The sequence below is a fragment of the Monodelphis domestica genome, chromosome 7 (assembly GCF_027887165.1).
Source record: "Monodelphis domestica isolate mMonDom1 chromosome 7, mMonDom1.pri, whole genome shotgun sequence".
Classification (NCBI taxonomy): Eukaryota; Metazoa; Chordata; class Mammalia; order Didelphimorphia; family Didelphidae; genus Monodelphis; species Monodelphis domestica.
Genome location: NC_077233.1, coordinates 45,777,183 through 46,279,881, shown reverse-complemented (window position 1 = coordinate 46,279,881; position 502,699 = coordinate 45,777,183). Strand labels below are relative to the sequence as shown.

Genomic DNA, 502,699 nt, shown 5'->3' with positions numbered 1-502,699 from the left:
TGGATTTTTATGATAAATGCATTTAAATATATGGAATTACATTGTATATGGCATAGATTTTATGAAGCATATGTTTTATATACTACATATGCTTGTTTTATATATGCAATATATCTCTGATGAATATTTATTGATTTTCTTTGTGCTTCATGAGGCATCTTCTTAGAAGTTCTCACGTGCACATTTTCTCTATGATAAAGCCTTATTTTTTTAAAATCCCTTTCATATGCCCTTGGTGTCCCCATTTCCCTCTTAGGAAGTTCATAGCATCATAGAATGTTAGCTAGAATCTAATTCAACTCCCTCATTTTAGAAATCATAGGTTCATAACTTTAAAGCTGGAAGGGACTTCATAGGCCATGTAATCTAACCCCCTCATTCTATAGCAACAGAAGCATTTTTCATTTCCTTCCTTCCTTCCTTCCTTCCTTCCTTCCTTCCTTCCTTCCTTCCTTCCTTCCTTCCTTCCTTCCTTCCTTCCTTCCTTCCTTCCTTCCTTCCTTCCTTCCTTCCTTCCTTCCTTCCTTCCTTCCTTCCTTCCTTTCTTTCTTCCTTCCTTCCTTCCTTCCTTTCTTTCTCTTTCTTTCTTTCTTTCTTTCTTTCTTTCTTTCTTTCTTTCTTTCTTTCTTTCTTTCTTTCTTTCTTTCTTTCTTTCTTTCTTTCTTTCTTTCTTTCTTTCTTTCTTTCTTTCTTTCTTTCTTTCTTTCTTTGTCTTTCTTCCTCTCTCCTTCCTTCCTTCCTTCCTTCCTTCCTTCCTTCCTTCCTTCCTTCCTTTCTTTCTTTCTTTCTTTCTTTCTTTCTTTCTTTCTTTCTTTCTTTCTTTCTTTCTTTCTTTCTTTCTTTCTTTCTTTCTTTCTTTCTTTCTTTCTTTCTTTCTTTCTTTCTTTCTTTCTTTCTTTCTTTCTTTCTTTCTTTCTTTCTTTCTTTCTTTCTTTCTTTCTGTCTTTCTTTCTCCCTTATCTTCAGTCTTAGAATTGATACTAAGTATTGGTTCCAAGGCAAAAGGTTAGGCAACTGGGGTTAAGTGACTTGTTCAGGGTCCCCCAGCTAGGAAGTATCTGAAGCCAGATTGGAACCCAATATCTTCAGTCTCCAGATCTGGCTCTTTATCCACTAAGCCATCTAGCTGCCCCAACAGCATTTTTCAAATCATGGTCTACAAGATCCCTGAGAGTCTTTTAAGTCAAAAATTGTTTCATCCACATACTAAAATATTATTTATATGATTCACATAAGCAAAGGTTATTTGTATTCTTAAATAATTTTTAAGCATGTAAAGAGGTACTAAGGCCAAAAAGTTTGAGTTCAGCTGGTCTACAGGATAGAAAACTGAGGCCCACAAATGTCAAGTGCCTTGTCCCAGGTCACATGAGTATCATATGGCATATTGGATGACTGAATGAGGAAACTCACAGAATTAGACTCTTGGCGGCCATCTGGTTCAATGGAGAATCACCAACAGGTGGTTATTCAGCCCTTGCTTGAAATCCTTTAGTGAGGGTCTATCTACCACCTCCTAAAGCAGATTCCTTGGGATAGGACTCATTTAAACACTCCACTTAGCATCTACTTGCCTTGCCTGGATTCAGCTTCTCAGAACAAGATGCCCCTCCTAGGATATACTCATCACCTTTAAACTCACCACCATGCTGCTAACTCAAGCCTTTACCCATCCTCACTCCCTCAGCCTTCTCTCCCCTCTGACTGGAGATATTCCTCCCAATACCTTCCTTTATAGAGGTCAGAAACTGGACTCTCCAAGCACTCTGCTTTGCACCTGCTACTCTTTCTGGCTCTGGCACTCTATTCCTCCTCAGTTATCCCTAGCTTTTCCACCTCCTTTTGTGCAGTATCTGTCATAGGTTCCTTTCGGTTCATTAATTGCCTCCCTAGAAATGAGCACAATGTCTGCACATAGTAGGTCTTTAAAAATGTTAATTGGGGAGGGCAGCTGGGCAGCAGCTGGGTAGCTCAGTGGATTGAGAGCCAGGCCTAGAGATGGCATGTCTTGGGTTCAAATCTGACCTCAGACACTTCCCAGCTGTGTGACCCCCATTGCCTAGCCCTTAGCACTCTTCTGCCTTGAAACCAATACACAGCATTGATTCCAAGACAGAAGGTAAGGGTTTATTTTTTTTTTATGTTGATTGGATTAGACTGGATTTTTAGGAAGCATTTTCTCACAGAGTGGCTATTTTCCTCTGAAGTTTCCACACATTCTAGTTGTGTCCTGTGGGGCTATGCCACATTCTACTGCCATTTCTTAAGCAACTCCAGTGGGTGAAACACTGCCGTAAGCCCTGGGGACACAAAGATGCTTTGCATCGGAGGCATCATCTGAGTGGGTGGAAGTAAGTTACTGTTTGAAGAGGCAAAAGTGAGTAAAATTCATTAATGGGCAGCAGCCCGGGTATGCATATATGTTTGTGCACACATATGTGTAGACAAAAATATACATGTAGATATTCATCTGTATGTATAAAGGAATGATGTTGGGCTTGGGCAACAGTAGACTAGTTTGGGTGGAACATGGAGTGTGAAGGAGAATAATGTGAATTAAATCTGAAATAACAGATTGGGAGCAGAGTGTGGAGCATGTTAAATGGCAGGCGGGAGAATTTGTAGTTGATCCTACAAGCAGTAGTGAGCCACTGAATATTTTTGAGCAAGGGAATGATGTGGTCAGACTTGCGCCTTAGAAAACTCAGAGGAGGGAAAGACTAGAAGCAGGGAGATTGATTAGGGGGAGATTTAAAGAGTAGAGGGAAGACAGGATGAGGATCTGAACAAGTGACTAAGTGACTGGATATATATGATAATAATAATAAATATGATAATAATGATGAATAAAAGAGCCAACAGTTACATATAAACTTTAAAGTTTTGCAAAACACTTTATGAATATTATTTCATTTTATACTTACAATAAGCCTGGGAGGTAGATGTTATTATTATCACCATTTCACAGATTCGGAAATTGAAGCAGACAGCAATTAAATGACTTACCTAGGAGCACACAGCTAGTAAATGTCTGAAGCTGGATTTGAACTCAAGTCTTCCTGACTTGAGGTGCTTTATTTGAGGCACAGTCTAGTTGCCTCTAAAGGACAAGGATGAAAGATTTGTTATCTGATTAGATATGAGAAGATTTAGAGAGAGAACAGTAAGGGATGATTCCAAGGTTGTGGTGATAACTATCATGGGGGAATGGCTCCAACTCTTCTCTCCTCCAAGTTAAACTTTCCCACTTCTTTTCCTTTAAGTAATCTTCCCATCATCACCTTCTAGTCTTTCACCAAGCACATCTCCTCCTTCTGGAGGATGATCTCCAGGTCATTCTACTTCCTAAAATGTGGCACCAGAATGTAGTCCGTCTAAATCAGTCTGACGTGGGATCATCACTTCCCTGATTTGGGACAAGAGTCCTCTCAATGCAGCCCAAGATTGCATTTGCTTTAAATATATACCTGTCACATAATGATCTCACTGATCTCAAGATCAATGAAACCCCCACATTTTCTTTGTTCATTTCCCCCCAAAAAGAACTAATATCGAGGCACATTTCCCCCACCTAAGACTCCCTTGAGCTGGCCCTGAGTTTCAGCTTCCAGACTGGTGGCCGAGAGGGACCCAGAGCTCAGGTCTTTAACTCCTAGTTGGTTCCTTGAGAAACATCTTCAGAAGGTTATGGAGCAAAATGTAATGTGTTTGAAATAGGCGAAGAGTCTACATTTCCTTAGTGCTGGATTCTGTGATGATTTAGTACAGCATTCCATAAATGATGAAATCTTATTCAAGAAACAGAATGAACTGCACCTTTGGGAACAAAATCATCCACCACCAGGGAGTCAAATATGCCCCGGCCAGAAATAATTGTGCATTGTACAGAACTGATTTTATTGTGTTTATATATGATATGATATGATATTTATTATATATTATATGTATTATATTATATATTAATTATATATAAATATTATATATATATATATATTTATAGTCAACTACATAAGGGGGGCCAAATTGAGAAGACCAGGTTTGAGGATTGTCACTAAAAGACCCGAGTCGGAAAATAAATTAAGGCAGGCTGCTTTTTGTTGGTTGTGGGGTTTTGGTATTCAATTAGAAACAGCAGTAGGCTGGTTACATAATGTGATTAATTGCAATATTATAGTGAAAAAAATATAGGGCATACAGGTCTTAGACATTCACATGCAGAGTCATGTGTAGGAGTGCAGGAGGGAGCTAAATAGCAGGATTTATCAGTTTGATTATGCATTTTGTGTGTGGCAGCGATTTATTCTCTCGGCAGTTTAATAAGAAGTGTGAGTATATAGCTTAGAATGATCAAATAAATATCTTTGAAATCAGTGAATTGCCCAGGTTAGTTCTAAAGCACACTGAGGCTACACTTGACAGAGGCCTGTTGCTTAGCTCAGTGTCTTCTGCTTGACTTGTTTTAATCAAAGATCCATTCTAAAAGCTTGAATTGAATATTTGTACAATTTTGAAAAGTGCTAAAGCCAGCTGCCATACCCCAAACCAAAACATCAGAACAACAAAAAAAGGAAACTTGTATTTGTTTTTACTTCTTTATCTTGCAGAGTTGTAAATGGAGCCAAGGAAGAATCTCTCTCTTACTGGGAAAGACAGTATAGTAATTATTTTTCCCAGAATATGATGCATTCACAAAAAGTATATATTTAATAAGTAGAAGTGCACTACAATCCATTCAAAGACTCAGAAGAAATCACAGAGAGGAGGTGTCACTGTCACTAGACCATAGAGCTTGTAGGAGCTGGAAGGAGTCTTAGAGATCACCCAGCCCAATTGCTTCCATTTTCTGGAGGAGGGAATTGACTTTTCCAAAGTCTAAAAGTTAGTAAATGGCAAATGGTGCTCAGGCTATTTAATTCCAAGTCCAGGGGTTTTTCCCTTATCACATTGTTACCTTTTCGATATTATATGTAATTTTGAAATAAAAGCAAGATCAAGATCTCCTTTGATTTTTAAAAATTCATTCTTCCTTTATTATGCTGTTCCTGAAACTATATGAAAAATGAAGTTCAATATCCCCTGTCATGAGAACATATATGTCCTTTGGGGGCACATGTTTAATTGTTCATACAATGTTTTGTTATTAAAAAAAACAGTATAAATTTTGAATACAGAAAGTAAGAGGCCTATGTGCTCTATAATGTAGAACTCTTTATTATTCATAATCTTAAACTAAGAATGAGTAAACAGCCCCCAAGAAATTTTCCAGGCTCCTCCTAGTAAAGGAAGCTTTTTGGAGTATGAATATTTAACTATTCCTTTTGTGATAAATTATTGCCAATGTCTAAAAAAAAAGCCAGGAGAAAGATAAAGCAAAGTATGGGCTAGATGAGGACCAGATGATGTAAAGGTCATTGTTTATGCCAGCTACAGTTAAGTGCTACAGTCCTAAAATTGTGGTCTGTTTAACTATTTTTTTTTCAGAAAAAAGCAACTGTGAAAGATTCCCCATTAGATTATTTGAATATCCAATATACAACAGACCATATGTTGATGCCATGTGCAATCAATTTAAAACCAACAGCCTATACAAAAGATATGCCCATCAATTGGGGAAAGGCTAAACAAATTGTCATACATGAATGCAATGGAATATTTCTGAGCCATAAGAAATGATGAAAATGATGAATCTAGAGAAACATAGAAAGACTTGTATGAACTGATACAAAATGAATTATCCAGAACCTGGAAAACAATATGCAATGACCACAACACTGGAAATGGAAAGGAAAAACAATGATTGTAATTGGATGCTATGAAATTAGCATGACCAAATTTAACCCCAAAGAAGAGCTATATGAAGGTATTGTCTCCCTTTCTTTGCAGAAGTAAGAGTCTATATAGGTGTAAAACTTTGCCTATAATACTAAATCTTTTTTAATGTGCTGTTTAATTTTTTAAAATATTTTTCTTTTCTTTTTTAAAATTCATTATGAGAGCCTTATGGGAAGAAAATAAGAGGGACATATTGAGAAATATAAGGGAAGTAAAAACAAGATATTAATAAAAAATTTTAAGGAAGGGAAACATTTGCTATATATATATTTAAATATTCATTATTCATTTATGGAAACTAAGACTAATAGGGTTTAATTATCTAAGCTATAGAATGTCAGTGTTTCAAATGCTAAAAGTTATTAGTGGAAAAGCAAAAGAAACATTAGCCAGAATGATAAGGCAGAGATACAAAACCTGAGGACAACTTATTCTTTTGTGTATTCTTTAGCTCCTAGAATCAGGGTCACTAAATATTTTTCTAACAGAACTGGCCAAACTCTACTTCTTCTATTTCTCCATATATATATTCTTTTTCCAAAAACTACATTTAAGGGAAAACATTTAGAATATTATAAATGAGGAAGATAAACAGACTAGACATTTGCTTTATGGAAAATATTTGCTAGAACTAGAATTTGATTGAATTTAACAATTACATATTGCCTTTATTTAAAGTACTTTCCTCCATGGCAGTCAAATATGTTCTGTGCCTCTTGAATTGACAAGGCATTGACTCTTACTAAGATGATCCTTTCCCAAGGTTCAACATGGGAAAAGCTTTACTTACAACAAGCCAAGTCAACAAGCATTCATTAAGTGCCTACTATGTAGAAGGTCCCATGATAAAAACTGGGGATAAAAAGAAAAGCAAAATATACCACTGTATTTTTTATTAAACATTATTTCCAGAGTATAATAATGAAAGAGAGTCCTGTTTGTAGGAAGTGGTCATTGACTCTACAATATAAATGCTGAAGTGAAGGACAATTAGGTAAAAATAAATTGAGACAGGAAGAAGAGTTTTAAAGTTAAACTTTTATTTATAGGAATAGATTCATCTGGCTCTTTCCCCAGCTTTGTACAGATGAGCTCAGTTCCTCTTTGCAAGTTTTCATATTTCTTTGTCTCAGAATGAGCTCTCCAAGAGTCAACTCATTTAACTTTCCAAATTCTATGGCAATGATTACATGATAATCTTCATGAAAAATACTGATTAAATGTAGCAAACCAAAACCTTTCTAATCACAGTATCAGTTTTGGTTATATTTTATTTATGATCTTATTTATTTTGACTTCAGCAAAGCAAAATGGAATTATACAAATAAGTTACAAAATTATTAATATCCTATCCAGCAATCCCACAACTAAGTATGTAACCCAATGAAGTTATAGCCAGAAAAAGAGACCTATTTGTGTATAAACATTCAAGGTTATACTATTTGTAATAGCAAAAAAGTTAGAAACAAATTATGTGCCCAGTGAATGAGGAATGACTGAATAAATTGTACTCTACAAATGTAATGAAAGATTATTGTGCCACAAGGAACAATGAATATAAAAACCTCAAAGAAATATGGACGGACTTATTTGAAGTGATACAGAGTGAAGAAAGCAGATATAAAAGGATACTATATACCCAATGATTACAACTATATAAAATAAAGGCAATATTATTTCCCATAAAACTCCAGCTAAATACAATGGATGTTGACACTGCCTTGTTAAAGTACACTGTCTTCTGTTTTTTAATCAATGATACTGTCAAGACAAGTCAACATTCATGTGTTATTTGGCTTACCAATACTTTGTAATAATCCTTTAATGTATACTCTGTGGCTTATTGGAATATTTATGCTTATCTGTTATATTAAAGCAACATTAATTTCCATGCTTTGATGCGTATGATTTCATCAATGTGTATATTCCCTCCAGTGGCGCAGATTGCATCACATCCTTCCATGCCTCTTCATAATGTGCCATTTTTGTCCATTCCCTCTAGCGATTTCTATACAAAGAGTTTACTAGACTTGCTTACGGCCTTCCTCTATATATCCTGACATTGTATGAATGCCAGTGGAGCACGTGGCTAGCCCCTTGATTGTTCTTACTTCTAATGTGATTGATCTTTTCTGTTTATCTTTCCCACTGGGATGTAAGTCTCTTAAGGGTGAGAACCATCTTTTTTACCTCTATGCTCCCTGAACCCTTGAATAGTGCTTGGCAGAAAGTAGATATTTTATAAACCCTTGTTGTGTTGAATTAAGTTGAATAACCTTTATTTTACTTCTACTGTACACATTATTTGTAATATGTGCCATCTACTAATGTCTGCAAGGTTCTTCTCCATTGCCCTGTACCATTGGATATTGGTGACTTTGGAAGAGACAGAGACAGAGAGAAACAAGACAGAGATAGCAGGCACAGCAGCAATTGGAAGATATTTCCAGGAAAGATAGATAGATATAGACAGGTAAATAGATATACAGATAGATATAGATTGAAGTTAACAGATTATAGAGATAGAAGAGATAGATAGATAGATAGATAGATAGATAGATAGATAGATAGATAGAAAGATAGAACAAACACAGATAGAGATAGATAAATAGAAAAAAGATAGGAAGGAAGGAAGGAAGGAAGAAAGAAAGAAAGAAAGAAAGAAAGAAAGAAAGAAAGAAAGAAAGAAAGAAAGAAAGAAAGAAAGAAAGAAAGAAAGAAAGAAAGAAAGAAAGAAAGAAAGAAAGAAAGAAAGAAAGAAAGAAAGAAAGAAAGAAAGAAAAAAGAAAGAGAGAGAGAGTAAGAGAGGGAGGGAGGGAGGGAGGGAGGAAGGAAGGAAGCAAGAAAGAAAAGAAAGGAAGGAAGAAGATGGATAGAGCATTTATTAGGTACTTTCTATGTGCCAGGCACTGTGCTAAGCACTAGGAATATAATTATAAGCCCAAAAAAGGCAATCCTACCCTGAAAGAGAATGTGGTAATATGGAAAATTAATATTTATATAGAATATTAATATTTATACAGAATAAATTCCTACACTGGCCATGTAAAAATATCCTGAACTCTAAAATTTTAGAAAACAATTGACAAAATTTGTCAATAGAAACAAAAATTATTTCTATGTGTAATTGAAAAAAACAACAAACTTAACTAATGTATGAATATGTCTATTTTTCTGCAGACCTTTCAGCATTTTTTATTTTCCTTTTTTACAGAGAAGTAATATTTGTTTTTAAAAAATGCTTAGCACAGTGCCTGGCACATCATAGATGCTACATACATGTTTATTCCTTTCTCTTCCTCCTTTTTTTTTAACTGCTAATCTAAGATGTGTAAGGTAAAATCTCAGAGTTGCTTTAATTTGCATTTCTCTAGTTTTTGTCTATTTGGAACATTTTTTCCCAGTGGCTAATGAGAGTTTGCCTTTTCAGGTCCTTTGACTATTTATCAACTAGGAAATGGCTCCTATTCTTATAAATTTGAATCTTTTTTATATATCTTGGGAATGAAATCTTAGAGAAACTTCCTAACAATGACTTTCTTTTCCAATTAATGATGTCCCTTCAAATCTTGGCTGCATTCAACCTATATCCTCTTTATTCCTATTTTCCCACCCTCCACCATAAAAGAAAAACAAAACATTTGTGACAAATACCCATAGTCAAGATAAAAAATTTCCACATCTACCATGGTCAAATATCTCTCTCTCTCTCTCTCTCTCTCTCTCTCTCTCTCTCTCTCTCTCTCTCTCTCTCTCTCTCTCTCTCTCTCTCTCTCTCTCTCTCTCCCTATATATATATATATATATATATATATATATATATATATATATATACACACACACACTAACTACAACCTCTCAGTAAGGCGCTGGGTAATATATTCAGCATGAGTCTTTTGTAATTCTGGTTGATCATTGTGTTGATTAGAGTTTCCCCACCAGCTCTTTATAAAGAAGAAAAGGGTGATGAGAGAGAAGAGTATCCTCAACATCAGTGTTGTAGGTTTGATATAATCTGCTTCTGCTTCCTTGCCCTGCTTCTCTTTCCCTCACTGTTACCCTAGGAATATGTTTTTATAAATTATTTTCTTTTTTTTAATTTCTTTGATATCTTCCCTTCATGATTAGAGTTTCTTTTGTTTAAAACAAATTACTCCCTTAACCTAACTTTCCTCTTTTTAATTCTTTCCCTTCTGCTTCCTTGCTGAGTAAAATGTATTTCTGCACCCAACTATGGCTATGTATTCTTATCTCCTTTGACCAGTTCAGATGAAAGCAAGGTTCAAAATTTCTCTGTCACTCATTTCTCCTTATTTGTATAATCTATTTGCTCACTTAAATTATGTGAAATAATTTCCCCCTCTTTCTCTCCCTTTCTGTGCTCCCTATGTATTCCTTTCATCCCTCTCTTTTCTTTCTTCTTTTACAATCTTTAAAACATTAAAAAATACTCCCATTCCTTCTGCCTAATTAGACTCCTTCTATAGACCTAGATGAAAATAGGATTATGAAGAATACATATATCATCTCTCCATAGTGGAATGCAAATAATTCATCTTTGTTTGGGTTCTTATGATTGCTTGAGTATATTTATCTTTTTATGTTTTATTGCCTCCTGTGTTTGTCATTTCTACTCAAATCTGTTCTTTTTATCGGGAATCCTTAGAAGTCTTTTATTTCATTAAAATCCATTTTCTCCATACAAAGTTATACTCAGTTTTGACCAGTAAATTGTTTTTGCTTGTAAGCAAATTAAAAATATTGTTAAAATAGATTTCTTACCATTTAAAACATTAGATTACAAACTCTCTACTTTATAGTGGTGGTTGCTAATCTTTTGTGATTCTGACTCTGCTTCCTTGGTACTTGCAGTCTTTTTTTTTTTAAAGTCTTACCATCCATTTTAGACTCAATACTGTGTATTGGTTCCAAGGCAGAAGAGTGGTAAGGGCTAGGCAATTGGGGTCAAGTGACTTGTCCAGATTGCACAGCTAGGAAGTGTCTGAGGTCAGATTTGGACCTAGGACCTCCCATCTCTAGGCCTGGCTCTCAATCCACTGAGCCACCCAGCTTCCCCCTCTTTCTTACATTTTGTAGTGTGTTTTTTTTTCCCCCTTTGGTCTCAGAGCTCTGTATTTTGTCTATTACATTCTTTAATTCGTGAGTTTCTTTCAGAAAGTGATAGGTGGATTCTTCCTATTTTCTCTTTGCCCTCGCTTTCTAAGAGATCTGGGTAGTTTTCTTTCATGATATTTTTTTCAAATATAAGGTTCAGGCATCTTTATTTATTTATTTTTGCCATAGCTTTCAGTTAGTCCAATGATTCTTAAATTATCTCATCTCAATCTATATTTGTCATGAGTTGTTTGTGATGAAATACTTTATATTATTTTAGTCTTTCATCTTTTAAAAATATTTCTTGTTTTCTCATGGAGTCATTAACTTCAATTTGATCCATTCTAACTCAAACACAGGTATCCCTTCCACATCTTGGAAGGTAGTTGGGGCACCGGAGGTCTAGAAAATCCAAGTAAAATTTTTTGACCCTTCCTTCATACCAGAGAAGATGTCTGAATGTTTTCTTTTTTCTTTTATGGGGTGTTTACAGTGCCTTATTGTAAAATTTAGGGTATTTGGTCATAGGTTATTTGTAGGCCAACGTTAAGTAAAAATGAGTTTCTAAACTTTTTCTATGTCACCTTCTGGCCCTCATGTGTTATCTGTAATTTCCACAAAGCTCCCAAAAATACCCATTTAATTTCTCATTCCAACCTTCAACATATCAGAACTACAATTGGGAAAGTTTCGATGTGGAAAGGATATCAGTAGTTTGTTGTTTGGGTAAAGTTTTGTAACTCATGTTTTCAATTCTTTATTCCATACCTCTCTTTTTCCTTTTCTCATTTTTTCCCAAGCCCTCTCACTATTACAAAGTAGTGGTCCTGGGAAAGAACTCACCACTCAGAGGAGGAACCGCAGGGGAAGACACCGCATCAGAGTCAAAGGCTGTTAGCAGGGATGAAGAAGAAGCTGGAGAGTTAAGAGCACAGCCAGGTGTAAAGGGAAGAGGGTCACTCATGCCTTTCCCTGATCCATATCTCAGACAGTGACTGATTTGTGACTAGTTGGAGAAACTTCTAGAACAGTAGTGAATTTCTTCATGGATGCTCCCTTCAGTTTTATTGCTACCTGTAGCAGTTGGAATGGTTCATTACTAAGGGTTTCTCAGCAATTTAAAATTTTGCTTCCTGGTGTTAACTTGGAAAAAAAAACATGGAACTAAAGCAGTCAGAAAACCCTTTTCTTTAATTGGGAAAGAGATAGTGTTCACTATTTTGGCCGCCACAAAAAGTCAAGCCCTTAAAACCCACACAAAGTCAAGAGCTCTGGGACTCTTGGAACAGTATCTCTGGGAGAATGCTCTGTGTGATGACTCTCGAAAGAGTAACAGAACTTGGGGTTCTTTTAGACCCTCTGGGGAAGCATGCATAGATAAGCTGCAAGCAGGCTGCAAAGAGGCTGCAGCCAGCAGCTGGGGTATCAGGGAGGCCAGCTGCATTCAACAAATACAGAAAGAAAGGGTCAAACCAAGAGCTGAGCTTCCTGAGAGAGAATTTTAATACAACGGGAGAAGCTATTAAGACAAATAAGGTTACTCAACGTTTGACTGTGTCTACCAGTCCCACCCAAACTGGGGTCCCCAAACACTTCAAGGTCCACTGCTCAGTCCAAAACTTCCTCCAGGGAGAGTTCTCAAGGGGCAGGGGCAAAGTTGACATTTGCAGAAAACTCAGTTGACACAGATTATTTATATCTTTTAGAACAATGGTTAATTAGATAAAGATAATATTTCTTAGTCTTACATAGATGTTCTTGCTTACGAGTAGTCTGAGAGGGACACAGGGACCTGTAGCTAATAAATTCCATAAAATCCAACTGGCTAGGAAACAACCATCCAGTTTGGCAACCAACTGACCGTTAGGGGACGGTCTTTGAATTTTATGAACTTTACTTACAGTCAATTTTTCTGGTCTTTGAACTTTGAAGGGAAAAGAAGTCATGTTGGGTTTTGTTGTTATTGTTGTTGTTTTTTGTTTAGCCTGTACAGCCTATTTTAGAATCAATACTATGGATTAATTCTAAGGCAAGAGAGTGGTAAGGGCTAAGCAATGGGGATTATGTGACTTGCTCAGTCACATAGCTAGGAAGTGTCTGAGGTCAGATTTGAATCCAGCACCTCCCATCTCCAGGCCTGGTTCTCCATCCACTGAACCATGTTGCTGTCTCCATAAAAGAAGCCATGTTGATATAGGGATCTTTACCCCACACTAAAACCCTCATGATCTAACCTCATTATCTATAAGCAGACCAAGTGCTATGTAGGTGGAGCTTTCGAGGTTTTTTCCATCCCCCATGCAAGAGAAGAGTATGCTCTGAACCAGTCCCACCAAGTCTGATCAATATATAAATAGGATCAATTCCTCTCATTCTTTGCAAAGAGAGGGAAGTGAAAAGTAACCCTTGTCCAAACTGCCCTTCACTGTCATTTTTGCTGAGAATCACTAATATTTTGTCTGCTCAAAGTCCTTAAATGTATCTAGGATCTCATCGATAGGGATGCCTCCTCTACATAGATATTATCCATGCCTTCCCTCCCTGCGCATTTGTCCATGCCCTTCCATAAGCCCACTCCAGGAGAGCACGCCAAACCCCCTACTTTATCCTTATGTTAAGAAGATGTCAGTGTAGCAGTCTGGTTATCCTTTGGGCTCAAAATAAGACTATCCCATCTAGGTTTTTTTTTTTTTTTTAAGAAAATGTTTGCTACTTTAATGGAATAATGCCAGCATAGAATTCAGGTTGAAAAGGGATTCCCAAAGGATGATGAGACTTTCTGGATGTTCCTATTTGTGGATGATATTGTGCTGATTACATAAGCACCAGAAATGTGGACTCTTTGAAGAGATCTGTAACTAGGGATGTGCTGGTAAGCAGCTCTATGGGAAAAAAAAAAAACATGTTACACACTTTAATATTTAATCTGCATTATTAACATTTTCTTTATCACTTCCTTAAGTCTGTAAATCAACAAAACAATAAATCAAGCCCTGATTTGTAGCTTGCTCATTTCTAAGGTGTAAATGCTCATAAGAAAACTTTAAATTCAGCTCTAGTGAGGTAGTTATGCACTGGCTTGAGTCCTTTGTTATCACTCAAAAGAATTTGATCTAATCATCTATCTAGGAAAAACCAAGTGGATAAAAAGTATTTCTAGAAAAAGTAAGTGACTGAAAAACTAAAAAAATTATAATAATGATAATATAATAAAAGAAATAAAAATATAATATAATATAAAAATAATAAAAATATAATAATTTATAAAAATAAGAATAAAGGACAATAGAGAGGCTCATGGTGGGTGTAAACAGACTGCAACATATAACAAATAAGGAACTTAAAAGAAGAGATGGATGGAGTTAGGGCAATGTAATGTTTTCTGTAGTTTTTTAGATGTTAACTTTAGGAGTTTTTTAAAATTAAGTTTAATTAATTTAGAATATTTTTCCATGGTTATATGATTCATGTACTTTCTCTCCCCCCCATATCCAACATGCAGTTCCACTGGGTTTTGCATGTGTCATTGATCAATACCTATTTCCATATTATTAATATTTGCAGTAGGGTGATCATCTAGAGTCTACATCTTTTGGGGTTTTTTTGATAAACAAAAATCTATTTTTTCTCTTTCACACTTCCTTCCATCTCTCCACCCTCTACCTCACCATAAGGAAGAAAAACAAATACTCATCACGTGTATACTGGTAATTTGGTTTTCCTTTTTCTTTCTTTTTTTTTTAAATCACATAAGCTAATTGATTTTTTTTTTAAGAGCCAGATCCTGGTTTTGCTTACTATTTCATTGTATTTATTTTAAGAGGAGATTGCTCTGTTTTATTAATCTCTTCTTTGGTTTGCATAGTTTCTATTTTGGTATTGGAATTTTTCGATTTGTTGGTTTGTTACTTTTTTGGGCTTTGTTTGCTAGTTTTTAAAAGATGCATACTCATTTCATTGATTTATTCTCTCTCTCTGTCTTTGCCTCTCTCTTTCTTTCTTTTAAACCCTTACTTTCTATCTAAGAATCAATAGTAAGTACCGATTCTAAGGCAGAACCGTAAAGGTTAGACAATTGGGGTTAAGTGACTTTCCCAGGGTCACACAGCTAGAAAATGTCTGAGATCACATTTGAATTCAGGACCTCTAATCTTTAGGCCTGGCTCTCTATCCACCGAGCCATCTAGCTCCTCCTCTTCTCTCTCTCTCTCTCTTTTTTGATGAAAGTGTTTAGAGGTATAAATATTCCCCTCTAGACTATTTTGGTTGAGTCTCAAAAAGCTTGGTATGCTGTCATTATCTTAAATGAAATCATCTACTATTGCTTTGATTCCTTTCTTTGACCTACTGATTCTTTAGGATTAAGTTTGTTTTTTAGTCATTTTTAGGTATGTCCAACTCTTTATGACCCCGTTTGGCAGTTTCTTGGCAAAGATAATGGAGAAGTTTTTAATTTCCTTCTCTAGTTCATTTTATAGATGAGGAAACTTAGGCAAATAGAGTTAAAGGACTTTTCCAGGGTAACAGAGCTAGTAAGTATCTGAAGTCAGAAGTGAACTCAGGTCTTTCTTATTCCGTACCTAGTACTCTATACACTGTACCACCTACCTGCCCAGTTTTTTAGTTTTCAATTAATTTTCAACTTTTTAAAAAAGATGCTTTATTGGAAACAATTTTTGTTGCATTTTGGTCAATAAAGGATGCATGCACTTAATATTTATATTTCTTTGCCTTTGTGATATTTTTATGAACTACTACATAAAAAATTTTAAGAAGGTAGCACAAAGAAATATGTATATTCCTTTCTATTTACACTGAAGAACCGTTAGATGTCTATTATAGCTAACTTTTCTAAAATTCTATCCAGGTTCTTCTTTCCTACTTTTTGTTGTTGTTAGATCTGTCCTTGACTGAAGGGGTACAGTGAGGTCTATAAGAATAATTTCTTAGTTTTTAATCTTTGTGCCTTCCCTCTTAGACTACCCCTAATACTGGATATAGTTTATTTGTATAAAGTTGCTTGTGTAGTATCTCTTCCACTAATGTAGCTCCCTGATAGTAGGCACTGTTCCTTTGCTTTTCTTTGTATTCTCAGAGTTTAAGTTACTGTTTTAATCTATTTTCTAAGTTTGTACCTTCTGATATGAGCCATTTTATATTCTCTTTTATTTTGTCAGTCTTTTAAAAATGGTTTTAATTCAATCCACATTTTTATGAATTCTATTATTTAGGTAAAATTTTGTACATTTTATTCTAAACTCTTAATTTTACTTCAAGACTTTTTAAAAAAGCTAGCATTTATTTTCCTCTTCTTTCTTCTAAAGCTTCATTTATTTATAAAATTATTTTAAACTTTTTTTTTTAAATACCATTAATTTCTTCTAAGAATTCTAGTTGAACTTGTGCCCAAGCTGTGTTTTGTTTTGAGGATCTGCTTGTGGATGCTTTGGAATCTTCCTCTTCTTCAGAGTTTGTGTCTTGTTCATCCCTATCTCCATAATAAATCTTTATTGTGGGAGTCTTTTTCTGTTGACTCATTTTTATAGCCTTACTTCCCAAATGAGTACTTTATATTAGAACCAGGCTCTGCATATTTCTGAAGTTACAGCCTGGGTCTTGTTTGGGCCTGGTTTGTATTCTCTAGGGTTTTGCTGCTACTTCTTTCAGATACTGAGTGTCATGCTCTTTAATGGACTCAGTGGGTAGCTTCAATTTAGGATCCGCAAACTTTTAGCATCTCTAAAGCAGTCTCATCTAGGGTGATTTCTCATCAATGTTCGCTTATTCTGAGCTTTTTAAGCTCCTGCCCTAGATTTGGATCTGGGTGATTTAATTGCTACTTGCCCCTAGTTGGAGTTCTAGTAGACTGCTACTGGCACCAGTTCTTGTCAGATGCCTGGGAGGCTCTGTAGGTTTCCAGTGACAGAAGTGCAGACTCCCCCCTTAATCTGAGTTTCTTGCCCTCATTACTTAGTGCAGCCTGCAGACTGGGGTTGGGGATGAACATACAATCCTGCTCTAAGACAGAGGTATCCAGATGCTGCTAGGTTCTGTTCCTGCTCTTTGTCCAGTATATAGCCCGAGGTATATCGCTGCTCCAGAACCTAGGTGCAGGTCTATTCCTCCACCTACACTGGATCTACAGCCCAGAACAAAAGGGCTGCCAGGTAGCCTCTGCTCCTGTTCCCAGAACAGCTTCATGCCTATCCTTGCTGGATCCAGGGACTGCTTGTTCTTTTTTTTTAAACCTTTACCTTCCGTCTTGGAGTCAATACTGTGTATTGGCTCCAAGGCAGAAGAGTTGTAAGGGCTAGGCAAAGGGGGTTAAGTGACTTGCCCAGGGTCACACAGCTGGGAAGTGTCTGAAGCTAGATTTGAACCTAGGACCTCCTGTCTCTAGGCCTGGCTCTCAATCCACTGAGCTCCCCAGCTGCCCCCTCCAGGGTTGCTTCTTCCCCTACTATAGAACTGTAAGGATTCACTTCAGTCCCAGTGACATAAGGCTATGTACATCTGCCTTCCTGGAAGGACCATGTCCCCAGAATGCTGTCTCCACATGCTGCCCGAGGCTGGAAAAATACCCCACTGGATTTTCTAATTTTCTTTGTGTTTTCTAGTCACAACTTAGTTCAGCATGCTTTCTGGATCTTTGTTACAATAGTTGTTGAACAGAGCAAGTCTATATTTCTTCTTCCTACTTTGCCATCTCTGCTGGTCTTGCATTAATTGTTGGAAAAGCCACTTGATCTTCTGAAAGGGAGATTGGAACTTATGTGAGTTGTTTTTTTAATTGCTCTAATGACTTCTTACCTTTCGGGGCAGTGTTGGGGGCAGCCTGGGCAGAAATGATGTCAAAATAGAGGAAGGGAGAAGATAGAATTGGATAAGAAACAACGTGTTCTCAAGGATAGGTGAGCTTCTTATTCAGAGAAAAGATGTCTATGTAAGGCAAAGGCTGGAAGGGGAACAATTGAAAGGGATCTCTTGCCACAGAAGTGTGTGAAGTTGACGCAGGATCTAGTGGGATGGTCATTCAGGGTATTTTAAGGAAAAAGAAAGCCCAGCAACAGTGGGATGGGATCATGATCCCTTGCCTTGATCAGCATTCTTTCATGGAGGGCTGCAGTCAGTAGTAATACGGGTATTCATTCACCTTAATGGATAAGGAGGCAATGGGCATATCCTTGAAGTGGCCCTGAGCACTTTTGATCAGATTCAATCTGTAACCAGAATTTCCGAAGATCCCTGCCTTCACTACACTTATGTCTTTCTCATCTTGTGATTATGATTTCTCATCTTAGTTCTTGCCTTTGTAGCCAACAATCAAGAGAATTACATAATTCAAAACATAGTAACATATGTTCTGGACTGTCAGCTTCCAATGACAGTCTTTTCGATTAAAAAAAGTCCTTATTCCACACATTTAAAGTTCAACCTTATGCTTTCTACTAACATTTCTACCTCTATTTAAACAGACCATCTAAAGTCCAAAGGCACAAATGTGAATTCTAGGAATATGCTGACCTTTTACTCCAGCCCCAGAATGGAAATTTGCCTAAATCAATACACAGGTCATTGCTGACAAATAAATCTTGTATAAAACCACTTTTTGCAACTACTGGACTTTCCCCCTAACCCCTTCTATGTCTGGGCTTTCTAAGAATACCAATGGCTTTAGGGTCGTTAAAAAATGGACTGTCTCAGGATAGTAGCCAAGCCCCACCTGTGTCAAGCTTTTGTTTCTCAGTCACCCAATCCTGTTGATTTTTATCTGGTGGGGTCCAGGAATCCACGGCAGCTCATCCTGAGTAACTGGCCCTTGGTTAACAAATGCCTACAAAGACCTACTATGTGAATGGTAGTGTGACATATCACTCTTCCTTCTCGGAAACTTTCTCTCATTCTCTTTTTCCCTTTGCCTCTCTCAGAAAAAGGAAAACGTCATTTCTTTTGCCTCCATCTTTGCTTCAGTTGCAGTGGTTGGTCATTCCAAAAGGCATCAGAAACTCAAAGTCTGTCTCAAATTAAGGCTGGGTCTAAAACGGGTGGGAGGACTGCACAATGCAATGAGGTCAATTCTCCAGGACCTTTCTCTGGGGTGGAGTCCTCCAACAGGGAACCTGAAGCACTTGTTTTGCCACTCAAGTCTCTGGAGAAGTGAATAGCCCACCTGAATTATCCAATGACAGAGCTCAACCTGAGGTCCATCCTAATAAGGTACACACACACACACACACACACACACACACACACACACACACACACACACCATTTGAATATTTTTCTACTGTTTGGCCAGAAGTCAATCCTACTAATGAATCCCAGTTCCTGTGGTATTTCTAGATGAGAACTAGTTTCATTTGACTATTCCTGACACTCTGGAGCCATTAAAGGCTGTTCCTAGGGCTCACTTTCCTCGTATTCTCTGGCTTTGTCACAAATAGATACATATCCAAGGTACAATGTACTATGGGATAATGGCACTTCCTTTATTTGTCCAGTATAATAGTCTGCATCTTTGTCCAGAGGATTGCTATGACACAGAGCTCCTTTTAAAAAGCTGTTCTAAAAGCAAGACCTACTTTTCTGAGACACAGATCTACCTCATGATTACTTCCCCATAGTTTAATATGTTCTGATAGATTGATTAAAGGTCAGAACTGCTGCCTCAGAGCATTTTCAGCCTTTTCTTGGAACTTAGTAGATTATTTTAAAAGAAGTCCCCAAGATCAGAGCTCTTGAGCTAAAAGGAACCTAAAGCATAATCTAGTCCAATGTCCTCATTTGGGAGATTAGAAAAGTGGGACTCCAAAAGAATCTTTGCCCAAAATCTCACAGGCAGCAAGTGGAAAAGTTGGATTGTGAGCCCAGGTCAACTGACTCCAACCCCAGGCACCCCCTTCTATGACTATATACTTAGAGGCATTCCCCTGTTTTAAGAGAATTTGATCTAGGATGTAAACATCAAAAATAGATTTCTTAACTAGACCAATGAAAAAGTGATCCTTTGTATTATGATATGATTCTTTCATTTCACTTAAAGGCTCCTTTAAAGTGGCTCCTCATGTGCATTTAGGTATTTGGTTTGTAGACATAAAACATTAGAAACCATTTGCTAAGCCATAGACCAAAAATCTTACGCTAACAGGGGAAAAGAGGTGACATATACAAATTTAACAAAACTTCAAAGGAATGTGTGTAAAATGAGGTATTCATGTAGCTTCTAGGAAGGCAATGTAGGATAGCAAGAAAGAATAAAGCAGTGGATTTAGAATAAGAAGACCCAGGCTCTGATTCTGCCTATTTTACTACACAGTTGTATGACCTTGGACAAGTCACTTAACCTCAGTTTCCTTATCTGAAAATGAAGGGATTGGACTAAAAACCTTAGAGGTGCCTTTCAGATCTAAAATTACCATTCTCTAGATTGGTAATAATGATCTAAAAAGTTAAGATTACAGAATTAGAGCTGTCAGTTCTAGATCATGATGAAAGATGATGCCAATATACATAATTCTAAGGGAAATGTCTCTAAATTTTTAAAGGAAAAAAGGGCATCAAATGGAAAATTATTGAACAGTAACTGCCAACCAACAAAGCACTTTGTATATATCTTACAGATTTTTAGGTCTATTTTCTTCTCTTTTTCTGGACCAGATCTGTAATTGCAACAACCTCTAAGCATTTGGCTCAGTGGCTCAGAATCCATTTTAGGGTCTTAGGGCCTTACCTGGGAGTTCTGAGGGGTTAAGTGATTTGCCAGGCACACAACTAGGTTCTGAAAGGAACTGACTCCATATTATAACAGGCTCTTTGGTTTAGAAATGAAGTAATAACTTCAACCCCAAACCTTGTAAATGAGAACAAAAAGTTACAAAAAGCCAAACCACCTCAGAGGTAAGGAAATTATTCCCTGCTTGTTACATGTCTTGGGGCACTTTTTCAAACTAGAAAAAGTTTGCCTTCCTGTTCTCACCAAATGGCAATTTGGCTAATTGCAATCTCTCTACATAATATGATTCCCACTAGAATTAAGATTACACACAGCATATTTGACTTCTTGTCCTCCAACATGCTATCTTAATTGAAGTGAGATCTGTATCTACATGGTTATGAAGCTAAATGTAAGTTTTCTTGGAGTAAAACTGTAAGAGATTATTAGCACTTATTTAAAACTTATCCTAGAAAATATATAGTTTACTTCCTTTAAAAGATGCTACTGCCAGAGTCAGGTTAAATACAGAACTCTTCTAGTACAATATGAATACTGGACTATATTTGTTTAAACTGTAACCAGTAAGATTTTTTTTTAATTATAAAGTGTTACACAACTCCAATAATGGTAGGTTATTCCTGGTCTTTTTTCCATTTCTAATCCAGTTCCCTCGGGGATAAATTATAACCTGAAAGGCCAAGTAGTTGATCATAAGGGAATTACATTTCTGCTAAGAAAAAGCTTTACAATTAGAAATCAGGTTCATAATTTATTTTTCAATCAAATACCTATCACATAACATTACATACACATGTGGCGTTTGAGAAGTGGGATTTCAAGGGAAAATAATTTAAGACCTAATACCAAAAACCAGGTCAACATCCTTATCATTGAGAGGAACTCAATGCAGTATCTAAGCATCAGGCTTTCAATAAAAGCATTTAGTTCTGATTCTGAGCTCAAATATGGAATCTGAGTAAGTCATTTACCTGCTGAGTGTCTCAGTTTCCTCACCTGTAAAAAGAGTATAATAATGATCCCCACTTTACAGGGGTGAGATGAGGAAAGCATCATACATATGAGCTAGTATTATTATTGCAGAATAGGAAGTAAGCACCTTAATAACCTATGCTTCTATTTACATTAAAGCTAATGATTTAATTGAACAAAATTGATTGACATTGCTAGGAAGTAGAAATGTTGGCTGTTAAGAACAGGAAATAAAGGGGGCAGCTGGGTAGCTCAGTGGATTGAGAGGTCCTAGATTCAAATCTGGCCTCAGACACTTCCCAGCTGTGTGACCCTGGGCAAGTCACTTAACCCCCATTGCCTAGCCCTTACCACTCTTCTGCCTTGGAACCAATACACAGTATTGATTCTAAGACAGAAGGTAAGGGTTTAAAAGAAAAGAAAATAGAGATTCTAAAAGTAAAGAATGATCTGATGAACCCAAATACAGTTTAATTTTCTGATTAAAAGCACAAAATAACCCATGATCTTATACGCCCTTCTTTGGCTTTCATAGTAATGACCATAAAATTACAACTTTTAGACTTTAAACATGAATTCATTTACTACCTCCTTGATTTTGTGAATTAATTTGATTATAATTATCAAATAAAAATGTACAGCTATTCCAGAGATAGTTTGACAATTAATTCATACAGGAAAATCCATCTGGACTATGACATAGAGTTAGGCTGTTCATTGAGTTAGTCCATCAGTACCTATACCTTGGACAGGAACATCAATTAAGTTAATGAGCTATACCCACAATGAAATAGTAGGTTACACTGTATTTGGAAATCAATACAACACTATTCAAAAATCCCAAACTACCCCTGTAAAAAAAAACAAACAAAAAACAACATCTTTTTAATCTCCACACTTTCCCAGGAATTCTGGGACACCACAACCATCATGGACAACCACAAATTTCAAAGAATCACAATTACAGGTGGTTCAAAGAACAACAGAAAGACCCATGGTAAACAGGCTGCTGCTTGGGACAAATGATCACTTATTTACAAGAAAGGACATAATGGAGAACATGTGGCAAAATGCATGAGCTGAAAAAAGAATAGAGTGGTGAGAGAAAGAGAGAGAGAGAGAGAGAGAGAGAGAGAGAGAGAGAGAGAGAGAGAGAGAGAGAGAGAGAGAGAGAGAGAGAAAAGACTCAGTGCCCCCAAAATGTTAAAGGATGAAGCAAAGTCCTCCAGTGATTCTGATGGAGGCTTTTTAGAGGTCACTGACAAGAATCGCATAGAATGTTGAATTATGGGTATTTATTGTGACTTTTCTTTTTTTAATTGTAAGTAAACAGGTATGTGATGGGGAGAAGAAATGAGAAGGAGAAAGAGGAAGGAAAAATGAGAAAGATCCGAGTATGTTGGATGGACCTTCCTAGAGTGAACTTATAGAAGGGCATGGACAAGAGTTGCATAGCTATGATAGACTGACCTGGATGGGTTGCTGCCTTTGTTATTAGAGGGCACACACCAATATCTATGACCATTCAAACATGAATGCTAACCAAAGAGTCCAGAGATTTCTGCTGTCACTTTGGGTCTAAGCCAACTATCCTGTCTTGTGCCTAATCCATTCTTGGGTTAAGAGAAGAGCAAAAGTCTATGTTTATAGTCACCATTTGTGATGATTTATAGACTTCACAATAAAGAATCAAGCTTATTATAATAATGTCATCTAGAGCAAGATTGGTCACTTTATTTTTCAAAAATAAATTTTACTATAAACCCTGTTTCCTCTTCACTCCCAGAGTCATCATACATAACAAAGAATATAAAAAAGAAGAAGAGAAAACCAATCAGAAAAACCAATCAATACATCAAAAACAAGGGGCAACTAGAGCCAGGCCTAGAGAGGTCCAAATTTGACCTCAGACACTTCCTAGCTGTGTAACCCTGGACAAGTCACTTAAGCCCCATTGCCTAGCCCTTACTGCTCTTCTACCTTAGAACTAATATGCAATATTGATTCCAAGATGGCAAGTAAGGGTTCAAAAAATACATCAAAACCAATCTGGAAATATACCTATAAATGGGTCCACACTCTTGGACTGCCTATCTTCTCTTTACTTTATGGCTATTTCCATATACACTGTTGTAGTTCTGGCCACCTTCTTTCATCCTTCAGGCACCATTCTTTTTTAAAAATTTTTAGTCAGTTGACTCCACAATTTTTAAAAAAACCCTTACCTTTCTTAAAATGGATTATTAGTTCCAAGGCAGAAGAGAGGGAAGGGTAGATAATTAGTGTTAAGTGACTTGTTCAGGATCACACAACTAGGGAGTATCTCCAGTCACATTTAAACCCAGGACCCCTTATTTCCAGCCCTACCTCTATCTACTGAGCTACCCAGCTGCTTCTCAACCCCACCATTTTAAGCTTTTCCTTCTAATTAGTCTCTTTCCAATGCCTCATTTTCAGTTTTGCCTTGCCTTTCCCTTTCAGTCCTTCGTTCTCTGTTGCTTCTGCCAAAGTCCTATTTTAGACAAATTGGGGCCAAATCCTTGCAAGGCTATTATCTGCAATGTCAAACAAGTCAAGGCATGACTTAATCAGGCTGCTAGCACAGTGTATCTCACCTAACCATATTTCAAAAACCCTCCACTGAGTGCTGGGCTTGGAGAAGGCATTGACAAGGGATAAATAAAATAACTCAAACCTAAAAGGGTGAATGCCCCCTTCATAAGTGGGCACTGCCCCACTTTCTTTCTCTTTTAGTGCCTAGGACCTTGGGACCCTGGCATTATGTTATAAGGAAGAAAGCATCAGAATTTTAATTAGAGTATCTAGGTTCAGAGGCTGACTCTTGGACAGACCATTCCTTTGGGCTTCTGTTTCCCCATCTGCAAAGTTGTTGGGGGATAACTTAGATGATCTCTAAGAGTGCTTCTAGCTCTATACCCCTAGTTCTAGGACTTCAGGTTCTTTAGCCTACTATTTGAAGTGTAGTGGTGTTCCTGTGAATGAGGGTAAAGAGCTACAGTAGTGGGTTTTTTTTCTCAGAACATTTCATTGCCCATCTCCCATCCTAGAGCCTTTATCCAGGTTATCCTCCCTGCCTGCAATGTCCTTCGTCCTTACACTTTCTCTTAGAGTTTCTATTTTTCTTCTAAGCTCAGCTCCTAAGCCATGTTCTATTTGAAGCATTTCCTGCTAGCATCTCCCCAGTCTTTGCATTTACTTTTCATTTTATTAGACTTAAATGGGTACACACTGGTTCCACTGATAGAATATAAATGCTTAAGAGGACTAGAATGGTTTCATTTATGTCCTCATAACCTTAGCACAGTATCTGGAACATAGTAGATGCTGAAATGTTTCATTAAAATGTAAAAGGAAGTAACAATCGAAATTTGCAAAGTTATTAAGAATAAACTTGGCTCCAAAGAAAGGATATGATTTAAGACAAACCCTTTCCCACTTCTTTTGAGAGGTGTAGGGGTCTCTGAGTGCAGAACAGTGGTTCCCATTTAGTGGTTCTAACCCCATGGTCCAAGAGGTTTTTGCTAAAAATTATAAATAATTGCTATGCAGTATATTAAATTACCCTGGAGGTTTGTAACACTTTTTTTTTAATTGAAAGGGGTTTCATTGGACAAAAAGAGTTGGGAACTACTAGGGTTGAACATTGCATGTGCCAGAGTTTTTTGATCGGTTTTGCTAAAAAAAAAATTTCTATTCTTTTTCAAAAAATTCTCAGCTACAAGGGATGGCTTTCTGGAAAGAGAGAGGAGAAGGGAGAAAAATCTAGATGATATAGAAATAAAAGATAACAAATAAAAAGTAATTTAAAAGAGATATTCATTGACTGGTTGGTTTGTTGCTCTCTTTACTGGAATCTTTGAAGTAAAAACTAGTGGGGTAAGGGCAGTTAGGTAGTTCAGTGGATAGAGTGCTAGGTCTGGAATTGGGAGGACTTGGGTTCAAATATAGCTTCAACCATCTCCTAGTTGTGGGATTCTGGGCAAGCCACTCAACTCCAATTACCTAGCCCTTTCCAGTCTTCTGTCTTGGAACTAATAGTATTAATTCTAAGACAGAAAATAGGGGTTTAAGCAAAAATAAATAAAAGTTAGCAAGGATTCTCCGTCCTGAAAGATCCAGTTATTATTGAACAAATATCTGCAAGTGGGGCAAATCTGGAATATATGAATATTCTCTCTCTCCTCACAATACATAATTGTTACAATAACACATTATGATACTTTTTTACCACTTTAAAACTGCTTTCCTCCCAACACTGTAGTTGAGGCAGAGACAGTAAGTTTTATCCTTTTTACATGTGAGAAAACAGAGGCTCAAGGGATTGCTGGTCAATTAGTACATTTATAGAACATGGAATCCTGGTGCCTATACTGTAGACACAAAGTTTCATCCATTGCTTTCTGGGGCAAAAGCAGATCAAGGAGAACTCTGAAAGTACTTGATAGGATATCAGGAGGTTCCCTATCCTTTACTGCAGTCAAAACATAGTCTTTGCTATTTTTCTTTTATGGTCTCATCTGAAGGCTCCCCATGATTGCACTTGCCCTCCTCTAGCCTAGTAAATAACATTTATCAGGCACCTACTATGTACTATATTCCAAGCACAGGGCTAAGCCTTGGATAAATAAAAAGAGGCAAAAGGCAACTTAATGGGCCCCTGACAAGCAAACAAATATGGAAAGAAAAACTCTAAACAGGATAAATGGGAAATAACAGGGGGAAGGCACTAGAATTGGGAGGCAGTGGGACGCTTCTTGTAGAAGATGAGCTTTAAAGATGGGATTTAAAGAAAGATAAAGAATCCAGGAGGTAGAGATGAGGAAGAGTACTCCTAGTATGGGAGATGGTATGGGAGATGGCGAGAGGAAATGCCTGGAATCAAGAGAGGGAAGGTTTTGTTCTGGGATAATAAGGCAGCCAGCATCACTGGATAGGATAGAAGAGAATTTATAAGAAGCCTGGAAAGGTAGTTGAGTACCAAACAGCATTTTGTATTTGATCCTAGAGGTGATAGGGAGCCACTGAAGTTTACTGAGTATCAGAGATGACATGGTCTGTCTACTTTTAGAAAATCACTTTGGTGCCTGAACGGAGGATGAATTGGAGTGGGGGACTTCAAAGATTCGTTTTAAAGATATTTATTAAGTGCCTACTCTGTTACATTTTGTGCTAAGCACTTGGAAATATAAATAAAAAAGTGAAAATCCCTTTCACCCGGCTTCCCACAAGGACCTCACATTCTACATAAGTTGTAAGTGGGAGGAGATTTACCCAAAGATGTACAAAATATATAATGTACCAAAGACATTCCTAAATTTGGGGAGGAGGGTGCAGGGAACAGGAGGGACCGCTTCAAGGGATGGCCCTTGAACAAATCACCTTTGTCAGCGTCCTTCCCAAAATGTGCTGCCCAATTTGAAAGTGGGGGTCCTTGGCTTCCAAGATCTTTTCGGGGTTCACAGTCTTTTTGAGAGGCTACGCTCATTCTACACTCGCCCCAAGCTAGTGTGTCAAAGATTTGGAACAGGAACCTTGCATCCTCTAGTTCAGGGGTTCTTCCCCTTTGGGGGACCGCCTCCCCTGAACAAGGTCTTTAAAAGCCCAAGACGAAATTGACAGGACCACAAAGGAAACTAATTTGACAGTTACCACAATTTTACCAGAAAGGTTAATGGAGTTCGTTATACCTCTTTGGGTAGCCCCCGCTAGGGCAGTGCCTGGAACACAATAGGCACTGGATAAATACTTGTGGGCTGCCTCGATCTGCCCGGATTAAAGGAAAGGTAGAGTATGTGCTCCACTGGAAGCTCCAGTCTCACTGATGTGGGTACATTTCTGTGGCACATGGTAGGCGCTTAATAATGGCCTGCATTAGGATTAGGTCCCAAGCTCTCGGCCTCCCATTCCAGGGCTCTTGCCCTCGAGCCACGCTTTGAGATAAAGCTAGACCCTGGGGGACCAACCAGTTCAGACTCAGGAGCTGCCAGCCTCCAACCGAAGCTTCGCGGAGCGCCCCTCCTTCCCCAGCGCGCAGGCGCACGCGGCCCCAGCAGTGCTCCAACTCCAACGTGCAGAGCCACGTGCAGCCCAAGGAGGGAGGCGGGGAAGACGATCCAGAGCCCAGGGGAGCCTCGGGGTGGAGAAGCCAGGAGAAGAGTTTGGTGCGCACAGCCCTGCCGGGAAAAGGAGGCGGGGCGAACCCGCGGCAAAGGGCGTCCGCGGAGAGGGGCGGAGAATACTAGGAGGTAGAGGAGGCGGAGCCTCAGGAAGACCCCCCCACCTCGCCTTTGGTTGCACCTCCTCCATGAGGAGGCCAACGTGACCCGCCGAGGCTGCGGCAGCTGTGAGCTAGCGGCGTAGTTCGCCGCTAGATCTTGGGGGCGGGGCCATGCGGGGAGCAGGGCACGTGTGTGGCTCTTCCCCTCCTCCTTCCTGCTCTGGGAGAAGCTGGTCTGGCGGGGTCTTGCCCCGAGGCCTGAAGGGTCTCAGGAGACATTGAGCCTGACCCCTACGTTTTACAGAGTGGGGAACCCAAGGCTTGCAGGACCCAAGAGACTCGCCTAAGGCCCTGGACTTAGAGCAGGGAGGATCCTCGTAGTCCATCGAGGCTCACCCAGCCCGGGTCACCCCGAGGTAGTCTAGCCAGTGTCCCTATCAGAGCTGGGGCACTTAGTAGCCACGCAGACGGGCCGGTACGAACCGAGGGCATTGACCTCCCCGGGAGGAAGTCTTGTTTGTTGTTTGTTTTAAATCTTTATCGTCTGTCTTAGTATTTATTGTATTATTAGTATTATTATTATCCAAAGCAAAAAAGTGGAAAGGGCTAGGCAGTAAGGGTTTCCGGATTTGCCTTGGGTCCCACAGCTAGGAAGCCTGAGTACAAATTTGAACCCAGGACATCCAGGCTCTAGGCCTGGCTCTCCATCCACGGAGAGCTAGCCCCTTCTAGCACCACTACTCCTTTAACTCTTCTCTCTTCCAGTGTTTTTTTTTTTTTGCGGAGTTCAGAGAGCATTTTTCATAGGAATCTAATTTGACCTCAATCTCACCTTTTTCTACCAGTAACCACTTTAAGATCCTGTTGCTACAGGAGTTCAGGGAAAATCCATTTGTAATATTAGTTAGAAGTGGCTGACCACACCCTGACTCCCACAGTGTTGTGTAAATCAAATTACTGTTCTGTCTGGAAAAAGAAAAAAAAAACTTGCCACTAAAACTGGGATAGACAGAAGGGGAGGGGCTGCCGGCTGAGTTCTTTTTAGGAGTGCAAGTGATAGTTCTGTTTATGATCTGTTTATTAAACATTTGTATTGCTAGGATGTGATTAGCTGTTGTAATGATATCATTTTTTCAGTATCTATGGTGCCTTGATACATAATTTGTACACATAAATAATTAAGTTATGACCCATAGGTTAAAGTGGCGGATGATTTGTAAACTTGGGAATATTTTCCTATTGGATGGTGGGATTAAAATCATTGTGTATTATATTTTAATTAGCTGTTATTTTAAAATGTTAAAAATTTGTAAAGCTGAAGAATAACCATGTTTTGTATAGACACTTTAATTTTAAGAATAGATGTGTATATACATATATCTAATGTCTTGCATAAATATATATATGCATGTGTAATAGATTTAGTAAAACATTAAAATGTCAGTTTCTTGAATAAGAAATCAACAAAGTAGAGGGTCAGAATGTTCTTTTCTCAATACAGAAAAAATTTTAATATTAAAAAAATTCAGTTCCAATTTTTTTCCCCTCTTCTTTCCTTGAGAAGACAAGGAATTTGATATAGATTCTATGTATACTGTCTTACAAAATAAAACCATTAGTTCTTAAAAATCTTGAGTTATTTCTAATATTTCAAATGATAGAACCAGTTTTTATCTTTTGGACAGTAGCCAAAACTGCTGTTTCTTTAAAATATGCTGTCACAAGAGAAGGAATCAAGAATTAAAAGATAATAGACATTTTAGAATCTTTCTGTATATAATTGATATTGTTTAATTTAAAATTCCAAAATAGAAATTGGGAAAAATAAAATAAAATTTATATTCTTTTTGCTTCTGTGAAGTAAAAGCCACTTAATAATAGTGAAGTAATTGTGGGGAGATAGAAATAAAGAATGGCCCTATCAATAATTTCATTGATATAGGGAACTACCAGAGAAGGAAATTCTCTACCAGTGCATATCAGTACTTTTCTCTGCAATTTATAGTTTTAGTTGCTTAGAGCACTGGTTAAGTGACTTGTCCAGGTCACTTGCTCATTCAGTGCAAATTACAGGCCAGACTTGAACCCAAGGCTCTGAGATCAGCTCAAGCTACTATGTCATAATAGAAAATCCTGGCACTGTGCATTCTTCAGATGAAGTGATTATCTGTTCTTTCCCTTGCATAATGATTTCATATTAAATATCCTTTGTACATTAAATATGAATAGGTGATTGGCTTTTGCAGTGTATTGCATTTTATAAAAATAGAATTTACATGTCTAAATTTAGGCAAGTCACTTAACTTTTTGAGAACTCAGTTTCCACAGTTACAAAATTAAGGAGAATGGGGGGGGGGCGTCTCTAAGGTCTCTTCTAGGTATAAAATTCTATGGCTTGATAATCAATTAAATTTCATCACTGTTTTGTTAAATATTTCCATTTCACTGACCTTCACAACATTAGATTCTGGAAGGAAGTATCTAACAGAGAGCTACACAACTTTGTCCTGGGCCTCATAAACATCTTTATCAGTAACTTGGGTGAAGGTATAGTTGGAATACTAATCAGATTTGCAGATGATGTGAAGCTGGAAGGAGGGCTAGCATGTTGCGTGGCAAAATTGGTTTCCCAAAAGACCTCAACAGCCTAGAACAATGGGTCAAATATAATGTGAAATTCAGTCGGAATATATGTAAACTAGTACATGGGTTCTAAAAAATTGCATGTACAAGAGGATGGAAGAAATAGGGCTGGAAGTTTTTTGCAAATAAGACCTGGGGCTTTCAGTGGGTTGCAAACACAGCATGAATTTGCAGTGTATTGCCACAGCTCAAAAAACCCTTAGGTTGCCTTGGGGCCTTTACTAGCCATTTTTGTGCCTAAGGCAGACCACTGGATACCTTGAGGCCACTAGTGGGATGGGGTCTGAACTAGGACCAGTAGAACCTCCCCTGGGATATTGCCAAGAGGGTGAGGAAGCAAGCTATTTTCCTATTTTAATTATTTTTTTCTAACAAAGTGCCAAGTTGTTTTCAGTTGTTCATAATTACCAAAGGATGACTAGTATTGTTGATGCCTCCTAAATGATAGTGTCTTGGGGAAATCTCTGAATGTTCCCCTCCAGATATGACTCTGCCATTAATAGTAGCTATTTAGGGGCCATAGCAAGAGAATTGACTGTCCACTTCCATTCAGACTTGGTCAGATCTTATGAGGAATATTGTGTCTAGTTCTGGGCTCCACATTTTAGAAAGTGCATTGAAGAGCTGGAGCACACTGAGAGAATGGCAGTCCGATTAGTGAGGGGACGTCACGCCATACCATATTAAAGAACGTGAGGATGGAGAAGAGTTTTCAAAATAAGGTAGTCCTGTGGAAGAAGTATCCGACTTCCTCTCACCTGGAGGCCTGAAGTAGGATCCATTAATTTTACCATTACAGATACAAGTTTAGTGGAGGTCTGACATTAGCAGCCTAAAGAAAACCTCATAACAATTAGGATCCTAGGGTCTGAGATTTAGAATGGGATTTGAGGTGATTGATTCCAACTCCTTCATTTTATAGAAGAAGAACCTGAGACCTAGAATGATTAAGTGGATGGCCTCTCAGAGTCCAACAGCTAAGTCATACGAAATTGGAATGGAATACCTCGGAGAACATTGAATTCCCCTGTTATTGGAGGTGTTTAAGCAAAGGCTGGAAATGGCCATTTGTCAGAGATACATAGATGAGAAAGCAGTTGACCAGATGACCTCTGAAGTTTCTTTCCATTCTATGATTCAGTGATACCACTCCCCACCCCCATACAACAACACATGTTGAAATATAAATATTGGAGACAAAATGTGGGAAAAGTTATCATTATATCAAACACCATGGGCTTTTAAACTTAATTTTAACTCGCTGTATCAATCAAGTATGTACGCGCCAGGCACCGAGCTAGGCTACCATGAATGAAACAGCTCCTACTTGTAAAGACTCATTTCTAATGTAGCAACCCTAATTCCTCAGAAATTATTCCTTTATTTTTCACTCCCTTGAGGCTAAAATGCTCATTTTATTGGTACTTGTATTTTTTACATGTTGTTTTCTAAGGCCATTTTTAGTAAAATCACGTGTGTGATACTTAACTGCAGAAATAAATTCTGAAGAGACCAGTGACTTCTTTTTCTTTATGATTCTCTTGGCTTGCAGGAACAGTACAGAACAGAGTGGTCACTTGCTAAATATTTGAACTGACATCACCGTCTTGTGATTAATGGACTGAGAGTCAGGAGACCTATGTCCTAGACCTCACTACCACTGACTCAGTTCATGTTATTCTAACTTTGTTAACAAAATGGGACATAAATGTTTGCATCTAGCTAGATATCCAGGGATGTTATGAGGAGAGGTGAAACATAAGAAAATCTTTTCTTTTGAAGAAAGGTGTTATTGTATTGTAATGTTGGACTAAATTCATGGAAGTACTAACGTGTCTAAATTAGTCTCAAAAGGTTGCCTAATATATAAAGGTGTCAGTAATGATAGAATCAGACTTTCTGAGCAGGTTTGGTCTAGAGATCATCTTTGCTAATGCCCTCATTTGTCAGAGAAGGAAAGGGGCCCCAAGGAGTTTGTGACTTGCTTAGGGCAATACAGCTAGTTAGTGGAAAAGCTAGAACTAGAATCCTGGTGTCCTGACCTGGGTACTATGGAACTGAGCAAATTTCATGCTTAATACTAGTGGAGAGTTGCATAGACACTGTAAGAATCTGCTTTTTTATTTGAAGTACACACCTAAACTCTTCAAATCCTCATAGTCCAGTTTAGTCACTTTTTTCATGGTAACAGAAACATAGCTAGACAGTATAAACTCTCTTTGGATACCCTTTTACAGTCAGTACGAGACTATTATTATTAATCAGTGATTTATTGTGTTAATTTCCCTAGTCTGTAAAAATTTTACAGGTTTTAAAAGTATTGGTTATCTAATAAGAATTCACATTGACAGTATATATTTTTACAAAATTTACTATAATGAACAACTTGGAAAAAAAAGTTTTGTTGGAAACAATTCCAGCCTACCTGTATGGTTTCCTTCTTTGCTATAAGTAGAGGCAGCATCATTTAGAGAAAAAAAAGAGTTCTGGAGTTGCACTCAGGTGAGACTTTTACAAGTTGTGTGACCATTGGCAAACAACTGAATTTCTCTGAGCTTCAGTTTCCTTATCTGTAAAATGGGGCTGATATTTGAAGAACCTAGTGTACAGGGCATTGCAAGAATCAAGTGAGATAGTGTGTGCCCAAATCTTTGGAAACAAAAGCATTGTGTTAGTTTCAGCTATTATTTTTAGTACAGAATTAAGGGTTGGGTTATATGTTGTATTATGTTTTAAAAAGTCATGAAGAAATCTCCCCAACATGAATGATAAAGAAGAGCCTTGGAGGAAGAGTCAGAAACCCTGCTTTCTAAGTCTCTTTGAACAAACCATTTCTGAGTTTAGTTTCTCCATTAATAAAATGGGAATAATACCTGTCTTGGCTATCACACAGTAGTATTAGAAGGATCAGATGAAACTGTATGCAAAAGTACCCTTTTTAGTACAATAGATATTAAGTCAGTTTTAAAATAATTAAAAAAACCCATGTAGGTATATTAGAATAATTATTTTCTTAAAAATGGAATTAAGCGAATTTGAGAAGTCTAGTAGTAGCAACTGCGTTAAAAATCCAGAAAGATTATGCTTTTATATAGATGTGGAATTAATACTAAGGTGAAGCAGCAGAAAAGCTGTTGAATTTGGAGTCAGAGGGCCTCAGGTTAAATGCTAGTTTTAGGTTAAGTCATTTGTAGGATCCTGGGCAAGTAACTTTTCCTCTAGGGCTCAGTTTCATCACTAAAATGAAGGGGGTAAAAACTGGATGACTTCTGAGGTTCCTTTTAGCTCTAAATCTGTGATCCAGTGATGAAATGTATTTCTATTATCTGGTTTAGGAGAATGTGGGATGCAAACCAGGTCTACACATTTTTAACTTTTTAACTTTATTTTTAACACATTTTTAACTACACATTTTAACTTTCAGAAAGTTCGGAAAGAATTAGGAAATTATTTTTTATATTTTAGGCTGAAAGAATGCTCTGGAGGAAGAAAGATGCTTTGCTATCATCTCTCTCCACTCTGAACTTTCCATATTGCCCAGTTTAAGTTGATGGGATAATTACTCAATTTTTTATATGTAACACCAGACTCAAGGCAAGGCACTCATACTTTGGGCACATTTTAAAAATTACACCCATGCACAGTATCTCCTTGTTACACAAATACTGTAGAATGTTGGACTTTGCATACAGTACCTATCTGTATGTCTTGGGCCTGGCAAGCAGGGTTTCTAAGCATTAAAAATGAGAAACCATTTTTCTTGACACACCATTCTATCTTGTACTCTAGGCAGTTGCTTCCCCTTGCCTATCCCAAATCCTAATAGTAGTTAATTTATTGACTAATTTACTAGCTAGAATAGAATATATTGCCTATGTTTTGAAGGACTATATATATGGAATTTATGTTTACTTGTGTTGGGTCAGCAATATGTATAAAATAAAAATCTGAATAGAAAATTTAAAGTGGTTTAAACACAAACATTTTGCAGTGTTTCTGTGTTGTAAGTGTCTCACCTAAATAACAAAGAATTGAAAGGGGGAAAAAAGGCCATTAGAAGATCTAAAGATTGGGATTGGGAACTAGCAAATGGAGCAATCCTGTAAGACAAAGAATTATTTGAGCAGAGTTGTCCAAGCATGATCTAAGCAAGGGCTTAACTTTTAAAAGGAAAAAAAAAAGTAATGTCATTAAATTATGCTATTGCATATCTGATTTGAATGTGAAAAGAGGGAGGTCACATTCTCTCATGCTCCAAAACGGGCTGAACAGGTCAGGGCATCAACATGATTATAGAACAATAAGAAAAAATTTCTGAAGAACTAATTCCCCTCCCACCCCCTTAATAATTTAAGCCAAATCATTTTTCACCACCAAATAGAAACAACTGAAGAATAATGTGCTGCCTTCTGACAAATGCATCTTAGATATGATTCAAGTTAAAGAGATTCTTTCAGGCCTCACAGAGAATCAGCACCGTTTCAAAAAATAGATAAGTCAAATCCTTTTTTTGAAAAGTGTGACTGTAAGTTAAGCTTTACATTTAGTTGACTTTGACATGCTTATCTCTTTCTATCACAGTACTTAGTGTACATTTTACCTTTTCTGGGATGGTCTGTGAATTGTCTCAGCGCCTAAAGGCAGCCAAGCTAGATGAGCACATAGCAGTAATTGTAAATCAATCAAGTATTTGTTGAGCCCACACTATTTGCTTAGCAAATGTTGTCCTTGGAAAGGGGGAGAAGGACAGGGGAAAGTAATAGAGAAATGTAAGGACTCTAACTTTACATAGCTTTTGCTTCTTTCATGGAGGCATTATTATTTTTCAGGAAATAATTGGAGAATAATTACGTTAAAGCATAAAGACTATAAATGAAATTGCAGTTAACATTAGCAGATAGGTAAGTATGGACTGGGAGAAAGAGAGGCCACATTTATCTTCTTTGCCATCATTCTTGACTGGTCAGGGAGCAGCCAGAAACAGGGATAGCCACCTGACCTTCCCCTGGTGTTTGTAGCTCATTGGAGGAAAGTTTGGAGAAAGGCTTTAAGTTAAAACTATTCTAAGACTTTGGGAAACCATGTGTTACTTCCATCTGGAAAGAATGTGGATTTGTCAGAGCTCTCTTACCTCTGGGAACCCTTGGCAGTCTTTTGAAAGTTGAGAAAATCTTTGTTCACTCATTTATCCATGAAACATTTATTATTTATAAAAATGTATTATTTATTCTTTATAAAAAGGCAGTTAGGTGGTGCAGTAGGTAGCATACTGGGCCTGGAATCAGGAAGATCTGAGTTCAAATTTGGCTTTAGATATTTGCTAGTTGTATGATTCTGGGCAAGTCATTTAATCCCCATTTGGCTCAGTTCCTCATCTATAAAATGGGGACACACCGAGAAGGAAATGGGAAACCACTCCAATATCTTTGCCCAGAAAGCCCTATGGACAAAGTCATGTAGAATTGGATACAAGTGAATGACATGTATGAAATGCTTTGGTTTGGTACTGAAATACAAGGCAAAACAAGACCTAGTTCATAGTTTCCCCGAGTTATAATCTAGCAGAAAATACCAAGGAAAGGCTTAAATGATGATGGTGAATTATCTGAAGTCGAATGCAGGGGTCTTCATGAATAAGTAGTTACTGTGTCAACTGCATTTTATACTTTAGATTTTATCAACAACATGGGCTTCTACTTCACTGTGAGTAGTGAGAGAAAGTGCATGAGCTATGACTGCCCATGCTTCTGCTCTGTGGCTCACACTATTTACTGGGGATGAAAAGATCATGTATGTAAGAGAGTAGAAAGGGACCAGTCCTCTTACTCAATGGATGAGGGAACCGAGGCTGAGAGAAGGGTCGAAATGTGCCCAACATCACCTTTGGATGTCTCCTGACTCCGGATTGAGCCCTCTTTCTATCTCCCCAGGCTGAACGGAAGGCAAGGCCTTTTAAAACACCAGGCTTTCTCTAAGCGCTGTGGCCACAGGGACAGGAGCAGCCTTCAGAAGCAAGGGCCTTTTCTAGGTGGAGCTTCAATATTGGAGCCTGATGCGATTTACTGCTGTTTTACTATCTTTATCGAATTCTTCACAGCAAATGTTTCAAAGCTTTCCCTTTCTTGCCTCCCCTGCCCCAGCCACATCCCTGTGACCCACACTGAGAGAAGACGAAGTAGGATCATTGCAAGACTCTAAGGCTTGCTGAGGCAGGTTCCATCAACTCCCCACCTGCATTCCTCGTAACACCTTAGCATCATCACCCACTTTTTCTTTTTTTTTTCCTTTTGATCAGAGGTCCCTCTAATGCCTAACCAGTAGTCATTTACAAAGCAAAGGGTATTGAGAATACATAGACAAAGGGGAAAATCTCTGCACTCAAGGTGTTTACAGCATAGCCAACGAAGAGAACATAGACATGTCATGCTTGGCATGCAGTAAGTATTTAATAAATGCTTTACTGACATGTATGTGAGTGTAAAATAGAGCTAAGGTGAAGGTTTGTAGGTGAGAGAGGCAGCTAGTAACTAGGGAGATTAGAAAAGGCTTCATGAAGAAGATGGTGCCTGAACTGAACCTCAAAGGAAATGAGGAATTCTGAGGAGCAAAAGCAAGGAGGGAGTCTGTTCCAAGCAGGAGGGATAGCATTGGGAGGGACTAGGACTCAGATGAGTTCAGTGGAGCACTCTCTATGAAGAACAGGAAGAAGAAGGTCAGTTTGGCTAAACTGTAGTGTACCAAGAAGAGAGTAATATGGAAAGAGAAGTTGACACCAGGTTATGAAAGGCTTTCAATTCCCCAAAGAGGATTTTACATTTGATTTTAGAAGAGCTTATTGAGTTGGTAAGAGATAGGTTAGATTTGCATTTTGGGGCAGTCACTTTAGCTGCAGTGTGAAGAGATTGGAGGCTAGACTTAAGGCAGGGGGACCAATTTGGAAGCTATCACAATAGTCAAGGATGAGGAGGTGCTGAGGTCCTAAACTAGGGTGGTTTTATGATTGAAGAGAAAGGAAATGGGTTGAGAGGTGTGGATGTAGAAATGACCTGGTATATCAACTGACCAAATATGTGGAGTGAGAGGAGCCAAAGATGATTCAGAAGTTGCATAAGATCATCTATGATTGATGATGTTTAGTCCTTCTGGGCTTTGTAGTTTTGATCCTATTAACTGTCTTCTCTTCCTGGATATTCTCCAACCCCCTTGGATTCAGAGACACCTCATTTAGCTATCGTGTTTAATTGCCTCCCTGCTAGACACTATCTCCTCTCATAACTTCTGTAATACTTCTTTCTCTTGACTCACCTCCTACTTGACTATTCCTTCTCAGTTGTTTTTATTAAAACATTATCTTCTGGGGGCAGCTGGGTAACTCAGTGGATTGAGAACCAGGCCTCGAGACAGAAGGTCCTGGGTTCAAATCTGGCCTCAGACACTTCGCAGCTGTGTGACCCTGGGCAAGTCACTTAACCCCCATTGCCTAGCCCTTACCACTCTTCTGCCTTGGAGCCAATACATAGTATTGATTCCAAGATGGAAGGTAAGGGTTTAAAATAACAACAACATCTTCCTAATTACTAAGTGTAATTGTTCCCTGAGACTCTGGCTTGGGGCATCTCTTCATTCTCTATACTCTTTCCTTTGAAGATCTCATGATCTCCAGAAAGTTCAGTTATTATCTCTATGCACCTGACTTCCAAATCTACACACCCAGACCTATTTCCTCACTTGAATATTAGCCTTGCATTATAACAAATGCTTGCTGGACATCTCTCTCTCTTGGAGGTCCCTTAACCATCTCAAACTCAACGTGTCCAAAACAGAATTTCTATCCTCCCCCCACCCCAACTCACTTGTTCTGCAAATTTCCCTTTTTCTTGTTGAGGGTACCACCATTCTTCCAGTCACCCAGGCTTCCCACCTTGGAGTTATTCTTGATGTCTGCTTTCACACTCAGTCTCCCTTGCTTGCAGTTGCCAAGTCCTACCTGTCCTGTGTCTACATCGTCCATGTCAGTCCTGTTATGAGCAAGAGATAAGTTTAGTAGGAAAATGAAGGTTTGCAGAGGGCATAACAGTCCCCATCTTTTCTATAACATCGACTCCAATCCTAGTTCAGGTGCTTCATCATTTCTCACTCTCCATTAGTCTTATTCCAATAGCTTTCTAATTGGTTAAGGAAGCCTACTAGCTGTATCCACGTAAGACATTCTAACTCCTACCTCCATGCTTGGGATTGTCAATGTGGAAATCTAGAGATCCCCAGTTTATTTAGTTGGGAGGTAGAAAGCCCAGGTTTTGACCTTGTCACAGGAGAGGTTTCCCCCTGAGGGAAGGTCCCACTTCACCAGACAATAGACTTCCACTTCAGCTTTGGTGCAGTAGGTAGCACGGCCGTCTCGCAAGCTGAAGGTCCCGAGTTCGATTCTTGGAAGGAAGGTGTGATATACTGGGAAAAGGCTTCTGGAGAGAAGAGTCCCTGGACCTGAAATGGATGTCTATTGTCTGGTGAAGTGGGACCTTCCCTCAGGGGGAAACCTCTCCTGTGATAAGGTCAAAACCTGGGCTTTCTACCTCCCAACTAAATAAACTGGGGATCTCTAGATTTCCACATTGACAGGATATACTCCCTTCTCACTCTGGACTCTTAAAATCACTAGCTTTCTTTAAAACATAGCTCAAGTCCTATCTCCTGCACAAGGCCCTAACAATTAGAGCTGACTGCCTGAATTACTTTGTTTACTATATTTTGTATTTACTTATCTCTATACCTATTGTAACATCCTGGTAGCATATAAGCCCCTAAAGGGCAAGGGACTCTTGCTTTTGCCTATCTACAATGCTATATGTGATGCCTTGCATGTGGTAGGCACTTAATACATAATTGTATTGAGAATTGAAATTGAAAGAATTGAATTTCTTTAATTTTCCCCTGCCCCCTCATTACCTCTCCAACCCATTTTAAATTAGGTGCTTTCCATATCTGTCCTTGGTTTTCTTCTCTTTTCTCCCTGCAATCTCTGCCTTGGCAACCTTGTTTATTTCTGAGACTTTAACTATTGCTTCAATGTAAATGACTCCTAAATTTATATCTTTAGTTCTGACTTCTCTTAGAGTTTCTATAAGACCTCTCTACCAACTGTATCACAAGCATTTCAAACTTAATGGATTAAGAACACCCAGGTTCTTAACTTTGGGCTCTTGAACTATTTTCTAAAAATGTTTTGATAACTGTATCTCTATATAATTGCTTTCTTTTGTAACCCTATGTACTTTATGCATTTAAAAACATTATTCTAGGAGCAGCTAGAGTGGCTCAGTAGCTAAAGAGCCAGGCCTGGAGAGTGAAGGTTCTGATTCAAATCTAGATTCAGACATATGATTCTGGGCTAGTCACTTAACCCCAACTTCTGATACATAATATTGATTCTAAGACAAAAGGGTAAAAGTCTTTTTAAAAAGGTAAGGTAAGAGTTGTTTTTTTAAAGCATTATTCTGAGATGTCTCTAGGCTTACCAAATTGTTAAAGGAAACCATGACAGCTGCCCCCCCCCCCCAAATGCCAAGCACCTCTGTTCTAAACTGAACTACTTACCTTTCTCTCTCCTGAATTTGTTGCTTCTCCTGACTTTGCTAATTTTTTTTTCCTGTGGTACCACCACTTTCCTGGCTCTCCATGATTTTTAGTAAAGTTGGCATTATTCATGATTCTTTCCTCTCTTCTCTTCCCCTCATATCCAAACAGTTTATCCAGTACTCTTGATCTTACCTCCAAAATATTTAATTTTGTTTTCTATCTATTCCCACTGCTATTAAACGAGTTCAGGTCATTATTTTCAACCATTTGAACTACTGTAATAGTCTTCTTATTCCTCCCCCCCCCCATTGTTTGCCTCTTTTCCATTTTTCTTAATTTTCCCAGAATAATTTTCCTCATGCGTAGTCAGAGAATAAAAAAGCAAAGAATTCTCGTTGATGTCATTCTCTGCTCAAAATCTTCAATGGCTCCCTATTATCTATAAAATAAAGTTTAAATTCCTCTGTTGAAAATTCAAGCACTTTTACAATATGCAAACTTTTTACCTTTCCAGCCTAAATTCATACTCCTCAATGTCCTACTATATGCTATAGCTATACTAGGGGCAGCTAGGTGACACAGTAGATAGAAGTGCTGGGTCTAGAGCCAAGAAGACTAATCTTCCTGAGATCAAATCTCAGATATTTTCTAGCTATGTGACCCTGGGCAATTCACTTAACTCTGTTTGCCTCAGTTCCTCATCCATAGGATGAGTTGGAGAAGGAAATGGCAAACCACTTTAGTATCTCTGCCAAGAAAACTCCAAATGGAATCATGAAGAGCCAGTTGGACATGACTGAACAACAACAATAAATGGCTAATCTAGAATGTTTTGCCTCCCAAAAGAGCTCTTGGCTCTCATCCTCCATGCCTTTGGTCATACTCTTCCCAATTCTTCCTCAATTTTAATTTTAATCCTTTGAAATGTAACCCAAATGCCATTTCTTCTAATGAAGCCTTCCTTGATTCTTTGGGTCCATAATAGCTATTGCCAACAGACTTCATGAAAGCCCTTATTTTGGAAATTAATAATATTGACCATCACAGATGGGTTGGAGTCCTATCCCCCTGCTCTACTGTATTGTATGTGAAGGCAGGAGTCACAGTTTTTTATAAGCTTCCTTGCCCCTCATCTCTGCACTCCACACCTAGCATAGTGTTCTCTGTGCAGTAGATGTTTAATAAATGGCTGTTTTGTTTTGTTCTCACCTAAAAGGTAAAATAGGAGGAGGATGTATTTGAAAGACATGAGCTGTATTGCAGGTTTTTTCTCTAAATTCAGTCTAACTTGATAATGGTTTTATTTGGATGGTTTTATTTGAAACAGTGTTTCACATATACTGCCTGACATGCTTAGTGTCTATTGACATATATGTTTGTGTATACATATGTGTAGAGGTGTCTTCTAGAGACAAGGTGAGTTTTTAGGTTGGGGAGGCACTAGTAGCTAGAGGGATGAGAAAAACATGCACATTTTGGACATGTTGACTTTGAGATGTTTGGGAGATAACATTTTATGTTCATATAAATGGAGTTTATGGGCATCAGCTAAACTGGGGATTTGTTTGCCCTTGATTGTAATGGTAAACACCTTCTCCTATCACCTTATTTTTTTAACTATAAAAGTTCAGTAGAATATAAGCCTTTTTTTTTTTTAGGTGAGTCTTTTTGGTATCTTTTTAGCATATCATATTCCAGGTTTTCCTTTCCTTTCAATATTTGCTACATAATCTTGTGTGATCTTGACTGTAGTTCTTTGGTATGTGGGGGTCTGTTTCTTTCTTCCTACTTGTAGTATTAACTTTTTTTGCCCGAGAAACTTTAGAGTTTGGCAGTCATATTTTAAGGTTTTTTAAATGTGGAGCTTTTTTTTTTTTTCAAGTGGTTATCTATGTATTTTATGTTCACTTTGTAACATAGTTGTAATAATTCTGAGTAGTTTTCTTTAATGATTCCTTTAAATGTTGTCACTCTCCTCATACATTTTTTTCTAGTTGAGTTGTTTCTGGTAGTAGATACCCCTTGTGTTCTAATTTTTTGAACATTTGACTTTGTTCTAACATTGGTTACATTATTTGTTCTAATATTGGTTACACATAATTTTTAAGCTCTATATGTGCTATTTATTTATTTAATTAAAGAATATAAGCTTTTTGAGAGCAGGGATTGTACTAATTGTCTTTGTAGCTTCAGAACCTTGCACATAGATGCTTTACAAATGCTTGTTATTTCTGTGTTTCTATAAATGTTTTGCTATAGTATAATTGAGGAAATAATAATTCTCTAGGCATTTGTTTTATGTGAAGGACAGTGGATTAAACAAATGTCTTTGGTTCCCCCCCCCCCCTTTCCTCATTCTTGCAAAGAAAGGCGCTGAGACTTGAAACTTTAAGTCATTCCTGTCACCTGCCCTTACTTCCTCCAAATTAGAAAGAATGGAGGAGCCTGCCAGGAGGCACTTCCTCATTTCCCTCCTTTCTGAATCTAGGAGAGGGAAGGCAGGTCCTATGTAAACATTTAACCCAGAAGATATGGCACATCCAGAGTGCTGGTGGTGGGTGATTCTGGGTTCTCCACATATTCAACAGCAGTCTGGCACTCAGGCCAGAGCCCATTCACTGGAATCAAGCTGGACTTCCTATCTATTGCTCATACATACAAACATTACATTTTGGCCCCCCACCTTGTGTTTATTCCTGAGGAAACTAAGTCTCAAAGATATGAAGTGATTTGTTTAAGGTCACTCTGCTAGTAGACAGAAAAACTTAAAGTATTTCAGTTGATGAAAAAACATTGTAAGAAAGAGAGTGCTTTGAGCTTTGGCTCCAATTTAAGCATGTGGCACAGTCACAGCAAGCTTCTTGTCATCAGCATAATTCCAAACATAACTTGTCACCTAGATAGTCTCATATTATTCACATCCAGTGCTCCATTCTGCGTTTTCTTCCCCTCCTTTCAGAGAACTGCCACAAAAAATGCCTTGTAAATCTTCACCGTTCATACCAATGTGGTCTGGTTTTCGTGTCCATCTTATCAACTTGGATGCTAACATATAACAGTTTACATGGATTAAATTAAGATTGTTTAAAAATTGGCCAGGTGAGAGCCGTGGTGGCTTTTTTAAGTGCCAAATTCTGCCCATAGGAGCATGTTACATTTTTTGGTTTAAAATATGGGAGCTGTTTATAAGCTCTGTACCCTTATTTCTGCATACTGTATGCACAACTTATGTTTGGGGACTCTTTTTTTCAAAATCATCATAGGGGTTTTCTTAACCTTTACATTATTGAGTGGTTTTTATCTTGTTTTCTTTCCAGCCAAGGGAGATGATGCAGTTTCACTTCTGGGTGTTAGAATCCTCTTGATCATGCTAGTTTGTCATGACCCTAAAAAAACAACTTGCAATTTCAGTGCTCAGTCTCTCGTAATGATTTTTAAATGTACTACATCAGCGAGTAAAGCCTTTGTCTTGAGAGGGAAGTCTCATGTACATACTGCTGAAGAATACAGTCAATTACTTTCCTTGGCCATATTTGGAAATGTGCTGGGAAGAACCGCCTCCTATTTATTATTACTTCTGTTTTTCTGACTTCATCTCTAGCACACAGTCGCAGTCTAGAGACTTTTGAGAATGTTTTTTAGGCACCTGTGGCACGATGCATGGCGCGTTGATCATGTGGCAAGAATGCCATGGGTGGAAAGATATTTGTTACACTTGTCATATTTATAGATGTCATTCTAGATCTCCCCTGTCAGATAACTGGTGAGTCCTAATAGTCATTTTGAGAGACAACCACCCACAAAAACCACATTCATGGCACTTTACTCAAACCTTTACTTTAACCACTACTTTGTGATGCAAAACTAGTGGAATTTTGGGTACTTTTTGTAAAATTGAAATCTTCATAGGGGTTTTCCAGCATTCTTGTTGGTTGCTGACAAATTACCATTATAAAGATCAAGAGTAAAGCTCAGTTTACTAATAAAAACATCTGACTGCTCAAGATAAAGTCTGAGTCTCGCCATGTACATATTTTCACTATAGAAAACCACATTATGCGAAGTTGAAAAAGAACTAATTCCTTTCTGAAAAGTGTATTAGGTGACAAATGCTTATTGGGTTGTCATAGATGACACAGATTCCAGCTTTGTGCTGAGTTCCAGTCCTACATCATAATTGTCTGCTGAATGACTCCATCTGGAAGACCCATCAGAAACTCAAACTCGATATGTCCCAAAAGGAACTCCTTATCCTTCCCCCTAAACCCTTCTCTCTAAAACTTCCCAGTTTCCATGGAAGGTGCCACTATTCTTCTATCAACCTGAATTTAGAACCTCTAAATCCCTTTCCATCATCTCTGTCCTTCACCACCAATCCCAGAGAGGTGCTCAGTGCTCCTTTCTCCCTTGGGTGATTCCAATAGCTTTTAGCTTATCTTCCTTCTCTCAGTCTTATCCATCCTCCATCCACAACTCACAAAACTATTATCATAAAGCACAGGTCTGACTGCATTACTCAAGAATCTCCTATAGCTTTCTATTTCCTTTAGGATAAAATACAAACTCCTTTCTGTCTGGCTCCACCTTTCCTGACATGCCCTATCACTGTGCTTCATGTACTCTTTTATTCAAATTGTGCTTGTTGTTTCTTAAAATCAGCATTCCATCTTCCTCAGACTCCTTCTATTATTTCTAGGCTTAGTTCAGAGACCACCTTCCATGGGAACACTTTCGTGTTCCTTACTTTAGGGACTAGTATAGTGGGGCAGTTGTAGGATTTTAATAAAAATCAAAAGAGAAGGAAAAGAAAAAGGATTCTTTCAGTCAAGTGAGCAGAGCAAAGAGAGCCAGAGACTCACACCTGCAGCACTTTACCAAAAACACAAGCTCAGAAAAAAGCCCTGCAGCACGGGTCTCGGCCAATTTATCTCCCAAGCATCCTTATGTAAAATGAGGATGTAACTTAAAAGGATGCTGGGAATGTAGCTCAGGTGTGGCAAATTTTCCATCTGCACACAGCACAGTGGATAGAGCACTGGGCTTGGACCTGATTCAAATCTGGCCTCATACACTTACCATCTGTGTGACCCTGGGCAAGTCACTTAATCCTGACTCTGTTTCCTCACCTGTCAGATAAGCTGAAGAAGGAAATGGCAAACTACTCCAGTATTTTTACTAAGAAAACCCCAAATGGGCTCATGAAGAGTCAGACACAACTGAAAAATGACTCAACAACAACCTAGCACAGCCCCTTGTACATAAACAGCCCCTTAATAAATGCTTGGATTTAATTCACATTTTGTACAAGACAGAACTAAAGAAATTCAATGCCTTATAATTTGCAGATCCGGTTGAATGCTTGAAAAGAAAACATGGCATAAATTTATTTTGTTAAGATAACATCCTAATTAAAATATTAAATATCTTTGAGCTGTTCTAGTTCTATAAGAAGACAGATGGGTGGGATTGTTAAATTGAATCACATGCTTTTGGCAAGTTATCATTTAGGCCCAACGATAGCAGGGAAGCTGCATAACAAGTAAAATAATAAAATACAGCATTCTGGGATTCAGGATACCAAATCCTTAACCTGGTGCTGAAAGCAACTAGCTAACTACACCTTAGTTCCTCCAGCTAATAAATAAAGGGACTAGATTATATGATAGCTAAAAAGAGCTGTTCCAGCTTCTAATTGACCTTTGGATGACTTGAATTGTGTTATTGTGCAGTGTACTATATTGGATATAATGTCCTCATGTTGACTCCTGATCTAAACCATTCATAATAGAGGACTGCGGAAATCTAGAATTCTGATTTAAAGTGTACATTTCCTTATTTTATTTTATTTTTTTTATAGATTATGGAAATTTCCCCTCTGCTTCAGGAACATAGCGTTGTTCAGTTTGCTACAGTAAGGACTAACTTGCTGGTTAATTTCCACAAATAAAGAATGCTTCTTTTCTGGCTTAGCAAATGTGTTAAGAAATGTTCACTTGAGCAGAGTAAAATGTCCAAGCCTTCTACGTATCGTGGGAGTCAAAATCATCAGCCGCCCGTTTTCAGAAAGTACAACTAAAATAAGCAACATGTTGAAAGGAATCATGAGAACAATGAATGAGGAACATGAACCTGGAAGCACACCAAATAAGTTGAATCAAATTGTGAAAGAATGGGAATAAAGGAAGTTAGCTGGGGGTGGGGTGGGGGGAAGCACAGTTCTAGGAAAAAAACGAAGTGTCACTAAAACAGGATGGAATATCAATTAGTGCAACAGGATTTGAACAAGTGAATGGAAACTTTATTGGCAGGAAGAAAAAAAGAGGCTAAATCAGTAACTCAAGAGGCAATTTTAGGAAAAGCTAGAAAAGGGGCAGCATTTAATGTGGATGTTGGGAAAATATAAATGGATTTACAGAGGTGAACAAGAATTATCAGGAAATCTATTTGAGTAATAGGGGATTTATGCTATTGAAAGACTAATGGTTAAATAACCAATAGTAATTATTATTATAGAATACTAAAATAGTAGATTCTATTTATATCCTACTCTATATTATAAATAGCATACTATAAAATTCTTTTTTATAGTCTAGTATAAGTAGTAATGTATATGCTCTGTTCTTTAAGTAGCTAATGGTTAAGTTGTACTCATCTAAAATGAAGCAAAAAGCTGAAAAATTGAAAAATGCTGGCCTGGATCACAGATGTATGGCTAAGAAAATGTTCTCTTCCAGTTCTGAAGGGTAAGTTCAGTTCTAGAATATAGTCCTTGGTCAAAACCCACTTTGTGGCAGTACTTTTGGATCTGGTGTGCTAGCTGTGACGGCAGCCTGGCCCCTGCCCTGTGAGGTCTCAGCGCTAAAAAGCAATCAGGTCAACATGAGGCATCAGGACCAGCTCTACCCCAAAGGAGCTTCCAGTGGGTGTTTCAGACTTTTGTTTGCCAGGTGAATTGGGCTTCTGTGTTCACTGCCAAACTGAACCACTGCACGTAGGGTGGAGGGACATTCCTATTCCCTTTCAGTTTTGCTGAGGCTGACAAATGGAGCCAAGATTTGTATCTTAAGTGACAGGATTCAAATGAAACATGACAAACCCATGGGTGCTATCATCTGAACATGTCAATGCAGAACTTTCCAGCAAACACGATGGGACTCAGGAAACAAACCACACACGCCTCAGGTTGATCTTGTATTGGACAACTTGAGAGAGAAAGGAGAAGAAAACTGGCCAGAGGCTGCAAAGATTGTCGCTGCCTGCCTCGTAGGTTTTAGCAGCAGAGTACCGCTTACTTCTTTGTTTCTAGCTACACACCTTCAAATATCTGACTTAATATGGAAATAATACTTAAGAATGAATTTATGGTGAATTAATACTAATTTATCACTCTACCCTCCAAAAAGTATTAAACATGACAAAAACAAGTACAATGAAAACTGCTGATCTAATTGGAAATGTTTTATGTGACCTATTCCCCAACTTTAGATGATAATTCTTATTTCTCAGAGCACACAGGAAAGCAGGATCAGAAGGGCACTTGGCAAAAGGCCCCTTTCTCGGAGGGAAAGTGACTAGGTTCTCTGACCATAACTTCAGTCAAAGATCTGCCTGCTAGAAAGGTTCTTGCCACAACTCTGTCATCTAGAGTTTACTATTGTTGCCAGGGACACTCCTGGATTACAGATAGCAACTCGGATTGATTGCCCAATGAATCCAAGGCAGGAGAAACAGACAAACACACCTAACTTTGTGTTGTGACACCTACCACGTTGTCATGACAGCCTGTTCGACAATCACTGAAGAATGAATATTGTATTAAATACGTCCCAGCGTCGGTTCTCAGAGTTAGAATGTTCTCAGCAGAATTGGGGGGAAGGAACAGAGTATTCCTCCACACTCCACCCTGGCCCCACACAATCAAGCAATCAATATTTAAGTTTATTTGTACCCAAACTCTTTGTTTGTCTGATTTCTGACCGTTAGCCTAAATAGAAAATTTATGTGAAGTGCCCAAGTGTGGAAAAAAGAAACACGTAATTCTCCCAATCAAAAAGTGTCAGTCTCATCGCCAAGTAGTAGTATTCTGCATCATTTATTTAAATATCTATTTTTATTTATGCATTTACAAACTTTAGTAGTACTCATATTGTAACTCTGCTTTCAGTACATTTTAAAACTATTTGCAGAGGAATCATCTTTTTGTTTTTTTTAAAATGAGGTCCATGTACAAAAACTAGGCGACAGATATAAAAAATGTTTCCTTTCATACCTTTTCAGCCATCAGGAAAAATAAATCAAGTGACAAAACCAAAACCAAAACACTGTGGCTCGTTCACAAGTATTACATGTCAGTGCTCAACTACAAGTCCTAATGGGATATAGTTTATATTTCAATTGGTATAATGCACGTCTGTTTAAAACTTCTAATTGATAGAGCATGTCGCACGTGATGAAATAAGAATAATCAATCCTGCATTTGGGTTGGTGAATCTAGAAACCATCATTTATTCATTCCTTTATAGTATATCACAACCCCCCCTCCCCCAGGAGAAGACACCGATTGGCCAGCAGTGTACATTCACCCTCAACTTGGCATAAAAGGTCCCTTTAAGAAATTCATTAACTACTCCACAAGCTTTTGCCTGAGCAAAACGTTTGGCCCTTCACTTTTAAAGAAATCATCGGTTTGATCAATAATAATTCAGAAGCGCAAAATAATGTATAAAACAAAAATGATTTTTCTAAAGATTTTTTTTCTAAGGATGCCAATTCAAGAGCTCATAGCTTTCCAGCAACGTCACTGAAAGACAGGAGCACTGATGCCACCAGCAACAAGAAAATGGCATCATCATGGGTTCCTTACATAGTACAAAATGCCCAGGGGCTTGAAACTTGCTACGAATACAATTTGGCAGCAGCCTTATTTGCCTGATATTTAACCATTTATTACATAGTATTAACACACCAGCTTCAAAGATGTGCACTCCTTTTGGACACTCAGGAGTTACAAACATGTTGTGATTGCATAATTCATATTGCACAATTGTATAAAAACATAAATACTGGCTATTCTAGTTTTTTTAAATACAAAATACAGGTCACATACTTTTAAATCTATAATCCTGTTCAAGTGCAATTCAGGTGCTTTCTTTAGTCCTTCCAAAAAAAGGCATTTTTGATATTTTTTGGCACAAATGAAACTTCATTGTGCCAACACTTCTAATTACAATACATATACCCAAACCTTTATAGTAGCAATCATATACATACAGTATAAAACTGGGTATTTACAAATGTACTAAACACACAGATGTAGCCTTAGTGGTTGACTCTGAACTTCTGGTTAGCATTATTCACGCTAATAATAATAATAATAATAATAATATTAATAATAATAATAATAATGATGACGATGATTAAATACTACCCCTTTATTTCATTGACTTATGCTGGTTGCTGTGGGTTGACGTTCATGTGAGGAGGATGTCCTAGAAGGCCAATTCTCTGTTTCTGCTTCCTTTGTTCTGTCATCTGGAAAGTTAAAAAGTTTTCTCATTAGACCCAGACACTTCCTGTGCGTCAAATCTTATAATGAACCATAGATGTACCTCTGTGGTTATGGTTTACACTGAAAGCCACTTTCTACAAATAATGTACTTCCACTATACTGAACACACAGAACATCAAAGAGAGCATGTCCCCGGGGCAGAATGGGGAATTCTTGACCCTCCTCCTGTAGTACTGTGACATTCAAGCAAGATGCCTCATTCCTATTTCACAAGGGAAAAATAAACTTTAGAGTGGAGGGAAGAGCAAAGTGACTTGCATGGATCGGCAGTAAATGTTTGCTGAATGAAAGTGGCCCCTGCATTATTTTACCAAAATTAAGTAATTTCCAATATGACTAAAAACTCATTGGAAAATGGCTTCTTTAGGCAGCATGTCTCTCAGGAAAATATTTATAGAAATCTTTTCCACTACAGTACTAATTAAATGACATTTCTGTTGGGGGTACCATTATTGTTTGGTTGTTTAAGTTGTGTCTGACTCTTCTTGACTCCATTTGGAGTCTTTTTGGCAAAGACATCGGGAGTGATTTGCCACTTCCTTCTTGAGTTCATTTTACAGATGAGGAAACTGAGGCAAACAGGGATAAGTGACTTGCTCAGGGTCACATAGCTAGAAAAAGTATCTCAGATTTGAACTCCATACCTGGTGCTCTATTTACTGTACCACCTATATAATTAGAGGATCAAAGAATTATAGCATTATAAATTTAATAATGCAGGAATCTTAGAGGACATAGACTCCAGCCTCCTCATTTCACAAACATGGAAATTAAGGACTCCGAGAGAGGTTAAATGACTTGCCCAGGGTCATAGAGCTACTAAATGTCTCAGGCAGGATTTGAACTCGGGGACAGCACTTTATCTATAAAGTCAGCTAGTTGGCATTTCGCCTCACTAGTACTCAAAGGAAACAGACCCCTAGAAATACACAAGTACACATATTTCCAAAACATCTGAGCTTTTCCTGGTGTTGGTATTCCCTCCATCAGCAAATTTCATAGCCCACCTATGTCTTAGTTGACAGTCTTCATGACCTGTCATGGATAGATTAGTCATCATAACCAACGGTGCAGTGATAGATTTTATTGTTATGTAATGTGTGTGTGTGTGTGTGTGTGTGTGTGTGTGTGTGTGTGTGGCAGGATAAGATGGGAAAAAAATCACACTTTGCTCAGATGAATCATAAGGTCACTGATATTGAAGAGAATATTGTTAATGTAGAGAAGAAGCAGTTTGGAACATTGGGAATAACCACGGATTTGATGTCAACTAACCCCAGCTTGAATTCTACCTTCATGAGTATGACGGCTGTCATTCTCCTATGCAAGAAGCTTCTGTGTCTCCCTGCTGCCTCTGGGAGAAATACAAGCTCCCCACTTTGGCATTTAAAGCCCTTTTCAATCTGGTTCTGATCTATGTTTCTAGACTGATTCCTCACCCCACCCTCTCACATACTCTACACATCCCAGGCAAAGTGGGATCTCTCCCCTCACATCTCCTGCTTCCATAAATGTGCCTAAGTTGTACCCCTCAGTCTGAAACATCTTCCTTCCTTCCTTTCTTCCATCCTTCCTTTTTTCCTTCTTCCCTCCCTCCCTCCTTTTCTTCCTTCCCTTCCTTATTTCCACCCTTCCTTCCCTCCCTTCTTCCTTTCCTCCCTCTCTCCCTCCTTCCTCCCTCCCTCCCTTCCTTCTTCCTCAGAGAATTCCCAAAGCAGCTGCCTTATCCACCAGCAGTGCCACCCCCTAACATTGTCTGGTTTTGGGCACTGGCTTCTGTGTACACTGGCTGTTTTTCTTCAGTAGAATGCCATCCCCTTTAGTGGCTTGAGCCAGTTCCTTTGTGTCTGTATTCCCAGCATCTAGCCCAGTGTCCAGTATGGAGTATGTATGCAATAAAGGGGACCTGAAGTGACCTGTGCTTAGTTCTGAGCTGTTTGACTTCTTCTATCCTTGGTCTGGATGAAGGCAGAAGTGGGGTGTTCATCAAATCTGCAGAAAACCCAAGTTGGGAGAGTAAGAGGGAGGGCTCACACACTGGGATAAAGGCAGGATCCGCCAACAATCTGACATGGGGCTGAACTGAGGGAGATTGTGTTTAATTGGGGTAAATGCAAATTTACATTTGGGCTCAAGAAATCAACTTCAGAGGCCCAGAGGCAGGGGAATTTCATGGAACTGCAAGTTCCACAATAGTTATCAGTGGGAGAGGCAGTGGCCAAGACTATGAACATGATCTTGGGTTGCATCAAGACCAGCAGAACTTCCAGGAAGAAGTCTTCTGTTCCAAACTCACCTGGAGTGCTGTGTTCTAGTTTGAACATCAGGTTCTTGGAAAGATACTGCTAGGCTCTAAATTGTCCTGAGAAGGGACAAGGTAAGGACTTTTGGTCAGTGTCCTGGGAATCCTGTTTCTATGGAAAGCTTGAGTGTTATGTGATAACTGTCTTCAAATACTCAAAAGTCTGTTATGTGGAAGAAAGATTAAGCTTGTTTGGGCCTCAAGAGGTAGACCTAGGGTGAGTAGGGAGAAGTTGCAAAGTGGTAAATTTCGCCTTGACATAAAGAAAAACTTTTTTAAAATTCAGGCTTTGCCAAAACGGAATGAAGTGAGTTCCTCTTCCTTGCTCCTTGGCTGGTGTATCCTAGAGCAAACTGCCATTGAGGATTCCTTCCAACTCTGAAATTTTGTGAGTCCATAAAGACTTAAATTGTTAAAAATGTCAACTTATTACTAAACATCACTTGAACAACTTACAGGACTCCATGCAAAAAAATCAGCTGGGTACAAAGTCTTAGTCAAGGAAGTGGACTTCTACTAAGCCACAGAATGCTGAAGCAAAACAAAATAGCCTTAATCTAATAGCTAACCAGGCTTCAGGATCTTTGAATTACTCATGCTCGAGGCCCTCTAATAAGTACTGGGTTAAAAAGTTAAAAAGAACAAAACCATCTCTGCAAACCATCCCTGATCTAGCAACTGCCAGAGATGCCAGACGCCACTTTCCTAAAAGCCTAGGTCTAGCAGCCAATTGTCTAGAAATCTGGTTTGACTGAAAAATTTCTCTAAGTTAGAAATTTGGTTCTATTCTAGGTTGAGCAGAGGGTAGAATGAGGGATCTGGAGTCAGGAAGACTCATTTTCCTAAGTTCAAATGTGGCCTCAGAGATTTACTAGCTGTCAAGTCACTTAACCCTGTTTGCCTCAGTTTCTTCTCTGCAAAATGAGTTGTAGAAGGACGCTGCCAACAAATCCAGTGTGTCTTTGCCAAGAGAACCTCAAATGGGGTCACAAAGTCAGACATGACTGAAAAATGAACAACAAAATATTCAGGTGCTACATACTGGAAGAGATAGAGTTTTACGAGACCTTCAGGGAGCTTATAATCTGCTAGAGAGAATAAGGCAAATACATAAATGCAATGGGAGTAGAGTGTCAAAGAGGCTAAGGGAAATATAGGGTGTCATGATTAGAAAGAAGCTGATACCATAACAAACAGAACTTGGAATAGGCAGCTTCATGAAGTTTAGACTTTATACTTGGGCTAACAAATCCTTGGTCAACAAAATCATATTCTCCTAGAATATATACATATATATATATATATATATATATATATATTCATGTTTGCTTTTTTGGTCAGTGGTCTACTTAAGTTGCATCAAATTTTCACTGGTGTAGAGAAAAGCTAAAAATCACAATTACAAATCTTGGCCTAAGGTATCCTCATTTAATGTTTCCCAAAATATCAAGTGTCCTAGGAAACTAGAAAATTGTATATTTAAATGGGATTATAAAGTATATAAAACATCCTTATGATTACATAACACAGTTAAGGATCTCTTTTAGCTTTTGCTGGAGCGGGATCCCATTTCTATACTATTCCATAAGCAGTGCGAAGTGATGGGGTACACAGGAAGAAAATATTCCCAGGAAGTATTTTAGAAAGTCTCCAGTTTTAACAAAAGACAAACCTGGTACAGCCTTGTTAACCCACTTACCGCCTCAATTGGAGCTGGGAACCCCAAGCTGAGAACTAGAGCTCTAAAGGGAAGCATTATGCTACAAGGAGTACATAAGCCCCAGGAAGTTCATGTTCTTCAAATACTCAGTTTAGGAAGGAAAACCTGATACAGTATGCTTGCTTACAGAATAAATACTCAACACATCTGAACCCGCTACTCTAGATTTTACAGTTCTTTTCTTATTTGATCTCCTTCCATTTCAAATACTGAGCTCACATCAATGGTCTTTGCTTCAGTGGCTGGTGACCTTCCATGGAACGCAGAATCCTGCTGTTCTCATCTGTTTCTTGCGATTCAGTGGCATCTAATTCAGTGCTTTGTGGTAAACTCATTTTGATGAGTCTCAAGAGAGAATTTTAATGAAGATTTTCAGGGTTTTCATTTCTATACATTATAGGTTATCTCAAATAATCCAAGAGTATTCATTTTTTTTCAGTGAGTTATTGAATAATGCTCAAGTTCTTTAATTTCTCTGCACTTTGCTTTCAAGGATAATTCCCGAAATTTGAGGGCCTTTTACACTGACGTGTATGCTTGATCAACACACTTCAAGCTGGCTTTTTTCCCAACTGCTATTTCTGTCAATGGAACCACCATTTTTCAAGTTATCTAAGAAACCTTTGGAATCATCTTTGACTCATCTAATTGGCTCCAAGTCCTGCCAATTGTTCCTTCTCCATATCTTGAATCCATTTAATTCTTTCTATTCAACTGCTCTTCTATTCTAAACCGTTATCTCATGCAAAATTTCCCAAAGTAACTTCCCTAACACTAGTTTCTCTCCTTACAAAAGTGATTATGATTAATCCAGCAATACCACTTCTGGGTTTGTATCCCAAAGAGATAAAAAAAATGGGAAAAGATCTGTTTGTATAAAAATATTTATAGCTACACTTTCTGTGGTGGCAAAGAACTGGAAACTAAAGGGATGTCCCTTAATTGGGGAATGGCTGAACAAATTGTGGTAGATGATGGTGATAGAATACTATTGTGCTATAAGGAATGATGAACAGGATGATTTCAGAGAAAACTGGAAAGACCTACATGAACTGAGACTGAGTGAAATAAGCAGAACCAAGAGAACATCATACACAGTAACTGCAATACTGTGGAACCATCAAAGTTGATAGACTTTGCCACTAACAGCAATACAGTGATCCAGGAAAATTCTGAGGGTCTTAAAAGAATGCTATCGACCTCCAGAGACAGAACTGTGGGAGTAGAAATGCAGATGAAAACATATGATTTATCACCTGTTTATTTGAGTATATGATTTGGGGTTTTTTGCTTTGTAAGATTATTTACTTACAAAAATGAATAATATGGACATATGGTTTGCGTGATTATAAAAAAATCAAAAGGGATCGATTTTCTTAAAAACACCCCTTTTATCACAGTCCTATCTCTCCTACTCTTCCTTCAAATTCCTAGAAACAGTAGTCAATGCTCATTGCCTCCAATACCATACCACCCACTCACTTTTCAGCCCTTGTAATCTGGCTTCCGACTCCTCCACTTGACTGAAACTACTTTCTCAGATTGCAAATGGTTAAAAAAACCTGCTAAAAATGGTGCCCATTACTGTCTTCATTCTCCTTGACCTCTGTGAAGCTTTTGACACAAGTGGATCACTCTCCTGCTTATTTTTCTCCTCTCTTGACTTCCATGATACTTTTTCTTCTGCCTCCTTATCTTCACAAAGTGTGAGTGTCTCCCAGGGTTCTGCCTTTGTATCTTAAGTGCTTGGTACAGCGCCTGGTACATAGTAGGCTCTCTGTTTCCCATACTCTTTCTTCCATGATTATCTCATTCATCCTTGGGTTGAGTTATGACTTCTTTGCCAAAGACTGCCAAATTCATTAAAGTATCCACATACCCAGCCCTAATCTTTCTCCCGAACTCCTGTCCCACTTCTTTAACTGCTTGCTCAGTATCACCACTTGGATGTGCCCCTGAGATCCCCAAACCAGTGTCCATGATAGAACTGGTTTTCCTGCCTCCAAACATCTCCTCTTCTGTTGAAGCTACCTCTGTCCTCTCAATCACTCAGCTTGTTATCCCAGGATTATCTTCAAGTCTTCCTATTCACACCCTTGCTTCTTCCCTCTATCCAAGTCAGTTACCAAATTCTGTTGTTCTGTTTTTATAACATCTCTCACATTTATCTCCTTTTTCCTCAAATAGCCACCATTTTAGCTCAGGTTTTCATCACTTTCCCCCTGGGCTATTGTAGTTACTGGCTAAGTGAGGTCACTGAGTCAGTTTAGCCTCTCTCCTCTCCATTTCATCTGCCACATAAAAGCTAAAAAAAAAATATTTTTTGGGAAAGGTCTATTTATGTTCCTCTCCTGCTCAGGAACACCAGCTACCTTTGGTAGCACTCTCTGACCTCTGGAATAAAATATAGACGTCTAATTTGGCATTCAGAGCCATCCACAAATCTGACCACAACCCTTTTTTTTTGACCCTTATTATCACATCACTTTCCATTCACATTAGGGCCAAGTTGAAGTACAAGCTGTTACCCAGCACTCCATCTCCCTTTTGGCAAAAACTATCCATCTGAATTTCCTGATAGTCCTTTAAAATGCAACTCAAGTGCCACTTCTTCAGTGAAGTCTTCCTTGATTTACTTCAATTCATAAAAGTTCTTTTCCTATTCAATTACCTTGTCTATATCCATCTGTATTCATTTTCCTAGTACAGTTTTATGTTAATGTGTTTTTGTAGATTTTCATTACTACCCCTTCAACTGAATCATTTAGCTCTTCTGTTATAAAATGTTCAATAGCTTTTCATCACCGAGGGTTAAGTTCTAAGCCCCTTCATTGTGGTTTATCTCTTCATTCCTATAACTATTCATTTTTTCTTCTTACTATTCTCCAAAGGGAACTCTCTGGTTTTTATCGGTATTCTTTTTTTTTTTTAAATAAACCCTTATCTTCCATCTTAGAATCAATACTGTTAATTGGTTCTAAGGCAGGAGAGTGTTAAGGGCTAGGCAATAGGGGTCAAGTGACTTAACCAGGATCACACAGCTGGGAAGTGTCTGAGACCAGATTTGAACCCTGGACCTCCTGTCTCTGGGCCTGGCTCTCAATCCACTGAACCACCCAGTTGCCCCCTTTTTATTGATATTCTATATAAATACTTCATTTACTTTCTTCATGTCTCTTCTCATGTTGCTTTATCTGAAATAACCCACCTTATCTTTCCTTCTTATCTAAGTGCTACTCATTCTTCAGTGTCCCCTGAAGCCTTCCTTGACTATTACTACCATCTCACATTGATCTCACTTCTCTGAACACAATTATTTAAAAATTTATTAAATTGGATTAATAATATAAAGCAGAGAAATCATTGTGGAACATAAAATCAAGGGCTAACCAAAGTGGCTTAATTAGTAATACTGCTCTTAGCTGCTTTGGGCTGCTGAAGATAGAGAAGATACTATGTATGAATTCATACTTTGTGTCTAAGTATGAATTAGGCATCAAAAATGACTTAAAATGTTTCTGATGTATATGGAGAGCTGTAACTAGGATAGGGCAATCATAGCACTGCCCCAGGATATCAAAAATAGAGCTATCATCAGGAAAAAAAAAACATAACTGCATTTAGCACTTAATTAACAAAAACAACTATTCTGAGTGAATCTCTTAGTGATCTGGGCACTCTATGTCCCCCCGAATAAGATCTGGTCTCTGAAGGACTCAGGTCTCTTTTGGAAGTTTCATCATTCTACAACTCAATTTATTCTTGTCCTGATGCAGTTTGTGATTCTAGTTGTGGTGTGGCATATAAGTCTTGTCTTCTCATTAAGTTTGTATCCTACTAGACATTTTTATTTCTTTTATGACCCCTAGAAATGAGCACATAGTAGGTACTCAAAAATGTGTCAAATTAATGAATGTTTTCTCATGGAGCTTCCTTTAAAAAAACAACAATAATAAACATATGGTTAATCTTTCAAAGTTCTGAATGACTGTGGTTTGTAGACATCCTGTAGGTTGTAATTCAAAACTGGTATTTAAGAGGCTGACATAAATGAGGAGAATTAAGCAATTGCCCAGAGAGGGCTTCATGCTCAGCTCTCCTGGTAAACGGTCATCAAACAATTATTTCAACTAGAAGGAAACTTGAAAGAAAAAAAAAGAAGCAATAAAAAGACATCAGTGTGATTTGGATAGCAGATGGTTCTATCCTAGAAGAGCAAAGGGGCAAAATTTATATTTGATAGTATACTTTACAGAGGAGTCTTCAGCAGCTAGAAGTAGATGAAATCTATATTCTCAAACTCCTTTCCCCATTTGTTTGGTGAATTTCCTGCCTCACACGTAATCCAATAATCATTAGTGTGTGTGACAGCACCATTACCAAAACCAGCTTACTCTCATCCTCCAAGTTTATTTCTTCCCCTGGATCTGGACATCTGAACTATTAATGACCTTTTTAAATAAAAAATAAGACTAAAAGGTAAGGACATTCTAATCTTTTTTAATGTCAACATTAGATTTTCAGCTCTGCAAAAATAGGGATGTTTTGCTTATGAGAATAAGAAAATTCCACTCCCAGGCTACAAATGGTTTTTTATTTCAATATGGCAGCCTAGAAAATGCCTTCCACCAATGGAGAGCACACCTAGTACCCCTCTTATGCAAGAATAGATAAGACTGGGAAACTGGGTAGGTCACATAGAGCTTCAATGACTTGTCCAGGTTCATATAGTTAATAAGGGCCTTGAACCCAAGTTATGTTGATTCCAATCTCTATATTCTATCCATTATTTCATATGATTTCTGTCTAAATGATTTTTATGTCCTGAAACTTTTTTTCTTCCTTCTGAGCTGAGGATGAACATTTCGAAGTGATATTATTCTTTCTATCTTGTTTAACCCCCCAAAGAGCTCTACTTTCATCATTCAGTGTATTTTGACATTATTGATCTAGACAAGAAGTAACAACGGGACAACAAAGTACATTGTGGCTTTTAAAATCAGAGGCAGCAAAGTGTCTGAAAATATCTTCATAAAAATCCATATGATTGGAGACAAAGAGTAAATTCCAGTTTTTGAATATCAAACTCTAAATAATTTATAGTAGGGGGTGGGTAGGGGTGCCCAGGAAGGAAGGGCCAGCATCCCTGCAGAGATGCCACAATCTGCCTATAATGGGACTCCATCCTCTTGGAAAGGAGGCTTTCCTAATGTAGCAAACTCTTGCTTATTTGGAAGACAAAAAAAAATCTTAAAGCTCAACTAATCAGAATTATTTTTATGGTCCTGTACACAATAATTCAGATAATGACCTTGAAGCATTGCAAGGTTCTGAAGTGCCTTCTGAATAAAAGATTACAGTTCAATATATTTGAATCTGTTGACAAACAGGTATAGCTCTTTGTTATGCCAATTATTCAGTTGACAAGAATATCTGTTTCCTAACCACTCTAGGTCTTTGCTAGTTGACTCTGTTGTTTCTATAGTTCTTCTCAACCAACATTAACTTCTGTAAGAAAGAATTTCTTGAATGCTTTAATGAAGTGCAGGTTTTCAAGCACTACCAGGATACCCAATACAATTTTTTTTAAAGAGATGTTAAACAGTTTTAAAGCCTTTTTAACAGATTGGAAAATATGACTGCTCATAGTTCATTATTCGTAATGCTATGGTTATACAATCAAAGTTTAGTCCATGTTACTCCTCAGGTAACAGCACTTTAAATAATGAACAGAATCAAATTGTTTGTATATCAAAAGTCAGTTAAGAGATGGAGTTTAAAGGCTATTTTTATAACATCTATCTTAGATGACTACATAAAATGCACAAATAAAATAAATGAGGGTTATGATTCTAGGTTAAAGATGGGAGCAAGCCTAGAATAAAGACGCTGGTATCAAATATACATATTCTTACAATTCTTCACCTCTTTGGACTAGGAAGATATATTTAGGATTCTGGATTTGTAGGGAAAGGAGGCTTTGGTAAAACACCACTCTTAATTGAACTTTTTTAGATCTTAGAATCTTAGAAAAAAGAGCAGGTTTCAACTAACAACCTGACATTTGTTTTGAAACTGGATCTTTTAAAGAGTAGCAAAATATTGTGTAAAGGCTAAGACCAAAATCACATAAATGTAAAATGATCTGTTGCCCCATCATCATAATTTTTGGACCATGTCATATCTAAAAGATGTTGGATCCTAGTTGGATATATACCCCTGAAATGATAGCCTTTTAAAGCTTGGGGTTTTATTGACTATTAAAAAAAAAACAACCCTTACTTTCTTTTTTTGGTAACAATTCTGAGACTTAAGGGTAAGGGCTAGGCAAATGGGGGTTAAGTGATTTGCCCAGGGCCTCACAGCTAGAAAGTGTATGAAGCCATATTTGAACCCAGGTCCTCTTGACACCCCACCTGATTCTCTATCTACTGTGCCACCTAGTTGGCCCAGTTTCAACGACTATAAGAAATGTTTTCTGCTCACTATTTTCCAGGAATTTTAAACAAAATCAAAGCTTTTTTTTTCTTAGAAGGGTAAAATTGCAAGAATTCTTAACAATTCATATTTCAAAAAGTGTGCATTTTAAATCTCCAGAGATAAATGTAATTTAAAAAATGTGTAATTCAAAGAATCCTTAAAATTGATTCCTTAAATTTGACATTGTAATTACCCAAGACTCATAAAACAATTGTCAGTCACATAACCAAAAGCATCTTTCTGTTAATACCAAATTGGAAGAAAATCTAATTCCATATGACCAAGAGATATGCTGTATTCACCACATAATTGCACTATCTTTCCACTTAAGGAGAGTTAGCAAAACAGGAATATGTGTCCAAGGGAACTTGTAGGAATACTTCCATGAACAAAACAGGCTTCTCACTGACCTTTGGAGATTATGTTTCTAACAACAAATAGTTTGATTTTTTCCCCCCTCATTCACAGCAGCAGTATCTTTTGGATCCTGGTTACCATAAAGCCAATATTTTACCAAAAAAGGCTAAAATTTAGCCAGAACAAAAGAGCAAATTAGCTACTTAATGAGTACACAATTTTGTCTATGATCCGAAGTTTTGTCTTGCTCAGAACAGGGATGGATTTGCTGAATTGAAGTCAAAGCTTTAGTTTTACAAAAAAAAAAAAAAACCCAGCAAAAAACCATTAACTTGGATCTAAATTGATCAATTTATGAATTAGTAAATTTACCAATAAGGAAATTAAAGGGAATGCATCTACCAGCATCCCCTCTCAACTGAACGTAAACATTTTTTAATCTTCCATTTCACAAAACGCTCATGGAGAATGAGACAAAAGGGAAAGAGCAAGGGTGCTGAAGACAACCCACACATACCACTCTCAAGCTAACTTCTGCCGAAGAGAATGTAATTGGTACAGACTGTCCAATGGTAACACGGAGATTCTACAGAAAAGGTTTTGCTCAATAGTATGCTGTGATCCACTAACAACAACAATGTGAGCTAAGCACCTAAGTACAATGTGGTCCAGACAGAGATTTCAATGAATTCCCTGTTGAATGGAAAATGTGCTTGGATTAGCAGAAGCATGCTCCAGAGAGCCTCCAGTTGTGATACTGAGAAATGACAATGAATGGGCCCAGTGGTTTTAGGTCAGACTGACCACTGATTGCTAGAATAGTAGAGATGGTGCCATTCTGGAACTCCAGGCATCAACAAAAGCCCAGGAGGTGAAAATGGCATCAGGCTTCCACAAGGGAAGAAGGATTCTCACATCGGGTAGACCTGGATGAAAGCAAGGTTGCCTACCGGATTTTTAACAACTTATTTAAAACTTCTAACTGGACTGAGCTTTCTCTGGCAACAGCCACTCCAAAGGCAGAAGAAGGTAGCCAGATCACCAGTAGAGAGTGTTATTTGAAGTCTGCTTCTCTCTTCAAAGGGCAAGAGAGGAGAAGCTGCAACAGACCCCCCTTCAGGAAGTTTGTAGACCATTTGGCAAATGTTTCTCAATGGGAGCAAAATTGGATAGAATGATAAGTGAAGTAATCTAATTGCACCTTCATTAGTTTTCCTTATTTAGGTTCTTACTCCTTTTAGGTAGCTATCTAGCTCTGCTTAGGACAGACTTCATAAATAAGGATTTCTCCTTTTCTCATTAGTCTATTTTCATATGAGCACATTAGGCTCATTGCTGTCTGGGGCCTCGGATTGGCTTGATTTCATTGGGAAATGAAGAAATTCAGAGTAGAGTTAATAATACTGTGGGAACTGCCTCCAAAAAGGATCTGGGTGAGAGGGGAGCCACCAGGTGGCTCAGTGGATTAAGTCACCCCTAGAGATGGGAGGTCCTGGGTTCAAATTTGACCTCAGATGCCTCCTAGCTGTTGGTCCCTGGGCAAGCCACGTAACCCTCATTACCTAGTTCTTACTGCTCTTCTTGTGTTAGTACCGATACATGATATTGATCCCAAGATGGAAGGTAAGGATTTTATTTGAAAAAAAATTTTAAAAGACCTCAGGGACATTTTACCTGTACATGTATACATATCTATATCTCCACATATAAGTGATAACTCATGTTTTCATGGGACCTGCACACAGAATCACTTCTGATATAAAAGGGATAATCTTGCTAGGAAGTAGGTTAAAGTGATACGAGTTGTACATCCGAGACGCGCTATTATTCCAGTGTCTCAGGATGTTGGGGTGAGGTGTAACACAGCCAGAGAGTTTTTCATTTTTACATTTCCATTCCTTACTTTTGTGTTTTGCACTAACTTTGACCCTGGGTAGTCTCTGAGACTGCTGCAATCCACAGTAGGGGAGAATGACAAGGGATATGGTTGGTCAGTCACATCTCTTGTTTCTAGTCAGGTGAAATTGCTACAAAAATTTAAATATCTGTGTTTATTTATCTTAGAATATTGAAACTTTCTCATGTGATTTAGGGGGGAGGGAGCAGGGTTGGGTAATTGGAAAGATAAAATAATATTTTCTCTTTACCTGATCCTTTAATTCTGAGAGCTGACCAGAGAGATTGGAAACGAGCTTCATGGTGGACTCCAGCTTTTCCTGTAGGTTCCTCAGCTCATTTTGCTCTCCTTCAGAATCACTACTGACCAGTGACATGGCTCGCATCCTAGGAAACCAGTCCAAATTTCTTTCCTGGAATTCACATTAGAAGGGAAGAAAAAGAAGAAATATTTTTAGAAGTTGACACAAGAAAGAGTAATAAGGAAACAGAGCAAAATAGAACATCTTCAATTATTCAGTTTATCCCTATGAATAGTAGTACGCTAGATTTTGAGTTGGAGGACTTAGGTTCAAATATCTCCAGCAACGCTTCCTTTAGTCTCCCTTAGCCTAGGTTTCCTCATCAGTTAAATGACAGGTTTAGAGTAGGTGGTCTCCAAGGATCCTTCCATCTCCAAATCTATGACCCTACGTTAATACTGTATCTATGTTTGTTTAGAACAGCCACAATGACCAGTATATAGATGATTAAAAAAAAAACTTGGAAGTAAAGAGATTTTAAAGTTCCAAGAACTGATCATACTTAAGATGAGTGAGTTTATGTTATGGAGAGAAGGGAGGTTGTTCATGTCACTCCACCCCACACTGTAGACCATGAATTCTGTGGCCGATTCCTGATTACTAATGAATAAAAAGAGACAGGTCTTCATATCTGAGTCCCCCAATTCCCCCTTTTCTGTTGCTCTTCTGCCAACCAGCAGGCAAAGCTTCAATAAGCAAGCCTCATACAAAGGGTCAGGAATAAACATTCAGACAGGACTTAATCAGTTGTAGAAATGAGGTATAAAACCAAGGCATTCTACATTCATTTAATCTTCCATCTTTTCCTGATCATCTTGACCTCTAAGGGATGAATTCTAGCAGTCTTTAAATACCAAAGAGCTTTTCTGAATCACAAAGTGCTCTTCTAACAAAACTGGGAGCTCCTTACCCTTGGTATTGCTGTTTTTTTTCCCCAGAAGACCTACATAAAAGTACCTGGATGCAACCTGTCTTCGGACGGTACCAACTGAAGCAATTTTCCTTCAGATGTTCAATTAAAGCAGTCTGCTACTACAGAAACTACAAACAATTTGAAAGCTACTCAGGTGATAATTTATATTACTGAGATACTCATTACCACCGGCCTGTGAGTATGTCTCTGGGAGTTCAGAGGACAGGACTCAATCTCATCCAAAGCAATTTGCCATACACAGTCAAACCTGCTCCTTAGTTTTACTCGTACTTAGATGGTCATGGGGACTTGGGCCTACCCTGGAACATCTGTAGTAAAAGTTATAATTAAAAAAAAACCAACTTAGGTAGAAACTTCAGCTGTCTTGATTTACCTATGTCAAACCCTTGAGACAAACACTTTTCTTCTAAGAAACTAAATTGTTCTCCCGACATCAATTCTCTATCAGCCACTTAGTATTCAAGAGAACACTATTTCACTATTTTGGTATAATCTGTTGGTTTTCAAAAGGTGGATGAAAAATAAATGTTAAGAAATAGTCCTTCTTCATTTGCCACTTGGGTTTCCTGCAACAAAAAGCCCCCAAATGAGGATTATGGATGAATTGTGGAAGCATCTACCCAAGAGAGATACACAAGTTCCAAAGCTGATCTTAAGTAGATAAACCTTACCTCAGGAGAACTTGTTCAAATCCCAATCTGCTAGTCCCAAACTCTGCCATTAGGCTTCTTTCCTAAAGTCTTAATATTTAACTCTCCATCATTTCCCCTCCTTTAAACCCTTGGCAATCTCTCTTTTCTGGCCACAGCTCTTATGATGGGCAGTTTCTCCAATCAGTAGAATTCAGTGGTCTGAGGCGTAAACACTCAAAACAGAATTGAAGGGAGCATGTTACAAAGGAAAGAACGTGGTGCAAAGGAGGGAGCCCTGACTTTGGAGTTAGAGAACCTTGGTTCAAATCCTCCCTCTAGGTGACTTCAGTAGTCATTGAATCCCCTTGGGCCTCCATCTCCTCCTCAACAGTAAAACAAGGAAGTTGGGCTAAATGGAGTCTGAGCTCCAGAACCATGATTCTGTGATGCCTCAGGGTGAAATCACCTTTACTCAGATTCTTATCTGCCTTTTAAGGAAATATCCAAGATTTTGGTCTCCTTGTCTTATTCTGAAAAAAGGGGAATCATTCTTCTCTTCCAAAGGGTTTTCAGAGAACTGTTCAGGACTTGTAGAGTGTTTCCACTTGTAAGTAAGCAATCTTTAGGGTGGCTGATGTTTCCATGATGCTTTATGGTTATAACGGATGATAATCGCTCCCCACAATTCTGTAGCATTCTGTGGATTATGAAGTGCTTGCCTCAGCACTATCCTCTATAGTTAGCAGGACAAATATTATTATCCCCATCTTAGAGATGAAGAAACAAAGGCTCAAAGAGGTTAAATAACATGTCTGAGGTCACAAGAAGTCAATGATATAATCAGTATTCAAACCCAAGTCTTCTGAGTGCAGATTCAGGGTTCTTTTCACTTTACCACAGCTCCTTCTAAATCGACATTCCTACTGATGCTAATATAAAAACCATTTAATATTTTCATATTGAGAAGAAATGCATTTTAAAAGTTGAATCAAATAACAAAGAAATCCAAAAAAGCTTAGACATAAAGAAAGGGAATAGAGGTGATAAAAATATTCCAGGATCACTTATGGGAAATCAACTCAAATACACAGATTACAAAATATTTACAAAGAAATGAAGTCTGAAGACTTAAATATAAACCATAATCCCAACACTATACAATCATCAATGAAAACACAGTGACTGCCTTCTGTGGACTGGATACATTCAGGAAAGGAGTCTATTCAAAGGGGGGGGGGGGAAGGCAATTCAACAAATGTTTCTTGGGTGCATCAGTGCCTGGTTCTGTAATAAATTTCTGGGGTCTGAGACTTGGAATTCTACATCTCTCTCTCCAAACCCACCTTGTTTCCAGACTTCCCAGTTTCTTTTGCAGGTAGCATCATTCTTTCACTCTCCCAAGCCCCTAATCATGTCATTATCCTCAATTCCCCAGGCCCCTTCACCCTACTAGGGGGTGGGATGGGACGGGGTAGGGGCTAGACAATCTGTTCAAACCTGAGCTGACTGTTCAATTTTCAGTGTCAGCATTTACACCTCAGAAAGAAATCAGCTTACTACACATCAAAGCTCCGTTTATTGTTTTGTTGATCGTCTAGACTTGAGGAGGTGATGAGAAAATGTTAATAATGCAGATTCAACTTAAAAGTGCACCATGCACATTTCCCCCCAGAGAACTGTTTTTTTTTAACCCTTATTTTCCATCTTAGAAACAATACTATGTATTGGTTCCAAGGCAGAAGAGTGGTAAGGGCTAGGCAATGGGGCTTAAGTGACTTGCCCAGGGTCACACAGCTGGAGAACTGATTTTTAAACTTTTACCAGCACACGATACTGCCCCACACATCCAATTAACTGCCACCTTTGTCCTTTTTACTTCCATGATATCTCTCTTGTTTGCTTCCTTCTCTCTACTCACTTTGTGAACCTCTTAGTTCAAGCCCTCATCATCTCTCACCTAAGTTATTGCCATGGCATCCTAATGCGTTTCTTTGTCTTGAGTCTCTTCCTACTCTAATCCAGCCTAGATGCTGCTATCAGAGTAATTTTCCTCAATCTGACCACATCACTCCCTGCTCCATCACAACTTCACTCATTTCCTCTTGCTTCTAGGATCAAATATCAACTTTCACTTAGTAGAATGTCTCCAACAACCTGGCCCCAAGAGAACTTTTCAGCTTGACTGGCGATTCGCTCCCTCCCTGCAGCTCCCCCATCCCCACCCTGACTTTGTACTCTGTGGTATAACCAAACTGACCTCTCTTTTCCTTGCTTGTGATGTTCTGTCCTTGCTACTGGTCCTTGCCCACGTTCTGGCCTTCCCCATGCCTGGTGTTAAAGGGGTTTTCTTTATCTCTCCCTCTGTCTCTTTAAGAGCAGAAGGATTTTCTAAGTAAGAGCCACAGAATTTATAGGCTTCTGTGAGAGACAGAGCAGAAGATTCCATTACCTAGGTGACGAGGAACATATATAAGGAGGACAGGTGAGAGTTGAGGGACTTCTGTCTCTGGATTTCTAGAGAGCAGGAGGTCAGTCTTGGGCTCTTTCACTCAAGAGGGACTGGCAGTTTTAATACTGACAGCTGGGATAGAGAAACAGATTTAAGGAGCTTATAGGTGATTAACGTTTATTGATTAGCTTAGGTAGGCAGTGAGTGAATATATTTCCAGGTAGGAGTACTGTAAATAAGTTAGGCCTGTTCTGTCAGGCAGAAGAACCTATCCTCAAAGACAGAGTAGGGTTTTTTAGAAATTTTAGAGAGGATTAGGATTTTAGGTATACTCATAAGGTATTAGAATATTAATCTCACTTTCCTCCTTTCTATTTTCTATCTGAACTTCTAAATTAAACTTAATGTTTTTTTTTAATCAAACTGTTCTCCTTACTTTTGTTAAACTCCCACCAAAATTAACCCTTAACACTGGACTACCTCCCCATATTATCTCTGCTTCAGAGAATCCCTCCAGGGATTTCCCCAGTCTCCTTTAACTGCTCATGTCTTCTTACCCTTTCTTGTACTGAATTACTTTGTATTGACTATATTATTTAGTATTGATTTATATTATTATTAGTATTTATTATTTATCTTTAAATTTATTTTATTTATACTCACAGATATACTTACTGTCTTCCCTATTAAAAGATTCTTAAGAGTAATAGGAACTGTTTTTCTCTTTGGTTTTTGTATTTCAGCCTCTCTTTAACCTAACTCCCCTGAAAAATACTCCTAATGGTGGGATGGGAAGAAGGAGACCTAACTAAGGGCTTCCATCCAAAGAGAAGTCTTCACTAAACAGTACTATGAAAAAATTTGATGGAGTTACTACGAGAGAGAGAGAGAGAGAGAGAGAGAGAGAGAGAGAGAGAGAGAGAGAGAGAGAGAGAGAGAGAGAGAGACAGAGAGGGAGAAGAGGGGGGAGAGGGGAAGGAGTGGGAGAGGGGGGAGAGGGAGAGAAGGGACAGAGACAGAGACAGAGACCTCAAGAAAGGCTTCCTGGAAGCATGGAGGAATTGGATTGAGTTTAAGCCTGGAGGAGAAGAGCTCCAAAGAGAAGAGAGTAAATTCTAGAGATTGGGGAGGGAGAAGGGGGTTTGTGTAAATGCCAAGTAGTGAGAGCGTCCAGGATTAAGATGTGGGAAGAGCTTATAAGTCCAATTTAGCTGAAGTGGATAGTAGGATAAAATAAGGCTAGGGTCAGATTGTGTCAAGGCTAAAATGTCAGCCTAAGAAATTCTATTTGTTCTTTTCTATAGGTCGTAGAAACCATCAGGGTTTTTTGAGTAAAGGATGCAAAGGATGAATTGGAGAGAGGGTAATGTAGAAGGGTATCAAAACCAGTTAGGAGATTATTCTAATAAAAACAAAGTTCAAGACATGTCCTTAAAGGTCTGTAAATCTAGCTGGAGAGACAAGTCACTTCAATATATAACAACAAAAGCATCACAAAGTAGTATGAATTAATAATCAGATGAATGACATGGGTAGTAAATGCCACAATTATTGAGAAGAGGGAATGATACAAAGGATGAGAAAGACAAGGAAGGCTTTATGATGATATAAGTGGATCTTAGAAGAAAGTCATGAATCTGATAGCAATGAGGGGCTGGAGGGAAGAGGAGGAAGTTGTTCAGTTGTATCCAACTCTTCATGACCCCATTTGGGGTTTCCTTGGCTAAGATACTGGACTTCTTTGTCATTTCCTTCTCTAGCTCATGTTACAGATAAGGAAACTAAGGCAAATGAGGTAAAGTGGCTTGCTCAGGGATCAAACCGCTAGTAAGTTTCTGATGCCACATCTGAACTCAGATCTTCCTTACTTTAGACTCAGCACTCTATCCTTTGGGCCATCTAGCTTCCCTAGCCATAGAGAAAAGCCTGAATCACAGGTATGTAGGTAGAGAGGGGTATGGCCTGTTTAGGTAAAAATAAATAGATGAATTTGAATTCATCCTCTGGACAAAAGGCAGCCATTAAGAGGCATGAGATCCAAATGTTTGGTTCAAATCTGCATTTCAGGAAGATTATTGCTGCCATAGTATAGTATGTTGGACTGACTGGACCAGACACAGACTCACAGAAGATATCTGTGAGGTCACACAGTCCAACCCACACCTTTAAAAGGAATCCACCCTACCTGATGGTTATCTTTGAAGAACCTACAGTTCTACTACAGATCCTGAGGCAGAGCATTCCACTTTTTGATACTGTCATTATTACCATCCTTTTCCTGAGAGCAAATCAAAATCTCCCTTGTAGCAAAATTGATTCATCATCTTCAGTTCTGATCTTTAAAGCCAAACAAAACAGAATTCTTCTTTCTTCTGCACAACAGTCCTTCAGATGTTGAAGACAGTGATTATCATGTCCTCCTGATATCCAGGCCTTTTACCATCCTTTTCACTTTCTTCTGGACATTTTAGTTGGTCAATGGCCTCCTAAAGTTTGGTGTCCAGTCTCTTTCTTTGTGGTCCAATCAGGGCAGAATCCAGTGGGTCTATCTCCCTTGTACTGGACACTATAATAGTTTCCTGGGTTGTCATAGCACACTATTGACTCATACTAAAGTTTTGACCGCTAAGATGCCAGCTCTTTTGTACACACCTTCTCCATCCTGTACTTGTAAAGCTTATTACTAGAACTCAAGTGCAAGGCTTAATCAATTGTGTTTTTCTAAGTAGGAGGTGATTAGAGAAGAGGGAGTGGGAAGGAAGGATGGATAGAAAGAGTTGTTAGAAAGAAGTAGGCAACAGAGTTTTCTTTGTGACTGATTGTGAAGGGGAAAGGGAGTAATCAAGGATGATTAGATTGATTTAACTCATCTGTAATTTTCTTATTAACTGTTGATATGGAAAGAGTTTGAAACTAAATCACTTGAAAATTTTTAAACTTTTTTTATATTGGTTACCACAGTTTCCACACAGTCTTCAATTCTGTTAGTCTGCTTAACAACCTTTTTTTTTATCAACTATACAAATTTCCACTTAATAGAGTTCAAAAATGAATGAATGAATTCTACAAAAAGGTTCCAAATAAATGTATAAACTCAGCAAGATTTAGTGTCAGCACATGCCTCATTTTCAGGACCGCTGATTAAATGGCCATGGAGAGAAAGGATTGCGCCTCCATAGGCAAGTCTCTCTTTTTTTTTTCCCCAAGGCGGCGTGTAAAATCTAGGTCCCAAAGCAAGAATGGCAGAGTCTCCTTGGCTTTGGCTAACTTCAGAGCAAATTCATGTCCAGCCCAGAGGGGTTCGGTCCTATGATGGGTCCCTTTGCAATATGGTGGTGGTTTGGATGGTGTTGATATCAATGCCACTCACAAAAAGAGCATTTCAAAAAAGAGAACTGAGAAGTCTTTTATAGTCCTCACATCCTTTGGGCTAAAATCTTCCCTTTCCTGATCATTATTAACATTCCTTTTCTCCATTCCTCACCCTCTCTCCCCACCAATCTTGCCACCTTCTCTAGCTCTTAATCCAAAAAAACAGCCAAAGTATCCATGAGCAAAGTTAAGATCTGTAAAACATGCCGTGAAATATCACATCCAACTTGTTTTCTCCTGGGAAGTTGAGTCCCCATGCTCTGACAGCCTGGACGCTACCTGCCTTCTGAGGTACTGTGTGTTACTGGTGGCTGCCTGGTCAAGGGTCTGAGAGGGCACTGTGAGTGATTAGGCCTTCCTCTAGTAATTATAGCCAGATTGATTTTTTTCTTTACCCAGTGAAACTTCCACTCGAGTGCTGGAGGCCCGAGTCTTCCATGGATGCGAATCCCTTTGAAATCATGTCTCTCTACCTAGGGAGCCATCACAACATTTGCTTTTGGTTTAACCTCAGCTGAAATCGAACAGTATCTATCTACATTTCCATCTGGCTCAGCCTTGCCAACAAAACTTTAATTCCGATTTCCCGGGCATAAACAACTGCAGATTACTCTGAGTGTCAACTGAGTTGTTCGCACAGGGCTCTGCAGCCAGTTAGCCATTCCAAAGCCCCATCCATTTGCAAGAAGTCTACTTTTAATGTCTATTCAAGGTCCAATACCATGTCTCAGTGGCTCAGCTTCAACTCAACATTTTGTGTGAAAATCATTTTAATTAGAGGGGATTTGATTTCAGAGTGGGGTTCACCGATTGCTCTGTGTGAGGCTTACAGATGCTCTAAATGGTTGCCAGCTTTATCTGCCACTCTGGGTCTCTGCCTTCCTCCCCCCTCCCTTCACTGCTGGCATCTCGCATACCAACGGCATTATGTACTGTCTGCCCTGGTCCTCCTACAAGCTGAGGCATCATGATCCAGCCTGTGCAGTAACTCCCTCTTCCCGTCACAGTGAGAGCTTCCTCTGTCAGAGCAGACAAACGGACCAAAGCCACAGGCGGAAACAGGCTAACCACAGGGGCTGGGGTTCTGGTTAGTTCTTTTCTAGGTAAAGTTGGAAAAGTCCCTGTAAACGCCAACATTGAAGTTGCAGACATGGGGGCGGCACTGACCAGCCTCTCAAAATGTCCATGATTGGAAGGGGAGGGGAGAAAGGGTGGAGAAAAAAGGAAGTTGTATTGGGTGATGCAAATATTATTCATTCTGAGAAGTGTTCACTCTCCCTGGGTTCAACTGAAGAGGCTATTCTGAGAAAGAACCATGACAGAAGTAACCTCCTCCTTAGAAAAACTTACACCTAAGTGCAGGACTTTATTTACGATTTTAAGAGTATTGAAAAATAGGAGAAAACATGAAAGGGTGCTCCCGCGGCGACACAAGTGTGCAGATAAAGATGAGGTGTCTGGGTTAGTTACGGTGTTTTGTTTGTTTATTTACTGTGGCTTTTAAAAAAATTATCAGAGGGGTTCAGGGGAACCCAAGAGGTCATGAAGTGAAAACTTGCTAGGTAGGAGTGGGAAGAGAAATGGATGACTTGTTCTCTCCCTGTCTCAGGGTCTCTGCCTCACTTTTCTACCCCCCACCCCAACTCCTTTCCCCTGGAAGATTCCACGGAAACTCAACTCCGAGTGTCCTTTCATTCAAGTGCCAAATGCCACTTTTGCATTTAAGTTACTTAAAGCTAAAAACACACATTTTGCATTCCAAGAGCAAAGACAATCCAAATTCTTCACTGGGATTTTTACTACAGCCCAGTGAATATTTTAGATTATAGGAAGGTCCAAAGAGGCCTCAGTGAACAAATCCTCCTTTTTTTCCAATTAGCATTTTCAGAAGGTGCCCAGTAATAAATACCAGTAGAGTAAGTGACATTTAGCCTGCTTAGCAGGTGAATCAGAAAACACCCTTCATTTTTTTTACACCCTTCATCCTTTACGGTGAGAGCCCTATGGGGTGGTACATTATTCCTAGCATGTAGCCAAAAGGCAGAGGAAAAGTACTAATTCTGGAACTCAAGTCTATAAAATCATAGCTAGAATAGCATTTGCTTCTCTAGGAAGGAGACACCAGTAATAATCTAAAAAATGCCAAATGGTTCTCAATCAATCATTTCCAATGATCCAGTTTCCAATCTCCAGAATTTATTTAGTATTCATGTAACAGGGGCTTAAGATCAATGGGCTTCACTCATAGGTAGCCTAGGTGGGATGATCACTATTCTATCCATCATTGCTTTAGCTTCCTTATTCATCCTCATCTTGGGTTCTAGGGCAACCAAGGAATGTGTTTTTATATTTCTTTAATAATTACTAAAACTCAACATCTCTCTGTCCCAGATTATTTAGACTTGTTTGATGAACTAGAGAAACCCATTTCCCCCATAAGTTTGACTCATTTCTCTCTCCATATCAACCCCAGATTGAAATATACACAAAAACTTCTGGCTATGCTATTTATTAGCCACAGGACCAACAATAAAATAAAGGTACAGATAAATGCCTGTGTCATCAGCTGTGAGAAAGATCTCAGTCCAAGTCACCTAAAATGGCAGACTTCTCAATTCTAGAGGTCCAGTTCCACCTTTCAGTGCCCTCAGGGAAACAAAGTCTTTTCTGAAAAAAAATTTTCCCATTTCTTTGTAAGACAATGGTTAAACATATATCTCTCAGCAAATTATCTTTCTTTTTCCTTTTCCTTTGCTCTCTCTTCAAATGTAGGTTTTTTAAAAAAAATTTCTATTACCTTTTTATTCCTTTACTTCAAGTGATTATTAATAAACTTTACAAAATATAATTCTTAGAGTACTGGACATTGTTTAATATATTTCAGTTGTTTTTATTAGAATGTTTTAAATTCAATATAATTTATTAATAAATAATTTAATATAATATTTTAAATTGTTTAATATAATTCTCAGAGTATTGGATGTTTAATGTCCAATACCAAGAATTATATTTTATACTCATATATTTAAATTCTACAAGAATGACAGTTAAAACTCCTTTTCTTCTCACAATTTCTCAGAGAATGACAGTTAAGCTGTGGCTGTCCAACATTCGACTGCTCAAAAGACACAATAACGTTAACTACAACGTCTGTGGGAGAGGCTCCTGAAATAAATTACATTAGAATTCTGAGCTCTGGCCAGATGAGCCTATTTGCTATTTAGGAGAAATAGTTCATCTCTCATTAATCTCTTCTTCTCCAATTCTTAGACTCCCTGGCTTCCTTCAAGGATTAATTCAGGCATAAACTTCCCCACAACGGGCCATTCCTCATCCTCAATGCTAAGTCATTAGGAACCTTTTCTGAGATTATCTTGTGTGCAGATATATGCACACATAGATGTTTACATGCGTGTATATCTATGGACATGTCTATAAATATAAATCTGGGTATTCATTGGTTTCCTCCTATAAGAGCAGGAACTCCTTGAAGGCCAGCACATTTTTTTTTTTGTCTTTGTATCTACCCTTAGTGTCTAAAACAGAGCCTGGCACACAGGAGGCAACCGATCAAATTCTTGTTGAATGGATAACGTTTGATTTTTTTTTTTCAAAAATGCTTTCACAGATATACTCCTTCTTTTACCCACTCTGGGCAGGAGAAATAAAGGGATTATTACTGATTTTCAAAGGAGAAAATGGAAGCACACCTTTGTGGCTTGGTCCCAGTCTTGGGGCATAGGACCTGTGACAAAAGCATGGTCAAGAATCTAGTTCTCTTCGCTCCTAACAGGATGTTCAATTTCCTAGTCAATGTATTTACTTTTTGGGGAAGGGAGATGGTGAAAATGGAAGTTTCACAATAGAAGCAGACACATAAAGGTTGCCTGTTTTCTTCACAAATTTGGGTGTCTGTCTGGTTCTATTTCCTCAGCTCTGAGTGGCGTGTCTAAAATAGGACATGTTATATAATCCACAGCTGGGCTGAAGTTCCTAAATACCAGCCCCCAATTTGGTGAAGGGCTCTCCTTGGGTGATCTCGTATGGCACTGATGCACTGACTGTCAGCAGTCAGGAACCCCACCCATCTCTTATGAAATCCTGAGGAAAATGAAACTCTATTGTTCTCTGCAGTTGTTTTAGGGTCACAGGTGAGGGATGTGGCTGGCCTCCATGTCAAATGGAATTGGATCAGGGTGCCCTAGAGGAAGTAGGTGTGAAAGGAGAAAGCTGGTGCGGGCGAGTTTCCTGGCATGGGCCAGCTGGGATCCTCCGTCCCACGGCACCTGCTCACCCTTTCAGCTAGCACCCCGTGAGTCTGTCCTTCGACCACAGGGGAAGTGAGCTTTTCAAACCAGTCAATTCCAAGCTCTGTGATCATATTTTGCTCATATACTTTTCTGTGGAGTTTCAATGAGATATTCTCTTCTCCTTTTCTTTCTGGTATAGCAATCACGCTACCTTTACCAACTGGTGGCAGCCCTGAAAGGAAGCTTTTCATCTTCAGAGCACTTTACAAACATCCCCTAATTAAACTCAGGCCATTTCTCCTTGGTTCTATGTCCTTGAGGAGCTGCAAGATTTGGAAGGATAAATTGAGAGGATGAGTAGTTTGACACGATGCTTTGAGATCCTTCCAAAGAACGGATGTGTAGATCTTTTAGAGATGCGGGTCTCTCACAACGTGATGCTATTTGATGCAGAACAGACTTTTTTGTTTTAGAAGTCAGGTTAGGTTTAGACCTCATTAAAAAGCCTAGAAGACTTTAGTCTCTAAAAGGTGAGGGATTATGACTTTTAAATTTGTTTCCTTCCACTGAGAGGTAGTGTACTATAGCAGAGAGAGCTAAGCCACCCAGTCAAGAAGGCCTAGGTTCAACTCCATCTCTGATTCCTATTGGTTGTGTCACCTGGGGCAAGATATTTAACTTCTCAGGCACCCTAGAAACACTAGTTGAGACTTCCAGGTTACAGAACAGTGTTTGTAGAAGAAGTTTTCCACCCTCATGACATTATAAATCCTGAATCCCTCCAAAATAGTTTTCCAAACCTCCATCCCCTCTAACAGAATTCCTCCTCCATAATTTGGGCCCTGTAAATGTTTGCAGATTTAATTATAGGTATCCAGGGTGTTTCCAGAAGTGTGATAGTGTCCCTTTAATTCAGGGGTCATTTAACCATTTTGGGGTGTGTCATAGACCCCCTTTGGGATCTGGCAAACATCCTCCCCCATTTTCAGAATCACATTTTTAAATGCATAAAATGAAGCTGCTAAGACTGCAAAGGGAATCAATTATTTGGAAAGGAAGTTGTCAAAATCTTTTTAAAAAAACAAACTTATAAACTGCAAGGTCAAGAACTCTTGCTCTACTGTATGCCATCAAAAACTGACTTAAGATTGGACAATGGGAGAATTCTGGGTAAAGGTATCATAAACTCTTTTACTCTCAATTAAACTACAGATGAATTTGCCAAACTGGGCTTCCTGTCTCCCATTCCCCCAGGGCCTTTGTGCCTGCTCTTTACACTCTGGCCCTACCTAAGGGCTAGGCTATCCGGTTTGTCTGGAGCCTCTTCTTTCAGGCCCAGAGTGTCCCTCTCTCTTTTAGAGACCCCATAAAATATTTGCATCACTCCTGGTTGGAATTTCAGGGACAAGAAGTATCTCCTTGATGTCACAACAAGGTGGGCCCAGAACCAGTCCTCATGACTTCAAAAAAAAAATGAGCATTTTGTGCCTCTTTTGGAAATTTACCTTTAAAGTTTAGTTGTTCGTTTTAAAGTTAAGTTTAGGTTTAAGTTCAATTAATTTGATGAATAAAAATAGTAGCCTCTATGATTGAATATTCAATAAATGTTCCCCTTTTAAAAATAAAATATAACATTCCCAGGAGCCCAGGCTGATGAAATGAGCCGGGCACACTGAGTGATTAGCTCATTAATGTGCTGACTTTTAAGATGAGGAAACAGCCCAAGGAGGTGGCAACTAACCCAAAGTCACCCAGAAGCAAAGGCCCAGCTAACACCCACGTCTCTATTCTTTGCCACTGCACTTATGCCACTTCTCCTTAAAGGCCAGCGCTGGTGACTGCTCCACTGATCCCAACACATGCACATTCACTCAGGAGGAAACCCAGACTTTCGGAAGCAGGAAGGACTGACTGGGCTGCTTTTTTGGATCTCAGTCCTCCAGCACTTAGTGCCGGGGCTGGGTGGGACCAATGCTAGTTACACTCAGAATCTGGGGCGTGGAGACTGGGAATGAAGGTTACTTTAACAATGCTCTTTGGTCATTCTAACTAACCTTCTCCTGCACCTGGGCGCACACACACATTTCTAGATTTTAAGGCAATTCATTGGCCAGAATTGTGTCTACCACAGATTGACAAAGGGGGCCAGTGGCCCCTCCGGAGGAAGGCATTTTCCCGCTGGCCTGCTTTGCCCACAGAGGCAGTCTCCTAAAGCACAAAGAGTGACACAAGGCAACTTCCACCATCAGTTATAAGTCTCTGGAGGGGAAAAGGCCAAAGGCAGATGGCTCAGAAGTCATGACCTCATTTCTTTCTGACCTTCCTTTCTGTCTTACAGTCAATACTGTATATTGGTTCCAAGCAGACGAGCGGTAAAGGCTGGGCAAGGGCTGCTAAATGACTTGGCCAGCAGTGCCTGGGACCATAATTGAACCCAGGACCTCCCATCTCTAGGCTTGGCTCTCCATGCCCTGAGGCACCTAGTTGTCCCAGCCCCCTCTCATTTTCTAGATGAGGGAACTGAGATCCAGGGGTCATGTGACCCACCCAGGGTCACACTGATCAGAAGGGTCACCATGGCAGAAACTAGGGTCTCCAGACTTCCAACTGGGGCCATTTCCCCGTGGATCTTACTCCGTATGACGGCCCTGCCAGGAGGGCAACATAGAAAAGTACAGAGGATGAAATGGAATTTCAGGGACCAGAAATCGTCTGTCCAGGTCTCCCGGCTAGCGAGGGGCAGAGCTCCCAAGAACAGTCCCGGATTTTCTGCCCCTGCTCCCGTCTCCACCCCGGCACCCCTTGGTGGAGCGCCCAGGCTTTGCCAAGGCAGCGGATGGGGGTCACGTGTGGCAGACGCAGGCCTGGCAGCCCTCCCGGGGCTTTAAAGGAGGCAAGGGGGCCACGCAGGCGAGGCCGAGGGTCAGACAATAAAAGGAAGGGCAAGGCTTCGTACTGACAGCCGCTCCGGGGCACGGCCATGACGTCAGAGCCTCCAGAGCACAGCCCGCCCGGGTTCTAAATCTGGGTGGGGAGGCTTCAGTTCTGCCACCTCTGATAGGAACCCAGCCTCAGGCTCGCTCCCCCGCTCCCCACCTCCTTCCGAAGCAGCCGCGGCCAATGCTGCTGCCAGCCAAGGAGCCGCTGCCAGATCCCTCTCCCCCTCCGATCCTGCCTTCTCATTTCGGAACACTTCCCGGGACTGGGAGTCCTGGGAAGCATCTGTCACGCTCTCACACCGTGAGGGGCTTACAGGGGAGCCGAGGCTAGCTCGGGTCTCAAGCTGTCAGCTCCAGCCTCGAAGCGCTGCTCCTCGGGGAGCTCACACAGGGCTCCCCCCTCCCTCCCTCCCTGGGCGGCACAGGAATTCCAGGGGAGAAGTTGCACCACGTTCTGCATCTGCACAAGAGCGGGGAGCCGCCAGCTGCAGTGCGCTCCCAGCGCTGTTCTCCATCTGCTGCCCCGCAATCCAGGGCCACACGCCCCCGGGGCAGCCTCCCGGTCTTCCTAACCTTCAGGGAAAACTTCCTCTCCCAGAAAGTTCCCAGGCCCGGCGGGTGGGCAGGGATCCTTCAGAGGGAGGAATGGTTTGTCTCCTTCTCTAGCCCATACCGGGCTCTGAACGGTTCTATCGGCTTTTTAGCTCGTATCACGCAAATCAACCAGACATTGTGGGTCTCTGTTTCTGCCACCTTCCTTCACCTCTCCACCTTTCCCTCTTCTATCTCTCCCCAAAGGGCATCCTTCCTTAACAACTGGCTGGCACGGTGAAAAGATGTTTGGTGACTCGAGTTCAAATTCTGCCTCAGAGACCGTAGGTCCTTAGGCAAGTCACTTCAACTCTCTGGGTCTTAAGTTTTCTCATCTATAAAATGAAAGGGTTGGACCAGGGGTGTGTTGGAGCCAGCTTGTAGCAACTTGTGAGAACTGACTGTCAAACTCTCAAAGGGTGCATTCAAATGCTACCCATCAGGGGCTGATTTATTGTTCTGTGGACTGTCTGGGCTTCAAGTGAATGGGGAAAATGTGCCTAATGCAGAGTAAACTTAAAAGTGTGTCATACGCAGATTTTTGGCATTGCTTGTTTGCAGAGCTGGCTGTTAAACATTTACCAGCACAGCCTGACTCAGTGGCCTCCAAAAGGTCTTCTAGCTCTAGCTTCATGCCTGTTGGAAACCCAATTTATCCCTCTGCCACTTCCACCCACAGCGTCTTCTTGTCTTCTCTGGGACCAAGAAGAATACATGGAATCCCTCCTCCACGTTATGGGCCTACAAATACTGGAAGACCTGTATCATGCCCACCCCTTTCTATTCTCTGGAGCCTTGGAATAGGGCTCGGCACCCACAAGATATCTAGCTACTTCTCAAGTCCACTTGAAAAGATGCTGAAATAAGGGGTAGCTCTGTGGTTAGAGGGCCAGGCCTAGGGACCGGGGTTCAAATTTGACATCAGAAACTTCCTGGGCAAGTCTCATAGTCCCAATTGCCTAGCTCTTATGGCTCTTCTGCTTTGGAAGATTCTAAGATGGAAGGGAAGGGTTTAAAAAAACAAAAGACACTGAAATGTGCTCACTACTCCCTCCCTCCCTCCCTCCCTCCTTCCCCCACCACCTTGAGCTTCTTTCAAGGCTGAAGTCCAGACAAAGCCACAGGCCATCTGGCTGTGATTCCTCAGTGCATGTTCCCCAGGATTGCATGAATGTGTGTGTGCTCCTACACACTTCAGTCTGTCTCCAAATTGCACAGATGCAGTGCCAGGGTCCTGCTACCACATAAGAGCCTTGCATCTTCTCCCCAGAGTTACATTATTTTTCCATTTGCAAGACGGATTCTTTGGTTATTTATCCGTGGAAAAGCTTCTGGCCTGAGTGAATTTGGTACTTCAGAATAAAGTCCCCTCTAAGGGGACCTGTTAAGGGACCAAGGGCAGCCTCAGAAGAACCAAGGAGAAGAGCCATTCTGTGAGAAAAAGCTCCACTCGGTTTGAAGGGTCACAGAGCAGCCATTTGAATGTTTTAATTATTAGGGAGTTGTACCCAATTCAGATTAGTCATCTGGGTGTGGGAGTTGGTGTCTGCTGTGGTTTAAGTGAATCCATCCTTCCCCTTTTATTTACTTAAGACACACACTCCTGTCACCTGATTTTTCCTGGTGACTATCAAGCAATTCCAACCGTCTGTCAAAGAAAAAGGCAAGGACAATTCAACTATCCAAAATGATAAGTTTATCATTAACGTGCTTCCCAGAAAACCCTCTGCAAGTCCTTGGTCTTTGCCAAGCTTGGGTCGTCTCAATGAACATCTGCAATTGCACATGAGTAGCAACCCTGGCAGAAACACTGAGAATTAAAATCCATTTAATACATTAAGCTTCTTGCTTGCTGATTTACGGTCACTTCTGGATTAGACAGTGAATCTCTCTCAAGAGATTCCTTCAACCACCCACGCCCTCCCTCCACCCTCAGTTGTGTCCGTCCCCCCCCTTTTGGGGAGTTGCCGCTTTCTTTGCAATGGCTGACCCAGCACTGCTGAGGAGGTGAAGAAGCCAGGGAGGAATAGGAGCTGGGAGAGGTGCCAACCTGAGTCTGGGAAACCAGATGTGACCAGAAGACCAAAGTCAACAGGCTTTCTCCAACCATGAGAGCTCTGAGTATGCACATGTATAGCTAAGCACATGCCTGTGTCTGTTCGCCTTGCCCTATTGGTCTTCTTTATGGGCACAAGGCATGTTTCCTATATGCCGGCCTGGAGCACTCTATACCCTGCTGCTCTTATGAAAGTTTGGATCTATTCATGGAAATTCAAGCTACCTTGGGAAGGGAGAACTGCAGATGTCATATGAACTTTTTCAAGCTGAGACAAAACTGAGATAGAATTAATTTATTGTGCCGGAGGAAGGGACAGATTCTTCTAAAGAGAAGCGAGGACCCACCCTTTGGGTCATCGACAGCCTGGGAGGTTAAGACCTGCCACTAAAAAATGAGTGAACACTATTATGTCTAACTGGTTCCTTTGATTCACAGGTCCCAGTCCCACCCCCTGCCAAAATCAAAGCATTAACAAATAAGAATAACGAGTCTAAAAGCTATGCTACAAGACCAGAATCCATATTAAAGTAATAAATGATCATGTCAGATTTCAGTTTCTCTTCTCAAAAAACAGAGAAAGCTTGGAATAGTGGCAAAAACACTGGGTCCAGTGAGCTTTTTGGGTCTGGGGTCCAGGCCCTGCACATGCAAACTGTGTGATCATAAGCAACCTTTTAACCATTTGGAGTCTCGTTTCCTTATCTGTAGTAAGAGAGGTACTAATACTTTCACTCTGGACTTCACAAGATTGCTAAGAGGTAGTCACTTGTAAAGCAATAAAGCCGAGCCTAAGAGTCAGCTTTTATTATTCACCAACAATGAGTTCCTTGAACTTGTGACTTACTAAGGGAGTGTGGTAATTGACGGTTGGTTTATCTCCTATTTTTGCCAAACAGGCTGACACATATATGGAGAAACCACTTCATAGATTTGAATTTTGGCTACAGCACTAGTATAGGGGACTTGGAAAGAATTGAGAGGATACGTCTTCCTCCCTTCTTTTTTTTTTTAAACCCTTACTTTCCTTCTTGGAGTCAATACTGTGTATTGGCTCCAAGGCAGAAGAGTGGTAAGGGCTAGGCCATGGGGGTCAAGTGACTTGCCCAGGGTCACACAGCTGGGAAGTGTCTGAGGCCAGATTTGAACCTAGGACCTCCTGTCTCTAGGACTGGCTCTCAATCCACTGAGCTACCCAGCTGCCCCCGTCTTCCTCCCTTCTTTAAGAGAAAGAAGACTGGCAAGGAATTGGACATTGAGGGGATATTCATCAACTGGGGAATGGCTGAACAAGTTGTCTGTGAGGGTACTGGAATACTATTGTGCTGCAAGAAATAATGAACAGGACAATATCAGAAAAAGCTGGAAAGATGTACATGAACTGATGCAGAGTGAAATAAGAAGAACCAGGAGAACACTGCATACAGAAACAGCAATATGGTACGATGACCAACTGCCAAAGACTTCGCTACACTCAGCAATGCACTGATCAGAGACAATCTGAAGGACTTCTGACAAAGAATGCTATACACGCCCAGAGAAAGAACTGTTGGAGTCAGATACAGATCAGAGCATACAAACAGTATTAGTTTATTTATGGTTTTACTTTGTGGTTCTGGTTTATATGAGTATTCTCTTACAACAATGACTAATATGGAAGTATATGTTGCACAATAATACATGTATAATCCAGATCAAATTGTTTACCGTATCCAGGAGGGAGGGAGACAATTTGGATCTTATAATTTTGGAAAATATATGTTGGAAAATTGTTATTACATATAATTGGGAAAATAAAATATCTTTGATTAAAAAAAAAAAAGAGGTAGAAGACCATGAGCGTGGAGCATTCCATCTGCTGCCAGATGTTGCTGATTGGTATTGTTCAATAGATTTCTTTCTTTTTCAATTTGGTTATAAGGGGTGACTCACTAATTTTGGAAGGGGGAGAGATATAAATGAAGGTGATATAAAAACAAAAGCAACCCCCTAAAACCCATCATTTAAAAAAAAAGACAAACTAGGAAAATAGAAAAAAGTTGAAATAATTGCTTCAGGTTCCTTCCAATATGTTATATAACGGGCCTACCCTGAGGAGAAAGTAAACTATAGTCGAGTATGAGTTTCTGAAATCTCACAGTACTTAACACAAACTTCCTTATGATTAGCAACAGTTATGTCAATGGATATGTAAGCTTATCGAATGAGATATAACTCTACAAAATGCCATGTAAACTTGTGTAACATGTTTATATACATGTTTACTATTATTATTAGGAAAATAGTTCCATGATGCAGACTTGCAGCCTTCCATGCTGTCATCTTCAGCAAATCTTGTCTACATTTTTCCGTAAATTTCCCAAAGAGAATCTACCTATTGCTCAGAGGGTGTTCTAGTTCTCTTTATCACTTTTTACCCTTTTGGGAGTGGGAGGTAACATGTGGTACCTGAACTATTTTATAAAATAAATGTTTAATGTTAGTGAATAAAGTTATAGTTGAGATTGTTACCGTACTAAGACAATTCAATGAAAGGCACCCAAATCACAGCTCTTATTGGAAGAGGGAATGCTAGGGCTCTCTCCAGTTCCTGCGCCTAGAGAACTGTAAGAAGTCATTCTCTGGGCACATGATACTGTGCAGAAAGTCCAACCTCTTTCTTCTCAGGGTGGGTGAGGCTGTGGATGGATGCTCTTCCACTACAAACTCCTTGGCTGGTCACAGCTGCACCTTTTAGAGGGGAAAAAAGGGCAGAATCTGGCAATGAAGCACTCAGGTTCTTAGTCTGTAATCTAAGGTGTTCTTCAGTACAACTTCCTGGTAATGACTAAGTCCATTTCCATGTCATAAAGGATTAGTGATAAATCAATGTGCAGGACACTTAAGGAGGGCTGGTAATAGGAACTCGGCCATTCTCCCTGAGAATTCTTTCCCTTTGAGCTCTGCTTCATAGACTACCCTTGGTGTACCTGATCTGCCAGCCAAACAGAACCCATTCCTTTCCACGCTACCATCCTGACCTCTCTCCACTCTGTGGCAGCTGACTCCCTTGCTGGCCTGAAGACTTGCCATTCTCCCTGCCTTTATACTTCCTCAAAGTCAGTCAGTCAGTCAGTCTGTCTTTGCCCTCAAATTTCTTAGAGCATTTTGATCACACTTGGCTGAATCTCTTTTTTCTATCATAATTATTTGGTAGATGCTTCATTCTAGCTAGGCAGTCCAGGGAATAGAACACTGTGCCCAGAGTCAGGAAGATCTGAATTCAAATTAGTCTTTATACATTCACTAGTGGTGTGACCCCAGGCAAGTCATTTAACCTCTGTCTGTCTTGGTTTCCTCAAGTGTAAAGTGGGGATAATAACAGCACCTACTTCTCAGGGTTGTTGTCAGCATCAAATGAGATACTATTTGTTAAACACATAGTACAGGTTGGTCACATAGTAGGTGTTTTGTAAACGCTTATTCTCTTCTTGTTTCCCACCTGTTAAGATGGTAAGCTCTTTGAGGGCAAGGCCTCACTACCATATTGGTATTTATATCCACAGCATCTTGCATGTAGCTGATGTTTAATGCAAAGTATGTTGAATTTAATGGACGGGATGAATATAACAGCCGTTTTTCTATTCAGAGGACCTACTCTCAGACTTCTAACTTGCCACTGGCCCATGGATTCCAGTAGTTGGTTGGGGTGAATTGACCTTTTTAGGAGAGAATGGGCCATAGCAACACAGTTCAGAACCAGAAGCAATAGCATTTCCTAACACTATTCTCTCTCCCATTCTACTTCCTGGTTGGATGCAGTCCATACACCAGTGAATCTCTGGTTCAGGGAATATGGCTATTCCCTCCAATGATGCAAACTAGTTGATCCTGCAGAACTTTCCTCCATATCATCCCGGGAATCTGCCACAGGGAGTCCAACCACTTTTGGAGACTTTCCTGGAATTTTCCTGACATCCAGACAACAGTAGAATTTGGAGGTATTTACTGGTTACCCCTTGTACCCAGTTCATGTCTGTCTTATAATTCTTTCCCACCATGACTGATTTCTCAGATGACCTCCTTTGACTGTTTCTCTCACATAATTCCTCATCTGTAACATGACCAGATTCACCACAACCACCATGTACTCTACCTCTTTGAGCGATCTTTGAATTCCATCCTTTTGACACTGGTATGACAAGACTCACAGTCATATCTCATTACCAGAAAGAATATTATTGTTAAAAATGTGGGCCTATGGTTCAATAAGAAGTCATCCTCCAAAGTGAAATTTCCCAAAGCCAATCCAACCTATTCTTTCTCCTGTTCACTTCTAGGTCCAGCTCAGTAGGCATTTTCTGTGTCCCAAGTTGTTCATCTGACTACACATTATAGTTGGAGTCAGCCAGGGGGATAGTGGATTGACCTAAACTCAGAATACCCAAATTCATATCCTGCCTCAAACACTTATATGTGTGATCCTGGGGTAAATTCCTTAACCCCTCTCAGTCTCATATTCCTCGTCTATAAAATAAGGTTAATAATAATAATAATACCTACCACACTGTTGTTGTAAGGATTAGATGAAAGATACAATGTAAAGTGCTTTGTGAACCTTAAAGAGCTATCTGAGTGTTCGCTACCATTAATAGTGTTGAAGACACTGTGGTTCCATAGGACTCAGGGTATCAGTGGTCAAGATCCATATAACCCTGACTTGGCAGCTCCAGCCCAGCAAGTGAGAGAGCAGCCAAAAGGAGGGGGGAGTGGAATAAATATGAGAAATTCTCTTCTTCTATGTTGAAACCAGAATCAAAATTCTAAGCAATCCAGCTGCTGTCATTGCCACAAAAACATGATTTCTTCCAATGCTGCCTTTCATCTCTGGGAGTGAGAGTTCTCTTTATCCCCAAGAAGTGCTGGGAACTTTTCTAGCAACATTAAACTCTGGAGCTTCCCCAGACACTGACCACTACATAGTATACAACTGTGCAAAACTGGAATACAGAACTCCCAGAGCCAATTAGGAAAGAAGGGCTGCAGATCTTTTGGCCAGCTTACAAAGCAGCTTCAGTGCTTTCATTTCTTATAAGGAACCCTAAACATAGGAAGAAAAATGGTAAAGAAGCCCAGAAAGGAAGAGAGTTGCTTTACTGATTTGGTCTTGATCAAAAGTTCTTAACCTAGAGTTCACAAATTTAAAATAAAAACAAAACTTGATAACGACATTTTGATAGAATTGGTTTCCTTGGCAACATTATGTGTTTTATTTTATGCATTTAAGAGCTTTGTTCTTCAAACTGCTGAAGGGGCTCAAGACGCCCCAAAAGGTCAAAAATCCCTGTTCTACATCACACTTTTCACAAGCGTAGTGTGTCCTTTCCATATGTCTCCTTAGGGCAGTTGTGCATCTCCACTACTACAAAGAATTACTATGATGTCAGTCCATTTCCTTGTGTTGCTTTTTCTCATGCAGGACTGGTTCTGAAGGCATTTGCCCCCCCTTCCCCCCCCCCCCACATGCGCGGGCTCATATATTCAGGGGCATCTGGCTTCCAGTCTTTAAAACAATCCTATTAATCACCAGACAGAAGTAGGACAGCACAGGATAGGGCGGTTCCTAGCACACTGCCTTAGAAGTCCCTTTCAGTAAAGAGGGAAGAGGTCAGTTGGTCCCTGTGAAGTGGCTCAGAGGGTTTAAGGGAACCATTTTCTTTAGAGAGCAGAGGCAGGCTCAATACTGAGTTCGCCAGGGATCACTCCTTTGCCCACCCTTTGTCACCAAAGCAACAGTAAATTAATTGTAGCCTGGTGCAGGGCTGGTGGATTTTTCTCAAAGTTGAGCTGGCATTCCTCTGAGGGCTGGGGGTGATCTGGTGTGCCCAGCCTCTTCCAAAGACGACGGAGTACAGTTTTTTCTGTTACCAGTGCTGCCCTCCCCACCTTTACCCCCCCAACAATGGGTGACTAAGTCTTAACAGTCCTGAAATAGCTCTGGGGTTGTGGGGCTCAGTTCTAGTCTTCTTTAGCCAGCTTTCCTTACTCCCCTTTCCAGGTGTCTGACATTCTGTCAGCAGCCTCCACCCAAGATGGGTGGTTTGCATGGGCTTTCCACAGCGTGCCAAGAGACATGTTGAAAGACTCCCTCCATTTCAGCTTTCCCTGGCAACCCTCATGAACGTACAACACCCAGCTTCCTTAAATTCATCTTGAAGACCTTTCTGGCCTATACTTTTAGGCTGATGTGGAGATCTATTCAGCAAAGAACTGTAGGACTACGAGAAGCCACCCTGGCCAGAAGCCAGCATCCTCCAAGCACCATCAGAGTGGTGGGCTTGCAACACAGTGCTGTCCGTCCATCTGAGTTACTGAGGAGGCAGGGGCAGAGGTGGTGTTCTCAGGCTGCTAATCCCCTATCAGGTGATAGCTCACAAGACTCCTTGAAGTCCTCATTACCAAGGCAGAAACCCGGCACTGGGCCAGAGGTTTCAGTGACCCCAAAGTAACATGGTTAGCAGTTAACCTCATCATCAACCTCCTGAGGATTTGTAGACTGAGACACCAGGCATGGACACTGACTTTGGACAAAGGAAAAGGAAGAGAACTCTTCTTAACAGACTCTAAAGACTTAAGATAAAGATGAAAAACCAAAGATTGCTCTTAACGTGACAGAATATAGATGGAGGTATACCAAGTGCATCCCTACACCTCTAGGGTTCTGAGACAGAGGCAAGGAGGACGAAGAATCCTGGAGTCAGGCAGTCCACAAGGTTGTGACTCCATCCCACCTAGATGCCTTAACAATTCCCTGCTCCACTCTCCCTCTATGTGTCCTGACTTTTACAAATATGCCATGTTATGCTGCCGACTGTTTTCCATCTTTACAATGGGAAGTGTGGAAAGACTCCCTACACACAGATTCTTTATCATTTTTTTTAATTAAACCCTTACCTTCCATCTTAGAGTACTATATATTGGTTTCAAGGCAGAAGGGTGGTAAGGGCGAGGCAGTGGGGGTGAAGTGACTCACCCAGGGTCACACAGCTAATAAGTGTCTGAAGACAGATTTGAAACCAGGACCTCCTGTCTCTGGGCCTGGTTCTTCATCCACTGAGCCACCCAGCTACCCTCCGTCCCCCACCCCCAGCTTCTTTAAACTCATCTTTAAGTTCTTCCTGGTCCCTATTTGTAGAATGATGTGGAGATCTGTTCAGGCAAAAAATGGCATGGAAAGGAGAAGCAAAATTAGCCAGAAGCTGGTGTTCTTCAAGCACTGCCAGAAACAAAGTGTGCTGAACTTAGACTGTCAGGAAGACCCAACTTCAAATCTGACTTCAGATATTTACTACCTATGTGATCCTCTATGGGCAAGTCATTTCACCCCATTTGCCTCAGTATCCTCATCTGTAAAATGAGCCAAAGATGGAAAAGGCTAACCACTCCAGTATCCTTGGCAAGAAAACTACAAATGGGGTCACAGAATGGTCTCAACTGAAACAAGTGAACAAGTCTAGTGTTGTCATTGCACAACTTATTCTTTTAGTTCTGCTCACTTCATACAAATCTTTCTAGTTTCTCTGGAAATAGCCCTTTTTGTAATTTCTTATAGCATGATCATCTTCATTATATTCATATATCATAATTTGTTATTTGGCAATAGAGGGTTCCTCCTTTAGCTTCCAGTTGTTTGGCACCACAAAAAGAGCCGCCACAAATATTGTTTGTACATACCATTCTTTTTCCTATTTTGTGGATCTCTTGGGGGATAGGTCTCATAGTGGTATTACTGGATTGAAGGGGCACATACAGTTTAGTACCTTTGGGGACATAGTTCTAAATTGCTTCCAGAATGATCAGGCCAGACTATAGCTCCTCTTGCAGCACATTAATGAACCTATTTTCCTGTAGTTCCTCTAACATACATCATTTTCCTTTTTATGTCATCCTGGCCAATATGATGGGTTTGATTTTGATGCTGAACCTCAGAGTTGCTTTAATGTGCACTACTTTAATTATTAATGGTTTGGATTATTTCTTTCATCTGGCAGTTGATAGTTTGAATTTTTTCCCCCATTGAAAACTGCTTATTCATGGTCTTTAACCATTTATTAATTAGGGAATGGCTCTTATTCTTAAAACTCTAAATCAGTTTTTTATGTCTTAGAAATGAGAATTTTTATCAGACAAACTTGATACAAAGATTTTCCTCCCCAATTAATTGTTCCTTTTCTCATTTTAATTGCACTAGTTTTCTTTATACAAGCAAAATTAGTCCTTTATCCTTTGTTAGGTCACGAACCCTTGCCCTATACATAGATTTGAAAGGTAATTTTTCCCCATGCTCTTCTCATTTGTTTATGATATTACCTTTTATATTTAATTCAAGCTTTTAGAGGTTATCCTGGTATGTCGTGTAATGCATTGGTCTAAATCTAATTTCTGTCAGATTGATTTCCCAGCAGTTTTGGTTTTTACCCTGGAGCTGGGGTAATCTGATATTTCAAGGTCGAGTCTCATCTGCATTATAGTTTAGGCCAATTAATTTATACCATATAATTAAACATTTGTTAATAACAGTCTTGTTTTGATCTTTAATCATTTCCTACGTGTCAACTCTCCAACAAAGTTGTAAACTTGTGCTTCATACTTCTTGGTCTCCTGCTTAGCATAAGTATGAACACAAAATGATTTCTACTCGTTTCTTTGATGCTAATTCTTTCTATCAAAATGATTAAAATCATCTCTTTCACAAATCTCACATTGAGTGGTGACATTCAAACTTACAAACCTATGTTTTAAACAAAGCATTATGTAATATAAATATTATATATATATAAATATAATATATAAATAAAAACATAAAATATTCCCTAACATACTCAAAACGTCTCCTCTTGGCCTTCAAGGCCTTCATTCAGTTGCCCTCAATCAAATTCTTTCTAACTCACAGAGATTCACTAATTTTGCCAAACACTTCTGCTTACCTATCAGTCTGGGTGGCCTTTTTCACAATTCACCTGTCTGTGTCTTGGTGTGCGATCTGTTCCTCTATGACTATGTTCAAAGTCACCTTCAGGAATCTTTTCATGATTTAAGAGTTGTTTTTGTTGTTTAGTCACTTCTCTGATTGTGTCTTTGTTACCCCATTTGATGTTTTCTTGGCAGAGATACTGGAATGATTTGTGATTTTCTTCTCCAGCTCATTTTACAGTTAAAGAAACTGAGGCAAACGGGGTTAAGTGACTTTCCCAAGCTCATCCAGCTAGTAAGGGTCTGAGGCCAGATTTGAACTTCGTAAAGATGAGTCCTTATGACTCCAGGCCTGGAACTCTATCTACTGGTCCACCAACTGCCTGCTTGAAGCGTGCCCAAATGTTTCCTCTCCTCAACCCTTGATACCCCAGTTGGCATCACAATAATTTGCGCTGCTCTATACCACACTTAGAAATGTGACAATTTACTTTTAAAAGAATATGCCCTGTTTCATAAACTGGATCTTAAGCTACGCAAGGACCAGCAAATGACTCCTTTTCTTTCTGGTGACTAGGAGAGCTGGATGTGGCATTCACCCAGGAGTACTCCAAACCCAGTACCAATAAACTGCCAGGCAGTAAATGTCTCTGAACCAAGAACCCTTTGCACAAGAGTTGGATTTGAGCTTGCTTGCATACAAGGTTTTACAATCATGGCATTAGGAAAAAAAATAAAAAGGAAGAGAGGGGGTAGTCACTTGGGGTAATGTACCATCCGTCAATGTGTCACCAAGAGGAAAACTAGTCAAATACAATGGCCTCTCCCCCTTCTCAGAATAGATAAGTTTATTTATTTAGTTGTTTTGGTTTTTTTTAAGAATAGGTAAGTTTAAACTACAAAAACAACCAGAGTTTTCTAGCTGGGCCTACTCCTTCTGCCACTCTCTCCCCCTCCCCTGAACTTAACAAGGTATAGGCGCCACCTGACTGGGAGACTCCCACAGCCCCAATTCCGAGACCCCACAACGCCTTGGAAAAACCCTCATTCCCTAAAGACTCTCGATGCCCTTTCTTCTAAGTCTGTGGGAGTACCGGGCCCTGAGAAAATTCACGTGGGGTTCAGATAGCTCTCTCTCCCCCCAGGATCCCCGCCTACTTGTGTCTTCCAGAGAGGGTTCCTGCAGACCTGAGGAGAACGCGCAGGGCTGAAGCGGTTCTGTTCTGGTAGGACGCTCATTCTCGCGAGACCTTGAGAACTCATTCTCGCGAGGCCTTGAGAGCTGGCGCCAAGAGGCAAACAGGCCTTGAATAGGACTTCTGGCCTTACCTTGATCATCTCTGCCACGTAGCTTTCTGGCCCTGTGTACTCGGTAGAATCCTTCACCTTGACCAAGACTATGAAGCACAAATAATGCCACATGTTGTGTTCCTCTTTAATGTGCTCTTCAAAAGTGACTGTCTTGTTATCAAACTTGTCTCTCTCCAAGCCTGAAAGAAGACAGCACAGTCTCTCATTAGCACGAAAAACAAGCTCGGATGGCCCTATAAATCCTATCTAAAAATGGGGATCTACTGGGCCTGCTGATGAACCCAATTATATATAGATATATTATATGTCATATATTCAACCATATCAACTATATATAATATATTACAAAATATATGAATTATATACAATATGTAATATATATTAACTATATATTATAATATAAAAACAATTATAAAAATCTATAAATTACATATATAATATATAGTGTTATATATTAACTATATTAAACATATATATATATATTTGTGCATATGTCTAAACATAATGCAGGTTTGAAAGGATACCGAGGACATCCACCAGAGGTTTTGTAATGAAAGGATTTTGAGATGATTTGGTTTAATCACCTCATTTTTTTAATAAGTGAAAAAACTGAGAGCCAAAGACTTTTAATGTCTTGGACCAAAAGAAATGAGAAATTGGGCAAGGATATGAATTCAGATTCTCTGTCTCCCCAGGCTGACAAAAGAACCTACCTGGGATGGGAAAACACATTCAACTCTCTGGAAGAGCTGTCAATTTGGGGAATGTCTCCTTTTCAAATTCATTAATTCAAGCATTTATGGAGAGTTTACTGCATATAGTGCACTGTGTTAGGAACTAGGGGAGATAAAAATATCTATAAGGGATGGCTTTTGCCTCAGGGAGCTTAGAGTCTAGAAGCCACAATGACTTAATTCTTAAAAGATTATAATACACTCAAATTCATCATACTCAAATTCATCATCCTGATTAAGTTCTAAGTTCTGAATGGGCTTGAAGCATGCTTTATGTTTCTGTATGTGTCTTCCCCTCTTCTTCCTCTCTGCTGACCAAAATAAGTAAGGAAATAATAAATGCTTTGTAATTAGTGTTTTATAAGTGTTCATGTTTAATGTTTTTTAATGGATTTTTAATCTACCTCCCACTCTGAGCATGTTTTCCTTCCTCTGCTTTCCTTATCAGCCTTCCCAGCTTCCTTTAAGTCTCCCTTCTTTTGCTGGAAGCTTTCTCTATCCCCTCTTAATTTGAGTGCCTTCCCTCTTTTAATTCGTTCCTATTTGTTCTGTAGGAAGCTTGTTTGTTTGCATGTTGTCCCTCTCTTAGACTATAAACTCCTTGAGGGCAGGGGTCCTTTTGCCCCTATTTGTATCCTTAGTGCCTAGCACAATGCATGGTACATAGTGGGGGATTAGTTAATATTTACTGATTGATTGATTGATAGTAGGAGAGAATGATCCATAGCTTACCCAAGGAGCTCTTTTGTGAAATAACTATTTTGCTATTACATAAAAAATAGATTTAGTTAAGGTCTGGGTACTTTAAAAAAAATCTTTACTCTTCATCTTGGAATCAATCCTGTGTATTGGTTCCAAGATAGAAGAGCACTAAAGGTTGGGTAATGAGGGTCAAATGACTTGCCCAGGGGGAAGTGTCTGAGGCTATTTTTGAACCCAGCACCTCCCATTTCTGGGCCTGGCTCTTTAACCACTGAGCCACCTAGCTGCCCTCCTTTCTCTTCAAGAAAAATTTCTGACAGTTTAGATGTCAACAGACATCTTCTTCCCTGTGAATCTGTAGAGGGTTACAAGAGCATGAAAATAGAAAGGCTAAGTTCGAGCCACAAGGTAGGTAACAGGGGACAACTTTCCATCTTATGCTTCTCTTTCTAATTTCCCTGTTACAGAGCAGAGCAGAACCCTCAATCTTTGTTCCTTGGAACAGCTCTGCTGTGAGAAATGTAGTGGTGAGGAGAATATTGCTCAGGTTAAGTTAGGAAAGGCAATGGGTTTCTGCCAGTAATATTCTTTGTTCTGAGGCCAGCAGATGGAGAAGTCGGAGTATAACCAAAGCATTCCATGTCTCAGGAATCCAGGGCACATCATCTGACACATCTTCAAGGCTCAGCTTTTCAAGATTCAGCCATCCCAATGGAGGTGGATCAAGGCTAACTTGGACCTCCTCCCTCTTGGTGGCTTGAGGGGAGCAGCAAGACCTACCACAAATAAAGCAGGTGGTCTTCAAGATCTCCTCTTTCTTCTGCTTTTCACTCCTCAGGTCAGCAAAGGTATCGATGATGACTCCAAAAATCAGGTTAAGGACGATGATAATCACCATGAAGAAGAACAGGAGGTCATAAATCACTCGAGCAGCAAAAAGAGGTTCCTGCGAGAAAAAGTCACAATTAATTCCAACCATTAGCATTATCATTCTAGCATTATCATTTTAGTTCTGACAGCTCAGTGGCAAAACCTCATCAGGAAACCTGGAGGCATGCTTAAACTAGACATTTCTACCTTCAGCTGTCAGGACAAACTGAAGCGTCTGGTGCCCATTAATATATTTCTCTCCATTTACAGAAATGAGTGAAAATCATTCCTTTCTGCACAACTACTGGGCTTGGATTGAGTTCTACAACCCTTTCTTTCTTCTACCTGACTCTTATAAATCATTAGCTCTTGCACATACCCCCTGACACAGAGTCAGCAAATCGGTGGGAGCCTGGATCTTTGGGATATGGACTCGATGACTGTGATAAATGCCACATATACAGAATAAAAGCTGTCCCTTCAGAGACTGCCAGGCTCCACATATGACTTTAACGTGGTCCACCAGAGCAGCCTTTCTGGAGAAAGGATGCTCCACTGGCCACTGGACCCCACTGACTTGGCTACCCTCTCATTTGTCTTCAGTGTCCATTTAATCTCATTTACTGCGCACTATCACCCACCCACGTCTCCTTTCCTTTCCCTTCCATATTAATTTACCTCTTTGGATGGCTTCCTGAGCACATCTCCTACTCCACCCCCACTTCTCAGCCCGTGACTCAGCACAGTAACAATGCACATCAGTAATGTCTCACACGTATGTTCTTTATCTTCTTCGATTTGTTCTGCCGGAGTCAGCTCTGTTAACACAGCAAGTAATAACAGGTTTAAAGGGTGAGAAAATATAGACCATGATTCTGATATTATATGTCTCGCACGCCACTTTGCTAGTGGACAAGCGCAAAAGGAAGATAAATTCAGAAACTGAGGGCAAAAGAGCCAAATGGTCCCATTCAAAATGTGTGACCGTCAAGAAGAACATGTCATATTTCCAACAACTGTTGTATTAACCACTCATAACTTCCTCTGTTCTGTTCCAATGGCATCCTTCCTTTGATGACATCTAAAAATATTCCCCACCTTTTGAAATCTGTAGGATCCTGGTCTTAGTCCCAGTCCTGACTCATTTAGGCAAGCTGCTTAATTTAAGTCTCTGAGTCCAGTGGCCTCATCTGTCCAGTGAGGACATCACCCCTTCCTTACCTACCTCACAGGACTAGTGTGAAGTTCAAATGGGATGTCTAGGAAAGTATATACTATAAAGATCCAGGTAAATATAATGCAGTCCTTTTTCCCCCCCATGGCAATCTCCCCAGGCTAAAGTCTAGCAAAAGGGCATTTTCACTCCCAACTTTCCTAATGAACAAAGAACCAGTGTAATTTATCGACAGTCTTCTGATACCTTCTTATGCAGTATTTCCACCCGTTCTTCAGCTCTTCCCTCCAAAGAAGACAAAAAACCCAAACCACTAACATTTCTAACATTTGCTAGCAGTTTCATTTTTAAGAAGAGAATTTGTTCCAATCTGCTTCCAGCGAACCTCTCTCGGTCTCAATTTCCTTGAGTGTAAAACGGAGAGGGAAGGGGCTAGCTGATCTCAGTGGTACCTCCCAGCTCTACCATCCTACCAACCTTGCAAGTCTTAGCTTTAGCTGTGGTATCAGAGCCTCTGAAGGAAATCAAATTTGAGATGGGGTTTAGAAGCCACTAAATGAAAAGTGCCTACCTTCTGTGTGTATGGGAGAAGAACAGTTTTCCCCAGCCCCCAACCTACACACATCAGAATACAGGAACTCTCCCGCCAGACTTTCACTGGTATCTGTAAAAACAAGGTTTATGGTGAACAATCTGAAAATATCGTGCTCAAATGCTTGTAGCCATGCACTCAGACCCAGTGCAATAATTCTCTACCGGGGTAAGTCAGGTAACTGGACTATAAATCCAAATCGAAGAGTTGTACTGCACCTACAGAGGATGTGCATTTCTGCATAGCTCATGAGAAACACTGGACTCTCAGTAGCCCCCTGCTTGCACTTTACAGAACTTCTCGGCCGGACACTACTGAATGGTGCATGTTGTCAAGGAAGAACTAGAGAGATTCTGTACCTCGCGCTAATTGATATCACAGGCTCTTTCAGTCCCAGAATGACTGGATTTGGATTTTCAGTGTTGGTCAAGTTAAACTTCAACGGGTGTGGTGAAGGTGTGTGCCCACAGATGAGTAATATTTAAGACTAAGGTTTTAAGGAGAGGAAACCCAAATGAAGCAAAAGTTACAGAACACGGTACGCCTTTCTTGGATTAGGTGCTGCTACTACAAAACTTTAAAAAAAAAGCACTGTGGTGTATATAAATTGGTGGCAGCAAAGAACCTGACCCTCAGTCAAGTCCGTGAGTTCTGTAAGACTGCTAATGTTATTGTTTAGTTGTTTTCAGTGGTGTCTAGGTTTTCAGATCCTTTTTGGGTTGTCTTGGCAAAGACACTGGAAGAGTTTATCATTTCCTTCTCCAGCTAATTTTTACAGATGAGGAAACTGAGGGAAACAGGGGTAAATGACTTGTCAAGCATCATACAGTAAGTATCTGAGGCCAAATTTGAACTCAGGTCTTCCTAACTCCAGACCTGGTGCTGTGTCCACTAGAGCCATCTAGCTGCCCAAGACTGATAAATTTATTTATTTTTATTTTATGTTACTTTATTTTTATTTTTTATAAAAAACCCTTACCTTCTGTCTTGGAATCAAAACTGTGTATTGGTTCCAAAGCAGAAGAGTGGTAAGGGCTAGGCAATGGGGGTGAAGTGACTTGCCTAGAGTCACACAGCTGGGAAGTATCTGAGACCAGATTTGAACCCAGGACCTCCCAATCTCTAGGCCTGGCACCACTGAGCTACCTAGATGCCCCCAAGACTGCTATATTTAGGTTCAAAATCACAATCACTTATAAAAGTGTTTGGACACAGCACATTTCTTTGAAGTATGTGTGTAAAATATATTCAGTATACAAGTATATTCAATATATAAGTATATTGAATATATATTTGATCCTATTAAAGGATTTAGTTTTAAACTCTATTCTCCAGTTGGGCAGAAGACATGTAGTCTTAGTCATGGCACTAATTTTGTTGGAAAAAAAATAATTGATGCTTAACATAATTTATACTTTTGCTCCTCTTTCCCTCCCTCTCTACTCCACCCTCCTCCAAGCTAGATAAAAGGATTGAAGCATTTAAAACAGACCTGGAAGTGAGGTTTCATTGGGCAGTCTGTCTACTTCTAAGATAAAGTCATCTTTGAAGAACAGATAGCCCACAATGGAGAACAGGTAAACCAGGATCAGGGCAAGAACGGCAGTCAGGATGATGGATCGTCCATTGCGAGTAACACTCTTGATGACATTAAGCAGAGTCTCTTCTCTGTACACCAAGTCAAAAAGCTTTAAAAAAAAACAAGCAAATTTTCATCTTAAATTTTTATCAGTAATTCTATAAGGATTTACAAAGTACCAATCCACAGAAGTTTTCCCTAGCTTCTCCTCCCCATCGCCATAGTGCCTTGTCCTCTGAGACTACTTCCCCCATCTACTTCTTATAGATCTTATATAGTCTACTTATTTACATGTCGTTTCACTCATCTGAATGGGAATTTCTTCAGGGGAAAAGCTGTTTTTACCTTTCTCTGCATTCAGAGCTTTGGCTGACAGTAAGTGATTAATAAGAGCTTGCTGATTATTGGCTAACTGTTAATGATAATAGTTAGCATTTCCTATTATCTCATTCAACCCTAGGAACACTCCTAGTGGTAGAAAAAACTCTCTGACATCCATTGTTCTTTATGTGAAATGGATCCAAGCTTTCTCACTGTTTGGGGTTCCCCTCATGTGGCATTTGGCTCCATGGAAAATGAGGGATTCATTCAAATAAGTATGCATTGAATCCTAAGGGACCCCTCTCTGCCTGATATTCTTAAGTGCTGAGTTGCAAACACAAATCAAAAACAGTCCTTGCCCTCAAAGAGCTTACCCTCTCTTAGGGAAGAGAGAGGGAACACCATGTACAAAGTCAGTAAATTCAGAATTTTGACCTGATAGGTGGCATACTGGACAGAAGTCCTCATCTGAGTGTCTGCAGCTAAAGGCTCTGGTCTCAACTCTACATAAATAAGCTGTGCAGCTTTGGAGAAATCATTTGGTTTACGGTTATCTGATTTATCTGAATCTCTGCTCCTTCATCCATAAAAATCTGAGTAGCATGGATGATCCTGAATGTCTTTTCACCCTCTCTGTTATTCTGGTCTGTTCATTTTCTGGCTCATCAGACAGGTCCAATTGGCTTGTCCGCCTCCTTAAATCCAATTAACATCCTGAGACAAAGATTAAGAGTAAGACACAAAGCTTGGGCTAAAAATATGAAAGGTACTAAGCAAATTGAACATCACCCCATTCGTATAAAGGTTCTGTGATCTCATAGATTTGTGAGATTCCTCCAAGGAGACAGATTGCAAGCCCATGCCAGCCCAACTTGGGCAACTCTTGTCCATCTCCTTCTAAAAACTTAGCACCCAAGGACTGTCCATCATCCTGGAAGTGTGTCTCACTTCCTCAAGATACCATAATGGTACCCCTGAAACAAATAACTGTCATTCTCTCACTTTCCCCATGGGACCTGCCTATCTTCCCTTTCCGTCATATAATTCTCCAATGACATCTTTTATTCCTCTTCTTCCCTGGAGTGCCTTGTTGGTTATAATTTGTTCCCTTCCATAATAATGTGCCCTTCCATTGCTCCCTGGCAGGATGTTCATCTTTAGCTCTTCAATGACAGGAGTGTTCCAGGTCTCTCTACCATGAAGTAACTCTGTTGCCTCTCAGCAAATGTTTGTAAGGAAAAGAGGAGCTTTTGCTGTTATAGGAATCTGATTTCATGTAGTTTTACAAACAAGTGTATGCTCTTCCTCCTTTAAAACTCTGAACTTAAGTCATTATCAACCTGTATTTTATTCCTACTGGGCATCCATACTGTTGGCCAAACTTTAACAGGGCGATCATCTTGATGGATGTCGAAATTTGGGATAGTCTTCATTCATTTAGTCTTTCTCATATGTAGGGACACATCAAATACTGCTGGGTGATTATGGATCATTCCTAAGAGACTTTGCAATGTCTTGGGTCTATTATCTGTAAATGAGAGCATCTGTATTTTACAAATCAGAGGAAATTGCTTCTCAATCTGAACTCAACACTGGATCTTCTTCATCACTCTTTTATGTTCACTTGTAGCAAGCATACATCTTCCTGTTTTCTGCCTCATTTGATGTTTATTTTCAGAAGGTAATTGGACAGTGACGTTTTTGTTTTTATATCTTCTAAGGAATCTTGAATGATTTTGAATATATATATGTGTGTGTATGTGAGTGTGTATATATTCATATATATATATATGTGAGAGACAACCTATTTTGCAAGAACTTATAAGGTAGAATTTTGTTTAACTTAGTTGAATAGTTTTTCAAAATCAACAAATGCTAAACACCAACACAATGAGATCTTTATTTTCTACATCTGCCAGTCAATTGGGATGTGATAAGTTCATCATTGAGTATCACTTGAGAAAACCAGCTTACTTCCTACTAATACCCTCTTTGAGAATACTTTTAATTCACATATAGAATTTTCTCATAGAGATTTTATATAGATGGGAGGGGAGATATATAGGTCAGTAGTTGTTTTCCTGGTCTCTTTTTTTTTTAATCAATAAGGTCTTGAGATTCTTTACATACCTTTGACAACTTTCCCTTTTTCCTCTTCATTTGAATCAAGGCCCCAATGCTACCCAGCTGTATCATCTCTAGTATGGATCTCCTCTGGATATAATGATCTAATATAGCTATTCTTCTTATCTTTTATCTTTTTAATATCAGGTTTACTTCCTGTGTAAGCTCCTCAGGAGCTATGTTGTTAGGTTTAGATGTCATCCTTGATGAAGAAAACAGTTGTGACAATTTTTGGAAATCTTTTTCCATTTTTTTCCCTCTGTAGCCCCCTTTTGGTTTTTTATCCTTGAATGCCCTTGAGATGACTACTTAGTTAAATATCTTGCCAAGCTTTCTTTAAACTGATTTCATCCTTCACTGCTCATCTCTGACTTATGAGATGATACTGCTCATAATCATCTATCATCCTTATTTGTTGGATTTTTCAGATGAGTTTCTGTTCTAATATAGTGATGCCTTTGGCAGCCACCTTTCCATTCAAGAGAATAAGTCACAATGTTTTCTGACCTTATTAGGGGATTTCGAGGCTCTTTCTGGTCTCCTTGTCCTAGAAATTAATTTATATTGGTTTAACTTCTTGGTGAAATTATTCTAACAGTTGATCTCAATATCAATTCTGTTGTCCATTTCCCTTTTTAATTTTTTGATACTTTAAAAAATAATTGAGAATTAAATCTTGATTATATTCCATGTTTCCCCTCAATACTATTCTTTATTTTTTATTACATATTCTGATGTGACAGAGTATGTACTATATTCTGCCAATCTGATGTCCCTACTACCTTGGGATTAACTCCCACAGATACTTTAAAGCTCTTCCTATAACAGACATGATAAGGTTCTCCTACCTGTTAAAATGTACTCCATGTCATTGTCTCTGATGCTATTTGGTGCTTTTGAGTCCTTTGGGAAGACACTATACAAGTTACACATTTGGGCCTCTCTCATTTCTTTCTCCTAAGCCACATTTTCTAATATCATTTTTCTCATCCTCACCTTTTCCCACCTCTTATGTGAGCCTGATTTGAAGGGTCTCATCAAGAGCTTCCTTGACTCTCTCTAGCACTTCATCCTTGGCAAATGATGCTGGTGCATAAACCACACTAATTTTCACAGTGATCTATCTGTAAATACTTAAGAGCTACAATACTGGATGACCAAATGTCACACCAAACAACATCTGTGTCGCCCAGGCAGCCATCTCCTCTCTCTGGGAGCCATCCTTCCATTTCGCTGCAATTTCCTTCCTTTTTTTTCCTTCTGGTTTTGTTTATAGCAAGAACGTCGCAGCTGCTGTGGTTCAGGTCCCCCCATGGCATGTCCATTCACCTTTCAGGGATCGACAGGCAAACTGAAGTTTGTTGATGGTTCTCCTATTGTGTGATGCTAAGCACCTGTTGCTGCTTTTCCCATCACTCAGGCACCTTCCTTGCAGAAGCAATAAGGGGGTCGCGCAGGACTGAAAGCCATTTAAAATTTTCCTGTGTTTCACAGAAATGTTTCACCCCCAGGCTACCACCCCCATGCAATGAGTCTCTCCGGGATCTGCTAAGCCAGTCCTTGGAAAATGGGCATCCTTGTCCCTGGGGTCATACTTGGAGCTTTCCCAGCATGGCACATCATTTCTGACATTGTGTCCCATTGTCATAGCCTCTGAGATCCCAGGGTCAACATCCAAAGTACATGTCGAGGTAGTCGGGGGTGCACTGGGCAGAGTGCTAGGCACAGAGTCGGGAAGATCTGAGTTCATATTCAGCCTCTGACACTACTATGCATCCCAGGGCAAGTCTCTTAACCTCTGTTGCCTCAGTTTCCTCAACTGTAAAATGGGGAATGATGACACTCAACCCATCTCCCTGGATTTCTGTGAGGATCAAATGGGATAATAGTTGTAGAAAGTTCTTAGCACAATGCCTGGAACACAGCAGGAACCCCCAAAATGCTTATTCCTCTCCCTCCTTTGTCATTCATAAAATGCTAAATGAAGCATGTTATAGTGATTTGGTATTTTCCATTAATAGAGAATACACAGCAGAAAGCAACAGCACCTTTTAATAATTAACCCACTAAACTCTTACCTTGCTGCGGGGGCTCTTAACCTGGAATTTGTGAGCTTTTATTTTCAATATTTTGATAACTATATTTTAATCTAATTGGTTTCCTTTGTAATTCAATCTATTTTACTTTATTATTATAGTCATAGCTGGCGTTTATAGAGCTCCTTAAAGTTTGCAAAAAGCAGTCTGTATGTTATCCCATTGGATTGTCACAACAACCCTCTGAAGTAGGAGCTATTCTTATCTCCACTTCAGAGAGGAGGAAATTGGGCTTGAGAGAAGTTAAAGCCACTTGCAGAATCACACAGCTGGCATGTGTCTGAGACAGAATTTGAATGCAGATCATTCTGACTCCAAGTCGAGACCTCTTACCTGCTCTGCCATGAATTTTTTGCATTTTAAACCATTATTCTGAGAAGGTCCACAGGCTTTACTGGACTGCCACTGGACCAGGATCTGAAAAGGGTAAGTGGCAGCTAGGTGGTAGCTCATGGAAGCTGAGAATACCTGAGTTCAAATCTGGTCTCAGATACTTCGTGGCTGTATGACCCTGGGCAAGTCACCTAACCCCAGCTACCTAGTCCTTGATCCTCTTCTGTCTTAGAATTCATATTGAGACAGAAGGTAAGGGTAATTTTTAAAAAATCAATAATCATTTAGGTGTAGTTGGGTATCTCAGCAGATAGAGAGCCAGGCCTAGAGATGAAAGGTGCTGGATTCAAATATGGTTTCAGACATTTTCTAGCTGTGTGACCCTAGGCAAGTCACTTAACCCCAACTGCCTAATTTTCATTGCACTTCTGCTTTGGAACTGATATTTAGTGTCAATTTTAAGACAGAAAGGTTTTTAAAAAATAAAAATATTTTTAAAAGGTTTAACACCCTTGACACAGGTTTCCTGCTGGCTTTTGAAAGTATTTTAAAATTTTCACTAAATTTCTACCAGCTGTTCTCATGTCTCTCATAGTCCTAGCAATGAAGCGTTTGATGGCTGTGTGTCTGTATTAGACAGAAAAAGAACAATACTCAGTAGCTTGTGACAGACAGGGTTATCTATTAGTTGTGTGGCCCTGAGCAAGTCACTTAGCCTCAGTTTCTTTATCTGTAAAATGGGAATAGTAATAGCACTTATCTCCCAAGGTAGTTGTCAGGATCAAGGGAGATAAAATTGTGAACCTTAAAGCACTATATAAAAGCTAAGCACTATTATTATTATTATTATCACCTAGTTTGGGCATTTTTCTTTTTTTATTTTATTTAATTGATTCATTAAGAAAAATTTTCCATGGTCACATGATTCATGTTCTTTCCCTCCCCTTCCTTTTACCCCTCTTCTGTAGCCAATGCTCAATTGGGATTTGTTGATAAATAACCTTGTTATCAATCGAGAGCCTTTCATTTCTAGAGACTTCTTAGAACCAACCCAAGTTCTTGCAGGTGGGTCCCAGGCTACTTTGGGTGTGTTAAGGCTGATTTCAGTATCTCCCATTGGTTCTCAAATCCATCAATGTTGCCTTGTGGCCGCCATGTTTCCATCCCCTGGAGATCACTGAGCAGGCTAGGTTGAGCATTGGGCTGCCAGCGAGCTGGGAGAGAACTAGCCTTGGGTAGAACTTCCCAACGTGGTGAGCTGTTCTTATTTTCTCTTGATGTTAGATGACAGATTAGAAATGCTGAAAGCAAGTTGCATTATGAGTTACAAGGTTCACCGAAGGAATGAGCTTTCACATGTCAGTGAAAGGGGTGAGGTGAACAAATAAAGAAGAAAATGAAGTCCCTGGGAAGCCGAGGTCCAACACTGGCTGGGGGCAACGCCATAAAAGACTTTTTCATAACAGACTCTTTCTTCAGCATTTGATCTCAGTTCCCCCATACAGGGAGGACAGGAACCTAGGTAAGACCTTGTGCAGTCACACAACAGAACCCTGATCTAAAAAAATCTGCATATACATAAATATCTGTTTATATAAATGTAAAACAGAATTACAAGTGGGCATCCTGGACTACTCTGGCCCATGCTCACTCCCAACCACAAATCAGAGGCCATTCCCACCATCCCGAATGACATCTGGGTACAAAAACATACCCAATGTTTCCTAGGTGACGGTGGCCCCTTTGCCTAAAATCCCACGGTCAGGTCAAAATGTCTGAGCGAGTTAATTTAAAAACTCTGCCTGCCAACGACCCAAGAGGGGGGAGAAAAGAGCCAATCTTGGTCCTAGGTCACCCTTGAAGAATGTAACGTTCAAAGAGTTGGAGGCGCCTTAAACTACCTTCTCTCATCAATGAGGGATTCTGAGGCAGGGCAGGGAGGCACTGAGTTTTTAAAGGAGTCTCTCAGCCCCTGGCTGGTCTAGTCTGCCACGTTAACCATGACATCTGAAGGAGTTCATACTTTCACATTTTGAAGCCAGGAACCGATTCTCTGGCAGAATTACTCACAGATTAGTGAAACTTTACACTTGCTCTAATTTTACGCAGGGGGAAAAGAAGAGACTGGATCTCTGTGCCAAGGGTCTGTATTCCCATCCACATAACAAAGGAGATGACAGTTAATTGATTCTGCAATTAAAAACCCAGCTCTGAGGGAAGGGGGCTGAACCAACTCATTTCAGTGAGACATCAACCACTGGATTTGGATCCGGATTAAATGATGCGTTTTGAAGGATCTTCTGTCCCAAGAGCTATAGCAAGTTCATCACCCAAATTGGCCTTTCGGCTCAGAAGCCATTCCTGATCACACTTCTGGATGGAGCCAGGAACCCCCAAATATACCTTGAACATTCTAAGTACTTCAATAATCGGATGTGTCTATCCAGGCCCAGGATGGCCAAAAGAGAAAGGAGAGGGCTCTGGGGGAGGAGGAAAACATTTATTTTGACATTTTTTAAGGTAAATTTTTTTTTTATCATTGGGAAGCAGAAAATGTAACTCGCTGCAAATTACACAGAAGACTATAATTAAGCGTCCTTAGACCTTTTAACAGTAGGCCTACTTCCTGTGAACTTCTCTTCCTATTCCCCAATTACTGTACATAGATGTGCTGCCTAATTATGATTGTAATATGTGGAATTTCCTTTGCCAACATAAGTAAAAACAACAGCCTCATTACTAGGACTGGGATGGTGGGGTAGAAAGGACACTGACCAGAAGCCAATATCTTGGGGCTGGAACCCTTAGCTTCTTCTCTTGTAAAGCCACCTGCCCTGTCCATCTGGAGGCTTTTCAATGTCCATCCCCTCCTGGACCTCTCCCTTCTGCCTCCTGGATCCCCCTGAGGCTCTGCTTGAATCCCACCATGGGCAGGAGATAGTCCTCCTCCATCTGTGCTTCCAGGACTTCCCATCTACTCTTTCCATTCCTTGTGTGCACCTACAGAGTTGTGGAGTTACTGGCACATGGTCTCTCCTGCCTAGAATGTGCTGGGACTACCTTCTTGCCTATCTTTGTGCATTATTGGTGCCTGATGAGCGCTTGCTGTCTGACCGCCTCCCAAGGCTATTGGCAGGATCAAACGAGATAACCCAAGTGAAAGCCTCTAGATGTCTGGAATCATTAGCCCTAAGCCCAGAGTCTTAGCCAAGGATCAAGAAGCAAACGCACGGCTGAACCCAAAAGGCAGTTAGTTACCTACCAACAGACTGTAGAAGAATTCGTGAACAAAGAGTCCCATGGCACAGATAAGGAGATATAACAGATGATAAAGGAACTCGACATCCAGGATCATCGCTCGGTATCCTCTTGTGAAGGTCCCACAGTTCCCAACAAAGCTCATCAGGAAAATGATTTTATTACAGACCTAAGAGAGGACAGGAAAGGTTAGAAACAGTAGACTGCCCTCAAATGAGGGAGAAGTATAAAAGCTAATGGCAACTTGCCTCTCCCTCCCCATCAGAATCTCCTCTTGCCCACGCCATTCCAGTCGCCATTGTTTAAAGCATGGATCCAAATCCAACCTGCCATATTGGTACACGCTCCAACAGCAAAATAGGGAATATCCCAAAGCCAAATTTTGCTGATCTAATCAACTAAAAAACTTTGGTTTTCAGGGACATTACAAATTACATATGAAACAGGAGAATACTTTGTGTTCATCAGATGCTTCTATTTATCACCAAAACACACATACACATGTGCACATACATAAAACACAGATTATAATTTTCAAAATGAGTCATTTCTAACCTCTTTACTTGAGCATGCCAAAGAATTTACCTTGTCAGTAACTTCGTGTTAATCTTGATTAAAAACACATGCTAAGTTTCTACCACATCCTAAACATCAAGAAGGCACGATTCTGTGAGACTCTCCAGTTATGTCTTTGAGGAGCTCACCCTTTTTTTTTTTAGATTAAATTTTATTTTGGTAAAGAACAACCTTTTCTATCTTTCCCACTTTCTTAAGAAAGTAGGATAAACTAAAATCTTGTTACAAGTATATATAGAGAAGCAAAACAAATTCCCACATTGCCCATGTTCAAAAAATTGCCCCAGTATGCATTCTGATCTCATGACCTCTGTCATTACATGGGTAACATGGACTCATCCTCTAGAATTGCGGTTAATCATCATGTTGCTTAGAGTTTCCAAATTTTTCAAAGTTGTTTGTCCATAATTTGTTGTTTTTTATAAAGTTTTTTATAAAATGTTCTTCTGATTCTTCTCTGAGTTTATGTAACTCTTCACGAGTTTCTCTGAAACTATCCCTTTCATTATTTCTTTTAGCATAATAGCATTCCATCTCATTCATATGCCACAACATATTCAAGCCATTCCTCAGTTGATAGGCTCTACCACTATCACCCCATTTCCCAGTTTTAATTCTTTGCCACTCTAAAAAGAGTTGCTATCAATATTTTTGTACTCATGGATCTTTTGGCTCTTTCTTTGATTTCTTTGGGATATAGACTTAGTAGTAGTATTTCTGGGTCACAGGGTATACACAGTTCTATAGCTTTTGAGACATAGTTCCAAAATGCTCTCCACAATGGATGGACCAGTTTGCAAATCTACCAATGGTTTGTTGATGTATCTGTTTACAACACCATCCCTCTAATATCTTCTCCCTTTTTGTTAGCTTTGCCAATCTGATGAGTCTGAGAGTTGTTTTCATTTGCATTTTTTCCAATTATTAGTGATTTAGAGGATTCTTTTTTCATATTAGTATTGAGAACTTAGATTTTTTCTTCTGAAAATTGTCTATTCATATTGTAAGAGTGAAAATTATGACACCGGCCATAAATGGATAATTTTATTAAATCAAAAGAAGTAGGGGGAAAAGATGGAAAAATAGGAGGAAGATATATATTTTACTTACTGCTCCATTTAGTTTGCTATTCTATGGCCATTTCATGAGACCTCCTAGCCATACTCACAGGGACGTCCAGTCAGCACCAAACAGAAGCGAAGAAAGCAAAATCCACTCTTGCCTCAGTTTATCAAACCTATTCTCCACCCCTTATCGCTCACACCTCATGTCTTGGGAGTCAACCAAGGCTTTATATTTTGCCTGGGCCCATCCAATGGAGTAATGCAGGGGACTAAGCCCTTCCCCTGATCTTGTGACTCTTGACTCTATTGCTGCATTTTTCTGGCTGCCATTCTATCCTTGTGACTCAATTTACCCAATGAGTTCCTTCACACAGTCTTGGCCTCCTCCTCAGCAGGAGATGAAGTCAAGTGTGTGACCCCACAAGAGAGAGGAAGAACATTTTTTCCTTCACACAATATCCTTTGATATGCATTTATCAAATGGAGAATAGCTTTTATTCTTATAAATCTGGATCGCTTCCCTATTAATCCAAGACTGAGACCTTTATCAGAGAAGTTGGCTGCAGTTTCCAATTTTCCTGTTTCTTTTCTACTTTAATTAAACTGGTTTTGTTGTGCAAAACCTTGTTAATATAATGTAATCAAAACAGACCATTTTACCTGCTGTGATCTCTTCTATCTCATTTGGTTATGGACTCTTCCCTTATATCCACAGATCTGACAGGTAATTTCTTCCTTGCTCCTCTGATTTAGGATTTCACCCTTTCTAAGTCATATACCCATTGAGAGCTTATCTTAGCATACAAAATGAAATGTTGGGGCTTTCCAGTCTTCCCAAAAGTTTTTGTCAGATAGTGAGTTCTTGCCTGGGATCTTTGGGTTTTTCAAACAATAGACTCTTCTGCTCGTCTATATTGTATATCTCATCTCCTTCACAGGGCAATCTCTCCATTTCTTACTTGGTACCAAATTAGCTTGATAATCACTACTTTGTAGTATAGTTTGATATCTAGTACTGTTAGGCTTTTAGTCCTGCAACCCTCACTTTTTTTATTAATTCCCTTTAGATTCTTGACCTTTTGTTCAACCAGATTAATTCTGTTATTGTTCTTTTTAGCTCTATAAAATAATCCCTTTGTTGTTTGATTGGAATGGTACTGGATGATTAATTTAGGTGATATTGCCATTTTTTACTAGATTGACTTGATCTGACCATATTTCTCCATTTAGAGAATGGCATTACTTGTGTCAAGAGTTGTGTGTGTGTGTGTGTGTGTGTGTGTGTGTATGTGTGTGTGTGTTCTATTATATAGGTCTTGTTTGCACAAGTATTTTATACCTTCTGTAATTATTTTAAATGGGATTTTTAAATCTCCTTTTGATGGTTTTGTTGGAAATATATAAAATAATGGTGATTTATGTGGCTTGAATTTGTAGTCTGCAATTTTGCTCAAATGAACAGTTTCAATTAGTTTTTAGTTGACTCTATAGGGTGAGGAGCTCACAATCTAATAAGGGATGAGAATCTTTGGAAAAGAAATTCAGATTTTTTCTGGGGTCACACTATTGTCAATTTACCCACCCCTTCAGGAGAAATGATCTGCTTTGAAATTTAGCTCAAGTAAGATAAGAGAAGGAGCTGGTATCCACGTAATCCTGGAGAGGAATCTTCAAATGACTTGACTGGCTCTTCCGCCATTATCATCATCTTGGCTCTGGGTGCTTGCAACATGCTACCAGTTTATCTGGTTGGTAAGAATAACTGAGCAATCAGATAAGAAACAGAGCACAGGCATGTAGGTTCTTCGAAATGCTCTAGGCTTCCTCAGAATATGAAATTCTAATATCTAAAAGGTGACTTTTCAATACCTGACCTGATGACCTGGTGGAATTTTCCCAGGGAGCAAAGAGTTGATTCTAGTTTGTCTGTGGTGATGATGATGATGATGATGATGATGGAGCAGCATGGGCTCAATACAATCCAATAAGCATTTAATCTGTTGTTCATTCATGTCAGTCCTGTCCACTCTTCATGACCTCATTTGGGGTTTTCCTGGCAAAGACACTGGAGTGGTTTGCCATTTCCTTTTCTATTTCATTTTTTAACAGATGATGAAACTGAGGCAAACAGGGTTTAGTGATTTGCCCAGGTTCACACAGCTAGTAAGTGTCTGAGGACAGATTTGAACTTGGGAAGATGAGTCTTTCTGACTTCAGGTTTGGCACTCACTGTGCCATCTAAACTGCCCTTGAATTTAATTAGACTCCTAATAACAGTGTCTACAACAAACTGCTAGGTACTTGGGATACAAAGACAAAAATGGAAAACCAGTTCCTGTTCTCAAGAAATTTATATTCTTTTTGGTCAAAAAGCATGCTGTAGCCCTTCCCTTGATGAAACGATAGTATTTTTAAGAGGCTATGTCTCTCCATATTTTCCAAACAACAATAAAACCCCATTCTTTGGATCCTCTGGCTATCATTCCATTTCTCTCCCTTTTATCCACTTAAATTTCTTGAATGAATGGTATGTATCCACAATCTTCACTGTTGTATTTCTGCTCATTGTTATTAACCCTGTAACTTTGGCTTCTGCCCTTTCTACTCAATTCAAACTACCCTTTCAAAAATCACCAATGGTCTTTAATGATTTTTCCTTTTTCTTAACCTATGTCCTGTACTTGGTAATATCAACCACTTCCTTAAAATTACTTTTCTCTGGCATTTCTCTCTGGCATTAAACTCACCCTAATTTTCCTCCTAGATTGGACTCCTCTTTCTTTGTTTCCTAGGAAACTTTCCTTCCTTCTCCTATTCCCTAAATGAGAGCCTTCCCCAAGGTTTAGTCTTCAGCTCTTCTTTCTACATTTTCCCCTCTGTTAATTCCTTATTTGGGGATGACTTTCAAATCTCTACCTTCCCTCTCCCCACTCTAATGGGGGGTTACTTCTAACTGCTTGGAGACCCTCCCATTTGGGTGTTTTTCTATCACCTCAAACTCAATGTATCTGAAGCTCATTTTCTACCTTTACCAAAACATGCTCTCTGGTCTTTCCAGATTTCACTGATCATTTTCCTAATCACAGGATTCAAAACCGGAGTCATTGTTTAGAGATCCAGTGAGAAGAGTAATGATAATAGTTGACTACATCCAATGATCATAGGAGCACACATTCAGAGGTAGTAGAGGTTAGAGGTTTTATTTTTATAGATAACACAAAGTAATATAGCTGACAAGTATCAGAGACAGGATTCGAACCCAAGTCCACCAGTCTGAGTTTTGTTTCCATCCACTGCTCCACATTGCTGGAGACTCTGCCTAGCTCTAGAATCTATGTTTCTACCCCTCCTTTTTCTCCATAAGCATCAGGCAGAAACGCTTTTTCCAATCTACCTCATTACTGTCACTTGGGCTCCTACTATCTCATGCTAGGACAACTACAAAAAAACAGCCTTCGAGCTTATTAATAATATTTATTAAGCACTTATTCCATAGTAGGCACTTAATGAATGACTGCTCCCACCATCCCTCCCCTCCTTCTTCCAGGCTTTCTGCCTTCCAATACTTCTAGCACACCACTGCCAGATTACTCTTCATCAAATGCTATTCTATACACACCATCCCTCCTTGCTGAGAAAACCAGCAAGGGCTCCCCATGTCTGGAGAAAGAAAAAAAATCTAGTTTCCTTTTCCTTGCATTCAAAGCCTCCTACACTCGGACCACAAATCCTGCTCTTTATTTAATTTTAATATTATTTTAATATTCATATTTTATATTTATATTAAATAATTTTAATATTACTTATTTTAATTTTAAAACTCTTGTTACACCCATCTACAACCCTTTATTTCAGCCAAAACAATCTAGTTATCATTTCTGAGATGTGCTTTGCAATTTCCTACTTCTCTGACTTTTTCCACCTTGTTCCACTTGAATAGAATTCCATCCCCTTCTTTTCTTCCCACCCAAGAGCTACAAGACCCAGATTAAACTCCATCACCTTTCTGACCAGATACCTTCTTCCTATTCACTCTGCTGCTCTACCCTCCAGACCATGCTCTGGGGAGCCATCCCAGTTTGGGAACTCTTGCCCTTGGGTCACACAATTTGTGAGTCAATGGGTAAAACCTCACAAAGGCCACTAGGGCCAAACCCAGAGCAGCCACAGTTCATGCTTCACATTCAAGCCCCACCATCCACCTCAACATCACCGCCCTCCTCCCCCCCCCCCCCCCCACTTTTTTTTTAAACCTTTCCTTCATATTTTAGTGACACCAGCATTCCTTTTGCAATCCACCCAGTCCACTGCCTTTCCCCTCTAGTCTGAGCTAGGAATTGTAATTCAACTTATACTACCACCGCTTCTGGAAAAAGCCATGCCAATCAATTCCCCTAAGTCTCCAGTCCATTCCCAGGCTGCCATTTTGCCATTTATGTCTCCCCTTATTGGAATAGAAGTTCCTTTAGTGCAGCGATTGTCTCACTTTTATGTTTGTACTCCGGCGGCTTTGTAGGGATCCTGGCACATAGCAAATACTTGATAAATAAATGCTTTTTGCTTACTTATTCAAGTGAGCTTGTCTTCGCTGCTCACTCCTTTTTCAATTAATTATGTACTGCCTCCTGACACCTCTAATTGTTGTCCCCAATTACTACTGAAGTCTTGTGCTGTTTTATTGGTGTATGTCTTCTAATCTTAATTAGGACATGAGTTTCTTGGGGGCAGAGACCAGGTCTTATGATTGTGATCACACTGGCTCGGTGCTGGGCTTGGAAGCAGTAAGACTTGACTGTCAACTGTGACTTGCGAGACTTACTACCTGTGTGGCCCTGGGCAAATCACTTAATCTCTATTTCTCCTAATCCGCTGGAGAGGGGCATGTCAAACCACTCCAGTCTCCTGGTCAAGAAAACCCCACAGATGGCATCAGTGTCCCACGGTCTACAGGGTCACAGAGAGCCAGACGCCACTGGATGACTGAACAACAAACCACGGCTACCTTGGAAATCTTTGCTGGTTCCAAGTCTTTCCTCTACCCCAATGCCATCTCCTACCTCGTCCCCTGGCTGGTTCCTGAGGACGATGCCCCTCAGAAGCCAGTCAGGAAAGCATGGTGGTAGCCAGCAGCCCAGTTTGGCTGTAATGCAGAGGACATGAAGGTATTGCTTTAGGTCTTGAATGCCAATTTAAAGACTGAATTGTATCTGGAAAGCTACAGGGAGACACTGAAGCATTTTTAGTGGAGGTGGAGGCTGATAAGGGATGACATAAACAGATCTGAGCATATGGAGGAGGGGGGAGGGGGTAGAGGCAGAAAATTCTGGAAAGAGGCTATGAGGATCATCCAACCAAGTGGCAATGGGAACCCATGTTAGGATGGTGGCAGTGAAAACAATGAGGAGGGGAGGGATGTGAGAAAAAATCACGAGCTGGCGATGCTGGAGAGCCACTCCATTGGCTTGAGAATGGCTATATCTGAAAGGGACCAGACTGGCCACTGGGACTGCGCCTCCTTCGTGAGATTCTGCCTTTTGGATTCAGACAAAAAACATTCCTCGGAGCCAGAAAGGCAGTGAAGTGCTGGGAAACAAATGAAATCATTCTGTACTTACATTGAAAGCGCCCAGAAGGAACAACGTGGGCTGCAAGCCAACCGAAAAGATGAGCCGGAGGATAGTGGAAGCAATGAGCGCTCGGATGCCGTGGGGCTTGGGGAGGGCGATGACTATGGCCAAGGAGATCAGCATGGCGGTCCACAGCAGTCCTGACAAGTGTGGCTCAAGGGTGCCTAGGAGAACAAAGGAGGGGCCAAGGCTCTCTTAGATCAGTGGTTCTAATTCTTGAAATTCTGGGAGCTACATCCTCCTTAATTATATCTCCTCACATACATCGGGCTGAAATAACTCATCTTCCCTTCACACTTTCAGCAGGTGGACTTGAAGGCTAAACTTCTAGCTGAGCCTTTAAATAATTTAATTAAAAGATGAAATGGAGAGGGGGAAAAAGCCTAAAAAGGGAACAGTTTATTCCCTTATTGTCCAGATCGGATTTCTCAAAGGGAAAGGGGTGGACAACATTGGAATCTTGAGAACGACGCTGTGGTGATGCTATGCTCTCCATCAAGGACCTTCCACTCCCTTTTGTCATCGCTGGCTATTTCAAGTCCTATTTTGGGTGTCCCATGAGATGGTCTGGTTATATAACATGAGCTGCGGTGGCTAAAAATACTCCTCTGGTACCCTCCCCGCCCCCCAACAACATGCTTTAAATGTTGTCATATTTTGAGGCTCCTTCCGACATAAACAAGCTGCATCACCAAGTAAAGGCTGCTTATATAAAAAAGGAGATTTGCATCTTCCAAACTGTTTTTTGTTGCTTCATACACACAGGACACAGGGAGAGGAATGCCTGACATTCGTGGCATGGCGGTGAGCATCCCAATTCACTGAATGCATGACCACAAAAAGCCAGAGCCTCCTTTTAAACTATTTGCTCCCCTCCAGGACCCCCAGATTTCTTTCAAGGTCTAGAAAAGGCCACCTTGGCCGGAGCTGGACATAAGGATGTGCTCACAACCAGCAGAGAGAATAACAAGAAGACCCAGGAGAGTCGAGGCCACATAAACCCCCACATGCACACTGGAACAACCACAGGCCAAAGAAACAAGAGGAGGTAGACTGAATGTACCTTAAATTCTCAGGAAAGAGCTATGTGCCTACTTAACATGCACAAGGGGAAAGAATTAAGTGGGTTGTCTTCTGGTCACCTCTTTAATGATGTTTTAACCTGCTGCCTTTCTACTGGGGGGAGGAAACCTTGTAAAAAATAGGACTACACTTTCTTTAATCATCCCAGCAGGCCCAGGAGTTCAGCTGAAAATCAAAAGAAATCTGCAGTCGCCCAAGGTTCAAGCTTTTGAAAGATCACGCTGTAGGTTACTCATCAGCATTCAAATAAACGGAAAGAATTGCCACTTTAGAAAGGAAGCTTTTAAGGCCAACTCAGCGGTGGAGCTGGGGCTTGTTCCATTGCCCAATGGGGGTGGGAAACCAAACGTATCAGGGCAGGTAACAAGGTCACTTTACATGCTCTGGCCAGAGCAGGGACATCTGGGAAGCTCTGGATGCACGGTGGAGATACAGAGAAAGTCAGGAGCCTAAAGGAGTGACTAGAAGGCTCACCAGGGAAACTTCCTTTTAGTCATGCAGCAGCTCCTAACAAACAGGTAGGAGAGGAGGCCCTTAAGACTCTCACAAAAGAGGGAATAAATGGTGGTGGTGGTTTTTTCTTTTATTTTTAAATAATCCATTTTGCACGACCCTTCCTGAAGAAATCTTGATCCTGCGTGCCTCTAGTGGGTCCCTTGCTCCCACCATCCTGTGTTCCAACAAAGACAGTCGAATCTTCTCCTTTGGTTGTATTAATCAAAATGAAACACTAAAAAGCCGGACTTTTAGAAACAATAGAGCTGTTTCCTCAAAGCTTTTTCCCCTGCAAATCAGGAAGACCTGCCACAGGGTCAGAATCCTAGAATGCTGTTGCTGGAAAGAATTGGGGAAATCTAATCGAACATCATCATTGTACCCAGAGAAAATAGGGACCCAGAGATATAAAGTCACTTGTTCAAAGCCATGTAGGTACCTAGTTTGATGGTAGAACCAGGATTACGGCTCGGGTCTCTGCTTCCCAAGAGTCCCTTGTTTACTTTATTTCTCTTTATTTTTTAAACTTTATTATTATTATTAATATTATTATTAATTAATAATTTTATTAATAATTATTATCAATATTAACCATATCATTTTTAATACAGAGTGGTGACAAAGGACTGATGTAGTGTTTCTATTTACCAGTCCCTAAAGGCTGGAACTGTTAGATTTCCCAACATATTAATCCAATGACTACTGAGAAAGCTGTTAACGAAATGCATTAAAAATTCATTTCAAGTTGTCACAAGAGAAAACAGGCCAGAAAACACTGACCTGTGGCCACAGGAGAAAACACGACTAACCGTGGCTACCTATAGGTTGAAAGTCAATCCACAGGGTTGTTTCTCATCTCCATGACCGCAGCCGGCTCTTGGTTACCCAGTTCACAAAATGGACTGTCATGTCATCAACAGCCAAACTGATTAGTCACATCTGGGAAAATTTTATAACTGTATTTTCCTATCAATATTTGTATTGAATTTGCTCTTCGAGTCATCTAACTTTAGAAAAATGACGTGCCTTTGCGTTGATATTTAAGCTAAGATAAAAAAATCCCAAACGTAGTCTTCTACACAATTTAAAGTCAAATTCAGAAGTTATTTTTAATTCCTGAAAAAATGCTCGGCTACTTTACTTAGAGAGAACATTGTTTTCTCATTGCCTTTAACTTCTATCTATTAGGCATATGAGATGTTATAATTAACTGCCCTCACATGGGAAGCTGCTGAACTTAAAGGATGGTTCTGCCAACAAGATTAGATGGCTTCCCAGCCTTTTCCTAGATGCTCATTGTGCCATCTGTTTGGGTCTTTATTTATTATTATTATTATTATTATTATTATTATTATTATTATGATGTCTTTATTTATTATTGCATATTCCACAACACAAATGGGAAGACTGACATGATACCTGAGAGTGTCTGTTACAATACTTGGGTGGAAAGTTAAACTCAAAAGAGTGAATCACTGAAAGAGGGAGTAGATATAAAAAGAGGGGGCTGAAATCTTGTTACTTAGGATATCAGCCACTTGAAACCCACAAATGCAAAGCATTTAGTGTTTCTTTAAGCAAATCAAGGGTCCCCAAAAGTGAAGGCTGAAATTAAAAAAAAAAGCCCAAATGTATGGTTTTCCTCTTTTTCTATTAAGTAGTGTACCTACAGGAGATTATGCTACGTGGAATAATGGAGAGAGATTTGGTCTCAGGGTAAGGAAGACCCTGCCTTTGTCACATTCTGGCAGTATATGCCTCAGCAAGGCATTTAAATTTCTCCACAATGTTCCAAGACCATAATTGCAGATCAAATGCCAATCTACAGTGGTAGATGGAGTTTTTCACTGGAAGCTCCTTACACTATCGATAGAAACACAAGTTTAGAGAAAAAGATGTAAGGAACTTGAGGCATAAATTCAGAAAAAAATTGCTGTGTCTATCATCACTCATGGTTTGACCTACAGAAAAAAGATACTCATTAGATTCAAATGAATGATATCTTTGGGATGGTAGTTAAGAATGATGGTGGTAGCGCCCTGGAAACTTCATCCCTTGTCCTACTGCTGCCACTAACTAGGGTGATGCCCTTCAACAAATCACAGCTTCTCCCTGATCCTCGGTTTCCTCTGTAAAATGGGAAGGTTGGACTAGATGAGCTCTAAGGTCCTTGCCAGCTCTAACTTTCTATCTTCTCTTCTCTCTAGATCAGGAGTTCTTAACCTCTGGTCTAAGAACTTCTTTTTTAATACTTCAATAACTATTTCAGTATAATTGCTTTCTTTTGGGATCACATATATATTTTACACAGATATTACTTTGTGCATTTAATACCATCATTCCAAGAAAGGGTTCATAGGCTGCACCAGACACTGGCAAAGGGGTCTAGGACACACAAAAATAGTTAAGAATCCTGGCTTGCCTCATATTGGCTAATGAATAATCATGCAAATTCCCTCCCAGTCCCAACTTTGGTTTACATTTTATGAAATACTAGTGATAAAACTCACAACCTCCTATGCCCCAAGATGAAAGAATGCAAGATCATTAAAGTAGGGTATATACAAATTTCACTGGGAAAATTGCTTTTGAAACCCAGGTTATCAATGTTTTCCATGCCAATAAAAAAGGCTGATACCTCCTCGGACTCCTTTAAATGGGTAGAAAAATGCAACAAGCAGATTCATCAGGACGGCCAGGTTAAATGAAATGCTGCTCCAGAAGGACATGTTCCTAGAGCACCAGTACAACACTGGCTGGGCTGTGGAAACAGAGAGAAGAGTGTCATCAGTATCAGTGTGTGAATGTTGGAAGCCCTTTACCTCTTTGTTATCCCCTCACAGACAAAAGACTTTTTTTTTGTTTTCATCTTTTACCCTGGAAAATGATCACTTGTTCTTTTTTTTTTTAATTTTTTAAGTTGACTCAGAGAAATAAGCTAATCATATACTGGTATCTGAGACCTTACGAGAATGGCGAAGGTGTTATATATGTGGTTGGAGGTGAGGTGGGGTGAGATGAGTGGAGAGAGTGGGAGGAGGGGAAGAAAGCAGGCAAGAGTTTGAGCATCCCAAAAAGATACCAAATTTTCTCCAAACAGGGAGACCTGAGAAACCTTCCGTGGAAAACTGGGACTGCTTAGGTGTTGAGTTCTGGGATGAATTTAGGGCTTTAGGACACTCAAACCAATCAAAGAAATAAACTAGCTTTCCATAGCAACCTGGGAGACCAGAGATGGGCTGGGCTAGAATAATCTCATAGACTAGCTTTCAGTCCCTCCTTGTTTGAAACCCTTTTAAGATGCTAGTCCCTATGCTTTTTTTGCAGAGTTTATACTTTATAGTATGCTCATTTGATTACTTATTTTCAACAAAAATACCTCATTTGGACTACAAAAATAAACATCTGATAATCAACCCTAAGCAAAGCAGCTAGTTGGGAGGAGAAAAAAGAGCTTCTAATTTGTTTTTTTTTCCCTCCCCTGAAAAGGGTAGATTCTGGAAACCACAGACCAGTAAGGTTTACATCAACCTTTGGACAATTTCTCAAATAGATTAATCAACAGTTCCTAAGAATTTAGAAAAAAGCACGCCATATGAGCTAAGACCAGTTTGTAAATAACAAATAAGAAATTCCCAAATTAGCCTAATTTCCTATTCTGATAGATAACTATGCTGATAGGTCCATAGAGTGTTTCAGATAGAATAGATCTGGAATGCAGTAAAACACTGGACAGTCTTTTGTGCTATCCTTCTTGCTCAGAAGACAGTGAAAAGTAGACTGGACAGCACTATGGTTAGACATTGGCTGTTAGTTATGGACCCAGTGTCCCCAGAGGGGAAAAGATCTTTAGTGGCATGCCAGTGGTCTCTGCACGTGGCCCCATTCTGTTTAATGTTGGTAGTAATTACATGAATGAAGTTACAGAAGGGATGTCAACATATTAGTAAATCATCATGAAAGATAGAATCAAGCCTGAAAATAGCAAAAGACTGGACCCAAATCAACAAAATGAAATTTTACTGGGATAAACCTAAAACTGACATTAAAAAAATAAGTCCCAGAAATCTGGAGCAACAGAAGTCTCATCTGTCTGAAATTCAACTGAAAAATTGTTTGTGGGTCATAGTTTAGAGCAATCAATATGCAACAACTCAATGATTTAGCAATGGAAGGAAAAAATCATGAATGCAACCACCAGCTGCATTAGCAGAAATAAAACTATCACAAATAGCTAGTATTTATAAAGGACATTAAGGTTTATGTGGATCACTTTATACAAATCATCCCATTTGATCTTTGCAATAGCTCTGGGAGGTAGGTGCTACTATTATCCCCTCTTTTTTTTCCTAAAGATATTTTATTTTCCCAATTACATGGTAATAACAATTTTCAATATATGTTTTCTGAAATTATATTCTTTTCTCCCCATTCTTGGTGAGGGCAAGCAATTTGATCTGGATTATGCACTTATCATGTAAAAAACTACCACACTGGTCATTTTTGCAGGAGAATACTCACATAAAACCAAACCCCCAAGATAAAACTGTAAACAAATTAATGTGAAAGATAGTATGCTTTGATCTGCATCTAACTCCAGCTGGTCTTTCTCTGGAGGTGGAGGGCATTCTTTGTCATATGTCCTTCAGAATTGTCCTAGATCCTTGCATTGCTGAGAATAGCTGTTTTTCACAGGTGATCACCATACAATATTGCTGATTCTGTGTACAATGTTCTTTGGTTTCTGCTTGTTTCACTCTGCATCAGTTCATATAGGTCTTTCCAGCTTTTTCTGAAATCATCCTACTTATAATTTCTTATAGCACAATTGTATTCTGTCACCAACATGTACCACAATTTGTTCGGTCATTTCCCAATTGATGAACATCTCCTTGGTCTCCAATTCTTTACCCCTACAAAAAGGGTTGCTATACATATTTTTGTGCAAGTAGGTAAAGTAGGTCCTTTCGTTTTTGTTATGATCTCTTTGGTATACAGACCCAATAATGGTATTACAGAATTAAAGGATATACACCATTTTATGGTTTGGGGACACAGTTCCAAATTGCTTTTCAGAATGATGGTTGGATAAGTTCACTACTCCACCAACAAAGCAAAAAAGTCCCAATTTTGCTTCCAACATACGTCACTTTCCTTTACTGTCATACTGGCCAATCTGATACGTGTGAGATGGTACCACAGAGTTGTTCTAATTTACATTTCTCTAATCAAGAGTGATTTAGAGTATTTTTTCACATGATTATTGATTTCTTCACCCAAAAGTTTCTTGTTCATATCCTTTGACCATTTGGGGAATGTCTTTCTTATATGTTTTTAAATTGGACTTAGTTCTCTAAAAATTTGAGAAATTAAGCCTTTATAGAGAAATTTGTTATAAAATGCCCCCCCCCTCCTCAGTTTATTGTTTCCCTTCCAATTCTGGTTTCATTGGTTTTGATTGTACAAAAGCTATTAAATGTAATATAATAATTATTCGCTTTATATATAATAATGCTTTCTGTCACTTGTTTGGTCACAAAATCTTCCCTTCTCCATAGATCTTCCAGGTAAACTAGTTCCCCTAATTTACTCATGGTATCATCCTTAGTATCTCAATCACATACCCATTTTGATCTTATCATGGTATAGGGTGTGAGATATTTAGATATACCTAGTTTCTGCCATACTGTTTCCCAGTTTTCCCAGGTTTTGTTAAAAAGTGATTTTATCCCAAAAGTTGGAGTCTTTGGATTAATCAAACACTAGTTGCTAAAGTCATTTACCTCTATATATGACATATCTAAAACTATTCCATTGATTTATTGTTCTATTTCTTAGTACAGTTTGAGATCTGATACTGGTAGGCCATCTTCCTTTACATTTCTACCCCCCATTCATTCAATTGATATTCTTGACCTTTTGTTCTTCCAGAATTTTATTTTTTCTATTTTTATTTTATAATTTTTTTAGTTTTTAATTATTTTTTATTATTATTAAACTCTTTTTATTTTTTCTAGTTTTTAAATTTTTTTTCTAGTTCTTTTACAGAAGAGGAAGCTGAGGCTGGAGAGATTAGATGCCTTGACAAAGGTCATATAACTTGTAAGTGTATGAGGCAGGACTAGAATTTGGGTCTGACAACAAGTACACCACTCTCTCCACAATATCACCTCACTGTTGCGATCATCATTCCACCCTATCCTAAATTGCTTGGACCATTTCTTGAACATCTAGTTGAATTCTAGATGCTTCCTTTCAAGGGGAATGTTGAATAAGTCCAATGGAGGAAGAGGTGGAGTATGAGGTTCTTCAAATATGTGAAGGCTGTCATGAAGATAGATAGATGAAGGAATAGATTTGTTCTGTGTTGCTTCAAAGAAAAGTCCAGGACTGATGGAATTTATAGGGACATAGATTTTAACCCAATACAAGAAAGCTTTCTAGTGACTTGGGGCATTCATGAATGGAATGGGATGCCATGAGAAGGCATGAGTTCCCTACATTACTAGAAGTCCCCCAAGCAGAAGATGGATAACCATTTGTCTGGGTGGCTATAAAGGACACCTACTCCAAGAGAAGGCACTAAACAATGGTAAGCTCAAGTCTCAAGTGCTTGGTCAGCTGGGGAGTCACTCCATTTTGCTGCAACATCTTGTAACCTGGAATTGTCAGGGGAAGGCAGAGGGAGATGTTGTATCTCCTTCCACATGGCTTATGGCGGATCCAGGGTTTGTGATGGGTTTCATCATGTGTAGCTCCTGATAAAGAAAGCTTGATGTCTTTTCAAGTTAATCTCTGAGGTATTTATTTGCTGACTATGAAATGAGCTGAAGTCTTCAGGGGAAATCTGAAAATTTCAGAGTGGCGCCTGTTCCCTTCTCCACTTTAATTAAGAGGCCAACTGGCTCAGGGGATAGAGGGCTGGACTTGGAGTCAGGAGACCTGAGCAAGGACCCACATTGGGTATTAGCTGGGTGTACAGAGGCAAGTCACACAACCTTCCAAAGCTTCATCGTCTCATTTGGGAAAATATCCCTAAGGATAACTTGTACTCCCTACCCGCCTCACAAGGTTGTTGTATATAGCAGTGATTGGCAAACCTTTAGATCCTAGAGAAATGTGAGCTGGCCCAGAACTATAATTGCATCCATGCAGAGAACTTCTTATGCAGAAAGCTTCTACTCATACAGATGACAGGAATCTCAGAGTTAAAGTCAAAATAGTCCTGAGTAGTCATCAGATTCAACTCCTTGATTTTAAAGATGGGGAAACTGAGGCACGGTGTAGTTAGGAGCACAGCCAGGATCAGAATCCAAGTTTTTGACCTCTAAATCTAGTGCTCTGTCCATTCACTGTGCTGCTTTTCTGAATACAATTTTAATCGCAATATCTTCATCCATTTTCTTTAAGGACATTCTCTTTAAATGTATTAAATAGTGCTTTGTTTAGGTTGTTACATAAAAATAATTTATTATTTTTAATAATATAAATATTTAAAAATAATAAAAAATAAAAATAAGAATAATTTCGGTCTCTCTATGAGAGAAGCAAAATTTCCAAAATACAGTCTCATTCACTTTCCTCTTCTGTATAGGGGGGTAGAATATATGGGAACAGAATTCAATCATCTTTTTCTTCAATGGAATGATCATTATTTAGTTTACTGCAGCCAGGAACAAATCATATGGCCTGCTAATCAGCCTAGAGTAAGAAGGCCAAGTCTCCCCAAGCTTCCTCCCAATAATGAAGTTATATCATAATTGAACACAGTCGGAGGTATTTTTAAAAATCTCCTGGCTTCTTCACTTGGGCTAAAAAATATGCAGGGCCTGTGAAAGGAGGGGCAGGCCACATTTTCTAGCAAGGCCAAGAGTTCAAACAGGACCAGTGCTTGGGGGTGATGACAAGCCATTAGTCACATTCAAATGTGAAGAGCGGACGTGCTAAGCAGGCACCCTTCCCTGAACTATGCCAAGCTCAAGTTAAAGATTGACTCTATCGGTTTTTTTCAAGATCTTTAAATTTACTGCAGTTGGGGGGTGGGGGGGAAGGAAGGGAAGTGGGAGGGAGAATTTTTAAAGGGAGGAATTATTTGCCCTGGGAAAAAAACTGGCATTGCTGATGGCATTTTGCCCTAGAACACAAAAACATGTCTAATCTAGCCATGACCACAGGAGTGGGGAGGGAGAAGTGAAGGTGGGAGGTGTTAAATGAGAGTCACATAAGAATTTCTGTCTCTCTCAAGTGCTATCTTCCACTGATTTCTTAGCAGCTTTTCTACACGAGACATGATGATGGAAGTCCAGGTAATCCATTCTGTTTCGTGAATGCTGGACAGATTAGAAGCCTGCTAACAAATAACCTGATTTCAGATGATCAACAGTGGGTTGTGTTTTGGTTGGGTTGGTTTTGTTTTTTTTTTGGTGGGGGGTGGTGGTATTTCAGACATCATTGATCTATTCCCTGGGTATTTAGAGAATCTGGAAGAGTTACTTTGGCTTTCTAGCACGGGCTGCCACGGACCTAAAAAACACAGTGATTTTGGGGTTGTGCAATAATTGTGTAAAATGGAAAATGTGGCCAAAAAATCTTCCATCACTGATCATGTGAGCTATGGTTACTTATCTTGTGCATTTCAACATTTTCTAAACCTGCAGAACAGTTCTGTACAAGCATGACTCTAAGCTCAATGAGGACATTGTCATATTCATCTTCATTTCATGAATAATAGCAGCTAACATTCCTGTAGTATTTGCTATGTGCTAACCAACAGCTTTATAAATATTTTCTCATTTGATCCTTAGGATAACCCTAGGAGGTAGGTGCTATTATAATCTCTATCTCAGCATTTAAATTGTTTTGTACACAGCAACGACTTAATACATTCAACCCAAGAAATATTTATCAATCAATGTTTGCCAAGTTGAATAAGACTCATGAATAAAACGACTCCATTTCTATTTTAAATTTTGCAATAATCCCAAGCCCAGCTGGTAGGAGGGCAATAGAAGTAGGATCAGGGAAAAATATAAAGAGGGAGAATGTAAAAAAAATAAAAAACCCCCAAACTCTCACCCTCAGTCTAAGAAGTGATACCAAGTATTGGTTTTAAGGCAGAAGAGCAATAAGTGTTAGTAACTAGGGTTAAGTGAGCTGCCCAAGGTTCCACAGCTAGGACATGTCTGAGGCCAAATTTGAACCCAGAATCCCCCCATTTCCAGGCCTGCCTCTTTATCCACTGAGCCACTTAGCTGTCCCTAAGGAGGATTTTAAAATTCCCCAGAAAAAACTATTGCACAATTCTACTTAATCATTTTAAAGAACCTATTATGTGCACGTATGTGTCAGATACCAGGGATACAAAGATGAAATATGATGGAGTTTATCTCTCTAGGAGTTTATAATCAAGTAGGAGGAGAGACATAAGGCAGCATGCCACTGGGGAAATAATTTCTGATTTTGGAGGGAGATAATCTAGGTTGGAATCCCAGCTCTGCTGCTTCATACCTATGTGACCTTGGACAAGTCTCCTGATCCCTCCTTGCCTCAGTTTCCCCATATGCAAAATAAAGGAGTTGGACTAACTGGCCTCTAAAGTTTGGGGGGTTTTTGGCCCTAACATTGTGCACCTATGAAATAACTATGATGCAAGTTAGAAAATTCTTAAGTGTAGAGGAATGGTCAAAATAGCAAGGGAAAACTTCCAATAGTCTATAACTCACATCTGAATACAAACGATGTAATCAGCAAGCTGAATCAAGTACCAGCCTGGTGTCGCATTCAGGAAAATTGCTACATAAATGAGCCACAACAAGTTTTCCACAGGTTTATTATTAGGAAAAGTGGCTACTGATAGAAATACAATTATAATGAAAAGATTTTTTCCTAATGAATAGATATCTTCCCTCCCCACACAAACATGCAAATTCATGTTTAATTCAAAGTTGTTAATCACAATTTCCCTTTTTCTCACCAGGAGATAGCCTTGAAGCCAATTAAAATCATGCAGTTGGCAACTAGTAGCTGTGCTTAAACACAAAGGAAACACATCCTTTTTTTTTTAACCTCTTTTCCCTAAAAGAGACTGAAAAAAGGATAATGTCAGTAGAAAGCATTTGGCTAGAGGGCAATGGAAAACCCAAGACCAGGAGATTCCAAATGGAGGAGGATTGTCATCAGACCAACTACTTTACAGAGAGGAGGAAACTGAGGCTAAGAAGTCTAAGATTACAGAATAATTGTCTGAGGCAGGATTTGAACTCAGTAACAACAACTCCAAGCCTAGCACTCTATATACTAGGACACCTAGGGCCACATTCATAAGTGTTTCCTGACTGTCTGAGGAGGGAACCGGTATTTGTAGCCCTTATTTCGGATAGCGGTTCCATCAAATGTGATAATGTGTTACCATGGTCACTCACAAATGGTAGGCACTGACTAAAATATGATGTCATAATAAAGAGATGAACAAGTTAGAATAAGTTATTGGGGGGAGATCCATGAATTATTATTAATAATAACAGTAGCTAGCAATTATGCAACATTTTAAGGGTTTCATGAGCTTTTTACAAATGTCATCTCATCTCATCCTCATAACAATGCTGGTAGGTAAGTGTTATTGTTATCAACATTTTTTAAAAAGATCCTTACCTTCAGCTTTAGAATCAATCAATCCTAAGAATGAGAAGCACTAGACAATTGGGGTTAAATGACTTGCCCAGGATCACACTGCTAAGAACTGCCTGAAGTTGTATTTGAACTCAGGTCTGGTGCTCTATCCATTGTGCTTTGCTATCCTCATTTTACAGATGAGGAAACTGAGGCAGTCAGAGATCAAGTAACCAACTCTTTCCCAGGGGAACACATGGAAACACAGCTAGCAAATGGATGCAGTGGGACTGAACTTAAGTCTTTCTGACTCCTAGACAAAGGCTTTATCCATTGCATACCTAGCAGCCTTTTCTTGCAGGACATCCCCACTGCATAAAGGCTGACATCAAGGCAGACAACCATGTCTTTTCCAAAAGGTGATCCCTACCACTAATAGAAACAAGAATGCTGCCTGGGCCACAGCTCTCTTCATGTATTCCATTAACAACTGAGGATGACTAAGGCTAGTCCTGAGGAAGACAGAAGATGAACCTAATGGCTCTCCCTCATCTCTCTGCTCAATGGATGGAGGAAGGAGTTGAATGGGGAAAGGAGGTGGAGAAGAGGCACCCGCATACAAGAAAAAGAACACTGAATTCAGTTACTGGGTTCAAATCTCAGCTCTTCATCCTACAACCTCTGGGACTAACACTTTAACTCTGAGCCTCATCTATAAAATGAGAGGGTTGGTGTAAATGACCTCAAGTTCAGCCCTAGATCTGTGATCCAGGGACAAGGGGATTAGCTGTCCCACCTCAGACTTGAGGATTCAATCCAATTGGCCATGTGAAGTGAGCCCTGGTACCTGGCCTGGGTCACAGATTTCACAAAAGTGACACAGATCATGCCCTTTAAAGAGCTTCCACAGGGTGGATCACAAGGAAGTAAATATAAACTCTCTACAAAGCTAAGACAAAGGATTGGGGGAAAGGTGCAGTGAGAGCCCCGATGAGTCGCAACACTGGGAAAGGTTCCTTCCAGGAGGAGGTGGCATGGGAGCTGAACGTTGAGGAGAGAATGAACAGAACACAGCTCTCTCTTTTACTCCATTTCCCACCTGGTCTTAGAATAAGGAGGAAAATCAAAACAACATGAGAAACAAAAATCCAAACCAACCAAAAACCTCGATGGGAGTTTTCCAATAAAAACTCAGTCACAGACTCCAAGATACAAACACAGCCTAATCCTTTCAAGTCTGTCCCATCGGATGGTGCCAAGTACTCAGTTAATGCTCAAGGTCCACATTAAAAAATGAATGAAAACCATGAGCTGAGCAGCCCTCTGGGAAAGCCCCTATAAAAGGGTTTTAAACGTGTAATTTTCCTGTGATAGTCAGGCGTTTCCAACGGGACTCACTCATTAGCTCTGACACATCTAATGCAGCAAACAATTCCACAGCCTATAAAATGACACAATTACGGGAGTCCAATCGCCAGGGTAGCCTACGAGGGGGGAAGGGGGAGCTACCCAAGTCTCCTTAGCAGGTGTGCTAGTAAATGAGAAATGAAAGCACCTAACTTCTTGCTTAAGAGCCTCATCTTGATAATTCAAAGGTCTTTGTTTCTCTTTAGACCCAGTGGTTGTTTTTATTTTTAAAAAGCAAGATGTGGCAAAAGTAGGTAGCATTTGTGCCCTCCAAGGAATTCTTCATCAGAAAGGATAATGACAATGTCTCTGGAACATTCTGACCAGGACTGTGGACACTGACTTGTCCATGGGAGACTGCCAAGGTGAGTATTAATGGCGCTCAGAGGTAGACCACAACCCTTCCGTCCTAGGAGATAAATACGCTTTCAAGGCTAGCCTCATCCCATGGAATGCTGGAACTTGAATACATTGGGACACCTCTCTGTCTACCGAAGCAGCACACCATGCTTGAGGCAAGAAGCCTGGACCTGAGACTCCAGAGACCTGAGTCTGAATCCCGTCTCTGATATTTCCTGTGTTTGTGGGCAAGTCGTTTTTTACCATTGGGTAGCTTTGCTTCCTTATCAGTAAAATGGAAGCCAAATTTTACTACTGACCTCAGGCTAATAACACATTTATTCAAAAATTCCAGACCTACCTCTCAGCTTCTTCTGCCAATTCATTTCATTGAAGAGGTCTTCGGATCTCAAGAAAAAGTCATTTATTTTACTCCCTTGTTCATCCCGTTCGGTGGTGTAATAGATCCGTAGTTTGGACTCCTTGGTAAGAAATTCACATATGCTGGGCACAGGGAAAACTATTTGCTCCATTGTGCGATCTAACCTGACGATCTAGAAGAGATGCATGAGATTAAATGATTAACTGAGGATCATCAAGAAGCTTTAATCAAATACATATTTATTCTTAACCTTGGATTAAGTGCTTTATAAGGCAGAGAGAAAGGGTCTTAATATTGAGGGCTTTCCCAGTCTTAGGAGGCTGGAAATAAAGATATTTCTGGATAATCTATAACATTATTATTTTGTAAACCTCAAGCCTTCAGATTTAATAACTAGTATTTTATCCTGATGACTAAGAGGTTGCTTTGCATTCTTATTGAAATGAGCCTGACATAGTAAACATTAAAGAGTTATGTTCTTTGACTTAACATCAAAGAATCAGGGAATCTCAGAGATAGAAGGGATTTGGGGAGCCATGTAGACCAAACGATATCTGAACAAAGATCTTTAGAAGGTTCTCTATTTATTCTCTATTCTCCAGACTCTATTTGAAGATCTCACGTGGCGGTGAGCTCACTACTTTCCAAAGGAGTGTATTCCACTTTTGGATAATACTAATTACTAAATTGTTTCTTCTTTATATAGAATAAAAATTTTTAATCCTGAAATTTCCACCTGTCATTCACAATTCTTTTCCTGGACAGCCCCCAAAAATCAGATTCCAGATACTTAAAGACAGTTAAAACCTCCCACCAACCCAACCAAATATTTTCTAGGCTAAAAAGCTCCACTTCCTTCAACAAGTCCTTATCCATACTTGTTTCTAGTCTCCTTATCATCTTAATGTCCTTCCTAAAATGCAATATCCAGAACAGTCTAACCAAGGTAAAGTACAAAGAGGCTATCAATATAACAGGCATTTATTAGGCCACCCATTATGGGCAAGGTCTTGTGTTGGGGGTTGGGATACAGAGACAAAAAATAATTCCTGCCCTCAGGGAACTTACATTTTACATTTACCTTCTTTATTCTAGATTCTATGGTTCTCTTCACATAATCTTAGGCTAAGTTATTTCTGGGGCTTTTTCCCTAGAGTAAAATCAATTATTTTCCAGGCAGAACAACTTCAAAAAGTGATTTTATGTCTGCACAGCTGCTATGATTGAATATTTGACAATGATCAAATTCTTTCAGATATATAAAGTATTTATTAAATGCTTGCTGTGTGCTATGAACTATATTTAATGATGGCAACACAAATACAAACAATTGAAACAGTTCCTACTCTCAAAAAGGTTACATTTTTAGAAGAGTTGGGGCTTGGAGGGCATAATGTTCAAAGGGAAGATAGAAAGGGAGACTGAGGCACATTTAAGGAGGCATGGAGTCCAGATAGCCAGCCTAAATAATGATAATACTAGAAGTTCGCCTATTAGAGCCCAGATATTTCTAGGGTCAGAGTCCAAGGATATCTTTGAATGCCTTAAAAATATTCCTAGGACTGATTCTTCAGATTGGATACATCATTGTGGTCTAAAAATACATACTTTCAAATTTAAGCATGCATACCTAAAAGTCAGGAGAACAAAATAAATAAAATAAAAATGACTGCCCACTTGACTATATCATAAGTCTTTTCTTCAACTGGAGTTTCAGTGACACAAGATTACATATGAGGAGATGAATCTAGTTTCCAGTTTTGCCAATGGTTAACTATGCCATCTCAGAAAAGTCTCTTTCCTTGATAGGGTCTCAGTGTCTTCCTCTCTAAAATGAAGATTTTTAGGCAAGATAATCTGTTTCCAAGGTCCCTTGTAACTCAAAAAGTTGAGAATTCTACAGTGTCTAAGGCAATCATCGCAGTCAAATTCCAGAGGATCAATTAAGGTAGATCATTTAATAGGCATTTAATGGAAAGAAGGAACTAGTTGATTGATCTGGACAGTCAACATGGCTACAAAGGTTTGGTGAAATGGTCAAGAGAATTATTAAATTTTGGAAGATGGTCCAGAGATTTAAAATATCACCAAGGATATTTCTGACCATTGGCTTTGACTACTGGCCTGTTGGAATATTTGTTCTGACAGTGAGAGGGTATTTTTCCAAGTTCTTTGTGTCTATTCACTCATGATCAAAAGCTGGCTAATAATTCTCTGACTTACTAGAGGAGCAGTTGGCTTTTAAAAGACCCCTGAGATGAATGGTCCAGGGGGCAAAGACAACTTGGCGAGGACTCAGAAACCCTGGGTTTGATTCCTAGCTCTACTATTAACAAGTCGTGTGATCTTGACCTCAGTTTCCTCATCTATAAAAAAGAAGGGGAAGGGCCATCTGATCTCTATATCTCTTTCTAGCTCAAACAATCTATGGTTTAAAAATGGATTTTTCAGGTCCCTCTGAAGTCCTTTAATTAAAACCACTTTGAGCTCTTTTTTTACCTCAATTTGTGCTGTGTGTTTGGCATAGAATTCTAGAGCTTCATCTCCTTCTACTTGACCTCCGGGTTTCAGCATGTTCTGAAGTTCTTTGTTATGTCGAGCCAACTGGAATACAAGAATGGGGGTGGGGGGAGGAACAGGAGAGACCCAATTTCTCTTTATAACAGGAACACGCACTCATTTCAAATTTTTGGTAGAAAGAATACATAATAACCAGCAAAGTTGTTAGCAGGTAGGCAAAGGTGATGGGAGACTTGTTATATTCTAACTGGGTGCTATGTACACAAAGTTTATTTTGGGAATCAAGCAGAAGAGAGTACGGAACACTTTTGCCCACGCTGAGTCCTGTTTTGCCCCTCTGTCTTATTTAGCCAGGCAGAGGAAAGAGTTTTCAGCATAACCTCTTGTATCCTCTTTTAATCTAAACATTTTGAAAACTCCCTTGGATGGCTGGGTGGTGGTAAACAAGGGGAGGGACAGGGAGAGAAATGGTGTTAGAGAAATGCCACTTTATAACAGTAGTGACATTATCTGGCTCCCTGGGGGACATCATATTTTCAATTCCATTTAAAAAGCAGAATACTGATTTTCTGCTATTCACCTCCAGCAATATGCAAAAAAAAAGTTCCTGTTGTAAATATGCCTATCATTTAAGGGGCTGCCAGCAGCCTGTGCAATGTCGTTATCTTATATCCTAGGAACAACAAGTAGTGCCAATACCTTGGGATAACAAGTCTAATTGGATTACTCAGGTGAAAGGGAAGGGAAAAGTAATTATCCAACAGGCACACTTGTGGGTGATGCTCACCAGAGATGGAGAAAGTGCTTCAGAACAGAACACAGATATGCCAACATTCGAGAAGGATGTCTTAAAATCAAAACAAACCTGGGAGCACGGTTGGGAAATTGGCTTCCTTGTTGTTGTGATGCAGAATACCATATGCTACTATAACCACTGCAAAGTCAAAAAAGTCTGAAGACAAAGAGCTCCAAACATAATCATCCAGAAATTAGAGTTCACTTCTTTAGATAATTAAGAAAGGATTGCTTTAGTATTTTTAGAAAACTTTTCAGCTCTCCCAAGGAATAAAGGAAAGGAGAGATGTGTGTGTGTGTGTGTGTGTGTGTGTGTGTGTGTGTGTGTGTGTGTGTGTGTGAAATGTCTTTAAGGACACAAGAATTTCTTTTCTTAAGAAGGGGATGCCATCTAATAGTTGAAAATGGGGAAAGTGACTTCTAAATCTCTGAAATTAGCTACTTTGGTCAACCTGCTAAAAGAGGTTCAAAGGTGAGTCTGCCAACAATACAGTTAAGCAAAACAGGACCCTTTCACAGTTATTGTTCCTAGAAGCTTGCCCTTGCAAACAAGAAATTCTTCTGGGGTGGTCGGTCATACCTGATGGGCTAAAATGTAGATGTTGTGGCCCACATTCCTAGGAGATGCAGCCACATCCTCACCATTTTCTCCATCCTCAAATTCCACTTCACCTTGCATGTAAGCCTTCTTGATGACTTCCACCTAGAGGTTGGGACAAGAAAATAACATTTGTTTGGAGAAAACATGGAGCTAACTCCTACTGGCTATAATGATGAGTAGACCTTTTGCTATAGTTCATGTTTTAGTCAATTTGGCAAATATTTTCAATCAAATCGGTCCATTTTCAGTTGTTTTGGGGGTAAAATAAAGTAAGTTTCCATTTCCCCCAGCATGTTAAAGAATGAATATTTTGGTTAAATGAATATTCTAGTTTACTGAGTTACCACATTTTTCCTAAATGTGTAATTCATGTTCAAATAATTAGAACACAAAAAAACGAAAGAAAACTGTACTGAATATTAATCTTCATCTAATGATTCATAAGACAGAAGTGCCTTGATGTTATTATTGTAAAAAAACATTATTGAATATAGAATATGAAGAATAGGCTGAATTTCTACTGATTCAGGACACAACCTAAAGACAGATTTTAAAAAATAAATTCATGTTATCATTTTGATTATTAGTTAATTCTATTTTAAAATTCTAGTTAGTAGGATGTACTCCTCAAAAAGGTTATGAATATTTGAGTTATCTGGTCACCTGAGTTTTAGATAAATGGAAGTTTAATATAAGGGTCCTTATGTATAATATACCAGAGTCTGGCACTCTCCAACCACAAGGGGGCAACTGGCAACCAGGGGCTCCCATACCACACTTTCCACTATGGCACTTTCCATTCATGTTATATCAATTCAAGAGGCCAATTGCCAGAAGTTTATATGGACCTTCTTATGGATCCAATGGGAGGCAGGAATGGAATGAGTTTTTCTTAAGATGACAAATCTGGACTTCTGTGCCTTGTTTCACCCCTATCCATGTTGCCATTATATAAGCATTGACATAAATCTTGAGTCCTTCCTTCTGAGAGTTTATGCCATTCCACTGGCCTCAGAGAGCTGAGGGTGACATGAAGAGTGGGCGTTGCAAATAAAAAGAAATTAGCCACCCATCCAAAGAATAGTTGTGTTGAATTGTTTTATTGGATCTGACTCTCTGTCAATCCATGTAAGGTTTTCTTGGCTAAGATAGAAAGTGGTTGGCCATTTCCTTCGAGTTCATTTTACAGATGGGGAAACTGAGGCAAACAAGTGACTTGCTCAGGGTCACACAGCTGTTAAGTGTCTGAGGCCAGATTTGAACTCGGGAAGATGAGTCTTCCTGACAAGCATAAGCATCAAGTTTCTAGTAGGTGTTGTCATTAGTGTCTTCTCAACAGAGTATCATAGGACTTGAGTATTGGTTTTGCTACTTATCCCCTATGTAATCTTAGACAATTTATTAACTCCTTTGTCTCAATTTCTTGGTGTGTAAAAATGGAGAGGTTGGCCTAGAGGACCTCTGAGATATTTTTCAGCTCTAGATCTAGTATCTTAACTTTAAATTATAGTTTATTCAGAGCATGGTGGGGCCAGGACATGCAGCACATGTGTAGGTCAGTGAGGATTCCAAATCGTATTTCTGCCCTCAACTCATCCCACTGTTTGTTGCTAGTCTCACAGTTTTCTACATTAACTCTGAATTTGGGTGAGACTTTTTTCCTCCTTGGAAGTCATAGCAAGTAGTTTTCATCATTCCTCAAAATATACCTGTGAACCACATTCTCTTTATAATAAAGATAACTTATTACTGGCATCAAAGAACTAATGGAGATCATCTCCAGGTACATAAATGGTATTGGTATCAAAAGACTGAATTTTTCAGCACTTGCAAGAATAAGGCATGTAAGCACGGGCCAAGATAAGGAAAAATGGAATGATAAAGAAAACACTTTTATAGTAAGATTTACTGAAGGGATTCAAAGAGAGATGGCAGACTGCCATTGCTACATTGAGATATTTTAAATTCTTTGACCAAGACAGTGGAGTAAAATATTTCCTTAATTTTATTTTATTTTTTCTGATTCTCATGGCTTCCCTGAAAGTCCTAGGATCTGGGTATTTCTACTAATCCTCTCAATACAATCTTTCCTTAATCAAATTCAAATTTTTCATTTACCAGAGACCTAAGATGTAGTCAGCACTATGCTATGATTGATACAGAGATTGAGGAAACAGAATTAGCAATATAGTAGGGAAGATGAGATACACACACAAATAAGTAAATAACAAATGGATCTATGATGAGTGTTTGAGAGGCAGAAGTGCCATAAGACCTCAAAGGAAGGCTTTGGGATGGAGGAAGTAAGGAAAGCCTTCATAGAGAAGGTGGCACAGGAATTGGGTTTTAAATGATCTGTAGGATTTTCAAGGTGTAGATCATCCAAAAGACCATTAAGACGGTTGAAGGGGTATGAACAGACTGTGTACTGGGGAGCCAGATGATAGTAGAAAAATGTATAATCATAAATTTAAAAAAAGATGGACCACTCATGCAGCAAAAACTAGGGCCAACTGGTGAACTGTTAGTGGGCTCTACTGGTATCCATGAAATGTTAAGTGCCCTAGAGAAAAGTTCTTGGCATAATGAATGGCTCACCAGTTATAGACACAGGCAAGCATGAATGGGTCGCCATATGCACTGACCAAGGCAGTGCCTGTATGGATGAAATGTTGGCTCAAATCAAGGATCAAGATAAGTATTTCAAGTGACAGGGCTTTAGTAGGAATAAACAAAGGTATGGAGATGGGGGGAATGCAAAGCACCTAGAGAATGAGTAGATCACTGCTCAGGGTTTACATGATGAGTGAAATGCTTACCAATTCCTTTGGTCTCATGTTGTATAATATCCTTTCAGCATTTTCACTGTCATGCCTGCTTTCCATGATTGCCAGAAGCAATTTTGATGCATTGTTCTAGTTGGAGGAAAAAAAAAGAGAAGAAAAAAAGTAGGTCAATGGCTGTAGCAAAGTCCAGGTTTGGACGTGCATCCTAGTTAAATGGGCAGGTATAAGACTTCTTTTGTTACTCCACTGAGATGATGTCATGGCCTGAACTTTCTGCTACATGGCTGACCTCTGGGTAAAGATCATATTCACCCATGCACATGTGACTTCCAGCCCACAGAAAAGTAGATACAGGTCATATCTGGGCCAAGAATCTACATAACTTTTTTTGGCCTCATTTCTCAACACTCTGAAGAAGGAGTAGCTCGAACAAAGAGGAGAATTTTAAAAATGGATGTGAAGGCAGTAGATTCCTGATGCCACGCATTGGGAGGACACACTGCTCATGGAGAATTTAACTACATCTGTTTCTACAGGAGTGGTCTCAAAAGTTAAACAACAGAAGCGAGTTAGTTCCTTCAAGTCTTCCCATTTTGTCTATAAAATAGGGAGAACCAGACCTGAAAGGGTTGCCGTATAGCTCAAATATAACAAAATTTGAAAAGTATTTTATGCCTTGAAAGCACTATGAAAATGTCAATTATTGTTCCTTGTTTTTTCAATCACTACCATATAATGACCATCCTATAATCAATATCCACGGGGCAAAGGCACAGGGCTTGAATCAGATTTTTCCAAGTGGCTTCTGTTAAAACTGTTCTTTGCCCACATCCTAGATGTCTCATGATGTGGCCTCATTTCAGGGACTGATCTTCTTCTACCTTTCACAACTGGTTTTGGCTTCTTAGAATACAGGACCCAAAGCAGTTCTATCCCAGCAAAAGGTCATGCCAATTCAGCCAAATTGCTGCCCTGCCAAATGGTGACCTTTCCCTTGGGGGGAAAATGCCCTCAGTATTCTCAAATAGGTAAACTTTACTTTGTTATGAGCAAAACTCCCTGAACGCTGACTGGTGGTGTTTCATATTCTCAACTAATTTTAGCTGCTTGCAGTTCACACTCTTGATAAATGGCAAACTGGAAGCTGAGGAGTAATTATCTGCTGCTTAATTTGGGCTAATTTTTAAAAATAATTTGTCTAATTAGAAAGACCAAAAAGTGAAAGAAAAAGTCCTTCTAAAGTTATATTTTTACAATTGTCAACTATTGGTTCCAATTATTCCTTTTTAAATACTGAAGGAGAAACAAGCAGGACCTTACCACTTCTGAGGAGATATCTCGGTGTGAAAACCCTTTACTAATGACCTGTCTTTCCTGTGACATACTTCGACTGGAGAGGCAGGCCAGTTTCTCAGCTGTGTTCCACATGAGTTTCAGGACTGCTCAAGATAATGAAAAAGTCCTGGGAACCAGTGAGGGGAAGACAGGAACAAATAACAACATGCCCTGAATACGGACGAGAATTAAATAGGAAATGTGCCTGAGAAGAAATTTTTTTTAATCATTAAGATTTTTTTTAATGTGCATCAAGTGGATTTACAAGCTCAGTTCAGAGAGACATCAAGAAATCTCTGGAATGCTGACTTTCCCCTCCCCCAGAAAGTCTAAGTACAATACAGAACTTGTGGTTCCTCTCCCAGATACCTCAGAGATGAACTGGCAATTCCAACATGTTGGGGTCATGCCTTCAGTTAATTGGGACCACTCTGCTATTTTAGGCAACCAAATATCACTTATAGCTTAAAATCTATCATTTAATGAAAGGTGTCTGAAGCAAATTGGGTGAAGCTACTCAGACTCAAGGGTACATTCCTGATTTTTGTACCATGATTTTAAGGCAATTTTTACTCAACATCCATTGTGTGCTACGGTCTATAGAAAATGTTAAAAAGAAACAACATCTGGATGACTCAAAGCAGATCTTTCCCAACCTGAAGAACCTGTCTCCTCCCCAACCACCACTAACCTGATGTATATTACCCCTCTACTGACCATGCAAGGGGAAAAAACCAGATATCATCACAAGAATGGAATTTCCATTGTTTTAGATTGATGCTCTCAGAAGCAATTGGTTCTAGGGTGACATGTAAAACGATGTTTCTACTTTGCACAATAAGGTCTCACACACATCATGGGACTAAGCATGGGCTGTCCAGGTGGAAGATCTTTATTTAGAAGAGATAGATGGAAATATTGCATTTTACCCAGAACTCATATTTTGGTATCTAATTTAATCTATCCATTGTTTTCATGGCAGACTACTTCCTAAGTTGAAGCAGAGAACAGCATCAACTGCCTCACATCTCTCTCTCTATCTCTGTCTTCCACTGTGCCATTCCAACTTGCCTTCAGTTCTAATACAAGATCCATCCTCTTCTTTCCCAAGGGGTTGATATCATTTAGGATTAAAGCTGTGATTATGTCAATGCCATTGGATTCATGAGTAGCTATGCAGTTCTGAGAACACAAACACAGAGAAAAATTATTACAAATCAGATGGTAAAAAGTCAACAAACTAAACTGTTATTTTGACACAATGCTTATTACCATCCCTAACCAAAATGGACAGTCATCATTTTCCCCCCCAATAATGTTTCTTGGGGGAGAGTTGCAAATTTTCCGTGAGAAAGTGGTAAAAAAAATAAGACAGATGAAAATCTCTAGTTTCAGAATTAACAGTAAACAGTCGAATGATGTACAGAAGAGTCTCAGGAAAGTCCCTGAGTACTGTAACTGATCTAGAATGGTCATGTCCAACTTCAACAGTTCAGAAAATGCACTTTCTTACTGAAACTGGATTATTGGTCCTTCTCCCCTACACCTCACCTCCAAAGACAAGCTTCATTCTCATTAAACAACTTCCTTACATGATGTTTCCTCCTAAAATTTAAAGGAGTTATACCAAACATAGGGGATAAGTCTGCTATTTCAGTGACAACATATTACGATTAATAATCTGCTACCCAACTTTTGGTAGACTGCTTTCATCTCCCAGATGGGCTTTTTTGCTCTGTTCTGTGCTGCAGAAATGGAATTCTGAGATGATAGTAAAATTCCCTTGACACACAGTAGGCACTACTGTCCACTACTATCCCATTCTGTTTTGAATGGGTATTCATTTTAATTTAATTGTCTCAGGAAGTACTCAGGCATGGACACCCTTTGTCAAATGTTTCCCCTTCACATTTTCACATTTAGTAAATAGTCTGCCTGGCCCTTGAGTGTGTCTAACCAAGTAAGCAAACTCTGGGGACTTCAGGTCCCTACCTGACCTCGTGGCCAAATCTTCACTCAAGTTTTTACTTGGCTACTGAGTAGAGCTCTCTGTCTCTCTCTCTGTCTGTCTCTCTGTCTCTGTCTCTGTGTCTGTCTCTCGATGGGCATATATATGTATGTATGTATATAAACTTCTGTTTCTTTTGTGATGGTAATATGGCCATTGCAGCTAGAATCCTAGTAGTCTCCCAAAGAGTCCTGAATACTCAGCGATGGTCAGACTCATAACGATTCCCAAGTTTCATAAGGTCTATAAAGCAGTAACTACTACAGAGACCTATAAACATTTACTACTAGGTAAAATGCATACTGGGGGGAAATTATCAAAGGTCTGAACCTAAATCTCATCGGTATGTAAAGGGCAAAGCCCAAGACTGATTCCTTCCAGGAAACATGTTTCAATTCCAAACCAAATCATTCTATGCCTTTTCAGAATTTTGATAGTACTTTAGCTCATACAACATCACTTACCACATTATCAAAAGTAATAATAATGATAACTAGGGGCAGCTGGGTGATTCAGTAGATACCTCGGACACTTCCTAGCTGTGTGACCCTGGGCAAGTCACTTAACCCCCATTGCCTAGCCCTTGGTGCTTTTCTGCCTCAGAACCAATACTTAGTATTGATTCTAAGACAGAAGGTAAGGGCTAAAAATAACAACGATAATAAAAAATAACATTTACATAGCAAATACTATGTGCCAGCTCTTTGCAGAGTGTTTTATAATTATAATCTCATTTAATTCTTACAACAACATTGGGAGACAGGTGCTATTATTATCTCCATTTTAAAGATGAGGAAACTGAGGCATGGTTAAGTTGACTGGCTTAGAGTCCCACAGCTAGTGTCTGATATCAGATTTGAACTCAGGTCTTTCTGACTGCAAGTTGACACTCCATCCACTGTGCCACCTCACTGCTCCTTAATCATTCTGAGAATCTGAATCATTCTGTTTTATAGGCTTGTAAATACCAGTTGGTTCTTCTTTGGGATTTTAAACATTTTGTGAGAAGAGGCCACCTTCTGATATCCATAGCCCCAACCAATGGGCACAGTTAGCTTTAGACTGCTGGTTCTAATTGGAGTAGCACTAATTTCACTTAAATCTAGGTAAAGGATTCTTACACTAGTGAAGAGTTGGAAAATTTTTACAAAGTAGACTGGGCAAGTTTCCACAGCCTCGAGCTGTCAACATTTCCAGGAGCAATAGGTCACTGGTAATATTTCTCAACTCCTGGAAGAAGGCGAGAGACTAAGAGACTCCACAAGCCAACAGAGAGATGATTGCTGGAGATCTTGCTTGACCTCCAGAGCAGAACCCATGCTGAACGTCCCCATTAAAGATAGCTTCATTTCCCACCCCCCTGAGGATAAACACTGGGTTACCTGGTTTTCATGGCAGGGTCCCTGACAGTATTCGGTCAGACTTTCCAGTGTCTGGTTGATGAGTGCGACATTCTTCTCATTTATATACAGACCAAGAAGTCCAAGCCCTCCAGTTGTGCTTCCGCAAATGCAATCTAGAAATTGCAACGTCTCACACACCAAGTTGTAGTTGGTCTTATTATTTTGACAACGAAGGAAGTTCTGTCATTGGGCATTTTCAGTGGAGCAGGGAGGGTTGGGGTAAATAAAAGGGGGAGAAGAAAGATGGAGACGGGGTATTAAAAAACTATGATGGTGCCATTTCATTAGGCTCCCTGAGCGTGGTGGTGTTCTGGCTTGGACGATCAACAATTATGAACGATGACTCATCGTGGTGCCAAACAGGGAATAAAAAATGGAGCCTCCAACAAGTAGACTTGCTACAGAATCAGACTGCTGGTGGTGGCTGTTATATAATATGAATTGCTTTCAGAAGAGACACTGTTCTCTCCGATGAGGGGGAGAATAGCTTCTCTGTGAGCACTCACTTTACACTCCTACTGCCTCTCTGCATTATCTCATTTCCCAGCCCACTTCTTACCCCTTGCTTGGGCATGGGCATAAACACGCATGGGCAGATGCACACACGCTCTCACACACTCACATTCAGCCTTCAGTCCAATTCTTCAGGACCCTGCTGAGGGGGAAATGGATGTGACGAGCAGATGATGATATCAGTTTAGCTACTAAATGACTGCTCATAGCCCACTCCCCTTGTAAGGAAGAAGCCCAGGCTAAGTGCTACCACCCATCACCCTCAAAGCCCAGCAGTCAGATTCTTTGTTTTCCTGCTCTCAGAATATGTCAAGTTTGGGGCAAATCTCCTGAGCCATGAAACTAAAGGCAAAAGCTACATAGGAGGAATGGGGGTCCATCGGTAGACTAAACCCCTTCTTGGAATATTGTTTTAAAAATAAAATGTAAAGGTTGACAAAGGAAACCAATTACCCTGAAATAAAGATGGTTTGGAAATAAAGACAGTTTTTTTTCCTTCCTTTCCCGTGAAGTGTACACATAGATCCTTTGGTGCAGGGGTCCCTGGATCCCAGGTTAAGAAACCCTGCTCCATAACAAGATATCACTTATGGAGAGATCATAGTAAATCAGTGAAGAAAGAAGAGAATTACTCCAAGTTCTTCCTCTGCCCTTCTGGGTAACTCATGGCAGTTTTTATTTCCTCTCATTACACATATCTCCTCTATTCCTCATGTCTTAGCTTTTAAACATGACTGATCAAATCAATCAGAAAAACAAACAAACATGTCTTAAATACCATTCTCCTTTGTGCCAGGCACTGTTACCCAAAGAAAGAAATGAAACAATCCCTGTCCTCAAGGAGATTATATTTTATTAGGAGAGAGGACACAAACAAAGAGGCATAGCCTAGAGAGCAGACCTATGATTTCACTGGAACAGGCAAATCACAGATGAGAAGTTCTCTCTACTGATGGAGACTGAGAGTTGCCCAAGGCACTCTTGAGCCAAAGGACCTGATTTGGTCCCACAGTCTATATAGGTCAGATGTAGGTCTGGAGCTCTGGTCCTCCTGGATTCATGGCCAACAATCTCTCTACTCAGTCACAATACCTGTCATAAAGTTCTATACTATACTATACTATACTATATATATATATATACACACACACATCACAAATACAAGGCAATTCTGGAGGGAAAGCAGTAGAAGTTAGGCAGGTTTCCTATAGCCTGAGCCAAATCTTGAAGGATTCTAAGAGATGGAGGTGAGGAAGAATTACATTTCAAGGAAGGGGGGCACTCAGTAGAAAGGCAAGGCTCAGAAGATGGAGAACTGTGTGTAAATGAAGGGAAGTGATAGGTAAGGAGGTTAGAGAGGCAGGCTGGAAGCAGCCTGAGGAAAGCTTTGAATGCCAGAGAAGGTTCTACTTGCCCTGTGACTTCATTGCTTTGGGGAAACTGCTAACAGAGCATCATTCTAAACCAATGTATATTACTATCCATCTAGGATTTAATAAGCAAATACTAGGGAATTACTTAAAGTATATGGAAGAAGTAACTTTTTTTTTCACTGATTAGTGTCACAAGTAGGATCTGAATCTAGATTTTTCCTGATTGCAAGCCCAATACTTTATGTACCATATTGGATCTTGATGCCTTTTATTGCTAACTACAAAACTGCTACTTTCTGGACACATGGCTATCAATAAGACATTTGGAAGAATGAAAAATAAATAACATTCCCCAAGTCTGATTTCATAAGAGAGGGAAAAGAATTTATTGTTATGAGTAATTATGAAAATGATGGAAGTTAAATTTATCATCTCATTCCCCATGGAATGACTCTAAAGGTAACAGATTTGCTTCCATACTTCCAGAGCTTTGAGCATAATTTGTGCCAGCTAGGCTCCTTTTTTTAAAACTTCATAATTTTGGGGAAATTGCTAATAAACAGCTCTCTATACCAGTGCATCTAGGGCTTAATAAGCAAGTTCTAGGGAATTGATTAAAGTATGTGAAGAAAATAAATTTTTTTTTGAATCCAAGTTTTCCTGATTACCAGCCCAACACTCTATGTACCATATTGTATCTTGCTACCTTCCATTTTAAATCAAAACTGTGGATTGGTACCAAGGAAGAAGAGTAGTAAGGGCTAAGCAATGGGGGTTAAGTGACTTGTCCAGGGTCACACAGCTAGGAAATCTCTGAGGCCAGATTTGAATTAGCACCTCTCATTTCTAGGTCTCTCAATCCACTGAGCCACCTACCTGTCCCCCAGGTTCTTAGCACTTAACTGTTAAACCAACTACAACAAAACAAATGCATATAAAAGAAACCAAAACTGAGTTTCTAAGACACTTGGAACCCTTTTCTAATACCTAGGTGGCTTGTATTGCTAACTGATTACCTCAAGTAGCTACATTTTTTCTTTTTTGGATAGAGAAAGGAAGATGTTGCCTTTTATTAAATTTCAACTTGAAAGAAAATCACCATTGAAGAGCCTTTGCTTCCAGACCAATTTCCCTGCACTGACACACTTTAAATGGTTTTCACAAATATTACTTTGGTCTAAGAGAGGTTTATGGTGAGGAGGGAGATTCATGGTTCTATGATCCAAAACAAAGACCCTTCAAATTCATGGAATCTTAGAGCTGGAAGGATTCTGGAAAGTCACCTCACACATCTTGGAAGGACTATCTTTAAACTAACCCAGGAGGTGAGTTGGTTACCCTTTATTCAAAGACTCCAAGTCCTTTGGTATTTGGGGTAGAGGTGGAGGTGGGAGCTATTCTCTATGCCTCAGAGTTGAAATGTTTTCTCTAGTGTCTAACCTTCATCTTTCCTGCTAAAAGCGAGGCTCCCACTTCCCTCTGTCCACCATCAAAGCAGAGAAAAGCTGCTCCCGCTAATGATTATTTAGCTTTCTTTGTCTCTCTCTCCCTAGTGACACACTTGGAGTACTTTTTCTTACAGGGTAAATGAAGATGTATAGAATGATGAGCTACAGAAACTACCCACTTCCGGAAGACATGCCATAGGTATACATTTGCTAACTTCAATAAAAAATAATCCATCAAATATAATTACTAGCCTAGGGGAAAGGGGAAACTGACTTCACAGACGAAGACTCAAGAGAAGGGGAAAAAAATACCATGTCAAGTAAAGTCCTTTTACAAAAAATCCCTGATTACATCAAGTCATAAATGACAGAACTATTAATAGATAGTTTGGCAAAGTCTGGATTTTTCATTTTGTCTTCTAGGCCTGATACATATTTAAGAAGAGCATTGATGATGGGATTACAGAAAAATTTAAGGACTATCCTAATTAAGGGAGATGGGAAAACCATTTCAAAGACACCACTGTTTTCCTGACCCAACTGATAACTTCCTAAAACTTAGGTATCCTAAAGTGGAATAACTGCCTCAGAGTGTATCGGGTTCCCCATTTCTTTCACTGGAAATCTTCAGGTAAAGGATAGATGGCTAATTGCCCATACAAACGGAGAGATTTTTGCTCTGGGATCTCATTCAAGTTGGAGATATCGTGACACTAATTCTATTTCCTGGGTGAGATTATTCTCCCAGAAAACTTCTGTCTAATAAACTCTCACCCAACAACCAATCTACTAGTCAGGAAATCTCAAGACAGATCAATAGGTAGAAGAGTTTTATGTCACCTAATATAATCTCACCTACAAAATTTAGGGGGAAAACACTGGGTTGGGAAGGAGATTATAAGACACGTTTCAGAGTTACGTGTTTTATAGCTCTTCAAGGAATAACTTGTACACATCATTTTGACCCTAGGGCATGAAGACTCCTCAAAATTTTATGGAGGAAACAATCCTCATTCTTTATTTTACATTATTCTATTTTAAACCCTTACCTTCCATATTTGAATTCCTATTGTGTATTGGTTCCAAGGCAGAAGAGCAGTAAGGACAAGACAGTTGTGATTAAGTGACTTGCCCAGGGTCTGGGAAGTGATTGAGGCCATATTTGAACCCAGGACCTCCTGTCTCCAGACCTGGCTTTCAATCTACCAAGCCATCTAAGCTGCCCCCTAAGCTTCATTCTTTAAAACTGTGTGAGATTTTGTTATTAAAATAAAAAATCCAAATTAAAATAAATTTAAAAATAAAATAAAGCCTTGACAAGTGAGCTTCTGGGGGAAGTTGTCTTCACATCCATTCATGTGAGAGCCTAGTGCCAATGTTTCAGTCAGTTGAGAGGCCCGTGTGGCACATCATCCCCTTCCCACTGCTTAGGCACACATAAGGATGAGGTCTTCATCCAGAAAAGGAGCTTTATGCTCCAAATTGCAAATAAATCTGTTGTTCAACATAAAAAGCTGGAACTGTCAATACCACCTTCTATAGAAGCCCTCCTGGTCCCTCACTTATCAATGTCTTTCCTTCTAAGGCTACATGTATCTTGGATGCACTTATTTATATACCTGTCTCTTCCATTAGAATGGAAGCTTCTTGAGGTCAGTGACTACTTTTTCTCTTTTCTTTGTATCCCCAGGATTTGGCATAACTCCTGGCACATAGTAAGTACTTTATGCTTAGTGACTGATTGCTTTGCTAGTGCATGAGTTCTAAGATTGATGACTGTAAAGTGGAGATTTGAACCCCAGATTTCAATCCCCAGAAGTCCTTGGTACTTCCCAGAATTCTGTATAATCTCACCTGAGTCCCCACTTGGGCAAGATCACAATTTGTATTTAAACTGGCTATAACGCCTACTCTCTCTTCCTCTACTCGGACATGGCAAGATGTAGTGAGTAAGATTGAATGGGCTAATTAGTCCTAGGCATGCGGGTTTATTATTTTGTATCCTTGATTTCTAATAATCTTTAATAAACCTCATAAAATATAATATTTTTAACAGTAGAGATTAATTTAATTTTTACAGTTTGGCTGACCATGTTGGTTGTGACAAAATACCCTCAATCTTCTTAACTTTCCTAAACCTTTTCTCTGCTGTGACCATCCATAAGTCCAGCTTTTAATCACTTATTTTGATCAGTTGTAGAGGGAACAACTGCCTAGATTTTTTTTTCAAGCTACATTTCTCTGGTCAAGGTTTTTCGTTCTCCCCGCCCCAACCCCAGCAACTCTGGCCTCCGAGCCAGATCTCCCCAGGACTCAGGCTGCTGGTAGCTGCTGTTTCTTCAGGACTCACAAACCAGCTGGTAAAAATTGGGGTGTTTTTTCCTTAGGCTACAATTAGCTGCCACGTGGCACGGGGCATGGGACCACGGGGGGTGGGGGGGAACGAAGAGAAGGAAGAGACTTTTCCAAACAGGAAGTTATATAAGCATGGCTTATTTCAAAGGGTATCTTTTGAGTGTTCTGATTCTGTTATTTATCTTACCTGAGATTCAGGAGAGAATTTCAATTCCTTGCAACTCTTAGGCCCAATTTGAGATCCCAAAAACCCATTCTCACTATGGAGGGGAAGCTGGGTGGCTCAGTGGATTGAGATCCAGGCCTACAGATGGGTTCTGGGTTCTAATCTGACCTCGGACACTTCCTGGCTGTGTGATCCTGGGCAAGTCACTTGAACCCCATTGCCTACCACTTACCAATCTCCTGCCTTCTGACAATAGGCATCTAAATGGATAAAAAAAATATCAATGAACTCTAAAAAGACTAGAGGTTATATTTTTAAGGCATTTCAGACTTCAATGTTTTATAAGAACCTCTATATTTTATTACATTTTACTGATTGTTTTGTTTAAGATTTAATTTTGTTGGTTTTAAGTTCATATATTAATGCATTCAATATTATTCTGTTTATACTGAATAATTTTAATGTACTGGGTTTTAACTACTATTATATTCTGTTGCTTTTCCCCTATAACTATACTGAACAAATATTATTGAATACGCCCATATATAAAAACAGCTTTTTTCTATTTTTGACTTTGTAAATTGTCACATAGAGGATGGATGGACTTCATCAGAACTGGTTACAATTGCATAATAACCTTTGGAAAATTTAATAAGTTTTAGCTAAATATCTCAAATTGATTTTAAGGGGTCTTTTAGACATGGTTTTTAGATTTTTTTCAACAATCTCTGATCATTTTGCCTGCCTCTAACAGGAGGTAGCTGAAGTGAAATACAATTATAATCCCCACCTCCCACATTTATAAAAATGTGAATGGATGGGACATCACGGTCTCATACCAAAGGAGCTGGGAAGTTAATCCCAGGACATTGTACCCCTCTGGATGACTCTCAAAAGAGGAGCATCTCTCATTTATAACTCTTCAGCTCACTTTATCCAACATCAACAGTACAGGGGTTTAGGTTTTTCCTAGACTCTTCTGCCACATTTTTTAAATGATATCTAGATTTCTTGATGATGTTCTAGACCTAAAATAAGTTTTACTTTGTTTAAAAATATGTTTGCCAAGGTTGAAACATTGCTACACCTGAAAAAAATTGTGACAAATATCTATCAGTTCATAGGCTTTTAAAAATGCCATACAGCAACTTATGTGAAATATGATACTGGTTTTGTTTGCTATTGTAATTAATTGGGCTATTGAGAATTTTGGGGATATTGATACCTACATATTTGTACTACTGTTCTTTATAAAAAAACTGTTACCTTGTGAAATTCATTTACTCATATTCACAGTGGATTATGGCCAGGTGTGAAGAGGAAATGGATCTCATTTTTGATGAGAAAACCTTGTATTCTATATTATTCCTAGCTGACACAATGTGTCAATGATTATAAGCAATATTTTTAAAACTCTTTTATTATTATATTGTTCTTGCATGTGCAATATACTATTTTAGTTTTTTTATTTTTTCTCTCCTTTTTATATTTGAAGCACGTCACCAGTATTAAGATTTTATTTAACTTTTTTGATTTGCAGTAATATAATTGTAAAATACATTTGCTATAATATAGTCAATGCATGCCCCAAAAGCTTGAGGCTGTAAAACTGATGCCACTAATTGTTTTTAAAAAATTATGGGACTTTGCTTAATGATTCTGTCTGATTCTAGTCAAGATATACAAAAGAGCCATTGTACAGGGCCAAAGAAGTAAAAAGCTAAACGTGAATTGTGCCAAAAGAGCACACAGGTCAAAAAAAAAAAAAAGAAACCAATCCAGGAAGGATTGATGCACTTCTAAGCCAATACAAAGGACTTGAACTTAGTGTGAAGACTTGAGGTTGCAATGTTTAACATACATTAAGACATAGGCCTTCCTTGTATCCACACTCTTTGTGAAAATACTTACAGACAAGTATCTCAAATTTGGCTCCTACCTGGCTCCTATAATCTAGTCCCTTTTCTATCTTTCATAGCGTGGCAACTTTCTGTAGTCCTGGCTATTGACTGGGTAAATGCTTAATTGCTTGTATCATTTTAATCGGGCCCTGATTCAAGGACCTGTTATAGATTTATTTTTCCTTACTTGGAAATTTCACACATAAGACTTTGATAGTCTATATTTCATCCAGAAATTATCTTTTATTTGGATTTTTTTGATGTTTTTAATTTCTCTTGCCAATTGATTCATATACCTCATAACTCAGCCATGCATCCCTAAATGATCCCTGTGTTTTTCAATCACCCTCTTCAGGGGGGTAATGTAAAATTATTATTATTCTAAATTGCAAAGTTTAAATTCCTTTTGAGAGTAATTTAGATTAAGAAACATGCTACCTCTCCAAATCCAGAAACTGAACTGTTTGGAGAAGACACCATGAAAATGCCTCTACAGACCACAAGCTGCATGAGAAAGATCAAGAATGAACTTTGGGTGTGGTTGATTGAACATTTAATTTGTATGTATACTTTCATGCCAAAGGGGACTGCCCCCTACCTGGTTTTTTGTCAATGAGCCTAGCAATCATTGGTTTTGTTCTCTTTTCCTCTTATTCTCAAATTATTGTAATTTCAAAGTTGGTATGTTTACAAGCCCCAGCGGAGAGACTAGTCTTCCTCAGGCCTCAGGGGGGAGGGTAATGTAAAGTGGAGATTTGAACCCCAGACTTCAATCCCCAGAAGTCCTTGGTACTTCCCAGAATTCCCTATAATCTCACCTGAGTCCCCACTTGGGTAAAATCACAATTTGTGTTTAAACTGGCTGTAACGCCTACTTCGGCCTCTCTCTTCCTCTACTCAGATAGGGCAAGATGTAGTGAGTAAGATATGAATGGGCTAATCAGTCCTAGGCACGTGGGTTTATTATTTTGTATCCTTGATTTCTAATAATCTTTAATAAACCTCATAAAATATACTATTTTTATCAGTAGAGACTAATTTAATTTTTACATGACCATCCACTGATGACACAGAAAAGGATTCTTACATTTAGTGGGAGTCTGCTCTGGATAATCCTTAATGTGCCTTCTAACTCCAAGATTCATGGATTTTTTTTTCTGAGCTGCTGTGGAACCTTCAAAGATGAACATTTATCACTGAGAGAAATTTAGGCTGCAGGGCTTCCCTCCTTAGTGCTCCCCCAAAGCAGTTTAGTTACAGAAGTACCCAAAGGATCCTACCAAAAGGCAGTTCACTGTAAAAGGAAGTTTGGCGATTAAGATCAGCATAACAACCACACTGGCCAAAAATGCTTTTTTTCATTAGGATGGCAATTGGAGGTAGATGGGGGGATGAGAAGAAATAAGGAATGAGAAAACTATAGGGCAAAACAATGAGAGGAATGTTAAGAAGAAGGAACCACAATTAAAAATGCTACTGCTTTTAGGCTTCCAAGCTTTCAGAGAGAAAGGAAACCACAGGAACTGAAGAAAGGCCTCGATCATCAACAGAGAATGGGCTTGTCACAAGTTCAGTATTCAGTTCTGGGGAACCTGAGGTCAGATTACAATTGGAAGTCCTCAAACAAGATAGACAGCTAAGTACCCATTTATTGCCAAGAACTAACCCAATTCTATTTGGCCATTCTAATAATGAGTCCCTTTAATACATGAAGATGGAATCTAGTGAATTATCACCAAAAGAGTGCTCATTTTTTTTTTCAGTAGAGGAGCAGAGGTGTATTTGCACAGGTTCCATGATCCTTCCTCTGGCCCATTTCCTTCTTGACCAATGGCATTAGCACTGCCCTATAACCAACTGAACTAACTAGTCACAGAGAACACTTCTCCCAAAATAAAAAAAATTCATTTTGTTTTGCACAAAAGCCAACCCACATGGAGGTGATAACTATGCAACTGGCTAGAAAAAAAAGAACCAGTTTTTATGTTTTTTTTTTACTTAACTTTTTGAAAAGGAGCTTCAATTGCTATCAAAAATCAAAGTTCCAAATTGCCCTTTTTAATTAAAAAATCTGATGTCAAGTGATCAATTAATTAGTTATAATTTCTTGAATATTTTCTGTGGGTTAGGGACTGTACAAAGTGCTGGATTCTGTTTCCCAGTAACAGCAATATTCTGTTCATTTTGTGTCATTCATGGAATATCTCTTTGTCTGGGCTCACAACTGAACAAGTTACAACCAGGGCAATTGCTTCTCCCCCACCCCCATCACCCTTACATTGTAATAAATAGGGTACAAAGTCTCATGCACCCAAAAGAAAGTGATATACTACTGCAGATTATCAGAAAGAAAGTTGTGGTCATAATAATAATAATAATAGCTAGGGCTTATATAGCACTTTAAATTTTGCTAAATGGTTCATAGATATTATATCATAACCACCCTGTAAAGTCAGTGCTATTATTTTATATATTTATATATTATATATTTATAAGTATATATTTTATACACATGTACAAATTTATAAGCATATAAATATATTTAGAAATATATATTTATATACATCTAAATTAAATATTTATTAAATTATATATTACTAAATATATTTATAAATATATTGGTAAATTTTATAAAGTAAGTTTCTAATTTACAGATGAAGAAACAAAAATTGATAAGTTGATAGATGGCTTGCCCTGGGTTACACAGCTAGTAAGTTACTGAAATAGCATTACATTAGAACTCACGTGTTCTGATTCTAAGTCTAAGATTCTAAGTCTGCCTATCATGCTACCAATGACATCATACTGGAGGAAATCATTAACCCAAAGCTTAAAAAGGATCTCATTACAGCTTGCCATCGATGAACCACAGCGAGATTCTTAACCAAGGTCAATGAGTTCATTTTAAAAAGTATTCTGATATCTGTATTTGAATATACAATTGGTTTCCTTTGTAATTCTATGTATTTTATTTTATGTACTTTTGAGAAGAGGTCCCAAGGCTTCAAACTGATGAAGTCCATGACCCCCTAAAGGTAGAGAAACTGTAGACTTGGAACAGTTTCTTATACACTGACACCTTAAATCGGTGGGGTAGCTCCCTGAGGAAATTCTCAGATGTACACTTATTTCCCTCCTTGTAAAGAAGAGATGGCTTTCCCAAGGTGCCATGAGGGAGTTGCATGGTTTAGTCTGTCCATCCCCCCACCTCACTCTCTCTCTCACACACACACACACACACACAAATTCAATCCATTAGAAAGATATTCCATTCTAGTAACCATCCGGTGACAGTCTTCTCTGCCATGGGAATTAGAGGTGTACGCCTCCCGTTATCACTGGCAGACAACAGACAAATGGCCTTGGGAAAAATGTGGGTCCCTAAGAAATTTGCCTGAAACCTTCACTTTGAAGAACTGCTCATGTCCCCAGTTTTTTGGCTAAAGTGACCCAAACAGCAGAAGCAGAAGAGTTTTGGGGAAGAATAACTCGAGATCAGGTATATATGAGATGTTCCACATTGTCAGCTACTTGCTGCCCTCCTACCTGAAGATCTCGGTTATGGTTTTCACAGAGGAGCTGTAAGAAGCGGAGAATGGGTTGCATGATTGTGATCACAGCACTCATCTCCAAGTCATCTTTGGGTTTGTCTGGTGTGGCTGGGGTTCCACCTTCTCCAGATGGGAAATGGTCATCAGGATCCGCTTCTCTTCTGTAGGTGGTGAAAGCTTTCCTTGTGGCAGTGGAGGCCTCCAATAACTGGTCTCGAACCTCTTCTGTTATCTGTGTTGAGGGCTCTTTTGCTGGAACACATTTTAAATAACAAATGGTATGATCTTAAGAGAAGTTGCTGGGTTCTAAATTCAGAAAACAATTTATTATTATATGCAGGCGCCTAGACTAGATGCCAGTGAAGCAGCGATGAAACAAGAGTTTCTCTCCTTAAATTTATGATCCAGAAGGAGAGTTCAAACATACTAATAACTAAAATTCAAATTAGAATATAAGTACAAAGGACAGCACCAAAGTGGTAACCAAGATATTTGCTAGCAAATGATTCCTTGTAATCTTCCAACTGGCTATCCAACTACTGCCCTTGCCCCCATTCATTGTCCTTGGACTGAGAGCTCTGAAAGCTGCTGTTGCATTCAATGCAGCCACCTCTAAGGCCTGTTGCTAGTCCCTCATCTTGGGCTTTATTATGCAGTCAGCACTTGGCATTAGGCTCAACCACCTTATCTATATAACCCCTGCCAGTAAGATAACTCTTTCCTGTTAAACTCCTATTCTTACTTGTACAGGAAAATTGTTTTCACATTACCTTTTTTTGTTTTACTGCTCCAGAATTCAATTTGGGGCATTATTGTAGAGTCATTTTGATGGGAATGAGGGAAAGCTTGACTTAAGGAGTGAGATACATCCTCAAAGGACCTTGGAGGCTACCTTGTCTGAGCCATTCATTTATAAAGGAGGAAATAGGCTCAGAGAGGTCCAGTGACCTACTATGGGTTGCACAGTTAGGAGAGGTCAGGCCTCCCTAGTTCTGAATAAATATAATACTCTATACACTGTATTTCCTAAGGAAGGTCACTTAGAGCTTGAAAGATCATGAGGCTAAAGGTCCTTTATCATCAAGGTCCTTTGAGGAAGAACCACTTGAGATAGGTTTATGTTAGTGAAGATTAGAGGGGAATTCATTCTAGGGATAACAAATAAATGGAGATAAAAGAGGGGGAAATGAAATTGGGCTTTGCCTAGAATGTAAACTATATGAAGGGGGAAAACTCACAGATTGGCTAGAGGAATAGTTTAGAAGTCAGATTATGGGGAGCCTTGAATGCCAGATCAAGGTCATTCAAACACAAAAGTAGAAAGGACCCAAGAGGTTCTCCTTGCCTAAGTGATATCCACATAGTGTGTAGCCAAATTATATATAAGATAAACCTAAACTAATCACAAATTTATAACTAGTACTATCTCTTCCTAACAAGAAGTCATCCAGTAATCCCTTTATGACCTTTTGGTCTTTTCTAAGATAAGTTTAAGATAATCTAAGATTCCCTTGTTTCTTCAAATTCTTTTTGTAGGACATCAACTCTTATCCTCCCACCACTATGGTAGCTATCCTTGGGACATACTCCAATTTGTAAATATACTCCAATTTGTAAATGTCCTTCTTAAAATATAGCTCCCAGGATTAATATGCCTTTGTAAAGAAATGAGGAGTCCCTGGAGATTTTGAGTGGGAGAGTGTTGTAATTAGAGCAATGTCTTCAGAAAAAGAGTCTAATAATCACCAAAGTTTGTGTTGTATCTAGAGAATTATAGAGCTGGAGAATGATTTCAAGAGAAGGAACTGACATTTTCTGATAACCTGAGTTTTCAACTGAACATAAATCATTCCTGTGCTTTGCTTTAACTTAGCAATTTATAATGTGTCAGAGTAGACTTCTTATTCTTTTTCATCAAAAGATGGGCAAGAAGAAAAAAAGACAAGAAGTTCTCCAAATCTCCTATTACTACCAGCCAGGTCCTAACTTGGGATTCTTCAAAACTAAATTCTGAATAGGTATGATAGAAGAAAAGAGGACAAAACCATCAGCTAATATCATCTGCAATGGGGATAAACTAGATGCATTCCCAATAAGATCAGGAGTGAAACAAGGATGCCCATTATCACCTCTACTATTTCACATTGTACTAGAAACACTAGCAGTAGCAATTAGAGAAGAAAAAGAAATTGAAGGCATCAAAATAGGCAAGGAAGAGACCAAGTTATCACTCTTTGCAGATGACATGATGGTCTACTTAAAGAATCCTAGAGATTCAACTAAAAAGCTAATTGAAATAATCAACAACTTTAGCAAAGTTGCAGGATACAAAATAAACCTACATTAAGTCATCAGCATTTCTATATATCTCCAACACAGCTCAGCAGCAAAAACTAGAAAGAGAAATCCCATTCAAAATCACCTTAGACAAAATAAAATACATAGGAATCTATCTCCTGAGACAAACACAGGAACTATATGAACCCAAATACAAAACACTCTCCACACAACTAAAACTAGACTTGAGCAATTGGAAAAACATTAACTGCTCATGGATAGGACAAGCCAATATAATAAAAATGACCATTCTACCCAAACTTATTTATCTATTTAGTGCCATACCCATTGAACTCCCAAAAAATTTCTTTACTGATTTAGAAAAAACCATAACAAAGTTCATTTGGAATAACAAAAGATCAAGGATATCCAGGGAAATAATGAAAAAAAACCACAAATGATGTGGGCCTTGCAGTCCCAGACCTTAAACTATATTACAAAGCAGCAGTCATCAAAACAATTTGGTACTGGCTAAGAAACAGAAAGGAGGATCAGTGGAATAGGCTGACAGCAAGCGACCTCAGCAAGACAGTATATGATAAACCCAAAGATCCCAGCTTTTAGGACAAAAATCCACTATTCAATAAAAACTGCTGGGAAAATTGGAAGACAGTGTGGGAGAGACTAGGTTTGGATCAACACCTCACACCCTACACCAAGATAAATTCAAAATGGGTGAATGACTTAAACATAAAGAAGGAAACCATAAATAAATTGGGTAAACACAGAATAGTATATATGTCAGACCTTTGGGAGGGGAAAGGCTTTAAAACCAAGCAAGACATAGAAAGAACCACAAAATGTAAAATAAATAACTTTGACTACATCAAACTAAAAAGCTTTTGTACAAACAAAACCAATGTAACTAAAATCAGAAGGGAAACAACAAATTGGGAAAAAATCTTCATAGAAACCTCTGACAAAGGTTTCATTACTCAAATTTATAAAGAGCTAAATCAATTGTACAAAAAATCAAGCCATTCTCCAATTGATAAATGGGCAAGGGACATGGATAGGCAGTTCTCAGATAAAGAAATCAAAACTATTAATAAGCACATGAAGAAGTGTTCTAAATCTCTTATAATCAGAGAGATGCAAATCAAAACAACTCTGAGGTATCACCTCACACCTAGCAGATTGGCTAACATGATAGCAAAGGAAAGTAATGAATGCTGGAGGGGATGTGGCAAAGTAGGGACATTAATTCATTGCTGATGGAGTTGTGAACTGATCCAACCATTCTGGAGGGCAACTTGGAACTATGCCCAAAGGGCGACAAAAGAATGTCTACCCTTTGATCCAGCCATAGCACTGCTGGGTCTGTACCCCAAAGAGATAATGGAGAAAAAGACTTGTATAAGAATATTCATAGCTGAGCTCTTTGTGGTGGCCAAAAATTGGAAAACAAGGGGATGCCCATCAATTGGGGAATGGCTGAACAAATTGTGGTATCTGTTGGTGATGAAATAGTATTGTGCAAAAAGGAATAATAAAGTGGAGGAATTCCATGGAGACTGGAACGACCTCCAGGAAGTGATGCAGAGCGAGAGGAGCAGAACCAGGAGAACATTGTACACAGAGACTAATACACTGTGGTATAATCGAACGTAATGGACTTCTCCATTAGTGGCGGTGTAATGTTCCTGAACAATCTGCAGGGATCTAAGAGAAAAAAACACTATTCATAAGCAGAGGACAAACTGTGGGAGTAGAAACACCGAGGAAAAGCAATTGCCTGACTACAACGGTTGAGGGGACATGACAGAGGAGAGACTCTAAACGAACACTCTAATGCAAATATTAACAACATGGCAATGGGTTCGAATCAAGAACACATGTGATATCCAGTGGAATCACACGTTGGCTATGGGGGGTCAGGGGGGAAGAAAAGAAAATGATCTTTGTCTTTAATGAATAATGCTTGGAAATGATCAAATAAAATATTATAAAATTAAAAACAAAAAAGACAGTGAGGTGTCTCAGTGTATTGAAAATCAGGACTAGAAACAGGAGGTCCTGGGTTCAAATTTGGCCTCAGGAATTTTCTAGCTATGTGACCCTGGGCAAGTCACTTAACTCCCATTGCCTAGTCTTTACTGTTCTTCTGCCTTAGAATCAATACATAATATTGATTCTATTATATATGTTTATCTAATAGAATAAGATGAAAGGTAAGAGTTGTTAAAAATAAGAAGCTAAGGAGAGTGTTTCAGCAATGTTGTGTTGGAAAAGAAACAGTGAATGAGGAATCCAGGCTGTTTTCTTTTTACCGCTGATTAGTAAGTATGATTTGAGTTCGTTTGTTTTTTCATCTGGTAGATGAAGTTGATCTAAATCTAAGATCCTTTCCAGCTCAAGTCAATTCAGCAAACTTATTAAGTCTCTGTTATGTACTCTTAAAGCACTATGGGACTTAAAGTACTTGGGACATAAAAATGAAAAACAAAATAGTGCCTGGTCTTCCATCTTAATACCTTGTTAATGATTCTAATCTATTTAATTCAGGCAAGGGGGGTCAAGTTACCCAAAATATCAGGATTTAACTATGGTTCCTTTATCAATTATTTCTAAAGAATAACTAATGGGCACTAGTAAACAAACTTGAATGACATCACTTCCATAACTTTCCTGTCTGATTTTAGAATCAGTGAAAGCACATAAAAAAGGGAAACTCATTCCTATGGTACTTTATATTCAAACCAATAGAATCAATAGACATATTTGCAAAGAACTTTTGCAAAGAACAAAGACCCTTACCTCTTTTACGTGATGGGGCATCTCTGTCTGGATCATCATCTTTCTTCTTATTCCCCAAGTCACTTGTGTTAACAGTGACTGTTGCCTTGATTTCTTGTTGGGCCACTTTCATTCGGTCATAGAAAACCTTAAAGAATTTTTCTGACTTTTTATCCTCTGTCAACCGGCAGAAAAAGGAGTGCTACCAGGGAAGAAAAGCACAGGCTTTTTAGTGTAGTACTCTTAGTCAGGCCAATTAATCTTATCCCCTTCATCATCTGAACAATGAAAAATATAATCATAAATTAAGAACCTCTCAGAAATCTAGAAATGGCACCAATATTGGCTAAGTTGGAACATTAATTTTATTTCATATATATACATATATATATACACATACACACACATATATATAGGACTTAGGATTTTCTCCAGGTTCTCTTTAAGGAAGTACCAGTTCTCAACTTCTGTTTTTTTTTTTATTATATTTGCTCTTTTAAAATTTAGTTTTCAGTTCCAAATTCTCTTCTTTTCATCTCCCCCATCTATTGTTAAGGCAAGAAAAACAAAACCCATTACAAATATATACATAGTCAAGCAAAATATTACTATATTGGCCATGTCAAAAAAGATCTGCTTCATATTGCACTTTAAATCCAACACTTCTTCATCCGGAGATGGAGATTATGTTTCAGTATGAATTCTCTGGAACTATGGTCAGCTCTGTTGTGTTGTTTAGAGTTCTCAAGTCTTTCAAAACTATTGGTCTTGTTATATTGTTGTTATAGAAATTGTTCTCCTGGTTCTGTTCATTTTACTTTGCATCAGTTCATAAAAGTCCTTCCATGTTTCTCTAAAATTATCCCTTCATCGTTTTTTATAGCACAACAGCATCCCCTCACATACATAACTCAAAACTTAATAATTTATTTCCCAATTGATGGGCACCCCCTCCATTTAGTTTTTTTGCCATCACAAAAAGCTGCTATAAGCATTTTTGTACATAGAAGTTCTTCCCTCTTTCTTGGATCTCTTTAGGTATATAAACTTAGCAGTGGGTATGGCTAGGTCAAAAGGCTACACAGTTTAGTAACTTTGGGGACATCTATCAAATTTGTAGATGTTTATTTATGCATTTCCATGGAATGCCCTTTCTGGGGCTGTCATTTCTCTGTTACACATATTTTGGGAAACACATATGTATGTCTTTAAGGGCTGGCCCAGAGAAGCCTTCATATCCCTAAGCTTAGCTCAGTGCTTAAGGTATAATGAACACTTAATAAATGCTTAGTGATTTGGAAAAAATACAAATGTATGCATACTCACATATATGTGTATTTGTCTATGTGTTCTTGTGTGTGTGTGTAGGGGGAGAGCTAGAAAGGAGAGAAGTATAATCCAACTAATAAACAAAAGCATAAGCTGGGTATTTCATTCCAGTAACTATAGGAAATTTTTATAAAGCAAACCCCAATTGGAAGTGCTCTTGGGAAGGCTTAAGGTGTGCAATGGATAAGACTGTCCCTACTTCCTGGGAGATTATAATATAGTATACAAATAGCTAAAACAAAAGAAAGTAGATCATAATGCTGATGATGGGAATGATGATATCAAACAATGGTAGAGAGTTTTAAAGTTTGTCAGGTACTTTATATATGTTACCTGATGTGTTCCTCAAAATAAACCTGTGAGGTAGGTTCTATTATCCCTGTTTTACAGATGAAGAATCTGAGGCTGAAGGCATTGTCTTACCCAATATCACGTGGCTAATAAAAATATAAGGCAGGATTTGAACTTGTTTCCTTAAGTCAAAGTCTAGTTCTTTATCCACTATATTACCTAAATATTTCAGATTAATAAACACCACGGCATGGAAGACATGATATGATTTAAGTGTTAGAAAAGTTCCAAGGGTAGCCAGCTTACATCTTGGAGTCTGGGGTGATCAGAGAAATTTCTGCAGAAGAGATGACAGCAGAGCTGGGTTTGAAGTCAGGGCACAAAATTTAAATGGCAGCTAAGTCTTGTTTCTACCACCAGGTAAATCCTGCCCATCATTGCTCCAACTGCCATTGTTTAATTTCTCCAAAATAATATATTTTAACTTCACAGCACTGTGAAACCTTGAAGCTGTTTGGAAAATTACTTGAAAATCAACTTGGCTGCTAAATCATGGTGGAATGAAAGTTCCCTTTAACGATATGTCACCTAACATCATGTTTCTGCAGAATCAAAGAATGGTGTTAGATGGAGTTTACTTGTATTTGTTTCTGAGCATACTGCAAAGTAAAAATCTGTTATATAATCGGTGGGGAAAACGCTTACATTCATTTGTATTTGCTTTGGACTCCTTTGTAAATATGTTTTATTCTGGATTTTTACATCAAAACACATGTGATGATCACCTCGAGAGCAATGAAAAAACCTGATAAATAGATCTACATCTCTTCATCTGGGCTCTCAATTTCAACAATTTCACACATTTCTTATCTGGAAGGATACCAAAAGGGAAGCTAAAGTTCTTACTGTGGGCCTAGAAATGGCCCAAGGTGAGCGCAACTTGAGTGTTAACAGTATTAAAATAAGAGAATTAACTTGTAATCTCCAGTTAGTCACTCACTGGGTGACCTTTGGTAAGTGATATCACTTCTCTGAACCTCAGTGCTCCCACGTATAAGAGGAAGAGTAGACCTAGATCAGTGGTTCTTAGCTTGGGGTCCACAAAGCCCACTGCTCTGTGACCTTGGATGGGGAAAACAATACAACTTTCTTTTAAAAAATACATCTTTATTTAATTTGCAATCCTATGGATTTTATTTTATGTATTTGAAAACATTATTCTGAGAAGGAGCCCTTGGGCTTCACCAGGCTGCCACCACAAAAAGGTTAAAGAATCCCTAGTCTAGATTATGGTAGTAACATAGGTTTTAAAGCTGAACGATAGCTCAGAGATTAAGTCAGATCCCCTTCATCTTACAGGTGACGAAACCGAGATCCAGAGAAGTGGAATTTCTTTCCCAAAGCCATGGGAGAAGGTGAGCTTCAGAGGAAAGCACATTTGCTCTGATCTCAGAGAACCTGGGCTCAATTTCTGCCTCTGACCTCTACTACTGTGTGAACTTGGGCAAATCAGTTAATTTAACAATCAGGTAACCTCCATGGGCCTTGATTCTGTTCCTCATCTATAAAACCAATGGGATTGGCCTCGATGGCCTTTGATGTTTCTTCCAATCCTAGATCTGTGATCTTATTAGCTAGGTCAGTTCTGATTCTATGGCCTAATGACGTTCTCCAAAGGTCCTCCTTTTGGCTCCTATATTCCTTCAGCCAATAAACATATATCAAGGGCTTACTATGTGCCAGTCACTGTGAAATGTACTGAGGACACAAAGAAATTTAAAAGGCAGTTCCTGCCCTCAAGTAGCCCACAATCTAATAGGATAGAGATCAGGCAAACAAGCTACATCCACAATAAATTGGAAATAACAAACTGGCATTAAGAGGGATTAGAAAAGGCTTCCTGGAAAAGGTTGCATTTCAGCTGGGACTTGAAGGAAGCCATGGTTCTGTTGATAGCACCATTATCCTTCCTTTTACTAACTACAACTCTGCATTTTCATCATGGATGATCACCACCCCTATGTTATATGTAGTCAATAAACCATGTAATGCTACAGAGCTTGAAAGGGGAACTTGCCAAGAGTTATACAGCTAGTAAATATTTGAGGCTAGTTTGGAACTCAGGTCTTCTTGACTCCAATCCCAGCACTCCATCCACCATGTCTCCTCTTTATTACTGTCCAATTGTTCAGTTGTATCTAACTCTTCATGACTCCATATTGTCCAGAGGGTTTTCTTGTAAAAGATACTGGTGTTGTTTGTCATTTCCTTCTCCAGTGAATTAAGGCAAATAGACAGTAAGTGACTTGTCCAAAGTCACATTGCTAGTAAGTATTTGAGGCTAGATTTTCTTACCTGTGTGTCATTCTACCCTAATTCCCTAGCAGCAAAAAATAAACTCTGAACAACCTGCTAACCAAGAGTGTGATACTGTTTGTGCAATGACAGAACTGATTTATTTCCTTTCCCAACTTTACTGGCAAATTCCACCTATGAAACAAACTGGCTGTTTAGCTAGCAAAGAGCCAATCAATGACCCCTAAGTGTTTCATCTGACAGTTATAACAGACAGTTATAGAAGCAATCATTAAAGACTCTCTACCTTTTCGAATTCTTCTTTTTTTTTTTTTGGAGAACAGCTGAGGTAACACCTTCTCTCCAAGGCCTTTCCTGATCCCTCTCCTACCCAGTTACTATTTTTTATTTCTTGAAATACTCTGTATGACTTTTTCATACTTTGAATTTATTTGTCCATGTACACATTATATCCCCAGTGGAATGCAAACTCCTGGAGGGCAGAGACAATTTCATTTTTGTTAGGGTCAAATGCACAGCTTTTAATAAATTCTTGTTTGTTTGAACTGAACAGCATTGGGTGGGCAGGGCCAGTAAAAACCTCCTCATTTTACACAGTGCTTTTATATACATGATCTCATTTGAATCTCACAATATCCCTATATAGTTGTATAAGTGGGGATATCATTCCCTTCTTTCTTCTTCTATCTTTCCTTTTTTTTAAACCTTTATCTTCTGTCTTAGAATTAATACTAAGTATTGGTTCCAAGGCAGCAGAGCATTAAGGGCTAGGCAACTGTAGTTAAGTGACTTGCCCAGGGTCACACAGCTAGGACTCAATTTGGACCCAGGACCTCCTTTCTCCAGGCCTGGTTCTCTATTATCTGAGCTACACAGTTGCCCCTTCCTCTATTGATTTCTTTTCCCTCTGTCCTTTCTTAAAACAAACAAACAAACAAACAAACTTATTTAGGCTTTTTAACTCAAAGTCTTAAAAAAAATCGAAAAAAATCCCCAACCTCTTCTCTGGACTTTGCCAACACCATTCATTACAGCATCTTGTCTCTAAACTTTTAGAAAAGTTATCTATCCTGGTTTTTCTTTTACTTCCTTCTTAATCACTTATTCTTTTATATCATGACTTCTGGCCTCACACATGTAGACATAGATAAGATACAAATAAAATAAATAAAAGAGGATTTAGAGGTGGAGGGCATAGCACTGTGGGAATTAGAGGTGAGAAGGAATCAAATTTTAGCTACAGGGAACAGCTAGGACAAAGGCAAGGAGATGGGAAATGGGATACCACATGTGAGAGACAGCAAGCTTGATAGTGTGGCTGGACTGTATGGCATGTAGAGGGAGAGAGTATTGTAAAGGTGGGAAGGGATCAAGTTATAACTCACTTTAAATGCCAAACAGAGAAGTTTACAATTGATTTTAGAGGTAAATGCTGTAAGTTAATGAACCAGTTCAACTCTGACAAGCGAGAGAGAGAGAGGGACAGGGACAGGGATAAGAGGGAGAGGGAGAGGGAGAGGGAGAGGGAGAGGGAGAGGGAGAGGGAGAGGGAGAGGGAGAGGGAGAGGGAGAGGGAGAGGGAGAGGGAGAGGGAGAGGGAGAGGGAGAGGGAGAGGGAGAGGGAGAGGGAGAGGGAGAGGGAGAGGGAGAGGGAGAGGGAGAGGGAGAGGGAGAGGGAGAGGGAGAGGGAGAGGGAGAGGGAGAGGGAGAGGGAGAGGGAGAGAGAGAGAGAGAGAGAGAGAGAGAGAGAGAGAGAGAGAGAGAGAGAGAGAGAGAGAGAGAGAGAGAGAAGGAGAGACGGAGGGAGGGAGGGAGGGAGGGAGAGAAAGGGAGAGAGAGAAGGAGAGAGGGGGAGGGAAGGAGAGAGGGAGAGAGAGGGAGGGAGAGAGGGAGACAGGGACAGAGACAGATTCCTGACAATTTGTTAATAGCAGCAAGTCCCACTCATTGTCTTCACTATCACTGAAGGGTTTGGTCCTAAGTGTTTCAGGATCTAATCAGATCTCTCTCTCTCTCTCTCTCTCTCAAAATGGGAATATATTGGTGGCTCCAAACATTTTCATAGAGGAGTGGAGATGGAGAGATGGAGAGAAATCCTGCATAATGCCATTAGACAAATTCTTCTAATCATCAGACTGAAAAAGGATATGCTTAGGTTAAAAAAAAAAAGTCTTTTCCCTAAATACACAATGAAGGAGACATGGTTCGACAGCAGTATGTTTTTAAAAGATTTGAGGAGTTTAATATGTGCTAGCATTTATATATAGTGCTTTAATGTTTGCAAAATGCTTTGCTTTTATATCATTTTGTAGCTTAGAAGACTACAAGTCCCAACATAAGTCAAAGTATAATATAATTGCCAAGAAAGCTAGTGTTCTCTATGTTAAATGTTTCCAACAGGATGACAATGTCATTGTATTTTGCCTTAGTCAGACCATAGCTGGACTGCTGTGTTCAGTTCTGGATCAACAGTTTATAAAGGGCACTGATAATCCTGAACATCATCCTGGATGTCCTTTATTGGACAGCATACAGTGATGGGCAACCAGGAGGATGAAAGGAACTGGAAATATTTGACTGGAAGAAGAGATGATTTGGAGTCATATGATAATTGTCTTCAAGTATCTGAAGGATAGTTGTAGTGAGAGGTAGGTCTACTTAGTCCCAGAGGATGGGGCATGAAGCAATGTGTAGAAGTTGTAAAGAGAAAATTTGAGGAAAAGCTTTCCAACAATGAGAGAGGTCCCAAAGTGGAATGTGCCTCAGGAACATGCCTTGGGAGTGTCGAGTTCCTCTTCTCTAGAGTAATTCAGGCAGATACTTGAAGACTATCTTGTGTTTTCTCTCATTTCAAATCTTTTCCAGAATTGAACTGAACTAGATGACTCTTCCAACTCTGCAAATCTCAAATCTTGGGATAACCCATTTCAAATCAGAAGTCAAGACAGAATCAAAACAAATCTAAAGCAATTTGGGGATAAAAATACAGAGCCAAAGTTGGAGATTTCATTGCCCAGCTACCTAATGATCTCTCTCCAGAAAAACAAAGATGGGTGTGTGTAGAAAAGAAAATAAATCCATATTCTCTTAATTACAGTGAACTAATCTATTGCGATAATAGAACAATATAAGGTCGATCACTTGAAGAGACTGGTAACTCAACTTGAAGGTCCAATGAGAAAGTAGTTGTTTCAATACATGTACAAGAATATTCATAGCTGCACTCTTCGTGGTGGCAAAAAAATTGGAAAATGAGGGGATGCCCTTCAGTTGGGGAATGGCTGAACAAATTGTGGCCTCTATTTGATGATGGAATACTATTGTGCTCAAAGGAATAATAAAGTGGAGGAATTCGACGGAGACTGGAACAACCTCCAGGAATTGATGCAGAGTGAGAGGAGCAGAACCAGGACAACATTGTACACAGAGACTGAGACACTGTGGTACAATTGATTGTAACAGACTTCTCCATCCGTGGCAATGGAGTGATCCTGAACAACCCAGAAGGATCTATGAGAAAGGACACTATCCACTTCCAGAGGAAAAAGTGTGGGAGTAAAAACACCAAAGAAAAAACAACTGCTTTATGACATGGGTCAAGGGGGATACGAGTGGGGATGTAGACTCTGAATGAACATCCTAGTGCAAATATCAACAATATGGAAATGGATTCTGGTCAAGGACACATGTAATACCCAGTGGAATTGTGCATTGGCTATGGGAGGGGAGGGAGGAATAGAAAATGATTTTTGAACCAGGGAATAATGTTTGAAATTGACCAAATTTTAAAAATCAAAAAAATTTTTAAAAAGAAAGTAGTTGTTTCATACATTTAACCTGAACAATCCACAAGATCTTTTTCCTTTTTTTCCCTTTCATTTTGGACAGAGGAATTTTAAAAAGCATACTGGGACCAGTCATTGAAGAAAATCAAATCACTTAAAAAAAAAGAGCGCCATCTGTCATCCATAAACACATGTGAGGCATGCAAATACCATTTGGAAAATCACTACCATTAAGCCATTGTATGGAAACTCTAGGGACTAAATAACTAAAAAGATTCTTAAAATGGCAAGGTCAGAGCCTAAGTAGACCATCTACAAAATTAGAGAAAATCAAGGACTAGGGAACTCTACTATCCTTCATCACTTAAAGGTAGGCATTTCCAAAGTGATGCAGACATCTTACGATAACAGGATAGGAAAAACTGTTCATCTTCAGAGTACTAAGTATTATCCAGTTTCAGTAAGTCAAGCTGGCAGAAAGGAGCCAAATGTCACTCAACTAAACTCCAAACCACAGGCCACAATTTTTTTTCTAGATCCTTGCATAGAATAGTCAGAAAAGGGAATGGAAGACAAAATCAACTTCTACAATTCAAGTGTTTTTTCATTTCACCCCTACCTTTCAGATACTTTACTATATCTGAGCAATTCTTGTGTATTGTGTCATATTACAGGGGACAGGACTGCCTTTTGTTTAAAGTTCTTCTAAGAAGAGAATTCTCCAGAAAGGCGAGGATCCTGGGTCTAGGACAGTCAGGGGAAGCACTAAATTTCCTGAAGAACAATTCTCTGCTATCAAATTCACACAGCTCATTTCTTGGCTACTTGATTCTCTTATAAAAGGAAGAAGGGAAGACGTTGGGGAAAATGGATCAGAAGCCTTGAACAAGGTCAATAAGTAGGTGTGCACGATGGGGCCATGAGAGTCAAGGTTCAAGGCACAGAACTTGGCTCTAGAGCTGACTCAATGACTCAGTTCATTTCAACATAATCTCCTCTTAAGCTCAACAGCTCTGAGTCTTGGGGGGGGGGGTCAGATTACACATATATGATGAGCTGGCAAGTTTCTTTCAATCCTCTGAGAAAATGGTTGGCTTTGAAAAGAGGTGGGCTGGCCAGATATCATCTAGTTGGTGTGAGGAGGGCTAAGACCACCAAAAGTCTTGCTTGGAGCCTATTATAGCTTTAGGAAAGAATTTTTGAAACAAAGTATTTCTGAGAATTCCAGAGGGAAGACTGTGAAGAAAATATAGCATAGTAGAGCAATGGATAGAGTGTTATATTTAATGTCATGTTTGGTTCTTTCCTTTGATACTTACTAACTGTGTGATCATGGGCTAAGTCTCAGGCTACTTATCTAACACTTAGTAAACCTCAGAACATCCTAATAAATGTCAGCTATTTAGTATCTCCAAATGAAGATATCTAACAAGAATGGCCAAAGAACAAATATACATAGTCCAGAGGATATCCAAGAGCCATTGCCTTTTTTCCCCTCTTGATCTTTTTCAAGATCTACCCTCTTTCAGGTTCCTACTCCCTAGAACAGGCTTGGCACATTCCCATGATGCCAAGGCACAAGACAAGGTTACTTAGCAGAGCGAAGAGGCCAGTTTAGATTCTATCATCCTACTGAAAAAAGTATCAAGTTCTCTCTGAGCCTAGATGGAAGGTGCTTATTTGTACAATAGGGAAGACTCAATAATTTGTCTTTAGCCATTTTGCAGGTACTTTTTTGTTTAATTATGGTCATGGTCCCATGTTCGAGACTTTAGAACAAGGAAATAGAATCAGTGATATCAAGTAAGCAGAGCTCCAGTGGCTCAGCAATTGAGTGACAATGGCAGGAGCAGAACCCACTAACCCTTTGTCCCAGGCTCTTCAGAGGTGCCAGACAAATGGGAAAAGGAAGCATGGGGCAGTTAAGTAGCACAGTGAATAGAGAACCAGGCCTGGAGTTAGGAGGATCTAGGTTCAAATCTGGCCTCAGATATTTCCTATCTGTGTGATCCTCAACAAGTCATTTAACCACATTTGCCTAGCTCTTGCCAATTTGTCATGGACTTGTTACTAAGACAGTATGGGTTTAAAAAAAGAAGAAGAAAGAGAAGTCATTAAACTGTACATAAGGACTAATGTGGGTCACATACTGACTTAAAAGATCACATATTAATATTACTAGTTTAACTCTATGCTTATTAATTTTGTTAAATATTTCCCAATTACATTTTTTTCTGGTTCAGGCTGCACTAGAGAATATTGTATTTCTCATACATGTCTGACACTTTTGCACTAATTGAATGATGGGGATTTTTTGTACAGGAAGGGTTAAATATTTAAATTTTATTTTTTCAATTATCAAGCTTCCCCCCCCCCCTTTCCTACTCCCATGAGGAACTGAAAAGAAAAAAGAAAAAGAAAATCCTTGTAAGAAATATCCACAGGCAATCAAAACAAATCCCCATATTGTCCAATCCTAAAAGCACATCTCATTCTCCATGAATCTATAATATCTCTCCTTGGATCATTTTTTTTTAAGTTAACAACTGAAGGAAACACTAATTTTCATTTAGAGGTCAGTGAGAATAAAGGTATCTCCCCCCCCCCCCAAAGGTCCCGGATTAAAGATCTCAGGTTAGGAACTCCTCTAGTATAGTGTGGTTCTAACAGCTAAAGAAAAGTTTCATGAGGCCCATGAACTTGAGAAAACAGTTTAAAAGACCCACATTAGGTGTAATGAGGCTGAGTGAACAACAGAAGCCAAATTTGGGTGGAGTCTAGAAAATCAGGTGGGGAAAGAGGAGGAAATGAAAGACTGGTTTCAAGGCAGAGAAGAGTTATAATCCCAGAAAGCAATGAGATCAGGTTTGAACTTGATGTGGGTTTAAGGAAGGAAGCGAATGTGGTCACATGCAGGGTGAGAAAACTCCTTTTGGAAGTGAACATCCCGAGCCAGCTGGGGCAGCTGCTAGCAATATATGAGCCCACTAGAGAAGAGGGGGCAGCATGAGTCTGAGACCATCAGAGGGCAAGGACATAAATCGCCCAGTGCCTGTGCCATGAGAGATTTTGGCCATGGTCACAATTCTACACATTTTACAAAGGAGGAAACTGAGGTCCCTTTATGGAGAGGAAATGACTTGCTTAAGGTCACTCAGTAGATTAAGGTGATGAACTAGGAAAAGAACCCTGGTCCTCTGACTGAATTTAGTGCTATTTTTTCCACAGTCCTACTTTAAGAAATCAGACAGACAGCAAAATGACTCCCTTAATCTAGCAACAGCAAAAAATAAAAACAAAACCAATAAATCCCAGATCTCCAACATAGAAGAGTCTCTCCTTTTCTCCCCTGCTAATGAACTTAGCTCTTAGACCTTAAAGTCTGTCTCAGCATCACAAAGAAATGGTGGGATCATGCTTATCTGGCTTAAGAAATGCTGTCTCACATTCAAACCCTTCCAAAGATCTAGTGAGGTGATTCATGACAAACCAGCCTGGCTTCGAAGGGACTGGAGGACACACCTGAGTGTAGGAAAGTGAAATGAGGCTAAAGCTTTGCCCACCAAGGCTGCTGGATTAGGTGATTAAGTTCATTCATACTTGAGGCAGTTTGGTACAATGGCAAAAAGACTGGCTCTGGGAGTGGCCCTGCTATTTCAGAGCAGTTGATATTTATTAATGAACTGGCAGTTAGAGTGTACTTTCAAGTTTGCAAGGTACTTTATGTGTGACATCATTTGATCCTCAGAAGAACTTTGTGAAGCTTGAGCTATTGTTATCTCTATTTCGGGCAAGGAAACAACGGAGGGGTTAAACCACTGCCCATCCAAATAGAGGTAGGAACTGAACTCAGGGTCTTTTGGACATCAACTCTGCATTCTAGGCATTGCACCAGGGTGACTCAGTATATACTAACTCACTGATCTTTGGTATGTCCCTTCTTTTGAGGACTTGCCTCATCTATAAAATGGGATGGTCAGTTAAACATTTATTAAGTGCCTACTACATGGAAGACATTATATGACAGAGTGGGAGGATACAATGGAAAAGAAAGACAGTCCCTGTCCTCAAGGAGCTTACTGTCTAACATGGGAGACAACATGTAATCAAAAGAGGGAAGATCCTAGCATTGAGGATGATTAAGAATGGCTTCTTGTAGAAGGTGGTATTCAGGAAGCCACGAGACAAATATAGGAGGAAGTGAATTTCAGCCATAGGAGAAAGCTGGTTAAATATCTAAAGTTAAGAGATGGAATGACATCTGTGTGGAATAACAAGATGGTCAGGATCTCTGGAAAGCAAGTGTCTGGGGATAAGATGTGGGAAGACTGGAAAGGTAGAAAGGATCCAGGTTATGAAAAACTTTGAACATCAAACACGATTTTAGATTTGATCCTGGAGGTATTGGGGACCCTCCAGAGTTGACTGGATTGGAAGGGTGACATTACTCTATTTGTGCCTTAGAATGATTAATTTGATGGCTGAGTAAAGCGTAAATTGAATTGAAGAAAGATTGGGCAGGAAGATAAATCAAAAGGTTACTGAAATAGTCCAGGAGTGAGGTGATAGGGCCAATATCAGTATGGTAACAGTGTCAGATGTGAGAAAGAGGCATATAAAAGAGATTTTATGAAGGTAAAATCTTTAGGACTTGACAAGGGACTAGATATGGGGGGTAAGAAGGGTGTTGAGTTGAAGATGACACTTGGTTGCAGTCTTCATGACTGAGAGGATGGTGGAATCTTCTACAGTAATAGGGAAAAGTCAGAAAGAAAGGAAGGGTTTGGGAGGAAATGTTGAATTCAGTTTTGGCATATGTTGGGTTTAAAGTCTTTATGGATTATTGATGGCGGCTAGGTGGCTCAGTGGATTGAGAGCCAGTCCCAGAGATGGAAGGTTCTGGGTTCAAATCTAACCTCAGACACTTCCTAGATGTGTGACCCTAGGCAAGTCATTTAACCCCCCATTGCCTAGCCTTAACCACTCTTCTGCCTTGGAAACAGTATACAGTATTTATTCCAATATGGAAGTAAGGGTTAAAAAAAGATCTCTATGAATTATTGAGTTTGAGATATCCAATAAGTTACTAAAGGTATGAATCTGAAAATCAGGAGAGCAGTTAGGGCTGGATAATCGATCTGAGAATCAGCAAGGACAGAGATAACAGTTGAATCCAATAGAGAAGACAAAATCACTAAGTGATATAGTATAGAGGAAGCAGAGGACATGACAGGACAGAGTAATGGGGGACACCCACCATTAGCAGAAGTGACCTGGATGAAGATCTTGCAAAGAAGACTGACAAAGAGTGATCACATAGGTAGAAAGAGAACCAGGAAACCTCAAGGTATCAAGGAAACCTAGAGAGAAGAGAGTATCAAGGAGAAGAGGGTGATTGACTATATCAAAGGCTGAAGAGAAGACAAGAAGGATGAAGAATGAGAAACAGTCATTATATTTAGGAATGAAAAAAAAACACTGGTGGAAAAAATTTGGGAGAGAGCAATTTCAATTGAACTATGAGACTGGAAGCCAGAATGTATAGAGTTAAGAAGAGAGAGGAAAGGAAATAAAAGCAATGAGTGCAGATGACCTTCTTAAGGAGTTTAACTATGAAAGGAAAGAGAAATATGGGATGATAGCTAATGGGAATGAATGGATCAAGTGATTTATTTTGATGATGGGGGAGATATAGACATGCCCATAGATAGTAGCCAGTTGACAGAGAGAGACTGGTTAGGAAGATCCTAAAGAGAATAATCTGCTGGAGAAGAGGGATACAATGGGATCACTTTGGCCTGTAGAGGGAATTTGCCTTAACAAGAAGAGCTACTCCTTTGTGTGAGAAAGGTGAAGGAGGATGATCTCCAAGGCCCTCTTCAGCTTAAAAATCCAACCACAATTGTCTAGGCAAGTAAGAAAAAAGAGAAAAGGAAAAAAGAAAAGAGATCCTTCATCTGAGGCTAATCCACATGCTTTAAAAGTCCTTGGTTGGTAGAGTGAGCAGGGAATCACCCCCCACAAGACAAGAAAGAGCTAGATCACAGGGTTGCCTCTTAAGAGTTGCATAAGAAGTATTTTACCTAGAGTTCAGGAACCTCAGAGAAAGAAGAGTGCCTTTGTGTGCATTATAGCTTAAACTAACAAATGCCCTTTGATATAGAGAACTAGTCTGAAAGCCACTTCCCTATATACCTTTTCCTGGCAAAGACACAGAAGGCAACGCTTAAACAGCTGCAGTAGGAAAGGGGAAGAAGTTAGGGAGCGGAGATTCTGCACAGGTTGGAACCTGACAAGGGTGGGGGCAGTACTGGAAGGCAGGCGGACAAGGAAGAATAGGGCTGGAACCCTGGGAAAGTTCCACACCACGAATCCTTCTATGATTCCTTCCAACAGGAAAGAATTTTCATCATCGGGACTTTCACAACTGCCTTAGGCCCTTATTGGAACACTTATAAAAATACAGTCTATTACTCATAGTTATAGAATTTTAGATTCAGGAATCCCCTCTAGAACATCCCTTACAAAATCAGTCTGTGGTTTTTAGACTAGGAAAATTTGAATTTCAATCCTGCTTTTGCTACTACTATTTATGTGGCTTGAGTAAATCACTACATATCTCTGGGCTAAATTTCCTTATCTGGAAAATGAAGAGATTGGCTTTAAATCAGGAGTTTTTCATCTGGGAACCATGGCCGCCCAAAGGATCCATGAACTTGACAGGAAATTTTTACATCTTTTTTTCACTAATCTCTAACTGAAATCCAGCATTTCCTTCATTTATGAATTAAAAAATAACAATCCATAGGTAGGATCCATAGGCTTTACCAAAAGTTCATGAAACTATGAAGAAAATGATAAATAAACTTCCAAAGAAGCCTAAAAAACAATAAAGGTAAGAACTCCTGTTCCAAATCTTATGAACCTCAGTCTAAGGGCTTTAGCCAGTCTCTGTCTGAACACTTCTAAAGAAGGGAATTCATGAGCCTTCCTCCTTAGTCTGCCCTACAGTTTATCTCTGCATCACTTTTATTCCACTGATCCCTCTTCTGTTCTCTGGAAATTCACAAAATCAAATCCTTTCAGATATCTGAAGGCAAATAGAATTGCTCCCCTAGCCTTCTCTTCTCCAGAATTAATGTTCACAGTTCCTTCAATCATTCCTCATTGAGTACAGTATTGAGACACATTAGCATGCTGGTCAAATCCTTATGGCTATATTCAAGTTGTTTTGATGTTCCCCTTGAAGGATGGCTAGCTAAATACAAAATTCCAGGTGTGACCTGACCAATTCAGGAAAAAAAAAACCATTAACCATTGACTTCCATAGTCTAGACCCTGGACCTCTGTTAATTTAGTCTAAGGTTTCTCTTGAGAGATTGGGCAATATGCTGGAGAGAGCTAGCCACAGAATCAGGAAGACCCCAATCCAAATCCCACCTCTAACTCACTCTTACTCTCTCTCTCATCATATATGCATGTGTGTGTGCGCAAACTAGTATTCTTATATACATATTCTCTCTCTCTCTCTCTCTCTCTCTCTCTCTCTCTCTCTATATATATATATATATATATATATATATATATATATATATTTCCTTATCTTAACAAGTTACTTAGCCTGCACCTGGAAGTTCAAGCCTCTCAGATGTAGAGAAAGTGCCACTGAATATCGGTAGATGGAATTTTCTACATCGATTAAATCACAGATCATGACAATTACTGAATCATCCAAAAAGATTATAATGGCTTTTAAAAACATGTCTCCTCTAACTTGAACATGTGCTGCTGACTTTTTCAAAATAATTTAAGTTTAGGATTTCAAATTTATCCCTGTTAACATTCTTCATCTTCTTCGACAGAGTCCACTGTTTCAGCCTGCATCTGTTTCCAACCAGATTCTGGCATCAAACTCCACTACCTTTATACCTCCCAAAGATTTCAGAAGGATGCCATCTATATCTTAAATCCGAATAACATAGATGTGTTCATCAGCATTAAGGGAGTAGGGTTGTTTAACTAGTTTTAAGTCTTCAACTCCCTGGATCAGTAAAGTCGAGGGTTGTCATACCATATTTAAAATACCAAAGGGTTTCATGGCCAACTTAGTAAAGAAAATCCTATCTTAAGTCATATTTCAGAAACCCAACACTCATTCTTGACAGTTTACTTAGCTAGTTATACTTTCCACATCCTCCTTTCCCTGAAGGACTCGATTTAGAATCAGAAGAAGAGATGACACCACCACCTGTGTCCCCATATCCATCAGTTTCTTGCCAAGGATTTCATAGACTCTAGAAATAAGTTTCCAACTTTTCTTCTGGCGGTAGCATTTGTTCTCAAGAATCAGAGCGGGTAGAACAGTGATGGTGTTTCCTAAGTCTAGGTAGGTTTTCAGTTCCATCCTGAATATGCACTCAGGGTAGGCTGCATACCTCTCTGGTTATGGCAGGTGTGCATTTGGTTATTTTGGTGACCCTCAAGTACATCATCAAAGTCACAAAGGAATTATTGGAATGTCATTCAGTATAATCCATATCTGAAAAGGAATCTCCTCTATAACTTCTAGGACATAGTTTATAAAAACAGTGAGAGTGGTTATTCTGACTCTATCTGAACGTGCCGGACACTACAGGGATCAGAGGACTCCAATCATCATGAGTGTTTCCCTGCTAGCAATAAATTTTTTTTTAATTTTTTAAATTAAAAAGTCCTTCCCTTCCATCTTAGATTTAATACTAAGTACTGGTTCCAAAGCAGAAGAGGGGTAAGGGCTAGGCAGTTGGGGTTAAGTGACTTGCCCAGAGTCACACAGCTAGGAAGTATCTGAGACCACATCTGAACCCAGGACCTCCTATTCCTAGGCATGGCTCTTTATCCACTGAGCTACCTAGCTGCCCCCTTACTATCCATCTTAATTCTCTCTTTTTACATCTTCCATCCACTGGTCCTGAGACAGCTAGGTTGCACAGTGGTTAGAGTATCGGACCTAGAGTTAGGAAGATCTGAGTTCAAATGTGACCGTAGACACTTAGGAGCTTTATGACCCTGGGGAAGCCACTTAACACTGTTTGCCTCAGTTTCCTCATTTGTAAAATGAGCTGGAGAAGGAATTGGTAAACCACTGCCATATTTTTGCAGAGAAAAACCAAAATGGGGTCAAAAGGATGCAGACACAATTGAACAACAACAAAAACCCTTTGCTCCCAGTTCTATCCCCTGGAGTCAAGTAGAATAAATCCAATTTCTCTTCCACATGACAGCTTTCTTCAAAGCCTTGAAAGCGAATTCTTGTATCTCCAGGCTAAATATCCCTAGAGTTCCTTTCATCCATCCTTTGAATTGGTTTTCAATCCTCTCACTATCCTGGCTATCCTTTTGTAGGGGATCCCATTTCTCATCCATGTCTCTTCTAAAATCCAGCATCCATGTCTGGTCCAAGGAGAGCACAGCATCTTTTCTTTGGCCACTCTGATTCTCTAGGCAGCCCATGAACTCCAGTCTCAAAACTACTCTTTATACCATTCACTGTTATGTTTTCCTACTTATTCACAGTAAGATGAATTTAAAATTCTTAATGTTAGACCACGAACACTGTAGCACAGTCTTCAATCTTCAAGGAAACCACTTAATTTGTACAATTTTCTAAACTCTTTGCTTCTCTTCTTCCCTGCTGCCTAACTATAGGCCATTTTGCTACTCAATAGTCCCTCAAAGAGCAGATGGCAAGCAGAGGCAGGAGGTGAAATCTCTAGCTAGATAAATATACTTATTAGCAGCTCTGGTAAAAGGCTTGCTGGTGTTAGAAGGTTGAAATTCACAGCTAAAAAGATATTTAGTTTATCCTTGCTCTGCTCCCATCAGCATAGAAAATTAAGAGCTCACTACATTTCACAGGAACACTGTCTTTTGGGTGTTGAAACATCCCATCCTGGGGAGTTTTATATCAACTGAATAACTTTTTGGTTCTTTATGATTCCCCTATCCCAAGTTTTTCATGGGCACAAATGTAGACTTTCAATCTATTCTCAGGAGATTTTTAACAGATGTTTGATATGGATGCCAAAAAACAAATAGAGTTGCCCCTCATTATATCTCGGTTCACTTATCCTGGCTTCACTGTATCGTGGGTTTAAAATAAAATCTAATTCTGTATCACAGAGTTTTCACTATATCACGGGATTTTGTGAATACCGTACTATACACAATGGAAATGCAGCACAGCACATTATTGGCTGATGGAATGAAAGGCTACCAACCATAGCTCTGTGTTCTGTATCTTGGGCACTGATTGGCTCAGTGACTGTAGCATCAGTTTGTTTGCTCTCCGGCTACTTGGAGTATTTTCACCTATCATGGGGGACTTTGGAACATAACTCTCACAATAAGTGAGGGGTCACTGTATTACATTGGATTTTATTAATTAGAATATAGTGTCTAGCACTAGGGTACTCTATTAGTACTCAATAGTACTCTATTGGTCAACACAGATCTGGAATATTATATTCCATTCTGAGAGAAACAGTTTAAAAGGGATGTGATTGAGCTGGCTGTTGCATGCCTGGAGTAGGACAAGTCTGGTGAAGAGTCTAAATTCATGCTATAAAAGAATGAGTTGAATGAACTAGGGATGCTGAATCTGGGAAAGAGAAGAGAATGGGTTATTAACCACCTTCAAATACCTGAAGGGATCTTTGTGCTGTCAAATAAAACTCTGGAAGAGAAGAACTAGGACTAATGGGCACAAATTGTTAGGCTGAATTTAAGAAAAAAGCTTTCTAATAAGTAGAGTTGTTCAATACTGTCTTGTAACATCCCTGACAATGGGAGTGACCAAGCACAGACTAGATGATGAACCATCAGGAGTGCTATAGAAGAGACTCTTGCACTGATTGGAAGCTGGATGAGATGATACTAGATGGACTTCCCACTCTACAATTTCAAATTTCAATGAAATGACTGAGCTTTAAGAAAATTTGACGTATGGTTGCACAAGACTCTCTCTGTAAGCATATCCTCTAATAACAGTTCATTTTCGAGTATTCTCCTTCTTCAATTAGTTGTGTTTCTGTTCCTGAGATGTCTGTAAGGCTAAAGTTCACAAATGCTGATAATGTTTTGCCTTTTTCCCCCTTAAGAACAATACATTCTTTTAAAGTAATAAATACTTGCTAATCAAACTAACTATGATACAGATTATAAACACAACCTTCTCCACTGACCTGCTTTTCCTGTCCTCATCCCCCTTTAGTTCTTTGTATTATCTGATGTTATTGACCACTTTATTTGATAACCAATTTTCCTTTGTAAATCTTCTATAAATCTATAATTGCCTGCTTTTCTCCTCCAACCCTTCTGACTATGCCTTTTCTGTCACATTTGGTCACTGATCATTCTCCACTTCCTGTAATGTGGATATCATCCAAGGTTCTGTCATTGTTCCTCTTCTCTAACTATCTGATGAGCTCATCTGGCCCTCTTTCTTCAATTATCATTTTTTTTGTTATCTAAGAAATCTGTCTCTCTCAAGAGTTTGGGAGAGTAGTTGGGTAATCTTCATCAGGCTATCTGCTAGCATTCCCAACTTAATATAGAAGACAAATTCACTAGACCTCAGTTTCCTCATCTAGAAAATGAGGGAGAGTTGACCAAATGGCTTCAGAAGTACTTTTTTAAAGAAAAGTCCAGTCAACAAGTATGTATTTAAATGTTTATCATGTGTTGGGCACTGTACCAATCAATGCAATTATGATCCTATGATCCCATGGCCAAAACCAAATGATTCAACTTCACCCTAAAACTTGCCCTGTTCCTTAACCTTCTATTTTAACCCCATTTCCTTTTCGCAACAATCCTAGCCCAGAAAAACTAATTATTTTCCATGCCTTTAGTGCTTCTCATTTCCAGTTCATCCTCCTACCCAATGCTTGTACAATTTTCTAGCATTTTCTAACAGACCACATTACTTGTCACCAAAAGCTTTCATTGGCTTCTTCATACTTACGAAATAAAGTGTAAACTCTAGACCTTGACATTCAGCCTTCTTTATGATTTGGCTCCAAGTGACCTTTTCCTCTGCCTTCTCCTACTTCCCTTCATAGACTAGGCTTCTGCCTCACACACCCATTCACGATGGACTCTCATATGTCTCTGTGCCTTTATTGATGCTATTATTCTACCCATGAAAACCATCTTCTCCTTTTCCAGATGTTGCACAGCATTTTGCTTGGATGGATCTGTTCTTTGCATTTATTTCCCACTCAACTCCCTTATATCACCACTGTTTGTATACATGAGCTTCCTTCCTCCTTCTATACCGACATTATATTACAAGCTCTCTGAGCACAAGTTCTTTGTCATCTTTATCTTTCCAAACCCTAAACCAGAATAAATGTCAGTTGAATTGGTGTAACAGAATGAGTACAGGAGTATAAGTGAGGAGAATTGATGTTTTTTTTCATCACTCAGTTGTGTGACCTTGAACAAGTCACTGACCCTCTCTCCTGTTTCCATTTCTGCACTGGTGTAATAGGAATAATAGTCCCTTTCCTATACATGTGACAGAGAGACAGATCAAATAAAAGATATGAGTAGAAAGGGAGTGTGGCGAGCTTTGAGAGAGCACCTGAAGTATAGTCAGAGGGGCCTGGATTTGAATCTTTCCTTGAAGATACTTACTGGCTTTATGATCCAGGCAAGCCACAATTTATCAGCAATCTAAGATTATGAGGTGCAAGTGTGGAATGGCTTCAGTAGAGAGAGTTTTCACACTGAGAATTACCTACATCAATGACATTATAGGTCCAGACCCCAGATAGGTAAAAATGCTAAAATATTTTACCAATTTCACAAGGGTGGAGAAGTGAGGAGGGCTACTTCTATTATGAGCCTAGTTCGGAACAAGTAACAAGAACTAATTTTAGAAAGAAAAAAAATTCATCTTCAAAATCTGTGATAATAATGAAAGAACACTTGCAAGAGGAAGACTGAATAAGATTTAAGACCCTTGCCTGGTACTGATGGGTGAGTGATAAGAGGAGAAAAGGAGCTCCTCAACTCCAATTTTCCCTTGGTTTTCTCTGTCAAAAAGAAAAATGGAAAAGAACACTGGGCCTGGAGCCAAACCTGGATTCGAGTTATAGTTCTGTCACTCGTCATTTGTATGACTTTAGGTAAGTTCACTTAACCTTTCTAGATTAAATTTCTTTATTTGTAAAATGAGACAGTTGGATGGACTAGATGACCTCCGAAGTCCCTTCCAAACTGAAGCAAGACAATAATCTTCAGACAGAGCAGTATACAAGTCAATAAAAATGATTTAGAAGGAACCCCAAACCAAAGTTACTGGTGTTGCAATGGTAAGAGAATAAATAGCTGATAATACTGAGAACTAACAAGACATGCAAATAACATTGAGGCAGCATCATCAATAAACTCTGTGTAATGATGACTGAAGTGCCTGGAAACTGAAGATGGGCTAATGATTTTGTTTTGCTTTTTTAAATCCTTAACTTCCGTCATAGAATCAATATCGCGTATGGGTTCCAAGGCAAAAGATTGGTCAGGGCTAGGCAAAGGGGGGTTAAGTGATTTGCCCAGGGTGACAGAGTTAAAAAGTATCTGAGGTCACATTTGAACTCGGGATCTCCCATCTCTGGGCCTGGCTCTCAATCCATTGACCTATCTAGGGATTTGTTTTTTTAGGAAAAAAAAAAAACAGAACAGGAAGATATTTCAGACTCCAGACTAGTAAGTTTGGATAACTGACCACCCCAAAGCCTAAGGTCTATCTATCATTTTTCTCAGGGAAACAGATAAGTAGCATCCCAGGATTGCCCCAATCTTCTGATCTACCAGCAAGGAGTTCATGATATTGCATCTCTTCATAAAATGAAGGGAGGTTAAAGAAAAGATCTTGTTTAGCCATATTAATTTTCTCATAGTACTGGAATCAGAAATATTTTGGAATCTCTAGTGCTGGATACCTACAACTTGAGAACAACTAATCCTTGTTCCAGCCTCCTCTCTTTTTCCATTCTGAGATGGTTTATGCATTTGCCTGCCTGAAGAGAGCGGACCAGGTTCTATGTTCTTTTAGATACCTTTCAACTCTGATTCTATAATTTGATTACAAGAGTAATTCAAATCAAAATACCAAATGCTGCAATCAACTTTTCTACAGGTTGACATAGGATCTTGTATATCCAAATTCACTTCTTCCTTCTAGCTAGGAAATGAAGATGGGAAGCCTTTCCCACTTAAAAAAAAATGGAGGCTGTAACCATGCTTTAATGATACCTTTGAAAACACTCAAGGAAACAAAAATTCTTCCATGAAGGAGTCATCTCTTATGTTCAAGAGCCCAAGAATTTCAGGGAATAGGGAAAAAAAATTATCCCCCCCCCCATATCAAAGGTACTGACACCATTACAAGGAATGCCAACATTTAACTAACTCATGTTCTAATGTTTCCAAAGACCCTGTAAGAGCCAGATGGGAAGCCTCCTGGGAAATTCAGGGGGGGGGGAGAAGGAATTGAAGGGCAAAAACTTTATTTGATTTTTACCAGAATTCCAAGTTCTTTGCCTAGGTGTATGAATTCTACGGTGTTAAAAATAAGACCTAGTGACTGATTATTTTGAAACTGAGAAAACCTTGATGCTCCAATAGTCCCATATCCATCCCTAAAGTATACCTGGCATTAGATTTGCACCATGATGTGGGAAAACTGCCCAAGTACCCACACAGTTCCTGCATTCATGGAAATAGGGCCAGATGCTCAAATGTACTTACTTCCCACTGTACACCACAGGGAGCCAGAGGGAAAAGGAGACAAGTCTCTGGTGAGGCTATTATCAGGTCCATGTATTGAGACTGGATAATATTTTGTTTCATAATCAAGTTTACTATAAAATCCAAAGAAAAATAATCACCCCACCACCACCACCCCACCCCACTCCCAGCCAGGAGACTGGTGTCTCAATTATGAAAGTCGGGAAAAACAAGCAACAAGAAACTCCTCTGACCCCCATGAAAAAGCAATGCTTTTCTGAAATAGGACCCGAGGCTCTTTCATTCCCCTAACTCAATTAAGTTGGTTTCTGGGGCCAGAGCCAAAGTCCATGCCTGAATTTAGCTGTTCTCGGGGCAAAGAAGGTCACTTAAGCCTTTTCAGACCCACTGGCTTAGCATCATTGTGCCTAAAATCTACAAGGACCTTCTGTCCAGCTTGGTTCGGGGCCTTAGAAGGGGATCTGACAGCACAAAAGGACAAAGCCAAGTGGGTGAAGATCAGTGGGATGGAATTACCCAGTGCCCATTTGTGTGAGGAGCCATATCCTGGGTTGAAGTATTACCTCTGGGACCCAGGGTGATATAGTTGTATACTGGCTCCAAAGTGGCTTAAGTTAGTTTCTCAGTGTACTAGGCAATTGTCTAAGAATAAGATGCCTAGAAGGTGCTCACCTGCATTGGGACAGGAAGCTTCCTCATTCTAGAAGTTTTCTATACCAATGAAATCATAAATTGTGTGTGTGTGTGTTTGTGTGTGTGTGTGTGTGTGTGTGAGAGAGAGAGAGAGAGAGAGAGAGACAGACAGACAGACAGACAGACAGACAGACAGACAGGCAAAGAGAGACAGAGATTTTAAAAATACTTAGTAAGCACCTAAGCCAGGCACCGTGCTTAGGACTGGGGAACAAAGAAGTGTCAAAGGCCATCCCTGATCTCAAGATAGAAGTAATCACAGATGACTTTGTAAAAAGTATCTTAAGGGGGAAGCTAAGTAGCTCAGTAGAATGAGAGCCAGGCCTAGAGACAGGAGGTCCTAGGAAACATGGCCTCAAATACTTGCTAGCTGTGTGACCCTGAGCAAGTCACTTAACCCCCACTGCTTAGTCCTTACTGCTTTTCTGCTTGGAACCAATACACAGTATTGATTCTAAGAAGGAAGGTAAAACTTCACAAAATAAAAATAAAAGGTTTCTTAAAATATACTTTTCATTCACTAGGTCACCTCTGCTCTCCATCCCTGTGCTCTGATTCTTATTATCATCCCACATTCTAGATGAGGAAGCTGAGGCTGAGGCAGGGGAAATAACCTGTTCAGACCACACAGATATCCAGTATCCAATGCAGATTTTTGGGCAAGTTCCCTCTGGTTTCCCAACTCTGTGTTCTTCCCACTGAACCACACTGCCCCTCAGGAGGGTTAAAGAGTGTAAATGGGGGCAGTGTCTCTGTGGGAAATTTTGAGGTGCTGCCAATTGGAAAACCACCCTCCCAGGACAAGCCAGAGGGAGCCGACTGAGGCTTCTCATTTTCCACAGGCTTATCAGGCTCTGCTCACGTGTCCTGGGTGGTGTGGTTCTTGTAGGCAGTGTCAGTCCCTCTGGGGGCTGGGAACACATTCATCTGGCCAGTTAGCTGTGTCCTTGCCTTGGCTCTCTGCATTGTTAACTAAGAACCAGGCAGGCTGATCATTTGTATGTTTCCCATCCAATGGTTTGGCTTCCCTTCCCAGACTGGCTAATTACAGGCTCCTGGCTTCACCATTTGTAGGCTTGTGTTGAGAGCAGCCTCATAAAAACAGATTTCACAAAAAACGTCTGGGAGGTCAACTGAAGCCAATTCTACTTCTTGCAGGATGACAAATAAGGAAAAAAAAAAGATTTTCAGGCTGAATGGAAAGGGGGGCAGGGACTCGGAATGAGGAATTCGGATAACTTGGGGCACCACACCCCTCTCAACTTCTTAGACAGCTGGATGAAAAGTTTATAACCTCTTCACTTTGGGGAATTGGTGGAAACTTCAAGAACTCTCCCGTTACTTTGAAAGGAGCAAAAAAATGCAAGCCCTGGTCTGGCCAGATACTTCTCTGTAAAAGGCTGTATGAGATAATGTCCAGTGGAAAAGCCCAAATCTGGCCACTGTATGGGAGTATCCGAGTCCTGTTCCCATGCCAACGGAGATCCAAGGTACTAATCAGAAAAGATTCTCAACTCTGGAATTGACAATGTTGGAATGTTTCCAAAGGGAAAGTCCCTTTAGTTATTCAGAGGGGAAGGAAAAAAAGATTACATACTGGGTCTGGAATCTGGGGATATTTTACCCAGATGTCTCCAACAGAAGTTAATAAGGGGAAGTCAGTGGGCTTGCCTTTGATTATTCCAACAGGCTACTGCTATTAACTATTGCTCAATTCCTGGGCAAGCTTGCCCCCTCCCCCCCCTTTTAAAGGCCTTGCTAGAATTATTTACCCTTCCCCACAGTTTGACTCCAGGAACATTTCATTACAACTAATCCTACCTACTCCTTTAAAAATGCCTCTGCTGGGGTGAGAATGGGATGGTTCACACCATCCCAGAAGTCTCTGTGGCAACCACCAAAGCATCAGGGAGGCAGGCGAGTCCTTCCCATGCAGCCCCCCCCCCCATCTCACGGTTCTCAATGCTCCAAGGAATATTCCCTACTGTGGACCTGATTTGGGGGCCAGCTGGGTGGCTTTCCTCCCATCCTCCTGCCCAGAAGTCTTTGGGAAACTCCCAGGAGTTCCAGCCTCAGCTCTAGGATTACCCTCCTGGTCAAATATGTTTGACTTCTTCACTGCCCCTCCTAAGAAGTCTCTCGATTTGGAAATTATATAGGATGATTATAAATACAGAAGACCATCAAAAGAAGTAATAGCTACCACCTGCCCATAGGAAAGATGCTGAGAAGAGAAGACAAAAGGCCATTCACAGCACAGCTACAAACATCCGTCTTGTTTTGTGGGAAGTTAAGAATCGAGGGGAGATTTTGGTTGGGGAGCTAGGTGGTTTCAATTCTGGCCAGACAGACTGCATCTCTTTCATAATGATGAATTATTAGTCGGCATTCTTGGGAAAGGGGAAGGCCGCCTTGTAAGACCATCCCTAGGGGCGGGGGCTGATGGCTCCGGGTCACAATTCCAAGCTGTGATCGGAAGGAACAAACATTCGGCTTCCCTGAGACAACCCAAGAGCTATGAGGAGGTGTGAGAAAGAAGGAAGTTTACAGACTCCAAAAAAAAGGGAGGGGGGGGGGAGTGGGACGCGGGGAGGGAGGGGGGAGAAAAAGGGAGGGACGGAAGGAGAGAGCAAAAGCAAAAAACCCAAAGTGAGATCTTTGAGAGACAGGGGAATTAAAGAAAACCATAGCAACCACTCAGTCCACCTACCCCAAAGCACCCACCCACAGGCAGATTCATTTGCTGACGCACTTCAGAAGGAGCTGGCTCTTACCAGCTCAGGAAGGTGAGCAAACCCTGAGAGCTCATTAAATTCCCTTCTCAGCTACTCCTGTATCCCTGCAGCTAGTGAGCAAGGAGGATATAAATAGATGTTATATAACATCTCTTTGTTGATTCCTGTGCTTACAAAAAAGAAAAAAATGCGCCATGACCCTGTTTCTTCTGAATAGCCAGCCTCTGCCTGCCTGTTGATAACTTTAATCCAGTTAGGGATCCTCTTAAAAGTTTAAACAGCGGGCTATAGATTTCCAAGTTAAGAGCATATAGGGTGAGTGGCCAGGCTTCCATTCTTCTCCCCCGGGGTAAAGCAGGGAGCTGAGGCGTGCTCTGGCTCTGGTCGGAAGACCCTGGGGAACTTCTGGAAGCCTCACGCTAATCTTTCTTAATGATAGCTGGATTCGCCTAGCAATCTTCAATAGAAAGAGATGAATATTCACAATAAGGCTGCCCGGTGCCTTCCTAAAGTTTATTCAAGGGAACAAGCATGAAGGCAATAGGTCCAGCTGAAAACAGCCCAGGATGAGGGTTCAAATTCCACCTCTGATCCCATGGAATCATAGCCAATTCCCTTTCATCTCTTCTAGACTCAGTTTCTTTATCTGTAAAATGAGTGGGTTCGACTAGATGGCTGCCAAGGTCTCATCCTGCTCTAAGTCTATGACTTTGAACTAAAAGTACCTAACCTAGACGCACAAATATATAAATAATAATTTTGCAATGTCTCTTCTGCTGTTGTCCAGTCATTTCAGTCTTGTTTAACTTTTCCTGACCCCATCTGGGGTCCTTCTGGCAGAGATACTGGAGGGGTTTGCCATTTTTGTCTTCATCTTATTTTACAGGTGAGGAAACTGAGGCAAACAAAGCAAAGCAACTTGCCTGGGGTCACATAGCTAGTAACTGTCTAGGTTGGCTGGAACTCAGCATCTCTAGAATACATTTATAAAGGGTGGTTGTTTAGGACATCTGTATACTTTTACCTTACCAGTGAGGCTGGTAGGACAAGTATTATTCCCACTGGACAGATGAAGAAATTGGAGCTCAGAGGGGTCAAGTGATTCACCCAAGACCACACAGTGAGTTACTGGCAGAGTCAGGATTTAGCTGTTTGACTTCAAGGCTAGTTCTCTGGAACTTGTCAATTATTCTTTCCTTAACTTTACAGCTAAGGAAGTTAGTCAATAACCATTTATTAAGCACCTATAAAGCTTCCTGTGCCAGGAACTGTGATTAGTGCTGAGGATTCAAAGTAAGGCAAAAGGAGCTAAGAGAATGGAATTAAGGGACCTCCTCCAAGGCCCATGCATCACACTGACAACAGAAGAAACTACAGATCATATTTTGACCCAGGTTCAACAGCTTACGACACCACCAAGTTCAAATCTTCCCTGGAACAATGAAGAAGCATTTCCTCCCTTTACTTCCCAGACTCTTTGGCCTTGGGACAAATTGGAGGGAAGTGAGAACTTAGTTACAGAAAGTCCTACTAAGTGCTTGCAATACCCTGTTTTCATGCTTAACCAGTTGGTACTACTGAGTTACCCGTAAAACAGAAAAATACCTTCAAGGGCCTTTGTACTCTGGCAACATATCCCCCAAATATAAAGGGAATTTTTGAAAATGTGATCAGTGCAGGAAATTCCAGAGCTTCAGTTTTGACAAGCCTTTTTGGTGTCTCAGAGAAAAAGCATCTCCTCTTAAGTGGCCCTCTGCATCCACAAGGGATGCTATAGATGGCATGCCTGAATTGTGCTTTTTTCTGTCAGCAGAACTTGATGGAAAGTGGTTAAATAATGGAGGGGGGTGGTTTGTGGGTCACCCTTCTCACTTCTTCATGCAGGACAATGGGGTTTAAATTAGGTTAGGAATGAGAGAAGACTCTTATCTTCACGGCATGGAAGGATGTCTCAGAACCAAAGGATCTCAGTGTTCAAAGGGACTTTGGTGGCCATCTAGTCCAACTTATACCTTAAAAATAGACCTTAATATATAATATCTTCAACAATTGGTCATTGAGCTTCTGATTGAAGACTTCAATGACTATCTAGCTAACCTACACCTGAAAAATAATTCTCATTATATAATATCTTCAACAATTGGTCATTGAGCTTCTGATTGAAGACTTGAATGACTATCTAGCGAACATACACCTGAAAAATAATTCTCATCATATAATATCTCCAACAATTGATCATTCAGCTTCTGATTGAAGACTTCAATGACTATCTAGCTAACCTACACCTGAAAAATAATTCTCATTATATAATATCTTCAACAATTGGTCATTGAGCTTCTGATTGAAGACTTGAATGACTATCTAGCGAACATACACCTGAAAAATAATTCTCATCATATAATATCTCCAACAATTGATCATTCAGCTTCTGACTGAAGACTTCAATGACTAGTGAATGTACACCTGAAAAATAATTCTCATATAATATCTTCAACAATTGGTCATTAAGTTTCTGATTGAGGACTCCAATGGCTATCTAGTGAACCTACATCTGAAAAAATAATTCTTATTGCAAAATATCTCCAACCAAGTAGTGAAGTACCTGCAAGTAGTGAAAACCTGCAATGAGTTGGCCCACTCTGCTACGAGACAGCATGAATTTCCACACTGTGCTCTCTCTTTATCGTTCCTCTTAGAATCCCTAAGTTCCTTAAAGGCTCAGCTCCAAGGGTGCATTCTCTATGAAGCTTTCCCTGATCCCTTTGCTGTTGGTTCCTTCCTCCTCACCCCACAAGTGACCTCTTCTCTATTTTATATATGCTTTACCTATGTACATGCTGTCTCCAAGGTTCCCCAGGGTAGGAACAGCTTCATTCTTATCCAGCACTATCCCTGGCAAATAGCAGGAGCTTAGTGGCTAACTGATTATGAAATTTTCCCTGACAAGAAGCCTAAATTTGCCCCTTTAAACTTTCTATTTTCTGCTTCCTGGAGCTCCTGGGCTTCTATGAACACCTACCACTGTTAGAGTCCCGGATGCTTTGGTTGTCAAAGCACCTATGAAAATAGATGAGGTCTTACCATAGGGAGAGCTTCTCAATTGAATACTCAATGTGAGTATCTTGAGTGCAGGGACTTTCATTTTTTATCTTTGTACTACCAGCATCTGGCACAGAGTAGGCACTAAATAAATGTTTGTTGACTGATGCTCTTACATTGGGGATTCACAAAATCATGGCATTATGGCTAGGATGGACCTTAGCAGTGACCTAGTTCAGCACTTCCATTTTACGTAAGAGAAAAGTGAAATCCTGAGGAGATCAAGTGACTTACATAAGGTCATATAGTTAGTCACTGGCAGAGCTGGAATTATAGAAGGAAACTAGGTCTTCTAACTCTCTGTCTCATAGCATGGGTGGCCAACAGCCTATAGCTGAATGTCAGAGGTGGGTTCTTGCTGTCCCTTTCACAATCCAGTTTCTTAACTCTGAATTCCTTTGTAGAGAAGTAAGAATGATTTTTTATGACTCTGAACAGTGAAAATCTAGTAGGAGTTAATAATTCCCTATGTCCCAATGCAACCATGTTGCCAGGTAACAAATGTAGAAATATACTCGGAAAGCTGTATGTGAAAATATACAACCTCCGCTCTCTAGCTGATGACTGAGGGAGTGTTGAAACATCATGTTCTCTTAACACTTGGACTTTGAGTGTGAAAATAAAATTAAACTGGATACTTCCTCTTGTAAATAGAAGACATACATACAACTCACACAAGAATCTACTAACTGGAATTCATAGCAGGGTTCACAGATACCTGGGGGCAAGGCAGGCCTAATTTCCCTCCCCCTCTGTCTAGCCATAATTTCAAGGAACCCAAACAAAATTCTAAGAATGGGAGGGTTCCTGAGGAAAACAATGTCCAGGAACCTCAGGGCAGACATGTCAAGTTGTTTACTATCAGCTTATAGCCTTGAGGAAGATCATGACTTTGTCTTACCTGAAATGAACAGATGAGGCTATTCATTTTTTACAAATAATATTTATACAGTACTCTAAGGCAAAGGGGTCAAATTCCCCCCCTTCAGAATTCTCCAGTATACAGTATGGACAGAACCAGATTAAAATTTAAGAGAGAAATGTTTAACAAAATAAATGTAAATACAACATAGACAACAATGTTCATTTGTGGTTTTCTAAATCAATCTGGGGTTTGCAAAATGCTGGATAAGACTTCATTTGATTCCTAATTATAGCCCTGTTTGGTAAATACTATTTTTAGTCCCATTTTACAGTTGAGGAAATTGAGGCACCAAAAGGTCAAGCAACTTGCCCAAGGTCACAAAGCTAATAAATGTCTGAGTTATTTTCTTTTATTATTAGGATCTGTGATATGGGCACTACTGAAAGCAAAGCATTTTCTTTCCTTATAAGGAAAGGTCTGTGGTTTGTCTGCGTGTTATATCCCAGGTGGAAACTCTCCACCCACTAAGTAGATGAATATGGAAAGGGTTTTGCAAACCTTAAATTGCTATGTAAATATTGGCTATTATTATTGCTAGAGAATCAGTGTGGTTTAGTGGGTAGATTATAGGGCTTGGAGCCATGAAATCCTGCCTGTAAGACAGTTGCAGAGAAGTTGCTGGCCTGCATTACATTAAGGAGTTTCCTCCCTAAGAAGTTCCCTATGTTAAAGAAATCACATGTGTAGTCCCAATCCCTATCATCATCATCATCATCACCATTATCATCATCTATGTCTTGGTGGGTAAGTTGAGGAGAGTTGCCCAAGGTAGAGTTTCACTGGCAGGATTTGAACTTTAATCTTCCTGACTTCAAGTCCCAGAACCTATACACTGGACTGCTTTTCTCCTAATATGATTATATCGTTTAACAAATCTGCCCTGAAAAAAAAAACAACCCCCCCCCCAAAAGGATAATCTTGACTCTAGAGAGAGCATGTCCCAGCCCAGACCAGCTGTGCCATCTCTCTTCCCTCCTATCAGTCAATCAATCAACAATGTTTGAATCCTCTGGACACAGCACATCAGTCAAATAGTGTGTTCTTTAAGTCAAGAACAAAAAAGGGTGAAACAACTTCTCAGAACCCAGAACCAGCACAAAGAAGAATGGGGCTTCTCCAACTCCACTTTGGATGAGAAACTGAGAGCACCCAAGTCTTTGAAAGAAGCCAGCAAAAGAAACATTTTTGTGCCTCTTTACAATCCCATGATACACTATGTAACAGAGCATATGTTTCTCTTTTCTGAAAAGAAAAACTGTTAATAGTATAATCTAAAAGCCCTAATTAAACAAGCTGACCTCAGTCTCTCTGGAGAGAAAGTTATGTAAGGCAGTTTGCTCTCCCTTAAATATTCTCAGATATGGGAAACACTTGGGTGATAGGAAACAACATATATGGGCACATGTCATTTTTATTTAGCAAATGAGACTCCAGAGCTGAGAGAAGAATCTTTCATGACTTCCTCCTGTCATTCATTGTCTGTGGTGGCAGAAGCCAAATCCAACACAGAACAATAAAGTCTGTAAACTCCAAACAAAGAAACTGCCTTCTCCTCCTCGTAGAAAGAAGAATGATCTCTGATAGCAATCTCATCTATAAGAAGTTGGGAAAACATACTCTGAAAAGACCCCTTCCCCAAATCACTGTAAGACCTACAGGCAACAGAAGTAACAAACATCAAGGGCCAGGTCTCTGAAGGACTTAAGTCAAATGTTTTCTAAGAAAGATACTAGATTGAGATCTGGAAGAGAATTTAAAGGTCATCTAGTCCAAACCCATCACTTTACACATAAGGAAACTAAAGCCTAGAGAGATTAAGTGGCTTCCCAAGGTCATATGTGTGGTCAATGGCAGAGTCAATTTAAAAATCTAGGTTTCCTGACTCTACATCCAACATTATCTTCAATATACTACACTTCTCATTCCTCTGGGGCACCCTCTGGTACTCATGATACTAGACGGATGTCATTTTGACCTTTTTTTTTTTTTAATCATGATCTACTGACGTAGAATCCTGATGAGCTACTGATAAAATACTGAAATGATGAAGTAATGCAACAAGCAAACATTCCCAAACTGGGAGGATAAGCCTGGATTCAGAATAGGGCTGATTTTACATAACATCTGCCCTGTTTAGGCCATTAAAAAAAGAAGTATTCATTCTCTGGTTAGTTGTGCAAATATCTTAAACTGCTTAATAACCAAGGATATTGTGTTATCTAATCATGGCACTAGAAGAGAACTCCATAGTTCCTGAAGTATTGTGCTGCCTTGCCTCCTGGATATGAAGCAAAATAGAATGAGTATGGGATTTAGTGGTAGGTACATGAGTTCAAATTTTGAATCTGCTACTTACCCTTATAACCATGGAAAATGTACTCTCTGGACCTTAGTTTCCTTATATTAGAGGTGAGATACTGAGGTCCAAGAACTTGAAGTGCTTCATCCAATGTCACTCATATTATAAGTATCAGAAGTGGGATTTGAATCCAGGCCCTCTAATTCCACAGGCAGTACAATTTTTGCTATTTAGGAAGACTAATTGCATTATTTTAAGACACTTATCTTAGTCTCCTCTTCAATTTCTAACTCCTTGTTCTGAGAAGTTCATTCTACTTCAACTAGACATTTCTAAAACCATCTCCTCTCTGGGACCTCAATTTCCTCATCCATAAGATGAGGGGTTCCCTTCTAACTAGCATCAGGTAATAAAGAAATCTTGGAACATTAAAGCACAACTCACCAGAATGACTAGGTAGCTCAGTGAACAGTGTTGGATTTGGAAAGATCTCAGTTCAAATCCTGATTCAGATATTTACTAAATATGTGACCCTAGGCAAGTCATTTAAACCCTCAGTCCCTCCAGACAAGAGTTCAATAACTTCTCCAAGTTAGAGAAGATTGTAAGTTGCTGTTATTGTTTTAACCCTTACCTTCTGTCTTAGAATCAATATGGAGCATGGGTTCCAAGTAAGAAGAACGATAAGGGCTAGGCAGTGGGCATTAAGGGACTTGCCCACAGTTACACAGCCAGGAAGTGTCTGAGTCCACATTTGAACTCAGGACCTCCTGTCTCTAGGCCTGGCTCTCTATCCATTGAGTCACCCAGCTGCCCTGATTGTAAATCTTCTTGCAGAAATGTTGTTCATATGTATCAGTGGAGGAAATTTCCACATCAAGAGTTCTCTATATGGATGAAATGACATGTCCTGGACACCCCCTCCCCTACAAAAAAAGATCAACTGTCTATATTTTGAGAATATTATATATTTAACACTAGGAAATTCTGCTTTATAGGAGACACAGAAATAGCACATGGTTCAGCCCTGAGTAAAGAATGGAATATAATAGTTCATAATACCCCTGGGTAGAGCCGCCTGAAATATGCTTCCAGATCAAAAGCCTGGAGTGGAATGCCTGTACTCCCCTGGAGTTGAAGGTGTGAGCCAGATAGGTATAACTCCTAAGAAAAGGATGACTCATCTTACTCATCCTTCCAAATTAGACAAATAGAGTACTTGGAACTTTGGAGGGGGAATAGAATTGGAGGGGATCATAAGGGGAAGTAGCAACAGAAAAGAAAAACCTCTCTGAGAAGACTGAGACCTTCTCAGAACTGTGTGCACATATTTAAAAATAATCACTTATTCCCTCTTCGTTAGTCCTTAATCCCTCAGCTAAGGAAGAGGTTTCACATTTGGCAAATATTTCTGGAGACTAATAAAATCCTGTGACTAGCATCATTATTCTCTCTTCCATTAGTCTAATACCTGACTGTCCTCTCTCTCTCTCTCTCTCTCTCTCTCTCTCTCTCTCTCTCTCAGCAAGTCCATACACACACACACACACACACACACACACACACACACACACACACACACACACACACACCCCTCTCTAACACTGTTAGGTGCTGTGGGTAATTTTTAAAATGTGGTCCCTGTCCTCAAGGAGCTTATAATCGAGTGGAAGGAGACCAAACGAACACCCATCAAATGAGAAACAAATTAGCACACTAAACTGCAATTAGAGAATAAGATTAGAATTCAGAAAAGAGGGCAGCTGAATTGGAATACTTGGGGAACATTTCATGGAGGAGACAGGACTTGTACAGTCTTGAAGGAAGGGGTGATAATAATGGGAATCAGAAATTGCATCTCAAGATGTTAAGAAATTATAATGAATGTTTGATTTGCATATAGTTTCAAGACACTCTTAGAACTTTGGTATTTTTTTCAGAGGCCTCTAGTCATATTCTAAAAACTGAGTTCTCCTTATGGGCAGCTTGCTCATTAAAAATGAACGTTGTCTCTCCACTAGAATGTAGGCTCCTTGAGGAGAGGGATTGTTTAGTTTGGTCTTGGTGTTCTCAGCATAGTTCCTCATACGAAATGGGCTGTTGATGAGCACTTGCCCCATTAGACTGGACTCCAAAATCTCTTCCTCATGTCACTCCATACTAAAATACAGAAGAGTAGACATGGATGAGCTCACTGAATTCTGTTCAAATGGTATGTTTTGATACTCAGAAAAGAAAAAGGAAGACTGGGGGTAGGGGATGGAGGGGGAAAGATTGTAACATAAGCTTCCCCATCTTCTCAACTTCTAGGACCTCACATTTCTCGATCTGATTTAGATTACCTTGGCTACCAAACATTTTCTCAGTGCTAACAGCTTGGATTTCATGTGTGGCAACTCACACCTTTCCTGCTAGGCCCTCAGAACAAATATTCAAATCATCCGAGTAGAAACATAATCATATGGAGGAAAAAAAAAAGAATCGTCAAGCAAATTAGCCGCCTCTCGCTCACTCGATGTTTCTTACCCCAATTTCTTGACATTAAGTCCTCGACTGAGGGTCGAAGGGCAGTTCATTCTATCGTTAGAAGATGAACAGAACATGCCAGTGAGAGTCGAATCATTCCCCCTTGAGAGGAGAATGAAGACTGCAGTTAACTCCCCAAGTCTTGGCTTTCACTTGCACGCTCTCTCCAAGTTGCCTTCATTTAACAACACTCCATTTTCTTGGGAGTAGAACAGATCCATCTTTGAAGATACTTACATAAACTCATGAGCAAGGAAATACTGAAAATGACAACGTTATTGGTCTGAATGTTTGTCCTTCAATTTATCTGCAATAAAGTACCATCCTCAAAATGCCAGCTAAAATCCCACCTGCTATGAGAAGCCTTTCCTGATCTCTCTTAATGCTATAGCCTTTATTTTGAGACTACCTCCATTTTTTCTGTATATAGATTATTTGTAAATAGTTGTTTGCATGTCGAATCCCCCATTAGAATGTAAACTCTCTGGGAACAAGGGCAATTCTTTATCTCTTTGTGCCCTTAGCACTTGGTACAATACCTGGCACAGAGAAGGTACTTAATAGATGTTTATTGACTGACTCACTGACACCACCAGGAGTCAGAATAGAGTAGGAAACCAATTTCTTGTTCTATTCTAGTTCTGAACTCACTTCAAGGATACACAGAAGCAGGAGGGTTTAGGTCAATAAATACGTCAAGCAGAAATGAGCCATAGGGCAAACAAAATGGTCCTTTTGATGGGAAGACTAAAGAAGAAAATTAATGTTGGTTTAAGAACGGGAAAAGTATTATTTTCCACCTTAAGATTTTATTTTAATACTCTCTGAATGAATTTCATGCATAGGGCAACTAAAATCAGAATATAATACAATTATGATCTGAAAAATGAAAGACCAGAATATGGAATTAAGGTTAATTTTTTGTGATGTAAGATTAAAATTAATATCCAATAACTCCAAGTATTATATTTTATAAGATTTATTAATAATTACTTGAAATAGAGGAAAGTAAAAACCATGAATAGAGAGAGAAGTTTATCCTGACCACAGTCAGGGGAGAGAAGAAGAAAGCAGTGGGAGGGGGAGGAGGGTGCAGAAGGAAGGGTTACACAAACTTTTATCTACAAAATGTAAGGACTTAAAGTGGGGACAAAAGAAGAATTCTGGGAAATGGAGTCCTAGGGTACCAAATTCTAATTACACAGTGGCATGGACCCCTTTGGCACAGTCTGATAAGATCTAAGGACCTCTTTTCAGAGTAAGATTTCAAATGTATAAAATAAAATCTATAAGACCATAGAGGTAAGCAATGAGAATGAAAAAGTTATCAATTTATTTTTAACTAAGTTTATGGATCCTATGTTAAATGCCCTTGGACTAGATGTTCTCTTCAGTTCCCTTCAAGTTCTAACATTCTGGACTTCTAACAAAAGCAGTTTGCCAAAGAAGGCTTGCTATCTAAATCTCTACTGGAAGAAAACTGGAACAACAAAGGAGTTCCAGCTAGTGTTGCCTGAACATATGGATCTAGTCACCAGCTAATATACTTAGATGTTGCCCAGGAGATTTGAATTTATTCTAATGGGAGTTTCTCAAATAAAAATCCCGGCATGTCAATAAGAAAAATGGACCTCTTAAATTCATTTCCCACATGGATGAAACCCGAGGTTAGAAAATACCACTTAGAGATGACTCATTTCAGGCTTCTCTGCCAAAAACAAAACAAAACAAAAAAACAACCAAAAAATCCATCCTTTGATGTCATGTGCCCCAGCACCAATCATTCACCCATTCTGGAGGTGACTGCCACATCGACTAAAGGTTGGCCTTCCACACAATCTGTACTCCTCTCTGCTGCCAGGTAAAATCCAACTTCCTGTTAAGACCTCCACCTATGGGCTAAATGGCACTGTAATTCCCTCTGGTCATTTATTCAGTAGTTTCTTTTACAAGTCTAGAAGGGAGAGGTAGAATGGGCAAGAAACCATTCCCTTTCATTTCTCTTCTCTTGATTTCCTTAAGCAATCTTCAGAAGCAAGAGGGCTCTGGGAGGAGGGCCCTTAGGTTAAGACTCTCTCTAAACAAGCTCACTGGACTTGTAAGTCACTTTTCTTTTTCCCTTTTGATTTTTTCCATTTCTAGATGTGTATGTGAGGGAAAGAGTTAGTTCTTGGGTGTGTCTATAGCACAGGAGTCAGCATAACACTAGTTCTAGACAGCAGGGAACCATTTCATATATAAGAAGACCTCAGTGTATGCCTGAAAGTAGAAACAATTAGAACATTAAAAAAAAATCCACCCCCTTTAAGTTGATAAATTATATATATATTTCTTCCTCTAGTCATGTGAGCGCACACACATACATCTGCATTTGTTGGGAATACTGGGTCCATTCAAAGTTTCCCCCCTGAGGTAAGGCTCCTCTGGGAAGAGAAACAAAAGGGAGATGCAACTATCTATTCCGGTTTGCTGGAAGCACCAACTTAAAAGGGAAAGAACATAGCAAGTTGGCTGGGATGCATGGGACGGATATGAAAGTGCCATGAGGTTTGCTAAATTAGCTGTATGCCAAAAATTAATTCATAAGCAAATGCTTATTTTACAGTTCCCCACTTACTGCAAAACGTCAAATGGAAACTAAAGATTTCTTTGGGGGGTTGGCAGGAGGGCGCAGAGAGGAGTGAGGACAGTTGGATGAACATTTTATACTTCAAGAAAACAAAGGAAAGAAACTTGAGCTTGATTTAGGTTCAGACAATTTGTCAAGTTCCTACGTAACCCAGAGATCACCAACAGCCACCGCCTCCCCCTTTTGTGGTGAGGGGGATGAATCACAGAAGCAACAACACTGTTCAGATCCAGACAGCACCCCGATCTAAGATGTCACATGGGTGTGATCCATTCTAATTTACTGTGATTTTTTGGAAAGACCAGGATGGGCCAGAGGAACCAGAAAACATAGGTAAGGTGAGTGAGAAAGCATCCTTTGCCAGTCAGGAAAGGTAATCCAAATTCCCCAAGATCTTTGAGCATGATTTGAGAGCTGAGACATTATGAAAATGAGTGGGCAAATTCCCTTTGTGAAGCTTCTTGGGTTGCCAAATTCTGCATTGCATCACACATGCACTCCATAAATGGAAGACTTCATGGCCTGAGCAATGGAATCTCAGTGAGAAGCTTGTCCCAGATGACCACATCCTTGTTTAAATGATTCAGTGGGAAAAGAAAAAAAGATTTGATCCAAGACTTCAGCAGAAGAGTGTCAACCGTTAAGAAAAAGAGTTGCCCGATAATGATTTTGGCCATCATTTGTCTCCTCCGCTAACATTCTCTGACCTGAACATTCAGTCTACATCAGAGGCTACGCTTTGATATTGGACATCACCATCACATCTAACCTGTGTACAAAGAATCACCTGCCTCCAATCTTTCCTTCCAGAGCCCTCCCTATCCTTTCCCAAATCTTTTTAATTGCCCAACATACACTGACTACTAGCCAAGGAAAAACCTAGTAGGACAATTAAATAATCACTTCAACTACTTAAAAAAACCCTTTTGCCTTCTGCCTTACAATTTATACTAAATATCAGTGTCAAGGCAATATGGTTGGGGCTAGGTAATTGGGGCTAAGTGACTTGCATGTGGTCACACAGGTAGGAAGTGTCTGAGTCCAAATTTGAAACCAGGACCTCCTATTTCTAGGTCTGACTCTCCAACCATTCAACCACTGACCTGCCTCTCACTCCAATGATAGTCTCTTGAGTAATTGAAGAAATGTGACATGTTGTTTCATTTGGAGACCCCTAGAAAGCAAGAAGTGAGTCTTTTTATCTCTGTATCTCCCCAGGCACCTAGCATAGTCTAATGTACTTGGAAAGCAAGGAACTGCCTTTTGTTTTCTTCATTTTATATCCTCGGCATAGAGTAAATGCTTAATAAATGCTTGGTATTGAGCTGAACTGCACAAAGGAGGTGGTTAAGAGCTTTCTGAAAGAATGTCTTAAACCTTTGGGAGAAGAGTCAACCAAAGCCTAACTGATTTGAAAGGGGTCCTGTTAGAGAAGAAGGGCTCTCCATTCAGGCACAACACATAGCTCAGCACTCCTTAAGTCCTGTGTGTTTTTGTCTGCCATTTATTACATAAGTAACTCCAGGGAAGCCCTCATGGCTACAATGCATCTCCCTTCCTGTTGCAGTAATGTGTGTCAGGTTGACAGGGAAAAGATAATGGGGTAGTGACTCACTGATAAAACTCACTCTTACCTGCTGGTCTGAATGAATAAATTGCAGCACTAAAGTACTCATTAATAATCATATTCTGTGGTTTTTACCTCAAGTCAAATGGCAACTTTGCTGTATTTAATTCCCATATGGAATTCATTTATTTGCAGTGAGGAAATCATTTCCCCCTGCTTCACAATGCCAGAAAGGAGATGCTTCTGGTTCTTTTCCCACCTATATGTATGACCGATTATTCCTTCTCAGTATCCTTTGCAAGACCATCATCCAATGCCTTCTTCCCTACTTGGATGCCCTAAGATTCTACTCCCTGACACCTGCACACTTTCTCTTGCTATACTTGCTCTTAAAAAAAACCCCTTACCTTCTTGGAATCAATACTAAGTATTAGTTCTAAGTAAAAGAGTGGTAAGGGCTAGGTAACAGGTCAAGTGACTTGCCCAGGGTCATACAACTAGGAAATGTCTAGGGCTAGATTTGAAACCAGGATCTTTAGTCTCTGAGCCTGGCACTTTATCTATTCAGCTACCTCACTGTCCCATATGCTTTCTCTTAATGAGATCATCAGTTTCCAACTTATGGTTCAATGATCATTTTAATGTATATAACTTCAAAATCAATATACTCAGACCTAATCTCTCTCTTGAGTTCTAGTCTCATATAACAAATAACTTGGTGTCTATCTCTACTCATATGGCCCAAAGGTATCTCAAATTCAACATATGCAAATGAAACTGTCTTTTCCTCTAAATTCATACCTTTTAATAACTGCCCTAGTTCTTTCCTTCCTTCCTTTCCTTCCTTCCTCATTTCCATCTTAGAATCAATACTATGTACTAGTTCCAGGGCAGAATCTCCTAGTTCTTTCAAAGGTGCCACTATCCTTGGAATCACCCAAATTTGTAAGCCTGGCATCATCCTTTACTTCCCTCTCCCAAACCTTCCATTCTAACCAGCTGCCAAGTCTTATTGACTCTGCCTCTAAAATAATTCTTCACATTCATCCCCATCCTGTCCATTCATGTGGCTTCTATCAATGTCTTTTCACCTAGACTATTACAACAGTTTTCAATAAATCTTCCCCACTCCTATCTCTTCCTTCTTTTATTTATGGGTGCCATGCTGAAATTCTTCAAGTCCATGTCTGACCAGGTTATTGTTTTACTCAAGAAGCTGAAGAGGCTTTCTATTCCCATTGGGGACAACTGTCATACTCCACCTTTTGGTATTTAAAGCCCTTTGTTATTCGGTTCCAATTTTTCTTTCTGTCTGATTTACATTTTCCCCCCTCACATGTTCTACCATTCTACTCAACTTGCTCTACTTGCTCTTCTTTGGACATATTGCCTTGGTACAGTTTGCCCCCTTTTTTCTGGGATGCTCTCTCTTGTCCTCCACCTTTTAGAAACCTAGCTTCCATGAAGGATCAGCTCAAGTGACCCCTCCTCTAATAGTCTATTAGGTCTTTCTGGATCTCCCTGAGCAGACTGCTCAACATCCAGCCTAATGGCATTTACTTATCTATGTATGTGTTTTTCTCCCCCAGTAGAGTATAAGTCCCTTGAGGGCAGAGGCTGGGAAAAGGAACCCAAGTACCAATGGGATGGCTTCAAAATACCACAAAACCATAGGATTCTACAATAATTCTGGGCATATATAAATATGATGACTGAATAGCCTGCCCTGAAGTACTTTTCAAACTCACCCATGAAACTGAATAATTTCACCTTCTCTAAGAATAATAACTGATGCAAATCAAGCCTGGCATTTCATCTGAAACCAAAGCATGTGGATATGAGTAATAAATGTGTGAAAACATGAAGCTAATATTCATAATTACTTGAAAAGATGAAGAACTAAGGGGGAAAAACAGCTTCAGTGTGCCACACGGTCACCAAGCGACTGTGAAAAACCATACTCAAAATTATCATTTGTACAATGTCTAATGTGCTCAGAGTGAAGTCACGTGGCTCGTTAATCAGGAAAAAGTCTGAATGCTACAGGTGCTCCTGTAGGAATCAAGGAACACATGAATCAAGACTTTCTGAACATAACAATCATCTGATCCTTTTTAATATTTCCTGAAGATCAGGCACCGTCCACCTGGTTAGTTATCTTTTTGGTGAAGCTATTTCTTAGCCACATCCAGGATAAGATTTCATACACCTTTGCAACAGGAACATACTTCTCTTGGGATCATAAGCTTAGGTCTAGAAGGGACCTCGGGGGCCACTGAGTCTGATCCTCTTCATTTTACAGATGAGGAAACTGAGGTACCAAGTGGTTTGGTGACAGGTTTACACAGGAAATAAGGGCATAGGGACTCTTTCAAATTCAGCCTTCTTTCTTCTTGTTTCTTCACTATAATTCCCACAAGTATAAGATTTTAGTGAATCTGATCCATGAGGCTAATTATCACAAACTCCCAATTTGTGAGTATTCAATTCTGAGGATTTAAAAATGCATTTTTAAATCATAAAGCTTGAAGTCTGAATGGTGGGGAAGCAAACTACTAATTCACATTTTGCCCTTTGCAATTTGTAATCATTGCCAACAGGTTCACTTGCTAAGTCAATCTTCTTTTTACAGTTATCCTAAATTAATAATGGTAAAGAGATTGTGGGGAGGAAGCAGGATTAATAACACTTGAAAATAAAAGTACCATTTGTATGCAAATAATTGGCACACCAATTAGAACTCACATCTCTACAACTTTTCATTAAAACAGGTCGCTTAGGGACCTCTCCTGTGAAATATCTGGTTAGCCAAGAAGTTGGCTAAGGAGGAAGCTCTGATCTCTCCATTCCCCTGTAATCTCCCAGGCAATGAGCCATGCTTTGGCTTTACTTCTTTCCTCTGCCTTCTTGCCCTGGAGTTAGCCATTCTCACTCATCCTTGATTCACTGACCTTCAGTGGTCCCCACTCGGGCAATCCCCAGGCCAGGGTCACTCCCACCAGCTGCCTCCTCTGTTTCTACTCCAGAGCACTGTTGGGAATCCATGAAACCACACTGACTCAATCCACAACAAACTCATGCCAACTTTAACAGGGCCCCACTGTTGAGAGCAATCCTTTCATTCATCTCAAATTGACTCTGGATCAGACATTCCCCCAGTGGTTCCAGATTTTTTCCCTTCAAAATCTCTAGTCTATCCTCATCCTTCCCCAACCCCTGCCAAAGACAAGGACTGCATGTCCTGCCACCGTCTTAAACTCTGCAGGTTCAAAGTTGAACTCATTCTCTTTTCCTGAAAAGATCGAGGCCATCTGTTATAAGCTCCCTCCATCACCTCCTCCACACCCCAGTTCACTCTGCCCTCACCCACCCATTGATTCTTCCCCTCTGATCCCAAAGGATGGGGGAGCCTTCTTTTACTTGTGAGTTCAATCCCATCCCTTCTCATCCCATCTGGCATTTACCCCATTAATCATCACTTCTCCCCCTCATCTTTAATCCCTCTTCCCTGACTTCATTATGTCTGCATACAGACATGCATTAATACAGCACTTTAAGGTTTGCAAAATGCTTTTTCCAGGTTATGAGAAGAAGCTAAATGACAACAGTGGGTAAAGAATTGTTCAGTTATCGTTACTAGCTGTGTGACTCGGGACAATTCACTTAATCTGTTAGCCTCAATTTCTTCGTCTATAAAATGGGGATAATAATAATGGCACTACCTACCAGGGATGCTGTGAGGACCAAATGGAATAATGTAGGTTTAGTGCTTTGCAAACTTTGAAGGGCAAAATAAATGCTAGCTATGTCATAATTATTAATATTATTGGTCCTCAAAAAAATCCTGTGACATAGGTACCATTACTATCTGCCTTTTACAGAAAGGATATTGAGGCTGATTAAGTTTAAGGAGTTGCCCAGGATGACACACTTAGGAAGTATCTGAGGCCGGATTTGAATTCAGGTCTTCCCTATTCTTGAACCAAAACTCTATTCCCTGAGGCACAGAGTTCTTTTAAGCCTACCACTTATCACTCTATATTTCTTTTTTGTGTTACCAATAAATTTCTGGCTGTTAATTTTTAAAAATATACTTTTATTTATTTTGTTAAATATTCCCCAATTACATGTTAAAAAGTTTTTTATAATTCATTACCATTAACTTTCTAGAAAGAGAAGTTTGTACTCATTGCTTCCAATGAATCACTCTCCTAAAATCTCGCTTCATCCCTGCCATCATATGGAAATGGCTTTCTCAAAGGCTGAAGGTGGCTTAATTGCTAAATCCAATTCCTCTTTCTCAGTATTCATCTTTCTTGAACTTTCTGCCTCATATGACAGTGCTAACCACCACCTTCCCCTTTGCTCCTCCCTTCATCTCTTCAGGATTTGTTCTCCTTCTAATTATTTGACACCCTTCCTCTCAGTTTCATTTTCTGGTTTCTCTTCTTCCTTTCTTCTGTCATAAGTGTGGCGATCCCTAAAACGCTCTCTTGTGCGCTCTTCTCTATTCTCTCTTGGAAATCTCCTCCATTCCCTTGCCTTCACTTACCTGTTTCTATGAAGATGATTCTTTTTTTTTTAAACCTTTTCTTTCTGTCTTAGTAACAACTCTAAGATAGAAGAGTGGTAAGGACTAGTGGATGGGAGTAAGTAACTTCTCCAGGGTCACATACCAGAAAGTATCTGAGGCTAGATCCTGACTCTAGACCTGGTTTATTCACTGCGTTACCTAGCTACCCCAATAAAGATTTATATATAAATACATATCCCCAATCTTTGCCCTCAGATCCAGATTCCAAATATAGATACCTCTACTGCATGCCCAGTTATTGTTTCAGTTGGACTCACCACCCCTCTCAAATTTGCCTCCCTCCTCACAACTTCTCTATGCTTTTGACAGCTCCCCCAATCTCCTACGTAACTAATCAGGTTTCGCTATGGTAAAGGTGGGTAGTGGGGTGGCAATCTTGCTGCAGACAGGCAGCTGGCAAAGCTGGAGAGAAAAATGGGGAATGAGAGGTGATGTGAACCATGGCAGGAAGCTGCCCGAAAGAGTGAACTAGGGGCAGCTAGGTGGCTCAATGGATAAAGACTCATGCCTAGAGAGAGGAGATCCTGGGTTCAAATCTAACCATTTCCTAGTTGTGTGACCCTGGGTAAGTCACTTAACTCCAGTTGTTTAGCCCTAACTGCTCTTCTGTCTTCGAACTGATATTTAGTATTGATTCTAAGACAGAAGTTAAAAGTAAAAATTTTTTTTAAAAACCAGCAGCAACAACAAAAAAGGAGTAGACTAGGTGAGGCAGTCACCAATTAAAAATCTGGTGTCTCAGGGCAGAAATTCCAGAGATAAAACCTCCAATGTATTCTCTCTGATCCAAGTAGCAAGGTGTTTTTTTTTTTTTAAGGCTATCCAGAAGATGACCAGTAACTGGGGATGAATAAGCTTCAATCTATGATTCCAAGTGTCTAGCTGAATTAAGTTTGTCCTTTCCCCTCAGCTCTTTTTGGGGCTTGTCAGTATATCAAACAGACTTTATAGCCTGTCAAATTCGTCCTTCTTTCTCCATTCCCACTGCTCCTACCCTAAATCAGTTTGCTCATGACCTCTGTGTACTATTGCAATAGTCTTCTGTCAATCTCTCCAATGCCAGTCTCTCTCTCCTCCAATCCAACCTCTATACAGTTATTAAAAAAAAAAAAACCTTCAGAAGACCCAAATGTGATTACATACTACTCCCCAGAACAAGAACCTACTATGGCTCCCTACTGCCTCTAGAACAAAATATCAGTTTCTCAAACTGGTATTTAAGGTCTTTCTAGAATTTGGATCCCAACTACCTTTCCAGTCTTGTTTCAAGCAACTCCTCTCCTCAAACTTGACATTCCAGCCACAATGGAATATTACTGAAGGCAACCCATCCTTCACAGTCTCTCCTTCCTCTACATAGCTAATATGTACCTGGAAGACTTTCTCTCCTCATCTCTAACTCTGAGAATTCTTATTTTCCAGCAAGCCTTCCCTGATACTTCCATACATCCCTGCTCTCTCTCTTCCTCCTGAATTTTCCTTCTACTCTCATTTATTGGTGTTCATTTCTCCTCCATAGAACACATGCACTCTGAAACTAAAGGCATTTGAATTAATTTAAGCAACAATACCTGGAACTTAAGCTAGTCTCTTATCTATCTATCTATCTATCTATCTATCTATCTATCTATCTGTCTGTCTGTCTATCTATCTATCTATCTATCTATCTATCCATCTATCTATCTATCCCTCTATCTATCTATCCCTCTATCTATCTATCCCTCTATCTATCTATCCCTCTATCTATCTATCTATCTATCTATCCCTCTATCTGTCTGTCTATCTATCTATCTATCTATCTATCTATCTGTCTGTCTATCTATCTATCTGTCTGTCTATCTATCTATCCCTCTATCTATCTATCTATCCCTCTATCTATCTATCTATCTATCTATCCCTCTATCTATCCCTCTATCTATCTATCTATCCCTCTATCTATCTATCTATCTATCTATCCCTCTATCTATCTATCTATCTATCTATCCCTCTATCTATCTATCTATCTATCTATCTATCTATCCCTCTATCTATCCCTCTATCTATCCCTCTATCTATCCCTCTATCTATCTATCTATCTATCCCTCTATCTATCTATCTATCTGTCTGTCTATCTATCTGTCTATCTATCTGTCTATCCCTCAATCTATCTATCTGTCTATCCCTCAATCTATCTATCTATCTATCCCTCAATCTATCTATCTATCTATCCCTCAATCTATCTATCTATCTATCTCTCAATCTATCTATCTATCTATCTATCTATCTATCTATCTATCTATCTATCTATCTATCTATCTATCCCTCAATCTATCTGTCTTTTTTTAATGGAGGAAAAAAGGAACCTAAATCACATAGACGTGCCTGACTTTTTTGGGTCACTTTGTAATGAGTTCATCCGAATGCCAGGGACATTCCCTTTTAGAACAAATTTCCTTTTCAAATGAGATTCTCATCTATTTTCTAAAGTCATGCTTGTTTTAGAGCAAATTCTGAAATACAAAAAGTATGAATTATTGTAGAATAGAGAACATGAAAGAGAAGAGTGTAAAATAATCCCAGAAGGGCAGATGTCAGGTAGACTTCAGGGTGGGGTCCTATAATAGATGACATTTTGGATTGTTTTTTTGAGGACTACCCGATCTTGTACCCAGAATAAATGGTATAATAAGTACTGCAGCGTCAGAGCAGCACGTCTGTTGTTTGGGCAGAGTTATTAATATTACTTGATGACTCTATGACACAGGAAGTAAATGGCATTTACTGTCCTTGGACCTTACTGGCCCCACCAGGGAACAACCCCCCTACCTGTATAGTCGTGTTTCCACCTTCCAAGAGTGCAATGGCAAGCAGGATACTTTCATGAAAAACTCGGTCACTGGACGCATTCATGATGAGGTCAATGACGAGATTGGATGCCCCTTCTTTATCCAGATGGCACTGAACATCTGCCAAACTCATTTCACCTCTGCTCATGGTACTGGATGCTGAACTTCCCCCTAGAAAGGTGGAGCACAATGAATGATGGAGTTTGAGGCTCTAGACCAGTATCTAAGTCCATTCAACACATAATCACTTTCTAAACTTTTGGGGCATTGACAGAATAAACTCATTAGAAATGAACTTCTGAGGCAGAAGGAACTTTAGAAGTTATCTACTACAACCCCTTCTTTTTTTACAGATGAAGAAACAAAGATTTAGAGAAAGTACTTTGCCCAAAGTCACTGAGACAATAAGTAGCAGAGTAGGATTTGAACCCATTTCTTCTGACTCTTCAACTAGCATGTTTTCACTGAAATTCTGGTTCCAGGAGACACAGCATATCTTATGTCTGTATTTATATATCAAATGTTTTCATCAGTGGTATGCAGGAGTGAGGTCCCACCCACTGGAGCAAATCCATAGTTAAATTTTAGGGTGAACATTTATACCTTGGAAACTGGCAAATGTTACTTGAAGCACTATATAAATGCAAGCTATCAGCATTAACTAAGAAACAAGTCATTTTCCTCCAATGTGCTTCAGATTTTTCATCTGTAAAATGGGGGGATTGGACTAGAGGACGCTGTTTATTTTTATATATATAGCTTAATTTTATACATTATACAATTTTATATGCTGTGTTATATCAACAAATATGTACGTGACATATTGTTTCCCAAAACAGAATGTAAGCTCTTTGAGGGCAGACTCTGTTCTTTTTTTGCCTTTAATTTCCCCAGTGCCTGGAACATGGTATAGCTTAATAAATGCTTGTTCAATGAGTAATTTTCGTAGAACTCCCAAATCTGTGCTTATCTGTGATTTGAAAGTGACTAATCGCTCAAGGCCACCATAAAATAGATGGAAGATATTTTCATAGACCTTGTAAAAGTTCCTTTGAACACAATAGTTCTATGGTTAGGGAGGCTCCAAAACAACAGGTAGTCTAGTTGCCTGGTTCACATCCCTTTACGCTTTATGACTTCAGGAAATCACACCCAGATTGTTTTCCTTCGGATCTTTGCTTCTAATACATCTGATATCACTCGTAGGAAGAGGGTGAGGACAAATCTATTAAACCCTCCTTTGCTGAGGCTCTAAAATAAGCCATAGGATGGCAGAAGATAACAGAGGCCAACTTTGAAGCACCTCTCACTTAGGGTGCTTATGAAAACTAATTTTAAACTTTAACGAGGCATTTGGAATGCACTCTGCGGAGATGTAGCCCAATTTGTTCTAAGGAAAGGGAAGAAGCATTTATTAAGGACGTACTATGTGCCAGGCACTGTGCTAAGTGTGCTTTACAGATATTTCATTTAATAAGAGGCCAGATACTTAAAATAATTTCTTCTTAAGGAAAGCAAGTATGTATAGGCCTGATTGTTGTTCACTCCCATGATATTCTGCATCGGTAATTACTTGTTTAATTCTATTGATTAACAGGAAGGCTCCTTGTTAGGGATGGGGAATAGAGTCAAGTCTATCAGATTATTCAAATATCATGGAAAGGAATATGATCTAGTAAAGTAAAAGACTTAAAGCACTTGGGAAATGTTGGTTCAACTTAGGAATGTTCTAATTCCATTAGAGAAGAAAATAGGACTTTCTTTTGCATGAAAATATTTACAGGCTTTTCTTTTTCCCCAACAGGATGTATGCTAAGGAAATAATGAGCTGCTTAAAAAAAAAAACACACAACCCTTCCCCACACCCCCACACAGCCCAAATTCACCTGTTAAATATTCAATCTGTTATGCAGAAACATGCAGATACAACATGGCAATCCAGAGTCACACATAGCACTAATTAGCCTACCGCGCATCCTACCTCCTCCCCCAGCTTTGCTAGGTCCTCCTGGAGATAGCGGGCCATTGCCAAAGCTCGTAAGGCTCTCTCTTCTTCCTGCAGGTCTGATGTTTCCATAGTAACGGTTGACCAAAATTTGCCTGAGTGCCTCACCCTTAATTCAAACAGGATAATGAAATCAGGTCCTGAATTTAATGCATAACTGAGCAACTAATATTCAAAAGACACAGGGGTACTCAGTCATAATTGGCCTAGTTTTACTAGGGGAAAACATAGCAGGAACACTTGCCAACTTTCAGGTTAGCTTGCTCAATATTTTCCAAGTGACAAAACCATATAACCCAAGCAGAACCAATGGACGTTTCGTCTTTCTAATACTCTTGTCAGATTGTACAAAGTGCAAAGACTAAAAGGAAAGGCTCATTTACACAGAATGATTTTACTATGTAGAATAGCATCGTTATTAGACTCTTAAGCAACTTTGAAAGATTACCTCACGAACATGAAACTTCATTTACATCCCTCTCAATCCTCTTCTAATCTTTACCAGTGTACACAGGTATTGCACATCAGTTTGTGCATTGGCACCCAGAGTTATCATTATCAACACGCATCATCGACATAGACCACACCTGAGCCATTTGTCATGGTTTAGTAGGAACCCATCACATCAACCTACCATAATTTATTTAGCCATTTTCCTACTGTTGTGGGCATTCGGGCTGTCTCCAATTTCACACTATTATAAATAGTGCTGTGAACATCATGGTACAAATTATTCTCTTTTGTGGGTTATTTCCTTGGAACATGTTCCCCAAAGTGAAAATACCAGGTCAAAGGGTATGAACAATTTTATAGCTTGTTACGTATTGCAAGATTTCTCTCCAAAAAGACTGAACCAATTTACTGGGCAATACAGTTCCTGTTTTAGAGTTCCATCTAAAGGCAACTAGGGAAAAAAATCTTGTTTTTAAAAGATGTTCATGTGATATTTTCTTCTTGGGTGGGGGAGCGAGTTGAGGTCTCTGATTTCAATGGCATAGGGTCCTCTATCAATGTAGATTGACAACTACTATGCATTTTCTAGGTTTTTAGAGAGCTTATCTTGGGGTGTCACTGACATTTAGGTAGGTCCAAAATGTAACAAATCAGTTTCCATGGAACATGTTCAAATATTACTCTAGCCAAAGCGGATGTTCTCAACATGTTAACAAGAATTCAGAATATTAAAAAAAATAGGTTCATGCCTAAACACGTTAGAAAGTGGGTAGTAATTCTTCTTGTCTCTTTCAGTCTTTCAAACACTGGGGAATTACAAACAAAAAACCAACTATAATGAAGTTCTTAGACAAAAGATTGTCAAAGACACTCTGATCATGGAACATAACTCTTGATGGTGTCCCTAGTTTAATAGAACCATCTCTTCTGTCTCTAGTCAGTATTCTGGGCTGCCCATTGTTGTTGGCTAAATTTCTTATTTTTTAACCGATTGACTCCCTACCTCACTTTCCCTATTCCTCTTTCTTTCTTCCAGCCAACAATGGTACCCAATAAGCCTACAGTTGGTGAGTTAACCTCCTACTTCACAGAGAAGACTGACTCAGTAGCCTCTCCAAATCCTTTCAGCCACCCTTTCCAAATGTGCCAGCAACATCACCGCTCCTTTTGAAGCCCTGCCTTGGTGCAAGAACCTTTTCCTGCTATTCTACTTATGATTTGATCTCTCATATGCATCTTAATCTCCTCATCTCCATTGGTTTGATCATACTCAGGTGTATACAATCCTAATAAAGACTTGTTTTTTGCCCTCTTCAGCTATCCTATATTCCATATCTCCCTTCTCTATTACTGCTGGATTTCTTGAAAAACATATCAAAATCTTAATGGTACCACTTCATTACTTCTCAATTTTTCTTTAATCTCTTGCAAACTGATTTATATCCCTGCTGTTCAATGAAAATTTTCTAAAAGTTGACCAATATAGAATATTCACCATTAATCATTTCAAATCAAATAGTCCTTTTTTCATCCTTCCCATCACTGAACTACACATACAAAGCATTTAGTAAATCTGCCTTGAATTGACTTCTCAGCAGCATTTGACAAAGTTGACTTTTAAATCAGCTCTTTATCCTAACTCTCAAGCCTCTGTCAATATGGTATGAACATCCTTCCAGTCACTCAGAATTCTAATCGTAACATCATCTTTGACTCTTTCCTGTCCCTATATATCTAGAAAGTTACTGGTTGTTTCTACCTCTTTAGTTTTTTGTGTTTTTTTTTTTTAATTCCACCTCATCCTCTCTGTTCCCAGTGTAACCATCTTAGTTTGGATGCTCATCTTCTCTCATCTGAACAGCTGTTGTCTTGAAGTCTTTCTTTTACTTCAAACCCCAAATCACATGCTATTTTCTAAATGAAGTCTTAGGTGAAAGAGATATCTTCTCCCTCAAATTTATCTAAATCCTTTCCCCGGCTCTCCTTTGACCCTAATATGGTCTACCACTTATAATTATTTGTGCTTTTGTCATATTCTCTCCTCCTCCCCACTGAACAGACTCCTTGAGGCAAGGAATGGACCACTTTTTTCCATCTTTGCATCCTTAGTGCCTAGGAAAGGTGCTTTCTTAAATAAGATCAGTACCTAATGAATATTTGTTTAATGGGCTGGCCCTATTTCTGAATGTTTTCTTTCTCTGGTTTTGGAGGCTTTATATTTTCCAGGTTCCCCCAACTACTCTCTTTTAAATTATTCTGCCTCCTTTGCTAGCTTCTCATTCTCTCCAGGATTTTCTGGTGTGGATCTCCCTTACGGTTCAAATCTTGACCCTCTTCTCTCCTTTCTACATTGACAATCTTCTTTGCTCTCATTCCTTCGTCTATCATACCTCCACACAGATAACTTCCAACCCTTTCTTTTCAGCCCTGGAAATCTATTTCCTTAGCTCCAAACTTGCATCTCCAATTTTCCATAAGACTTCTTTCCTTGGAAAACTCAGAAGTACCTCGAGTTGAAGTCTAAATTGTGTTAACCTTCTTGGTTCCTAAACCTCCTTCTCTTTTCTACTTTTTTTTTTGTTAATGACACAAGCTTACATCCAATCAACTTTGAACATTATTTTTGGCTCTGACTTCTAAAATCGAACCAAATCCCAAGTCCTGTCAAATTATCTCCTTTTTATTCTTCCTCTTCTCTCTCTCCTCCAATATTGGTGCCTCATCATCACTTTTCTATATTATCACAATAGCCTCTTTAACAGGTCTTCCTGGCTCTACCCTGCTCCCTTATATCCAAACCATCTTTCACCTGCTATCAAACTTCCTGATGCTTTGATCCTTTGATCAAAAGTCTAAATAACTTTTCACTGACTCCAGAGTTGCTACTCCCTTTCTGACTTTCCCAACTCTTCTGCCTGGCTTTAGAGCCTACCCCAAGTTGACATCATCCTACATTGCCAACATCAACTCCCAAGACTCCCTGCCTCATTTTGTTCCCCACTGCATTTTGTTCTCGAGGTCTACTGATTTCCAGCATTTAAAAATCCTATCCATCTTCTCAAGCCCAACCCAAAATGCTACCTTCTAAGGGCCTTCCTTCTCTTCCTGCCCAAGCAAGTAATGATTTTTCCATCCCTTAAATGTCACAGGCCATTCTTCTTTCTCACCCACAATGTAGTTTTTCTGTCCTAGAACTGGGTCCATCCTAGCTCCCTCCTATGCCTCACTCCATGAAGAAAGGGCTATGTCTCAGCAATGATGTCCATATCCCTAGGACCTAGTGCCCATGTGCTACTTACTGGGCACACACAGTAGGTGCTCAAGTATTACTTCTTGAATTTCTGCTTTGACAAACTGGGGCAGGAAAGGATGGGGTTTTTCTCCTCAACAACGCTGGGCCCTCCAACACCTCTTGAGTTTGTTGGGCCCTCCCGACCTGAAGGCTATCGTGTTTGCCACAGAACTATTTTAGGGCAAGGCAGTAGTATGGCATGATGTTACCTCTGACATATCATCAAGAGAACTAAGTGAGAAGTCTAGCAAGGCAGGAGAGGTGCTGAAAACAGAGCAGGGCCAGAAATAGAACCCCAAGAGTTCTTCTGAAGAGACCTGCCACTGTAACATGAGTCAGTAGAATTTCAAGTGCTATGTTAACAAGTCTCCAGAAGAAGCCTGAAGACCTGAAGGCAAATATCTGAGAAAAACAAAAGGGGGGAGGGATGACTTGTCAAGGTTTTCTTAAGTCTTAGGGCTACTTTGGAAATTTTCACCTGCTGTGTGATTTTAGGTTGTTATGCAGAAGAATCTACAGTGTCTGGTAGAGGGCACTTTGGAGAGGGGGAAGGAGGCAAAGAGTTAGTCTGAATACATTTGAAGGACCTGATGGTTAAATAAAAGCCAATTCAAGGAATTAAGTCCCCCTCCTCTCCCTCCTTCAGAGAACTTACAAGAATCTGCTAAGAAGAAGCAGCCTCCTCTGGGCTGTAAGCAACAGGGATCAGTAAGTGCATTGTTCTTAGTGAACAAAGAGGCAGTTGCAGACTTGCCACCAACACAATGTGTTTCCTGAGGTTTTTTTTCACAGAAGTGGTGATAGGAGAGGCAGCATGGATCCATCCTGGCCTCTAACTCTGGGGCCCAAGAGCAGGCATTTGTGAGGTGACTGGCAATGTCAGGGATTCAGCTTTTGGCCACAGGACAGAGCTAGGCTTACTTGTCCACATGAGGACTGAATCTGTGATCTGGAACTCATTAAGTACCCTCAACTGCTCTCTAACCTCCTGAATTAATCAGCTACAAACAACACAAGGGGACTATAGAGGGAATAGGAGGGGACGGAGGGAGGGAGGAAGAAAGGAAGGAAGACAGGAAAGAAGGGAGGGAGGGAGGAATGAAGGAAAAGGAGGGAGAGAAAGAGAGAATGAATGAAATAAGGAAGGAAAGGAGAGGGAGGAATGAAGATAGGAAAGAAGGAGGGATAAAATGAAGAAAGGGAGAAAGGAGATGTTGTGGGGGACTTGAGGTAAACTTCTGGGGTTCAGGAAGGGTACCTTTTGCAAGGATGCAAGACTCCCAAACTTAGCTTAAAAATAAAAAGATTAATTTATTAATTTATAAGGTAATTTTGAATCTCAACAGGAAGACTGCCTCCTAGGGGGAACAGAATAGAAGGAAAGCTGTTCTCAGATGACATGAATTCTAGGGTCTTTATACTCTTTACAACACTGAAGGTGTGACTTTGTGCCACTGTGAAGATGTGACTCTAGAGTTGTATGCACTGAGGCATGGGCAGGGAGAAGGTTTGCCTGAAGACATAGGGAGACACCCTCATAGTTTAGAGGACAGATGGATGTCTGAGATACAACATGATGATATCAAGGAGGTACATTTCTCTATCCATCTCAAATCTAAAGAACAATCCAAGGAGGATAATCCTCTCAGGGTCTTATCTGAGTTATTAGATGTTTGGGGTTAGGAGTTACAAGGATAGAAGGGAGCAAAGGAATTTCCCTGTTTACAGTTTGCCTGAAACACTTCTATAGTTTTGGGGGTACAATGCCCAAGCCAGAGGGAAGGAACCTAGGAAGGAAGGAAGAAAGGAAGGGAGGGAGGGAGGAAGGAAGATACAAAAAGGAGGGAAGGAAAGAAAGGAGGGAGGAAGGAAGATAGGAAAGGAAGATGGAAAGAAAGGAGGGAAAGAAGAAAGGAAGGAAAGTGTGGGGGGGCATACTAGGCTCATGACTCTCCAAAAAGATAGCTAAAGCTGAATAACTATAATACATGCTTCTAGTAAATCAGCACATTGAAGTGAAAGGCAGTACGGGGGGTTTTAGCAACAAAGCACTGCCAGGACACCTGGGATTAAATCCTACTCTACAATTACTTGGCTGTGTGACCTTGGATAAATCACTTCCCTGTTCTGGGACTCACTTAGCTCACTCAAAAAATAGGAGGGTTGGAATGAATGATCTCTAAGATGTCTCCTAGGTTTTACATTCTCTAATATCTAGGTGACAGTGACCTGGGTTCCAGCTACTCTCAGTTTGGTAGGTAAATGATGTATTATGCAATTAGGCTCAAATTAGGCAAAAGGAAGGCAAGTAGAGAGCACATGCCATTCTTCAATGTGTGTACTCATTAAATGCCAACTTAACATTTATGCATCCTGTATGCCAAACTTAAGTTATAGCGGGATTTCACATTACCATTTTCCCTTCTCTTCTACTGAAAACCCTAGCTAGCAGTTACCATAGCAACTGACGCATCAAATGGTATGCTTTTCCCCCCTATATGAGAATAACGTGAAATGCACTCATTATGAAAACATGTTCCCCCACAACTTTTATTTTCTCCTGGGCTCATTTTAATTAATGCTCTCTGGCTCCTTCGTGGGTTTTTGTTTCTCCCCTCCCGACTCGGAATGTGAAAGTTGAATTGTCACAATCTGCTGGGGGGAAAAGTACATGTGGGATGTTAAGACGAGGGACAAGGCCCATCGCCTTCCTGAAGGAAGGAACCAGTTGCAAGAATTTTCCTTAAAAGGTGACAGCAATAAAAAGCAGCTCCCACACTCTCCTGTCCCCCACAAGCCAGGTGAATTCCTACTGTGAGAACTTTTACCCAATGAGGGTCAGTGGCTTTTTAAAGAGCTTCTTGTTCTTACAGTCAACAGTTTACCTTGAGGGGCCTTTAAATGTGGTGGGGTAGAACCTTCATAATTGTTTTGACATAAATTACTCAACAGCCCTGAGCTGCTCACAATACACTAGACTGAGCCATCTGATGGCAGAGCAGGAAAAAAATGACTTCCCAAATAACGTCATTTCTTCAGCTTTAACAGTTGGCTGTGAAACACTTCTTTAAAAATAATGCTAGTATTTTCCAGCAGTTTAACACCTACAGTATGCAAACAAATATCAGATGTTTGACTGCAGTGAGGAATACAACACACATTACCTAGGGGAAAGAAAGTTCAACAACAGTCAGTTTCATTTGTATTAGGTGTCAAGTCAGAATATTAGTGAAGAGCAATCAGTGTCATGAGGAAAAACATTTAGCTGTAGTCACATATCTGTCACCAGAAGAGATTCCTCCATTCATCCCTATTCAACTGGCATCTGCCCAATCTTGAGGGTCATCTCCCCAGGTGGAGATGTGGTACTCTGGGATTAATGGAGCCTCAAAGAGTCTAGCCAGTGAATGCCTGTTTTGTTTCTTGGACCTAAAAGCTTGTATGGGAGTTCTCATGAATGAATGCCAACCAAGAAACACTTATTAAGTGCCAGCTATGGGTGAGGCACTGTGCTAAGCTTTTCCTAAGAAGAGAAAGCACTGGGCTTCAAGTATGTTTCAGGAGTAGCAGTTGTCTCACATGAGGTTCTTCTCGGTGGCCCTTGGGCAACAGGTTTCTCTCCCCAAATCCCCTTTTCTTTTACGGGACTGCTAGGTGTCAGGGTATGATTTGAGAGAAAGAATAGGATCCAAGAGAGCTGAGTTCAAATTCTCGACACAGACTACCTATATGTTCTTGGGTCATCTGTCTCATCATTTTGTAATTTCTGAAATGGGCAATGTGGACCAGATGGTTTTTCTCAAAAATTTCTCCCAGCTCTAAGTGCCTTGATCCTAGGAATAGGCATTAAGGAGGGAAATGATGAATGCCAGTACCCAATTCCTAAGATGTAGAATATCATCCGTACTTCCAAAGAGCAGGAAGCCGGGATAGTTTTAGGATAGTTTGGTAGTGGTGATGATGGGCAGGAAGAGTCTTGTTGGGGTATGAAAAACAACTGGACACAGGGTTACTTGTTCCATCACCATACCTATATTCTCTACAGTCAGCCACTTAAACCCCACATTTGAGGATATTTGAACTTGACTGCCATTTTTCTTGGGAAATTCCTTGAACACACTAAGTTACAATCAAAGGATCCAGATTTAGAGCTTGGAGAGACCTCAGAGTCCCCCTGGTCCAATCCTCTCCCTTCATAGTTGAGGACACCAAAGGCTAACTTGCCCAAAGTCATGCAGGTAATCAACAGTAGAGTTAAAATTTGAACTCAGGTTCTGGAATTCCAGGTTTCATGTTCTTTCCCTGGCAATGCACTTCAAGTTGCTTCTCTAAAACAAATTGCCTCATTGGAGGAGCTCAATGGAAAGGAATAGCAAGTGCTAGCATCTTCCTACCATTCTTGTGAAATGGATTTCTTAGGAATGTTTCCTGATCTGCTAAATCCAAGGTGATTTTCCAGTTAATCTGTCTCACTGACATTAGTACCTATGATTAACTGTCATCAAATGCTTAACATCATTTTTTAAACTCTTGCTTTAAATGACAGGGAGAGAGTGACAGAGATGTTACAGGGATTAGCTCCAAATATTTGGGACCATATACATACCCTTTTATGGTCTTCCAGTTGCCTCAGTGGTAGACTTTGATCAACCTCCTGCTGAGCATGCAGAAATGCCATTTTAAGTATGATACTAAAGAAACACCTTCTCTTTAGCATCAATTAGTAATAAAATTGTTGAGAGCAAGTCATACAGCCAAGATAAGAGCAAGGCAAAAGGAACAGACACCACCGGATCACACAAAATGAGTGCTCATTTACTTCAGACAATGCTTAACTAATTTGGCCCGCTCTGGTATCCTCTTTAAAATAAGTGGACCATGAGGTCCGTAAGTTTTGCCAGATTTCAAAGAGAACTTCTACAGGGCTTCCTCATATAATCTAATAGTAATTTGTAATGCAAAATTGAAAAAAGGAGGGGAGGGACAGATCCTTGGTGTTTCATACATGCATCATTCTATAACACATGCATAAAGACATACAGACATCTACACACATGTGCATACATATACACACATGCACACCTACAGACACTAATGAGCAAAGTGCAGTTATTTAATTATAACTCATCCTTATTAGCAGGGCTTTCTCTTATTTGCAAGAAAAAGGCTGATTAACATTAAACACATAAACTATAAGGACCTTTATGTTTTTATTTATTTATTTGTTTGTTTGTTTTTTGCAAGATCTTGGCTAAGTTGTTGTGAATAATATAAACTCCTTGGTTACTTCATTAGTGGATTGGGAAAATTTTTCTAATTCTACCAATAAGAGAAGAAAAACATTTCCTAAAGACCTCAAGTACTTAAATAACCCTGAAGTCCTCATTCAAGAAATTTCTTTAGATACAGGAAGAAGAGGGAGCACAAATCCTGGGGGTTTGGTCTGTGTGTGTTTGTATCTCTACCAATGGTATTTCTATGCTGAAGTGTTGATGCACTTCGAAACTGCACTTTTCTCTGCATGCACCAAAGAGAGGCACCCCTAATTCTCCTAAAACAAAGGAGAACTCCCAGAACACATCTAAGGAAAACAATTTCCAGCTTAAAAGATTGTTGACGCTGCCACATTATATCAGATACCAAATTTTAGGTTAAAGACCCAGAAGTCACATACCCACCCTACGAACTGAAGGGATTCTTTGGCCAAGGAGTCAATTTCTACACCGAGATATCAATGGAATTTCCAGGAACCATCAAGCCCCTCCAACCAAACTATATATTTCCCTTGAGTTCACAAAATTCGGGGACATGGATTTTGCTGAGACAATTAAGACACTCAACCAAGACAACTTAGAAACACCCATATTTGTCAGCACAACATATACAGGTTAGCAACACACCTCTACCGAGTTCTCCGTTTCTGGAGGTTGCGGCAGCTAGTTGAAAGTAAAATGTACAATGTTAGTTTAGAGTATCATGTCTCTTAATACTCACAAAGAAGTCTAATACTCAACGCTCAATGCACAACAGTGTTAGTGAGATCATAGATTCTGTGGATTAGCTCTATTCTCCTTGCAAAAGTGGAGCAGAAAAACTGAGATGGGAATGCTCTGCATTATAATTATGAATTTATCTGATTCTAACTGCCCCAGATATCACCGCATCAAAAGTGAGAGCCTCTGCATGAAACAAAAAGCCTAAAGAACAGCATACTGTAAAATTGTTTAGGGGGAAAAAGACAATAATACATTTTCTCGGGAAATATTTTTTTAAAAAGCATACCTCTAAGCAGGAACCAATGCCTTCTGTGCACCTCCAAGACACTTAATTCAACTCAAAAACATATATCATGTTCCACAGGATGGTAGAATGTAAGCTCCTTGGTGACAGAGATTGCTTTTAGTCTACTGTTTGTATCTACAGTGTCTGGCACATAGTAGGTATTTAATAAATACTGAATTAGAACAGATGGGAAAGATCCAGCAATGGAACATCCATTTGACTTCTCTTGAGCAGCAGCACCCAGAGGTGATGAAAAGGAAAACAGGGTATGCACAAATGGAGGCACACAGAGAAATGGGGTAGTGATGATCAGAACACACACTGGGTCAGTCAATAAGCTTATATTAAATACTTACTGTAGGCCAGACACTATGCTAGGGCCCAGGGGATAAAAAGAAAAACAAAAATTTCTCTAGCCCTTGAGGAGCTCACATTCTTGAAGATATAACATGCAAACAATGGTAATGTTGATAGAGATACAGAAAATATACATAGAAATAGCTATAGATAGACAGGTAAATAGAGAAAAAAATACAAATCGAAAACAAGAGTGAGAAAGAATATATGTAGAAAACTATATACAGCGAGAGAGAGAGAGAGAGAGAGAGAGAGAGAGAGAGAGAGAGAGAGAGAGAGAGAGAGAGAGAGAGAGAGAGAGAGAGAATATGGGTAGAAATAGCTATATAGAGAGAAAATATAGTTAGAAATAGTTATTATATAGAGAGAAAATATAGTAGAAATAGCTATATAGAGTGAGAGAGAGAGAAAATATGGGTAGAAATAGATAGATATATAAAGAGAAAATATAGGTATAAATAACTATATATATATATATATATAGAGAGAGAGAGAGAGAGAGAGAGAGAGAATATAGGTAGAAATGGTTATATAAAGAGAAAATATAGGTAGAAATAGTGATATATAAAGAAAATATAGGTTAAAAAACTAAATAGAGAGAGAGAGGATATAGGTAGAAATAGCTATATATGGATATATACATGTAGAGAAAATATAGGTAGAAATAGCTATAGATATACATATAGGTATAGATATATAGAAAATACAGGTAGATATACCAGAGAAATAAAATGTAAGTAGATGGTACTCTCAGAGGGAAGGTTCTAGTATCTAGAGGAAAGGTTTCCATAGAAGCTGAAATCTGATCTAAGTGTTGAAGCAAATCAGTGAGTTGGAGGTAAGGAACAAGGGCATTCCAGGCCTGGGAATCTGCCTGTTCAAATTTGTATCCAGTCAGGAAAGTTAATTATGAAAGGAAGAGCAAGGAGGCCAGTGCTGTCAGGTCATAGAGTGTGAGAGGAGAGTGAGGGATAAGACACAGAAAGCTGTGAAGGGATCAGACTGTGAAGGACTTTAAATGCCAAAGGGAGGTTTTTATACTTGATAATAGGGAACCACTGGAGTTTTTTAAGTATAGGGTGAAGGGAAAGAAGGGGGCCATGGTTAAACATAACCTTTAAGAAAATCACTTTGGAAGGATTCAAATGGTAGAGACTTGGGGCAGGATGGTCAATTTAGAAAGCTACATCAGCCAAAGAGGGATAAGAGTCTATTCTACATTGACGGTTGTATGAGGGAAGAGAAGAGGACATATTCAAGAAGATACTATGAAGATAGAGTTGACAAGACTTGACAAGAGGTTGGAATTATGGAGTAAGTGGAAGACATCAAGGATGATGCTGAAGCAGCGAGACTGGGTGATTAGGAAATTGGCCAGTGGTATTTAGAATGCCTGGCTCCTAAACTTTCCAAAGATCCAAAGATTTTTGAAAATCCACTGCCTTCATGTCTCCTTTCCATTTAAGAGGAAGATTTTCTAAGCTCTTCTTAGCCAACTTCCAAAATGGTCAGATCATTGGTTTCCATTGGAGTTCCGCTGAGTAGAAAGGTTATACAAGCAGTAAAAGGACATGCCTGAGATGAGTATGAAGAAGGCACACGAGTGTTGATGAAGAATGTCAGCATGCATACAAAGATGCTGACTTATGTGTCATTAACAGAATGTGTGTTTTCTGTTATTTTTCCAGGAACAACAGATTAATGCTGATCCAATCATCACTGCATCTCACCCTTTCTCCTTTTAACCAAAGGCATGCATCTGTGTCTCAGCTGTTTGTGTGCTCAGGGGCAAAGCCTGCAACTGGGGCATGAAGCCAAGACAAATGGCCCACATTGGAACTGGGATCATGACCTTGGCCTCATTAGCGTTGTGAGCCAACAACTTTGCTAACTAGGAATGCTCTTTTCTCTAAAACCAGGATACATGCTAGTAACTTGGTCTACCGAAGCAATACTCCCTTCCCCACTTTGGTGTGCCATGGCATATGTTGGCAAAAACTCATGAAAAGTGGTCATATAATGAAGATGTCTCTGAGACTACCATTCAAACTCCCTCCTGGATTTAGAGCAAGAAAAGACCTCAGAGACTATCTAGAATAACTAGATTCACTTGACAGATGAGAAAATGGAAGTTCAGATTGAACTTCCATTTTCTCATCTGTCAATTGCCCTAAGCCATGTAGGCACTATATGGTGGCACTCCTATTTGCCATGAGTAAAAACTCATTCTTGTGAAGGAACCAGAGTAAATAGTTACCAGTTTGTTAAAGGATGCATTTTTTAAACAATGTATTTAATTCACATTTATGTGCATATTTGGAGGGGTTTCCTTTGTTTCTGTTGAGAGATTGGGTGATATTACTACAAATTAAAGAAACAAAATAAAATGAAAATCACATTTGTGAGGTTTTCAGAGAAAAGAACCAAATTTTTGAACTGAATATCTGTTGGCCACTAATTTATTAATAATAAGTCTACCTTGGTTAAGGCTATACTGGCTTAAGTTTCAATTTACTGATGTGTTCTGTTTTTTTCTGTTTTCTTTCCTCCCACAGGTATCATTATAGATCAAAGTCAAATATTTATTAATTCAAGACCCAGAACCTGCTAAAAATTTTTTTTTAAGTACTGGTTTCTTCATCGTACTTCCTTGCAATAGAAATTTCGTTAGCTCTTCAGCATTTTAGGACAAAATAAAAACTCCTTTTGCCATAGGCTGATATCAACCTAATTCTGATATTTTATACCATGCATGCACTCTACCTAAGAGGCGAACTAGTTTATGCTTCTCAGAACCCATCAACTTTTCTCCCATTTTTGCACAACATGTCGTTGTCTACATCTAGCATTCTTTCTTTCCCTGCTTCCACTTTTTGGAATCTTTAGATCACTTTTAGGTCCAATTCAGGGGTCATCTTTTCCAAGAAACCTTTGCTGATCCCCCTAGTTTGTACTCTCTCCCTCCCTCCCCCCCCCCCCCCGTTATATTCTATTTATTTGTTTAAATGTGATCACACCAATAGAATGTAAACTCCATGAAGGAGTTTTTTGATGCATTTTTTATGTATCTTTGTATTCTCAGTGTCTAGGACAGTACTTTGTACATAGGTGTTTAATAAATGCTTGTTGAATTGATTAGAGCAAATAAGTATAATTTATCAGATGATTGCTCTTATGAAATCAACTCTAAAATATGCCCTATTCTTGTAACAATAAACTTAATTTCTTCTGTTTTTATTTTTAGAGTCCATTTGAAAGCTCAATTCTATCCATTCTTTGGATCAGAAGTCTAGCAATGACTTTAACCAAAAGCAATAATTTAGGTGAAGAAAAAGCACAAGCAATTAACTTTGAAAAAGAAGTAGGAGCAGAACCATAATTCATTCAATTAAGGTCCCTTAACAGCAACTGGAAGGCACAGTGGAGAGAGTACTAGGCTGAGAATCAAGAAGATTTCCGTCCAACTCCATCCCCAGACATTAGGTTATGAGCAATTTGAGGGCAGGGAATATACTTTGTCTCTTTTTGTATTCTCGGCACTTTGCTCAGTGCTTGGCACATGACAGACATACTGACCCACACTTAATTAGTTGTGTGGCTCTCAGCAAGTCACTTAACTGCAGTCTGCCTCAGTTTCCTTATCTGTATAATAGAATTCAAAAGGCTACCTACCTCCTAGGGTTGTGTAAAAATGGAGATTTTGAACCCTAGACTTCAATCCCCAGAAGTCCTTGGTATTTCCCAGAATTCCCTATAATCTCACCTGAGTCTCCACATTGGCGAGATCACAATTGGTATTTAACTGGCAGTAACGCCTCCCATGTCCTTCCTTCCTTTGCAATGATGTAGCAAGTATAGTGGTAAGATAAGTGCGGGGATTTTAAATGGACTAATCAGCCATGGGCATGGTTTTTATTTTGTATCTTCTTTATTCCTTGATTTCTAATAATCCTTAATAAACCTCATAAAATATAATTTTATTAGTAGAAACATAATTTAATTTTTACAGTTGTTGGAAGGATCAAATCAGATATTTGTAAAATGCTTAGCATAATGCCTGACACATAGTTGGCATCATACAAATATATACATATATATATTATGTTCACTATGTGCTATATATATATATATAATGTTGTATGTCTACATATATAATGCTACTATATATAATATATAATACTACTGTTACTATATAATAATAAATATAATACTACTATACAGTATAACTATAGATAACTCTATATAGCTATTGATAACTATTTGATAACTTATCTATAATTATATATATATATATATATATATAGTATCTGTAATCATTATGGAAGGGGTAACTATATAGATATTGTGTGGGTTAGTGGCAAAACACCCCCACAATCTGGAAAATCCACATAAAATGTTTTGGCTCATACTTCATACCGGAGAAGTCTGATTTTTTAAATTTGTCTTTTATGGGGTGTTTATAGTAGCTTATTGTCAATTTGGGGTTGAGTATACACTTCACAGTTTCTACACTTTTTCTGTATTGCATGTAACTTCCACGAAACTCCCCCTCAAATTCCCATTTAATTTCTTATGCTGACCCATGATTTAGCAAAACTGCAATGGGGAAAAGTCATGATGTAGAAGGGATAACTATCTACCTGTGTGAGACTGTGTGTATTCCTGTGACCCTTCTCTTATTTTTAATTTTTTAATCCTTATCTTCTGTCTTAGAATCAATACTGTGTACTGGTTCTAAGGCAGAACAGTAAGGGCTAGACAATGAGAGGTTAAGTGACCTGTGCAGGGTCACACAGCTAGGAGGTGTCTGAGGCCACATTTGAACCCAAGACATCCTGTCTCCAAGCCTAACTCTCTATCCACTGAAGCACCTACCTGCCCTGTGTTCCTTCCCTTCTAAATATAATTATTTGACTTTAAATTCCTTTATGTAGTACACCTCTAGTGGTAACATACTCTATACCAGATCAGTGATCCATCTATTAATACAAATCAATAATTTCTTTGCAATCTATAATCTTGGGAAGTTGCCTGGTCCACAGAGTGGCTAAGTGACTTATCCAAGGTCTCACTATTAGTATATGTCAGGGGCATGCACTTGAAGGCAGATCTTTCTCTCCCCTTGGCTTCTAGACCATCTCTCCGCCCTCTAGAGATGCAAATAGATGAGGTAGCTGGACCAGAAGTCAGGAAGACCCGAGTTCAAATCCTAACTGTGTGACCCTAAACAAATCACTTAACCTTTGTCTGTTTCAGTTTCCTCATCTATAAAATAGGGCTAATAATAAGTATCTACCTCCTAGGGTTATGGTGAGCATTAAATGAGATGATACTACAACTAAAGTGCTTTGCAAACTTTAAAATGCTAGATTAAGGCTAGCTAGAATCATGATGAACTATGATGCTAACATATATTAATGTATACATGCTTCCAAACACTTCCATAGGCACATAGGAACCATTCAGGAAGGGCATTGTCAAGACATTTGTTCTGATCATCAAGGAAACCAGTTGGTGGTCCTTCTTTAAGAAAATAAGTCATAGGCCACAGATCTCAAGCTTGTGTTTTTTCTAGTCCTTGTGCAGCAGCAACAAGAATCTTAAATTTTCTCCTTTTGCTGTATAAAGCAATTCCTGGATTTACTTCCCTAGGATATTCCCCATGAAATATGTGATTGAAAAGCACAATCCCCAAAGGGCCATAAACTCCATTTAGTTATGGCAATGTCATTTTACAGCCATTTACCATGAACACGTCACCAAAGGAGTGCACTCCTGCCAATGTCTTTCATTCAGTTTTGAAGTTCCTTTTTTCACCCACTCAGAACCTCAAATAGAAGGCTGGAGGGGGGTGGGATGGGCGTGGGGAGATACTGAACGGTTTTGCAGATACCTTTTCCTGTGTCCTGCTATTCATCAGCCATGGAAAGCCCACATAAATGGAACAGAAAGCTGCTGCTGCTTTTTTTTTTTTAATTGGGCTAAAACTGAGGTAAGCTGGCATTTCACTGAAAATAAACTGACATCTCCCTGTCTGCTAACACAAAATTGTTTGCTAATTATATTGGGGTTTGGGAAGAAAAGAAGAGGCATAAGAATTAAAGAATGAGAGAAAAGGAAGGACTAGGGCTCAAACTCCTCAAAAACAATTCTGGAGAAAATTAGTGATGACTTAAATAGAATAAAGATCACCCCCGGCTTAGCTAGATTGTCTTCTGTTTTAGAGATCAGCCAGTTTCACTGGAACTCAGTTAGGAAATGCAGAATTAATAAAACTTTGACATGACTAAATTGTATGGATTCAGCCACTGTGGAATAATCTCAGCCTTCTAAAAAAACAAACAAACCAACAACCTCAACTAGGCAACTGCTCCTATACCCTCTCTTAGTTCCATCTTCTCTGTGGTAGCCAGTATCTAACAGTAAACAGCTCCACTACATTTATTGGCAATTACTGCTGAAGGTCACACATCAGCAGTGAGTCTAAATTCCAGGAAAAAAAAAGGCAGCTCTTATGTAACTCCTGCCTGAATGTTGGCAAGTGCCCAAGAGAACAGTCCGCTGCAATGTAAAAAAAGTAGGACATCTCTGCCTTATGTTGGATGTCCTGAGAACTCCCCCTGAAGGAGAAGGAGTTTAATGCTTCTTTCTCTTTCCTCCTGACCCTCCTTGAGCACACTTCCTCCCAACTCTGGATGGCTCCCATTTCCTTTTCTGGGATTTACAAATCTCACCTTGAATCTCATGACTTTTCCTGCAGCACAGACTAGAGACAAGATACTAAGAATTCAGAATCTCTTGGCACCAAAAACAAGGAGAGGAGAATCAGCCTGTGTCCCAGGCTGAAGGAACTGTGAAAGGTGATGGATTTAATTTCTCTCGTCCAACATGAAGAGATTATTTAGCTATTACCTTAGTTTAAGGCTAGGGAGGCAGAAAGATGATAACATGCTAATTAAGAGTAAATGATGATTTATGATGGTTTCGGAAAGACATTGACAACCTGGAAAAATCATCCACGGGAGTATAGCCAGGAATTGTGAATTCCTCCTTCAATTCATACGATATGAAAAGAAGATGAAAAAAATTAGGGATATTTAGCTGAGAGGGGAGAAGATTCAGAGGGGCATGATTGTTGCCTTCAAGGATATGGAAGGCTGTCTCATGGAAGGAGAGAAGAGACTTGATACCATGTAAGGTCCCTTTCAACTTCAATTGATTCTATGATCCAATGACTTGTTCTACTTGGTCCTAGGGGGGAGAACTAGAAACAACAATGGGAAGTTGTAGAGAAGCAAATATTGTTTTGTTGGAAGGAAAATCTTCCCCACATTTAGAATTCTCCAAACATGGAGGGCTACCTCTGAGGTTGGATGGCCCCTTGCCAATGGGTAACATAGAGAAGACTCTCATTCAGCTATTGCTGGATTAAATTGGATTGGATAGGCACTGGACGGAACTTCAAATGAGATAATCCTGTAATTCTGTGGCTATGGAACAACCCTCTTTTTCATGTTTGCTTCTTGGAATCCCAAACTCTCTTCAAAGCTTGGGTCAAGTACTACCACCTGCAAGAGGCCAACCCTGATTTCTTCTGAGTGTTACTACTTGAACTCATGTTACTCTGTGGATATTACTCTGTATGAATTTTGTGTTTATTTACCACTTTATATGTTGTTCTTTTGCATTGGAATATAAGCTCCTTGAGGTCAGTACCTAATTGATCATTTTCATCTTTTTATTCCCATTGCCAATAAGCACAGTCCCTGGCTTGTAGTAGAAATGTATTAATTACTTGTTGAATTGAATTGCATTATGTCCAAAACTGATGGAGCATACGGTGATGACACAGACGCTAGTAACACAACTTCATCTACTCCCTACAGATACTTCTGCTTGGTTTCCAAGCAAAGAAACAATACATGGAAACCAGACTTGTGTTAAAGCATTTTGCTTCACTCTCACCTGAAGTCAAAACCATCAATTCATACTAGCAATAAAGTCTTACTTTTCTGTTTTCCAGATGACAAAGTGCTTTTCTTTCTTTTTTTTTTAAGTCATATCTTTCACATCTATTGGGTAAAGATAACTATCACCCCTGTAGTAAGTGATTTCTTCAAGTGTGGAATCCTGAGACGAGTTAACTTTTAAAACAAAACAAAAAACCTTCCACCATCTTCTCCCCAAGAAATATTTTTGAGTCAAATGTCCTTAGTGACAAAAACATGGCACAACACAAAAAAGCAAATACTAAAAAAATTGTTCCCTATTGTTTCCCAAGTTTCCTAATGATGCTTTTGGCCAGACTTTAGGGGCCATAGTTCTGCCCCATTTTCCAGCATTTCACTGGGTCACAGGAGGTTAATTCTAGTCCAAAATGTGATGGCTCTAGCTGAGGCCATAAAGGCCAAGGAATTTTCCTTCTAAAGAGAAAGCTGCATGAACTTTTCAGCTGAAGCTCGGAAGAACACTTCAAATGAGTTACCCACCTCTCTATTGACATGACAGGCTCCAAAGAAAAGTAATGTTCAGTGATTTTCTCTTTCTCTTCTTTTCTTTTGAAGGTGAAGGTAAGAAGAGGGGTGATACACCCATCCCTTCTTTTATTTGAGAGACTATTTTGGTTGGGTTTAAAAGAAGCTTTATTCCAGAACACAGTTGAAAGGGCCCTCCAACGTGTACTTTTGTTGTAGAAAATCTATTACACTGTCCTCAATTCACCTTGTTGTTGCAAAAGCACCCCAAATCACTTGGAATAGTATATGATTTTCCAAGTCATTTGCGACCCCTCTATCTCTTCTATCACAGCTTGAGACAAAGGGATGGTCCTCCTTACTCAGACAATACTGAGTGGGAATCGCTTTGGTCTCCAGCCAGAAAAAAATATATTCACTATCATTGCAGAGTTTGTTGTTATTGCTTTTCCTTTTATTATTTAATAGGAATTTAGTGTATTTCTTTACAATTCATGCTTGGGTCCTTAATTCCTTCCCATGACAGAATGAATGAACTTATTTATTCAATTTCTGAAGAGCAAAACCTAAGTTAGGTCAGGTGAACTAATCGTTCTATTCTTGGCCCCCTCGTGCCTCTCTAAAGGAGGAGGAAGAAACCCATAGATACCATGATCACTTCAAACTAGACAACGATGGTCAATGCCAACCAGACATGTTGATGCACAGCCAACACACATTGCAAAGGCCTGAAGAAGTGGGGCCTTGTTTTCTGTGCCTTACCAGGCTTTGACAGTTGCTAGTGGTAACAATGAAAAGGGAACCACCACTGCTTCCTCTGGGAATTTACAAAGAATTCAAAGCCTTGCCAGATTATGCTCTTTTCATAAACAGACAGTATTCCATTTCCTACTGTGTATTTATAGACACACCTGCTACAATCATGGAATCGTTCCATGAAGGAGTAATAAAGTCCCGGTTGGGAGACCAAGTTCTATATCGGGTGATCCCACACTTCAGCTGGTTTGTCTGGTCCACAGCAGGGCATTACAGCCTAAGACCGGTGGAAGTTCTCATTTTATGGCTTCATTTGCAATTCAAAACATAGCGTGAACTTTCAACAGATAAATTAAACTCACCAAGGTGCTTACATCCTTGGGACAAAGATGGAACCAAAGGTCACCATGATTTCAGATTAGCAGTCTGGGTTTGGTTGTTGGTGTTTCTCCAACCACCCCCCCATTCTCCATTCCCCACTACTACCCTCACTCCCCAAAAATGGAGGATATGAATAGAAAGATACATACCAACATATTCAAAAGAATAAGCTCAATAACTTCACTACCTCCTACTCTTCCTTTCCCACTCTGACTTCTCCATCTCTCCCCACATCCAGAAGATATGGTCCCTTAGATCAAATTTGCACAATATTAGAAATTAAGAAAATTTATGAGTACTGTCCAGAAGAAAGAGAATTGGATTTGAAGTCTGGAGACCTGGACTCTGCCACTACTTTCCCTATGGGACCCTTGGTTTCTTCATATTAGCTAGTATCCTAAGACTGGTCTCTAATCCCAAGTGTCATTCTCCTTAAACTGGCTTGGTCATTTCTTATCATTTCTGATTTTTGAGGAAGTGGGCATTAGAATCATCAGTAAATAAAATAACCCAATTTGTCTTGAAGAGAGGAGGCAGGGAGGAGGAGAAAGTAAATACCAATTCAAATCATATGTTATTTTCTCATAAAAGGGACAGCTAACTTTCTATGATTTTATCTATATTTCTGGATAAAAATGAAAAAGAATTCTGATAAAAATCTACTTTTAGTCTTTCCAATCCCACTTCTTGCAAATCTCTATTAATTCTCAAACACCACAAAAAGATTTTTCTTCTGAGATAAATAACCTACATTTGTACCATTTGATTGATGTGGAAGGATAATATTTCCCCAAATATTCAAAAAGGTATTTTTAAGAGCTGAATCATGAATCCAATCTGTATTCAAAATTCTGACCAAAATTATCTATCCTCCAATATTGCTCTGCCGTGACAAGGTACGTGAATTCAAATTTTAAGGAATTTGGGAGAGGCTCCATCAGTGCTTTAGAATCTCTAGATATCTATGTGTTTTCTAAGAAAGGGAGCCAGAGAGAAAATATATTTATCAAATCCATGGACAAAGTTTCAGCTACAGACTTTCCACTTCTAATCCTCACCCTCTGAGATTTGTGTTCCACTATCCAGAGACAGAGACAAAGCAGCTGTAATTTTCAGTTAATGCCCACTCCTCCATTGCCTTTTTCCATATAATATTGTTCCACCACTTTTCTTTCATTTAATGATCTTTTATTGAAAAAGTGAAGCTTAAATGAGATAATAAAGTGCTTAGCACAGTGCTGAATATTAGCCATGATTATTATAATTATTTTCACTTTGAAACCTCAGACCACATTCAAGTCTATTTACAGAATTTTGGATTTAGTGCTACGGGTACAAATTAAGTGATTTCACTTCAATACTGTTCTGAAGAATGAAGATTTTTTTTTCTTCCATAAATGCATGGCCAGTATCACCAAGAAATTTCACTTCATGTCTGGGCAGCAAGTAAAACAATATCCCACCTTCACAAAGCTTTCTCCTCACTGAGATAAAAATGATTTTCCTACAGATGGCACACAAACCAGTCATGAGAAATACCAATGAAGAAGACACATGACATACTAGGACTCATTGCCATGGGCAGAGCTGACAAAGTAAAATGCTAAATGCCAGTGAAAGACTACAGGACAGGACACAGGGCAACTTGAGAAAGAGCATGGAAACAACACTATGGGACATTTAAAAGAGAAAGGAGGACCTCAGTATTATCCGATTCATCAATGGTAATCAGCTGAAAAAGAAAAGAAAGGGAGAGGAAGGAAAACAACATTAGGACTACATAGTATAAGCCAGTTCAAGTTCTAGGCATTATTAGAGACTGTTATAGGTTAAAACAGAATGTTGTAAAATTGTTGTAATTGTCCTAAAAGCCCCAACCCAGTTTTCAGTGCCATCACCTTACTTGGTGACATCTGCCAGGGAACAAAATAGACAGGATGCAGTCATGCTCTGTTCACATGCTGAGTGTCAAACCACATTGATCGCCCAACCAAGTTCTAAGAACTCCACCCTGTGGCTTGCTAGTTGGCTAAAATGTGAACACAACTGTGGGCCAGGAAGAATTTCCCAATTAGTAACATCACATTTTCAGAGGACAGTGGAAAAGAATGGGAGTTGAAAGGCAGAAAATGTACATTAATTTGGAAAGGAAACTCTCACTTTAAATCTTAGCAAGTCAACTCTAACCAGGATTGAAGAGTGACACACAGTGGACAAAAGGCATGGAATCTCTACAGGAAACAATTCAGTTTTCATGGGGTCACCTGGAAAATAATAGGATGAATGCATCCCAGATGCAGAGACTCCAAATCCAACTTAACAATTCAGTTTAGGAGGAAAAAATCGCTCAAATTAAAATCAAATGATACTCTTCAGACTGATAAAGAGTTAAGGAGATTAAAAAGAAAAGAAGGAAGAAGATTTCTTCTGTTAATCAGTTCCTATACCAGTGAACCAATCCCATTTAAAGAATAAATGCAAAAACAACAACAACCAAAAAAAAAAACCTGGCAGCAGTGTTCTTCATTTCAAATTTTAAAAGATTTTATGCCAACAGTCTCCATGTTAACTTTTGACACATGAAATAAAGTTTTAAGTTCATATCAGAGACCTGGGAGCTAGAAACACAAATGTCTTACCCAGCTGGGGAAAAAAAGAGGGAAGATTTAGCCATCACTGTTTAATAATTTGTGCACATGGGGACCTCGTTGCTTTCTGTAAACACTAGCTGAAACAATTCAAGGGAAGAAGTGTACTTTACATAAATCCCATAATAGTTAGATATATCCTCCTTTTACTCCAATTTTCCTTTCAAGTAATTTTTAGCACCGATTTAAGTAATTTTAGTATAATGTAATTTTTGCAATATTTGCTATGTTGGAAAGGATCATACCTGATAACAATAAAGTTGTCTCTTGGGATGCTGTCCTGAGGCTGTAATATTCCCTATTGGTTGCAAAGGTAGAAATGGTCCCTAGTAGAATATAAGCTCCTTGAGGGCAGGGAAGATTCTCAGTTTTTGTCTTTGTATTGCCAACTCCCAGCACAGCATCGAATGCGTACTGGGTATTTAATAAATGTGTGCCAAATGGACATCTTTGAGATGCTAAGTTACAAAAGATTATTTTCTTTCTGATGTCATTTTAGATCATTTAGATCATGGGTATGGTGGAGCATAATCTATAAATACAGGTCACTTGAGAGGAGGGAAAGCAGACCAGGTTTTTTGCTTTGTTCCCTTAATAAAGTACATTTGATGAGAAAAGTAGATTTTTCCAACTGCTGAAATGTCTTTGCTGCATTTATGACAGACAGGAAATGCTATTATCTGTTTGTTATTGGTATTAGAGGTGATGGCTGCCATTACCTCTTAGAATTTCTTCTATAGCACTGAGGTCTTTTCATCTGTTTCTTTGAGATGATTTAATTTCAATAAAAAAGAAGATGTCTTAGCAATGGTGACCCCACCAGTATCAAAGAGAATGTAATTTCTACTTCTACGGAAGCCAAGAAAAATCAGATTGGTACAATAACTCCCTTTAGGCTGTCCATAAATTGTACTAGATGATCTTTAATCTCATAAGATCATCCCTTTTGGTTCTGGAATTCAATAAGTGGAATCAATGTGGGGGCTAAGAGCCTCTCTTTTTTTAGTAGTCTGTGCCTTTCCCACCTCCTCCTTTTCACTCATTAAATGAGCAGGCTCTTATTGCCTATCATACCTGACAACTATTTTTGGATGGACAGGAATGGTAATCCTTTGTAATTAATGGATAGTGGAAAAGGACAGCAAGTTGCCATCTTCTACATGATCACAAAAGACTTGAATTAATACTGATATACATGGAGAGACAGAAAATATGGAAGGCCATAAAAAGTATTTTAATAAATACAAAGTTGTATTAATAAATTAGTTTGCAAAATGCAGAGTGAGGGAAATCAGGAAGTTAAATTCTAATACTGCCTGCTTTACACAGATAATGTATAGTTAGAAATTCTTGGGGGTAGCTGGGTAGTTCAGTGGATTGAGAGCCAGGCCTAGAGATGGGAGGTCCTAGGTTCAAATCTGGCCTCAGACACTTTCCAGCTGTGTGACCCTGGACAAGTCATTTGACCCCCATTGCCTAGCCCTTACCACTCTTCTGCCTTGGAGCCAATACACAATATTGACTCCAAGATGGAAGGTAAGGGTTTAAAAAAAAAAGAAATTCTTGAACCCCTAAAATGACATTACCCAAAATTCCTTTCTGTATTACCTAGAATCCTTTCTCCTTTTCCTTCATCCTCCCATTTATATGACGGTATATAAGTTTGCTGTGACTCCTCCCATGCTCTCTTTTACTCTTAACTGGGCTGAGTTCGGATAATTCTTTTACTTTAGTTATTATTAATAAAACTTTATAAAATATAATACCTATTGGATATTAAAACTGACAATAATAAGCAGCTATGTAACCCAGAGGAAATCACCAACCTCTCTGTGACTCAGTTTCCCCATACATAAAATGGGAGTAATAATAGCATCTCTCTCCCAGGGTTATGGTGGGGATAAAATAGCCCTTGTTAAAACCACGCATTCTAGTTATGGCAGGATCATCATTGAAGTACTTCCCATTAGGAAGTTTGCTTTAAATGAAGAGAGCATCAAAGATCTAGGACCAGAAAGGATCTCAGGAGTCATCCTTTTCAGTGCTCTCATTTCAAATGACGAGGAACCTGAGGTCCTAAGAGGGGCAGAGACTTTCTTGAGGTCACGTGGGTAGTAAGGACCAGCAAGAATTTTGGACCCAGATCCTCTCATTCCAAAGGATGCCCTCTATCCACTGAACCATCCAGCCTCTAATTAGTAATATGACTAATTTGTCTATTGACAGAAATAGATAATGTACAGGTCTCAATGCCTGGAATATATTAAGCATTTAATAAATGCTCATTGTTTGATTGAAATATAGAAAATGACCGTTTATTCTAAAACAGACCCCAAAGGTCAAACTTTAAAGAGCTGTCACATTATTAACAGAGGTATGTAAATATTCCCATAAATATCTTAGTTCCTCACTTTTAAAGACAGACCCATTTCTTAAGAGTTTCCTGTAATATATCAATATATCAAAAATATCCTGTAATAATATCAGATTTTAAATCACTAAAGAAGCATATATTTTTTTAAAAAACTTTTGAATCTTCACGTAAGGTGTATAATTGCTAATTAATGTTAATTATTTTCTTACGCTGGCCTGTCTTATGTCAAGGCATATCTGTGTGTAGACATGAATGCATTAAGAGCTGGCTCTATGGTATTTCTCACAGGTGTTCCAATTGAGATTTAGGAAAGTTCCTGTAGGACTGTGAGTGTTTAAAAGCTGCCCCCAATGAATTCCTTTCCATGATACAAATTTTATCTTGCCATACTTTCTTTATATTATTTTTTACCATTTCATGCAAAATGTTTTATTTTTTTATTTTTTGAATCCTTACCTTCTGTCTTAGAATCAATACTATATATTCGTGGTAAGGCAGAAGACCAGTAAGGGCTATGCAATGGGGGTGAGTGACTTGTCTAGGGTCTCCCTTCTAGGAAGTATCTGAGGCCAGATCTGAACCCAGGACCTCCTGTCTCCTGGTCAGGCTCTCCATCCACTGAGCCACCTTGTTGCCCACTTTGTAAAACATTTTTAAATCTTGTTTTGGCTCAGGAATTCATAAACTTTGCAACGTTATAAAAGAAAAAAGTGACATGTCTTCCTTTGACTTAGCTAATATTGCTGAAGGTCACTCTACTTTTCTGCTGATTCAAGTCCTCCCTTTGACTAACAATAGACATTCCAGCTTAAAAAAACAAAGTAGTTAAAAATTCCATTGAATCTGATTATATTTATTTTGAAATATACCTCTGAGTTTTAGTATATTTTGGTTAAGTCAGTAATCTTGGTATAATGATTGCTATTAAATTATTGTTAAATTGTTATTAAACTATTATTATTATTAAAAATAAAAAAATTATTAAATCTTAGTGTAATGATTGCTATTAAATCTGCCGAAATGTAGCCAAAACAAATGAACCAATGAATGAGAACCATAATTCACAAGGAAGCCACGGAAAAGCATTAATGGGGTTTGAGTTCTATCTGTGATTTTTATTTTTTGCTTGGGGGGGGCAGAGAAAAGAATCACATGAAGAGACACAAGGAGAAGGATACAGGGCTGATTTGGTTTTGTTTTCTGTAGAGATGGGACAGGAGGTGAACAGCTCCCAGCACACTGAGTATTTATTAGATGTTAAGGATTCAGAGTGGTCTTCAAAGTCAGGCTAAATGGGCAGGAAGGCTTCTGATTTTAAAATGAGAGACTTTTTGGTAATCAGAAGACACTTGTAACGAGTCATCAAAAAGAAATGTGGTTTGTCTATCTGGAACCTAACATGCCTGAATACACATATCCTTATGTACACATACACACTTCACTCTGTCTCCCTCTACACACACATACACACACACACACATATACATACACACAATTTTTAATTTGGGGTTTAAATATAAGCTAAAAGCAAGACATGCAAAATGTTGGTAATTATTTTCTTTGAAAAGAGCATGATATCATGAGGTGAGCAGCCTATAAGAAGAGAGATCTGATTGTAATTGGCTTATTAAAGGCTCAAACGAGACAAAATCATATTCTGGAAAGCATGTTGGCAAGCTAAGCTGGTGGTTGAGTTCGAAACCAAAACTAGAGACTCTGAAAAGTCAATTTCCTCAATAAAATTTTAGAGGAAAGTTTTGCTTATTTCTTTTTAAACAGTCAGTACTTGCAATCTGTGTTCAAACAGAATTTCTTCCCTTCCTCTCCTCCCCTTTCCAGGTTCCCTCACTGTAATGGTGAAATGCTGCTGAAAGAAAATAAATGCCAAGTACCTTTTCTCCATAGCCTCTATCTTTGGTCATCATTTCCCTGAGGGTTTGTAACACTTTGATACAAAGTTTTTCTTCATTTTCTTCTAGCAGCTGTTTGGTATGTTTTATTAACCTGAAAAGCAGAAGAAAAGGAACACTTTGGTTCTCTGCCGCCATCTTTCAAGCACAACATCTTTTCAGCATCTCAGGATAACTGGTCCAAGTGCCGGAGAGCCTGGACCAAATGTCCTGCACCCAGGAGTCCTGACTGGCTGGCCCACCATCCCATCTACATCTCAAAAGTGACACCTGCTGGTGGATGGGGAGAAGCAATAGCTAAAGCTCCAGTATACCTGCTGTTGAAGGATCAGATTCTCCATCAAGTATTTATTATGTGCCTGCTGTGTGCTCGGTCTTTTGTGTTTTATAAGCAGGAAAATCAATCCCCTAAAACCCATTTAAACAAGATTGACTTAGGCAGCATGACTACCCACATATTTCAGAATGCTACTTGAATTAAATTAAAACAGGCAGAGTAAAGAATCACATGAAGATGCTCGGTGTATTTGCTGCTGGAATGCAAGATCTAGGAGGCAGAGCTTCTTCCATTTTTGTCTTTGTATCCACAGAGCCCAGTGTGTGAGAGGAAGTGTGGGGTGGTGGATACAGGTTTGGCTTGGAGTTAGGAAGACCTGGGTTCAGATCTGACCTCCTATACCTACTAGCTGTATGTCATTTAAGGTTTGAATGTCTAAGACTATAATTTGCAGACCAGTAGCCAATCTGTAAATGATGAAGGAAGTTCTTCACCAATAACCCTTTGTAATCTTGATACTACTAGTCATTTCTGAAATTCACTCAAATCACAATTCCAGTAAAAGAAAAACTCCAAGAGTCCAGCACAGGGCTTGGCACACAAATGGCATGTGAAAAATATATTTTATATTTACATTTTAGTGTATATATATATATATGTAATTAACATAGATGTTATTTTATTTATTTTTGTATTTATTTTATTTTATATTTTACTTTATAGATATGTAATTAATATAAATATGTATTTATGTATAAAATAAATGTTTGTTGCTTGATTAATTGTGGAGAACATATACTTGTCTCTCATCCAAAATATCATGCTCCTATAAAAGAGGTGGGAATGGGTAGGAGGAGAAGCATTTAGTGAGCACAAAAATCTCTATATTAGTGCTTACATTCCTACAGTTCTCTTACAACTTATGTCTGTGATAAACAGATACTATAAAATAATGAGAGAAAAATGGGGTATAATAATTAAGGGGGGAAAAACTTTATCACTAAAATTAGGAGCAAATTTCCCAAAATGGTTGCAAGCAATAGGGTTTTCCTTAAGCCATTCAGTTCTCCCAATCTCATTTTAGGAAGGTGACTATAGTTAAAGACAATCAATGTGTTCAAGGCAAGGGATATACATCTCCCTTCAATGATGAGTCTCCAGGGCTCTTGAATTGGGTACTTCACCCAGCAGTTCCCCCCCAGTGATGAGTCTCCAGGGCTCTTGAATTAGGAACTTCATCCAGCAGTTCCCCCCAGTTTCTGACTGGTCTCACGGGAAAGTAGAGCTCATACCACTCTGGAGGAAGACATGAGCAACTTACTTGCAGATAAAGCCTCCGCTTTCACATTTTCTTCGGGCGTCTGTGTTCTCTGGGAAAAGCAGTTCTGGTCGATGGAGAACATCCACGAGCACAGACAACTCTGCCTGGACAAGGGGCCGTAAACGGTCTTCTAATGCAGAAACTATATCCTGGAAGGGAACAGCAAGTCGTATTAATAGCAAAGGATGAAGACTAAGTTTTAGCAGCCAGAAAAGTTGAGTCCTTCCATAAGTAGTTTGGCATACTATGAATCTGTCCCATCAACTCATGGATTCCACTTCTAACATGATGCTTCTTCCCCACCCTCCATCCTCATGGGAAGTGCTAGTCTTTGAAATGCAAACTTCCCACCACCCATCCTTCTAAGGAAATGAAGTCTTTTAAGCCAACAATGCATTCCATGTTACGGTTACATGAAAACACAAACGAATGAACATGCCGTATCAACATGCTAAATAGATGTACCCTGATAGCATGATGGTCTTCAAATACAAAACACACTGCTGTAGAAAAGGAAAACAGAGAAAACTGTGAAAGGGCAGCTAAGTCAAACACCGCAAAAAAGATGTGAAAAGCAAACAGCAGAGAACAGATGAAGGGATGTGCTCCTTCCGCCAGTGTGCATGCCTCTTTTCCAGGATGGCGACTGAGGACCAACCTAAAGCCAGGATGTCTAAGACGAGGACAGACTGTACTGAAACAGAGAACAGACTCTAGGCTCAGTCTTTTTAAGACAGGAGAACTCCTAGATATTCATTGCTAAGGAAAACATACACACAGAGTGATATTTATTTAAACCAGAGTCATAGCTTATCTTTTTAGGTAGCTATAAAGAGTTTTACAGAGGTTGTGAGGCATGGCGGATATAGGCTGCAGCTCTTGGAAAGCAAGAGCACCTGGGGTCAAATATACTGTTGGTCTAAGATAGGTGTAGTGGCTAGAGCACCACGGCACCAGCATTCATCTTCCTGAGTTCAAATCTGGCCTCAGAAATGTATTAGCTATGTGACCCTGGGCAAGTCATTTAACCCAGTTTGTCTCAGTTTCCTTATCTGAAAAATGAGCTAAAGAAGGAAATGGCAAACCACTCCAGCATCTCTCCCATGAAAATGCTATACGGGGTCACAAAGAGTTAGACAAGTTGGAAAATGACTCAAGGAAAAATGTGTGGCTATTAGCAAGTCACTTCATCTCTCCGAGTCCATTTCCTCAACTATAAAATGAGTAGAAAAGTCTGCAATATCTACACTCCTAGAGTTGCTGTGAAGCTCAAATAAGAACATGCAGGTAAGAGACTTTACAAACTATTAAACTTTATATAACTGGCATGAAAAATTGGGTTACTATTACATTTGAACAAACAAAACTAATTAAGCGGATACAAAATGCCAATTCAGTGACTACACAAATATCCAATATTTGTGATGTCTAATGATATTTGGCAGAAGCCGGTGCCTTCCGTCCAGAATTCTTCAGGACCTCTGTGGATCCAGGAGAACCCTTGAACGAACCCCGATTATACCGACTCCAGCTTAGTAGCCCATCTTCTGAGGCCAGATTTGAATCCAGGTCCTCTAGAAGGTCTGGTGCTCTTAACTACTGCACTACTTAGCTGCCTCAAATTAACATCTTCTGGGAGTCAGGGAATCATTGGGGGCATCTGTTGGTTCTCAAAGCTAAACACCTTCATTAGGTATCTGTTAGGAACTGCTGAGGGAATGAGGCAGCCTTCCCAGGGTGACAAAAACAAAACCCCAATGCCTTCTACCCTCAGTGCTCATGGACCTCTCTAGAAGCCTGGCAAAGTCTATGAACTGCCTCTCAATAATGTTTGTGCCCTACATTCATAATGGAAGGAAATGCTAAATTTTAATCAGAGGTTAGTGAAAATAAAGATGCAATTTTTCCCATCCAGGTTCATGGAAACCCCCTGAAATCTATCCATGGACCACTGTGACTCCCAGTTAAGAACTGATAAAGCAACTGTTACCCTCGAAGGACACTGGCAGTCTGATTTTCTGAGGTTTAGGTCTCCTTTTCCTAAATGATTTCCTACTCCTCTCCCAATATGGAAGTTTATCTCCAAAGCCCACAACTTAAAATGCCTTTATTTTCTTTTGGAGTGATCCCATGCTCTTGATCAAACCCAAAGAGTGCATATGGGAGACCATACCAACACCAGACCATCACCTGCAATCTTTCAATGATGTTCCTGTAATCACGGGAAGCGGCGAGGACAGAGTCCCTGCGAGCAGCGTTTCTTGCTGACAGCCGCCAGTTCATGGCAGTTTTCTGCACAATGTTGTGTGACTTCAGGAACAGGTTGTTAACCTGGCTGTCCAAGTCCACAGGAATGGCAATTGCCCGGCTTTTAGCTGGAAGAGAAGGTAAGTTCTAAGCATTAAGCTCTTCGGCAGTTATCAAGTTAATCTGTTTGCATCTATCTATCTATCTATCTATCTATCTATCTATCTATCTATCTATCTTTCTATCTATCTGTCTGTCTATCTATTCATCCATCTATTTCTATCTCTACCCATCTATATCTTTATATCTATTGTCTATTTCTCTATTTCTATCTTCTACCATAAGAAAGACTTATAATCAGTTTCTCTCATATATGTTTATCTAAATATCTATATCTATCTAAATATCTCTTTCCCTTCACACACACACTCATGCACACGCACATGTCCTGATTAGTAGCAATAATGAATCCCCCTTCAGTGGCTTCATTATTTGAATTCTCTTTGCAAATTTTCATTGGACTGGACCCAATGACCATATTTTACATCATTATAACTCTGAATAGTGAAAATAAAAATGAATGAATGAATGAGATCACTTCACAGGGTTCATCATTATATTAATCGGTACCCAATTATAGGTATGAGGATCAAATGAGATAATCTCTATGAAGCACTTTGCAAATCTTCAAGTGTAATGTAACTGCTAGCTTTATTTATTTTTCTATATTATATGTATGTATATATAGATAAACTCCATTATTTCATGTTGGCTTGCCCATTATTCTTCTATCATTTAATGGGAACTGTTGTAAGATGCAGAGGTAAATTGAACCTTAGAGAGCCCCAATCTAATCTCCTCATTTTACAGAAGAAAAAAACTGAGGTGTAGAGGTGACTTATCACAAAGATAAGTGAATGATAATTACAAAATAATAACAAAATTACAAATCATAAAAATAATTACAAAAAATCTGGCATTTATATAGGATTTTAAAGTTTGCAAAGCACTTGTCCTGTTACCGCATTTAATCCTCAAAACAACCCTTTGAGGTACTTACTATAAGTATTATTATCCTCATTTTACAGATAAGACAACTTGAGAATCAGAGGGGTTAATGTTCAAAAGGCTAATAAAATGTTAGAGGTGAGATTCCAACCTGTATCTCTCTCACCTGCCTTAGAACTGGGACTTGAACCGAGGACGTCTGATGCTACATCAAGAGCTCCTTCCATTACATTAGGCTAAATATCAAAGGGCCAAACAAATCATAATTGGGAAGGTAAACCTTTGGTAATCTAAAAACAATCATTCTCTTTTCATCTCTGAAAGGGCATTTTTACTTTTAGATTGCATGCTAGTCTGTATCCTCTCAGCAGAGATCATTGAGACCACACATGGATTAAAAAAAAAGAAATTCTTGCAAACTTTGAGCTTTCCATCCTGTAAAACTCGTAGATAGTGCTCTTCCCACAAAGTGTGCAATTGAACATGACTTTTGTGAGCTCACAGTCTCCAAAAAGTTTAAAGCCATTCACTAAGGATGTTAGAGAAGTCCATGTATAGTTGTTGTGTAGGTACATTCAAAACTAGATTTCTCAATTTAAAAGAGAATAGACAAGAATAATTTGGGCTTCCAGTGACAAAGGGCAATTGATAGAAAAAAAAAGCTAGCACTCATCTCATGTCCTTCTGGAAAGTTTAATGCAACAAAACAGATGGAGGTGGAGGGAGGACAGAAAGAAGAAAAGGCAAAAGACCCTCATCTCCTCACCTCCTTTCAACACTTGCTTGTTCCCTTTTGGAGCTTCTGGGTGTCCTGGGGCACTCAAAGTTTAATGATTTGCCCAGGGCTATACAGCTGGTATATGTCAGAGATGGGACTTGAACTCATGTCTTCTTGATTCTGAGATTAACTATATTTCTATTACAAAGCACACGTGCACACACACAATAATAAAGGCTTCACCATCTTTTGGTACCTTTAAAAATGTACTTTGGATGCTGAGGCAAGCAAAGCACTGGTTAGACAAGTGGCTTATTCAAAACCAAGCTGAAAATGATTCATTTTAAACATGGAGCAATTTCACCTCACAGAGTTTCAATGTGGAAAAGGATCTTCGCAGCCTTTCAAACCAGCCCTTACTGAAAGAAGTGCAACATATTTGATAAGTGATCAGCTGGGCTTGGCTTAAAGACCTCAACAAGGCAGACACTGCTATCTCCTCAGTCATCTTCTTCCACTTAACCAGATGGTGAAATAGGTTTTCTGAATGTCAAGGCTGCAATTTCCCTCTCTGTCACTACTATATTATAACTAATTCCACGACCTGGGGTTAAAAGAGTAAGTTTGATCTCTGGTCCTGGAGATAGCCATCAAACACTAAAGGTCAGGTAAGCTGTCCTTCCCAAACTCGTCTCTTCTAGAGGCTTCTTAGGGTTCCATCAATGTCTTTCTATGAGATCATATTAGCAAGACTATTAAACCCTAACCAGGAAGGACTCAAAATTAGAGGCTTCTTTTCTCTTGCTATGTGCATATTTCTGTAAACACTTTCAAAATTGGACTTGAGATGAAAATCAAAATGCACAGATCTAGAGCCAAAGAAAAGATGCAGTCACCTAGTAAAACACAAACACAAACACATACATGCACGCACGCACACGCATTGCACGCACAGCAGATTCAAATGGAAATTACATGTATTTTTCTCTAGCATTCTCAAAAAGGAGAAAGCACCCATCTGGGTACCTTACTATCCCTTTTGACTGGATTTTCATGAGACATTCTGACTGTAGAGAACCATAGATAGATGATCAAATTTTCTTAGCCTGACACTTCAGAGAATACAAGCAGACAATTGATGGCTGTGTAGCACTTAGGATAAAAATAAGTGAGACTGATATTATTTTTGCAGGCCAATGGAGGAAGAGGCATAGTGATTTTTGCATTCCATTTTGAAGAGTATTGGGGGGTTGGGACAAAAAGAGAAAAAGGAACTCAATCATAACAGTTCCACTTTAACGTTTTCAAAGTATTGTTCTCACAGCACAGTTACTATTAATGTTTATTTTAAAATGATTTTTAAAGCATCAAAGAAATTCGGGATCAGTGAGATGAAATGATTTGTCCGGGATCATATAGCTAGTAAATGTCTGAAGCAGGATTCCAACCTCGATTTATTAATTCCATGTCTAATACTATATAGACTAGACTAGCGGGACTTTCCACCCATTCATGCCTTCCTTAAACATAAAACAAACTTTGGTTACATTAGAAACAAAGTCAACTATCAGGTTTCTTACCTACATCAGAGAGCACCCTTATACAACTCTCGACGGAGGCTTTCTGGCTTGGCATCAGCCAGTTGCAGTGATAAACCCTGAACACTCCCTGTAGCAGCTGTACAAAGACTGGCTGACGAGTCTGAAGAGGGGGAAAAAGGAGGAAATAGATCACGAAAAGCTGCATTTTACTCCCTCAAATAAACAGTGAGTCAACCCTCCTCATACCCAATTGAATTTTCTTTAGCAATAACCAAAATGTCTAAGGATGTCTCTTCTATCCAGCTTCAGGAAGAATAGTTAATCTGATTCCTCAAGAGAGGCCCCCCTTCGCCCACAGTCCAAACAAGAAGTAATCCAGGGAAAAAGAGGGAAGAGATCAGATGAACACAGAGATCAACAAGAGTTTTTTGGAGTCATTAGAAATAGTAAGGAAGAAAAGCACAGAATCCCCTTAAGCCAGAGCATAAAACTGATGTTTTTCTGCCTAAAGTTGTCCACAGAAAAACCCCCAGAAAAGGAAAGAGAAATAAAGTTGAGTTGGAAGGGGTGAGAAAAAAAATGGGTCATAAACAAAGGAATGCTGAGTTCTAACTTTCTAGAAATGCCCTAGACCCTGACTCCAACCTACCCCAGTTAAAAGAATATGCTATAATACAGTGTGCAAAGACAGCAGAGATAATGAACCAAGTTGCCTACTCAATGGTATTAATTTCCACTAAAAAGTAGGCAGAAGACCAACCATATCCTATAGTTGGAAAAGTGCAAGCTTTCACTTGACCAATGAACATCAAAGGGTATGAATATCCACTGTCTTCAGAGGGTAAAATGACTTCCTTGAACTATCTTCTAACTACTAAACTGCTTCATTTCATCAAACCTGCAAGAATCTCTAAGTATGATGAAGGATCTTCTCCCCACAATTTCATGTTCTCAGTTCACACAGTGAAAAAACTAATTGAGCTTCATAAAAATTACCAGCCAAACATTCTGCAAGGCACTGGGAAGGGGAGAGGAGGTGATCCAGGCAACTGAACAAATAGCCTTTTAATTCTAATAAAGATGTCTGTGGTGAGAAAATTGATGTTACTCAAAAAACTCAGGCTTTCCTGTAAGTGCTGCACAGACAAAAAAATCTGATCTCTATCTTCATAAAGGCATTTAACATCATTTAACATTCAATTTCATGAGGTCGATGCACATTCTTCTTGCTAATTTTTAACGCTGTCAGGGATAGAAGGGACAAGAGTCCAAGGAGTTACACAAATTTAAATGAGAGTCAACAGCAGCAACAATAACTAGCATTTAATCAGTGCCATAAATTTGAGAAAGCATTTTATAAATATCTCATTTGATCCTCACATAGTGCTGGCAGGATATGTGCTATCATTATCCTCCTTTTTTGGATGAGAAAACTGAGGCAATGAGAGGTTAAGTGACTTGTCCAGGGTCATATAGCTAAAAAGTGCTGAGACTGGATTTGTACTCAAGTTTCCCAGACTATAGGTCCAGTGTTCCTTCCAGTGTGTCACCAGCTGCTATCTTAGTGTCTTTCAACAGCTCAGAAGCAAAGCACTAATCTGAAGAGAAATATGGATTACATCTTCTCTATATTGATCCATGGGAGATAGTTCTTGTTCTCCAGGGATTTAAAATGTAGTAGGGGAGTCATACATGCGAAACATTTAATCCACAAAATAAGGCTGTCTTTACTTAAATAATAGATAATAAATACTATGCAAATTACAGACAATCATTTTTTAAAAACCCTATGCATCTGCATTTAAAATGGTGTTCATGGGGCAGTTGGGTGGCTCAATGAATGGGGAGCCAGGATTGAAGATGGGAATACTGGGTTCAAATATTACCTCAGATACTTCCTAGAAGTGTGACCCTGGACAAGTCTCTTAACCCTAATTGCCTAATATGTACTGATCTACTGCCTTGGAACCAATATTCAGTACTGATTTCAAGACAAGATAAGGTTCTTAAAAAATTAAAAATAAAAATGATGCCCTTAATTCTTTTGATCTTCACAACAACCCTTTGTGAACCAAATAAGATATTTGGAAAGTATTTAGTTACATCAGAGAGCACCCTTATTACAACCTTCCAGAGGCTTTCTGGTTGTACACAGTAGGAGCTAGATAAATGCATTAACCTTTTTCCTGACAATGGTAAGTACCATAAGTATTTTCAGCTCCATTTTTCAGGTCAGGAAACTGAAGCTCAAGAGTATAGCTAAAGAAAATTAAAATATAGTTCAAGCGATAGATAAAACATCAACTAAATATTAAGGGCCTTGATAGAAAGACGTGTTGCAGCTTTATTCACATAGATAGTAAACATAAGAGCTAGCATTTGATCCTCATTATTGCTGACTCCAAATCCAGGTCTCTTTCAACAATTCCATTTGGCCTCGGCCTCCTGCTTTCCAGTTAAAGTGCTACTTTTATGGGATGCTCCATTTGTCTAACCAGTAGAAAACGTAGCAAATTCTAAGATTTATGCAAGGTAGAGGTTGACAGGCTGGTGTCTAAGAGGAAAGAATGTCCAAATAAATGTAATAAAGTAGTCAAGTGTGTTGACAGTTTCTAAGAGAGTCCAATGGAATGATCTGTTTCATAACAGAGCTCAACAGTTTACATGGACGCCAGCACCACCATGGTGAACTGACCCTTTAAATCACAAGCAAAACACCTGAAATATTGTTGCTATGAAGTAATTTTTAGAGCTGGCTGATCAGGAAAGAAGTTGTGTACTGGGTGGGACAAATCTGGCCTTTAACAATATGTGTGAGCTGGATTCTAAAGGCTTTCAAGTAGAGACTTGTAAATCACATCGCTGACCCACTGCATTTTCCCAAGCATCCCTGACATAAACAGAAAGCTATTTCTATTTCTCTGGAATAAGCAAGCTGCTTAAAATTCTCAGAATAAAATGACAGGCATCGTTTTGTCATGTGTTTCTCACCAGCAGTGGGAAATTTATATAAACCCAACCTACTAAGCATGGTCCTAAGTGTCATCTCTCTCCTGTCCAGTGTTTCTTGGCTGCTGCCTTTATTAGCAAAAGGGAACACTAGAGCGAATAGCTTTCCCCACTTCCAATAATTGCTCTCTTTTCGGTTAGTAGTATCTAGCACAAAGTAAGTATCTAATAAATGCTTACTATGTGACTCGCTGTAACTCCCAGAGATACATTAACTAGAATAAATAACTGAATCAAGAAAGTAATTATTTATCAGTGTATCTGCTAGGCTTTTGGCTCAGTGAGGGATATAAAAGGTTTTAGGGGAAACAAATTAAATAATAAGAGCTAATACTGAGACTATACATTCATGCCCCCCCCCCCCCATCTCTCTGATTCTCATAACCAAACTGTGCGAATGTTACTCTAAGTACTATGGTGGTAGTTGGATGGAGGAGACTCAGAAAGGTCAGTGACTTTAAATAAGAACATTATTAGAATTAATGGTACCATTTAAATCTCCACTGCAGAATGTCAATTCCTTAAGGGTAGACTTTCATTTTTGTTGGTGTATTCCCAGTGCAGTACTTCAAACATCCCCCTAATCTCCTGCTCCCCGACTTTAGTAATTTCACTGTTGGAGAGAATTTGCCCTAAGGAAGTTCACTCTAAAAATGCACAGCTTTGCACCACTTCAATTTCTAGACTTAGTGAGTTGAAGCAAGGCATGATTATAAGTATCATAGTAGGTACTTTAAAAAACCCTGCTAACTGAATTGAACTGTGGATCATAAGAAAGGATGCATAAAAGGGCTATGAGCCACCTAAAAGGGGAGGAAATGATCCACATTCACAGATTTGGAATACATGGTTTTGGATGTTCCCTGTATGTCCTGGCAGCTCATTCTGGTTTCATCTTCACCCTTTTCCCTGGGGCTATTCTAGTCCTACCTCCTGCAACCCTGCCAGGTGCCCTTAACTTGGGTCATGCTCTCCTCCCCAAGGATATCAGGAGCCAACTCTCTCCCTGGGTTTTTCTTACCTGCAAGGTGGTGCTTTGATCAGAGAAGGGGGAGCTGAAGAAGGTTGTCACAATGCTCATGACAATCTCAGTCACGTACTTCTCCAAAATGTTGTCGGCATGTTTCCTGTCACTTGTGTTGTTACATGCCTAAGAAAGAATTTGAAAGCTTTAGAGAGAGTATTGAAACTTGAAAATTAATTGTAAAGCTAGAGAATCACAACTGCCTCTCTCCTGATGGTTTTATGGTTAATCAGCACTAATTGTTGAACTAAATAACCTTTAGGGAAGTAATTTACCTGCCTAAAAATAATAATAACTGCCTTGGGCCAACTCACTTCCAATTTGAAAACCTCTATGATTTTATGCTGTTCTTGTGGTCACAATGGATCTCAAGGAGGTGTCCAAATTCTCTAAGTTGGATTTTCATTTTGTTGAGCATTGCTCAAAAGAATAAGCCTTGATGGAGAAATCTTCTTGCAGGTATAGGCAGTAAGTAGAAAAGTATGTAGATAATATGATGCATTTGAATCCTGACTCTTAATACTGAGCATGTCAGAACAGGTCTGTGGGTCTCAGTTTCTTCATTTAGACCTTCAAACATCCCCCTAATCTCCTGCTCCCCAACTTTAGTAATTTCACTGTTGGAGAGAATTTGCCCTAAGGAAGTTCACTCTAAAAATGCACAGCTTTGCACCTCTTCAATTTCTAGACTTAGTGAGTTGAAGCAAGGCATGATTATAAGTATCATAGACCTGGAAGGGAACCTTGGCCCCTTAGCATTTTACAGATAGGGGAACTAAGATCCAGAGTGGTAAGGCATCAAGTAACAAATCTCGGATTAGATCCCAAGTTCTCTGAGGCCAAATCTCAAGTTCTTCCTCTGATGCCATTTTTATTAGACTCTAAGCCCCATGTGCCTATCTTTTGCCTCTTTTAGTATCTCCTGGCATATAGTAGAGGCTTGATAAATGTTTACTGAATTGACACCATGCTACCTCCAAAATCTCCAAGACTCCTAACTCCTATGATGTGCCATTTTTTAAAATGGAATTTGATTTGTCTATTTTGCGGACACTCACAGACCCAGGAAAGAACTGAATCAAGGAAGTGATCATTTATTAGTGTACCTGCTATGTTTGGGGCTCAATGAGGGATTTAAGGTTGAAGAGGAAATAAGTTAAATAATAAGAGCTAACACTGAAACTCTCATGCGCCCACCATCTTTCTGATTCTCACAAGCAAACTGTGAGGATGTTACTCTAAGTCTGATGGTAGTAGTTGGAGGAGACTCAGAAAGGTGAGTGACTTGAATAAGAACACTTTGGGCTCAAACTCAAATCTTCTTATTCCAAGTACAGAACTCTGTGCACTTTTCCATCCTGCCTCTTCTTTGAACAATTCAGGAATTAAGTTGTTCTGAAGGTCCTGGGCTAGTTTGGGACAAGGACAAGAAAAACTGGTAGGAGTTAAAAAGTCTAAGTCTAAAAGGTTTCTGACATTAGCTGCCGAGTACTATTAAATGAAGGTCTCTGGCACACGTCAAGGTAAGCTAAGTGCTTTCCAGGCTCTGGGCCTAATATTTCTGTCTGCACATCTGACACCAGGCAGTAAATATTCTTGGCATTTGACATGCTTACTACACCCAATGCACCAAACCAAAAAGGATATAGGAAAATCTATTAAGTGCTGAGCTAGAAAGAAACATACAGAAAATGAGATGTGCAACAGGTTCCCACACACAAAAACCACAAAAATAAATGGCCAAGTCCAAGAAAATTCTCTTCTAGGGCTGAATTTCATAACCATTAATGAGGTGGGGAGATCCCCATAAACCTTACCTAGATAAGCATGACAGATACACTCTCAGAAAACAAGTTGTGGCTAAAAAAAGAAAATGGACAGATTCCTTCCCAGAATATAACTAATAAAACCCACAACCAGTCACAAGCAAAAAGGTAAGAGGGCAAAAGTAAACAGATGAGGAGACTTTAATCCACAGACTCACAGACTAGGGATGGAAGGAACTTAAGGGACAACGTGGCTCTCTTTTTACAGAGGATAAGCCACTTGCCCAAGGTCACACAGGGAGTAAGAAGACCTTGGACCTAAACCTGGGTTCTCTGACTCAAAAGTCAGGGTCTTTTCTATTACACCAGAGAGATAAAGGACGAGGGATTCATTTTGATCAGGGTCAACAACAAGAGTCATGCTCTCAAAGAGACTTCATCTTTTACTTGATGTATACCCTAATATTCTTACCCTACAGATGTCAACAAGAAAATTCTCAAATAACTTCCACATATGATTACTGGTATAAATCTCCTTCATTTCTACCTCAGTGTCCACATAGCAATGGTTCAGAAAGTTGATGTATGCAATTTTAACCTAGAAGGATGAAAAATAGGTAGTTAAAAACCAAATGGTTGTACAGGCTAAAAGTCAATGGATATGTAATAAAATGGGCAGAATTTAAGAGTTGGACTAGATAATTCCTAAGGTCCCTTTGGACTCTAAGTAAGAATCTATGAATTAATCATTGCAAAGGCTTATTCTACAATAGCTCATTTACTTTAAGATGTGTCAAGTATTTTACTCATGCTAACTCATTTCAGCCATAACAATTCTATGAAGTAGGTACTGTTACTATCTCTACTTTATAAATGGGGAAATTAGGGGTCAGAAATGGCAAGTGGTTTGTCCAGGTCACACAGCGAGTAAGTCTTGGAGGCAGGATTCAAACCTAGGACTTCCTGAGTCCGAGGTGAGCACTCTCTGCTATACTCAACAGAACATGTGTAAAAAGACTATTATAGTGTTCGATACAATATAAGAACTAAACTTCTTATTCTGGCTAATCAAACTCCTAGGGAAAGCTAAGAGAAGTGTACAGTGGAATAAGCACTGTCTTGGGAGTCCAAGGGCCAGAGTTCAAATCTCACCTCTCACACTAGCACTTGTCTGACCTTAGGCAAGTTACATCTCCACTCTTGGCCAGTTTCCATATCTGTAGAATAAGAGTGTTGGACTATATGACCTCTATCTCAGAGGCCTCTACTTCAAACTTTTCCAGCTTTAGCTTTATGGTCCTATACACTACAAAAGTTCATCCACTTTTCTCATGAGTAAAAACAAAGGCCAATTCTTCTTGGCACTAGATTATAAGTCTGAATTTTGATACTTAAGTTTTTTTTTTAATAGTCAAAAAACATTTATTAAATAATCAGGCACTGTGCTAAGTGCTGGAGATACAAATACAAAAGCAGAAAGACAGTCCCTGCCCACAAGGAGCTTACTATCTAATGGAGGGTAGATGCACATAAAGAAATTGAAAGAGTAGGGAACTGCCTAACTGAATTTGGTGGAAAAGTCTCCCCAAAGTTCCAAAATAGGGCAGTCAGATGGGAAATGAGATTTGATACTTAAGTTTTTAAAAAAGGGGTATTGCAGAAAAAAAATTTTTTTGGCTAATAAGATAGAGCTTTTCCCCGTCCCATTAAACCAGAATTCACCACTTTAAATCTCATCTCCACACACACACATTGAGAGGAGAAGACGTTAGACCCCAGCCCTGCTGAATCTCACCTCAGGGATGCAGTCCTCATGGGTCACTACTCGGACAATGTCATCTAAAGGAAGGAGGGAGTTACACTTGATCTCAGTGTAGACATTTTTACCCTCTGTGCACACTGCTAAGAGTTCTACCAAGTGGATATGGTACATCAGAGGGCTATTTTCATCCATTCGGTCCCGCTCTGATCTCATCATCTGGATGAGAGTCTGGAAGGAGGCTCTATCATTGTAGAACACAAGGACATCTTCTCCTGAATTAACCAACTACAAAAAGGAAGAAAAACACTTATCAGAAGCTTAAAGGGGAATAAAATGCTACAGAAATCTCTTTACTAAAATTAAAGTTAAAAAAGAAAGGAAGGTTCTATTATCAGCCTTCTAGTGCTAGCCTCCCTAAAGATAAGAGTGTATATATATATATATATATATATATATATATATATATATATATATATATATATATATATGAGTGTGTGTGTATATGTGTGTGTGTGTGTGCTCATTTATACTTAGCTGGTTTTTTCACCTTCCCAAAGTAACCATTTTGTGTACCCCAACGACACAAAAAATGCGAAGGACACAAGTGAAAAGCTAACTGCAAGAAAATAGCTACTTTGGGAGGGAGTTGTTTAATAGGAAGGCCTCTTCCAAAGAGATAATTCATACTTTGTTGTGTTCAATGATGTTCAATGATGATGATGATGATGATGATGATGATGATGATGATGATGATGATGATGATGATGATGATGATATGGGTAGGACTCATGATTTTCTTTTCTAGAGTGAGCTCTTGGATAAGGAAATTCTCTCAATCGGATATTCAACTGCTCTAGAGTCCTCTTCTAGAGAATTCTGGACAATTCCCCGGGGCAGTGAGAAGATAAGGCACACAGAGCCAGTATGGGTCAGAGGGCAGACTTGAACCATGATCCTCCTGAATCTGTGGACAGCTCTCTAGTCACTGAATTAGAAGGCTTCTTCAGCTGAATGTGTCAGCTGGAAAATCCCTACTTGGCTCCAGCTATGACTACACAAACAGGCAGCTCTCACTCACCTCCGCCATGACCATGTCTTGGCATTTTTTAATAAACTTCCCTTCGGCCTTGACAATTGTTTGCAGGAATTTGATGTACTGGACGTTCCTGCCATGTGTTTCAATACAATGGACAAAGTGCTGGACGACTCTCTCGTTGATCTCACTGCAAAGCTGGAAGTTATTCATGAAAATATGCTGCATGGTCACTGCCTCCAGGATCTAAAATGGGAAGGAAAAGCTCAATTTAAGGAAAACTGAGTGCAGGGGATGTCCAGGCATTCAGGAAACAGGACAATGACTAATAAGGTCAGACTATGCAAAAGATCTGTCATTTCATCAGCCTGGGAAAATTGGACAATAAAAGATGGCCAATATCTCACACCTGGACTATCGCTGATTGGAGATTTTTTTTTAAACCCTTACCTTCCATCTTAGAATCAATACTATATATTGGTTCTAAGGCAGAAGAGCAGTAATGGCTAGGCAATGGGGTTAACTGACTTGCCCAGGGCCATACAGCTAGGAAGTATCTGAGGTCAGATTTGAACCCAAGACCTCCCTTCTCTAGGCCTGGCACTCTCTCCATTGTGCTACCTAGTTGCCCTAATGATTTGGTTTTAATTAATTCCTATGGCAAATACAAGTTAAGTGACTTAATAGCAGAGGCATATAAGCTAGAACCAAATCTCTGACATCATTGGTGAAGAAAGTGACCAGTGCAAACCAGCCCTTTTCCTGTAACAAATAGAGAAGGGACTAGCACAGAAGGGGCTTAGGAAAGGCTTGTTGTAGAAGATGAGGTGCAAGCTGGGACTTGAAGGAATACAGAGGAACCAGAAGACACAGATGAGGAGGGAGGGCATATACCAGGCATGAGGGACAGCTAGTAAAAATTCAGAGAGGAGAGAGAGAGTCACACAATGGAAATAGCTTTAATGTAGGACATTGGAGGTAAGGAGTTAAGGAGAATGGGAATAAAGGAGTGGAAAGTAAAGTCTGAGAACTGGGTTTAAATAATGATAGATGGGGGCTCAAAATGACTGTGATAGGGAGGAACTGATCGGGGGGGAGTTTGTTCATCACTGAAGAATAAATTCAGGTAGGTTATTGATACCTTTTTGCCTCTCAATTACCTCTCAAAGATTTATGACTATAAATAAATCCCAAGGGACATATAAGTTACATGATTTGTCCAAGGTTACAGAAGGGTAAATATGAAAGGTAGGATTTGAACCTTCTAATTCTAAAACCATCTACTACGTTACCCTATCTCTATTCAGAAAAAGATAGTTTTACTTTGTTAACAAGTATCGTTCAATTCCAAGCTGGTGTGATAAAGAACAAAAAATGGCTGTGTTGTAAAAATAAGAAATTAATAATGATGATGATGATGATAACACTTATGTAGTATTTACTATGTGCTATGTACTGTGCTAAAGGTGTTACAATTATTATCTCATTTGATCCTCCCAACAGCCTTGGGAGGTAGATGCTATTAAGATCCTCATTTAATTTATTTTTCAGATGAGGAAACTGAGGTTAATGAAGGTTAAGGGATTTGCTCAGGGCCACAACAATAGTAAGTTTCTAAGGCTGGATTTTAACTCTTGTTTAGACCAAGTACTTTATCCACTGTGCCACCTAGCTTCCCTGACATCAATAAAACTTTTTTTATTTTTGGAGGGGGAGATTAATACTGAAAAAAAATATTAACTAGTCTCTTTAATCCCACCAACATTTCTCAACTTATTCTGCCCTTGATATACTTTTCTTTCCTATTCCCCTTTCATGGTATTCCAGGTGACATTTATGACTTCTAACTGGGATTCTAGGATACTCATCTAGACTAGTTTGTTTCCAGATCCAAGAAGAACAACATTTTCTAAGACAAGCCATCCTTCCTCCCTTGAGACATTTTTCCCTAAGGCTCCAAGTAGTCACTGATCCTTACCCCAGGATTCAGAAAGAGGTTTATGTGCTTGTGGAGGAGTGCCTGATTCTGCTGATTACCAGCACAGAAATTCTGTAAAAACTCATGAGCCAACTTCATGATCTCTTGCATCCGTGTATCTTCAGCCTAGGTGGAATAATAAGAGAGGGGTTAAGGGAGTGTACAAGCACAGGAGAGTAGAAAAAATACTGACCTGGATTCCTATCACCTCTTGTTATTTGATGCAGGCATTTCAGTAATTATTGGGTGTAAAGCATTGAGACCTTGCATACTATCTGAACCTCAGTTTATTGACCTGTAAAATAAGAGGATTGGGATCGATGCTCTCTAAATAACCTTCTAGTACTGTAAATCTATAAATATTAGGATTCGGAGGCAGACACATGAAAATTTTAAGGTTGAAATGGTGTTCTGCAGACAAGCCACTAATGGAATACTAGAGATAAAAATTTATTTTTAGAAACAGAGTAATGTTTTTGTGATGACAAAGAATTGGAAACTGAGGGGATGTTCATCAGTCTGGAAAGAACTGAACAAGTTGTGATATATGACGGTAATGGAATTCTATTATGCCATAAGAAAATTAATAGGACAAGTTTAGACTGGAAGGACTTAGATGACTTGATGCAAAGTGAAGTAAGCAGAACCAGGAGAACATTGTACTGAATAACAACAATACTGCACAACAATCAATTATAAATGAGTTAGCTATTATCAGCAAAAATGCAAAGAACTAAGACAATTCTAAGGGACTCATTTTGAGAAAAGCTGTCTACCACAATAGAAGAACTGATGAAATCTGGATGCAGATCAAAGTATTCCATTTTTCACTTTATTTCCTTCATGAGTTTCTTCTTATATGTGCAATATGTCTTCTTTTAAAACACAATGAATATGGAAACATGTATAGCATGAGAGCACACGTATAACATATATAACATTACTTACTGTCACGGAGGGAAGGGAGGAAGGGAGAGAGAGAATTTGGATTGCAAAATATCAGAAAACAAATGTTAAAAATGTTTCTACTTTTTTATATAATTAGGGATAAAATCTAATTAAAAAAAGAAAAGAAGAAAAAGAAAGGCTGGGAAGACCAGGCTCTAAGGTGTAATTTCTCATTAAGATCATACCGGTAGCTCTCTTAAAATCTCAGTGTCCCAAGCAATCCTCTATGTTAAAGGAGTGCTTTTTCACACCTAAGAGATTGCCACACCAATGATCATAGGTCTAGTCCTCAGAAATAAATAATGTAGGGACAAAGCAAGATCTCTCCCAATAAAATAGTTTAAATACTTGAGTCAAATAAGGGGAAATTTTTAGTTTCTGATTTTATGCCCCAAATTGGGCAAGAACAGAGAAAGTGACAGCTAATAAAAAGTCTTCCCTAATTCAAATGTATTCACTCCTGTGGATTATTGACATGAGGCCATCTGAACTTCTTAAAGGCAAATCACTATTATTTTTTCTCCTTTTATTGAAAATATACTGTCATGCACCCTTCTCTTAAGTTTGCCTTTCAAACTATATACTGCCAGGCTAACTACCTGCACAGAACTGAACCAGATTCCTAGAATCTCAGAGGCCATCTTAGTTCAAACTCTACCTGAACATGAATCCTATCTACATCATATCTGAAAAGTGGTCTTCCAGTCCCTGCTTGCAGATCTAGAATGAGAGGAAGTTGACTCTCTCCCAGGACAATCCCCTTCCACTTTTGTATTTCTCTTGTTCTTAAGTTTATCCTATCATGCTCAAATTTGTCTTTTAGCACCTTCTACCCATGTATTCTAGGTCTGTCCTTTTGGGATAACTGAAACAACCAAATTCTTTCCCATCATGTTCCATGTTTCTGTTTATAAGACAAACAATTGCTTATTTTATCAAATTGTGAACAAGTAAGTAAAGAAGGAATCAGGGAAACTAATGATCGACAGAGCATCCCTTAGAACAGAGCAAAACACAATATTCATAAGGGATTTTTTTGTTCTCAAAGCACTCTTATAGATCTTTTCCCAAAGGATTCTGAAAACCACCCTATGAGAGAGACAAAGCTGAGGACTCATGTTTATTTTATGAAAGAATCTTAGCTATGTGTTTTGATAATAGAACAAGGACAATGGATAGTTTAAAGAATTTTTAAAGTCCAGGCATGACTTGGCAAGGTCATGTATGGAGGGGAATGGCAGCATAATTTTTGCCTTTCTTTGTAAACCTAACTCTTAGCACAGTTCTTAGAATATAATAAGCACTCAGAAAATGCTTGTTGACTGATGACTTCACTAGGAGAAATCTAGTGTTTCTTGACAAAGAAATTCATCTCTGGCTCATGGCCATAATTTTAAAAGCTTTCACTCTATTTTATCCTTCTCTAAAAAATTCCATTAGATAGGCTGTGAGTGAATTGAATATCTTTTCCTTATAAAGAAGAATTTAAAAAAGGTAGCTAGGATTAAAGATGAACTATCACCGAGAACTCCAGTTATTAGAAAAACCCTCAACCAGAGGATCTTAACTTAAGATCCCACGAACAGAATTCAGGGAGTCTATTAACTTATATAGAAAAAACCTGAACCTTTATTTTCATTTACCTTTATATTTCTATGATTATTTTTAAATATTAAAAAATTCGCTTACAAAATTAACATGCAATAATAATTCCCAATACATGTTTTCCAAAACTTTGAGATACAAATTATGTCCCTTTCTCCCTTCTCTCCCCCCTCCTCTAGGGAATAAGCAACTTGTTCTGGGCTATACAAATATGATTGCACAAAAATATTTCCACATTGGTCATGTGAAAGAATACTTAGAAATGAAACCAAAACCTCAAAATAGAATCACACACAAATAAAATAAAGCAAAAAAATAGTATGTTTCTATCTGTATGCAGATTCTATCAGTTCTTTCTCTGGAGGTAGATAGCATTTTTCATCATAAATCCCTCAGAATTGTCTTAGATTATTGGATTGCTGAAAATAGCTAAGTCTTTCACAGTTGGTCATCAGGTAATATTGCTTTTACTGTGTACAATGTTCTCCTAGTTCTGTTCACTTCACTCTGTATCAGTTCATATCAGCCTTTCCAGGTTTTTTTTTTTTGTGATCATCATGCTTATCATTTCTATAGAACCACAGAATTCCATCACAATCACACACCACGATTTGTTCGGCCATAAACATACACATAACTTCCAATTCTTTGCCATCCTATGATTATTTTTTTTGGTAGAAAATTCTTTTTTTTAATTTTTGAAAATTTTATTTAATTAGTTAATTTAGAATATTTTTCCATGCTTACAAGATTCATTTACTTTCCCTCCCCTCCCCCCAATAGCCGATGTGCAATTCCACTGGGTTTTACATGTGTCATTGATCAAGACTTATTTCCATATTATTGATATTTGCACAAGGTTGATCATTTAGAGTCTATGTCTATGATTATTTTTTTAATTTATGCATTTAAAAACATGATTCTAAGAAGGGGTCTACAGGCAGGCATCCTCAAATTGCCCAAAGGATTCATGACACAAAAGAGCATAAGAATCCTTAGTCTTATGTAAGCTTCACAGGACTCTGCAGCTTTAAGTGAACTCAGAACCCTGGTAAATTTGTCAATTTGTCAGAAAAATAAGAAACTTTGCATTTTGGACTTCCAAGTTCCCACCAGATCTGTTCTCTCATAAATGGTTTCTAGCTAATTTGCATAAATGTTTCTATCCCTTGAGAAAAAGCTCAAGTTCTGGACTACAGCTATGAACTAATCAATATGAATATATAAAGCACCTACTATGCGGCAAGCTTTATGCTTAGCAGGGAAATATGAAGCCCAGAATTGAAAAAATATCTTTAAGCTTCCCTGGGGAAGACAACAGGTACACACAGCTAGGTCTTGATTAGTACAGATGACGAATTCCTTAAAGTAGTCCCAATTATTTGAATTCGCACTAGCTGAATTTCTAATTATATAAAATATGGTAGCTAATTGTCTAGCCCAACAGAAACGTGCAGTATAAATGCAGATAATGAGATCACTTCATGGAATCTATTACTTGCCCTAATTAGGAACTAGCTATATAGAAGTATACATAAAGTAAATGGACAGTGAATAAATACAAAATAAATCCAAAGTTATTAGGCAAGGAGGGTCTTATCAATGAGGATGGGGGAAATCAATCAAATCCACAAAAATAAGCTTTTTCAATATACCAAAAACCATGCTAAGTGCTGCCTAAGGATGACATTCTCCATTTTCAGGGAACTCAACTTCTGGTGCCTTTAGTAGAAAAGAAAGCTTCTCAGCCTTAAGCATCATTCATCCAATGGGTCTGAAAATCAAACTTATTAACATCTGTTTCCAAATACTTTCCAAGGGACCAACTGCTCCCATCCCCTACACTTTGCTCATCCACCACTTTATTAAGCTCTTTCTTTTTGATTCTCAAAATGCTCAACATTCACAACACCTTCATTCACCAGAATTTGGGGAGAAGGATAAATCAAGGTATAACGATGCAAGACTGATTCTGTGGCAGATATCTCTACTTACCTTTTCATAGGGGATCTGCAAGAGTTCCAGGACAACGGCATGGGCTCCCATGTTTCTCAGTAACCGCTGCTGCTGCTTTCTGCTCTTCCTGACAGAGGCACTCTCTTGGACACACAGTTTGCTAAGTCTAATCAAAATCTGGAAGAAAACAACAGGTCTGCTTACGTGGTCCTTCCAGAAGTACTAGAGTGCTTTGGGTATAAATTATATTAAGAAGGAAGAAGGGAAGAAATGTGGCTCATTGTCAAAAATAGGTGGGAAGTCCCTCCACTGCACACCCCCAATGAACAGTAAGTAGGTTCCAGAGAGAATCAGATAAAGCTTTGGTTATGAACTGCTGCCTAAGATGGTGTCAGTAAAAAGTCAAATGTAGTACATCTTGGTTGCTATAGACATCTTAGTAGGAGGCTCTAATCCTCAGAATGATGGGTTTTTGATAGTCATTTCAATTCAAAATATTTCTCCTATGGAAAATGTAAATTTTGATGTAATGTAATGTAAATATAATGCAAGTACAACAACATAAGGGGGGGGGGAAGAACCATAAAACAATTGAAAATAAATATTGTGAAACTACCAAAAATAAGCCTGCTCCCAAAGAAGACCGCTCTACCTTCCATTTTGTGAGTTGGGAGGCCCCCTGTGTGAAACATTGCAAAGGATGTTAAGTTCTTCAGTGTTGATCATTACTTTATTGCCCCTTTCCCTCTTGTTCTTTCTTTGTTATGCTTAAGAAGTATTCTTTATATCAAATTTCTTACCATCTTAGGAAGGAGGGAGGGAAGGGAAGGAAAGAATTCAGAACTCAAAAGTTTAAAAAATGAATGTTAAAAACTATTTGTACATGTAATTGGGAAAAATAAAATATTTAAAGTTAGAAAAAAATAAATATTCTTTGTAATTTAATATGACTCTTGGAGAGGGAAAGAGAGGCAGGGGAAATTGAGATAATATGAAAACAAAAATATTCAAAAAATCACTTAACATGTTTATTAAATACTTATATAGAGGTAAGCAAATAAAAACCAAACCAAAAGTACTTTCTCTTAAGTCTTCACAACAGAAGCTATATAGCACACAAATAAGCAAATGCAAAGAGCTTCTGAAGTTGAAGAGAATGCTACAGCTATAGAGATGAGGACATTCTTCCCATGGTAGACAGCACCTAATCCTAGAAAGAACTCAAGATTCTGAGGTAAAGGAAAAGATAGAATGACTCCAACCAATAGTCTGCATAGAGGCAGAAATGGAAGACTTATTTGGAGAACAGGCCAATGGAGGGGGGGTATTTATGAACTATATGAAGTAATATGAAATAAGAGTTGGACAATAAAACAGAGACAGATTATAAAGGGTTTAAAAATGGCAGCCCAGAGAATCTACATTCTAGATGCAATTGGGATCCAAAAAAATGTATTGAGAAGATGAATTCTTTGAATACACATCTGCACATGGCAGAATTTGGGAAAGATACATTGTTGTAGAAAACATTGCCATTGCTAAAGCCTCCTTATTTTTGATGGTTCAAAGCTAGGAAACTGGGATCCATAAACTTAAAAAAATATTTTGATAATAGTATTTCAATATAATTGTTTTCCTTTGTCTATGTATTTATATGATGCTTTTAATAGTCCCATTCTGAGAAGAGGTCTATAGGCTTCATTGGATTGCCAAAGGATCTCATTATTAAAAAAAAAAGTAAGAGCTCATTATAAGCACTCTTAAGCACTCATCACTTACAGAGAAAGCAGCTATGATGTTCACCTTGTCAACTGACCTACAGCATTGGTATATCTTCCCATAAGAAAGAAAAAAGAAAAAAGGGAGAAGGCTGGAATCTTACCTCTTTTACCACTCTGTAGTTGTAGCTGCTGGTACTTTCATGCTTTTGAGACTTGTTATTCCCTTCCTAGAGAGAGAAATACACATAGCCCTGTGATTGTACAATTCTGGTGCTGCTGTACAATGCCACCACATGGGCTTGAAATAACTTCCTAATAGCAGTGGTACTATGTAGGGTTAGCATCATGTTTCTGCACAATACCAAGCTGGAGCTAGTAGTAACATCTCAGGGCATTCAATTTAACTCAGTGAAGTGGGCTAACTCATCCTGTGACTTTGTTTTCATGCAGTAATCAATATAATTAATTAATGGATTCAAATAAGGGTAATACATGATGAATGGGAAAGGACAAGGGCAAAATTAGGGGACAATAAGATATTCTCCCTCAGACCGTGGCTGGTTTAATACTTTCAGAAGTGAATTGTATTCTGGGTTTGTAGTTAAAAGCTTAGACCAGTGATGGTGAACCTTTTAAAGACTGAGTGTCCAAATGGCATCCCTCATGCCCACAGCCTTACCCCAGAGAGGGGAGGAAGGAAACACTCCCATTGGGCTGCTGGGAAGAGGGGAAGGTTATGTAAGAAATGTTCTCAGGCACACATGTGGAGAGGGGAAGGGAACGCCCCACCTCTGGCATACATGCCATAAGTTCACCAATATGGGCTTAGACTTTTTTGGGAGAAATTATTTATCTAGATTATGAGGGAGTACATAGTATAATTGATAGAGGAATGGAGTTGGAAAGATCAGAGTTCAAATCCAAACATATTTGTAGATTGTGATCATGGGCAAATCACTTAACTTCTTAGTGCCACTAGGCAATTCTCTACGATGACAAGATCAAAGCCTTTAATGATGATAGCAGATTTTATACTGGGATATTCTTTTTTATTAATTCTTTCTGCCTAACAATCAATATTATTTAGTGGTTCCAAGGCAGAAGAGAAGTAAAGGCTAGGCAACAGGGTTTAAGTGATTTGCCCAGGGTCACACAGCGAGGAAATGTCTTCTCAAGGCCCGGCTCTCAATCTACTGAGCCACCCAGCTGCCCCTGAAATATGATATTTTTATGCCACTGGAATACTGGATGATATATCTGGATTTGCAACACAAATCTCTAGAGAATTACTTAAGATCTCTCACCTCTGTTTTCTTGTGTTCATTTTCACCAGATGCTCCATCCATTGTCTCATCAGGTCCTTGTCCTTTGTACACCCAGAGTTCTGACTTTTCCACTATTGACCTCAATTGGTCCAAGTCTTGTTTGATCTGCTTGTAGTTGTCAACATCTTGGCTGGTAACAAGCAGTTGAACCTTACATGAAAACAATCCATTAGTTGAACACACCATGTCCAATGTACAATACCTATGATGGACAGAGATGAGACTAACAAAAGGGTACCTGTTTGAATGCTTGAAGGACTTCTTGCCTCTGACTGAAGTGCCTGAAGAGAAGTTGAAGTGCCCCAGACACAAGAGGTGGATAGTCATGCATTGTCAAATGGAGTAAGACTCGAAGAAATGTTCTGCCTCCATGATCGTCCAGGTCCAATGGCGTGTTCTCTTCACTAAAAATGTGTAGAAGGAGAAAAAAGGGGGTAAATTTACTGTAAATGTTTCCACTTCACCTAAGTAGCACCACGTGGTGGAAAAGACACAGAAGCCCTGGGTTTGAATCTCATATTTGATGCTAAGAAGGGTGTGTCTTACTTTGGCAAGTGCCTTCAACTCTGAATCTCAGTGTCCTGATTTATCAAATGGAGGTAAGAATATGTGTTTTATTCATGTCTTCCATTATAATTCTACTTTATTGAGCCTGGATCCCTCTGCTTTTTCATTTCTTTTTAATAACTAAGGTATAGGGGACAGGTAGTTTGCTCAGTGGATAGAGATCCAGGTCTAGAGATGGGAGGTCCTGGGTTCAAATCTGGATTATAAAATTCCTAGTTGTGTAATCTTGGGCAAATCACTTATGACCTCCATTGCCTAGTCCTTACCATTCTTCTCCCTTGAAACCAATACATAGTATTGATTCTAAGATGGAAAGTAAGGGTTTAAAAAATAAAACTAAGGAAAAAAGTCCTCTCTCTCTCTCTCTCTCTCTCTCTCTCTCTCTCTCTCTCTCTGTTTCTCTCTGTTTCTCTCTCTCTGTTACTCTCTCTCTCCCCCCACCCTTATAATTTTCATCAGTTCTTTCTAAGACATATGGGTGAATGCACATTCATATTCATATCCATATAAATATATGAGACCTGTATATAAATAACCAGATCTGTGATGTCATTCATGTGGGAAGGTCACAGAAAGGACTTTCTGCTTCTAAAGAAGAGGCACCTGCTCTGCTTTATAATCTTTTGTTTTTAACCCTCATCTTCTGCCTTAGAATTGATATTAAATATTGGTTCCAAGGCAGAAAAACAGTAAGGGTTAGGCAATGGAGGCTAAGTGACCTTGCCAGGGCTGGGGGGGGGGGGAAGATAGGAGGAGCCAAGATACAGCCAAGAATTGTCTGAGTCCAGATTTGAACCCAGGACTTTTCCTCTCCAGGCCTGGTTCTCTATTCATTGTTCTACCCAGCTGACCGCTGTAATTTACAATCTTACAAGTTATCTGGGACCCTGAAATGAGATGTTAAATGTCACAGGGCCAGTATATATCAGAAGGATGAAACAAATATAATTGACAAGTGATAGTACTGATAACATGAATGGTAGTATTATCCCATTTTCCCTTCATAAAACCAATGAAAGTAGGGATATGGGATAATAAGGGTGTCACAATAATCATCCTTTCTTTTAAGGAGCCATCTGGTGATTTGCCCAAGATTGGACAGCTCATGACAGGTAGAGTTCCAAGGCCAGGATTCTAGCCAATGTGACTCATCATTACTTTAGATGGATGATGATGAAGAAGGTTCCCCGCCCCTTCTTGGCAGAGCAGTTAGGGTCTAGGGATCTCCAGCCCTTGCCCAGTGGTCATGCTGATTGGATGGAGTTGATTACATCTAGCTGGCTCAAGCCACCTGATCGTGCTTTCATCTTGCCATGCTATTCCATTTGGTACCCTCCCCTCCACTTTTTCACTTCTTGCTCTGGGAACAGGAATCAAATCAATACTAGCATTATTTCTGTAAAGCGCATACCATTCATTTGCCCCATAGCTCTACTCTGAACCCCATGACTTCATCTCTCCCTATCTTTCATCAGTCCTCTCTGTGTCTATATTAGAAAGGAAGTAGATGCTGAATGACCACTTGTTTGGGATAGTGGGGATTTCTTTGGTGTATGGGTTGGACTAGCTCAAATTCTGTGATTCTGTGATGCCTGAGGGCAGAAACCATCTCTCTTTTGTAACTGTATCCCCTGCTTGGCACACAGTAAGCCCTTAATAAAAGCTTTTTTTATTCATTCTTTCATTCATTTATTCAATAACTCACAAATTCATCTAGCCATCTCTTCTTTCCCCTAGACTTTGCTACCTTGATTCGTCAGAATTTCAAAGGACACACTAAGTCAATTTAGTCTGAAGAAAAATCTGTATTTCCTTTCACTGCAAGAAATAAGGGCCCAAGGACAGATATGAAAGTGCTCTCCTCTAAATCCCAGAAACATTTGTTGCATAATATTGAAAATATACTTTCCTTCCTCCAAAGATTCCCTCAGCTTGCTCCTCAATATGTTCAAAGTCAAGAGCGCCTGAAAAATGAGGAATTTATACATTCATCTCATTTGAGAACATCAACAATATATGACCTCAGCATTTGAAAATATTTTGCCAGAAAGAGATGACTGAAATTTATCATCAAAAAACAATTTAGATTTAAGTCCCCTGAGGGTGGGGAATTCATTTTTTAACCATGTTCCATCCTCACTAAATAAAATGGTTATCATTTTAACAAAAGAAGAAAACAAAATAAATTGTGACCACACATCATCCCTAGGTTTCTGCGCCCCCCTCCTCCCTGCCCCATTCATTGCTAAGTTATAACAGAGATAACTGCTTCACTGAGTGGGTGTTTCCTGGAGACTGAGGGATTCATTAATCTTCAGGAAATACCCCAGGCCCTCAACTGCTAAAGTATTAGGCAGCTCACCAACTCCTTGATGTCCGGAATCATTTGCTCTTACCCCCAAGCACTTACCAAAAATACCTGTGCCCTTATTTATCCACATGGGAACCAGACATCTTCCAGGATTAGAAATAGTAAGTTACGAAGCAAGCTTTATCCTACTCTTGTCATTAAATGCTTCTGTTGAGAAGAGTTTTATGTGACTGCAACTGTTGCTCCATATCACTCTCCCCTCAAAACTTGACCCTTCCTTATGAGAAAGTCATCACCATGCCCATTTTTAGGAAGTTCAGGGCTAAAAGCCAGTATTCCCCCCACACTGATGCCTTTTATTTTGGGCATCTATATCTGCCTCAAAAGCATCATTCCCAAGGAAGTGAATATAATTTCTATGGCCACCAAAAGTACCTTTTAGTGGATTCTGGTTTCAGGTAATAATACAGGAAACATTCCCTAAGGCCAGTAACCCCAAAGAGCAATGACTGTAATCTTCAAGCAATGATAATGTTTCATTAATGCCCATTCTGTTTCAGTTGAGGCCACAAAAATGCCCGATGTTCCTGTGGAGGAACTATGGCTAGTGGGTACAAAGACTGAGGACAGGGGCACAAAGGGCAATAAGGACATTGGTACTGGTCATGCTGTGGGAGGACAGAAGAAATGTCTAAATGCTTATAGAAGGCTTAAAGGGACAGTCCATAGAAAAGTCTGGTCAGAACTGTGGCACATTGAATTTTCTGGTGATGAAAAAGCCTGGTTTGCATAAATGTCAGTTACCAGGAAGCCACCAAGACTAGTGGGAAAGCTGCTGATTTATTCTGAAGAAACAACTAAAATAAAAACATCTTATCTTACTATCTAAAAAAAAGAATGAAGGAAACTTAATCCTCATGGTGGAAAAAGGGCTTTTCCCTTTGAACTTGGGCATAAATGCATAATGAAAATATTAAGACTCAAAGGAGGTGAAAAAAATAAAATGGAAAAAGAGGAGAAAAATAGCAGATCTGTTTTTCATCGTTTTTCCAAGGACAGGTGAAAATATTCCATGTTGAAGAACCAATAAGGTTCACCACTTCTGAAAAATGAAAACTCAGGCAGTATACATCTGGCTTTCTCCAAGACCAGATATCCATCCCAGACCTCATAATTCCAGCTTTGAAGATACACTCTTGGAATAACTGACCTGGTACATTACTTGGTCCCTCTTGGTTGCTGCTTCCTGAGGATGTCTCTGAAGTCTGGGAATTGCTTTCATCAAACTCCCGTTTAAATATACACAGGAGGCATGAGATCCTATAATCCAATCTCACATTCAAAATAAACTGGAGATTCAAGTGGAAATGGAAATAGGTTGGTTATATTCACACACTGCCTTTAACACTCCTCTCTCCCTACTCTCCACAGCTGTGGTACTTGATCTGGGCTTGGTTTCAGCCACACCAGACACTTAAAACTTAGTGAACCAAATATTTGGCTGGCTTATAAACAGTTAGGTTAATAGAAATGTGTTTGGACACAGAATTAAGCCATCCCATATCACCTTGGTGTCTTAAAGAATCTTCATTATAAGAGCCACAGGCATGAAAGATTAATGTTGAGCCAGAGTTCAAAAAAAGCTACTTTGAAATTTAGTTCAAACTTAATAGTTGTTAAGGCCCTACTAAGGGCCCTTCAAAAGAAAAGGTGGAATGGGATGTTGAGAAAAATCAGGAGGATCTAGGAAGAAATCTATCTTTTATTAATAAACTATTAGTCAGGTTAGTCAAGTGTGGTATTCTTAAAATCTAAGTGTTTCTTGCCACTTAGAGACATATGTCAGTTTTTTTCAATGTATTAATCAATTTTGCTGAATTTTCCTCTTCTTTCTCTTTTTCTTTAAAAGAAAAATTCTTTACTATAAAAGATGGTTCTTTGAGAGAGGGAAGGAGAAAGCATAGAAAGTAAAATCTAAGTGATATAAAAACAAAAGATATAAAAAATCTATTTAAAAATGAAATATTTCATTTCATCCTGCCTTCTCTCCCCATCCAATTGTTTCATCCAAAATCATATCCTCTCACATAACTATCTTACCCTACATTACAGACTCCAGATTGGTCTTCCTGACTATAATCTCTCTCCTTTTGGGTTTATCCTTTCCATAGCTACCAAAATAATCTTCCTAAGGCACAGGTGTGTTGATGTGACTCCCTTGCTTAACCTAAAACCTTCAGTGGGTTCTTTACTACCTATAGGATAGAATATAAATTCCTTAGCCTGGCTTTCAAAGTTTTTCTACAGCATTGCTGCAACTGAACTTCTAGGCCTATCTCTCATCATTCCTTTGTCCATACTCTACATTCTAGATATTTCCTAGCCTCTTTATGCCATTTTTAAATTGTGTATTCATGAAGGCTACCTCAAGTTAGTCTAAAACTGATTTCTACCAAACTGCTATCCAGTTCCTAGTATTTAAAAAAATTAAATGCTTCTTCCAGGACTTGGAGTCTTTGGGTTTATTGAATTTTATGTTACCATATTCATTTGTTTCTGTATGTTATATACCTAATCTGTTTCACTGATCAACCTATTTGCTAAGCAAATCCAAATTATTTGAATGATTACTGCTACGTAGTAGAATTTTAGAAATGGTATTGATAAATGTTTATTCCTTCTCATTTTGTTCATTATTACTCTTAAGATTTTAACTGTTATTCTCCCTGATATGAACTTATTTTTTTCTAGTTCTATAAAATGTTCCTTTGTAATTTGATTGATATAGCCCTAACTAGCTGAATTAACATACATAGTATTTTTATGTTTATCATACTGTGTTGACCTACCCATGTGCAAATCATGTTTCTCTAATTATATACATCTGTCTATTTCTTCAAATAGTGTTCTATAGTTAGATTCATATAATCCTTGGGTTCTTCTTGGTACATATGCCCCCAGATGATTTATATTTTCTATAGATAATCTGAAGAGAATTTCTCTTTCTCATTCTTTCTGCTAGGCTGGGTTTTATTGGTAATATCCAGGAATTCTGATGATTTCTTATATACCCTATAACTTTGCTGAAATTGTTTTAATTGTTTGGTGAAACTTTAGGGTTTTCTAAGTAAACCATCATATCTTTAAAAAAAACAATTTTATTTCTTCTTTTGCTGTCAGTACCCATGTTTATTCCCTCAATTTCTTTTTTCTTGTCTTATTGCTGCAGTTGAATTTCTAGAGCTAAATAGTAGTGCTGATAAAAAAATCCTTGTTTTACTCCTTATATTATGGAAAAGGTTTCTAATTTTTCTCCATTACAGACAGTGTTTGCTCTTTGATTTAGATAGAAATGACTTAATATATTGAGAAACAGTATATTTATTCCTATATTTTCTAGAACTCTTAATTAAAAACTAGTACTGGATTTTGTCAAAAGTTTTTTTTTCAGCCTCTGAATATCACATGGTTTTCATTATTTATATCATTAATAAGATATATTATAGTCTCTCTCATATAGATTCAACCTTATAATACTACATAAACCCAACCTGATCAAAGTACATAATCTTTCTAATATGCTTTTTTGGCCTACTTATAAATATTAATTTAAATTTTTGCTTAGCATTCATTAGGAATATTGATCTGTATTTCCTTGTTTTAGATATCAGAAGCATTTTTGTTAAAGAAAGACAATAAAAGGGTGTCTTATTATTATTACAGTTTGTAGAATAATAGAATTCACTTAAAAATGTATATGATAGAATTCCCTTGTAAATCATCTAGTTGTGGAGTTTTTTCTTTGATGATTTCTTTATGACTTCTTCAGTTCCTTTCTCTGATATTGGGTTATTTAAATAGACCTTTTCTTCTTTTGTTAAATCTGAGAATTTTCTATTTTTGTAAGTATCCATTTCCTCTAAGTTTGGTTATCATATAAATAGGCAAAATAGTTTTTTTATAATTTATTTTATTTCCTCATTATGGTAATTTGAAGTCAAATAATTGTTTGATGGGCAAGAGGACCTGGGTGACAATACAACTAGAGTAACAGATCCCACATAGATAGATTTAAAAGAGAAATAGTCTCTCTCATGATACAGACTACCAAGAGGGAAATGGCTGAGCGAGGCCTCATTGTGGATTTAAGTTAGCCATCAGTTTATACCCCCCATAAGGATTTCTTGGAAGAATTATATCAACTTTGGTTGCATGTGATAAGAGACTCTATGAACAATAATAGTATCCTACTGATTATCAAATGAAGAATTGAAAAAATGAGAAAAAGTTTATTTATTGTTTAGTCTCCAAACTTAGAAGAAATATTTGCCATGGAAAAAGGAGCTAATAAAAAAGTATGGTTTGAAATATACTATATCATGTTCTCTTCAGACTGATAGTGAAGCTGACTTCTTTTCTTATAGAAAAAGGGGTGAATGAAATACAGGAGTAGAATGGAGCACATGCTGTCAGCCATGGACAATGCAGTGATCTGTTTTACTTAACCATATATATTTTTTTTTGCACAAGGGAAGTTTCTATTGGGTGACAGTGGAGAAGCTGTTGGGAGATGATAGGGATGAAAAAAATCACAAAAATTACTTTAGATAGTGAGACAAAAAGATAGCTATTATGGTTTAAAAATCAAACTGATGATATAAGAATTGCTCACTGTTTTGGGGGAAAAAATCTTGGCCAGACATTTCAAAGGGATTTTCCATAAGAAAATTAGTAACTGAGGTTGGCAAATCATATCCCCTCCAAATTTTAGAAATAAACGAGATGTGACAAGGATAAGTGAAGATCTAAGATGAAACCATGGTAGGACCAGATAGAGGAAGAAACTCAAGTGAGTGTGCTAGAAGTCCCGACGGTCTGAAATTTTTTCTTGTAATAGAGATGATTGGATGGAACAGATGGAGCCATGGCATTTGCAGTATGCAAAATTTTAGTTCAAACTCCTTGGACACTTTCTAGCTAAATGATCATAGGCAAATCACACAATCCTTCTCTTAGCCTGTTTCTTCTAAAAAATGGAGATAAAAAAGGACCTACTTTATTGAGTTGTGAAGATCAAATAAGATAATGTAGGTAAAGTTTTCTGTAAGCCTTAAAGTGCTGTGTTAACTCTTAATGTGAGTAATAATATTGATAATGATAAATCAGAGAAGAACATAAAACTTAAGAGTGTTTTAAAAAGAGAAAGTGTACTTTGATCATAACCAGGATTCAGATTCTAGCTCTGTTACCTGTGTGAGCATGGACAATAACAACAATCGACATAAAGCATCTAGAACGTAAGCACCTGGAGGGCAGGGTCTTTTTCATTTTTTTGCATCCCCAGCTCATATCACAGTGTCTGGCTCTATGATTAATAAATGCTTATCAACTGATTAAATACATTATCCTCTTGAACATGGTTCAAAGTCACTTACATTTTCTGAATCTGAACTACTTCATGTATAACATGAAAATAATCAAAAAGCTGATTTCTAAGGTAACCCCACTTCTTAATCTATGATACCACAAACTGTTATTAAAGGAAACACCAGATGAATTCTCAGACCTTCCATCCTTGCAAGGCAAGAATACTAAGGCTTCCCAACATGGAAGAGATTTCAATTTTTCAAATGTTCTTCTTCCCTTGGGGTTCCTCATTGACTAGTAGGAGGTACCTGAAGAATCTCAATGATCTTCAACTTGGTGTCCATGACCATGATATCTTCCTTCTCAGGCTCTGTTTGTTTCACATTTCCTTCAGGTGCAGCTGCCATGGGAGTCATGGGCAAAAACCCTCCTCCCCTGAGAACAACCTGAGTCATCAACTCTCCAACTCCATGGATGGACCTCATCACATTACTGCCTAGAGAAGAGAAAAGACAATCCTAAAATTATGACCCCATATCTAGAGGTTTTCCCTTGGAGGGTTGATATTGGGCATCTGCCTTTACTAGTGGGAGTCTCACTATATCCTTCACTGTTTTCCCTCCCAGGTTGGCTAGTTTCCAATCAAAGAAAAAGGTCACTGGCTCTTTTAGATCATCAATATTCATCTGTTCCAGGACACTAACTCAATCTAAGGGACATGAAAGATAGCCATCCCAAGCCCAAATACTTGACTTACTTTAAAAACATCAGGATTCTTAATGGAAACACTCTTCTTCAAACTACTGACTGCCTATCCAAGAAAGACATCACAGGACACTCTCCCCCACCAAAAAAATTCAAAAGTAATATAATGCATGAAATAAACCTACAATCTAATCTAGTTGAGGAAACAATACACATCTTGAGTAAAAATAAAATGTCATTATATATTCTTAAGATAAAGTGATCAATTATATAATGCACCCAGTTGGAGAGCAGTTTATGATAAAAAATAACTAAGAATGAGGTTCAAAAAGAATTTTTTATGATGACAATTGCATAATCAAATAATCTCCCCCAAAACACTATTTTTGAAATATATATTATTTATAACATTCATCTTTTTAAAATTTTGAGTTTTAATTTCTTTCTCCCTCCCTCCAATCCCTCCCCCACCACTACAAAGGTAAGCAATATGGTATCAATTATACACCAAAATCTTTCAAAATATATCTCCATATTAGCCATCGTGCATTTATATTCTTACCTTTATTCTCTTCTCCTTTTGCCATTTTGCTAATAGGGAATATAGTAGTAACATGTACACAATCTAAGATAGCCAGCAGGATCTTGGTTAATCGTAAGAGGTCAGAGAAGTTGTAGAAACCAAAATAGATGAGATTTCTGGCCAAGTTTACAACCTGTTTTTTAAAAAACAATTAAATAGTGTGAAAAAGAATATTAAACAGAGTTCATCCTGCCTTACTCTGAATCTAGTTCCTGGCTCATAATACAGGTTTGTAAAAATTATTAACTTTGTGATGGCAGAAAAAACTCTATTCCATTTACTTTTACAACTTTTCTGAAATGAGCAAAGATGCTCTAAGGGAAAAAATGGTCAGATATTTCTAACTAAGGAACCTGCAAGTTGTTCATCCTATTTGATTATATTATATTTGATAACATGAGGAAAAATGCTGACTTATTCATTTGATCTATATGATTTCCTTTAATATAGTTACATCTTTGATATGGTACTTGCTGATTCTAAGTTTTCTAGAATCTCAGCTGAGAGATTCGTATCAAAAAGCAAAAGATCAACAACAGACCTTGAAAATATAACTTAAAAAAAAAAAACCTTACCTTCTGTCTGTGTATTAGTTCTATAAATTGGTTCCAAGTCAGAGAGTGGTAAGGGCTGGGCAATGAGAGCTAAATAGTTTGGCCAGGGTCACACAGCGAGGAAGGGTCTGAAGCTAGATTTGGACCTAGGACCTCACATCTCTAGACTGGGCCTCTCAGTTCACTGACCCACCTAGCTGCCCCTGAATATAACTTTCAAAACTCAATAAGCTACTAAATAACTTAATGGTAAATTTCATAAGAAGAAAGAAAATGTAATGTGAAAATCATTTCTTTATGTACTTAAAGGAAGAGTCTTGCTTAAAACACTCATGGTGGGGGCAGCAGGAAGGTTCAGTGGATTGAGAGACAGGCCCAGAGATAGGAGGTCCTGGGTTCAAATTTGATCTCAGATACTTCCTAGCTGTGTTACCCTGGGCAAATCACTTAACCCCCACTGCCTAGCCCTTACCACTCTTCTGCCTTAGAACCAATACCCTATATTGGTTGTAAGACAGAAAGAAGGTAAGGGTTTAAAAACAACAACAACAACACTCATGGTGTTTCACTTCTTGTAAATGACAAGGTACATTTTTCAGCTCTGCCTTTTGTGTACTTTAATTCAGAATACATATTTAGCTGTTTTATTAAATCTATCATTGGACAAAGCTTCATGTATCTGTTTTTTAAAGACAACTCTATCTTTATTCAGGAGCAAATTTAAACAAGTGTCTATACTACCAAGAAATGGGTTTAAAATAAAACTTTGCACCCAAATTAATGTGGATATTTTCCAATTCACCTCTTACTAAAATGTCTACTAAAGATCTGGTATTTTAAACTCTGCCATTACCTCGAATGTGAGCTTATTTTTCTCTTTATCAGAGAAGGGAAATCTCTGACAAACGACATCTCTTAAATATTCCTCCACAAATTCCATAGTCTGAGCAAATCTCTCTTTAATTTCATCTTTGGATGTTCCACTGCTATCATAGCTGGGAAGAAAAATAAAATTTAAGTCTTTGGGCTGAAACTTAGCAAAGATTATTATCTTTATTATGCTTCTTTTCAAATTATCGAAATGAGGAATCAAATTCTACCCTAATTTAGCAAAACATCTCATAAATACAATTCTTTAAAAACTAACATTCTTTAAATTACATATTTCCAGTTGTTTTAACATGGAAATATGATAGTACTTAGAGAAACCAATACAATTAAAAATGACTTTTCAAGAATATTAAGTTAAATATATTTTTTAAATTCAAATAACATTTAACTCAGACAGAGCAGGCACCTTGGAATAATTACAAGTGTAATGTAGTGTGGAATGTGGCTTCATTTCCACTATCTCAAACACTTACAGACACTGATTTATCATAACCAGTGTTCAAGTCAGTCAGTCTTCAAATGATTCCTTTTTAAAAATAGATGCGAAATTTTGACAAATGTTTAAAGATAAAAACCTGGAAACCCTAATTCATGAAAAATTTCTGAGATTACAAGTTTAGTACACTTCAAAAATGTTTTTTTTTAATGCAGTGCTCTGTGATAATTTGCTCCTAAATGCTAATGGTCCCCATTAAAAAGGTACTAATCTAAAGATGAAAATGTTCATCTACTGACAGTACAAAATTTGCTTTGCAATGTTCCCAGTTTAGATCCAAAAGTCCATTATAATAACACTTGCAACAAAAAATTTTGTGGAATGGTGAAATTTTGCAGGCTCACTATTTAAAGCCAAATGATCTTAACTTTTTTGCATTTACTCTATATTCATTCTGAAAAAAAGTTATACATGTTGTTTCCCAGCTTAGAATGTACACTCTTTTGGGGTTAGTATTATTTCATCACTTGAATTGCCTGAAATACAACAGGCCATTAAAAATGCTCATTGATTGATGGGTTTTTAAAATGCAAAGACTTCTTGCAACTATTCAGAAGCAATTTGGACTTTTAAAGTTGGCACTGTTTGGGTTTTTTTTTTCTGATCAAGATCTAAGAGGATAAAAACAAACATAGATTATTCTTGGCTGGAAAACAAAGCAGGCTTACTCATCAATCGCTATTTCCGAAGGGATCTCTGACCACAGGCGGGCATATTTCACAGGAGTAACCTGTTCCTGAGGGTCTCTGTCCACATGCATATGGAGCATCAGTCGGCAGAATGATGCTCTCAGATCATAGGGCAAGTTCTCATCAGACATGCATCGAAGAATGAGGTCTACATCAAGTTGGCCGGATATTTCGTTGATGGCCAGATACTGTCTGTCCAAACACATCCTAGCAAACAGGTTCAACTGATACCTTGTGAAGAGAAGAAGAAATTCATTTTTTCACAAGTCCTGCAGTAAAACAATGAGTTCATAAATGTAGTAATTATGACACCAGGTGGCACAATGCACAGAGTGCTGGGCTTGGAGTCAGGAAGATGAGTTCAAAACCAGTTTCAGGCAATTACTAGCTGTGTGAGCTTGGGCAAGTCACTTAATCCCCATTTACGAAAGAGGCAGCAAAGGAGACTTAACAGTTAAAGAGCTGGGTAAGGAGACAAGAAGACCAGATTTCAAATTTTGCCTCAGACACTTCTACCAATTCACTTAACGTCTGCCTTACCTTCCTCAACTATAAAATGGGGATGATAATAATAGCACCTACTTCATAATAGCTAACATTTATACAGTACCTAGTATGTGTCATATACTATGCTAAATTCTTTATTTTTTTAAACTCCTACCCTCTGTCTTAGAATTGATACTAAGTACTAGTTCTAAGGCAAAAGAGCAGTAAGGGTTAGGCAAACAGGGTTAAGTGACTTGCCCAGGGTCAGATAGCCAGGAAATGTCACGTCTGAGGCTAGATTTGAACCTAGGACTTCCTGTCTCTGGGCTCTCAATCCCCTGAACCACTAAGCTGCTTCTGTGGCAATTATTCCCTCACTTGATTTTTCATAACTCTGAGAGGTAGAGACTATAAATTATTATTCATTATAATTATATTAATTTTTATTTAATTCATAGCTGTCATCTACAGATCTGCCTGCTTAAAAGCAGAGATATCATCTCCAGATGGACCTCAGGAATCTTTTTGGTCAATTCAACTCCAGAAGACCATTTATTAAAATGATGATCTCCATCAGTAAAGAGAGCTTGAGTTTTTGAGTAGGATTCACCTAGCTCTTACAGCTTGACTGATAGTCTGAGTTTAGTGGAAGCTTCTAGTTGACCTGAGAGGCATAGGATCACTAGGGCTGCTAAGATCTAGGGAAATCCAATTTAACTGTCTAAATATGTGACCAGACTGGTAGTAAAAGCCAGGGGTAGGATTTGGATCCAAAATGAGGCAGAGGCTCTCCCCTGAACCAGGCTAAGCTGCTACTTCTGTAATGATAACATCTAATATTTATGTAGCACACCGATGTTTACAAAATGTCTTACACATATCTTACATGTATCTTGGGGGAAGCCACATAGTTAAAATAAAAACTCTAGTACTAGGGTAAGGGTTTTTAACCTTTCTTTTGTGTCATTAACTCCCCTATCGGAATACAATTTTCAAATTGTTGAAGGGAAAGATAAATTTCAGTGACAAGTTAGTGAAAATAAATGTATAATTTCTCCCATCCAAGTTCAAAAGAGCCTCTGAAATGTATCTACAGACCATCTGTGGATCTCAGGTTCAGAACTTCTGCTCCTTAGTCAGAGGACATGAGTTCAAATCTCTCTTCTGATGCGATCTATCTATGTGAACTTGGACAACACATTTGACTGGGATCTACTCGGTTTCCTCATCTGTAAAATGAGGGGATTGGAGTAGGTGGTTTCAAAGGTCCTTTCCAGCCCCAGATCAGGATTTGAGGATTGCCTTTGTCAAAATGGCTGTGGGAAGTAGTAGAAAGGGTATCATTATCCCTTTTTAACAGAGGACACAGACTCAGAGGTAAAATATCTTATCCATGTCACTAAGATAGTAACTACTGGAGATGGAACTAAAATCCAAGTCTCATCTGACTACAACTCTAAAGCTCTCCCTCCTACTACTATGCTGCCTCTCCTATTCCAAATTAATTCGACTGTCCTGAAATGAATACCAAGCTGGTTTTATGTCATTGTGAGACTCACAGATAACCCCATGCCTTTATAGAGGGAAAACAATGACATGTGAGAATTTCAACTCTGACCCTGATTCCTCCAGCCTCTAGGATTCCCACTTCAGCATCTATATACCTATAGTAGCTGAGGACATCCCGATCTTCTTTTTGCCCTTCCTTAGCATCCTGAGCCAGCTCCCGGACACTCTTACTGCGAATCTCCTTGTTGCTGTCTCTCCAGAATAGCCAAACCTCCTCCTCATCTTCTCCAGCTTCCAGAGGATTTTCACCAGTAGACACGCCTTCAAACTCAAAACGAGAAAGAACCAACCTAGATAATGAGGAGATGAAAAACCAGCATCAGTAATGTCAGCTCAGTGGTAATCACTCTGACTCTGGAGGTGTTCTAAGCTCCATCACTGGCAAGAAAACAGGGCTTTGGTTCTCCATCTAAAGTATGCCAGAGCCAGAAGATGAGTGAGGCACTTACAACTAAAATATAATAACCTCACCCTACCAATGCCCAGGATCTACATATAACACCTTAGATTATACCTGGGAAACATTTAAACAGCCTAGAGTCCACAAAAAATTAGATCACACTTGGGAGACATTAAACATCTCATCCACAATGATCTTAACAGAATATTTAGAGTTAAAAATTAAAACTACAACCCCTATCTTATCCAGAGTGAAATCCTTTTTCAGGGCAGATCTCCTTTATATAGATCAGCTATCACCAATCCATAGTGTCATGTATGTTATTTCCATTCCAGCAAAAAATGTCAGGATGACATTTTAGGAATCTCTTTTTAAGTCTCTTTTTAAGTATAGTCGCAGTGAATAAAAATTACTTCCTTCCAGACCTAAAGATGCTTAACATTTTTTGCACAATTGTAAATACTTCACATTAAAGTTGAACGGTTAGGAAATGCTCACATGTTAATTGGTATCTCAACTGAGCCTGGCTAAATGAAAGCAGTGGCATCATCTTGAAGAAGAGACTAAACTGAATGTTCTGCATGCAAATTAGTAAGCTAGCACTTTCCAAAAGAAACATCCAATACCATCCTATTTTGGATAATTATACCTCCCACCAACTTTGCTTCCTTCAGGGGTTTGGATTCACTGTTTGTGATGCTTGAGCAACATACATTGGCTGGAGTCTTCTAGGACTTTCTGGGCCTAAACTCCCATCTCTCCAATAGCCTCAACATCACCAGATTGCAACTCACTTAGTCTCAATCAGTATGTCAGCATTAGCTGGATTCAGCACCGCTTTACAGATCAGTTCTTGGGTCACCGGAATGGACTTGTTCATGGACACACACAGGTCAGAGAGGTAATCTAAGAATCTATTAGGAAGTAGAAAACATAGAAATGGGTATTCTCTTCAAAAACAAGAATTTTTTTTCTATTTAAGACTCAGGTATTGAGTCACCCTGAAAATAGCTAATGATAACAACTAACATTTGTATAACATTTTAAGATTTGTCGCACAAGGAAATGCTTCAAAGGTGGATCAGCTGGGAGCACTGAGGTGGCTCAGTGGATTGAGAGCCAGATTGGAGGTCCTCGGTTCAAATCTGATCTCAGACACTTCCTGCCTGTATAACCCTGAACAAATCACTTACTGCCCATTGCCTAGCCTTTACCATTCTTCTGCATTGGGGCCAATACTTAGTACTGATTATTCTAAGACAAAAGGTAAGAGTTGTTTTTGTTGGGGTTTTTTAAGTGGATTCATCTGCATGGCAAACTCTAACAGGAGCTAAAACTGTGAGTGTCCTTAGTGTCCCCACTGCCCACTAATATTACTGGAAACACAAGGTCTGGGCAGAGGAAAGAAGAATTTAAAGGAAAGAAAGAAAAGCAAGATGGAAGACAAGGATAAATTCAGAATGGAGTTGAGAGAAGAAAGAGGTATGGAAGGATGTAGATTTGGAACTAGAAGGGACCTTGGATGACCCAGCCCATCCATCTCATTGTAAAAATAGGAAAAATAAGACTTAGAGAGGGAAAATAATTGATAAAAGCAGGAAGTCCCAAAGCCTGGATTCACTCTTAGGACTCTGGCTTCCAGATCCAGTATTCTCTGTTCTACTGCTCCCTCATAAGGAAGGAAGTAGCAGAGTCCCACCATCCATTATCTCAGATTCCCTCATTAACTATACCAGTGTCCCTGGCTACCTAACTCTGGTCTAGTCAGTGTCAATATAAGTAGCCTCGAAGGAAATTCCAAAAAATTTAAATAGCCTCTCTGCATTTGGCATCATTTAGTAATTAGTAGAGTGACTGGCATGTGAACCAGCCAAGTAATAATTCACTTTGGCCAGTGATATCACCTCCTGGTAAGAGGTCTCTATGGAATGATGACTCCCTAAGCATAAGAGTCTGACAAGTGACTTGGAAAAAGTCCAAAAGGGAATTATTAGCCTCATGAAGAGCAGGCCCTGGGAACCTCAGGGAAACAGAACTGAAGAGAACTAAGTTCCCCTTGTGCAGGTGAGTTCCCCAGCTTAAAGGCTGCACAGCTGCAGTCTGACTGACTGTCCCCAGGGCTTTGGGTCCACCTCACCTGGGCTCCCGATTTTTTCTCACGAGACTGACAAAGGTGTCAATCTCAGCCGCAGTGATGTGCTTCTCCAGGAGTTTCCGATTGTTGTGAAGCAGAGCTGTAATCGTATCTTCAGCCAGAACATCATAGCCAATTTGCTTCTGCATAAAGCCAAACTGCTTGGCGATGTACTCCTTTAGGAGAGAGGGGTTGGGGAAAACAAAAGACATCTTGTTCACAATTTTAAAAAACAGGACACTGATTTACTGATCAGAGTCAAAATTTCTATGGAAAGCGAAGTTACTGCCCCAGAATTTTATTCTGGGAATAATTTGCCCCCCAAAGTGACAGCTAAACTGTTCTCACATCCCATATTTTACTAGATCTGCCAAATGAATAGAACTGAACAAAACACCATATAATACATTCAGGTAGGGGTGTTTCATTATGTGCACAGTTTGAATTTTAAACTAGTGGCAATTTTAAAAGGTCAGACTTTGTTTATTAGCTCTGAATTTATTACTAATTCAGGAGAACTTAACTGGGGCTCTTTACTCTGTTCACTCCAAGTAAATGCATGCTAATCCCATTTGAACCCTTTTGAACAGGCTTATTGAAATAAATCTCTGTGATCACCTTTATTCAGTAGTAATAGTCCTAAAAATAACTCCTTTACATGTTGCTTTCAAGTTTGTAGGACATTCTTATTATAATCAGGTACTGTAAATCTCAGCAACTCCATTTTATGAATGTGGAAATTGAGGCAAAAAGGCAAAAAGGCTTGCCTTATATCACATAACGAGTAAACAGAGTCAGAATTTGAACGTGGGTCTCTCCTGATTGTTCCACTACATTATGATCTTTCCTGATATACTGAGGCAGGAGTTCTTAATCTGGGATTCATAATCTTGCTTTTAAATGTTATGATAACTGTATTTTAAAATAACTGGCTTCCTTTGTAATCACAGGGAAAATTATAGTGGCAAAGTGAATAGAATGCTTAAGACTTGAATTCAAATCCAGCCTCAGACTCACACTAGTTGTGTGACACTGGGTAAATCATTTCACCTCAATTTGCTTCAGTTTCCTCATCTGTAAGATGGGGGAAATAATAGCACCTACCTCTCAGGAATATTGTGAGATCAAATGAGACAATAATTGTAAAACACAGTATAGTCCCCAACACATAATAAGCACTATATAAATGCTAGCTACCATCATCATCAACAACATTATCCTTTGAATCTCATTTTATACATTACCTTAAGAAATCCATAAGATTCACCAAACTGCTAAAGGCATCCATGGCACAAAAATGCTTTAAAAATCTCTGTTCTAGAGGAACATTTCTGATTTTCTATTGGAATGTCAATTTACCTATATTGAGATGATGCTTAACCTGGACCACCACGGTCCCTAATCTGAAGACTTGAATAGAGCATATAACTCTTTTCCCAAGACCATCTGCATAAAGATTTGCCCATCTACTCCTGTCTATTATTCTGTTAAACTCTAATATGCCAGCTGGATATACAGTGATCCCTCACCTATCGCAGGAGTTACATTCCAAAGACCCCTGCAATAGGTGAAAATCTACAAGGTAGCGGTGTTATGTTTATTTTATTATTTATATATATTTTAAGACTTTATAAACCTTTCCCACTCTCCTATAAACCTTCCAGATATAATGGAACAAAATTTTCATTTTGCATGAAAAAAATTTATATCTGATCAAATCTGGTGAATCACATTTTACTAGCCCAGAATTCTACCAGACTTGTGCCAGGTTCAAGACAAAGGGAAATTACAGTGGTTGATTGGGAATAGAGGTGAGGAAAAAGAAATGAAAGAAATATTCCCACATATTAAAAGATATAGTGAATGTCATCCTTAGAGTTCAGAAAATCTAGGCTGACCCAGGGTTCAGATTTCACCTCTGACACTTAAAACCTGTTTGAACCCAAGTAAGTGATTTATTCTCTTAGTGCCCTAGGCAACTCTAAGACTATAAAGCTGCTTTGGGAGGGGCATTTTCTCCCCAAGAGCTCCTGATACCAGTGAAATATCACGTTGAGAAACAAACAAAAAATTCCAAAGTTTCAGTATGTTAGAGAATTTTTTCTTTCAAGTCTTATGAGAAGATACCATGAACCCAATGTAAAGTTCCACAAAAAATAAGGATGAAATCAAGTCAAACAGAATGATAGTTTCAGGGATTTTCATCAAGATTCTTGCCTTAAATGCCCTCTGGTGTCTGGGAAAGATTCAGCCCCTTCCTGGGAGTAAACCAAGAAACTCAAGCTAAGGGAGGAAGTCAAACCCCCACCAGATCAATTAAGGGAAAAATCTATGTGGCGTATTAATTTGACCAGGCAACCATTTCATTTAGGAAGTCAAGGCCAGTGAGCAAATTGCACCACCATTCAACTGCTCATCACATTCCAGCCTGTTCCGCACCTGGTTCTTTCTGTAGTCCTGTTGTGAATGCCTTAACACCCTGTAGCACAGCCGGCAGATGTGTCGAAAAGGAGCGTGCCGCTGGTCCCCTAGCTCCTCCAAACGCAGCATTGGTCCATCTCCACAGTCTGTAAATGGGGCCTGCAGTAGCTTGAAAATCTGTAAGATGATTTAGCAAGTGAAAATGGATAATGATACTGTCATTACCTTTGAGAGGCTACACTTTTCATTTGTTTCTAAATGGCCCAAAAGTACATATTGGGATTTAACAAATCAAAAGTAACTGGGCACCCACTGAGTCTGATATGTTCTCCAGTCAGCAGCTAGATCATAAAAACTTCATTTGTGCATTCATTTAAGAAGTATTTATTCAGCTTGGTGACTGACTGTGGAGAGAGGGGTTTTAAATTTCAAATCAAACCTTTATTATGCATGAAAAACATAGTTAAGTACAAGAAGAAGGGCAAAGTTAAAATGGCGCGCATGGTCTCTACCCTCATGTAGCTGATAATCCAAAGAATACAGTATAATGGATTTTAGTTTCCCAATATCTCCTTTACTACTACTAAGTGGAAGAAATCAACATTTTCTAAAGGATACTCTAACTCTTTAAGTCCACCAATTATTCCCAGTTCAGAAGGAAGAGATATATTTGGGCTGGGAGTTAGAAGAGCAGAGTGAGAGACAGGGAGATTCATGGGGCAAAGATCTAGAACTAAATATCTAACCTTCTACCTCTTCTGAATCTCGTAATTCACTATTGAAATTTATTTTGGAACATTAGCCCCAGAAATTATATGCCCTTTGGCCTGAATAAATCCCTTATAGGGGAAATCACGTTAAGGACCTCTCTAGGAAGAATGACTTCCAATCATTCTTTACAAACTTTCCCATATCGTGAAGCCCAGCTGACCTGCTTGAGAATATTCTGTTCTCTCATCAGTTTCTGGCGTTCTCTGTTAGGTTTGGAGAACACTACTTCAAGAACGTCTTGACCTGAATTAGTTCCACCAGTGACAAAGTAAACTAGGTCTTCAAGCAGCTTGGTCACCGATCTGGAGAAGAAACCAGAATCACATACTATCAGAGTTGGGAGGGACCCAAGAAGACATTTACTCAAACCTATATCTAAACAGGAATTCCCTACTATCCAGACTGTTCAAAGACCTCTAGTAAAAGAGAAGTCATTACAACCTCCAAGGGAGCCCTCTTTATTTTTGCAAAGCTTTATGGTTTAGGAAGTTTATTTATATGAAGCTTCTCTGACATTTCCAACTACTCTTCCTAATTCTGTTTTCTGGGGCCAAGCAGAACAAGCTAAGACTTCTTCAACACAATGAATATATTCAAATACTTGAATCCGCATGGCACTCTCATTTTGCCAGACAATAACTTCCTGCAGGAAGCCAAAGACAATTATAAATACTTCATATATCTGAGGAGTATTCGAAGTATCTTCTCCCTTCTTCCCCCAAGTCTTCTCCAGTCTAAATATTCCTAGTTCCTTTGGTTACTAGAGACCTTCAATGGCAAGTATATTATAAAATGAAAACAGAAAGTTTTAAACAACAACAGGCTCAAATAAGAACCAAGTCACCAGTTATTTGTATATGTGTGTTTAAAGGTATTAAAAATACATACATATATATGTATATATACACACACACATCAATTTTTCTTCCAATAAAAAGTAACATATTTATAGTTAGTTCTTTATTATGTGCATAAAGATTATCCAATTGGTAAATTACCAGCAGCAAAATTTTAATCTCTTTTGAGTCAACAACTTAGTAACCAAGTTCCTAATCAATAAATCTTCCCAAAATTAGAGGTTCAGAACTGAGCAAGGAGGGGGAAATCACATCATTATGCATTTAGAGATGAAATGAACCTCAGAAGTCTCTCAAGTCCAACTGCCTTGTTTTATAGATTGGGAAACTGAGGGGCAGAGATGGTAAGTGACTTTCACCAAAGATATATCTAGTAAGGGCAGAGTTGTGCCTCTGACTTCAAATATACTTTCCATTCTACCCTGCTGCCTTTCAGTACTGAAAATTAAAAACTTCAATGATTTTTAAGATTACAAGGATCTGGAAAGAGTCAGTGATCAGGTTCATGAGGACCTCGGCTCCCTTTATAAGTGGTTACAGGATTACAATGTGACTTGTGAGGAGAGGTTACAAGGGCGCCATGATTGTATGCTCTAGCTCACTTAAAGGTAAAGAATTATATGTTCTATGGAAAAGAGAAAATGCATTCCTTTATTTCTTGATCCATTTACCTTCTTTCATTCTGTGTAATAGTCCCTTTTTCCAGCTTGCCAGCAATGGATCCTAAAACCTTGCTCGCATCATTGGCAAAATCCAAATCTCGAACTTCAGCAGGAGACACCGGAACTATGGCAAAAGCTTCCTTGTCTTCCTTCACGGGAGATGTGCCAATCTGAAAAATTCAAGAAAATCCAAGATACAAAAGGGTAAAGAGGTCAGGCAGTGAAATTTCTTTTGGCTTACTATATAAAGTAATAAAAATGGCAAAATTTTTCATGGTGCCTTATATTTAAATATCAATTGGAAATTTAATAGTCTTCAACTTTACAAGCCAAAAACATTGTTAGCAGCCAAAACTGTTCCTAAGACAGGCATGAAAATTCAGATAATTGCATAAGCTTTAAGACCAGAAGTTAAACTAAATGGTCTCATTATTTCTATAGCTTTGAGCTTGCTTCACTCCAGGTCTCTCTGAAGAGAATTCTTTAGGAGAACTCTAGTTTGGCCATGTTCAAGTTGGTCATGAATCAACAAAACTTGACAGGTTGGTATGTTTCTCTTTTGGACACAATGAAACCCTTTCATTGGGGATCAACCAAAGACCCAAAGTTGGCAGCCAAGTTTGCAGACTTACTTTAAGCATCACCGGTTTTTCTTCTTCCTTGTCAATGGGGATATTTGTGCTGTGAACCCAGGTATTAGTGCACAGGTGTCTGAGTCTGACATAGGAGTTTCTAAAGGCAAACAAAAATGTTTTAGGGGCAAGAATGTTTTTAGGACCTTTTTTGTGATCATTATGTTTCAAAATATTCCAACTGATCCTTCCCCCAAAATAAATTTATTGTTGTTGTTTGGGAGGGGGGTTTCCTGCCATATACATGCGTAAAATGGATTTTTTTAAAGGATCTGGTAGCACCATGTGTTAGTGGGTACTCAATACCTATCAATTTATGATAATGATTGGATATATTTGGCCTGGCATACAATCTTTTCAAATTCTTAGATCGGGCATATCAAAGTGATCATAGCCATGAAAAGTATCCTTGCATGAAATTCTTTAACTCTGTGACTTTTTTGAATGGACATTACTAAACTGGAAAAAAAACTAAATAACTGCTTATTTGAGTGTCTGGTGTATGCAACACAAATCTGATGGCAAAATATAGAAATACTAAAGGAATAATCTCTGCCTTTAAGGAGGTTATGAGTTAGCTAAACGAATTACACAGATAATATCAATAAGTAACATGAGATGAGGCTAAGTATCTGTAACTCAGGGAAATTTTCTTTAAATATTTCAATGGATCTGTGATATTATTGGTTCAGGAAGTGATTCAAATTCCAATCCAGTCATGCCTGCTTAATTTGTATAAGTCTCAAGCCTATATTCTGCAACTTAGCTTCATGGAACCTTTTCATCATGAGGGCACATCTGTAGCACTAAAGTCAGCTGTTCTTCTTGCCATAGGGTTAGCCCTCAACTTCTCTTTGTTATGTAATTCCTTGATGACATTCTTTACTCCTGTTCTTTTCTGGAAACCTTGTTGGTTATATGTTGCAGTCTGTTCACACCCACCATGAATCTTTCCTCTATGTAATATTCATTTTTAGTTCTTTGGAAGCAATGGTATTCTGGGTCTCGCTTCTAAACACAACTCTAGACAAATAAAAAATGGTTCTTTATTTTTATGCGAGGCTGCTTAGGATCAGTGAAAGTGTTTTGCAATTTTCTGAAAGTGTACTGTCAGCTCTCCTCCCTTTCAACTCTAGATCCATATTCCTGTCCATATTTGCTGTCTGTCTCAGATACACATAGTATTGGGCAAGTTCTATTGAGTGTCTGCTTAGACACGTGTTGAAATATGGGCGACAGACATCTCTCATCCATTTGGGACACATCCACAAATACAGAGGTGCTAAACATTCCTGTTTAGCATGAATTCATGAGAGAGAGAAAAGAGAATAAAAGGGAGGCCTCATAGAGGAGGTAAAATAGAGCTAAGCTTTGAAGGTTGGGTTGCATCTGGATAAGCTGAAGTGAAGGCATCCAGGAAAAAGGAATAACACACAGAGTTTGTCAGTGGAGTGATGTGGTAAGCACTCCAACACTGTTAAGAAATCTTTCCTTTCTTTGGGGAAATTTGGAACTTAGCATAGAACACTGTTTAGAATGGCCAACTTTTTTGATGTGCTAAATGAGTGTCTCTTTTTATTTTTTTTTCAGGGAAGGTTCTCTTGGAGGGAAAAGATGAGGGATGTGCTGGAAATATAATAATAGATAAACAATGCCAGTAAAAATTTAATTTTAAAAGAATATTGCCCATCATATAATTCAAATTGATATTTTAGGTGTTATAAAATGATATTTCAACTATATGCTGCTGATGGTAATTTGTACATAAGAAATAATAGCCTTAATCACTTGAACTCCAGACATTATTGACCTCCAAAGGAATTACTGAACATCTCAATCCAGATGTACTACAAGAATCTCAAACTCATCATAGCTAAAACCAAAGACTATTACCTTTCCCTCCTCTCCAAACCTACTCCTCCTGCTTTCCCAATTTAAAAAATTAATTTGATTAATTTTTTTTCTTCTAGTCACTCAAAAATCACAGGATCATCTTTGTCTGCTCCTACTGTTCAGACCCTTTATTTAATCAGCTGTTGAGTTTTGTTGATGGTCCCTGGTTCCTTTCCATTCCTACTGCCAACATCAATGGTTAAGAACTCATCCCTCTGAACCAGACAAGAACAATCCCTTCCTAACCAATCCTTCCCACCCCTCAGGTTCTCCTCCATCCCATTGATTCATAAGTCTTACTAATGCACAGGTCTGATCACATTCTACCTGTTCAAAAAGTTTCTGCAGTTCCCTTTTGCCTGCAAAATAAAAAGTCTGATATCCCAGGGGCCTCCTACAACTTTATTTCAACCTCTCCTTTCAGCCTTCTCCACCATCACTCTCCAGTAAATGGCCTAGATTCCAAAAACACTTTTTTGTGTGAAGAGATTTTTCTTTCTGGCCCTTTATTCATTCCACAATACATGAACCATTTGCTCCAGCCATGGCAATCTCCTGAAGGTCTAGCCATTCTTCAAGGTCCATATAAAATGCTACATCCTCCAGGAAGCCTTTCTAATTCCCCTTTTTTGTCAGAAGTGATTGCTCCCTCCTTGAAGTTCTCTTAGCATTTTGCACATGGATCACTAGCCATCTTCACCACTAGATTGTCATCTTCTTGAGGGCAGGTATTTATTTAGCTCTGCACTTCTCTCAATGCCTAAGTACATTGGTGCTGTAGGCAGTCAGTATTTCTAAAACATTTATAAGATAAATGTTTTAAGAAAAACTGAGCCTTCCCTTTTTTCCTATAAGTACAACCAAATGAAAATCTGATAATATACCTGGAATATTCATTAGCACTTAGCCATCCAGCATTTACAGTGTACCATTACTAACAATTTTCCTTCTCTATCATTTTTTAAATTTTTTCCTTCTAAAACCCCTACCTTTCATCTTGGAATTAATACTGCATATTGGTTCCTCAGTAACAGGGGCTAGGCAATGGGTGTTAAATGATTTGCCCAGGATCACAAAGAGAGGATGCATCTGAGGCCAAATTTGAATCCAAAACCTTCCATCTCTGAGCCTGGCTCTCAATTCACTGAATTACCTAGCTGTCCCCTCCTATTATTTCTTCATTTGGCCAGTAATGCCCAATTGGGAAGGAGAAAGGAAGATAAAGCCACAAATATTAAGACTATTGAACTTGAATTTGTTCCCTGGGATTCCCAGGCTATAGCAACTTACAATTGGGCCCCTTAGACTCTCACTTGATAACATATTTGAGATATGAGGACAGAACAATTAATTACATAGCAGTGGAATGGATAGAAAGCTGGAGTTAGAAGAAATAAGTTCAAATTCTGGCTTTGCCATTATTCCCTATATGACCTAAAGCAATATACTTTCATCATTTAGGACTTAGTTTCCTCATTTGTAAAAGAAGGAGGCTGTATTAGGAAACTACTATTGACCCTTCTAACACTAAATCTATTGTCCTTTCTTCCAAAAAAAAAAAAAACCACAGGGTTCTAGAGCCCTAATGCTCTAAACATTGGCTAATCCATATGATATCTGCCTTTCCCAGGGAAGTCTGACAGTACAGCTTTGCTTTTTCCAACAGTGTTTGGTTTAAGAGATGGCAAAGCAATGTGGCTGATAGTAGCACTGGAAATGGGCATGTGATTTCAGAGTACTCGATCTCTAGCCATCTGATCTTGGTCAGATCACAGCCTTTCCCTCATCTACAAAAACAGAAGTGATACTGTCTTGGGGGCAGTTGGGTAGTTCAGTGGATTGAGAGCCAGGTCCAAAGATGGGAGATCTTGGGTTCAAATCTGGCCTGACACTTCCTAGCTGTGTGACCTTGGGCAAGTCACTTAACCCCCATTGCCTAGCCCTTACCACTCTTCTGCCGAACCAATACACAGTATTGATTCTAAGATGGAAGGTAAGGGTTTAAAAAAAAAAGAAGTGATACTGTCTGCCAGTGATATATATTTTGTATATTGTAATACATAAATGATTATTATAGTATATATATAGCCTGCCCTGCCTCCCTCAAAGGGTTGTTAAGAAAAGTCAAATGCAAGAACATACATGGAAACAGTGTGAATATTTGGAAGTCTTGAAGCAACCTATAGCAAGCAGGTATCATTATTAAGTCAGGCTCCAAGCACTGAATTCTTAAGGAAGGTGTTTGTTTTGGTTTGTTTTGGTTTGTTTTTCATACCTTGGAACAAGGCTATCACCTCCTCGCAAGGTGGTAGGATCTAGCTCAAAGATGGAAGAGATATCGTTTCCTTCTGGCACAGAGACTAGGGAGTACGCCATCTTTTCTTGGGCATTTCGTAACCTGCTTCTTGATGTGTCCTGATCAGAGTCCATCTGAGGAAGCAAATTCATCAGAAAGTCAGAAAGGTGGTTTGCCAAATGCCACATTTACAGTAATCATCCTCTAAGGCGCAGAGACCAAGAAAAACGATTGTGAATGCCAGGAGCTGGCAGAAACTACACCTCTGTTTCAGAAAGGTCATAAAAGTTGACAATTAGCACACTTTGGACAAAAAATTATGCAACCTTCCTCCCACTGCAATGCCTTTTAAATCAAGCTTAGGTAATGCCCTGGTCTTCCATGAAAATATTTCCACTGGTGATAAAAAGGAATTTGGTTCCCTTAAAGAGACCAGCCAAAAGTCTAAACCAAGAGGTCCAAGTCATGTGAGGGTTTGCTTTCAGTGGTGGTCCACCTATTAAGAAGACAGTCTATTTCAAGGAATAAATAGCCATTTTAAAGCCAAGAGCAAACCCGGTGTCTCTGGGACAAATGTTTTTTTCGAGGAAGTTCAGATCCTAGCTCTTCTAGTTGGTATCTATGTGATAAGTCAGCTTTTAACCTCTCAAGGCTTCAGTTATTTAATCTGCAAGATGAGGGGGTCGTATTCAAAGGCTTCTAAGATCTCACTCCAGTTCTAAATCTATGCTAGTAGAGTATAGGTTATAAAATCAGACGAGTCCAGTGCATTCATTCACAATTGAACAGGAAAGTATGTTTGAGAGAATTTCAGGGTGAAATGGTCTTGTACTGAAACATTAGAAATCTGAGTTAGCCAGAAACCAAAACTTTTCTGAGAACAAGGGCTAGTAAACAGGTTATCCAGAGAAGTTGTAAAATCTCCTCTTAAGGAAGTCTTTCAAAAATAGGTCAGATGCTCATCTGCCTGAGTTATTTTGAATTTTCAAGTAAATCCTGACAAGAGGCGAGGTCCTTTTTTATCCCTGTGATTCTCCATGTGCTTTATTTCCCCGTGCCATTCATGCACAAGCAAAATGCTTTAACAATCGCAGGGTTTCAGATACTTAATGACAAACTCCAATAGCAGATTTTCCAGTGCCCCTAACCTGTATGTCTTGGGCAGAAGCTTTGTCTGCCAACAGCAAAAAAAAAAATGCAAACTGCTTGACTTGAAAAGAAGAGACAAATTCAAAATATCCTTGACAAAAGAGAGAAGGGAAGAAGATTCCTTCTCTGAGGCTCTATACCTATTGGCATTGGCTCCCCAAACTTTGCCTTTCCCATTACCATTTGCCCCTTAATTATTTCCCTTCCACCACTCCCCCCTGAAAAGCATTCACTCTCCAAAACGTGGTATTTCTTCCTCCTCATTTTCTCCCTCAGACCTCCTCTAGCAACCAACTGAACTGAACCCCAGTTGGCCCATGTTGTGGTAACTCACACAGGCAAGGACTCACAACACAGCAAGAAAATTTCCAACAGGTAGGACCAATTCTGGCTGGATCAGAGTCTGTTACACTTGACATAACTTGCTAAGCCTTCCACAGATCTAAACTCTGCAGCGGCCACTAAACCGAAGAATATGACCAAGCTGTGTCCTGGTGACTACAACTTCAGAGAAACATATGAGAAGGTCAAAAAGAGCCTGAAGGTGCAAGAAGGCAGTCCAGGCCAGATCTTAGCTCCTCTTAATGTTCTGACATCTTGGTCCAAGGTAAGACTAATAACCCAAGCAAACCCATTCAATGTGTAGGGAACTTTTGCCATCTAGTGGGCAAACAGCATAAATGAGGAGGGTGAAGCCTAAACCTGAAAGCTTTCTAGTCTGCCCTCCTTTCTAAAAAGATGATGACTGAAAGGCACCTTTAAATATGTCAACCACCAAGAGAAACACAATGTCACCTCAATGTGTGTTCAATCAGAAGAAATTTACAGGGAAAAAGGTATGACCAAAAGTTGAACAGAATGAAATACTTTTAAACCTGTCATTTCCCTACTTTCCTTCTTGTCCACTAATGGCATCCAACCCACCAGAAAAGAGTAGAGTAAACCAATAAAAACTTCCTGAGGCAAGACCAAGGATGGTGTGCCATGGTGGTGGCAGTGAGCTATACCTTTCTCAAAATCCTCAGGTTATCCACACCCACACTTCAGCTGCAATTTTGAGTAATGTCCAGAGTAATGAAACCGTGGGCTCCACGCAATCATATCCATAACCACTGTCATGGCCACCATGACCTCACTGTAGCCCTGTCAAGGAGAAGTTAATTCTCCATAACCAATGGTAGGGTTTGTTCTCTCCACCCCAGATCAGTTACTGCTAAAGTAACTGTACCAGCTAAAGTTAAAATAATTTGCAGGTACAATCATGGAACCAGTAGTAGCATTTTATAAAATCTTAGTGAATGAGCAAGTGTTGGGATTTTGAAAAGGAAGAACTAAGTAGATTTTTAAAATTAGAAACCAAAAAGCCTGATAAGTCGAGGAAAATTCTAAAAATGAATCCTATAAATTGCCAGTCACTTAGATAGGAAAAAGGTGATGATTAGGAACCAGAATTAGTCCATTCATCATAACATTGTTCTACATTTATTTGGAAAGTGCACACATTTGTGAAGATGTCACTCAGTTTGCATAAAGCGTGTTTGCTTATTTATTAGAATGCCATGCTGCATATTTCATTGGACTTAAAGAATACACTGATTAGGCATAATACACATATGGATCCAGGGACCCTTGAACCAACAATGTGCCCCCTCCCACTTAACTCATTTTGGGGGTCTACAGTTCAAAGGTTAGAAACCATCAACAAAGTAAGAAGATCTAGGAATTTCGGTTAACTACAAGCTTAATGAATAAAGAATGAGACATAGCTGTTAAAAAAAAAAGATAATGGAACCATTTTTTAAAATGGAAATATAATGGGCATATCAAGGGAGTTAATAGTCCTGATGTTGTCCTGACCGTATCTTGAATATTTTTAGCTCTAGAAACCAAAATTTAAGAAAAACGTTTGGCTACAACAAACCATTTAACATAGAATAATTTGGAAAAAATGGTTTAGTCCTATGAAATTCCTTCTACTATGGCAGTGATGGTGGTAGAGTTACAGAAAGGGAAGAAATAACTAAAAAGAATGGAATAACTTTGATACTATCTATAAACTTTAACTTAATCGTAAGCATGCTTACTTTGAAAATTTTTGTCCAGTGACAAATGGACTGGCATACTGCTGGAAAAAAATTAACCATATGATTATTCATATTCACACAATAAATAAATAAGAAGACAAAGGGGAATTTCCTCTAATAGAAAGATGGCTTATAGGCAATTTGGAGGAGCAAATAAGGTTACTAGTATTTTATTATATTGTAAATATAAAAGCAACAAAGAACATCATTACATGGTATAATTTATTATCCCTTCTTACCAGTGCTTATGATAAATATATGCAAAAAAAATTTTTAAGGTAACTGAAAATCTTATGAAAAACCAATTCTGTAAAAGGGGCTAAAGAGGCAGAGGAAGAATCAGTGAAGAACATGGCAGTATCTTCCACTTCAGATAAATATATATCTTGATGACAAGTGACTTCAACACAAAGGTGGGCAGAGTAAAGGATGGCAAAAAGTGTGTTGGAAAACATGACATATTTGAGAATGCATGTAGAATCCTCATGCTACTGTACATTCAATATCGTCTTCCAAATGGGAACAACAAATACTAGAAATAAAAAACACCAGAAAGAAGAGGGAAATGGACTCAGCCTTCACAGGCAATAAACAATTGATTGATGATATTAAAGTTCCAGCAGAATCTGCAACTTTTTTTGTAATTGGTCCATCAGCCAGTCAAATTAAAGTTCAAAATGCTTATAAAAAGACACTATGTGGAATTGCAACAGCTTTAATATGACCTATTCAAACATAATTGATGCTAAAAAATGGAAAAATGGAAAAAGAGAAACCGACTCTGATTATTATGTGGCTGATGAGATGTCTAAAAAGTTAAGGCAAGTCTGTTTAGAGGAGTATCCTGATGCAGTGGGCAATCTGAAGCATTCAAGATGGTACTACCCCAGAGTGGGATTTTGGGCAGGGGGAGGAGAGAATCAAATTCTCCATGGCATGGTTTATGGTCAAATGTCAAGAGCATCTCCCAAGCCGACAAATGGAAGGAGAATGAAATGAAGCACAGCTATAGCCTGACCTAGATGAGAAGGGGACACGAGCCACTCAGATAAGTGAGTCATTAGAGTCATAGAGGTTAAAAGTTGAAGTTGCCCAGGGTTGGATTCTTGGTCCAGAAAGCAAAGACATTGGCTAGAAGATGGCCAGGCATGTCAGGTCTGAATGTAATGAGTTGATTCAATTCTCTTTAATGAGATTCATGATTACTCAGAATAGCTCTGCCATACACTCACAAAAAAAAAAAAACCACAGGGGATTTAAAAATGCCTATTGGCCCAATGCTGACATGCAGGTGGATGGCCATCCTTAGAATCAATACACTGTGTATTGGTTCTAAGACAGAAGAGAGGTAAGAGCTAGGCAATGAAGGATAAGTGACTTGCCCAGGGTCACACAGCTAGGAAGTGACTGAGGTCAAATTTGAACCCAGGACTGCCTCCCCTACTCTAGACCTGACTGCCCCTATCAATACAGATTATAAATAAATTCATTTACCTAAGAAAAATATGGGAAATAAGATGTACTTACTGGAATGAGTTGAATTGCATTTGGGAAAATGGGTCATGCTTTTAATGATTCTAAACTAGTCCCACAAACCACAACATAAATGCTCCATAAAAATTATGAATACTTGCTTAGGGGCAGCTAGATGCCTCAGTGGGTTAAAAAAAACAAGCCTAAAGATGGGAGGTCCTAGGTTCAAATCTGACCTTAGACACTTCCTAGCTGGGTGACCCTGGACAAGTCCCCCATTGCCTAGCCTATACCACTCTTCTGCCCTGGGACCAATGCACAATACTGATTCTAAGAATGGAAGGAAAGGGTTATAAAAAATACCAACTTTCCAAACAAAGTTACCAGTGACTAAGAGAGACATGGCAGTGCATGAAAAAGGCAGCCCATTTGTAATTATGGTCCTTGCACAAGAAGTTGTATAAAGGATATCATAGAGCAAATAATGACTGGAAAAGTTGTGGGGCCAGTCACACAGGCAGTGAGAGATAAGAAATGGGTATCCCAAGTACTGTCCAAGTATCTTCTAAATGGAAGAGGATCTAGAGAAATACCTCCAGCATCCCAGGTATATCCTCTCTGTAGAACCATGAAAAGGATACCACAAGATGAAAAGGCATGGGTAGGTTTCAGTCTGCATAGATGAAGAGAGTATTTACAGCATTGAGCAGAATATTATTGTAAGAATCCCTTTCATGTAAGAGTTGGGCTCCATGACAACTGAGGGTCCTAGAAGATTGCAAAGTAATAAAGTAGCCCTAAAGTGCTATGGAAATAGATGCTATAGCAATTTTCTAAGAAACTCTAAAAAAATTTCCACTATTATTCCTAATGCTACCAGCACACAATGTAAACTAAACTAATTATAATGTGACCCCAACTTGTTCAAATAACATATTTTCTCTTTCTCAAAGCAATGAGAACCAAAATCCAACTTTCCCAAACCTCTCCTCAAGACGAAGGCTTTCTGCTCCTTATAACTCAATATTTTACATTATTTCTGAAGGGCATATACTCAGTGTCCCTTTTCCAATCCTTCTTTGCAAACAACACTCAGAGCTTTTTGAAGTTCATGTACCTAAACAGGACCACCATTGGAAAAATAATCTATACTAGTGATATACTATCAATTTGCAATACTACACTTAACCCCCCTCCCAAAAAAAAATAAAAGAACAAGGATAGTTACCCATTTCTTGGCAACAAAGGATATGCTCTAAAAACTGAGGATGTCAAATTAAGTCTCAGGCACACTATATCTAACAGGACAGCATCACAGTCAGAAGGACATTAATTACAATACCTTGTGTTCCTTCCATGAAAAACCAAAGCTTTAGTAATTGAATAAAATCAAATCCAGTGGTACGCTACCATATCACCACTCTGTAACTTCATTTCCTTGTCTAAAAAAATGAGGACACTGGATTCAAGCAATCGAATACCTGGCCAGCTTCTTCTAGGAAAACCAATGGCTTTTCCATTCTAGGAGAGGTAACAAGATACCTTGATCAACCAGATTAAAAGAAAATCATGAGCAATAATGTACGATTTGATGTTTTGATGGATACTAGAGCCTACCCAGGGGACAGTAAATCCAAACTTCCCCTTTCATTCAAGTCCAGACTGTCCATTTCCTAATACATTTTCCTAGTGCCTACAGATACAAAAAACCTAATTAGGTTGCAGGACCTATGGTCATGCCCTGCTAGATGAAGACAAGAAGTGGCTCTTGCCCATACTTACTGAGGATTGAAACTCCAGGCATTCTTCCTCATAGTCAGGGTCTACCTGATGAAAAAGAATCATTAGGAAGTTTAAAAATCCATCATTTTCTCAGGCTTATGGTCCCACTTTTACAAGGCTTCAATGCCTGCAAGCAATGTTAGAAAGATGAGGAACCTCTTTCTTCCCTTCTACAAAACCGGCATGCCACAACTACAACACACACAAGATACACAACACAACACATACATTACAATCCATCTCTTGCCAAGTAGTCGGTTCTCAGGTCTAGACAGAAGGAATGTAATTGAACAACTATCAAAGTGATAGTATGGCTCAGATAAAAGTCTGATTAAAATCAAATCTGCAGAAAGTAATTCTAAGAAATCCCTTTTGCTAAAATTTAAGATGCAAAACCTTCCAGCAAGGGCTATCTCGATCCTGGTATAAGAGAGGTAAGGTAACCAATACTTATCTTGGCAAACTAATGCAAGCAAAACTCTACAAAGACAGTTAGTAGTTCATTAGAATTATATTTGAAATTTCAGAGTAGGATTTTTATCCTCAACTCTTAAACAGTTGTCTAAAGAGGAAAAAAAATCATAGAATCAATAAAGTATCAGATCTCCCAGACAGCTTGGAATGTTTAAGCTCCACATTCTTCAGGATAGTAGGAGTAGAATGCTGATTCACCCACTTATCTATCACCTTGAAGATCTCTGATGAATGACACCAATGCACGAGACAACAGAAGTCTTTTGACGTACTTTATGGAACTGCTATGAATAAATTTCAACATCTGCCGCACTGCAGGAAGTCTCCTTAATTTAATATAGAAATTAAAAAGAAAATTCCTTCTGTCCTTCACTGCTGAATGTTTCCTTTAAAATTCTTGACTGCCATTTGATATGGTTATTTTCCTCAAATTTGACTTTTTTAATAAAAAGATTTGGCTTTGCCTCCATCAACTCAATGTACAAAATGACTGAGTTTCTTTATTTGAAATAAAAAATATTCAGAAGGTACTTTCGGATTAGTTCTACTTGCAGGAAATGATATCAAGATTATTCTTGCTCACAAAATAGAACATATTTCTCAATTTTCTTCACATTTCTGGCACATTCATGCCATGTGTCTATTTATGAAATCAACCCATAATTATTCCAAAGAAGGGTGTGGAGTATGGTTGGACTTAACAAGATGGACAAATGAAATTAACTTATAGTCCTAAAAGGTCATTTGAGGACTAGTTTCTAAACTACTTCTTCATCAAATCTTAATTAAAGATCCAATAACTAAACAAAATGAAAGGATTTTTCCTCTCTATTTCTTCCTGTAGAGGTGTTAATAAGCATCTATATAGAAGTGGTAAGGAAGAAAAGTGAGTGAGGAATTCACATATCAGTTACTCAGCACAGAACAGATCAATGAAAGATAGGTGATGGGACAAGGGGTGATAAACCAAGGATCCTGGTCGCACCTTACCTCTGCTGCTAAGTAATGCCCAGTAGCAAGATGTTTGAAACGAAAGAGACTATTCCAGTATCCTGCTCCACCACGACATGGGTCATGTTGTACCACCTGGCAAGAGGATGTATATACCATGTTAAAGAAAATTTAATGTATTTACAAAATCACACCAAGTTGACATATTTAAATGGACGTGAAGACTGGCTAAATAAATAAATACATTTCAACAAGTCTTTTCTAGGACTAAACTTACGGGACAATTTAAATAAGGTTTTTTCACAATCCAAATTAAATCTACTGGTTAACAGAATTAAATTAGTATTAAAACCTTGTGTTCACAGACAGATTCGCTTAAATTTTTTAAGTTAAAAACCAGGTTGGAATTCATCTACACCTATAAGATTTACAAGTTAATTGCATGAGTATCAAAACATCAGCTAGCACACACATGGTTTTCTGGAGGTTGAAGAATTTAGACAATTTCATGTACTCAAAATGATCCATTCTCATTCCTTCAATTTCTTTTTCTTCTATTATTGCTATTGTTAACTTTTCTAATATTACGCTAAATAATACTGGTGATAATGAGCACCCTTGTTTCACTCCTGACCTTACTGGGAAGGCTACTAGCTTCTCCTCATTAAAGATAATACTTGCTGATGATTCTTAAATATGGCAACCCTAAAGGTATTCTGGCTGATTACAACCATATTCATCCTAACTTGAACAATAAAGCTTAATCTTCCTTTTTTACCACGTGGAAACTTGAAAATTTTCAATTAAATTAGATTTAGTTGATAGCATGCAAGAGGCAAAAAGATGATTTCAAATCCAGCCTCAGATACTCACTAGCTGAGTGACTATAGGAAAGTCACTTAACTTTTACCCAACTCAATTTCCTCATCTGCAAAATGGTGATTAATGATAGAACTTTCCTTATAGGGTTGTTTTGAGCTTCAAATGGAATATTAATAAAAGGCATTGCAAACTTGCACAGTACTAAATATATGCTATTCGTTATCATTTAGCAATAGAGAGATGAAGGCAGATAGTTAATATATAAAACAAATAGAGTCAAGAAGATATTTTTTTTAAAAGGGAGGAAAAGATTCCGAGTAAAAGAAGATTAATCTTCAAAATGTTTGTTTTCCCCCCTTTCCCCATTCTCTTTTCCTTACCTCGACCTCCCAAAGGGCTTTGGAACTGGTTGCAGAAGTGGCTGACTGCCTCCCAGTGGTCCTCAAGAAGACATGCTGCTTCTTTCGATGCTCATCACAGGTCAGAAACTTCTCTTGCTCTGCATGGAACAATCTGACTACATCACCCTAAAGATAAAAATGCATGGGATAAAAGAAGATCTGATTCAGCTGATCCCAGATGATGAAAATACAAAGCCAATCCCATCAAATGGTTCAAACCTACCCCTTTTAATATGTCATCTTTGTTATCGCTCCATTTCATGAAAAGGACGATTTTCCAGCTGGTGTTGCAGTTGACAGAATTGACCTGGAAAACAAATGATTAGACTGACAAGGTATTCAATCAAGTAGGTCAGCCCTGACACACAGGAACCCCTTGATCAAGCTCATTAAGTTCTCATTACTACACCGGTGATAAAACTAAGGATGGGGAAAAAAAACCAAACTCTGGCAAGTTGTCAAGAACCAAAATGCCTATAGATTCAAGGTGTGGACTCACTGCTAACTAGAGCAATGCCTTACTGTGGAGAAGAAAAACATCCCAAACACAGTCCTAGCACTGCCATGCTTCTTCTCATGGAGTTGACCCAGCTGTAGTTCCTGGGCCAAATTCTTCATCTTCTAAATATCTCTTATTAAGGTGAAGTGAGAAGAAGCAGGAAAATATCGTATTACAGCAGTATTAGAACTTAGCTACTCTGGTCAAGGCAATTCCAAAGGACCCATGAGGAAAAATGCTATCCACGTCCAAGGAGAGAGAACTGATGAATTCTAAATGATGATGGAAGCAGATTTGTTCCCCCCCCTTTTTTTTTTTGCACTGGTGTGTGTGTTTTGTGACATGGCTAATGTGGAATTATGTTTCATATGACTTCACGTATATAATCAATATCTATTACTTACTTTCTCAAAGAGTAGGGTGAGGGGGAAAGAGGGAAGGAGAGAATTTGAAACTCAAAAATTTTCCAAGATCTGCTATGGATGGTAGGAAATTAATCCCTGAATGACCAAATCAATGCATTCAGGGGACACAACGTCACTACCAGCACCACTACTCTGGGTCTTTAAAGTCATTGTGAGAGTAAATAGTTTAAACAAGGGCACTATGAAAACACAACAAATATAGTCAGCCAGTACACTGGAGGCAGACTGGAGGCAAGTTTCACATGGGAGTTTGGGTATGGGGACAAACATGTCCTGGGCTGGTAGACTTCACTACGTTCCAGTCTGTAACTGGTTTGGTGGGCAGTTTGAATCTTTGAACCATTTATTTTTTATTTTCTGGGATTTTCCAAATTTCCTAATTTTTTTTTCATATTTTTCCCATGGCTAATCATGGGAACTGAATCAACAGATACTGAATTTAGGGGCACAACTGTAACTGGGAAATATTTAATGAAATAAATAAAAAGATGATTAAAAATAAAGATATTAATAAAAATTTAGAGAAATATCTCTTGCTAGCAACCCTACCAAGCCTCTTCCTCACCAGCCAGGAAGGAAAGGACTGGAAGGGAAGGGAAAGAAATAAGCATTTATAGACTGCCTTGGAAGGAAGCTAGGTGGAGCAGTAGATAGTGCTGGGTCTGTAATCATGAATTAGTTCAAATCTACCCTTTGTCTCTTACCAGTTGGGTGATACTAGGCAAGTCACTTAACCTTATTTGCCTCTGTTCTTTATCTGTAAAATAAGCTGGAGAAGGAAATGGCAAACCATTCCAGTATCTTTGAGAAGAAAATTCCAAATGGGGAACAAAAAGTTGGACAGAACTGAAAATGACTAAATAACAATAACAAAAATGTGCCAGGCCCTATACTTGAGAGCTTTGTAACAAATATTATCTCATTTGATGCTCACAACAACCCTAAGAAGTAGGTGCTGTTATTATCCCCATTTGATAGAGGAAGATACTGAGGGAAACAGATTAAGTGACTTGCCCAAGGTAACTCAGCTAGTAAGTGTTAAAGGGTAGATTTGAACTTAGGTCTTCATAATTCTATGTCCAGCACAAAGCCTTAAGAACTAGAACTTTTTCCAATTTTAAGAGAATATAAGCTAACTTTCACACCCTGGTAACTCATTTAATGTATGTCTCCTGAGAGGCCAACTCTCCTCCACCTAAGACAACTTTCTCAAACGTTCAACAAGAACAATTCTCTCAGGTTCAGTTTTCCTCCTTTGCAAAATGAGATGGTTGGCCATGATGACCTCGAAGGTTCTTTCCAATGCTAACACTCTAGGATTCAGAGTCAATCTTTGTATCTGGTGCAGGATCACCATTCAGTGCTTTATTTTTATTGCTCTTACCTCATTGCAGCCTGGGTTGTCCACTAGCTGGTGACTGCTAGCATGAAGAGGCTGGCCAGCATTGACAGGATTCAGAACCACTTTGTCTCCAATGACAACCTAGAAAGAAAAATATATGTCCTCCTCAGAAGTATGGCGGCAAGGGGAGAAGCCTATTGGCTCCCAGACATCAAGAATCAGACATATACACACAAATAGGTTTTTCATAAGGTACAGTTCACAGAAAGTAATATAAGGGCAAGATGGCCACTGGACATCCCTTAGGAATCAACATACAGAAAAAAACTGCCCATCCACAAACCTCCATGGTGGGTAGAGGTAGCAATTTAATGGAGCAAAAGCTATTTCACCCAGTCTAGGCAAACCCTTCTCTATTTATTTCTGAGGTTCATGAACTAGGAGACTCAGCTGAAGGAATCTGAGCTATTTAACCTGGTGAAAAAAATGATGCTATTTAAGAATTTGAAGGAAAAGAAATTAATGAATCTCATTCTTGGTCCCAAAGGCCAGAAGTTGGAGCCATGATTGGAAACTTAAAGAGGAACATTTAAGTTCAACATAGGGAAACACTGTCCTTTTGCTGTTCAGACATTCAGTCATGGCTGACTCAGTGGCCCAGTACAGGATTATCTTGACAAAGATACTGGAGTGCTTTTCCAATTCCTTCTCCAATGGATTAAGGCAAACAGAGGTTAAGTGATTTTCCCAGGGTCACAAAGCTAATAAGTAGCTAAGACTGAGTTTGAATTCAAGTCTTCTGACTCCAGGCTCAAGTACTCTAGCCACTGAACTACCTAACTGCCAAAACCAAATAGGTAGCCTTGGGAGAAAATAGTTCCTCTTCACTTGAGGTTTTCAAGCAAGGGCCAAACGACCACTAGGATATATTGTACAGGGATTCCTTCTTCAAGTATGGCTTGGACAAAAATGGCCATCAGTGTTTCTTCCCATTCTGAAATTCTGAAGCCATTCTAAGGAGTTCTGTTGCTTGATGGATGGCACTTGTGTTGCTGAGACCTTGAATTAATAGTAGATTTCAACATGATTTGTTAAATTCAAAGGATCATATATTTCAAGCTGAAAGGAAACTCAGAAGCCTTGTAGGTCTGGTTCCCTTAATTTATCAGTGGGGTATCTGTCTCCCAGGAAAGTTAAGTGAATTGCCTAACATGGCTACCAGGTAGCAGGGCCAGAAGCTAAATTCAAGTTTGCCAACTCCAAGCATAGCATCCATATGCCCTCTCTAGAATTTTCCAAGATAGTTCCTATAAGAGACACGTAATCATGGGGTGCAGAATTATTTGCCCAGTTAGGAAGAGAAGCAAGCAATTTACTCAGTGTTTTAAAGGCTTTAAGATAGACAGCATAGTCCATTTTGGCAGAGCTGTGAAGTATTTCCCTATGTTGTACTTAAATTTTCCTCCTTAGTTTCCAATCATTTCTGCAACTTCTGTCCTTTGGGGTCAAGAAAAAGACGAATTCCTTTGCCATATGCCAGACCTTCAAGTGCTTTTATAAAAAGCATCATATTCTCACCCTGTCCCCCTACTCAGAAAAACTAGGCAAGGGCTAGGCAATTGGGGTTACATGACTTGCCCAGGGTCTACTTGCTAGAAAGTGTCTGCAGCCAGATTTGAACCTAGGACGTCTCTTTCTAGGCTTGGCTCTCTGCAACTTCATTTCAATAATTCAACAAATACTGGTTAAGCACCCACACACTGTGTGTACATGGTGCTGGGGATACAGAGACACAAAGAAAACTGTCCTTGCCTGCAAGAGGTTTGGGTTTACATTCTGCTCAGGATCAGGGATGAAGATTATGTCATCATCTCCAGTTCTCTGAAAGCCAGGACTATAAAATGAAGTTGTGGCGTGACGTTAAGAGGGCCTTCTTACAGGGATTTGTACTCACACTGTCTCCGATAGACCGTAGCTTGTAGAATGGCTGAATATAAAACCAAGAGCCTTCATTCCCAGCCTCATCCAAAGTCACTCGCATTGCATTCTTCTCTAGGAGAGCTGGAAGCCTCTTATTCACTGTTAAATATTTGTTACTTTTCAAATGCAGGAGCTAAAACCCACAAAAAGAGAAGAAGGAAATCCATGAAGGCCATTCTTTCCTTGGGATAACTCAGCTGTATGCAAAGATACCTTTTTAAGGAAATGTACTTATTCCAGAAGTGAACCTAGTTTGACTAATATTTCATCAAGAATAAGTTCAATTGAGGAGTTCCAAAGGGGTTTTTCCCCATGTAAATAATACTGAGAACTTTTGACTTAAAAGACCATAAGAGGACACAGAAAAAAAAATGTACTCTGAGAAGAGGAGGGATCCCTTGCAGAAGGGTGGACCAAGGTGAGAATTCCACTCCATTCCCCTGTGCATTCTCTCCAGTGTTAAGGATTTTCAATAAAAGCTACCAGGCTAATTGTTAGCCCCTGAAGAATATAAAAATAGATTCAGAGCTAGTGTGGAAGCAAACTGACCTCCTTACAGAGGGCACAGAGAATGGATGGTTATTCATTCCCATTCATTCTAGTTCATGCCAGAGGCAAGAGAGACAAGCACACAACAAGCTCAGAAGCCAAGAACTGAACTCAGAAATGTGGGCTCTTTCCAGCAATGTGTTCGCCATTAATATGAGGTAATAATTAATTTAAGTCCCAAAGTCCTATCTAGGCTTCAGGTTTAAGAGCGGCTGAGGGCTAAGGATCACCTGAATAGAATCATTATTCCTTCTCAAATTTTGGCTCACAAATTTCCTCCATCTTTTACCCCAGAAAAGGGGTTCTCTTGGCAAGAACTGGCATTTGAAAGGAAATCTCAGATCTTCAGATACTTTTCTTTACATTTAGCTGGGCTGTCATGGCTATAAGAAGTTATCCTTTGTTCAAACACATTGTGGAACTCCAAAAAGCATGGAGCGTGCCATCACCACCTACCTGAATGACATTGCCATACTGGATGACGGTTCCCAAGAGCTTCCTGTTTTCTGTCTCATTTTGCTTTTTCTCCAAATCTGCTGCATGCTGAAAAGAAAGGAAAAAAAAAGAAAGGATTGCCAGTGAAGGGGCAGCTTTCTTCTGCCAAATGGTTTGAGGATCCCTTCAGAATTTGCAGCAATCAAATAAAATTCATGGGTACATGAGAACAGTCAGGAATTGAGTGAAATCAGGCAAAGAACTTGACGAACTATGCTTCTCTTTGGCTTTCCACTGTTCTCTTCCATCTTTCAGCCCCCACATTTCTGCCCTCTCAACCCATTCCCCATTCCCCATTCCCACCTTCACCCCCCAAAAGGGTGGAGGTGTGACTGAAATCTATGTGAATGCAAGAATAGATTATCAGCTTTCCCTGAATGTATTCAAAGGGTGTGTGATACAAGAAAGTCTTAGTAAACATGAAGAGACCAGTGAATGTTGGGCAGGCTAAAAAAGACATAGGGAGGTTTCTGGAATTGTTTGAAAGGCTCTTGTCCTGAATAGCCCTTCTCATTATTTTATATGCCTAATATTCATTCATTTACACAGTTATTAATGAACTGCCATTAAGTGTCAGAGGCAGAACTGGAACTCGGGTCTCTCCTGGCTCCAAATTAACCTCTCTTTCCACTACATTACTTTTCTTCTATCACAGCCACCCTGAAAGGTCTTTGTACTCAGCGCTATTTAGGAAAATGTGAATTTAATGCCCTTCTCCTAGGCGTGGGTAGGTATGGACCAAAAAGTAACACATGGGGAGAAACTTAGTATCCAATCTAGTCAGTAAGTATACCAGGGCTTCCCTCGCTAGATTTCCCCAAACTCCCAGTATTCTCTTACATCAATGTTCTCCTAAGTGGCCAGACATTGGCCTTACTCAGCTTCCTGTACATGATTTCTCACTGCTCTGGCCAAGAGCAATGATGCTGGCCAGACAAAATAATGTTTATAAAGTACTCTCTCACTATAAAGTGCTATACTCAATTAGCCATTTCCTATGAATTCAATCCATTTACAACATTATCTTTTACTGTGCTGCCAATGACAAGCCATTCTTAATTATGTACAAGTGGTCTAAAGTCTACAACATTTTGATGCCCAAATGGCTCCCCTTAGACCACAAATTCCAGGATCCTCCTGATACTAGTTAAAGAAAATTTCATACTAAAAATAGGGGGAAAAAAGGAAAATTCAAACTGGCCTCTTTAAAGTATCAGGGTTAGGTTTGGCAAAATTTTAAAGTAGGAGGCAGAAAAATACAATAGAAAAATTCCTGGATCTAAAGTCAGGAAGATCTGTGTTCACCTACCTCAGAGGTTTATAAGCTGTGCAAATCATCTTGCCTCTCTTAACCTAAAGTTTCCACATCTATGCAATGGATGATGACGGCTGTATTACTTACCTCAAAGGGTTGTTCTAATAGTAATGTATGGGAAGGGCTTCAAAAACCTTAAAGAGCTAAACAAATGCCAGTTACATCTCCTCTTCCTCCTCCTTTTCTTCCTTCTGCCACCATAACGTGTGTGAACTCAGATAAGGCACAATTTCTGTGGGCCCAAGTTTCCTGTTCAAGATGACTCACTCTCTCTGAAGTCAGAAGAAATGAGTTCAAATCCCACTTCTGAGGATTACTACATGCACAACCCTAGGCAAGTCACTTAATGTAATGGTAAGAGCTAATATTTTTTGAGAATTTTGATGTTTGTCAATTATCTCAACTGCTTCACAGATTTCCTTATCTGTAAAGTGAGAGAAATCAATTCAGGTAGCTTTCCAGCTCTCAGATGGATGATTTTATGACTGGATGATCTGTAGGATTCCATTCAATTCAAAAACTATGATCGCTCTTTTCCCTTCAAATCTAATTCAACTCCAAACTCTCTCTAGTCAAGTACCTCTGTCTGGTCACCCTTAGGACTCATCTCAAAGGCTGATGAATAACAAAACCTGGGCTATGATGGATAATACATGAAAAGCAGATACTCATGAAATGTCAAAAGGGAAAAGTCTTCAGCACATTGGGAGGCTTACAGGCACAAGTAAGATTCACCTAAAATGAGAAAGCATGAATGGGCTGAAATTTGGCTTTATTTAAGCTTTGATTAAAATCCCATCTTTTACAGGAAGTCTTTCCCAAACCCTTTTAATTCTATAGCCTTCCCTCTGTTAATTTTTCCTATTTATTTTTTAAAAAATATTTTAAATAACTAGTCATTTGTTTTTAATAAATAATAACTTATTGTTCCTATTTATCATATATAGCTTATTTATATATGTCTGTATGAGTATAAACATACATATTTGTGTGTGTATTTGCATGTTGTTTCCCCATTCAACTGTTAGCTCCTTGAAGTCAAGGACTGTCTTTTGCCTCTTTTTATATCCCCCAACACAGTGTCTGGCACATAGAAGGCATTTAATAAATGTTTATTGACTAATTGATTAATTTAACCTAATGAAGGGAATAGCTACATAGAGGAGAGAATAGATCCATTTATTTATCAAAGTAAACCAAAGAGTTATTGGATATTCATTGGTTGTTATTTCTACCAGGTAACACAGCAGCATTTTAACTGTGCCTTCTTACATGCAGAGGACACCAAATCCAAAGGGCTTGTAATTACAGCAATTTCAGACACCGTAGAAAACCAGTTGGGGAATTATTTAAGAGCGGAAGATCTTTGAGTACGCATGGAAACACACTGTGTAAGGAGTTCCCTCCTCCACCCACATACATGCCTCCTCTAAGTCAAGACTTAAAAGCTTAAATCTGATGGGGAAAGTTAAACTGAGATGTTGAGTTCCAAAATAAACTGCCAGTCAGTGTATAAGAACTATGTGAGATTGTCCCTTCACTGATGCAAATAATAAAGAATTTATTCTCACTCTAACAGATCTTTAAGATAAAATTTCATTCACAGGTTTCTCTATTTATAGTAGCTTGGCTCTACAATCTGATGATTCTGAGCTGAGAAATTTTTTCACTGGATTAAAATATAAATCTCTGTAGAGATTGGACTCTCACACACACACACACACACACACACACACACACACATATCCAGGCACAGCACAACTAATGAAGATGTTGGTTGACCCTTAATGATAGCTTTCTTCTCCATTTGTTATTTAGAGAAAAATGTTTACATTCAACATCTAGGATCTTCCTGTTAATGTTTATTTTTTTTTTCAAAAATGGCTTTTTTCAGCAAATCTTTTGGAAAGATGTCACCAAACATATTTAAAAAGGAAATTATATCTTGAGAAGAAAAAGCAATGGAGTTAAATAAAACTAAAATCATCTTTACTACCCTGAAATATCCTTTTTTTTTCCACTTATAAAACCATTATGATAAAAAACATGGCCACTTGCTTAAATGATCTATCCATAAGCATTTAGTAAACTTTTACTCTAAGCAGTGCATTGTGGCAGGCCCTAGAACATATAAAGATGTTTTTAATAATTCTGGTTTCTAAAGGAGCTTATATTAAAATTATATATTCCTCTTTCACATCCACTAATGTTTCAGTCCAAAGCCTCATTGTGATGCAGTGGTGACCTTGGCTTCTTGACGGCTATCTCAAGAGAGCTCTTGCTTCAGCATGTTCTGCCAAGTTGGCAAGACTTGAGTAACTTATGAGTGAAGTATGTCTGTTGTCTAAGGGGCAGTCTAGCTAAGTGTGGAGAAGGGTCATGGATTACAAAGTACGGCAGCAAAGTTTTACTGTTGGAAGTATCCATGAACACGATTTGTGGAAGTACCTCATTTTACAGGCAAGGAAAGTAAGGTTCTAGAGGACTTAAGTTCTCACCCAAAGGCTCATGGGTAATAAGTGGCAGAGCTGATATTTGAACCCATGCCTTCTGATTCTGAACCCTGTGGTCTCTCTATTCACCATCATCCCTAGGTTGACTAATGACAACACTGGGTGACAGTAACTCTCAAAGATGAAATCAGAAAGGGGTTGGCATCTGTTTCAGTGACGGGAGTATCCAGAGAGATGAAATTACAGCTCTGATATGTTAACACATCCCTCTCTATGGAAGCTTGAATTGTGCTTCAAGCTGACAAGAAACAGGGGCCAACAGACCAAACACAAACATGGAAGCAATGCATTCATCACTGAAGATTTTAATTGAATAGCAATGACTTAGGAATAAATACCAAAAATGTGTCTGGAAATTCCATAGTCATCATCAAATTTAAAAACAGCAAAAAGGAGTGATAGCTCAAAATTACTCAACTCAATAGCTTTATTAGAGAGGTAAAATGTACAATAAGGCTCATGAATGAATCTACCTGCCTTTCTAGAATGGAGCATTAAATCCAGAGGTTAAATTTATTATTATTATTTCATAGGCAGTTCCTTTTTCTTTTATATAATATCCATGAGGAACAAAAAGGAAAATCCACCTGATAAGTATTCTTCTCAAAATGTGCAGATAGCAAACATTTCCCTTTAACTTCATCAGGCAGTACTGAGAAAGTCACCCCCGACATGTATTGGCCTCTAGATATCAGCAATAATCATGTTGTTTTAGGGTAAACAAGTGAGGTTGTATGTAGAAAACATGATAGGCAAGTGGGGATGCTGGAAAATGATTTGATAATGAATGGACTCAAATTTGCTAATGGATCACCAAAACTATTTCTAATAAAGTTGAGGCGTCTATTTGCTAAGTTGCTAAAGCAAACACTGAGTTTGCCAATGATCTACTGTCTCTAGATATATTTTCCAGTTTCCTTTCTATCCAATATATGTTACAACTTTATCCTTAAACTGAGGGCACACCACCTGCTCCTCTTCTCCTTGTATAATAATCAGTTGAAAAGTAATTAGAGTTCAATAGTAATGGCTATGCGTATTAATTCAGTAATAGTACGAAGTTCTTTAGAGAAAATCAAAATGAACTTTTTTTACCAATGCCTGGGCTGCTATTTACTCTGCTGCTAACATTGGAAAAACCTGATTATATGACTGCAAAAAAGGTCATTGGGATAGTAGGCAAGTGTTCTCCCCCAATCCCTCATTTTAAGGTCAACAAATTTAAAATACATTATAGGATCTCATAGTAGGCTTCTGGAAACGAGTAATGCAGGATAGAGTCTCAACAGTCAACAACAGGGTTGTCACCATCTCAGCTCCTCTTATCCTGTGAAAGCTCAAGGCTCATATTGACAATCAGTCATTTCTGAGAATCAAACAATGTGGGAGTCTGTTTCAAGGGAACAGGTAAATCAGTGCCAGGAAACAGGCAAGACCTTTAAAATGAATGCCATGGGGGAAAGGGAGGAAGAATAAAGGAAGCATGACCAGAAGATATATGAGAATGGTTTAGTCCATGGAAAAACGCCTAGACTAAACTTGTCAGGTATGTTACAGTAGAGATTCCTTTCGGGTATAGGTTGGACTAGATGGCTACTGGGGTCTCTTCCAACTCTCGAATTTCAGTGAATCTGTAAACACTAAAGACCACTAGATGTCAGCCTTTTTAAATCACTGTGGATTCTTGAGAGCAAGCAAAGGAAGTCAGATGGTCTAGATATCTCATCCCATATATGGTGTTAATTTGAAATAATCCAAACTTTATTATGGGGGCTACACATTCAGAGCTTAAAAGAAAGACATCCAAATGAAAAGAGCCACAGTCCAGAAAAGTCACAAGACTAACTCATCTTTTAATTAGCCTAGTGAATATTTGAAAGTCATCCATATATTTCAATTGCTTCTTTGTACAGTCAGGGAGACTAAAAGTTAACATCTCTGGTCCTATCTTAGAGGGAAAGGCAAAAATGGGTACTTTTCCTCTGAATAAAATTAATATGGGTTATGAAAATATTTCATTTTACTTTTTTAAAAAATCAGATTAAAAGATGGCATTCTGCCATTAGTGAGCTATAGAAGTGGTCTAGCAGGGAGAGGAAACATTTGGGGATTGAGAAGTGCTCACAAGACTAAATACATCTTCATTGTACAAGAAGATGACCGAACAAATTTGGGTCTGCTGAATACAATGTTTATATTCTAGCTTCTGACCCAACTAATTGGACATCTGCTTTGAACTGTTTATATTTGTGGTGATGGATTTGTGCTGATCTCTTCCCTTACCCCATTTAGAACCCACAGTACACATCAGTGAGATGACTGGCCAGGGTTAAGAGTTCAGCCTGTGAACAAAAACAGGGCAAGGATAACTAACCCTTGCAGAGACTGCATTCTTGATCTGGATGGATCACCTCTTTCACAAAAGAACTGAGCCTATTCAATAATACTGAACATCACCACCGAGCCCCAAATGGCAATAATATTATAATACCTTGGTTTTATAGCGGTGTCTTTCTTCAGAAGAGAATTCCTGGGAGGTGGGAGGGGGCAAATATTACCATCACAATTTTACAGATGGATAAACTGTGGTTCAGATTGGATAAGCAACTTGCCCAGGGTCACACAGCAAATCAGGACCAGAAGCTGAAGGTCTCCCGATTCTCAATCCAGTGAAAAATCAATACAATTAATGTGCCCTCAAAGTCTGAAGCCCCAAGATGCATTAGAAAGGAAAATTTCACAGAAATTGTGGAGGAAGGCACTAGCTCTTGTGAAACCTGTCAACCATCTTCCTTTTGGGGGTAAGGATAAAAAAAAGCCTTCACCACTTGATTAAACAATGTAAATAATAGAGTGCACCAAGGCAGGGTTTGGGCAGAGATTTGACCCTGCCACCACCAAATACCAATCAAATGCAAAATAAGACCAGATGTAGAAATGGGAGAGCATCACAAAATATGGCTGGGCCAACTTCGATACATACGTGCAATTTGTTAAGTAGTACTGCATCCGTCGTGCTGTTTGCGCCAGGCTTTGCAGCTTTCCAAAACTGCTTCTGGGCAGAGTATCGATTCATAGGACATAGCTTAAAGAGGCAATCTAGAAGGAAAATGAGAACAGGGGAAGAAAATATTTTGAGAAGTTGGAGAAAAGACCGCATGCAAAAACTTCTTATCTACTTCCTCTAAATTTTTACCACATCCTCACTTTATGAAATAGACATATATGTGTACTTGAATATTCACAAACAAATCACAATTTGAGGAGCAGTTGACTTTGGTGAATAAATGAAACCAGTTGAGGACCTCTTTCATCAAGTCTCAAAGAACCTTCCATCTTGAAAAAGAGGGTTTCCTTTGGTTATTCATCCAAAGAAGGTAAAGCTCAATTATTTTGGAATCTACTCACTTAGGATACGAGATCTTTAGACAGGGGGTCACTTCATGTTATTTAAAAAAAAAAAAGAAGTCTAAGGAAATCACCGTTGTAAATATTACTGTATGGGGAAGGTAAAAGTACACAACTTTCACACATTATAGGATAATAATAATAACAATAGTAGTAATAGATAGTATTTATATGATGCTATCAGGTTTGAAAAGTACTTTAAATATGTTAACTTACTTGATCCTCACATCAACACTATGAGATATATGTTGTCATCCCCATTTTGCATATAAGGAAACTGAGGTTGAAACAACTAAACTGATCTAAGAGAAGATTTAAATACATGTCTTTGTGCCTGGGTGTCTAATATTCTATCTTGGACAGTCAGGAGGCAAAGTAAGAGTTGACCTGGAATCAGGAAGATCCAAGCTAAATTTAAGGTGCATCCACTTATTTACTAGGTGATTTTGGACAAGTGACTTTGCCTCAGTCTTACTTAGTTTCCTCATCTGTAAAAGAGGGGTAATAATAGTACCTACCTCATAAGGTTATGGGAAGATCAAATGAGATATCTGCAAAGCATGTGGCAAATTTCAAAATATTATATATATATATATATATATATATATATATATATATAAATGTCAGCTTTTAGTATCACACCCCATGCCACCTATCTGTCTCTAGTCAAATGTTGCTGTTCAGCCCTTTTAATGAAATTTGATTCTTTGTGACACTGTTCGATACTAGAGTGGTTTGTCATTTCCTATTCCAGTTCATTTTACTGGAATTTACATTTACATGAGAAAACTGAGGCAAACAGGGTTAAGTGATTTGTCCAAGGTCACACAGCTAATAAGTGTCTGAGTCCAGGTTCAAATGCACCACCTAGCTACCCATCAAATCAAATAAATGGGGCATATCAAGTGATTATGGATCATAAATTCTTTTGGATCATTCGTTAAGTAGGTCTCCTAGAGTTCAACAACAGAATATTGTGATCTTAGAGATAATTCTTGCATTTCTTTAAAAATAATAAAATCAAGTATTATATTTCATAAATCAGGACCATGACCTTTGATTTTATCAGTGTAAGAACTTTCCTTCCCTGGAATGCAACCCAACTCTAATTTGTAGTCTTAGAGAGATGTCTAGAGTTCCAAGAGGTCCACTGACCTCCTGTGCAGCTCACAGTCACATAAGAGAGCAGATCTCAGATAAAAATGATTGTGATTCCACATCCAGTATCCTTCCTGCTATGTAATGATACTTCACAGACAGGTAGAATATTTTAATATTTAGAATTATTTAAAATTCTTAATGGGAAAGCCAATCATAATTATTTAAAATTATGATTGGCTTTCCCATTAAGAGTTGAAATGAGTGAGCTTTGGTAGTATGCAATTTACAAAATTCCAACATTCAATAGTTTTAAGAATTTAAAGTGTGTTTTTTAATTCCATCAACACTACACTGTCTAAAGATTCCTATCTGGACACAAGTAATTATAAAAATAAGCTGAAAAGGCTCCCCACCACCATAGAAGGAACTGATGGAGTCTGAATGCAGACTGAAGCACACCATTCTTTATTTCCTTCATGATTTTTTCCTCTACTATAAGCAATATTCATCTTCTTTCATATGAAAATATGTATTGCAGCACATGCACAACTTCTATTACCTCACATCTTGAGGAGAGGAGAGGGGAAGAGAGAAGGGAAGAAGGGAAGAAGAAAACATGGATCACAAAATGTCAGAAAACAATGATTAAAATTGTATCTACATGTAATCTGGAAAAATATAAAATAAAACAAAAACAAAAGTGAAATTGAAATCATCAAAAAAGGCCACTATTAAGAATATGATCATTTAGACATTTTAACCAGCCCTGCAGATAAATGGCAGTCCATGAACTGTACTGAAGCAAAGTGAAGCAAGACAACTGGAATCCCAGTCTGACTCTTCCTCTTATAAACAGAAAAGGAGCTGTCCCTTGTACATGGGGATGACACACTCTCAGTTAGTGATACCCATCAGTAACATCACCATCTTCCTCAGCAATACCCTGATGCTGAAGCCAAAAAGACACCTTTCTTTTTCCAACAGAAATAAAGAATTTACACTCATCTTTTCAGCCCTTTTGGCCTCATTTTCCCCTTCCCAATAGTACATATCAATGAGAGAGAATGATGCCAGAGGAGGAAAAGTCAAGGCTTTGGTTAGAAAATCTAGGTGATGTAAAAACAAAGACTATCAAAACAGATCCATTTCTTTTTTTTAAGCTACCTTGTCTAGGGGGGCAGAAATGAACTCTTCTCATCTGTACCATCCTCTAACTCAGCTGTCTCCAATCTTTTTATCACACATCTTTGTCAGTTAAAAATTAATTTGCTTTTTTATAAATTATACATATGAATGACTATATAAATACAACTTTAACAAAAACACATTTTAAATGATGAGAAAAAATAAATCATATTTGATTCTAGAGTTAATAGACAAACACTAAAGTTTTTTGAATGGGAGAGTAATGTGGTTTGACCTATCATGACCAGGCAGAAAAAAGACAATTAGAAGTTTGCTGCAATAGTCCAAGGGAGAAAAAGATACTAAGGCCTGAAGTAGAGTGTAGGTCGTGGGAGAAAAGAAAGGGGAATGAGTACAAGACAAACTTGTACAAGTAGGAATGACAAAATTTGGCAACTGGTATGTGGATATATGATGAGGAGAGAGAGAGAGAGAGAGAGAGAGAGAGAGAGGGGGGGGGGGTTAAAGGACACATCTATTCTGAAGGGGAGCTGGGTTTAAGGAGAAAGAAAAAGTAATAAAATTTATGATGCATACTACAAAGCACAATATCTGTCCAACCTGTGCAATTCACTTTGATCTAGCCAAAAAGAAAAGGAGCAACAGGGGTTCTAACTCATTATTTACTACCTTGAAGACACACAACCTTCCCCACTTTAAGCATGAGATGATCTCCATTACTCTGTATGACATTGAGAGTATAAGCCTGAGGAACTAGGAAGTCTTCCTTTGAGGTTCAAGCTCTTCAGATCTACTACCCAATCAAAATTGTGGTAGCTATTGTCTACAGACCTCTAGATTCTGTAGGAACTCCCCTTCCTTCCTCAATGAATTCAGTACACAGCTCAATTTTTCTTTCTCCCTTAATTCCTGACTTTATTTTAGGGGACTTGAATATACATATCGACTCTGTCTCAAACATTCTATTCAGTTCCTCAATCTATTCACTTCCCATGGCCTACTCCTCAACCCCACCTCAGATACACACAAAGATGGTCATAACCTTGATCTTGCCATCACCCACAAATGTATCACTTCCACATTTCGGAACTCTGAAATCCCCTTAAATGATAATAATCTTTTCTACCTCTCCTTCTGCCTTCTCTAATAAAACCCTCATATTTGCCCACACTGTGACCTCTAATCTCTTGACCCTTTAATTCTCTCCCAGACCATCTCCCTTGCACGTGCCACTTTCTTTTTCCCCATAAAAACCTTTTGGTGAACCACTTTAACTTTACACTGTCCTCCTCTCCTAAATCCCTTTCCCCTTTATTGGTTCACCCATTATACCCAACCAAGTCTCAGCCTTGTATCAACCCCATCATTTACTGCTTTTACTCCTATAGGGAGCTGTAGGTGTCTCTCAGCATTCTGTCCTAGATACTCTTCTCTTCTCTTTTTCCTACATCACTTGATGATCTCATCATCTCCCATGGATTTAATTACCATCTCTGTGCTGAGGATTCTCAAATCTACCTATGCTGCTCTAAATTTATTGCTAACCTCCAATCTCAAATCTCCAACTGTCTTTCAGACATCTCCAACTGCATATCCTGTCGACATCTTAAAACACAATATGTCTGAAACAGAACTTATCTTTCCCACTTAAGTCCTCGACACCCCCTAACTTCTCCATTATTATCAAAGACAACACCTTCTACTCCCAGAGGCTTGCAACCTCAGTGTCATCCTCAAACTCTTGACTCTTTCACCTTTACAATATTTCTTATCCTCTTCTCACTGCCTCATGCCCAAACTATCTTAATAGCCTACTGGTGGGTTTACCTGCCTCAAGTCTCTCCCCACTCCAGTTCATCATTCATTCAGCCATTAAAATGATTTTCCTAATGTGCATGTCACCTCCTACTCAATAAACTCCAGTGGCTCCCTATCACCTCAGGGGTCAAATACAAAATCCTCTATTGGCATTCAAAACCCTTCATACCTTGTCCTCTATTACCTTTTCAATCTTCTTATACCTTATTCCCCACCACATATTCTTAGATGCATTAATTCTGGCATCCCAGCTATTCTAAGAACAAGATATTCTATCTCTCTCTCTCCCAGGTATTTTCTCTAGATGTCCCCCATGACTGGAACACTCTCCCCACCTCTTCAACTCTGTCTACTGACTTCTCTAGCTTCCTATAAGTGCCAACTAAATTCTCTCATCTTCAATAGAAAGGCTTCACCATCCCCTCAACTCTAGCACCTTCCCTCTGTTATTTATTTCCTATTTATCCTGTATAAAGGTTTTTTGCACCTATTTTTTAGAAGTTGTCTCCCCAGTTAGGTTGAGTTCTTTGAGGGGAGGGACTGTCTGTTGCCCCTTTTTGTAGCCCCAGGGTACAGTGGTTGGAACATTGTTGGTGTTTAAACAATTTTTATTGATGGATGGATGGATTGGTCAACTGCATATGCTGGAGTTGGATGAAGGAAAGATGTTTCTAATGGTACCTGCCACAGAGGGTGCCAGTAGTGCTTAGGAAGTGGTTAGGTTATAAATACCCTGAGGTTAGGATGCCTATTACATAAAGGGAAGGGGAATGGGTTGGGAGTGTGAGTAAGAAAATGGAGGGAACACTCTGAGGAACTATTAGAGAATAAGGATAGATACAGATGTAGCTGTGTTAGAGATGGCACCCATGACTAACTGCCATGGAAAGAGTGGGATGCAAGTCCATCCTCTTATCCCCTTTTTGGCTAATCAAATTCCATCTTGAGGGCCATGGTCCCCAAAGAAGTCCCAAAACCCAACCACTACTCTAACCAAACAAGATAAATGCATAGAGTAGACATCAAGACCATCTCCAGAAATGTCAAGAAGGATAAAAAAAGGAAACAATAGAATACACACACAAAAAAAAATGAAACCATCCTACAAATGATACTATTTAATAACAGTCATTTATTTATTTATTCATTAATGAATTATTTATGTATTATTTATATGATTAATTAATTATATTATATGTTAATTATATCTTTAAAATAATTTAATTAATTTAATTATTATCATTTATTTAATAAAATAAATAAAATAAAATAAATAAAATAAAATTTAATAAAAATGGACCAGAACCCTGGAATCTTAGAGGGAGAAGAAGAAATAGAACAAAACATTTAAGTTTAACTATATCATTTTCAGGATAAATAAATGGGCTCCAGAAAGGTCCAGTTGCATATCTAGGTCTCACGCTTAGTAAGTAGCAGAGCCACAATTAGAATGGATAGTCCATGGTCCCTTTATTGAGATCATACTGCTTCAGGCCCTTTACAGTATGGCATAGTGGAATGAGTACTGAATTTAGAGGCTGACGACCTGAATTCAAATTATTATTTTGATGAACCCAGACAAAACATTTCACTCCCCTAGGAAGGACTCAGCTCCCCACTCTGCAAAATGAACTAAATGGCCTCTAAGGTTCCTTGCAGTTTGATGACAGTGATCCTTCAACCAGATCAGATCTTTTGGCTAACTCTAAGCAAAAGCACAAATAAAAAAAAAACAAAAACAGAAAACCAATTCTTCCTTTAAGAAGGAAACAGTGAGTCTAAAAGATGCCAAGAAACATAAATGGTACCTTGCTCCAACAACTAAGTCATTTCTCTTTGAGTCAAATTTCTCATCTGTAAAATTAAAAGGTAGAACCAGATGGTCTCTTCCAAGCTCTAACTGAATGATCCCATGATTCCTTCCATCTCTAAGGTGGTATTGCATTTGTCAGTGTACTTTCTTTTATCGCTACTCAAGTGGAAATATAAATATTTTTATCTACTTGGGAAAACATAAGACATGACTATTAATCCTTTTCTAGACCATCAAGTATTCATGGAGGGGCCAAAAAAAAGAGATCTTACATTTGAATGGCAACCTATGGTTTTCAAAATATGTCTCCTGAATTTTCTTCTTTGATCCTCCCCCAAACCATGAAAGAGCAGGAAATAAAGTAAGAATCTTCATGTCCATTAGCAGCTAAGGCAGCTGAAGTCTAGAGGTAAAAGTAATGAGCAAAGCCAGAAGGCTTTTATCCTATTAGCCAGGTAACTTAGGACAAGTTATATCCTCTCTGGGCCTCAGTTTCTTTATCTGTAAAATGAAGAGAGGGAAGTTGAAAATTCAGAAAGACTATGTCTTACCTGCTAAAACCTGAAACCGTACCAAGTGAAAAAGACACACATTATTAACTTAGGATTCATCGACCACTCTCAAGAAGTCCAAAAAACGCATCTCTATTTTCACTAACCACTGGTTATCCTCACTATTTTATATATTTTAAAACATGATTCTGCCCGGGGGCTTCAACCACACTGCCAAAGGGCAACACACAGAAACATTAAATGTTCCCGATATGGAGGCAGCTAGGTGGTTCAGTGAATAGAAAGTCAGGACTAGAAACATATCTGACCATAGACACTGCTTAGCTGTGTGACCCTGGTCAAGTCTCGTAGGCTCCATTGCCTAACCCTTACTGCTCTTCTGCTTTGAAACTAATACACAACATTGATTTCAAGACAGAAGGGGAGGGTTTAAAAAACAACAATTCCTGATATGAGAAATTGCTTACACAATTTGCTCACAAGTGCTAGGTAAACATTTGTCAATTGGTAATTTAGCTTTGGGGTGGGGGTGAGGGCTGGAGGAATCAGCCATCTGTACTGGCGAACTACAAAAGTCATCCAATGAAACGTGATTAAAATTTTCACATTAGACCTTACATACACAATGGCAGTCTTTATGTAACAATTAAATAAGATGAAATGAAATACTGGCTTACAACTAGCAGTAACTTTATAGTCAGCAGAGGTGAATGCAGATTAAAAACACAGGCCCCATCTGCACCTGGAGAATATTCCTTGAAGCTAAACCGAGTATTGGAGTAGCTTAAGCTATTGCAACCCAGAGTCTATGTAGTAAATATATGAGATGCTAACTTATTTGTAACGGAACCAAATTAGCTTTACTGATTTGCCTTGTCTTCAGTTGCTTAGCAACTGACATTAAGGCAAAAAATGCAATCAAGGGACAAGTACTCAACCTAACCTTCAGAAATCCCACAAAATGGCAGCCCTTTACTGTCCCATATCACTTGGGGGTCAGTGAAGCACAAAATTAAAGTTTGAAAAGGTTGCATATGCTATGCAGACATCCAATAGTTTTTTAAAAATGGAATTTGTAACTTAATCATCTTCTTCAACAGCTGCCACAAAGAAGAACTTGTGTGACAAGTTTGGAGTAAGAAAATAAACTAAGCTTTCCACAAAAACTGACTTGGGTACCTTCTTAAACTCCAGCATATACCACATTTGAATAGCATAAATGCTATTAACTGAATAGAGGGGTTTTGTTAAGTGTTAATGGAAGTATGGGCGGGGAACCAGACAAAATAGCAGGGCAGGCAGAGTAGAGTTGCACGTGTTCCAAGCTGCTCTTCAGAACTTGGATGGAACAAGATGAGTGGAAATGCCAAGTTATCAGCATTTGCTGAGCATCCAGTGTGTTAGGATATCTACCAGATGAGAACTTGAAGTATATTTGTGAAACAGGGAATGGGAAAAGAAAGGATCATTCCTCAGTCTCTCTTTGGCAACAACACCTGACCTATCTATACTCCAAGCTACCTGATCAAACTCTTCCATCTATATGGTACTCAGCGCAAAGGGATGGAAAAAGGAGGAGTCAAAAATACAAAGCCAGTCACACTACTGAATGAGCCTAGGAAGGAAATAAAAGCAAAATAAAAGGATCCTGTATTCCTCCCTCTGAACCTTCACTCCCTCCTGCATTTCAAGTATTACATCAAACACAACACAGCTGCTGCATAGCAGACTCATGGTCCAAATATAAAAGAGTCATTGACATGAGGTGGAGAGGTCAACAGGAGATGACCAAGAAAGTCAGCAGGAGAATACACTTGCCATCTGGCCAGCCTGATTTTCTATATGACATTTACTGGAGTTAATATGAGTCTTTAAATACTGAAAAAAAAAATTTAATTTAAATTTTTAAAATGAAAATTTTTATTGAGTTAATTTTTCTTAATTCACTTTTCTAAGGAAGTGAGTTTTTATTACAGTGATGTATTAGATATTTTTCATTGTAAATTTTTTTAACCCTCCCCAAAGACTCTCACAATACTTAGACAAGCCAAACATACCAAACCAGAGGGAAGTTGTCCAGAAGGTGTTTTGTTTAGAGGTTTGTGCTTCAAATAAAAATCACCTACTTTCAGTGACAATTATATTGACTTTATGTATAATTTCACTGTAAGGCTTAATGCAGACAAGGAATATTGACAAGCTTTTTAAAGCACCTACTATGTCCCAGTTACTGTGCTTGACACTGGGGATACAAAGACAAAAAATTAAACAATTCCTGCTTTCAAGGACCTTACATTCTATCAAGGAAGAAAATACCTACAAAGTAAGGGAAGAAGGCACTAGCATTAGGGCCATTAGGCCAGACCTTTATTCTTTTCTTTTTTTAATTTTAAAATTTGTTTGCTATAGTAAAGTCTCTAGGTAACTCCCTCCCTCTCTTCCTGCATTATAGATGACATACACAAATCAATCTTCAAACAATATTTCTGTTACTCTATATAATATTCTTGTGGTTCTGCTTGTTTTGCTCTTCATAATTTCATGTAGTAGACCTTTGTTTCTACCTTTTATTTCCAAAGGATATATGTCCAGTAGTGGAAACAAAGGGTCACAGAGTGTGGATGGTTTTTTAGTCACTTATCTTGCATAATTCTGATTCACATTCCAATAGCATATTAGTTTCTGCCTCCCTAGAACTTCCCAAATAACTAACTGTTTCTGGGTTTTTGTCATCTTTGCCAATTTGTAGAGAATGAAAAGTAACTTCAGAGTTATTTAAATTTGCATTTCTCTTACTGTTAATGATCTTGATCTAGTTTTCAAATAATCAAGTATAGTTTGGAATTCTTCTTTTGTAATCTATTGTTTATATCTTTGACTACTGATATACTAGAGATATATTTCTCGGTGTTGTATATTTATGTCAATTTTCTATATGTTTTGGATATCAGACTTATCAGTGATTCAAGTCATCAATAATTATTTATAAAGTACCTACTGTGATTAGTGTTGGGGATACAAAGAGGAAAAATAAACAGTCCTTGTTCTCAAGGAACTCACAGTTTAATGAGGGAGCCAACATGCAAATAGCTACAGAAACAAGATTTAGAGGATTAATCAGAAATAATCTATGCTCTTTTCTTGCATCATTTGGTTACTGATCTCCCCCTGGAAAAAGTTGTGAGCCATTTTTTTTTGTTTTTTTTTAATAGAATTTATTTCCAGATATCTCATCCTTTTCTCACCTCTCCAACATGACAGATGGCAACAATTGGCAAACACACATGGGTATATAAATTATGTCTTTCTTATTTCTAATTTTCAGTTCATTCTCTGAAGGTGACATGCACAAGTCAATCTTCAAATACTATATCTGTGACTGTATCTAGTGTTCTCTTGGTTTTACTCATCTCATTCTTCATTATTTCATGCACTTCTTTCCAAGGTTTAAAAAATCAATCTGCTCATAATTTCTTAAAACACGATAATATTACATCACAATCTGTTTATGATACATTATGTTTTAAGAATTACAAAGCTCTATGCCCACTTCAACTCTTTGGAGTAGGTAGAAGGACAATTATTAGACACATTTTACAAATGAGGCATTTGAGGTTCAGAAAAGTAATGCTTGACTTAGCAACTAAGTGGCAAGACCAGGATACAAATTCAGGTCTCCTAATTCCATGTCTAGAATTCTTTCCAATATACATATTCATAACCTACCACTTGCAAAGCACTAGGAAAAAAAGGGGAAATGGGGGCGAGGGGGTTCCAGGACAAAATTAAACCAGATGTTGTTCCATCTCTCTAGGAATGAATGTACAGATTCACAGGATGATCAATAAGGCATAGGAGGCAGCCGAGGAATTGTTCCATCTAAGTCCTGAAAATGGCATTTAAAAAAAATTTATTTTCTGTACAAAGCTGCCAAATAAATCTTCCATGGGCCTATGTACACATCATGGAAGTTTTTATTTCTGAGGCCAAGGTCAAGGTTAGGAAGTGATGTGGGAGGAGAAAGGGGTTGGGAAACAATATCACATAATCTGGCTCCATCCTTTTCCTTGTCCAGAAAAACAAAACAGTGAATGAACACTTGTTTTATCTTCCTTTACTTCATTCTCTCTTTAAAATCTCATTTAAAAAAACCCGTGAAAAGTTATATAAATAAATAGATCAATGTCACATCTGTAATCATATCTTTGCTATAACAATATGAGTCACAAATAACCCAGAGGAATATCAGTATTAACTGAGAATTGCTGAGATAAACGCAAAGACAGAGTTGCCAGGTGCTCAGAATCATAGGTTTCTGAGTTTGAAAGGACAACAAAACCCAAAATGTATTGTGGAGTGGGAATAGAGCTGTTCTTGGAATCAGGAAGCCCTGGGTTCAAGTTCTGTCTCTGTCTCATATTGGCTACATAACCATGGGCAGGTTAGATCACACCCTCTACTCTAATGGTAGGTGCCTCTACTTCTTTGTCAAGACCATCTTCTCTTCTTCCTCTCTAACAGGGATTCTTAACTTTTTCTGTGTGACATAAACACCACTTTGGCAGTCTGGTAAAGTCTATACATTTTGAGAGTCAAGCCTGCAGTCTCCCAAAGTCAAGGGTCCTTCTGACTAGATGGAGCAGTCAGGTGAATAAGAGATGAGAGACGACTGAGTGCTCAGACCTGCGCTTAGGCATCACTCATTGGTCTGCCATTGCACGGGGTTTGCATTTATTTTATAGCTTCAATGAGTACATGCTTTTCTAGGACACAATTTCATTCTCAACATACATGCTACCATAAGACATAACAACAGATGCAAAGCTTAAGGAGATAGTCAACAAAACATTGTTGCTAAGTGCAGGGTCAGAAGGTAGAATCAGAGCACAGATTTGCCAGAAGTTTTTATGCCTAGAAAAGAAGTTCCTATCTAAGTGGGTATATAAGAATCCTTAGGTTTAATTTTGTAAGTGGGATCTACTGGTAATATTCTGGGGGGACAGAGTGAAACATCTCTATTAACACTGCAAGCATGTTGTTCACATCTATTTTTTCCTGGGACTAAGTAAGAATAATAATCACAGCAATTCCAATAGTAAGGTGATGTTCATAAGGAAAGTCAATTGGAAGGGGGTTTCAGTGGATGTTTCCATCCTTCCTAGGGGTTGCTTTGTAGTCCAGTTTCCACATGTGACCATGTCAAACAATGTGGTCTTTGATAGTTCCCTTCTCATGCCTTCTCAGAAGCATGTTTTTAAATTCAAAAAATAAATTACATAGAATTACAAAAGAAAGTCAGTAATTTTGAGGTAAAGATGTTATTTTTCTTATTTAGGTTCACGGACTCCTCAAAATCTACCCACAGTAAATTCATCATTAAGAATCCTTCCTATAGATTATCTCACTTCCTGAATTCCTCAGTTCCTATGGATACAACTGTTATCTTTATACAAATAATCTCACATCTGTATGTCCAGTCTTAATTTCTCTCCTAGGCTCCATATTGCCATCTCTAGTCCAAATGTATAAAACATAATTCATTATCTTTCCCCAAAAGCATTTCCCTCTTTATAGCCTTCCTATTACTACTGATGGTACCACCAGTCTCCCAATCACTCAAGCTCATTTCAGTATATCCTTAACTCCTCTCTGATTCTTGCTACTTATATCCAAACTGCGGAGAGGATGAGGAGAGAAGACATCCTATATCCCTACATGAACAGTACCTAGAAGAGCCCCTTATTTCCTGAGTAACCTCAAGGAGGATCAATGTCATTACAGCCTAATTTTCAAAAATCTGGCTCTACCATGTGGACTGAAGAAAGTCAGCTGATAGGATAAAGTTGGTGGTAGATAGAGGGGGAAGAAAAGAAAGAGGAAAGAAAGATACATGTGAATTGGTTTAGTTAAAAATAACTCATTTTTGATATTAGTTTTAAACTTAATATTTTTAAAAGGATAAATAATAAAAAAAATCCAGAAAACCACGAGCCTACTAACTAAAAAGAACTGCCACTTACATCTGAACATGTTTTCCATACTTTCAAAGTTACTTCACAAACACTGTCTTATTAAGATCTAGACAATTGTGCTTTGAGATAGGTATGGTGGGTATGGGGCAGCTAGATGGGCAGCTGATAAAATGTGAGGTCTGTAGTCAAGAAGAAAGTCCAAATTCAGCCTTAGATAGTTCTTAGCTTTGCGATCCCAGGTTTAATCCTGTTTGCCACAGTTTCCTCATCCATAAAATCGGCTGGAGAAGGAAATGGCAAGCCACTCTAGTATCTTTGTGTCTTTGCCAAGAAAACCCCAAATGGGGTCATAAAGAGTTGGAAACAACTACACAAAAACAAAGGTAGGTGTATGTTATACACATTTTAGAGATAAGCAACATAAAATTCATAAAGGTTACGTGGTGGAATTATCCTTTAATTCAGTAAATATTCCAAAGCCAACTTTTTTAATGGTTCAAAAACATTAAGAAAAAGATAATCAGCTGAAATAGTAAGAGAAAAACTACTTACTAATCTGCATAAGACCATCCTATTTAAGGAAGGTGATGTTAGCTGGATAGATGTAACCAACAGAAAGTACATTAAAGAAAATCCCAGCAAAATGAGAAAAGATAGCTCCAAGACAGAGCTATGTTGAGTGAATACTGTACAGACATTACTCTTAAAAGGCTTCCATAGGCAAAGTGATAAAGGCGTCAAAAGTAGAGGTCTTTCATGTTCAAAATAAATGGAATTGAATTTTTCAGAGCCAGATACTTCAAAAGTCACACAGCATTTAAGTCTCTGATCAGACTTTAGACCTTAAATCAAAAGGCCTTCTGTAAGCTTCAAGCTCCTCGTTTGAAAAGGGTTATGTAACCTTTTTATTATTATTCTTGCTGTTTGTCCAGGATCCTCATGGAAAAATACTTTTGCCATTAGGAATTTTAGCTACTCTAAGGAAAATCATGGTTTTCTATTGAAAAATTCCAGCCTTATGACTGGGGATTTCCAGGCTCATCTGAGAATCAGTTTAGTTTCTTATAGCCTGGGCTTCATTTCCTGACATCCCTCTAGAATATAGATTCTTATATCTGGGGTAAGACTAGCATGCCTTTGGTCTCCAAGAGCGAGAGACAAAAGAGAATATTATACTTCCCTGCTCTCTGCTTCTTGAGGAAGGTCTAGATGATGATTTGGCAAAAAGTCAGTTTCGATGCCTCACTTGGCTCATCAGAAACACAGACATCACTTGTTTTCATTTTTGCCATAATCTTAAAAACTCCTAGAGCCATGAAAATGTTAGTGACACTTAATAAAGATCATATCTTCAGACATTTTCTTTTACTGGGCACATTATTTAACTAGTAAATTAAATTCCTTCCTCCCTGAAAACATACGCTTATCTTTTGACCAATTATCTCACACTCCATATTTTTGTGGCATCATCACTCTAAGCACCTGTTCTGTGCCAAGCTCTGTACTAGGTAAGCAATGGGGATACAAAGGCCTTACCCACAAAGAACTCATTTCAAATGGAGATAAAACTATCTATTATATACAGATAAGTACAGAGTCATTTCAAGAAAGAGAAAGTGCTAATGATGGCTTCAGAATGATCAGGAAAAGCTGCTCTTTGAAGAAATCTAGGAATTCAACAATGCAGGGCCAAGAAAACAGCATATTCCAGGCATCAAGAAAAGTCTGCCTAAAAATGGAGGTGGAAAATGGTACATCTACTAGAAAGGTAGAAAAGAAGTGGCATGTATGAGATTCCTTTTAATTATGGGTAAACTCAATGGCATCCAAAGTCCCTTTCTACTCTAAGCTTCTGTGATTAGTCTATTCTGGCCCTTGGGTTCACCAGTGGTCTTTTTAAGCCAAAATACCTTAAAGAAGCAGCAAGGTAGCATTGTAGATAGTTCTGGATCTAGAGTCAAGATGAGTCAGGAAAAGCTAAGTTCAAATCCAGCCTCAGACATTTCCTAGCTGTTTGACCCTGGGCAAGTCACTTGATCCATTTGCCTCAGTTTCCACATCTATAAAATGAGTTGGAGAAGCAAATGGCAAACCACTACAGTATCTTTGCCAAAAAAAAAAAAAAACTCCAAATGGAGTCACAAAGAGTCAGATAATACTGAAACCTTAAAGAAGATGTGAGCTGGAACCCTAAAAAGCAGAGAGAAAAGTGATCTCTGCAATGGTCTAAAGGATGCTTCTCCTTCCAGCATAGAATAGGGGTCTTGGAGGAGAGATAAAAGAGATCAAAAGATTTTTAGGTCTTACTAAATAAGGACTTTAATGTGGTTTCTTCATTCTGTTTAGATTCAATTCTAATTCTATTCTTATTGCCAGGGTCATAATTAATGATGTGGCTTGGCCATGAAAGAGGCAGCCAGGATTTGGATAGAGAGTTGACCCTGAATCCAAAAAGACCTTGGTTCTGACTTATACATACTGGTCATGTGACTCTGAGCAAGTCACTTAAATTTTTAGTGCCACCAGAAACGTTTCTAATGCTGTAAATTGCAAACAAGGTTCCATTCTGCCTTGGAAAAGGAAATATCCTCATTCAAGAATGCCCTCTTCCAATGAAATCCCTTCACAGGTCCAGTCCCTACTCTCCTTGACTATAAATGATACAATATCCCTTTAGAGTTTACCTCTTTAAGAGCGAAAAAAATACTTTGCCATGTCTGAAAAAAAAAAGATATAGTGGTCACTGTCTTCTCAGATAGCCTTACTCATATCATGAGATCAATATATATATATATATATATATATATATATACACACACCATATATATATACTCTCTATACCATGTTAAAACTATATATGAAACCCTTTACTTTGAAATGAAGTTCTTTGTACACAGTAAGAGCAATATTGAACTATGAACAACTGTGAAAGACTTAGCTATTCTCAGCAAGACAAATGCAAAAGACTCAGGATGAAAAATGCTCTCCACCCCCAGAGAAAGAACTGATGGAATCTGAATGCAGACCGAAGCATACTCTTTTATTTTCTTCATTTTTTGTTTGTTTTCTTCCCAAAAAATGACCAATATGGAAAAAAAGGTTTTACATGATTGCACATGTATAACCTATAATCTGATTGCTTCCCATTTGAGGGAGAAGAGAAGAGAGAGGGAAAATTTGGAACTCAAAAATGTTTTAAATGAATGTTTAAAATTGTTTGTATATGTAATTGCAGAAAAATAAAATATTATTTAAAAAATAAAGCAGGGATACATTTTTAAATTAAGTTCATTTAGAAAAGCAAAGTTAGCCCTACCAGCTGTCTAAAATACATAGTTCTTACTCTCAGATGGCTCTGTTTGGGTATTTGCTATTTCTTGAAATGTAGCCTGATTTTTTTTTAAAATGTGGCCTGGTTGAATACTCAATGACTTATCAGGGAATGGACTTGCCACCATATTTGGTCAGGTTGGCACTTCCCAACTTCTCTTTCCCAGAATAAATACAACTTGTTAACACCAGTTTGTTGGAGCACTGAATGAATTTCTCTGAAAACCACAGAGTTGTGGGGTGGGCGTTTTATGTGTATGGTTTGGGGTTTTTTTGGTGTGTTTTTTTAAAGCCATAGTTCCCAAGTATAAAATTAACTAGAGGTCCTATTTTTGTTTTGCTCATTCCTTTGTTGTGATGACTGCTGGCTACTGTGAGCCTGACCTTGAGGGATTCAATCATGTACCATCATGGCCACAGAAGTTAGTATTTCTGCAAAAATCTTGACACAGTTCCCGAGAACCTGTCTGCCACCATTAACTCCATATTCCCAGAATGCACCCTACATGCAACCAAGTCTACACATCACATTTAAAATAGGCACATACTGGCAGGACACCTAGAACACAGTCCAACATACAAACATTTTATAAAAACTAGTTCTGTGCTCTCAGATTGGAAACTGACCATGGAAGCTGGAAGGATATGTACTGCTCTGAGGATTTTTCCCTTTTTTTTTCCAACAAATGCAAAAAGATAGACTACGTCAACTCTCTCTGAACTAATCATACATGAGATAGTTCCTCTTGGAACCAATTACTAAGACTAATAAACATGATGGCATCATTCCAGAATCAAAGGATTTATGAATCTAGTTCAACCCCATCCTGAAAAGAGATCTCGTCTATAACACAGACCAACAAAAATGCCAACTAGACTCTGCTCAAAGCCCTTCACTGAGATGGAACCTACCACCTCACCTCTGGACACAAACTGCCCCACTTCTGGAGAATAGCACTGTTTAAGAGTGGGTTTTTTTCCTGATATCACACCTAAATTTGCCCCATTTCAACTGCTATACATTGCTCCAGGTTCTGCTCTCTGGGAGCAAACACAGCAAGTTCAATCCTTCTTCCATATAAAAATCCTTCAAAGATGTAAAGCTATTATATACCTCCCACCTCTTCAGTCTTCTCTTCTCCAGTATAAACATTTCTAGTTCCTTCAACTGACCACCCTCATATGACACATGTTTAGCCTAACCAAATAAAAGTCATCAATAATCATTTATTAAACTCCTATCTCCAAACTACATGGAATGAAATTCAAAATACAGAGACGTAGAAGAAAAGATCAAAATCATCTGGGGACAAGCCATGGTGCTTATTATTCCTCTTTTCTATCTGTCAAACGAGTTATACTATGGACACTTTCAGTGAGTCTAAGGAGGCTGGTACTGTACTGCTTGTAGTCATCTATGGAAATTCATTGTTTCATCCACTTGTATAACAATTCATATAACAATCCATATAACATTCATAAGAAAGAATAATAATGGAATAACTGGTAGAATCCTCAAAGACTTATCAGGTAATGAATGGATTTGTCCCATTCTCTTTTCCCAGCACCAGAAAAGAAGAGATTGAGATAATAAAATCTACCTCAAAGGGCAGTTGTGAGATTCAAATGGGACACTATGTACAAGGCTTTTCAAATCTTAATTTTCTATATAAATGTGAGCTACCATTATTATTAATTAGGCACAGGGTTACTGGGTTGATTACCATTTGATTACCATTGATCCTGCTTCTTATTCAGCTTTCAAAGCCACCATTGTGGAAACATCTACTGTAGAGAAGAAGCCAGTCATCCTGATCAACTGCAAATCAACTGCCACGCGTAGGGCACACAAATTAGACTAGCTGAGGCAGTAAGGCATCCTGGAGGAAGAGGCAGGAGGCAACATTCTCCAGGGAAGTCAAACCCTGCCCACCTCGACTACCATCTCTCCTCGGATCCTGAAGGAGTCAGCCCAAGACCCCAGGCACAATAGTCTTGGGAACAGCACAGCTTTGAGCCCAGAGTCATCAATCACTCTGGGAAGCAGCTCCGGTTGGGATGCAGGGTAGCAATTGCCTCTGCAGGTTCTATGGTCATAACTACTGAAGACCCAGGGAAAAAAAAAGGTCTTGCCATTAAAGTCCTTGGCCCTGTCAAATGACTGAATATCCAAAACTGATTGAGTGGAAATGACATTAAAAAGAGGCATCTGTTTTGCCATTGCATACTAAGGATCATGGGACCATTCTGTGTGCTGTCTCCCTAATTAGAATGGGAGCTCCTGGAGGGCAGGGAGCATCTGACCTTTCTATTTGTATCCCAGGGCTAAGCAATGCTTTTCATTCACTCATAAAAATAATTCTCATAATCATAATAATCACCATCCATGTAATACAGGTACCTACACATAGCGCATGCTGGGTGACACATTGGTATACATTAAACAGATACAATCACATTACAGGAGGATGCAATAAACAGTATATTACAATGACCTGAAATAATAGAACTTATATATCCAAATGAGTATAATTCTCTTGAATAGTTCAAAAAGGCTATAATTGTATTAAGTTTGTATATATGTACACATATGTGCATGGATTGATAGAAAGATTATTGAAAGAAGCCCGTCATTTCCCAGTGATTTTTGAAGGGACACACTCATTTGGCAAGATATATTCCTATACCCTTAGTTTGGCATTCAAGGCTTTACCCTATCTTGCTGCAATTTACCTTGATAGACTACATGATTTATCATCCAGGAATGCTGAACACATGGGCATACTTCTCTGAACATACTTTGCAGTATTCCTTGGCACTTTTAAAGTTCCCATTCTCTCACTGCCTTATTTCAAGCTACCAAAATTCTCCCTATATGTCAATCCCTCATTCAAATTCCATCTTCATCATGAAGCCATTAAGTAGAGTTAGAAGGGGCCTTGGAAGCCACCTAGTACAACCTCCTTGCTTTAATAAGGAAATTGGGGCCCTGGGAAGTGAGGAGAAGGGAATAAGCATTTCAATAGTACCCATGTGCCAGGCACTGTGTTAAGTACTTTGCAGATATCATCTCATTGGATCTTCACAAGAACCCTGAGAGGTAGGTGCTATTATTATACCCATTTCACAGTTCAGGAAAATGAAACAAAATGAAGTTAAGTGACTTGCCCAGAGTCACACAGCTAGGATGTACCAATGGCTTTCTTACTCTAGCCACTAAACCATCTAACTGACTCTGCCGTTTTGAATCTGATGATTTTCAAATCTATTTCTCCTGCCCTAATCTGTCTTCTGATCTCCAATCTCTCATCTCCAACTGCCTATAAGACATTTCAAACTGACTATTTTGTGGTCATCATAAACTCATGATGCCCCAATCTGACCTCATTATCTTTCTTTCCATACCCTTTCCCCTTCACAACTTCCCTATCGCTATTGCCAATCGCTCCTGTCTCTTCTCAGACTCAGAGCCTAGGCATCCTGCTTAACTCCATGTTTACTTCCTTTCCCTCCTACCTCCTCCTATCTAATTGGTTGCCAGGGCCCCCTTCTCTCCTCTGACACTGCCACCCACTAGTGCAGGCTTTCATCACTACATAGGGTCATAGACTGCTGGGGAGGGGTGTCCTCCTGGACACATGCCTCTCCTCTCTCATCTCCACTCAGGTGTGTGGCGTGACATCGTCCCCTCACACTCAAACACCAGAGGCTCCCTTTGGGATTAAATATAGAATTCTCTGTTTACACCCCACCACACAATGATACTGTCTTCCTTGATTTTCCTGATGTACTGGACACTCCACGACCTGAATCCTCACACTTTCCCTGGCTCTCCCTCAAGCCTTGAATGATCCTTCCCTTTGTCTCTGCCTGGTGGCATCTTCATGTTCAAACTCCTCTTCTATAAGAAGCCATTCCCCATCCTTCTTGATTCTTGTGCCTTCCCTCCATTGACTATTTCCATTTTATCCTATCCGTAGCTTGTTGGCACAGAGTTGTCGCATGTCTCCCCCATTAGACTGTGAGCTCCTTGAGAGCAGGGACCAACTTTAGCCTTTCTTTTAGCCAGAATTTACCCCAGGGCCTGGAACAAAGCAGGGGCTTAATAAAGACTTAATGCCTGAATGATGGACAGAGCCTTGCGCAGAGTCAATACTTTCCAAATGTCTGATTTCTCCAACCAGAGGCAGGAGAGATGGCCCTCCAAACTCCACTACCACTTGACAGCTTTTCTAAAGCACTTCTCATGTTCTTCTTGTATTACAGCTATTTGTAGGCAATAAATATTTGAAAGGCATGTAGTTCTTTTAGATGAGTCCTGTTCCTTTAGAGTTGAATCAAATGAAGAAAATAAAGCTGCCATCGCAGAGACAAACACATGGAACAAGGCTAACATCCATGAACATTTACACATGGATTGATAATAAAAAAAAGACTGAAATACATGCTTTTTCTTAAGTTTAGGCATAAATATAACACATTTCATATTCTTCACCAGTACGGTCAGTGACTTAAGCCTTACTCTGTTTAAAAATCTATAATGAAGGGCCAGTTAGGTGGCTCAGTGGATAGAGAGTCAGGCCTAAAACAGATGGTCTGTGTTCAAATCTGGCCTTAGCCACTTCCTAGCTGTGGGTCCCTGAGAAGTCACCACTCCAACTGCCTAGCCCTTAAACACTCTTCTGCCTTGGAACATTAGCACTGGTTCAAACACAGAAGATATGGGTTTAAAAAAAAACTATAAAGAAGATGCTTCGCAAGGTAATATAGCAAACAAGTGCTCAGCAATTAGGTCTTGGGTTTATCATCACCTATAAAATGAAGTGGTTGGACTAGGAGACCTCTGAAGTTGTTTCCATTTCTAAAACCCTCTGATTGTATATGAAACAGCTCATTTGGCTAAAGGAGGAAACTTCGAGAAGGCTTCATTGTGATCCCAGGAAGAAGTTCTGGGTATAACACAGGGGGCTGGCAAAAAAGTAGTCCTTCGACTAGAACCTAAATGGGGGGGGTCCCCCAAACTCCACTACTTCCCTTTTAGTCCACTGTTATGTGGTTCTAAAAGCAAAAGCAATCTGGTTCACTGGCTTTTTCACCCAAGTGGAAAAACCAAGGAGTTCAAAGTTCACTCTGTGCCAAGATATCAAATCCTTCTGAGATGATTATCAAATTGTGACATTTCATTCCCCTCACCTGGAAATGAAATTAAGGAAAACAATATTAATCCCTCTAAAAGGCTCAGCAGAATAAGTGAAGGATAGCATTCTGCCATCCTTCAACCAAAAAGAAGTAAGAAATGAATTCTGAGAATGCATAAAGGCTTTTAGGGGACCGAAAAGGCTAATATTTAGGAATGGGGAGGGGGTTCCATGAAAGGATCTTTGACCACTTGTTTTAAAGGAATGACCTTGATTTATGTCCTCCTCCTTAATCTTATATGATAGGACCTCAAGTTTTGAGTTTGATTTTATTTTCATAATCTGTCATGAATCTCCTATGACACGGCAACCACCCTTATTGCCTCATAATTGGACTAATATAATAGCCTCCTGGTGAGTCAGCTTGCCTCAACATCTTTCCCTCTTCACTCTGTCCTCCATGCAACCGGTCAACTTGATCTTCCTATGGCACAGGTCTGACCATGTCACCCACCTGATTCAATGACCTCCAAGAGCTACCCATCATGTTGTGTCTAATCTAAAATCCTGTTGCCATTTAAAGCTTCTTAAAACCTAGTCCTTTCTTACATTTCTAATCTTTTCATATCTTCCTCTCCTCCATATTCTCTGTGATTCAGTGATGTTGGCCTCCTTGCTTTTCCACCCACAAAACCTTCCATCTGCCCACCCCACGCATTTTCCCTGGCTGACCTCCATACCTGGAATCCACTCTTTTCTCTTCTCAACTCCTGGTCTCCTTGATTTTCTTCACATCCCACCTTCTGCAAGAAGTCTTTCCTGATTCCCTTTTAAAATGAGTATCTTTCCTTTAAGATTCTCCAAATTATCCTGCATATATAGTTTATATAGTTTTTGCATGACATTTCCCCCATTTGACTCTGAACTCTTTGAGAATGGGGTCAATTTTTAAAATGAGGGGGGAATATTTTTTGCATTTCTTTTATCCCCCAGTACTTAGAACAATACAGTCCATATACTTATTGATGCTTTGAATTCTTTTAACCTCAGAGATCATCTATTCCAAACTATCCCTTAATTCTAAGGGACTAGCCAAATTGGTTTTTCTTGTACTAGAATTTTAACGTATTGTCTGTTATTTTTATCAAATACACAGACCAAAATAACCTATCTGATTTTCTATATAGGGCAAGTTTTCATAAAGACTATCTATACTTCTAGCTTTGTATTATTGCATGTTATAATTTTTGCTTCTTTTTAAAAAAGTGTTTACTGCGGCGTTTTTATATCACAGGCATCTCTAGATACAGCACCACTCCCTACCCCTGGCACTGAACTCTCTCTTCTAATACAGAAACCCAGTTAAGCAAAACTCTGACTAGATCTGATAGCGTATATGGCATTCGGCACCCATAATTCTCCCACACATCTGGCCAATTCACACTTGCATGCTCTGAGACTTTGAAAAGCCTTCAAATAACAACAGCAAGAGCAAGAGTAGCAGCGTTATTGCAAATGTCATCTCATTTGATGCTCATAACCACAAAACACTGTGAAGTAGATGCTATTATCTTTATTTTAAAAATGAAAAAAACTGAGGTTTACAGAGCTCAAATGACTTCCCTAAAGTCATACAGTTATTAAGTTTCTGAGGCAGGATCTGAATTCGGGTCTCCTAAACCAACACTCTTATTTCTTTGCTTAGCCCTAACCATTAGCTAAAATTATGCAAACAGTAGCAGCATCAAAGACTGTACAGAGAAAATGCTCCGAGTGGGACATGGAAGCAAACAGGATGATCTTGGGCTATGATATTAAAGTTTTTAAAAAAATCAAACTCTAAGCAGCTGGTTTTATCTATCATCTTTTGGTTTTTGCTTATGTATCTGAAAGTTTGTCTATGTTGGTGGTTACTAAGTTTACTATTAGAAATGTGAAATTCTTCTGGTAGAGAGAAATTCAACTTAATAAATATTGTTTACTTAATATTATTAATAAATATTATATTTACACATAGTTTGTTTACAATGTGCCAGGCACTGCACTTGGTACTGGAGATGCAAAAACAAACAAACAAAACCCTACATACACATAAACACACTAACACAGACAATCTGGTATATATCTTGTTTGTACAAACATGTTATTTGCACATTGTCTCCCCAATTTGATTTTGAATTCCTCGATTGTCTTTTAACTTTCTCTATATCCCCAGTGCTAAGGACAAGCCTAGTGCACAGTGGGTGCTTAATTGTGTTTATTGTCTGGCGAAATACACGAAAAGCATAGTATGAAATAAACAGAGGCAGGAGGGTGATAGAACTGAAAACTGGATGAGGGTAGGTGGTGGGAGTGGAGAACAGGAAAGGTCTTGTGCAATAAAACATGATACTGAAGCTAAATTTTGAAGGAAAACAATGATTCTGGGAGGCAGTGATGAGATAGTGCTGGAGTTCTTAGGGTTTCCCATTTACTAATCAATCTCTGAGTTCACTTGTTTCCAAATAGTTCAATAACAAAGCCCAATAACCTCATGAACATCTATGTGCCTCAGTTTCCCCACTAATAAGATATGGATAAGACTTGGCATTGCCCACCCCTTGGGAAGGTTCTGACCATAATAAATACAAACTCCAGCAAAACCAGGTCCATTACATCCTTGGTTCTTTCCTAATAGAGGCAATAGATCTGGTTTCCAAGTCTCAGCCGAGTGGTCTTGAGCATTCCAAAGGCCATCTCTGGGCTTTAGTTTTCCTATTTGTAAATGATAAGAAGAAACTACAGATGGTCTCCGAGGTCACCTCCAGCTCTACTTGTGAATAATTTTATAATAAAAGTTTCTCCAAGATTTAGGAATAAATGAGGTCATATTAACTTAAAAGATATCATTTTTTGGATTTGGGGTTCTAATTAGTCCTAGTCTAGTCTTAATGAATGATTATTATCTTGTACATCTTCCTATTTTATCCTTTATTTTGTACATATAGACTGTATTTCTGGCCTTTGAAAATCTCTACAATGCCTAAAACAAGAAAGCAGGGTTGACAAAACTTTTATGAAAATATATCCTTTCAAGGTTATGGAAAGAGACATATTGATGCATTGTTGGTGGAGCTATGGATTAGCAATTATGTGAGCCAGAGTGGCTAAAGTATCAATAACCATAGGAAAAAAGAGTTCACAAATATAAAAATATTTATAGTAGCACTTTATACATTAACCAAAAACCAGAAGCAAAAGGGTGTCCATCAGTTGAGAATGGCTAATGCCATCCCACCTTTTGCCCATCACTCCTCATTCAACAACCTCTATATTACCCCTAAAATCAAACAGAAAATCTCATTTAGCTTTTAAAGCCATTTACAAACACACCCCTTTTCAACTTTCCTTCCAGTCTTCTAACTCTTCAAACCCCCTCCACATTTTCTACAATTCTGCAGAATTGACTTTGCTATTCCTTACCCACAACATTCAATTCTCTGATTCCATGCTCTTGCACTGGCTATCCCTCACCCTAGTATAGCCTCCCTCCTTGCCTTCAGTGCTTTTTTCCTGGCTTCATTTGAGACAACCCAAATGCTTTATTCTCCAGGAGACATTTCTAGGTCCTTCTCACTCTCTCTCTCTCTCTCTCTCTCTCTCTCTCTCTCTCTCTGAAGCATATCCATCCATCACTGCCAGTACCTTCCTTCTGAGATTACCTTCCATTTATTCTGTATAAATCTACTAAGGACAGTATTTTCTGTGTTGTCTCCTCCATTAGAATGAGAGCTCCTTCTGCCCAAAGGGCTTTAAAAGACTGTCTGCCCTTTGAGCCAGTCATACCACTGCTGAGTTTATACCCCAGAGATAATAAGGAAAAACACTTATACAAAAATATTTATAACCACACTCTTTGTGGTGGCAAAAACAAAACAAAAACTGGAAAATGAGGGAGGGGGTGCCCTTCAATTGGGGAATGGCTGAACAAATTGTGGTATATGTTGGTGATGGAATACTATTGTGCTCAAAGGAATAACGAAGTGGATGAATTCCATGGAGACTGGAATGACCTCCAGGAATTGATGCAGAATGAAAGGAGCAGAACCAGGAGAACATTGTAAACAGAGACTGACACACTGTGGTACAATCAAAGGTAATGGACTTCTCTACTAGTAGCAATGCAATGATCCAGGACAATTCTGAGGGACTTACAAGAAAGAACACTCTCCACATCCAGAGAATGAACTGTGAGAGCAGAAACACAGCAGAAAAACAACTTCTTGACCACATGCATCATGGGGATATGATTGGGAACAAAGACTAAATAATCACCCTAGTGCAAATATCAATAATATGGAAACAGGTCTTGATCAATGGCACATGTAAAACCCAGTGGAGTTACATGTTGTTTATGGGAGGGGGTGGCAGGAGGGGAGGGAAAGAACATGAATCATGTAACCATGGAATAATTTTCTTAATAAAATTAAATTTTAAAAATGAAATAAAATAAAAGGAATTGAAAAAAAGAAGAATATGAGCTCCTTGAGAGCAGGAACTGCTTTTTTTGTCTTTCTTTGTATCCCAGTCACTTCAGCAGAGTGCTTGATACATGATGATCTCTTAAGTGCATAATGACTCTGTGAATTTTAGATTTTCTATGCCCTGATTAGTTTTAAAAATCCTTGCAAACAGGAATGTCTACATAAGGATTAAGTATTTAGGAGGATGGCCTAGGACAGACATGTGCTAGCAAGTGACAAATCAGAAACAACTGACAGACTCCCTGGGCTGTCCTAAGTCAAGATTAAGCTACCATTGGTACATGTGAGATGCAGGAAGTGATGTAAAAAAAGTCTATATATTGGCGTCACTTCCTCTTGCTGGTCTTTTTGGTGGCAGAGCCGTTGAGCTCTGGGTCTCTCTCTCAGAGACGTTGGATTCAGCAGTGGTGTGGCTGGTGGCAGCGTGCTGGGCGTCTTAGCATCTTGGCATCTTGGTGTGCCTATAGCTCTTATCTGGGACTGGCGGAAAACGTCTTTGGTGTGGTGACAGGGAGAAGATCAATAGCATGGGTCAGGTGAGCATCTTCCCTGAGCTCTCTCGGATTTTAGGCTGATTTCTTTTTTTCCTTTACCTTTCCTAAAATGCCATCCTCCTAGGAGGCCCCTCATCTCAGAGGAAGCCTTGTGGCTGGAAGCCAAGCTAGATTAAATCCTCGTAGCTGAGGTCTCTGAACTCCCCTGGCTCAGGCTAGGCCGGAGAAATCTTATACCCTTTTCCCTCTCTCCTCTTCTTAATTCCTTCCCTCTATATTAATTAAACCACCATAAAATTCCCAAACTGACTTCAGTATTTTTATTGGGATTGAATTAAATCCCTGGTGACCATTAGCATAATATATTCAGTCCAAAACCCCTAAATTTATTCCTTACAACTCACAAATGGTGATATGTTCACATAACTGATTATTCTGTAAGAAATACAAACATGATGAATATAGAGAATCCTGGGAAGAGTTATACGAATTGATACAATGTGAAAGAAAAAGCTCCAAAGACCAAAAAAAAAGACATGACTACAGTAATGCAGATAGAATGCACACCCACCACAAAATAAAAAATACATGTTGCAAAAATACAACAACAAAACCAAGCTTGGTACAAAATCAGAGATATTAAAAGAAATGTCCCTCCCCCAATTCCTCTATAGATGTGAGGTCCATGGTGATGACATGAAATAAAACGAGATTTTTTTCCATGTACTGATTGGTTTTAATAATTTATTTTTCTTTTTCACTAAAATTCTTTGTTATAAGGAATGGCTCTCTGAAAGGAATGGGCGAGTGTTTGGGCAAGGCAATATAAGACAAAATATATCAATAAAAATCAAATTAAAAATAAAGAAAAAGAAGGTCCCTTCTACTGAAGGACCTTAGCAAGACTGACTCAAGTTTCTACCTTCTCATAGGCTCTTGGCAAGGCCTACCAAGCTAGTTAAATTACTAACACAAACTTCCCAGAGGATGTTATCTCTTAGAAAAGCTCATCATTAGGCTTGCCAAAAAGGTGATGAATTTTTCAGGTACAGAAATTATTATAGCCTCTCTACCAGAGCATTGGGGACTGGTAATCTGCATCAATAGAGGGAATACCCAGAGCAATGAAAATAAATCATCCTTCAATCCCTGAAGGTTCCAAATCCTGTTTTAATTGCTATCCAAACTCTTTTTTTCCCCTCCCCTACTCTCTAGCTCTTTTTTTAGTTAGAGAATTCCTCAAATATGGTACTGAATTTCCTCCCCCATATAACAAGTTCTGAATCAACCATCTGGGGGAAAATGAGTGCAGGGACAAGAAAAGATGGGAAAGAATAATACTAATTTTGCAACCTTAGAGACTAAAAACTGCTTCTTCTTCTAGAATCTTTTTTTAAAGGTCTGATTATATAATATGAACATTCTATACTGATCCAAAAAGGACTGAGGGCTAGAGTCCAGAGGAAGAAGGAAGAGTGCCATCATATGGAATTACATGGATCCAGTGGGAAAAGCATCAATGGTGGATCAATGGGTTCAAGTCCAGAATAATTTTTTATTAGCTTGGTGACAGTGGACATGCTGTGTTTGTTTCTTTTTCTATAAAATTAAAGGTTTGGAATAAATGGTCTTTGTAGTTCCTTCTAGCTCTGACATTCTATGATTCAGAAACATATCCCATTCAAATCAAAGCCAAGATAATCAGAGACTTCAAAGCCCAAACATGAACCATCATTGTTTTAGTGGCTTTCTTTGCACATTATGATGGGGGGGGGGGGGGGCGGAATACATATATATGTGTATGCATATATATGCATACATGTATATACATATATATACACACATGTGTATATGTATAAACACATACATTATACTACACCCATTGCTTAATCCCTGAAGTGACTGAGTGAGGACATGCCTTGGTCACAAATCAAGAGAGAAAGACAGTTTCAGAAACCAAGGGAGGGTACAAAATGGGCCAAAAGATTTAGATGTGAAAGAGAACTTGCAGCAGTGAAGTGGAAATGGCAGCCTGGCCAACAATCTTTGCCTAGACTCCACTCGATCACTCCATTAACAATAAAAAGGCAGCAATCAATTTGAGTGCTTTATAACTTGATATCAGCCAGAGGGCAGGATTGAAGGTCCCAGCCAGGGAAATATCAGTTAGTAAATAAAAGCAGCCAAAAGGGAAATGAATACCTTGTGTCTAGTACTTCCTCAATAGATGGGACTCTCCAGAAGACAATGGGCTGAATAGCACTGACTGTGACTGCTAAGTTCTGGAGGGAGTGGCTAATGGGGAGTCAGAGCATCTAAGTGTGACCCCAGAATTCCTAAGTTGAACCATGTCTATAGAATGGCTAAGGGCTGCTTAAGTCTAAGATGAACTGTAGACATATAGCTACATAGTTTATATGGTATTTGTCTTGATACATTTGATTTTATTCCTTTTGCTTCTATGGGTATGAGTAAAGAACTAAATATAGCAAATCGTGTGTGTGTGTGTGTGTGTGTGTGTGTGTGTGTGTGTGTGTGTGTGTGGTCTGTTTCATCATATGAAGGGAAGAAAGGGGAATCTTCTCCGTAGGTAGGGGCTGAACCAAGCAACTAACTTCATGACTCTGGCTAAGTCCACACAGATCATGTCCCTTGAATTAATATGATCATGAATGCTACCCATAAAAGAGACAGAGGTAAGAAAAGTAAGCAGTTCTCTGAAAACCAGAGAACTTGGTGCCCTCTGAAAGCCCTCTTTGCTGTTGGGTAGAGCACATAATTGCAGGGTGGACTTGGGATTGTTAGTGCCTGGTTCTTATATTTAAATAGCATCAGGTAAGTGACCGGCAACATCTTTTGGTGACTAAATGAACCGTGTTTGGAAAAATACTTGAAAATATCAAAGATCTGTGATTTCTTTAGTGTTGGTCTCCCTCCCACAAAGGCAAATTCCAATCTCTCTACATCTTTGTAGACAGTCTTCAAGAGTTACCATATGATATTGAGTCATCACCTTGTGACCACCTGAAGGTAAGTTTCTCTGAACTGAACTCTGAACAAACCCAGTCCTTGGAAGACAGATGTACAGTCCACTACTGAGTGCATACTCAAAATATTGTCAGCTTTGGTCATGTGATCTTAAGATGTCAACAAAAAGATACTGCAGGGGAAATGGATTGCCTGATGTTGTTCCTTTTTCTTTGCACAGCTTTCTATTACTAGAAAAACCTAAATTAAATTCTACAAACATTTCCTAAGTTTGGCAGAGAAAACATAATATACTGAGTAAAGAGATGACCTCAGAATTATGAAGAACTGGATTTTAGTCCTACCCCCACGAACCACACTGATTATGCGACTCCAAAAAACTCCCCTGATATCTCAGTACTCTGGGAGACTTGTTAAGGCTAAGATCTGGAGCCTAGTTGCCCTCTTTCATTAATATAATATAATCTCTTTAAGGGCAGAGATTGTCTCCTTTTCTTGTTTTCATATTCCCATATTCTCCCTGGCAAGTAGTAAACAGTAAATATACGTTCATTGAAGGATTTTCCTCACCAGGACATTCACTAGGTCTAAAATATGTAGACTGATAGTAATAGTAATAGTAATAGTAATAGCACTAATAATAGTAATAATGACAATAGCATCCATATCATACTTTAAAGTTTGCAAAGCACTTTACAAATATTACCTCATATTTAAATAAAATAAAATATCTCTTTAAAAACCAAATATTATCTCCTTTAATTCTCACAACAATCCTGGGAGACAGGTACTATTATTATCTTTACAGTCAAGAAAATTGAATCAGAAAGAGGTTAAGTAACTTGCCTAAGGTCACAGAGGAAATATGTCTGAGTCTGGATTTGAACTCATGTCTTCTTGACTCCAGGTCAAGTACTTTATCCACTGTGCCACCTTGCTGCCTCAAGACTACATATGTATCCAGCATTTTACTACGTCCTCAATGAGAGATGTCAAACACTGAGTCACCTATGGCCCATAACACTCCTAAATGCTCTAAATCAATTTAAAATGTAGTCAGGAAATATTAATGTAATACATAAAAATGATAAAATAGAAATAATTTTAATATATGTTTTTAAGTCAATATGAGGCCCCCAGTAATTCTTATGTATGCCTTAGTGGCCCCCTATTTCTATGAGTTTGACACTCCCTCCAAACAATATTAGCTTCCATTTACATATTGCTCTAAATTTTGCTAAGTGCTTTACATTTAAGCATTACAACAACCAAGTCTATTTGGTATCATTGGTATTATTGTCCCTATTTTGCATATGGGGAAACTGAGGCTCAGAGAAAATTGGGCAAAAGGTGATGCCTAAAAGTGAGGGGGGACAAGAAAGAATCTGAGGTAACCTCTTACTAGAGAGTAAACCTTTTCATACCTCAAGAGCAGAGCTTACAAGGAAGAGCCAAAGCATCCCAAAGATGCTAGGCTTGGCAGTTGATATGTGCTTAGGAAGATTCTCACTCACTAGTTCTATTTTGGATGTGAACAATATTTAACAGTGTCAGACAAAAGGTGTTAAAAGATCTGTTGCTATAAACTGTCACTGTTCAAGAAAAACCTCACATACTGTGTTGTGCGGGGCTTACTGCAAAAAGATCAGATGCTGAGTTTTCAATTAAGAATGCCTGCTTATTAGCTGATCCTTCCCAAACGGAGAGAGCTTGTCTGTCACATTATTCCCTTCTCATCTGCTTTTGTCATGGAACCCGAGGGAATTAGCTAGTTAGAGTTCAGAAGATATAAGTTAGCACAGTTAAGTAAAAACTGCACAAGGGATAACAGCCATTTGGAAAATGGCAAAGAGGGCACGATGAGAACCAGCACAGGTAACGCAAGCCACTTGGACTCATCCAAACAGCGGGAAATGAACTTTAATGTACAAATGAGTTGGTTTTCCTGGTCTGTTGTTGTGGATTTTTTTTTGCCTGGATTAGCCTGAGGAATCCCATGATAGGTAACTCTTTCCAATGAGACAAATTGGCAATTTTTCTGCAATTTATAATCTTAAAGAGTTTCAGGGGTGGTAAGAGGTTAAGTGCTTTGTCCAATGATAATCATCCCGTATGTGCCAGATGTAGCACTTGAGCCAAAACTTCCTGAGCTTGAGGATAGCTTTTTAGTTCTATACTACATTACTTCTCAGTTAGAACAGACAAAAGAAAAGTTTTTGACAAAATACAGCACTGTATTTATGGGTTAAAAAAAAAGAACTACTGATCAATACACTAAAAATGTTTATCTAAAAGCAAGAGTTGACTTTATAAGTAACAGAGAAACAGACACTAGAAGCTTTCCCAGGAATATCAGGAGTAAGAGTGAAGATATCTACTATCTCCATTATTATGTGCTAAAATACTAGAACTGACAGGTATAAAAATAAGGGGGTGAATTGGGAGGATAGAGGGAAAAGAAGTTAAATAATCTCTATTTGATAACAAGATGCTTTACTTAGAGAAGACCAAAAATTCAACAAACAATCATTGGAATGATAGCATCAGTAACAGTAGATAATAAAATTAACTCATAGAAATTATTAGCCTTTTTGCATGTCTCTTAAGAGCAAGAAAAAAGAAAAAAATTATTCAAAATAAATATGAAGGCATAAAATCCTTATGTGTCAAGCTACAAAGATTTACATAGGATTTATCTAAATGAAACTGAAGGTGGCAACTAAGTGGCTCAGTGGATTGAAGTCAGGCTAGAGACAGAAGATCATGAGTTCAAATTTAGCCTCAGTTACTTCTTAGCTATGTGACCCTGAGCAAGTAATTTAATTAACATTGTGTAGCTCTGGCCACTCTTCTGCCTTGGAACCAATACATACTATGGATTCTAAAATGGAAGGTATAGGTTTTTATTTTTTAATGATAATAAATAAATACAACTGAAAAACACTATAGAAATACAGAAATACTTGATAATTGGAGAAATATTTATTATTCTTGAATGGACCATGCTAATATAATAAAGATGAGATTATACAAAATAATTTATAGGTTTTAGTGATATGCCAATCAAGATACCAAGGCATTACTTTGTAGAGCTAGACCATACATTTACAATGTTCTTTTGAATGGACTGAAAGTCTAGAATCTAAAGGAAAATAATGCCAAAAAAGAATTGCTACATAGTAAACAATATTATAAATCAGTAATCATTAAAATGATTTGGTAATAGTTTTAAAAAATGGAAAAGTAGATCAGTGGAACCGACTGTACAAACAAGACCATAGTAACTCCAATGTTTAATAAATTCAAGACTGAAAATCAATAGAAAAGGGCTCTTTGTTCAACAAGAACAGTTGCTAAACTTTGTAAAGTTTGGAAGAAATCAGGTTTACAACAACATCTTACGTCATATAATAATGATGATGATGATATCAATATAATGTATGACAACAGATTACTACATGACAAAGGTATTACTGTAAAAATGTACTGAAATCCTATTGGAGCCAGACATAATGGCTCATGCTTATAATCCATTACCAGGAAGTCTAAAGCTGGTGGATCTCTTGAGCTTAGAAGTTCTGAGCTGGGGGAATCTGGGTGGTTCAGTGGATTGAGAGCCAGGCCCAGAGATGGGAAGTCCTGGGTTCAAATCTGGCCTTAGACACTCCCTAGCTGTGTGAATCTGGGCAAGTCACTTAACCCCCATTTCCTAGCCTTTACCACTCTTCTGCCTTGGAACTCATACCTAGTATGGGGTTCCAAGACAGAAGGTAAGAGTTAAAAAAAAAAAAGAAGTTCTGAGCTGTAATGGGCCAAGCTCCTCAAGGGTATTTATACTCATTTGACATTGATAGGTAAATCCTTAGGAGGGCAGGAGAGGGTATCTGGGACAAAAAAAAAAAGGAAATCCAGTTGTTGTTTTTTAAATGGGGGAGGTAGGGAAACAACTTCTGCTGTCTCACTTCATTAAACAACAGTATCGCCGACAATAGACACATACCACTAGGATTGTCAAACATAACTGAACGTGGTTTGCCCCAGATAGAGACTATGAAAAAGCTAAAATTCAAGGGAGAAATCAAAAGGTGACATACTAATTTATAGCTAGATAGCCCAATGGATAGAATGCCAGATCTAGAATTAGAAAGATTCATCTTCCTGAATTCAAATTCAGCCTCAGACTCTTACTAGCTGGGTCACCTTGGGTCAGTTGACTTAGCCCCATTTGCATCAGTTTCCTCCTCCATAAAATGAGCTGGAGAAGCAAATGGCAAACCACTCCAGTATCTTTGTCCAGAAAATCCCAACAGGGTCACAAAGAGTCAGACACAACTGAAACATCTGAACAATAACATCAATTTGCAATATCCCTGTGAACTTAAACAATATATTAACAAGACAATGGTTTTGGTCACTTTAAAAAATAACATTTTATTTTTCCTCTATTATACATAAAAACAATTTTTAAAAACAATTAAGTGTTGAACAAATGTCATTAAATCTCTAAGATTTAAATCATTAATTGAAATTGCCATTTAATTGGTTAAATCATAAAGATTTCTTTACAGAAATGAAGTTGTTTGCAATGATTCTGGACTAGGGCATTGCCACAAGAAATTATAGAAAAGTTAGCCTTTACAGGAGCTAAAATTTATTGATCAATACAGATTATGCAAGGAAATGATAGAAATGGCATAATGTATTACTGCAGGTTACAAAACTAAGCATCTACCAGAAAGTTCCAATCAAATAACCCAAAAGATAAGCCAGAAGCTTAAAAAGTCTTCATAAAGTCCTACCCTAAACCCAGATCCCAAACTGTCCCTGAGAATTTAACATGACTTGTATTGGAGCAGGAGCATTGTCATAGACCAAATTATTGCCCACAGTCTGCCTGAGAGAGTTCTGATCTGCAAAATTTTGAGAACAATGTTTTAATAGATTTTACCACTCTGAAAACTTGTGGTCTCCAATTTATGCAAAATGAAGTAGAAGAAATCAAAACCATGTGGGATGAGGTACATATCATCCACATCATGTTGTCTGGGGCTAACGAAGTCTTGGAAAAGCTCCAGTGAGACTACAGAAGAGAAGTTTATATACCAAAACTTTTACTCGATTATAAAAAGCAGTCATTGCCATAACCCACTGAATACTAAGTATAAGAGAATAATTAATAAATAGCTATTTGAAATTTCTTTCTGTTAAATTAATAACACAACTACTCATTCATATGGCACTTTAAGATTTGCAAAGAACTTTAAACATAGTAACTCATTAAATGAAACTCTGTGAGATGGGTACAGATTTTTTTTTTTATTTTACAGATGAAAAATAGGTTCAGAACCTGGTCTCAGAGCCAGCATCTGTTTGAGGAAAGATTTGAACCCAAATCTTCCTGACTTCATCTCTAGTTCTCTAGACACCATACCAGACTGTCTCTCCCAATACACCACTAGAAACTTTGAGGGAGTGGTACAGAGTCAGCTGCCAGCTGGGTAGTGCCAGGTCTGGACTTGGGAGAACCTGGGATCAAATCCAGCCTCAGGCATTTCCTAGCTGTGTGACCCTGGTCAAGTCATTTAATTGAATTGCATAATCAAATTTCATTTAAAGATCCTTAATACTGATTCTAAGACAGAAACTAAAGTTTTAAAAGAAAGAAAAATTCCAAAAGTATACAAAACCCCAATATAAAAGGTCACAATACAAAAAAAATTTAGAGGATATTTCAAGATACCCTTCAAAGGTATAGCTATAGATGAACTAACCAATGAAGGTATAAAAGATCATGATACTTAAAACTAAAATGTGTTTGTGCAAAAAATTAATACAGCCAAAATAAAATATTAGTATTTTATTTTATAATAAAAAGAAGAAAAGAAACTGGCATGAGGATCTATTCTGTAAAACATACAGGAACTCATATAACAATACAATACTAATGACAATTATAATTAACACTTATGTAGTGTTTTAAGGCTTACTTTGCTTTAAATTGCTTTAAAAATACTACTTCTATTGATTCTCCTAACAATTCTGGGAGATAGGTGCTATTTTCCCCTACTTTTCAGGTAAAGAAACTGAGGAAGACAGAGGTTAAGTAACTTTCCCAAGGTCACAATTAGTACATGAGACCCAATTTAAATTTTAACCTTATTGACCAACCACACCACCTTGAGGCTTAGAAAAGTGGTCAAACTATATGAATAGTTTTTGGAAGAAGAAATGCAAATGATAAACAAAAGCACATGGAAAATGCCCCAAATTACTAATAATAACAGAGATGCAGCCTGAAATCATTCTGCAGTTTCATCCTCACTCATCAAATTTGCAAAGCTGACAAGTTAGAAATAGTCGATGCTGGATGAGCAATAGAGAGGGACATACTATTAATACCCTGCTGGTAAAGCTAAAAATTAGCTCGATAGTTCTGGGAAACAATTTGGAATTATGGAAGAAAAGACATTCTACTGTCATATACCCTTTGACCATGGAACCATGCTATTGGGCAAATATCCTCAAGAGGTTACTGAGACTAACGATTTCATGTACAACAAATTATTTTTAACAACATTCTTTCGGTAGCTAAAAATTGGAAAGGAAGTGGGTGCCCATCACTTGGTAAAAATAATTGTGCCTCTGAAAAAGACAAAAATGAGGAATTCAGACAAACATGGCAAGGCTTGGATGAGTTTTGTGGAGCAAAGAAAACAAGACTAAGAGAACACGACATGTATCACGTTCACAGGGCCCTATTAAAATTCACTGGGAACTAGGATGATCAACTGTTGATTCTTCCCAAACGGGTCACCGGAGTGGCCTAGCAGTCAGGAAAATGAGTTCAGAATTTAAGTCATTAACTGTATAATTTTTGGAAAACAGAAAATGTATTAATCAAGAAGGATAATATCATATACAACGCACACAATAATATAAAAGAAAACAGCACTAAAAGGCCAGGGTATCTGGATGATTTGCAACCAATAAACTTGGGTCTGGGAAACAGAGGATGAAATATCCATGGTGCTCCCTGTGCCACTCCTGCCACAGTCAGCAGAGAAGTGGGAGGGACTGTAGATATAGAATCTTATATATTTTATCAGAAACATTAAATTGTATGAGGGTGTACTTCGAAAGGACTATGATGAGGAAGAGGGGAAGGCAACAATTTTAAAAATAAACTCCATATATAACCAATTACCCATTTGAATCTATGTAACTAGTTACCAAAAAATGTGAGAGTGAATACATGAATGGGACAAGGTGGGACACTTAACAGTTGCGCGTTATCCCTATAAGAGATTAAGAAGAGGAAAAAAGGGAATATAAAATGAGAAATTGTATAATTCAACAATGAAGATCTATGATTTGTGCTCCGACAATCATTCAATTGTTCTCACTTTAGTCCTTTAGGAAATGCACCCTCTCCTCTTCCCCATAAAAATGTAGAGAACACAAATATGGCATTCATATGTCTTTGAGATGCCTGAAGGTGCTACAGCCACTCGCTTCTCAGGAAGGGTCTTGAAAGAGAAGGAAAGAGAACCAGGAATAAGCTGACGAGTCAGGGACAGAGGAAGGTGACAGGGCAGAAGAACTTGTTTGACCCCAGATGAATGAAAACAAAAATGGCCTCTTGGAGCTGTACTGCATCTCCCACTGAGTGGCAGGCTCGTCCTGACTTGGGAGGGGAAACTTTCTCACAGCCCCTTCTCCTCTAGGTCCCTCATAAAACCCAACTTCCTTTCATTTAAAACCACTCTCTTGGCAAAAACTGATGGAAAGCTTCCTCCAGCAACTCTTCTCCTGCTAGAAACATGGGGGAGGGGGGGGAAGGAGTCCCCTAACGGGGGAGGCATGACTACTTTCCTTCCAGCTGAGCATCAAACTCTGAACTTCAGGAGAAGGAAGCCGTCTCACACCCTGCCTCTGTGTCAGACTTTGGGAAAACAATTTTAAAGTGAAGTTCTGTACTAACCAGGCAAAGGCATTTGGGCACTAGGATCCATTTTACAAAGGGGCTGGGGCTGGGGCTGGGGGCAGGGGAAGGGACAAGAATTCAGTTTAAAGAAGGATCATCCAATTACTAATGGGGTGCGGTTTGGGGAAGAGGGTGCTCACAGTATGTATGCTGTGCAGTGTAAGCCCGGAAATATACCCTTCCTGAGTGAGAGAAAAATTATCTCCTCTCTGGGGCAGGAGGAGGTCAGAGAAGCAGCAGCCCTCACAGAGATAAAGAAGTACAAAGGGAATCCGAATGGGGGGAAGAGCAACTGGAATAAGCTGGCAAGATGGGCTTCCATTCACAGGTTTATCAACAAGAAATGGACGCGGCGTATGAGTGTGAATATCTACGCACACACACACACAGATTTCAGTCTCCCAGGACTGGCCATCATGGGGCCTTCAGCCAGCCACAAAAGACTGTCTGGCCCCTCACCATCACCAGCCCTTCCTGGAGTTCTGAGCCCTGACAAGTTAACACCAGAGCTGCCAGTGAGCTCTGGTCCCCCAGCTTATAAACCAGACTCAAGGGGAAACAGTCCATGAAACTAGTTAAACAGTCCTTTCCAGGAACAGGGAACAGCACAGCTTTACCAAATAAGGCAAATGAAAGTTAAAAGTCAAGGGAGAGCAGGCTCCGGCTGCATCCTTCCCCAAACTAGCCAGCTGGATCAAAGAAATAGGAATGGGCTCCTTTTACTAGCACAGAGCACAAATGTAAGGAATGAAGGAGCCTCCTGAAATGAAATGCATTTACCCCAGTCTGCAATGGCCCATGGAAAGCAGCTATGCTTTTGTTCAGGCTGCCAGCCAAACACCCAGTATATTCCGAAATAAGATGGTATGCGTTCTGCTCTCTGTGCGTGGAAAGTAGACATCAGGGTGTATATACTTGGAGAATACTTAATGTTCCTGTGCAACATAACTCAGTATTATTACACAGCATTTATGCCATTGAGATTAAAATGTTTTAGAAAACAAAACAAAACTATTTGACCTAGAAAGGACTGCTTTTCAGAGTTATGTGCTTCATTTTAAAGGACTTGCTTTCTATCCTTTAAAGGAAGGGCTAACCACCATTCCATTTCCTGTTGTAGTGCAATCTCTCTCCTAAAAGATCACAGGATCATAGAATTCGAGAGGGAGGAGACAACAAAGGTCACTTAATTTAACCCTTCATTTCATAGATGGGAAAATGCTTTAAAAAGTTAAATGACTTGCCCAAGGTCATGAGTAGTGACCATAGAAGTAGGTTTGGAACATTGATTTTTCACTCCTAATAATGTTTAATTTCCATGATACTACACTGCCTACACTGACAGTTTTCCTTTCATTTTGGGGGTAGATTTTTTTTTAAAGCAGTCTAACATAACCTTATTTTATATAGTAGACTTTGCACAAGAGCAAAATCCACTGCTTTTGGCTTCTTCATCTTTTGCTAGATTCGAGAATTAAACCCACGTTCAAATAATTTAACCATTTTTCAGAACTGAGCACCCAAAACTATTTATTGAGAATGAAAGTGACAAAATATTTACAGAATTTTCCAAGGATAGATACAGCATTAGAGTGCCTAGAACATTATTGTTTTATTCCCACCACCCCCTCCTGCCCCCAGCAGAAATCATGTCACAAAAGGGATTTCTCTAACAGATAAAACATCTTAAAACTTTACCCCCCCCAAAAAAAAAGGAAGCAGTCAAGGGTTAAGAAACCAAGAAATCTGGTGACTTGTTTCTAGTTCAGTTCAGCCTTAGACAATACAGCTGAAATACATTCCTTTTGGGACTGCACAGTCATATGACAATACCATATCATATCTTTTGAGTCAAAATGCATGGTGGCAGAATACAAATGCCCATCTCTTATCTGGTTATCTTAGAACAGTGTGTACTGAAGGGCTGGGAGAGGGGTGGCAAAGAAGCCACAGGAGAATATTCTCCATTCCACAAGACATTAAGAATTGGGTCAACTTGTCCATTGTAGAAATATTAAAGCTGGGTGGATGATTTTCCTATGGAAGTGGCTAGAACACAGTCTTCAGACATTAAATTAGGCAGCTGTTCTGTTGGCTTCCTCTAGCATCTCTACATCAGAACTTACTTCCTAGAGGGGAAAATGCTTTCTTGATGAAAATAGGATCTCTTTAACCTCAGAGAATTCAGAGCTTGAATATTTTATGCGTTTTTAGACAATATTAGAAATACATTTCATAGCTGAAAGACCAAAGTCTTACAAGAAGATAATCTGGTAATTAAATTTCATGCTTGAGACATCTTACAGAACAATGAAAGCATAGGTTAGAGGACTTGAGGACAAAGCAGGTGCATTCCAAGTTTGTCCCCCCCCTTTTTAAACCCTTACATTTTGTCTTAGAATTGATACTAAATAGAGAAGAGTAGTAAGGGCTAGGCAATCAGAGTTAAGTGACTTGCTCAGTCATATATCTAGGAAATGTCCACTGAGTCACTTAGCTGCTCCTTTCCTTTTTTTTTTTAAATGAATCCCTGTAAAAAGTCACAAATGCTTCACTACACTCAAATCCAATTGCTTTCCTCTGGGCAGGCATGACAATAACAACAAAAAACAGTCCTGTGTCAATTATTTTAAGTTTATTTAGCTGTTTGTGTGGGCAGGATGGCATTTCAAATCCACAGGGATGACTGCTGGCTACTTGAGCACCAGAAAAATCCTGACATTGACCTGGCTCCACTGTTTTAGGGGAAAATTTTTGGCCTTTGAATAGCTAACTTATAAGATGAAAGGTTCCCAATGAGCTACAGTGTCTCACCACGACCAGAGTGTAACAAAACATAGTTCCCTACAGCCATTTTTACATCACAAATGGTTTCTGAGCATTTGGTTATTTTTAGTCTTTCATACAGCGCAGTCAGTGCAAAGCAGAAATAGATGTTTATTTCATATAAAGCTTCCATAAAGGGGGTGTTTCTTGCTTTTCCCCCATATTCATTCCATGTTTTGTAGAAGTGGCTCCTAATAATAGCCTCACTACCACCCCCAAATTTTCCGAAAATAGGTTTATGTGAATTATGACAAGCAAAGAAAATTTACATAAAACTGGAGACCAAATAGAAGAAATGGAGTTTTTCATTTGGGTTTTGTTTTTTTGGGAGGTGGTTCAAACTTCTGATTTCATCAGTGTAGGGAACTTCTGGTGGGAATTTCCTCCGCCAATGCAGACTGACAACTTAGCTGTAAAATCATGGTCCCAGAGAGATCCTTCAAGAGGCTAACTGATTTATCCATTGGGTACATGAGGCAGGACTTGGCACACAAGTCATTCCAATTCCAAAGCAAAGATTTAACTTGAGATCCATAGAACCATAGGATTTTATAAAATATTTCTGATCATTGTAATTCATATAATCGGTTTCCTTTGTGACCCCATGCATTTTACTTTATTCATTTAATGGCATTATTCTGAGGAGTCCGAGAGGTCTATAACCCAAGACATGTTAAGACGTTCTCTTTGAAGGGCAGCTGTCTCTCCACTATGGCACACTGTCTCTAACAAATATATTTAAGGAACAAAATTTAGATGTGTCATTCTTCCCCTAGTTTAACTTTACAACAACGCTAGTGGTGATAGGGCATCCAGTGTCACCAGGAAAATCCTTTGGGACAGAATTTGATGGTTTCTCCAGAGATGAAGAAAGACCCTGCTCTTTGGCAGCCTTATTATGCCCCGCTAATACTGACTCAGCAAGTATACTGTCAGTGGGGTTTAGCACCTCTCCAGATGGGCTGTGAGAACAGAGACTATAACAGCTTTTGGAAGCAGCTTGTGGAGATTATATGGAAAAATTATTTTTTCAGAGCCCAGAAAATGAGAAGAAAGTCTCCTTGTTCTATCTGCATTCGGAAATTGATCATGGTAGGAGGAAGGGGAGAAAGGAAAAGATGGAAGCCAGTGAGGTCTAGACCTGAGAGGCAGCATCCAAAGGAATTTCATGGGTTGTAGCAATAGCTCAGAAGGGATTGTTTATTACTGGTGCTGGTAGAGGGACTGAATGGTAGATCTCAGGAATAGAAAGAAGTGGCCACCTCTAACCTCCATCTTTGTTTACATAATCTTTTTGTTGAAATGTTATTGATGTATTTTGCTTTTACATTACAAAAATATATAGATTAAATCTGTAAGAGGTCTCTGAAAGCAAAGCAAAACAAGGAAGTGAAATTAGCAGTATAAGTGACCTCATGGGAAAGTATGAACAACATTCTGGATCACCTTCCCCACCTCTTTTTTTTTTTAATTTAGTTAACCGAAACCTGTTTTTTCTCCCACTTCCAATTCCATTAAAACAAAAAGAAAAACAAATTCTTTATTACAAATTAGGATAGTCAATCAAAATAAATTCCCTCAAAATCTGTATTAAAAATATATACATACATATGTATGTGTATATGTATATATATTTGTAGAAATGCACTGATGATAAAATCTGTTATCCTTTAGAAAGAAATGTGGTACAGAGATTTTAAGATGTAAAATTGTACATATCACATATATATGCATATATGCATACATACAGAATTATTTGTGCATATGCAGAATTCTACATTGTATATATAAACATATGCATGTATGTATATTTCTGTATCTCAAATCTCTGTGCCAACATCTCTCTCTCAATAACAAATAGGTTTTATCAATCCTCTAGAATCATGGATTGTCATTTCACGAATTACAGCTCTTACAACTTTCAAAGTTATTTTTCTTTTAGTGTGTTGTTATTATTAAAATGTTTCTGAGTCTCCTCATTTCATTCTTCATCAATTTATTGTTTTCTAAATTGTTCATTTTTAAAATATTGATGTTATAGTATAAATTATTCTTCTGGGTTTGCTTAGCTCATGCTGCATTATTAGTCCATTGAAGTCTTTCCATACATGTCTCTCAGAAATCATCTATCATATGCCATTCATATATCACAATTCATTCAGCCATTCCTCAATTGATGGGCATCCATTTAATTTCTAGTTTTTGCCATCACAAGAAAATGAGCTGCTATAAATATTTTCAGGGTAGCTGGATGATGTAGTGGATAGAGCTTTAGGTATACAGACAGGAAGACCAGAGTTCAAATCTAGCCTCAGGCACGTACTAGTTGGGTGACTGAGCAAGTCACTTAATCTGTTTGCCTTAATCCACTGGAGTAGGAAATAGAAAAATACTCCATTGTCTTTTGCCAAGAAAACCTCACAAACAGTATGGTCCACAGGGGATGAAGAGTCATACACAGGTAAATAACAAGAAAGATTCTAGATACATTGGATTTCATAAGTTACATCCCTAATTTAGTCTATTAATCAACCTTTATTTTTTTTAACTGGTACCAAATTGTTTTGAGCATGACTGTTTAAGATATGGCATTGCTAGTACTCCTTTGGTCCCACTTCTTTTAATTTTTTTCCCTTGGGATTCTTGACCTTTTGGGACTCCATGTGAATTTCATTATTTTTTCAAGTTTATAAAATATTTCCTTGATAGTCTGATTGCCATAGTATTGCATAAGTAAATTAACTCAGATTGTATTGTTACTTTGTTATATAGCTTCAACCTACCTGAGAGCAATTATTATTTTTCCAATTCTTTAGGTCTGTCTTTATTTCTGTAAACAGTGGTTTGTAATTGAATCCATGCAGTTCTTTTATGTTTGAGAGGTAATCTTCCAAACATTTTATATATAATTGTCTAAGTAATTATATCCTGCAAGTTTGCTCAACTTGTTGTTTCAATTAAATTTTAGTTGACTCTTGAGAGTTTAGTACATAATCATATTATCTGAAAAAAGGGATGAATTTGCTTCTCCCCCTATGCTTATTCGCTCAATTTCTTATTCTTGTCTTATTGCTAGACCTCTCACTTCCAAAATTATTCCAAATGGAAGTAGAGTCAATGGAAATGCTTGCTTGGCCCTTGATTTTACTGGTATTCTTTTCAATGATATCAGGAAAGAGACTAGATGGCATAGGATTGAATGGCTGGTTTAGTGGGAGCAATAAGATAAACATGGGGGTTGGTGAGAAGGTGGAAAGGTTGTTAGGAGATTTAGGCAATGAAAAAGTTTCCGAATCAGTGATCTCTAGTTGCATAGCCAAGTAGAATGAATGTCCTTTGAGAACAGGTCTTGTTTCATGTTTTACTTTGTATCTCCAGTGCCTAGGATAGTGCCTGGTTTATAGCAGACATGTAACAAAAGCATAAATAATAACTCTAAAGCTGGAAGGGGGCTCAAAATTGAATCCTTACCAAAATGAATGCTTTTCTTATAGTTTTAAGGTACTCTAAATCTTAAATCCCTCAACCCTGAATTCCTAACAACACTGACAAGGTTAGTTATCAGTTGGAGCTGAAATCATTTTAGATCTTAAAAAGGAGCTAATTGGTTTTGTTATCCAAAAAAAAGAACAGTTATGTCTAATTAGGTTCACTACACACAATCCTTGTCAAATCTTCAGAAGTAAAAAAAAAAATTTCCTGGAAGGATCAGAAAGAAAATAATCCCAAGCCATGTATGGTCATGAATTTTAACCTGCAGTCACAGAGCCAGCTGAGAAAACATTAAGATCTGCATATTTTCTGATGAGTATTTCTTATATGCCTATTGCAGATTCATTAGAAGTACATCAGTGATAAGGAATATATTATGTCACCTGAGGCCTGGAAGATTTCAGTGCTCTATCATGAAACAAATAATCTTGGCATGAGACAAGTAGAATATCAAATGCCCCCATTTGATGTTAGCTCTCCTGCCATGGCAAGGGTGGTGGTGCAGTGTTGGGGGTTCAAAAGATAATAATCACATTTCTATTTCTAGAGAAAATGTCAGGGTAGAAAACATAATGCTTGACCAATATTTTACTTCCATCTTTTCCATTAGCACCTTCCAAGCTATTTTACTCATGATAAAGGAAAAAAAATGGATTTTCATAAAAAGGTTATTTCAGGCCTCTGTTAAAAGCCAAAAAGTTGGAAAATTTTCAGAAGTTCTGTTTGATGGTACATCTAAGCCATGATGTTAAGTCTACAGAGTATACGAGAGTCATTTAATGTTTAATGATGATGGAATGCATAGGGTCACATAGTATGTTAATGCTGATTTCATGTTATTTATTTATGGAAGCTAAATGGCCCACTGGATTGAGATCTGGTTTAAAAAGACTTATTTTCCTGAGTTCAAATCTGGTCTCTCAGACATTTGCTAATTGTGTGACCCAGGGCAAGTCACTTAACCCTATTTGCTTTGGTTTTTCTCATCTGTAAAATATGCTGAAGAAGGAAATAGCAAACTACTCCAGTATCTTTGCCAAGAAAATTCCAAATGGGGTCACAAAGAGTTGGACACAACTGAAAAATGACTAGTCAACAAAAAAAAGTTTTATACAGTTCTTCCATGAATTCTTTTAACAGAATACGAGCTCTGTGAGGATAAGGACTAATTTTCCCCTTTATGATTCCAGCCTCCAGCTTTTAGATGCTGACTTTTTTATTCACTGCACTCTTGCTCACCCCTCTTATCCCAATTGACATTCTCCCCATGAAGCTGTCTTTCACCTTGGTCTACAAAGTACAATTGCCTCTTCTAAATGAATCCACTTATTTCCCTTTTGTATTTTGCTAAGATGGTCCGTTGAGTATATGCAGGCAGAAATAAGCAAACCTCTGAAGTCCCAACTCTTAAACCTGTGATCCTACGAACAACTTATGCCACTATAACCACAAGGGACCACCCTTCCTCCCCCCATTCCTTCCGGAGATTTCATGAGATTTTAAGTGTTCAAGTTTAGTCTCTTGTGCGTGGAATTTTCCAGTCTATGTAATGGACCATAATCTCTCTCAACCACAATTACATATCATCAACTGCCTGCTAGGTAGCTCTTTTTAGATGTCCTATATGTACTTCCAACTCAGTACATCCATAAAAATATGCACTGTGTTCTCGGCTAGAACACCCCTCTCCTGGGTTTCTGAACAATTTCTACTGAGGCCACGGTCCTCTTCTATACAGTTCCAGTTTCCGAAGAACATAACTTCTAACTCATCCTTAACTTTCCTCTAACCATCAATTCACATATGCATCCTTTGCTGATCTTCTCTCCATATTTCCCACATCTCATTCACGGGGCCACCACCCTAACTTAGGTCATCACCTGTTGTCTTAATAATTCTTATGGCTCCCTAATTTCCCTGCTTCCAGCTTCTCCCCTCTTACAACACACCTTCCATACCACTGCCCAATCTTCCTAAGGTAAATGTCTGGCTACGTTTCTCCCTCTTTCAATGGTTCTCCATTTTTGCAGGCTACTATCTAAACTTCTAATAATCTATAAATGCAGTGAAGACCCTCCACAATCTGGTTCCCTATATTCACAGCAGTATTAAACCAAAATCCCATTCACAATATCACATTGTAGGCAAACTGGACAATTGACCATTCTTCAAAATAGACATTTGAGCTTCCACTTCCATGGATTTGCATGACCTGTCCCACACGTTTGGTACACACTTATCCCTAATCTTTACCTTAAGGGATCTTCTCAAGGTTCAGCTTGGATGAAACTTTCTCCTTGGAGCCTCCCAAGATTCCACTATATCCCCAGGTTTTTAGTGTTCTCTTTGTGTTTGCATTTCCATGTAACTGTGCTACTTTGCATACATGTTACATCCCTAAGGAAGAATGAGAACATCCAGAAATTGGAGACTAGTCTGCCTCTGTCTCTGTATCTGGTCACATCTGCACACATACCAGCATCTAAAAATATGGCGCCTGAAACGTAATAAATGTTAAACTGAACGGAATCTACATTAACATTTATAGCGGGGATCCTAGAAACACTTTGAAAAAAGGGGAGTAGTTAGGCTTCTTCATGGCTATAGATTAAAGTATAGGGACTCTGAGTAGAGTTACTGTATCTCCAAACTCTTCTTCATAATTGAGTTATCACTAGACTTTCCAGTGGGACAAAGACATTCTAAATAACTGACACCTACTAATTCTCCTGACTGTAGATCCCAATGGGGACCTGAAGTTTTTTTCATGTTTTGAGGAAAGGGTAGAAAAAGAGATAGTGGCAGGTAGAAGGTTATCAGTCAACTGGCTGAGGTTTACAGAGCCTGCATATCAGTGAGAGTCACAGATAAAGCATCAAATTGCAACTCAAAAAGATCTGGTTTCAGATCTCATCTTAAAGACTTCAAATTTGCGTAACTCTGGGAATGTCTCACTTTCCTCATCAGTAATATGTAATATTATTGCCTAACTCATATGGTTACTGCAAATATTAATCAGATAACATATGTAAAATAACATCCAGGTACTTAGTGTATAAAATATTGGGTTAGAGTCATGAAGATGTGAGTTTAGATCCTATTTCAAGTACATACTGTCTCTAGAGTTACTTTATCTATGTTTTACTCTCTAGTTATACTACTCTCTAGTTACTATACTTGTTATCATCTCTATTTATACCCTAAGCAAATTGTTTAACCGCTCATCCTTGGTTTCCTCAACTGTAGCACTTATCTCAGTGTTGTTGTGAGAATAATATGATGCATAAAGCACTTTGAAAACCTTAAATCAATAAATAAACAAATGCTTATTGTGGTTATTGAAACACTTTGCAAACTTTAAAGTACCTCATAAATTTGAACTCTTAATTATATTTACATATCTTTGTATATACTTGCATACGTGGATTTATATATATTTATGTATATGTATAAATATGTGTATATAAATAAATATATGTATATGTATATATAAATATTATGTTAATATATGTGTATATAAATAAATATATGTATATGTATAACTATGTATATATAAATAAATATATGTGTATATAAATATTATATAAATATGTGTATATGTACAAATATGTATATATAAATAAAAATATACAAGTAGATACAAAGATATGTAAATATAATTAAGAGTTCAAATATATATATCTATATATATACACATATATCTGAGGGGTGGATGTTCAAAACAAATGGAAGAAAATAAATTGTACTATATATTTGCAAAAATGATTCACTGACAAAAATGGCATAAAATACTATGGAAATAAACTTTAGTACAAGTATTCTCATTTTTATTGTAACAACAAGACTCAGTCACAAGTACTAAAGTACTCCAACTATTTAAGTTGTTCTTTATTTCTTTAAGGAGTGCTTTGTCATTGGATATAATAATAAAAAGAACAATAATAATGAGCATTTATAAAGCATCATAAGGTTTGTGAAGTGCTTTGCAAATATCTCATTTTATCCTCACAGTAACTCTTTGAAGATCTTAATTTTATTCCATTTTTAGAGTTGAGGAATTTACAAATTGAGGCAGATGAGGTTAAGTGACTTGTCCTCGGTTACACAGTTATTAGATGTCAGGGATGGGGATTTGACCTCAGGTCTTTCTGCCTCCAAGTCAAGTGTTCTGTTCACAATGCCACCTAGTTTTAGTAGATTGATTCCCAAACATTCTTTTCCCTTTAGAGGGTAATTTAAAAAGGCACTCCCCTTTCTACCATGGTCTTATGGATTTTTTTATTTCTCTTTAGAAATTCTGTTGATTTATAAGGGTTTTACCCAAAATTACTGTCTCTTTTTCTTTGCTGATTCCTTGAGATTTTCCAAGTAAACCACCATGTCATCGAGAAGGGTTAGTTTTCTCTCCTCTTGATGTCTGTCTTCATGCTTTCATTTCTGTCACTTTTTTTTACTACTTTGGGTAGCACTCCTTTAACTATATCAAACAATAGGCAGAAGGGGATTGTCCTTTTTTTGTTGTTGGAAAGGGATTCTAATGAATCTCATTTCTTATAGTTCTTGCTTTTTGGTTTGAGGCATGCACTTTTTATCATTTAGATTAAGAACTCTATGCCTGTATCTTGTAGGGTTTTAGCATAAATGAGTATTCTGCTTTGTCAATGACATATTTTGGCATCTAGTGAGATATTCACATGGTTTGGATGTTTTTGTTTTTAATATGATTTTGTTGATTATTTTCTTAATGTTGAAAATTCTGGTATAAATTCTGTTTGGTCATAATTTTTGCTAGAGTTTTATTTAAGAATTTTTGGGCTGGGGCGGATGGGTGGTTCAGTGGATGGAGAGTCAGACCTAGAGACGGGAGGTCCTAGGTTCAAATCTGGCCTCAGACACTTCCCAGCTGTGTGACCCTGGGGGAGTCACTTGACCCCCATTGCCTAGCCCTTACCATTCTTCTGCCTTGGAGCCAATACACTGTATTGACTCTAAGATGGAAGGTAAGGGTTTAAAAATGGGGGCTGATGTTCATTAATAATATTACCCTTAAGTTTCAAGGTAGAAGTTTAGTATTTAACGTATAGATTAAATGTCGTGCAATCAAACTATCAATTTTACATACCTAAATTAAATAACAACATTTCATGTAGAGGAACAAAAGTTCTAGAATACAGAGGGGGAATGAAAAAAGGCCAAATAAAAGAATTTTCAGAACTTAAACTATATTAGTTAAGTCAACAAAATCATTTGGTACTACTTAAAAATTAAAAAGTAAATCAATGGAACAGAATAGACAAAGAAGAACCAAAAATAATTCAGATAATAATCTTAGTGTTGGATAATCCTGAAAACATAAATTATCTAAGAAAGAATATTTCATAAGATGTTCTGAAAAAACTATAAAGCAATTTGTCAAAAGTTAGGTCTAGACCAATATGTTATACCATATTCCACAGCAAATTCAAAATGGACATCTGATTTTAATATTAATGATCAGACTATAAAAAATTGGAAGAAAAAACAAAGGGTCTTTTTTCATAGCTATGGGCAAGAGACAAAATTCTTAACCAAAGGATAGAGGCAATTTTAATTATACAAAATTGAAAAAAAGGTTTTACATAAACAAAATTAGTGCATCTAGGATAACAAGAGAAGTCAGATGAGGAGGCAGCTGGGTAGCTCAGTGGATTGAGAGCCAGGCCTAGAGATGGAGGTCCTAGGTTCAAATCTGGCCTCAGACACTTCCTAGCTCTGTGACCCTGGGCAAGTCACTTAACCCCATTGCCTAGCCCTTACCACTCTTCTGCCTTGGAACCAATACACAGTATTGATTCCAAGACAGAAGGTAAGAGTTTAAAAATAAAGAGAGAGAGAAGTCAGATGAAAAAAATTATATCACATTTCTTTGATAAGTGTTTATAGTCTATGCTACATAGAAAACTAAGAGAAATAAACAAGAACACAAACCATTAAGCAATAGACATTTACCAAAAGAACTGCACAAAATGGATAATTTTGAGCATATTAAATTAAAAAGGGTTTGTAAAACAAAACCAATGCAGCCAAACTTAGAAGGAAAGCAACAAACTTGGGGAAATTATGCAATAAGTTTCTATCATAAAAGCCTCATTTCTCAAATATTTAGAGAACTGAGTCAAATTGATATGAATAGAAGTCATTCCCCAACTGATAAATGGTCAAAAGATAAGACAAAGCAGTTTTCAGATGAAGAAATGAAGTTCTCTAATCAAATGGAAAAGTGTTCTAAATCAATATTGATCAGAGAACTGCAATTGAAAACCATTCTGAGGCACCACCTCAACCTATCAAATTGACTAATATAGCAGAAAAAGAAAATGGCAAATTGGTATAAACATTCTGGGAAGCAATTTGGAATTATATGGAATTACAAAATATCAAAAATGGCTATAATATTCATATTTTTGACCCATAGATTACATTTCTATTCATTTACCAAGAAGGTCACTGACAAGAAGAAAAAGTCTCCACATACACTGAAATATTTACAGGACTAATTTTTGTAGTGGCAATGAAATAATTGGTGCCCACAAAAGGGGATGCCTTAATGAATTGTGATACATGAATGTAATGGAATACAATATTAAAAAAAAAAACCCTGACCTTCTGTCTTGAAATCAACACTATGGATCAGTTCCAAGGCAGAAGAGTGATGAGAGCTAGGCAACTTGGGTTAAGTGACTTGCAACTCGGATATATTTGAGGTCATGACTTCTTGCCTCAAAGCCTGTCTCACTATCCTTTGGGTCAACTGGCTACCTCTATATCATTGTATTTTAAGAAACAATTAACATGGTGAATACAGAGAAACATGAAAAGATATATGAACTGATGCAGAGTCAAGTAAGCAATAAACAATATATACAATAACTACAAGTATGTAAATTGAAAGAATAGCAAACATAGACTGAACAACTGAATGCTGCCAAATTTTGCAAGACAAACTTGACCCCAAAGATGATATGGGAAATCTCCTCCTGTTCTTTTTTTTTAAGAGGTTGGAGTCTATGGGTAGAGCATATAAAGAACATTTATATGTGGAATATCACATATTACATTAGTTTTTTTTTCAATGGTTCAATTACTTGTCTTAAATGCTTTCTTGTTCTTTTTCTTTAAAGAATCTTATTTGGGATGGCTCTGGGAAGAGGTGGGAGGAGAGTGGGAGGAAGAGAAATCTGGGTGACAAAAGAAACAAAATATATCAATAAATTCTATCAAAAATTTAAAATTAAAAAACATATGTAAAGAACACCTAAACTAGGGTCAAGTCACATATTTCATAAACCACATGGGCAAGCATGTTATATAGTCTGAGCATTGAACTGGCTCTCAGGAGACTTAAGTTCAACGCCTACCTCTGTCTCAGACTAGTTTCAATGCCTTGAACAAATCACTTTATTTCTCCAAAACTCAGTTTCTCCCCCAGTGATACTCAATGACTGCTCTCCAAGGTACTTTCCTATTTTAGTATTACTGTGCTAGGTTGCTAACTGATAAGAAGGCTTGGTTAAAAAATGAAGACTTCCATATTCTTGTCCTTAAGCCATAGTTAAACTTCCAGGTTGGGCTTTGGATATTTTGGGCAGCAAGAACAATGGAGCAAAATAAAGTGAGAAGTCTGATCCAAATTGCTCCTTCCCACGATGTCCCTATTCTGAACACAGATGACTTTATATTCTCCAGTGCTGTCACTCAAAAGACTAAAAATCACTTAAGAAACCCCCAAAGAAGCAGCAGAGAAAAATCTGTTTTCTACGGAATCTTATGTAATTAAGTCTTTAACCTCATATCAAATAATTTTTTAAAAAGAACAAGCCTACGCGATAGCTGCATTTATCCATTTATGACCTTTGTAAAAGCCCAATGGAGTTAAGGATCACTAATCTCAAAGTAATACTTCTCATACTCTTCATTGTTATAAACAAAATAGGAAACTTAAGTAAGACCGTCAATATTCTGCTATGCAGTGTTAAAGGCCCTGCCAAGCATGGCCCCAAAGGAAGAGATTAGAAAATGTATCTCCCTCTCTCTTTGGCCAAGACGGGGACTAAAGGCTTGGGATCCTGCACATATTGCTAGGTTCAGTGGCTCTGTCTGTTACTTTGGCTAACCTACCTTTTTGTTTCTCTAGTTACAATGGATGGCTCATTGGACTAGAGGTAGAAGAAGATGCATTTAGAAATAAAGTTATATATATATATATATATATATGTACATATATGAAAGGTATCAATAAAATTACTTTTAAAAGTTTTAATGGTCCTAGTCCCTTATTTCATGATAAGCCTACTACTCTCCCTATTTTTTGTATCAAAGTAGAGACGACTGGCCCATCTTTCAAAACCAAACTTGAATACAACTTCCTCTTACACACTCCTTTTTAACAAATGTATCCCTTAGAAAAAGCACTCTAATCCATTTATTAACCTGTCCACAAACATATATTCTGAATTAGGAAAAACAGAATTTAATCAACAACATCTAGAAAGTTCAGTGGATAGAATGTTAGACCTGGAATCAGGAAAACCTGGATTCAAACCTGGCCTCAGACATTTTCTATCTGGATGACTCTGGACAAGTCATTTAACCTCAATGGCCTGGCTCTTGCCCTTCTGACTTTGAGTTATTACTAACACAGAAAGTAAGGATTTTAAATAAAATAATTTAATTGATAAACTTATATTGGGAATTATGAGAAACTGTAGTTATGACATAATGAATAGAGAGATGGATTTGGTGTCTGGAAGATCTAAGTGCTGAGTCCGAATCCTGTCTATAACATACAGGTGCTGCTTTCTTTTGGTAGTGGGAGCTTCCTTCCTAGGAAATCCTGATACCCACAAAATCACAAATCTGGTATAAAAGAAAAAATGTTCAATATAGTCATTTTTAATATCTTAATCACTATTTAGAGCAGAAGCTCTTTGAGGACAGATATCCTGTATATTATCTAAACTCTATCAAAGTAAGGAACACTGAATAAAAGTCTGCTGCATACATCATAACTTTAGAGAATAAGCTGAGAAAACATAAACAAAAAATTACATCAGTGAAAAATTAAAGCCATCCTATGAAGTTAAGTTTTCTAAAGTCTGGGCTTTTAGTCCTGGTACTGACCACCTTTTTCTAGACTTTCTGGTTTCTGGGCTTTTCACCTACTCTGTACATGTTGTCTCTCTCATGGGAGCTCCTTGAGCATAGGGACAATTTTTGCCCTTCTTTACATGTCCCAGAGCTTATCACAGTACCAAGCACATAGCAAGCATCTAATAAATTTCTGCTGACGGAATGACTATTCACCCACAAGATAGATATCTCCATACTTTCTTTCCTGTATTCAAGACTTCTGTTCAAGAACTGGACATGTGAACATGGGCACATCACTTTAAATTCATAGTGAACCCACGCACCTCTCTAAGACTCCTAAATTGTAGATGTGGCACTAATCTGCATCAATGGATGTTGTTTCCACACTAGGAATTCTTATAACAATGAAATCAAAAGTCCAGACTCTCCACCTCTGACTCCCCAAAAAAGAAAAGCCTTGTGGTCTCATGACATCCCCCACTATGCATCCTTCTTCCTTTTTGGTTCTTGGGGTCATGTTGGATTCTTCATTAAACAGAATTTCACAATTTTAGATGTGGAAAGGACCTCCTACCAGCAGAAGCCATTTAGTTCAACTCAAACCCAAGGAATTCCCACTATAACATATTCAATAAGTGATCATCCAGTCTCTTCCAAGAAATCTTTAGTGAGCATGAACTTACAATCTCTCTAAGCAGTCCATTTCACCTTGAAAAGCTCTAATTCTTAGGAAGCTTTTCCCAACATAAAGCCTAAAGTTATATTTGCTTTTCTATAATTTCCTCCAATTGACTCTGACTCTGCCCATTGAAGCCAAACAGAACAAGTCTAATCCTTCTTCTATAGGACAGCCCATCAAATACTTGGAAGACAGACAGCTACTTCTACTTTCTCGAAATTTCAGCATTTGACTTTAGAGTGTTTTCCCTTACTTGGCTCATTATTTCATGCCATGGTCTAACTGAGGGAGACAAAATCATATACATCTTGCAAGCACGGCCTATTTCCAATGTATTTATGAATTTCCAAAGAAGCTTCCAGGGTTCTAGAATTCTAGAAGGCTCTTGACAAACATCATGTTTACTCAAAGTATCAGCTCCACTCATATACAGCCAACCTAGCATTTTGATTAAATTTCATATTGTCATATTAGCTCCTAACTCTGCTCCTAGAGGAGGAATATAACCCAATATATCATATGTCCAGATAAATATTTACAGAAGTTGAGAAACCCTAGGAAAAAGAGAGGAATCATTTTTAAGCCAAATATGCTATACCTGAGTTCATGAAAATAGCAAGCAATAAACCTCTTCATTTAAAATCATCCTGATTTGTCATGGGAGAGAAAATATACATCATCATTTGTGACAGAAGAGAACAGAAAAGTAGAGGCAAGAGCATATAAAAGCTATAGGAAGCGGTGGTGGGGAGCACTGAAAACGAGCATTTGTTCTCTAGCTAGCTTCAGTCTGACTGACGTCTGTCTGCTTTAATGCACATCAGTGGGAGAATAGCTTTCTTCTCTGGAGAAAGAGGACCGCTTAAGGTGGGGTAGGAAGCTGAGACATGATGATGCCTTAAGGGGAATTGAATGAAGAAATTGGAATAATTTTTCTACTGCCTCAAGCCCGAGAGAACCTTGCACTGAAGACCCCAAATTAGGTGAGGTCAAGTATGATGTTGCTAAGAATATCTCACAGATGGCAAAGAAAAGCCCATTCTTTCGGGTATTTAGGCTTCTCTCACAATGCTGAGATTCCATTACTCAAGTGATGGAGTAACGGTCTAGGCAGGACTTTCTGGCTTGCAGGTTTGGAAATAGGCTTCATTTTTATTCTGGGTACAGACTGGGCTCTGCACTCGGGCTTAAACAGAGACCCCAACCCAAAGTATTAGACATTTAGGCCCTCTGGAGGATGATAAGGGGGTTGTGGAGAATGTTAAATGCAGATAAGGCTCCAGCCTCATTTATTGGACTTGCTGTAAGTTGTCATTCATATTCCCAGAAGAAATTACTTTTCTCTGTCATTAAGAAGCTCTTTGGGTTGAGGGGCTTTTATACAGCAATGACTGATAACACACTATCAGTGGGCTTCTTCAAATTCCATGAAACACTTCAAACAGCTGAAGAGATGATTATGTGGCCGCAGAATAGAGGGAAGTTAACTGATGGTCACAGAAATCAAACCAGGAATATACAATCCAAAAAACACATGGCAAAAATGAATCCCAAGTCCTCTCCATAAGGAAGATGTGGAGGATGGAGAACCAAAATATTCCCAACAAAAGCAACAGGAATCACAGAACCTTAAGGACCCCACAAGTCATTTATCTCTGCCCAAGAATGCCTCTAATGCCTGCCTAACAAGGAGTGATCCAGACTTCTGCTCAGAGACCTCTGGAGAGCGCGAATCCACTACCTTCTAAACAACCCCTCCTAAATCCAAGCAACTCGAATTGGGAGGAAATTTTTCTGACAGAATTCAATTCTGCCTCTGGGGCCAAAGAGAATAAATAGAATCCCTCTTCTACATGAGAGCCATCTTCGAATACCTCAAATACTTGAAGATGGCTGTCATAGTCCCTTAAATCTTTTCTTCTTCAACCTAAATCAAACAACACATAATTACTAAGTGCTTGCTACTTACCAGAAATTTTGCTATGGATACAAAAGACAGAAGTCGAGCAGTCCCAGTTCTTGGCATCAATCCTCCTATGGCTCAGTCTCAAGTCCTTCATCATCCTGGTCCCCCTCCTCTGGATGGGTGCCAGTATGATATGACATTCTTTTTTTAGCCCTTACCTACTATCTCAGTATCAATTCTAAGACAGAAAAGCAGCAAGGGCTTGGCAAATTAGGGTTAAGTAACTTGCCCAGGGTCACAGAGCTAGGAAGTGTCTGAGGACAGATTTGAACCCAAGATCCTCCAACTCCAGGCTTGGCACTCTATCCACTGAGTCACTTAGCCACCCCAATAATGACATTCTTAAGATGCTCTACACAGTACTGAATCTAACACCTGAGACATGGTCAGACAAGGGCAGAGCACAACAGCATATTCCATTCCACTTCTCCAGACCCTGTGCCTCTCCCTGAAGCCCATAACTACTTGGCTCTTACTGGTTGTCATGCTGTTGATTGATACTAAGCTTCAAACTTTGAAAAGAGAAACAAAGGGCCTGGATCATCTGTCTCTGATCGCTGGAGAGTTGGCTACATTTAAAGTTTAGTGACATTTTTCAAAATAAAATAAACAATTTACTAAAGTCATTCAAAATAATCCTATTCCCTGAGTTATTACGTGAGTGGCAAAACAAAGTAGATAAACTTCCTTTAATAGTTTTTCAGCATAAAACCATTATTGAGGCAGCTAGATGGTACAGTAAATAGATGTCTAGACTTAGAGTTAGGAAGTCAAATCAAGTTCAAATCTGACATCAAACTGTGTGACCCAAGGCAGGTCACATCACTTGTCAGCCTTGGTTTCCTCATCTGTAAAATGTGGTAATAAGAGTATTTAACTCCCAGAGTTGTTGGGAGGGTAAAATAAGATGAGATTTCTAAAAAGTATTTTGCAAAACTTAAAGTAAAGTGAGATCCTAGCTATCATTATCATTGTGATTTACTTTCAAGAAGTGGCTGAATTCAAGATCATTTTACTAACATGGGGAGTCAACATGCAGTTATTTTCTAATCTTTACCTTCTGACTTGGTATCAGTTCTAAGATAGAAGAATAGTAAGTACCAGGCAATTGGGGTTGAGTGACTTGCCCAGGGTCACACAGCTAGGAAACATCTAAAGTCACATTTGAACCCACATCCTCTCAAGTCCAGGGCTGGTTCTCTATTCACTGTGCTCCCTAGCCGCCCCTAATAATATGTATGTACTTCTACAATCCATTCCTGGAAAGGTCATTGAAATGAATACCTATGTATGTGCACTGCAGCACATTTGTACAGGTAGGACTTGCGAATATTCACTTGGCTTTTGTACCAGAGGTTCAAAAAAGTAAATCGTCAATGAATTTGAAATACTTTCCTATTTCCTATTTCCATTATTTTATAATGAATATCTCAGCTTAAGTATTGTAGCTAGAATGAGAGGCCAGTGGATAGACCCATTCACTGACTCTGTAACACTGAAAAAGCCACAACCAATCATGAAATATTTATTAAACACCTACATGTGCCAGACACTTTCTAACTCTTCTTGAGATTCTCTTTCCTCATCTACAAAAATAGATATTATTATTTTACCCCCATCTCTCATAAGACCATTGTGAGAATCAAAAAAGATAACATACACAGGCAACTTTGTAATTGTACAGATCAACACTCACCAATCCTCCAAGTCAACTGGATTTCTCTCTCCAACCGTATCGAGTGTGATCACTCTATAACTTATTACTGCAGATGACAGTTAATGATGCAGCCAAAAGATTCATCTTTTCCATGGCTGACCTGGCAAACATCTGCCCATTTATACTATGCACCTATTGTCTGAGGACTAGTTTTGCTGGCAGAATCCACCCTCAAACCCTTCCCAACCTGGAAGGACTTGTCAGAGCCTGTGCCCTGCTGGCATTTGGCATTTTCAAAAATTATGCCAATAAATTTTATTTCAGTACATAAAAACCTCTAACATGTTCCCAACTCAGCTCTACATGTTGTCCACTGATGCCCAAACAATTTGAGTAAGAGAACAGAAAGGAACCATCACAACTGATCAGTCTTTGCAACTTTACTTTTTATTAGAGGAAGGGTCGGAAATGACCCTAAGTCAGGCAATGGACATTCCCTTGCAATATACATGATCACCTGCCCTATACGACATGGCATCAGAGGGAGACTGTAGTAAAGGAGAGCACTGTACAGACAAATGAAGGGCCATGTGATATAGAGACCAGAGTGCTGGGCTTGAGGTCAGAAAGACACAAGTTCAAATCCAGTCTCGGATTTGTGCCAGCTGATCACTGAGCAAGTCCCTTACCCTCTCTCAACCTCAGTTTCCTCATCTGTAAAAAGAGAATAAAACAGCTAGCCCCTTCCTCACAACATTATTTTGAGGATCAAATGACAAAATGCATATAAAGCATTTTGCAAACCTTAGAAGATATTCTCTCTCTCTTTCTCTCTCTCCTTCCCTCTCTCTTTCCCTGCCTCTATTTCTCTCCCCTCTCCCCTTCCCTATCTCCCTTTTTCTCTTTTTATTTCCGTCTCTCCCTCTTTCTCTTTTTATTTCTCTCCCTCTCTCTCTCTCTATATATATATATAGATAGATATAGATATAGATATATGTATACATATATTATATATAGAAAAAGAGATATATGTATTCCTGCCCCCCAAGACTCACTTTATGTCATAGGAACAACTCTAAGACAGAAGAGAAAGGCTAAGTAAATGGGGATAAGTAACTTTGCCCATGGTCAAGGAACTAGGAAGTATCTGAGGCCAGATCTGAATCCAAACCTCCCAACTCTGCCTGGTACTAATCCAGTGTGATACCTACTTGCCATCTGGACTTGAATTTGAGGTTTCATCAATGTAGAGAGCATACTTTGAGGGAATCCCATCTATCAATATAAAACAGCTCCTTCTCTCTAATCTAGAGCTTAGAGAACAAGTTCTTGGCCTTTTTGTATTTTAAACTTCTTTGGCAGGCTGGTAAAGCCTATAGATGCCTTGATTGCATAAAATAATAAAATGCAATATATAGAATAACAATGGAAAACAAGTATATTTAATCACTATATGTGTAAGGTATGGGTGTGTAGATGTGGGTATATTTATACATGGCAGATATAGAACTAAGTGTAAATTATTTTATAAATTCAATAACCCCACATTAGAGAGTTGCCTGGGGTACTCAGGGCTTAAGTGTCTTGCCTAGGATCATACAGCCAATATGTGTCAAAGAAAAGCTGGAACTCAATTCTCCCTGTCTTGGAGAAGTCAGCTATCTTATCAGCCATAATACTGCACTAAATAAGAAGAATTAGTATTCTAAATAAGGCATATTAGCACCTTTATCGTGGGGCTCAAAGGTGGTCAGTCAGTAAGCACTGACTATGTGCAAAGTATGTGAAGTTGGGAAAAAAATCTAAAGATATGATATCTAAGGAAATGTTTTTCTATTAAAATGTTAATATACTTCAGCATATTTTTACAAGAGATTATAATATCTACCTTGAAATATCAGCTGAAAGCTTTGTTGAAAAAGCATGAACCTCCAATATTAAGAAGTAACAGCTCTCTAGAATTGGGAGAGGAAGGTGAGGAGTTTTAGCTTAGAGCAGTCACATTTGTAAAAACTGATGATAAATATCAGGCCTTAGTTGATCAGCTGCTTAAAAATACTAATCTCCCTGAATTAGTCTTTTTTCATTTTGAATTCCTGTGGTTTTCAGGTATTCAAGGGTCATAAAAATTAAATATACATGAATATAAATTCAACAGGTGGTCTCTAAAATCTTCTGCTACACTTCAGTGCCATTTCCACAAACTCTCCCTCTTTTACATGTTTAGAGAATCTTGCTCTTCAGAAGGACACTAAACTCCAACCTCAAGCTGGGAAATCCATTACCCAAGTGTAATGAAATTCAAGGTAGGTTTAAAAACAGGCATCATAGTACTAAATTTCTCTCTCTCTCTCTCTCTCTCTCTCTCTCTCTCTCTCTCTCTCTCTCTCTCTCTCACACACACACACACACACACACACACACACACACACATACAGCATCACAACATTTTATTTACTAGAATTTCAAAATCATGTTCTATACAGGAACCAAACTTCAATGCACAAATATAAAGCAAAGCTTATCTTTAAAAAAATAAAAACCCTACAACAGATGAATATAAAGAATAAGGTCTCTTATCTTGGGGCCGGGGCAGTACAAGAAGTCTCTAACTTTCAAATGAATTATGCCTCTAAAGCTCATTTTTAAACTGGAAGTCTGGAACTCAGACCGTTTTCCCTATGGAAACAATGTTCCCAAATGATTGGTTGGGTTGGCACACCAACCTCACCAGAGGCCCTTTTAACCTGCAATACAGGTAGAAACAAAAGAAAACAGGAGTACTGCCATGCTAGTAATTAAAGAAGCAAAGCCACAAAAGAAAAGGAGTCATTTTTCATATTTATCTTGAAATCTGATGAGAAAGGAAAATTGGGTTTAACTTTAATTTTGAATGGGATTTCTGGGTATTTTAAAAGGTTTTTTTAAAAACTCAATAGTCCATGTATTGTATAATGTATCATCTCACTCCAAAGTTCATAGCTTTCCGTTTTCTTGATTAATCACCATCAGCCACCACCTCAGCCAAGAAGCCCCAACAGCCACTATCAGCACAGAACAGCACCTAAGAGAGAAACTTGGTGGAGACTTCCTGAATGCTCCAAAACACCAGCATTGTATGCTCTACTGAACTTCAATCCAGGGCCAACTCTTGAAGTTTCTCTATTGTTTAAGTTCTGCTGACTAAGCAATCTCTGCCCCAATCCATCCCACCATCTTTGCCAGCCAGCTGCTCCATTCAATATCCCACTTTCTTGGTTCTCCAATCCCTATCCCTCAGCCTCACAGCCCTGGGTGCAAGTTGCATTTATTCACTCTTCCTGAGTCTTCCCCTCCTTATCTGATTCCATCCTACTCTTCAACCAGCCCATTCTTCTGTTCTAATTTCAAATTGAAGCATCGTGGTAGGTTCCTCCATGGACTGGGAGTTAGAAAGACCTAGACTTGAACTCACTTCAGATATTTACATGCTGTATGTCTTACACTTTCTAAACCTCAGTTTCATCATCTGTAAAATGAGTGATTTGGACTCTGGTACTTTGAAGGTCTTTTCCAGCTCTAAGACTGTGCACCTATGACCTACCAATATGCTCAATTTTCCACCTCCTCCTGACTCTTCCCTCAAATGAAAACCTGATTTTCCCCTTATGGACACCACGTTCTTTGCAACCTTCTATTGAATATCATTCGGTCTCCCTCTCCTCCTCCTAATTCTTCAGTCAAAGCTTTGGAATATTCCTACTACCCACCGTCATTCTAGAACATACATTTACCTTCATCCCCCATCCTTTGGCCATCATTAAACCTTTCCTATGTTTCTATTTTCTCTTCTTGGTTGCTGTGATCTACTGACCTCTATGCCAGTGACGTCAAACTCAAACAGAAACAGATCTCTTGGGCCACATATTGAGCTTAAAAACCACAAATTAATATTATCTGTGTTGTATCATACTTTTATTTGTTTCTTAAACTCCTAATTACATTTTAATCTGATTCAAGAGTATTCAGGAGTTTTATTGCCTGTGGGGAGAGCAACACCTCTGTTTCCAAATTTCTCAATGAATTTATTAGCTCAAGATCTTCTATCCACTTCTTCCTCCACTATTGTTCTCAGAGCACATGCTGATAACCTTCCTAGGGTCCAGGCCACACAATCTTCAGCATCCTCACCTCTGATTACTTCTATAGAAGTAAACAAAGACTGCCCCCTCCCCAAATAAACTTCAGAGACTGACCAACAAGTTTCCTAAAGACCTTCTAGTGAGTGACCTCTCACTACTTTTCCTCACATAGCCCAGGCCCAAACCCCCTAGAATTGGACCATGCATTTCCTTGACATGTTGGTGTAGCACAAGGACTCTTTCTTACATAGAAACAACTCTTTCCCCAAAAAGTTCAGCAATTTTTTGTTTTTCTTTATTTTGCTAATTTATTTATTTTTACAAATTAAATGTAATAATAAATTTCCCCATAAGTTTTCTAAAGTTATATGATCCAAATTGTCTCCCTTCCCTCCTTGCTCCCAGGGCTGGCAAGCAATTCAATTTGAGTTATTTTTCTAAGTTTCAAATAAAACAAAAATCTCAATAAACAAGGAAAAATTGTATGCTTTCATCTGCATTCCAACTCTAACAGTTCTTACTCTGGAGGTAGGTAGCATTCTTTGTCACAAGTCCCTTAGAATTGTCCTGGACCATTGTATTACTAAGTCTAGTTGATCATTCCACAATACTGCTATTACTGTGTACAATGATCTTCTGGTTCTGCTTATTTCACTCTGAATCTGTTCATGTAGATCTTTCCTGCTCTTTCTGAAATTGTGTTCATCATTTCTTAAAGCACAATAGTATTCCAGCACCATCACATACTACAATTTGTTCAGTCATTCCCCAAATGATGGCCCTTCCTACAATTTCCAATTATTTGCCACCACAAAAAATGTAATTGCCATTTTATTGTAAGCAAACTGAAGGACACTAAATGCTTTTGCTGCATCTTTCATGGGGCTCATTCCCACCTCTTATTAGAACCAAGCAACTTAACTACTAAAGGTGAAAGATTCCAGAGTTCTGGTGAAGTTCCCCTTCTGTCTGGCAGATTTCTAAGAGAGACCAACCAAATTTAGATGATAAACCCTTTATATATCTCCTGTAGTTAAAAATATTCCTCTTTCTCTAACAAGTACATTATTCTTTTCACAGAACCACCTGGGTTTAAGAACAGCCATCTTTCTTTTCTTCACTTCACACAATGTTACTTCGAATAATGTTTAGCTTATAATGCTGCCCTACAAATCTGTCCATAAGGAGATGCTTATGTGAAGTATCTGCCACCAACCAGAATAAAGGGCTACTTGCTTCACTCTTAACTATTATATAACTCTTACCTCAAGAGCCCAGATTGGTGAGTAATGACCCTCTTAGGTCCCTCAAAAAATACCACCACACTTCCTTTCTTGGTTCTATTTTTCAGCTGCCCAACAATATGGACCTATCTCACACTTCACTAATTCAAGGTAAAACACCTCCAAAAAACTTCAAATTTCTATCTTTGACTTCAAACTTCTACCCCTCCTACAGTCTAATTAAATCTGTCTCTGGTATTCATCTGGATCTCCAGTTTCTTGATCCATCGTGAATCCTAAACCTTCTCTCACAGGCTCTATACCTAAGCTCTTTCTTGTGTTTAACCATTCAACTGATTTACTAGTCACTACCCTTTCTCACACTCACTTAATCTAACATTTCTCCTCTGCTAATCTTGGGTAACCCTTACTATCTGATTTCTCTTCTCCAACTTCTAAAGAGGTTGCCATATATTACTGAACAAAGGAAAGAGATGGAGTCAATTCATGAAGGGTCTTCCTTTACTATTTTTATTCAACCTCCATTTTATTCTCCATAGTGACTGTTGCAAACCACCTAATTCAAGCCTCCAACCATACTTTCACCCCTTATAATTATGGCAAATAACTTCACTTTCCTCTTGAATAAGAAGACTGGGGCTATATAACAAAGAGATCTTTCAATTCCTCCTTTATTCTGTTCTCCGAAACAGTTCTCCTCACCCCTCTTTCTTCTCTTCCAACCACATAGGAAGACACTTCCCTAACTCTTAGTTTGAGTAGCCCACTTTCAAAACCATTAAACCTAACCTCACCAGTCTTCTCCAGAACCCTGCTCCAGTAATCTCTACTCTTAAATTTCCTCTGCATTTTGGCTCTTTTTCCACATGCCTTCAAACATGGTTAGATCTTTCCAATTCCCAAATTTCCTCCCCTCCCCCTGAGAATTACTATCCTGTCTCCCTCTTATTGGTCTCATACCCTGACAAACTTCTGGAAAAAGTCTTATATACCTAATTTCCTCACTGCCTACTCTCTTCAATCCCTTTCAATTTGGCTTCCACTCCCACCACTCTTCTGAAATTGTTCTTTCAAAGGTCAAGAATAACCTAATTGCCCAACCTAATATCTTTTTTTCCTATTTCTCATCATCCTTGCCCTTTCTGGAATAGTTAACACAGATGACCATTTCTTCTTACTACTGAACTCTCTTGCCTCTCTTTGAATTGACCACAGTTCCTTGTTTCTTTTCCACACTGGTTTACTCTTCCTTTTCAGTCTCTATTCTTGATTCCTGTCTCTTTTACATAAGTGTTTCACAATGTTGTGTACTTGGCTTTTCTCTCCGCTCTCTACATTATCTCCCTTGACATTCTCATTCACTTTCATAGCAGCAACTATTGCATCTATATAGATGATTTACAAAACTCTTTAGCCCTAATTACTCTTTTGGGCACCTGAACTACACTTCCAACTACCTTTGAGACACCTTTAACTGGACATACCACTTAGTCTTCAAACTCAAATTCAATATAGCACAATATAGTAGACATAGCATGGGACTTGGGCCAGGAGAGAATCCTAATGTTTGAATCCTGCACAAGAATCTTAAGATGTGTCTCTGTTTCTACCTCTATTAAAGCAAAGAATGATATATGTAGTGTCTGCTTCAGATAATTGGGAGTAACAAATGTGTGTCTAATATGAGTAACACACACTAGAAATTTTAAAACAATATATATCGTCTATTATTAACCCAAGTGAGTGTCCAGTACAAGACTACCAAGAAGAAGGATATTGAATTCATGTCATATAAAAATCAGTGAAAGGGACTGAGGATGTTTAACCTAAAGAAGAGAAGACTTCAAGAGCCCTTGATAACTTTCTTTTTTAAAAAATCATTTTCCCCCATCAGCAAAAATCTATCTTTTCTTCTTCTCACCTGAAACATGCCAATTGAAAAGAAAAGAAAAACAAACCCTCTGCTACACACATGCAAAACACATTTTCTCTAAACCATGTTTAAAATAAATAAGTGCCATCTTGTACTCTTTGAGTCTTCATCTCTATCAGGAGTTGAGAGGAAATTTCATCATTTGTCTTCTGGAATCATCATTAGTGATTACACTGATGAGTGTATTCTTTCAAAGTTGTTTGTCTTTACCATATTGTTGTCGTCATATAAAATGTTCTCCTGATTCTTTTCCCTTCATTCTACATCATTGCATATCATTCTTCCCAGGTTGCTCTGAAACTATATCCCTTATCACTTCTTATAATTCTATATTTCATCACACCAATATACCATAGCTTGCTCAGTCATTCTCTACTTTATAGGCAGACCCTCAGCTTCCCATTCTTACCTCAAAAAGAACTGTAAGTATTTCTGTGTATCAGAGTTCGTTTTGCTTACAATTAATCCCTCTCTTAAGCCACCCTCCCTATTGTCTCCCCTTTTCCCTTCTTCCCTTTTCCTCCTATTTCCTCAGTGAATGAAATATTTTTCCATACTCAGTAATGTATGTATTCTTCCCTCCTCTAAGTAGTTCAGATGAGAATGAGATTCAGTTCCTTCCCTCTACCTCCTCCTTGTGTATATAGATATCTACTTGTGCTCCTTATATAAGAAAATGTTCCCCAACCTTTCTTTCCCTTCCTCCCCTCCCAGACTATTTCCCTCTTTCCTCTTTTTACATTCTTTTTTTAAGATCAAGACTCAACAGAACCACTCACAGTCCTTGTCTAATTAGACTTTATCACCACTGATGATAACAGGGTTCACAGCAAATGCATGTATTATCTCTCCAAATTTGAATGTAAGCAGTCATCCTTGTTTAGTTTCTTATGACTGTTTATGTTTACCTTCTTATACTTCTCTTCACTGCTCTATTTGAGCTTCAAAGTTTTCATACAACTTGTCTTTTCAACAGAAATGCTTCGAAGTCCCAAGATTCATTTTTTCCCTGTAGAATTACATGCTCAGTTTTGTTGGGTAAATTATTCTTGACTGTAAGTTTATATCCTTTGCCTTCTGGAGTATCACTATTTCAAGCCTCTGCTCCTTGAGAGTGGCGGCTGCTACATCATATGTGATACTGATGTTGACATCCTAAATTCTTTATTTGTGGATACTTGCGGTATTTTTTCTTTGACCTAGAAGTGCTAGACTTTATATATAATGTCCCAGGGAGTTTTCATTTAGAAATTTCTTTCAAGAGGTAGACTGGATTCTTTCTCTTTCCTCTTTGCTCTCTAAATTTGTTAAAATATGATTATTTTGGTCATGATGATCAGGCAGTCCAGTGATTCTTCATTTCTTTTTTGCTCCTCAGTTTTCCAGGTCAATTGTTTTTGCCATAAAATATTTTTTCTTTTTTTTTCTTTTTTTTAGTCTTTTGACTTAGTTTTCATATTTCTTATCTCATGGAATCATTGGTTTATATTTGATCCATTCTAATTTTCAGGGATTTTGTTACTTGGGTAAATTTTGTATCTCTTGTGCTCTTATTTCTATATGCAGTCCTCTCTTTTATAACTCTTGTCCCATCCAATTTTTACCCCAAATGCTTTCATTTCATTTTTTAAAAATTAACTCTTGCTCAATTTCTTCTAGGAATTTGAGCTAAATTTGTACCCAAGCTGTGTTTCCTCTGAGGCCTGACTTAAAGATGTTTTGGAATCGTTTTCTTCTTCAAGCTTTGTGTCTTGAGCACCCTTGTCACTACAATAACTTATTTATGAATTCTTTTTCTGGTTTGCTCAATCATCCAGCCTACCTGACTTTAGACTTCATGTCAGTGCTTAACTCTATAGCACTTCTTGAGAGAAAGTCTAGACTGCTTCCTTGAATTTTTTTAATGTTGCATTATTCTAGGACCTTAAAGACAGCTCAGTTTAGGGACCTGAAAGCTTTTAGTGTTTATAAACGGTCTGATCTTGGGCAAAGTCTGATTGCTGCTCACTCTACCAGTCTGAGTTCTCTACTTCCCAGAATGGGTTTAGGTTCAAGAAACAGAAGAATTCTAAGAGAATCAGCCTGTATCAGTCAATTGGGACCATCTGGTTGTTCAGAGTTACAAAACCAAGAGCTTCCTTTGGTCTGGGAATCCTTCCCTGGTTGTTCTTAGAAAGTTTCAGACCAGGCTAGAAGCTGGAATAGAGATCCCACTCTAGTGTCCAAGTCACACCACTGCTTCTTGCTTCTGAATTGTTCCTCGTGTCACTGCCTAGAACCTTTCACTAGAATGTCAATTCTGAAGCATCCCTTAGATCTCCTTGTATCTGTGACCCAGTGCAGCAAGTGCCAAAGCTGCTAGTTGACATGTGTTTCTCAACCACCTAGTATGGGTCTGGGACCTCCTCTTGCTCCACTGCACAGCTTTACCTCTGAGTACTGGAGTGTTCCATGACACATGCTTCCAGCCTGACTCCATCATCAATGTCTGAAGATCTACATTCTAATGCCAACCTGGGCTAGAAATATGACTACTTATGAAATTTTTTTTTAATTTCCCCCTCAGGATTTAGCCTGGAGCAAATTCTGGGTCTAATTGGAGAAGTGTTGATGGCTGTACTACTTCCTACTACTTAGCCATCTTGGCTCCTCCTCCTGATAACTTTCTTTAAGAATCTAAAGAGCTGAAAAATTGAAAGGAGTTTAGACTCATTCTTGGTTCCAGGGAGCAAAAAGGAGAACAATGGATGAAAACTGTCAAGAGACAAACTTACATCAGGCTTGACAATTGGTGCTATCCAAGGACAGAATGGGTTGCTCCATCAGGAAGTAATTGTTTATCATTTGAGCAAAACTTGGTGACCATTTATAAAATATGTGTGGACAAGATGCTTTTTCAGGTAGGTAATGGACTAGATAGATTCCAAAGTCCTTCCAATTATGAAATATAATGATTTTATGAAAATGACAAGCTTTGGTCTTAAGCCTACTCTTCTTATAATGTCAACCCTTCTGAACTAGTACTATCAATTCATCTCCTCTACCATGGTCAAACTTTGGGCTTCTGTGGACTCCTTTTCTCTCATGTGTCATAGCTCATCAGTTACCAAATCCTGCTCATTTTACCATCATAATTTCTCTCCTGTTCATTCCCTCCATTTTCCATTTCTAATTTCATTAGCTTAATATGATCTCTTTGTACCAACTGACTGGACTACATCAAGAGCCTCTTAATAGATCTTCACATTTTTCACTCCCTCTTTCTTATCCTTTCCATACTTCAAAACACTAGGGGAGTAATTCTCTTCATAGAACAATCTGGTCATTTGATTCCCCTTCTCAAAACTTTTCACTGGTTCCAACACCTGTTAAATTAAAGTCAAAGTCCTTTGCCTTGCATCCAAGGCCTTAGAGTACAAAAGACTGTGAACTCTTTGAGATCACAGATTATTATTTTTTGTCTTTGTATCACCAATTACCTATTATGGTATCTGGATATCATAGATGCTCAACAAATTCTTCCCTTTTTAGATATATTTCACTCAGTGCAAGGTACATAGTAGGCATTTAATAGATGTTTATTGATTATTTGATATACCCTACCTCTATGCTTTGATTCATTGATCCAAATGTCTAAACATGTCTTGCTTTTCCTATTTACCTAACAAATTCCTATTCATCCTTTAAAGATCAACTCAAATTCCACATCCTCCATCAAGCTTCTTGATTCCCCCATCGGTAACAGCACTTGTCACAAAGGGTACCCTAAAAGTCTTAGTGAAGTTTTAAGTTTTAATAATTTTGAAATGTAAAAACAGCCCAAAATTCAAGTTTAATTATATAAGATATTGATGTTTCTTATTAAAATTATATATAACTACAAACTTGTGCAATACAGTGCTCCAGTTGATTTTAAAACTTTGTTAATATTCTTAGCAGCTAGTGATTGAAAAAAACTATAATTCTAATCCTAACCTTATGATCACTCAAAGATTGAGGTTCTGATTGATACAGAATGGTTTCTATATGGCCCCACAAGAGAAAATCCAATGGATATATTTCACAGTTGACCAAGGCCACCTCTTCTGACCCACTGATTTCAGAAAGAGTCATCCAGGAACACAATGCATAATAACAGGGTGTTCTATTTTGTCAAAATAAGATTTTAGAATTTATTACTCAATATTTATAAAACTCAATGTGTCAAATAAATTTAATTAACATTCCAAATTAAGTTTTTCTAAGGTTATTAGAAAATGCACTAATACTTTTAGTACACCCCATACTATAGGCTACCTATGAATGTGCCAGGTAATAATAGCTGACATTCATATAGTGATTTTAATTTTTTTAGATCTGCCCTTTGACTTCCCTCTGTCACTGAAAAAAAGAGTACTTTCAGGCTAAAGGGAATGGGTTACAATGAGGTCACCACTAACTGTCCCATAGGAGCTGTGGAAGGGATTCTTAATCAAATATCATTGGGATTAGATGGCCTGGGACATCCCTTCTAATGCTGAGTTTCTATGATCATGAAGGAGAGACTTAACAAAAGATTCTTCTTGGGACCTGGTTAGACAGCATGCCATAGAGGAAAGAGCACTGGATATTTTAACTGGAACAGCTGGGTTCAAATACCAGCTCTGCCATTTACTACCTGTGACATTAAAGTCTTAATCCCTCGATTTCCTTATCTGTAAAATGAATGACATAAATTCTCTTCCATCTCTAAGGCGGTGTGATCCTGTTTAGGATCAATCAATCAGTTAACTACCATTTATTAGCCCCCTACTTCCATTCCAGGCCCTGTGCTAAGTGTGAGGGGTTTTTGTTCAGTCATTCTTTTGATATTATTGGACTCTTCATGACCCTATTTGAGATTTTCTTGGCAAAGATACTGGAATGGTTTGCCATTTCTTTCTCCAACTTATTTTGCAGATGAGGAAACTGAAACAAACAGGGTTAAGTGACTTGCTCAGGATATGTCTGAGGCTGGATTTGAACTCAGGTTTTCCTGACTCCAGGCTGAGAGCTATATTCACTGTGCCACGAAGCTGCTCCTTGGTGCTGGGGGTACAAAGACAAAGAAAAAGTCCCTACCCTCAAAGAGTTCACAGTCTGATGATGAGGGACACACATGAAGTAACTTTTTGCAACCAAAATTAAAACAGAAGGGATTAGGGGTCATCTCAAAAGGAAGGATTAAGGAGCACTGAGAAAGGCTTCTTGCATTATCAAATAAGACACTCACAGTATATCAGTAGACTCATACTTTTAGCCTTTCCCAATGGGGAGAACCTGGTAGAATTTGTGTTTGGTGTGAAAACCACCAAGAACCTAGATTTACCTTCATGCCACAATTCTTTGCCAAAGAAGGACTCGATAGGGGTTCAATACATAATTACAATGTATATATGTATAACACATACATGGGCCACATTTAGGTTTAAACAACTGGCCAAAAATAAGCCAATTCTCACCACAAAGAGCATCCATTTTAATTTTAAGACAAGAAAGCAATACCACTATATGGCCTATGCATCAAAGAGAGCAAAGAAAGAGGAAAAGGGACCCGTGTAAACACAAATATTTATAGCAGCTCTTTTTGTGAGATCAAACAACTGGAAACTGAGAAAGTATCAATCAGCTGGGAAATGGTCAAACAACATGGTATATGACTGCAATAGAATATGACTATTTTATAAGATAGAACAAAGATTAGTTTCAAAGAAACACGGGGAAATTTATACAAACTGATGCAGAATGAGGCACACAGAACCAAGAGAACAATTTATGATATAATATAATAACCACAACAAAAAAAAACTTTTTAAGACTTAAAACTCTAAACAGAATGACCAATCATGATCCCAGAGGACTGATGATGAATGACTGACAGGAGAACTGATGGACTAAATATGCAAAATGAGACACACTTTTGGACATGGTCAAAGAAGGCATTTGTCTTCACTATGCATATCTGTCACAAGAGTTTTCTTCTTTTTTTCAAAGTGGGCTAGGGAAGTGAATCATAGAAAAAATTGGATTTTAGTTGCAGAAAATAAAAGACAAAGCAAAACATCCTCAAAGACAACAGCCTCTGAGACCAAAACAAGTAGGACATGCCTACCACAATATGTAGATCCTGGTAGCACAGAGAAACAATGAAAAAAGATGTGTCATTGCAGACACAATTCCACCACTCCACAAGGGTCATAATCTCCTTTTTGAGATCACAGAGTTGGATTTTCCCCCTAAACCCACCAGTTTCTTTCTCCCCGCTCTCAATCTGCTGAAGATTCATTTGAGACTGCAATAAATGGTCCTGGTACAATGTCTTTTGGCAGATATGCTGGGTGAGCATAGAAGCCTCCACTCAAATACCACCCTAAGGCATCAATATGGCATGGAGGTGACCCAGAGTTCTCAAAGTCTGTGTTAAAGGCTCATAAGCACTGGCTGGAACAAAGCCTTTGTCCATGAGCACAGTGTTGAACTTACTTCCCATAGGTCTCCTTTCTGAAGATTAATCTAAGTTTTGATAGGCTCATCAAGCCTCTAGACAATGTACAACTATCATTAAAAATACTTCCCATGTGCAAGCACTGTGTAATGTTCTAGAGACCAAAAAATGACCAAAAAAAAAAATGAGAGAGACTCCTTGCTCTTAGGAAACTTATAGTCTAACAGAATTCTCACACTAGCTACAGAGTGAGTCGTTTTTCTAGCTATAGCAACCCTAAAAAAATCATCTACTAGACCTCATAAAGGTTGCAATCTGATTTGGCAGAAGGGAATGAAAGTATAAGTAGCAAGAGGGAATCTAATACAGAGGCAGAATTTACCCCATTCCTTTCCCAACAGCAAGCCTTTTTTTTTTTAACTTCCAGCAGAAACCTAACCTGCCATCCCAAATGAAAATAGAGAATGACTCGATCTTACTTCCATGAAGGATAAAACATGACAGGTTGGGTCAGAGTGCTACTTCGTCTGACTCGAGACTCTCATTTCAAAGTGCTTTGATGTTGTGCCCCAATCTTCCTGTCTCAGATTCCACCACGTACTTGAATTTAATTCTCTAGGAGGTGAAACCAAAATCTTGCATTGATATCAATCACATTTCCATTTAGCAAGGAGTCAACTATTCAATAACAGGCAAAATCCAATCTATTTCAATACAGAGGTGGTAGCCACTCACATGGGTCCCTTGTGGGTGGTAATAAATAAATAGCCTTCTCACTGCAGTGAATACAGTAAATGCCATACTGCTGCTACAGAGGTTCTGACCAAGAACTGCACAGAAGGGGTTTATTTCTTGGCACCAGGAGACAAATTTTAATTTTACTGAGCATTCACACAGTGCTTTTCATCTTCAAAGTGCTTTACGAATATTAACTAATTAATCTTCCCAAGACTGCTGAGTAGAGGTATATTATCAGACCTTTCCAGAATAAAGATTACTGTGGGCACTGAACATGCCCAGGAGGTAGTTTCAGGAAGGCAACAAGCTGCCATAGTGTCAGTAATTGCCTTGACTTAGAACTGCTATCAACAAATTATGGCAGCCTTTAATGCATCCATGAAAAAACCACTAAGCTACTCACCATTTTGCTTCCTGTCTAGATAACTATTTAAAAATACAGCTTTCAAACTTTCAAAGAAAGGGGCTTCAAGAAAAAAAAGGCACCAAAAAGGGAAGAAGTCATACCATTCAAAGTCTTGAAGCTGAAAAGTGGATTACAGACCTCGATTTGGGTATTTGCAGAAGTAAGCCATTTTTTCCCCCATTTGGAAAGAAGCCTGGTTTTGGCCAAATTATGTACATCTTTGAATAAAACCAATCACATTTGATAAATTGCCAAGCATTGGCCTCATTCCAGCCATGAGTAAATTGGCCTCAGTCTCATACAAATTCTTTCTGCTCATGTCCTCAAAGGGGATCTGAGGAACAGGTAAGAATGGATTGCCGAAATTGGTCATTTTTCTGGCAAGACTGGGGAGAAGAATGCCTTTCCTCTGAGAACACTTACTGACCTTTATTTTTTGGGGCTTTTAGACACATTGTCTTACGTAATCTGTCTTGGTGTCTCCTGCTATTCCAAATAGTTACCATTCAAATGTTCTTATCTGCTCTCTGGAGAGTATGTATGAGTAATTTCTCATTGACTGGCATTCAAGATTAATGAACTAAGGGGCACTCAACTAGAATGAAGATGTGTAGCATGAAAGTGGAAACTCTTAGCTAGCAACATTATTAAAATTCAAAAAAGCTATCACTTCCTTTTGGGGAAAATCTAAAATACTGATGAAGTCTATTAAATAACCAATAGCAAACTATTTGTTGAACACTACATATAACAACAATAACAGCTAGCATCTGCACAAGGTTTACAAAGTATTCTACATTTTGTTACTCCACTGGATCCTCACAATAAGTACTATTATTATCCCCATTTTACAGATGAGGAAACTGAAACCCAAAAAGATAAAGTAATGAGTCCAGTGTCCCACAAGCAGGATTTGTCTGAGGAAGGATTTGAATATCTGGCTCCAAGTCTAGGGCACTATCCATTATATTGCCTAGTTGTCTCCATGTTTATACTCCCTTATTAATACTCATTATCTAAGAATAAGTGCTTCTCTCACAGTCTTTTTTAGCATACTTTAGTATAGAATACCCACAAATAACACAAAACAAAATTCCACAAGGCCAGAACCTACCACAAAAAGAAATGTTTCCTAGTCATCTCGCAGTACAAAAGCTAGCATGTAGTAGGGCTTTGGTCTAATAAATCTCATCTTAATATCTGTTGTCTTAACTGTTTCTACAGGAAAAGAAAAGAAAGTTCCAAACCGAACTAGAATAGTTACAGCCACAATAGGTTTGGTGAGGATAATCAGCGGTTCTATTTTATTCCATATTACTTTCCTTCATATAGGATGTTCTTGATCCAAAAATGCCTTTCTGATGTTCCCAGAAGTCAGCATTCTAGTTCTCCAACTCCATCACATAGAATATATTCTCTCCTCACTTAATCATCTCAAGACTCCTTGACTTTTCTCAAGGCTTAGTTCATGTGCCAGTTCCTAGGGGTAGCCTGGTCTGATTGTTCTGATCTGCTCCCTTCTCTTCCCCAATAACCCCCATTAACACACTCTACTTCCTTATATTGTTTCTATACATTTCTTAGTTTACATGTTGTAACTCCTCCCCTCCTCCTAGGATGTAAGCTTCTTAAGGGCAAAGAGTATTTTTTTTTAATATTTGTAGGTGTGGGCAATCACACATATAGTAGGCAATAAATAAATATCTCTGAATTGGATTTCTTAATATATACAATAAAAAACTAAATAAAGCAAAAATGGTGCCCGAGTGAGCACAGAGCACTTGGAAGATAGTCATGCTTTTTTCAAAATCTCCCCCAAAAATGTCATCTTAGGAACCCCAAGGTCTGAGCCTACATGGGTCCTTTACAGCAAAACAAGTAGCTGTGGTCTATAAATGCTGACATTGCTAATGGTAATTTAGATGAGTAAGCACACTCTCTCACCCCAAACCCCTTAGAATTCCAAACTAAAAGATGAATGCTAAACACACCCCAATTCCAGAACGAAGAATGAACAATTAAGTTAATTAGGCAGTCCTTAAACCAACCCCAAAATCCAATCCAAAGCAAGATCTAGGGTTGGCCAATTTAAAGATGGTCATTTTCATCTCCTGGCAGTTGGGATAGTGCTTTCATATTTCTCTCTCTATCAGAAACCTACTTTGATCAACAGCAAGTATCTGGAATGGTTATAGAACACTTCCCCAAAAGTGCCTATGAGAATCACTTCGATTCAATTCTACAAGCTTCTATATGGAGGCAGTGTCATGCTAGATGTAAGAAAACAAACAAACAGAGCCTTGCCTCAAATATCTTACATTCTACTAGGGTGGGACACAGTATATATGCAGTTAAGTAGAAAATACATAATTTAAAGAGGATTAAACCATTAAAACTTGGGGGTCAGGAAAGACTCTACCCAAGAAATGCCACCAAAGCTAAGTTGTGATGAAGCTAAGAAATTGAAGAGATAGAAGTGAAGAGGGAACAGATTAGAGGTATGGGAAGGACTCGTGTAGTGGCCTGGAAGCAGGATTTGGAATGTCAAGTTTAGGGCATTCCACTAGTTTATTGGCTGGTCTGATTGGGACTTAAAGTATGTGAAAGGGAATTAGATGTAACAAGCCTGGAATGATGGCAAATCTCCAAGTATCCCTCATGAATCAGTTGAAAACATATGTGTCCTTCATATGCCATTCAACGAATTTCTTTTTGAGAGATCACAGGATAAAGCTAGCTATTACAGATGGTGGAACTGGAAAGGGTCTTTCATAAGACAAATTTGTCAAGAACAAACACTCACTTTGTATTCTGGTGCTATATGGTTTTTCCATGTATTCAAAAGATGTGAATAATCAGCAATACAAAGAAGTGGCAAGAGCTAAGGGCTGAATTCTAGTCATTACTGAAAGTATTCCATGATTTTAACATCTACAGGGAACTTCTGTGATTTTCCATCTCCACACCTCAAACTTCCTCAGTATCTTCACCCAATTTCTTTCCCTTCTTTCCTGTCTTATGGGAAAAGCTAGATCAACTCCTTGTCATGGACAAGATCTCCACTGGTGTCTTTAATCTTATCACCTCTAGCCTCCAGTATTTCATTCAATTCAACTCAATAAGTATTAACTAAATAAAACCCTTATTACATGCAAAGCATTGTGTTAGACTTTGGGGTTATAAGAGAAAAATGAAAAAGTCTCCAGCATTAGGGAACTTACATTCTACTGGAAAGATACAGTATTAGAGTAAGTAAACATGATGGTGATAAGTGCTGTTGGTGGTTGTTCTTCATACATGAAGAGAGCCAAAATGACATCATTAAGGATGTCTTTTTGTTGGTAGTGGTGACTTAGTTTCTTTTTAAAATTTAAATTTATGGGTTTGTCATATTAAAATACTCAGGTAACACCTTCCTTCCTTCCCCTGACCCATTAGAGAAGGTATCATCTGACAAAAAGATATCCATATATATAAAAAACAATGTCTTGCTTATTTCTATTTACCAGTTCTTTTACTGGAGGTGGACATATACAAGTCATTCTACAAACAATATTTCTGTTGCTGCATATAATGTTCTCTTGGTTTTGCTCATTTCACTCTTCATAATTTCATGTAGGTCTTTCCATATTTTAAAAAAGCTAACCTGCTCATCATTTCTTACTATGCAGTAGTATTCCATCACAATCATGAAATAATTTGTTTAGCTATTACCTAATAGATGCGTATCCCTTTCAGTGTCTTTTAACTTGAGTATAATTTGGATTCAAGTGAGGCAAAATTATAGTTGTCCACCTCACACTCTTTCCTAGAATCAGTAAAGTCCTGTGGCAAGACAAAAGTCAAGACCACTGGTAATAAAATGTAAATAACAACAAGATGATGTTAGAGCACTAACAATTAAGAATAAACAGGAAAGATGATCCATAAAAGGGGGCATATGATCTTAATCCTTAAAGGGAAGGAGGGATTTTATTTATGTAGAGATCTCATGTCTTCCCTATGCTAACAATATTTCAACAATTCACTATGTATTGTCTACTAAAGTCCAAAATTTTCCAGCTAAAATTCATGGATGTCCACCATGTGGTACCTCCCCACCTTTCCAGACTTAGTTCACACTCCTCCTCTCACATGTACCAAACTAGGAGTACTTGCTATCTCCCAACCTACTCTTTAGCACTTCCCCACTACTTTGCTCTTGCTCATACTTTTCCCTTCATTTAAAATGCCCTCCCCCTTCTCAACTTCCCCCTTTTAAAAACCCTAGCCATCTTTCCAGATCATCACCTTCTTCAAAAAACCTTCACTTAGCTATCCCCCAGTCCTTGAATAGCACTTGATACTCTTATCTTCTAAATTTTGCCTTTCCTCCAGCACAATAACACAATGCTCTGAGCACTGGAAACACTTAAAAAATATTTATTGCCATTATCTACTGTTGACTGTGGCCATTTCATGGTTACCATATACAACTGCTTCTTTGTTTATGTAGTTTATCATTCATGCTTAATTATAAATTTTAGGTGTCCAGATCCCTATTTTAAATATTTGTCTATCTTCCCCAAGAATGATTTGCATAAAATAGATTCTTTAATGAATGATTACTGAAGGAAATATTATTAATTAATCCAAAACACATCACCTACAAGGTCAACTGAATAACTATGCCTTATGTCTCAAATGAAACCTTCTAGTCATCTCTTTGTGTCTTTCCTTTTCCTTTCAATCTCTCTAACAGCTCCAAATCAAACCATGAACCTTCCTAATATCAATGCTTTGATCAGTGTAAGTCTCCTACTCAAAAATCATAAGGGCTCTTCACGGATAATCAACTGAAGTCCAAGTCTCTTAATAGGTGGCCACCCTCAGTCTGACCCCTTCCTTTCAAACGTGCTCCTAAATCCTACAGCCCCTCCTGCAGTAGTCGCTATATTCCAATCATGGTTTTTCTTCCAACTTCTGTCACTTTGCTCCTATCTAGAATACCTCCCCTCAACTCTCATTTAATCAAGTATTTTCCATCTTTGAAGACCAAGTTCATCTGTCTCTTATTCTCAGAGACCTTTTCAGAGGATTATGCTCAATGGAGACCTCCCCCTCCACAAAATTTGGCTGAGGGATTTAGGTTCCTTAGGGAATGGTGCCAGACCTGGAGTAAGGAAGACTTAGTTCAAATTCTCCCTCAGATACTGACTAGCTTTTTGACCCTGGGCAGTTAATTTAACCCTGGTCAGCCTCAGTTCACTCATTTCTAAAATGGAGAAAATAATAGCACCTATCTTGAAAGGTTGTTGTGAGAGTCAAATGAGATAATATACGGACAACCCTTTGCAAACCTTTAAGTACTATATGCACACTATTTATTGTTATTGTCATCTATATACTACACTCTCTAAATGATAAAACGGTTCACTGAATGTGGAGGCAGGAAGATCAGAGTTCAAATCGGGTCTTAGACACTAGCTCTACGATACTGGACAAGTCACTTAGCTCTGTTTGCCTCTGTTTCCTCATCCGTAAAATGGAGATAATGATACTACCTACTTTCCAGAGAGCTTATAAGGATAAAATGAGATAATTTTGAAAACCTTAAAGCATTATATAAATGTCAGCAATGCTGCTTCTCTATAATAGGTACTTATATATTCATTGATTTAGTTTGCCTCAATTTTCTTAAGTGCACACTGGGTCAAGATCAGTCAGATACCATCTGGCATTTGGTAAATGCTAAACAGAAGTACCCAGTGCTATCTGAAAAAATTCATGATACCTAGAAGCTATAAATTGTAAATGCCATTTCAGTGAAAGAAGAGAGATGAGGGGGTAGATAGATGGAGGAGGCAGAGGATGAACATTTATAAGGACTTTCTCTGTGCCAGGCACTGAGGGTACAATATAAGCACATAAGGTATTCCCTATCCTCAAGAAGCTTACATTCTAATGGTAGAAGACAGTACATACAGAACTGCTGGATAGCAGGGGCAGGAGCTGACAGAGAAGGATTTCAGGTAGGCTGCTAGCATGAGAACTAGGAAAGAGTCTAGAGGGTGCAGACATGAGTGAGGCAAAGCACCTCTGGGAGCTTTCCTGAAATGGTGGTCCCCAGGAGAGGGTCAGCACTCAGTAGAACATGGATAACAGTGAAGAAGTTTCTCAAGTAAGATTGAGAATGAGCATCCAAGAAGCCAGAAAGTCTTCTAATTCAGCAACACTATAACAAATTGATTAGAAAAGACTAGTCAGTAAGTCCATAGCTCTGCCTTTTTCCTTTCTATGTTGGCACTCTAGTGCTGAGGTAAAGTCATAATACTGAAGAATAAGATGGTCATAATAAAGTTTAACTGAAGAGGGCTTTATTGCTAATCTGACTTGGCAGCTTCTCATTAGTCTGATCCATTGCCACCTCTTTCCTGGCTCTGTCCTCTCTGGATAGCCTTTGTAAATAGTAATTCCTAAGAGTTAAGAATTGATCGAATTCCATAGCTGCACTCTTTGTGGTGGCCAAAAATTGGAAAACGAGGGGATGCCCATTAATTGGGGAATGGCTGAACAAATTATAGTATATGTTGGTGATGGAATACTATTATGCTCAAAGGAATAATAAAGTGGAGGAATTCCATGGAGACTGGAACAACCTCCAGGAAGTGATGCAGAGCAAAAGGAGCAGAACCAGGAAATCATTATACACAGAGACTGATACACTGTGGTACAATCGAAGCTAGTGGACTTCTCCATTGGTGTCAATGCAATGTCCCTGAACAATCTGCAGGGATCTAAAAAATACTATCCATAAGCAGAGGATAAACTGTGGGAGTAAAAAACAATGAGGAAAAGCAAATGCCTGACTACAGGGGTGGAGGTGATAGGACTAAGGAGAGACTCTAAATGAACACTCTAATGCAAATACCAACAACATGGAAATGGGTTAGAAACAGGAACACATGTGATAACCAGTGGAATCGTGTGTCGGCTATGGGAGAGGGAAGGGTGGTGGGAGAAGGGGGGGAGAAAAAGAAAATAATCTTTGTTTCCAGTGAATAATGTTTGGAAATGACCAAATAAAATAATGTTAAAAAAAAAAGAATTTATCGAATTCTAGTTATTTTACAATGTTTAAATACTCTACTTAACTACAGAATGGCCCCAGTGATAACAAACCAACCCAAATTCATGGAGATAACTTTACTTTTATTTTTTATCTTTCATTATGTTTCCCAGTTAGATGTAAAAACAATTTTCAATATTAGTTTTCTAAAGTGTTATATTCTACATTATCTCCCTCTCTTCCCTGTTCCAACCCTGAGCCAGAAAGCAATTTGACATAAGTTAACAAATATGATATCATGCAAAACATATTTCCATATTGGCCATATTGTGGAATGAAACAAAAAAAACCTACAAAAAAATGAAATAAAAAAAGAGTATTCTTTGATATGCATTCAGACCCCATCATTTCTTTCTCTGGAGATGGATAGTATTTTTTTATCAGAAGTCTTTCAGAATTGTCATGGGGCCTAGGCCATGGTATTGCTGAGAATAGTTAAGTTATTCACAGTTAATCATTATATGGCATTGCTATTATGGTGTATAATCTCCTGGTTCTGCTCACTTCACTTTGCATCAGTGCATGTAAGTTTTTCCAGGGTTTTCTGAAATCATCCTGCTCATCATTTCTTATCTATTATGATCAAACACCACAACTTGTTCAGCCAGTGCCCAATTGATTGGCATCTCCCCAATTTCTAATTCTTTACCACCATAAAAGAGCTGCTATAATTTTTGAACAAATAGGTCCATTTCCATTTTTTTAAATCTCTGAGAAAAAAATCTCTGGCATAAAGACCTAGCAGTGGTTTATATATATATATATATATATATATATATATATATATATATATATATAGAGAGAGAGAGAGAGAGAGAGAGAGAGAGAGAGAGAGAGAGAGAGTGAGAGAGTAGCAAAAAAGAAAGAAAATAAAATTGGAGATTCAAGTGGATAGAAGACTAAGTGTGATGATCCATGTGGTATTGCTGCCATGTTGTAATGATGTAATGTCCTAGCACCAAGCTAGAGTTAAGACTGTAGTCAGGGACTCCTCTGTGTCAATGACCTTAAGACCTATCCAGCTAAGTTCCAAGAATCCCATTCTGAGAATGGCTTCAGGATAACAGATTTGTCAGTAACATCCACTCGTGAAAACAGGCTACTGAACATAAAGGAGTTGTTATGTTCTACCTTGGTGGGAAGGTTACAGGAATGAAAGTATGGACCCTTGAAAAGGCAGCTGGGTGGAACAGAGGACTGAGTGTTAGAACTGGAGTCAGGGGAAATACTATCTCCAACACTTACTAGCTGGGACTTCTCCTGGGAAAGGCACATAATCTCTGTGTGCCTTAGTTTCTTCAAACATAATATGTGTGTGCGGGGGGCTATACCTAACACATTGTGGTGGTGGTTGTTCACCCTTCATTTTTCAAAGAAAACCAATATCACAAAGAATGATATCTTGACTTGCTCGTGAATTAGAATTTAGTGAGGCAAAATTACACAAAATCATCAGCTTCACTTTCTCTTCCAGGGTCATCCAAGACAACAGTCAGGACTACTAGTGATGGTGGCTTGGGGTGTGGTGGATGGCATTGGCATCTTTGAGGTCTGACCAAGCTCTAAGCACTGCATTGTGCCTTGCTTCACCTATCTTCATGGCTCTTGGAACAAACTGCTCTCAACCTCCCATTCCACCATGGAAGAAGCCTTCACCTGTATAAGGAAGACTTTCTTCTAGATCACTAATAGGGTGAAAGCCTGTTGATTATTGTCAACCTGGTTTGCTGAGGTTTTATTAGGGTGTGGCTGTTGTACTGTGTATGGCACATAGTACGCTTTAATTATACCTATTTCTTTCCCTCCTTTTAAGAATTTAGTCTGAGTTCCCCTGTAAGATTTTTTTAAAAAGGAAGTCTAGGGCCTATTTCTTTTATTAAAGAAAGGTTTCACTGGCTAGACTGTAAGAAAATAGAAAAAAAAATATTACAGAGAACAACAGAAGTACAGACTATAGGAAATGGGGCAAAGGAAAAGAACTTTTTAAATGGTTAGAGATAGAAAAGAAAGTGTTCTGGAGACTTGAAAGCTAGAAGCTTTGTTAAAGGTTTGAGGGGTTTTTTAAATTTCTGATCATCAAATTTCAACTCAGCTATAAAACCTTTAGAAAAAAGAAAAATATAGCTTTAAAGAACACCACTATCAAAGACGAGTCATTCATATGCTACAGCTCAAGGCAGAATATCTGCCCAAATGCAGCACAAAAACATGGAATCTTTTCAGGTGAAGAAAGAAATTTTAATTCAGACCTTTAAAATAAAAAGCAACCAAAATTACTTAAACCATAGGTATTGCATTTCATTATAATAAAACTATTCTGTGGCCTTCATTTTTGAAATAAAAACAAAATGGGTTTATAATTAAGCTTCATTTCTTAAAAATTTAAGATTATCTCTGCTCAAACAGGCTGAATCCGCCAAATCACATAGAAGCCAGCCAGATGGCACTTGAGAAAATATTCTCACTTGGACTGTAATGCATACATCTGTATCAAAATCTATCTCTGAATTCAGTTTCAAAACTGGAGGCGTTGACCAGTTAATAGGAAACAAAATAAGTTTTAAAAGATACTAAAAGGAAACTTCTCAAAAACATACACATGTAGAGAACATACTAGGAGAAACAAGGCTTGGAAGGAATGAAACCCTTCAAAGTTTAATGTTTAATAAATCCAATAACATGAACTACTAAGGGGAAAACTCTCTATTCAAGAAGAACTAGGAAAAGTGGAAAGTAGCTTGGCGAAATTAGTTTTAGAATAGTAAATTGCACCATATAAGGTAATAAACTCCAAAAGGATATTAAACCCAAGAATAAAAAGCTGCATCATTTTTTTTAAATCAGCATGTAAAAGGAAGTACTTTACAACTATGCCTAGAGGAAAAAGTCAAAGGATAGAGATCATCATATAAGTAAAATAGATCATTTTGATTATATAAAAATTAAATGTTTTTGAATGAACAAAATTGATGCTATGTAGAAAAAGGAAAAGAAACTGTTAAGTAGAGAAACATAGTTGCATCTAATGCTAAAAGTCTGATAACTAAGTTATATAAATATTTGGCATAAATATATAAAACAAAGGGTCAATCCCCCCAATAGATAGTGACCAAAAACGACAGTTTTCAAAAAAAGATTGCAACTATCAACAGTCAAGATTTTTTAAATAAATAAAATAAATGAAATTTCACTTCACAACTTTCAACATTATTGGAAATGCTTCAGAAAGGCAGGCTCACTAATACACTATTGGTAAAATGTGAACTGGTTCCATACAATTTGGAATTATACAATAAAAATTACTTATTTATACACGTTGACCCATGGAGTTACTGTTAGGCACCTACTCCAAGATGATCAAAGGCAAAAGGTGAAGATGTGGGCACACACACACACACACACACAAACACACACACACACACACACACACACACACAGTATCTTCTAAGGCTCAGTGAATTTTTAAGCTTTGATATCATTAAACTTCATTGATGCTTTTCTATATATGTGTATACATCTGTACACATACATGTAAGTATGCATTTACACACACACACATATATAACAATATACCCATAATAGCGCTTTTTAGTAGTAGCAAAATTGGGAACAAAGTGACTATCAATCCATTGGGGAATAGTTGAACAAACTGTGCTAAGTAAATGAAATAAGACTTTCCATATACTACAGGAAACAATGATATGAGGATTTGAGAGCCAAGTAGAGAAACTTAGCAACTAGTAATGCAAAATGAAATCAGCAAAATTAAGAGAACTAGATTCACAATGACTATAAAAATGTATATATATATATATATATATATATATATATATGTCATATGTAATGATGTATTAGAACTCTAAACCAGGGGAAAAGTGCTCATCTTGAAAGGGGCTTACTAATTTTTACTAAAGAGGGAGCTCTCCTCCAATTCCATTCCCAGTCAACATGTCAAAGGAACCTAAACAACTTTAAAGAAACAGAACCACAGATCATGATTCCAAAATTACCTTTTAAAAGTTTAATCAATACACAGTATTGATTCCAAGAGGGAAGGGAAGGGTTTTTAAAAAATGTTTTTAAAAGCTTAAAACCATAAGTAAAACAATCGAACTAGATGCTTCACATTTCTTTAAAAATGCATTCTTCTTATGAGTTCAAAGAAAAAATGCATTATTCTTTTACTTTTGTTGTTGTTTTGTTCTTGTTCAGTCACCTTTGCCTCTTTGTGACCCCATGGGGCTTTTGCTGGCAAAGAAACTAGAATGGTTTGTCATTTCTTTCTCCAGCTCATTTTACAGATGAGGAAACTGAGACAAACAGGGCTAAGTGACTTGCCCAGGGTTACACAACTTCTAAGTGTCTGAGGCTAGGATTTGAACCCCAAGGCCAGCTCTCTATGCACCATCGCCTAGCTGCTGTTTTTACATCTACATTTCTTCCTATATTCTTTCCTCATCTCCTCCCAAAGAGTTAGCCCATATAATGAAGTGTTTTTTTTACTGAAAAAAAAAATTAGCAGAGCATATCAATACACCAAAAAAAGCCTGAAAACATCAGTAGTGTTCTCTATCTGTGAACCTCCTACTTTAGCCTGATGTTTTGGAAGGTACTTTCCTACATCTCACCTTTGGGGCCATGCTGTGTAAGCATTACACTTTGTAATTCGGTAACACTTCCAGTTATGTTGTGATTGTTCTCCTCATTTATGATGCTATTGTTGCATATACTGTTTTTGTGGCTCTGTTTAACTGACTCTTTATCCTTTCGTGGAAAGCTTTCCATGCTTCTCTGTATTTATCATATTTAATCTTTCGGATAGTAATGTTCCATTTCATTCACGTGCCAGACTTCCGGTTAAGATGGCGGCTTAGAGAAAGCTAAAGCTCAGATCTCCGGAAAACCCTTCCCAACCGATCTCAAACGATAAGCTCCTAAGGCGCCGAAACTCAAAACGATCAACAGCACAGACCCTGGGAACCCTCCTCCTGGACCTGGACCCGGTTCAAAAGGTACGGCTCCCCTTAAAAGCCAGAACCCGAGATCACTCGGACCTCAGGGGTAGGAGCGCAGAGTCCAAGGCTCCCGGAAGCCGCAGCCCGGCAGGGCTCAGAGAGCAGAACCCTCAGGGCCTTCTACAGTCCCGGTGAAAGTTACTGCCTGGGGCTTCCGCTGCAGAGAGCTGGTCGAAACAACAGCAACCCTCAGGGCGGGCAAGACAGCCTCACGGGCTGGATCCTGCTATCCAAGTCTCAGTGAAAGTCCTTGCCCTCAGAGCTTGGGCTAGCTGCAGCCCATCCCCCCGCAGGCTGACGAAACAGCCTCACGGCCAGCGATTCTGAAGGCAACTTCCGGAAAGCGAGCCGGGGGAGAGTGTGGCCTCGTGGTCCGACCCTTCCATTCCAGTTCCAGTGAGGCATATTCAGTTTAACCCAGGGAAAGCTCATAGAACTATCTGCCCAGGACTGCCTCTGAACACCAGACAGAGGCAAGAAAAACTAATCCTCCACATTCAGAAATGGCAAACTCCACAGAACCACAGAAGCCCCAAAATACCAAGAAAAATAAGAAGAAAGGGGCAACTTTGGACACATTCTATGGAGCCAAAATACAAAATACAGAGCAGACAGAAGATAATATAAAAGAAAATGCTCCAAAACCTTCCAAAGGAAATGGAAACTCTCCACAAACCTATGAAGAATTTGAATCAGAAATGACCAAAAAGATGGAAGCCTTCTGGGAGGAAAAGTTGGAAATAATGCAAAACAAATTCACGCATCTACAAAACCAGTTTGACCAAACTGTAAAAGAAAACCAGGCTTTAAAGGCCAGAATCAGGCAGCTGGAAGACAACGATCGTGTAAAAGAGCAAGAATCAATAAAGCAAAGCCAAAATACCAAGAAATTAGAAGAGAACATAAAATATCTCACCGACAAGGTGATAGATCTGGAAAATAGGGGGAGAAGGGATAATTTAAGAATAATTGGACTCCCAGAAAAGCCAGAAATAAACACCAAACTGGACATGGTGATACAAGATATAATCAAAGAAAATTGCCCAGAGATTCTAGAACAAGGGGGCAATACAGCCACTGACAGAGCTCACAGAACACCTTCTACACTAAACCCCCAAAAGACAACTCCCAGGAATGTAATTGCCAAATTCCAAAGCTATCAAACAAAAGAAAAAATCCTACAGGAAGCCAGAAAAAGACAATTTAGATATAAAGGAATGCCAATCAGGGTCACCCAAGACCTTGCAAGTTCTACTCTGAATGATCGTAAGGCATGGAACATGATCTTCAGAAAGGCAAGAGAGCTGGGTCTCCAACCAAGAATCAGCTACCCAGCAAAACTGACTATATACTTCCAAGGGAAAGTATGGGCATTCAACAAAATAGAAGACTTCCAACTTTTTGCAAAGAAAAGACCAGAGCTCTGTGGAAAGTTTGATACCGAAAATCAAAGAGCAAGGAATACCTGAAAAGGTAAATATTAAGGAAAGGGGAAAATGTTATCTTCTTCTTTAACTCATTCACGTGCCAACAAGTTGTTTATCCCTACCTACTCTGAGATGCTTCCTATTTCAGTTTTGCATAACTGGTAAGTCAACAATTAAATTGAATTGAAGCATATTTTCAAAATACTTTCATAAACATAAATGCAGATATTGAGCAGCTCGCATAATAAAATAGGCTTTGAATCAAAAGGGTCTGGTTAGAAAGCTACTCTTGTTAGTCAGTAAGACCTCACACAAAATTCCTTTCCCCTCTCTCTAGATCTTGGTTGCCCCATCGGTAAAATGAGGAGTTTGGACTAGATGACCTCCAACGTCTCTTCCAGATCTAATATTCTAAAAGTCTGGAATTAGATTGCAAATTCAACATAGATTTCCATTAACCCGTCCTTTCCTTTGCCACATATAACAGAGACAACTTTTTACTTAGTATTCCAGATAACTGATATTCTAAATGACATTTTCATGCCACCAAAAAAAACTAAATCCAAGTAAAAGGCAATAAAAACTTGAAATCATAATCCTACAAGTATTTATTAGAAAACCTATGGAACACAGCAGTTCTAATTTTAAAAAAGCAGTTCTTTCTAATGCCAGGTGGAAAACGTTCCATTTGAGAACAATTCAGCCCTTTGAAAGTTTAGTCTTCCTTTAAGCTGTTTGCCCAACTCCCTTACTAGTACCATTTGTTATTTTATAAGATTTTTGTTTGATAAATTTGTTTATAAGTAAGAGTTTCTGCTATCATTCTTCATTCTCATACTTTAATACAATCACACATGAGTGTCTCTGTGTTGTATGTATATGCACTTGCCTTCATGACTCTACCATCCATATCTTGGCTCTATGTTGATCCATCCACTGTCTCCAATACTCACAACCAAAGTTACACATTGAAAAAATGATATGGGACAATTAAGTGGTTCAAAGACTAGAGTGTCAAGCCTGGAAGGACCTGGGTTCAAATCTGGCCTCAGACATTTCCTAGTTGTGTGACCCTTGGCAAGTCACTTAACCCCAACTACCTAGCCCTTTCCATTCTTCTGCCTTAGAACCAATACTTGTATCAATTCTAAGGAAGAAGGTAATGGTTTAATAAAAAGAAAGAGTTGACCCAAGGTAGAGATACTGTTGGTATCTACGGAAAGAAATGAATCTAACTGGACTTAAGAGATTCCAAATCAGAGAATTTCATCTCAGTGGCCCTAAGTAGTGAAGCACACACCTAAAGGAGACTTCTAGTTCACTTCTGGTAAGCTCTTACCATATCAATAATAACAGTGGCTGTCATTTTTATACTCACTTTCATATTTAAGAAATGATTTCTACATATTGTTTTACCTGAGCCTCACAACCACCTGATGAGGCAGATCCTACAGGTGATACTATTGCTCTCATTTTGCAGAAGATAAAACTAAGGTTCAAAGAGGTTAAATGACATCTACAGACATCTAGTAAGAGGCAGGCACAGGATTCAAAACCAGGATATTCTTATTCAAGTCCAACATCCTACTCAATTCATCATGCTGTCTCTGTACAATGATGACTCTTTCAATATGGTGGCTTCATGGATCCTTTATTTCAACATTAGCCAAAGACTTCCAACTTCATTCTACTTCTATCACCTACAACCTTGGAAATGCTTAGTTTTCACGAGGAGATCTAGGACTCTGACCATGGACCCCCATCCTTTACTCTCTCCCCCAATTTCTTGACCCCACTTCAAAACTTGTTCTTTGTTCTTATCAAGATCTTTAATCCCTTATTTCTTCCCAATTCTAACTAACCAACATCCTGCATCATTCTGATTTCATTTTTCTCCCTTCATATCCTAAATTCTAAAGTCAGATATTTCAGTGATCTTTATCTTAGCATCATGTATCACCCATCCCCTTTGACCTTCCCCTGTCCTTGCCTTAACCATCCCAAATCCTGAGAAAATTCTGGAATTCTCTGTCTCATACTTCTTGGCTGATAAACACCAATGACAGCAGTCAGGAAACCAAGGCAACTGACTCTATAAGCCTTCAGTGAAGCATTCTAGATACTCTACCCTTGGATTTTTTTTGTAGTATATTACCTTTCAAAATATTCCCTAACATGGCTATTGCAAACCTTTTCTACTCTCTACAAAATAATGAGTTCTCTGCAAATAAAGTAGCCTATATCACTGAGGAAATGAAGACATCAGTTGAGAGTGTTCTCAACTTCCTTCCTCTTCCCCTCAAAAGAATAGTAACTGCTTTTACCATTCATTCTTCAAGTCCTTTTAATTTGGTTTCAGTTCCCTTTGGATTTGACCATTAGGAAGTCACCAATGACCCACATTTCCAACTGCCTACTAGCTACCACCACATGAAAGTCCTCCTGCTGTCCCCTGGTTCTATACACATCCTAACCCATACACTGACTGCCCTATTTCTAGAAATGAGATTGCCACTGAAAGCCAAAGGAGATGAGATCAAGTATACATCCAGAGGTTGTCCTTGGTAAGGAGAAAGGCCATCTATTTATCAGTACCTGGATGAAAGCAGGGGTCATTGGGAAATTATGTTAAGGGTTTCAATAAGAAGAGAATGGGAGAAGAGGCTCATGCTGAAAAGTCTCAGACTTTTCAGCAAAGTAAGTCAAGCTCCTCAGTTGAAGGGGTAGAGAGAGTTGTAGGAAGCAGGAGCTCTGAAGAAAAAGTTTGGAATAGTTTCTGAGGGGGAAAGGTTAGGAAATCAGTTAAGAAGAGGAAATAGGGCTGCCTTGCTGCAGGGAAGGTCCAGTTGAGATTGGATAGAATGAATTTCTAAAATACCTACAATCAGAACAGCACTCTTCAGCTTTGTTCCATAGCAGGAGTGAAAGAGGTGGATGTTGAGAGTCATTCAGGACTGTCTGGCTATAGAAGAGTCTCAATAGGAGAAGCGGACAAGGCTTTCAAGAGCAAAGGACAGTGTGTCATTGAAAAGGAGAATGACTGGACTGTGGTTGGAATGAGAGAAAAATCAGGAAAGAGGTGAAAGACTAAGGAAGTGCCAAAGATAAGGTGGATTCAGAGGGAGCAATGGAGGAATGTTAGTTACAGAGGGGAGAAGTGAAATAATATGAAGTGATTATCAGGTATGGGAGTTTCTAGTGTGGCTGAGGTAGGGTGGAAGAGGCAAGCAGATCAAGAGATTTAAGGAGTTTTTAAGTAGGTCTAGACTAAGCCAGAAGAGATCCAAGTGAAAAACTTGCTCATCATTCTTAATAGATCTGTGATCACGGTCAAGTCATTTAGAGGCTCTGAGTCTCAAGTTCTTCATCTTTAAAATGTGAAAACAGTGCCTGTAGCACTTCCCTTGGAGGGCAGTTCGGAGGACTGCATGACAGAATGAATTGCAGCACTTGTCAAACCTTAAATTACTCTATGAACATCAACTATTATCATTAGTTGAACTGGATCTCTCCTTTTGCAATCTCTCTTGCACCTTTCCCCCTATCTCCACTTCCATTGCCACTACCCAGGTTTAGATTCTCACTGATTCCACCTAAATCAGGGGTTCTAGATTTTGTTGGTCAGCCTGGTGAAGCTTAACAAGCCCTCCTTAAAATCAAGTTTTTAAATGAATAAACTTAAATACATAGGACTGTTCAGTTTCAATAGTGTAAAACTCTTCCTGACCCCATTTGGGGTTTTCTTGGCAAAGATGCCAGAGTGGTTTGCCATTCCTTCTCCAGTTCATTTTACAGATGAGGAAGCCAAGGCAAACAGGTTAAGTGACTTGACCAGGGTCACACAACTAGTATCTTTGGTCAGATCTGAATTCAGGAAGAGGAGTCTGTCTTCTTACTTCTGAACCAACACTCTATCCCACTGTGCCATCTAGCTACCTCTGAGATTAGTGAGGAATTATATTGAAATATAACTATCAAAAAATATAACAATTATAATGAACTATAACTATCAAAAATAAATGCACACACATACATGCATGCACCCAAGCATGCACAGAGAAACTCACACATACAGACTTGCATAGACACACATCCCAAGTTTATGAACCCCAGGTCAAAAACCATTGCTATAGATAGCTATTTTATAAAGGCAAAAATATACTGGTCCAGTTATCCCAGAATCTCCCCCTTATTTTTCACTTCAAAACTCCAGATGGCCCTTTTCTCATTGAGGCCAAGATTAGTATTACACCAACAAAGCACATATCATAAAAATGCTTCTTTTTTTCTCTTCAACTGTCACTTGCACCTCCATACCCCCAGTAAGAGAGACTCCAGCTGCCATATCCCTTTCCAAGTCATCTCCTCTCCCCTGACATACATACAGATACAGTTATTTTTAAAGAGTTAGTTTTAATAATAGGTAGTTTAGTACCTGCTCCCAAAAAACCTACTAAAATGACCTTACGGAATATTATTCTTTTCCTAAAGATGATCTCTTTCACCATTTGTTTCCATCCTATAAGGCATTGTTTCCATCTCTACCAAATTTAGTGCTTCTCTAGACCTCTGTGGCAGCTTGGCAAAAGAGATCTTCTTCCAGCCTGCCTTAAATCTAATTAAAAAATAATTGGTCCTAATTAAGTTACAACAGATAACTTCTAATAGCAATAAATGAACAATCCCAGAATGGATTGCTTTGCGTATGTGCCAAGTAGTCAGCAGATTCAATGACAGGTGAAAGTTATATCTATAAAAGTGACTGAAATTCACAGGAAATGCTTAAGACATGGATTGACTCAACAAATATGTTCTTCCAAAGAAAACACAGGCATTAATGAATCTCTTTGAAAAAGAAAATCTCCCCTTTTTATCTTGACAGTCAGCTCTTGATTTCTGATTGTTCACTGTGGTATAGAGGTGACCCCTGGGTTCCTGAGGGCTTTGCCAACACAGCACAAACTCCAGTAGCGCCTACCATGCTAGAAAAGCTTCAAGTATAACGTTCAGGCCACAGACCATGTTTGTTACTCACAGATGAGCCTACCCAGATGCTAAAAGGCTCATCTCCAGGAGGCTGGCCACTAATGTTCATAAATTCTTTCACCCAAGAAATAATAAAATTTTTAGCCAATGAATTAGATATATTCCTTTATCCTCCCCAATAGTGATTTCTTTCTCTCAACACTTAGGCTCTCCAAATTATCTGGGGCATTTTACAGAACACAATTACTCCTACAGAAAGACAGCATGGTACAGTGGCAGAATTAAGGAGACCCAAGTTCAAATTCTGTCCTCTGCCACATAATGCTTGTGACTTTGAGCAAACTATTTAATTTCTCAATATCTCTAGGCCAGTTTAAGTCTACAAGTTAAAGAAAGGATGAAGATCTGCATTGGAAAAGGGAGTTCCCTCCACAGAAGTTTTCTATATCATTGCTATCAGAAGTCCAGCTACTCCCCTTCTCAAAGAAAATCAGCACACTAAAGGAAGGGCAAAAAATGTAAAGGTAGCTCTTTAATGGGTTAACTAGCTTCTGCATACAAGCTCTGGTTGGAGTTTTAGACAAAGAAGGCATGGAAGGTATTGATTTGCTTGACAGTAGAAATTATCCTGTCTCCTCCTTTGCCATAAATAACAGAGTTGATTCTTCTCCTAAAGTTATACTCCAATGTCTCATTATGACGTGAGGTGACCCTGTGTTCTCAAAGTCTCTTTGTCAGTAGGAGCCAAACTCCAACACGTGACCAAGCTAGAAAATCTGTAAGGGTGTTCTTTCTACCATCAAAGACCCGTCTGATTAATTTTGGAGTGATGCATTAACAAAAATCATGAAAAGAGAATGGGGGCAAAGTGGAGAGGGAAGCAAATCAGGAGTAACTATAGTTGCCAAATCCTGGCCTGCCGCCATTTTTGAAAAATCAAAATTGGGGATGACCCAAAGAGCAATCATGGGCACAAGCAGTACACAATTCATTTCTACATAAGAAATAAGGTTAATACAAAGGGTATCATCCAACAAACGTGTGATTAGAAAAGGAAATGTGACAAGATTACTATATGACAAGAATCACTAATAGCGGATGAAGAACTCAAGAGCCCCACTAGTGCATTTGAAAGGGAAGAAGGGCTTCAGAATGCTGGGCAGATTCTCTCTAGGGTTCTATAGGAGAACACACAAGACAAGCTTCACTCATCATTTTTTTTCTCTACAATTAACATCTTGCACCTCCATATCCCCCAGTAAGAACAACTCTAGCTCTCCAAGAACAACTCCAGTTCCTCTTCCAAGTAACCTCCTCTCCTAAGACATATATACAAGATACAGAGAATCATTTAAAAGGAGCTGGTTTCAATTCTAGCTACTAAATATACTAAATATACTAAATAAAATAATCTACTAAAGGACATTACAGAACAATAGTCTTCTCCTAGAAGACCTTTCTTTCACTATTTGTTTCTATCCTACGTGGCACTGTTGCCATCTCTACCAAAGTGCCAATTTATTATTTCTTTAAACCTGTTGGCAAAGGAGATCTTCCTAAAACATGGTGTGATTGGGTTACAGTTCCTACCCATGGAAAATACCATTTCCTAAGGCACAAAGGGACTGTGCTCTGCCTTGAGAAAGAAAATCACACCTGCCATATTAAAAAAAATTAGAATTGACAACTTGGGAGACTCTTGCAGTCCCACTTTTTAGAGAAGGAGAAAAGCATTTAAATTTTAGGTGGGGGTGAATTCATCTGTTCAGTCTCAAAAATGTAACAGTTTAAAAATAAAAAAGATTTTCAACTTCATGACAGACATTTCTGGCCAAGGAATACACATGACAAATACTATACACACACACACACACACGTACCAACACTGAGGATGTCCTCTATCATTTCAACATCATCCCACAATCCCAAAATATAAAAAGGTACATGCAAGGATTTTTAGTATATAACTCTCAAATTTTAAAGAGCTTAGATAACACTTTAAAAAGGAAAAATGGATACAATTTCTCTCTGAGTTGAAGCTAAGTTTTCAATTGCACTGATAAGCTTGCGCTATTACAAAGAGTGATGGATAATTTACTTTTTTGTCTTAAAGTCAAATAATAAGAATCACAAAATAGAGAAGATTATGGTTAAATTAACTATCTGAAATCCTTTCAGTCTTTGTTCACAGTAGAAAATAAATGTGCTAAAATTAACTATCAAAATGCTTTGCATAATTATCTAGGTAAGAGAAGCATAGCACTGAATTTGGGAGTCAGACATCTGGATTCAAAACCCACCCCAGATATTTACTAGAATTATATTAACACGCAGAAACCAAAATCTGACCTGATGAACAAGTATGAAGTGTGTGATCCTTTAAATAAGCCATTACTTCTTGTAGCTTGAATTTCTCTATCTGTAAAATGGGGATGATGTATATACTCAACTCCCAAAGTTATTGTGAGTAAGGCACTTTGCAGAGCTTCAAGCAGTCAGTTAGTGAGTCCATAAACATTTATTAGTGCCTATTATGTGTCAGGTACTGTGCCACGTAACACCAAAAAAAAAAAGGCAAAAGAAAGCCTCTACCCTCAATCTAATAGGGTAGATAACAAGTAAATAAATATGCGCAAGTAGGAGCAGTTTGCCGTTTCCTTCTTGAGCTCTTTTTACAGAGGAGGAAACTGAGGCAAACAGGATCTCTCCCAGTTAGTGTCTAAGGCTAAGCTTGAACTCAGGAAGAGGAATCTTCCTGACTCCAGACCCAGCACTCTAAAAACTGGACCACCTAGCTGCTCCCAACAACAGCAGCAGGGGAAGGTGTCATTATTCCCAAATACTTAAGGAAAAATAGTCATTTTTATGTCCTCAAATAATTGTGGGAATTTAGGAAATGTAAAAATGTTATGACAACCTAAGTCCAGTATTTTGTTCTACTTTGTATTCTGAGATACACAAGAAAAACAAGTTGTATTATCGTGGGTAATGAATGATGCCTTAATAACCCAAGATGATAACCCAAGTAATTTAGTCTCTACTAGGACATTTTTTCTTTTTTTTTTTCTTTTTTTTTTTTGTGCTGAGAAGGGAGATTTCACTGCCCAGATTGGCCTAAAGCAGTTTACAGGTGGAGGAAAATTCAATCAGTTGCCTAGGTGTGAAGCATTTACACATGTAGGAAATTTTCCAATATCCATTCCGGAGGACGTGGGGGGTCCATTTCTCAATCCTCTTCCACAGGGCCACCACTAAACAGTTAAAGAATTCAAGGGACTGACAGACAATCTAGGTTCCTCCATTTAAGACCTGAGCTGAGTTCCCAGGTAAAACACCTTTCATCTCACCTTGAAAGACTAAGATGACGAGAGAAAGTGTTGGCTAACCTCCAAGGAAACAGGACAAAGAATTCATTCACTGCTACCTGTACATTTCAGAGGCAAGCATAGGGGTATTAGAAAAAGATGCTGAGATCCACTTTCTGCATGGGGGAAATTAAATTGTTGCTAAATTTAACAAACGATTTTTTTTATTGCAACTTAAGAAATAGTGAATATCTGACTGCATGTTTACTAGAAGAAAAGGAATACCCTTTCTCCCCCACTTCTGACACGTTACAGATTTTCAAAAGAATGTAAAATGTTCTGGAATGATGAGACTGTAAAAGTAGACCATAAAAGTGTTGGAGAGAAATGTATACAAGAGTTATAGCTAACCCAGCCCTCGAGTTTTCGTGGAGTGAAGACAAAAATGGAGTTGGAGGGCTGGGAATGAGCAGCAATGCCAGACCCAGCATCTGAGCAAAATACAAACTCCACATTAATGAGCTAAATTCAATCCTTTTGGTTTAATTCCGAGGCTGCAATTTCATCTTGGCAGACAGCTTTACATTAAAGGAACAGTGAAGGCTCAAGTCTTATTAAACTTTACGTACAACTAAAATCAAACTTTGGCAATGCAAGAGAGAATCTGAAAGGATTGCTAATGACTTCTTTTCTTGGCCAGTCATGCCCCTGGGATGAGGGAGGATTGGAAGGCAGTGATGAAGGGCCTCATTTTAAATAGAGAAATTAGGGAACATGATGATTGTCTTCAACATGAGCTGGTTAAGTTTAGTTGGTAAACTTCTACAGCAATATGGAAAACCAAAAAAAAAAAATTGTTTTAATAAACCCTTACCTTCTGTCTTGGAGTCAATACTGTGTATTGGTTCTAAGGCAGAAGAGTGGTGAGGGCTAGGCAATGGGTCAAGTGACTTGCCCAGGGTCACACAGCTGGGAAGTGTCTGATATCAAATTTGAACCCAGGACCTCCTATCTCTAGGCCTGACTCTCAATCCACTGAGACACCTGTAATAAAGAATAAACTGACTGGAAACTGTTACTTCACAAATGGCTACTATTCTCTATCTGGCTAGCTGTGATTAGAGAGGTTGCTACAGGAATCTAAAACTACTGAGGGAACCTGAGGCTGCTTATTTGTAATGGAGGACAGAGAAATATCTCTACCACACACCCTGGAAAACAAAATTTTAGGGGAATTTTGATTTGTTTTTTTAATTACTGTTCTAAACAGTTTTGGGTTTTTTTTTAAATTACTGTTCTAAATAGATTTTTTTTGTTCGTTTAATTACTATTCTAAACAGTTGTTTGCTTTTTTAATTACTGTTCTAAAAGCATCAAGAAGGTTGGCTTCTGATCATCTTAAAAGTAAATGGGGGGGGGGCGCTAGGTAGCTCAGTGGGTTGAGAGCCAAACCTAGAGATGGTTGGTGCTAGGTTCAAATCTGGTCTCAGACATTTCCCAGCTGTGTAACCCTGGGCAAGTCACTTAACCCCCATTGTCTAGCCCTTACCACATTCATCTGCCTTGGAACCAATACCCAGTATTGATTCCAAGATAGAAGGAAAGGGTTTTAAAAAATGGGCAGCAACTTCCTAGTTGTGTGACCCTGGACAAGTCACTTAATTTCAGCTGTCTAGCTCTTATCAATCTTCTGCCTTGGAACCAATACTTAGTATTAATCCCAGGATTAATTAATCCCAGGAAAGTGGATTTTTTAAATAAAGAAAAGAAAATGAGCCAGCATTCTACTCCACGTTAAGCACCATGAAAAATTTGCCTTTTCCTCCACAAGTAACCTTCCTAACACCTTTAATTGAGTTCTTCTTTATATCAGATATAAAGGCAGAGGGTACTCTCCTGTACTTTCTCAGAACCAAGTCTCTTTTCCCTCTAGATCTATGATAGAACACTGAATTAGAATTAAATTAGTCTTTTGTGTATTCCAAGAAGGCCAATGAGAGTAAGTCAGGCAACACACCAATTCAAGATATCCCAAAGTGCAATGGGCTCCCTTAAGATGGAGAAGGGGTCCCCATCACTGGAATTCTTCAAGTAAAAAAACTAGTGAGTCCTTACTAGATAGGCTCAGAGAAGAAGATTCCTGCTCAGATGTGGGCTGGGCTGGAAGGTGACTAGTTTCCCTCCACCTCTGAAATTCTGTGATTTATTTCATCCCTAGGCAAACCAGAAAAAAGCACTAGTGTAAATAACATCCAAGATCAGTGCCAATATAGAGGCTGTGGCCTTTCCTGTACAGTAGGCCTACAGGAAAACAGCCAGACATCATCGTCCACTCCATGAAATGTGTTTATTTATTGGAGTTGATTTATTTAGTGGGGCTGGGAACTTCAGGATTTAGATGAAAGCAGCAGCCAGTTTCTGTACCTATATCGAATGAGAAAAATATGCATAAAGGAATTTGCTCATCTTAAGATACTCTTAAAAATGTGAGCCATTATTATTTTTGTAGAGGAGATCAAAGAAATGCACAGCTAGATAACAATATACTATTTTAAGATGATTCAAGTTTGCAAACATCTTTGGGGGGGGGGGGACAGCATCTTCCAAAAAGTCTTTCCTTCCTAATCATTAGATAGCAAGGGCAGGAGAGAAAAACTATGTAAGCTTTACTCTAGGCTCTTCTATGAAGTAGCCATATGACCTGAGGTAAGTCATTTCCTTTCCTTGGATGGGAGTTTCCTCATCTTAAATACCTTCTCTCCAGCTCCAATATTCTATCATTCTGAAAGGAAGGAACACCTTTTTTCCACCTGAAGAGCAGATCATAAAAACAGAGAAAGTGGAATGTATTGGTATGCAACCGTCAGAATTGACAGGAAGTTTACCTAACTACTTTCCAGAAAAAAGGTACTTCCCCTGTATGGTTAAAGGGAAAAGGGAGGGAAAAAAAGCCATCCTTGAACTAAAAATAGATCTTTTCATTTATCTTGGGCTTTTCTAGGTGCTTGATATTTTTAAGGATGAAAATAATGACCCCAACTCTCTTGGCTGAATGTAAGCTTTTTGGCCTTAAAGATGTTTCCAGTGAAAGAAAAACCTAAGGGCAAGCTGCTAGGATGACTTCCTGACATAAGATTGATGAATGATGAAGATAACATCTATTCTTGTCCATTTATCTTAACAGCACTGACAGTGTATTTCTAAAAGTTCTTAGACCAGTATTTCCCAGCCTCTCCTCATTACAAGCACAGCTGTATATTAATAATGTCCTCAGAGCCCTATTTATCTATGTACCAAGAAGACACAAATAAAAAGCCCTAGGAACCCTTCTCACATGCATTCCAATACAAAATTAAGTACCCAGCATTCATTAGATTACCCACTGTTACTAACAACTAGATTAGTAATGATAGAAATTAACATCCAGGAACAGGCATATGTTGCTTCCTCTGCTAAAAGAACTCACTTTTCTTTAGTTGGTTCAAACCAGAGAAAACTGCTTTGCATAACCGATTGGGGCTATAATAGATGATGCTGAGAAAAGCCTGATTCACCAAAGTGGAGTTTGCATGGACAGTGGAAAGAGCTCAGAGCAAGGTTTTAACCTAGAGGCCATGAACCTTTTTTAAAAAAATATTTTGATAATTGTTTGGATATAATGTTTCCTTTGTAATTGCATGAATTTTATTTTAAGCAATTAAAAATATAATTCTGAAAAAGTCTGTCCATAGGCTTCACTGGACAGTCAAAGAGGGGAAGGAGGAGGAGAGAGGGAGAAAGGAAGAAAGGAAGAGAGAGAAAGGGGAGAAAGAGACCGAAAGACAGAGATAGAGACAAGAGAGACAGAGAGACAAAGACAGAGAAAGAGAGGAGAGGGAGAGAGAGTGTGTTAGTTAAAACCATCTAGTTTATGTCCTGGGGTTCAAATTCCACCTCTGGAACTCATTACTTGTAAAATTCAGTATAAGTCACTTAGTGCCTCCATATGCCTCAGTTTCCTCATTTGTAAAATAATGGATTTAGACTAAACTAATGTCCTTTCAGACTCTAGATCTTAAATTATATGGCTCACCATAAGCATAAATTTTATGACATCAAATTAGACTTCATAATAAAAGCAACTCATAGAGCATTTCCAAGGTTGCAAAGTGTTTTCCTTGGAATAACCCTATGAGGTAAGGAATGCAGCAGGCACTAATAAGCTCATTATACAGATGAGAAAATTAAGGGGAAAAAAATTAGTTTGGTGATTTTCCCCGAGTCGCACAAATCCCAAGTATCAGATCTAGATTCTGAACTTGGGGTTTTCTGAACTCCCCAAGTCTAATATACTGCCCAACCAACCATGCTAAGTTGCTTCCTACAACACAGTGATTTAATAGCAATATGATACTCTACTCTTTCATCCCCAATTATAGCCACCCATTCTCCAACCCAACGGCAGCAAAATCTGACCTTCCCCCACATCTTTGATGCAGTTTCATTACTGTAATCAACTTTCATATCATCCATGCTCATGGAAAGGGATGTGGTGAAAGCCTTGAAACCAAATTATCAGTGATGATTCTTTGTGGGTATTTAGATGCATTCTGTGACTTTGGGGCAGCAGGTTTCCCAATTATATTTTTTCTCAGGCTAATATTAAAATGAATTTGCATTCTGAGTACACTGTGACTAGGTGGTGGGTGGTATGTATGCTGAAGCAGCAGAGAAAAAGCAAGCCTGGGAATAAAAAGTCTTCATGAAAAATCCACCAAGAAATTCTCTCTCCTTTCCTTCTACTAGACTGTAAATGCCCCCTTCAAACCCGGGGTCTTTCCAGTTTTTAATGTATAATTTTGTAAATGATCAAGAGCTGGGATTCTCCATCTGAGGTTCATAAAGAATTGTTCACCATATTTCAGTATAATTGTGGGGGTTTTAGATACTTCCATACATTTTTCAAACATTTTGAAATGGGGTCCATAGGCTTAACCAGACTACTAAAAAGGTCCATGGCACAAAAAAAAGGTTCAAAGCCCCAATTCAAGAGACTTTTGTAAACTGAAGATGCCAGGGATTGTGCCATGGAGAGTCTTATGACAAATAACTTGAAAAGCAGGTGATTCATCATGACAGTAAAACGGTTCAGATGAGGAGATCCCAGACACCTCAAAATGCTGAAGTAGGAAAGTTTAAACACTATGATATGTCCCCAAAAGGTCAATGAGCAGAAATGATAGATACTCTTGTGGAAGGAAATGAGGATCCTAACTGCATTGTAGAAAGCAAGCCAAGTGGAGGAAAGGAAGGGAGTTTCGGAGGGATGGAACAGAGGGGAGAGAGAAGAGCTTCAACCATAGCTAGCCTTCATTTACAAAAAGATGGAAACAAAAGGAACCTACAGATTAAATTATGTCAATTTAGGGTGAATTTCAGATGATAATCCCAATACATTTTAGCCTACATTTCTGTTATGGTAATAAGTTGCCATGTAAACTGAAGGGGTGGTGTGGTACAATAGAAAAAAATAATTGGCACTAGAGTCTGAGGAACTAGGTTCAAATCCTACCTTAAGGTTTACAAAGAGTTTTATGAAAATGTTGAGCTTTGGACAGCTACGTCCACTGGTGTGTAGAATAGGAGAAAAAGCTCTAAGAAGTCTAGGGCTGACAGAGTCAGAGACAATTCTGAGAAGATCTGAGAGCCATAGAATGCAATGCAGCTTTCTGAGGACAGTGCAGTGCCAGTCATGGAACATTCAGCTGCTTTGCAGTGACAGAACACAGACTGTCAAACCTTCCAACACAGAGGCATCTGGCACACAAATAATTTGGGGGAAAAATCTCCACCAAATTTCTCTGAAAAATCTCAAATATATGCATAAAATGGAACAAGTACTCAATGTGAGCCTTTGCCTAACAGGTAGAATTCTCAAAAGAAGAAATGTGAGCTATCGACAACTTTATGAAAAAATGCTGTCACCAATACAGGAGAAACGTAAGTCAAAAAAACACCCTTGAGGTTAGCCAAAATGACAAAAAAAAATGGAAAATAGGAATTGGTGGAGATGACATGGAAACATAGGAGCACTGCAGGTGGGGCTGTGAATTGGTCCAACAGTTTGGAAAACAATTAGAAACTCTATCCCCAAAGTCACTAAACTATATATGCCTTCTGAACAAGAATGCTACGATTACGTATGTACTTTCCCTAAAAGTTCAGGATCTAGGGAAAGGACCTATATGTATAAGAGTTGCAGCAAAGAACTAGAAGTGAGTAGATGTTTATCAATTAGGAAATAGCTAAAGAAATAGTAATATAAGAATATAATTTTTATAAGCCCTAAGAAATAAGGAATATGCTTGATTTGGTAAAATATGGAGAAATCAATATTAAAGGATAAAAAGTTAGCAGAAGGAGTAGGATAATTTATACATTAATGACCACAACAATAATGTGAGGTTGAGCAACTCCTAAAGACCTCAGAACACTGATCAAAGTAGGAACCAATCATGGCTTCAAAATAGTGCTGAACATTTCTATATATTTCCAACAAAAATCAGCAGCAAGCATTAAAAAGGGAAACTCCATTTAAAATCACTCTAGACGATATAAAATATTTAGGAATCTATCTGCCAAGACAAACAGGAATTATATGAATGCAACTACAAAACACTTTTCACACAAATAAAACTAGATCTAAACAATTGGAAAAACATCAATTGCTTATGGGTAGGGCAAGCTAATATGACAATCCTGCCTAAATTAATTTACTTATTCAGTGGCTGTACCTATCAAACTACCAAAAAACTATTTTATAGAACTAGAAAAAATAATAACAAAAATCCAAAATACTGCTGAAATATATCTTCCAGCCCTTGGCAGAGAGGTGATGGTCTCAAAGTTCAGAATCAGACATGAATTTGTATCCTCAAATAACCCATTGGTCGCTGTGTTTTCCTTGATCATATATGTTTGCCATAAAAGAGTATATTTACTGAGAGTGGGAAATATGGAAAGGAGAAGAAAGTAGCTAGTTTGGGGAGCAAGAGTCATGATATTTCGTGCATTGAAAGTAGATTAACTGGGGGTCAGCAGCTAAATGTGTCAGTGCATTGAGATGGGAGAGAACAAGAGATGGGAGGTCTTGGATTCAAATCTGACCTCAGATACTTCCCTAGCTGTGTGGCCTTGGGCAAATCACCTAACCTCCATTGCCTAGTTCTTATCACTCTTCTGCCTTGAAATCCATATACAGTATTGTTTCTAAGATGGAAGGTAAGAGCTTTTTTTTTAAAAAAAAGGAAAGGGAAAGGAAAAGGAGAAGGGGAAGGGGAAAGGATGGGAAAAAAGGAAGAGAGAGGGAGGAAGAAAGAGAAAGAGGAGGAGGGGGAAAAGAAAGGAAGGATGGAAGGAAGGAGGGAGGGGAAGAGGGAGAGAGAGAAAGAAAGAGAGAAGGGGAGAGAGGGAGAGGGGGAGAGAGGAAGAAAGGGAGAGAGAGAAAGAGGAAGAGAAAGAAAAGGAAGGAAGGAAGGAAGGAAGGAAGGAAGGAAGGAAGGAAGGAAGGAAGGAAGGAAGGAAGGAAGGAAGGAAGGAAGGAAGGAAGGAAGGAAGGAAGGAAGGAAGGAAGGAAGGAAGGAAGGAAGGAAGGAAGGAAGGAAGGAAGGAAAACTATAAATGATCATAAACAAGTTTGGGTGATTTTGATGTTCAATATTAAGTTTTCAATAAAATGTTATTTAAACCATTACACTTAGATCATAACCTACCCAAGTAATTAAACTGTTTATAAACTATAAATAAAGTAGCCAGAGAATGTCAGTAAAGCACACAGTTTGCCTAGCTCTGCCAGAGACCTCTAGGGATCTGTGCACATGCAGACCCTTTGTTCTTACATTAATAGGGCCTCTCTTTAGATCCATTCTTCTGCAACTCAAATCATTATTTCATGAGTTCAAGTACTGTTAGTGAACTAGGGAGCCTGATCCAATTCAATTCATGAATGAGTGAAGTGCCAACCACATGCAGGGGACTATATTTGGTGCAAAAAGATTCAAGGGAGAAAAACAAAACATGCCCTTGCCCCTGACCACAAGGAGCCTACCCTGGGCAGGGCTACCACAGTGGGACTAGAGATGCGTCAACACAAAAATACAAGGTCATTCAAAGAGAGCAAGGGCACTAAGAAGTGGGGAAAGGAAGAGGGGGATTAGGAAAGGCATCACAAGAGGCAAAAGAAGAAACATTCCCAGGCAGAGACCAAGAGGACGTGAAGAGGGAATGGCACATCATCTGTACAACTGCAGGGAAAAGGCAGATGAGTTCAGGTTGCAGTTCATTCATTCATCCAGGAGCTTAAGTGCTGCAAGCAGACAAACACATATTTCTATAGACCTTTTAAGGGTTACAAAGAGCTTACCTCAAAGGGATGTTGTGAGGAAAGTCATAAAATATCTCCACTTTTCAGATGAAGAAACTGAGGCCAAAACTGTTCTAATAACTTGTCCAAGAGCAAACAACTAACAAGAAGTAAGAGGTAGGGTCCAAATCAGGGTCTCTCCCAAGACTCCTTCCACAGTTCCTTCCACCATCCCATGATGACTCTACCCTACCAAGATGAATAAAAGATTGTCCTTGGCCTCATGATGCTTATAATCAAGTGGTGAAGGGTGTGGGATACCAAGATGTACTTAGATAGATAAAAGAAAAATCAAACTGAATGTAGAAGGTGATCAGATGAGGAAGAAATCACTCCTAATTGGGAATGTGGGGAAAGAGACTAGAATAGGACTCACAGAGGGAAATGAATGCCTTGGAGATGAGCTTTGGAGGATGGAAAGGAGATCAACAGGGAAGATGGAGGGAAAGGATGAACTGAATAAAAGTATGCCTGAAAAATGGATCCTAAGCACAGCATTGAAAAAAAAAATACAGTATCAAGTCATGGAAGAAGTAATAAAAACTCATGATCTCTCTTAGCTAATCATACCCTTAAGCATCCAAAGGATTGAGTCCACAAAAGCTCTGTTGCTAATTGTTCAGATTTTAAACCTTGACATTTTAGCTGTGAAATAATTCCCCAATGCATCTCATTAATGATATTGTATTTAGTTTTTAAGTCTTCTCTGTTGGCCCATTCCCTAAAGAGGAACTCTTCAAAGTAATGCTTTCCCTTTGCCAGTTTTCTGACCGTCTCTCACCTCTACATTTTTCTGAGGGAAAAAACTTATCTGAAAGTAAAATCCAGTTGCTAAAATGAAAAAAAAAATTCTCAGAGTTTACAAAATGACCAGGAATGGAGCATCATGGTTGTTTTTTGTCTCTCAATCATCAAGGCATTTCATTCCTTTGGGTTTCCATAACTAAGTCTAATATTTAATTAAATATCCTGCTCTTGCTGGCTTATGTACTAGGGAACACTAATTTTAGAAAACCGATTAGCTAGTTCTTTCTAACTGTATGTTATTGTAGATAAGGTCAGATTTTTCACTGAAACTATGGCAACAAACTACAGCATTCTTGTCTACAAGGCCAAAGCTGAGTTTTTTACAAGGCGTATTATTCCTCTGGATGGTTCAACTTATGCAGGGCATTTTCATTCTCAAATACAACTGAAATATTATCTTGGGTAGAGGAAGAGAGCGGGGGATGTGAAGAGGAAAAATAGGATCACCTCATGGGTGTTGGCACCACAGATAATTCCAAGTCATTTGATAGACCAAGTGTCCTCATCACAACATTTTTAGGAATAATAATAATCATGACCGTGAAGAGAATGGTAACAGTGACAGCTAACAGTTACTTAATGCTTTAAAGTTTGCAAAGCATTTATAGATATTATCTTGTTTGATCCTCACAATGACCCCAGGTGCTAATATTATCTCTATTTTACGGATGAGGAAAATGTGGTAGACTTGGTAAATGGCTAGTCTGGGGTCACATAGCTAATAAGTATCTGCAGCTGGATTTGAACTCTGGTCTTCTTGACTCCAGACCCAGAGAGATCTATTGTGCCCCCTAACTGCCTTATACAGTTTTAGCAACCCAAAAATCCCCTTCAAACTGCTCAGAAAAAAATACAAAAGTCAAGCTCAAATGTAGCAGCAAGATACTAGCAGAAATAGGAAAATGGCAGATCTTACCTCATTTGCTCAATAAATTGGGGCTACCCAAAGTAATCTTTCTTTCCACCACTGGCCTCCATATCATGAGAATGTATAGAGGAGTGAATAGGAGTGCTGGTCTTGGAAGCAGGAAAGTCATATGAACTCATTTGAACTTGGGTTCCAATCTCCCTTCAGAGCTGTACTAGCTATGAGTAAGCTTGTGAAAATCAGTAAATCTCTCTGAGCCTCAAGCAACTCTGCAACTAAGAGTCATGGATCTCCATACCTGTAAAATCATGTCTTCTGATAATAATACTTCATTTTAAAAGCAAGATTACCTTTTTTAAAAACCATACCTGCTGCCTTAGAATCAAATCTGTGTATTGGTCTCAAGACACAAGAGTTGTTAAGAGTTAGGCAATACCCAGGCTCACCTAGCTAAAAAGTGGCTGAATTCAGATCTGAACTCAGGACCGCTGATCTCTTGACTTGGCTCTCCATCCACTTAGCCACCTAGCTGCCCCCACAAACATGAACTTTTAAAGAGATAAATGTGAAGGTGTGCTGTAAATTCTCTCTCTCTCTCTCTCTCTCTCTCTCTCTCTCTCTCTCTCTCTCTCTCTCTCTCTCTCTGTCTCTGTGAAAAATTTCTAAAATGTTTTCCTTTTTAATAGTGTAATAGTTCTCTCTCACTTTAAGGAAAAAGGGGACACTATTCTGCTCAGCAGGTCACAGGAAGTGACTGCTGGGCTTCCTTCCAATTTATAACAACTCCCCAGAAGTACTAAGGAAAAATGTCACTCCTAGTTATCATTGTTATCGGGGGAGTGGAGAGAGAGATAAAAGGAGAGGGAGAGACAGAGAGAGAGAAAGAGGGAGAGACAGAGAGAGAGAGAGAGAGAGAGAGAGAGAGAGAGAGAGAGAGAGAGAGAGAGAGAGAGAGAGAGAGTTGTAGTGAGGGAAAAGCAAAACAGCACAAAAATACTATTCTCCTCCCTTTGGGATCACCACATCTGAAATATCTGCTTAATGAATTAAGATGAAAACTGTCCCAAATGGTTCCCCCTTTTCAGGAGACCCTCTAAGCCTAGAGAGAAAATTGGACTAAAATCTTTCGCAAAGGGCACATTAACCACAAGGAGTCCTGAACATAGAGTCTGCAAATAAAGAAAAGGACAGTTAATTCCAATGACCTACAATTCTAGCCTTCTTGGATCACACAGCAAACAGAAAATAATCCTCATCAATTAAGAATCTGTGATAATTCATGTTCAATTGGGTTTTATCTTTCTCAGAGAAAAGATCTGCCAGACAAATTAAGAGTATGATAAAGGCTGCAAGAGGCAGGTTTAATTCACTGACTTTTAAAAATAGTGTTATCTTCTTTTTTATGTAATTTTGTCCTGCTAGTTACAAACCCCTCTCACCTATTCACTATGCACCTATACTATACACACACATATATACATACACGCTTTTAAGCAATCAAGTCAAATATCAGAAAATATTCTTTAACTAAGACTTTGTTCACGGCAGCTGGTGGCTCAGTGGATAAGGTGCCAGGTGGAAGGTCCTGGATTCAAATGTGACCTCAGACACTGCCTAACTATGTGACCCTGGGCAAGCCACTGAACCTCAATTGATTGACCCTTATTGTTCTCTTCTGTCTTGGAACTAATACCTAATATCAATACTAAGACATAAGATAAGGGGTTTAAAAAAATTAAGACTGTTCTAATGCACAATGGTCTTTTCAAAAATAAGGCTGAATTAGAGAGGTTTTCCAGAGAGGCACATATTGGAAGAGATATGCTTGTACCATTTTTAAAGGTATACTGGTCAGTACTCATATAGGAAACAAAACCAGCAAAAGCCATTTTGCTGTTTTATGGGAAAACACAGAACCATGAGATCTTAGCAGCAGAGATGACATGAGAGATTACTGAGCCCAACTTCTCAATCAATGTAAAAAATCGGTCTGTTATCCCTAGTAGATGGCCATGCATACAACTTTTGTTTGAACACTTCTGGTGTCCTTAATCTCACTGCTTTGCAGGGCTGCCTGTTCCATTTCTAATTGTTAGGAAGTTCTTCCTACTAATTACAAAAATTTGTAGCTTCCTCCACCATTCTATTCTCTTTAGCACAGGTGTCAAAACACACAGTGAGGAGTACCCATGTGGCTCTGAACCAGCACTGCCTGAACTAGAATAAAGCATTAACTGGGAGTTATTTAACAAAACAAATAAAAATGCAATAAAACATTGATAATGTCAATATGTAGTTTTCTAAGTCAACACACAGCCTATAGGGATCCTCACGTATGGCCTGGTACCCCCTGTTTCTTGAGCTGGATGCCTCTGTTTTATGGAAACATGTGCAAAAGAGGGCAGAAATTTTCAAAGTATGATCTGCAGTCTCCTGGGAGACTCCAAGACCAATTTTTTCCAGTATAAAAGGAGTCCTGGGACCAAAAGTTTAAGAACCACTAGTCTCGATTAATACATAATATTCTCAAATATTTGGAGGGCTGCTTATCATGTCCTCTCTTGACTTCTGTCTTCGCTTTGACTAGACTCAATATATGATGCATGGGTCACCCAAATTTTCCTCATATGGCATGGTTTCAAGCTCTTCCCATTCTAGTCACTGTGCCAAAGAGTATCTCAAGCTTGTTAATATTTTTTTGCAATAATTCAGTCTGTACAGCTGGACCAAGCATTCCAGACAAAAAAGTACAGTCTAATTGTTATCTCCCTACATCTAGGAGATGCTGTAGGGGGTATAGTCAGTAGCAAAGGACCACAAGACCCTAAGATCAACCCCCAGATGAAGGGTAAGAAAAGGACAAAAAACTGATATCAAAGAGCTGACACTATTACTGATGTGCAGATAATGCCACTAATATACTCTGAGAAATGATGTAAGAGATGGTTCAGGGAAATTGGTATGAAATTTCAGGAAAACTTGTGTGAACCAATGGAGTGAAGTTAATAGAATCAAGATAATTTATAATGTAACAATATCATAAAAAAAAGAAATTTTGAAAAGCAATAGCCAACCACAGTCCCAGAGGACTGATGATGAAGAATGCTTCCTACCTCCTGGCAGGCACTAGAGAGCGACTAGAATGGGACACATTTTTTTAGAAATTATCAATATGTGAATTTTTTTTGGTTTAACTATGAATATTTGTTACAAGGATTTTGTTTTTATTATTTTCCCTCCACTTCTCCCTCTTCCAGAGGGAGGAAGGGAAAAAAAAAAGCAGGGTACCTGGAAAAGAATTTTTAATTAAAAAAAAAAAAAGCCATAGAAACCAAAGATGAGTTTTGCTGTTTGCCAAAAATCTTCCCAGAAGTAATGCCTAATACTGGAAAATGGGATATTTGAAGACTTTAAAAGTCATCTCCAAAGGCAATTTACTTAAATACAACTACTGAAAAAAATCTGTAAATTTGAGAACTTTAATACATTTAAAAGCATGATGAAATGGGGAAAAGAAGTATCTGGCAACGACATACAAACAGACTGGTTGCTGAAAATTGGCCAAGGAAGGGAGATGGGATGTCTAACAGCACTGACAAGGACAATGCACACGTTGTAGCAGAGTAGAGGGCCTTGATCAGGTTCTGACTTTGCCTCGTTGAAAAATTCTTCAATTAAACTGTGCTTTAATTTCATGTTAACCAAGTAACTTTCTCATGCTAAATGTGGTTTCTCAGGTATCTTGGTAATAGGGAAGGTAGTACTCTGGAGAGTGAAAACGATTCTTCTAAATGCTAGAGGAAAATACTGTACTGTAAACAAACATGTAAACTATTCTGCCAAAAATTAATTTTCTGGAACAAATCAGCAGAAGCTGCTCACTGCAGTTGTCGTTAGGAAGACCTGAGTTTAAATCCTGGCTTAGACACTTATTAACAAATCACTTAACCTCTCTCAGACTTGTTTCCTCATCTGTAAAATGGAAATAAGAATAGTATCTATCACAAGATTGATGTGAGGAACAAATGAAATAATGTATCTAAAGTGTTTTCCAAACCTTGAAGTACTATATAAGTGTTAGCCATTAAGTGATATATTTATTATCATAGTTTTGTTATGATTTATGATATTAATAATAGTATTATATTAATTAATGAACCAGCACCTACTCAAAAGGCACTGTCTTAGGTACCAAAGATACAAATCTAAAGAATGAAACAATCCCTACTCAAGGAACTGACATAAGGGGGAGACGAGCAAGAGCAGGCTGGAGCCAGCTTGAATTTTAGCCCCTATTTCCAGTTGAAAAAAACTGAGACTTGAGAAGAAGAAATCACTTGTATGTGGCCACATGGTGAGAAGCATCAAAGCTGAGATCAGGTATCTTTGATTCTAAGTCAAGAACCTTACAACACACTGCCCCCTAGTCAGGTATTATTAACCCAGGACATCAAGATATTTCAGGGGGTCCATGACCTTGTATGGGAAAAAAGATTACATCTTTATTTTCACCAACCTCCAAATGAAATTTAACATGTCCTTCAGCTCTTTCTGAGAAGAGGTTCACAGACTTTACCAGAATCCTAAAAGGGCCCTGACATAAATAAAGATGAAGAAGATTTGCTCTCAATTGTGTGAACAAGAAGTTAAGATTCCAGCCCTAAAGATTCTAAAACTCCAGCCTCAGGCTACTGTGGTCCCAAATTTCAAATCCTCCTGAGACAATAAAGAAGTCCATGCGATGCCATTAGCGCGGTGGGAATTCCAACTTAAGGGCTAAGAGTCTTCCCATTCCTACCCAAAATCACACTTCAGGGAGGCCAAGAATTCCTCAGGAGATGCCCTGTAGCTTATGTGACTGAAGAGTTCTTGCATAGATGGTAGCCACTGTATCACATGCCAAGACTTCAAGATGAAGACATCAGCTTATAGACACCATAGTTAACTATTGTCAAGTGAAAAAAAATATCTTAAATCAGTCATTCAATAAACTTTTATTAAACCATCTGCTTTGGACCAGGCACTAAGCAATACAAAATTGTCTGGGCTTTGCTGATGCTTTTGTTTCTTGGAGGAGGGAAAGGTAGGAAGGGGTTGGATGGGTAATTTTATTGGCAGGGGGAACCCCCAATGCTATCTCCTCTAAATATCTTTCCTATCTATACTCAGAAAGATATGATGCCAAGACTAATTTTTATCATCAAAGTTAGTGCATTTTTATATTCACTATATTGTACAACCAGCACAAGAGAGTATGGCTAAAAACACTGGTTCAGAAACCAAGATACCTGTTTCTGATTACTTAGCTCTCTGGGAAAATTCAGTTAGTAAGAGAAGTTGTTTGATGAGCATGGCTTCAGAATAAAGAGAACTGGATGGAATTGAGGGATAATTCAATGTGGATATCGACTAGATTTGGGACCTTGGACAGTGATAAGGTAGTAGTAATAATTAAGTACTAGTATTTATGTACCACTTTATTTTGTATGAGGCTAGTAAGACCCAAAACAGCGGTTCCATCAGTTGTTTTTATTTTCCCTATGTTACAGCTGAGAAAATAGAAGTCTGTAGAGTTTAAAGGACTCAGAAGCCCAGATAAGGTTTCACTTCCCATCACCTGCACTCTGGATTCCACTATCCCATCATCATGCCCCCTGCCTGGTAGTTTCCCCTCTGCTTCCCCACTTTATAACTTACTTTTGGGCATTGCCTTCCCCCATTAGGCTGTAAAGTCCTTGTGAACTATCTGTCTTTTTTTTCTTATTTGTATCTTAGGCACTTAGCAGAGTACCTGGCACATAGTCAATGTTTAATAAGTGAACACTGTAAAATGTTTACTGTTTTCATTGAGCTCCCAGTCTATGAGGGGGGCAGGATATACACACACAATTGACTGCTACTATATGATCAGGGCTGAGCAAGAGGTCTGAGGGGTTATTTAAGATTTGAAGAGGGAAGGGGGATGACTAATCTGAAAGGAATAAGAGGAGGAGAGGAAGGCGTAAAAAGAGACTTCATGGAAGAAGCAGGGTCTGATTTGGGCTTTGGAGGATGAGCAGAAATTTAACTGGCAGCTGGGTTTATAACCCAAAGAGATAATAAGAAAAAATACATGTGCTCAAGAATATTCATAGCTGCGCTCTTTGTGGTGGCAAAAAATTGAAAAATGAGGGGATGCCCTTCAATTGGTGAACGGCTAAACACATTGTGGTACATGTTGGTGATGGAATACTATTGTGCTAAAAGGAATAATAAAGTGGAGGAATTCCATGGGAATTGGAATGACCTCCAGGAAGTGATGTTGAGTGAAAGGAGCAGAATCAGGAGAACACTGTACACAGAGACAGATACATTGTGGTACAATCGAATGTAATGGACTTCTCCATTGGTGGCAATGCAGTGATCCTGAACAACTCGGAGGGATCTAGGAGAAAGAAAACTATCCACATTTAGAGGAAGAACTGTGGGAGTAGAAACACAGAAGAAAAACAACTGCTTGAATACATGGGTCGAGGGGATATGGTTGGGGATATAGACTCTAAATGAACATCTTAATACAAACACCAACAACATGGAAATAGGTTCTGATCAAGGACACATGTAAATACCCAATGAAATTGTGCGTTGGCTACGGGAAGGGGTGGGGGGAGAAGAGGGAGGGTAGGAAAGAATATGATTCTTGCAACCAAGGAATAATGTTCTAAATTAACTAAATAAAATTTTCTCTTTAAAAAATAAATAAATAAATGAAGCTAGGGAAAAAAAAAGAATTTAACTGGCAGTGAATTGGGGGATGGCATAACTGCCACAGAGAACAAGATGATCAAAGTTAAAGGAATGTCCAAGCTCAGCACATGCGGGGAGGCAGTAAGCAGTCAATGCAGGTCAGACGGGGAAAGAGACTATTTGGAAGGGAGCCTTTTGAGAAGTCTGAAATGGAGAATAACATTATAAAGGGCCTTCCAGTCTGATGAAGGAGGAGGCAGATCTAAGTGAACAACTAGGAGCGAGTGAAAGATTTTAATCAGGGAGATGGCATGTCCAGATCTCTATATAACAGATATAAGCCTTATTCCTCTTCAGGACAGACTGACCCTGGGCAAGTCACTTACCACTAATATACAGTATCAATTCTAAGATGCAAGGTGACGGTTTAAAAATAATAAAAATATAAAATAAAACCAAATGTTGGAAACTGCTTTTACATATAATGGGGGGAATAAAATAAAATTTAAAATAAATAAATACTTGCTTGTTTACTTGACTAGTCTATAAGAGATAAGAACAATGACTTGTAGAGCAGAAAAGTATAGCGGGCACAAGATTTGTTAGGAGGTATCAGTATTTTTCCCAAATAACTATAAACCATGAAACTAAATAACCATTCCTATGGCAGTAGAGTCATGTAAATACTATGAAGCAGTCTGAATTCGAAAACTATCATCATTGAATGGTCAAAATGTAGGGATTTACCATTCTAAAATATATAAACTCAATTATAAGTTCAGTTGGGTACCAACTCAATATATATTTATTTAAGTGCCTACTATCTGTAAGAAACACCTAACTGGAAAGAACACTGGATCTGGGGTCAGAAGCCCTAGATGCCAGTTCTGGCCCTGCCTCCTCATGCCTCTATGAGCTTCACTGCCTTACTTAGCTTCTGTGGTCCTAGTTTATTATCTATAAAGTGTGGAAATTGGAGGTGATCCTATGATTCTGAAACATTGTACTGGTGGGTGGGTGGGGAAGCTGGACTATAACACATAAGACAAGAAGATTATAGATAAAGTGCTCTAAAAAAACTTGAAGTGGAATAAAACATGATTAGCTGGAAAGGGATGGAATCATGAAAGTATGTTGAATTGTTCGGATGCCTAGGATGGAGTAGATGGAATCCAATATGAGCCTTGAAGGAAGGAAAAGATCTCCAAAGTTAAGATACAGAGGGTCATCATTCATGACTGGTATATTGAATTTGGGAAATGGGGAGAAACCTGATTTGACTTTCCATTTTAGGAAGCACAGTCAAGTGAAATAAGGTTTCAATAGGTAAACTAGAGACAGCCTGCGAAGGATTTTAAATGTTAGGCAAATAGAGAGAGAGAGAGAGAGAGAGAGAGAGAGAGAGAGAGAGAGAGAGAGAGAGAGAGAGAGAGAGAGATACACATATATATCTTACAGCAACAAGAAACACCAAATATTTCCAAGTAGAAGAGTGACACTGTTAGATCTGTGCTATAGGAAGACTGCTTTAGCAGCTATTCAAGGAGAGCATGGCAGGAAGAATAGAACAGGCAGGGGAGACCAATTAAGATGCTGAGGGAATTGACCAGGTGATGAGGTCCCTGACTCAGACTGTATGAGTCAGATTCAGTGAAGGTAGAATCAACAACTCTTAAGGAGACAGATTATATTGGGAGGAAGTAAAGAAGAAAAAAGAAAACTTTTAAAAAAGACTTCAGGGTTTAATTTCACAAATTTGTAGCAGTAGAAGTTTTCGTGTGAAAGAGCTGCTTGAAATTTTTGCTGTGACCACAGAAAATTTTAAAAATCTATGCCTATCAAAAGCAGCCTTAGGCAAGGCTTTCATGTGAAATTATCATGAGTACATCCAGCACTTAAGTGACCCAGATCTAACAAGAGAAAGCCACCCTAGGCATCAAAGCACCTACAGCCCCCAGTCAGGGAGCCCCAAGCCCTCTGCATTTCTCTCAACCTCCTGATGAAGAGGCAGGGGCACAGCTGGCAACACATTCCACTGTGTGGGAATATAGCATAGTCACACCACATGCACCAAATCTGTGGTTGCGTAACACACTGTGAATGTTATATGTTGCCCAGGGAATTGATTTAAATTACAGTTTTGTTCCCTTTAAATGGAGTCTGTTGGTGCAAGGCTGAGGTTGGCTGGGAAATGTGAAATGAAGATTATAAGCAACCCACTAATCTTTTTATTAAATTTGAATTGATCTCAGTGAACACAGAGCATACTGGGAGAGAGACTCTCTCCATCAAAGCATCTGTATTTGCAACAAACATATATGTGTGTGTATATATATATATATATATATATATATATATATATATTTTCCCTAACCTTCTCACTTTGCCCCAAGGCTCACATTTCACATAAAACTTAAATCAACTTGGATTTGATATATTTAACTTGTATATATCTAGTAATGTAAATGATCATAGCAACATCACTAAAAAAGTTAGGCAGGTTATGGATTAGGATCAAAAGAATAATCAAAATGTCAGGATCCCCCTTCTCTTCACCATATGGATATTTTAAAATCTAAATCAGATATGAGTTCATTCCTTCAATGTCTTGCCAAAATGTTAAGAAAGGGGTATTGTTGCTCAGCAACTGTTAAAGTGTGGTTGTTGAAAAAGAGCTGTTTTCAATAAAGTTAACCCAATAAACTTTTACAGCAACTTTTAATCACTTCTTAAGAAACCCTTTTGCCACCACCGTGGTCCCATTTCATATCCTGTTGGACCTCACCTGTGTTTTCTAAATGAATACTGAGTCGTCTGCTAGACTTGTGTCCCCAGCACTGTCCTAATTTGGGAAAGTATCACTTGAATCCTGGACAACCTTATGCCCTTCTCTCTCTGGGCAGCTTCATGGGCTATTTAACCAGAACTGGAGTTCAATCAATTACAAAGCTATTTACTCCCAGGATGAACCATCCCCTAGCACTTTAAAACACATCTGACTGTGTCAATCTGTTACATTTATGGGGCCCTTCCTATGTTTAGCCTCCACTAAAGCCTTACTCTGATGTCTTATTATTGCATGAGGTAGAGCTGTTTCAGGAAAAAAACATGCTGCATTTGCTGTCAGAGGATCAAGGGTTGAATCTCTACCCTGCTACTTATTACTCTGGTCACTGAACATCCCTGGACACATTTCCTCATCCAGAAAGGAGGGGATAAGATTAGGCTATAAGATATCTAAGGCTCCTTCCTGCTCTAGATCTATCAGTCTTCTGATCTAAGGTAACTAACATATATTAAAGGTCTGCAAAGCATTTTTTCTGACAACCCTGCAGGGTATGTGATGCTAGTCTTAATGCCTCCATTTTCGAGATGTGGGGTAACAGAAATAGCAAAGTACAAGCTCTGACAGGTCCTACCTAAGAAGGTTATAAGTGCAGACAAGCTGGGACTCTCAACAAAAGAAGCTCAATGGAGTGAAATTTGGAGAGTCTCATCAAAAAAGTTAACCACACAAAATTGGGACACTAATGCATTACTGGTGGAGTTGTGAATTGGTCCAACCATTCTGGAGGGCAATTTGGAACTATGTGCAAAGTACTTTAAAAGAATGCCTGCCCTTTGACCCTGCCATACCACTGCTGGGTTTTGAAATGTAAAAAAGAGAGATCCAGGGGGTTGTAATGAGAAGCCAAGCTGAAGGAGAGATCAGCTGAAGAGCACTGGAGGAGGGGCAGAGAGAGAAGTTCCAACTGTCAATGGTCTTCCAGCCTGGGAGGTAGAGGAAGAAAGGAGGTTTTCCTGGAAGCTGAGAAAGAGCCATTATGTATGGGACCTGTTATTCCTTCCAGGACCCCAAAACATCTCCACTAAGACTCTTCAAGAACAGCTACTGGAATTCTCAAGGGGGGTTTGGATTTGGACTCACACTGGCCAGAGCCATCCAGATCTTTCCCTGAAATTTCTTTCTCTTCCTGACCTGTTCCTAGACTCCTGAATTAAAAGCTAGTTAGCTGAGGAATAGGGATCAACCAGCATCTGGCCAGAGGACGGTTCAAGGAACTCAGCCTTGAACTATGAGAACTTGGGGGGGCCAGTCTGCCAGAGGGGACCAGTGTTGGTGTTTCCTACTCCCGACTTTCCTTGCCTGACACCCCTACCTCTCCTTCCCTCTGTGAACCCAAATAAATTGTTCACTACTTTAGAATTAGGTCTGATTGGTTTATGACACTAGGAAAGGGGACAGAAGATTTGAGGAGAATCACAATTCTCCCCAAAAGGGAAAGGTTTGCTCAGGATCTCAGGGATCCAAACTGCCTAACCCAAGGAACAACATCTCTCCTTGTTAGTGGGGTGACCCCAGGTTTCTGAAGGGAAGTGACAGTGGTTGTCCTCCATCTCCCAGAACTATTCTATGAGGAGACATTTTCCCTCTGTCAGGGGGACAAGACTTGACTACCTCTCTCCCAGAAAAAAAGAGAGGGGAAGAAGAATCTTCTCTCTCCCTCTCCCCATTTTCCTCTCTTTCCATTCCCCTGTTCCCCTTCTCAAATCCTTCTTTTACAGTTTGTACCCCAAAGAAATAATAAGGAAAGACTTGTACAAAAATATAGTGCCTCTTTGGGCTAGCAAAAAATTGAAAAATGAGGGGGCATCGATCAATTGGAGAATGAACAAATTGTGGTATCGCTGGTGATGGAATACTTTTGTGCTAAAAGGAATAATAAAGTGGAGGAATTCCATGTGAACTGGAATGACCTCCAGGAATTGATGCAGAGTGAAAGGAGCAGAACCAGGAGAACAATGTACATGTAATGGACTTCTCTACTAGCAGCAAGGCAATGACCCAGGACAATTCAGAGGAACTCGTGAGAAAGAACGCTATCCCCATTCAGAGGAAGAACTGTGAAAATGGAAATTCATTAGAAAAATATGTGATCGATCATGTAGTGCAATAGGGATATTTGGGGGATTTTTGATGTTAAAGGATTGTGCTACTACCGATATGAATAACATGGAAATAGGTTTTGAACAATGATACATGTATATCCCAGTGGAACTGCTTGTCAAATTCGGGAGGGGGAGGAGAAAATGTGTGTGTGTGTGTGGGGGGGATCATGAATCATGTAACCATGGGAAAATATTCTAAATAAAAAAGAGAAAAAAATCAGCCACATAATGGGGAAATACATTTCCTTGGCCAATAAAACCTATGAAAGTCTACTGAGGCACAGAGGACTTGTGACCTAAGAGACGGTGGGGAGAGAAGAGGGAAGAAAAGGTATCCACAATAATCATTCAGATCTTTGAAATGATGTTGTTATTAATGATACTAATAATTCTCTATAAAGATGTATTTATATTATTCCCTATAATCCCCTAGTAATAATAGTATAATTCCCTGTTGTCATTGGAATTTAAGGTTTGAAAACACTTTACCTAAATTATCTCATTTGATCCTTGCAACAACCTTGTGAAATTGGTGCTATTACTATCTTCACTTTACACATGACTTACCCAAGACCACACAATTAATTCCTGAGACAAGATTTGAAGTCAGATTTTCCTGACTTCAAGTCAAGGGGCCACAGTATACAGAGTACCAGACTTGGAGTCAGGAAGATCTGATTTTGAATCCTGCTTCACATTTATTAAACTGTGGGACCCTAGACAAATCAATTAATTTCTCCCAGCCTCAATCTCCTTAGCTATAAAATGAGGATAAAAACAGCACCTACTTCACAAGGCTGTTGTGAGGATCTAATAAGATAACATATGCTTAAAGTGCTCTCTAAATGCTAGTTATTATCCAGCAAGACTCACTATCTCTCATTCTCCTGGTGTCATCACTGCGTTAGGCACTATTGAAAGTCTTTTGAAAGACGACAGAGGTCCTCAGCTCCCAGAATTCATAGTCTAGCTTTCAGTCTCTAACAGCTCAACTCTTACAGACAAGCTGAATACTCTCTATTACTTTCCCAAAGCAATAGAATGAGCTTGGAGCAGTGGCAGTATCAAAGGCAAAGAGGTTTATCCGAGGCACCATTATTGCTAACTGAAAACAAAAGCAACAGAACAGAGTGCTGCATCTGAACTTGAAATCCCAATATCTGAGCTCACATCCTTGCCACTTGGCAGTCATTTTGCCTCAATTCTCTGATTCATCATCTGCAAAATGGGGGGAATACTTGAACAGTCTACCTCCTAGGATTGGTGAAGTAATTCACTGAGATAATACACGTTTGGCTCTTTGCGATCTTTGTATATGAGCTATAAATAATCGGTCCTATGATATTTTTGAATCTTTGGCAGGACAATCAGGATGCCTTGTGGCATCAGGCATCAGCTATTGCTCTGATCAGAAGAGATAGAACTAGAAAGCATTACATTTTATATCTGCTTCCTAGAATCTCTTGGTTCTTCCAAGGTTCTTACTCATGGAAAATCTTTCCTTCTCCTCTTAGTTAATCCTCTATCCCTCTCTTCAAACCATGCTCGACTATTTACATAAAGAACCTTCCCCTGACACATAGCCCATAGAATTTGAGCTCCCAGAGGGCAGGTTTTGATCTTCTCTTTTGTCTTAGTAGCACCATTGCTTAGACCAGTGCATACAGTAAGCACTTAATGAAAACTTGTTGGGTCAGATTAGATTTCAAGACTGCTTTTACTCTCAAAGTGCCTTCAATTCTGTTATCTAATCTTATGCTGGAGCCATTCCTGGGGTAGGACAGACCTACCTCATTAGCCCCATTTTACAGGTAGGGATATGGAAGCCCCTGAAGTTTAGAACTGAGGCAACTAAGTCCATCCCAGACATATATCTCACGAACAGTGGAATTGGGGGGGAGGGGTCAAACTCCAATCTAGGATTTCATTCATTAGACCACAGTGCTGATATATAGATCTATATCCATCCTCAGGGGAAGAGAAGAAGGGAGGGAGGGAGATCCATAACTGGCAAATGTCCTCTAGGTCTGCTCTAGAAAAGGTCTACTCTGAGCACCAAATATGTGAACTATAAAAAGCTCGATAAGAGAGGCTGGTATAATAGAGAACTGGCTTCAAAACTAGGAAATAGACATGGGTTCAAATCCTAATTCCAAACCATACTGGCTCAATGTCCCAGGTATCTAAGATTATACTGAAGAAGAGACCTTCACTGCCACAGAGTTTTCTACATCAATGAAAATCATAGGTCCATGGGAATGAAAAGGCAATAACAGAAGATAAAACATTACTTATCCAGAATTTTCAATATTTCATCATCATCTTCTTCCCAAATAATATGAATTCTCATCATGCATCTTCCTTTTTTAACCAAAAATTTTCCATAGTCTGACCAAGAGTTCTCTCCCCTGTATCCCACCTTCAAATAGCTTTTCCTCCTAAACCAAGAGGTCTTGGCAGGGTCAAGAACCCCACACAGGCAAACATGTTCCTCAGTCACACTGACATGGTGACATCTGGCCTCAGTCAAGAGTTTGGCCCTGAGGCTCCTGCTCATCTGAGAGGCCTCACAAATGGCACTTTGTTCTGAACCAAGGATCAAGGAGTAGAAAGAGAGACTTACTTCTGCTCCAACGTAATTAAGGAAATTCTACAGTGACTATTGTGTTCTCCACACAACAGTGTGGGCTTATTCCCAAGCCTCTATCTGACCTTTTAATGAAAGCCAAACAAACCTATAGATTACATTTAGAAAGAAAGTCTCGAAATCAAAAGCCTTCCTGGTTTTCAAATCACTTCTCTTGGGAGGTCTTCATTTTACTAGGAAAGTAGGGGAGAAGAGAAGAGAAGAGAAGAGAAGAGAAGAGAAGAGAAGAGAAGAGAAGAGAAGAGAAGAGAAGAGAAGAGAAGAGAAGAGAAGAGAAGAGAAGAGAAGAGAAGAGAAGAGAAGAGAAGAGAAGAGAAGAGAAGAGAAGAGAAGAGAAGAGAAGAGAAGAGAAGAGAAGAGAAGAGAAGAGAAGAGAAGAGAAGAGAAGAGAAGAAACATGCCATAATGTGTTTGTTGCACAAAGTTTCACTCTAGGGTTCATTTTCCATATTTATTCAAGACTGTTGCCCCAAACCCATTCAGACAAGGAGAAAAAGTTGTCACTGTACAGTCTTCAGTGAAGATTTATATCTAGAAACAGTGTCATATCCAATAAGAATGACAGTAATGGAATTACTAAGATGCCCCAGCTCTTTGGAAAATATCAGAGAAAAATGTTGTTATACAAAATTAATTCAGATAATGCAAAGTATTTGGCAATGGTGCAACAGGTGTGAAATCACTGTTGTCTTCCTCCTAGAAATGTAGTCTGAACAGGAAATATATTCCAACAATATAAAATAGCAATTCATTTAAAGAATAACTTTTGCTCACCACAGGGAAGCAAATGATCTCTCGGGTATCAATGACCAGTGCCAAGATAAAACGTTTGGATTTTTCAAGCCATTCTCCAATTGATAAATGGGCAAGGGACATGAACAGGCAGTTCTCAGCCAAAAAAATCAAAACTATTAATAAGCACATGAAAAAGTGTTCTACATATCTTATAATCAGAGAGATGCAAATCAAAACAACTCTGAGGTATCACCTCACACCTAGCAGACTGGCTAACATAACAGCTATGGAAAGTAATGAATGCTGGAGGGGATGTGGCAAAGTAGGGACACTAATTCATTGCTGGTGGAGTTGTGAATTAACCCAACCATTCTGGAGGGCAATTTGGAACTATGCCCAAAGGGCGATAAAAGACTTGTCTGCCCTTTGATCCAGCCATAGCACTGCTGGGTCTGTACCCCAAAGAGATAATAAGGGAAAAGACTTGTACAAGAATATTCATAGCTGCACTCTTTGTGGTGTCCAAAAATTGGAAAATGAGGGGATGCCCCTCAATTGGGGAATGGCTGAACAAATTGTGGTATATGTTGGTGATGGAATACTATTGTGCAAAGAGGAATAATAAACTGGAGGAATTCCATGGAGACTGGAATGACCTCCAGGAAGTGATGCAGATCGAGAGGAGCCAAACCAGGAGAACATTGTACACAGAGACTAATACACTGTGGTATAATCGAAGGTGATAGACTTCTACATTAGGGACAATGCAGTGTCCCTGAACAATCTGCAGGGATCTAAAAAACACTATCCACAAGCAGAGGATAAACTATGAGAGTAAAAACACCGAGAAAAGCAACTGTTTGACTACAGGGGTGGAGGGGATATGACTGAGAGACTCTAAATGAACACTCTAATGCAAATACCAACATCATGGAAATGGGTTTGAATCAAGAACACATGTGATACCCAGTGGAATTGCACGTGGGCTATGGGAGAGGTGGTGGGAGGTAGGGGAGGGAAGAAAAGAAAATGATCTTTGTTTCAAATGAATAATGTTTGGAAATGACCAAATAAAAATTTAAAAAAATAAAATAAAATGAAATGAAATGAAAAAAAAAAATTTGGATTTTGTACCTAGAGAAAGTTATTCCAGAAGACATTCCCAAAGTTATATTCAGTTACCAAGAACAAAAGAGAAATGCCGGAAGAGATACAAAAGTAAAGGTAAATTTAGGCAGCAAGTATTTAGATATAGACAGCAGAGCCAATGAAATATCCTAACAACTTCTTAGTTCGAGGCACATTTCACTCCCAGAAGTCCATGACTCCAAATGGGAAGACACTGGGGGAGGAACCACACAATACTAACAAGGCTGGATTGCCCCCTCCCCAGGAACAGGTTAAAATAATTCTCAAGATAGAGAAGAGCTTGGCAAGTAAACGATGATGGTGAGAAGCAAAATGACTAAGCAGAGCTCTGCTGACTGCTCACATCAAGGCTCCATCACCACATTCAGAAGCTCCTCAGCTCATTCATTTTCCATATGTCTGTGCTAAACTTGGGTGGGCAATGGTGTCACTAGGGAATGGACTAGAAAAAACTGCAATTACAGAACTGTACTGTGACAACTGTCACATAGCTGGCAATATTTATTAAGTGCCTATTCTGTTCCAGGCACTGTACTGGGTAGGCTCTAGAGATAAGGAGACAAAAGTAAAGCAGACCCTCCCCTCAAAGAGCCTGCACTCTGCTGAGGGATCCAGAGTGGAAGGGGTGCGCATGTATGATGGAAGGCAAGGAGAGATGCTGAGGCCAAAGAAGAAATCCCAAGTACACTAGAAAAGGTGAGGGAGCAAAGAGCACTTTTAGTTGAGAAAATGAGAAGGCTTCAAGCAACAGCCCCCATTCTGAGACATTCTAATAGGCTGAGACCTCTTCCTAGTCTATGGACCCAAAAGATCTGAAGACCAGACTGTAGTTTCTTTTGAAGGGAACACAAGGTGCAAGAAAAGAAACAAAAAGAAATAAGGCTGAAAAGAGAAACTGGAGTGGCATTACAAATGACTTCCAATGCCAAAAATAAGGAATTTGTGTTTTATTCAAGAGGCAACAGGAAACAACTGAATTTTTCTAAGCAGGAGAGTGGCATAGCCTGTTGCTTTAGGAAGATTATTTTGGCTGGATCAGAAAAGACAGATCTTATGATTGGAGATATAGACTCTAAATGATCACCATAGTACAAATATCAATAATATGGAAATAGGTCTTGATCAATGATACATGTAAAACCCAGTGGAGTTGCGCATCAGCTATGGGAGGGGGATGAGGGAAGGGAAAGAATATGAATATTGTAACCATGGGAAAATATTCTGAATTAACTAATTAAATAAAATTTCCAAAAAAAAGAAAGAAAAGAAAAGAGAGATCTTGTCATCAGGGAAACCAGTTATGAGGCTTTCAAATATCCCAGAAGTATAATGGCAATGGTTTGGTCAATACATAGGAATACACGAGTATAGGATTTGGGCTTTAGAACTAAAAAATGACCTGTAGAAGCCACTGAGTCAAACCTCCTCATTTTACAGGTAAAGAAACAAAGTCTCTGACAGATTGAGTGACTCTCCCAGGGTCACGCTGCTAATAAGAAATGGAGGCAGGATTTGAATTTACATCTTTCTGACTGCAAGTCTACGTTGCCTCATAAAAGTGGTCAGAATCAGTGGTTGTTAGGAGAGAGGAGAAAGATTCAAGAAATGTTCTAGGGATAGAAGCCAAAGGACTTTGCAAATGATTAGAGGTGGGAATGATGGAGAGAGAGGAGTCTGCGAGGCTTCAAACCTAAGGGACTAGAATGAAAGTGGCATCATCAAAAAAAAATTGAAAAGAGGGTTAGGTTTACATAGTAGGAGATAATGGGGAGATGAAGAGCTAAAGTTTGAAAATGCTGAGTTTGAAAAGCCTGCGGGTCCTCCAACAGTTGGTAGAAGATATGGGGGTAGATTTGATTCATCGTTTCCCCTCTCTGTGAAATCAGAATCTTTTGCAATCCAATAACGATCATTTCAACTGAAACATGCCCATGGTCCCTTTTGGAAGGGGAAGACTTTTAATCTAGTCTTTCTCAAGAAGAACCACTCATCCTAAGAAAATCGTTTTGCCTTGTCAGGAGCACAGTCTTCGAGAATGCTCTGGAAATGGTTAACACTTGTCAACACTCATGGACTTCCCTGAGAGCACACACACCCCAGCTACCAAAGGAAAGCTGATCTGGCCTCGCCACCCCTGTGCAGGATCCAAGTCTGGAGACAGGTTTTAAGTAGGAACTGACCTACATTTGCCGAGATTTAATAAGCAGAGCTCATTGGAAACCAGATTTTTTCCACAAACCTAAAGCAGCTTACTTTTAGTACATGAACAATTCCCAGAGAAACAAGAACCATAAATCACAGCCCTGACATGTGATCCCAGCATGGGTGAGCCCAAAGTACACACCAGTCACTTTTCTCCTTTATCCATCACTCTGTAATCATTCCTTATCCAGAAAAGAAAGACTCCCCTGTCCAGAAAGACTCCCTTAGCCCAAGGGTATCTCCTCAACAAGAATACCTGCATTTTGGAGCTACAGCTTCCTCCACACTGTAGCAGACACATTCTTCCTCCCCCGACCCTACCATTTTCTTTGGAAATGGAAATGATGCCCCACCACTTTTAAATGTTCAAAATTTGAGTGAAGCTAATGCCAATGTAATTCACATGATGTTTACTCTCTAGGACTTGAGGCTAGCAGGGGCTTTAGAGGTCCTCTGGTCCAATACCCTCCTCTTACAGATGAGAAAATTAAGGTTAAGTGACTTGCTAAAAAATAAGAGCCAGACTTTAGATCCAGGACCTCTAACTCCAAATCTGGTCCTGGACCGCATTATTGATCACAATACATCAAATTCTCGCTCAATCAATGCCACTGTTATGTCTTCAAGACGCCCAGTCCCAGCTTTGTCTATTTAGTTGGCCCATTCTGATATAAGTTCCTTTTAGACAATTTGCTGCCTAAGCATCTCACCAGTTTAAGCTGTGAGTACCTTATCCTCAAGAGTCAGGGCTTTTTACTATTATACTAGACCACACCGTCTCATTGTTTATTTACTATCTCAAGATTCTAAAATATCTCTCACCTTGGCTCTTTCTATTCTCAAGATTCCTAGCCCTAGCCATGGCAGATAAGGCTGTTTTACTATGGCAAGGACTCTAGTAGAGAATTCCTTCTGATATTTTTGCAGGTACCACATCCCCCTACTTGTGAGCCTCACAGAGGCAGGAGTAGTGCCCTACTGACCTTGCTAACTCCTGTGGCATCTAGTACAAGGCTCTGCTTGGAAAAAACCCTGGGGAAACATTTGTCAAACTGCCCGTTTTGCTCAGTGCTGCCCAGGTCTCCTGTAGTCTTCAGCTCAAAGTTGGCACATGCCAATACTAGCCCAGGGTGCAGCTAAGGTATAGCCGATAAATAGTGATTCTCAGGCAGGATATGTGGTGGTTCATGTCACCATATTTTGAGTTTCTTATCATGAGTTTCTGTTACATTAAAGATGAAAATAGAGAGGTGCAATTAAAATCCACAAAGGAGAAAAGTCCTATAGCTACTTCACAAATTCCAGAGTCTACAAGAGAATGAACAAAAGTAGTATCCAACCTCAGATGAAAATACTCTTCTAATCACTTAATGCCATTTGGCAGAAGCTTGGTACCAAAAGTCTTGGCTTGCCTCTAGTCTGATTACATACTATCTAGGCTTCTCAGATTTTGTCCCCAAAGTAAAAGAATTTCCTGATGCACCAAACAATCAGTACTATTAAGTAAGGGGATATAATACAGAAATACAAACCTTGGCCCCATTTTGAAGAGAAACAGATAAATTCCAAAAAAGATGCAGAATACTCTTCATTCAAGTTATCGTTGTGAGCATCTTAATGGGTCACTCTCAAGAATTACAAAAATGTCTGGGGAAAGCTCCAAAATGAGGAGAAAGAAAAAATAATCCCCAAACAAGGCAAGTCAGAGATTCCCTGCTTCCTCCAACCTAACTCAAAATCCCTAACTACAGGAAGTAACAGTAAAAGACCTTTCTTTCCCAGGTTTAAGACACAAATATCCAAAGAAAGAACAAATAACACATGATCAAGTCCATAAATCTGATCTTTTAAAGAAATAAATGCAATCAGACAAAGCTTGAAACCTAATTAGCACTTAGTAAAATTTATTTAGTAGTCCAATCCAGATAGCCCAGGCCCTTGTAAAACCGATCCACTAATTCTGGCTTGCCAGATGTTTCTACTTTGTTTGGGGACCTTGTTTTCACAAGGCTACATTGACATTTAAACTGGACTCCAAGGTTTTAAAATGAGATAACAGGCAGGTCTCAACAGAAAAGGGTACACTTAAAAATATTTTTTAGCTTCCAATATTTTTCAAAGTATCCTTAAGATCCCCAGGATAGCAACATCATCATTTTTATCTAATCTTACCTCTGAATTTCTTGGGTGGGTTGTTCAGATCGCCTGTTTCTGGCTGCACAACACATCGGTCATCCACCAGGCTGCAAAAGGCAGAAAACATCAATTTCACTTTGAGGAAAGGCTAGGAAAAATGAATCCAATATGCTAATGGAAAAACACATCTTTTTTAATCTACAGAATATGGATAAATTGCATCAACCACCTAGAAGGAGTTTACAACTACATTTGTCTGTGCTTTATGAAACAAGTGAGGCAGTAGTCCAGAGCCCAGCCCTGAAAAAAGTTACTGGATGACAGTGGTCCTTGGAGACTTCCTTCTATCTGTCACAAACATAATAAGCTACTTTACAGCTGATCACTTTAGAATGATTCTGACATACCCAGAGGTCGCTAATGAGCAAATGCTGGCCAAAAAAAGGGAAACATTTTATAAATAATGAGTAGACTTTTACACCTCCTAAAGGGAATTTCGTGTCTGGAAATAGAACATTGCCTCCAGACATATAGTAGCAAAGATTTTTAAGTGTGCAAACAAATCAGAAGAATAGAATGAGAGTAATGGTAGAGATCCCCTAGTCTAGGGGGTCCTAACCCAGGATATGAGGAACTGGTTTTTAAAAAATATTTTTATAACTGTATTTTAAAATAGTTTATTTCCTTTATGATCCTATGTATTTTATTCATTTGAAAACATTTTGAGAAGGGGTCAATAGGCTTCACCAGATTGCCAAAGTGTTCCATGATACACAGAATGTTAACTCCTACTCTAGACTAATCTAGAAAATTTTTTTCTTTTTACTCAAAATAAACAATTTCAGAGAAAGCTAGAAAGATCTTTATGCAGAGGAAAATGAGCAGAACTAGGGCAACAACTATTCAATGACAACATTATAAAGAAAAATAACATTGAAAAGCTTTAGGATTCTGATCCACACCATAAAAAATCAGGAGTTCAAAAGAATGAAGATGAAGCATACCATTCACCTCTTGCCAGAGGGATGATCAACTTAAAACACTAAAAGAGACAAACATGGACATTTTAATTTGTTAGACTACATGTATATGTAATGAGGAATTAGTTTTTATTGACTTTTTTATTTCTCAAAGGGACTAGGGGGGTTAATAAAAGGGGCAGATTAATTTTAAAATCTTTGTTAAGTGAAAAATAAAAATAACAAACTCAACTTTAAAAGTTTTATTTGACAAACTGTGGGAGTAGAACCACCAAGGAAAAACAACTGCCTGACTACAGCGGTTGAGGGGACATGACAGAGGAGAGACTCTAAAGGAACACTCTAATGCAAATACTAACAACATGGCAATGGGTTAGAATCAAGAAGACATGTGATACCCAGTGGAATCACGCTTCGGCTATGGGGGTGGGGGGTAGGAAAAGAAAATGATCTTTGTCTTTAATGAATAATGCTTGGAAATGATCAAATAAAATATTATTTTAAAAAAAAGTTTTATTTGAAATATTTTTCTAAATAAAAATGTTATTTTAAGAAAGAGTACATAGACTTTGCCAGATTCCTAACGAGGTCAAATGCACAAACCCCTGATCAAGTTCAAGCTTCTCACTTCATGTAACAGGAAACCAAGAACCAGAGAGGTAATCTAAGCAAGGTTACCCAGAGAGCAGATAACAGACCTGGGACTAGAACTGAGATCTTCTATTGCCAGTAAATACACAGCATGAAAGATGTTTTGCTGCTAAAATGATTACAAGTGCCTTCCAACTCATCACCTCACAACCTCTTCCCTGATTCTGACAGCAACATAATGACTGATTCCCATTCAATGATAAAAAAAAATTTAGTCACTTAAAAACATGACTTTATTGTTCAATCATGTCCCCGCCATTTCTTTGGGGATATAATATAATGTAATGTAATGAAGCATGGCATAATATATTATAACATACAGATATGAAGTCATAGAATTAGAGATAAAAGGGACCTCAGAAGGTTCAGCTCCCACATTTTACAGATGAGAAAACTGAAGTTTAAAAAAACTAAGTGAGGAGAACTACATGGATTGAGAGACAGACTTAGAGATACAAGGTCCTGGGTTCGAATTTGACCTCAGATTCTCCCCAGCTATTTGATACTGGGCAAGCCACTTAACCCCAGTTGCTTAGCCTTTGCCCTTCTGTTTTAGTATTGTTACTAAGACAGAAAACGAAGGTTTAATCCATATAAATGCTTCAAGAACAAAAACTAAAACCAACAAGCACAATATGTAGTAAAATTATAAATAAAACCCTAATTAAAAAAAAATCTTTGCAGTGAGTTTCTCTGATAAGGGTTTTGTAGCCAAGAGATAGAAGATATTGATTCAATTATAAGACTCATAATTATTCCTCCACTAGGCAAAAGATGGGAACAGGAAGCTTTCAAAGGAAGAGATCCAAGCTAGCAACTCCCATATGAAAAAAAAACTCCAAATGACTAATAATTTGAGAATGCAAATTCAAACAATTCTGAGGGAAAAGGAGAAAGATAAGGGGGTGAGGGAGGGAGAAGGAGGTTCATTCTTCAAGTGCCAATATAACCAGCAATGTTTACTTCTCACTATCCTTCCCCAACATTTACCAGGTCATACTGAATGTGGAATGAAGAGAAATCAGGGTTTGCTGACACAACCTTAGGCACACTTCTCTGAATTGCAGGAGTAAAAGTTCTCCGAATTATTTTGAGTTCAAATGAGATAACAATAGGCAAAGTGCTTTGTGAGCCTTGAAGCACTAGACATATAAATGTAAACTATTATTCACTCGATGGAGCAATGGATAGAGCACCAGGTCTGTAGTCAGGAAGACCCAAGTTCAAATCTGGTCACTGTGTAATCATGCACAAGTCATTCGATCTGTTTACCTCAGCTTGCTCATCTGTAAAATGGGGTCATAAGTAGCACCTACCTCATAGGTTGTTGCAAGGCTTAAATGAGATGGTATCTGGCATATAGGGTTAGGATTGCTTCTATTGCTTCTGTCAATGTGGGGCCCAGGAAAAAAAAAAAGATCCACCAGGTACCATTGTACTAGGAACAGTCCTGTGATGAGCTTTGAATTTCCCAAGGTCAAAGAACAAATTAATTTAGGCCAGGTTCAGTTACTTACTAAAGATCATGGTGTTGGAATTTAATTTCATGCAAAAATCTCCAAGTGGTTCTTCTGTTTAAAAGCACTGTCTTGGGGCAGTAGAAAATGCTTTACTGGGGGGAGGGGGGGAAAGGACCCAAATCCATCCCTCCTCTGCCACTTAAAATCTGTGTGACTGGGGGAATCATTCCATCTCTCTGACCCTCAGAGGGATGGATTAGATGTCTTTGAAGCCCTCCTACAGTTCTGGATCTATGAGGAGTTAACTCAGTGCATATGCAACATAAAGGGGCCTGAAGCAGCAAAAAAGAGAAGACAGTCAAGGATAGTCTGGAGTCTGCCCCTGGTCATAATGCCCAAGCTGCCTCTGTGCTCACTCCCAATGGCTATTCACATCCAGTGCCTACAGGCTAATCTACAGGAATACTCAGGAGAGGTCAGTGCATACAGCTCAGGGCTAAGAATAGCAAAGGGAACTTTTTTAAAACTTAAAAAAAAAAAGTTCCATCTAACCACCAAAATGAATCTCCTGCTCTAGACACCCACTCCTAAAGAACCAAAGTCTAATGACTGAATGTCTTGGACAAACTCCTAGATGTTTAAATAAATCAAGAAATGAAAATCTCAGAAGGAAAGCTTTGAGAAAGTCAGATATGAACAAAGAAATGAAGCCTCATCTGCCACTGGGATTGGGGTCTTAGCAGAGCTAGAAATCCATCTCTCTCCAGTGCTTTCAGAACAGTTGCTAGCCCAAGAAACAAGAGCTCTAGCTCACACCTTGGCACACACAAAGAAAATAAGAGCAGTCCTAGATTACCCAGGGAATATTTAACTACTCCATCATTTGCTGATCTTATCTAATTAATCTACTTATCTAATTATCTAATAATCTAATCCTGGTTTCTCTAAACTACTGGCACCTCCCTTTTGGCCATCATATAGTGCTCACAGATACATCCAGGAGGGGGAACTGGGAGCAAAATGAAATTTTAATATCATAAAACCACAACTTGGAATGAATGATGTTGTTGATGTCTGTCCTTTATTTTCTAAAAGAACCAATAACTTCAGGGAGTGATTCCTTAACTTGTGCGTGAATTGTATTTAATCAAGGCAGAGTTGCACAAAATCATTAGGTCCTTTCTGTTCAAGGGCAAGATAAAAATCAGGGTGACTGGTGATAGCTCAGGATGAAGTAGATGGCCTTAGCTTTTTCAGTGTCTTACCAAGTTCTAAGCACTCTGTGGCACCTCCTTTCTGTTGCCTTCGTGGCCACTGAAACAAACTGTTCTCATCTGCCCTTTCTGCCAAGGAAAGTCTTTACTTGCCCGGGGTAGCCACCCCACTAACTCCCTGACAAGTTTGAGTCCTCTCAGTTACCCTGGACCTGGTTTTAGCCTGCCTGCCCAGACAGTTTACCAAGTTGGCCACTGCAAACCAACAGCTTCTTGAGCAGTTCAGAATAATGAGGGGGTGGTCACTTTGAAGTAGTGTGACAAGTTGGAATCCTTGAACAACTTTTAAGATGTGCCGTTGTTGTTGTTGCTGTTGTTTGCTTTGAAATACAGATAAGAGAGAAACTCAAAGAGGTTCAAGTCTAATGGATGGATGGCTCCATTCTAATTAGCAGCCAGGCCCTCTGTTCCTACAGTAACCACTGTGTTATTGGTCTATAATTAATAGCTTCTGAAGTGCCTGAAAACAGCTTGTTCTGCTAAGTAGGTAAATATCCACTCTGGAATTTTTTTTCCACTATTGGCTTAGCAAGTTTTCCCCACAGAAGTAAACTCTGGCCACATTCCAGTTCAAATTATAACACATTTCTTGTAGAGAGACTAAATTACAGAATCTCAAGATTTGAAAGAGTCACAGAGGTCATCTGGGTACCGGAATACACTCGGAATTATCCCTGAAAAATGGTCATCCCACCTTCACATGAAGATCAATAGTAAGGAGGAATTCACTAACTCTTAAGGCAGCCCACTGGATGGCTCCAATTTTTCAGAAAGGCTTTGTTCACACCAAGCCAAAATCTGCCCCTCTTGCAACTCTACCCACTGCTCCTTGGTTCTGCCCTCTGGGGACAAAACTAAACAAGTACTAAACAAATTAAAGTATATGAATGTAATGGAATAGTATTACATTTGAAGAAAGAATGAGTGTAATTAAAAATGGGAAGACTTATATGAACTGATGCAAAGCAGAACCAAAAAAAAATATATATATATATATACAATAACTATAACCTTATAATAGAACAAAAGCAACAAAACTCAAGTTGAATGTTGTGAAATTTTAACAATCTGATCAAGCATAGCCCTAAAGAAGAAATATGAGAATGGAATTTTTTTTTCCTACTCTGAAGAGGTTAAACACTGTGGGAAGAGAACACTGCAAAGTATATCAGAATCAGGTGATACATTAAAGTTAATTTTGCTGAACTTTCCCTCCATCTTTTTTATTCTTCGTTTTAAGCAAAGGGAAGTTCCTGTTCTCTGGGAGGGCAAAGGGAAATGGAATACATTGGAGAAAAATAGGTGATGTAAAAAAATCAAAGACATCCATTTTTTTAATTCAGTCAACAAACTACAAGCCTATTCCCTTTACCCCATGTCAACCCTTCAAACACCTAAATATAGCTATCATGTCAGGCCTCCCTCTACCGCTGCCCACGTCTTCTTTTTTCTAATACATCTATCTCCAAGTTTGCCAAGGGATCCTCTTATAGCATGGTCTCCAAGCATCTCTGGTCTCCTTCTTCTGGACAAGTTTAAGCCTTTCTAAAATGAACCACTCAGAAATGAGGACAACAGTGCATAAATAGTCGTACCAGAGAGAAGTGGTTCTATCAGCTCCCTTTTCTCAATCCTTATGTATGCTTCTTGAGCTTTTTGGGGAGGAGGGTGGGCATTGTGTCATACTATGGACTCACTGAGCTTTTAGTTCACAGGAAATCCCAGATCTTTTTTAGATAAATTGCTGTCTAGTCACACCTCTCTCTCTTCAGGACTTGTGAAATTTTTCTCTTTCTGAACTCATATTTTAGTCTATTTCAGAAAAGCTTTTTGTGACAAAGATTTTGAAAATTATGACTAAAATGAAGATTGAAATTAGCTAGAGATTTCCGTGAAGAGAGAAGGAAAAAAAAACATCTATCATTTGCCCCATTCTTTATAACACCTTACTACAACCAGGTAAAAAAATAGTAACTATAGTATCACATCTACACAAAATCCTACCATAGTGCTTTTAAACCTAGATTTCTGGGGGAGAAAAGGATATCTGAGAAGCCTGTCACATAAGATGTCAGCTGTTCTTACCCCAAGGTGCTGATAAATCCATTTGTTGATCCCTCTGCGTATAGAGAACAAATGTCTCCAATATGCAGGAAACTAGACATCTTGTCCGACATGTTTTTCTTGAGGATTCTAGACAAAGGAAACATATTCAATAATTAGAAAGCTAGAAATGCTTTCCAGGGAAAATGCTGCTGGAGGTGGTGTTGCCTTGATTTCCCCCCAAAAGCCTCATTTCTAAGTTTTGATAAACTGTTGAAAGAGAAAAAGGTTTTAAGGGGTTAATAAGCCATATGCAGCATAGACAGTTTCTAAAATTAAATTCATTTTCAGGACTCTCTGCAGTGATCTACTTCCTCTCTGATAATGTCACACCTGAAGCATGCAATTTGAGACTTCTCGGCAATATATAGTAGACATAAATAAAGAGACTACAAGGAACTCAGCCAAGACCTAGGGGTGATTAAGGACTCCAAGCACTGACTTATGAAGTATATTAACATATTTAGTTCACCTCAGGGAATATTCAGTGAGAAGGGAAAGGCTGAAGAAAAATCATGTACTGCATTTCAAGGATACATAGTCTCAGGTATAAAACAAAGTGGATGAAGTTAAAAAGAAGAGACAGAATTTCTCTTGAAAGCTCTTCCTGCAAACTAAAATCTTGGGAAGTGTCCAGATGTGAGTCAGAGGACCTGGGTTCAAATCCCAAATACTACCTGTAATGACTATCTGCTAAGTAATTTTTGATCAAAACACTTAAAACTCTCTATGTCCTAGTTTTCTCAACTGTAAAATACTTAGAATAGCTGGCTTCCTTCAAGCCTCATCTTAAATACTACCTTCTTCTGGAGGCCTTTCATAGCACTCATCCCTCCCTGCCTCCAGCTGCAAGCAATTTCTCCTCTTAAGTTACTTCTGGTATTTACCTTGCATAAACATATTTTCTATATGCACCTTGAATATATATATATATATATATATTTATGGACATATAGTTTTCCTCATCAGAATAGAAGCTTCCTGAGGGCTGGTACTGCTTATGCTTTTTGCCTATTGTTGGTATAATGTCTGGACTGCACTAGGTGACTCCTGACAGATGGACTAGATGGCCTCTAAAAATCTTCCAGCTGTAGAATCCTACGACCAGGAGCTCACTGACCTAGCAAGTCAAAGTTGGGTGTTTCCTCCAACCCCCATTCTCCTCCCCTTGTCTCTGGAACTGCTTGAAATTATTCCCATCTTCACAAAACCTCCATAGAAAACACACACACACACATACACACATACCCCAAACAGAAATAAAAACAGAAATATTGGCATGATTCATCATAACAGCTTTCATCGGAAGGGTAAATATTTAGGAGTGACGGTTGTGTTATAAGGACCATATTGATGATGCTGTTTTTAAAAGCAGAGTTGTGTGTAGGAAGCCAGTATACAGGCAGGTGAGGCCTATAGCCAATCATCAAATATTACCTAAGGTATTTAAGATGACTAAGGATTTCTCATCTCTTTCTTGCTCTAAATTTCTGACTTTAAATTTGTTTTTCCATCTATTTATCATCACCTTCTGGAAACCAGGAATAATTTACCACACAAAATTTGTAAAAGGCCACGATGGTTGTAATGATGTATTAAAAATATTTTCACTCTTAAGCTGGCTTCCTGGATGCCAAGTTTTCTTTGGAGGGGAATTATACAACTGTGAAAAAAAAAACCCAGAAAGAATAGGGGTTTGCCTCTGTTTCTTCCAGAAAAATGCTAAAAAAAAAAAAAATCATTAAAGTACTCCTGCTCTTGTTGGTAGGAAAAAACCTAATTCCAATCCTGCCATTTAAAAAAGGGATAAACAACATTTTATCAGGCATTAACTTGTTTACAATGAGAGGTAGCAGCAAAGAATTCATTACAAGGCTTGAAACAATAGAGCCAAAGTTTATGGACACTTGGGAAATGAGAAAAGATATACAGTAATGGACAGAAAGGACAATCCACCAATTTGTCCTCTTCAACATCATGTTTTTAATCCCATGTAATCATGACTATATTTTTATGACCTGAAGGTAAGCCAACTTGTTTAAGCAACATCATTAGTCCATTTCCCCTTTCTGGTAACACGTTAAAAATAGCTGTTTAATAGCCATTGCATATCTACTATGGACTTGGGTTTGTTTTGGAAGGTTTAGAGCTCATTCATGGATAGATAACTGGTATGTTCTGGGTCCAATTATTAGATAAAAATTTCTAAGGAAAATTCAAAATACCTTTACAGTTTTCAAACCTCATAAAAGGCCATGCAGAGTTGTCGAATGTGAGGACAGAGCCCACACACCACAGAACTGGAAGGGACCTCAGGGGCCTGCTAGTAAAACAGGATCTGAGCTAGATCCCTTGTTTCAGCTTCTGTAGTAAGGTCACCAATGGCCGAGACAGGGAAAGGGGTGCTCTACTTCTTCCCAAGGCAGTAACTCTAATTATTCAGAAAGCCTTCTTTATATTTAACCTACATGTGCCTCTTCTTTGACTTCCACACACTGAGGCACCAAGATCAAGGCCAAATCTTCTCAGAGAACTTCTCTCCAAGACAGCTAACTGTAGATCCCAATTTAAAAACTGGCCATCAAACCCGTCTTTCTCCTTCCCCAAAGAGTAGCCCATGAAAATGTCTGCCCCGTCCCTAAGGAGAGTGATCTGGAATGGAGCCAAGCTGTTTGCTTCCCCTCAGAGCTGTCACCACCACCTAGGTGAGCAGAGCCAAATCCTACTGTTTTTGTTTTTTTTTTTTGTTTGTTTGTTTTTTGCCGGAGAAACTGACTAGAAACATCTGTTTCTGATCAATCTGGATGGTGACTCTCAGAGTTGCTCTGCTGGACAAACTGGAATCCAACACCATCCTTTCTAAGCATCCTGCAGAGCCAGCAGTGTTTGTTATATTTATAGGTGAAAGGTTGTCATGAAAAAGTTTCTTAGTTACAAATTGCCACTGTTATCCATTTAGATGTAAGAATAAATGTTACTTATTTGCACTTTTTTCCCCCCATTTTTCCCCAAACTAGAGAGACTGGTCCACCCACCACAATTTACAATGGGTGGGTAGCCTGCTAGGAAATTTGCCAGGGGCCACAGTTTAAAAAAAAAAAAAGACACCCACATAGAACAGTTGGATTTTGTTTTGTTTTTTTTAATCCCACTTTCCCCAGGGGTCTCTAGCAACAATTATACTAACAAAAGATTAGGTTAAAGGCTTCCGGGTACTGCTGGAAGCTTCCAGTGGCTTCCCCCTTAATTAAGCATTAGGGACCTGGAGAATGCCTAACACCATCATTCCCTTGGAAGGAAACAAAGCCCAGTAAAGTCAACAGATAGGGAGGGCATCCAGGGCCAGAAGGGGTGGGGAAGGAGGAAAGTCCATGAGTGATGGGACTAACAGACCCGTCATCTGGAAAGTTTCCTGTTGTTAAGAGGGTTTGGGAGAGCCTGCTTTTTTATCTGATCTTGTACCATTTGTGCCTGCAGACCTCTTCCGGCCAGTCTCACACTAGGCTCCTGTTTTAATCTACTCACAGTCAAGCTGGGGGACCCCCAAGAGGTAAAACAGATGTGCTAACCTGCTGAGGCAGGCAGTTAAGACAAACTCATTATCACTCCCTGGGCTTTTAAGCCCACCAGGGATAGTTGGCCACTCAAGGCTCCACCAGCTCGTGGACAACAGGAGAAAGTCATCTTTTCCTCTGAGATATTCACCTTTCCGAAAAGATCAAATGGGTTTGGGGAGGGGGGTGTTCTAATGCTTCAACATTTACAATTACTGAGGCAAAGACCTCAATGATAAAAGCCTAAAATGACTAGCATATAAGCGAACGGAGGAAAAACCTGGGTGATATTATTTCATAGACAATAGCTATCTTCTTCACTAAGAGGAAAGCTAATTTAAAATTCAGGTAGATTCGAATATTCAAATGAATTTGTGATCTCATCAATCTGGGGAGCTCCATCCAGTAATACATATCATAACTCATCCTTTGTATTTCTCATTCATGTCTTCCCATAAGGGGTTCCCCCAACAGACCACAGTTCTTCCTTCCTTTTGCCCAACATTGTGAGGTTCCCTTCTAAGACCTTCACAGAGGATGACCTCAATTTATGCATACAGATGACCCTCATAATGATTTTGTATAAATGAGAGACAGGTATAGAGGTTGGCTGTAGTTTTCTTGGCCACTTGTTTGGTTATCAACGAGGTCCCAGTTTTTCCCCCACATATTTACTGTCTTCTCCTTTAGATATCTTGTAAATTGATCCTTCAATGCCCTCACAATTGTATTCCTCTAAGCAATGATCTTCTTAATAGATGTTTGACCTAAGTCAGATTTTTTCCCCATCTTTGTTCTTTTTCAAATAATTTCTTAGTTCTCTGACTGTAGTGGTGGAGTCCAAGAGTGATGGTTTGATGATTCATGATGAAGATGATTCCATATAATAGTGATTTCAGCATTTCCTTTTTTTCTCCTTTTTGCTGTCTTCTTTCCATTTTTCATCTGTGAATGTCCTTGGATACCCTGGATATCTTGCCAAACTTTCTTTTCACTGGCTTTATCCACCACTCATCTCTGTTTTATGAGACAACACTACTCATAATCATCCATCATCCTTTTTCCAAAACATTTATATTCTAACACTGTATTGCCTTTGGTTGTTATCAGTCTCCATTCAGTGAGTAAATCAAATGTCTGTTTACTAAGGAGTTTTCTGGACTTCTTAAGTCCCCTGTTGCAGCAATTAATTTATATTCGTTTGATCTCTGGCTTAAATTACTATAGTCGATATCATTTCTATTATCTGTTTCCCAATCTGATTTACAATAGTTTGTTTAACAAATTCAGGGTTGAATTCATAATAATTTTACTTAACAATATAACTTTTCAGAGTTTTTATTACAAATTCTGATCTTTGCTCTCTCAGTGTGGGGTGGCACTGATAGCCAACACAGGGATTGTCTTTTCTGGTTTATTAAAATGTGATCAGTTTTTATTTATTTATTTTTTCAAAACCCTTACCTTCTCTCTTGGAATCAATACTGTGAATCAATCCACTGAGCCACCAGACTGTCCCCCAGTTTTACTTTTTAAGATGTTTGGTGCTGGCCATGCCAGGCCCCTCTTTTTCTAACAATGTATTCATGATATAGTGGATGAGACTTCTAATCATAGTGATTCTTTAAGATTACCTGAGTAGTAGAATTGTGGATGCCAAGTCTTTGGTCTATCTCATTTTTTATCTCCTGGACCACATTTTCTCACATTTTTCTCTCTATCCTCATTTCTTCCCACCTTTGCCCTGATGTGACAGAGTGAACTTTTTCAATACCATGATTGCCCATGCTATAGAATTCAATAATAGTGAACTGAACAGGGGCAGAATTGAGAGCCAGGCCTAGACATGGGAGGTCTTGAGTTCAAATATAGCCTCAGATATTTCCTAGCTATGTGACCCTGGGCAAGTCACTTAACCCCCATTGCCTAGCCCTTAGCACTCTTCTGCATTGGAACACAATAGTGATTCTAAGATGGAAGATAAGATTTTTAAAAACAATAATAATAAATTGAGAAGCTCAATCACACAAATAGTCTATGTTGAGCTTATGAACTACTCAAACATTGAGTCCTTTTTCATGTAAATTGTCAAACTGTTAACTTATGCCCTCTACCAATTGACTGACAAGTGATGCCACTCTTGAGAAACCTGGTAAGAATCTAAATGTTCAGGGTCAGTTGAAATGATGCCTGGCCTGGGACCCAAGCTACATAGGATGCCTGAGATCAGCAGGGAAGGCAATATACACACTGACAGCCATCTGCCACCTCCATTACTCCCCAAATATAAACTCAGCCCTTCCTTCCCCTGGTCCGATCCTCTTCTTCTGCTCTCCCTTGTCCTCTGTTCCCCGTAACTTTCCATTTATCTTTAATCTCTTTCCCCCCTATTTCTTGCTTTTTCTGGTACTCACTGAAACTTAGCTTTCTCCTGATAATACCTTAGCTCTTGGCATCCTCTCCAGAGCTGCATGCTCTTATTCCAGAACTTCTGACAAAAGGGGGCCAGGAGGAAGAGTTGGCACGTTCCTTTCTTGTCACTGCCATGCAATTTGTATAGTCCTTTGCCAGGGTCCCTTTTGTCCTTATTACATTCTTCTATCATCCTTATGTAGATCAAACAGCCTCCCTCAGATCCCTTTAATATTAAACTGCATATTCACTGAGGGCAGGAACTGCATTGATTTTCATCCTTGTATTGCTATCCCCAATAATTAGCAAACTGCCTTGAACACAAAGGTTACTAATAAAGGTTTATTAAATTGACACACATTATGAAATATGGGAGAAGGAAAAGCTCAATGAAAGCCTACTCCAAAACATTTCTAAGCAAAGCAATGGTAGGAATGAATTTATTCCTCACCACTCTCATTGAAAAGTATATCAATTATAGGCTTGTCAGAGTGGCTAAAGGACAAGGACAGAAATGTGCATTTCTAAAACTAAAAAACTGCCTTTAATATAACTAGGCTACTTTGATTTCAAAATTAAGTCTATATTTAAATACTCAAACTTTTTTTTAAACCCTTACCTTCTGTCTTGGAGTCAATACTGTGTATTGGCTAGGCAATGGGGGTCAAGTGACTTGCCCAGGGTCACACAGCTGGGAAGTGTCTGAGGCCACATTTGAACCTAGGACCTTCCGTCTCTAGGACTGGCTTTCAATTCACTGAGCTACCCAGCTGCCCCCTCAAAACTTTTCAAAAGCTGTTAAACACATCTACTTAGGTGGGGATCTCACTACTCAATTCCCTGTCTCCTGCATTCATTTCTACCTATGCTGGAATAAATTGGAAAAGATAAATAAAGGGAAACATTTCTTGAAAATCCTCAATAACAAAGGTCTGAGGAATAGCAAAGGGTTGGCACTCTGACAGGAGATGATATTTAAGGCACCCAAATACACAATACCCAAGACAAGGTAAATGCAAAGCTCACACTCACAGTATGATGGAACTTCTGAAGGGACTTCAGGAGCTATTCAGTCCATTCTTCTCTGGAAAAGAATCCTCATCAAAAATATGAAACCAGGAAGCTTTTCCTTTTAGACCTTCAGGGAAAAGGAACCCCCTTGACACCAAAGCAGCTCACTCCATTTTTGAGCAGCCTTGTTAGGAAGTCTTTCCTAATATTTGCTCCTTTACAATGTCTACTCATTACTCTACTCTTGCCTTTCAGGACCCTGCCAGTTAGAATTGTCTTCCACATGGCAAACTTTAAAGGGTTGGGAAAGAGTTATCATCCATTCCTGTGTCTTCTCTTCTCCAGGATATATGTTCCCAAGTTCCTTGAATTTATCCTCCCTCCTATGACATGGACAGCCTCCTTGTGACATTCAAAAGTTTATCAGTCTATTTTCCAAACATTAAAATAATAACCCAGATATAGTCTTAAAGGCTATAGTAACCCTTCCTTCTTTTTTCTTTTTTTCTTTTTTTTAAACCCTTACCTTCCATCTTGGATGATTCCAAGGCAGAAGAGTGGTAAGGGCTAGACAATGGGGGTTAAGTGACTTGCCCAGGGTGTCTCGAGGCCAGATTTGAACCTAGGACCTCCCATCTCTAGGCCTGGCTCTCAATTTACTGAGCTACCCAGCTGCCCACCCCCCCCCTTATTTTTTCTTAATGCAATGTAAGATCAAATTTAATTTGGGGGCTTCTATATCACACCGTTTACACGCTGCAGTCTAACAAAAATTCCCAGATCTTTTTTTTTTTAAACCCTTACCTTCCATCCAACCATATTGGTTCCAAGGCAGAAAAGTGGCAATGGGGGTTAAGTGACTTACTCAGGGTCGCACAGCTAGGCAATATCTCAGGTCATATTTGAACCCAGATCTCATCTCTAAGCCTGGCTCTCAAACCACTGAGCCATTTAGCTGCTATCTCTGGATCTTTTTAATGCAAACTACTTTTCCAACTGTGACTTTTGCCTTGTACCTGGGACAATGCTTTTTTTATTTTTTAGCCCAACTAAAATAATTTCATAATTACCAAATTGTACCTTATTCAGGTACTATTGTATGGCTAAAAACAGAGATCACAGAGACTTTGATGGCCTCTCTATGACCAGGGATTTTGTCCCTTCTGAGGATAATAGAGACTTTGGAAGACACTGCCAGGAGAGAGAATCCTGGGACAACACCAATGAAATGCTCTAAGAGTAGATCAGTTTATTTGGGGATTTCTCTGTTCTCTGGAAAAAGAGAAGCTTTCTCATGTTTTAGAGTGACAAAAAGAAGGAAGAAAGGCAAGCTTGAGACACAAATAGATGAGTCCAAGCCTAGAGAGTAAAATGGAATGGACTGAGGTTGACACTAGTCAGAATGATAGTCAGCAACTGAAGTACTAGAGAAAAATCTCCATCAGCAACATTCTTGCACTTCACTTGAGCGACATGAATTTAGTTGTGAGCCCATCACAATCTACTCTATCTTTATGAAGATGGTTGAGTGTCCATAGTATTCACTAATGCTAATAAATTGGGTAGCTAGGTCTCTATATTCTGCAGATAACGGCACTCTAACTCCCATTTCCATGCCACGCCACTTTCCACATGAAGCCTTTTCCTGATTTTCCCAAACTAGAGTGAGTGCCTGATCACCCAATCTTAAATTTGTTCTGAATATACTTAGGCATGTACATTGTGTCTCCCCTGACAGAATGTAAGCTCCTCGAGGAAGGACTGCTTCATTCTTTTGACTTTGTATCCTATCACCTAGCACATTGCCTGATACACAGTCGATATTTTATAAATACTTGTTGACTGATTAATAGTCATTATTAATAGTGAGTTTGACTAAGCCTATATATTCAGGGTTTGAGTTTGAGAATGGAAAGCTAGAAAAGAGAAGAGATATTGTTGATTTTTCTCTGGATTGGAAGCTGAGGGAATTTCCTATGGTTTTAGTAATGGACAAAATTATTCCATAATATGCCTACTAGACTGCCTTGGAACCTGGAGAAAGAAAGAATCAATAAATAAGGAAACAATGATATTGAGTGGAATGGTAGTTTGTGAGGCTGTTGATAAAGATGCCTGAGATACCCTATGTGAGTAGCATTAAATTCAAATAGAAATGTATCCCTACTGGCTACATAAAAAAACAAATATTAACATCAACTATATTGTACTGCATTTTCATTAATTTTGTTAAACATTTTCCAGTTACTTTTTAATCCTGGCTGTTCTGTTGATCATTTGAGGCCCATATTTCCCACCTTTGCCCTACATCATATACTTATATCTCCAAAAGTATGAAATGATATTTATCCCAATGCTTTGACCTGCCAAGATCTTTCTGAATCATGACTGTGAATCCAGAGCATTGGCTATCCCTTGAAGCTTTGTATCACCTACAAATCTAATAAGTATACCAGTTATGCTTTTATCTGTCATTAACAAAAAATATCAAACATCACAGGGCCAAGTACAGATATCTGAGGCACTCTGCTAGAGGAAATCTGCCAAGCTGCCATCTACGAATTAATGACTATTCTGATTCCAAATCTATCTAATTGTATAATTTTCTAGCCCACATTTTTCTCCCTTTCCATAAGAATAGGATGAGATGTTTTATCAAGTGATTTGCTCAAATCTAGCATTTAAATAAGGTGTTCTCCTTGAGCTTCTGTTTAACTACCTTGTCAAAAAGGGAAGTAAGATCAGTCTAGCCCAACCTTTTCTTGATGAACATAGGTTGATTCTATGTTCACCATTTCCTGTTTTCAATGTTGACACCTATTGTTTACTGACTTTTCCAAGAATCTAAATTCAGCTCACTGACCTTTAGTTTGCATCATCTACTCCCTTCTTTTTTTTTTAAATCAAGTCGCAAGCTCCTTTTTAGTCCTTTAGTGCCTCTCCCTTTCTCCATCATCTTTAAATTATAACTGACAATGAGTTCAGCAACTCCATTCTCCAATTCTTTCAGTCCTCAAAAATGTAGGTCATCTGAACATGATTTCAGAAAGAACTAGGAAGACCTACATGAACTTATACAGAGTGAAATAAACAGAACCAGAAGAACACTGTACATAGTAACAGCAATATTGTGGAAACTGTGAAAGATTTAGCTACTCTTAGTAATACAATGAACAATTTTGAGGAATAAAGAATGCTATCCACTTCCAGAGAAAGAACTATTGAAATTGGAATGTAGATCAAAGCATACTATCTCTTTCCATTGAGTTTATTTGGGTCTTTATTTGGGAGTTTTGGTTTTATGTGAGTATTTTCTTAAAGAATGAACAATATAGAAATTTGTTTTGCATGATAATACATGTATAAGCTAGACTGAATTACTTGCCAGCTCTGGGGAAGGGGGTGGGGGGGAGGAAGGAGGGAGGGAGGCAATTGGGATCATGTAACTTCAGAAAACTTATGTGAAAAATTGTTATTACATGTAGTTGGTAAAAATAAAATCTTTTATAAAAACATATATGTAGGTCATCTGGACCAATAATTTGAATTCTCTAAGGGCTATTAGCTGATCTCTTACCAAACAAAATAACAAATGAAAAGCACATTGCAAACTTTAAAGTCCTACTTAAATGCTAGCCAATATTATTTACTATCACCTTAATTTTCTTAAGTAGCAATTCACTTTTAGTCAATATTATTTTATCTTTTTTTTTAATCCAGAAGCTATTCTCCTTGGTAGAGAAAACAGACAAAATGAGAAAGCAGCAGCTGTCTTGTCCCTTTGGCAGTTATCACAGGCGCAGCACTTTCTGAGTAGCAGTACTGTCTTTCTTGATCCTCTCTTCCCCAAATACAGATGAAAACAATTTAAATGTTTTGGGGTCATCCTTAGCTCTCATTCCAAGCTTAGGCACTTGGCATTCTTACAACATGAAACATACATTTTGTATTCCTCCTCAAGGACTTGCCCTTGTTTCTATCATCCTGTACCTCTCTTTGTAAAATCTAAGTTTGCAGAGTCCTCTGTCAGGCCACACACACTAATTTCTTGATACAACCCTTGTTTCTCCTTATCATGGAAATGGTTTCCTTTTGTTTCTTCAAAATTTAACTCTTTGGAGTTTCCCATCTCTCTCCTGAGTTGACTTCCCCTAAAGAATTTAAATTCATAAGATTCTTCACTGATGGTGCAATGGAGGTAGTCCATCTCATATCTCTTCCAGAAACATTCAGAGAAATGACAACAATCTTCTGAATTTCTTCTATATCAGTGTTCAACTGGGCTGAAGATTACAGTCACACTGAGAGAAATTGTTCGTTTCATTGTATGGAACGAAAGCATTTTTGCAAAAAGCTTTGACAACAGCAAAGAATCCACTTATTGTAATTTCCCCATCTTTATTTCCCAGACACATATCGCACTCATTGTGTTAAATTAGTTTTTCTAAGATCTCCTCTTCCACCTACACAAAATCAGATTGAAGAATTTAGCAAGTCCTGAAACTAAAGCTAAATTAGAACATTTAAAAATTAACCCCAAGGTTACCCTTGGGGACTGATTCCAGTCAAGTCAAGAACAATTTCTAGGGGCTCCAGCCATTGTCCCAGATAATTGTCCCCAACTATTGTCCCATTGCTAGAGATAGTGCCTAGACCCCCAATTTCAATGGCACGGGGAATTCTCCGGTAAGGAATCTCCATCTACTAAGGTAGATCAGTTCCTTCTTTGCAGTTGAGAGTCTCAGAGAATTGCGCAGGGGACCAAAAAGTTAAGTGACTTGCCCACATTTACAAAGTCAGTATGGGTCAAAGGTAGGACTCAGAAACCATGTCTTCCTGGTTTCAAGGCACACTATCTCAGCCCTGCTAGGGAAACAAAGAAGAAAAAAAAAGACAATTCCTGACCTAAAGGAGGAGGACATGTACACAAAGAGTACAAAATATATACAAAGTAAATACAAAAGTTCAATTGGAACTAAGGGTTCTTAAGCTGGAGTCTAAGAAATGGTTTTTCAAGATATTTCAATGACTGTATTTCAATGTAATTGGTTTCCTTTACAATCCTACGTATTTTATTTAGTGCAGCTAAACACCACATTCCTTGATTTAAAACAAAAAACCCTGACCTAGGCCAACCCCCTCAATTTACAGAAAATGAAACTAAAAGCCAAAGAGATTAAGTGAGTTGCTCCAAGTCCCACAAGAAGGAAGGGACAGTCCCAGGACTGGGCCCTCCAACCTCTTACTCTAAGTCTCACAATCCCCTCCACAACATTCTTCTGCTCCCATAAGAATGGCAATGTGACTATACCTAGATACTCATCAAGTGACCTTGACTCCCCAGAACCCCAAGTTTTTACAAATGCATGCCATTCAACCCTCACTTGTTTATTATTTATTATTTATTATTAATTTAATTAATTTATTATTATTATATTCTATTATAATAACTAATATTAAATTATTAAATATGGAACCCCATGGCTGCCCAACAGTCCATGATAAATACCTAAAATTAGGCAAGGTTAATCACAGCTGTCAAGGCCTAAAGATTCCCTCCTCAACCTACCACCTATTTCTTAATCACCCCACTCCCAAAGGGTTTGACTGCTCAGTTAACTTACAACTGGTGATTTTCTGGGCATGATTCAAGGGAGTCAGGATGCCCTTTCCCAAAACAACTTCTTGTTCTTATGTTCAAGTAGTGAAGCAAGTTAAGGTCAAGGATCTGAGCTCTACTTACTTAACTTCTTTGACAAGGATTCCATTACCAGGACTAATCAACGAATAACAGGCATAATTCTAACCCAAGTCTGTGGTAGAATAAAAAATGAATCTGCTACCAAACAAAATGATGAATAGGGTTAGACACCTGTCCCCAACATTGTAAACTCACATGGCAATTTATTAAAGGGAAGAGTTTCTTTTTCCTTTGATGTTCTCAAAAATTCATAGGAACTTTGGGAAAATCGTATAATCGTTAGGTCCTGCCCCCAAAGTGACTTGGGGATGCAGAAACAAAAGATGATGTATTTCAGTAAAATTTTGTTCCACAGAATGCTAAAAAATTATGCAAAACAAGGACATTAAATTAGGAAGCCCTATAAGGTCCCTGTCAATCCTAGCTCAATCCTTTACTCTCACAAAGAAAATAGTACCAGGTAAATAAAATCAATTATCAACTATTTAGAAAGCACTGAGGACAGAAACCCCAAAAAGGAACTGGTGTCAGCCCTCAAGAAGCTCCCATTCTCCATTATCACATTTCTGGTTTTTCACTTTTAAAGAGACATTTCATTTCCAGATTTAAGGGGTTTTACATTGTATGACTTTCTTTTAGACAGAAGATGAAAAGTATTTTGATGGCATGTGCCCTAACTTTGGTGAACTAGATTTCCAACCAACAGATGAGTAACCCCATCAAAATGAATTGCCCACATCTCCAAACATTCCCCTATTCAAGCAGGATATAAGCATGTTGAAGATATGGACTAGGGCACGTTTTGCTTTGGTATTCCCATCCTAGGATAGGGTTGGGATTTTTTCCCCCTTATTTTGGTACACATCTGTGGTTTCAGTGGTATATAGAGCTCCTGATGAGAAAACTCCCCTACCAATGTTAATAAACAATTGTTCTGCAAGTCCTGTCTAGAAAAGTTACCTAGGGCCCATAGAGGGAAAAGGCCTTGCCCAGGGTCACCCAGTCAGACATTGTCAGAGCCAGGAAAACCCCCAGGCTTCTTTCTAATATGAATGCTGGCTCACTAGCCACTGCCCTGTGGTACTTCACACTGATGCAGAGCAAGGATAAAGAAATGCTTAATGGAATAAATTCTGCCTAGACATCAGATTGCTGTACAATATTCACAGTTGTATAAAAAAAGCTCTTGATTTTATTTTTCCTTTAACCCATACCTTCTGTCTTAATATCAATTTTAAGCCTGAAAAATGGCAATGAGGGGTAAGTGACACAGCTAGGAAGTGTCTCAGGCCAGATTTAAATGCAGGTCCTCTCAGCTTCAGGTCTGGCTCTCTATATTCACTGTACTACCTAGTCATCCCTTCTTGGTCTTTTCTGTGTGTGTTTTAGACTCCTTGACAGCAATAATGATTTCAGATGCACAAAATAAAATACATAGTATTGAAAAAGTTACCAATACTACTGAAATGTAATTATTAAAATATTTCATCTTGAAACTAGTTCATGGAGTGCCAGTTTAGAATCATGAGTATAAAAGATACCTAAAAACTGTTATGGCATTAAAGAAGAAAAAAGAAAACCCTACCTATTTTCTCTTGAAAATGTGAGGCTCTGGAAAGGAGCAGAACCAGGAAATCATTATACACAGAGACTGATACACTGTGGTACAATCGAAGGTAATGGACTTCTCCATTAGGGTCAATGCAATGTCCCTGAACAATCTGCAGGGATCTAAAAAATACTATCCACAAGCAAAGGATAAACTGTGGGAGTAAAAACACCGAAGAAAAGCAACTGCTTTACTACAGGGGTGGAGGGGACATGACCGAGGAGAGACTCTAAATGAACACTCTAATGCAAATACCAACAACATGGAAATGGGTTCGAATCAAGAACACATGTGATACCCAGTGGAATTGCACGTGGGCTATGGGAGAGGTGGGGGGGAGGAAAAGATAATGATCTTTGTTTCCAATGAATAATGTTTGGAAATAACAAAATAAAATAATGTTTAAAAAAGAAAAAAAAAGAAAATGTGAGGCTCTGGATTCATTTTCTGGATATATAATAGCTCCAGGAAGGGTGATAGTCCTTGCCATATTTACCAACACCTCAATCTCTTGCCAAAGAATACCCAAAGCTCACATAATTTGGATAAAGAATTAGATTAAAATATGAGTTGTACCTCTCAGTACAATCTGACACTATAATGAGAATTCTTCCCCAATCATTTCTAAAAGAGAAAGGAAAAGGGGAAAAAGAAGAAACCCAACAATAAATGAAGAAAAGATTATAGGATCACAGATATTAACTAAAAAGGCTTTCACAGAATAACTAGTCTTACCCCCCCCCATTTTACAGATGAGATAAATGAGGCTAAATAAGGTTCTGTGACCCATTAAAGGTTACAAAGGTAAATAAGTAAGTGTCTGAGGTAGAATTTGAATCCATGTCCTTTGACTTTTGAAGTAGAGCTCCAGATTATAGTCAGAAGCCTGGGTTCCACACGTGGCTCTACCACTATCTCATTGTCTAATCTTAGGGAAGGTTTTTCTCTTTTCTGGACCCCAGAAAAATAAGTATAAAACCAGAGGGCTGGACTTGGGCCCATTACAACTCTGTGAATCTGTGAATCCCCTATATTCACTACATTAAAGTCCAACTTCTCAGAAAAGCTCTCCCTATGTGAGTAGAAAATAAATACTCCCATCTAATTCCTAGTTAGAAAAACACAACCAACCGCTCACCACTGAACCAGCCAACCTGTAACTCCATTTCCTCTTGGCTTTCACTTTCCAGCATTCAATGACACAGGGCTGCCAAGTTTAGCTAAGCCTGGCTCTATTTCTATTTGCTCTGAAAATGTAATTTTAAGGGGAAGACAATCATCCAAGAGCCACCTTCCAAATCAAGCTTTAGGAAAGAGTCCTAAAGAACATCTGGAAGGCCAGAAAGCCACAAGGTAGCCGGTAGCCAGCAGCGGATCTCTCAGAAATCCAGGTAACTCAACTCAATAAACATTCATGAAGTCCCCACTACAGACCAGGCATTTACACTACATGCCTGTATAAAAAAAAATCAAAAGGAAATAATAGCCATTATCCTCAGGTAGCTTATACTCAAGGAGGGCATATAACACTGGCAAAAAAACAAGGATCTATGTGGTAAACTGAGGAAGGTAAGTAGCCTAACAACAGAAGGGACCAGCAAACATTTGATGGCTTGAAGGACATTAAGGATTATAATAGAAGGTTGTCAAATCCTTTTTTCAGTGGTGTCTGACTCTCCTGGCAGAAATACTGGACTAGTTTATCATCTCCTCCTGCTCACTTTACAGAGGAAGAACGGAGGCAAATAGACTTAAGTGACTTGCTCAGGGTCAGACAGCTAGGAAGTGTCTGAGGCCAGATCTGAACTCATGAAGTTGTCTTCCTGACTTCAGTTCCAGCACTCTATCTCCCTAGCTGCCCTTTCAAGTAAGAGGCTGTGCTCATCACAATACCTACAGGAACCTCATGGCTTAAGAATCTTTCATTTGAGGGTAAATAGGACAGTAGAACATAAATTTTAATGTTTAAAGACAAGAGTGTATTTGAGGAAAATCATGCATCAGTAAGAAAATGAAGGTCAAGCAATACTGTCTATGAGAAGCAATGTGGCATCATGGATAATGTGCCAGACTTGGAGTTAGGAAATCCTAGATTCTTCAAGGCCTGTCTCTCACACTTAGTGGTTGTATGGCCCAAAGTGGACTGCATTTTCTTGCTAAGCCTCAGTTTTCTCAGCTCTAAAATGGGAATCACAATACCTTCAATATTTCGTTCACGTGGCAGTTGCAAGGAACAAATAGGAGAATAGATGTTGAATACTTTAGAAACCTCCAAACTCTACATAAATGTCAATAGTTACTATTGTTAATTGTCATCATCATCGTGTCAAACTATAAATAATCACAAAAAAGACCCTCTCAAGAAGACACAGGGGCATTATTCTAATATCTTAACTCAGAAATGTGTATCCTAAGGTAACTACACATGAGATAGAGAAAACATCTTTATTTAGCTATTTCTAAGGTTTTTTATAATTATCTTTATTCAACCAGTTGAGTCTCATTTCATTTCACAACTCTGAATGTCCCTGGGTTATATTTCAGAACTTCCTTTAAGCAAAGACAATTGAAGATAGAATCTTGAGTTGCGAAATAGGTTATTACCAACAAGGTATGGGGGGGGGGGGGGCAATCCCTTTCACTACTGCTGGTTGCTAATCTGATCAATCATCAGACCATCCTCAGAAATTCAGATTATGTCCACCACAAGAAACTTTATTCAATTCTGAATAGTATTTTTCTTAAAGCAAAAAGCAAAAAAAAAAAGTCTGCTTTCGTTTTCAACTGGTGCAAAAGTAAATCATCAGAGCTTGAAATCCTGATCTTTACACAGTCTTCCTAGATGACCCAAGACAGTCAGAAATAGAATGGCCTTAAAACCACATAACTACAGAGTGATTCTCTAATTCCTTCACGTAGCAATTATACATCCTTCAAAAAGCTCTCTCACTTTTATAATGCAATTTTGTATGGTACAGTGGAAAGAATGCTGGAATCTGTGTCAGAGGAATTCACTAGCTATGTAACCGTGGGCAAAATCCTCAAAATCTCTGGGACTTGGTTTCATCATCCATAAAAGTATGGTGTTGGATAATCTCCAAGTTCCCTTTCAGTCAGTTCTAAATCAATCATCTGATGATTGTTATAAGGGATCTTCTAAAAAAAACAAATGCTGTACAGATGACTCAAAATACATTGACATCTCCAAGATGGAATACTGTATATGAGAAAAATATTTGTGCTGCTTGTCAGACCTCTCCAACCCTGACTGCCATTACAACAGACCTTACCTCAACTTAATAAGATTTGGTTCACCCGTGCTGAATCAAAGAAATAACCTTTGGGATCATCTACTCCATCTCATTTCAAAAATTTGGAAAGTGGGGCCCACAGAGGTTAAAGGGCTGTCCCTACCTCATACAGCTACTAGCCACAGCAGAACCAAAAACAGTATCGAGGTCTCCTCTTTCCCAGTCCAGGATTCCTTTGGAACCAGGACAAAGTAAGGTCTGTACTGTAGTGTGACTATAGAAAATAATAAGGGGGGAAATGGCCAGTCAAGTCAAGGGAGATGCTACTGAAAGGAACAGAAATATTCATTAAGGCTGGATAAAGTTGGCTTTTTTTTTTTAAATCTGGATATATATAATTTCATCAGTGTGAAATAGCCTAACAAAATATAAACTCCTTGAGGAGGGGGTCTTTTGTCTTTGCATGCTCAGCACTTAACACAGTGTCTGGCACACAGTAGAGCTTTTAATATATGTTTATTGAATGACTGGAAACATATTCCACCTACTAACACAGTTAAAGGGTGTCTGGGAAGACCAAGATGTTAAGTAGATGTCTCTCCATGGTCCCAGGCAGGACAGAACTTGGGTTTTCCTGATCTCAGTGCCATCTCTCTATCCTCTCTACCAGGGGAAAAGACCTTTACCAGATGATTAAACTGTGTAAGCAGCAGATATTTTTATATCCATTCAGCAGAAGAGGAAATGAGCACACAGATGTTACCTGTTTTGCCCACCCAGAAAGGAGTCAATGCTCAGACCTCAAGAGTTCCCTTCTCCCACTTCTGTAAAATAGGGCTATTACCAGAGAGTAAAGCTCAAGTCCCAGAGTTCTTCAATGTTCTACCAAGTTCTACTTAGTTCTACTAATGTTCTAACACCAAACAACCTTCTCAAACTGTAAAGTCTTCTAGAAAACACCTCTCCTAGCAAGATGCAGCCATCTAGCCAAAATGAGCTGCGAGTAGTCATTCAAACCCCTTCACTTACTGGCCACCGTCTATTTAGAAGCTCATGGGCTTTCTGAAGGTGACTGCCATGATGTGTCAAGCACAAATGCTTGTGTGCACACACACATACAGAAATGTACATACACACATACACCAGAAAAACCATGTGGCCAAAGGTTCTGTCTAGGCAGGCCCTGGTGGCAATTTTTCAAGTGGGAGAAAATAAAGGAGGATGTAGCCCTGACTTTTCCAAACCTGAGACTAAATTTCTCTCTTCCCCAAACTGATTATCTATTCCTATCAGAAGTCCTGGGAAGTTTGGTGAGCCACAGCAGATGGGAAGGATAGTTTCCAATAGGAGTAGACTCTAAGCTCATTAAGGGCAAGCCCTGCTTTGGGTTTTGTCTGTTTTTATGTCCAGTGAATGTCACTCAATTATATAAGTCTAGAAGCCCCACCAGGAGGGTGTGAAGGTGCCTTCTTGGGATTATCAACAACTGGGCCAAAGAGGAGCACCTGAATGGAAGCAAACAAATGGTTCCAAGTAAGAACAAAGGTGGCACGAAGTCCAAACCTGTGAACTTTATTCAGAACGGGCCTCCCTCTCCCTTGTATCTTATTTCTTATCCATCTCTTAGACTCTTTAGCTGCCTTCAAAGCACAGCTCAATGGCTACCTCATTCATGAATAAATTGGCCTTTCCTGATCTCTTGAATTGTTCACACTCCTTTTCTCTTGAAATTACTTTATATAAATTTGGGAAACATGAGGGATCCAGTCAAAATAACACTGGGTTTGGAGTCAGAAGAACTGGCTTCCTAACTCTTTCCTTACCACTTATTATCTGTATGATCTTGGACAGATAGATATCCCTTAACTTTCCTAACCTGAAAATGAAAATAATCTACTAGTTTGCCTTTAAGATCATTTCTGGCTCTAAATCAATCATCCTATTATAAAATGAATCTTGCATAATGTGGCATAATGGATAGAGTACTGATCTTGGATTTAGAAAGACCTGGGTTCAAATGCCAACTTTGACCCTCACTAAACATAGGACTCAAGAGCCCAAACTCTCTGAACTTCAGCTTCCTCATTTGCTGTTGCTGTTTTTTAAAAACCTACTTTCTATTTTAGCAACAATTCTAAGACAGCAAGGGCGAGGCAATTAGGGTTAAGTGACTTTCCCAGGATCACACAGTCAGTAAGTGTCTAAGGCCTGATTGTCCTCTTAACTCCAGGTCTGGCTCTCCATCCACTGAGCTATCTAGCTGCCTCCCAGCTTCCTCATTTGTAAAGGAGGGAGATAACACCCACAGAATCTATCCTACAGGGTAAGTATGAGGCTCAAATTAAATTTCATATAAATATGCATATATATGTATATACATATAGAGAGAGAGAGAGAAAATAGAGAGCTCTTCAAAAGTTTAAAGTACTATGTAATGTTTCACATGATAATAAATGTATAATCTAGATCAAATTGCTTACCACCTTTGAGAGGCAGAAGGGAAGGGTGGGAGGAAAACAATTTCAATCCTATAATTTCAGAAAATGTATATTGAAATGTGTACATGTACTTGGGAAAATAAAATACCTTTAAATTAAAAAAAAAACTTTTTAAACTATTTACTAGCTGTGTGGCCCTAGGCAAGTCACCTAATCCTGTTTGTCTTAGTTTCCTTATCTGTAAAATGAGCTGGAGAAGAAAGTAATTAACTACTCCAATATCTCTGCCAAGAAAACTCCAAATGGAATCATGTCAAGAAATACACAACTAAATACTAAAATAATCAATTAGTATTTATTATTGTTTTGTTTTTTGTGTTCCCAGCATCTAGTCCATAGGAGGTGCTTGATAAATGTTTTTTAATTGACCATGTACCTATCTATCTATGTAAGGTTAGTTCTCATTAGAAATGCAAGCTCCTTGAGGACAGGTCTTGTTGCTTATTGGATCTTTGTTCCCCCAGCACCCACAATGGTGCAACCAACCATCACAATGGCAGGTGCTTAACAAGCGTTTGCTGAGTCTAAAGGAACATACTCTTCACAAGCTGAGTTACCTCTTTTCCCAACTGTCAACAAATTAGAAACATGGAGAAGAGGAGCAGAGAGAGAGAGAGGCAGGCAGACTGATATATGTATAAGAAGTGCCAGCAGACAGCCTGATGAGAACACAAATGAAAAACTTAGAAATGGGGTCCACTAATTATGTGCCCCCAACTGGAATCAGACTTCGTGAAATCTGGGTCTCTTTGGAAATAAAACAGAACTCATATATCTGTATAGTGCAGCAACTGTGTGAGTCCCAAGGGGGAAATGCGCAGGCACTTAGAAGTTGTCAAATAAAAGAGCTCAATTCCAAAAGTTAGCAAGCATGTCTTAAGCGTAAACCCCAGTTCTCAAGGCTTCCCCTTTAACCAAACTGATGTGGGCTGTGGGGGATAATGGTGTGTTGGCTTCTTCTGGGGAGGCACAAAGAGTATATGTCGTAGTTTGGTTCTGGCACTCAGCCTTCCCTTAAACTAAGGATTCCTTCCTAACTTTTTTGGTACCATGGACTCCTTTGGCAATCTAGGAGAAACCATGTCCAAAACAAGAGGCAGAATATCAGAGTGGATAGAGGTTCAGTCTTCGATTCAGGATGCAAATCCTGACATATTTGTGTGGCCACAAGCAAGATACTTACCTTGAGAACCTCCACATAACTATCTAAAGTGTCTAAAGCTGGAGGCAGTTAGATGGCTCAGTGGCTTGTGAGCCAGGTCAAGAAATGGGAAGTCCTGGGTTCAAATTTGACCTTAGAAACTTCTTTGCTGTGTGACCCTGGGCAAGGGCCTAGCCCTTACTGCTCTTCTGTCTTGGAACCAATACACAGTATTGATTCTAAGATGTAAAGTAAAGGCTTAAAAAAAATAAACAAAATAAAATGTCTAAAGCTACAAGAGGAGGTGCCTACCTGAACCACAGAAATTTCATACACTAATAAAATCACAGCCTAGGTCCAAAAAGATAGCACAGAAAACACTCATACAGTCCCTGCCCTCAAGGAGCTTATGTTCTGCTGCTGCTAAGGACTGAAGGCTCCTACAGGTACCCCTGCATTCAATTCCCTTTGTTAGTTCTCAAACATTGACACCTAAGACACCATCCACTTTTCAATGGCAACACCAAAGCTTGTATCAATGCAATAATAATGGTCAAGACAATCTACTCTAATTCTGATCTCTGCTCTTTAGGAGAGCATGTCAGCAACACAGAATACAAGTAGTTAATTAATTTCACACACTGGCAAGACTTCCCCTAATAGAAATGGTTTATGAATACAATGTATGTATTTGTGTGAGTGTGTGTGTGTTTTTTAAGATCAAACCAATAGCAAATAAAGCAAAGTATTTGCCTTGTGTAGACCCTACTTAAACCAAGTCTGTCCCAGGGCAGTATGACCTAGAAAACGAACTCTAAGCCAAATTTAAATTTGATTTTTCCGCTGTTTGTACTCTGGCTTCTTCATAAGCAGCCCATTTTTTTAAAAATCACATCCAGATTTCCCATGGAGACTAAAATGCCATCTGATAATACTTTCTCAACAATTCTCTGAAAGTAGATAATTTGTTTACTGACTTTTTCTTTAGCCTTGCTCTCCCCCCTTTAAAAATAAGGCAACAATTCCCAAATCTATCCTACAGATTTTCATATTTCTTATTCTACTAAGCAATCATTATGCTTCTATTTAGGTTCCCGAAGAACAAAGAGGTCTATTCTCTTTAAAACAGAATACCAAAAATAAAAGAGAATGCCAATGTGGATGATATCTTGTCACTTTAAAACATTTTGTATGAGATCCAACACAGAGGTCAAAATAATTCAGTTCAGTGCTAAAGGACGGTAGGTTTATATCAAGGTTGCCTAAAAGAGACTTTTAAAGAAAACACAGGAGGGATATACCATTTGGAACATGAAGAACCTTCCATAACTGATAAAGGGAAGAAAACCTTGAGAGGCTTTTCTGCTCCACATTGGATTAACGAAAGGGCAGCCTGTACTTCCAAGACAGGAAAAAAAAGTGTACAATGGGCAACAAAGTGAGCTTGAAGGTTATGTGAAAAGGCAATACCATTCACATTTGCAGCTTAAGCTATGATTTAATTTTATCAAGTTTTCCATTTGAGACATGCCTGCTATTTTTTAAATTTATATTGTACTAAAGAAGTCCCTTGAGGATTAAGGCCATACCTTATTCATCTTGGTATCTTCCCCAGGGTCTAATCAATGCCTTGCACGTAACTGGGTTCCATAAATCACAGTAAGAGACTGTTTACATTGGAAGGAAGCTGAGAGATCACCTAGCCCAAATCCTTTACTTCAATGATAAAAAATGTGAACTTCCCCAAGGAACACTGATTTGTTCAAGGCCCTAAGGTGAGTTAGAACTGGTATTCCCAGTATTTGCAAAATGAACAAATAAATGGTGATGTGTTTTAGTCTCCCATAAAGCATTTTGCAAACTTTAAAGCACTACAGGATGCTATCATAATGATCATTTGGCTTTCCTGCAATTAGCAGAATATAGAATCTCACTTCAAAAGTGGTTCAAAGAATTAAACTGAAATCAGTTATATTCTCAGACTTATAAACCCATAACTTTGTGGTATAATGACCCACTCTACTTCCTAATAACATCAATATTTTCCTCCCAAGTCAAGCATCTCTCCTTGTATAAGGTACCAGTCCGGGCAGACCAAGCAAGCCCTACTACTCTGCCCCCAGGGTAACAAACCTTTAAGATTTTCCAAGGTTCCAGCCATAGCACTGCTGGGTCTGTACCCCAAAGAGATAATGGACAAAAAGACTTGTACAAAAATATTCATAGCTGCGCTCTTTGTGGTGGCCAAAAACTGGAAAACGAGGGGATGCCCATCAATTGGGGAATGGCTGAGCAAATTGTGGTATATGTTGGTGATGGAATACTATTGTGCTAAAAGGAATAATAAAGTGGAGGAGTTCCATGGAGACTGGAACAACCTCCAGGAAGTGATGCAGAGCAAGAGGAGCAGAACCAGGAGAACATTGTACACAGAGACTAATACACTATGGTATAATCGAACGTAATGGACTTCTCCATTAATGCGGTGTAATGTCCCTGAACAATCTGCAGGGATCTAGGAGAAAAAAACACTATTCATAAGCAAAGGATAAACTATGGGAATGGAAACACCGAGGAAAAGCAACTGCCTGAATACAGCGGTTGAGGGGATATGACAGAGGAGAGACTCTAAATGAACACTCTAATGCAAATATTATCAACAAAGCAATGGGTTCAAATCAAGAAAACATGTAATGCCCAGTGGATTTACGCATCGGCTATGGGGGGGTGGGGGGGGAGGAAAAGAAAATGATCTATGTCTTTAATGAATAAAGCTTGGAAATGATCAAATAAAATATATTTTTTTAAAAAAAGATTTTCCAAGGTTTTCTGATAACATAACACTCAATCTATACAGGATCATAGGATCACACAAGCTTAGAAGAGGAAGGAGCTGTGGAGGCCATCACTCCTTATTTCTAGATGAAGATTCCGAGGTCCAGAGAGCGCATGTAATTTGCCTACATAGTAATAAAGGGGCAGGACCAGAATTTGAACCTGGGTACTGTAACTCTCTTTCTAGCGTTCCTCTTCACTGCCCCCAAGCAACTTATTTACCTCGATTTCAGAAAGCAAGGAATCATCACAGAAAATTTTAGGCCCTGATGATTCCAAAGGCACATGACTTTTAGAAACTGGTCTACCAATAAAGGAAAGAAGGATGTGATGGGGAGAATTTTCTGGCAAATTCTCTCTCTAACTCTGGTCTAAAAGCAGGCAACTGAGAAGAGGGAAGGTCAGTCTGTGGCTATGAAACTTGTTCTGTTCAGTACAGAACTAACTGGTCAGGAAGGAGATGGAACCCCCAGCTTTAATCTAATTAGCACTACATGAATTAATGGGCCTAGGCTCTCCACAAATACAGATGAATAGAGTACAAATGCTTTCCACTACATTAGCACTCCTGAGAATTTTATCAACAGGAAACAAAAGCACTACACCTCTTAATGAAGTGTCTAATTTTTTTTTCTTTTCAAATGAGAAAAAAGCCCAAAGGCTGTAGTCCAGGGAACAGCTAAATATTTAGACTGTTACATGTTACCAAGAGCCATCCACCCCCTGTGGCCCTGTTTTTTGACCATTTAAGAAGAAAACTTCAGATGGGCAAGCCTACAGTTGCATGGACGTATGTACACAACACAAGCCTCCCTCCACTAGCATTGTCAAACCAATCTGGAAAAGCTGGCCGGTCTGTGTTTATAGCAGAATCCTGGCCCCAATTCACATCCCGCAGAAGGCACTCCAATAGCATTAACTTATTGAATCCTTTGACATGTGCTTGGCTTCAGACCAAGTGCTGCGGGCTGATATTTTCTCTTCCATTTCTAGATTTGACTTAGCTGTTCAATATAAATAAATAAACCAAATCAGCTGTAATTACTTCATTTATACATAGACAGCCCTTCCTTCCCATCTGATCCAACATTGAAAAGCACATAATTCACTTGCTGGAAAGTTATTTTTGAAGCAGTTAATTTTTCTTACATATGCCTGGCAAAAGAAATACAGCCATATCTTTCAAAATTGAAATCACACACACTACATAACAAGTCAGATTTTTCTCATTCCTTCCTCCATTTAATGTCATTTCTGCCTTGTTAGAGATCTTTGGTTTGTCAGCTACAATTCTGTCTCTGGGTTCTAGAGTGGTGATTGACTTCCTAAGGCAATTTAGTTACCTCTGCTGGGTGTTTGCTACACAGAACTATCAGCAAGGTGGGAGAATCAATCTTACAGATTGAGCCTTACAGTTCTTTCTTTTCCTCTATCCTAGTTCTGACAGCTTTTAAGAACGAAGGGGAAGTTAGGAAGAAATACTCATTACGGATTCCACACTCACCTGTCACAGGTAAGCCACAGTATCTATAGCACACCCAAACTGGGGTGGTACAGTTCCTGCTCCACTGGGTCGGCGCCTGAGTTAAAAAAAAAAAAAGAAGAAGAGAAGAGAAAAGAAAAGAAAGGAAAGGAAAAGAAAGAAAAAGAAAAGAAGAAGAAGAAAAAAAGAAAAAAAAGACTCATTACAGTGGCCAGAGAACAGCAGTTCTCATGGTCTGTTCAAAAGATAGCAAGAATAGCTTGTTTAGTAAGTGTAGATGCCTTCGCTCAGGTAACAGACTTTGTCTGTCTGTTCCTCCACGATTCGGCTTCAGCCAAATCTAAAACCTGAAGGTGATCAGTACCTAGGTTCTCTATTCATGGCACGCACTCCATAAAGCCGACAGATCCACTACACGTCTCGCATTTCTGCAATACTCAAACAGTACACGGTGAAAGTGTGGTCAGATCCCCAGAGCACTTGTTTGCTAGGGACGAAGAGGATGGCATCCTCCTTTCGATGCTGGTTATCCTCACATCCCACCAAACACACAAACGGGTGTCTTTGCTCCCAAACCTCACCCACTCTGTCCCCCGTCTTCTTCCCTTTCACCTTTCCCACCCTCTCATCCCAGGCACAACGCAGACCTGGGCTCGAACACTCGCATGCATTACCAAACCGTGCAGCAGGAGGGCTACATTTTTTTTTTTGCAAGATTGTTTCCTCGAGGAGATACAGTCGCACACTGCCGTCCACCACCACCCCCTTTACGTTGCCCACCCCCGGTCCTATTTCCTGCTGCTGGTCCCTAACTTGGGGGAGGGGAGGGGAGCGGGATCGGATCCGCTATTTGAAAGCCAGTGGCTCTAGCTAGTAGACCGGGGACCTATATGCAAAAGGAGGGAAACTAGATCATTGACAAGGACATGTCAGCTGTGTGCGGGCAGCCCGGATCCCATCCCGAACCCCAAACGCCCAGGGAGGGCGGAGCAGAAAAGTTCTGCTCCGTCTCTCGGTCTCTTCCCCGCATGCATGCTGCTCTCCTCGGGCCCGGGACCCTACCTTGTCGCCCCCAGGAGCTGTGCCTGCTTGTTTTGGGAGCCTGGCCAAGAGAGCGTTAGCAGCTACTTTGTAATTCCATGTCCCCGAAGCCGGAGCTCCGTCCCGTTAGGATGGACGCTGACACGCACCCACTCCAGCGTCTGGTTTCGTCTCGTCCCGTCGGGTGCCTAGCCTTGCTTCGCCTTTCTCTCGTTCCCTCCACCTCCCTTCTCCTCCTCCCCTCCTCCTCCTTCTTCTTTCCTCCGCCACCTCCACCTCCTCCTCCTCCTCCCACCCCAGTGAGTTTCAGGAAACGGTTCAGCAGCACATCCACATGGTTACTGCACTTGAGCCCAGCTCCGGCGTGGCTTATATACTCCTCGAGGCTCCCTGGGCAATGTAGTCCAAGTCAAGGGTCTCGTAGGCGCCTCCGGCGGTAGGCTTGGACTACAACTCCCAGAATGCCCTGAGCTTCCCGGGCTGAGGTTCCAAATCGTCTCCCTGGCTTTGGGGAAGCTGGGGAGCTGGGGGTGCTAGGGGAGCTAGACCAGCAGGAGCTTTCTGAGTGATTGAAGCCAGTGACACGGTAGTTTTGTGTCGCCGCTGAGAAACAGGACAGTTTTCTGGGACTGCCACTGGCCGACTGGGCTAAGAGACTTCAGGTCCAAGAAGATGCACCTCCAATCCCCTTGGGGATCCCCCCCCAACCCCTCGAAGGATGTCCTGATTTAAAGCCTCTGGGAATGGATTAAACTTATTCTTTGCGAAATTTTTTGTTTGTTTGTTTCATTTAAACAAGCTGTCAGCTCCAGTTTGAGCCAATGCACCTTAGCCAAGAATTTAAAAAATCCACACAACGCACAAAATTGCCAGTGCTGTTGCTCCCCCACTAGAATGCACGCTCCTCAGGGACAGAAACCGAAAGGTTGTTGGCTGGTTAGTTTGGGGCGGGGGTTGTCTTGTTTTTCTCTGTACCTCCAGCACTTAGCACAGTGCCTGGCACTTAATAATTGCTTGTGGTCTGACTAGCTGGCTTCTCGGAGTGAAGGATGAAGATCCGAGGTTACTTCCAAATCCTAAACCCCTACCCTGGACTGGCATGCCAGTAATGGAACTTAAATGGAAGGCAGAGGAGGTCATCCGAGAGGGTCCATACTGGGTGGACCACCTAGGAGTCGCGCACAGGGCGCTGGGCACACACTAGCGAGTCTTTGGGGAGCTTGAGCCATCAGCCTAGGGACGGGAGTAAATAAACTCGATTATCCGGGGGCAACTAATATTGTAATTTGCCAGTGAAGAGATTTTAAAGCTTGCGCGCGCGCGCGCGCGCACACACACACACACACACATGCACCTACACACACTCACACGCACCCCAAACAAAACCAAAAACATCCAGGGCCAGATCCAGCCCTGAAACCTCATAAGTTAAGTCTTTGACAAAGAAAGCAGTAGGCAGGAGGGCAGGAGCGACCAAGTCAAGAAACTCAACTACATTTCCCTCACGAAAGGGCTCAGAGTGATGGGCTCTGAGATAACGGCTTCTGGTTAAAGCTTTTAATGTTAGTTACGTAACAGCACACATTTGTTGTGTTTTCAAAGCATGCCATTCTGCCCCGCGGTGATAGGACTCCCGAAAGATGTCCTCTGTCAATCAATTAATCAACAAGTATTTATTAAGTTCCTCATTATGTCTGCAAAGTATTGTGCTCTAAATGCTAGAAATGCAAGCACAAAAATTAAACAGCCATTACCCTCAAGGAGCTTATATTCTCTTATCCCAAATACATGTAAAAACAATTTTTACAACCATTAAAAAAAATTAAGTTCCAAATTCTCCCCCTTTTCCCTCCCCCATTGAGAAGGCAAGCAATGTGATATAGGTTACATATGTTCATTCATGCAAAACATATTTCCACATTACTCATGTTGTGAGAAAAAAACAAAACAACAAAAGGCAAACAAGAAAATAAAGTTTTTAAAAGTATACTTCAATCTACTTCAATCTGCATTCAGATTCCATCAGTCCTTTCTCTGAAGCTGGATACCTTTTTTTATTTTAAGTATTTCAGAATTGTCTTAGAACATTATATAGACTGAGAATAGCTGTCATTCACAGTTGATCATCCTAAAATATTGCTGTTATAGTGTATCATGTTCTCCTAGTTCTGCTCAGTTTACTTTCTATCAGTTCATATGTCTTTCCAGATTTTTCTGAGATCATCCCCTTCATCATTTCTTATAGCACATCTCAATCATATATACCAACTTGTTTAGCCATTCCTCAATCAATGGATATCCCCTGAACTTCCACCACAAAGAGAGCCACTGTACCTATCTTTGTACAAATATGTCCTTTTCCTTTTTTTTTTTAAATCTCTTTGGGATATAGACATACTAGTGATGTTGCTGAGTCAAAGAGCTTAGGGAAAAGGGAAAGACAATATATATACATATATGTGTGTATATGTAAATTAGATACATAATCCAGAGCATCCTAAAGGTCTTAGTGCAGCTTCAAACTATTAAAGCTCAAAACTACACTAAGACAGAGGACACTCAGTCCTATATATACAAAAACAATACAAGGCCATTTGGAGGGAGGCATTAACAACCAAGGGTGGGAAGGAACTATGAAAAGATTCATGTTAAAGGTAGTACTTCACCTGAGATTTGATTTGAGGTTTATAAGAAGCCATGTATAGGAATGTGTCCTAGACATGGGAGACAATAGCTGATGAACAAGAACAGAGAGAAGACAATGTCATGTGTAGAAATAGCCAGAAGGCCAGTGTTGCCGCTTAGAGCATGATAGAGAGTAATAAACAGGAAGACTAGATAGGTAAATTGGAACCAGATTGAGAAGGACTTTAAATGTCAAATAGAGGAGCTGTGGACAGCTTTAAATGCACAGAAGGACCTATATATTGAGCCTTAGATAACTGGTAAACCATTCCAGACTATACTAGCCTGGTGGGCTTGGTCAAGTCATTTTCTCTCTGCCTTGGTTTTACAAGGTGAAAAATAAAGGAAATCTACCACACTGCTTCATTACTAGGGCCTTGATAGAATTCACTGTGGTTTTAGTCAACACTGCGTTGTACAACATGCCTGCTCTTTCCAACACTACAAATGCATGTAGAAGACTGGGGATGGGGGAGTGGTGAAAAAAGCAACATCACTGACTGTACATTTTATTCATCATTTTTGAAAAAAGCATCTGGTAGCAATCTTTATCATAGAAATGATTATAAAGTCCATCAAGTTTGTCTTCATATTCCTTTCCTTTTTCTCTTCACGCTCCCTCTTTTTGAAACTATCTTCCCTCTTTCAGCTTTCCTTCTGGTTCCCACTCCCTACCACCAGCCACCAGTCTCTTTTTCTACCTCTCAATCCTATCTAGTCACCCATTCCCAATATCCTGAATCAATTCAACAAAAATGTATTAAATCTCTATCACCTACAAATCACTATGCTAAATACTGCCCCTGCCTGGCAGTCCCCAGAGCTTAAGTTTATTTCATCTTTCTCTTCCCTTCTTTTACCTCACCAGGTGATAATTTACCTATCTCATTACCTAACATCCTGCTTATCTGTTTTTCAAGTTGGTCAATGGTAGTAAAGATTTCAAACATCATCCTTTCTAGGTTAATAATTTGCATTTTAATAAGGGTTTGGGGGGAGAAATATTAACCCAAACAAATTACTCTAATGAGTGGAATTTCAGGCAATAGCAAGCTGGTGGAGGAAATTTCAGAGGTGAGAGCTAGAGGTCAGTTGGTCCCTTTAAAGGCAGTCACCCACTCTGTTATTGTATGCAGTTGGCCTTGTTTGACATCACTAACCCTAGAGTCTTGCAGCTTCTTAATTAGTTTATCTATCAACAGAACTTCAATAAGATACCAAGGTTGTTCTGACAGGATCAGTGAGAGTGTTCTGCTCTCCCATTACCTATGAGAGAAGTGGGATTTAGTTTTTGCCAATGGCCCTCATACTCCTCAGCATCTCACAGCTGGACACACCTGCTTCTTCCTAGGTTTCCAAGATCCCACCTCTCATGTGTCTGACTAGGCTCATTCAAAACTCTTTTATTGGTTACTTGAATTTTTAAGATTGCTGTTCACCCCAGGATTTTGTCCTTGACTCTCCGTTCTTTTTCCCCACTACTCTCTCCTTTAGTAATCTTTAACTCCCAGGGACTCACTCAGACTCCTAGGCAGATGGTTTTTAGCCTGACCCCTCTGATGAATTCTAGACCCAAAATTTCCAGTGACTGGTGGGTCAGTTTCACCCTAACATTCCACAGCATCTCAAACTAGGCAGAAGTAGCTCAGCCCTTAATCCCTAGCCTAACCTGACTTCTCAGCCCTAAAACAGTATCCTCTAGCTGCTTATTTTTTTCTTAAACCCTTACTTTCTGTCTCAATATCAACTCTAAAATAGAAGAGAAAAGGCTAGGTAAATAGGAGTAGGTGACTTGTCCAGGGTCACAGAGCTAGGAAGGGTCTGAAACCAGATTTGAACCTAGGTCTTCCCAACTCCAGGCCTGGTTCTTTATCCACTAGGCCACCTAGCTACCCATTATAACTGCCAATTGAGCATATTACTACCTAGATGAATAATGAGCACCTCAAATACTGGCCAAGGGAGCTACTTTTCCCATTAAACTTTCTTTTCCTTCTCATTAAGGCCAGGATCAAACATCTAGAACTGAAAGAATGCTCAGATGTGATCTAATTTTGCAAAGAAGTAAAGTGAAGTGAAATGGTTTGCCTAAGGAAATACAAGTAATGAACAAAAGAGGAAGAATTTTAATGCAGGCCTTCTGACCCAGTGCCAGTGATCTTCTCACTGTCCTATGCTATTTCTTGGAGTTGTGATAAAGGTTGAAAGGTTTGTAAAAACTGCTGCAAAAACTGAGAGATGCAAATCTTAGAGAATGATTGACAGGAGCACGGGACTTAGGGTCACATGGAAGCCTGAGCCTTGGGATCTGGCAAAATTCTGTACCCAATGGTGGTTTCATCTCATAGTCTGCTCTCCTGGAAGGACCTAAGGCTTGAAGAGGATTCTCCCTGTGACCAGCAGAGGAAAGAGGTTTTGGATCTGGCTTCTGGCAGCATCAGTGGGAAGATCTCTGGACCTACTTGGACATCTATCAACTTGAGATCCTGGCCCTATTTTAATTGGACTCCTGGTGTGAGACTTGGATATTGGGAAGTTAATGTTTAGCTTAGTAATATAGTTTAGATAGTTAATAGATATTAGCTTTTAAATTAAGTATAAGTTTATTCCTAAGCCCTTATTTCTTCTTACCCTTCCCAAACAATAAATCAGAATTTATTTATATGTTTTCTTCTTGTTCTTTCCTCACCCCAAATCCTACCATTACAAGCAACAGAGGTAAGGGAATTCAAATTAATTACAATGATAAATCCTTCTGGGAAACAGAACATAGGAGCAGAGATTCAGGGTTGAAAGGGACCTTAAAGGCCATCTAGTACAACCTTTTAATTTTTAGATGATACAACTGAGGCCCAGAGAAGCCAAATAGCTTGCTTAAGGCCACACAGGTGGTCAGTACTTCAACTCTAGTCTTCCTGATTTCTGTGGTTAGTTGCAGCCAATTTCTGAAAACTTTGTGTCTTTGTCTAAACCTTCTCTTTAGCAAGCATATCACTTTGGTTATCAATCAGTCAGTTAGCATTTATTGAGCATCTGCTATATGCCAGGTATTGTGTTAGTCAGTAGGAATCAAAAGAAAAGAACAAGCAGTTTGCTCTTAAATTTCCATTGTTAGTATATACCGGTATACCTATCAAAGATAGTATTTATTGCCCGGATGATCTCAGCAAGTACTCTTCTTCCCTGGACCTCAGTTTCTTCCTCTGTAAAATGCAAAATGATACATTCTATAGAGGGAAACAGCATACACACATTTGCTTTCATAATTACATATATGCATATATATTTATTTACATATACATAGGGGATAAGGACTGGACCTATAATTTCCTTTGTATTTCATTGTTAAATTGAATATTAAAAAAGTGAAATCAAAGTGCTCTGTGATATCTAGAAGGGAAAATGTTTCTGACTGAGGAGATGAAGGAGGATTTCCTAGAGGAAGAGAACTCCTATCTTCTATCTCCATGGCTTTGCATTAGCAGACTCCCATGCTAGTAATGTTCTTCTTCATCTCTAAACCACAGGATCCTTCTTTTCCTTCAATACTCAACTTAAACACCAACTTCCACAGTTTTTCCAATCATCCAAAGTGCTAGTGCTTTCCTTTCCTACTCCTTTGTATTTATTCTTTTTCTATGTGTTAGAGAGTGATGCTAGAGATAGATAAGAATAGATACATGATGGTGTTCTAAAAGCCTGGTTGTCCAATCATGTCCAACTCTTCTGAGCAGATACTGGAGTGGTTTGCCATTTTGCATTTTCTCCTCCAGCTCATTTTACAGATGAGGAAACTGAGGCAAAGAAGTTTAGGTGACTTACCCAAGGTCACATGTTTCCAAGGCTGAATTTGAATTCAGGTCTTCCTGAATCCAGACTGTTCCACCTACCTACCCTCCAAAAGTCTCAGTGTAGGGTTAGGTTTGAATATAGAATATACCCATAATCTAGGTATATAATACACATGTACCTTATATATCTACTATACATGTATGTCTCACTGTATAAAATGTCAGCTCCTTGAAAATGGGGCTATTTCATCCTTTGGATTTGCATCCACAGTTCTTTGCCCTGTGCCTGGCATAGAATAAGCACTTCAAATGTATGTTGTTTGTTCGATTGGCTGAGACAACATGTATATATATAAGAATGTACCAAATATGCCCAAAGTAAATACAAGGTAATTGGGGAAGGCACTAGCAGTTATGGTGTGTGTGTGTGTGTGTGTGTGTGTGTGTGTGTGTGTGTGTGTGTGTGTGTGTGTGTGTGTGTAAGGAAAAGCCTCATGTAGAGAAAGGCTCGTGAGCACATCAGTAAGGGAAAGGGGGGGGTTCTATCAAGTCCTGTTGATTCTACCTTGGAGATGCTTCCTGCTCTCTATCTCCACTCCTACCACCTTAATCATCATTCAGTCGTTTCATCATGTCGGACTTTTGCGTTTTCTTGGCAAGGATACTGGAGTGGTTTGCCATTTTTGCATTTCCTTCTCCAATGGATTCTTTTGTCAGGCATTCAGAAGCGAAGTGACATACTCAAAGTCACACAGCTAGGAAATGTCTGAGATCAGATTTGAACTTGGGCTTCCTGACTCCAAACCCAACATTCTATCTACCGAACCACCTAGTGCATCCTAGGCGTACAGAGGTTTAGTGACCTGCTCAGGATTTGAACTTGGGTTTTCCTCACTCCAAGTCCTGGGCTTTCACCATTGAACCACAGCTTATTATGACTTGCTTAGATGATTAAAATAGCCTTCTGCCCAGTCTTTCCCTCTCCTCTCTCTCACCCTGTCCATCTATCTCTCATATGACAGCCAAACTCATCTTTCTCATGCATAGTTATGGTCATATCACTTCTCGCCACAAATCTGCCTACCAAGTAAAGATGCAACTCGTTTGCCAGGCCTTCAAGGCCCTCCATAATCTGGCTCAATCTTTTCCTTTCCAGCCTTATCTCACACTATTACCTTCCACAGAGTCTGCAGTCCAGCCAAACTGGACCACTCCCTGTGCCCTGAGCATGCCCTACCCTTTCCTGCTTCTGTGAAGCTGATCACGCAGATCCCCAGGCATGAAATGTTTTCCTTCCACCTTTGCATTTGTTAAATTCCTACCCACTCCCAAAACCCCTTCAACATATACTATTTATATGCAAGAAACTATCTTTGGTTTTTCCCATTCGGGGGAAACTATTTTCCCCCTTGGATATCACAGAGTACTTTTCTTTCTAAAAATCTACTACGTGCAGCATACTGTGTTAGGCACAAGAGATACAAAAGCAGCCAGGTGGCATGATGGATAGGAAGTTGAATTGGGAGATAAGAGCACTTAAGATCAAATCCTGCATTAGACACTAATTAGCTACATGTTACTGAGCAAGTCACTGAAATTCTGTCTGCCTCAGTTTCCTCAATTGTAAAATGGAGATAATAATATTGTCCTATATTACAGAGTTGTGAGAATCAAAGAAGATAGCATGTATAATGTGTTCTGCAAACCTTAAAGTGTAAAGTATAAATGCTAGCTATCAGTATTAACATCATTTCATTATCACAGAGGAAAAAATGAAACAGTCCCTGTCCTTAAGAAGAAATATTTTACCATTATATACTCATGCACTTATATATTAAGGTTACTGCTTGTATGATCATAGCAAGTCAGTTCAACTCTCTTGCCTCAGTTTCCCCAAAATAAGAGACTTGAACTAGATTATTTCTGAGGGCCCTTCCAACTCTGAGATTTATCAGGTTGAGAATCTAGGAAGCTCTAAGACCCTTTCCAGTTCTTAGTATGAGTGGCATTCTATAGTGTATTGACATTATTTGTGTTATACATCCAATTTTCCTGTTATTCTCCAAACTCTTTTAAGAGCAGAGACCATTGCTTCCCCAAACCTAGCATCACAGAAACTGTTTGGTAGAGCATTATGCTCTCCTTGACATCAATACATCTTAAACATTTGTTGAATTGAACTTCAATGAGCTGTCAGATTGTGTTGGATTTTAAATAAGAGGATCTGGGTTCAAATCCTGTCACTTTATTTCTTGGGTCCTCAGTTTTCTCTTCTATAAAATGAGGGGGATGTACAAGATAACCTTTCAGATCTAAATCTTTGACACTATTTTAGTAAATGATATACCTCTGTTTTAAAAATCCTGTTACTTATGTATATGATGTCTTCCTAGTTATTAGAAAGTTATTCCTGCAGGCACAGAATTTCATATTTTGCAATATGATGGAAAACGTATAGGTCTTGGATTCAGAAGAACTGAATTTAATATGCATTTCAAGCACTTAATAGGTATATAGCCTTCAACAAGTCAGCGAATCTCTGTTTCTTAGTCTGTAAAATGGGAATAATAATACTTTCTCTATCATCCATATTGCTGTTAGACAAGATTTATATATATATATATATATATATATATATATATATATATATATATATATATATATATATATATATATATATATATATATATATATATATATATATATATATGGGGGGCATTGAGGTATAGCAGAAAAAACACTAAGTTTAAAATGAATGAGCCTGGTTTCGAATCCCAGGTCTGCCACTTAATATCTGTGTGAACTTTGGCAAAATCCCTTTACCTTTCTCTGACTCCACTGTGTCATCCATAAAATGAAGAGATTAGATTAACTGACGTGGAAGGGCCCTTCCTGTTCTATATTTATGGTCTGAAGCTATTATCATAAGAGCAGTGCAATATGGCAGAACAAGCCCTGCCTTTAGAGTGAAATGACACGGATCTTCTCTCCAACGCTTAGGTTAACACATGTTGGTCAACAAAGGGGCCACTTTACCCCTTTCAGTTCATTTTCCGTATCTGTGTGATGGAGATAATAATGCTTGTATTACCTTCTTCACAGGGCTGTAATGAAGAACAAACTAGACAAATTCAATAGGAGACATTTGATGAACTGTAAAGCATGGGATGTATGTCAGCTATGTTTCTGAGAAAGATTTGCAGAAGGACACATTACATTGAATGAGCCACCGAAAGATGGGTCACCATCCACATCACTGGAGGGAATAGCCACAATGACAAGATCACCGATTCGTTGAGTTCTAGAGTAACTGTTAAGAGCCTAACTGATGTCAGCCTTAGATGTGGTTCAAACTTTAGCCTATGTACTTACACCAGAATGTGAGCATTTAGATTAGCACATCTATTTCTGTCTATTTATTTTAAATATATTTTGCAAAGGTCTTTATGTATAAAATCATCATTTTTATGACTGCCTCTGAAATGAAGGAAAATAAAGTGGGAGAAATAAAGGTGTTTGTAAGCCCAGAGTTAGTCCATTTGTTTGTTAGTCTCTTCACAAAAATGCCGCATATATTTTATTACAATTAACCTTTGGACATATCACTCCCTCTCATTCCCACTATCCTCCATGGTAGACTATAAACTCAATTAGGGTGATGACTATTTCCCCAGTGTTTAGCACAGTGCCTGACACACAGTAGGCATTTAATAAACACTTAGAATCAGAGGATCATCTATCAGAATATTGGAGCTAGAAGGAACCTAAAGACCATCTAGTTCAACTCCCATATTTACAGATAAGAAAACTGAGACCTAAAATAGTTTTTTGGGATGTAATAAAATGTGACTTTTGCAAAATTTTCATTTAAACTTTTAGGTAAAAAGTTAAAAAAGTGGTTAAATGTTTGATGATATATCCCAATCTAGGGATATTCTTAGAATAATAATAATAAAGGGTTTGGTATATTGTATACATAATGGCAGGAAAAGAAAAATGACCTCTGAGGCCCCTTCCAAGCTGTGATTCCATGAGCTTGAGAATTTCTGTAGCCTTCTGCTTATTATTTGACTTTTAAAAGATGTCTAGTACATTATGGCACAATTAAATTTCTACTAGCAGCAGTGTAATGACCCAGGACAATCCAGAGGAAATTGTGAGAAAGAATGCTATCCACACCCAGAGAAAGAACTTTGGGAGCAGAAACACAGAAGAAAAATACATGATCGATCATGTAGTTCAATATGGATATGATTGGAGTTTTGACTTTAAATGATCACTCTACTACAAATAAGAATAACATGGAAATGGGTTTTGAATAATGATACACTTATAAGCCCAATGGAACTACTTGTCAGCTCCAGGAAGGGGGAGGAAAGAGCGGGGGTGGGCAGGATCATAAATCATGGAATCATGGAAAAAAATTCCAAATTAAAAAAAAATATGTCTAGGGCAATGACTCATTGGATCACCTTAATTCAAGTACCAGAACAACTTTTTTTAAACTGTATTCCTCTTTGTGTTTTGTCTTTCCCATCAAAATATAACCCTTTGAGGATAGTATCTGTTTGGCACATAGTAAGTACTTAATAAATTCTCTCTCTCTCTCTCTCTCTCTCTCTCTCTCTCTCTCTCTCTCTCTCTCTCTCTCTCTCTCTCTCTCTTTCCTCTTTCTCGTTTATCTATCAGATGGAAATTTTCCGATGATAAACTGATATCTTTTTAGCTTTAAGAGAAGTAAATGTCTAGCCATTCCTTGTCTTATGTCCACAGGCCTTCTGATTGGCAGTGAGCTAAAGTCAGAGATATTCATTGCCAAAAGACTGACTACCAGGTGATGGTCACCATTTTGAGGCCACACCTTCACCATCTACTAAGTTGTGGAGCATTGGCAATTTGCATCAGTGACAGCTGTGTTTACATCCTTTGAAATCACTCAGCTCTCAAGTCCTGAGACAAGAAGAGCAGTATTCTCTAAAATGATATATTAAGATACCTTGGGCTAGTCCACAATATATGAATAGTTTTTGCTTGGGAGTGCTTGCCCATTGCTGTGTGAACATTGGATTGCTACAGAAAACAACGAGAGAGGCTCTCCATCTGAAGGTATATCAAAAGATACTGACCAGGCAGATCGGCCACATACGGCATGGATGAATACACATATGTACTAATAGACTTAGCAGGGCAAGTAATCAATAGCTATTCACCTCAACCCTTTGATACTTTCCCTAGTACTGAATTATTCCTTAATGAACTCAAAACCATGCCTGTCACTAGTCTGACTTTTGAATCTTGTGATGTGTCTTGTTTTCAACTCTATATCAATCTTAAAAACCATCTTCTACCTCTGGTTTTCAGTAGCACAACTTGTCACTAACTTACTGGCTGTGGCTCATGCCCACTGCATTTCTGACCCCTGGATACAAAGGGCCCATTTAAACTCCTGGAAAGATGCTTCCTGGCACTGGCTTATTTGCCTCGGAGACAAAAAGCCACCTCAATTTGTCATACTCTTTCTATGGGTGCATGTGTGTCTTCATACCAAGATGTAGAAAGTTTCTGGAAGAACATTGAAGGGCAGTGAGGTGGTTCAATGTATAAAAAGCCAGGCTGGAGATGGGAGATCCTGGGTTCAAATTTGGCCTTATACACTTTAATTATGGGACCTGAGCAAGTTGCTTAACTCCAGTTGCCTACCCCTAAACATTCTGTCCTTTGGAACCAATAATTAGTATACATTCTAAGGCAGAAGGTAAGGATGATAGAAAAGAAGAGAAAAGAAAAGAAAAGAGAAGAGAAGAGAAGAGAAGAGAAAAGAAAAGAAAAGAAAAGAAAAGAAAAGAAAAGAAAAGAAAAGAAAAGAAAAGAAAAGAAAAGAAAAGAAAAGAAAAGAAAAGAAAAGAAAAGAAAAGAAAAGAAAAGAAAAGAAAAGCGGACACTGATGACCTGGAGGAGGTCTACAGGACAGGATGGCAAGAAAACTCGAGTTCATGTCATAAGATGATTGAAGAAATATTAACCTGAGGAAGAAAAAGCTGAAGGGCCCATGATACATGTTATCAAGTATAATTCCAAGCAGGAAAAGGATTATCACTTTCTAGAAGGATTAGATACATTTTGTTGGGTTTCAGAGGGCAGAACTAGGAGAAATCAGTTGAACTGGCAAAGAGATTTAGGTTTGACATCAGGGAAAATTTCCTAATAGTTATCTAAAGGTGGTATCAGCCACATTGGGAGGAAATGGGTGATCCCTCCATTGAGGTCTCTAATAAGCAGAGGCTAAATGATGACTTTTGGGGGCATTGTGCTGGCATGGGCTGGACTAGATGATTAATGAGCCTCCTTCTGACCTTGAAGTTCTATAATTCTTTAGAAGTCTGTTGAGCTCAGTAGCTTCTGGATTAGCTGCCTTCGTTGTTCTCCATGATGATGACTGAGACCATGTGGGTTTTCTAGTTGCCAATAGCTAAGGCCTTCTTTTATTCCTTTCTAGTACTAAATACCAGTGGGTGGATAAGGCAGGAAGCAGCCATATGTTTAACTACATTCTAAATATGATTCAGTGTCTTAAATACCTTGGGAAGCCAGAAGGTAAAACAAAAAATAAAAACCCTGACTGTCCTTGAAAGTATTATAGCCACTCTTAAAATCAATGCTTATAGGAGAAACTCATTTAATTCCATACACAAACACAAACCCTTGTTTCCAAGTATTTCTATTTTCTCTGCAGCCTTGAATGAAAGCATTGAAATGAGAATCAATTAGAATTATTCCAAATAGCAAATAGATCAATTCACATACAAAAAAAGTATTTTTTCTATCAGGAAGGTCATAATTTTCTAACAAACTTCCCATTTTTTTACTTTGTTTTGCTCAGGAAAATTTAATTTCAAGACATTAAAATAGTTTACATTTCCTAAGGGGTCATCTTGCACTGGAATATTGTAACTGGTCAGAAGGGCTAGAAATAACTATTGGAGAATGTTTATGTTTTATATTGAAATTCACTGAAATTATTTAAGAGGTTTTGCATAGTCAATATTAGTACCATGTCTTCCTTTCTGTTGATAAACATTTTGCTGTTTTTCAGATTGTTCTTTGAAAGATTTTTGTTATTGTTGTTTGTTATTTGACATTTGTTAAATGTATTTTGTGTGAAAATGAAACTGATCAAAAGACATTTTTTAATTGAATGTGTCTTGATTATAGATTGACTAATCACATTTTGGTACGGAAACATAATAGGATTCTACAACATTAAAGGAATGATGGATATGATGAATATAGAGAATCATGGGAAGACATATGAATTGCTGCAAAGAGCCAGTGAAACAATATACACATTTACTACAACAAAGAAAATTGAAATAACAAAGCCTTTGAAACTAAATGCTCTAAATCTAGAATGACCAAGCCTTTTCCTCAAAAAAAGATATATGAGATGACCTCCTTTCCTCTTTTCCAGAGATGGGATATATGCATGTGCTATAGTATATATAATGTTGGACTCTTGATTAATGTGTTGAGTAGTTCTACTGAACAATCTTCCCCCCTTTTATTCTTTTTCAAGAGATTTCTCTGGGTGTGGGAAGGAAGAGCCATATACTAAGAAATGTAGATGCTATAAAAACAAGAGATTTTTTTTTAAGGATTAACCCCATAACACTGTCAGTACCTAGATTTTAAAGTGAAATTTGCCTTCCATTTTATTTGTTCCAAGGATTCTCAAAGTAAAAACATGGCAGAAAGAGAACAAATTGAAACAGAAGAGAAACCATAACTTAACAAATAAATTCAAAGGTTTGTTATGCCTTAAGTTAATTTCTTAGGGCCAAAGAGTGACAGTTGATAGCAAAACGATATCTATTGTGATGTAAAATAAAGGAAAACATTCTTTTTTTATTATTTCAAAATTAACTGTTCATCAATCAGTAAAAAACTTGTGCTAAATTACAGCCACTGACATATAGATTTTGCTATAAGTCCCATTGTTCTTTTTCTTAATATTTGATAGTCATGTCTCAAAAAAAGGGGGGGACCATACTTGATTGACATGCCAAATGGAAAGTATTGATAAAGTTTTGGGGAAACTGAGTTCCTAGGAAGCTGGTCTTCTCCAGAGGTTTCTGGTTATTGAGACTGTTCAGCAAGTACCAGATGAGAAAAGCGGTTTCAAAGGAGTGTTGGTTTGTCCTATTCCTTGTTGGCTGGCAAAGGTTAACCCCCTTTGGCAAACTTATGAGAGGTCATGGACAAGAGTTGTACAGAATGGGTAGAAGGCGGTGAATCAAGATTTGTATTGTCAGAGGGAACAGAATTTGAGACCAAAAATCAATTTGAGTATTTAAGTGATTGCATAAAAGACAGAAAATAAGTAGAAAGTTGTCAGGTTTCTGATGAATCTAGGACATGCAGTCAATGTTCAGAATAATTCAGGCCTTTAAATGACTTTTAGGTCCCAAACTGCCTGAATTTCAACTTCAGAACTTAAGATGACAAACTTCTTCCTATTCCCTCAACCAATTAACCAGCACAGAAGGATACTGAAACCAACTAAAATATTAGGGTTTCTATGACCCAAGTCATCTATTAAATTCAGTAAGAGTTAAATATCTCCTATTTACAAGCCCCAGTATGAGTTGCTGGTCACACAAAGATTACAAAGACAAAGTCCCTACTTTTAAGGAGTTTACAATCTGGTAGGGGGAAAGATATGTATTAAATTTGTAATAAGAAAAGTATTTCATAGGAAAGGTGACACAGACTTTCACAAGAGGTTTGAGGAAGAAATGATCTTTTCTAACTAAGTAGGATCAAGAAAATTTTCCTTAAGGAGATGATATCTCTTGGAGTAAGGAAAGGAAAAATTTCTTTAAAAAATTTTTTTTAATTTAAAATTTTATACTTAGTAACTACCATCACTTTCAAAAAACATTTAAATGAACAAATGCATAAAAAATTATAATTAAAACCAGTAATTCCACATTTTTTACAATTTGTTTACAATGTAAATTATGTGTCTGCTAATATAAACATCCTCTGTTTTTTAATTCCCTTTGGACGGTTAGCTTTGAAAATTTTTTATCTTTTGTGGCTCCTATTTTAAAAAAATGTTATCATAGTATATATTATTCCTATTCACTTTCTTCTATTTTCATTTCTTCATATAGTTCCCTTATTTTCTTTATATTTCCAATATTTGTCATTTCTAATAACATAATACAGTCCATTACATTCAAATACTACAATCTATTGAGCCATTATTTCCAGTTATTTTGTCATTACAAAGAAAGTTTTTAAATATATTTTCATACTTACACAACTTTTTACCCTCTCAAAAATGTCCTTAAGGCCAAATCCTAGTAATGGGGTCCCTAGGTCAATGAGCTTGAACAGTTTTACAGCTTTTAATGTATATTTCCATCTCATTTTCTAAAAAACAACAAAAACAATTCACAGCTGCTTTAGTAATGTAATATTAGGCCTGTTTCTCCATGTTCCTATCAGCATTTAATATGATCAACTTAACCCATCTGGTTCTCAGCTAATACTCATTACCTCAGTCATATTTAATTAGATTGGTCCTTAAGCAGCAGACACAGTCTGTTGCCAAGGTCATACTCTTTCCAAAACCAACTCTTTCCAGCTTGGTCATACCCAATGGAACTTTTGTTCCAGTGTCACAACCCTTCAGGTATGGAGGGATTACCTCCATAGTATAATGAGTGGTAAAGTAAGACCTTTACAGAATATTTATGCTCTATAGACCACTGTTGTCCCACCAGAGAAAGGAAGGATTTCAGCAGGGAAAGATGCGGAGAGAAATCTAATACATCTATGTGGAACTACACACAAGGATGAAAGCAAGAGAGAGCTTCAAACAGCTAAAACTGTGAGTAGAGAAGGGAGAGGAGTGTGACAGAAAACTGTAAAGGGAAAACAAAACAGGATAGTGGAGTATTTTGAAAGTCAGACTAAGGAATCTACATTATATTTGGTAGAAAATGGGGACTACTATAGGTTTTGAACAGCCAGTTTTTACCAGGTGAGCACTCTTGCTTTATGGTCCAAAGACCTTGACTGAGATAAGACCACAAGAACTTCCTGGCTTTTTACCTGACCTAACCTGTTCTTCCTACTTTACAGTGACCCAGAGAGAAGTTGTTTCTCATTTACTATGAAAATGGATGAAACTATTCTAGGTAGTGACTTTCACGTGGTGGTGATACAAATTCCCTTGAAAGGAGAAATCTTTCCCTAAGAATTTCCCAGTGGAATCAGAATGACCTAGCTCCTTTTTTGCCCCTTCTCTGCAATTATTTTCAAATTAATTGCTTCTGGCCTAGTTTAGCATTATTCATTTCTGTAGTGATTGCATTATCACCAGAAATGAGTTTCCTCCTTCTATTGTTAGAAAAACCTTCACAAAATATTCTTAAAACTTTCTGCTTCCTCTTCATTCTGTTTTGTGGAGAAACATTTTATTCAAATGCTTTTCTCCTGGGAATCCTCTTGGATTGTATGACATTTCTGTAGGAATAAAAGAGCATTCTTGAAGAAAGTTTTGAATGTTCAAAAAAGGGCTGTGACTGGAAATTTCATCTGTGCCATTGATTTTTTTAGATGTGTGCACTTAGTACTTAAAATGCTTAAAGCACTTGTCAAATGGAAATTAATCAGAAGTAAAAATAATTTAGCTGCATTCTTTTGGGTACCCAGGAAGACTCTGCTCCCCCTTTCCTTCCCCCATCATGCTAATCAGAACCCAGGACCCTTTCCCTTAAGTAGAGATGTATTTGCACTGTGTCATAGTAGTACTGTGTGACTGGTCAAATGGTGTCAAAAGCCCAATTTTGACATAAGTAAGTTCAAGGACTGAGGAGGAAAGGAGAAATAGGATGATCTGCATATTATTTAAATTGGTAAATGTAGAAATATCCTAGGATGATTTATCTATGAGCACTAACCTCTTAGCCTAGTCTGCTGAAAAACATAAGCATGTTTTCGGGTCTTACTAGAAATAAAACAGTGTCCTACCTCATCTCCACTCACTCTGAACATTTATTGAATGATTCAGGATGGAAAAAGAAAAGATATGACTCCTTACTTTTTTGCTTCTCTACCCTTCCCAATTCTTCCCTTCTTAACTCTTTTTCTCTCTCATTTATTTTTTATTTTTGACCTTCTTTTCATCTCCTTTCTGTCTCTCCATGCACATACAAAATATTATTTTTAGTGGATATAGGACACCTTTTTACCCTTTCAAATTTTCTTTCAGTGTGTACAATGGGAAACCTATCAAAAGGATAGTAGAGAAGTGGAGAGACAAATGGGTGAAGTAATAACTCCATTAAAGTAGCTGGGATATAAAATAAATTTACAAAAATCAATAGCCTTCTAGGAGAAACAAGTTTCAAGCTGTTTTACAAAGCAGTAATTATCAAAAGAATCTTATACATCAGGTCAATAGATAAGAGAAGAATTTAAGGCTAAACAGGAGACAGGGAGCATGATAAAATGGATAATTCTGATTATATTAAATTTAAAACAGTTTGTACAAACAAAACAAACACCACCAAGATTAGATGAAAAGCAGAAAGCTGGGGAAATTTTTTTTGCAGCAAGTATCTCTGATAAACGACTAATTTCTCAAATATATAAAGAACTAAGTTAAATATATAAAAGTCTTTCTCCAATTGATACGTGGTCAAAGGATATGAAGTCAGTTTTCAGATGAAATAAAAACTCTCTGTAGTCATATAAAAATGCTCTAAATCACTCTTTTTTATTTATTTTTTTAGTTAGTTTTTTTAAACTAAATCACTCTTGATTAGAGAAATTCAAATTAAAACAACTCTGAAGCACCATCTCACACCTATCAGATTGGCTAATATGACAGAAAATAAAAATGATAAATGTTGACTGGGTCGTGAGAAAATTGGGCCATGAATACATTATTAGATTTGCAATCTGATCAACCATTCCGGAGACTCTAAAACTGACATGCCCTTTGATCCATCAATATTATTACTAAGTCTGCATCCCAAAAAGATTTGTAGAAAAGAAAAAGGACCCATTGGACAAAAATATTTATTGCCACTCTCTTTGTGGAAGCAAAGAATTGGAAATTGAAGAGTTGTCCATCAATTGGGGAATGGCTGAACAAGTTGAGGTATGTGATAGTGATAGAATATCATTGTGCCATAAGAAATGCCAAGCAGGATGATTTCAGAAAAATCTGGAAGGACTTACTGATGCAAAGTGAATTAAGCAGCCAGAAGAACATCATACACAGAGACAACAATATTTCTGGGCGAACAACTGTGAATGGCCTAGCTATTCCCTTCAATATAAGGATACAAGACAATCCCAGAGATTCATAAAAAATGACATCTGCCCTATTAGAAAAAATTGGAGTCTGAATGCAGTGAAACACACCATATTTCATTTTCTTTTTTTCTTCTTTATTTTCCTTTTTGAGAACTCTTCCACACAAAAGACTAATATCAGAAAATATTTTACATGATTATATGTGTAAAATGTATATCATATTGCTTGTCATCCTGAGTGGGAGGAAGAGTAGGAAGGGAGGGAGGGAGAGAGAGAGTCAGAAGAAGGTTTATAGAATTTGGAACTCAAAACTTTCTTTAAAGAATGTTTTAAATTGTTTTTATATGTAATAAGGGGAAAATAAAATTATTTTAAAAATTAATAACCTTGAAATATATTACCAATAAAAGACAAGAAGACAAGATCAAGAAGTTTCATTCAAAATAACCACAGAATTTCTAAAATATCTGGAGTTTCAATACCTATACATATACAGGAACTATAAGAAAACAACTCTAAAACGTGCCATTCCATTGCCATATTCAAACTATGGTGACCCCACTTCAGCCTTCATCTCTACCTCTTATACATTAGAAACCTGGATCCCACTCCTGAACCCACCCTGATTTTTTAAAATTGAAATGCATTTATTTTAGTAATAGAATTAAATAGCATGCTTATGCCATTTCTCTTTGGCAGTATGGTTGTGTTTGAGGGGTTTTTTTTTAATTTTAATTTATTATTTATTTGTTTGATTGTTACACTAAAATTCCCAGGCATCTCCTTCCCTCTCTCCCTCCCCCTCCTCCCTTCCACACTAGAGAATGTATCATTTGATAAAAAAAGATATAAATGCATATACAATTTGTCTTGTTTTAATCTATTTATCAGTTCTTTCTCTGGAGATGGATACACTCAAGTCATTCTTCAAACCATATTTCTGTTGCTCTATTTTCTGCTTGTTTCACTCTTCAAATTTTTGTGTAGATTTTTACATTTTAAAAAAAGTTAACCTGCTCATTATACCTTATGGTGCACAATATTCCATCATAACAACATGTCACAATTTGTTTAGCCATTCTCCAAATGATGGACATCTCTTCAATTTCCAGTTCTTTGCCACCAGAAAGAGAGATGCTATAAATATTTTAGAAAATATAGGTTTGTTTTCTTTTTTTGCTGATCACCTTAGAAAATAAACCTAATAGTGGTATTACTGGGACAAAAGGAATACACAACTTTATAACTCTTTGGGCATAATTCCAGATTGCTCTCCAAAATGGTTGGATCAGTTCACAATTCCACCAATAGTATTAGTGTCCCCATTTTTTCACATACCTTCCAACATTTGTTATTTTGCCCTTTTATTATTTCAGCCAATTTAATAAGGAGCCACAGAAACACAGACTAACAATCAGAGACAAAATAACCCTTAAGAATGAGTAGAATAACAAAACAAATCATAGGAATGATAAATAATCTTATTAAAGAAAATTATAATAATGAAGCAACATACCAAAACTTTTGGGATGTGACAAAAGCATTAACGAGAGGAAAATTTATATTTCTAAATGCTTATCTCAATAAAATAGAGCAAATCAATGAATTTGAGTACACAAAAAACTAGGAAAAAACAAATTAAAAATATCTAAACACCAAATTGGAAACCCTAAAAAGTAAAGGTGAGTTTAACAAAATTTAATGTAAGAAAACCATTAACTTAATAAATAAAACTGAATTCATTTTATTAAAAAAAACTAAATAAATAAGCCACTTTGATTTTTGATAGATGAGCTTTTATCTTCTATTTCTGAAATCTAGGCCTTTACTTCCTTTCTTGGGTATCTCCACATCATACCAGTAGCTGCATATCCCCACTTTTCCAATACCCTTTTATGGGTTGTCTTCTCCCATTAAAATGCAAACTTCTGGAACCAAAAATTGTTTTGATTTCTTATGTATTCATCCATAGTGCTTAGCATAGTGCCTGGAGTACAGTGAGCACTTAGTAAATGCTTTATCTATCTGTCTATCTGAAGACAGAACTAACTAATTGGAGATACATTTATTGTTCATCACTTTCCATGGCAAAAAACTAAAAATGACAATACAGTACTACCTAAATTAATTTTTAGGTTTATTGTCATATCAATCAAAACACCATTGGTTAACTTTGTACAACCAGAAGAAATAATTATCAAATCCATCTGGAGGAACTAAAGTCAAAAAGTCTCAAGAAAAATTAAGAAAAATAGGGAAAGGAAAGGAATCCATTCTCAAAGTCATGTCTCAAACAATGTTACCAATAATTAATCCTCAAAAGTATTTGCTATTGTTTAAAAATATAAAAGTTGATCAGTGGTATAGATTAGATACAAGAGATGCAGAAGCAAACAAACTTGTGCACATAGTGTTAAATGAACACAAACAGCCCTAAATACTGGGGTAAGGACATACTATTAAAAAAAAAAAACCTTCTAGGAAAACTGAAAAGCAATCTGGCAGAAATTGGATTGACACTGTATAATTGGAAATCTGTTAATCTAAAAACTACATTTCCTGGGAGCCCATTGACTTCCTATCATTATGTACTGTTATAGACAAAAGAATGGCTGCAATAAACTGTGACCACGAAAATGTGGGTTTCAAGACTTTGAATTTCCAAAACTGTAAAGATAATTTTTAGTGTCTTGATTTAAATAAAAAATAAGTGGTTGCCATGGGAAAAATTCCCAAATATGAGATACCCAAGTCAGCTGGGTTTTTAATGGAGATTTTAATTAATACGAATGAAGGAATTAAAGAAAGGGAAAGAGACAGAGTAAGAGGAAATAATAGGAAGGCTAGGGCCTAGGCCTTTCTTTTTAAAGAGAGAAAACTAAGTCAGTCTTTAATCACTCACTACAAGATCCTTCCAAGCAAAACTCTAGTGTTTAGAGAGACCCTCCAGTTCAGCTTCCTAAACTGAACTATTCCGAACTCTCCTGAACTGGTTCAGACAGCTCCTTTTAAAGAGAAATTTCTCTTGTGTCACCTCCCCTAAGTTTTCATGTCTACCAATCACAGTAGATGTTTTCCCAAAGGACTGACCATTCTTAATTCACATCTTGTTATCACCTTCTATGGGGAGACTAAAACATCTGAGTATTTCACATCTCTTTGCTAAACTTGCCCTTTTAGTGATTAATATGACCTTCATAGGTACTTAGCACCCTTTTGTATTAGATCTAAAAATAGACCTAGCTTAAGGGCTTTTGCCTTACTATAAGTATGGGTTAAGTACTTTTTATTGTTCAGTAAGGAATTTTACAACTTTATCTTCCCCTTAAGGTATGCCTAAATATGGGTGGAGTAAGGTTAAGTTCTCAATACATTTCTGATCAAGTACCTCCATTGTTTAAATGGGGAATAACCTTAACCAAATGTTTTAAGGTAGTTTGAGCAGTTTTAAGATTCACAATCCCCCCTGATGATCACTGGGAGACTAGTCTCCCCATTGATCATTTAACATAGTCATCTTGTAGTCCTAAATGCACTTCTAACTACAGATGTATACAATATTCAATTTTCTAAGAAGAAATTACAGTAGTGAGGGAGGAATAGAAAAGAAAGCAAGCAAAACCAATGTTTTGCTAGGCACATTGACAAAAAGCCAAATTAGGGGCAGTCCTTTTGGCATAAATGTGTACATTTACAATAAATGTTTAATCAAACTTCAGTTCAATTAACCACACCCAAAGTTCATTCTTGATCTTCTTGATGTAGTGTGGGTTTTCTGGCATCTTTCTGCAATAGTTCATTCTCTGGATTTGGGAGTTAGCAAGCTTCTTCCTTGAAGATCTTTTCTCGAACAAAAAAAAAATTCAAAATCTTGAATTTTTATATTAAAATACAATCCCCCTCTGAAGTGAGTGCTAAAAAAAAAAATCCAGTTCAGCTCAGGATGCAATGTTGAGTTATGGGGGTGTATGAGTCAATTATCAAAAGAAGAGAAAAATTAACAAAAACATAAGGAAAACAAATTTTAAATAGGCCCTTGTATAGGTCCAATTTAAAGTAATTTCTATCCCACAAGTCTGTAGGAAGGAATGCAATAATATTTCACTTACCCATTTGCAGCCAAGACTACAGGAAGTTGCCATACTATAAGAAGGAAAAGAACTAGAATTCTATTTTGACAGGGAAGTGTCATTCTCAGGGATATAGAGAGCCAGCATGATAGTCAAATTTTGTACTTGTATGAGTACTTCGTAAAAAGTGTAGTTACAAGGAAGTCCTATGATTTAACATATGTCAAGCTTCGCAACCTCGAGTCCTCATTAATTTCAACTCCTTCTATATTGGAGTAGAAGTTCATCAATCCCACCTGAATTGGTTTCATTTTGATCTGTGTGCTCTTTTTTTGGCACTTTTTAGGTTGTCTGTGCTCCTTGTTTTTATCCCATTTTCTAGAACCAGACACAAACATTAATCACAGTCCCATAATATTTTATCAATTAATGGCAGGTTCCCATAGTTTAAAGCTTTTGGGTATGCATTGATATTATAGCAAGAATATATATATTAAACTTCTATTACTGCAGAAAAAATATTAATTGTATGTACCTTTAGTACAAGAAATGATAAAAAAGGAAAAAAATAAAATATTCTAATCAAAATAAAAGAAAAGCAATAATAAAAATAAGGAAGAAATCAGGAATTCAGTGTGTTCTTGAAAAACAGCATCCACTTGTCAATGGATTATTATCTTCAATGCATGTGATAGGATACAATCAATCAGTCTCAACAGAAGATGCTCTCTTCACATGTGAGCAATGAATCCAAGAGTCCTTCTCTCCAACCTTTATAGATGTTGGAGTAGTTAACAATATTTGGAATGGTCCTTTCCAGGAAGGCTGAGTTGCTCCAGTATGCTGGAAATGTTTAATATACACCTTGTCTCCTGGGTTCAGGTCATGAAGAGAAAAGTCTAGAGGTCTGACTTGTACTGCAGCTCCGGATTCATGAAGTTCACGTAGTTTGTGCTGTAATTCCTGTATATAGGAAGCAATAGTAGTATCTCCCCCTAATAGTGATGTATATGCAGGGGGAAAAGGTTTAGCCTTGTCCTGCTACCCACGTGTTTACTTTAGAAATATGTGGATACAGCCAGTTTATAATGTGCTTAACAACTGGCTATTCAGCTCCATGACCAACCTTATAAAATTCGCATTTGTTGCTTCTCTGAAATTTCTCATACCATGGGGCTTATGGCAAAGTATAATCGACACGCTACTCCCCCATGGGATTTTGATTGTTATAGCTGTAATATTGTATTTCCTTACAAAACCCACTTCTCAGTCAAACCGGCCGAGTGTTCCTTCTACTAAACAAAATGCAGAAATAAATACTCAGCTTGAGCTTATAGAGGAAAATCAGGGAGAGATTGTAGCTTTTATGAGAAGCATTAAAATAGAGTTAAGAACATTATCAGAATCTCTGTCCCATCCTGCTCTGGACACTAACCTGTAGAAAGGAGATATTAGACAGTGGGGTTGCTGGTCCAGGGCTCTTTGCTTCCTGTCAGCAACCATGGTGGTGGTAAGCGGGATTTTTGAATGGGCTGATATGCCATGGGCACATGGTTTTTATTTTGTTACCTTTTTAATCCTTTACTTCTAATGATCATTAATAAATCTCTTAAAATATAATATTTTTATTATTTTACATTAATTTTAATTTGTATTACACAATATCTCATAACATATGCTACAATAAAATCCAAATGGATAATTGACATAGATATAAAAGTTGTACCCTAAACAAATTCGAGAAAGAGGGAAGGAGATGCTTTTCATGTTTATGAACCAGTGTAAACCTTAAAATTTCTTAGACTTATGAATGTTGGAAATTTCCCCATTTCCAACATTAGGTAGGGAGGGTCCTTCTCCTCCCTACCTAAGACTACTTTAGGACAGAAACCTTTTGCTAAACAATGGAAAGGGCTTTGACCTATGCTTAAACATAGAACAGGAAGTTCTTTGAGTCATGATTGATTTTAGAATTGATACAATAGAGATACTTGGAATGACAGAACCAGGTCTTGGAACTTCCAATCTCCACCCTACTCAGGGTAACAGGATTTAGGAAGGGCTGCAGCAAAGGATCAAGATTTAATTATTTGAGAATATGACCTTCAACAGACATGTGCAAAGCCACAGACCTCTGGGCGGTCCTGGGTTAAACTAGAACCACCATTGGCACAGGGGAAACATCAACAGTGATTGGTAGATGTGAGAACTGAGGGGAAGGGACTTAGATGGTTTCCTTAAAGATAGCAGGGTCTGAGGAGAGAAGGGGGTTGGAGAGGTTTTGCTCTGAGAGGTTGTGCTCTGAGAAGCTTGCTCTGAAGGAGGCTGGAGGTGGAGGCCCCTGTGACTGTTTCTCCATTTTGGTCACGTGAGTGATAGGGACTGATCTCTTTGGCCCAGCCTAAACAGAGGGGGTATTTAAGCACTATTCCCTTCTCTCCCCATTCTCTCTCTCTCTCTCTCTCTCTCTCTCTCTCTCTCTCTCTCTCTCTCTCTCTCTCTCAATACCTTTCTTCCTCCTGTTTGTAATTAAACTCCATAAAAGGTTGACTGCTGACTTGAGTTTTCATTTAGGAATTACATAGCTGAATTCCTTGGCGACCTTAAATTAATATATATCAGTCTTTTAAAGTGATTTCCTTGTCACACCAGGGAAGAGTTCTTGACCAAATAAGTGATAACGGGGGTCAAAGGAGATGTAAAGGACAATTTTCATTATTAAAAAAGTTGAAAAAAGTTCAACCAATAAAATCAATAGATTAATAATTTGAAGGGAAATTTTTGGAACTGTAATGATTAGAATGGGTAGACTCCATAGTTATAATTAACCCTTAAGTCACAAGACTGTTAATAACTAGATTTAGAGAAAAATAATATGAGAGAAACATAGAAAGGAGGTGAAGAATTTACTAGCCTAACAATTCAGTGTCTGTCTCTGAATCTAAGCCTCAGTAAACAACAAACCTCCCCCCATCCCCAAGCTTCCTGCTGGGTTTCATCTTATAAATCGTTAGTACATCCACTAGCTCTCTTACATCACTCCCAAGGAACCAATCATAATTCCTCAATTGGCCTGGCACCACCCAGGGGGGCAGTGCCTGTGGGATCAATTCCCTGATTGCTGATTGACCCAAATTCAAAACAAATGGAAGGAAATCTAAATCTCTGATTAATCAAGTCAAAATACAAATTCCCTTCTCACAGGACACTACTACTGCACTATTGCTGAAGTATAATTTCTCTGATGAAGATCTGAAATCCAAGAGGTAGAGATCTGAAATCCAAATTTGGTACAAGTTTTTAACAGCAAAATCCCTTTTCCAGTAGAAAAAGGATAAAAACAGGTAGTTCACAAAAGAAAGGCCAGCTATTAACAATCAGATTAAAAGGACTCCAATCATGAATAATAAGAGGAAATGATAGTAAAATAACTCTTTGGTTTCACAATATCATTGGCAAAGATGACCAAAAAGGAAAATGATAGTTAGTGGAAAAGCTGTGGGAAGACAGACATACTAATGCATGTGATGGGGCTGTGAAATAGTCCAACCATTCTATAAAGCTATACCCCAAAAGTTACTAAGTTGTGTGCGCTGATCCAATAATAGCACCACTAAGTCTATATGTTGTATCTAACAAATATGATAAGGATTGATATGTACAAAAATATTTATAGCAATTCTGATTATTGTAGCAAAGAACTGGAAACAAAATGGATGCTCATAATTTGGGAATGTTTAAACAAATTATGGCATGTGAATGTAACAGAATATCATAATAAATTTTAAAAGATAGATTCAGAGAAACTTGGGAGGATTTATATGAACGAATGTGCAGTAAGTCATGCAAAACCAGGAGAACACTTTATACAAAAATTATACTATTGTAAAGGAAAATATCTTTAAAAGACTTATGAACTCTAACAACGAAATGAGCGTTCATGACTCCAGAATGGTGAATCATGTTTTCCACTGCTTAGCAAAGATGTGAGAGGACTAGAGGGTCCAAATAAAATGCATAAATTTTCATAAATGGCCAATGTGTGGATTTATTTTGCTTCACTGTAATTATTTGTTACAAGGGAGGGTAGTAGTGACATTGATTCCAAAAAGGAAGAGAGAAAAGATTTTAAATGATCATTTAAAAATTGACAGAAGAGGGCAGAAGAATTCAGAAGAGGACCTAAAGAGGTAGGGCAATGTTGGAATGTTATATCAGGTGAAATTTAGAGAAAAAGTGAACAACCATTCTGGAGAGCAATCTAGAACCATGCCCAAAGGGTCATAACATACCCTTTGACTCAGCAATACCACTGCTGGATCTGTATCCCAAAAAGATTAGAGATAAGGAAAAAGTATTTACCTGAACAAAAATATTTCTAGCTGCTCTTTTATAGTAGCAAAGAATTAGAAACTGAAGTGATATCCATCAGCTGGGGAACCACTGAACAAGTTATGGTATATGGTTATAATGGCATATGATTGTACTCTTGGCCATAAGAAGTGATGACTAGGATGAGTTCAGAAACACCTAGAAAGATGTTGCAAAATGAAGTGAGAAGAACTAGGAGAAGAGCATAGCATATGCAGTAGCAGAAATATTGTGCAATGATCATATTGTGAAGGACTAAAATATTATCAGCAAAACAAGTTCCTAATGCACAAGGGACCCAGGATGAAAAATACTATCCATAGCCAAAGAAGGAACTGCTGGAGTCTGATTGCAGATCAAAGTAGGCCATCTTCCACTTTATTTCCTTCATGAGTTTATTATTGTATAGTGATATGTGTCTTCTGTCATGGTGTGAGCATGAAAGCACTGGTATAAACTATGTAAGTCTATTTATTGCCTAGGGAAGTGATGGGAGAGAGGAAGAGAATCTGAATCATAAAAGGTCAGAAAACAATTGTCAAAAATTGTCTCTAACTGTAATCAGATTATTTAGTTTATAATTAATTTGTAATCTGTCTTTCCATGGGTTCCTATAGATTAGAATTTTATTGTATTATGATAAAAAACAAATTCATTTATTATTTCTGCTTTTCTGTATTTGGTTATAGAATTTTTACATACTAAAACATAATTTTTTTGTGCGGGTGCCCCATATTGTGGAAAAGAAGTCATATTCTTTTCTATCCACATTCAATTCTCTGTAGAGCTTTATTAAATTTAAATTTCCTAAACTTTTATTGACTTTTTCACTTCGTTCTTGTTTGTTTTTTGGTTAGATTTATCTAGTTTTAAAGGAAGGTTGAAGTCCCCCAATAGTATAGTTTTATTGTCTAATTTATTGTCTATTTTCTCTTGAGAAATTTCTAATTTCTTCTTTAAATATATGGAGTTTAAAGCAATTGTTACACATATTCTTAGTATTGACATTGCTTCATATCTATGGTACCTTTTATCAAGATGTTTATTTCCTTCTTTATTTCTTTGAATTAGATATATTTCTGCTTTAGCTTTGTCCAAGATCATAATTGCTACTCCTGATTTTTTAAAATTTCAGCTGAAACAATATATTTTGCTCCAATACCTTACCTTTATTCTGTGCGAGTTTTAGAAAGCCACCTCTCACTGCTGATTAATTTTCCTCCAGGGACTACTGATGGCTTAAAAGGCTCAAAGCACTGGGAGCTACTTTGTGCTGGTGCTCAGGGCCTCTCCTCAGACCTGGGCAGGGACTCTGGGCCTCACTCTGGACTTACATTGCTCAGGCTCACTGTGGATTGCCATATGCTGGGGCTTGGGGTCTCACTGCAGGTTTGTACTAGGACTTGGAACTTTAAGGGGTGGGTGTGGGGCTTTGCTGTTGGCTTTGGCAGGGTCCAAGGGTCTAGAAGTCGACTTGGGCCCAGATTTAGAATGTGGAGCAGCAGGGATGGAGCTTGATTTTGGCTTGCACTGGTACTCTTTGATACAGCTTTATTATGGATTGTATTCCTCTCTTACCTCAGTGAAACAGACCCCTTTGCCTGCCTTCAAAGTTGATTTCTGCAGGAAAGTCACTTCATTCTGTGCATCATTGGTTCTGTCTCTATTATTCATTTTGAACTGTTATTTTAAGGTGAGTTGGAGAGGATTCTCAAAGAAATTCAAGCTTTCTGTGCTTCTACTCTGCCATCTTGGCTCCACCTCTCAGGACTTCATCAATTTCACATATGTTACAGCTACATAACACAAGAAGAATATTGATAGTCATCTCATATTCAACATGTCCAGAGCTCATCCCTTTCCTCCCAAACCCACCCTCTCCTGAACTCTATTCCTATCTAGGTCCTTACTATTCTTCTAATTACACAGATCCACAGCTTCATGTCATTCTTGATTCCTCACTCTCCATGTCCATTCCCAGGATCCAAACAGTTTCCAAGTCTTGCTATTTCTGTCTCCACCTTCTCTCTTACATCTGTATCTTGCATCTTTTTCTTTACCTGGATGCCATCCTGATTCAGGGTCCCATCACCCCAAGCCTCAACAATGGCAGTGTCTTCTTATAGATTGTTTTGACTCAAACAATCTTTTCCCATCTCCAATCCATCCTCTAAAAATTACCAAAGTTGTGGTTTTAAAGTGTGGGTCTGACTATGGCATTCTCCTACTTGATTAATTTTGATGGTTCCCTAATGACTCTAGAATTAAACACAAATTCTGTCATTTGCATTTCTTTTTTTTTCCTTTTTTTGCATTTAGTCTTTTAAAACATAGTCTAAATCTGTCTACATAGCCTGATTAGACATCACTCCCCTTCATGCATTGTCAAGTCTGGCCATACTGACCTTCTTGCGCTTCTTTACACATGACATTTTATTGCCTGTCTCCAAGGCTTTGCATAGACTGTTCCCTCATGCCTAGGGACATTTCCTTCTCATTGATATATTGTATCATCCCTATTTTCCTTCAAAGCATAACTAAGATGCCTCTTCCTTTTTATGGAAGGCCTTTCCTAAGCTCCACCCTGATAGTGCACTTATTCTACCAAATCACTTTGTATTTACTTTGAATATATTTTGTTTATACTTATATGTGTATATATTGGGGGTAGAGCCAATGGGGGTTGGTAGCAGTGAAAGCTGAAATTGCTCTGATAATCCTTCCAAATCAATCTTTAAAAAGCACGTCAAAATGACAGGAGTCAAAAACCAACAGCAAGATGGGATGAGGGGGCTCTCCTTGTGAATGCAACTTGTAAGGTAGGCAGAGAGAGATGATTTTTATGGGATAAGAGGGAACCAGAAGCAAAACTGCACAAAGAAGAGTGTTGGCTGACCCCCCCTCCCCAATCCCTACCACCTAGTGCTCCAGGTTCTGAACCCAGACATAGACTAACTTTGGGATCATGGGACATAGAATACAAAAACAAAAGAACACTTCAGACCCACCCCTTGAAGTCTCAGGCCCTGTCACCAGCCTGTAGTGAGGTCTGGAAGTCCATTGCACATAGGCCCTTTCAAGCCTACATTGCTGTGGTGAAGACTTGGAAGCAGGGGAAAATGGCTCACAGTACTGAGTCCTGCAAGCCAGCAGCAGAGGAGACAGAATCATCAGCTTTCTGAATTCTGAGTCCACAAGCAACAAAAGGCTGGGGAAATGAGTAAACAACAAAAGAAACTACTAACCTTAGAAATTTTTTATGGCAAGAAAGAGCAAAGCATGGAATCAGCAGGGGATGGTGATATCCCAGCAACCATGTGCAAAACTTCAAAGAGAAATAAAAATTGGTCTCATGTTTTAGAAGAACTCAAAAGAGAATCAAAAAATAAAATAAGACAGGTCAAAGAAAAATGTGGAAAAAATGGGAAAAAGAAATGAAAATAAGGCAAAAAGAAAATAACATCTTAAAAAGAAAAATTGGTCAACTGGAAAAAGAGGTACAGAATCAAATGAAGAAGAGTTAAAAAAGAAAATTTACTTATTGGGAAAAGAGTCCAAAAAAAGTCAATGAAGAAAAGAGTTCTGAAAGAAGAGCAGAATGGACCAAATGGAAAAAGAGGATCAAAAAGTCATGGAAGAAATTCAGTCTTTAAAAATTAGAACTGGGTAAACAGAAGCTAAAAACTTCATAACATTCCAAGAAACAATAAAATAAAATCAAAAGAATGGAAAAATATAAGAAAATGTGAAATACCTCATTGAAAAAAAACCAACTGATCTGGAAAATAGACCCAGGAGAGACAATTTAAGAATTATTGGACTACCTGAAAGTCATGACAAAAAAAAAAAAGCCTATACATAATATTACAAGAAATTAACCAAGAAAACTGCCCTGATATTCTTGAACAAGAGGGTTAAAATAGAAATGGAAATAACCCACAGATCACTTCCTGCAATAAGTCCCCAAATGACAACTCCCAGGAATGTTATAGCCAAGTTCAAGAACTCCCAGGCCAAGGAGAAAATATTGCAAACAGCCAGAAAGAAAAAAAAATTAAATATCATGGAGCCCCAGGCAGGATTACACAGGATCTGGCAGCTTCCACATTGAAGGATTAGAAGGCTTTGAATATGATATTCCAGAAGGCAAAGGAAGTGAGTTTACAGCCAAGAATCACCTACCCATCAAAACTAACTATATTTCAGGGGAAAATATGGTCAATTAATAAAATAGATTTTCAAGAATTCCTGAAGAAAAGACAAGATTAAACAGAAAATTTGATGTCCAAATGCAAAATTCAAGAGAAGCATACAAAGGTAAATAAGAAAGAGAAGAAATTTAAGGTCTTCAATAAGATCAAATTGTTTATATTCTTATATGGAAAGATGATATCTGTTAAAAATCCTTACCATAGTAGTTAGAAGAAGCATATATAGACAGAAGGGATGGTAGTAAGTTGTTGGGTGATATGTAAAAAAAAAATATCTAGGGGTGAAAAAGAGGATTATACTAAGAGAAATTGGAAGAGAGAAGTAAAATGAGATAAATTGAATCACTCATGGGGACAGGGGCAGAAATACTATTACAGTGGAAGGGAAGATGAGAATGGTGACAGGTAATACTTAAACTTTACTCTCATTTGGAATTGGTACAGAGAGGGAAGAACAGTCAGATTCATTGGAGTATAGAATCCTATCTTACCCTATAGAGAAGAATAAGGGGAATAAGAAAGGGAGTGGTGGTGGGGTGAGGGGAATAATATAAGGCAGGGGGAAGGGGGAGTTTTTAAAAGCAAAACACTGGTGTGGAAGGAAAGAGTGAAAGGAGAAAGGTTAGGATTAAAAAAGGAAATCAAGATGGAACAGATTACACAGATGAATGTAAGTGGGATGAATTCACCCATAAATGGAAGTGAATAGCAGAGTGCATTAAAAACCAAAATCCTACCATATATTGTTTACAAGAAACACATTTGAAGCAGGTTGACACATGTATAGTAAAGGTAAGATGCTGAAACAGTATCTATTGGGCTTCAACTGAGACAAAAAAGCAGAAGTCGCAATCATGATTTCATACAAAGCAAAAATAGATCTGATTAAAAGAGATAAGAAAGGTAATTACATCTTGATAAAAGGTACTATATATATATATGCACCAAATGGTATAGCATCCAAATTTTTGAAGGAGAAACTAAAGGAGCTTAAGAAAGAAACAGATGATAAAACTACACTAGTAGGGGACCTCAATCTTCCTCTATCAGAACTAGATAAATCTAACCAAAAAAATAAATAAGAAAGAAGTAAAGGAAGTAGATAAAATTTTAGAAAAGTTAAATTTAATAGATATCTGGAGAAAATTGAATAGGGATAAAAAGGAAGATACCTTCTTTTCAGCAGCACATAGTATATATACAAAAATTGACCATATATATGTATACATTGTCTCAATCAATCACAACAACCATTTTTAAAGCACATACTATGAAATGAGAACTGTATGGGTTGTGTGTATACAAATTAAAAAACAAACAACAATTCCTACTCTGGAGAAGCTTATATTTTAATGCAGGAGATAAGAACAGATAAAAGTATATACATAAAATAGATATAAAGAGATAAACAAATAAACACAAAATAGTGAATACCAGGCAATTAGGGAGGGAAATCAGTTCCCTTTTTGAAAGACCAATTAAATGGATCAAGAACAGGCTGTAGAAGGTGGTACTTGAGGTGTCTGGACAGTGTTTTGAAGGAAGGGATGGATCTGATAAATAGAAGATGAGAGAGTATTTCTAGGCATGGAGGTCAGCATTGAGATAAAGACAGATGTTGGAATATCATGTGTAAAAAACAGAGAGAAGGTTAGTTTGGCTGGATCATAAAGTGTGACAGGAACAGTGAAATTGAAAGGGTAGAATAGTAAGTCTCTCATATGAATGCAAACTCCTCGAAGGCAAAATGTTTTATTTTGATTTTCATATCCTAAGAAACAAGCCCAGTTCCTGACACCTATTTGATTCTTAGTAAGTGCTTATGTGAATTTCAAAACTACTCCACCCTGTTCAGACCATTCTTTGGAGGATGGGATTTAGCTATTTCCTGATCAATGACAATGGAGATACTTGGGAGTAACAGAGTCAGGTTTTGGAAACTGCAATCTCCACCCTGCTCAGGTAGAGAGATTAGGAAGAGCTGCAGCAAAAAGCTCAAGATTTAATTATTTGAGAATCTGGCCCTCAACAGACATGTGCAAAAAAGGACAGACCTCTGGGCAGTCCTAGGTCAAGCTAGAGCCACCATTGGCACTTGGGAGGCACAGGAAGTGACGGAGAAAGCAGCCTCTGGAATTCGCTCACTTCCTGTGGACAGGGCTAGACGCCAGTTGGTGTTAGGAGCTTGAACAGGGAGGAGGCCTACAGACAGCTTCCCTTCAGATCGGTCACGTGAGTCAAGGACTGATTCCTTTCTACCTTGGCCCTTTGGGCCTAATCTCCCTCTGCCTTGGTCAGAGGTTGAGTAACCCCTTTCCTTTTTTTCCTCTCTCCTTCTCTCCCTCTCCTTTTCCCTACTCCCATTGTGATTAAACCTCCATAAACTCCATTCTGACTTGAGTGTTTCATTTTAGGAATTTCATAAGTAAATTCCTTGGTGGCCATAAATTAATATTATAACAAGTGAATTTTTCACTACAACACTTATTGACTTATAATTAATGTTAAAAATATTGACATTTCAATTTATGAAATGTCACATTATCATGCAAAAATCCCTATATTAGTAAAGGATCCATTGATCAAATCCCTCTGTAACCCTCTCTTTCCCAAAATGTTACACATCACTCAGAAAAGATCATGGGTCAATCAAAGAAAGAGTAATAATATTTTAGAATATTCTTCACTGGAATAACTACCTGGATATTAGATTAATCTATAATCTATTAGAATATTTAACATTAAATATTAATTGCTATGAGTTGAAGTTATCATCAATTAAAATTTTTTGCTCTTAAATGATTATATATATGCGTGTGTGTATATATATATGTGTGTGTGTGTGTGTGTGTGTGTGTGTGTGTTGTCCTTTACCACTGTTTGCTTTCCAAATCATTAAAAATTGGTTGCTTAACACTTGAAATTTGTTTTCCTATAGAATGGGAGACATAAATATAATTCAGTTTCTAGACAAATTCCTTATGCCCATTTAATCCATAATGTAGTACTTTAACCCAAATTCAGGATACAAAGAGTAGGCCTTTGCTTCTGGAAGGGAAAGGAGCAGAATAAAGAATTTTCCTTAGGCCAAACTTTGAAATATGTGGAAATGGTTTGTCTTTGACACCTCTCATTTTTCTTTCTGGGTATCTTCATTTCTCTCTGGATTCCCAGGATTCCCACAGCCTGTCTTAGATCTTTATTATACCATCTCCCACTCAGTTCCTTTCTCCCATTCTTTTTTTAAAAATTAATTTATTTTTAGCATTTAAAACAATTTTAGTTTCAAATTTTTTCCCTGCTTCCAGTTCCTCCTCCATGAATCAAAAAAGCAAGCTATATGATGTCAATTATACATGTGAATTTATGCAAAATATATTTCCATACTGGACACATTGTGAAAAAAATTAAGGGAAATACAGTTTTTTAAATGCTTTAATTTGCGCTCAGAGTTCATCAGTTCTCTTTGAAGGTAGATGACATTCTTCATTACAAGCCCTTTCTCCCACTCTGTGAATACTTTGCTCAGTTCTGCCAAATGTTACATGTTCTGAAATTACCTACTTCTCACAACACCAGATTCTCACTTAATCAAAACTCTTTTATTTCTTTACCATATTTGACCTTTCTCAGCTAACTGGTAGGAAGAAAACATCCTTATGGAAGTAACTTATAGAGAGAAGGTTAATTTGACTGGTTCACAAAGTGCGGCATGCACAGCGAATCATAAAGGATACAAAATGTACTACAAAACCCCTGAAACCTAGTATAGCAGCAATTTTTAGACTATTGAGCCTTAATTCAAATCAGTTACAAGTGTTATATTAATCAGATCATGTTATGAAGTGAAATAACAACATGGCACAAGGAGGGCAACTATTCCTTGGATAAACCTACCATGCCTATGAATCAGCCATTGAGTTAATTCCTGAATTTATTGAAAGAGAGCTCAGAGGAAAACTAGTTCATTTGCCACTTGGATCATAGATCTTTTACAAAACATTTCTAGCAAAATATTATAGGATGGTGCTTAAATTTCTCCAGTGGGACAAGAATTGTTCTTTTGGATAACAACAGACAAATCTAGGAGTCCTGGACAGAGGTTGTAAAGAAGAAAATTTAGACTTATTATCTGGAAAAACTTCCCCACAGTTAGAGCTATTAATAAATAGAACCATCTTTCTGAGGAAGTAAAAGACCTTTCCCAAAGGAGATCCTTAAGCAGAGGTTGGATGATTACTTACAGACATATTTTAAGGGAGTTTCTTGCTATTGGATGGCCTCTGAGGTTCCTTCCCAACAATAAATACTGTGAGCCATTCGAGCAGACTTTGAGAAGAATTAGATACTTTCCACTCACTTCAGTCTAAGATCATGGCAATTATTTTTATTCCCTCATCATACTTTGTTATATTGACTTTGTAATGTAGATTTTTTTTATACAAACTGTTTTCTATAGTTACCTATCTTCTATACTTACACAGTTTTTTTTTAAACCCAAGTACAAGAAATTATAATTACCTCAATTCGAATTACATTTTATTAGGTTCAGTCGTCCCTTCAAGTGCTTTGCAATTTTTTGGATCTCATTTCTATTATTCATTGCATTAGTTTCCTGTTACCCACAGATTTGATCAATAGTATAAATGGGATTTTGGTTTAAGGCCATATTGAGGAAAAGATGATGAATAAAGACTTCTGTATGGACCTGGTGAGATGAAGATTAAAAAGTAACAAAGAAGAGGAGGCAGATGAGGTTAAATAATTCCCTTATACTTCCTCCTTTTCATGGTTTCTTCCCTTATTCCACTTATGATCCAACAAATTCTAGTTCCCTTTACTCTTATACCATGAACTTTAATTCCCTTTTAGTTCTTGATCTATCTGCTTCTTTAGCGGATAAAATTTAAGCCAAGTGTATAATTGAAAATCTGTTATCCTAAAAAAGAACTACATTTCCTGAGAGCCCATTGACTTCCTGTTATTACATACTTCCTGTAGACAGGGAATAAATATCCAGGGGGAAGTCCTGCTCCTGCTCTTTGTGCATTATACCGGAACCAGCAGTGATGGTGGTGAGTGGGGATTTTGAAAATGGCTAACCAGTCATGGGCATGTGGTTTTTATTTTATATCCTCTTTATTCCTTGATTTCTAGTGATCATTTAATAAACATCTAAAACACATTTTTTACTATATTAAGATATAATTTAAATTTTTATACAAGAAAGGTTTTGACTTGCCCAATGCCACACAAGTAGTAGATTAAAAAATCAAGATTTTAAATCAGGTCTTCTGATTCTTACCCCCTGTACTGTGCTGCCTGCCCAGGACCAGTAGCTTTAGAAGAGGACAAGATAAGGATAGCAGTAGTTAAATTTTTTATATATGTCAAGATTTGTCTATATGTATTTTGCATGCTATGAATAAAGGAAGTAAAAATGAAACAAGTTGAAATTTTTGAAAAAGAGAAAAACTTCGTGACACAATGTTCTCTTAAGCTTGTAGTTACATAAATTGGGAAAACGTGAATCTCAAGTTAATAATTTTTTTCTGTCAGATGATTTACCTAGATAATTACTCTTAGATTATCAGAGTAAGGAAAATATAAAGGGTTGAACTTTTCTATATTCAGTTATTCAAATGTCTTTTATTCCTACATGGTAAAAGGAAAATGCACTGTTTAAAAAGGTTAGATAGCTCATATTGGAAATTAAGTGAACAAAAAGATCTTTTGAGCTAAAAAGAAAACAAAACAAGTTTGTAGTATATGTGCACATATGCATAAGTATCTCTGGATGGTAAACTCCTGGGAAGCAATTATTACGTACCTAGAATCTCCAACCTGAGTAGAAAAGCAGAACAGCTTTATTCCTTTGTAATCTGATGGATTCTGATGTCTGAAAGTACCTTCTCTATTGGTCTATAAGGTGCTAAGATTTCCACTAGAAGAGATTCATTCCCTTGGTTGTAAATCAGAGGTAGGATAAGATATTATATATAATATATGTATATGATACCAGTGTTAATATACTATCTTTCATGGGGGCAGCTGGGTAGCTCAGTGGATCTAGAGTCAGGCCTAGAGACAGGAGGTCCTGGGTTCAAATCTGGTCTCAGACACTTCCCAGCTATGTGACCCTGGGCAAGTCACTTGACCCCTATTACCTAGCCCTTACTACTCTTCTGCCTTGGAACCAATACACAGTATTGATTCCAAGATGGAAGGTAAAAGTTCTATAAATATATATATGCATATTATATATATCTTTCAGAAATTATAAACAATGTAATTATAGTTTTAGGAGGAATACTATCTTGGGGAAAAGGCACTTCAATTATCACCTAGAAACTAGATTCTGAAATGATTGGAGAGAAACTGTGAGGTTCAAAGAGAAGGGACTAAGAAAACTTTCCTGAGAGACTGAGGGAGTTTATTCCAAAGACAATTCTTGTGAGATTGTTATAGTTATCCTGAGACAGCTGAAGTCAGCTACTACATTTAATGACTTTTAGACCTGGCCTAACTGTGCTTTTTCTCACTGTGATACATTATTGGAATAGTTAAATGTGTCTTTATATTTATATTGTTTATCAATATTTATTTTTATACTTTATTTATTTATTGTTTTATTGAATATTATTCATTATATATTATATATTAATTTATTAATAATACAAATATTAATATTTTGTATTGTTTATCAGAGCTATTAATAAATTATGTAGTCAGAAATACTGATAGTCCATGAATCTAAGATAGTTGATACCGAGGAGAGACATAAGTGAAAGCCTATGGGGAAAAATAATGTTTCTCCCCTTTAATAAATTAAGGTGGGACTCAAAGTTAATTGATTAATTAATGAGAGATTGTACAAGTCTACTAAGTAGACCTGCAAGAGTCAATGAGTGGTGTAGTTGCTTATCTTCGATGTTTATCACAGTGCCTGGCATGTGGTAGGTACTTGGTAAATGTTTCTTGATTATTTTTTAGTAGATGGAGAACAAATTTTAAAGTGAGAAATCATATTAATAATAGGTAGCACTTACATGGTGCTTAAAGGTTTAGAAGTACTTTATACATATTAACTCATTTGTGCCCCAAAGATCTAGGTTTAAGTTTTACCTCTTACACATACTTCCTGTGTCACTATGGACAAGGATCTTAATCCTCTAGTGCTGCAGTCCAGAGGTGTTAAACTTGCAGCCACCAGCATCAAGAAATTCTGGAGCAGGGCCTGAAATATAATTAGACTAATGTAGCTAAATATAATTAGTGTTAAGCATAAATGTAGATAATGTTAATTTGTGGTTTTCTAAGTCAATGTGCAGTTCCTTAAGAGTTTCTAGTTGACTTTGCTGATATCACTGATTAAGTCAGCTCTCTAAGATCATAAGTTGCAGATTTAAGGCCAGAATATAAGGGGTAAAATTATAAATGGTTGGACTAAATTTATCAGTGTGGTCGCCAGGAATTTAATTAATTCCAAATGATTTTTTAGCAATTTATTTATAAAATACAGAAAGAATGAAAGTAAGAACATCAGAGAGAGGATAGGGTAAGATTTCTAACCTAACACACTAAGTATTTCACTCCAGCCTCTGGCTCAACCAAGGCAGGACTAATTAGTTCTCAGCCTTGAGCTGAGGACCCCGGGATGAATAAAGCAAGGGCTTCAGTCACGAAGCCTCTCTCAAGAGGGTAGGCCTCTTCTGAGGCTAGTCCCTTCAGAAAATCCAGGAAAGGAGTTCGCCTTTTTCACTCACCTACATAGTAGTTCAAAGGAGAGATTTAAGAGCAGTCTGAGGTCCCAAGCTGGAGCTCCTTCAAGATCATGTTCAAGACAAAAGACCCACCTCACAGGAAGTTCTTGGCATTTTTAAAGACCATTCCTTTTCATCACTTCCTGTGACTTCCTTCCATTTTACATGTACCAATTACAGCTAAAGCTTTGCTCAAGACTTCCCAGGGGGCACTCAGCGGTTTCTAATTCATCACCCACTATTACACATGTGGGTCATAGACCTCCCCCACTCAAGTGTAAGTGGGGTGTATACACTTCTGGTGATTAAATCTAAAAATGGGCAGGGGAGAGTTAAACCCATCTTCATACAGAGAAGGTGCCCATCTGCATGGATTGAGTGAGTTTCCATACCAAGGTTTTCTCTATGCTAATGAAAACACAAGTACGGTCACTATTCAGTCAGTCAGTTAATAAATATTTCATATTCTTTCCTTGCTTTAGAACCCTGGCTGAGAAGCAATAAGATAAGTCTATTGGTAGGTAGAAAGGTGAGGATTTGCTGTGGTTGTAAACTAATGTAGTCCATATGACCCCACCTAAGCTACCTAAAGGATGTCGGCTCTAGAATCTATTACATGTTCTTGATGTAGTTTTGGAAATAGCACCATCTATATGTTACTATTTTCAGGAGTCTTGGTGCCTTCTTTCTAATACAACAACCTATTTCAGGAGTTTATTTGGTTGGGGGAAAAAACATCATTTGATGGACAACATTCTGAAAATGAGCATCTCGGTACTTATCTACGTTTTCAGATCAGTAAGAAGGAATTTACCTTGCATAGCCCTCAAGAAGACAGTTACTTTCATAGCATATAGCATTGCACAGACTTTTGTACATTTATCAAAATATAAGCAGATAAATACCTCAAAGGCTAGAATTTTTTGGCATCAAAAGTGTTTATCTAGAGACACTTTAACATATTAAATTTGAAACTGACCTTAGTTGGTGACTTCAGAAAATAAATAGATGAGAAGCTATCACCAGTGCTCCTTTGGCTTCATTTTATTCAAAATATCTAGTATACTGACTAGCCAGGGAGGATTACAAAAGACAGAACAAGTCGTGGAAAGTACCTATGATGTTGTACATAAAGACAGACACGAAACTACCAGTCAAGTAGTAGCCATGATGAAAATCAGATTAGAGAGCGAGGGGATCCGAGTACTGCAGTTTGAGCAATTTCTCCTGTTCTGAAAGTGCTTCATTACTTTAAACAGTCTTCAAGAGGTACTCATACAAGATGCTAGACTATAGTCTATACTTCATCTTAAAAATTTTTTCTATCCGTCTCAAGAAATCCTTAGATTTCACCTTTCCTGGCCAGTATGTGGATTCTTCACTTGTTAAAAGTTATTTGTACCAACTCTTACAAGTCATTGCCTTTTGTTATTTGAGAAGAGATTTGTCATTTTGTAGAGATTTGAAACCTTAAATTTTGTTATTATGTCATATATTTCCTATATAGACATGAGATGGTAGCATTTTGGTAGAAATACCTAGTCATATTGCTGGAGTCCACAAGATATTCCATTTCAGCGTATGTATATGTGGAATATAGACACAACATTTGTTGAACTGGGAACCAAGAAGCTACTTTTCCATGGAGATTTGGATTTTGATCAACTCTTCAGAATTTTCAGAGCTTTATGGACCCTGAATTGTGAAATGTGACCCACGATGAATCAATGCTGAATGATAAGATAATATTCTTCAAGTGGGTACCAGGAAACTTGACATTACAGGCAAAGCTCTAGATGAAAATAGCCCAGGTCTGTTCTCTAAAATGTTAGTCTATGATTCCGCCAAACAAATTGCTGGGAAAATGGCATTGAAACATCAATATTGTAAAGATCCTTGAGCCAGATTAGTATGTTGGGAGTTTTGGGAGGTTCCCTCCCAGCTCTGCTTCTAGCTCTTTAGATTCTATACCATGACTCAGTTGCCTTCTCAACTAAGCAGCAAAGTGTAAGCAATAGAATTTGACCAGCGATACCCTGATGCCTACAAGGGTCCACACGAAGTCCTCATTGGCGAGGATCATAAGAAAGATGGAATCAGGAGAACCAGAGATGCATTGGCAATCAATGGCACTTTATTGAGGGTAGTGAGGTTTTTTAATAACAAATTGGTGTTTCTACCCAAACTTCTCCATATACATGGTAACAGGCAATGTTTGAATAGTAACAGGTCATGGTTAACAGAGAGCTCTGAGAGACACGATGTAACCTGTCATAATCGTGATCTATCGGATACATCTCCCAACAGGGATTGGATGGGTTACATGAATCATTTACAAGAGTTCTGTTGGGGATACAGTCACCTTCAGGGGTTTCCAGGGATAAGGGATATAAAACATGCCTTCAATTAGGAAAGGAGAATGTGGCTGGGGATTTTCTAGCTGAGGGTCTCTGGATCTGTAATCAGGGATCCCAATAGCTAAGTAGTCCAAAGAATAGAGCATTGGACCCAGAATCAAAAAAGTCTAAATTCATATCCTGCATTAGACATTAACTACTCTGGGTTGGTCATTTAATCTCTATTGGTCCCAGTTTTTTTATTTGTAAAATGGTGATAATTATAATTTCTATCTCCTAAGGCAGTGATGGTAAACCTTTTAGAGACCACATGCTATGCCCTAACCCCACCCCAGATTGAGTACCCTGAGTGTACAAACACTGTGTTTGGATGTAGGGACCTGTTCCTAGCTGGCTCACCACCTCCTGTTGCCAGAGGGACTACTGCTACATCAAGCTGTGCAGGGGGCCTAGTGAGGGGGCTGCTGCCAGGCTTTACTCTGCTGGAGAAGACTAGTAGGGTGGGGAGGATGAGGGAAGGATAGGGGAGAAGGCAGCTTCTTATTACAACTCGAAGTACATGTCCTTATTGAATCTGATTCAAATGCAGCCTGACTAGGCTTCTGCTTGGCTCTGTCACAGAGATGTAACCTCAGTGCCTTTTAGGGTATTTATATTTGTATACCAATGATGTTCCCCTGAAGGGACTGCCATGCCCAGAGTGAGGCTGCCTACTGGAGGAGGGGGTGGAGGGAGCACAGTTAGCCTTTGTGAGGTGGGGTCACCCCCTAGATTGGTGACTAACAGGGGAAGGAAAGAATGAAAGTGGAGATCTTTTTAGGGGGTGGGACCAGGCCCAGTGACAGGAGAGGAGACCCCCCCTCTCACCTCCCTACAGACCTTAGTCCCAGACAGGAAAGAGAGAAATTGAGGGGAGGGGCCTGAGCACTCCATTCAGGGGAGGGAGTAAGTACAGAGGGGTAGGGAGGCCTGGTGGAGAGGAGAAGGGAACAGCTCTGCCAGAGTCCTTCTGCCTTTCTAGTAACTAATTCTGCCAGGATGGCATGAATGCTCAAAGAGAGGGGAGCCATCTTTGGCTTGCACGCCACAGGTTGGCCATCTCGGCCCTAGGATTATTATGAGGATTAAAGTAAATGCTATGTAAAGGTTAGTTATTATTTTTACTATAGATCTCACTTTAGTGCCTAAGTGGAACCTTTTCACTTTGGACTATCCATTGGTCAAATTGGCTCCTTCCTTCCATTGATGAGTTCCTTCCAGGCCACTATTTTGGAGTCAGATCCTGGCTGGACATATGCTAATTATGGACTTTGCTCCCTCTTTCTACTCTTCTGCCTTTCCCCCACTACTTTTTTTGCTCCTTTTTAATAGGTTGTATTCCCCCATCATAACGTAAAATTCTTGAGGAGACTGTTTTCTTTTTGTTTGAATTTTTAGCATGGCACTTAGCAAGCTACACTTCCTGCCTGCTGAACTAGACAGTCAGATTAAAAAGTTCAAATTCTCTAGCCAAATGTTTCCCGGACTTTTGTAGCAAGAATGGATAGTCCTTCTTTACTGTTAAAATTCTGTCAATATTTGTCTTTATATTTGTATTTCTTTTCTTTATTGTGAAACCAAAGCTGTCCTTTAAAGGTGTTATTAAGCACTGTAAATGTCATTAAAACAAATAAAGCTTTGTATAGATCTAATCATTACAGCTATTTGTTTTCTAAAAATAAAACTATAAACAGGAACAAAATTGTTTGTGTCATATATAAGATGTTTCCATGACACTCTTTTAAATCTAATTTGCATTGTTAATATTTTTTCATCAATTTTAGTCCAGATAATCAATAAAATAGTAATTCAAGTCCTGATTTATAGAAATTTCTGAGGCTCCGGTGCCTATACGGAAAATTTAACAATCCGAGTCAGTTTAAGCTAGTTCCAATATACTCAGAAGGATGTGTGATCTCATCAGTGTAAGAACTCTCTATCATGACAAACGATAATCCATTCATGCTGTCTCATTTCATGAAATTCTTGTCCCTCTTTCTTTCTCTTTTTCATTTCATTTAATTATTCGATTAACAAGCATTTATCCACCTGCCTCATTTAAAAGAAAAAGAAAAGGGGAAGCTAAGTGGCTCAGTGGATTGAGAGTCAGACCTAAAGATGCAAGGTCCTGTGTTCAAATCTGAAATCAGACACCTCCTAGCTGTGCGACCATGGTCAAGTCACTTAACCCTCATTGCCTAGCCC

The 502,699-nt window shown here is 38.6% G+C and overlaps 1 protein-coding gene across 11 annotated transcripts; it reads right to left on the bottom strand.

Annotated features, from left to right (window-relative positions):
• Positions 1-49,525: 49,525 nt before the first annotated feature.
• Positions 49,526-459,642, bottom strand: ITPR1 (inositol 1,4,5-trisphosphate receptor type 1). Of its 11 annotated transcripts, none has more exons than XM_056804557.1 (62): positions 458,896-459,642; positions 457,855-457,930; positions 432,321-432,428; positions 425,907-425,977; positions 301,511-301,626; positions 294,661-294,747; positions 293,630-293,788; positions 291,718-291,816; positions 289,633-289,716; positions 289,389-289,535; positions 288,226-288,321; positions 286,762-286,806; positions 280,253-280,407; positions 276,085-276,184; positions 275,462-275,622; positions 274,094-274,235; positions 273,181-273,339; positions 270,745-270,917; positions 269,402-269,521; positions 268,303-268,497; positions 266,132-266,383; positions 264,930-265,071; positions 263,502-263,655; positions 262,543-262,730; positions 258,078-258,216; positions 256,468-256,520; positions 254,228-254,395; positions 253,969-254,139; positions 252,826-252,891; positions 250,983-251,120; positions 246,435-246,560; positions 244,502-244,702; positions 243,457-243,708; positions 242,134-242,259; positions 239,893-240,021; positions 235,902-236,022; positions 232,539-232,723; positions 230,349-230,497; positions 228,733-228,844; positions 223,518-223,550; positions 211,469-211,504; positions 210,175-210,225; positions 201,800-201,932; positions 199,799-199,989; positions 153,434-153,614; positions 148,335-148,591; positions 137,012-137,212; positions 134,693-134,803; positions 132,320-132,415; positions 129,480-129,602; positions 128,084-128,188; positions 125,564-125,756; positions 115,487-115,609; positions 111,259-111,434; positions 104,008-104,172; positions 95,785-95,980; positions 94,272-94,364; positions 93,205-93,344; positions 92,437-92,602; positions 90,239-90,399; positions 62,684-62,845; positions 49,526-49,640 (listed from the first exon to the last, which is right to left on the bottom strand). In XM_056804557.1, the coding sequence occupies exons 3-62, from the start codon at positions 432,410-432,412 to the stop codon at positions 49,554-49,556; spliced, it is 8,253 nt and encodes a 2,750-aa protein (XP_056660535.1). In that variant the 5' UTR covers positions 432,413-432,428; positions 457,855-457,930; positions 458,896-459,642; the 3' UTR covers positions 49,526-49,553. The 11 variants fall into 11 exon arrangements, with proteins under 11 accessions (XP_056660535.1, XP_056660536.1, XP_056660534.1 ...); XM_056804558.1 differs by having other exon boundaries at positions 210,175-210,222; positions 458,896-459,216; XM_056804556.1 differs by lacking the exon at positions 457,855-457,930 and having other exon boundaries at positions 458,896-459,240.
• Between the last annotated feature and the right edge of the window lie 43,057 nt (positions 459,643-502,699).

Coding starts and splice junctions, on each gene's coding strand:
- ITPR1 (XM_056804557.1), bottom strand. CDS start 432,412: ATGTCGGACAAGATGTCTAGTTTCCTGCATATTGGAGACATTTGTTCT. Junction 262,731..263,501: donor AAAAGGAGAAGAGAATAAAG/GTAAGAATATAA, acceptor TCTCTTCTCTAG/GCAGTAATGTGATGAGGTCC. Junction 258,217..262,542: donor AGATCATTGAGATTCTTCAG/GTACCTCCTACT, acceptor TTGAATCTCCAG/TTTATTTTGAATGTGAGATT.